Source organism: Budorcas taxicolor, chromosome 22 (assembly GCF_023091745.1).
Source record: "Budorcas taxicolor isolate Tak-1 chromosome 22, Takin1.1, whole genome shotgun sequence".
In the NCBI taxonomy this organism is placed as follows: domain Eukaryota; kingdom Metazoa; phylum Chordata; class Mammalia; order Artiodactyla; family Bovidae; genus Budorcas; species Budorcas taxicolor.
In genome coordinates, this window is record NC_068931.1 from 33,134,955 (window position 1) to 33,704,134 (window position 569,180).

General features: G+C 44.4%; 5 protein-coding genes and 2 non-coding genes across 8 annotated transcripts; 4 read left to right on the forward strand and 3 right to left on the reverse strand.

Annotated features, from left to right (window-relative positions):
* Positions 1-289: 289 nt before the first annotated feature.
* On the reverse strand, positions 290-100,950 carry TTC39C (tetratricopeptide repeat domain 39C). 2 transcript variants are annotated; one of them, XM_052660392.1, is made up of 15 exons: positions 100,792-100,950; positions 57,483-57,531; positions 54,365-54,493; positions 51,140-51,254; positions 48,489-48,843; positions 46,238-46,406; positions 17,486-17,579; positions 14,280-14,387; positions 5,756-5,865; positions 4,585-4,708; positions 3,002-3,099; positions 2,553-2,657; positions 1,243-1,281; positions 698-729; positions 290-601 (listed from the first exon to the last, which is right to left on the reverse strand). In XM_052660392.1, the coding sequence occupies exons 1-15, from the start codon at positions 100,941-100,943 to the stop codon at positions 496-498; spliced, it is 1,785 nt and encodes a 594-aa protein (XP_052516352.1). In that variant the 5' UTR covers positions 100,944-100,950; the 3' UTR covers positions 290-495. The 2 variants fall into 2 exon arrangements, with proteins under 2 accessions (XP_052516352.1, XP_052516353.1); XM_052660393.1 differs by having other exon boundaries at positions 290-729.
* Positions 27,313-27,419, forward strand: LOC128067588 (U6 spliceosomal RNA). The gene has a single exon (XR_008201401.1). It is a non-coding gene; the product is annotated as a U6 spliceosomal RNA (small nuclear RNA).
* Positions 100,951-141,975: 41,025 nt separating the features above from the next.
* Positions 141,976-394,984, reverse strand: LAMA3 (laminin subunit alpha 3). Its single transcript, XM_052660252.1, has 75 exons — positions 394,706-394,984; positions 371,949-372,101; positions 335,215-335,332; positions 334,052-334,170; positions 332,333-332,503; positions 327,785-327,876; positions 322,740-322,855; positions 318,936-319,054; positions 314,521-314,611; positions 312,351-312,482; positions 310,360-310,425; positions 301,498-301,632; positions 295,201-295,338; positions 293,969-294,015; positions 292,822-292,921; positions 292,072-292,124; positions 291,506-291,611; positions 290,639-290,738; positions 286,926-287,082; positions 283,549-283,681; positions 281,292-281,434; positions 276,781-276,878; positions 276,136-276,289; positions 265,913-266,073; positions 262,001-262,109; positions 260,210-260,307; positions 258,923-259,067; positions 255,601-255,727; positions 255,379-255,518; positions 253,404-253,519; positions 251,583-251,794; positions 250,418-250,622; positions 235,803-235,947; positions 234,805-234,945; positions 233,121-233,282; positions 228,548-228,646; positions 226,082-226,165; positions 222,132-222,362; positions 217,579-217,692; positions 212,781-212,890; positions 209,793-209,873; positions 203,218-203,324; positions 199,781-199,831; positions 198,214-198,365; positions 194,270-194,380; positions 194,052-194,163; positions 193,679-193,846; positions 192,016-192,212; positions 190,476-190,592; positions 189,068-189,222; positions 188,682-188,823; positions 187,761-187,863; positions 185,281-185,397; positions 185,016-185,195; positions 184,106-184,248; positions 181,006-181,176; positions 179,217-179,368; positions 178,895-179,057; positions 178,333-178,466; positions 177,469-177,613; positions 174,149-174,268; positions 173,367-173,500; positions 166,454-166,571; positions 165,963-166,103; positions 163,541-163,680; positions 162,286-162,417; positions 160,135-160,288; positions 156,526-156,695; positions 152,018-152,201; positions 150,207-150,347; positions 147,404-147,563; positions 147,161-147,291; positions 144,983-145,076; positions 143,121-143,240; positions 141,976-142,344 (listed from the first exon to the last, which is right to left on the reverse strand). The coding sequence occupies exons 1-75, from the start codon at positions 394,982-394,984 to the stop codon at positions 142,199-142,201; spliced, it is 10,005 nt and encodes a 3,334-aa protein (XP_052516212.1). The 3' UTR covers positions 141,976-142,198.
* On the forward strand, positions 190,994-191,066 carry TRNAG-UCC (transfer RNA glycine (anticodon UCC)). The gene has a single exon. It is a non-coding gene; the product is annotated as a tRNA-Gly (tRNA).
* Positions 394,985-417,826: 22,842 nt separating the features above from the next.
* On the forward strand, positions 417,827-466,335 carry ANKRD29 (ankyrin repeat domain 29). Its single transcript, XM_052660374.1, has 10 exons — positions 417,827-417,832; positions 430,118-430,228; positions 433,130-433,228; positions 435,636-435,734; positions 438,813-438,911; positions 442,188-442,286; positions 452,445-452,543; positions 453,691-453,786; positions 459,313-459,411; positions 466,245-466,335. The coding sequence occupies exons 1-10, from the start codon at positions 417,827-417,829 to the stop codon at positions 466,326-466,328; spliced, it is 891 nt and encodes a 296-aa protein (XP_052516334.1). The 3' UTR covers positions 466,329-466,335.
* A 19,084-nt stretch (positions 466,336-485,419) lies between these two features.
* Positions 485,420-529,367, forward strand: LOC128067388 (NPC intracellular cholesterol transporter 1). Its single transcript, XM_052660397.1, has 25 exons — positions 485,420-485,568; positions 495,401-495,523; positions 496,624-496,730; positions 498,796-498,971; positions 501,591-501,758; positions 502,814-503,063; positions 504,795-504,868; positions 505,410-505,780; positions 506,975-507,201; positions 508,802-508,902; positions 511,132-511,234; positions 514,995-515,184; positions 515,721-515,903; positions 516,661-516,775; positions 518,503-518,630; positions 518,726-518,866; positions 520,999-521,088; positions 521,468-521,658; positions 522,250-522,365; positions 522,999-523,128; positions 524,451-524,651; positions 525,898-526,129; positions 526,853-526,966; positions 527,767-527,929; positions 528,493-529,367. Exons 1-25 carry the CDS (start codon positions 485,512-485,514, stop codon positions 528,657-528,659), a joined length of 3,918 nt encoding a protein of 1,305 aa, XP_052516357.1. The 5' UTR covers positions 485,420-485,511; the 3' UTR covers positions 528,660-529,367.
* Positions 529,088-560,198, reverse strand: LOC128067366 (regulator of MON1-CCZ1 complex-like). Its single transcript, XM_052660375.1, has 14 exons — positions 560,150-560,198; positions 553,331-553,347; positions 547,640-547,780; positions 547,243-547,346; positions 545,708-545,797; positions 545,511-545,616; positions 544,705-544,816; positions 541,126-541,230; positions 532,328-532,414; positions 531,477-531,691; positions 530,909-530,986; positions 530,501-530,605; positions 529,899-530,124; positions 529,088-529,167 (listed from the first exon to the last, which is right to left on the reverse strand). Exons 1-14 carry the CDS (start codon positions 560,196-560,198, stop codon positions 529,088-529,090), a joined length of 1,515 nt encoding a protein of 504 aa, XP_052516335.1.
* Positions 560,199-569,180: the final 8,982 nt, after the last annotated feature.

The window sequence follows — 569,180 nt, forward strand, 5'->3', positions numbered from 1 at the left end:
GGAATTCTGGGTTATATTTGTTTTTACAATAAAAATTATTTGGTCTGTGGTCAGGAGACCTGCATTCTATTCAAGACTCTATAATAAGAGGAATAATTAATTGGAATAATTCAATTTGCTTTTTTGTGCCTGAGGCTCATTTTCTGGACAATGGAGATTAGAATATCTGTGCTATTATTCACAGGAATAGTTTGAGGATAAAGTAAAACTGGAAAGCACTGCTATTTTTTCAAAACACAATATAAATACTATGTTGTGATACTGTTAATAATTTTACAGGTACGTTGTGTTACCCAGTCAGATGTGTGCTTCAGGTAGGCATTCCTACAAGATCGCAGGTTGAATATTTAGTTTACTTTTATTTTAAAAATAATAAATCACAAAACTAAAATGTTTGAACAAGGTCACTTAACCCTCTCCCCAGGTGGTTAGTTATTATTACTACCATCATCATCATTTTTCTTTTTTAAGCTATGTGTTTAAAAGAGGAGATCTTTAATACATCAGCCTAACTGAGGAAACGTGTCCTGGGCCCAGACGGTTTTCGGAAGAAAAGCTGATCTTCGTAAGAGCGGTGTGCTCTGCTTTTAAAGTGCAGAACCTGTGTTGGGGAGGGACACAGCAGGAACTCGGGGTCTGTCACTGAGGGACCAGTTCCCTCACTGAGGCCAGAGCAGCATGAATGCGGACATGCAACCTGTTTTCAAAGTCGTAGCCAGAGAAATCCTCCTGCAAGACCAGAGAGAGAGACTATTAGCTAAGCTGTCAGTGCGACTACAGTATTAACCACACCGCACCTTGTGCTTCCCATAGTACAACTCCTTATGCTCCTAATAACGGCTTCACACTTTTTTTTTTTTTAATTCCCCAAACTTCAAATTCTTGTCTGTTTTTAAAATGTCAACTGAATGTTATTAAATGCTGTCTTTGGAAAATTTCCCTTATGTTATTCGAAGTTGCTGCTAAACTTCTCAACTCACGAACACAGTTGTGAAACCAAGTTATTTTCCCACTCAAACAAGAAGAGTTTCTATAAAGCAGGATGAGCAATTTCATAGGAATTTTTTGTGTAATTTTACTTAAAAATCAACTGCTCACTGATTCAGTTATGACTTCCCCCTCCAGAAATATTATCAACCAGGACAATCTTTTCACAAAACCTCTTGAATTCAGGCTCAAGAGTACACACAGAGGACAAGGTCACTGGAAAAAGAGAGATTGGGGATTCTTGGGCATTTTTACCTTTGCTTGAAGAAGGAGAGTTCTGCCTCTTCCTACAGTCTATGAATATAAGAAAAACACATTATCTCTTAACACCTATGTTTATATATACTCAAGCAGAAAATGTTATAATAGAAGATTTGTTAATTCCAACAATTCATGGTGACCTAGAGGGGAGTCAACTGCTCATTCAAGCATAATGACTCAATTTTTCTTTAATATAATGATGTTTACATCAAGGAATTACTTGATAATTTTTCATAATTTTAACTATTATTCTATAAACAACTAAAAGAGTTAAAATAGTTTAAGACCCTACTAAACAATCTAAATTTTATAATTTAAGTTTATTGGAAGTCACTAAGCTAGATCTCTTTTGGAAGGCAATACTAATTGAGAACAATCAGCTTCATTTTTCAAGAGATAAATCATACTTGTTGTATTTTATGTATATGTATTTTAGGTTGCATTAAGAGTAAAAATTATCTTAAAGAATATGGCGTTAGAAATTTCTACCAAAATTCATAAAAACTGCATTTTCTCTTTTGGTAAAATTAGAATTTCAAATGACAAGACTTATCAGATGACATATTTAAGGATTAGGCTAGAATATTTCTGTTGATTTAGCTCAACTTTTTAAAAAATCCATATATTTGAAAGCTGACTTGAATTTATTGAAACTTAGAATTTTATATAGTCAATAACTGAGCTTCTAAAAGAAGGTATTAAGCAAATCCAGCACTGTTAAAATTCTGTTTTTTAAAAACTGCACCATTGTGCTTAAATATACATCTTAATAATCCCTCAAATTTAAAAGGTATTCTAAAAAATTTTAAGTAATCCTACACATCATCCTCATTTATTCTCACTACAGTCTTTATTAAATTGGAAAGGCAGGTATTTTTTATCCTGTTTTATAGATTAGGAACAAAGTATATGGTTAAGTAACTTAATTGGTATCATACACTAAAAATAAATGATAGCACTGGGATCACAATGTAATTCTGTATTCATCTGAATAAACCACATTACATCATAATGATTATATTATAATCATATTATAATTATAACTCTAAAAAAAAAGAATGATTCTGCCTCAAATGAATTTTTGTTCCAAAAGCTATGTTTATCATTGTAACTCCAGGGAATAGATTACATCCTTCAACACAGTGATATAGGATTAGTAGCTTCTTGGATTCATCCCATGTGAAATCAAGGAAAACAAAACAAAACAAAAAAACCAACTTGTTTTAAATGAAGGATGTTTTGTGCCTGTTCACTTCCACAGTTTTGCTGATGAACACTATTTAAGAAAATAGGCAAGATCTTACCTCTGGTTTGTCTAATAGAAGACAGCCAAGTTCATAGCAAGCATATGGCTGAACGTATAAGTTATTCTGACGACACAACTCATCTTTGACAGCTCTCTGAAAGAACTGAAAGTAATACAGATGTTATTGGAATGAACTAACAAAACTGCCTCCTCACTTCCTCCTCCACCAATTAAGATTGTCATCTTTGATAAACAGATACTGCCAGAAAAGGAGCCCATAGGTGAAGAAATATTCAAAGGCTCTGAAGTCACATTAAAAACGAACATGAACCATCACCAACTTCTGGCATCTGAGAGGATGACCTTCATCTAATAAAGTGGATGAAATTCATACTGTGATGGGAGACTGGCTTTGTGCAACGCTTTTTCCTTTTTCTCATTCACAAGCCTATATGTAGCTTTTCATAGTTCAGTTTCCTTAGCTATGACACCACATGAACAGTTTACCTGAACAGCATCTTCTGAGTTCCCTAGACATTTGTGTATGGCACCAAGAAGCAAATACTTTAATCCAACGACAGATGAATCATCTACTCCATGGCAAGCTTAAAGAGAAGTAAAGACAGCAAGAAGGGAATACATTCACTTAAGTATCATCAGGAGTTAAGACTCTCATTGCTTAGCAACTTACTGAGTTCAAACTGAGAAGGTTCCCCTTCCTCATCCATTAGTGAGTCTCCTTAGTCCAAGAAAGTGATAATCTTTCTTGTGCCTGCCAATTATATTTTATATTTGCATGTGTGTTTGAATTATCTCTAAATACATAGCCTACACTTGTGCATTCAAAAGAACACAGTCCCTAAAATTCTTCACTGTTCCTTTGAGTTAGACATTGGTAGATATTCCAGACTTGCATCAACAATCAGGAATGGGTTTTAAATTATGAATCTTTTTAAATAACAGAGCAGAACTTGCACATCCAAAAACAATTTTATTTCCTTTCAAGTAATCTCCTTGGGTTCTCTGGTGGCTCAGATAGTAAAGCGTCTGCCTACAATGTGGGATCAACCCAGGTTTGATCCCCAGGTCAGGAAGATCTCCTGGAGAAGGAAACGGCAACCCACTCTAGTATTCTCGCGTGGAAAATCCCATAGATAGAGGAGCCTCTTAGGCTGCAATCCATGGGGTCGCAAAGAGTCGGACACGACGGAGCAACTTCACTTTCTTTCACTTTTCAATCTCCTTGGGAGGGTTACACGCCTACTCTAAATACAAGGCCTCAGTGTACAACTTCTTTTGGTGATGTATTACTCTGCTCTGGAATATCAATACTGACAAACTTTTTGACCTTTGAGAGGAAACCTGTTTTTTTTCTTAATAAGCAAAAGGCATCTAAGTCTGATGATAAAAGCATGGGACTCAGGGGCAAAGAACCCATTTACCAATGCAGGAGACATGGGTTCGATCCCTAGTCCGGGAAGATCCCACCTGCCGTGGAGCAACTAAGCCCGTTTGCCGCAACTACTGAGCCTGTGCTCTAGAGCCCAGGAGCTGCCACTACTGAGCCCACGTGCTGCAACTACTGAAGCCCCTGCACCCTAGAGCCTGTGCTCCAAAACAACAACAACAAAAATGCCGCTGCAATGAGAAGCCCGCACCCTACAATGAAGGGCAGCCCCCACTCTTGCCCCATCTAGAGAAATGCCTGCGTGCAGCAACAAAGACCTAGACTAGCCTAATTCCATTGGAATTCAATGGAAAATGCTATATTTGATCACAAACTAGTGTCACTGCAGAACAATCCGATAAACCTGAGTCCAAAATATTAATACAAAATCAATTCTGGAGAAGGGCAGCATATACCTAAGATGACATTTCCAAAATATTAATAACCCCGATGATCAGAGAGCATCACCACACACTCCTGAATCTGTCCCTTCCAGGGCTTTCTATCCCTAATACCTAAGTGATGGGATTTTCTTAACCACCAGGCCATTGGTCCCAGAGAGTGACAGATTTGTACTCTCTGAGTCAGAGCAGATGAGTGAGACAGTGAAGGAACAGGCTGCTGTGTGTACTTTCTTTTTTACCTTGACTCATCCTCTGTAGGTTTGGTGGGGAGCAGTTGGGGAGGGCTTTCCACAAGTACAACACTTCGATGGATGCCAGCACGCAGAGTGCTCTCGTTGGGGTTTGTTTCCGAAATCTCTCTGCCTGCAAGCAGTTAGAATGATTAGGCTACATTTAAAACAAACAAACTAACTAAAAAGACAAATACTTCAGAGACATTTTTAAAAATACATGGTTCATATTTGATATGAAAAATCCCCTCCCACAAAGACAGCTAAAAATGAAAATTTCTCTCTGAATTTTGCTTTTTTATTTTTGTTATATTGGTAGATATGCCTTTCTCTCATTATTCAATGCAATCTACTGTCGAGATCCAGGACATATTTTAAAAACTGCAGGATGAAACCAGATTCATTTCGGTTTGAGTCTAAGGAATTTATAAAAGCTGGGTGACAGATATTAACTCAATGGGTTTATATGAAGGCTGTAATACTAGAGGCCTTTTAGTTATGGTTTTATTGACTTTTTAGTTTTCTAATTAGTCCCAGTCCTCTTGGGGGCATTCCCCATTACAACCCAGTTTATACTCAACTAAACCATTAAATGTTCATTCAATAAAAACTTCCAACTGAAAACATGCAGAATTCAGGATATGACAAGCTGTCCTATAACCTACTATAATTCAGCTAAACTGTATTCTTAAAAAAGTACAGAAATATATGAGGGCCTTTCTCACTACAGCCCTGGGCCTTTCTGCTGGTCAATCTGATGCACGTTCTTGCTTTTTATTCATCACCCAATGTGACAGTTTCACTAGATGAGAACCCAGAGTCTGTATCTCTTGCCCAGGTTCTGCTGATCTGCACTCCTCTGAGGCTACCTCACCCTTCAGATATATGCACTCCCTCTCCAGGGGCCCATGAGCTCCATAGGGTCAGTAATGTCTCTCTTCATTCAAAGAAACAATAGCAAACAATAGCTTTAATTATTTGCAACCAACCAGTACTTTGCATTCGGAGCAGGATGACACGCGAGAATATTCTCTCACAGTCGTGAGCTACTTGCTCAGCAAGGAGATCAGCTTTGCACAGGATTCCCTAATTTTCTAGGATTTCCATTTGCTGTCCAAGGTGACCATGGTTAGAAATATCCATTATAAACGACACACCAGATCAGCAAGTTCCAACAAACCTTTTTCACAGAAAACTGTTCAATCTGATTGTTTTTCCTTTTGAAGAGCTTCTGAACTTCTTTAAAGACAATCTGTGCCCCGTCCACATCACCGGTGGCTCCCTGACAAACTGTAAGAAACCATCGTCATAATCTTTACAGTATTTAGGGGGAAAATACCACTAAGGGATACCCAGGTTGATGACGCTTGGAAAAGGTTATTACCAAAGGAGAAAATGGCAGAAGATATTTGTAAAGACTGTTACATGTGGGACTACACCAACCTGCTGATCCTCATTCCACTGATTCAATAATTATTTCCCTGCTGCTAGGTTCCCTGAACTTTACAGGAACATGTTGGGGAAACTATCGACGTAGATATTGTCACAGAGCACAGTCCCATTAGAGCTCACACCCTTGGAAAGTGGAAGAAAAATGAAAACTAGGCAAGAACTGGGAGGACTGTGAAAGCTTCACACTGGTAGAGGGACATCCCTGTGCCTGGAAAGAAAGTCATGAAGTAGTCCTGTATATGACAGTCCTTCACTGTCATGAAGTAGTCACGGGTATGTTCATTGGGCACCTACTACCTACAGCCACCATCAGGATGTGAAGAAGAAATACACATGCTTACAGCCAGAAGAAACTTGAATTTCAGCTGGAGAGAGATCACCCACAATTCCAGAGCTACAATGGATGCAGGGAAGAGCGCCTTGGGAGTCTTGGCATCAAAGTTACTTTCAAACAGCTCAACGAGGGAAGGGATGGTTTCTCTTTGGAGTGGTCGGACAGCTCTAAGGAACAATGCAGCCAAGCTGAGCCTTGGAGGGGGCTAAGACTTTGATCTTCATCTACCCTGAGCCCCAGGCAAAGACTCAAATCACACTGCCTCTGCTTCACCTGCTCTCTCCCTTCTCCAAACTTCATACCAGGCTGCAGTCCCACCTCCTCCATCTGGCTTTGTCATCCTCTTTGCAACTCCCATGACACTGAATTCCTTTCTATTAATTTCTTGTTGATTTTGTCTTTGGCACATACTGTTTTTCAATCCCCACTTGGAATGTCCATTGATTTGCTAGTTCTTCCTTCTTTATTTGAGCAATCCTAAAACTAGATGGTCCCATTCTCACATTCTGGGGCTTGGTCAAGCCAGGCACAGGGCTGTGGCATGTCAGAGGATGAGCAGCTACTAGAAGGTCAAAGAAATACAAGCAGCAAGGCCTGGAGAAAGCTGAGGATATCAAGGTGATGGGAAAGGCAGAAGATTTCTCCTGGGAATCACTGGGATTAGCCTGAATATGAAAAGGGAGAGATAATCCCATTCTCAGTTTTGGAAGCAGTACTGGTCCCGATGTGGGGTCTGAACCCATCCAAAATGACCTCATCTGTTGTGTTACAACATTTCAAAACCAGAAGGAAGGTCGGTGATTGTTTTGTAAAACAATTTGATCGTATTATAGACCCAGGAAAGTTAAAAGACTTGCCTGAGGTCACACAGTAAATCAGTGAAAAATAGTAATTTCTGCTGCCCCTAGCTTGAGGTTTCCTTACATAACTGATATTATTATTATATAGTCACATAATTTTCTAAAAAGGAATGAGCAAATGTGGGCACACATGAGAGTCATAAACATCAACAATATCAGGATCTGAATCACCTCTGCAGGTCTATAACACTAGTACCTCAGATCCTAAAGCATATATATACCACTTCCTTTTCATAAGTTACAGACAGTTGTCTCAAAGGATGCAGATATTAGAAAGCATGAGCATCTCTGATTTATCCTAAGTCTGAGACCTACACAGACTTAGGATGCTTGGCCCGTCCATTAGGACTAAGCTTTATTGTTGTCATTAGTTGCTCAGTTGTGTCCGATTCTTTTGCGACCCTATGGACTGTAGCCCATCAGGCTCCTCTGTCCATGGAGTTTCCAGGCAAGAACAGTGGGGTGGGCTGTCATTTCCTTTTCCAGGGGATCTTTCTGGACCAGGGATTAAACTTAACGTCTCCCCCACTGGCAGGTGGATTCTTTACCAATGAGCCACCAGGGAAGCCCTTAAAGAGATATTCTAATCTTTTGGGGTAACTTATTTTGATGTAATTTCAAACTCCTAGAAAATTTGCAAGAATAGTACAAGGATATGGTCCAGCCATCCCACTTCCTACATTACACTTCGGGTAATGTACTAAATGGCACGGAAACCAGGGTTTCAAAAAGAACCACATTCCTAGCAGCATCATTCACGACAGCCAAAGGGTGGGACCACCACCAGCGTCCACGGACAATGAACAAATAAAACGTGGTCTGTACACACGATGGAATATTATTCAGCCTTCAAAATGAATGCAATCCTGACACATAGTACACGATGGATGAACCTTGAGGACACTATGTTAAGTGAAATAAGCCAGATTCAATCAACAGATACTGTTGAGGCTACCTGCTTGAGAAACCTAGAATAGTCAAATTCATATAGACAGAAGGAGCAGAGTTTATTAGGGGTTGGCATGGGCACGGGGGGGGGGGGGGGGGGGCGGGGGGGGCCGTAGTTCTTGTTGAAAGATCATAGAGTTTCACTCCTAAAAGAAAAGAGGGGAATGAGAGAGTCAATTCCTAGGTAGGTTGATAAGAAGTCCCGAGTCCCCAAGGAGGAGAAAGGGGTCTGGGGCTTTTGCGAAGGGGACAGAGGTCTGGAGTCCTCAAGAAGGTGAAAAGGACAAGCGCTTTTTTCGACATTGTTTTGTCTTAGTCAATGTAACAACGTATCTTGCTTGAGGACATGTTTCTCCTTAACAAGAACCTTCCAACTAATCTTGTTATCTTAAGAAGTATGTTGTGGGAATGGGTCTGGTAAAAGTATATAAGGCTTTGATGAAAACTAGCAGTGGGGCACTCTCCATCCCCCTTCTGATGTCTGTGTCAGAAGATTTCTCTGTCCCTTTTTCACTTTAATAAAACTGCTACACAAACACACACACAAAATAAATAAAGATCATCGAGTTTCACTTTTCAAAAAGAAAGTTGGGCAGTGGTGATGGCTATCAAAGAACTTAACGCCACTGAACCACACACTTAAAAATGGTTAAAACAGGGAATTCCCTGGAGGTCCAGTAGTTAGGATTCTGGGCTTTCACCTTCAGAGGCCTGGGGAAATAAGATTCTGCAAGCTGTCCAGTGTAGCCAAAAAAAAATTTTTTTTTAATGGTTAAAGTAGATTTTACGTTATGTATGGCAAGGGTGAACGTCGACATTCTAGGAATCAGCGAACTAAAATGGACTGGAATGGGTGAATTTAACTCAGATGACCGTTACATCTACTACTGTGGGCAGGAATCCCTCAGAAGAAACGGAATAGCCATCATGGTCAAAAAAAGAGTCCGAAATGCAGTACTTGGATGCAATCTCAAAAATGACAGAATGATCTCTGTTCGTCTCCAAGGCAAACCATTTAATATCAGTTATCCAAGTCTATGCCCCAACCAGTAACGCTGAAGAAGCTGAAGTTGAACGGTTCTATGAAGACCTACAAGACCTTTGAGAACTAACACCCAAAAAAGATGTCCTTTTCATTATAGGGGACTGGAATGCAAAAGGAGGAAGTCAAGAAACACCTGGAGTAACAGGCAAATTTGGCCTTGGAGTACAGAATGAAGCAGGGCAAAGGCTAATAGAGTTTAGCCAAGAAAATGCACTGGTCATAGCAAACACCCTCTTCCAACAACACAAGAGAAGACTCTACACATGGACATCACCAGATGGTCAACACCGAAATCAGATTGATTATATTCTTTGCAGCCAAAGATGGAGAAGCTCTATGCAGTCAACAAAAACAAGACCAGGAGCTGACTGTGGCTCAGATCATGAACTCCTTATTACCAAATTCAGACTCAAATTGAAGAAAGTAGGGAAAACTGCTAGACCATTCAGGTATGACCTAAATCAAATCCCTTATGATTATACAGTGGAAGTGAGAAATAGATTTAAGGGACTAGATCTGATAGAGTGCCTGATGAACTATGGAATGAGGTTTGTGACATTGTACAGGAGACAGGGATCAAGACCATCCCCATGGAAAAGAAATGCGAAAAAGCAAAATGGCTGTCTGGGGAGGCCTTACAAATGGCTGTGAAAAGAAGAGAGGCGAAAAGCCAGGGAGAAAAGGAAAGATATAAGCACCTGAATGCAGAGTTCCAAAGAATAGCAAGGAGAGATAAGCCTTCTTCAGCGATCAATGCAAAGAAATAGAGGAAAACAACAGAATGGGAAAGACTAGAGATCTCTTCAAGAAAATTAGAGATACCAAGGGAACATTTCATGCAAAGATGGGCTCGATAAAGGACAGAAATGGTATGGACCTAACAGAAGTAGAAGATATTAAGAAGAGGTGGCAAGAATACACGGAAGAACTGTACAAAAAAGATCTTCACGACCCAGATAATCATGATGATGTGATCACTAATCTAGAGCCAGACATCATGGAAAGTGAAGTCAAGTGGGCCTTAGAAAGCATCACTATGAACAAAGCTAGTGGAGGTGATGGAATTCCAGTTGAGCTGTTTCAAACCCTGGAAGATGATGCTGTGAAAGTGCTGCACTCAATATGCCAGCACATTTGGAAAACTCAGCAGTGGCCACAGGACTGGAAAAGATCAGTTTTCATTCCAATCCCAAAGAAAGGCAATGCCAAAGAATGCTCAAACTACCACACAATTGCACTCATCTCACATGCTAGTAAACTAATGCTCAAAATTCTCCAAGCCAGGGCTTCAGCAATACGTGAACCATGAACTCCCTGATGTTCAAGCTGGTTTTAGAAAAGGCAGAGGAACCAAAGATCAAATTGCCAACATCCGCTGGATCATGGAAAAAGCAAGAGAGTTCCAGAAAAACATCTATTTCTGCTTTATTGACTATGCCAAAGCCTTTGACTGTGTGGATCACAAGAAACTGTGGAAAATTCTGAAAGAGATAGGAATACCAGACCACCTGACCTGCCTCTTGAGAAATCTCTATGCAGGTCAGGAAGCAACAGTTCGAACTGGACATGGAACAACAGACTGATTCCAAATAGGAAAAGGAGTACGTCAAGGCTGTATATTGTCAGCCTGCTTATTTAACTTCTATGCAGAGTACATCATGAGAAACGCTGGACAGGAAGAAACACAAGCTGGAATCAAGATTGCCAGGAGAAATATCAATAACCTCAGATATGCAGATGACACCACCCTTATGGCAGAAAGTGAAGAGGAACTAAAAAGCCTCTTGATGAAAGTGAAAGAGGAGAGTGAAAAAGTTGGCTTAAAGCTCAACATTCAGAAAACGAAGATCATGGCATCCGGTCCCATCACTTCATGGGAAATAGATGGGGAAACAGTAGAAACAGTGTCAGACTTTATTTTTGGGGGCTCCAAAATCACTGCAGATGGTGATTGCAGCCATGAAATTAAAAGACACTTACTCCTTGGAAGGAAAGTTATGACCAACCTAGATAGTATATTCAAGAGCAGAGACACTACTTTGCCGACTAAGGTCCGTCTAGTCAAGGCTATGGTTTTTCCTGTGGTCATGTATGGATGTGAGAGTTGGACTGTGAAGAAGGCTGATCGCCGAAAAATTGATGCTTTTGAACTGTCGTGTTGGAGAAGACTCTTGAGGGTCCCTTGGACTGCAAGGAGATCCAACCAGTCTATTCTGAAGGAGATCAACCCTGGGATTTCTTTGGAAGGAATGATGCTGAAGCTGAAGCTCCAGTACTTTGGCCACCTCATGCAAAGAGTTGACTCATTGGAAAAGACTCTGATGCTGGGAGGGCTTGGGGGCAGGAGGAGAAGGGGACCACCCAGGATAAGATGGCTGGGTGGCATCATGGACTCGATGGACGTGAGTCTGAGTGAACTCCGGGAGATGGTGATGGACAGGGAGGCCTGGCGTGCTGCGATTCATGGGGTCGCAGAGAGTTGGACATGACTGAGCGACTGAACTGAACTGAACCGAACCATAATTTAAAGAAACCTCTCAGCTATAAGATAAACAAAGTTTGAAGATCTAATGTATAACAACATGGTGACTACAGACGATAATACTGTATTATAAATTGAAATCTGCCAAGAGTAGAGAAAAAGAGAAAAAAAGAAAAATGATTTAAAAGAACAACAACAAGGAACTAAGTCCCCAGTGGCAGTGTTTCCAGTCCTGTAATGCCCATCTTCTCAGGCGCTGCCTGTAACACATACCAGTCCTCCAAGCCAACTCAGATAACAGCTCCTGCAAGCAGCCTGCACTGAGAGCTCTACGGCAAGCACCACCCCCCGACCTCCCTGAGCCCTCTTTACGTGAAGCTCTTCACACATCATCTTCACGAAACCCCCGTGGAGAGGTGGAGACTGGAGTCTTTCATGCTTTATCATCTCCTACAACTGATGTGATCCTGGGATTTCCAGTGAGAATAAATGCTCCTCTATAGAGCCACACTGTACATTTATTTGTTCATGCTCTATGTTCCACAAAGATTAAAAAAACATACATAACTCATCAGTATCACCTTTCTAGATTCCATATATATGCGTTAATATATGATACCTGTTTTTCTCTTTCTGACTCACTTCACTCTGTGTAACAGGCTCTAGGTTCATCCACCTCATTAGGACTGACTCAAATGTGTACATTTTTATGGCTAAGGAATAGCCTATTGTGTATATATATACCACAGCTTTATCCATTCATCAAGCAATGGAGACGCAGCATGGAGACAGACTTGTGGACAGAATGTGTGATAGGGTGAGACGAATGGAGAGAGTATCATGGAAACACAACGACCACATGTAAAACAGGCAGCCAGTGGGAAAGTGCTGTATTATGCAGGGAGCTCCAATCAGGTGCTGTGTGGCAACCTAGAGAGGTGGGAAGGGGTGGAAAGTTCAAGAGGGAGGGGACATATGTATACCTGTGGCTGATTCATGTTGATGTATGGCGGAAACCAACACAATATAGTAAAGCAATTATCCTCCAATTAACATAAAACAAATAAATAAATACCTGCCCACACTGACTACCTGATCCTATCACCCCACAGCAACAGCAGCCTCTCTGTTTTGGTTCATCACCGTGCAGGGCACACCAAGCCCACTCAATAAACAGCTGCAATTTTCATCTGAGATGCCTCTGAGTTCTGTAAACCAACCCTTAGAGTATCCTAGCAGCATACTGAAAATATTCCTACTCAAACATCAACAACAAGAGCCAGATGAAAACGGATTAACACCCTGTGGGGTCTACAGGAAGGCCTGTGGGTGTAAGGGCTTCCATCCTGATTGCTAATGGACTGCAGTTCCAGAACATTCTGGATATACACACGGGTCACTGTTAATTCTTTTCCCATTTTAAAGAGACCAGTTGCAGGGATGGAATGAGAGGAGATGTTCTATTAAATGCAAACCTTCAGAGAAATAAGAATATATTTAAAATAATGCTTGGATCAGTTTTAAATTTTAAGTAAAAGAATCGCTTCTGTGGGTGTGTAAGGAAAGCTCATTGCTAGAGGCAGGAGAAGTACACTCCCTGGGTCTCTTCCATCCCTACCTAAACCATTCTGCATCACACAGGCAATTCATGGGGCTCAGGGCACAGAGAGCTGTTCTGTCCACCAGGTGGCAGCATGTCTTTACCTATCTGTTCATGAAAGGGGAAAAGGCAACGTACACTGATACACCTGTCAGAAAGTGTAAGTTGTTTCTGCCATAATGACATGCAGTGTTTAAACACCTTGTGCTCTGCAAAATCACACTAATTATAACAGGGTTAAGAGGCAAAACAAGGCTGGAACAGACTACTCAAAACCTGTGCAGCTCAAAACGAGGGCACTAACAATGCAAACGAAGATATGAACACGATTTAAAAGACGTGTTCAATGCTTTAAAATTCTTTAAGCGCCTGATAAATGAAAAATAGATTTGAGGAAAAAAAGGAGACGGGTGAGGGTAAGTTGAGGCTGTTTAGGACAAGGTGTACGAAAACGAGAATGTCATAACAGGCATGTCCAGGACTCAGCATGTGACGGACCCAGCCCTGGGGGGGCACTGGAAGGGGCAGGCCGTGCAGCATCTAAGTTCCCAACGTTCCACTGGGTGGGTGGGAGCTGTATTCAGCTGCTATTTACTTGCAGTCCAAAACAGTACTTTAGCTACCTGATCTGAAGATCTGATTCACTGGAAAAAATCCCGATGCCGGGAAAGATTGAGGGCAGGAGGAGAAGGGGACAACAGAGGACAAGATGGTCCAATGGCATTACCGGCTCAATGGACGTGAGTTTGAGCAAGCCCCGGGAGATGGTGCAGGACAGAGGAGCCTGGCTACTGGAGCCCACGGGGTCTCAAAGAGTCAGACACAACTCAGCCACTGAACAGAAACAACAACACGTGCTGTGGGAAACTGTCAAGAACACTCTTCCGCATCCTCTGCCCGTCGTTCTCCATCCAACAGCAAGAGGGCGCCAGTCTGAGACAAAGGAGGGCGTGCTGTGACCACGTGTCCCGGGATCCACTCACCTGCGGTTAGGTAGGCGTAGTAGCACTGGGACCACCGGGACTCATTTTTTAGCCTCTCAAAGGAATCGAACGCGTCCTTGAAATTCAGCTCTATCATGCTGCACCAACCTGTGAAACAGACGTTTTTAGAAAAGGATCCTAAAGTAACACAGGCTTCCCTGGTGGCTCAGTGGTAAAGAATTCACCTGACAATGAAGGAGACACAGGTTCGATACCTGGATCGGGACGATCCCTTGGAGAAGCACGTGGCAACCCACTCCAGTGTTCTTGCCTCAAAAATCCCATGAACAGAGGAGCCTGGTGAGCTACAGTCCATGGGATTGCAAGAGTCGGACATGACTTAGCGACTGAACAGCAAAATAACAGGCTTTTCAGCCCATCTGTAGGTTACACATCTCTCATCCTGCTGACTTCCTCTGCAAGTGTTCCATGTAAACCACCTGAGAACTTCATAATTCTCTTTTTCTTCTTAAACATTTTCAGTGGGATGCTTTGAGGAAGACACAGCATCTCTGATTTCACAACCGGTGAGGCAGTATAGAAGGGAAAGGCGTAAAGATTTTGAGGAAAATGGTCTAATTTGTCTCCAGTCGTGCAATAAACCTAAGCACAGCAGTGCTTCTCTCCCAAGAACAGTCAGAGAAAAAGAGACGACTAGATTATATAACACGGTGACCACCTCGGAAGTCTCACATACTCACCAGCGCGTTCACGATCACTGGTAATTAGCAAACTGCGCAGAGGAGTAGAGAGCGAGCCAGTGAGACATTAAGTATTTGCCACTCTCCCTCTGGGGGGCAGAGAAAGGACCCAGCTCTCTCAGAGCAAAACATCCTTAGGCTGGCATCCTGGGGGTAGGTAGGGGTGGGGAGAAGCAACAGCAGCAAGGATATAAGGAGATTTATCCTCTGCTGTTAGTAACAGCAGCTCCCCATCACAGAGCCAGCCCTGTGTGTGCCAGGCACCTGATGTAATTCTCTCTAACCCCAGTGCAGTCTTGGAAAGGTGGCTGATGGTGCCGCTCCTGACCAAGGAGAAAGCCTAAGGCATGAAGAGGCTTCGTGACTTGCTCAGGGTCACACGGCTTAGAAGAGGGAAGGGCTGAGGATCAAAGGCCATCACGCTCTCCTTTCTGCAATCTGCCTAACAAATTCTGTTATCCACTCCACGAAGAAGTCACGTCACCTGACACCCTACAGGGATGAGGGGAAGCCACACTTTCAGGAAATTCAGCGTCAAACTCCACGGGATATGATATGAAGTTGACGTATTTTAGAGTAAAACCTGGGGCTAGTTATTTCCATCCTAAAATAGACTTCAGGGTAAGACTTGGATTCAGTGCAAAAGTAGAGGTGGGCGGTAGCACCAAACCAAAATAAGGAGGCTGAGTTCTGATTGTGCTGTTTCCGCCCTCCACCCACACCCCAGGTTAACCCTAAGTCCCCAGCACTGGGTTCCATGATTTCTAAGCTTTCTTCAGCTCTAACATTCTGCCCCTCCACAGACCCAGAAGTGGTGCACACACAAGAAAAGGCCACCATCATCAGTCTGCAATATATACAGTATCAAATCTTTATGTTGGACACTTTACTACAATGTTACATGTCAACTCTATCTCCATGAAACTAGAAGAAAAAAAGAGTATCCTAAACAAGAAACATGAAAGGTCACCAAAGCCAGTTCTTCAAGTTCTATACTACCGTGTCTCATATTCCCTTCCACATTATGGCCACAAACCAGAGCTCCAGCAAGTTGGTTGTTGTTGTTTAGTTGCTAAGTCATGTCTCTCTTGTGGCCCCATGGACTGTAGTCCGCCAGGCTCTTCCGTCCAGGGGATTTCCCAGAAAAGAATATTGGAAAGGGTTGTCATCTCCTTCTCTCTTCCTGACCCCGGGATCAAACTCAAATTTCCTGCATTGGCAGGTGGGTTCTTTACCACTGAGCCACCAGGGAAGCCCCCCAGCAGAGGTTAGACTGCAGAAAAATATATTTCCCACTGGATCACATTTGATCTTCACTTTCTAAGCTATAGCAGACGTATAAAACATAATACTGTTTATTGGGCAGTTCTCAATCAGTTAGCACTCTTCCTTAAAAAAAAAAAAAAAAAAAGATTCAAGAAGACAAATATATCTACAGCAGGCAAGCAAGCAGCAGGCACTGTAAGGTCCACGCTGCCAGGTGACAACTGCCTCCCCAGGCTTCCTCCATCTCTTTTGTGTCTCTGACGAAAGCCTTTGGAGTCTCAATTTAACTTTTGGTTCTCATCACCACCTCATCTTTTCTCCCGTCTCTGCTCCCTCCTTCATTCCTTGTACATGAACTATATATAGTGTGACCTTGAAGTCTTGGCTCAATCTCTAAAAAGCATGAATCCCTTACTAAAATGTGTTTCTGCTGTTTCAAGTCCAAAGTTGTGTTTATGCGTCTCAGCATAATTAAGCCACTGTCACAGTCAAGGATTATGGAATCACTAATGTATTTTAGTGCAGTCAGCCAAAAAAAAAAAAATATAGCAACAACTTTGGGGGAGGGATCTCCCCCTTTGGGAGAGGGGGGCTAAATCTTGGGCAAACAAATGCCTCCGAGTCTGTCTATAAATGCATCTCCCAAGAGGGGAGAAGCAGGAGGAAGTGGCTAACACGTGTGCCAGGTACCCTGCCTCACGCTCATTTGGGTACTTTCATCTAAACCACACAGCTGCTCCAAGGGCTACTGCAGGGTGAGGTCTCCTAGTTAGTTGGTAGAAGAGCTAACTGGGTTTGGAATCCATTCACCCAATCTCTCCTAAGCCGGACTTTTCTTCTCAGGTACACATTGGTGGGAGGGAAGAGATAACAGTTCTGAATTTTAATATCCAGTCCAATAAAAGAGTCAAAATTGTTTTTTTTTTTTTTCCAAAATTGGTTCTTACTCTATTCATTCAACTGTGCCTATTAGCCTAGAGTCAAATCGTCAAAGGAACAAATTATTGGAAAGAAGTAATGAGAATTCACTGAGATAAGTATTGCTACTTCCGCTATGGTAACAAAGTACTGTTATTACAAAAGGCAGCCAGCATTTCACAAAGACACAAACTGCACAGCGTTAACAGTGAAAGAGCGCACAGGAATGCATTAAAACTTGCAGGACAAGAAGCTGGACATAAACTGCTGTGTTAATAGACTATTTCATGACAGGCGACTGGACCGACATTCAACACTTACCAATTTCATAGAGACAAACATGCTGGATTTCCCTCTGGTCTACTGCAAGCTCCAGAGCAGTATGGAAGGAAGTCAAGGCACTGTTGATTTGACACTACGGAAAAAAAATGAAAAGAGAGTCATTGGCTTAAGATCTATCATTAACATTGCGACAGAGGATGAGATGGTTGGATAGCATCACCGACTCAAAGTTCATGAGTTTGAGCAAGCTCCAGGAGACGGTGAAGGATAGGGAAGCCTGGCGTGCTGCAGTCCATGGGGTCGAAGAGAGTCTAACGTGACTGAGCGACTGAACAACAAAAGCATTGTTTTCCCAAATTCAAAAGTGTCTTTTCCCTTGTAGTTACTTTAAACAGATTAAGCAGTATAGAAGAGAGCGATCTGAAGACTTCTGGGGAAATGGCCCCATCCATGGTTGTGAGCTGAACCGAGCTCAGCGTACCTCTCCTTCTGTTCAGCCAGAAAGACCCCCCGGGAGGGCTGGGCCCACAGCCCCTCCTGCCACTGGGGCTCTCTGTGCACCTGTACACTAGAACTTGGTGGAGTCCAGTGATGAGCTGAGCTGATCCTTGGGACAGGTGACTTCGACAGGAGAGGGACTGCACGTCCTCCTCCTGTGTATACCCACAGGGCCCAGAGAGACTCGCAGTCAGCGCTGTCGGGAGCCAGTCCCCAGGTCCAGCCTCAGCCGCTCTCCCTGCTGGGACCCCCTCACTCTCAACCCCACAACTCAGTGCTATTGTCAGATTGCTTCTGGTCATCACCTCTATTCTCCGGACGCTTTAGAAACTGAGGATCCAGATTTCTCTTCCTACTTTTGCGTTCGTCCAGTACTGTCTAGAGCCCAAGAGACTCTCAAATGTCTATCCTGCTCTTTCCTGGTTAAATACATTTAGTTTCTCCTTCCACGAAAGATCTCTTTCAAAGTCTGCTGATCTGTGGCCATAAGTAACTGGTGAGAGCACCTAAAAGGCATCATCAGGATGAAAGGGAGGTAGATTAAACCCTAAATATGGCAACGACAGGTGTTAAGTATCACCTATCACTAAGAATATAGTGATATAAAGCGTCAATGTCCCGAAGCCCTGATGCACGCTCAGAAGTGCTCCTTTCTCCCTCCCGCGTGTGTCTGCGACGCGATGCTCTTCCACCCTGCACTCAGCACTCCGTCCTGTGCATCCCTCTTTGCTGCTCCCAGGGAACTCCCTTTCCAATGCTCCAGCTGCCTCCTCTCCCTGCAAGCAGCAAGCATGAAGGGTCTGAGCAGAGGGGCTGTCGGTTCCCTGAGCCCAGCCCCCACCACATTCCTCAGTGACGTGATGCCTGATCACTGCAGGAGGCCCCCGGCCCCTACACAGGGCACAGATGAGTCAGCAAGGAGATGTGCAGGACAGGCTGTGACTCAGGAGCACTAGAAGCCGAATGACTCATGAACCAAGGCCACGGCTGGGCCAGTAACTGCTCATGCCCCGTAACCCTTCACTCTGCTGGCAGCAAGCTTCAGGCTGAGCGCTCAATCCCGTGCGCAAGTGCTCGGCAGGCAGGCAGAGAACACACACATCGCTGCCTCGCTAACCTGTGTTCTCAAGGAGCGCAACACTGAGCCAAGGGGACCCTCGCAGGAATGAATCGAGCTCCCTTCCCTAACCGCGAGACGTTTACACCGATTGTGAGCACAAGGCCAAGATGTGTGTGTGTCTATGTATGCATGTGTTTAGTTGCTCTGTGGTATCTGACTCTTTTGTGACCCAAAGGACCGTAGCCAGCCATGGTCCTCTGTCCACAGGATTCTCCAGGCAAGAATCCTGGAGTGGGTTGCCATTTCCTCCTCCAGGGGATCTTCCCAACCCAGGGATGGAACGTGCATCTCCTGCATTGCAGGCAGATTCTTTACTGCTGAGCCACTGGGGAAGCCCACAAAGCCAAGATACCAAAGGTAAAAAATCAATCTCTTACGAAAAGCGCGTGTGTGTGGGAAGATCTGGACACTCATTATGCCCATTTATAACTTTCTGGATCAATTGTTCCTTCCTGGACCTTCCTGGTGGTCTAGCGGTAAAGAATCCATCTGCCAATGCAGGAGACACAGGTTTGACCCCTGGTCTGGGAAGATCCCACACATCAACTGAACAGAGCAACTCAACCTATGCACCACAACTACTGAGCCTGTACTCTGCACCAAGAGAAGTCACAGCAGTGAGAAGCCGGTGCAACTAGAGAGTAGCCCCCCACGTGCCACAACAGAGAAAGCCCACCCAGCAACGAAGACCCAGCACAGCCAAAAATAAATTAATAAAAAAAGTTATTCCCCTGCATCACACATGCACTCAACTTAGCCCATTTACTCAGAAACCACAGTGTTAGGGTTTCTGCTTTGCATGGATCTCCCCAGTTTCCCAAGTTAATGGCTCTCAACTCTCACACAGGGATGGCCCATCACTACCAAGCTGACCCCAGCTGAGGTCCAGCAGATGGCAGAGCAATGCCACACTCCCCTTCAGAGGGCAGAAAACTACTCAGTCAACATTTATCAGACAACTACTGTGCCCGGGATGGAATGGGCTCCGGAGATACACACATGAGTCCAAACTAAGCTGTCAACTCAAGAAAATAAGAAACCAAGTAATAGCTGAATCAACATTATTTCTCTTAACCCTTTCGAAGAGTCTGAGATAGGTGTGTATTAGTTCCATTTTCAGATGAAGGAACTGAAGTGCAAAGAGGTTAGGTAGCTTGGCCAAGGTCGGGGGCTAGCAATTGACGAGTATGTAAGTTCTGTTCCAACTGCCTCCAGAGCACGCTTTCTTCAGGGAGAGAGATGCAGGTGTGATTAAATGAAGGATCTGGAGAAGAGGGCCAGTTCCTGGATTATCCAGAGGGCACTAAATACAATCAACAATCCCTACAAGAGGGAAACAGAGCGGACGCAAGTAGGTGGTAGTTTAGTCACTAAGCTGTGTCCAACTCCTACAGCCCCATGGACTGGAGACCACCACCCTCCTCTGTCCTTGGGATTTCCCAGGCAAGAATACTGGAGTGGGTTGCTGTTTCCTTCTCCAGGGGATCTTCCTGACCCAGGGATTGAACCTGGGTCTCTTGCATTGGCAGGCAGATTCTTTACCATTTGAGCCACCAGGGAAGCCTGATGGAAGTAGAGGTGGTGGCACTGTGACCACAGAGGCAGAGGTCGGAGTGATATGGCCTCAGTCCAGGAATCTACGTGACCACCAGAGGCAAAAGGCAAGGAATGGAGTTTCCCTACAGCCTCCAAAGGCTGCACTGCCCACCGCCTTGATTTGCACCCAGAGACTTTGAACTTCGAGCCTCCAGAATTGTGAGAGAGAAAATTGCAGTCATTTTAAGCCATGAAGTTTATGGTAATTTGTTACAAACATCTTGGGAAACCAGAGCAGCATACCTCTTTAAAGATTAAACTGTGGGGATTTCCCCAGTGGTCCAGTGGCTAAGACTCCGAGCTCCCAATGCAGGGGGCCCAGGTTCGATCCCTAGTCAGATGCCACGGGCGGCAACTAAGACCCGACATGGCTAGCTAGCTAAAGAAGTAACTCAATAAAATAAAAATTAACCTCTGAAGAAAGTCCCAGGCTCTTTGTGTTATAAGCACCCAAATAGAAATGGAAAGTACCGAGGCCATTTACGGAGCTTGACGGCATTATCCCAGGAGCAAGCATAGCTACAAAATTAATTCCACTTCTAGTCTGATCACTCATTAAGGAATTACGATGAACAGCCATTAAAATTGTAGAAATATGTTTCCCTCTTTTCACCAAAACAATTCAAAACAAAAGTGATCCGCGCGAGTCCTTACAGTTACAAATTAAAATATCCACAGCTCAGCAGAGAAAGGAGAATTATTCTCAATTTGACACTCAATTCCCAGCTTAATTTTTAAAGAAATACATGTACCCTGAAGAAAATACAGAAAATAGATTAGTATGAAAAGGCTAGGACATCAAGAGTTAGTATCACACCAGCTTTTCTCTCATGAATTGTGCCCTGATACACTGTGTCACAAAAACGACCAAAAAAAGCCTCAGTTTCCTTACTGGTAAAAGGAAGGAAAAAACATTGGCAAGCTTTAATCTGCCTCCAGAGGAAGCCATGAAGAATAAAAGCAGGAATCGCTGCCAGATTAAATGGAGCATATTTATTGCCAAATTAAAAGCAGCAGGACTGACAGCTACTGCACTGTCATTACAGAGATCCCAAGTGTTTTTCCAGTTACTCAGGACTTCCTGAGGTGTCTTCTTAGGCATTTTCTATCTTTTGTTGGAACTGAAAAAGGGATCTGTTGTTCCATTTTATTCTCCAAGTGAATATTGCTGGTATGTGGAAATCTTTGGATTTTTTTTTTTTTTTTCAAGTATAATGTCTGTTACACTCAGGAATTCTTAACATTCTTACATTTTTTTCTTTTGGATTTTCCAAGGAAACATTCAAACCATTTGCACATAATGACAGTGCTGTCTCTTCATTTACAATAGACAACTGTAACTGGGTAGGACACTGGTTAACAAGGGCTTTCCCAGAGGCTCACTGGTAAAGGATACACCTGCAGTGCAGGAGACACAGAGACAGGGGTTCAACCCCTGGGTTGGAAGAGCCCTTGGGGGAGAAAATGGCAACACACTCCAGTATCCTTGCCTGGAAAATCCCACGGACAGAGAAGCCTGGTGGGCTACAGTCCAGGGGGTCCGAAAGAGTCAGACACGACTGAGGAACTGAGCGAGTGTACGCACGCATGCACGTGTGCACACACACACACACACCAGTTAAAATGCTGAATATTAGCAAGCACCAAACACGTATTTGCTTTATTCTAATATAAAGGAAAACATTGGTTTTCATTCCAACTCCAAAGAAGGAAAATACCAAAGAATGTTCAAACTACCACACAATTGCACTCATTTCACATGCTAGCAAGGTAAAGCTCAAAATCCTTCAAACTAGGCTACAATAGTACATGAACTGAGAAATTTCAGATATTCAAATTGGATTAAGAAAAGAGGAACCAGAGATCAAACTGACAGCATCCGTTGGATCATAGAAAAAGCAAAGGAATTTCAGAAAAATATCTACTTCTGCTTCATTGACTATGCTAAAGCCTTTGACTGTGTGAATCACAAGAAACTATGGAAAGTTTTTCAAGAGAAGCGAATACCAGACCATCTTACCTGCCTTCCTGAGAAATCTGTATGCAGGTCAAGAAGCAACAGTTAGAACTGGACATGGAACAACAGTCTGGTTCCAAATAGAGAAAGGAGTACATCAAGGCTGTATTGTCACCCTGCTTATTTAACTTTATATGCAGGGTACACCATGCAAAATGCTGGGCTGGAGGAAGCACAAGCTGGAATCAAGATTGTCAGGAGAAATATCAATAACCTCAGATAGGCAGATGGCACCACCATTATGGCAGAAATCAAAGAACTAAAGAGCCTCTTGATGAAAGTGAAACAGGAGAGTGGAAAAAGTTGGCTTAAAACTCAACAGTCAGAAATTGAAGATCCTGGCATTTGGTCCCATCACTTCATGGTAAATAGATAGGGAAAAAGTGGAAACAGTGTCAGATTTCATTTTCTTGGGCTACAAAATCACCGCAGATTGACTGCAGCCACAAAATTAAAAGACGCTTACTCCTTGGAAGAAAAGCTATGACAAATCTAGACAGCAGATCAAAAAGCAGAGATATCACACTGCTGACAAAGGTCCATGTAGTCATTTTCCTAGTAGTCACACATGGATGTGAGAGCTGGACCATAAAGAAGGCTGAGCGCTGAAAAAATGCTTTCGAATTGTGGTGCTGGGAAGACTCTTGAGAGTCCCTTGGACTGCAAGGAGATCAAACTAGTCAATCCTACAGGAAATCAACCCTGAATATTCATTGGAAGGACTGGTGCTGAAGCTGAAGCTCCAATACTTTGGCCACCTGATGCGAAGAGTCAACTCATTGAAAAAGACCCTGATGCCGGGAAAGATTGAGGCAGGAGGAGAAGGGGACAAAAGAGGATGAGATGGTCGGACGGCATAACTGACTCAATGGACATGAGTCTGAGCAAACTCCAGGAGGTAAGTGAAGGACAGGGAAGTCTGGTGTGCTGCAGTCCATGTGGTCAAAAATAGTTGGACACAACTTAGTGACTGAAAAACAACAATGCAGTAATTAGTAATTCAGCTTCTCACAAATTATTTCAGAACACTCGAAAACATGCCAGGTTTGTTTTTAATTAGTGAAGTTAACTTTTTTAGAGCAGCATTAGAATGTGAAAGTTGCTCAGTCGTGTCTGACTCTTTGCGACCCCATGGACTATACAGTCCATGGAATTCTCCAGGCCAGAATATTAGAGTGGGTAGCCACTCCCTTCACCAGGGGATCCTCCCAACCCAGGGACTGAACCCAGGTCTCTTGAATTGCAGACGGATTCTTTACCAGCTGAGTCACAACGGAAGCCCAAGAATACTACAGTGGGTAGCCTATCCCTTCTCCAGCGGATCTTCCTGACCCAGAAATCAAACTGGGTCTCCTGCATTTAGAGCAGTATTAGGATTATAGCAAAACTGAGCAGAGAAGTCAGTATTTTATTATAAACTATACCAAAGAATGACAGAGTTGTTAGTTTCTCATAATTGTATTTCTGCCAGATTATTATGTTTAAGAAAAAATGCTATTTCTTAGGAAGAAATAACTTTAAGATTGTTACAGTTTAGTTGTCAAGCACCATAACATTTGAAACCAGCTTTGTTCCCTTTAATACATTTTGCCTTCAATTCTGAAATTATCATTACTGTCTTTTGTTTCCATTCACATACACCTGATTTATTTTGTCTACACTTTAGCTTTTACTTTTGTATCACCATTTAAATATTTTTAGTTAGCTATATATCTAGTTTGTTAATTTCTTTTTTATCCTAATCTTAGTTATAATCTTTTGTATAGAGATATGGTAAACATAAATGGATTTAGACAACTAATATTTTTGTATTAATTTCTGATTTTGTTCCTGACAGTTACTTTTTTCTTATTATACGAACTATTTTACTTGCTTCATCCTCTACATTCCTTTAGATGGTGTAAACTGTTTTTACAACTCTGCTTGTGGTCACCTAGAGGTGACCTATTTGTGGTAGCAACTGAAAAAGATCCCCATGCCACAACGAAGATCAAAGACCCCGTGGGCTGCCACTAAGATCCAGCGAAGCCAAAGAAATGAACGAAAGAATGAATGCCTAGCTCTCAGAGCACACTGTGAAGACACAGTAAGTATGAATAATTTTCAGAGTCAGCACTATAAGCTTAGTGTCATATCCTGTTTACTCAGATTTTCACTAGCAATAGCAAGCTGACAGGATTCTCTCAATTCAGTGACTGAGCAAAAAGTCCCATTTCTAGAGTTGCAAAAAAAAAAAAAGCAAAAATGGAAACAAGGCCAAGTTGTTTCAGGGGCCTGGCCCAAACTCTAGTGCCAGAGGGAAAGCAAGTTCCAGACAACCCTGAGGCTGAAGCGCCAAGACTCTGCTTCCCAAATGAGCAGTTTTTTCCTGTGCCACCTCAAAGGTGTGTTTAACATTAAATGACAGCACCAACTCACAGACAGAGCGGTCTCAGCTCAGAGCCAGTCCGCTGGCCTTCAAATGATGCTGGTGTCACCTAACTCTGTGAGTGAGACCCCAGGGAGAAGAGTGCACGGATGGTGGCGGACTGAAGGATACAGCCTCTCCCGTGGACTCGACTACTGGGGAAGGGCCACTGCGCCAGTGGTTGGCGCTGTGTCTGCTTTGGGAATCCTCAGTTCTGTTAAACAAGTAAGGGTCTGAAACACAGGCACGTTCTCTCAAGACGTTTTAAGTAATCGGTCAGCAGAGTTTGTTAGACACAGGTGGAATTCCTGAGATGTGTTCATACAAATCAACCTCCTCTGAAATGATGATGGGGACTGTGTTTAAAGTAAGAATGTTGAGCAAGTGCAAAGGCTATAAGAAGAGTCCTCTGAAATTCCTAATAAAATCCCATATATAAGGGAGGGACTGTCTGATGTGAACAACATGAGAAATGAAAGAGACTCAGCAAGAAAAGATGGTGACGTTGTAGCACATTTCTTAGCAAATGCAGTGAGTCCCTAAGCTCTGGACGAATGCCATGTGTTCCTGCCAGCTACACAGATTACAGATTAGTGGATGATGCCCAGACTTCTACACCACAGGGATGCTCTGTGAATCCCCACTTCCTCTTTCGTGGCCTGTGCACATTTCTGACATGAGAACTCCCCCAGAGCCTACTGTGATTGAGTACTTAGAAGACACACATCTACAACTGATAATTCAGTCAATACTCTGGAACCTAGAAAAAGGTAAACGGCAGCTATTTCTGGAATACAAGATTTGTATCTGTTCTTTGAAGCACTTTTGTATTTTACCACGTTTCCAAACGAGTATGCATTTTTTAGACATAACAGTGTATTCGTTGCTCAGTCGTGTCTGACTCTTTGAGACCCCATGGACTGCAGCCCCCCAGGCTCCTCTGTCCATGGGATTTCCCAGGCAAGAATGCTAGAGTGCGTAGCTATTTCCTTCTCCAAGGGATCTAACAAGGTAGTTGAAAATATACATTCTTATGCTACGTTAAAAAAAATTTTTTAAGTATCTTTTTAAGTGGACCATTTTAAAGTCTTTATTGAATTGAAACAAAAATACTGTTTCTGTTCTATGTTTTGTTTTTTTTGGCCATCAGGCATGTGGGATCTTAGCTCCCAGACCAGGGATCAAATCCACAGCCCCTGCACTGGAAGGTGAAATCATAATCACTGGACCACGAGGGAAGTTCCCCCCTGCCTTTAAAGATCATTGCTGAAACAAGCTTATTCTGGTCTAATCATCGCCAACATTAAAGCTAACATATGTGGCACCCTTTATCTTGTGCCTGTTAGAGGCAGAGCTGTTGAAATGGGAAGACAGACTCCAAAGCCAACGGTCCTCACCTCCGTGCCTCTCATTCCACAGACCAGCTCCCCTCCCAGTCACCCCCACCCCCTCTTCAGTCATCACCACCCACAACCACCACCCATTCATCTAGCCCTTGTTACTGTCTTATACAATCCCCTTCTCATGCATTCACATTCCAGTCTTCATAATCAAATTCTGTTTATTTTGGGACACAGGCTTTTTCTAGTTCTCTTGGCATCCCCTCCAGAAGGCCTCTTCCATTACAGGCTACAAATCTCTGATTACACACAAATGGAATACAGCAGTAGTGTTTTCAGCACCTCCAGGTAAATGGACAGCACCCTCCTTGGTAAGTGAGTTAGGGAACCAAATCCACCATTAAGGGTAGAGGAGCTGAAGAATGTACCACTTGCAGGATTTCCTTGGTCCCTCAACAGTAAGGACCATGACTTTGACAAAATCTGTGAGGGGAAATGCTTCATACTGGATTTACAACCAAGACACAGTTCTATCTAAACAGGAAAAGTCCTGACCAAGCAGTGTGTGCTTAGCCCTTTGCAGAATCCATGCTACATTATTTAAGGCTGACAGGGAAGGCACTGTCCTCTCTTCACAGACAAGGACACAGGCTCAGGAAGCTCAGCCAGCCAGGAAGTGGAAGAGTCTGTTTTGAGCTCTGCTACCCTATGCTGCCTTTGAAAACTGCAGAGGAGGAACCTATATGAAAGATGACAGTAAATTTAAAAGAAACATATTTATTTTAAAGGTGCTATCAAAGAATTTTCAACACAAGTGAAGGAGATGATGATGCAAAGAATTAACCCAGAAAAACAAAGACCATAGAAATACATAAAAACAAGTCTACAGCGCTCGCTTCGGCAGCACATATACTAAAACTGGAACGATACAGAAAAGATTAGCATGGCCCCTGCGCAAGGATGACATGCAAATTCGTGAAGCGTTCCATATTTTTGAAACGTATACTATCATGTAAGAAATGAATCACCAGTCTATGTTCGATACAGGATACAGGATGCTTGGGGCTGGTGCATGGGGATGATCCAGAGAGATGATATAGGGTGGGAGGGGGGTTCAGGATTGGGAACTCATGTACACCCATGGCGGATTCATGTCAATGTATGGCAAAACCAATACAGTATTGTAAAGTAAAATAAAGTTAAAGAAAAAAAAAAGTCTACAGAGAGTCACACCCTACACAGAATAAAACAGGAAATTCAAGATAAACAGGAAAACCTGGGAAACTGATGGAGGGGATTAATATCCACAGAGACTTAAATGAGAGGAACAAATAAAAGCCATAATTAGGAAAGTGACTTTGAAAACTTTTCCTAGAACTGAATGACCTTCTCTGTAAAGGCTGTCAAATGGACAAGCTGGTATATGGGTTTTTCCAAAGAGGAATTAAAAAATACATTGTAAAAGGCAGAAATGCCAGGTAGTCACAGTTCTGAAAATTCAAGAACCATGAAAAAAAGTTTTATGTAACAGCTTTGAGAAAATTCTTTCCTTTTAAAGGAAATTCAGTGTACAATTCAGTGGCTTTTAGTATATTCACAGAAGCATGCAACTCGTAAGCTGAAAGAAATCTTAAAAATGATGTAGCCTAGTGTTTCTCAAGGACTTCCTAGTGGCTCAGTGGTAAAAAAAAAATCCTGCTGCAACGCAGGAGACACAAATTCAATCCCTGGGTAGGGAAGATCCCCTGGAGGAGAAAATGGCAACCCCCTCCAGTATTCTTGCCTGGGAAATCTCATGGACAGAGGAGCCTGGTGGGCTACAGTCCATGGAATTGCAGAGTCAGACATGACTGAGCAGGGCACCATAGCAGTGTTTCTCAAGTGTGTTATACTGAATGTTTCTATGTCTCACAGGTTACAATATGAAAAAGAATCCTCCTGGTCAAGCAACTTGGGTGAACACAGCAGATATGCAGACTACCTCCCTCATGATGCAACACTAAACTCTCCGAGAAGCCCCAGGATATCCTAATTTAAATGATATGAAACCTCTTTTCATGGAAAATGTTATTAACTAGTCCATCAAATCAGTGCTCCAAGGAAGATGCTTCAGGAAAACACTGATTTACTTCAACCCTCCTGATTTTCCAGGTACAGGACTACAGCCCCAGAAGACTGGCTTCACCAAGGTCTCACTGTTCTTCAAGACTGATCGACATGTGAGCAACCATGTGGGAGTAGAGAGGGTTTTCATTCTTCATGAAAGAGCCAAAACCAGACCTTCAGACTTTGAGTCCAGGGCTCTTTCTACAGAGAGAGAGAGAGAGAAAGAGAGTGTGTGTGTGTATGTTTGTGTGTGTGTGTGTGTGTGTGTGTGTGTGTGTGTGCGTGTGTGTGTGCATGTGCGTGTGTGTGTGTGAGTTGCTCAGTCGTGTCCAACTCTTTGCGACCCCATGGACTGCAGCCCTCCTGGCTCCTCTGTCCACAGAATTCTCCAGGCAATACTGGAGTGGGTTGCCATGTCCTTCTCCAGGGGATCTTCCACATGGCAGGCAGACTCTTTACCGTTTGAGCCACCAGGGAAGACCTTTTTACAATGCTACAGGTCAAAACCTGAAGCTCTGAAACAATGACAACAAACTCCCAGAGCCACAGAAAAATGAGGACTAGCACAAGAAACAAAGAAATGCACAGACTGAGGAAACCAGTGTGCACACACGCTGAGAGTCCAGAAGCATAAAGAAAAACGGAAGAGTTCAATGCAATACTACGAGAAAACACAGAATTTCAAAGAAGAGCTCTGGGCAGGGGTAGGTAAAGTGGGGAACACTATTTCCTAAAACTAGCTCTGTGCAATCCAGCAATGGGAGTTTGCCAGACACTGGCCTTAGGAGAGGGAGAACAAAGACGTAGAACGCCACCTGTGTGGATATGCAAACCTGCTTTAAAAATGGCAGAAAAACAATTAAAATACAGTGGTCATCTTTTCAATCCAAATTGAAGGAAAAATCTACCCCAGAGTAAGCAGAAATGAAAACAAACATAATCATAAATGCAACTCTGAGAGCAAACGAAAATACATGCTTCATATACGTAACATGTATAAGAAACTCCTCTATAAGAGCAGAGAGTGGGATTGAGAAAGAATTCAGATCATCTGTTGCTTCTAGGGTCACTCCAACTCCACCAGCCTCTCTCCACCAAACGCTCCAGCCCCCTTGAGCCTGGATGTTCCCATCATGGGGCCTCTTCTTGGGTCTAGGCTTGAATGCAGGCTCATGCACCATGCTCTCATATCTATCTGGAAACTCCTACTGACTCTTCAAGAGCCAATCCAAATATTCCCTCTCCTGGGTCATCTTCCCCAGAAGATGATGGTTGCACCATGGGTGACCCACACCCTGTTTGCCCTTCCTACATGCCTGTTTCTGTATTTCTCAAAGCTTGGCCTTCTTCAGTGATCAATGCAAAGAAATAGAGGAAAACAATAGAATGGTAAAGACTAGAGATCTCAGGAAAATTAGAGATACCAACAGAACACTTCATGCAAAGATGGGCACAATAAAGGACAGAAATAGTAGGGACCTAAGAGAAGCAGAAGATATCAAGAAGAGATGGCAAGAATACACAGAACAATTATACAAAAAAAGATCTTCATGACCCAGATAACCATGATGGTGTGATCACTCACCTAGAGCCAGACATCCTGGAATGCAAAGTCAAGTGGGCCTTAGAAAGCATCACTGCAAACAAAGCTAGTGGAAGTGATGGAATTCCAGTTGAGCTATTTCAAATTCTAAAAGATGATGCTGTGAAAGCACTGCACTCAACGTGCCAGCACATTTGGAAAACTCAGCAGTGGCCACAGGACTGGAAAAGGTCCGTTTTCATTCTAATCCCAAAGAAAGGCAATGCCAAAGAATGTTCAAACTACTGCACAATTGCACTCATCTCACATGCTAGCAAAATAATGCTCAAAATTCTCCAAGCCAGGCTTCAACAGTATGTGAACCATGAACTTCCAGACGTTCAAGCTGGATTTAGAAAAGGCAGAGGAAGCAGAGATCAAATTGCCAACATCCGTTGTATCATCAAAAAAGCAAGAGAGTTCCAGAAAAACATCTATTTCTGCTTTCTTAACTATGCCAAAGCCTTTGACTGTGTGGATCACAACAAACTGGAAAATTCTTAAAGAGATAGGAACACCAGACCACTTGACCTGCCTCCTGAGACCTTGACCTCTGTATGCAGGTCAAGAAGCAACAGTTAGGACCAGACATGGAATGACAGACTGGTTCCAAATTGGGAAAGGAGTATGTCAAGGCTGTATATTGTTACCCTGCTTACTTAACTTATATGCAGAGTACATCATGAGAAACTCTGGGCTGGAAGAAGCACAAGCTGGAAGCAAGATTGCTGGAGAAGTATCAATAACCTCAGAAATGCAGATGGCACCATCCTTATGGCAGAAAGTGAAGGGCCTCCTGATGAAAGTGAAAGAGGAGAGTGAAAAAGTTGGCCTAAAACCCAACATTCAAAAATTGAAGATCATGGCATCTGGTCCCATCACTTCATGGCAAACAGATGGGGAAACAAAGGAAATAGTGAGAGACTTTATTTGGCGGGGGGGGGGGGGTGGGGTGGGGGGTGGGGGTGGGGTGGGGGGGCTCCAGAATTACTGCAGATGGTGACTACAGCCATGAAATTAAAAGACGCTTGCTCTCTGGAAGAAAAGCTATGACCAACCTAGACAGCATATTAAAAGCAGAGACATTATGTTGCTGACAAAGGTCCATCTAGTCAAAGCTATGGTTTTTCCAGTGGTCATGTATGGATGTGAGAGCTGGATGATAAAGAAAAGCTGAGTGCCGAAGAATTGATGCTTTTGAACTGTGGTGTTGGAGAAGACTCTTGAGAGTCCCTTGGACTGCAAGGAGATCCAACCAGTCCATCCTAAAGGAAATCAGCCCTGAATATTCATTGGAAGGACTGATGCTGAAGCTGAAACTCTAATACTTTGGCCACCTGATGTAAAGAACTGACTCACTGGAAAAGACCCTGATGCTGGGAAAGACTAAAGGCAGGAGGAGAAGGGAGTGGCAGAGAATGAGATGGTTAGACAGCATCACTGCCTCAATGGACATGAATCTGAGCAAACTCCCGGAGACAGTGAAGGACAGGGAGGCCTGGCGTTCTGCAGTTCATGGGGTTGCAAAGAGTTATAACCGACCGAGCGACTGAACACCACCAACAAATCTAGACTGCTGGGCCAGAGTGGAGGAGCCAGGACTCAGCATGGGCAGTCAGCCTCCAGATCTGAGCCCTCAGCTACAATGTGTATCTTATTACATCACAGGATCACAGCTTCCCAAACACTCAGCCAGCAAAATGCAGGCTGAATTTCAAGGGATACAGTCAAATCCCTAAACAAGAACACTAACATTTCAAAATTTTTATAAGACAAATATGTTATGATAAAATATTAAGAAAATGAACTATAAAACAAGCTAAATTAAGGAAAACCAGAAATAAAGTGAAAGTAAAATATGAATTGATTAAAAAAAATCAAATCTCTCTCTATAAAAACCAATATGAAACTCTTAAGTCCAATCATAAAATTAGGAGAATAAAAATTTATAAAAACATCACTAATAATAAAAAGTAATATCACATTTACATGCCTGGATATAGTCATATGTCTTAAAAATATGTGGAAATAAGAAAAAGTAAAATATAAAACTAAGATGAGTGTAACAGTAAGTGGACATCTTCAGATTACTTAAGAAATAAAAGAAGTTATTAAATAATTAATTTCAAAACAGTACTTAACAACAACTGAAAAATGGTTAATGTTTCAACTTTCAATTAAACAACTTTCAAATGTTTAATGATGGTTTAATTATTTTAACTGACTTGCTTCTCCAAAATGTAGAAAAAAATATTCTATTAAGCAACTCATTTTTTTAAAATAGTAAGTTTATTTCTAAAGCCCAATAAGAATAAGCCCTCCTGGATATTTATAATAATATTTCAGTTCAGTTCAGTTGCTCAATCGTGTCCGACTATTTGCGACCCCATGAATCGCAGCACACCAGGCCTCCCTGTCCATCACCAACTCCCGGAGTTTACTCAAACTCATGTCCATCGAGTCAGTGATGCCATCCAGCCATCTCATCCTCTGTTGTCCCCTTCTCCTCCTGCCCCCAATCCCTCCCAGCACCAGGGTCTTTTCCAATGAGTCAACTCTTCTCATGAGGTGGCCAAAGTACTGGAGTTTCAGCTTTAGCATCAGTCCCTCCAATGAACACCCAGGACTGATCTCCCTTAGAATGGACTGGCTGGATCTTCCTGTAGTCCATAATAATATTTAAATAGATGTTATTTGCTAGTAAGCTACATATACTATTATTACATATACATAACATTACATTTAGAATATATATAAAATATATAACACATATATATAACTTATTAGCAAATAAAAGCTAAAAAGAGAATTGGATTGAGACAGAAGGCCTGAATTCTAGTTCCTCCTTAATCCAAAATAACTATGTACATGTACACATACTTACTTCACTTGAACCTCTGTTTAGTATATACAGATGTATGTAAAAAATATAAAGTAATGAGACATAAAGGGTGACATGAGTAAATGAAGAGATACCATCAGAAATGAGGAAGAAATACAAATATTAAAATTTCCTTATAATACACAGAACCTGACAAACTGATAACTATACAGAAACAGAAGTATAAACATACTAATATATATTTTCAAAGGCAATGGTCATGTATTTGTTATAGCTAAGACACAGAACCACAATTGTCAGCGCCACTTAATTTTCATTTTAAAACATCTATAATAGGTAGAAAATAAAGATAAATCAAAAATAGATTCCACCTATCTTAAGGATTTAGTTCAATAACAAGAAGATAACCAACCTTAAATAAAACAATGTTTGGATGGACCTAGAGATTATCCAACTGAGTGAAGCAAGACAGACACAAAAAGATAAATGTACGATATTGTTTATACATGGAACCTAAAAAGGGTACAAAAGAACTTATTTACAAAACAAAAGTAGAGTCACAGACATTGAAAACAAACTTATAGTTTCCGGAGGGTAGGGGGCAGGGATGTATAAACTGGGACTGACATATTCACACTACTATATATAAGACAGGGAACTAATAAGAATCTACTATGTAGCACAGGGAACTCTACTCAGTACTCTGTAAAGGCCGATATGGGAAAAGAATCTAAAAAAAGAAGGCATCTGTATAACTAATTCACTTTGCTGTACACCTGAAACTAACACAACATTGTAAATCAACTACACTTTAATAATAATTTTTAAAATGTTAATATTCCTGAATCTAGTAGGCATCAGAATTAACAGCCATCTGCACATGCAAAGGGGTATGGGAATATGAGGTTTTAAAATATCATTTTACAATATGAAGAAAAAATAGTCCATGTGTCCCAGTTTGAGAAGGCAAACATTATTTCTGAAGAAATGAAATCTGCTGTAACAAAAGCATGTATGTTTCAATTTTCAAATTTTCACAATAAAATGTAAAGACTGTTCTCAAAATGACAGTAATAGAAAAGGGGAAATATATGACAAACGTAACTTATGATTATATTAGACATGAGAATTTGATTAAATAAAAACATTTCTTACTCAAAAGTCAAACTTGACTAGATCAACAGATTATATCCAAAGGTAAAAAGAATATACACTCCTACTGAAAATACCCTCACAGTAACACGCTTTGGAAGCATTTTTATTGAGATATAATTCAAGTATTACAAAATTCACAAAGTATACAATTCAGTGGTTTTTAGTATATTCATAGAGTCCAACAACACAAGAGAAGACTCTACACATGGACATCACCAGATGGTCAACAATGAAATCAGATTGATTATATTCTTTGCAGCCAAAGATGGATAGGCTCTATACAGTCAACAAAAACAAGACCAGGAGCTGACTGTGGCTCAGATCATGAACTTCTTATTGCCAAATTTAGACTTAAATTGAAGAAAGTAGGGAAAACCACTAGACCATTCAGGTATGACCTAAATCAAATCCCTTATGATTATACAGTGGAAATGAGAAATAGATTTAAGGGCCTAGATCTGATAGAGTGCCTGATGAACTATGGAATGAGATTCGTGACACTGTACAGGAGACAGGGATCAAGACCATCCCCATGGAAAAGAAATGCAAAAAAGTAAAATGGCTGTCTGAGAAGGCCTTACAAATAGCTGTGAAAAGAGAAGTGAAAAACAAAGGAGAAAAGGAAAGATATAAACATCTGAATGCAGAGTTCCAAAGAATAGCAAGAAGAGATAAGAAAGCCTTCTTCACCGATCAATGCAAAGAAATAGAGGAAAACAACAGAATGGGAAAGATTAGAGATCTCTTCAAGAAAATTAGAGACACCAAGGGAACATTTCATGCAAAGATGGGCTTGATAAAGGACAGAAATGGTATGGACCTAACAGAAGCAGAAGATATTAAGAAGAGGTGGCAAGAATACATGGAAGAACTGTACAAAAAAGATCTTCACGACCCAGATAATCACGATGGCATGATCACTCATCTAGAGCCAGACATCCTGGAATGTGAAGTCAAGTGGGCCTTAGAAAGCATCACTACAAACACTAAAAGCTAGTGGAGGTCATGGAATTCCAGTTGAGCTATTTCAAATCCTGGAAGATGATGCTGTGAAAGTGCTGCACTCAATATGCCAGCACATTTGGAAAACTCAGCAGTGGCCACAGGACTGGAAAAGGTCAGTTTTCATTCCAATCCCAAAGACAGGCAATGCCAAAGAATGCTCAAACTACCACACAATTGCACTCATCTCACACGCTAGTAAAGTAATGCTCAAAATTCTCCAAGCCAGGCTTCAGCAATACGTGAATGGTGAACTTCCAGATGTTCAAGCTGGTTTCAGAAAAGGCAGAGGTACCAGAGATCAAATTGCCAACAACCGTTGGATCAGGGAAAAAGGAACAGAGTTCCAGAAAAACATCTATTTCTGCTTTATTGACTATGCCAAAGCCTTTGACTGTATATCACAATAAACTGCAGAAAATTCTGAAAGGGATGGGAATACCAGACCACCTGGCCTGCCTCTTGAGAAACCTATATGCAGGTCAGGAAGCAACAAACCTATATGCAGGTCAGGAAGCAACAGCTAGAACAGGACATGGAACAACAGACTGGTTCCAAATAGGAAAAGGAGTACGTCACGGCTGTATATTGTTACCCTGTTTAGATGCAGAGTACATCATGAGAAACGCTGGGCTGGAAGAAGCACCAGCTGGAATCAAGATTGCCAGGAGAATATGCAGATGACACCAGATATGCAGATGACACCACCCTTATGGCAGAAAGTGAAGAGGAACTAAAAAGCCTCTTGATGAAAGTGAAAGAGGAGAGTGAAAAAGTTGGGCTAAAGCTCAACATTCAGAAAACGAAGATCATGGCATCTGGTCCCATCACTTCATGGCAAATAGATGGGGAAACAGTGGCTGACTTTATTTTTCTGGGCTCCAAAATCACTGCAGATGGTGACTGCAGCCATGAAATTAAAAGACACTACTCCTTGGAAGGAAAGTTATGACCAACCTAGACAGCATATTCAAAAGCAGAGACATTACTTTGCCAACAAAGGTCAGTCTAGTCAAGGCTATGGTTTTTCCAGTAGTCATGTGTGGATGTGAAGAAAGCTGAGCACTGAAGAATCGATGCTTTTGAACTGTGGTGTTGGAGAAGACTCTTGAGAGTCCCTTGGACTGCAAGGAGACCCAACCAGTCCATTCTAAAGGAGATCAGTCCTGGGTGTTTATTGGAGGGACTGATACTAAAGCTGAAACTCCAATACTTTGGCCACCTCACGTGAGGAGTTGACTCATTGGAAAAGACTCTCATGCTGGGAGGGATTGGGGGCAGGAGGAGAAGGAGACGACAGAGGATGAGATGGCTGGATGGCATCTCCGACTTGATGGACATGAGTCTGAGTGAACTCCGGGAGATGGTGATGATGGACAGGGAGGCTTGGTGTGCTGCGATTCAGGGGGTCGCAAAGAGCTGGACAGGACTGAGTGACTGAACTGAACTGAGCACAATCATTACTACAACATATGTTTAGGATACTTTCATCAACCCCAAAAGAAATACTGTACCTATTAACAGTTGCTCTGTATTCTCCCCACCCATCCCCAAGTAAGCTATCTGCATCCTCTGGGGACTTCATCTACATAAAACCGCATGATGTATGTTCTTGCGTGACTTGGCTTTTTCACTAAAGGTGTCTCCAAGGTTCATCCATGCTGTAGCACGTGTCAGTACTTCAGTCTTTTTTTCAATTGCTGAAAGTTATTCCACCGTATGGATACATATTTATTTATCCTTCATCAGTTGACAGACATTTGAGTTGTTTGCACTTTTTTGCTAAGTTATGAATAATATGGACATATGTTTTCATCTCTCTTGAGTGGAACTTCTGGGTCATATAATCAATCCGTGTTGATTGACTGACCACCAAACTGCTTTCCAAAGCGGCTATACTGTTTTTCATTCCCACCAGCAATGAATGAGGGTTCCAATTTCTCCACATGCCTCTCTTCTTACTGGGTGGTCTTTATTGTATCTACTCTGGTGGATGTGAGACAGCATCTCACTTGGCTTTGATTTGCATTTCTTCATAATAATGATGATGAGCATCTTTTCATGTTCTTGGTCATTTGCATATATTCTTTCATGTACATTTTTAATAGTAAATACTATCAATACAGCTGAGATTATGAAGTACACATCTTCCAATTTTGTTCTTTGTTTCCAAGACTGTGTTACACATTTAGTGCAATCCCTATCAAAATCACAGTGTGCTTTTTCGCAGAAATGTACAAACTGATACTAAATTCAAGGAACCTGAAACAGCTAAAACAATCAAGGGAGTATTGCCATCTTAGCAGTATGGAGTCTTCTGATATATAAACAGAAGGTCTTATCAGTAATATTTGAGACACTGCTGCTGATACCATGTACAAAATAATAAATGATTAAACTGACTCACTATTCCTTGAGCATCACCTTTCATCATTCAGTAAAAGTTACAAAGTGTGAACTGTGATTCAAACAATGATACCACTGAAGCTATAACCAAAGGAAATAATTCAAGAAAATAAAAAGTTAAAATATGCTAAGATAATACATGGTCTTTTCTATCACAGAGAAATGCTGGGAAATCACAGGTATATAACAACTGTCAAATATCCCAACAATGGAAAAATCAAATTAGTAACCATGGAAATCTACGTAGTTTCCATAGCACTTAACTATAAAAACTATCTTCAAATACGTAAACACTAGATTTGTAAGCAAAACTGCCTGAAGTTTCATATATATACATTACACATCACAAACCAACTTGAAGCAAAACATCTTAATTATTGCTGGGCTATTTTTATGAAGTTGCTTAACATCTTAAAATAAACTATTATGTACGTGTTTTAAAGAGAGGCGCCCCCTTGTCACGTGCAGCAAGCATTAGGACATGATGTGACAACCCACTTGCACGTGACTCAGCATTACTGCCGCTGAGCAGTGGAATCGGTTTAGCAGCATCGCTGTCAAGGACACCTAACAATAGACCCTGCCTTTAACCCCTGCCCTTAGGACCAGGGCCCGTGTAAGCAAGGCAAAGCTCATCCTCTTATGCACATTTAATGAGCTTGGGGATATAAATCGGTGTTAACCTTCTACTGGCTTTTCAACCCAACGGCCTGTAAGGGTTGAGATAAAAGAAGAGCAAATGCATTTAACCTATTAGCAATTTGGGTTATCATCATCTCATTTCAGTGAACAGTCATTAAACCACACACTGGATTTATCACACTGGAAAGTGAAGACAAATTGATCCTCCACCTCTCCTACATCAGATTAAACCCATCTCTCACTCTGTGTCCTAAGAATAAATGGCTGCCCTACCTCCTGGTGCCTGAAGTCATAACGAGAGCCACAGAGATCGGAAGAGAAGACTACAATTAATAGAACCCTGGGGAATTACTTCTCTTCCTGCATTGCCTTTTTCCTGATCCTATAAATAACAACATTACCTCATGCTGGCAAGGCGTGCTGTTCAGATACAAGAGGCAGGCTTGCTCGTCAACGCTGCCACCCAACAGCTCTGGTTAGTCATATGTCCCCAAGACGGGTGCCTGGGCACAGGCCCCCCTGGGTTTGCCATTTCTGCTCTGGCCCCTAAGTTCCAAGTTCCCTGCAGCCCTCCTGCCTCTTGTCTCTGTCTGATAAATTAATCACCAAGGGGATCAACCTTCACTTTTCTGTCCCCGCCACAATCATGAGCGGAGGGGCTAAAAAAAGCAACACAGACCTCTCATTTATTCTGAGGCGCAACAGTGAAACAATTAACTGTCATCAATAGAAGTACAGAGAGAAAGAACTGCAGCCTGAAATAATGAGTGGGAGGAAGGTCCAGAGACGGACTGATGGGGCAGAAGCGTAAAGGCCTTTCACACAGACAGAACCACACAGGTAACAGAAAGTAAGGCGACGGAGCGCCAGGGTGACAAAGTCAAGGGCAACCATCAAAGCCGTCCCTGTGGGCACTGCTCACGGGGAAAAGAAACCACATCCTGTCACACACTCTTGTCGGAAGCAAGGGCTGGTAGGGGGAGTACAAACCCAAGCAGGCTGTCGCCTTGAGGCCCTGCGCACACTCCCCCTTGGTTCTCATGGAGCAAGGCCGTCATCACTGTGACCATGAGGGGCTGTCACAGCACAGACCCCGGCCGCCTGAGCTCGGGGAGTGCAGAGGCTCAGCCCTCCAGCAACGAGCAGAGACCTCAACCACACCCACTTACTTTTTTCAGTTCAGTGGCTCAGTCATGTCCAACTCTTTGCAACCCCATGAATCACAGCACGCCAGGCCTCCCTCACCATCTCCCGGAGTTCACTCAGACTCACGTCCATCAAGTCCATGATGCCATCCAGCCATCTCATCCTCTGTCGTCCCCTTCTCCTCCTGCCCCCAAGCCCTCCCAGCATCAGAGTCTTTTCCAATGTGTCAACTCTTCCCATGAGGTGTCCAAAGTACTGGAGCTTCAGCTTTAGCATCATTCCTTCCAAAGAAATCCCAGGGTTGATCTCCTTCAGAATAGACTGGTTGGATCTCCTTGCAGTCCAAGGGACTCTCTAGAGTCTTCTCCAACACCACAGTTCAAAAGCATCAATTCTTCAGTGCTCAGCCTTCTTCACAGTCCAACTCTCACATCCATACATGACCACAGGAAAAACCATAGCCTTGACTAGACGGACCTTAGTCGGCAAAGTAATGTCTCTGCTTTTGAATATACTATCTAGGCTGGTCATAACTTTTCTTCCAAGGAGTAAGCGTCCTTTAATTTCATGGCTGCAGTCACCATCTGCAGTGATTTTGGAGCCCCCCAAAAATAAAGTCTGACACTGTTTCTACTGTTTCCCCATCTATTTCCCATGAAGTGATGGGACTGGATGCCATGATCTTTCTTATTTTTTTAGTTCCGGTAAATGTATTTCTTTAGAGTCATGCTTCTTTAGCCAGCCCATCAGGACTTCAGTATCTGAGTTGGTACCCTGACACCAAATGTTGAGACCTTCTTGCATCATCACCTTCTGTGTTGGCTGTAGAAACAGGCTGAGATGCCAATAAGAAAAGGTGACAGTCCTTGACGACCAGCTTCCTCCCTTAAAGAAACACCATCACTCACCCTGATCAACGGACTTCCTGCCAACAGACTCATCAGTCCATTCGATAAAAACATACTGAGCGCCAGTTTCGTGGGAGATCCATTTCTGCTCCTGAAGAACAAAACCTGTGGTTTTCCATGCCAGCATGCAGGACACTTAGAAAGTATGGGTGCAAGCTTGGAAGACAGTTTCACAAATAGTTCCAAAACTGCATAAAGTAACTTCTTTAGAATATGTCCATCAACTGTCATTCAAATATTTGAGCAATGAGAGAAAGACTAATATTAAAAAATAAGTTTCATAACTAAGTAGTTACACCATGTAAGGTGTGTATATATACATAAAACCAAATACATGTATTTGTATATTACATACTAAGTAGATTATTAAAAGGGAGGAGAGGGGAATTGTGCCAATCCATATTATTTTAAAAAAAAAAGAGGACTAGAGAGAAATAGGAAGTTTACTGAAATGTAACTTGTTCCTAATAATTTTAAATAACCAAGAAAAATATTCATTAATCACTTGGATGGTAATGGGCTTTTCACTACCATACGTTTAAGGAGATGAAAAATATATAAAATTCAAAATAATAACCATTAGCTTATATTTTAAAATGGAGATTGCTGTATAACCCCTGGGTCCACTTCCTAACAGCGGTGTGCATTATGGAAATTCAGGGGAAAGTAAATACAGGTACTTTGCAGTAGCTCTAAGTCCTCCATACTTATTTTGCCCATCACAGGCCTAGCTCAATTGATAGCTCTCAACACCAAAACAAGTTCTTTCTCCTAAAAAGAGAGCAAATTTGGTAACACAACTTTCCAGGCTTAAACACTCAATAACAACAACCATCACTCCACTACTTGGAAAATGTTTATCACATACCAAGTACTGTGTGAACCCATGTATTCTTCATGGCTACATGCTAAGTCACATGGGAGAAGCCTAGAGACAGGACAGGTAAGGAGGATAAGACAAGAAGGTGGAGGAGGCTGGAGGTGGGGGTACTGTAGACACACAGCGGGGAGAAGCCAAGGTGGCAAAGAAAGAAAGCTCTTCTTGCAACCTGGCCCAGACTCCCAAAGAGCAGAGGAGCTTGGCATCCTGAAGATGCATAAGGACCCCACGAACCACTGATGGTGTGGAACTTCACCGCTGTGTAGAGTTAGACCACAACAAAGCGGAATAATGAAGACATGGCCACAAGGGCTGTGCCAGTGGTGGGATGGGGTGGATGTGCTCAAGATCACCCTCCCCATGGATTTCAAACTGTCCCAAACAACGTAGAAGGCTGTTCATGAAACGTAGAGAGTAGGTACCTGCACCTGATTTGCAAATAACATAAAAGAAAATGAACACATCAGCTGGTGTTGAGTCGGTCATCCTGGACAAAAGCAAGCTGGCACAGAAGCAGCTGTTCAAACAACTGGAAGTTCTGAGTCACCAAAGAAGTGAAGTCCAGGTCACATGACGTACCTGCCAAAATTAGGAGCCCCCAGACCATGTTCCCTAGAAGCTCATGGATAAAAAGACCTCAAGGGTGGGGGGTGGGAGGGAGGTTCCAGAGGGAGGGGACATATGTGTACTTGTGGCTAATTCATGTGGTTGTATGGCAGAAACCAACACAACATTGTAAAGCAACTATCTTCCAATTTAAAAAAAAAAAAAGATCTCAAGAAGCCTTATCTCTAACCCAGATGCTCACTGAAAAGGAAAAAGATTTTCTGCAAGCAAATTTGTCAACTGAATCCTATGAGTTTTCATAAACTGACTTGGGAGCTTAAAGGCCTTGCAATAAGCGTCTGAGAAGAGCTATGTCACAGCCTCTCTGAGCAATTCATCAGTAAATGAAGGATGCCACCATCTGATACCTAGCTACATGATTGTTTGGAAAGATTAATGAAACACCAGTATCTGGATGCCATGAAGAAAATGCCAATAATATCTCAAGTTAGCCCTAAAATTCTCTTATTCTGTAAGCCTTCAGGAAGAGCCAAACTGAAACAATCACATTTCACTAGACCCTCAGGCTTCAGCTCACCAATCAAGAGTGGGAACGGATCTTTCAGCCTTTTTTTCCTTAAAACCAAGTATCAGCTGCATAAGCAAACTGCTCCATGACAGAGGAGCTCTGAAGTCTACCACTGGTACTCAGATCCCAATGAGCTACTGTGAAAGAGACTGAACATCTGCTGGGGGTACCACTTCACTTTCACTTTTCACTTTCATGCATTGGAGAAGGAAATGGCAACCCACTCCAGTGTTCTTGCCTGGAGAATCCCAGGGACGGGGGAGCCTGGTGGGCTGCCGTCTATGGGGTCGCAGAGAGTCGGACACGACTGAAGCGACTTAGCAGCAGCAGCAGCAGCAGTATGTGCCTTCCCAAATCATGCTTATAAGACCCTTTGATGATGCTGTGGCTTCCTCATTTCTAGAACCAACCCAATGACAACGAGTGAGCACTCAGAGTGAGTTTTCACTCAGTCCCTACCAGAGATGATTTGTGGACAAGGTAAAATCATGCTAAATTGAGTTTTTTCGGGGAAAAGAAGTTATTAGGGATTTCCTTGGTGGTCCAGTGGTTAGGAACCCACCTTGCAATACACAGGATGTGGGTTCAATCCCTGGTCGGGGAACTAAGATCCCACATGCTGGGGAGCAACTAAGCTCACGCATACAGCTACTGAGCCCACACGCTCTGGAGCCTGTGAGCTACAATGAAAGACGAAGCCACATGACTCAACGAAGATACCGCTTCATATGTGCCACAACTAAGACTTAAGGAAGCCAAATAAACATAAATAACTGTTTTTCAAAATAAAAGTTCTTTTATAAAAAAAGAAGTTACTAGTTTTCACTACAAGATAAGCATTGTTTTTTTTTAATTAACTTATTTTAATTGGAGGCTACTTTACAATATTGTGGTGGGTTTTGCCATGCACATGATGGTACATGTGCCCCACCATCCTAAACCCCCCACCCACCTCCCTCCCAACCCTATCCCTCTGGGTTGTCCCAGAGCACCAGCTGAAAAATTAATGAAAATGGAAAGCATCAGTTCAGTCGCTCAGTCGTGTCCAACTCTTTGCGACACCATGGACTGCAGCACGCCAGGCCTCCCTGTCCCATCACCAACTCCCGGAGCTTACTCAAAATGATGTCCACTGAGTCAGCGATACCATCCAACCATCTCATCCTCTGTCGTCCCCTTCTCTTCCCGCCTTCAATCTTTCCCAGCATCAGGGTCTTATGGAAAGCACAATGAAACATAAATCCTGACTTTTGCATTTCTATTTAGCAGTTTCAAAACCCAATTTAGAGCACTCATTGATCAAGGGAGAGAAGGAAGGGCATCCACTGATCAAGAGAGATCTAGACATGCCTAACACCTGGCCTCACTGCTGCACTGAACACAACTGCAAATGTCAGGCTCTCAACCCCACTAGGCAAGTCTCCTTTGAACACTAAACCTAGTCTCGTCATGTTCAGAGTTATTCAGAATGTCAGTTTCTTAAAGGAAAGGCATCATGCATCTAAGAAAGCATTTACCCTGTTCCCAGCTTTCTTCATTTTAGAAATGGCCACTGAAGTGAGAAGGCTGAGTCAATTAAAATTTTCCTTCTACAGGCTTATTTCCCCCTGCACAGACCCAAGGGAGACGGGAAACTGAATAGCCTGAACATCCTTCCCCACATATAGGGCCCTAACCCTGAGCTTGAAAGAACAATTCACTAACAGCAGACTGGATCACACAGGAGTCTTATCAAAACTACGTTTTTAAGAAAGCAAGAGAAAAGAAGAGAAATGTCACTGAAGGCTCATGAGCCTGACTTGAAAGAAAAACGGTGTCAAAATAATGAGAAGAAAAATGACTTGGACATGGGTTTATGTAAGTCTGATCCTGGGGAGCTTTTAGTGTTGTTTCAGTTGTAAATATTAGTATAATCTTTAAAATATGATTCCATATATAAACGTAAGGCGTCCTTGGATTTAAGAAGACACTTCATTGAGGAGAGACATTATTGGGGAAATAACATACCCTCTACTGCCAACAAGAAATTAGTGAAAAAATCACTTCCTGTGCTTATGAAAACACTCCTAGGCAAACATCTTCACAAGCACGTGTGGGCTTTTTTTCGGGGGGAAGGGGGCCGACTTCTAGCGTGGATTATGTTGTGGACACCTGGTTAACTGAGGGCAGAGGTTATTACACCTCACACTAATGCACGAGTAGCTGCTAGTGAGCATGTGGGTGGAACATCGTGTTAACAGTCACCTTTTTTCACATGCGTGATTCAGTTCTTATAAAGATTTTCATTTTACCATAATTAAAAAAGATACATGTACCCCAATGTTCATTGCAGCACTATTTACTACAGCCAGGACATGGAAGCAACCTAAATGTCCACTGACAGATGAATGGATAAAGAAGTTGTGATACATAAATACAATGGAATATTACTCAGTCATAAAAACGAATTCGTGTGAGTCAGTTCTAGTGAGGTCAATGTTATACCGAGTGAAATCAGACAAGCAAATATCATATCAATGCATATATATGGAATCCAGAAAAATGATACTGATGAACCTATTTGCAGGGCAGGAACAGAGACTCACACATAGAGAGTGGACTTATGGATGCAGTGCGGCAAAGAGAGACTTTGAGAGACTGGCACTGAAATATATACATTACTGTATGTAAAAGAGATAGCTAGTGGGACGCTGCTATATGACTCAAGGAGTTCAGCTTGGTGCTCTGTGATGACCTAGAGGGGTGGGATGTGGTGGGAGGTGGGAGTGAGATTCAGGAGGGAGGGGACATGTGTATACCTATGGCCGACTCACGCTGTTGTATGGAAAACACCAACACAGCACTGTACAGCAATTATCCTTCAGTTAAAAATAAATACACTTTTTAAAAAAGATTTTCATTTTTCTTCAGTTCCTTGTGCCCTCAAGCAAGCTGACATAAAAAAAAGAGGTGCAGGTATTGGTAGGCAGGCACTGAGATGGTATGTTCTTCCTGTAGATGATTGTGTACAATTAGGGGCACATACTAGTACTCAGACATACTCAGTTATGTCTGACTCTTTGCAACCTCATGAACTGTAGCCCGCCAGGCTCCTCTATCCATGGGAATCTCCAGTGGGTTGCCATTTCCTTCTCCAGGGGATCTTCCCAACCCAGAGACTGAACCGTGTCTCTTATATCTCCTGCATTAGCAGGCAGATTCTTTATCACTGAGCCACCTGGGAAGCCACAAAAAAAAAAAAAAAAAAAAAAAGAGGTGCAGAGAGAAGCAGAACCCCCTCAAAGGCCAGGGTATGTTGTGTTTCTGGAATGAGAAAGCCTAGCCTAGCTCGCTGGGTGAGCTCAGAGGTCACATGAAGCCTGTTCAGAACCCTGTTGACCTTCCCTGTTAAATGCAGGGGATCATTCTCTCTGTCCTGGGCTTGTTCTGAGGATTAAATGGGATGGTGTGTGTGAAAGCCCCTGGCATAGGACCTAGCCACATGAAGCGCATGAAAAAGTAATACGGACTACTACTGTTTCAGAGTCTTTGCTGTCCTTGACATTTCAGGCAATAACATGAGCATGAATCAACTGTCAGCCAGGATGAACATTTGGAAATAGACTATTGGTAACTCCAGAGAAGGAAAAAAATCGTATTGGGTTGGTCAAAAAGCTTGTTCGGGTTTTTCACATAACATCTTATGGGAAAACCCGAACAAATGTTTTAGCCAACCTAGTATTTTAACTGAGACATTCACAAGGGCTCCCGTGTCTTCAGCTCAGGGCACAGCATCTTGTCTTACCTCTGAGGGATCCCGGCCCTGCTTCACCCATAGCTACGGACAGTAAGTAACTGAATAAACGCTCCAGGTTCCTTGGAGAGGCTCCCACAGCGATGACGAACGCAAGGCGCAGAATGTCAGCCCTGTGACATTCTGGCTCCTTAGGAACTAGCCCCTTCTGAATGAGAGTTAGAGATTCAAGCGAAAGAGGCTTTATTTTTAAAAAAGCTGGAGAAGGCACAGTACCTCTAGTCGTTGTATGCGTCCCTTGAAAAACATAAAGAGGGAAGAGTTTGGATAAGCAGCTTCTTTTTTGAGAAGAATTTCCTTCGCTTCATCCAGGCCGGCTTTGTTATCACTGCCATCCAAGGCAAAAAATGGGCGGACCACAGTATGATACCAGAGCAGCGCTAATCTGAAGAAGAGGGACAGAACCCGTGAGAGACGCGCACTTTGCTGACAGTGTTTCCAATCTCGAAAATAAGCAGCCTGTGCTCCTCCCATACACGCTTCTTCCAGAAAACTCGCTAAGCAGTCCCTGAGTAAGTAAAACTCTGTATCTTTCCTCGTGTTATTTCGATCCATATTTGGAAAACCACAACTTTCAAGCACAATGTATAAATCAGCATACTCCCACCAGGGGAAGAGAATAAGGTGACAGGAGCACGCAGTTCTTCTAAGGCTTCTAGACGGATTGCTGAAGGCATCATTAATGTAAATCTCTGAATTCTACTCTGTACTCATCAATGCATAAATTAGAGACGGTGACTGGTGATCATGAACTTACTGTCCCCTTATAATTACTTTCCACATTACTTTTTACAAAAGGAAAGTGTTTTTCCCTTGTGTTCACAAAAGTTAGACTGTAAGTCAGCCTCACACCCTAAATTTAAATACAGGAAACATAAGCAAAATTACACAAAATTAAGTGAAAATAAGTTACAGCAATAGAAGAAGGGCCCTTTCTCTGCCTTTGAAAACCAAACAAATAAGTTACTTAAAATTCTCTCACTTCAAACTTGTCCCTTTCAAGAAAAAGGCCATGTTAAACTAGGTAAACAAAACAGAGTCACTGGGATCGGCTTTAAAAGACAAAAATCGTGTAACCGACACAACAAATGTTTTTATGTAAATATATGCTTCCTGTGTGCATAAACTTGATCCTTTTCTGGAGATCAGACTAATTCACATTATTTTTAATTCAGTTCATTCCTTTCTCAGAAAATGTTTTTTCAAAAGACATATTATCACAAGTTATAAACCTGCTAAGTCAAATTAATGAAGGACCACTGTTAGTATAATATAATGAGTTTGGGAAGGCATGAATATTTTTACAATGAAAAAGGAATGACCTTTTTACAGTCACTACCAAACAATTAGGAGTTAACATCCAAATTCCTCAATACTGACGTAGGTAGAAATCTAGCTCACTACGGTTCTCTGTGATACCAGCATCTTTTGGAAAAATTCTGACAAGTGGTGCAATATCGAAGCACAAACAGTATTTCATAAAATCATTCAAACTGCAAATAGTAGTAGATGTTTTAGTTCAGTTCAGTCACGCAGTCATGTCCGACTCTCTGTGACCCCATGGACTGCAGCACGCCAGGCTTCCCTGTCCTTCACCAACTCCGGAAGCTTACTCAAACTCACGTCCATAGAGTCGGTGACATTTACCAGATTGAAAAAAAAAAAATACAATTTTTAATTGATGACTAAATGGATAAATCCTTGCTCTGGATGGTTATATCAGCTTCTTCACATTTTTCTATTTAAGTAATTATAATTAAAGTCTGAACAATACAATATAACGCAATTTAGTTGAACAACACAGACTATCCAGGCCACAGTAAGAGACCAATGGACCAACTAGAGTCCTCAAGAAAAATTATCCAACATGAGGATATGAGAGATTTCAGAATCACAGAACAGCCTTATGAAATTTATATCCTCTGAAATCCAAAATCAGGATTACAAATGTCAGTGACTGGTCAGGGTCACTGCTTTTAAATGCTTATAAATCATGATCACTTTGCCTGCTTAAAATACAGGACTCATCAAAAAAATAAATTTTAATAAGAAAATGGTGAAGAAGAGGGACTTTTCACAAAAATTAAAAAATGAATAAATAAAAATCAAATACAGGACTCATGGGACTTAGGAACAGTGCTCTGTTCTCCAAAAGGAAGTTAGTCACTCACTCATGTCTGACTCTTTGCAACCCCATGTACTGTAGCCCACCAGAATCCTCTGTCCATGGAATTCTCCAGGCAAGAATACTGGAGTGGGTTGCCATTTCCTTCTCTGTTTTCCAAAGTTAACTCCTCAACATCACCAAAAACATGGTCCTTGGCATTCCATTGAAACATAAAAGGCATGGCAACATGTCAACCAACCAAGCATTGATTTTACCTGAAGTTTCCTATAAAGGTTTTGATTGTTGCTTACTTACTTTCAACTATATTATCTACCAAAGCATTGCAATATAGCTACTCACGTAGCTAAAGGGGCCTTCATGTCCTTACTTTCGCTTGCATACATCAGTGAAGAAAGCCCCTGCAGGCGGTCTCCAGGAAAACCCAGCAGATTGATGATTTTGAGCAGGTTTGGGGGCACCATGGATATGCAAAGGTGAAAAAGGCCGTATCCAAAGCTCACAGCACCTTTCAGTCTGTTCAGAGACTCCTCAGACACCCCTTCAGCCACAATGTGGTTATCATTTGCAGCGTCAGAAGTCAATGCCTCTTCTGTTAGCTTCTTCTGATACAGCTCCTGAAGGGCGTTGATGTCCAGATAGCATTTATTGTAAATCTTCCAGGCTTTCCTAAGGATCCACCCACCTTTTATATATGCTATAAAGAGAAGCATGAAAAAAAATAAGCATTTGAAATCATTTTCCTACACTAATAATAAATATATTGAAGAATGACTTGAAAAAAAAATACAAACTATTATCCACCATGACAACTTGTTTTTCTTCACATGGCTTAAATTCCTTGTTTGAGGTCTGTTTTGGGGCCTCCTGGGTAGCTTAGTCGGTAAAGAATTTGCCTGCAATGCAGGAGACCCTGGTTCCATCCCTGGGTCAGGAAGATCCCTGAAGAAGGGAATGGCTACCCACTCCAATATTCTTGCCTGGAGAATTCCATGGACAGAGGAGCCTAGTGACTACAGTCCATGGGGTCGCACAGAGTCAGATACGACTGAGTGACCAACACTTTCACTTTACTAGTCTGGATGGCAAGAAACGTGTATTATTTTGTTCATTAAATAGAGTCAATCACACAGTAATGAGGGCGCAGCATCTTTGCTGCTGTTTAGTTGCTCAGTCGGGTCTGTCTCTGCAACCCCATGGACTGCAGCACCCCAAGCTTCCCTGTCCTTCACTATCTCCTGGAGTTTGCCCAAACTCATGTCCATTGAGTCAGTGATGCTATGTAACCATCTCATCCTCTGCTGACCCCTTCTCCTTTTGCCTTCATTCTTTCCTAGTATCAGGGTCTTTTCCAATTAGCATCTATTATCAGCTGAACGAATAAATGCAAGCACCATCTGAATCCAACTTATCCCACAGGTAGTGTCAAATCCTCTACTGCATTCCTGAACTACCACTGGCAGTCTCTATGATACCACTGGAGTGCTCTTGGCTAAAAACCTCATTACACCTGTACTTTAGACACTTCGCTGTTCTGCAGCATCACCTCCAAGTAACAGTGCAGGTTCCTTCCTCGGGTGGTATGGAAGAACCTGTCTCCCTCCCTGCCTCCCCAACACAAATGGTAAGCTGGTGAGTCCTGAGGGAACTCAGGAAGGAAAGAATACCTGCCCTCTAGCAGTCATCAGACTGCAGCCACTCACTACAGTGAGCCCTGAGGAAGCTCAGGAGGTGAGAACAGGATACTGGCCCCAGATAGCTGAGCTGCATATCAACAGAATGATTTCAGTGAGCCCAGACTCTTGTATCTTCCCATATATAGAAAAGCATTTAATCCCTTAACTTGGGTTATCTGGTTTCCTTTAATCAACAATCATTTTTTGATGTTCAGACTACCTGCTCTGTGTTGCAAAACTTCTATATAACCTGGCTCCTCCTTCAACTCCTTGGAGCAGTTTTCTCAGAATTACTTGAGACACTGTCTCCTTGGCTTGAAAGCCTAGAAATTCCTACTGAATAAAAGAGCTGTCAACTTTTAGGTTCTGAATTTTTTTTTAAGCCCACAAAGATAATTTCTAGAAAGTCCACATTTAGGAGGTCACAATAAAAGTTAAATCCTTTTTACTTGAGCCAAAGAGAAACAAACCATCCTCAAGCATGAGATGGAGACAGAGAGGAAAGAAAAGGAAATTGGCTGCCAGTAGTCCAGATCAAGAAACATGCATGTCATGACTTAGCAGCAACAAACCCTTCTTCACTTCGGGTTTGGAAGAAAATGCTTTTCTCATTGTGATTTATAGTTGATTTCCTTATTGAACACTCATTTTTTTCAAGTAGACCCTACCTTCCAAAGAGGGAGATATCTGCCATCAGCAACAGAGATATAAAACCACATAAAAGGAAGAACTAGTATCAGAGTTAATCATACAGTGAACTCTTGAGAGTCTCCATTCCAATCTCCACCACTGAAGATATCAAAGCTACAAAATCCTTGTACAAAATTTGTCTTGGGCAAACTTAATAAGAATCAGTTTATACTCCTCATTAAGGGTTGTTAAAATTTTGGTCATTCAAGTATGTTAGGAAATCTTTAGTCCATGCTCAGGCTTTCAATAACAATTTTCTGAGAAACAAACTGGTTATATTTCACTTTCAAGGGTGATTATCGCAGCTTGATTCCCACCCACACACCAAAAAACCCTGCCAATTTATCACTCTATCTAAGGCACAGGTAATGTCTCTAAGTATGACAGACTAGCTGCAGACAAGAGGATGAAAACGATTTTGGAACTAAAACTATTCCACTAAATTCACCTTAAGCCCTCATGGTATCAATTTCTCAAGTAATAAGTCAAAATTATGCCCCAAACAGGTGCCACATGTTTTCAAAGACTGAAATACAAGGTGTTCTAAAAAAAAGAAAAGTGTGGGGTATTACCAAATGTGTCCACTGAATAGCAAAAACTGTTAAAAAAAACAATGCTTTAGCATACCTGACAATTCTTGCTTTACAAACGAGAGCACAGCCAGGTAAACTTGACAGTCAGCTATGATTATCTGCCTCTGAAGCCGATCAACCATAGAGGGGGTAGATTTTCGGACATCAACCTGTTTGGTGGGAAGAAAGTACACATGGATAAATCACACCCAAGAACAACAACACTCTTTCCAAAAAAACTATTATTTTACTGGGCAGAATAACTTCACATAGGAAGTATGGAACAGTAGTCACTAAAATCCAAGACCAAATTTACACAACACTCTGAGCCTGGGAGTTCTAGCTTCCTCCATTAAGCCTAGCTTTATTTTGTTATCAACACAATGCTGTAACTCAAAGAGCCTTGTAACTCAAAGACAAATATTCTCAATAATAGAAACACTTCATGGGGAACATGAAAGCCCACACAAAACTTTAGTGTCTTACCATTTTCAAAACAATGTAAGTTAAAAACTTATTACATTATGTAAGTTGTATATATATAAGTTAAAAACCTAGTTCAGTTCAGTTCAGTCACTCAGTCGTGTCCGACTCTTTGCGACCCCATGAAGCACAGCACGCCAGGCCTCCCTGTCTAGACAGTGTATTAAAAAGCAGAGACATCACTTTGTCAACGAAAGGTCCATCTAGCCAAAGCTACAGTTTTTCCAGGAGTCATGTACAGATGTGAAAGCAGGAGCATAAAGAAGGCTTAGTGCCTAAGAATTGATGCTTTTGAACTGTGGTGTTGGAGAAGACTCTTGAGAGTCCCTCAGACTACAAGGAGATCCAACCAGTCCATCACAAAGGAGATCAGTCCTGGGTGTTCATTGGAAGGACTGATGCTGAAGCCGAGGTTCCAATACTTTAGCTACTTGATGCAAAGAGCCAACTGACTGGAAAAGACTCTAATGCTGGGAAAGGTTGAAGGCAACAAGAAAAAGGCGCAGCAGAGGATGAGATAGTAGGATAACATCTCCAACTCAAATGACTTGAATTTGAGTAAGCTCCCAGAGAGTGGAGGACGGAGGAGCCTGGCGTGCTACAGTCCATGGGCTCACAAAGAGTTGTGCAGGACTTAGCAACTGAACAACAGGAACAAAAACAACAAAGTTATTTATAAAAAAAAAAATTACTAAAGGCATAAAACACCACTCCAGGTAAATAATGTGAAAAGCCACTTTACAGTCATCTGCCTTCAGGAAGGACCCATATTAGGGTTCATTCCTTTGGTGCATGCAACTGAGATGTGAGGGTTGGAACCTGATTATAACATTAGTTGAGGAGAAAACACCCTCAATTAAAAATTAGCTTTGAATGAATCACAAACTGAACTTGAAATTTTAGTCAATACCCTCTAAAGATGACTACCTAAAACTCTATTTTTTAGTAAGATTTTGGTTTTATGAATGCTAAATGAAGAAAATTCACTCTGAAATAGAACAGTGCCTTCTTAACATAAGGTAAACTTGAACGAAACAGGTTAAATAGTTTTCATATGCTTTCATGATGATATGAGAAATGATAGCCTTTTGCAAGCATGACAAAAGTATACCGAGTATATGTGACAAAATGGCTGGTTTCTCTTTTTTCTAGATTAGTAGAATTCACCCATGGTCCCTGTTATTCCTGGTCCTACTTCCAGCACCTATTACTTTGTTTGCTCAAGAAAATGTCAATCTATTGATGCCTCTGTTTTCTTTGCTTATAATAACATCTACTCTGCAGGGCTGTTGGAAGGGCTAGTGAGATACTCTACCCCATGTGATAATGCTTTTTAAATTGCAAGGACCCATTACTAATGTTGATTACTAACCTATGTGATGGGCATGGTACTAGATGCTCAGGACAGACACATAAATAGGCTTACAGTCTAATGAAGGCACACTGATGACCATGTAATGCAGCAAATGCTCTGAAGGATGAAGTACACAGAACTATGGGAACCTGTAGGAGACACATGAACAGGACTTGGGACTAAGTATATGAGTCTTTGGAGAAAATGACATTGAGGAAGAACTAAAGAAGACAGGAACCAGGTCAAGAGGGATACAAAAATTCTACGGAGAGGAAAAGTCAATGCCAAGTCAGTCACATAAAGAAGTCTGGGTTTTAGTGTGATGGCAGTGGTCGGGGGGAGGGGGCAGGGACACTGAAAATGAAATCAGCAACATGTAATTTGTATCTCAGTGACTGTACTTTGGAAAACAAATTAGAGAACAGTGAGACTGGAGGCAGAAACGCCAGTGAGGGTTGTCTTAGGCAAGTGGAGACTGTTGGCTGGCCTAGGAAACTGGCAAGGAAAGGAGATGAACTCAGGACGTATTTAAGAAAGAGGCAACGAGACTTGGTCACTGACTGATATAGGGTTTGGAGAGAGAGGAATCGAGAACTCTGGCCCTTCTGCAGCCTCAGGAAATGGTACTCTGGGCCCATCTATGGCTTCCTCATGGGAGACCCCAGAGGCCACAGCAGAGGTGAAGCCTCCTGGAGCGACATAAGGGAGCAGAAAAGACAAGTGGCTCTTGCTGTCTGAAACTAACAGGCTGGTTTGTCAGCTAAACATGTGACATGTGTGAGACCCCTGGGTGCTCCAGAAACATCAGGGGTAGGAGGACACCTCTCTAAAGTCTAGCCCTTTTGCACCGAAAATTGAAAGAAAAAAAAAAAAGAGGAAAAGTGGATTATGATGTCATTGTGACTATTTTATTACCCAAGACCGGGAAGGCCTGGGAAAAAGCAGGTAGTAGCTAAATTCCTGAATTATGCCAAAGTGCAAAATATGAAACATGTATGAAAGCCTCTTGACAATCGTCCTGGCCACAGAGCCAACTGTGGAAGAAGATAATGTTAAGATACCAAGAGAATATGCACTGAAAAGTTCTAATGACTAAGGGGGATTCTACTGCTTTAAGAAACATGCTTTAGGAACTTCCCTGGCGGTCCAGTGCTTGGGACTTCACTTTCCAATGCAGGGGCTGTGGGTTCGATCCCTGGTTGGAGAGCTAGGATCCCACATGCCTTGGGACCAAGAAACCAAAGCAGGGCAATGTTGTGGCAGATTCAATGAAGACTTTTTAAATGGTCCACATTAAAAAAAGAAAGAAATATGCTTTACATACTCAAAAGCTGTAAGACTCACTCTGTGCTTCAGTCATATTCTAAACACCAAAAACCAAGTAAATGAAGAATGTTCTAAGTAAGACGCACATAGTTCATAACCTAAAGACACAGTACTTACATTCTTCTTAATTTTATTCTTGATTGTTTCAATTACTCCAGCCTCTTCACTTTCACACAGCTTTTCTGTAGTTTTTAAGTCATCACACGCCAACTGCATTTTTTCTTCCTCAAATGTCATCATGGCATTCTTCCAAAGAAAGAAATAAGGAAAGAATGAATGAATCCTAAGTGTCTGAAAATTTAGGCCAATTTATCACAATACAACTCCGAACTAGGAGGGAGGGGGGAAAGCCATCTAAATGACTTATTCCTAGTAAAAGAATGAGAATGCTACCATATATACTATTCATTGAAAAAAATATAATCTCAATATGAAGAACATTATCTCCACTACACCATCATGAAAAAATACATGCTTAACACATGTCCTTGCAATTACTGTTCTACAAGTTTTTGTTATTAAACACAATAACAAAAAAATCACTGTATACAATTTCTGATTGGCCCACTTAATTCAGCTTCTAGAATAGAGACTTTCTACCCATGCATGGGATCCCTGGGTCCATCAAGCACAGCAAAAAATGCTAATGAAACATCAGCCAGCAGGTACTCTTTGAAAACTATCAGTCTTTTCAGGGACAGCAATTCCAATGGATTCATTTATAAAGAACTCATTTCTTATTGTTCCCAGTGAAAAATTCCCACTGACAGCTAGTTTCTGAGCACCCAATCCTGGTAGACTTTTTCAGGCCACATTGGGATAGAAATGATCACTTCTTTGCTGAAAACCTGCTACTTTCCCCCAGAAGAATTGAGATTTCTGAGATGAATGAGCTACAGGGGCAGAGACAGGACACCAGGTTCTTAGAAGGACTTGACAAACTCACTGTGACTAGTTCTCCACCTCCATCACATGCAACCTGCCCACTCTGGTATCCTAGGCCTTCTCTGTATGACTCTAGACTACTTTTCCATTCCAACCAGACACTAGCCATCTTTGTGCAAGCCTCCCTCCCTGCTACAGGCTCCTTCCCCCACCCACCTCCTCCCACCCAGCAAGCCTTTTGCCAAGTGTCTCTAGCATCCTTTCTTGCTACATGGGTGGGTACCATTTATGACCCCCACCCAGTACCACTTTCCTTAAGATCTGGAACTATGTTGCAAACTGTAGGCCTTAAGAATTGTTAAAAAGATTTGTTCTATTACCTGGTAATTAAGAATAAAGAAGCCTGAATGAAAACCCATGTCACCAGAAGCTGGTCTGGTGCCTGTCACTGGTGCTGCAAGGCTGCATACAACACGCCCATTTGGTGAGTTTTTTCTGTCTGGAATCTAAATGCTTTCCCCACTTTACTTCTCTCAGTCTCTACTTAGGACTATTTTTTTTTTTTTTTTTGCAGTTATATACAGGATACTTTCTTTAAAATTATGTTTGAAAGTAGTTTGTATGATAAGTATTTCTGAAAAATAAAAGCATTCAATTTCCTGCGTTGCCCAATTTACTTTAAAACCTAACTGCAACCTATTCCCTCAATTCCTAAATACTAACATTCAAAAACACAGTAGTAACTGAGAAGCTTTAAGTCTGCTAAACTGACATGTCTTTCAGTCCACATTTATTCAATAGTTTTAAACTTTTGATAAATAATAATAATAAATAATAAACTTTTGATAAACTTAATAAAAGTTTAGTTTCAAACTTTTATTATCCAAAGTCTGACTATTTTCAACTCTAATGCATTTTTAATTTTTGGAAAGTGAAAGTGTCCTGTCCGACTCTTTGTGACCCCTTGGACTGTAGCCTGCCAGGCTCCTCCATCCATGGGATTTTTCAGGCCAGAATACTGGAGCGGGTACCCGTTCCCTTCTCCAGGGGATCTTCCCAACTCGGGGTTGAACCCAGGTCTCCTGCATTGCAGGTGGCTTCTTTACCAGCTGAGCCACCAGGGAAGCCCTCTGATCTTTCAATTACATTTTTATTTTAAAAAGGACTTTGCTTGGAAAAAAATATAATACTCTAGAAAACATAAGCATCTAATTTTTTAAATTAAGGAAGGATATTTCATAGAACTGGACATGGAACAACAGACTGGTTCCAAATCAGGAAAGGAGTACGTCAAGGCTGTATATTATCACCCTGCTTGTTTAACTTCTATGCAGAGTACATCATGAGAAATGCTGGGCTGGAAGAAGCACAAGCTGGAATCAAGATTGCCAGGAGAAATATCAATAACCTCAGATATGCAGATGACACCACCCTTATGGCAGAAAGTGAAGAGGAACTAAAAGCCTCTTGATGAAAGTGAAAGAGAGAGTGAAAAAGTTGGCTGAAAGCTCAACATTCAGAAAACGAAGATCATGGCATCTGGTCCCATCACTCCATGGGAAATAGATGGGGAAACAGTGGAAACAGTGTCAGACTATATACTTTTGGGCTCCAAAATCACTGCAGGTGGGGACTGCAGCCATGAAATTAAAAGATGCTTACTTCTTGGAAGGAAAGTTATGACCAACCTAGATAGTATATTCAAAAGCAGAGACATTACTTTGCCAACAAAGGTCTGTCTAGTCAAGGCTATGGTTTTTCCTGTGGTCATGTATGGATGTGAGAGTTGGACTGTGAAAAAAGCTGAGGGCCGAAGAATTGATGCTTTTGAACTGTGGCGTGGGAGAAGACTCTTGAGAGTCCCCTGGCCTGCAAGGAGATCCAACCAGTCTATTCTAAAGGAGCTCAGTCCTGGGTGTTATTTGGAAGGACTGATGCTAAAGCTGAAACTCTAGTACTTTGGCCACCTCATGCAAAGAGTTGACTCATTGGAAAAGACTCTGATGCTGGGAGGGATTGGGGGCAGGAGGAGAAGGGGACGACAGAGGATGAGATGGCTGGATGGCATCACTGACTCGATGGATGTGAGTTACAGTGAACTCTGGGAGTTCGTGATGGACAGGGAAGCCTGGCGTGCTGCGATTCATGGGGTCACAAAGAGTCGGACACGACTGAGCGACTGAACTGAACTGATCTCATTCGTGTTGGTGTATAGGCAAAAGTTATATTCCAGTTTTAAACTGCAAAAGATTTTCCACAAGAGTGTATCTATACAGCCAGTAACCATTAAAAGACAGACATTATGGTGTTTGCTTCCTTCCCACCACAACCTCTTCCCACATCAACTTACCAAAAAACTGACAAAGCTGGCTCCAAAACTCATTAACGGGCTATGATTTCTGTTAAGAAAACAAAGTAAAATTAAAATTACTTTCTTGTAAAAATTTTAAAAACATTTGATATACCAGGATCACTGCAGACTCCTAATAATTATTTAATGTAAGTTGTTAAGGTCTTCAAGTCAATTTAGTTACCCCAAGAATAAAGTAAAAAAGGCAAGGAAGTTCACATATCTATCACTACAGAACTTCCCCCTCACCTGACTCTTCAAAGCAAGAACAAGGTCATATTATAATAGGTGTTGCTTTAGTAAATCAATCTGATATCTGGAAAAATGTGGCCAAAGGAAGATTATTAACATTTTTTTTTTTTAATTTCTATAAATTTTAAAAACTGAAGTACAGTTGATTTACAATGTTTCAGGTACAGAGCAAAGTGATCCAGTTCTACATATATTTTCAGATTCTTTTCTACTGCAAGTTATCACAAGGCATTGAATATATCACAAGTGCTCTACAGTAGATCCTTGTTATCTGTTTTATGTACAGCAGTATGTATGGTAATCCCAAATTTGTAATTTATCCACCGCGCCCCCCCCATTCATTTTCCTCTTTGGTAACCATAAATTTGTTTCCTATGTCTGTGAGTCTATTTCTGTTTTGTAAATAAGCTCATCTGTATTGCTTTTTTAGATTTCACATACAAGTGATATCATTTGCCATTAATATTTCCTTTTAAAATGCAAAACATGCTCAAAAGTTAGCACACATAAAATATTATTTTCAGAGTAGACCAAAAGGTTTTATAACTAAGCCAAACTCACTTATCCCATGCAAAGAACTTTGAGAATGCCTCATGGAGCCAGTCACCACCCTGCTGTAAGACACCGTCATTATCCGATTTTATACATATGAAGCCAGATCAAACTAGTACCAATCCAATTTAAAGAATATAAGGATAAACGTTCTGCTTCAAATTCACAATTAGTACAAAAATCCAAATCTCTGTAAACAGCGTGCTAAAAAGGAAAGCAAACTGTAACAGCCTTCTTAAAAATAATGGTCCTGCTTTTGTTATTATGTAAATAATATATGCTTATTATAAACAAAGTCACAAATAATGTATTTAGTCAATCCCCTGTAGGAAATTTAGTCTATGTCTTATGTAACCATGTGTGTGTTTGGGGGTATGTATGGGAGGAAACGTGTGCCCATTTAGATGGATACATGTATGTGTACATATACATATACTCAATGCTCAGAGGAACATCCCTGTACATGTATCTTTGCAGAGAGTCTAAACGTACTCTTGGAATAAACTGCTAGAGGTAGCATTGCTGGATCAAATGGCAAGCACATCCATTTTCCTCTTGGACTGGGGGTGTATATTGAGGGCAAGGGTGGGGATCAGCAACTCTTATTTGAAATGTTAATCCTCTATCAACTTGGTAGCTACTCCAACTCTACGGTGAAGAATAGCCTATCCACCCCCGCAACACAGGTACTTAGATCTACAAGAATTAGGAAGGTTTAGTGACGGGTGAAGAATCCCACACCAGTGCTCACAGCCATGAACCAGCTCTAACACACCTCCCGAGCACGCAGGGCAGGCTCCGTCCTCCCAACTCTGCACCAGCCAGGTCAGAGGTCAGTTTTCCACTCCACGGCTCTCCCTTAACCTGTCATGACAGACTCCTATCTCGCAGTATTATAATCTGGATTGTGTAATCAGGGTCCTCTCCAGAATGCTATTTTCTGCCTTGTGCCCCTCATCATCATGCCTTACACACAGCGGGCAACCAACAAAGACGAATCAGTGATGGAACGCAAGAGCTCCGCCTTTCAGAAACAGACACACTTCAGTCAAGAGCTGAGCAGCCCGGCTTCCTCCATCCTTGCCCGCTCCCTGCTCACACATCAGCCACCGTCCATGAGAGAAATGAAAGAAGCTAATCAAGAGCCTAGTGTTGCTACATTTGCTTCTTGTTCTGGACTAAAATTAGGTTTCTGGGAGCCGAGGCTATTAATGATTCATGGTGCCCTAGCCAAGCCCTTAGTACTTCACATACCCTCTTCTCATTTAAGTGACAAATCAGCCCAAGAGAAACATTTTTCCCTCCTTGAGGTACTGTCTCCATAAACCCCAGGGCACCGAGGTGCATTAGCCACTTGGTAATGAACTGATGGAGAAGCAGGAATCTTCCTGCTGCCCTTAGCCTGGTGCTGTAAGCACTTCATCTAACAAGAGTCCCTTGTTCCATTCACCTGATTTTCTTTAACTCAACATGATCCAGGTGATCATGTATTAATCGAGCTCCTCTAAATCAACCTTGGCCCCCACATGTGTTTCTACATAAACTGATTAAACTTGGAGATTTGGAAATGTTCTCCAAGAGTGCAAGAATCATCACTTCAACACCAATGCTGGTGGCAAAGAAGGAAAGATGCTAGTTTCTACAACAACAATAAAAAAGTGTAAGGAGGAAAAAACTGCAAGGGAGCTTGTAAAATACATATAAAACAACTGGGACATAAGAGACATATAAAACAACAAATACAAATACATGTGTGTGTGCTTAGTCGTGTCCAACTCCTTGCGACCCCATGGACCATAGCCCACCAGGCTCTTCTGTCCATGGAATTTTCCAGGCAAGAATACTGGAATGGGTTGCCATTTTCTGCCCCAAGGGATCTTCCTGACCCAGGGATAGAACTCACATCTTTTTCACCTCTATCCACACATACACTAGCAACAATTACAAAACGAAACCTAAAATATCATCAATCACAATAGCACCAGAATATTAATAGTTAAGGATAACTCTACCCAAGATGCGCAATGCTGCTATGCCAAAAACTCACAACAATAAAGAAAATGAGAAAGTCAACATTCTGCAACAGGGGCACTCTTAACATTTGGGGCCAGATAATTTTGTTGGGGAGGTGCTGTCCTATGCATTGTAGAATGCTGAGCAGCGTCTCGGTTCCCTACCTACAAGATGACAGGAGTACAAGCCACTGCCTCCCTCTACACACACTGCTCCCAAAGGCTGTGACAACCAAAATGTCTCTAGATTGCCAAATGTAATATCGGGACAAAATCAACCCTAGTTGTGAAACACTAATGTAAATAAAGAGACATCCAATTCTCAGGGACTGGAAGACTCATAATTGCTGACATAGTACCTTCTCCAGAGAAGGCAATGGCACCCCACTCCAATACTCTTGCCTGGAAAATCCCATGGATGGAGGAGCCTGGTGGGCTACAGTCCATGGGGTCGCTAAGAGTCAGACATGATTGTGCGACTTCACTTTCACTTTCACTTTCATGCACTGGAGAAGGAAATGGCAACCCACTCCAGTGTTCTTGCCTGGAGAATCCCAGGGACGGGGGAGCCTGGTGGGCTGCCGTCTATGGGGTCACACAGAGTCAGACATGACTGAAGCGACTTAGCAGCAACAGCAGCAGCAATACCTTCTCTTAAACTGAACTGTGGCTCCAATACAATCTCAAGCAAAATCCCAGGGGAGGGTGTGTTGAAAAGTTGATTCTAGAATCTACATGGAGATAAAAAGTGCTCCATAACTAAACTAAAAATATACATGGAAAAGCAAAATACTTAGAAGGGCCAAATCAAATCTGCAAGACCAACAAAGCTGTAGATTTACATTACCTAATAACATAACTGAATTAAAATTAAGAATTTCTAGTCACTCACAGGAGACTGAAAATGGCAAATACACATATTCAACAAACAGCTCATCTTGAGACCACATAAAGAACATCCATGAACTAGTTAAAAAAAAAAAAAAAATGACTGGCAACCCAGTTGAAAAAAAAGGGCGGGCAAAAGTCTTGGACAGGCACTTCATGAGAGGATATCCAAAAGTTAATACATATATTAAAAAGTGTTGAAAAGCACTCATTATCAGAGAAACACAAATTAAAATCAAAATGAGATACCACTATATGCTCATCAGACTGGCCACACTTATAAGGACTGGTAATAATACCATGTGTTAGTGAAATGTGGAGTCTCTGGACTCTAAGACACTGCCTAGCAGTATTTACTAAAGCAATATGCCCAGTCTACTAAAATCCCATCCACATTTCCTCCCCCCACCCCATCCACATTTCTGATCTACTAATTACACACCTGTCTATGACTCACTAACTTGACTCCTAAGTATACATGTACAACAGAATTGCATTATTATGCCCCCAAAAGACATGTATGGTTTTTTAATAGTATTATTCTTAGCAGCCTCAAACTGGAAACAATTCAAATGCCCATGAACAGTAGAATGGATCAAATAATCGCAGCAATGGACAAAATAGTCCACAGCTATGAAAACAAACTATTGCTAAAGGTAAAAACATGAATTTAATCTCACAGATGCAGAGTGAAGGAAGTCAGATATACAGTATATGCTGACTGAAGTTCAAAATCACTATTCTGACCACTAATGATGACAGAGTGCACAACAGTGGTACCTTTGAGGGGGTACTGACTGAGAAAGAGCCCAAGGAAGGATGCTGTGATGTTAGAAATATCTTTTATCTGGATGTAAGTAGTTAACACTGTGATATTTACATATTCTTTACTATATGGAAAGTTTTTCCTTATGAAAAAGAGAAAATTCAAAAAATAAATCAGATAAATACATACACTGATATGTATTTGATGCTATTAGTGAATCAGTATTAAGTTTTTAGGTATGAAAATGGTATTACTCCTACATTTTAAGGACTTTTAAAGAGATGTATATGAAAGCATTTACAGATGAAATGACGGCTGAGATTCGTTTCAAAAATAATTTGAGGTAGGAGAATTAAAAGTCAGCAGAAGTGTACATAAAACATGATTTCCCATGACTTGATTAATCCTGCCTGATTGGAACATGAGTATTGATTAAACTATTTTATATACTTTGGAAGCTATAGGCTATTATTCAAAATAAAAACTTAAAAAAGCATAAAAGCACTCCCCAAAGGTGATGTCTTTTGGAATTCTTTGATGAGAAGGATTCTAATAATCACTGTCATAGTTTGCTTTTTGAGTATGAACCATCAGTAATAAAATGACTTAAAATTTTCTGTCTGAAGCCTCTCCCAAAGGTGGGAAAACTGTTAAAAACACAAAAATGCAGTGGATATTCTGTTTCTAAATTTATGAACATTGCCATGGGAATTTAAAAACAACAAAGTTTCTCTAACAGATTAAAAATTGGATTGATGAAGACTGTTTCTTAAAATACAGTGGGAGGTAACATACATATTTGATTCTCAAAGGAATAGCCTTCCATTAAATAATTATAACTAACCGCATATGCTTTTTCGAATGTAATTTTATCCCCTAAACATGGTGGCAAATGGCAAGAGTTAAGACTGATTTTTCTGAAAATGTCCTGTATCCATATAATGTTACATTCTTAGAATCTCCAAAATGACTTTTCTCCCCTTCAAATGAGTGGGGAGGCTGGACTTGGTGTATTACCAAGGAATTCTGGGACCATCTGAACTTCATCAGCCCATGGCAGTCACCTTCAAACCTGAAGACTGAAGAAATAGTCACCTAAACTCAACCCCCTACCCGGACTGCTCCTAAAAGGCCTGTGCCTTTTCTGTGACCCATGCTGTTTTCAAGATCACAGTCCCAGAGGATCATAGGGGTCAAGAATCACCCATCAAGACATCATTAAGTGCTTTTCTAGAAGCCTCAAACCATCCTTCAGAGACACAATGTTTGCTAACAGGACCTGTGATAGCCTCTGTGTATTTTCAAATACGGGCTTTAAGGAGACGAAACTGATTCAGCATTTCACTTGTCTTTCTACAAGTAAAGTAAGATAATGCCAACAGAAGAAAAAAAGCTAAGTCCATGAAGTCATTCACTGCAACATTATCCAGAATAAGAAAAACCTGGGTGGGAAAAAAGAAATGTATGTATAGAGAAAAAGCTTCGTGACACTGGATTTGGCAAAGATTTCTGTGCCAAGAGACACAATCAACAAAGTGAAAAGGTAACCTATGGAATGGCAGAAAATATTTGCAAATCACACCTGACAAAGGGTTAACGTCCAGACTAAAGAACTTCTACAACTCAACAAAAATAGCGAACAACCTGATTAAAAAGTAAGGGACATGAATCGATATTTCTCCAAAAATGATATACAAGTGACTAATAAGTACATGAGAAGATGTTCAACACCACTAATCATTAGGGAAATCCCAATCAAAGACACGACAAGATACCACATCACACCCATTAAAATGGACACTATCAAAACAGCAGAAAATGATACAAGTGTTGACAAGGATATGGAGAAATGAAAACCACTGTGCACTGTGAGTGGCGATGTAAAATGATGCAGCCACCACAGAAATCAGTATCACGGCTCCACACACACAGAAAAATCAAAATAGAATTACCACGTGACCCAACAATTTCACACGGCAATGCACTCAAAAGAACGGAAACCAGGAACTCAAATAGATTTTTGTATGCCCATACTCTAGCAGCATTATTCACCGATAACCAAAGGTGGAAGCAACCTGAGTGTCCACTGATGGATGAACAGATGAACAAAACATGGTGTGTATCAACAATGAAATGCTATTTAACCTTAAAAAGAAGTTAATTTGGACACATGCTGCAATATGAATGAGCCTTCAGGACACTATGCTCATCGAAATAAACCAGTTATGAAAAGTACTGTATGATTTCACATGAAATACCTAGAACAGTCAAATTTAGAGACAGGAAGTAGAAGGGTGGTTGCTAAGGCCTGGTTGGAGAGAATGAGCTGTTGTTGTTTAAGGGATATGAAGTTTCAGTTTTGCAAGATGAAAAGAGTTCTAGAGATGGGCTGCACACCAACGTGAATGTACTTAAATACACTTAACTGTACTCCTAACAATGGTTAAAGATGGTAAACTTTGTTATTTACCACGTTATTTATTTTATTTTACCACAACTAAAAATTTTCTGAAAATGGAAAGAAGTCTACAATAGAAAAGATGAGTCATGAAATAACCAGATGGAATATTATCACCTAGAAAAATGCCTGACAGAATTTAACATGACAACAAAAGTTCTGTGTACATTATGTTCCAGTATGTATAAACAGTGAAAAAAGAAAAAAAGAATACTGGTTGTGGGGGAGGGGCAATAAGATTAAAGGTGATTCCATACATGATTAATGGGTGTACATGGGGGAATAAACAGTCACAACTAAAGATGCTCTGATCACCATGTGTGCCTCAGTAATGTCACTGCACACTTTCTACACTTAGATACCTTTTAGAGAGAAAAGTGCATCATTTAAGTCAATTTACTTGTTCTAAGTACTCCCTGTGTTTCAGTTGTTGCTTTGATACAATTTCTTAACAGAATATATATATATATATATATATATATATATATGTATCATCCAGTCAATCAAACAGAATAATGGGACAATTCAACAGCAAAACAGCCCAAACCTGCTTACGTGCTGCTGCTGCTGCTAAATCGCTTCAGTCATGCCCGACTCTGTGCGACCCCATAGACGGGGACCCACTGTCTCTGGGATTCTCCAGGCAAGAACAGTGGAGAGGGTTGCCATTTCCTTCTCCAATGCATGAAAGTGAAAAGCAAAAGTGAAGTCGCTCAGTCGTGCCCAACCCTTAGCAACCCCATGGACTGCAGCCTACCAGGCTCCTCCGTCCATGGGATTTTCCAGGCAAGAGTACTGGAGTGGCATGCCATTGCCTTCTCCGAACCTGCTTACACGGGAGTGAGTTATTCACCTAGTGACTAGCTGTGCCCAGCTGTAGCCCAGAGCACTGTTAACACAAGGCTGATAGAGAAATGCACCCCGCCCCCCAAAGGAAAGAGAGAAGTTAATATGAGGGGACTCCCAAAGAGTTGGATTATTTTCCAAAAATAAATGCAAATGACTTGGATATTGCTTTTCATATTAGCTACTTAAGCAGTGTAAGATCTTAAATGCATCCCTTTCAAAATAAAGAAAGGAGACTGAAGAATTGATGCTTTTGAACTGTGGTGCTAGAGAAAATTCTTGAGAGTCCCTTGGACTGCAAGGAGATCAAATCAGTCAGTCCTAAAGGAAATCAACCCTGAAAATTCATTGGAAGGACTGATGCTGAAGCTGAAGCTCTAAGACTCTGGCCACCTGATGCAAAGAGCCGACTCATTGGAAAAGACCCTGATTCTGGGAAAGACTGAGGGCAGGAGGAGAAGGGAGTGGCAGAGGATGAGATGGTTGGATGGCATCACTGACTCAATGCATAGGAGTTTGAGCAAACTCTGGGAGATAGTGGAGGACAGGGAAGCCTGGCATGCTGCAGTCCGTGGGGTCACATAGAGTTGGACACAACTTAGCAACTGAACAACAACAAAGATATCAAATAGAAACACATTTTTTTGCCATTTGAATGAATTATCTCATTTTTTTTCATTTTTAATACTGAAATCTTCCATCTAGCTAACTCCTCCCTACAACTTGTAAGAAAAATAATCAGTAAAAAGCTCAATAGGAAGGAGTTTAATGAAAGCTGAGTTAAAATCTAAAGCATACTGAAGTCCATATTAACTGGATTAAGTCTTGAAACGTTTCGATTTCTGGGGATGCCAACAACTTGAAAGCAGACTTCACTTAATTTGTACTTGTGGGCCCCTAAGTGATTGGCTCAATTTTCACTGCCCTGTGTTTCAAGTTCTCTAACTTTGAGTACACTGTGAGCACAACAGCTAAGATGAACTTGATTCTTCTGCAATCAATCATGTTTCCCAAATATACTGATCTTACAATTTTTTTAAACCCTACTCAGACATGGGAAATTCTCCCAGTGAGTTACTTGGAGGGTTCAACCCTAATTCGAGGATGTGGCAGCAATAATACAGACTGGGATATCTAACCTTCCTGAGTCAAAGATATGAAACTGTCCTCACTGACTAAAGACACTGAAAGTTTTCTCTGTTCTCATACCATGAAAGTGAGGAAGAACAGCGACGTTCTCAGCAACTCATTCACCACCATGCAGTCAACAAACATGGCTAAACAGAACATGTGCTGGGTGCAGAAGAGGGCCCTCAGAAGAAAGCAAGGAAAATCTCTAGAGCGCAGGTCTAGCAAGAAAAGTACCCTAATCCCTCAGATGGTGACCGAGGAAAACAGAATGTGAAAGGATTTTTCTTGACATGATTTGCAATAGATAAGGATATTTTTCAAAAGGAAAATCTGATTATTCTGAAAGCACCTCAGTTAAAAAGTACATGCTTCCTTTACATGTGATATACAGCATCCCTAGGTCTCATATAGGATCAGAGTGCATCAGTGGAATACTTCCCTTTGAAACTTTTTACAAGCTGGAATATAAAATTCATGATCTGGTTTTTCTAGAAAGTAATCACCTTCATAGGAATCCCAGTGGATCTATCCCATTCACTAAGCATCATCCCCCTGACAGATCTGAGAATTAGGAAGCCAGTCCACGGACCCCATTGCTCCATTTCTTCTAATTCTCCCTGATAAATTTCCAATTTCAAAGCAGCTTCCCATAGCATGCTACCACCTCTGAGCTTGTGCAGTGAAGGACTGAAGTGTCAAGTTTACCAAGCCAAATGATAAGGAGAGTGATTAAGAAATCAGGCCCAGGACTTCCCTAGTGGTTAAAAACCCACCTGCCAATGCAGGAGACATGGTTCAATCCCTGGCCCAGGAAGATCCCACATGCCGCGGGGCAACTGAGCCTGTGTGTGCGCCACGCCGACTGAAGCTCACATGCCCTAGAGCCCATGCTCTGCAACAAGGGAAGCCTCTGCAGTGAAAAGCCTGCACACCACAATGAAGAGAAGCCCTCTGCACACCGCAGCTAAAGAAAGCCCAAGCGCAGTCAAAACCAAAATAAAATTAAAAAAAAAAAATCAGGTCCAACAAAAGCCAACAATCTACTACCAGAGTCAAAGAAACAAGCAAGGGTTTTCCAGGCTGCTCTTCATTTTCATCAACAGTTATTTAGGTGAAAACTATACATTAACTTAAAAAAGCAAACATGTTTAATTTTAAAATCATATACACAGGTCATAACATTCTGTAATTTAAAACTAAATGAAAAATGACCTCTCTTATACACAGTGTTAGAGGAAAAACACTAATAAGCTTTGGGTCATTCTTCCATACAAACTGTATTTCTTAATACCAAGTATACAGTATATTGCACTGTGCACCAGAGACACAAAGATAAACACGAAGGCTCATGCCTCTTCATGGAGCCCACTGAGTCCAGTTTGGCTGCTAGAAATATTCCAAGAACAAATGGTGACAGAAAGCGAGTGGATAGTTCATTTTACTCAAAGTCATCCTTTGTCATCATCCTTTTCAAGGATGAATGAGGCGTCCTTGAATATCACATTTGATGAAATCTAACAGAGGCTACTTGCCAACTCTGTCGCTTTCTCTAGCATTTCTTAAGAGGATATATTAATAAGACTAATTGCATCTCTGCATTTTAAGTCTCTGCAGAGTGCTTACCATTTTATATTTATCTCATTAGTCACTCATTTGTTTGAATAAGTGAAAGCTCCCCAAGGTTGGAAGCCCATCTTCGCCAAGTGCCATTGTGTTGAGCTTACAGGACAGAACCTAGCAGATCACCAGCCCCAATCCACTGCTGTCTAATAAACCCACCACCCATCTCCCGCGAAGTCCACGCTTCATGCCACTTCATCTGATGGGCCTTCCTCCACAGGTTCTAACAAATTCCCAGAAATGAAACTTTTATCAACTCGAGCCCATAAAAACTCTACTCTAAAAAAAAATAAACACGCTTGTTTCCTTGATCAGAAGACAGCAGTGGAGGATTCCACAGAAAGGTCTCCTCTTTTTCAGATACAATTCATAGTGCGATCCTTGGGTGACGTTTTAGCTAAAGGATAGCCTGTTTCTAAAAACACGGATCCTCACAATCAGTCATTCAGCTGATGACTTGATTTATGAGCATTTGGATCAGGTCTGATCGTGTTCAGACTTGTGTTTATCGTCTGCCCACTCTTCTTAGGGATTTGGGGGTCATCGGTGCTCCCTCAGCCGGCCCCAGGGGCTCCCCGCTCAGATCCAGGAAGGCCGCCAGTTCCCAGGGAGCCATGTGCTCAGCAATGTTTGCACTCACAGCCACTAGGGTGGCTGACCGTTTACTTTTGTTACATCGACTGCTTGTGATGTGGCCTTGCATCTTATCAGAAAATGACCTTGCAATTCACTGCCTGGTGCCAAGAAACCATGAAAGACTCTCACTGGAGTGAGAGTGAAGTGAGGCCGTCAGCTTCCAGTAGGGCATGGGAGGATTTCTGGGGGCGAGACTCTGGGGCTCCTCCCCACACAGGGGCAGCAGCAGACAGAGAGTCTGTCTCTCCCTACAGCTTGAAGTAATTATCTACAGGTAGAGAGAACGAATGAGCCCCTCTACACAGCACTGAGAAAATAACTGGGCCCTTGAACCTGACTTCCTTCAGACAAGAGTCCCAGGAAAATCTCCTAGGCACAACTGTCCCAGTGGATGCATTTCTAGGATGAATAATGCATCCCCGTGCATATGGCAAGACACCCCTCACAGCCACTACAGTAATTTAAAATACAGACTGGTTCCACAATTATGTGGCACAACACAGGACTTCACTTTTTAGGCTTGTCTCTGGTATCCTACGAAGATGAGCTAGTAGATTCAGGGGTGTATGTCTTAGACTTGGGATGAAGGGAGATTTGGGGACCAATTACAGAAGAGACTTCCCTGGTGGCTCAGATGGTAAAGCATCTGTCTACAATGCAGGAGACCTGGGTTCGATCCCTGGGTCGGGAAGATCCCCTGGAGAAGGAAATGGCAATCCACTCCAGTACTCTTGCCTGGAAAATCCCATGGACAGAGGAGCCAGGTAGGCTACAGTCCATGGAGTCGCAAAGAGTCGGACACGACTGAGCAACTTCACACTTTACAGAAGAGAAATGGTCAGCAGGATGCAAGACACAGAGTGCCTGGCTGGTTGGGGAGCTGGCAGCCTGGAGAACTGAGGGCCACCCTCCCAGTATCCCCAGCACCCAGCCAGTGAGGCCTGTGAGGAGAGAGATGAGGAATGACCCCGAAAGCAAAGTGAGAGCCAGGGAGAACAGTGTGGCCCCAAGTTCCCATCTTTCAACTTCCAAATGATTTCTTCAGTTAGTATTCACTGGTGTAATGAACTCTTAGTCACGTCCGCCCCTTTGCGACCCCACGGACTGTAGCCCATCTGGCTCCTCTGCCCATGGAATTCTCCAGGCAAGAATACTGGAATGGGTTGCTATTTCCTTCTCCAGGGAATCTTCCCAACCCAGGGATCGAACCCATGTCTCTTACGCCTCTTTCATTGGTGGGCAGATTTACCACTGTGCCCCCTGGGAAGCCTTAATTCACTAAAAAGGTCTAATGAATATGACAGACTATTGAGCATGGTGATATTTAGAAGGGAAAACATCTACATAAAAAGTGTTTGAGAGAAAAGCAGGGAAACTTTTAAAATGTTTCCACTCCCCCCTCCCCCACCCAGTTTTCACTTTAACCCATAAAATTTTCAAATCAAGATAAACTGTAAGAAGGGACCATCACGCTCTGTCACCTTGGGCTTTCGCACACAGGGTTCCCTGACCTTCCCTTTCCTCACTGGCCCCTGTTCATCCTCCAGGCCGTGGTCCGGAAGGTGCTGCCTCCAGGCCACCCTTCCTGGTCCCTCTGGTCAGGCTAGTGCCCTTCTCTGGGCTGTCCCTGCTTCCTTAGCCTTTGCCCTTCAGAATGCTACTCACACACTAGTGTATCTTTTCCCACCAAATGGTGCCCAACCTGGGCTGCCATCTAGAATGCCATTCATCCACTGAATAAATGAGGGAAGCAGTGCAAACAAGCAAAAGAATAACTAAAAGAAAGCAGAGAAAGTGATATCTGCATGTTGAGTTACGTCAAGGGTATATTGTATATTTCCTTTCATGTTGCCAACCTATTCTGCTAAGTGGAGAAATTCATTAAACAGTGGCTGGCTTAGGGAAGGTAAAATATAAGTATTTATCGAATAAGGGCAACAAATAAGGGATTGGTCTACATAAAGAAAAGTGTCTTTCTCATACTTAAGCTACTCCTGACAACAGGATTCATTCTTGCATTTCTTGTTGTAGTTTAGTCGCTGAGACGTGTCAGACTCTTTGTGACCCCATGGACTGCAGCACGCCAGACTTCCCTGTCCTTCCCTATCTCCCAGAGTTTGCTCAAATTCACGTCCATTGAGTGGATGATGCTATCTATAGTCTCTAGAATAGGCAAGATACTTAAAAGTGATTTCTTGCCTTCCTTGTTCACTCACCCTACAAGCATATTTCTTATTCACCTCTAAGAGTCTAAAAAATATTTATGGTGATATTATAAAGGCAGATTCTGAAAGTAAAACTGCTTTATTATGTAATTATAAATTTTCTCTCGAGTTGGCAAACATCTTAGGAACTTCACAATCACGCACTGGTACGTTCATTTTATAACTGCACTTAACTTTTAACAATCTGAAATTTAAATAATCACTGTGGTTTTCACTAAGAGTATAGTCTACAATAGGAAATAACTAATCTGTTTTTTTAACCTACATTCTTACAGTCAGCCCAAGCCCCAAAAGAACTTCCTGCTTTGAGCAGCCCACTGAAGATAAAACCAAATTGAAAACAGCAGTCACTGATACATCCCATGAAAGCAGTATCTTACATTTCTGTGATGATTTTTTAATAAACAGAATTACAGTACACAGAAAGCAACAGTTACTCAAATGTGTGCATGCTTAGTTGTGTCCGACTCTTTGTGATCCCATGGACTGTAGCCCGCCAGGCTCCTCTGTCCATGGGATTCTCCAGGCAAGAATACTGGAGTGGGTTGCCACGCCCTCTTCCACGGGATCTTCCCAATCCAGGGATCAAACCCACATCTCCTGCATTACAGGTGGATTCGTTACCTCTGACCCACCAGGGAAGCCCATTTACTCAAATGAAGTTACACTAAAACTGCTGCTCCAGAATAGATATAGAAAAAGACTACCTCTTTTAACCAAAACTTCACATGGAATTCAGATGTTTAGCCCATCATTCTTTTTAAATCAACAAGTAATTCAAATCAAAATGACAGAGCCCTTAGATTTCCTACTCATCCCGGCCGGACCGCCTTCAGGCTGTGTGCAGCTTTGCATAAATGAAAAAGGGCAGCCTGTAAAAAGAGCTCATTTGTTTAAGGAAGTAAGAATAGGGCGCTTAATTAAATTTAACAAAATCAATTCACTCTCACAAGCCCTTAACTACTCGCGCAACTATGTCTTAACAATTTACGAAGTATATCAAAACTCCAAACCTTCATAACATTTTAGAAAGCACATGTATTTGTTTTCCAAATTCACTGGTTTGTTAGTCTCACACAAATTATTAAACTATAATGCTGTATTTTTATTTCTATTCTAGTAAAGGCTCTATCAGACCACAAAATCATATAAAAAGTAACAGATTAAATCTGTCTACAAGAAATTCTGTTCAATATCAGAATGAAAACATTTTTTTTGCCAAATTAAAAATGCTGTGCTAATATCTGGGAAACCTCAGATAAAAACAAACAGGCATAAGAGACTACTACAAACAACTATATGCTAAGAAAATGGACAACCTGGAAGAAATGGACAAATTCTTAGAAAGGTACAATCTCCCAAGACTGAACCAAGAACAAATATAAAATATGAACAGACAACCACAAGTACTGAAACTGAAACTGTGATTTAAAAACACTCAGCAAACAAAAGTCCAAGACCAGATGGCTTCACAGGTGAATTCTACCAAAGGTTTAGAGAAGAGTTAACGCCTATCTTTCTGAAGCTACTCCAAAAATTGCAAAGGAAGGAACGCTCCCAAATTCATTCTATGAGGCCATTCTCACCCTGATACCAAAACCAGACAAAGATACCAAAAATAAATACATAAATTTATAGACCAATATGACTAATGAACACAGATGCAAAAATCTTCAACAAATCAGTAACAATCTGAAACCAACAAAACATTGAAAGGATCACACACCGCAATCAAGTGGGATTTATTCCAGGGATGCAAGGATTTTTCGATATTCCCAAATCAGTATGATATATACCACACTTACAAATCGAAGAACAAAAATCATATGAACATCTCAAAAAAAGGCAATGCACCAAGTAAATATGGTTAAATGGATAAAATGGTGTTCTATTTTCATATCCTTTCTCTTCCCCTGTGGGTCTGGTCTCCAATAAAGCACTATCAACATTATATTCTATAATGATCTCCTATGACTTGAAATATTAACAGTAGGTGAGATTTCTTTCTTCAATAGTTTTATCAAAGATTCAAGTAAAGACTTACATAAGCACTTTATAAATGGTATTTTTGGCATTTATTACAACCTTTCAGTAAATAAACAATATGTCATAAAAATGTTTTAGGTTATAAAATTTGTTTTAAAAGTCACAAAAAAGTACGTTGAAACTGCTTCTCAAGCTTTACTTCACATTCAAATCCTGCCTTTTAATGCAGATTCTCATTCAGGTGGTCTCGGGTGAGGCCTGAGATCTCACATTTTAACAGTCCCTTCAGTGATGCTGATGGTCCCCAATCACACTCCGAATATCAAAGTCTTAGAGGCAATGTGCCTGCAATGCGGGAGACCTGGGCTGGATCCCCAGGGTGTGAAGATCCCCTGGAGGAGGGCATGGCAACCCACTCTAGTGTTCTTGCCTGGAGAATTCCCATGGACAGAGGAGCCTGGTGGGCTACAGTCCATGGGGTCACAAAGACTGAGCGACTGAGCACAGAGGCATTGTCAAAATTTCTGCTCCAACGAAGCCACTGAAGTTAACAACGCTGGAAGACTCCTGAGGACTAAAATACTCTGGATTCTAACGTCAACCTTTTAGAAAGGAAAAACTGAACACTGTTAGTATCTCCTCCCAGAAGTAAAGAATTCTTGTGTTTACTAAGACCTGCTTTGTTAAACCAAATTTAAGCTCCCCTTCCCCAAAGTATTTCTCAGTCCTTCCACTGCGACACCCAGCTCCTCATCTTCCAGTCTCTGGGAGCTGGGGGCCCTGTCTTTCTGTTCCTCTCCTGTTCCTTTCACACCAGCCTCCACCTCAGCCTCACTGTCTCACATTGGCCTTCCCCAGACTCCCGTCCACACCAAAAAAGCAGCCTTCCCTGGGAACACTGTAACGTGCCCCCTGCCCCTGCCCAGCAGCCTCTGTCCATTATGCAGCAAACTCCTGCCACGGTCCCCCAGCTGTCCGGCCCTCACCAGCTCTGTCTCATTTCTCAGCTCCGCACCCCTGCAAGCCCTCCACCCCTTCACTGCTGTCTCCTCCTCTCAGCCTCTGCATTTTCTCTCCTCTCCTCTTCACACCCGACGCCAACCCTGAAAACGATCCCACTTTTTCCAGGGTGCCTCTCTGTGACCTGCGCCCACAGCGCATCCACAGCAAGAAACCAGGATTCCCAGTGTTTTCCATGGCTCCAGCAAACTTGGTTATGAAGCGCGCACACACACACGTGCAAAACTATTCTTCCCATCAACGTCTGTGACAGAAGTTTCATTCCCAACAGGTGAAGAATCCAACAGCTGGAGGGTAAAGAGACTTTTGGCAAGAAAATAACATGCTGTCCTGACTTGTGAGATGTTGGACGGGAGAGGTAAATGAGCCTGGGAGGAATTCCTTGAAACACTATGCAGGTGCAAAACAACTTCGATCCTGGGCCTGCTGTAATCACCTTAATGCCATACGCCGCCACAGGTTTTCCTCCCGTCCCGAGAGCTCCCACACCTGCACCCCCTCGCATACCCTTGCTCAGGGATGTCTATGGGACCAGGGGTTACAGCTCAGGGCCAGAAACCATCTGTGAACTCTGATGAGACGGCATGAGTGTGCGTGGAAACACTGAGCGTGGGGACAGCATGGGAAAGTCTGGGGCCCTGTGTAAAGCAGCCGCAGTCCAGCAGAGCCTGGCAGGTGTCCGGGACACGTCTGGAGCGCCTGGCCTGCCACTCAGCACAGGGCCTGGCGTCTCTGGCCCAGTGCATTCTCAGAAAGCTCTGGTTTTTCTGCCTTCATTTTCCAGTGTGTTGGCTAAGTGCTCTATAACTTGTTTCTCTAAACCTTCAGGTCTAAGATGAGGCGGAAGGAAGAAAAAGGGTTATCACCAAGTAGTTTTTGATTCCCCTCCTTTTTTCAACCTATGCTGCTTCTGTTGAATTTAAGCTATTTCTATAAATTTTACTTTCTACCACTCTTAGTTTCCTTCAGAAGTGTCTATCTTTCACACGTGTATGTTGTGTAACCCCAGCTAGATTCAAAATTTCCTGAGGATAGAAACCATGCCTTATTATTACGACTAGTACTAAGTCACTTCAGTCATGCCTGACTCTGTGCGACCCCATAGACAGCAGCCCACCAGGCTCCCCCATCCCTGGGATTCTCCAGGTAAGAACACTGGAGTGGGCTGCCATTTCCTTCTCCAATGCATGAAAGTGAAAAGTAAAAGTGAAGTCACTCAGTCGTGTCTGACCCTCAGCGACCCCATGGACCGCAGCTTTCCAGGCTCCTCCATCCGTGGGATTTTCCAGGCTCCTCCATCCATGGGATTTTCCAGGCAAGAGTACTGGAGTGGGGTGCCATTGCCTTCTCCAATGCCTTATTTCCCCCATATAATTTCATGTATTTTATCACCAACATGCACTGCTCCACAGGCACTGTACCCAGGAATTTTTATGAGAAGCATGGTCCCTGCTCCCAACTGCTTATAGATGTTCCCACAATGCCTCAGTGCACAGGTATGCTCAACATACAACTGGCTCCCTGAAAAATTCCTGTAACCCTAAATGCCATTAGGGCACTGTATCTTAAAATTAAAATTACATGTACATATATATATGCATATATCTATATGGATAAAAGGACAAGCATTTCAAGAAAAATCTGTGTGCCCCAGGAGAGAGTTGGCAACATATATTAACATGGATCCTTCTAACAAATCATTCCACGTCCAGCCATATGCACAGATAACATTTTTCACAAGTCCGTCATGTACAAAGATGTTCATTAAGCCCTGCTAGGGGTCTGAAGGAAACAGAACTCACCTAAATAGTTACTGGTAATGAACGAGTACATCCTCTACTTACATAAACATTATGCTGAACAGTTAAAATGATTACTTACATGTACTAACATGGGTAGACTTCAAAAATGAAAAACCAGGTGGAAAATATAATCTGCAAAGGATCATTATATACATTTAAAAACACAGACATATATGTTGTCTATGGAGAGAAATAAAGGTGTAAATGTGGTTGGAAAAGACATGCCAATCTGAGGGCAGCAGGACGGGAACAAGGGAAACAGGCACTGCATCGGAACACAAAGGGGATCTTAACTGTAACTGCAACGTCTTATTTCTCTAAAAATATTTGGAGTGAGCATGGCAAATGGTAACATCTGTTAATCCTGGGTATGAAGGACACCTATTTTTTTTTATAATATGCTGTACTTTTTATATATTCAAAATATTTGATAATATAAAAAATGATACCATACCCCCATTCAAATCATTAAGAGCGTTGATGTCTCTCCATTGTTAAAATGACTAAAGAAAACCAGGAAAACAGATGAGAGGGAAGAGATCACTAAGACAGTTGCCAATTACTAGCTATTCTGATCTTAATGACAAAGACCCATACTGCCACTGGACCATGCATCAGAGAACGTTTGCATCTCATGTTTGCTAGGTCTCTTCTGAGCTGGCAAATAGCACTCCCGGGCCACTCCCTGCACTGTGCACCCACCACGGAGTCACTGGCTGGGTGCTCTGCCCACCGTGCTCCACAAACGCAGGCTCTCTGCAGGAGGAGGTGAGTGTTCTCCTGTGCTAGCTAATCAATGCTAATCCTGTCATCAAGGAAGAGAAAGTGAGTTTCTGTTATAATGGACTTAGTGTGCAAGTTGTTTCAGAAGCTACAATTAGCCATGCCTTTAGCACTTCTAGAAAGTGGGTGGGCTCATTCTGAAGCAATGATCATTTTCACTGACAGCATTAGGAATCTAAGAAGCCATAAATTATGGAAGGACATATCTAAATCTAAGTCTCAAAAGGAAACAATTGTACACATTTCCCACTAAGAATGTAACAATCCCTCAGGTCCCCCACTTCTTTTCTTGAATTTGATTCATTTCACTACTGTATCTAATGAGAAATTCAACTAATATGAGCTTCATTTTAAACTCTCATTGTAGAATGAGACAACTCACAATTGTAGAATGTACAACCCACAATTCCTTTTTGTAACTGCTATAAACATAGTCAGAAATTTAGACTGCAGCCCAGAAAACTATGGTACCACCCTCTCAAACTGATGCCTGCAATTGTTTACACATGTACAAGCAAACAAAACTCAACCACTTTCTACTCACCTAAATCTCTAGATTACCCAAGATTAGAGGGAGAAAAATAGATGACCTTCACCTACCAAACACTCCAGCCAGTGGGCTCTTTTCCTGTGTTTACTGAGAGAAGGGCAGTAATTGTGCCCAAACATGTTTGTGCCTGTTGCCTGTATTAACTGCAATTATCAAATTCATTGTTTACTGTGTAAACAGATGAAACAAGACTCTAAAAAGTGTTATATATGAAAAATAATCATATGCTTTGAAAAGACTGATAAAGGCATATGACTCTGAAAGCTCCTTTAGGATTAGATTAAAAGCTCCTCAGATTGCTCTGCCAATGACTTCGCTCCTCTCTAAAGACCCTGGTGTTCAAAATCACAGGAATGCTTTATAGGTGAGGCTCATGCAGGGAACCCAATTGAGAATCCGTCAGCGAACTCAGAAAAGGCGAGGCCTTGGCCTGACATCAAAAATCAGAACACAGTGTCTACTAGATATTCTTTCAGTATATAATCCCTTGCAATAACTGATTTTTTTTAAATTAATTTATTTATTTGGTTGCATCGGGTGGGTCTCAGTTGTGGCACGTGGGACCCAAGTTCCCTGACCAGGGATCAAACCCATGCTCCCTACATTGCAAGGTGGATTTTTAACCGGTGGACCATTAGGGAAGTCTCTAACTGACTTTTTAAATAATCACTAGTGATTCATCAAGGTCCATAAGAGGCCCCTCCAATACACTCATTTAGCTCCTTCAATTCCTTTTCTGATGTTCAGTACAACATACATTTCTTTCCCAAGACAGTTAAACATTTGCTATAACATTTCCCAATTGATGACAAATTGCTGAAGAAAATGTTACATTACTTAATCCTTCCAATGTGTTCTTCTTTCTGTATTCCTTGTCTCTCTCTGAATGGCAGCAACATCAAGTCAGTGACCTGGAATATCTAAAATTCCTCCCCCAACAAGAAAAATCAAATGAAAACCAAACAGTCCTGTTGATTATACTTCATTAAACCTTTCTCGTGGATTCCCAGTGCCCTCAGAGCCCCGGCGTGTGTTGTAACAACTGCCGTGGGACTTCTTCGGCTCCAAGTTAACTGTGTACACTGCACTCCGCATTAGCTTTGTGAAACAAAAGCCTTACGTCACTCCTCTGCTCAAAAACCCCCAATGGCTCCACCAAAGGGTGAGATTAACAACCCGTGGCACAGAACACACACCCATCTGCTTCACTACAACAGCCTCCATCATCGCTTCTCATGCATGCTCTCTGTGCAGCCAGGGAGGAGCACACCCAGAGTCAGAGGCTGCCTCACCTGCCCGAGTGCCCCCATGCCACCTCCCTACTCATCCCCAGGGCACTTCCTCTGACACTCTTCCAACTCCCAGAGCCCTGGGTTCAAGACCTGGCTCCGAAGTGAGTGGTCCTGAAAAACGATTTAATTCTGCCGAGTCTCGGTTTCCTCATCTGTAAAATGGAAGGAAATGGCAGTTCCCATCTCACAGGGTCATAGGGATGACTGAGTGAGAACACGCGGCAAGTTCCTGGAACATGGTGAGTCCTCATCAAGGTCTGGGATGCTTGTCATTGTGGACTCAACTGTGCTGCGCTCCACCTGCCTCTAATTCACATGCTGAAGCCCTAATGTCCTGTGTGACTAGACTTGGAGACTGGGCTTTTAGGAAGTTATTAAGGTTAACTGAGGTCAGAAGTGAAAGGGGCTTCTCTTGGGGTTCAGCTGGTAAAGAATGCAATGTGGGAGACCTGGGTTTGATCCCTGGGTTGGAAAGATTCCCCTGGAGAAAAGCAAGGCTACCCACTTCAGTATTCCAGCCTGGAGAATTCCCACGGACTCTCTAGTCCATGGGATTGCAACATCCTGTGTGACTGGACTTGGAGACTGGGCTTTTAGGAAGTTATTAAGGTTAACCGAGGTCAGAAGGATGGGTGTCAAATCTAGAAGGACTGATGACCTTATAAGAAGAGGAAGAGGTTCCTCTCTCCTCTTTCACTCTCCACTTGTATTCAGAGAAAAGGCCACACAAGGACACGGTGAGAAGGTGGCCACTTGCAAGCCAGGAATAAAGGCTCTCATCAGAATCTGACCATGCTGGCACTCCACTCTTGGACTTCCAGCCTCCAGAACTGTGAGAAAATAAGTTTCTGTTGTTTGAGCCCCCTAATCAGTGGTGTTTTGTTAGGCAGTCCTAACTGCCTTGTTTCCCTCCTCATTCTGAGACTCCATTTAAATTAGATGCTGTGTGACCTTCCTCGCCAGATCAGTACTTCTTTGAAAGCACAGAAAGGGTCTCTTCCTCCTAGGACCTAACACGGTAATCTGAACACAGTAAGTAATCAATAAATCTTTAATTTATAAATGAAAATAACAAGAGTTCGATTTTAAGCAAACATTACCCTTTCAGGTGGTGCTAGTGGTAAAGAACTCGGCTGCCAATGCAGGAGACATAAGAGACGCAGGTTTGACCCCTGGGTCGGGAAGACTCCCTGGGGGAGGGCATGAACACCCACTCCAGTACTCTTGCCTGGAGAATCCCATGGACAGAGGATCCTGGTGGGCTACAGTCCATGGGGTCACAAAGAATTGGACACAACTCAAGTGACTTAGCACGCACACACCCTTCCAGAAAGCTGCTGGATTTCGAGAGCTAAATGTCATTGCCAGACTTGCATTTGACTATTCAGAGACATGAATGTGTAGTACAGAAACTGCTGCTTTGTTAGGTCCATTTTTACTGACCCTACCTACAAAGAGGTCTCCATATGTAGCCTAAAGAACGAAAAAAGATAAAATGTCTTTTCTCTTGACCTGATCTCAGGCACCTGTCTGCCACAGGTGCACATCCATGCAAAATGCCACAGCCCTTTATGAGCTCCCTGAAGCACTGAGTTCCCAACAGTAACGCTGACACCAAGTTCACTTCACCACCACCATACCTTAATTCTGTATTTTACTTAATACAGAACTGCATTTTAATGAATAATACCTTAATTCTCTATTTTAAAAGGGATTGTATCTAGTGTCTCAGTGGTAAATGGAGAATACTAAGTGTTACAATAACCAATGAACACTACACAGGATGTCCAACATACGTAAGCTTTAAAACAAGTGAGAGATAACATCTCGTGGTCTTAGAATCTTCCCAGGGAGACGGTTAATCTGAGACCAGCCAATGCTACTTCCCAATACCCCAGACAAGCCTTCTATCACATGGGATCTGCACACCTGAAGTATGGGGGAATGCACGACATGGACATAGGACTCCCAGTAAAACTCATGTTTGGAAGCAAGGTCTGTTCCTGCAATACTTACTGATTGAGCACCTACCACATGCCAGACATTAGGCAAGGTGCTGCGGATACAACAGTGAACAAATTAGACAATGTTCTTCATCTTAAGGAGTACAGTCTAGTGGAGGGAAGTATTACATTAGGGAAAGCAAGCAATGCCCCTTGACACAGCAGTTCAGGATCCCCAGAAGGACCCTGGATGCTGAAATATGCAAAATGACCTTAATGATAAATGGGAAAAATTATGATTGACCTCTGACCTTTAAATTTTTTTTTATCAAAACATTAAACCCACCAGAAATATCATACTCGATGGCGAAAAACTAAAAGCTCTTCCTCTAAGATCAGGCACAAGACAAGGGAGCCCACTCTTACCACTTCTATTCAACACAGTACTGGAAGGCACTCTGCTGATATTTGGGAAAGCTACACCTCAGATAAAAAACAGGCGTAAGAGACTACAACAAGCAACTATATGCCAATAAAATGGACAACCTGGAAGGAATGGACAATTCTTACAAAGGTACAATCTTCCAGGGCTATGCCAAGAAGAAACAGAAAATATGAACAGACCAATCACAAGTACTGAAATTGAAACTGTGATTAAAAAACACCCAAAAAACAGAAGTCCAGGACCAGATAGCTTCACAAGCAAATTCTATCAAACATTTAGAGAAAGTTAATACCTATCCTTCTGAAACCATTCCAAAAATTGCAGAGGAAGGAATACTACCAAACTCATTCTATGAAACCACCAAATGCCAAAACAAAAAACATCACAAAAAAGAAAATTATAGACTAGTATCACGATGAACATAGATGAAAATACCCTCAAAAAAAAAAATACTAGCAATCTGAATCCAACAATACGTTAAAAAGATCAAATACTATGATCAAGTACTATTTATCCCAGGAAGCCAAGGATTTTTCAATACTGGCAAAACAATCATGGTTTGAAAATATACATGTACTCCAATGTTCACTGAAACACTGTTTGCAATAACCAAGACATAGAAACAACCTAAATGTCCATCGACAGATAAACGGATAAAGAATATTTGGTACATATATATAATGGACTATTACTCAGTCACAAAAAAGAATAATGCCATTTGCAGCAAATTGGAAAACCTGTAAATTATCATACTAAGTGAATATGCAGTTATGAATATGCAGATATTCATACATCATACTAAGATTACATGCAGAATCTTAAAAAATAGTACAGTGAACTTACTTACAAAACAGCAAAAGACTCACAGAGAATGAACTTATGGTTACCGGGGAGGAAGGGGAGGGGGAGGGATAGATCAGGAGTTTGTGATTAACATGAACACATTAGTACATTTACGCACTACTCTATTTAAAGTATCAATAGATAACCAACAAGGACCTACTGCAGAGCACAGAGAACTCTGCTCAGTGCTCTGTAATAATCTACATGGGGAAAGAATCCGAAAAAGAGCAGGTACACGAATATGTATAACTGAATCACTTTGCTGTACATCTGAAACTAACCCAACACTGTTAATCAACTACACTCCAATAAAGAATAAAAGTTTTAAGGACTTTTAAATGGCAAAAGACATGAGACTGCTCCAAAGAAGATATACAAATGGTCAATAATCACATGAAAAGATGCTCAACATCACTCATCATTAGGAAAATAAAAATCAAACTCACAATGAGGTAACACTAAAAAAAAAAAAAAGAAAATAATAAGTGTCGGTAAGGATGTGGAGAAATTAGAACGCTTGTGCACGGTTGATGAGAATAGAAAATGGTATCACAATTATGGAAAACAGTATGGCAATTCCTCAAAAAATTACAAATAGAATTATCATGCATGTGGGCTGTGCTTAGTCAACTCAGTTGCATCCAACTCTTTGCAACCCCATTGACTGTAACCCACCAGGCTCCTCTATCCATGGGGATTCTCCAGGCAAGAATACTGGAGTGGGTTGCCATGCCCTCCTCTAGGGGATCTTCCCAACCCAGGGATTGAACCCAGGCCTCCCACTGCCGGCGGATTCTTTACTGTCTGAGCCACCAGGGAAGCATGATCCAATAATTCCACTCTGGGTATATTCCTCCCAAAGTTGAAGACGGATCTCAAAGACACACCTGTATATTTGTGTTCATAGCAGCATTATTCGCAATAGCTAAAACATGGAAGCAACCCAAATGTCCTTTGATGGAGACATAAATGAATAAACGAAATGTGATACACATGCACTATGGATATCATTCTGCCTTAAAAGGGGACGAAATTCTAACACATGTTATATCATGGATGAAACTTAAAGACATGCTAAGTGAATAAGCCAGTCACAAATACTATATGTATTTATACATATTAGTACTATACATATAGTACATATATAGTACTATATGTATTTTAAAGTATAGCTATAAAATAGAAGATTCCATTTATATGACGTCCTCAGAGACATCAAATCCAAAACAGACAGGGTCGAAGGATGACTGCCAGGGACTGAGAGGAGGAAGAAATGAAGAGTTGTTGTTTACCAGAAACAGAATTTCAGTTTGGAAAGATAAAGTTCTGGAGATGGATGGTGGTGACAGCTGCATAATGACGTAATTGGACTTAATGCCACTGAAACATACTCTAAAAATGGTTACAATGGCAATTATATCCCTCTGTATGTCTCACAATTTACAGAAGTTTAAACTTTCTTACTATCAGTTATAAATGTATAGGAAAATTAAAAATAGTAAAATTTATTTACTTAGTAGCTTGTAATTGAAACCGTTAGAAACACTGAGCATTAAAGAGTTTTACTTCTCAGTAACTAACGTATCAGGAGTGTTTGAACAGCACATGCTTTCTCTTTGTCACAGAACTCAGATGCAGAGTGAGCATTTTTGCTGCTATGCCTTGGTGAATCGTCATACTTCTCACCAAGTTTAGGTCTGCTTCCAACATTGTGGCCTTTGTGCTTTCAAGGTTGTGAAAGTGCTTCGATTCCTTTCATGTGAAGGGATTCCTTTTTCTCTGCTGCACTTTTATCTTTGTTTGGTCAAATCTCTCTTGTAAATGGCCAGTTTTGTAAAATGGCACATGGGTTTATCAGTATGAGACAAGGAGGCAACAACAATATACTCTGGGGTCTGTGGGAACTAAGAGGTGTGCAGTGATCAATGACAAGCAGACTCTGCAAGAAGTGATGTGATTGGCCACTGATCATGATATGTATTTGTTACATCTATGGGGATTTGTGGGCTAAAGAAGTAGCAGCTTGTGTATGGTTAGTCACAGTTGATACACTGGTGGAACTGAAATGTGAACCATGTTATTGGGGGACTGGTTATTTAACTAATAACCTCCAGGAACTGAAATGCATGCAGATTAGAACCAAGCAAAGCAAGTGCTATCTGTGTATAATCATAAATTGAGGTAAGACGCCCAGAGGAAAGAAACATGATTCTCTGAGAATCTTCAAGAATTTGAAAGTGGTCAGAGTAAGGGAAGAGCACAGACATGCAACATAAGGCTACAGAATGACATGACTGACAAAGCACTGATGTTTTAAGTCAAGGTTAATCTAGATTCTTAAGCTTGTTGAAACCAAAATCACTGTCAACTTAAAGCTACTTTACTCTTCCATTTTTATATAAACCATCATATGAAGGGGCTTCCCTGGAGGTTCAGACGGTAAAGCATCTGCCTGCCATGCTGGAGACCCAGGTTTGATTCCTGGGTTGGGAAGATCCCCTGGAGGAGGGAATGGCAACCCACTCCAGTATTCTTGCCTGGAGAATCCCATGAACAGAGAAGCCTGGTGCGCTATAGTGCATGGGATCACCGAGAGTCTGACACGATTGAACAACTAACACTTCCACTTCATCATATGAAAAGAGGAGCTATGAACCTATTCTGCAGCATGAGCTTTCTTGGCTTTGTACAGCCCCAGCCTACAAGGAACACAATGAAATTATTTTGAAATATAAGGAAAGAAACCAGATAAAGCAGTAAATGGTCTAGGGGCAAACCAAACAGAACCAAGGCACACTGCAGAGAAGCTGTCAGAAACTTTGGTCCTGATCCTGAGAGCAGGAGGAGGTTACTTTTAGTTTCCTGGGACTGCTACAATAAGTTATCACAAACTTGGTGGCTTAAAACAGTAGAGATTTTTCCTCTCGCTCAGTTCTGGAGGCTAGAAGTCCAGAATTTCCCTGGGCTAAGATCAGGACGTGGACAGGGCTGGGCTGCTCCCTCTATGGGCTCTCCAGAGAACCCATGCCTGGGCCTCTCCAGCTTCCAGGGACTGCCCGCATTCTTGGGCTGTGGCTTCAATCACTGCCATCTTCAAGGCTGATGTCTTCAAACCTCTCTGCTCTGTTTTCATAACAGTCTTCCCTGCTGCGTGTATAAAATCTTACTTTGCCTCCTTCTTACAAGAATATGTGTGATTACATCCTCACTCCAGGAGGATTGGCTATCCACCCAGATAATCCAGGATCATCTTCCCATCTCAAAATCTTTAACTTAATCATGTCTGTAAAGATCCTTTTTTTTTTTTTTTTTGCCATCTAAGGTAACACCAGGAGCTTCCCAGGTGGCTTAGTGGTAAAGAATCCACCTGCTGACATAGGATATATGAGTTCAATCCCTGGGTTGCGAAGATCCCTGGAAAAGGAAATGGCAACCTACTCCAGTATTCCTGCCTGGGAAATCCCATGGACAGAGGAGTCTGGTGGGCTACAGTCCATGGGGTCACAGAGTTAGACATGACTTAGCAACTGAACAGCAAAGGCAGCAAGATAACACACAATGGTTCCAAGGACTAAGATACAGGTATCTTTTGGAGGACCACTTTTCAGCCTACCACTGAGGTCATGAAAGTGTTCTCAGCAGAGGCAATAAGATGTGAAAGATCATTGGGGGCTGGGGAGGAGGGACAGAGAGGGTAACAGGAAACCAGCTGGGCTCTGCAACTGCCCAAGGAGATGTGGTCTGGATAACGTGGCAGTGGAGAGAAGTGAATGGACTCAAGGGGTACTCAGGGAGGAAAACTGGCAAATGCAGAAGATGAGAGAGGTGCCAAGAGGACATTTGAGACTTCTGGAGTCTGTAACCTTGTTTCAAGTGGGGCCACCCACTAAGCTCGGGGACGCCAGAAGAGCAGAAGTGCAGGAGACCCTGAGACTGCAAGACTGCTGGGCGATGCCAAGCTGCACAGCAACAGAGTTCTTTTCAGAGGAAGTAGGGAAACCAGCATATGCTCTGGGATTGGGGCCAGATGTCCCACTCGGTCTTTTAAACTTGGGTTAAGACTTCACTCAGCAGAGGCAATAAGACATGAAAGATCACTGGGGGCTGGGGAGGAGGGACTGTGTCAGGAGCCAAGTGACAGTGATAATACTTATCTGCGTGGCTGTGGAGAGCACTGGGATTAAGGGTAAAATGTGCCCGTCAAAGCGTGCATTAACGGTAAGCATTGATCCCCCACTTGATTACCACTCACTGCTGCTCTTCACCTGCCCAGTAATGCAAGCAAAGACTGAGTCTGCTGTCTGATTACCAGACTGTGATACCTCTTACTTTATTCTGATTTCTCTCTAGCTTTGCTAATTTATATTCATTTATTGCTAAAGCCTGATGCTCATTTAGAGTTACTGATCTACTCTGAAAATAACTCTCTAGGCTAAATAAAGTCAATTTTTTCCTACAGTTTTTCTAATTGTGTCATTAATGTGTATCAAACATCTCCCTAACTCATCAGGATTTAGTTCCTTCTCTATCTTAAATCATAAAGATAGACAATCAAATCAATTATTTCCATTAGGACGGGATGGGGAGGAAAGTGGGAGGGGGGTTCAGGATGGGGAACACATGTACACTCATGGTGTATTCAAGTCAATGTATGGCAAAACCAATACAATATCATAAAGTAAAATAAATAATTAATTTTTTTAAAAAAAGAAACAAACAAAAAAAATCTCCATTAATAGCAGACGGCACCAGTGTTGATAAGTAACTTAAACAGAGGTCATCCAAACCACACATTATCAACTAGCTAAAGTCTTTCCAACAACCCTTCAAAGCTTATTTTTTAAGTAAACAAAATTGATAATGTTTTCATTAATTTTCTCATCGTTAAATTAACATAGGCTCTCCTTTATTATCTGTGGCAGTAATCGACAAACTGCATGAACACTCTGACTGAGAATTAAGTACACTCAGCTATCTATACAAGCAATTCAAACATTAAATTATCTTAATCACCTAGAAATTCTAGATATCTCTATTTTTCAGTTGAAAAGGCATTTCAAAGTGTAACTATAGAGATGTACTCTTTGTAATAAACTTTTAGTAAATTAGTGCTCAGTAAACAACTCTGAACTTCATAAGAAAGTTTTTTTCTCTCACCAAAACACTATTATTTTCCTTTAGTTTTCAGTAGACCATAAGGCAGAAAGAGCTTCCCTGGTGGCTCAGGTGGTAAAGAATCTGCCTGGAATGTAGGGAACCTGAGTTCAATCCCTAGGTCAGGAAGATCTCCAGGAGAAGGGAATGACTACCCACACCAGTATTCTTGCCTGGAGAATCCCATGGACAGAGGAGGCTGGTGGGCTACAGTCCATGGGGTCACAAAGAGTTGGACACAACTAAGCAACTAACACTTTCACTTTCTTTTCATAGGGCAGGAAAATTTCATTTGGATTTGGTTCATTATTTACAAGCTTCTTTAACTATAAACTTTGACTTGAACAGAATAGATCCTTGATGAGGTTTCGTTTCAAGGTAAAACTCAGTCTTCTATCAAGAGAAAAGCTCACAATTTCAACTTAGCCTCAACCATCCTCTCTCTTGCTGCAGTTAATGGGGTTGCAAAGAGTCAGACAGGACTGGGCGACTGAACAACAATTGTCTCTCATAAGCCCAGCTCTGATCCAAGAATACCACACAAGGGACACAAAAAATGCATTCTGTCATTTCTTGCCATTTTTACACTGATAATCTCTCCAGAACAAAAATCCGGAGGAATTTCACCACAGCAGGTTCCAACCCTTGGCTAAACTGTTTTAGACAGCTGTTTCCTCTCACCCATGGCCCTTCCCTCCTCCTTTCCCCGTGGTATTTCAAGAGGAGTAATTTCAGCTCAATCTGTAATTTTAATAATTCAAGGGAATGAGTGTCTCACCAATCATCAGTACAGAAGTAACAAAAAAACTTGTGAAAGCCCATGGTTGAGAGCTGAAGAAAACAGCATTCCAGCTATAAACTCATAACTGTTCTTTTCTAGGCAATTGAGTTGCTACAAACCTTGGTGTTGGCCAGGAGATGGCCAATTTCTCCAACAATTGCAGGCTTACAACAGCCAACCCCATTTCGCCTTGGATAGTTCAAGTGTCATATGTCAGACCAGGATGCAACTGATGGGTTCAACGTGTTTCTTTATTTTAGACCCCAATAAAGTTAAGGGGATTGTGGCATCCAGTCCCATCACTTCATGGGAAATAGATGGGGAAAAAATGAAGACAGTGACGGATTATTTTCTTGGACTCCAAAATCACTGCCAACAGTGACCACAGCCACGAAATTGAAAGACTCTTGCTCCTTGGAAGAAAAGCTATGACAAACCCAGACAGCATATTAAAAAGCAGAGACATCATTTTGCCAACAAATGCTCGTATAGGCAAAGCTATGGTTTTTCCATTAGTCATGTTTGGATGTGTGAGTTGGACCATAAAGAAAACTGAGCACCAAAGAATTGATGCTTTTGAATTGCAGTGCTGGCGAAGACTCTTGAGAGTACCCTGGACAGCAGGAGATCAAACAAGTCAATCCTAAAGGAAATCAACCCTGAATACTCATTGGACGGACTGATGCTGAAGCTCCAATACTTTGGCCACCTGATGCAGAGAGTTGACTCATTGGGAAAGACCCTGATGATGGGAAAGACTAAAGGTGGGAGGAGAAGGGGACATAACAGAGGATGAGATGGTTGAATGGCATCACCAACTCAATGGACATGTGCGTGCTAAGTCACTTCAGTCGTGTCCGACTCTGCGTGACCCTATGACTGCCAGACTCCTCTGTCCGTGGGATTCTCCGGGCAAGAATACTGGAGTGGGTTGCCATGCCCTACTCCAGGGCAGCTTCCTGACCCAGGAATTGAACCAGGGTCTTCTGCACTGCAGGCGGATTCTTTACTGTCTGAGCCACCAGGGAAGCCCTAGAATATTGGAGTGGGTTGCCGTGCCCTCCTTCCAGGGGATCTCCTCAACCCAGGGATCGAACCTGCATCTCTTATGTCTCCCGCACTGGCAGGTGAGCTCTTTACTGCTAGCGCCACCTGGGAAGCCCTCAATGGACATGACTTTGAGCAAATTCCAAGAGATGGTGAAGGACAGGGAAGCCTGGTGTGCAGCAGCTTATGGGGTCGCAGAGAGTCAGACATGACTGAGCAACTGAATAACGACAAAAGTTAAGGGTGAGCATGACTGACAAGACACAAAGATATTCCACTCTTCTCTGCTCCAGAGATGAGCTGACAATACATAACTAAAGATTTTGCAATTCACTATTCCAGACAAGGGTGGGAAGGGCATACAAGCAGCACTTAAGGCCTGAACAGTGACTGGTTATCCTGGAAGCAGTCCCCCCAGATGCCACGCAGTGTTGATTTCCACTTAAACCAACTGCTTCCCAAGACCCGAATTTATGTCATTTAGTAAATTCAACTTGGATTCGGATATAAAAAGTCATGTTTCCTCCTTTTCTGTCCAGTTAGAATAGTGCCAACATTTTTTACTTATGATAGAGATGAAGTAATACAAACATCTGAAAATCTATTTATCAAGTGAGCGATTTACATCATGGAAGGAAAACCTGAGGGAGGGTTGCTATAGTAATGAGGCAAGAGAGTGAATTCAGAAGCAAAAGGCGCCGGTCTAGACGATCAGAGGCCAAAGTGGGAAGAACAGCAAATAATGCTTACTAAGCATGGGAACCCAGAAAGAGACGCATCACCCTCAGATTCACTTTGCCCTAGAAAAGCCCCACCCAGGAGTACAATGATGCAATCAAGCAGGTGAAGAACAGGTTGAGCGCACATGTGCCATGGGATACAGGTAATGGCATGGCTGAGGGTGGGTCCACGGAAAGTTCTGGGAGTCGGTGTATGGAGGTGCCCTACCTGAAATTAAACTGTGTGTATGTGTATGCGTGGTGGTGGGGTTCCTGCTAGCTGTTTTCAGAAAATCAACATGACACTTTCTGCCATATTTCCTTCCATTCTAGAGGAATCACTTTTGTGGTCCCCTTGACTTTCTAACTTTGGGGCAATCGCATCCTGATTTCTGAGGGTTTGACCCCTTTTGTGTGAGAGTAACCTACTGAGCAAAATGCTTGCTCATCCTCTTCAATCTTGGCCTTTTGATTAGATTTTTAATACAATCATACTTCTTAGGAGATAGTTTGGACTATAGTTTGGACTATATAGTTATGGACTATTTTATACCCTGAGATTCACAATTAGGAAGACCCAAGTGGGACACTCGGGAGAGGAGGCCTTTGAAATGAAATCATCTGAGGCTGGAAAGACATGGGTCCTGCAGGCTGGCTCTGCAATGAGAAAGAAGATGGGAAGGGGCTCCAGGGGTCCACCCTCCACCTGGAAGGGGACAAAAGAACCTGTGCTGACATCCCTTCCTGGAGGTGTCTGAGCCCTGGAAGAAGCCGTGTGTGAGCTGGAAAAGCCGGGGTTTAGAAGCAGCAGCCAGTGGGGCCATCCCTGGAGGAGGCCTACCCTGCACTTTGGCCTCGCACCAGGTCACAGACTCACTGGGGGCACTGCCCCCTCCAGCACAAGCGCCGTCCGGTGGCCCTGCCAGCCAGGGCTTGCCTCCCCTTGCTTCTGATCCCAGCAGCCCTGGGATCCCAGCTGCAGAGACGAACCTTGTCTTGAGCTGCACACCCCCAAGTCCAGTACCTCTTAATGGAGGTCCTTGCGAAACCTGTGAGGGCCGTTTTGGGGCGACACAACTGTAGCAGAATGCGCCAGGACCCCAGCCATCCTCAATGTGCCAGAGTCCCGAGTATCACACCCCACGTCCTGCACAACCTCTGAACGTGTGGAAATTCACATGCATGACACCAATTTCCATTGTTCAGTTCTGGAATCCACTTCCCTGGACACAGAAGCACAAGACCATTCTCTCCGTGTTTAAATATACCCTTTGTCAAAATGTCTTCACAATTTTAGAAAACTATGCCACCAACAGCAACACCGCTTGTGGCATTTGAGCTGACAACACACCACAGCTACGCCAGCCCGCGTTTGCAAAAGTCACATGCCAGAATTTCACAGGGACGTTGAAAACTCCTTTAAATATAGTTAAAGCCAAATTATTAGAGAACCATGAAAATCCAGACTTTCGTTCATATATTACATTATTTAATTAAGGATTCTCATGAATAAGCTTCATTTTTGCCATCCACTATTAAGGATCTATAGCATGTTGAAATCTGTATCCTTAGAATTGCACACAGAAATTATTTATTTGGGGTTTCTTATTTTTCTGTCTTACTCTGACACTACCTTTGGGAGGAGTGTTATACATCTCCTGCCCCAGCTTCCCTATAAACTTTTTCCCAACTCATCCTCTAAGCTGAGAAATCTATCACAGGCTTTGGTCTCCAGAGGAATTGGTTTGGCAAGGGATTTAAAGATGGGAGTTCGTTTTGTGAGACCCTCTGTCAGCACACATCCCATGTCCTAATACAGGGAATTATGCTGACATAACCCAGACATAGGCTCATTACAAAAATGCCATGCTTCCTTATTTTCTCCATGTCAACAGCCTGTGGCTTGTCGTGGCATATTATCTTACTTCAATTAAGGCTTTCCCTGCTTTCTCTTAACGTACACAGAACAGTGTGGTCTGTTACCTCTTTTGCGTCAAGTGCACCTAAGCTCTCGTTTTTCTGCTATGGAATGGCTTCAGATTGTCTCTCAAATCCAAATTTATTCATTATACACAGGTGCAAGCACGTAATGACTTTATCTTCTGATGAAGGTGTGCTGAGCATTTATGTTTTGGAATACGTGTAATTTTCTATTATGAATTTCTTATTCTCCTTTATGATACTATGTGGGCATTGTGCTGACTTTTAGACAGTGTACGTGTCACGGGTCATTTTTTTCTTAGGTCATTTCATCTATCGATTTCATTTTAGGATCGTGGAAGGAGAATTACAAAACATCTGTTACAAAAACAGGGTGTTAGATTTGAGAGAGTTGCGAGCCACCTGTCTGGAAAGCTTCTCCTCCCAGCCTCCAAGTTTTTCCAGAGACCAGTTCATCCGGAAATTCAGGACAGGGACTGTGGAGTCAGGAAGTTAGATTGTCACCTTCTCACACCAAAGAGGCAAGTGACGCCAGCACGTCATGCAGCCCCCACCCGGGGCAGCCTAGAGTACCGGGGGTGGCTGATGGGAGACGTGAAAGGTGGGTCTGCCTGCCAGAGGCAACAAGGAGCAGAAGATAGCTCAGCCCAGGAGCTACCTGCCCAGGTTGGATGCAGTTGAGACTCGTGGCCACTTTAGAAGCAGAAGACTTCATCAGAGCCTCCACTTTTCCTTTGATGGCACCTGTCAAGACCAGGACAGGCTGGCTGGCAGCCCTGCTCCACACTGCCCCTCACCAAGCACTGGGCAGCCTGGATGCACCAAAGGGAAGAGGCTGAAGGGCCAGACAGGAGCCCTGCTACCTGCGTATGAAATGCAGAGCATCAGTTCAGGGCTGCTCAGAGCCCCTCTACAGGGTCTGGATGTGCCCACTACACATCAGGATGCAGGAGGGGTTGGAGGAAGCAAGGCTCCTAACAGGCAGTGCCCCTGGGCTGAACGTGCAGATAAAGGGCAATGACAAGTCTGCAGCAACCTCAGGAAGGGTGGCCTCAGGCACACCTGATGAGACGTCCACCCATCTCAGCCCTCGCACCCAGACAGGCAGCCATGTCAACAGTGACCTCACATCACAGAGCTGGATGAAGGGATGGAGGAGCAACCAAGGGGCCATACCACCTCCTCCTGGGAACCTGAGTTGTGTCATGAATGACAAGTCAGAACCAGTCAGATGACGCAAAATTCTCCAGCACAGCTAAGGAGGAAGGGGCAGGAGGGAGGCAGAGAAGCAGACGGGCCAGACCAGAGCACATCCATCCTAGGACAAGACCTGGGACCTCACCCCGAGGCCAGCTGGGAGCCACAGGGCATCTGAAACCGGGGTGACACGCTCCCTGTGGACAGACCTCTCTGGTGGTTTACTGGGTTGCCTGTGGGTGCCGGAGTGTGCATTGCAGACTTTGGAGTGGGGAGTTCACCCCAAAGTGACATGAGCCACATGGAACCCAACTTCTCATAGTGTAAGGGTTATTACAAAAGCAGGATAGTGTGGTGCAGTGGTTAAAAACACAGGCTCTGCAGCCGGACACCCTAGGGTCAAACCCAGCTCACCCACTTACTGTGAGGTATTGGCAGCTCAGCCAGTATCACTGGGCACCACACACCCCGCCTCCCAACCCGCCCGCCCCAAGAGCGAGGTGACAAGAGCACCCTGCACAGGACTATGGGGAAAATAAAGTGAGGATGAACACACGGGGAGTGTGTGACCTAGCACAGAGACAGGACCACCTAGTATTTACCAATAATTTATGATTCTTATGTATTTATTTTGATGTATCTTAGGAAAAGTCACCTAAACCAGCAATTTCCCAGGCATTCCAGCTTTGAGTAAGACTGCTAAAGTGACTGTGCAGCAGACTGACAGGTATTCAGTGAGCAACGCCTGCTTGAAGCAGGCACCTGTTTCTCACCTTTGAGCCCAGCACACAGTAGACCTTCTCAAAGGGCTTTCTCTGTCTTAACAGACTGACCGTTTTCCTGTAAGACAAGAGTAACTCCCTGTTGTGTATCGAGTTTTCATGTTCTGAAATTCTTGAGCAAGAAGGAAGAGATGGAGGAAGCAACCTTAGCTAGAGGGAAAAGGGTAGAGTTGGCCAACCAGCAAGCATCTCTGCATACGAAGAAGAGTCCAGTCCTGTGTTCAATTCAGACATCAGAAATCACTACACCATCGAGACAGCAATTAACAAACAGCCTTCTAGGATGTATGTTTGTAACTATGCACGGTGACAAATGTTAACTGGGCTCACTGTGGCGACTGCTGCACAACACATATAAACAGCACATCATTGTGTTAACACCTGAAACGAGGGTGCTGCGTGTCAACTATACCTCAAAGAACAGGCATGCAAAGTCTCCTGTCCAGAAACTGGGATGCACTTCCCCAAATCATAAGGCTTAAAGTAAGGACTAGATCCCCAGGTCCACCCCCAAAGGATCTATTCAATCCCAGATTAGACCTATGTTACCAGCCAGATAGCATACTTGTGAGACAGAGGAAGCAATGGAAAAAGGCTAAGACAGAGAGGAGTTCCTCCCTGGGCACCCCAACCGCTTTCACAGGGCAGAACTGGCACTAAGCAAGGTTTTGAAATAACAGCCATCTGCTCTCTGAGCTTCCCTTATCTTCTCTCTTCTCAGAGAGTCCTTCTCAGCCAATTCCCTCTTCATCTTCCCTCTGCTGTCACTGGGTAAGTAGGAGGGCAACCCTGGCAGAGGAGTTGTTACTGTTCAGTCGCTCAGTCGTGTCCAACTCTTTGTGACCCCATGGACTGCAGCACACCAGGCTTCCCTGTCCTTCACTCTCTCCTGGAGCTTCCTCAAACTCATGTCCACTGAGTTGGTAATGCCATCTCTGTCGTCCCCTTTTCCTCCTGCCCTCAATCTTTCACAGAATCATGGTCTTTTCCAATGAGCTGGCTCTCTGCATCAGGTGGCCAACGTATTGGAGCTTCAGCATCAGTCCTTCCAGTGAATATTCAGGGTTGATTTCCTTTAGGTCTGACTGGTTTGATCTCCAGAGGAGACTGGGGTGTAAAAAGTGGGATGCAGAAGAGTCTGTGCAGGGACTTCCCTGGTGGTCCAGTGGTAAAGACTCTGCTCCCACGCAGGAGGCCCAGGTTCAGTCCCGGGTCAGAGAACTTGATCCCACATGCCACAACTAAGACCCGGCACAGACTAATAAATAAACGTTTTTGCTCTTTTTTAAGAGTCTGTGCAAAAGGTCTAACCCCTGAAGCACAATGATGTGTTTGGGGGGTCCACAGGGGGTTTCGTATAACTAGAGGAAGAGAAAGCCTCATGCCACCCCCACCCCCACTGTAGAGGTGGTCACTTTTTCCTAATAATTTCCTGTAAACTTGCCCGTTATTCTACAGGCAACTGCATTTTTTAAAAACATTCCAATTAAGCCAAGTGAATATTTAATTAGAATCTTTTCAGAGAGTGCAATAGTTGGGAGGAGAAAAAAAATCCCCCAGCCTTTGCATATACACACCGCTGAGCTGAGAAGGGTGGAAAAGGGCAGCGACTGAGCCTCCTCCCTCCCACTAGTTGCCCACACCATTTCTGCTTCCTGTTGCTTCTCCTTTCTTGCATCTCTGCACCTACGGACTCTCCGGAGCCTCTGGCAGCCAGGCACAGGCACCTAGCTCTGGGAGCAGCCAGATCATGTGGAGCCCACAGGCAACCTGCAGGCTCCCCTTGGAGTCCAGAGCATCCAGCACACCGCTGGGCACATGAAAGGCTCGGACACATATGGGTTCAGGTCTCTTACAGCAGCCTTTCAACTTTTTCCAAGAAGAACAGTTGTTTGTACCAGACTTCAAACTTTCTGTAAGGATCCAGAAAGCAACTACCTTAAGCTTTGTGGGCTGTAGGCTCTGTACAGCTATTCATTTCTTCATGGAGAAGATACTTTGTTGTTGTTCACATAATACTTTGTTGTTGCTTAATCACTCAGTCCTGTCCCACTCTTTGCAACTCGCCAGGCTCCTCTGTCCATGGGACTTCCCAGGCAAGAATACTGGAGTGGGTTGCCATTTCCTCCCTGAGGGGTTCTTTCCCGACCAGGGATCAAACCCATGTCCCCTGCAGCTCCTGGACTGGTAGGCAGATTCTTTACCACTGAACCACCAAAGAAGATACTGGGTTGGCCAAAAAGTTCGTTTGGGAAGTGAGTCTAGCTGTATCCTAATAAGTTTATTTACTGGGCTCCCCTGGTGGCTTAGTGGTAAAGAATCCACCTGCCAACGCAGGAGACACCGGTTCAGTCCCTGATCCAGAAAGATCCCACATGCATATGGAGCAACTCAGCCCGTGCACCATAACCACTGAGCCTGTGCTCTAGCGCCCTGGAGCTGCAGCTGCTGAGCTCACGTGTCACAACTACTGAAACCTGCGTACCCTAGAGCCCGCACCCTGAAACAAGAGATGTCACCGCAATGAAAGTCCTGCAGACCTGCAGCTAGAGAGTAGCCCCCACTCACCACAGCCGGGAGAAAGCCCGTGTAGCAACATAGACCCAGCATAGCCAAAAATAAATTAAAACAAACAAACAAAAAACTTTATTTACAAAACCCCATTTGGCCCAGGGGGTCTAGTCTGAAATCTCGAATTATACTGAGCCATCTCTACAGTGAGACCGGCTCTATAATCAACCTGCTCACAAACAAGGCCACATGTAATACGGTTTGATTGTATATGCCATAAAATGTGTTAAAACAATTTAGGGCCTGTACATTCATTTTTAAACATGAGTTTTTGTTGCTTTTTGTTTTTAATACATTTTTGCCATTTTTATACTTTAAGACAGAAAAGAAAAATATCACAATTCGTAATACCGACTATGCACTAATTCTCTATCAAGCCCTTATTTATGCATATTTATCATCAGTGATCATTCATTCTATTGTATGCTTTTTGTTTGACCTGACAATGACCAAACAGGACTTTTTAATAACATCTACAGCCAGAAAGTGGCAGTCGTGTTGGCAGGGGTAAACAGTGCAGATGTCTTAGGGTCAGAAAGAATGCTGGGAATTAAAGCAAGAGACGGAAATAGTGGCCTCAAGGGGCAGAGGGACAGTAAATGCCAGGCCTGTGAAATAAGAACCGCAAAGCTCTTCGGCTCAGGAGCCCCAAATGTCCCCTGTCCTCCTTGGAGTTCAGAGTTTCACCTCTCCTTCTAGTCTGCCAATTACAAAAGTAACATCTCAAGCCCCAAAGAGAAAGATGGTGACATCAGGACCCTGAGGCTCAAGCAGCCGGGTGTTAATTACAGATGTGCGGGCCACACGGTGGTGGGTGAGGGGCATGGAGAGCATGAGTTAACTGAACACCCTGAAAGGCAACACTGACTCACAGGAAACGTGGACCAAGCAGCAGATCTGAGAAGAAAACAAGTGTGGAAAACCCATCCGACGCGACAACCTAATAACACTGATCAGCTGCCAGGTCTCACCCCCCTTCTCCAGATGCCAACTCACATCTCTCTCCTAGAGTTCCATGTCCACCCACCTCCACTCGTGTTCTCCTCCTCCCCCACCCCTCCCCCAACTCCTTCTCTTTCAACTTGCTCACTTCTATCCCATCATGGCTCTCAGCCTCAGTTCCCCTGTAAGATTTTCCTTCAAGCTGGGTTACACATTGCTTCTCTCTAGTCCTACAGGCCACAACAGCCATGGCTACATCTCCAGATTCTCCCCACTGGCCAAGCTTACCTGCAACTCAACACCTAAAAATCTAGAGCCTGCCTCATGCACATAGACACAGCCTCTTGTCATAAGTCTGGCGTCCTAAAGGTCTGAGTGTGTATCACACACATGAACATCAGTTAAAAGTGTGTGTGTGTGTGTGTGTGTAGGAAGGGGAGTGAACACTGCTGGATTACAGCACTGAGCCCTCAGATCAACACAAAGAATGTGATTTTGGAGGATCAGGATCACACACTTACAAAGGTATATATTCTTGGGCTTAAATCAGCACCAGTCTGTCTCAGCCTCTGCAAAAACATCTCCAAGCACATGATGGGGGCTCAGCATCAACAACTGGGCAGCTTGTTATTTTATTACTATAGTTACAACAGAAGTGACAGCTCCATTTTGAAATTCCAGCTATGGAGTCTTATATCTCAAGAGAAAGCCTCTACTGTGTGTGTGCATGGATGCCAAGTTGCTTCAGTCACGTCCAGCTCTCTGCTATGGACTGTAGCCCACCAGGCTCCTCTGTCCATGGGATTCTCCAGGCAAGAAGATTGGAGTGGGCTGCCATGCCCTCCTCCAGGGGATCTTCCCAACCCAGGGATCGAACCCGTGTTTCCTGTGTCTCCGGCACTGGCAGGCAGATTCTCTACCACTGAGCCACCTGGGAAGCCCACATTCCTATCTGTATAATATCTAAATTATACAACCCCAGCTTTCCCTAATTCAGAATGACCTTCATGATAGTGTTTCTATGAAGTAATCATTTCTCATTAGGTAGCTGCTGGTGAAACTATCATCCTACTAATGTGGCAAGAGAAAGTGACCTTCTTGCCTTAATTTTCTTACAGTGTTACTGTTACACTAGACACAAATGTTTCTATTGTTAAACCGTAATGATAACATTCTAGAATGTTTACTGGAAAGGGAAGGGCGGTGACAGAAGAATCCTAAGGAATGAGATAATCAAGTTGTTCTCTCTTCAGCAAATAAACTGAGTTTGAGGTGTTCCTCAAAGAGTATGAAACCACTGCTGGGTTTTCCAGCAGCCCGTTCAACCCTGGAAAGGGAAGAGAAGTGTCCCAATGGATAGTAGGACCTAAGTCTTTGGATTGCATTATGTGAGGCCTTCCCTGGTGGCTCAGCGGTAATAATCCTAGTACAATGCAGGTGACGCGGGTTCGGATCCCTGGGTTGGGAAGATCCTCTGGAAAAGGAAATGGCACACCCCTCCAGTTTTCTTGCTGAGGCAGTCCCACGGGCCAAGGAGCCCACCAGCTATAGCCCGGGGGTAGCAAAGAGGCAGACGCGACTGCGCACGTGCACAGTCCTGGCCAACTTTAAAGAGAAAGGCTACCTGCGTTCGGGACGTTTTGTCTTCTACTCAAACCACGCCATCAAGTAGAAAGTACAATAATAGTGGAGAAAGCATCAAGTTCAAAAGTTAGTCAGTGTTTGATGGCTTACATGGTGCCAGCTACCGTGGATTCTAATACTAACCACCCATTAAAATGCGTGACTCCCACTTTACAGGCAAATAAGCCAACTGAGAAATCAAAGTCAGCAGCTACGAAAGTAGCAAAACTAGGGCAGCCCTGGCTGCCGGGAAGCTGATAGGATGACGCTACTACTATCCACCCCTAAAAGAGTTTAAGCTGCTGGCAAACAAGGTCACAGGGCAAATTACAAAATATAATCAGTCAGATGGGACAGTAAAGAATGGTTTAATGAAAAGAGCCTTGGATTGAGAACCACAGCACGTATGTCCTGGCCCATGCTAAACACTGAGAAGCTGAGTGCCTCATAACTGAAAACACTGAGGACGAAATACACCTCACTCCTTTGTCATCACTAGAGTAACTCAAATATAAGGAACTGTGCTTGGCAGAGAAGAGATACGACAACATCGTGTTCCTTTATCCTTGGTTCCCATTTCAAAACACAAGCAGACAGCCACAGCTCCTAACTATGCAGTGGAAATCCTGCCTGGACACCTCCTCCCCTCACCCCCAACACTCGCAGAGAAACGCCTTCCTTAGCACTCATAACTCACCCTCTAGTAATAATGCATAGAGGCTTCCCAGGCGGCTCGGCAGTAAAGAATCCACCTGCTAATGCAGGAAACGTAGGAGACAGAGTTTCAGTCCCTGCCCTGGGAGGAAGAGATCCCCTGGAGGAGGAAATGGCAACCCACCCCACTATCCCTGCCTGGGAAACCCCAAGGACAGAGAAGCCTGGCAGGCTACAGTCCATAGGGCCATGAGGCAAAGCGAGTTATTTCATGCTTTCAGTATCTGGGAACCGTGAGACAGGAATTTAAGTACATTAAAGCAACTGGAAGAGGAGGAGAGATCATTAAAGTAAGTAACAGAACATTTCAAAGCAAGAAGCAATACCATATCTTGATCAACAACCAAAGAAAACTAACTTGACTGTATAAGACTTTCTCCATCCCCTCTCATACAACATAAATTAGTATGTCTTTTTGGAAAAGTCAAAGCACAGTAAATAAAATTTTTCATTAAATACATTCTCAGATGGCTCGGAGGGAAAAAAAAAAAACCTGTATGAGAGACTGAGAGACAAGTAAGTCTTTTAAATCTATCCTCTGGAAATCCCTGATGAAACTCTGGGTTGAAATCAGATTTGTATGCTTTAAAAATAAAATGTTCTGAATAGAGCTAAGAAGTTTCCATTTGCGGGTTTTTTTTTTTCTTCAAAACTGATTTAAAAGTAAAATGTCTTAGTGAAAAAGTTTTTATTTGTGAAATACTCGCTTTGCCATTACGCTTGTGGACGCTCCCAACGGTGAAAACCACCGTTCTTTTATGTCTGAAAACTTCAGGCGCCTGCATCCCACAGGCTGAGCTCTCCTCTCATTTGCTTACAGGCAGTGGCGCTCAATCACAGCTGCACAGGAGTTCCCTAAAACCTACCAAACACCGGCCCTAAAGACCGGCAGCAATTGGCCCTTAAAACACTGACAGGGGAGCTGCCAATCAACATCCTTGAGTCCTGACACTAAAAGGGCAAATCACAAACTTGCTTCCTAAACCAGAAAGCAGGTTCTTCTGCTCCGCAAAGAAATTGAAGGCTCCTCCCACACACGAGAAAGCTACGAGGTTTTAGTTCTTTCGCTTCAATTCTTTAAAAAGACGAATCAAACAATTAACTGAACACACGTGTGCTTCCTCTCACTCCCACGTATGTTTAAAATCCCTCCATTTTCTTCAAACCCCTGAGTTAAGAGAAATCCATCATAAATACATACGCTTGCTTGAAAAGCATTAGCAACTCATTTTGGGGATTGAGTTTGAGATAAAAGGCAGACAGAGGTGAATGAGAAGAGTTCGGCTGGATTTTTTTTTAATTCCTGCATGGCCAGGCAGTTATGCATATCTGTTTTCAAACAATGAAAGCGTCTGGAATGCACAACGATGCACAGTAACGCGAGGAGCACGAAGCAGGCACGCTGCAGCTGGTGTGGCCCGTGTCACAAAGGCAGCGCGGGCGGCGCGCCTCGCCGGAGTCACGGCCCTGCAAGTCCGGGGCTCGCTGCCGCTCAAATCGCGTCCGGTCCAGATCTCAAAGCCCACGGGCTCCGGACCCGGCGGCGGGGGACGCGACCCGCGAGAGAGAAGCGGACCGACACAGGGCGCTCCTCTGGCAGGACGAGGCCGGGAGAAAGCAGGGGAGACTGCGGGTCCCGCGGAGAGAAAGGACCGCGGAGCCTGGGTGGGGGCGGAAGGGAGACGGGGCCAAGGTGCAGAGGCCGAGGGATGCGAATCGGGGAAGCGAGGACCCGCCAGGGAGTAGTGATCGCCGGGAAGGTGCGGGGGAGTGGGGCGCGCCGGTCACCTGTATTGTTTGAAGAGCTGGTCCGACTCCCGAAAGCCGTTGTTGAGCAGCATGTTGATGCCGGCAAGGGCCAGCTCCGCGTCCTGCAGGGGCGCCGCCGCCGCGTCTCCGTCGTCCAGCCGCCGCGGCCGCTGCTGCTCCGAGCCGGCCATGGGCGCGCGAGGCTCTGCTCGGGGCCGAGGCGAGGTGGGGTGGCAGCCGCTGCGGCCCCCGCGCGCGCCCGGAGCCCGGCTCTACCTGCGCGGGGCGCGGGCGCGGTGGGCGGGCGCGGAGGGAGGAGCCGGGGCCGGGCTGCAGCGCGCGCGGCGGGGACGCGGGCGCCCAGGCCGCCGCCGCCGCGGGGATTACTCAGCAGCCGCCCGCCCGCCCGCCCGCCCGCTCCCCCTCCGAGGCGCCCAGCTCGCGCGGCCACCGAAGCGGCGAATCCGTTTCCGGGTGTCTCTATCCGGGCGGAGCGGGGGCCGAGCCCCGGCTGCCCTCGCTTCCTGCAGCCCCCGCGAGCCACCCGGGCCCCGGCCCTCACACCGCGCCCCTCGCCCGGCAGCCCGAAGCCAGCGCGTTGAGCCCGCTCGGACACCCTCGAGACTCCGAGGCCCGGCCCTTGACCCCCTCCTCCAAAACTACCGGACCCAGGAGTCGCGGGGAAGCTGGAGAGGGCGCGCGGGATCGGAGAGCGAACTGGGAACTCCGCCCGGGCCGCGGCGAGAGCGCGCAGTGCTTTTACCCCGGGTGCCCGAAACCCCACGCAGGCGGCGCGCGCGCCACCCAACTTTATCCTCACCCTGGGACCGCCCACTAGCCGCGGAAGCCAATCCGCGAGGAGGTGGGCGGCGGGGGCGGCGCCCCGGGCACCTGCTCGAAGGCTGCCCCGAGCTCAGAGTTGAAGAACTAGAGGGGCGAGGGCCTGGGTCTGGCCACCCACCCGCTCCGGACCGTGGGGCAAGGAAACAAATAGGGGTTCAGCTAGTACACACCTAAATATTTAAGTTATAAATTCAGCTGTTCAGTTGCGTTCTACTCTCACTCTGACAATTACACTTTCATATCAATGCAACAGAAAAATGACTATAAAGCTGCAGTTTCTGTAGGACCGAAAAGTCAGTAAAACGCCGAAGATGACTGAATTTAGCCATTACTTACTAAATTCTGATGATGGGCTGGTGGTGTGTGTTGGGGGTTATTATTAGGGAGACAATCCATAAATCAGTTTTTGTGAGTTTCCATAAATTAACTCTTCCCATTTTTATTTTAGCAAAATCAATTACGTATGGTGTTACAATCAAGATTATGATCTTAATGTATAATTAAACCACCTTTCTTAAATCGTCGTGATTCTTTAAGTGTAGTTTATCAAATTCAGTTTGGAGAAACTTTGACTAAGCTTTAACCACTGTAATTGTTTGTAAAACTTAAAACGATGTTCAGGTTTCGAGATAACCCATGAATTCTAAGTATCATATCCAGCATTATAATGGAATCAACAAGATAACTGATCACAAAAAGTTTTCCAAAATAATATAATTTCATACTGTAACTGGCTATCACTTATTTTATAGTCTGTGCCATCCCATACAGTACAGTATCCCCAACAATCTCAAATTTCAGGGTAATGTGAATTGTTGTCACTTCTCAGCTGCTGTGTGTAACTGTTACAACACCAGGCTAATTCTTGAGTACCTCTAGGGCCACAAATTAGAACAGTGAAAAGCAGCAAGAAACTGAATTATCCCCAGCCTTGGGAAACAATACTTTGTAATGGAGGACATCATTGCCTTTTGTGCTCCGAAAAGGATTCGACAAGTGGACCATTTTTTTTTTAACCCAAGCACACACAGATTTAAAATAGTGTTACTTTCAAGCATCAGCAGGTTATAGGTTCCACTGATCCAGCACTCAGTGCCAGAACTCCAGTGACAGAGGTGCCTGTGTGTTGATAAATGTGTGTATGTGCGTTTGTATGTGTGTGTGTTCTGATGAGCAGGGTCCTTTAACTCAGATCTCAGGTACAATAGTGGCCACATGGTTTACACAGGCCTCTGTCCCAGAAGGAACTCCCCTGGAACACACTGCCAGCGCTCATGAGAGCTGACAACATGCCAAGTGTTTACGAGCTGCCTGAACTTTGGATCTGTGGAAGCATCCACCCCCAAACCTCAGAAAAAATCTAGTCAACAAGGGAGGAAAGGACTTATCTACTGGTCCAGGGGTTAACAGTCTGCCTGCCAATGCAGAGGATACAAGTTTGATCCCTGGTCAGGGAACTAAGATCCCAGGTGCAGCGGGACAACTAAGCCTTTGTGCCGCAGCTAGGAACTGATGCAGCCAAATAAATAAATATTTAAAAACAATAACAACAAGGGAGCGAAACCAGGAGAGCAACGCCAATCTTAGCAGATTGCCTGTACTCCCTCAACTGGAGAAGGCAGCTACACACAGGTCTCTAGTCCCTAATACTTCCGGAACAGTGGGTGGAGGGTGGGGAGTGAAGGTGCTGATGGCACCCTGGGAGTTGTTAACAAGTTGTTCCAGGGACCCTGCAGCTGAGGGTGGGAGGTGGGGTGAACAAAATCAAAGCAATGTTTGTGGGGCTAGTTCCATCTCAAGCACCGAGCACAATTTGTTATGCAGACTTTGTGAAACTGAACTGCTGAAAGGGACCAAGATCCAGTGCAACTTCCCAGCACCCCATAATAGGCAAGGGAGGGGGCATTATGGATAGAGAAAAACTCTCCCATGTAATATACACCAGATGTGTGCTGAGTGGGATTTAACCAGATACCAAAAACAATTAGATTAGCAGCAGCAGCATGAACAGACATTTTCGAATATTTGCTCTGTGATGAGGGACACAAAGAGCATTCAAAGTGGGCTCCACGATCCTGAAGGCAGACAACGCATGGACCTGTAGTTACACTTGTTGCAGCTGTTTGGCACTGCCACCTGCTCAGGGTTCACCTAGCAGGTGGGGAATTAAGGCTGGTTGTGCTTCTTCACTGGCTAATGATGTCAGCTAATGACAGATATTTAAGCGGTTGTGGTGTATATTACCTGCAAAAGGAAAAAAAAAAATCTAGATTACTAACACATTAGGGCATGAGGCAATTGAAACTGAAATTCTCAGCACCTCCTGTAGAACCAATAAAATTTACCCAAGTGTTTCCTTTGGAAGGAGAGAGAGGAGTTGATGGAAGGAGAAAGAACTCATTTCCTTTCCATAGACCTCTTGTGGGTATTGTCAGTATTTTGTGGTTCCTCATGAGATTTCATTATGAAAATGAAACTCCAAGTTCAAACGATCAGTGAGAAGTTTTAGATATCTGTGTTATCCTTTACCCAGTAGATTTTGTTTTTAATAAGATGTCTTGTTTGCAAGTAACAGAAAAACCTAGCCCACATGCCTCTTGACATCCGATAAGAAGGCACTGCTTCAACTCTTAACAACAAAAATCCTCGAATTCTCGAATTCAGCCACATTAGCTTTGATTGGCCTGACTGTGTTCAGGTGCTTATTCTTAATCAATCAGTGTGAGGGGGGAAAGCGGTGGGGGGGCGGGCGTTGGGTGGCTTATTGTGATTGAATTAAGTCCATCAGAGTCTTCTCCCAGATCTGGAAGGTGGAACCAATTCAACCCAAACTCCTTGGTTGGGAAATTCCATATCTATTAGGAAAAGGGAGGTAGAAACTTGATGTGAGAAAGACAACCAGCAAACTCTCCCTAACCTTGTCTTCTTAAACATGTTCTGGATTTTGGAATCATATTTTAAATGCCTTTAGACACTACACTACTTTAAGAAAATCTTGCTTGTGCTTCAGCATATTAAAATACTTAGTGGGAAGCTGCTATATAACACAGGGAGCCCAGCCTGGCACTCTGCGATGACTTAAAGGGATGGGATGGGGGGAGGGGAGGGAGGCTCAAGAGGGAGAGGATATATATATAATTATGACTGAGCTGAGTGATACGGCAGCAACCAACACAACATTGTAAAGCAACTTGCCTCCAATTACTGTATAGTCAATATCTTATAATACCTATAATTGAAAATAATATATGTATAACCAAATCACCTTGCTGTGCACCGGAAACATTGTAAGTCAACAAAATATATATATTAAGAAAAAATTTTCCTCCAATTAAAAAAAATTCTTTAGTAATACTAATAACCATGCCTTAATATATCTCTGTAAATCTGCACCACCAGCTGAAATAAATGCAGGTCTCTAGAATGTCTGGGACTCTAAAAAGGAGGAGAGTAGAGAAATTAATATCACACTATATTTTCATATTATGCTAGCTTTGCTATCCAACTCAGTCCTTGAACTCTCCTGAAGATTTAGTAGGCTAGCTCTGTGAGGGTAGATTTAGTTAACTGCTTTTTAATTAGAAGGCAAGTCAGGTCAAGCAAAGGTTGGTATGTCAGACTCTGTGGACGGGGCCTTTCTTTTCTGGTCACAGGTGGGTCACTAGCTGGCCTCTAAGGAGGGGAGCACCCATGGGGGTCCACCTGGCTGTTTCTCCAGCAGGAGGAGAAATGGGTCCGACAGGACAGTCATCCTACCCTGGAAACCAGAGCAGTGACCACAGAGCACCATCCCCTTCTGATCGGAAACCTCATCTGTCTTTCCCCAAACCAAACGCCCAAAGGACCCCAGTGTGTTTAAACAGGTGTTTACTAGAGTTTAGATCATTGTCCTCCCCGGGGTGGTTCCAGCAGTGAGGCCTCCTGCCCAAGCCCCTGATTGGGATGCGTCTTTTGGTGGAAATTCGGGTCCTCTCCTGGCCTTCAAAGACCCTCCTTCTCCATCTCCCCATCTTCCCATTGCTCCCTCCTCCCTGCTCTGGTTCTTTTTGCCTCTCTGCTTTCATCCCTGCCCTTTAACCTCTCTCCTTCCCTTGCACTGGTTCTTGCTGTTCCCTGATCTACCTACCGTCCCTCCTCCTCCTCAGAGAAATCATCAAGCCTCCTCCCCTGGTCCCCTCTCTTGACCTGTGCATTTTGAAGCCTCTGGGGAATGCCCAAGCCTTCTCTTCTCTGTTCCCTGACTGTTGCTCTGGAGAGGGACAGTGTATCTCTGGGGTGCAGTCAGGGGCACGTGGTAGGGGAGGCAGAGGAGCTCTGGTCCCCATGGATGAGGGAGGGGAGAGGTGCCAAAAGTTACTCAGTGCCCTGGTGGGTTTTCTCCTGGAGTACCTAAAACCAAGCACAACTTCCACTGTGATTAATTTATATCTGGAATCCCCATTTTTACTAAGGAAATTATTTGCCTTCTCTTCATGTAATGTTATCCATGCCTTGCTAACAATCCTGGCCTTATTATACTAAGATATTAAGCTGCTCCTACACTAACTTCCAACACAGGGCTTCCCTGGTGGCAGGGAATATGACAATGCAGGAGATGCGTGTTCGATCCCTGGGTCAGGAAGATCCTCTGGAGAAGGAAATGGCTACGCACTTCAGTATTCTTGCTTGGGAGAATCCCATGGACAGAGGAGCCTGGAGAGCTGCAGCCCGTGGGGTCGGAAAGAGTTGGACTCGACTGAGGGACTAAAGAACAATGCTGACAACACATGGCACCATGGGTACCCTCGAACCTCTAGGCTTCTCCCCTAACTATAGATGGAGGGAGGGGACACCATTCTGTGAATCTGTGTCAATGGAAGCAGCAGCGATTCTTGGTAGACTTGTTCCTAATCATGAAATGTAGTCAGATTCCCTCAGACAGTCTAGAGTAGGGGGTAGGTGCCCAGCCCCTGTTTGTCAAGTGTATGGTGAGTTGGAAGTTGCAGGGAGATGGAGACTGGGCCAGGCATTTAAATCATAGACTAGGGTTTGGGCTCTGCTAGGCCTTACCTTTGTGACTTGGGGCAATTTTACTTCACCTCTTTAGCCTCAATTCCCTCATTAATGATATGAAGACAATCAGTACCTTCAAGGCAAGTAGCTGAAAGGGTAGGCACATGAGTAAGCTACAGCAGCAAGATACTGTCTGAATCTATACAATTAGTTTTCTAATATTAATGAAGACATGTGGCTCTTTCTTGTCTTATATTGTCAACAGTTATCTTTTTTCCCAACAGCATTATCTTGAAATATCCAGCTACAAGAAAATCTGTGCAATTAAGTAACCAAATGTATCATACGGAAATGATTAATTTAAACCATTTCTAATATAAACAGTATAAGTTTGCTATTTTAATGCAGCCTAAGGAAGAAGTGCCGATTTTATTCAAGGAGTATAAAAAATATTAAGTAAAAGTATCTAGGTTTTAGAGTTCTTCATTTGGATGTGAATTGTCTCTGCTTTAATAACTCATTAATATATGTTTTTGACACTGCCTGAAGGATTGGACAGAGAAATCAATAATATTTAGTATGAATGTTTTTTAAAAATGTATCTTCCATGTCCTATGTGTGTAACATATTTGGAGTCAGTTATGGTTGCTTTATCTTTGCAAGAGACACACTGCTAACATAAAATCATGCCTCATTCATTTAATCACTTGTGTTTTGTTCTGGGGTTAAGTTAGCAATCTGGGTGTCCCTATCCAAAACTCAGCACCACTGAACTCCCCATAGTACCTTAAGGAACTAGTTGAAAACGTTTTCTAGAAATGTGGGTAATCCCACACTGGTGTTGCTTGTGCAAATGAATGGACACCACTGAGCAGAGTGCCCTGATATTCTTGTGTTTCACAGGGCACTCACTGAGTGTTCTCACTGTCAGAACAGCGGTAAGTGCTGCCAGTATCTAGACAAATATTATGAGGCTTCTCAACACTGCGGATGAAACATGTAGTCAAATACGTATCTATAGACCTCAGTACAAAGCTCGTCAGAATCTTTTTAATTCCTGGATTTACTCCTGAAATGGTTATAACAGACATTTAACTTTTGAACTGATATTCACTGATTTTCTATTAATTTGCTGATTCTTTACCCTTTCACAGTAAGCATATGAACCACACCAGAACACTTCTATCATTAACTTATAACCAGTCCTTGATTTTTGAGCCCCCAAATAGTATCACCCAGTTTAAGTTCCCCCATTAGTTGTCAAAGGGGGTTAATCACTATTTTTTGTTACTTTCACATCTATCTTCAAAGGAAAATCCACCACAACTGAAGGTAGTTTTAACAACATGAATAAAATTTTGAAGACAGTTCCAGAAAAGGAACTAGAAAGATGAAAAATATCTTTTCAAAAAGCTTTGTATGTAAAGGAGAAAAAATCCACTACCATGTATAACATTGGATATTTGTTTTAAAACATTCTATTAAACACTCTGCTTCCTTATGAAGAGTACACACAAACACACTAAAAAACTATTTTGGAAATATTCTATAATTAGATAAGCTCCTCTGTCCATGGGATGATTCAGGCAAGAAGACTGGAGTGGGTAGTCATTCCCTTTTCCAAGATGGCTGCACAATTCTGCAAATATACTAAAAACCATTGAAATATATACTGTAAATGGTGAATCTTACAGTATATAACGCATCAATAAAGCTGTACCTCATATAAAATTTAAATCATTGTAAATGACTGAGTGAAAAATGATGGAAGAAGGGAATTTATGGGTTTTATTTTTTTATTTCACATATCTGATGCAGAAAAAAGTTTATTGCTAAAAAAATTTCATCCTGAAGAGTATCCATAAATCAGTATTAGTTATTGGCTGCCATTGCAACACACTCAGTGCTACATTAAGACTTTACACATTTTGTTCCACTTAATTCTCAAAGGAACCCTGTGTGGTGGGCTTTATCCCAGGTTTACAGATATACAAACAAGTTGGATAATTTTCACAAGGCCACATAGCCAGTAAGGGTTCAAGTGAGGTCTAAACACAGGTCTTATTGGACAGAGTGGGTAAGTCTTAGTTGTTACAGTAAAACCTAGTACCTCCTGGAGGCCTGAGGGGATGTACATATACATACACACACCTGACTGAGGGGGTGTACGTGCACACACACATCATTCTGAGTTTCACATGGCCATCTCATCACCTCTTCCTCAAAGTAATATGCTCTGCTTAGTCGCTCAGTCATGTGCAACTCTTTGTGACACTATGGACTGTAGCCCACCAGGCTCCTCTGTCCATGGGGATTCTCCAGACAAGAATACTGGAGTAGGTTGCCATGCCCTCCTCCAGGGGATCTTCCTGGCCCAGGGATCAAACCCAGGTCTCCCGCATTGCAGGTGGATTCTTTACCGTCTGAGGCTCCAGGGGAGCTCAAAGTAATACACATTTATGTAATTTGAATACAGGAAAATATATGATCTCATATGTAATCTGCGTCACTAATACTAGGGTGGAGCCCAAGTGTCTGCAGTTCTACTGAGAACCCCAGGTGAGTCTAACGTCAGGGACCAGCCCTCTGAGAAATAGTTGTCTGAGTGACAATCCTGAAAGTAGAGCAGCTACTGCTCATCTTTGTACATTTCTTACCCATAGGATATGTTTCAGAAATACTGCATGAATAAATCAGTGAAAGTACAGCTTAATGGGAGATGCTGATGGTAAAGCATCTGCGTATCCTTGGATGTATTATTGATCTGAGGATAGAGGGATATCCTTAGACCTTTAACACAAAAGTGTGTCATGTAATACCTTAAGAAATTCTGTGCATTTTGTCAATTAGTGGTAGATACATCCGGAGTTGAAAGACACACTCCACAGACAGTGGTGACCAGACAGAAGAAGACAGGCCCTCATTAAGGAGAAAAGGAGGATGTGGACACCGAGAAATCACTTAAATCCTAACTCTTGACATTTATTTTTAAATGTGGTTGTAAAAGAAGACAGAACATTCAGCTGTGTCAGTGCTAAAAATACACATTTCTTCACTTCTCCTCACCTCCTTCACCCTGCCATCTCCTCTGAGACAAAAACAGTGAAGACAGGGGGTGACTGTGAGATGGAAAAGGCAACATGAGAGCAAGTTTATATCCACCAACAAGGAACCAGATGCCCAGCTACCCAGGGACTAGTTTCTCCATTTCCCAAACCACACAAAGAACAACTGCCTTCTGGGCTTGGGCTCTGTCTTCTTTACTCTCCTTTTCAGAAAGAAAACTACCTCTAGTGGGCAGCCCTTCACCTTTGTCCCAAAAGCAAAGTCACTGTTTTCATATCTCTGCCCTACCAGACATGCCTAGTGAACGAAAACGATCTCATGTAAATCAAAAAAGAAAAAAACCAACAACTTTTCATTCCTCTAGACTAAGATAACCATTCCACTGTTTTTCTCTGTAGTCATTCAAGCAAATCTAAAAACCACTTGCCTATGAAGAGCTTTCTCACACATGTCATACCAAGGTCATAGGTCCACCAGTGATTCACTCCAAGAAGGATGCATTATATAAATTGCAGTGTATCCCAGATGTTGTCTAAGATGACTTAATTACTATATTTTACTTAAAACAAGGGTCAGTTCAGTTCAACAGCAGGTGCCAGCCACTGTATGCTAGGTGTACTGGAAGAGAGAGTTAAAGAAGATGTCCCCGAATCTGAGAATCTTCTGGTCTAGTGGTTGAGACAGGCACACCGACAGATAACCTTAACATAAAATGGTCTTAAGATAGAGGTATATGCGGGCTGCTGTGGGGGTTCATGCAGCCTTCCTCCTATGAAGGAAGGAGGAATTCTGGTAACTGAGAAGGGTAGAAAGTGTACCCCAGACAGAGGGACAGCATGAGCATGGCCATGGGAAACAGCAGACGTCTCTTCTAGAGATGTCTTCTTGTTCTAGAGTGTGGGCTGAGGCAGGAATGGGAGAGGGATGATGCTGGGGAAGGGGGCAGGAGTCAGGACACGAAGGTTTTCTATGCCACGAGAAGAAAGGTAAGGGCAATGAGGAGCTGGTAAGGAATTTGACTTCACTTGACTTTGTATGAAGGGCCACTTAAACGTGAAGAAGACTAGAGACTTACAAAAGGCAACTGCAGAAAACCGGAGCACTCCTTACTCCCTGGTACATGAGCTTCTCAGTTCTCCTCCTGCTGGTGAACAAAACCAACCCAAAGAGGCGTCACAGGAAAAGACGTGACCTGAGTGTGGGTCTCAGGCAACTGCAGAGCTGAAAACAGATGCTCTCAGAGATACTGGGACTCTGCTTTCTCTTTACAGGTTGAGTTTTTTCTCTCCTGCAGTGGGAGAGCAGCTAGCAAGGCAGCTCTCCATTCTGCAGGACTGCCCCATACGCGGCAAGAGTTTAGCACTCCTGTCTCCCAATGCCTAAAGCACCACCCAAGGACTTTCCACTTCTCGGAATTCCTAGTACATCCAAAAAAAAAAAAAAAAAGTCCTCAGAATGATCCATTCCCCACCTTGAATCATCGCTCTGGGGTATAAGAAATTCAAGGTCCCTGTTTGCCAGATTTGAGTCTTCCCTAACACCACCAGTCTTTTTTTTTTTTTTTTTCCAAATCATTTTATGTATTTATTTAGGCTGCACTAGGTCTCTGCCGCTGTGCAGGCTTTTTCTCTGGTTGCAGCATTCGGGGGCTGCTCTCTAGTTTCAGTGTGAGGGCTTCTCATTGTGGTGGCTTCTCAGGTTTCAGAGCACGGGCTTCAGATCATGTGGGCCTCAGGAGTTGTGGCCCGTGGGCTCAAAGCACAGACTCAGTAGTTGTGGGGCACGGGCTTAGTTGCTCTGTGGCATGTGGGATCTTTCTGGATCTGGAATCAAACCTGCATTTCCTGCATTGACAGGTGGATTTAATTTTTTTTAACCACTGAGCCACCAGGGAGGTCCCCATCACCAGCCTTAGTAACTTTAAATGGCTGCTGGTCAATTCCATCTCCACTGACTCTAAACTAGTAACCAAGCTAAGAGATGTTCTCAAGTCATCTTTAAATCTAGATCCCACTCCCCACTTTTAGTTTTCTTCTGTCAGCACCATCCATTCCCAGAGGAAGAGACATCTTACTTTCCAGTTTCTATGCAGCCATTGTCAAGGATGGTTCTGATCAGTGCTGCCTGAGTCACCTGGCAACCCGGATCCCGGCACTGGAGGATAGAGCATTCTGATTGGTTGGCCTTGGTCATGTGGGGAGGCAGCCAGGGGGTTGGCCGAGCATCCTGGCTAACAGCCCCACACAGAACAGAGAAAAGTTGTTTTCAAAGAGAGGAGTGCCGGCGAGCAACTTATATCTACCTCAGAGAATGAATAAACAACACAATTACTGCACACCTCACCCTCCAATGTTCCGTTCTGTAACAAAGGGGGAAAGAAAAAACATTTTAAAAGCCTAAAACCTCCTTCTACCTCTTCCAAAAACACTGATGGATTTGGAAAATGATCTATTTGAGTGGAACCCAAGAGTAAATTAAGCACAACTTTATTAAATGTCTCCTTAGGACACCGATGATGTAACTGACTTGGAAATCTCCAAGATGTGTTGGTGATGCTGGGGCCAGAGCTGTGAAGGACTAAGGGACTATGAGAAAAACTAGGGGCTGAAAGAAAGATAAAGAAATCAGAGGAGAGCCTAAGGAACTTCACTGACAACAGAGCATCAGTAAAGCAAGGAGAGAATAGAAGAGAGAGAGGAGAAAAAGCAGACAGACAAGGAGAGATGATGCAACTCCACAAAACGCAGATTAGAAGTGTTGGTTTATCCCAGGAAAGCCAAGAGGCTGAATATCTAGAACCAAGGAAGAGGTCAATTGATTCCTAAACCTATTTCTCAACATCCATGACCACAGACCACATTACCAACATCCATGGCACAGATCCAGTGGCCCAAGGTTACCAATTTCTATCTAAACCCAAACTTAGGTTGACCTGGGGCCCCAGGCAGGCAAGAACCTGCTTCTTCAGAGACACAGAATCTGATAGGAAGACAGATAAGAGGAGACTAAAGGGGACCAGCCGAAAAGACAGTGTCACCAGGCGAAGGAGGCGGAGGAACTTCTCAGCTAGGCAGGCAGGGACATCAAAGGTCACCCGGAGGACACAGCGCCTGGTTTCGTGCACTGAACTTTAGTCAAGATAACTGAAGGAAGGCAAGGAAACCATATAAAGGTTTTACCTCCATATTTTCTTTGTTTTTTAGATGAGTTCTTGAGTTACAGAATATCAAACTGGATGGAACACAGAGGTCATTGCATCAGAAACCTCAGCTCCTGATCCAACTCTGGTTACCTCTGTTGATCTTGATCAAGTTACTTAACCTCTTTCAGCTTCAGTTTCATCATCGATAAACACAAATCATGGCAAAGTCCCTGTTTGTCTCACAAGTAAACACAGATTGCAGTGACATCCAGGAGTCAGGACCAAGCTACATGACTTGTAACTTGTGGGGCCCACTGAAAAAATGAAAATGTGGGGTTTCTTGTTTTCAAAGCCTAGAGAATTTCAAGATGGCAACCACAGTGCATTAAACCAAGTGCCAGGTGCTTCTCAGAGCAGAGTCGTGCATGATTATAGAGATCCCAGCCCTGCCAGGTGGGATAAGGTACTGGCTTGGCTAAAAAGGTCGCTGGGGCTTTTCCATAATTTATGATGTATTGGCCAACTCAATATATCAAAGTGCCTTTGCTATCTACAAAGAGTTCAGCAAAGTGGTGAGGATTTTCTTTCTTTCCCCTCTCTTCTTGACCCTCCAGCATTACATTAGTTTTCCAGGGCTAACTAGGAAATTAATTGCCTCTCAGGTCTGGGAGCCAGAAGTCCATCAAGGTGCCAGCATGTTTGTTCCTTCTGATGGCTGGCATGAGAGCCTCTGCTCTGGGCCCCTCTCCTTGGCTTGGAGACAGCTATCTTTCCTCATGTCTCCTTACACTGTCTTCCCTCTGTGCATGTCTGTGTCCAAGCTTTCCGTCTTCACAAGGACACTGATCTTGTTGGACTAGGGCCCACACTAATGACCTCATTTCAATTCGATGAGCTCTGCAATATACCACTGTGGTGGCACAAGTGGTAAAGAACCATCTTGCCAGTATAGGAGACGTAAGAGACGCGGGTTTGATCCCTGGGTTGGGAAGATCCCCTGAAGGAGGAATTGGCTACCCACTCCAGTATTCTTGCCTGGAGAATCGCATGGACAGAGGAGCCCGGTGGGCTACAATCCATGGGGTTGCAAAGAGTTGGACATGACTGAGTGACTTAGCATGTGTGCACGCAAACCCCCCCATCTCCAAAGCTACCCACTCCAGTATTCTTGCCTGGAGAATCCCATGGACAGAGGAGCCCGGTGGACTACAGTCCATGGGGTCGCAAAGAGTTGGACATGACTGAGTGACTTAGCATGTGTGCACGCAATGCCCCCCCCAATCTCCAAATAAGGTCACATGCTGGGGTACTGGGTGGTTAGGACTTGAACATATGAATTTGGGAGGGGAATACAGCTCACCCCATAACCAGCATCACCTTCTCTCTACTATTTTGGAGATGTGTCTGGTGGTGTGCAGTCTCATGGGGAGGGAGGCACTGATGGTGGAACTGTGATAGAGGCGTGCTGTGGTGACTGGGGTGTCAGAGGGCCACCGTTTAGGCTAACCAGTGGGACAGCTCCCAGTGGCTGACCTTATGACCCACTCTCCAGTCTCCAAAAGCTCTTCAATTACACCCAATAGATTCCTCTCCGACTTAAGAAAGCTGGAGTGTGTTTCTGTGGCTTGTAACAAAGAAACTTGATACTCAAACGCTGCGCTGAAATTGGGAAGGGTATTGCACGGGGCCTGAGTTCCACGCCCTCCCCAACTCCCCTCGGCCCCCTTCTGCTGGCTGGGCCCTGCTGCTCGCTTCCTGCTATAGTCTCATTTCTGGCACCACTGACAGACAGTTTCCCCGAGAGTGGGGCGCTGGTACACTGTTTCTGGGCCACTATGGGGGCAGCTCTGCTGCCCAACCCAGGCCTCCGAGGAGCCTGCAAGGGCTGGCCCTTCCCATCACTCGAAGGCTTGCGTGACGCCCCTGCCACCTTTCTGCGGGGGGAGGGTGGTGATGCAGAAGATGGCTGTCCCATGGCATCTCGGAGGGAGTGGGTGACAACCGAATGGAGGGAGAGCCGAATCCCGTGCCACCAGCTTAGACCGGTGAAAGTCAAGATGGCGGAAGCCAGAGGATGAACTCCTGGCCCTTCCTCCCGGTGACCCACAACCCCAAATGCAGAGGTTCCCTCCGGCCTCCCCGTCGAGTCCTGCTGGCTGAGGGTCAGGCTTGATTTCTGTGGCACGCGTGGCCAGCGTGGCCATACCTCCACCCGCACCTGCTTCCACACTCTCCTTGACTCACTTCCTTTCTCCCTTACTCGCCCTCCTGGAACAAAGCTGTACACTTTAAGCTTTGCCTTGGGCTCTGCTTTCCATCCATTTTGATTCCCAAAAACCTTGCGAGAAGGCTTTGGTTCAAGAGCTGGGAAGGCACAGGAGAAACCATGTCTTCATACCCCTGTGACCAGAGCCCCAAACCACACCTGGGGCCCAAAGACAGGGCGCACCCCAGGGCAGGCCACCAGGAACCACGAGCAATGAGGCTGGGGGTATTATGAAAGCACCAGTTATGTCAGAGCCACTCGGAGAACCCAGGCGCTCACCCAAATGATGCAGGATGTCCGGTGGAAAACAAAAGAGCTTTCACCTGAGCCAGCCATGGGCGGGCGGCTGTGGAAATGGGGCCAGAGCCACATGTGTGTACTTAAAAGGGTGTGGCTTCTTTGCCCCTAATTGCAGGTTCCTGAGGAGCAGGAGGGAAGTCATTTTTGCCTCTGTACAGTAGCTCCCCACTTCAGTCCTCCTGAGAGCTCCACTCTCTCCACTTAAACCAGCTCAACGCTGACAGTCCACACAGCAACGCTGCACCAGAGAGATCCTCAGAAATGCAAACTCCATGAAGCACTTATTCCTGCTACACAAATGGTGACCCGTTAGGCTACTCAGAGCTCTGTAGACGTAATTATAAACTCTTAGTGCTTCTTTTTGTTTTCAGTGAGGTTCAAGAAATTCCCTGGTGGCTCAGAGGTTAAAGCGTCTGCCTCCAATGCGGGAGACCTGGGTTCGATCCCTGGGTCGGGAAGATCCCCTGGAGAAGGAAATGGCAACCCACTCCAGTATTCTTGTCTGGAGAATCCCATGGACGGAGGAGCCTGGTAGGCTACAGTCCACGGGGTCGCAAAGAGTCGGACACGACTGAGCGACTTCACCTTCACCTTCAAGTAGTCTGAAAAAAATTAATAAAAACTGGCATTTGGGACAACCAAGGACAAAAAAATAAATGAGAGGGAATTCCAGAAGGAAAGACAGTCCTGTCATCTATTAGCTCTAAGGCTTTGGGCAAACGACCAGACCTCTGAACCTCGGTTTCCTCTTCTACAAAATGGAGAATATAATAACCTCTCTGTAAGTTGTTATAAGAATTAAGTCAGCCAGTGTGTGGGAGAAGTCCAGCACATAATCAGTGCTCTGTAAGTGTTCTTTATTGTTATTACCATTATGATTACCACAAATGATTGCTTCTCAACACAGAGGTGAGATTGTATGTGAGGACTGCTTCTGGAATACAGTATGGAAGTATGCAAACACCAGACCAGCCCTCTCTAGACCCAGGTTTCTGATGGAGATATGAGTTTCTAAGCCCAGACTGGCTGAAGGGAATTCCTCTGGAAGCCAATTCCTTAACAGAAGGGTACCGCCTGTGACCAAGTAGAAAGTGGGGCCCTTATTTTTCCCTGAATAAGGTGGGTCTCAAATTGACAGCACAGAAACTGTTCTAGGTATGCAGGTTCCCAGGCCCCATTCTGAAAAGTTCTGATTCTGTAGGTCTGGGTTTGGGGCCTGGGAATGACCATTTTACATACGTGTCATGTACAGACATACACAGAACACACACACCATGATGCTGAGGCAGAAGGTACTCTGCCCACATTTTCAGAATTCTCCTCTACACTTTCAGACACCCATCCAGTCCTGTAGTGAGCACAAGCGGACCACCTGAGCTCCTGGAAAACTCTTCCTGCTCTCTTCCCTTGTACTGCAGGCACGTGTAACCAGGCGATCCTGACCACACAGGTCTTAGTGTAAGGTTATCACAGGTGTAACAGCTTGAGTTTAGAGTTTATACTACATAAAGACGATAGAAGGCAGTGCCTCACGAACTGAACCTCATCTCAGAAACATCTGGGGAATTTTCGAATCTGCCTCCCAACCCCATGTCCAAATGCAACAGAAAAATGGGCAAGAGACATAAAGAGACATTCTGTGAAGAGGATATACAGATAGCAAATAGCACATGCAAAGACAGTCAACCTCATTTGTCATGAAGGAAATGAAAAGTAAACCACAGTATGATTTGTTACTATATACCGACCAGTATGGCTAAAATAAAACACAGTGCCAATACCAAATACTGCAAGAATGTAGGGAAAATGGATCTCTATATACATTATTGGTGGGAAAGTAAAATGGTACAGCAACTCTGGAAAACATTTCGCAGCTTCTAAAAAACCGAACATGTACTTAACACACAACAAAGCTTACTGTGCTCCTGGCATTTATCCCAAAGAAATGAAAACTTACGCTCATGCAAAAATACAGATATTCGTGGCTGTTGCATTTGTAATAGCCCTGAACCGTAAACCACCAAAATGTTTCACAACAGGTGAATATTAAGCAGATTACATCCACATGATGAAGTTCTAACTAGCAATAAAAAGGCACGAACTATTGATGTACACAGCTCGGATGGGTCTCAGGAAGATTATGCTGAGCGAAAAAGCCAACCTCAAAAATTACACACTGTAGAATCCATTGATATAGCATTCCTGAAATGACAGAGGTAAAGAGAAGAACAGATGATGAGTGTTTGTCAGAATGGTAGGGAGAGAGGGTGGGTAGGTGATAGTGTAAAGGGTAACACGATGGTGATGTTGGGGATGATGGAATAGTTCTGTATCTTAACTGCACACGCATGCTCAGTCGCTTAGCTGTGTCCTGACTCTTTTTGACTCCATGGACGGTACCCTGCTAGGCTCCTCTGTCCATGGAATTTCCCAGGCAAGAAAACTGGAGTGGGTTGCCATTTCCTCCTCCAGGGGATCTTTCCAACCCAGGGATCAAACCCATTTCTCCCACATCTCCTGCATTGCAGGTGGATTCTTTACCACTGTGCCCCCTAGGAAGTTCAGGTATTTTAACTACAGTGGTGGTTACACAAGGCATGGGATTATGCACAGACGTTATACCAATGCAAGCTGCCTGCTTTTGATATCATAACTATAGCTGTGTAAGATGTAACCATTAGGAACAACTTTGCAACCTCCTGTGAAGCTATAATTATTTTGAAAAGAAAAGGAAAAAAATGCCGATACCCAGCATGCTCACCAGGCCAATGAGGTCAGAATCTCTGATGATGGATGAGGTGGGACAAGTCCAAGCATCAGCATATCCATCACAAATCTCCCAGGGGATGACCAGTGCAGCCAAGGGTGAGGTCGAGTGTAACAAGGCATCTCATAGCTTCTGCTGCCACGAATCTGGCATTTGCTGAGTATTGTACTTGATAGAAACAGTTGTCCAGTGTACAGCAGGGCTGTGAGGGCTAGCATTACTTACATAACGATGAGGTTTTTAAAAGTCTTGAAACTAGGTCAACTGGTGATAGTTCCAATGGCAATGGGAAGTAAGGTAGGGGCTGCAAGGCACAAGGTGTTGAACTTGTTAAGGAAGACTCTGGGCTTCCCAGGTGGCACTAGTGGTAAAGAACCCGCCTGCCAATTCAGGAGACATAAGAGACACAGGTTCAATCCCTGGTTTGGGAAAATCCCCTGGAGGAGGGCATGGCAACCCACTCCAGTATTCTTGCTGGGAGACTCCCATGGACAGAGGAGGCTGGTGGCTACAGTCCATGGAGTCGCAAAGAGTCAGACACAACTGAAGTGACTTAGCACACATGCATACAAGGAAGACCCTAGGTTTCATTTCCCTTTGCTCCCCGAGATTTCTAGACAGATACAAAATGCTCTCTTGGTTTTCCATTTGAGGTTCCTAAGAGATTCCCTGGACTTCCCTGATAGCTTGGTTGGTAAAGAATCCATCTGCTATGCAGGAGACCCTGGCTTGATTCCTGGGTCGGGAAGATCCCCTGGAGAGGGATAGGCTACCCACTCCAGTATTCTTAGGCTTCGCCGGTGGCTCAGCTGGTAAAGGATCTGCCTGCAATGCGGGAGACCTAGGTTCGATCGCTGGGTTGGGAAGATCCCCTGGAGAAGGGCATGGCAACCGACTCCGGTATTCTTGCCTGGAGAATCCCCCCACGGACAAAGGAGCCTGGAGAGCTGCAGTCCGTAGGGTGGCAAAGAGTCAGACACAGCTGAGCAACTAAGCACATAGCACAAGCGACTGCCTAAGTGTTTATAAAATATCTGCTGACCACACTGAAGGACCTTCACACAAGATCCTAGAGCTACTGACCGGTTTCCTTTTGCTATCACAATTGGTTCAATTTCCAGAACTTTTTCTCTATTATCTTACCATAAACAAATGAAAACCACTGCACGAAACAAGCTGACAGTTACTGAGGGAAATACGTTTTTCTTCTTGTATCTTCAGCCAGAATATCTAAGGACTTATCATGAAAATAACAGGACAGCTTTTGCACTGATTGTTTCCCCTTGATTTTAGCCTCCATTTACTTCTTGCTATTTCATTGCTAAGGCTTCATATGGGTCCAGGGATTCATGTACCTAATAGTTTTAAATGCTTTCCAAAATGAATTTTTCCAGCTGAACCTCAGATGTGAAAGCTTTGTTAACTGTAATGTCTCATTGAAGATTTTTTTTTTTCTTATTTGGCTGCTTCAGGTCTTAGTGGTGCACAATCATTTAATATTAAAATGAAGATTTCTGGTTGAGTCTCAGTGAAGTCATAGGAACCACCTAAACCTCTAAGATCAAACTGTTTCTTTCCCATTATGTTTCCCCATATAATTAAACTGGTGTACCATTTTAAAAAATGAATTTCTGGTTTATAATATGTAGTGCCTTTAAATAATTATCCAGATTGGTGTTGCTCGTTGTGATATTATTTACATATTTATGAAAAGTGAACTTTGATCTGCCATTTCACTCACAATAGTTCAAGAAGAGTGGAAGACTAGATTCCAAGCCTCACAGCTGGAGGATTGCATCTTACTGCTTATGTAAGGTTTAACTGATATTCACAGTGAACTTCTGGGTCTTTTTCTATAATTCTCCATCAAGTCAAGGGTCAAGAACTACTAAATTATTTAATGTCGATAAGCGGGCCACATACTTGACACTGGGCTTCCAAGATGGCACTAGTGGTAAAGAACTCACCTGTAGTTTTGCTCAGAACCTGCTTATGTCATTGTGGCTCACCTAGATGTCACCTAGATGGGTGGATTAGGAAGCCTACGTGTCTTTTCGGCACTGCATTCCCAGGAGCACAGTGGTTGAAGAGGTTGGCTGTGGGCTCCATCTCTGTGTGGCATGTCAGTCTAGGCTGCCTGCCTGCCAGATACTCAGAACTTAGCCTTGGGAGAAGCAGGCTATGCTTCTGAAGCAGGCTGCTGCACTCCAGGAACAAAGATGTCAACTGCACATAATTACAACTAATTCAAAAACCCAGAAAAAATGCTACAATTAGGGGGCCGTGGAGAATGCCTTTTGTGTTTTTGAAAAGAACTAAAAGGACAGGGAGGCAGTGTATTGAGCTTTCTTGGCCAAACATCTTTTCATTTATTACAGTGTGTAATTATACATTTGGTTTTGGATCTTCCCTCTGCCCGTAGGCTCCACCAGTGTAAAGACCATATGTCTGTATTGTTTACCATCGCACATACCCAGGACCATGGAGGAACTCAGAAAACTGTTTAATGAATGGAAGACGATAGGGTTTCATTTGTAGGAAGGGAGTTCCAAATACATTTTTCTCACTAATGGGACCTTATTCAACCAACTTAACCAGACACTCGGTATAACCTCTACATTGTTTGTGTTAAATTATTGGGCCAGACATGGAGGAAATGACGTTGTAGCTATTAATGTTTCAGGTAATAAGGCATGATAACCACAAAAGCTTGCATATAAAAAAAAGCAAGTATACTCCAATGAAAAAAATTTTAATGGAGTAAACTATACGAATATTGAATAAGTATGTTGCATACCTGAAACTAATATTGCAAGTCAAATATGCTTCAATAAAAAATTAAACTTTCAAAAAAAAAGTCAGACAAGGAAGCACCCCAGCTGGCAATTGTTTCCATTTCTTTGTTTCTTGAAAGTTCTACACTTACTCTGATTAGGCATGTCCTATATCCAAATAATAAAGAAGTCTTGACAATAAGATTTCATTGCCTCTTGTAATTTATTCTAATACGTAACAGTCTTAAAGATGACTACCATACTGCTGACACAGAACAGATGTTAAATTTATTGTTGTTTTTGTGAATTGAACTCAGCAATAAAAAATGAAAACTGCAGCTACTAAATACTTGGTGTGAGTTACAGACACTCTCTTTGAGCTCTGTTTTTAGTTCAGTTGTGTTTGCCTGAGTTAAAATGCTTTGCTCCTTGTGCCCAATGTCCAGGCAGCTCTTTCCCGGAGGCATCTTCTAACCATTTTGGTTTTGCCCTGATCAGCATCTTGATGGAGACGACTCCTTGCATTAAGTCAGATTCTGAGTCACCGGCTGGATCATCAGACGGTTCCAGGACCTTTTGCAGGGGAGGCCGTGGTAAGTGGTTCCTCCATTTTGTTCTGTGTATTTGGAAGAAATACACATTCTTGCCATGTGCAGCGTTTCACAGATGTCGCTTCATATAAAACTTACTGGAAAATCGTATTCTTATATTCCTTTGGTTAATGAATTTTTAAATCCATATAACTACTAAGCATGAAGGATTAGTGCTACACACAAGTTAAGTACTTCCTATGAGCCAGGGGCTAGAACGACAGCTATTATTATGATTACAGTGTTTGCTCAACAGTTGGCTTAGGACCAGAAGTGAAGGAGACTTTGCCTCCTCTGCAAAGGATTTTGCAGAAGTCATCTTGGCCAAGGTCAAGGGCTAAAGCCTAGAAGCATTATTCATGGATAATTTTTAAACTTAAAAATAAAGCTTAATTGAGGTATAATTGACATACAATATACCGCACACATTAAATGTATACTATTTGATAAGTTCTGACATATGTATAAACCAGAGAAACCTGTATATTTGGAGGAAATTCAATTTTGCCACAAATCCAGATCATGAAACAATCCATTCCTCCAACGAGTTTCCTCCCTGGCCCTTTGTCATTCCTGCTCCAGCCCACTCCACGCCCTAACCCATCCCTGGAAAATACTTATCTGTTTTCTGTCATTAAAAATTAGTTTGCACTTTCTAGAATGTAATAGAAATGAAAATCTTATAGTATAGACTCTATAGTATCTGGCCTCTCTCACTCAGTATAATCATGTTGAAGTTCATACAGGTTGAAGCATGTATTAACTGTTCATCCCTTTTTGTTGCTGAGTAGTATTCCATTGTGTAGATACAGCATAGTTAGTTAATTTATCTGGATGGAAACTTGGATTCTTTCTAGTTTTTCTCCTACAAATAAAGCCGCTGTGAGCATTCATGTACATGTCTTTGTACAGATATCTATTTCCTTTTCTCTTGGTTAAACACTTAGAAGCTGGATGGATGGGTTGTGTGGTAGGTATATGTTTAACTTTTAGGATCTGCCAGTTGTATTCCCAAGTGTCTGTGTCCTTCTCTACTCCTGACAGTGAAGTGAAAGTGAAAATGAAGTCACTCAGTCAACTCTTTGCGACCCGTGGACTGTAGCCCACCAAGCCCCTCCGTCCATGGGATTCTCCAGGCAAGAATGCTGGAGTGGGTATAAGGGAATTCCATCGTCACCTAATGCTTGGCGTAGTTCATCTTTTAAATTTTACTTGCTCTAACAGGTATGTGGGACTTCCCAGGTGGCTCAGTGCTAAAGAACACGCCTGCTAATGCAGAAGACCTGGGTTTGATCCCTGGGTCAGGAAGATCCCTGGGAAAAGGAAATGGCAACCCACTCCAGTACTCTTGCATGGAAAATCCCATGGACAGAGGAGCCTGGCAGGCTACTGTCCGTGGGGTCGCAGGGAGTCAGACACAACTGACAACAACAAAAGGCATGTAGTGCTATCTCACTGTGTGGACACAGGACAGGCTGGTCTGGGTGAGGAGGAAAGCTTGGAAATGGGACCTGATCTGACTAAGGCTGCCCCAGGTGTGGGCCCTGGGAGGCTCCAAAACCCAATACAGAGAGATGGGAAGGCCATGAAGATGAATCTCACATGCTTCAAAAATCTCACTGTAGATCCTGGAGCAGAGCCTCCCTCCTTTCCCTCTGCCTCCCTCTGTCCAATTCTCCTTCCCTGATTTACCCTTAGGCACACAAACTTAATGAATCCCAACCGATTCACACACTGTCACATCAGCTAGGCAGCACCGTGGAGGGGAGCATCTCACAGGCTTGGCGTGTCCCGTCTCCCTTCTCTGCTTGCTCTTGAATCCACTGTCAGCTTTGGCTCTTCAGGTTCCTGAAGCTGACAGGGAGACAGACACGGACGCCAGCTGCCTGGTGACTGTGGGTGGGCGATGTCTATGCTTACTTAGTTGTCATCTAGTTCCAGGGAGACCCCAGTCTCCTCTGAGCAATGCTTTCAGAGCCCTCACTGTCCAAAGATGCACTGTGTCAAGTTGGGAGCGGTCCTGGGTGGCTGCAGTGAGGCAGCTCTGCTGGGCCAGGAGCCCCCACATCTTCCCTCCCCAGCACCGAGCTGTCAGCTCAACTGAGCCCTGCAGACAGCTGCCCGCTCGCCAGCGCTCAGGGAGTCAACTACCCAAGTTCTGCATCACAGAGGCACTAGCGCAGAGCCCAGCCGGTCACTGCCCAGTCTGCTATTTATAGAAATCTCTCTCTTATGGCAGATGTATGTACTCAGAGGATTTGTGAGCCAGAAACAGGATTCCTGACATGTACATCTTCCAATTGTCCTTTGTTATGAATCCTTCTAAAGAAAGTGACCTGCACCTTTTCAGACTCAAGCAGCGTACCGAGTAGTTACTAGAAAAGAAATGTAAAGTGGGTAAGGACTCAGTTATGTGGTTAAGGCTCCTGTACCATCCCCACACCGCCATCTCAGGATTCCTGCTGCCTTGTAATTACCGCACGACTCCTTCATATGGGTTAGAATTCCTTTTAAAGATGCACGAACATACTCTTGAAGTTGTGAAAACAGAAAAAAGGTGTATCATTGAACAACTGTGTACTGAATAGACACGTATTTAGTGGAACCTGCAAAGATCCCTGTATGGGACATGGGTAAACCTATGACTGATTCATGTCGATGTTTTGTAGAAACCAACACGATACTGTAAAGCAATTAGCCTTCAATTAAAAATAAATACATTTAAAATAATGAATTTAAAAAACGCTCTCCATGTGGACCACTATTGATGATAGTGTTCTTTCCAATACAGATGATTATTTATTACAGGTGATATTTATTACAGGTGATGCTATAGGTAATATTATTTCCTTTGCAGTATCAATTCCATCATTAAGCAATATAAACTAGCACATTTTCAAAAGATCATTAAAACAGCTGGGCTCCACTTCATTTTAATAATGTTTCTTTAAGGCATGAATTCCTCCCACGTAGCACAAATCATGATGACAACACTTAGAAGTAATCAATTATATATGTAATTTGAAATGATTACACATTTCTTAAATTCTCAGATGTCAAGAGCATGTTAATTATTCATTTGAGAAAACTGTGGGTTTATTACAACTTAAAAGTTTGCCTAGAAGCCTGGAGTTTCAAGAATCTTAGCTGCGCTCTGAATCAATTCCAGAATCATTGGAGTGGAGTCAGGAATATGAAAACTACAAGGTCAGTAAAAAGTGCATCCTTTTTACTTGTGTCTTGGTTTGGCTGCTCTATTAAACAATACCTGAGACATGGACTTGGCTATAGGTAATAATTATCCTGGCAAGTAGGAGTTAAGGAGCAGGGAGAGACAGGGAAGAAGAAAAAACTGATATAAGTGCATGTTATTAAGCGGATGGAGTATATTTGTTATCACTGTAGTTTGTGGTTAACTATAAGAGGCCATTGGAGAAGGAAATGGCAACCCACTCCAGTATTCTTGCCTGGAAATCTCCATGGATGGAGGAGACTGGAGGGCTACAGTTCATGGGGTCATAAGGAGTTAGACCCAACTTAGCAACTCAACAACAGCAACGTAAGCAACCATAGATACAGTGGTTGAGCTCAACACAAGACAATTGTGTTATCTTATAGTTCTGAAGAGCAGCAGTCCAGTTCAGGGCTCCCTGGACTCAAATCAAGGTCTTAGTAAAGCCGTGTTCCTTTCTGGAGGCTCCAGCGGACCATCCACTTCCATTCCTTTCCTAGAGTTGCCTGCATGCCTTGGCTTGCAGCCCTTTCCTCCACCTTCAAAGCTGGCAACATCTCATCTCTCTGAACCTTTTTCTGTCATCACACTCTTTTTCTGACCACAGCTGGGAAAGATGCTCTAATTGTAAGGACCCATGTGAGGAGACTGGGTCCACCTAATTCAGGATAGTCTTCCCCAACTCAAGGTCTTCATTTAATCCTGTCTGCCAAGACCCTTCTGCCAGTAAAGGTAATATTCACAGGTTCTGGGGTTTGGACATGGACAGCCTTAGGGTTGCTATTTAGAGGTCTCAGAGGTGGTCTCAGGTTGCTATTCAGAAGTGGCAGTGGGTGCTACACAGTAAGGGGAGGCTCTTTTCCCTTGGAACCCCAAGGAGCACACGGAATGTCACAACTGTCCTCCTGAAGCAAGAGGCTGGAGAACCTGTCTACCAGCTCCCATGCCCTGTTGATGCCGGTTCCTCCTGGAGATAACTCACCTGTACTTCCAGGCTGTGGGCTTCCCACATGGCTCAGTGGGTAAAAAATCTACCTGCAATGCAGGAGCCACAAGAGATGCAGGTTCAATCCCTGGGTGGGGAAGATCCCCTGGAGGAGGGCATGGCAGCCCACTCCAGTGTTCTTGCCTGGAGAATCCCACGGACAGAGGAGTCCACAGGGTTGCAAAGAGTCAGATATGCCTGAAGTGACTGAGCACACACAAGCACCTCTAGGCTGCACCTGGCAAGGCAAGTGGACTCTGGTGTGCTGGGGTTTGGAGCATATTGGATCCTTTCAGCACAAACAAGAACAACTTACAAGGAAGCGTCTTGACCCTGAAAACAGACGTCCAAGGGGATGCGAACTAGGCAGCAGGCAGCTTCCGCATCACGGAATGATGGTTATCTAGGGACCTGAGAAACACTGACGCCTGGAGCGTGGCTACTGGAGCTCAGACCAGGCTCCACCACTCTCGTTACCAATGTGAGGCCTTTTTAGGCCTCTGGTTTCCACATCTGTTAGCCGGAGAGGCCACTCGGAACCCCTGGAGCAGTGACGAGTGTGCAGAGCAGCTGATGTATGCTGAGTGGTCACAGAAATGGCAGCGGGCATCTCTACTCATGGATCCAAGAAACACTTATTGAGTTCTGGACCCTGCCCTCCTGGAGCTTCTCTTCCAGAGGGGGACACCGGCAACAGACAAGTTAATAAATAAATACAAGGTCTTACAGGTTACAGCTGCTGCAATAAAGGGCATGACTAGGGTGCCATGACACAGAGTAAGGGGCAGAGATGTGACCACCCTCTTCCCTTCTAGAAGCGCCTAGTGCATTCAGCTGGCGTACAGGGTCTCCATGACTGTGGGAGGGCAGCCCCCACACCAACCCTGGGGTGAATCAAGGCTGATCTAAATCAGTTATGGTAATCTCGCTCCCCTGGGTGAGTAACTGGCACAAAAGCCGAGCCAGGAAGATTTGGAAAGCAGCCTGTGTCTGGGGGGGTCAGTGAGGACTCTGATGATGCTAGGTGAGGAGGAAGCCTTGTGTCTTTCCCCTCTTTTTCCTGCCTCGGACAAAATGAATGAGCCATCTGGACTGGCAACAGCCTTTCTGAGATCACAAACCAGCAAGGATGAAGACATTAATGAAAGTCTCACAGAGCAGAAGGCTCCAAGGACTGTCTTTGATGACGTCACAGAGCAGCTGAACCACAGCCAGAAATTACCTCCCGAGTCAGCTCATCGGGGAAAAATAAGCCTCTACTGTTTCTCTATTTTTTATAATGCTACAACTAGTTTGGTTGTACCTGAACACACTCTTAGCCGATGGCAGGAATCCAGAAGGGATGTTTGAGGCTGGAAGCACCAGTTACGAAACAAGCCAGGGAAGAGCGTTCAGGCAAGAGGTGCAGTATGTGACAGAGGGACAGGGCAGGGTGGGTGACTGGCCAGTGACCTGGGGTCAGGGGACAGAGGACTAGTGAGGTGGCTGGAAGGAACCCTTCCACGGCCTTGACTTTAGGATGAGGACTTCCAGAAACCAAGAGAAGCCACCTGATGGCTTTAAGCAGGGGAGGAAGGTGTGGTCACAGGAGGATGTACATCCCATACCCTTTGATGTTGAAATGGAAAACCATAAGATCTATAATCCTGAAAGGGGATTGAAAGTTATTAAAAATTATGCTGAAGCCAGAAACTGAAGGCCACTAATAAGTAGTTGTTAGCAAAGAACACTGAAAAAGTAGACTGATGACTCAGTCTTTGAGAGAGGAGACTCTGAGCTTTAAAGCCTTTTATAGCCCATTGTTAAGGAGAAAGGCTGGCAATACTTACAGGACATCTGCCTTGGAAAGCCTTAGACGATAAATCCTAATCCAGTGGGGTGAACCCAAAGCCCAGATGGGTCAGACCGACTTGTTTTGTATTTAGTTTTAGGAAAATGTGCTGGCTGCTTTGTAAGAACAATTATAGAGACATCAGGACTTTCAAAGAGTAACACTACTTACTTCCTTTAGAATGAAACTGCCAATCCTAAAGCAACATATGAATTGACCGGCACAGAAAATTGTACTCAGCCCTCTGTTATAATACCTAAGGGACTTGAATTCTTTTTAATCTTTTTCCTAAGAAGTATCATGCCTTTGGCTTTCTCCCTTCCATTTTGATTGAACTAAATGATTCTAATATATTCACTGGAATAAGTGTCTCTAACATTTATTTCTTAATAAAGAATTCTTTTGACGGATGTGATCTGTCTGATGCATTAAAGAAAAAATCATGCATGATAGGAGGAAGATCGGCAGCCTGATTTGGGATGTGCTGTGGAAACACACTTGTGGACAGACTCGAGACGCACGTAGGAGTTAGAACTGAAAGGATTGGCCGGAGGAACTAAAAGTGACTGAAGAGGACTCAGAGCATTTTGGCATGAGCCATGAGGTAGACAGTGAGACTGTTTACTGAAATTGGGACATTCAGTAATGCCCCAGGTGCACGACTTTGGGTGAATCAACACTTCAGATTCGGGAAAATTCAGCTTCAGTTGCCTTGTCGCCATTCAAGTGGAGCCACAAGGTAGGCAGATGGATGGACGAGAGTCTGGGTTTCTGCACAGAGGGAGGAACTCAGGTGGGGCCCCAGGGCCCCCCAGTATTTGCAGAAGTAACTCCACCCTCATTTACAGGTAACAGTTGTTTGATACCAAAAAGAGTAATAATGTTCACCAACATTTCTGGCCTGTCCCCAGCATATCCAGCTCACACTGACTGTAACCCCTGGGGTCAGTCCTGGACAGCGAGGTCCTATTAATGGTGTGACTCACACCACAAAAGCCGGCTCTGTCTCTGGTGACTAAGCCTGCTCTGAAAAGCATGCCTTTGAAAGAAGATGTGGGTCCAGGTGGTGACTGAGTGTTTGAGTTTGAAGAGCATTACGTGGTATTTCTCTATTCCTGTATAGGAGTCACTTCAAGGAAGAGAGGGTGAGAGGAATCAGAGTCGTGGAGAAACCTTAAGATCACTGGGTGTCAGTTGCTTCCACAGAAGAGGTGCTGGGTGTGGAGGCCTCCAGGAGGTGCACAACTCGTGTGTGGCAGCCCAGAACAGTGTGGGGGGAACCAGGCGGAATGGAGTTATTCTGATGATTAATTACTATTTTCATCTGAAGTCTTGGCTTAATAATCTGTTGTCAGTATGCTAAATAGGCGAATTGTCGCTAGGGAGCTAACTTTGTGTGCGTACTGTGTCCAGCTCTGCGACCCCATGGACCCCTCTGTGACCCCAACTCTCATGCGAGCCCACAAGGCTCCTCTGTCCGCCAGATTCTCCAGGCAAAAATACTGGAGTGTGTTGCCATGCCCTCCTCCAGGGGATCTTCCCAACTCAGGGATCAAACCTGTGTCTCCTTCATTGGCAGGCAGAATCTTTACTGCTGCACCACCTGAGAAGCCCCCTCATTTAAAAGCTTCTGGAAGAAGCCTTTCAGGAAGGATGGATACCCATCACCTGGGAAGTATGACTCTGTTTTAGGGCAGAGTTCACTGTCTTTTCTACACTCCCCCTCCGCCCTGGGATGCATGTGCAAATTGGGGTCCCCCAAATATTCTGACACTCCCTTTCCTCATCACCAACCCAGCAGGAAAAAGATGGCTGCTGTCTGGGGCTGGAGAGGGCTGCAGGGTGACATTAGCAGTGGTTCTTCATGCCTTTGAGATATACTCTGGAAGGCTATCATTTGTCTTTGAGAACAGCAGTACCTACTAGTCATACACAAGATACAATGTTTCCCTCCTGTTTCCTTGTTCTTGAGGCAAGTTAATGCAGGGATAACCCTGGATGTGTGTATTAAAACACAGGTTTTCTTCAGCTAGTGGTGTTGGGAAAGCTGGACAGTCCCATGTAAATCAGTGAAGCCAGAACACACCCTCTCACTATAATCAAAGATAAACTCAAAAATGGCTTTAAGATGTCAACATAAGACATGACACCATGAAACACCTGGAAGAGAATGCAGGCAAAACATTCTCTGACATAAATCATACCAATATTTGCTTTGGTCAGTCTCCCAAGGCAATAGAAATAAAAATAAATAAACGGGACCTAATCAAACTTACAAGCTGTTGCACAGCAAAGGAAACCATAAACAAACAAACATAAACAAAAACCATAAACAAAAAGACAACCCACAGGATGGGGAAAAGTATTTGCAAACAATGTGACCGACAAGGAATTAATTTCCAAAATACATAAATAGCTCCTACACAACAACAACAAAAAGCAAACAATCCAATCAAAAAATGGGCTGAGGACCTGGAGACATTTATCCACAGAAGAAATATGGTGGCACATGAAAAGATTCTCAGCATTGCTAATTATTAGAGAAATATAAATAAAAACTATAATGAGATACCACCTCACATTGGTAAGAATGGCCATCGGTAAAAAGTTTACAGAAAACAAATGGTGGAGAGGGTGTGGAGAAATGGGAGCCCTCCTACACTGTTGATGGGAAGGTAAACTGATAGAGCCACTATGCAGAACAGTGTGGAGGTTCCTGAGAAAGCTGAAAACAGAATTACCATATGATCCAGCAATCCCACTCCTGGGCATATATCCAGACAGAACTACAATTTTAAAAGATATATGCACCCTTGTATTCACAGCAGCACTATTTATAATAGCCAAGACACGGAAACAATCTAAATGTCCATCGACAGATGAATGCAGAGAGATATAGTAGATACATACAATGGAATACCAAGAAAAAGAACAAAATAATGCCATTTGCAGCAACGTGGATGCAACTAGAGGTCATCATACTAAGTGAATAAGTCAGAAAGAGATAGACAACTACTATATATCACTTACATGTGAAATCTAAAATACGACACAAGTGAACGTATCTATGAAGCAGAAACAGACATGGAGAACAGACTTGTGGTTGCCAAGGGGGAGTGGGTGGGAGAGGAATGGGCTGAGAGTTTGGGATTAGCAGATGCAAACAAGTGTATATAGGATGGGTAAACAGCAAGGTCCTAGTACGTAGCACAGGGAACGATATTCAATATCCTGTGATAGACCATAATGGAAAAGAGTAAGAAAAAGAACATATATATGTATGTATAACTGACTCAGAGAAGGCGATGGCACCCCACTCCAGTACTCTTGCCTGGAAAAATCCCATGGACAGAGGAGCCTGGTAGGCTGCAGTCCATGGGGTCGCAAAGAGTCAGACACGACTGAGGGACTTCACTTTCACTTTTCACTTTCATGCATTGGAGAAGGAAATGGCAGCCCACTCCAGTGTTCTTGCCTGGAGAATCCCAGGGGCAGGGGAGCCTGGTGGGCTGCCGTCTATGGGGTTGCACAGAGTCGGACACGACTGAAGCGACTTAGCAGCATAACTGAGTCACTTTGCTGTACAGCAGTAATTAACGCAACACTGTAATTCAACTATACTTTCAAATATTGCTTAGTGGAAAAAACAAAACCAAAAAAATGTAGGTATTATTATGCAGGTGAGACCAGCAGGAGATAATTGCCACTGAAAACAGAACTTGTTATTTATACTCACGGATAGCAGTAGGAGAGGACACCCCATGATACTGGGGAGCCACACGGGGAAGATTCCAGGTCGGTCAGGAAGCAGAAGAAGAAGAGAACAATGTGGGCAAGGACCCGCCCTGCCCTGTGGTCTCTGCAGAAGATTGGGAGAGGCAGGGTAGGCAGGGTGAGGATGGGCTAGCTTCAATAATTTCAGTGACTCTGGGGCATGGGTCTGTCTCCAGTTGTATGGTAACTGGCCCCAAGGTGATCATGGTAAGGGAAAAGGGCCCTGTGTGTGAGAGCCACAGAGGAGGTGGTGGGCTCTGGCTTGTTTTGTTAGCACATGACAGGCACGTGCCCACTGCTGAATGTTCCACTCTCTCTAGGAGTCAGCTGTCTCTGGGAGCGGGCAGCCCCTCCAGGGTCAGCAGGCCCCTACCTCCCTGAGGTCGTCAGAAACACTTGGTTCACATAATGTGGTCATCATCATTCTATGAGGACTGGACATAACCTTGGGACTTACTCTCTGAATTTCAGTTTGCTCCTCTGCTAAATGGAGTAATAATACCTGTTGTTGTTGCTGTGCTCCGTTATATTTGATTCTTTGTGACAGCACGGACTGTAGCCTGCCAGGCTCCTCTGTCCATGAAATTCTCCAGGCAAGAATACTGGTGATTTTCTGGTTTACTCGCAAAGTCATGTCCGACTCTTGTGACCCCATGGACTACAGCCTGCCAGGTTCCTCTGTCCATGGGATTCTCCAGGCAAGAACACTGGAGTGGGCTGTCATTTCCTTCTCCAGGGGCTCTTTCTGACCCAGGGACTGAACCCAGGTCTCCTGCATTACAGATGAATTCTTTACCATCTGAGCCACCAGGGAAGAGGTTCCTTCAGTTTTCACCAAATAGATGAGCTGCCAAGTCATCTCTGAAATTCTTCCATTGACTGATTTCCCTCTGCTGCTGCTAAGTCGCTTCAGTCGTGTCCGACTCTGTGCGACCCCATAGACGGCAGCCCACCAGGCTCCCCCGTCCCTGGGATTCTCCAGGCAAGAACACTGGAGTGGGTTGCCATTTCCTTCTCCAATGCATGAAAGTGAAAAGTGAAAGTGAAGTCGCTCAGTCGTGTCCGACTCTTTGCGATCCCATGGACTGCAGCCCACCAGGCTCCTCTGTCCATGGGATTTTCCCGGCAAGAGTACTGGAGTGGGGTGCCATTGCCTTCTCCCGGTTTCCCCCTAACCTTTAGTAATAAAATAGACGATGCTAGGGAGTGAGGTTGGGAAATCTCTTCACTGTAGTTCATCTCCCACTTGTGCTATTTCTTTCTTTCCTTCCTTCAGTGAGTATTTATTATGCCTGAGGCACAGGGAGGAAGCAATTTACATAAAAGAATTTACTGGAAGGAAACAGGACAAACAAACTTCAGGATGTCTCTCATTTTCTTACTATGTAACCAGGTTTTGCTTTTATTTTAGATTTATCTCCATTTTTGTGAGTGTGTAAATGAAAATACCAAAAGAAAAAAATAAAAGTCTGAGGCCAGAGAATGCCTGCCCTGGGTAGTAATTAGTTTTATTTTTCCTTTCCTTCGACCTCGGGGGTTCACCCAGCTTGTAATTATTCTGCAGTGTCTTCAGAGCAAAGGGATGTTAGCTCTTGGATTTGTGGAACAACTGACAGCGCAACAACAGTGGGTAATTAGGACTTGAAACATTCCCCTCTCAGCTGACTCTGGAAGCAGTCATCTCTCTCTGCAACCCCAGCTTCTCCCCGTCCAAGGTCAGCAGCAGGTCAGGTTCAGAGATGCAGAGAGATGTCACACTGTTACTACCCTTCAGGTATCCTCCAACTTGGTCTTTCCACTTTTTGTCACCATTATATAACCCAGGACTTGGCTTTGAACTTGTGGCAAATCTCTTAAGCTTTCTGAGCCTTTCAGGTCTGCAAGATGGGGTGAACGCACTCACAGTTAGTTGTTTCCGAAAGAGATGAGGTCAGAATGCCTTCCTTCTCCAGACTTCACCAAGCCTCCTCTGGGGCTGTGGTGGGACCCTCAGTGTACAGAGCACAGACAGCGGTCCAGGCTAACGCACCCTCTTCTGTACCAGGCAGGGCTTTGACTTTGACCTAGCTAAAGCATGCTGGTGCCTCAAGGAGTCTTTTGCCTTTGTTCCTTAAAGCTACAGGTGGGCTGGGTTTCCCTGGTGGCTCAGTGGTAAAGAACACGCTTGCCAATGCAGGAGACACATGTTTGATCCCTGGGTGGGGAAGATCCCCTGGAGAAGGAATTGGCAACCTGCTCCAGTATTCTTGCCTGGAAAATCCCATGGACAGAGGAGCCTGGTGGGCTACAGTCCGTGAGATGGCAAAAGAGTCAGACACGGACTTAGTGACTAGAGAACAACAGGTGGGCCAGACAACGTTGGACTTTTTTCCCTCCGGGGTGAGAAAACCTGCCAAAGATGACAGCTCCAATCAGAGCCAGGGCCAGGCCCCCAGCCCTTCCGCTGAGCTCACAACGCACACCTTCCCTCTACATCTCCTACGTCTGTAGGCAGCACGAAACCCACAGGGACCCACATTAGGGGCTGCGATCTTAGTGAGAACTCAGCAACAGAATATAAACAGTAGGGAAAGATTGAAGGCAGGAAGAGAAGGGGACGACAGAGGATGAGATGGTTACATGGCATCATCGACTCGATGGACATGAGTTTGAGCAGGCTCTGGGAGTTGGTGATGGACAGGGAAGCCTGGAGTGCTGCAGTCCATGGGGTCGCGAAGAGTTGGACACGCCTGAGCGACTGAACAACAAACAAAATGAGAACGCTCCAACAGATGCCGGAGAAGATGCTCGAAGGACTCTCCGCCTTATGGACCCTTCAGTTTCAATCATCACGGCAAAGGGACCGCCCGGGCCCATCGGCCCCTGGATTTGGATCCTCAGCTACTGCAGCCCCCACTGCAGCCTCCTCCCTGTGGTCCCTCCCTCACCAAAGACTAACCTCTTGTGGCCAAAATGATTGACAAGCAAGCTTGGACTGGGCACCAGCCCCATGCACCTTGCTTGCTCCGCGACTCCTGGTGAAATCTGGAAGCGTCAGGGAGGCGTGGTTAATAACGCCGCACAGGGCCCTCTATGGTCACCGGTGGGACATCAGGCTCAGCAGTGGGAAACCAGGGAGGTTGGCTGTGCAGCCGCCCCCTCCTCAATTGACTCCATCCCACAGCCAACATCTCAGGTGATGCCGAGGTGGTAGATCCTATGAGCTCGCTGGTTACACCCTTTCAAGTCTCTGATTTAAAAGCGGAGGCGCGGAGGCTTTAATGTGCAACAGCTGTAGCAACTGGGCAACTGCTTTGCAAAGAATACCCACAGCAAGCAGCAAGACATAGTCAAGGTCAGAGGGAGGCAAGGGGTCAGCCTCCCCTCCCCTGAACCACAGGGAGGGTCAGCCTGGGGTAAGCGTCACAGGTGAGAAGAGACTAGAGGTGAAAAGGTGCTGTCAATGGTAGTGGGTGAGACAGGCCCTAGGAGTGATATCTCCAAAGCTTTAACTCCAACCTATGCTAGGTAACCAACCACGGAGCCAACTGCTACAAGGTCAGAAGCAGCTGGTTTTATTCAGCTGGTTTCCTCTGCAGCTGTAACAGCTCAGGAGGTTTCTGCTACTTACTCAGCATCTATCCTAAGGCTACACCTACCCTTATTTAATGCAGATTCTCTGTCAGAGCGATAACTGGTTTGGATGCTAGCAACAGGATCATCTTCTAGGCAGACCTAAGATGGAATGAAATGTGATGTCCTGTTTAATAAAAGTATTTGCTCTATAACAATGTATTTCCCACATTTGCCTGATTATGAGAATCACCTGGTGTGTTTATTAAAAATCTAGATTTCTAGACCCTGACCCTACCTAGAGAATCAGAATCTCCAGAGCAGGGGGTTCACCTTTATTCATGATTCTTTTATGATCTTGTCATCTTCTGAGAAGCAGGTCTGTGATTTTGGCTTTGTTGTCATTCAGTTGCTCAGTCAAGTCCAACTCTTTGTGACTCTATGGACTGCAGTCCGCCAGGCTTCTCTGTCCTTGGGATTTCTCAGGCAAGAATACTGGAGTGGGTTGCTTTTTTCTTCTCCAGGGGATCTTCCTGATGCAGGTATCGAACCCATGTCTCCTGCATTGGCAGGCAGATTCTTTACTGTCTGAGCCACTAGGTAAGCGACACTGGCTAGCTAAGCATATTGCCTGCCGATTACCTATTGAAAAAGCAGCGCTGTACTGGCTGAGCAAAAGTGGGGACATCTGAGCAACATCTGAGATCAAGGCAAAACCAATCACTTGTTATACCTCATTCCCCTGAGTGAGCTCTTGACCTCTCATTTCTCCCAAGACTGGATTTCTCCAAACGCATTAAAAAATTATCATTTTGCTTTAGGCATGAAGCGGAGGGCAGAGCTGAGTTTCCGTGAGTCCAGGTAACATTCTCCCATGCCGGTGCTGCCATGGGATCATAACTGTGGTTCAAGTGTCAGGGCATCTGGTTGAGCGGGGTCGTTAGCTCTCAAAGAGAGATTGAGCACAGCAAGGGAGTCATCTCCAGGTCTCTGGGAGTTCGATGTGATCTTGGATATCCCCTCATTGCTCTTGAATTTTCTGGGGGTGGGGGCAGGTGGTGACATATCTTGAAGAAAAGAGGATTTTAAACGGCTTCTCTGGTCCCTGCACAGGGAAACCACGTGGGCCTCAGTCACCAGGGGTAAAATATCTATTGAAGGTTGTTATGCACTGAATGTTTGCGTGGCTGCCAAAATCCACGTTGGAGACTGAACCTCCAATAAAATTGTATTTGGAAACACTGCCTTTATGGAGGTAAAATTAGGGTTGTTGAGGTTATAATAGGGACTTGTCTGGTAGTCCAGTGGCTAAGACTTCACACTCCCAGTGAAGAGCGACCAGGTTCAGTCTATGGTCAGGGAACTAGATTTGAGGTGCCACAATTAAGAGTTCATATGCCACAACTAAAGATGCTCCATGCCACAACTAGCAACCCAATGCAGGCAAATAAATAAATAAAAGATTTCTAAAAAATGAGTGGGGCCCTGATCAGAGAGGATTAATCTTATAAGAAGAGACACCAAAGGGCTCTCTGCCTTCCCCACCACACCCCAAGGAAGGGCCACATGAAGACACAGTGAGAAAATGCCCATGTAAAGCCAGGAAGATCTCTCACCAGAAACTAAACAGGTAAGAACCCTGATCATGGAATTCTAGCCTCCAGAACTACTAGAAAATACACTTCTGTCTGCGGTGTTTTATTACAGAGACTCCAGCTGATTAAGGTAAAGGCTAAAGGCAGGAGACACTTGTCCAAGTTGGGGCATAAGAAATGGGGTTTTCAGGGAGGTATGGATGCAGTGAGGTACCATCACCCCACTCAGGGTCAACGCTTTCTCAGAGGCACCCCAGCTTTCATACTTTCGGACACAGGAATTCCTTTCGTAGAGTAACTAAAGCCATAACAAAGTACCCAACTTGGGATACCTCTGCTCTGTGTTTTATAGTGTTCTTAACAGTGGTAAAATCAACAATGACAGCCTCATAACAGTTTTACATCTGTCATCTCAGGTAACTCTCAGAGAAGACATCTGAAGTAAAAGACGTAACTTTTTGTCTCTTGAACTTCTAGAATATTCGAAACCACACTACAGAAAGCGTGCGTGCTTGAAATGCAACTGAGATGATAAGATCAAGGGAATAAGAAGTGGCTCCGAGCCAAGTGACTTCCAAGGGCAAAGGTTTCTCCTAAAGGTGGGGGTGCTTTCCCGAGGGGCTTTGTTCTCATGGAGGGGAAGGGGTACGAGATGGATGACGGGTAACAGTGGGGCAGGAGACACACCCTCTGGGGTCCCGGCCTGTCAGGAGCCATCACAGCGGCAGCTGGGCTTTCTGGGCCGATAAACAGCCCTGAAATCCCACAAGACACTTTATTCCCTCTCAGGGCTTCCCCTTCAGCAAAGACACTGTAAAAACAGGACATGAAGGATCCTGTTTTGTTGACAGCACTGCAGTTGAATGCTAGATAATGCAGTCATTTATTTCCCAGAATACACACTTTATTTCTGAGGAAGCGTATTTCCTGCAGGAATAGTAAATTCCTACAGAGATTTGCCTTGGGAATGGACCACACGCCAAGCCACATCACCAGACTCCCAGCTCCACTGTAACTGTCCAGGAATGTATGCTCCCTGAGTATGAAATGCATTACTGATTAATTAGCAAAGCCTTTTGAGCCAGAGATGGCTTACTCAGGGTTTGCTGTGCCATCACGGAGACTCATGAAGACTGCAAGTTCTGGCCTTTCCCCTCGGCCCCAAACTCTCCAATCTCATTTTATCATGGACTCGGTGTCGAGCAAAACAAACCCCACATTCAAAATTTATGGGGAATAAACCCTTCTGGCAGTGGAAAGCTACACTCTGCAGTCTGGGGTCGGAGAAGTCTTTATGAGCAAAGGAAGAGAAAGCATATTCAGTAAATAGTATTCATCTCAGGACCTTGCCCTTGACTCTGGGAGAATAATTATTTCTCACTCTGATAATGATTTACAGGGCTATTCCAATTTTATTTCTGCCTTCCTTACAAAGGGTTTCCCTGGTTGCTCAGATGGTAAAGCATCTGCCTGCAATGCAGGAGACCTGGGTTCGATCCCTGAGTCAGGAAGATCCCCTGGAGAAGGAAATGACAACCCACTCCAGTATTCTTGCCTGAAGAATTTCAATCTGAGAAGTCTAGCAGGCTACATACAGTCCATAGGATCACAAAGAATCAGACACAGCTTAGTGACTAACACTATCACTTCCACTTTCCATACAAAGGCATGCAGACATTATGCTAGAATTTTTATGCAGAGAAATTCTCTTGTTTAGCAAATTAAAAAGCTGGAAACATGACACGCCTGTTGCCTGCCACTGTTATTACCATGATCACTCCTGGTAATTTGATTTCTATGGCGGGTAGGGCAGGGCGATGAGGACTTGAACTTTTGCCCTGAAGTTTTGCCTGAGCAAATCCTTATGGAAAACTTCAATCACAAAGAAAGCAAACTTATAAGGCAGACATCATATGTAAGATAGAGAACTAATGGGAAGCTGCTATGTAACACTCACAGTCCAGCCTGGCGCTCTGTGAAAACCTAGAGGGGTGAGGTAGGGGGAGGGGGTCTCACGAGGGAGGGAGCATATGTATACTTAGAGCTGATTCATGTCACTGTACAGCAGAAACCAACACAACACTGTAAAGCAATTTTCCTCCAATTAAAAAATAAATTTAAATAAGGAGAGAACTAAATACATGAAATAAAGCAATGATGTGATTTAAAAGCAAACAAATGAAAAAACAACTTACAAGGTGGAGGAGGAAGAAGCTGCCAGAAAAAACCTATGACTGAGGTTTGGCCACTGCTCAGGGAGAAGAGTCCTCTCTTCAAGCCTCCAAGAAGTACCTGGCTCCTTTCTAGAAACACAGGAACTGCTCGATTCCTTACGGCATTTTGTGGCATCACACATCAGAGCCCATCAGCTGCTCTTCATTTCCAGGTGGTGTGCATTTGCCTCAAATGAGCCCGGAGCATGGAAGGTCTCTGTGAGCTAACTTGGTCCAACTGCTACTCCCTGTCTTGAAAACCACGAGCTGATCTTGGTGAGTTTATATTTAGTGATGTCAGGGGCTACTGTTGGGCTTCCCTGGTGGCTCAGTGATAAAGAATCTGCCTGCCAATGCAGGGGACGAGGGTTTGATCCCTGGGTTGGGAAGATCCCCTGGAGGAGGAAATGGCAACCCACTGCAGTATTCTTGCCAGGATAATCCCATGGACAGATGAGCCTGGTGGGCTTTGGGCCATGGAAATGCAGAAAGTCAGACTCAACTGAGCATGCATGCATGGGGCTAAAGTCAGTTAAAAAAAGATTTGGATGTATGGGGATGAAAACTTTTAGAAAGCAATTTGGTAATAGCTAATAACAAGAAGGCTCATATCCTTTGATTTTTACTTCTAAGAATTTATCCTGCGTGTGTGCTAAGTCATGTCTGACTTTTTGCAACCCCATGGACTGTAGCCCATCAGGCTCCTCTGTCCATGGCGATTCTCCAAACAAGAATGCTGGAGTGGGTTGCCATGCCCTCCTCTAGGGGATCTTCCCAACCCTGGGGAAGAGATCAAACCAGTGTCTCTTATGTCTCCTGCATTGGCAGGCAGGTTCTTTACCACTAGTGCCACCTGGGAGTTAATCCTAAGAAAACCAATAAATTTTATATTCCAGGACTTATTCATCCTGGTGTTGCCTATAATTGCAAACATTTGAAACAAGCCAGTTGCTTAATAACTGTTGGTCAAATATATTTTGGTAAATTCATCTGATGGAATGTTCCACAGTCAAAGACTTGGGAAACACTAGGTGGTTAAAAAAAAAAAAAATATATATATATATATATATAAAATATTTACAGTATCATCGTAATTTTACAAGGAAATAAATATGCATTTAAAATTGAGTAACAGATACATCACCAAATAGAAACAGAATTCTGAGTGATGAGATTATGGGTAATTCTATAATTTTTCTGTAATCAACATTTATACCATTTGTATTCAATATCATAATATTATTTTAAAATGGTTCCACTTATATGATGGCTTTGAGTTCTCATTCCTGAGAATCAGGTCTTTCGGGGGCTGGCACAGACCCACCCAAATTTGGAATGAGTGAAAAGAGAACTGGGGAGCAGGAAGAGAGGGGAGTGGATGAGGCGGTAAGGAAGGGCAGCAGGCAGGGTTTGGGGTTCTGGGCAGGGCAGCGCTGGGTGGGGGTAGGGAGGAGGAAAGAGGATCTAAGTCAAAGGTCTCTGGGGAAGTGAGGTTATTTCCCTTCTGGGAGGGCGGGAAGGTCAACATATCCTCTGACACGGCGTTATCAGAAGTGTGGCCAAAACCCAGCCACCCCATGTCTTGAGAAATGAGGTCAAGAGGTGCCCTGGGAGATAGTGAAGGAGACAGACCATGAAGGCACAGGATCACTCCAGTCACTGGATGCCCCTGGTGGGGAGATACAAGCTGGTTTTCTCCAATCCAGGCCCCATTCACCTGGATCAAAATGACACCAACCACGAACCCCTTGTGAACAGGTCAACCACCGGTGATCCTGCTGGTCCCTAAGCCTCTCACCCCAGCAATGGCATCTGAATGGCACTTCAAAGTTTACACATCATTCCCATCATGGTCCAGGTGAGGACCTGTAGCACTCCTTTCAGAGAACACCCATTTACAATCTGAGTAGAGGCACGCTGAGGTTTTTAGGTCTCTAATTCCATCTGTGATACCTTCTGTTGCCTTCTGGTGGCTGGGATTATACTCAGCAAATGCGGATGGACGGCTGTTCTTCGAGCTACTACACAATGGAGGGAAAAACAGTGGTATTAATGACGATTCAATTGCTCCTTTAAAATACATTTACTAATGAATAACTTTGCAGATTCAGTTAGATCAACACCAGGAACCCAGAAAAGAGAATCAGCCATTTAGTGTAGACCAGCTAACGGCAGGTAAAATGGATGTTCTTTACGCAGACTTAGTCATCACCTACTGGGAGTTTTCATCTGAAAATCAATGTTTTTTAGAAAGCATATGACTTAAGGTCATGACATTCAACCTCTGACCCAGCAGAGCAGCCCTAAAGCCCACCAGCCAGCCTGTGTTGAATACCCCTGTGATGGGCACCTTGCTACCTCTCCAGGAGAATATTTCATGTCTGCACAGATATGGTGGGTAGAAACTGCAGTGTGCAGTGATATATTTGCATAGATATGGTGGAACTGCAGTGTGAGGGTCATGAAAGAGTGCAGGGTTGAAGGGAATGTGCCTCAGTGTCCGAGGAGAGGGCAGGTAGCTGTAAGCATACCACATAGATTATATCTGAATTTTAGAATTGCTATTTTAATCCTGGTGGGCAAATATGACGCAGCAGATACAAAAATGCTTACACAGCCTTCTTTGCTAGTGGAGTGGTGCTGGGTAAAAGTATTGGTCTACCACATGGTTTCATTATTTTGTAGATGAAATTTGATTCCCGCTTCCCATTGACTTCCATTAGCTTCTCATGCAAAGCTCAATTATAGCACATCCATCTCAGCCCCTCTTCTAGAAAGGTTTCGCCCACAAGGAACTGGAAATCATAATCTAGGCTTGGTTGGTAGCCGACCGTATGTGGGAAGTCACATGGAGTTACAGGCTCATTGGCTCGGTTTGTTACCGTTTTGTGAGTATTGTGTGTCTCCTCTGTCAGACTGCACATTCCTTCAAGAAGTAATTACTCCTCATATGTGACTGTAGGCCCAACACTGAGCACACGCAGTACCTCACTAGCATGCGTTTGATCATTATTTGTAGAAGACTGTGTTGTATGTAGCACACTGAACAGCTGCTGAAGAATTAATACAATTAATAATGACCATCAAGCCCATGGTTTTATGTTAATAAAACATCATAATTTAAAGAGCACACTGCGTTTATTCAACCCCCGAAATCATAACATCTTGACGCATGTAAAAATTTTTGTAGTTTTAAAGTGCTTTGAAAGATATTTATTTTTTTTAACAAGTGGAAAATAGTGTTCTTTAAAAGACACTGAACTTTCAGTGGAAAATGGTATTACCAGGAGCATGTAACAATTTGTTGATCCTCTTTAAGAAATGGGATTTTGATTTAAAATATATACGCAGCACTGAATGCCAAAATGATGGGTACACGTGGTTGGAATTAAAAGTGAGATCTACTATTAAAGGCATTTGGATGGTGTCTGAAGTTAAGAACGACCTTGAGAGGGGAGAGGGAAGGGTGTTGGGTCATTAGTGCTTCTGGAGATGAACTTCCTTGCTGTGTGAGGGGGTCTGAGTCAGTGGTCAGGACAGCCGTTCAGGCTGACAGTCCCCTGAACTTCTGCGGCTCCAGTGACAGGGACAGGAATGTGGTTGACTTGAATATTCTTCAGGCAGCCAAAAAAGGATGTCCACACAGGAAGCTTCGGGGTTTTCAGATTCCCTGAAAGCAAAAGGAGGTGCATTTGATGGGTCATTCATATTTAGTGGCGTGAATGCTTTCTTAGTGGGGTGAGAGACAATCTTCTTAAAGCAAAAGGTACCCCAGGGCTCAGGCCACCCCGTCATCTCCTGCCTTAAGTGGGTACCCAGAACACAACATGTTGTGAGAAATCAACCACAAGGCTACTCTTCACATCCTTCAAAGGAGATTCCACAGCCAAATCAACAGTCAGCGACTCTGAGCTCCAGTGCTCTTTCATGGGTCGTGGAAGGCTATAAAATTAACAACCGGACCATCTGGAGGGACATAAAACAATGAAGACTGACGAGGCTCTTTCCAGGCAAACTTCCAGTCTTGAACTTGACTCCATCTCAACCTGCCTGATTCCCCCATTCTGGCTCCAGGAGACTTAATAACTCACCATAACTAAGTGCCTGGAGGGGGAGAGACCAGTTTCTGAGGTCCTTGTCTGCTTCTTTATGATACCAGGCTCCTAGGTTCATGTGGCCTCTTAAGAGAGGTTGATAAATAAATCGTCAGCTTGGGACATTAGGGAGCCACAGCCATGGGGCCTGGGCTGCTGGGAAATGGTCTGTTGCTGGCAATCGGTTTCCCCAAAAGCTGGAGAAAGGGCTTCACTGTCTACACAGTCCAGCCGACGGGTGCCCTGCTGATGAGCCATGGGCGGGGCGGGGGGGTCGCATTTGTTGGGTTAAGATGGACATGTTAAGAGTTGACGAGGTACGCGGTGTAGGAGAAGTCCGCACAGGAGTTACCTGGCACGCCTCCAATGTATAGACGCTCCAGCGGGCGGGCTGGCGGGAAGGGGTGTCGTCCGGCCGTGTAGCTGTCGTCTGCGTCCAGTTTCAGGTGCAGGATGTGCTGTTTTATGGTGACTGGAGGGAAAGGAGGTGGTTAGATCTATCACCCGAGGAGAGCCCTGCCCACTGTGCAGTGTCTACACCTGCACGCCAGCGCTGGCTTCTTTCTAACTCACTCCTGTCGGACCTGAGGGAGCGCTGCTCGAGGGAATTCCATTGACCTTAACATAAATTCAACTAATTTCTCACCACCAGGTGCTGTGTAGGTGTTTCCACATATATGACAGAACTTATTCCTTAAAATGAATCCGTGAGGAAGGTATTCTCACTCGTTTCCCAGATAAAAGACTATCCCCCTCAGCCACTGAGGAGCTTGACAAGTTATACACTGAATGAGCTGGGATTTAAGCCCCAGTTTCCTGTTCCCTTGTGGCTCAGCTGGGAAAGAATCCGCCTGCAATGCGGGAGACCTGGGTTCAATCCCTGGGTTGGGAAGATGCCCTGGAGAAGGGAAAGGCTACCCACTCCAGTATTCTGGCCTGGAGAATTCCATGATTCTGTATAGACCACGGGGTCACAGAGAGTCGGCCACGACTGAGCGACTTTCACTTCACTTCACTTCCTGTGCTCCAGAGGCTTGGTTCCCATGATGGGTCCTTCCCAGAAGGCATGGACTGACTTCTGAAAACTGACTTCAAAGACTGTGGCTCTTGACCCTCTAAATAAAACTCCTCCCACGTTAAAAACCTTAACCAATTGTGATGGAGTTAGCTTTTAGCCAAGAAAGTGTTAGTCGCCCAGTTGTGTCCCACTCTTTGCAACCCACCAGGCTCCTCTGTCCATGGGATTCTGCAGGCAAGAACACTGAAGTAGCTTGCCATTCCTTTCTCCAGGGGATCTTCCCAACGCAGAGATCAAACCCAGCTCTCCTGCACTGCAGGCAGATTCTTTACCATCTGAGCCACCGGGGAAGCCCCTGGTATTCTAGCCAATACAGTTTAGTATATCACCAAACTCATACGTGTAAGTTATTCATAAAACACCAGATTCAATTTGAGAGGCTGTGCCTGTTCTCTGTCAAGTGGTTTGTCTAAATCTTCGGCATTAATATTAAATGGTTGTTGAAAAAACAACCCAACAATGAACTTTAGCAATAGTAAGAGCAAACATTTACTGAGCACTTAGTATATATTGGACACTGCTAAGCACTTTATCGGAAAAGGCAATGGCAACCCACTCCAGTGTTCTTGCCTGGAGAATCCCAGGGATGGCAGAGCCTGGTGGGCTGCCATCTATGGGGTTGCACAGAGTCAGACACAACTGATGCGACTTAGCAGCAAGCACTTTCTATGTGTTATACCATTAATTTACACAACCCTGGTAGGTGTATCACTATTTTTATCTCCATTGTGTTGATGACAAAACTGAAGATAAAGAGAAATTAAGTAGCTTGCCCAAGGTCTCATAGGTAAGGGCTGAAACTGAGATCTGAACTTGGTTACTTCTGACTTTAGAGCCAAAATCTAAGTCACAATGTTATCCTACCTTGAAAACAAGCACAGCTTATCAGTTTGCTAGGCTTAAAAACAAACAAACAAACAAAACTCTCAAAGTGTTATGGAGAACTGGAACCAAGAATTATGTAAATATGACTGGGGCTGAGTGAGAAGGGACAGGTTCCCAGAATGTTAGCCTGGTGGCCTGATCCTGGTCAAATGCTAATGGACGGATGAACCAAGACCACGCTGGGACATTCAAGCCCGAATGGGAAAGGAGACTGTTTCAGCCTGTGAACAACAGGCTTCCGAACATCATACCTGCCACCGAGTGCCACTGTCCATCACACAGAGCCTGCTTGGGTGTCACCGATGTCAAGACCCCACCTGCCTCACTGCCCACAGAGGCCGTGACCTGGAACACACATGCATTTTCCTATTTCCTTCAGAAAGGCAGGTGGAGCCCATGTCCTGCCATGTCCCTTCCCAGCCCTTGCACCCTGACCTCCCAGGAGCCCTTGAAATATGGGTGCCCCCACCCATACCAGGTGGTCACGTGGGGGCCAAGGCTTCATAAGCATCTCTCTGCAGCATCCCTTTCAGGCATGTGAGCTGCAAACCCAGGGCCTGGGCTGAACCTGATGCCAAAGGCAAGGAGCCTTTCCTCTGACCTTCAACCTTGATCCCATCAGATCGACTCAAAAGTTACTGATTAGCCTCCAAGACCTGCCTGAGTTATTAGTATGCGATAGTTGGATTGTTCAGGAGGACATGCGAAATTTGGAAGGCAAAAATGCTGGCTGAGGCCTACATGTTGCTGAAAAGGCCAGCCAATTATATAATTCCATGAACATGGGCCTTCAGGAGGGTTCTCATCCAAGGAATTCAGCAGGCTAACCGACCGAGTCTGCTCTGGGCACATGCCAGGGTCAGGCATTCAACGTGCTATAGTGCAGAATTTCACATTCCCACTCTGGGCCAGGATCCTCCATGGGCTGAATCAAGGTCAAGGAAATGAGAGGACTGAAATAAGCATGTGGATAAATAATTTACATTTAATTTGCAGGTCCTCAGACAGTGCAGCCTCTTCTTGGGCAATTTTCGAGCTAAATAGTGTCATAGCTGTTAGTTAGGAAGGTTACTGGGTCTGGATTTTGTTTTGGGGGGTCGGATTTTTTCCTATCCAGAAGCTCTCACTGGAGGCGTTTCCCAACCCCTCCCATGAAAAGTGAGGCTTGTCTGCGCCACCGTTAAGCACGGCTGCTTGCTCCTCTGGCCCACGAGAGGCCTGCTCGCACTTCACGCTGCAGCTTAATAAAAAAAGCATCCAAGAGTTTGGGCTACTATATTTTATCCTGAGAGTTTTCCCTCATGTTTAATAAACTGGAAGGCTAGAGGTACAAGAAAATGGTGTTATTATCAATCTTTGCCTTAAGGTCTTAATTGAGAGAAGCTTCCTGGAAGAATTTGGTTTTACAGAGATTTTTCTGAAAAGGTAAGAGATGGACTTCCCTGGTGGTCCAGTGACTAAGATTTCATGCTCCCAATGCACGGGGCCCTGGGTCTGATCCCACATGCCACAACTGAGAGTTCTCATGCTACAACTAAGACTCAGTGCAGTCAAATAATAAATAAATATTTTTTAAAAGGTAAGAGGTAAACGTGGGGGGTAAAAATAAGATATGGAGTAGGCCTGTGAGTGACGGGAAGGATGGAGCAGCAGCATGCACTGAAGAAGGAATCCAGGAAAAGCTGAAGGAAGGCTGGATGCAAAGCCGGTGATCAGCCTGACTGCAGGGACCAGAAAGGCCAGTGCGCCTTGTAGACAGGGTCAGGGGAAACTGACCCAGAGGACACAGGGCCATGGGCCTGGGTGTAACGCAGTGTAGATAGTTGGTGAGAAAATCCATCCCATAAATTCTGGTCCTGCCCTTATGAATAAAAGGAGAGACGTGACAAGGTGAAGCAGAGGTGAGAAAAATGAAACTGCTTTGAGTATACAGCAGCTTCTCTTCTGTTGGGCGAAAGCCCTCAGATATAAGCATTATTCTCCATGTTTTAATTCAGTTTTTCCCTTTTTTGGCCACGCCACACCGTATGTGGGATCTCAGTTCCTTGACCGGGGACTGAAACTGTACCCCCTGCATCAGAAGCTCTGAGTCTTTACCACTGGACTGCCAGGGAAGTCCTATTCTCTTTTTAAAGATAAAGAAAGTGAGTCTGAAAGAGGTTAAGTAAGTTCCCTAGGGCCATTTAACTAAGTGGTGGAGCTGAAATTCAGCCCAGCCTGGTTGCATCTGCCCAGCTTTAAAGATGAAGAAGTGAAAACAAGACAACCAAATTGCTTGCTAAACCAAAAGAGTAGCCCTGAAGTGATGTCTCTTAAATACGAGATCGGATTCCACTCTACCATAACTTCACCTACCTTGGTCTCCAGGAACAGAATGTGGTTCTAATACAGATTCACATCCCCTCCCATGTCATCAGAGGACTACGCACCTTTCCTGCTTCCATATAAACGCATAAGTGCTCCCCCGGTTGACTTCCAATGTGAATGAGAATTCCAGTGAGGCTTCTCGGACGAATGCTGAAAACAAGCTTAAATTCTGGCCCCAGCGACACAGAGTTAGCTTTCAAAAGAAAATTAAAGAAACACGTAACACATCATAATTCAAGAAAAAGGATAAAAGTTCTTCAGAATCAAGGCTATGAAGATTGAAATGCTTCCAAACTGCTCCTTACCTAGGATGATATGACCTCCTTCTTGGGAGAAATAAATGCCTTTCTCCAAAGAGCCACCCAAGCAGGGAGACACCCCAAAACTTGCAGAAGGGGTTTCCAGGGGTTTCAGATCCAACTGAAAGTTCCTCAGGCAGCCCACAAAGCTGTTCTGGGGGAGGCTCTGCAACCAAGCAGAAGAGAAAGCAAACTGCATGACCCACAGCTCCCAGAAATGCACAGGCAGCCAAGGTCAAGGGTGAGGGCGGTTGTTCAAAAAAGCAGGAAGGAGGGGGATCCATCCATCCTGCTTCCAAGAGTCAGGTGGGGCTGACTGGTCCATTCTGGCTCCCTCCACGGTGCCAGAAAACATGGATACCAGGTGTCTTGTGGGTGGTCAAAGTTTGAAGGTGTTGCTAAACCAAGGGGTGTGGGTGCAGAGAGCAGGGACAGTGGAGATGGCTACCTGGTGTGGAATCAAGACTAGAGGGGGTGTATTTGCAGCACCGTGGATGGACCTAGAGATTGTGTGAAGTAAGTCAGACAGAAGAGGAGAAAAACCGTATGACATCCCTTATATGTGGAATCTAAAGAGAAATGATATAAATGAACTTACTCACAAAATAGAAAGAGACTCACAGATTTAAGAGAACAAACTTATGGTTGCTGGGAGGAAGGGATAGATAGGGACTTTGGGATGAACATGTACACACTGCTATATTTAAAATGGATAACCAACAAGGACCTACTGTATAGCACATGGAACTATGCCTAATGTCTTATGGCAGCCTGGATAGGAGGGCAATTTAGGGGGGTATGGCTACACGTATATTTATGGCTGAGTCCCTATCCTGTTCACCTGAAACTATCACAACATTATTAATTGGCTATATACCAATATAAAATAAAAAGCTTAAGAAAAAAGAATAGAAGGGGTGACTTGACCCCAAGCCACCATCAGAGCTGAAACAAAGGGGAATTTCCACCTTGCAAGTTCACAGATCTCCATATCTCTTTGCAGGTACAAAATACTTTAGAGTTTCATAAGCCTGTGTGATAGCTTAAGGCAGGGCAGCTGACTGAAAAAAGAGGCCAAAACATTCCCAAAATAATAAAGTGTAAAAATGCTCCTACATTGTTGGGCCCAGTGCACTGTCAATGAATCACAAATGCTGGAGGGGTTAAGATCAGACACAGAGGATGGGATCAAAAGGCCTGTGTGGAGCCTCACGGCTGCCCAAAGCGGGCCTGGAACAAGGGCTCCTCACTTGGGGCCTGGGGATGAGCTTCTGGGGTTCTCTGATCCCTTAAATTATATATCAGAAGTCCAGTGCATTTTCCCAGGGAGAAGAGCTATAACTTCCATGAAATTTTCCAAGAAGTTCTTAAATCGCTGAATAAAATCCCTCAGCACTCTTGTGGAGTAAATGCCTTTAGGACTCTGACATCCTACACGACAGATGCAAGACACGATCATTTTAAGGGAATCCCATGGCATTCTAGAGGCTTGTGGTGTCAGCATCAACAGCAGAGTACTGATTGGGCCTCCTGTGAAATTTCTAATTTCTTCAGATTTGCCGTCATGAACAATGATGAGCCTGTATCTGACATGATGCTCAGAGCCTCCAGGACAGGCCATAACCTAACTCAGAATCCTCAAAGACGCTGTGTGTCTTGAGGTAGCCACTGGGGGACTGGATGTTGCCAGCCCTTTGAAAGGATGTGGAGGAGGGCAATCCAGTGGTTTCCATCCTCGGGGTGAAGGAAGGCTGCAAACGGGACCTTGCATGTAAAGGATGTTGTAAGTGGGGTGCGATTGGTTGTCTCAGATTTTAGGATCTTGAGTGTGATTTATTCAAGTCAAAAGATCATCCAAATTGTGCCCCTGAATTGCTACCCTGTCCTGTGATTTCTCTGAGAAACAGGTACAGAGGCTGTAGAAAAACAAGCAGTGAATAACCTCCTTAGCAATTAACATGTTATCCATTATACATGTGTTACATTATATATGTATAGATTATACAGTATACATGTAGAGATTATATGTTACATTATAACATTGTAGATAATACATAAATTATGTTACATATTACTTGTGATACATAAATAGCAGTTACTATATACAAAGAGTAAAACAGTACTTTGACTGGCTGGGGCTTTGGCCCAAACCCCAGTGCAAAATTCAAGTGGGCCAGGATGAGCCCTGTGGAGTCATCACAGGCAAGGACAGGTCAGCCTGACCGTCTAGAACCCACTCTGGCAGAATTGCCCTGCTTTAATTACATCCATTTCCAGCCCAGAATGGAGTCTGATCCCTTCCCTCACACCAGAATGGGCGCCCATGGAGAGGGAGGGGGCAGGAGGGGCTGGGCGTCTGATAGCGCATTTGCCAGAAGACAGTCCCTGGGTCAGAACTGTTAACAGGCCCATGTTCACTTCGTGAGCAAAAAGGGCAAATCTGGGAGAAGAGTGATGGGTGGGTTTGGCCACCCCAAATAACCAGGGCAGTGAGCACTCTGGCCTCGTGGAGGAGACGAGGGAAGGGGCACCCACAGAGCTCAGCCCTGCGGCCACAGCCCCATCAGAGCCTTTGAACCTGACAAATCCAGGCACGTGCCCCTCCTTCTGGGGACAGACTGGTGACTTCCCCTTCAGCCCAAATTTTCCCCAAGATTGGTTCTTGGGATAATTTTATCTTATAACATGTTGAATAACATTAAAACACAGATTCGGTTTTTAAAATAAAGTACTTTGATACTCTTGAATATCTTATAAAACTTAGAAGGTGACTTGTTCTCATCTATGGCTCCGAAGCATCCCTATTTACCTTTGGCTTCCCTGATGGAGCCGATCCCAAGTAAACTGGTGCTCTGAGGCTGATGGTGGAATTTCCGGGCAGACGTCCCTCCCGAGTCCTCAGACCATCCACAACCATGCGCCCCTTGCCTCCATCTTGCCCAAATGTCACCTTAAGGATAAAGAAAATAAGTTAACTGTATTCTTACCTTCAACAGCTGGCATTGCAGTTTATTAGTGGTCACAGGAATTAAAAAAAAAAAAGTTTCTATCCCTTCAAGTAGCTTTGAAAAAAATCAGAGATTTTTTCCCTAGTGTTTTTCATCATCCTTATTTTGTGAGATTATGTTAGATATTAACCAGAGTGAGCTTAAAACATGAACTAAAAAAAGATTCTCATAAGTGAACAAAAATAAATAGCTGGCCTGGAAACTTAGACAAAAGACAAATAACTGGAGTCAAAGGATCATAAATAAACACACATCCATGCAACGCAGGGGAAGGAAGAGTTTGTGCAGAGCTAAGACGGGGAAAGCCACACACTCCTCTGAATGGGGGCCCTGGAGAAGAGACCAAGAGCTACTTCTTGTCTAACAAGAGGACCAAGTGTTTTCAACTCTTTGCTAAAAGTCAGGATCCCTGGACTCTGGTGTGGACTCTGCCACCTCATGGCTACCAGACTATTCACTAACGGCTCCCCAGTGTAGATGCCCAGCTGGGACTGCTGGCCTCCAGCATCTACTAACACCTGGGCGTGGACGTCTTACAGGCAATTCAATAGAAGGATATTCACAACAGAACCATTCTTACCCAGCCACACCCACCTTCCCCACATCTTCTCCATCTCATCTCCACTACTGACCCCAATGCTGGTCCAAAATCACAGGACTCCATCTTGACTCCTCTCTTTCCAGAGGAGTCAAGAGGCCCTCTGGGCTCTGCCTTCAGACGCATCCACTCTCTCCCCCTCCGCCTTGGTCTCTTGAACCAAAGGCAATGGCATCCATCTGGTCTTCTACTTTTGCTCCTTTTTAAATGCTTCAGCTAAAGAGGGTTTTGAAAAGATAAAGCTGATCGTGTAATGCTTTTTTTTCCTTAAAGTTTTAGACTCTCTAAAAGCTTCAGAGACTCAGAATAAAATCCCAAATCCTCACCTAATCCAGTGCTTAAATGACCTGGGCCTGCCTCACCCTGCATCCCTGGTGGCTCAGATGGTAAAGAATCTGCTTGTAATGCAAGAGACCTGGGTTCGATCCCTGACTTGGAAGATCCCCAGGAGAAGGAAATGGCAACCTACTTCAGTATTCTTGCCATGGAGAATTCCATGGCTAGAGGAGCCTGGCGGGCTACAGTCCATAGAGTCACAAAGAGCCGGACATGACAGAAGCGATTTAGCATGCATGCACACACTTGCCTTAAACTGCATTTCTTTAACCCCAGGATGCCTTTAGGCAAGAGATGAGATGCTGAGGATGTGGGCCCGTATACCTGTGCTCTAGAGAAAGCATTCCAGACTCAGAGAAGGGTCTGGAGGCCTGGAAATTGTCCTGAAGGAGAAAAATGGTCCAGGGTGCAAGGACAGGAACAAGAAAGGAGCAGTCCACGGAGCTGTGAGGGGGGGAGGATCTGAAGAAGCAGAGAGGAAAGCCCGTCTTGGCATCTAGGATGACGTCCATGCATGGCACGTGCAGGAGTCTCTGGGCTGAGATGCTGGGGTGCTTGGTGCCTCTGACCTCCCAGTGCTCGTGCCCCCCTGCCTGGAAGAACACTGAGACTTCCGTCTTCAGCTACTGGCAGTGAACTTGGCCCCGGGGGAGGTTCTAAGGCAGCCCCAGAGCTCACCGTGTGCCACTTCCCGTCACTGCACTTCTCTCTGCTTTTGAGTTTCAGTTTTTTCCCTTCTGCCCCCAGGGCAAAGACCAGCCGTCCTTTTGAAAGATAAAGAGCCATAAAGGAGCTCCTAGTCCCCGTATAAAACACCAGCCCTCTGGACGCTGTCGTCAGCACATCCACGGCAAACTGTGACCTGCAGGGGGAAGACAGCAAAAGGAGAAGAAGGAAAACAAGAGGTTTGTCGTGTTTCTTCAAATCTCTAAAGCCGGGAGAGAGGGTAAGGAGCAACCCCCCACTACTCCATAATTTAAGTGAATAAACTAAGACATGTAATTGATTAAACAACCTATTCCTTTGGGAGTTTTTAAAAGCTTGTTTTTCAGCGGTTAAAAGTTTTGTTGTATAATTTCCTTATTGTGTTGGGGAATAAGAGGAAGTTTTATGACAACCTCAGCTAGTGATGTAAGTCCCAGTGAATGGCAAGGAAGAAGATGACCTACTTAAAAAACTATGGTAAAATGCAACAACATAAAGCTTAGCATCTTAACCATTTTTAAGAATACAGCTCAGAAGTGTTAAGTACCTTCACTGCTGTGCAGCAAATCTCCAGAACTCTTTTGTTTAAAACTGAAACTCCCTACACATTAAACAACAGCTCTGTATTCCCTCCTTCCCGCAGTGCCTAGCAACCACCATTCTGCTTTCTGTCTCTAAGAATCTGACTGTTCTAGGTGTTTCATAGAAATACAATCATACAATATTTGTCTTTTTGCAACTGGCTTATTTCACTGAGCAGCCTCGATTTTTAAACCCAGTGAATATGCTTTCTATTTCATATACACACAGGGAAAAGAAAGTTGCGAGGAAAAGTCAGAGAAAAACTTGAATAACAAGGAGTTGAGTTAAGCATCGGGTAGGCATTTTTTTTCTGTAAGACATATTTAACACAGAAGCACAGAAGTCCAGATCCACCTTCTCTTGCCCACCCTTATGTTTCTCAGACCTTAATATCTCACCTTTGATGGAACAGGAATTAAGCAAGCCTCATGCAGTAAAAGCAGAGAGTTAAAGTTAATATTCCTTTGCAGGATGGTTGCACATAGGCACGTGTGGCTAAGCAAGCTTTACTTTCTATGCAAACTCATATCCATTCTTCCATTTACTTATTCATTCAACAAATATTTAATGAGTGGGTCGTATGTACAATGCACCATGATGAGCTCTGAGAATGAAGCAATGGATGTTTCATTCTTTGACAGGTCTGTGGTGTGTAGATGCCCTGGCTGTGGTTTATTCGCTAAGTCATGCCCAGTGGACTGTAGCCGGCCAGGTTCCTCTGTCCATGGGATTTTCCAGGCAAGAATACTGGAGCAGGTTGCTATGCCCTCCTCCAGGGGATTTTCCCGACTCAGGGATGGAACCCGCATCTGTCTCCTGCATTGGCAGGCGGCTTCTTTACCTCCACCGCCACCTGGGAAGCCCTAAGAAACAGTTACTGAATTGAATTAAATGGAAAATTTGAAGGCAGAATCAGGAAGCAGAAGAAATACTGACATTGTTACATCTCTCTGTTTCTTAATACTGTGAGGCTGAGCAAACCTGGAGATGCACTTTCATTCTTCAGATTTGCAAGTTTCCTTGAGGGTAGAGTTCCTCAGAATGAAAAAGAAATCTATATTTGTGAGATTAAACTGACCAGATGGTGACACTGCTCAGTATGTCTCTTGGTGAAGCTGTGTGTTTGTGCGGAGGTTTGGAGAACGAGGGTTAGCCAATTTGAGGAGGATATTAGAACTTGCTACAAAATTAAAGTACTTTACATATGTGGGCTTTGTTATTGGACTTGACATTTGCTTTCCAGCATTATTTCTTAAAGCAATTTTCTTTCAGAAAAGACTAACTGACTAACACCCCCAAAAGACATCAATACCTTCAAATCCTGGCATATTGTACTGCAGCTATGAGTCTTTATTGCTGAGGATTGGAAGGTAAGGCAGAGAGAAGAGAAGAATTTTTTTTTTTTACATTCACCCAGAGGTTAAAATGGTGATGAAAGGGGAAGTCGCTCAGTCGTGTCTGACTCTTTGCCACTCCTATCCCTATACAGTCCATGGAATTCTCCAGGCCAGAATACTGGAGTAGGTAGCCTTTCCCTCCTCTAGGGGATCCTCCCAACCCAGGTATCAAACCCATGTCTCCTGCAATGCAGGTGGATTCTTTACCAGCTGAGCCACCAGGGAAGCCCAAGAATACTGGAGTGGGTAGCCTACCCCTTTTCCAGGGATCTTCCAGACCCAGGAATTGAACAAGTGTCTCTTGCATTGCAGGCGGATTCTTTACCAACTGAGCTATCAGTGAAGTCCCTAAAATGGTGGTACAGGGTTTTAAAGCAGAGACCAAACTTGTTAGAATAGAAATCAGGATGAGAATGACAGAATAGTCCAAATCTTGCAAGATCCTGAAAATACACTCTGATTGCTACAGTATTGGGGACTGAAAACATTTTTAAATTATATGTACTAAGGATTACTTTTTCCCACTTTCCCTTTAAGAATATTACTTTTTCCATTTATTGTATATACTTCAGTGTTGGATGGGAAGATGCCTGGGTTGAAGCATCAGAGGAAGCCAGATAGGTCGCCACAGTGAATGTGCTGAGAAAAGAGGCAGGAGAGAAGGGGCCATGGAGGGAGGGGGGAAGGCAAAGCTCGAGGAACAGCCTCAGAGCTGGGGCGGAGGGAGGGAGGCTGCAGGGCGAGGAAAGGGCAGTGCACGAAGCATCCCAGGGAGACTGCTGCCATCCTGGTCAGCGTGACTTAAAGAGCAGCGCTGGGGAGCGGGTCGGCCCAGGAGGGGCGAACAGCTGATAAGGTCACCACCTCTGCCGTCTGCCTGTCTCCCACTGACAGCTTTGCCAGATCAGGGATCTCCATAATGTCCACGAGTCTACTGCAGTCTGCAGCCGGAGCCTAGGATCACCGCCAGAGCTTGGCCCCTCCCCTTCCAGCTTTCACACCTGCCTGCGAATCACACACTTGCTTACTGAGCCCGCCTCCTCCGAGGGCCAGCTCATTCCAACCTATGATCTCTCTTCCCTCCAGGCACGACACTACCAACCCTATTTAACTGATGAGAAAACTGAGGTTCGAAGAGATGGAGCAATTTGTGGAAACATGTGAGGCAGGGGTAATTGTGCCACGTTTAAACGTGGCATAGACAAGTTGAACAGCAGCATATAGCGGCCTTGGAGTTGCCCCTCAGAGCTCTGTTCTGGGGCACAGTGGTCTGGCAACACCCAGCTGCCCCCTCTCTCAGAACCGTAGTGGCACCCTGTGACTCCCAGCCACACATCAAGCTCAGAAGAAAAGAGCCAAGCCATTCTGCCAGCACTGGTGATGATCTTTGCTTGCGATGCCCACCCGCCAGGCTGACTTCCTCGGAGCTTCCCTGCTGTCTGGGGCTCTTCCCACCTCTGTCTGCCTTCCCCTCTCCTTTCACAGTACCCCCGCCACGTCTTAGCTGAAGGCTCTCCCCACCAGCTCCTGCTCCCCCTTTTATCTTCCAGGGGAACAGCCATTCTCTTGCGCATCTAATCTCATCTTGACATCTGCACCCCCAGGACCTGAACTGGCTTGTGGCCTGAGGTCACACAGTGAGCCAGTGGCCGAGCGAGTGGATGGAAGGCCAAGATCAGAAAGCCAGGTCTTTTTGACTTTCGGGCAATTCTGCCTCGTAGATAAGTCACCAAAGAATTCTGGGCACCGTTTTATTTTTGTCTCCTTCAAATCATATGAAAATGACAAGCCTCGCCTTTCTTTTTATCCTGACACAATTAATATCTCTGCTCATTCCCTCCTCCCGCAAAGAGATGCAACTTGTTAGCACAAAACGTCCCAATGTATTCTCTAAAGATGATGTTATCTGGCACCAAGTCTTCCTGAAAGAATGATTTTTCTGACTGTAGAATGCAGGAGAAGAAAGGTGATGTATCACAGAAATAAATAGCAGCTTTGGAAAGACATATCGGCCTTATTTTTAGCACACTGTCAGTTTTAAACCAGAGCTGAACTGATTGTTTCAGGGTCTGAGCAGCACCTGTCACGTGTGCCTCTGGCCACATGGAGGAAGGGTGCTCCAGTGGCTGGGCAGGCCAGGACCTCTTTTCATAAACATGGTTGTTTCCCACTTCACTGGACTTCCCACATGGCTCAGCAGTAAAGAATTCTCCTGCCAAGCAGGAGACACAGGTTCGATCCCTGTGTCGGGAAGATCCCTTGGAGGAGGGCATGGCAACCCACTTCAGTACTCTTGCCTGGGGAATCCCATGGACAGAGGAGCCTGGCGGGCTACAGTCCATGGTATCACAAAGAGCTGGACATGATTAAGTGACTAAACAACAAGCCCCTTCCTCAGTGGCAAGTGCCTGGCTGGCATCATGGCAGTTAGTCTGCCCTAGTGTAGAATCCTACACAGAGTCAGAGTCTGAGTTGGCGTGGGGAAAAAACATGAAATAATACCTGGGTTTCAGCAACTCCTGGGGAAGCATGAATAACAAGTGGCTGGTGGGACTGTCCCCAAACCGGAGGGCTCTGTGGCTGGTCTGGACGCCTGGAAGTGGTGGGCAAGACTGAGCCTCTCTCCATGCCTTCGAGCTCCTCGGGGAGATGGCTGGCGCATCCTGCAATGGCTGTGTGGGAGAGAAACCAAAAATCAGGACAGCTAATTATCTGGGGGCAGGGTGGAGAACGCCTGTCTAGCTAAGTGCCTTGCTCAGTTTTGACTTTTGATTCTAAGAGCTGAATTCAATAGGGATGAATTTATTCTGGGGAGGGTGCATGTTGCTCCCATCTTACACAGGTCTGTGGTACATGGTACCACCAGGTATCCAGAGCACCTCCCCTCCCTGGGGGCTTGCTTCCCTGGTGGCTCAGACAGTAAAAAATCTGCCTGCATTGCTGAAGACCTGAGTTTGATCCCTGGGTTAGGAAGATGCCCTGGAGAAGAAAATGGCTATCCACCCCAGTATTCTTGCCTGGAGAATCCCATGGACAGAGGAGCCTGGCTGGCTACAGTCCATGGGGTCACAAAGAGTCGGACACGACTAAGCAACTAACACTCCTCTTCCTGGAGCTTCAGAAGACCCACAGTGGTTCTCAAGAGAAGAACCACAGTAGTTCTTGAGAGAGGTAGCATTCAACCATTTTTATCAAGAAAAACAAAAAACCTCACTCCAGTGAGTGAAACCTTGGGCTCCAGTGAGTGGTTCTGAGTTCACCTCCCCTAGCCTCCTTTCTCCTCCAAACTACCCCTGTTCACCAAGCTTCCCAAGCCCGTAGAGAGCACACATGAAGAGCAAACATGACTATGAAGAACACATTCTCTGGGGCTCGACAGCCCTAAGTTTTAACTCCAACTCTACTTACTGGGTGCTCTCGGGCAGTCTTTTTAACCTAAGACTCAATTTCCTGACCTGTAAGGTTGGCATTTTATTCTGCTCTTTAGGGGTATGGTGAGAACTGAGGGATGAGAGACACACGTGCAAAGTGTCTGTACCTGTGAGTCCCCCACATCCTGCTGCCTCCCAGCTTTGGGCTTCTGTTTGTGGAGCAACAACATTCACTCATCTAAATTCAACCCAAACTCCAGACCCGGTCTGGCTATCTCCTCCTCCAAAAAGAACATCCCCAGCCCCTGATCTCAGTAGCAGGACAAGGGCCTGCAGACCATTCATGTCCCTCTCAAGTTATTAGTGTGTTTAATTATAATAAACCCATTCCAGTGTTCTTGCCTGGAGAATCCCAGGGACAGGGGAGCCTGGTGGGCTGCCGTCTATGGGGTCGCACAGAGTCAGACACGACTGAAGCGACTTAGCAGCAGCAGCATTGCATTGCATGCCTACCACGTGCCACATGTTTTATGCCTATTACCTCACTGGACCCTCACAACACCATGAGATATTACCTATCCTCATTTACAAGGCTTGCCCAGGCAGATTCTTTACCTGCTGTGCAGGAGACCTGGGTCCAATTCCTGGGTCAGGAAGATCCCCTGGAGAAGGGAATGGCAACCCACTCCAGTACTCTTGACTGGAGAATCCCATGGGCAGAGGAGCCTGGTGGGCTACAGTCCCTGGGTTGGAAGGAGTCAGACACGACTGAGCGACTAAGTACTCACTCACTATCCTCGTTGATGCTGCAGGAAGCAGACCCACAGAAAGGTTAATTATTCAAGAACACTCACGTAAGTAACTGAGAAAACCGGATGCAAACCCAGGAAGGCTGTCCCCAAAGTCCAGTATTTAACCACAAAGCCTGGTGGCCTTCTCTCTGTTATTGGGCTTTTGGAGGCAGAATTAATTTCATATTCTGTCTAATCTGAGGGCTTGCACGGAACAGGGAACATTACATCCAGTGTATTCACTGGGTCTCGCACATCAATCGCACCATGCCACTCTTCTGCTGATGCCCCCAGAGACACCTGCCAGTCTCCCACCAGCTTTCCACCTGCTTGAGGCACCTGTCACTCAACATGCCACCAACTCCATTCATTCTCCTTCCATCTAAAGGCTTGTCCTTATCCTCTCTACACAACTGACTTCTCCATCCACCCAGTAACCTGCACTAGTTGCCTCAGAATTATATTAACTCCTGCCTCCTCTGCCACCCACCTTCAATTATTATATGGTCTGATATATTCCATCCTCTGAATAGCTCCCAGTCCATATTCATCTCCACCAGGACTGTGCTAATTTAGCTTCTCAGTAACTCTCAGCCTTACAGAGAAAAAAACGACTCTTATGACTTCATTCCTGATGGGGGTGTTCTAAAGAGGATCTCTTCCTAAGAGTTAATGACAACACTTTGGGATTTATGAAATATATTTCCTCTTAAATACCATTGAATGTTTCTCTTCATGTACTATCTCTTCAACTCCCCCAAATCATCGTGCAGCGGGAGGATTACTGACAGACAAGCAGCATGTGGTTGACATGAAGTGAAAAGTGGGTTGAATGGAAGTGCATTATTCCCGAGAAGGCCCCGGCTTTGAGGTCAGGCTGTCTGAGTTTAAATCCCAATGCCGCTTTCCCTGTGTGGGAGCCGGTGCAAACTGCTCACCTCTCTAGGCTACTGCGTACTTTTTTCTGAGATGTGGCTGATAATAGTACTTCACCCACATGGTTACATGAGGGTTTAGTAAGAAAATCCACTTAAAAAGCTCAGTGTAACACCTGGCACATCAGAGGTGCTCAGCGTCATCCATTAATCATATTAACTGTAACCTCGGATATGAGGAGGTCACACTGTTGACCTCAGGCAGAGCTAGGAATTCAAGTTCTAACCCTGTGTTCAGTTTATGATGACGCTTCCACTCCTCCAAACCAGGAATTTCATTTCCTTTCAGTCTCTCTTAGTTCCAAACATTAGAATCACCCAGGAGCTTTATAAACTCCTGTCACTTGGACCTAACTCAAAAGCATCTGACTTAATTGGGTGGGATGCAACTCATGCACTGGGATTTTAAACACTCCCTGGTGTCCCTAATGTGCCATCAAGGTCAAGTCACACTGGTCATGGCAAGGCCTGGGAGCATGTGTGTATCCTGTTATAGGAGGCAAGACAGAGAAGTGTCTGTGGGTAGGAAAAGGCTCATCAGCTGCAGACACTGAGAAACTGAAGTCAAGGTCCTATTTGTTCTTAGTTCAGTCAGTAAGTCCTGTCCAATTCTTTGTGACCCTGTGGACTGTAGCCTGCCAGGCTCCTCTGTCCAGGCAAGAATACTGCAGTGGGTTGCCATTTCTTCTCCAGGGGATCTTCCTGAGACAGGGACTGAACCTGCATTGGCAGGTGGATTCTTTACCACTCAGCCACTAGGGAAGCCCCTCTATTTGTTTTCAGGGCTGTGAAAATTGTCAAGCATTCAAGATTCAAAAGAGGAGCTAAAAAGAAAACTGCTTTGACATTTTGGTGAAATCCAACTATGGATGACCCATTAGTCCCACTTCCTGCAGGCACTGGCTACCATGGGAGAAGGTGATCTACACTCCTCCCCAGCATCTCTAGTGAGGGAGATTCTCTTCTGAGAATCACCGAAAGAAGCAAACCCCAATGCAAGTTCCTGACACTCACCTGGTGGATACTGAAAGTCTTGGCTTTGTAAAACCTTGTGGACCCTTTAAGCAACATTAGAAAAGGTGGTTCATTTAAACTGCAGAATCCCAGGGACACATCTCTCTTGGAAGATTTACTGGCCAGATCCAGGACTTCGGGACTCTCTGATGATCTGGAAGGACAGCGGAAACAAACTCTGACACATCCAGGAAGACACACTGGCAGGGAGAATTCGTTTCAAATGTATACATTCTTACTGCCCTGACTTCAGGCTAAACACTCATCTATTTCCACCTAGTACAGGGTGTGTGTGTGCACACGTGCATGTTAAGTCGCTTGAGCCATGTCTGACTCTTTGCAACCCTATGGACTGTAGCTCGCCAGGTTTCTCTGTCCATGGGGATTCTCCAGGGAAGAATACTGGAGTGAGTTGCCATGCCCTCTTCCAGGGCATCTTTCAGACCCAGGGATCGAACCGGAGTCTCTCATGTCTCGTGCGTTGGCAGGTGGGTACTTTACCATTAGTGCCACCTGGAAATTATTAACGCATATATGCGGAAACTAGAAAAACGGTACTGATGAACCTATTTGTAGGGCAGGAATAGAGATGCAGAAGTAGAGAATAGATGTGTGGACCCAAGGTGGGGGACAGGGAAGGTGGGATGAATTGGAGGAGTAGCACGGACACATACACACTGCTGCTGGTGCTGCTAAGTCACTTCAGTTGTGTCCGACTCGGTGCAACCCCATGGACGGCAGCCCACCAGGCTCCCCCGTCCCTGGGATTCTCCAGGCAAGAACACTGGAGTGGGTTGCCATTTCCTTCTCCAATGCATGAAAGTGAAAAGTGAAAGTGAAGTCACTCAGTCATGTCCGACTCTTAGTGACCCCATGGACTGCAGCCCACCAGGCTCCTCCGTCCATAGGATTTTCCAGGCAAGAGCACTGGAGTGGGGTGCCATTGCCTTCTCCGCACATATACACTACCACGTGTAAAACAGATAGCTGATGGGGAGCCAGGGTGCAGCGCAGGGAGCACAGCCTGGTGCTCTGTGATGACCCGGGAGAGGCAGGATGGGGGGCGGCTGGGAGGGAGGCTTGAGAGGGAGGAGCTATATGTATATTTATAGCTGATTCACGTAACTATACAGCAGAAACTAACACAAAATTGTAAAACTATCCTCCAATTAAAAATAAATTTTAAAAAACATACAAAAAAAAGAAATATGAAAAACAAAATAGGCAGAAAGGACAAACACAGATACCAGATGACCTAGAATGACAATGAATAACAGGAAACCACAGAAGTGACTTCGAGAAAGGGTTTATCTCACTGCATTTCTGTAGACAAATCTCATGGGTAAATCTACTGTATCTTATGACTGTCACCAAGCCCTGACAGCAGCTCATAAGCCTACCAGGGTGCCTAAGGCTCATGAACAGGGCCGGGCCCTCCCTCTGCTCAGGGGAAGAGTTTTGCCTCCTTCTGCTCAGGGGAAGAGTTTTGCTCTCATCTAAACAGGGACATAATCTGAAAGTTAATTTTAATTAAACCTTTTTCAAGGTTATGTTCCAAAGCTGCTGCTACAAAGGGAGGCCGGGCCCCAGAGCTTTCGGTTAGTTTGCTTTTAACGTGTGCCTTGTGCCAAAGATGTGAGCGTTGGACCATAAAGAAGGCTGACACCTAAGAATCGATGTTTTCGAACCGTGGTGCTGGAGAAGACTCTTGAGAGTCACTTGGACAGCAGAGAGATCAAACCAGTCAATCCTACAGGAAATCAACCCTAAACATTCATTGGAAGGACTGCTGAAGCTGAAGCTCCAATACTTTGGCTATCTGATTAGAAGAGCCGATTCACTGGAAAAGACCCTGATGTTGGGAAAGATTGAGGGCAGGAGGAAAAGCGGGTAACAGAGGATGAGATGGTTGGATGGCATCACCAACTCAATGGACATGAGTTTAAGCAAACTCTGGGAGATAGTGAAGGACAGGGAAGCCTGGCGTGCTGCAGTCCGTGGGGCTGCAAAGAGTCAGACATGACTGAGCGACTGAACAACAACAAATCGTGCCAAAGAAGGTGTTTGGAAAGTCTGCAGATGAGAGCAGCGTGAAGCCATGGTGACAAGTTCCCTGTGTCGGCAGGCCCCTCTCATCAGCTGCATACACACCTCTGGATGAACACATTGCTGATGCAGCCCTCGAAATGACTCCCGCCCAGACGCAGGGACTGCTGGAAATCTGAAAGGCCTCGAAGCCTTTGGTTATTCTTCAGAGGCTGGTCATCAATGAGTAGCCGGAGTCTGAAAAAAAACAAACAGGAGTGAGAACAGCTGGTGAGAACGATCTTCTCCAGGTGGGCAACTGACTGTCTTTGATTCAGACCCAAAGTTTTTTACCTGAAAGAACTCACTAAACTATTTTGAAAGAGCATTTGCAGTTTTTTCCATATATTTCTTTTTGCACATGGCATTTTTATTAAAGTACTCTACAGGCATAGCTCGCTTTATTGGACTTCATTTTAAAAATATGCTTCACAGATATTGTGGTTTTTGAAAAATTGAAAGTTTGTACGTCTACTGGCACCATTTTTCCAATAGCATTTGCTCACTCCATGTCTCGGAGTCTCACTTTGGTAGTTTTCAGATTTCAAACGCTTCCCAGCAAAACAATTACAACTCCCTGAAGGCTCAGATGATGGTTAGCACTTTTAGTGATAAAGTATTTTTTACGTAAGGTACGTACATCGTTTTTTTTTTTCTTAGACACCTATTGCACACTTGATAGATATAGTATAGGGCAAGTGTAACTTTTATATTCACTGGGAATCAAAAATGCTGTGTGACTTTTTTTATTGTGTCATTAGCTTTACTGCAGAGGTCTGGAATTGAACCCACAATACTCCCAGGTGTACCTGTATATATACAGAAAGTACAGGTTGTAAGTGCCCAGGTCAATGCATCTTTGAAATGTAAAAACACCAACACTGCCAGCTCCCCAGGCACCCTGCCTGGGCTCCCTTTCCAGTTCTCCCTCTCCAAAAGTAACCAGCATCCTGAATTCTGATGAAAGAGTTTAGTTTTGCCTGCTTCTGAATTTTATATACATGAAATCATGTATATAATGATTCCACGTGTGACCTCTTTTGCTCAGCCTTACACACGAGGTTCATCCCTGTGGCTGTGCACAGCTTTAGATCTTTCATTCTCATTCTCCCATTTTGAATGTACCCCAATTTATTTATCCATCCAACTGTTGATTCTCAATCAATGAGAAAATTGATGCAGTACCAAGAAGGTCAAGATTTACTAGTAAAATAGTGTCAACATCGAGGACAAATATGTCTCAGAAAAGATACTAGAAAATTCCATTATACTAAATAAAATAAAATTCTTAGTGCTCTGGCAGAAGAGCCATTCCACTCACCCAGAGTTGTCGCTTATTACAGACACATAATGTAGTAAACCATCCATGTATGTCTGTGGAGATGTGAAAATCGGGCTGCTGCTGTCCCTGGTGCTCAGTTCAATGTGACCGTCTTCCAGGGTGACCTGCACACTGCTCGCCTGCAATCATCAGAGAACAATGTACCCATCAGTGCAATCCACCTGCATGTAATATGAATGTATCAATACTGAATGTGTGAGCAAAACTATGTACAAAACAGGATGTTTCAAACCCAATGTTTTGACTTTGCTATTTTAATCTAAAGGTTATTGTTGAATATTTGGATTCTGTGTTTATGAATATAACAATCTTATGCAAATTATTTCAACATTGGTGAATCTGTCAAAAGCATTTTATGGACCTACATTCATCAACCAACTTAATGTCTCCATCAATTATACAAAAGTTACACCATTTCTAAATTTTTCTATTTTCGCTTTCACTCACTGAAGTTATTTTCATCAGGATCAATGTTCTTCTGAATTCATTTTTACAACAAAGACTTGATTCATCAATTTTCTTCATAGATTATTACAATGACAGCTTCCCTTCAGTCATGAATTTTTTATTTTGGGGTCCTAATTTCCAGGAGGTTCAATTTTCCAATGTCAAACTCTGCCGATATAAATTTTGGCATGATAATTTGATTCTTTCTATTAATTGCTAATGTTCTTTAGACATCTGTGGTTGTAAATAAATATTTTAAAAATACAAAAAGATTGGTGTAGTTTTGGCAGTTGTCATTTTCATTTTGTTGATGTGTTTTTCCTACCAGGTACAATTTTTGTGGTTTTCAACCAGATGTGGTTCTTTGGGGAGCTTTGAGCCTAAAACAATGTTTACAGAGTGTGGCTGTAACCATTGTCAGTTTCACTTTATGCTGATGTTTTTCAATTGGCAATATTTATTATAAACTGGATAAAAGAATGCTAACTGACACGTATTTCTTAAGAAGTTGAATCCATTAAGAAGTTGCAGGCAGTGTTCCTAGGATATCTGAAGGGTTCCTGCCTTGTCCAGGACTGACCTCATCTTTGCTAAGCCAAGTCTTCTGCCTCTTTTGGGCCATTTTGTACACTGTGTATTAAGTGTCCCCACTCCTGTGGAGGAAACAGGAGAATGTGTCAAGAGTTGGGGCAAGGAACTTCCCTGGTGGTCCAGTGGTAAGAATCTGCCCTGCAATGCAGGGGATGAGGGTTTGATCCCCAGTTGGGGAATTAAGATCCCACATGCCACAGGACAGCTAAGCCTGCGTACTTCTACAAAGACCTTGCCCCCGTGCCACAACTAAGACCTGATGCAGCCAGCCATAAATAAATAAATACTTTTTGAAAAAAGAGCTGGGTCAAAATACCCTTCTCTGATAGAAAAGCCACGCTCACAATCTAAATGTATGCATGTGCTTTTTCAGGGGTATTTTTGTTTTGTTTTTTTTAAAAAAGGATTGCAAAGCTATACTGTATAGCACAGCGAGCTCAGTTTGGTGCTCTGTAGTGACCCAGAAGGGTGAGATGGGGGTGGGAGGGAGGCTAGAGAGGGAGGGGATATACGTATACACATGGCTGATTCACAATGTTTTGCAGCAGAAACTAACACAACGTTGTACCGCAATTATATTCCAATAAAAAATAATCAATAGAACATGAATTTAAAAAAAAGATCTCTAACAGCTGATAAAAGACAGCAAGAGAGGAGAAGAGCTCTATTACAACGTAACCACAGAGGCGGCTAGTCCTTCCTTTCAGCAAATACTAGTTGTCTGTTGTGCTGGCAGTTAACAAACCCAAGAAAAACAGTGTCCTACTTCTCTTTCTATTTTAAAATCCCAGTTGTTCCACCGGCCAATTTAGGAGTATTAGCTGACTTTTACGCCTACATGACCACACTGGCTAAATACTCTTAAGTTAGAGAATCTCTTGCTGTACAGGAACAAAGAGCAAAAGACATTACTTTCTTCCATTCTCTGATGCAAATATTGTCCAACAAGCTGCTGCTGCCAAAAAAGGAATCTCAAGAGCTATGTTTTGTGGAATCACAAACGAGTACTGGGTGTACATTCTGATTTTTTTTCTTAGTTCTAAAAACTTAAAGCTACATTATTATTTACAACAGTTCTACTTCACCTTCACTCAAAATACACCTGAAAAGAATGAAAATGGAGCCCACGAACACACATAAATTCCATTCTGTAAACTAGAATATACTTTCTAAGCCTGATTTCTTTTAGGCCCTACCCCAGGGTGGGCAACCACTTCCATGGTTGAAATCCACAAAAACATCTATTGTGTGATGCTAGACAAAAACACCTGACGGATTTACCTTCAAAACCCCTCTATTGTTTTTGACATCGAACCTTGAGTCAGGCTTAAATCTTGTTCAGCATTCATACAATATTTCATACCCCTGTCTGATGACTTAATAAGATGCCACTGGGTTGAAAGGTCTGAAATCCGAAGGAGGCTTGGAAGTGGCTGGATGATGGGAAGTCCAAATTGGTGAAACTCAACTGTCCTCCCCTGGAGAATGAGGCAGATCTCACGAGCTGAAATGCAAACATGGAATAAATTACTGGCCCTGTAATCATGCCATGGCTGAAATAATAGTATCTTAACCTAGGTCACTTCACTTGAACTGACCCATGGGAAAAAACAGTTTGCTTTTTCTGCATGATAATTTGCCAACCATCTCGATGTTTTTGTGTGTAGAGCTGGTATTTCTACCTTCTTACAAATTTAATATACAAGCCTGAAGAGGTTTTGCAAGTACAGGGAGAGTGTAATAAATGAGCCAGTTCATCATATCAGAATACGTTAAAAGTTGGTGTGTTAACGAAAGCCAAACATGGGTTAGCTGGGGACCACTGCTTTGCAAGGTTCTGAACTCTTCACTTACCTTCCAGTCTTCTGAGCACTTTTTTGTTACTCCCACTGTATCATTCAATCTGACAACGCCAGTGGTCTTCTTCAGGTTCTTCATGCAGCCTCGGAAAGCAGGTGTAGAAATGTTAAACCTGATTTGGGGATGCAAGAAAAAGAAGGGATGGACCAAAAGCAGGCTTCATGAGGAACTGCAGCTGAAACACGGCACTCATTCCCTACAGCTTCTCATCCATGAACAAGTACGTGCTTTATGGTTCTCTCTTCTCATTGGATTTCTAGACTGCTACTAATTTTGTGATACCGGGAAAATCTATTAGATATTTCCATCCTGTGTGATTTGCATTCTCAGTATTAAAAATGAACACAATAATGTTGACAGAAGAATGGCTGGTGTCCCCCAAAAGTATAGACATATAGAAAATGTACAACATCTGAAACTGCTCCCCCCATCCTCTCCTGGAGTCATGCTAATGCATCATGAATTAAAAGCATGTTAATAAATTGATATATTAGAAACATCATATAAATATATATTAAATTCCCTGGTGGCTTAGGTGGTAAAGAATCTGTCTGCAATGTGGGAGATTGGGAAGGTCCCCTGAAGAAGGGAATGGCAACCCACTCCAGTATTCTTAACTGGGAAATCCCATGGACAGAGGAGCCTGGTGGGCTACAGTCCATGGGGTCGCAAAGAGTCAGACACGACTGAGCGACTAACCCTTTGAATAACTAATAAGTAATTTATTAGTGCCAGAAATACTCAAGAAAACTTCTTAATCTTTTTTTCCTGTCCAGTTTTAAGTCAGCCACTGTAAACGCCAAGGAAATAAATTACTACTTTTGGGTCCTAGTCAATTAGGAAAAGTGTAGGTTGGTATATTTAATCAATGCCAAGCTGGAACAATGGAAAGCACTGTCCAGACTCATGCTGTATCCACCACCCCCTAAATGTGCAGGCTGGGCAAGAGGTCACCGTGAGGATTAAACAAGTTCATGTCCAGGAGGTGCTCAGAACCCTCCGTGGCACTTGGTCCTGGGCACTCAGGAGGTGCTTCTGAGAGAGGCTGCTCTGGAGCACTGGGCTCTGGAGGCAGGCTGTGTGAGTTCAAGTTCTGTTCTGGGTGTCTTCTCTGTGCTTCTGTCTCCTCATTTATACCACAGGGAAGTGGTAATCCGCTTCCCAGCCCAGAGTTTAAATGAGATAATCTGGGTAACGTACTCCAATGGTGCCCAGTGCAGAGCAAGGACTCAGGGTGAGATGGCAGAGTTGTAACTATCCCCATCATATCAGTGTATCACTATAACAAAGCAATTTCTGTTTTTTTTTTTTTGGTTGGGCTGCACAGCATGTGGGATGTTAGCTCCCTGACCAGGGATCAAACCCATTACCCCCTGCATTGGAAGCGTGGACTCTCAACCAGGGAAGCCCCTATAAAAAAGCAATTGATAAAGCAGCTCTTCCTACACGGCTGCCTTGGCATTTCCCCTTTGATTTGACTTTCGGATCTATCTGGAGCAGATGTCACACAAAAACACTAACATACATGAAATGACTGAAGTCCGGGCAAATATTTGTGTTTCTTAAGCAAATGATGTACTAAGATAAACACAAAGCTGACTTCATTACTAATCCCTAAAGCGGCACACTCTTTCTAAATGGAAAGATGTCTGCCTTCATTTTTATGCAATTCATTATAAACAGCTGAGCTACATGTAATATGCATAAAATTAAATTTCATTAAAGGGAAGAAACAAATCCTCATGGGCATTGCAGCACAAGCTTGATGATCTTATAAAACTGGCTTCTTGCCTCAGGAGAGGAGGAAAATTCATATCCATTCCTGGGGCTTGTCTATTTGTCCATATGTTAATATTTATTAACTCATTAATTTAATATTTTGATCCATTCTCTCTTGGGTTTCAACATGTTTTAAACTCGTCCACATCTCCTGATTCCTTTCTTCTGTAAAGCATAGGTTGAAGGAAGAATAAGGTGGCAGAAAAAGTAAAGGGGAAAGGAAGGTAGCTGACAGACAAGGAACACCTGTTTTGTGCAAGCTAAAGCTCCAATATTTTGGCCACCTGATGTGAAGAGCCGACTCATTGGAAAAGACCCTGATATTGGGAAAGATTGAAGGCAGGAGGAGAAGGGGTTGACGGAGGATGAGATGGCTGGATGGCATCATCGACTCAATGGACATGAGTTTGAGCAAACTCCAGGAGATGGTGAAGGATAGGGAAGCCTGGTGTGGGGCAGTCCATGGGGTCACAGAGTCAGACACAACTGAGCTGCTGAACAACAACTATCATCTGATCCTCACAATAACCTTTTGAAGGAAATATTTTCTTAAAAAAAAAAAAAGATTTACTATCATTTAATTGTTACATTTTTATTTATATTGGAGTATAGCCAATTAACAATGTTGCAATAGTTTCAGGTGGACAGAGAAAGAACTCAGCCATACATTTGCATGTATCCATTCTCCCCTAAACTCCCCTCTCATCCAGGCTGCCGCATAACATTGAGCAGAGTTCCCTGTGCTCTACAGTAGATCCTTGTTGGTTACCCATTTTAAATATAGCATGTGCCTGGCCATCCCAAACTCCCCAACTACCCCTTTCCCCTATGTTTCCCCACAAGGGAGATATTTTCTCACCTGACATTACTGGGCACTTAGCATGTGCCAGGCACCGTGCTAAACCCTTTACTCTGAATCCCACGGCCCCTCTAAGAGCTAGTGCATCACTGTGCCCACATTAGATGTACAAGGAGACTTGGGAAGGTTAAGTGACTCCCACAAGGTCATGCAGAAGGAAGGTGGCAGCCTTGGGGTTCCGGGGCTCAGTGTGACCTGAAGCCCTGCCCTGGCTCTTTATGCTTACACAGGTGTGCACCCACAGCACTGGAATGATCCTGACTCTTTCCTACAGAACAGTTACCTACAGCAGAGATGTTAAAATGAAAGATTCATTTCCACTATTCTTTGGGATGTTCTCGTTACTCTGGCTCATCTGAGGGCCTAGAGTTCCACATTCGCTCCAGAATTCAGGTCTGAGCACACCTGCTAGAGGAACGTGGCTGAGGAGGGGTGTAGGCTGCCATAAGAATGGGTGCGTATGCTGGGGTATGTGTACACACCATGGGCCAAGCTGTTCACACAGGCTCAGCCGGGTCCAGCCTACTATGGGCAGATCTCAGAGAGCAGGAGAAGCAAAATCAAATCCCAAACTCAGTGCTGGGTATTAAGAAATGCTCAACAGATCCTTGCCCCGTGTATAGTTTTGGAGTTCGTTTCATTGTGATGTGATATTATCATACTCTGTGATGCAATGATGTACGTAACTCCTCAGGAAGTGTTTTTCGTTGGTCTGAGGCACTGTCAGGGATGGCAGTGCATCTCTGGCATCATCAGGGGTGATCTGCTCTTCTCATGGGGAGCAGATGGGATTAACAGACTGTGGCTTGGCTTCTGACTCTAATCCTACACAAGCCACTCCAAGATCTGGGTCCCCAGTCCCAGGAGGTACGCTATAGGGAGAGAGAGAAAACACCATGCTCACAAAGTCTCTTGCCTACGCTCCTGTACATAGAGGTAACGCGAGGCTTGCTTCTCTCCACGTTAGGCTCAAGCACTGACTGTCTCCATTACTCCCCTGCCAGGGCTCAGGGCACCTCCCTCCTTTGAAAGAACTGCTGGTTGCCCCTACAGACTCAGCTGTGGGTCATTGAGGATTTCTCCCCAGTGACCCACGTCAGAAGGGGGTCTCGGGACTCTGAACCATCAAGGACAGCACCAGAGGGATGAAGCAGGGCCAGAAACAGCTGAATACTGTTAAGCATTTTAGTTGAGAGAGAGGAAAAGCTCAGCGAAATCTTTTGACCAGCCTCTGTCTCCTGCATGTTCCATGTCCTTGAAGTTTGAAAGTATAAACTTACCCAGAAAAAGGAAGCAGTCCCTGTTTGGAAGACCCTAAAACAGATGCCTAGGAAAATCCTATGTGTCTATCTATATGTGTGTGTGTGCGTGCATGCGCACACAAGTGCACACTCAGTCATGTCTGACTCTTTGCGACCACATGAGCTGTAGCCTGCCAGACTCCTCTGTCCATGGGATTCTCCAGGCAAGAATACTGGAGTGGGTTGTCATTGCCTTCTCCAGGGGATCTTCCCAACCCAGGGACTAAAGCCAAATCTCTTGTGTCTCCTACATTGGCAGGCAAATTCTTTACCACAATATCCATATATGTATTTCTTTAATGGACAGAAATAAAAAGGCAAAGAGTGTTGACTTATCCAAGGTGACCCTACTCATTGATGGCTAAGCCCAAACTAGAGCCATTTCTTTGGATCCTCACCCATTACTTTTTCCTAGTAAACCTTGCTTGGCCGACACCCTCTGTGGACTTTCTGCTGTCACCACACAGAGGCAAACACCTCTGAGAATCCCTCTTGGCTCTGGGAGAGCCCACTTGCCCCCATAACCTCAGTAGCCACCTGTTCTCAAGCTTCATTCACCCTTTCTCCAGGCTGGACATCTCTCTAGAGGTCAAGGCCTTCCGTCTAGTCCTTTCCAGGCATCTCCACCTGCTGTCTCCTGGGACTAAGCCTGTCTCAGACTGAGCTCACCACCCCATTTCTCTGCTGGTGCTGGCCATCTGTCCAAGTGCTAGATCAAAGTCCTTCTTGAGAGCTTTTCTTTGTTATTCTTCAAACCCAAGCAGCCTTTTAGCATTGCCCATCTGCTGCCCTAAACATAATAAGAATCCACTCTTTCTTCCTCGTTGGCACTGTCGTTTCCGTGGTCAGCTCAGACCACCTGCCTCTCACCTGTTAACCTCACCATCTGCCTCTGCCTTTTCCCTCTTAATCCAATCTGCACCCTGCACTACAGCAAGCTACTGAAAACCCAAGTCTGATCGTGTCCTTTCTCTGCAGAAGTCCCCATTGGTCCTTACTGTGACTCTCAAGATCCTCTGTGGTCTGGCCCCTGCTTCCCACACCAGCCACAAGGGCCTGCCTCATAGTGTCCTCTTGAGAGTTCACACTTTGGTTCTTATCTCTATATACGTTGCCCTTCATATGTCAGGTTCTTTCAGATCTAGTCAGAGACCACTTTCCTGATACCCTAAATGGGTAGATAGATTCCTTTACTGGGTCCCCATCACCCTGAGCTTCCCATCTGATAGCACTGGCCTTATTCTACTGTCTCCCTTCTGCTATACTTGAGACTCTTCCCTGTTCATCATCATCCCAGAACTGACCACACTAATGGCATTAGAAAGCCAAGGAGTGCTTGTGCAATGAGCAAACAAATGACAGCCTCCAATGTGTGAATGGTGCTGCCTTAGGTTACTCTATTTTATTACATTTAATTGAATAAAACCAAGTTTACTGGCCATTCATAACTAGCTATTCAAGGTTGAACTGCTATTTAGTACTGATTATACTAAATATTAATATTACCTCTTTGGCTCTTAATTTCTACATTAAAATTAAGAGGCTACATGCCATGATCCACAAGGTCCCTTCTAGTTCAAAGAACCTAGAGAGGAAAGACATTCACTCCCAAACTCTATTAAAGTGCTAAACTTTCTCACCTGCATCTCTGTCTTTGGGGGCAACCCTGACAGCTTTAATTTTTATGATCTTTTTGATGTAGACCAATTTTTAAAAGTCTTTATTGAATCTGCGACAATATTGCTTCTTTTTTATATTTTGGGTTTGTGGTCAGGAGGCACATAAGATCTTAGCTCCCTGACAAGGTATTAAACCTGCATCTTCTCTATTGGAAGGCTAAGTATCAATCACTGGACCTCCAGGGAAGTCCCCAGACAGCTTTAAGACAAAGATCAGTGTCTCCTTATTGAGGCTGGACAGCTGTTCAAATGTATAAGGATCTGAGAAGACCACCTCGGCACAACACTTCATAAATCACCTCTAGTGCTCCTTCCAAATGACGGACAAATTAGGAAAAGAGTTAACCAGCCTCAGATCTCATATGAAAGCAATCATCACCAAACATTTTGGGAGCTCTCTTAGCTTAGTCATGAGGCTGTAGTAACCCTTCCAAGGAATCTTCTTTCCACACATCACTGTCAGCCATTTGGAAGGATGTAAACAAACGAACAAAATGTGAAAGTTATTTTTAAGTGTATCCTCAGAGTGATGTTTATTTTTCTCATTCACATTAAACTTTACTTCCATTCAAGTTAATTTAATTCATTTGTGTATCCATTCATCCCAGACAGTCATGCCTCTAGTCCCTCCCCGATAACACACACATAAGGGGGCAGGTAATACAAATGTGCCATGTCCTAGGAGACACTTCAGTGCCCCAGCCTTCTGTGCCCAGGGCTGCCTGTGCTCTCCTCTGTACCAACCAGGACCCCCAAGTGAAAGTGAAAGTGTTAGTTGCTTAGTCATGTCTGACACTGTGAACCCATGGACTGTAACCCGTCAGGCTCCCCTGTCCATGGAATTCTCTAGGCAAGAATACTGGCATGGGTAGCGTTCTCTTCTCCTGGGGACCTGACCGACCTAGGGATAAAACTTGGGTCTCCTACATTGCAGGCAGATTCTGAGCCACTGAGGAAGTCCACAAGGACCCCAGGATATAGCCCCTATTTTTGATGGCAGTGTTGTCAACACCAAATCTACTCATGTGGTTTTCTCCTCCCAGGAACGACAATGGAAGTGGCACACTGTTCCCTCATCTCCCCGCTACCCTGACCCGTAACCCCCACAGCTTTCAGACAGCCAGGCCTGTTACCCAGTATTAACAGCCTGTTGTACTCTGTTGGCTAACACTATTAATACAGAAAAGTAATTCTTTGGTTTTTGCTGGAATTAAACAAGGCAGATTTATCAGTAGCAATCATAACTATTAAGAGAGGTGACCCGCTCCTTTAAAAAAAGATCATCTTACCTTTCCCTGATGGAAATGGGAATTCCCCCCAGATAGTATGTGCTGAAATCAAATATATCATCTTCAATTTTAACACTTTGAATATCCACATTTATCCACATACGTTGTTGGACTTTTCCAATTTTGATCTGAATCTAAAATAGAGATCAATCAGCCAGCAATGAGAAATAAAATAATTCTATTCATGATGGTTCAGAGCTATTATGTTTTTGCCTTCCTTCAGATTCATTTATATACATGGTATATATATTAATACAAGGGTTCTGAGCACAGTAGCACATCTGCATAAAATTATAATAATAAACATTTAAATAGAGATGTTTGCATTTGTTTGTCTGTTTTGGCTGGACCACACAGTTTGAAGGACCTTAGCTCTCTGACCAAAAACTGAACCTGCACACTTGGTAGTAAAAGCTTGGTGCCTAACTACTGGCCCACCAGGAATTCCCGAAATGTTTGCATTTGAAATTAATCATTTTTTTTAATGTTAAAATATTATTTTAACTTTTTATTTTGTATTGGGGTATATCCGATGAACAATATAGTGACAATTTCAGATGAATAGCAAAGGGACTCAGCCATACATATACACATATCCATGAAATAATCATGTTTTATCTATACCATATGGATGTTATTTATATAGTTCATGCAAAATGTTCCGATTTTAAAAGGATATGTCTCTCAGTTAATAAGTTCATCTAATAGAAAAGCGTTCTGTGCACTAACTTAAAGGACTAAAAACATGTAATGATTCAGATAAACAGATTCAAAGGATGTACCAAATGATCCTTCCCGTCGTTTATGATGTCTCTGATTCCTTTTTCTTTAGGTGGCTCCGAATTCAGTTTGTACCGCACCATGAGTCGGCCATCTTCTACATTCAGAGATATGAAATGATCCTACAGCAGGGGGACAATGTAGATTAGGAGAATTCGCAGGAAGAGCCACATGCATTCAAACTCCAGCCTGCTTTCAGCTTCAGCTGCCTTCTTAGTTCAGAGGAAAAACTGCTTAATACTCAATTCCTGGGATGGGGATGACAGCTAAATCCTGTCCATCATGTTAAACAATCTATACAGTAACTGGCACACAGGAAGGAAACAATAAATGCTCACCACTGTCCTGATTTTGTTTTATACCAATCTATAACCAGCATGTAAAACTGGCAACTGAAAGATACAGATCACGAGTATCATTGGAAACCATGATTGCTACCTTTTGGAGGGGTTTCCCAGGTGGTGCTAGTGGTAAAGAACCCACCTGCCAATGCAAGAGATGTAAGAGATGTGGGTTCAATCAATGCCTGGGTCAGGAAGATCCCCTAGAGGTAGAAATGGAAACCCACTCCAGCATTCTTGCCTGGTGAATTCCATGGTCAGAGGAGCCTGGTGGGCTACAGTCCATGGGGTTGCAAAGAATCAGACATGACTGGAACGACATCCCCATCCCCATCCCAGGAGCTGAGTATTAAGCACTGTTCTTCCTCTGAACTAAGAAGGCATACACGCACATTTTGGAGAGAGGTAGGGTCTTCTTCAAACCCCACTGCCCTCCCTCTGTTTTCTGATGTATTCCTATCATCTCCTCTATCTTCCATTTAACGGTTGCTTTGTTGTTGCTGTTTAGTCACTAAGTCATGTCTGACTCTTTCCAAGCCCATGAACTGTAGCCCGGCAGGCTCCTCTGTCCGGGAGATTCTCCAGGCAGGAATACTGGAGTGGGTTGCCGCGCCCTCCTCCAGTGCCTTCCCAACCCGGGGACAAAACCCATGTCTCTTCCACCTCCTGCATTGGCAGGTGGGCTGTTTTTGTTTTTGTTTCTTTACCAGTGGTGCCACCTGGGAAGCCCAACAAGAGTCCTTACCTAAACGGAAAGTCAGTCTTTCTCTGGATCCTAAGCCTTGCTCTTGGAAGTCAGTGAGGGTTCATCACACTCATAAAGAACAGAATAACATCAACTCATCCTACTTAACAGCAGCACTGGGGATCATTTTCTCTTATCTGATTGAAAGTGAAAAAGTGAAAATGAAAGTTGTTCGGTCACGTCCAGCTCTTTGTGACCCCCATGGACTAAACAGTCCATGGAATTCTTCAGGCCAGAATACCGGAGTGGGTAGCCTTTCCCTTCTCCAGGGGATCTTCCCAACCCAGGGATTGAACCCAGGTCTCCCATATTGCAGGCGGATTCTTTATCAACTGAGCCACCAGGAAAGCTCCTTTTATCTGGTTACTAATGGCATTTCATAAGATTTCTTCTAATATAAATAGTATTTCTGGTTCTTAGTCTCCAAGAACTTCAAAATGTATTGGGTTGACCAAAAAGTTCATTTAGGTTTTTCTGTAGCATTTTACAAAATATTTGGCCAAACCTAGTACAAAGAAGACCTTGTTGCGGAAAACAACTGCCTTGCCCTGAAGATGCCGTGTGACTTCTCAGCTCTCTGCATTCTTCAGTAAGGTCAGGATGCCCCCACACCATCAGAACTGGTTCAGCCTTGGACTCTCCCTAGGAGTCCAGAACAACCCCAAGAGAGGAGAGGGGGACCAGGCCTGTGTACCCACCCTGTAGACAAAGTGTCTGGTAAAATCTCAAGCTCCATATCAATCCTGCATTCTCAAACTGAAAATCCCATGGACTGGTCCACATTTCTCCAAGCCTCTTGATGAAGGTGAAAGAAGAGAGTGAAAAGGCTGGTTTACAACTCAACACTCAAAAAACTAAGATCATGACATCCAGTCCCATCACTTCATGGCAAGCAGATGGGGAAAAAATGAAGACAGTGGCAGATTTTATTTTCTTGGGCTCCAAAATCACAATGGATGGTGACTGCAACCATATTAAAAGACACTTGCTCCTTGGAAGAAAAGCTGTTATGACAAACCTAGACAGCTTATTAAAAAGCAGAGACATCACTTTGCTGACAAAGGTCTATATAGTCAAAGCTATGGTTTTTCCTGTAGTTACGTATGGATGTGAGACTTGGACCATAAAGAAGGCTGAGTACTGAAGAACTGATGCTTTCAAAATGTGGTGCTGGAGAAGACTCTTGAGAGTCCCTTGGACTGCAAGGAGATCCAACCAGTCCATCCTAATGGAAATCAACTCTGAACATTGATGAGAAGGACTGATGCTAAAGCTGAAACTCCAATACTTTGGTTACCTGATACAAAGAGCCGACTCAAAGATTTAGGGCAGAAGGAGAAGCGGGTAACAGAGGATGAGATGGCTGCATGGTATCTCTGACTCAATGGACATGAGTTTGAGCAAACTCTGGGAGACAGTAAAGGACAGGGAGGCCTGGTGTGTTACAGTCCATGGGGTCACAAAAAATCAGACATGACTGAGGGACTGAACAATGACATGTCCTATGCAGCAACTTCAAGAAGAGCTCATTGTCTAGAGAGGTTAAGTCTAGGCCTATCTACCAGCAGATGGTGCTGACGATCACTCACAGAGTATCACTTTTGGCCTTTTCTAAACTAGGAGATGTCAGAATGGTCTCCAGGAACCTCAGCTGCTCGAAAACAGAAGCCTCCATGTCTTGGAAAGTCAAGGGTCGGGCAGATAGAGATGAAATCTCTTATGGCCTGAAAAGAGTCAGACCAAGAAGCAAACAGCAGGAGGTCGAACAGCTTAGCTTTCAGAGACCTCAGGAAGACTTAACATTTTTTTTTAGGCAGAATAGGCAAAGATTATTAGGCAAACAGTAGTTTTCAAAGAACAAAACTGACAACACAAATAGATGGGTAAGCGGCAATTTCTCCCACATTTTGGTGGCATCTTCTTAAATTCTGGATGACTTGCCTTACCAAAACACACACTTGCACAGCCCAACAAAGTGTTGGGTTGGCCAAAAAGTTTGAGTTTTTTCCATAAAATGTTATGGAAATGAACTTCTTTGGCCAATCCAACAGAGTAGGGCCAAGGGAAAGGATGCAGCTAAAATTTGCACATTGTTTTCCAGATACATTGTTTGTTTATAATAACTGTTTGTTTATAATCACAAATTGTTTATAATTTGTTTATAATAACAATTACCCCAAAATTGTTCAAGTGAATGGACGTATTTGGTAACATCTGGATGCTTGTCAAAGGTTACCTGGTTTTCTGCAAAAAACAGCAGACCTCTGTCCACAGTGGTCTGAATCGTCTGTCCAAAGGTGGGGAAGGGGGCGTTTGGTTGAGTTGGAACTCGAGCATAGCCTGTACCTTCAAAATAATTTTTGTCTGATTCTTCTTTTCTCCTGCCAACACCAATCATCGTTAAGTGAGAACACAGCAGCAAAAGACTGCCAGGAAACTATGCTTATTGATGAAAACGTGAGCAAAGCCTGTGCAATCAAGTTGTCATGTTTTGTTAAAGAGGAAACATCTTTAAATTTAATGTTAAAACAGTCCACTGTATCTCCTGGATCTGCTCTTACACTCCACAATGATCAAACTCTACCTCAACAGAGGTGCTCTTCAGGAGACCCTGTTGCAAACATCTGCTTAGGAAGACGTGACCCAGCAGCTGAAGGTCTTACAATGTAAGAAACAATATATAATGAAATATAATTTTATTCTGAGTAATAAATACTCCGTCTGTCTCATATTAGAATCTTCCCAATCTTTTAAACTTTGGGGTAGGTCAGAAGCTCAAGGCAGCAACTTTCAAATAGGTTCATATCCCAAAGTCATGGTGTTCTTTATGGACTACTATTTCACTTTTTAAAAAATTTACAGTAAATAAATAGTTTGTGCCCTAAATCAGGCACCATCTAATGTTGAATATTTTGTGGTAGGAGGCACCAAAAACTGAAAACTTTTTACAAAATCAAGAAAATTCTGTCCATCTAATATTTTATATGAATAAGGAAAAGACTTTTCCTTATTTATATTTCTTAAGTATAAATTACATATGCTTTTTATGCTATATGACTGCAAAATCACAGAGAGACATCAGCTTCTAGGTTTTATTTACCTTCTACAAGGCTCCACTTCTGTTGTGTTGAGATTGAAAGTCTTTTTGAAGTTGTACAAGCTCAGAACATTTTCATTGAGGTCATCTAATTCAATACAACCTTTGTATGGAGGGAATCTCAGTCTACTAGGAGGCTGAAAAAAAAACAACAACAACAAAAAAGTTTTCACCAGTTGAACAAAGGACAATGATCAGGTTGGCCAAGAAACAGTTTAACTCTATCGCTTTTAACCATCAATATAGCATAGGGGTGAGCATGCAGACCCTGAAGACAGATGCCCTGGCTTTGCTGTTTTCTAGCTGTCTCATCTTGGGCAAGTTATTCAACCTCTCTGTTTCAATTTTGTCATCTGTGAAATAGGAATGATAATGATGCTTATTTAAATTATACACTTATGCCTAGATCACTGCATATAAAATAATTCAATATGTTTAGTAATTATCACTATAGATGCTTTAAGAATATATCATTAAATCCATTTTATATATAACGGATTAAAACATCATTATGCCAAATTAAATTTTAAATATTTCCATTCCGTGAAATAACACTCGAACTTACTCTGAAATCAGATGGGTAACCTCCAACATAGAACACGGCATTTTCAGGATCCAAATTGAGGAGTGTGTTGCTATTCCCACTATCCATGTCATGGAATTGATGTGTTTCTGGCTTACTGGAGGTGGCTTTTAGGGTGTAATTAAGCCTTGCAAACTGATAAATTCTGTTTAAAAAATAAGTCAGACAAAAAAGTTATAAAAGATTTATGAGGAGATGAAAGAAATCAAAGCTAAAGTACTAAAAGGGGGTTCAGCAATACAAAATTAAAGTTTGGTGACCGTAGGTCAGATTACCAAAGAGCTGTAATCAATCGGAGTCGTACCTCTGGAATTTCACCCGGTCCATCACTGCCTCCTGAGTTTTGCTCTGGGTCAAGGTCTGGTCCACCTGCAGTTCAGCCTCATCCTCTCCCAGGTTGTAGACGCATGTGAGCTGGCCGTCTACAACAGCCATGCCGATGTAGTCCCTGGAAGCCTGGAGACACCAAAGCATTCCACATACTGTATTCTCCGAACTCACCATCCCCAGAGGGCGCATTTCAAATCATTTAGTCAGCCCTGGGCAGACAGAACGAATGAGGTACACTCTGGTATAAAATAATACAGACAGCACAGTTGATTAACGTCTGGGCTGTCTTTGCTCACGTTATCAGGAGGGCATTAATTTATCCACTCCTCCATTCGCTCAGTCTGCAAGTATTTGCCAAGCACCTGACATAAAGATGAGCCAGATACGGACTCAGGTTGCCATTCAATTACATTCTGGGAAGGAAGATAAGCCATTTATGCTCTTCCTATGCCGTACAAGGTCCCCTCAATACTCTGGGCATGCTTGTTCGCTCTATGTTATCATGTCAGCTATGTATAGATCTTTCTTCCCTGTTAGAATGTGAGCACCTTAAGGTAAAAACAAATTTTTGAAAACTGTAGTAAAATATTCATAACGTGAAATTTACTATTTTAACCTGTTTTAAGTACACATTAAGTACATTCAAGAAACAAATTTTTGTTTACACAAATACAGGGTGTGGCATGTAGTAGATATATGGTATAAGTTTGTTGAAGGAACAAAGTCATGTACATTCTGCCATAAATACAAAGCAGAGTCAGAAGAAATTTACAAATAAATCCCCAATCCTTGAAGCATAAACGAGTAACCAACAACAGTGCTGATTTCAGGAATCCTTAAATGCAATGTCCACTAGTGATGGCCAACAATTTCCTAACTGCCCAGAATTTTCAAGAACCATACTTCAGGCATTTCTTTTCCATGCGCGTGTGTTCAGTCTCTCAATTGTGACCAACTCTGTTTGTGATCCCATGGGCTGTAGTCTGCAAGGCTCCTCTGTCTGAGGGATCTCCCAGGGAAGAATACTGGCGTGGGTTGCCATTTCCTTCTCCAGCGGATCTTCCTGACCCAGGGATCAAACCCGGATCTCTTGCATCTCCTCCTCTGGTAGGCAGATTCTTTACCACTGAGCCACTTGGGATGCCCATTTCTTTTCCATTCATGTATGAATAACCTAGTCACTAATTACCTGTTCCTCTGACACTTACGTGGAAGAGAGATATTTTAAGAGGAGGAATTAAAAGCTAAAATAAACTGCTTAAAATATTTATAACAGTGGTGGTTTAAAGAATTTGGAATTATAATAATGAAGCAACTGGATTTCTCACTAATGAGGCAGGAGAGGCTTAATTTCTCTCCAGGCCCCGTTCACAGAGGGTCCCCACCCCAGAGACATGGGAGGGTTTGCGGCTGGGTGCCCTGAGAAGAGGACAGAGTCTAGAGCAGTGAGGAAGAGCTGCTCTGATCTCCAGAAAGCCTTGATACTGCTGCCTGGTTGAGACGGGAGGGTGCTGATCTTCAGCCTCAGGTATGGATGTGCTCAGGTGTACACACACATGGGCTCACATGCTGGGCCCATCTAGCATGGCTTCTAGATCCCCGCCTCCAAAAGCAACTTCAAATTGATGAGAGATCTCTCATGGAGCCATCAGAGGCAGTGGAATCTCCTCCTGCCATGCCAATGGCAGTGACATGGCTGTGTCACGCACCTCAAAAGCCATATTCTGTTTTAAAAACCAGGGAAATGTCAGAGCAATACTTACATCTTTATTTCCGAGGTACATCACAAACATATTCTCGGTCCCACCAGTTTCTGTTGATTCAGGTCTTTGGAGAAACAAAGAAAGAGATGTGTATCCTTTCAAGTCTTCCAGGTCATTTGGCAGCCGGACTTCAACTCCAGATCTACCGTTGAATCTCATGGGGACGGCAACCTGAGAGGGACCAGATCCACAGTGTTAGCTGGTCCAGGGGAGAAAGGTGGGGTGCTCGGGGTGGAGGCTTGTGACTGTAGCTGCTCCCAAGTGGCTAGGATAGGGAGTGAAGGTATATAGCTGCCCCCTAGGCCTGGAGTCTACACTCAGGTGTCTGCTCCAGGAGTAGCAGAGTAAAGCCCTCCTGTTCTTCCTGCCCACGAGGCAAGGGTCTTTGGGAAGTATACTTTGCTGTCTGTGCCAGCAACAATAATCTGTATAGTAAATTATTACCATCATTATTATGGTTATAATTTTAATATAATATTAGCCATAACAATATGTCTATAATATTAGACATAACAATGTCATAACAATACCACCACCATCATCATAATATATTAATGTATTATAATAATGAGGTTTTACATATAAAATGTGATAAAGATGACATATAATATGTAATATATGATATTATATAATTGTAATATAGGGAATTATACATATAGGGTTAAAATACATATTAACAGGATTAATATAATATCATGATCCTATTAGTAATAATATTATATATTATAATATAAACTCTAATTATATATACAATTAGTAATAGGGTTATAATATTAGTATTAAATTAACCCTGTTACTATGTATTATAGCCCTATTAATATGTAACATTAATAATAATTACTATTATTCCAACCCCAGAAGGTTTTTGTGCAAATGAGCTAACCTGTATGGAAGCACTCAGTGTGATACAATCTATGCACAATACATCAAAATATTTTTTTAAAGAATTAACTCTTTAAGGAATCATTTCTTATTAACATGTTACATGTTTTTGCATTTATTATAGGTGCTCAGTCCTTAAAAATAAGTACGTTGAGGCTCTCTAGAATGTGCTCCTTAAGTTCACGGTAAAGGACCATTTTTTTCCCCCTGTTATCTGCCCCGGACCAATACTTTTGTAAAATATATAAAAACTTAAATACTAGAAAAATGAAATGAAGAAAGTGTGCAAAATACAAGCCTATTGATCCCATTCTGAGATACTGAAGCAATTCAAGTTACTGAAAGCTTCTAAGCCTTTACTCTCAATTTTGTACTTATATATAATGGAGCAGTAACAAACGTCTGACTAGCTCTGGTCTGTGGATCCCCTTGGGTAGCTCTGCATTAAAACACAGAAAATAAAAATTCCCTAACTATCTAAAGAATAACTCTAGGAATGATACTTACACCACCTCTACATTTTATCTCCCAAGCATGTATTTACAGAGGACCCTGTCTATGCAGGTATCAGGCAGGGGTGCCTAGTGGTGCCTGAGCTGTAGTCACTCCAAGGTGCCCATGGGGACAGAGCTCCCCCACAACACTCAAGGCTCATTTTACCCCTGTCTCTTCTACTCGCCCTCGCCCTTCATACACTCCACACATCCTGAGTCTGTGGCATGCCCTTCTGTTTTTTGTCACTTGGAAAGCTCTTTCTCATTTAAAGAAATTTTTAGTTAAGAAAACATCTCATGAACACACAAAAATAGAGAATATACCTGCATACGCATGACCATCTTAAGAAATTAAACATTCCCGTTACAACTGAAGCCCATTATATAGCCCTCCCTAGTCCTAGTTGCCTCTCCCTTCTCAGAGGTCACCACCACCCTGGATCTGGATTCCCACATAGCTTCTCACGTGTGCTTTAATATTTTTGTGAAATATTATCTATCTATGTACTGAAACTAGTCTTAGCTTTGAAAGTGACAGAGCAGGGATCAAAACAAGGCAGTCTGGGGACTTCCCTGGTGGTTCAGTAGTTAAGAATCCACCTTCCAGTGCAGGGGACGCAGCTTCAGTCCCTGGTTAGAGAACTTAGAGCCCACACACCTGAGCAACTAAGCTCACATGCTACAAATAGAGAGAAACCCATGCTGCAGTGAAGATCCTACGTGCAGCAACTAAGACCTGATGCAGTCAAATAAATAAATATTAAAAAACAAAGGAGCAAGGCAGTCTGCCTTGGTTATCAGCGCTAAACCTCTGTGCTATTTATACAGTTCATATTTTGTTCATTAAATTAGTGGAAGAACATAGAGAGGCCAAAGCTAGAAGCACACTCTTTTCCATTTGCTTTTTATAGGACGTGTATGGGTACAAAGAGGGTGGTTTCTGCCAAACTGTGCCTTAGGCTCTTTGCTTCTCTGCTAAAGGTTTTGTGTTGGAAGTTCTCTTTCTTAAAAGAAAAGGCAGATTTTGAAGCTCAAAGTAAGGAATATAAGCCTAGAAATCAACCATGGTGCCTCAAAGGCAATGATATTCTGATTTGGCTTCCATCCCTCTAATCTCCAAATATCTCATAGGGAGTTGGCTGAAAAATACAAAATATTTCATTTACATTATTTTAGGATAAAACAAGTTGGGAGAGAAGTATCAGAAATTCAAGTAAATAATGTCAGATTAAAATTAGAAGAAAGGTTGATGGAACTTCCCAATGAAGGAAAACTGCTATAATCTCATATTCAGAACACTGTCCATGTGGGTAGGAACCACTCCTCCATCCTCACTAAAAGTGGATTCTAGAATTCCCAAGTTACCGTGAGAAGATAGGGCTTGTGCAGTATCATATCTGCACATTCTGATCAAGGAACCCTTACTTGAACTTGCAATAACACTTTACTGCCTAGAGCCTGGAGGAGAACCCTGCTTCCTGCCTGCATAAGCCAGTGGAAAGGAAACCACTGTTCCCGGCATACCAGGTCATTTAAGGGATGAAGATGATGTGAACTTCTGAAAGGTGATGGGAGGAAATGAACTTTCACATGGGGAGCACCCAAAGAATTTGGGCAAGAAAGACAACTGATTCTTGAGTACCTGGATATCTTTCACTTCTTAATGAATAGAGTAAGTTATCAAAGAATGAGCCTTGGTGCCTGGCAATGAGGGACACACCCACCTTGTTTGCGGCATCTCTGGCCTGCTGAATTAGTTCCCGTATGCGGTCCACGTTGTCAGAGATGTTGCCCAGTGGCAACAGCTGTTGGTTGATACTTTCAATTTTACTCAAAAGATCAGGCAGTTTGTTAGTTAATTTCTTCACTGTTGGTGAGATTACGAAACAGAAATTTATCATTGTGAGTTGAGGAAAGGTTAAATAGAGATGTTCTTGTGGATTGTATTTGTCAAGGGTATGTTTGGGTCCCACACATTGGATAGGATGACTCAGAATCAGGTAAAACTTTTTTTCTATTATAGAAACATATGTTACACATATTTCTATATAGATTTTATTCTGGATATCAAATCATCTTTCTTGACACTATAAAAAATAGACCTTTCAAGGGGGAGGGGACATATGTATATCTATAGTTGATCCATGTTGATATATGGCAGAAACCAACATAACACTGTAATTACCCTTCAATTAAAAATTAATAAACTAAAAAATAAATCTTTCTTTTTTGATCTTTAATATCAATCATAATCCAAGTGGTCATGATTCAGGGACTACATCTCCATTCTATTAAAGGGAAAACCAACAGCAATATTTCATGAATTTTTTTCAAAGTGTACAGGTTTTTTTCTAATTCTGTGTGACATAGGCAAAATTATTTAAGTCAATAAAAATTTTTAAGGAATTTCACATGTTCTGATTCTTTCCACTGCCAGTCACCTTGGCTCCTCTAAAGTCCTACTTGGTCCTTTTAACTAACAGAATAGCCATATTCTTTGAATGGATCATGTGAAGTTGTTTCTTAATATTTTAATTTCTAAGATCAGATTTTACTGGGGAAAAATTACAACGGACCAAAGCACATAATGATGGAGAAAATGGATAATACATCTTGCCAGAGAACACCTGCTACCTGAATTATTCGCATCACTGAGAGCCTTGTTGAAATCTTCGCTCTGGGTGCTCCTATAGGTATCCTTAATTCTTTCCACATCTGTCTGAATGGGGTTGAGCCCATCTAGAACCTCATTTGTGATGTCATTGGCGTTTCTGACCAGGCTCTTTGCACTATTGATTATGCCATCGATGTCATCTAAGGCACATACAAACAGGGAGGTGTAAGTCTCTAAAATGTTTGACAAAAGAAGCCAAGTCCAGTGGGTTAGGGAGCGGCTGACCTCTCTGTATTCCATGAAGATCACCTCGGATGCTGGTGAGATTGGTGTCTATCAGGCCTTTCTGAACTGTCATAGTTTTCAGTGTTTGCTGCAGGTTGTTGAGAGCCGGGCTGATTTCTGAAATAAAGTAGGAAGAGGTAATTACCCTAAAGATCCTGATCCTCCATGGATACTGGTGGCCCCTGGAGTAGCCAGGGTCTGCACAGCATTGAGCAGACCTGCATCTTAGGAGTCATCCCCAAGATGCCCACTGCTTGCTCCTAGACCCCCAGGTCCTCCATTATAGAGGCCAGGAGCATACAGAGCCTGTGGTACCAGGCTCCTTGGAAATGCACATGAAGAAAGGGAAAGGCCTACCAACGCAAAGGAAGACTTAACTTCTGCTCTGCTCAGGGCAAAACTCTCTGCTTAGTAAAGGAAAGGGATGGCGGTGGTGGTCTAGTCGCTAAGTCATGTCAGACTCTTGCGACCTCATGGACCGTAGCACGCCAGGCTCCTCTGCCCATGGGATTCTCCAGGCAAGAATACTAGAGTGGGTTTCTGTTTCCTTCTCCAGGGGATCTTCCAGACTCAGGAATCAAAACCAGCCTCCTGCATTGTAGATTCTTTACCAACTGAGATACAAGGGACACCCAAGGAAAGGGATGTGTCTATCTTATTCATTGCTGTGTCCAGGCACTCTTTGGGATAAAATACTCTTTGGGGTAAAATATTAGTACATATTTATGGAACAAGCGAATGAATGTTTGAATAAATTAATGAATGAATAATGTATAAGGGATGCCCCTTTGGTCAAGAGTAAAGAAATATTGGGCTTTCCTGGTGGCTCAGTGGTAAAGAGTCCACCTCCCAATGCAAGAAACAGAGGTTTGATTCCTGATCCAGGAAGATCCCACATGCCAAGGAACAACTGCTGAGCCTGTGCTCCAGAGCTTGGGAGCCACAACTACTGAAAGCGTGTCCCACAACTCCTGAAGCCCGAGTGCCCGGGAGCCCATGCTCTCCAGGAAGAGAAGCTACTGCAATAAGCCTGCGCACTGCAACTACAGAGTAGTGCCCTGCTCTCCAGGACTAGAGAAAGCCTGAGCAACCACAAAGACCCAGCCCAGCCATAAACAGACAAAAGGCCTTTCTAAAAAACAAGTACAGGAATGCTGTTGAGAGGCCCCACTGAAGCAAACACACACGCACACAAAGCAGGCACCGTTCCCATTCATTTCCAAACTGACACATTCAAGGACATATTCAGTGAAAGGAACAAAGCTCATAGGCATTTCTAGCTGATAATATTGCCCCTTGGGGGTCATGGAAAACGACCAGTGAATGCTTTAATGTGATACACACAGTTGATTACACACAGCTTAAACTGTGATTCCAGGACTGGTTTAAATAACAATGTAGTTAACATCCTAATCCTTTAAAAAACACAGATCTTCACCTTTTAGCTCATATTTTGTAAAGAGAACAGGGGTCATACCAGGAAATTTTAATTTTTGAAATGTGCTAGGCAGACTACATATTTTTTTGTATTTTCTTTTTCATGTTTTGATATTTATTTTTCATTTTAATTTTTAAAAATGAAAATGATAAAATAAATGTATTTATTTACCGGTAGAGGCTATCTAATCACTTTGAAAGGATTGAGAAGGTGAATGAGAGCTATGAACTAAGATAGCTGCTCACCTATGAATGACCACAGGAGACCAGAGAAAAATCAAGGGACAGCATTTTCTGAACACAGGAATTTGGTGAGATTGAGATGGTCTGATTTTTTAAAAAATCAAATTAAAAGGGGGGAAAAATTCAAAGGCAAAAATTTTAAAATCCTTACCTATCACAGCGGTAGTGATTTTTGGTGCTTTTACTTACTAAGATTTTAGGGCTTAAGAAATTTTGAAGCAGTTGCTCTAATGACTTGAAGCTACTTATCTGGGCCTTAAATAAGACAGCAGCACTGTACACACCTCAAAGCTACATGGGTCCCCAACACTATGGGCATATGGGATTAAATGAAGAATCCTCTCTCCCAAATCCAAGGCCAGACCCAAACAAGCCTATCAGTCTCGAGATTTATTTAGATTCATGAGAGTCTAACTAATTTGGTTTATGTTAGAATATCGGCTGGTGGTAGTCAGTTGCAAAGTTGTGTCTGACTCTTTGTGACCCCATGGATTGTAGCCCACCAGGCTCCTCTGTCCATGGGATTTTCCAGGCAAGAACACTGGAGTGGGTTGCCATTTCCTTCTCTAGGGGATCTTCCCAATCCATGGATCGAACCCGTATCTCTTGCATCTCCTGCATGGGCAGGCGGATTCTTTACCACTAGTGCCAGCTGGGAAGGGTAGAAACATCAAATCAATGTATTTACAAAGCACCACCTACAAGGACACTGAGATTCAAGAAGTGCATTTGCTCCTGGTCTCATAGATTGTTTCCAAGCCCTTGACTATCCCAGCCCCCAACAGCCACCCCTTCCATACCTTGCTGTAGCTTCTGCTGTGTTATCTTCGCTTCGTTTAACAGTTTATCACTGTTGGAACTCAGAGTTTTTGCTTTCCTTGGAAGATCTTCCTTTATTACTGTCTGAAAGCAAAGCATTTATCAGTCTTAAATGTGATACATACATTAGGAAATACGGGGTAAGAGTTTTCATCCTAGCCCTTATCTTTAATCTTTAAAAAATGAGGCTAGAAGGTAAGGCAGAGGTTTAAAAAGACTGTTCCTTAAAAGCTACAGTTAGGGCTCTCAGTAGACACTTGTGGCTTGGGGAGGTGGACCCATCACTGTTGACATAATGATAAATTATATGACACCTTCTCATTTTCTCACTGTCACTTATACAATGCCCTCTGCAATACTAGAGGACAGAGCTGAATTACTTTTAGGCTTTTAAGCTTTGGGAGATTAAAAATCTTCAACCTTCCAAGAAGTCTGTTCACTAATTCTCTCATAGTTAATAATTTGTTTTTTATTTTTAGATATAGGCCTATTATATAATGCATTTCAGATCCCATAGGATCCACAGACATGCCCAGGTGAACAACAAATGACAGGAAATAAATGGTTCTCAAATTGTGTACAAAAATCTCTTCTTTGGTAAATGTTGATACCTGATCACACAGCTTAAAAGCATACCTGGTAAGAATCAGGGTATAATACTTTCAACAATCAGGGTGATTATTATCTAGTTTTACAAATGATTTTGAATACTGGGCTATGTTTATCCAAAAGCCAAGTAAATACAGAAATGACATATTAGAGCAAGTTCAAGTCTATTCTAGATAACAAATTCTGATCTAAAATAAGCTTTGTTTTTCTATTTCCTGTGCACACAGAAAGAAATCAGAAAAGTGAGTCATCTCCAGAGTGTGTTGAGAGAAGGTATCACAGCAGGTGCCCACCTGGAGAGCAGCCTCAGACGCAGTGGTGGCCTTGTCGGCCGCATCCTCGGCTGCTTTGATGGCGTTGAGGATGTTCTCGTAGGCAGTGGCAGCGTCCACAGCACAGCGCACCAGCTCATCCCCACTGGCGTTCCTCTTGATCCTGGAAGACAGTATAGGAGGAGGGCTCCAGCAGTGGCCTCTGCCTGCAGCCAAGCCCCCTTACCTCCCCATTCATTTGGCCGATGGAGATTCGGGGCTGTGGGCTCCGAGGCTCTGCTCCAAAGATGCAGCTGGGAATCAGTTGGGTTCGGACCTGGGCCCTGGGTGCTGCCCCCAACCCTGGTCCGTACTTCCTATCAGGCTCCAGCAGCCCCTGCGGTAGGACCCCCAGGCGGCCTACTCACTCCTCCAGCTGCTTGGCCAGCTCCTGTAGGGACTGCGAGTGCCTCTCTGCCTCCTCCACCAGAGATGCTCTGCTGGCCGATCTGGAAAGTTCTCTCACTTTGTCACTTAGTTCATGTCTTACTTCATTTAAAGTGACAGCTAATTTTTCATATTCCTGTATATTCCAAGTGAAAAAGAGATCGTGTCAATTTAAGCCAAGCATGGATATACCATTTTCTTGAACTTTGTCATAAATGAGGTTTTTATGAAGCAACAGTGAGAAATTGTTTCCTGAGCCCATTCACCACACCAATTACTCCCTGGCTACTTCACACAGTGGCACTGTGAATATTCTCCCAAGTTTCACCACCATTTTGAGCATTTTCCATACGATGGGTACCCACTTTGATAAATTTTATAAAAGCACATTATTATCCTTACTGTATCACTGTACTAAACCTAAACACATTTTCTGATTTAGAAACAGCAATCATAAAAGATATTTTCAAAATGCCCAGCGGGCTTCTGAGATATCGCCAATCTTTTACCAGTCCTAAATGTCTTCTGTTAATTAATGTATGCCTGACTTATTTTAATTGCTTTTCAGCTTCAAGAAGCTATAAGTGACATAAAACTGTAAGATATTTGAAGTGTACAAAGTGATGATTGGATATATGTATTCCCTGTGAAAGGATCCCCTGCACCGAGTTAACACATCAATCATCTCATATTTTATCCCCTTACCTTCTTTGGGGGGGTGAAGGTGAGAAGATTTAAATTATATTTTTGTAGCAAATTTCAGTTATACAATACAGTGTCATCAACTGGAGTCACTTTTTTGTTTTATATTAGCTCCTCAGACCTTATTCATCTCATTGGTGAAAATGATATTTAAAAAATACTAGCAGAATTTGTTTTTATTACAAAAGTAACATTTGCTTATTTCAGGCAAATTAGGTAGATAGATAGGCAAATAGATATAATACAAACATATGGTTGCTGGGGGGAAAGGATACTTAGGGACTTTGGGAAGGTCATGTACACAACTGCTATATTTAAAATGGATAACCAACAAAGACATGGAACTCTGCTCAATGTTACCTGCCAGCCTGCATGGGAGGTGGGTGGGGGGAGAATGGATACATGTGTATGTATAGCTGAGTCCCTTAGTTGTTCACCTGAAACTACTACAGCGTTCTTAATCAGCTATACCCCAATGCAAAATAAAAAGTTTAAAGTTTGGGAGAAAAAAAAAGAAGACACATCATTCAACCCTCCCCTAAGGGACAACTGCTGTTAACATTTTGGTATATTTTCTGCCATATAAAGACATATATTTGAGGGAAAAATGTTTAGCCTATCTCATGAGCTCCTCGAAATGCAATTCACATGCTTTGCGAGTTTCTAGAAAACAAGTTTTGCCTCTACCTCATGGCTTTTCTTCATCAACTGCAGGACATTATTAGTTTGCATTAAGGAAGAATCTGCTGTGGCTAGACGCTTGGTGAAGTCACTCTGGAGGGAATGCATTTCCTTAACTTGTCTCTGCAGAGAGAAAGATCTGTGAGCTGCATAATATATCATCAGAAGGCACAGGCATATTTATTGGACAAGAGCATAGAGGTAATTTCAGAGTCAAAATGTCTTCTTGAACTTAAAGATCATCTAGGAAACTCCTAAGCCATGAGACATCAGTTCAATTTGTCGTCTGGAGGTGTTGTCATAGTTTCCGCAAGCTAGATGCCAACGAAACAACTGCTGTCACATTGGAGGAGGTTTCTACACTAGGGCCAACCAGGCCAATGAGCTGGATGCATAATTAAGCTCTGGTTAGTGGATCAGGAAGAGGGAGTTGAAGTAAGCAAATCAGCACCATCAGTACACTCTACATGCTGGTCCTGATGAAGATGTAGGGGCGTTTCAATAAGAAAGCACACAGGAGGACTTCCCTGGCAGTCTAGTGGTTAAGACTCTGCACTTCCAATGCAGGGAACACAGGTTCAATCCCTGCTTGGGGAACTAAGATTCCACATGCCGCATGGTGCAGCCAAAAAAAGAAAAAATTAACTAAGAAAGCACATAAGACCTTGGGAAACTAGGGTGGAGGCTGCCAGAATTCAGAGATCCATAAAATTGGGTCCTGCTCCCTCCCCTTGGCATAATCCAACAGAGGTGTTACCTGCAGAGGCTTTGGGAGTTAACTATATTACCATCTGCAAAAATATTATTCATTTTCTTTTACCAAATTCCTCTTTCTTGGAGTGGGGGGGGGGAGTGGGTCAGTCCTATGTTGGGTTTCCCAGGTAGTTCAGCTGCTAAAAAATCCGCCTGCAATGCAGGAGACCCTGGTTTGATTCCTGGGTCAGGAAGTTCGCCTGGAGAAGGGATAGGCTACCCACTCCAGTATTCTTGGGCTTTCCTGGTGGCTCAACGGTAAAGAATCCACCTGCAATGTGGGAGACCTGGGTTTGATCCCTGGCTTGGGAAGATCCCCTGGAGGAGGGCATGGCAACCCACTCCAGTATTCTTGCATGGAGAATCCCCACGGACAGAGGAGCCTGGCAGGTTACAGTTCATGGGGTCACAAAGAGTCAGACACGACTAAGTGATTAACACACACAGGAGACATAAAATGTCAGTTATTTAAAACACATATTGTATACTTTGAATTAATTATAACAATAGTAATTTCTCAACTATTTGGCAGCATTATTCCTCCAGTCCTCTACCAATCAGGAGTTGGGATGAAGAGATTGGGTCTGCTTTCCCTGTGGTTTAAGTTCAGAAATACTTCTAGCCATTGAGGAATAAGAGATACTTTGATTTTGCATTTACTGCCTCATTCCTCTTTGATTAGGGTTTCCCACACAGACAGGTTCCTGACTCTGCCACTTGATTAACATTAAAGCTCCCTGCTCCCTTGTGCTTGTTCTTAAATGAACCGTACAGATTCTGACCATGACCTCACCTTGAGGGATTCCAAAGCCCTCTCATTTTCCCGGTTGAGGCTGGTGGCCTGCTTTGCTTGGGTCCTGGCCTCCTGTAGAGCAGCATGGAGGCCACTGAGTTTGGCTTCATAATCGTTCAAAGCATCTTGTATATTCTTCGCCAGTCCATTGTTCTCCACCTGGTGATTTTCCAGCCAGCTCCTTATCCGATTCAGCACTGAAATATATCACCTTTTTGTTTTCCACTTGAGAAATGAGTGCATTGACACTAAGTTATAAGGACTACAGAAGAATTGATTTTCTACTCACTTCATGGTTTTCCTTGAACTTGCAAGGGAATGAGAAAGGAGGCTGGTGTTTATGTTATGTTGTGCCCTGTACACACTGTCTCATTTAACTTTTATGACAACCACATGAAGACAGTGATTATCATTCTCATGTTTCAAATAAGAAAATGGATGGCCTGAGAAATTAGGTGCCTAGGTTTCAGCCTTGGAACTGGAACTGAACTTGCAGAGTATAAAGCACGTGCTCCTTCTATTACTAATACTGTCTCCGAGGCTAACATTAAACAACACAAATACTAAAAGAGAGATGCCACTGTTTGTAGATTGACCACTGATATGTCATTCCACTACAGAATAAAGCTCAGCATTTGGAAAAATATAGGCCTATTGCTTTTAAAGTTTTGAGTTAATGTGGCCTTTTCCTTAGTTCAAATATTTATATTCCCTTACTTTCTAGTACATCCATTTTTTTTGGTAGTAGTGATACGAATATCAATGTATGATTCAAAACCCCAATGGTGATGAGGGGACTATTAAAAATGATATAATGAGAAAGCAGTAGAGCTGAAAGAAGAATGAAAATGCAGTTAAAAACAAAATAGAGGTACCAGTGTCTAATATCTAAGGAGAAGAAACTATTTTTTTGCATGATGGTAAGATTCTATGGATAAAGATATGATGTGTGTGTGCACATATATACATACACACACATGTATCATATACAGTGGAATATTACTCAGTTGTTAAAAAGAATGAAATAATGCCACTTGCAGCAACTTGGATAGACACAGAGATTATCAAAGTAAGCAAAGAAAGCCAGAAAGAGAAAGACAAATACTATATGCTATCACTTATATGCAGACTCTAAATCTAAATTTGTGATATGTTCACAAATGAACTTATCTACACACAGAAACAGACTCATAGGCATGGAGAACAGACTTGCAGTTGCCAAGTAGTAGGGGGTGGGGGAGGGAAGAACTGGGAGTTTGGGATTAGTAGCTGCAAACTATCATACATAGGATGGATAAACAACAAGGCCCTACTGAACAGCACAGAGAGTGGTATTCAATACTCTGTGATAAATCAAAACAGAAAAGAATATGGAAAAAAATTTATATATATGTGTGTGTGTGTGTGTAACCGAATCACTGCTGAAATTAACACAACACTGTAAATCAACTATAATGTAATAAATATTTTTGAAGAAAAAGGAGTTCTATTCCACAACCTCTCAGCAACCTGGAAGGGCTACCCATTTGTACCACATGGTGTTCTACCAGTAATAAGAGACTGAAATGGTGACCAACTCCCCAACCTGGCACGGTGTACTCTGCACCCTGTATGTCAAACCAACCAGAACAGACCGGATGCAAGCATTTGGCAGGGTTCTTACATTGGTGAGCCTCCCTTCTCTCAGCTTCGGCATCCCTCAGGTGCTTCCCAAAGTTGCGGGTCCTCAGTTCCCTCATCATGCGCCCCGCTTCAGCCAGCTCTCTGGAAAAATCACCTGAAGGCACCCTGTTTCCATCTCCCTCCGTCCCAGATATCTGCTTCACGAGAACTGGAAAACATCAAGCTGTTTATTAACCTGGGAATTCTGGACTCCAGGAGACTACTAAGAAAAGAGGCAGGGACTTTAATAGAGGGCTCGTATTGGCTTTTCAGTATCACTATAGGCTCTTTTTCACAATGCTAACTCTTTCTTTGTACAACAAAGACTAAAGTAGTATAAGAGATACTTAATCGAGCTGAATAACTCTTCTTACTGTGCACGTTCCGGATGACATTTTTAATCTTCGAGTCCAGCTCTTTTGCACTTTGGGTTGTCTGATCAATGTTGTTATATAATGTTTGTGCTTTTCTGGAATTTATTTGAACCTATATGAAGAGCGAATTGATGAGTAACAAATTAAGTTGTTTGGGGAAAAAACTAGCAACAATTTGAAGCAAAAAATGAGTTAATGCTATTGACCTAACATATTACCTTTTCTTGCAAAGTTTCAAATTCACGATTCAAGTTACTCAGTTCTTTTTCCAGACCATCCATTTTTGATTTATGATTTGAAATGGTGGGACGGTAGCTGAGCAGCTGGTTCTGGAAAGTAAAATCCCAAGTTAATCACACTCTAGAGCAGAAATTTGGAGTAAGTCTTATCAACTTGGTAAACCTGGTGATGATATGAAAAGATTCATTGAGTAAGACCAGTGCTAGTCCTTAGAAAAAAATATGGTTCTTTGAAATAGGCCTCATGAAGAATTTTCGTTTTGATGTTGTGATATGGTTCTAAAACAAAGTAGGAAAATTTAAAGACAAGAAGAGACAAGATACTTTACTTGAATTAATGACCTAACCTTATAGAAATGAGGATGATGTCACTTACTTGGTGTATTAATTTTTAAATTATATAATAAAGTCAATTCTTTAAACTTATATTTTACTTGATTATGCTAAAAGCAAGTGTCTATGGCTACTCTGTTGAAAGAATCTATAGATTCAAAGAATTATAGAGCAAGAGAAAAACTCAGAACTCATTAAATTGAATACCCTCATTTAATAGGAAAAAAATGAGAAAACAGAAACCTAAAAAAGTTGGGTGATTTGTCCATGCCATGGAAGTACAGATAATCCATGATCGCTTCAAGACCAAAATCCAGGTCCCCTTCCTCTTTTGGGTACTGAATGGCAACATTGCTTTTAGAGGGACACTACTGCGTATGGCTTCCCTGGTGGCTCAGATGGTAAAGAATCTGCCTATAATACAGGAGACCCAGGTTCGATCCCTGGGTCGGGAAGATCCCCTGGAGAAGGGAATGGCTGGCTACCCACTCCAGAATTCTTGCCTGGAGAAACCCATGGACAGAGGAGCCTGGTGGGCTACAGTCCATGGGGTCGCAAACAGTCAGATATGACTTAGTGACTAACACTGCTACTATTGCTGCATATAATATCTACAGTAGTAATCACTTTCAATTTTGGGTTGTTGTTTTTTTAAGTTTTAACTTTTCGTATTATTTGGTTGCACTTAGCATACAGAATCTTAGTTCCCCGACCAGCAATCAAACCTGTACTGGAAGCACAGTGTCTTAACCATTGGACTGCCAGGGAAATCCCTCAATTTTCTGGAAAAAAAATGTGTGAATATCTTCAAAGTTTTTACAAGAAAAAGCAATATTACTATCTCTACTTGTACATAAGAGCCAGCATTGGGTAAAAGAACACAGGCTTTTCAGCTGAGGGCCAAACCCTAGGTGCACCACTTCATAGATAAGCCCATTGGGCCTTATATTAAGCTGCTGGGTTCTTTTTGGTGGTAAGTGGGCTAATGTATTATAAAATGTCATGTATACACAGAACCATTCAAAAAAGTTGGTTGCTTTGTCATACATATTCCTGCTCAGTTTTCACAGTGTTTGTGTGATATTTCAAGAAGATTGTTCTATTTTAATTGTGCTGCAGGAAAACGAAGCACACGATTGCAGGTCAGAACACCTGGATAAGAGGTATAGTGGGTGAACATACTCTTTAGAATTTCATCTTGGTGTGAATTCTTCTAGAACCACCACATACTAGCTGTGTGATTGTAGGCAAGTTACTTGGCTTTTACATACCTGTAAAAAATAGTACTATTTTCCTCACAGGGTGTTGTAAGATTTAAGGAAAGCACTTAGCACAGGGCCCTGGGCACAGGATGGATACCGCAATGCTCGTCCCGTCCCTTCCTTGAAAAAGTGCAAGACTGTATTGATGACATCGGTCACTAAAGTGCCTTTTTTTTCCCTCTGAACACATAAAGGCTTTTCCCCTCTCCTCTCCGTATTAAGCCTCCTGCTTCTGCTTCTGCTGCTAAGTCACTTCAGTCATGTCTGACTCTTCTCAACCCCATGGACTGCAGCCTACCAGGCTCCTCCACCCATGGGATTTTCCAGGCAAGAGCCTGTTAACCATGCACTAAAATTACCCTAATGGGACGGAAAAGAACCATATTTTCCAGCACTATTTACTTTTCCTGTAGGTACTCAACCATAGCCACTAATGGTTTCGAAGTAGCCTTCATTCCCAAAGCCCTTAATTTTCCCTACTAGCTTAGGATTCATCTCACCTACTGAATTTTTTTACTTTTGAGTAGATTTTTAAAAATTTCTGTGATTTTTAAGTTAGATCTTCTCACATTTACCTCTTCTTGTTTGGTTTCTTGTGTTTTAAAAGTTTTTCTAATTTCTTGTTTCTTTCACTGGATGTCACCCTGTAAAGCAGTTTTCAGACTGTCCTGTGATTTCCGTTTTTGCTACAGGGACTCATCACATGACTGCTGCTTCTGCTGCATGTCTTTCTCATTATCTTTCACAGTGTTTTCAGGCTCATTCTGAGAGGGTCTCTTGTGTCCTGCACTCTCTTGTGTCCTGTCCAGTGATTTCAGGGTCATCATCACTCCGGCTCCAGGGCCCCCCACCAGGTCTTATATCGGCAGCTTTGCACTTGCACACTATGGTGATGCTGACAATGTCACATTGCAACATAAATCCTGGTCTGTGAATCTTGTCCACGTCCTGGCTATAAGGTTGTAGCTTTCCTAGTTCTCATACAATTGTTGCCTAACAATGGGAACTGGGCAGTTTCAAGTTTGTTTCTTCAGCCTTCATTTGTAGGCAGAAAAGTCCCCATTCCCCCCAGCCAGGAAGCCTGACTCCAGCCCATGGGGCACTTTCAGCCCCAATACTTCTCAGGATACCCTCTTGGCTACCTTCTTTCCAAGTGTACATAGAACATTCTCCAAGATGACCATGTTCTGAGCTATGAAACAGGTATCAACATACCTAAAGAGAGCTGGAATCATAAACCATTTTCTCTGATCCCAACAGAGTTAAACTAGAAATCAATTAATAGAGAGTTAACTGGAAAATCTTCAGTTTGGAAATTAAACAATATAGTTCTAAATAACTTAGCGGTCAAAGATATGTCACAAGGGAAATCAGAAAATCTTTTGAACTGAATGAAAATGGAAACTGACACTTAAAAATGTGTGGGATACAGCTAAGGTACTGCTTAGGGGAAAACTTCTAGCACTAAATGCTTATATTGAGAAATGTTTTGGATCAGGAAACAAGCTTTTATCTTAAGAAACTAGAAAATGAATAGCAAACTAAACCCAAAGCAAGCATAAGGAAGAAAAGATATGGATAAGAACAGAAATCAATGAAATTGAAAGCTGAAAAACAACATAAATCAACGAAATAAAAAGATCAATAACACTGATAAACCTCTAGACAGAATAATAAAAAAAAGAGATAAGACACAAATGACCAATAACCGGAATGAATGAGAAAGCATCACTACAGACTTTGCAGATATTAGAAGGATAATAAGGAAAAATTATAAACAATTATATGTCAATATATTTGGTATTGATAATTTACGTGAAATGAAAAAATTACTTGAAAGGCACATATTACCAAATATCACTCAAAAAGAAATAAATAATCCTAATTGTCCAATACCTATTTTTAATTGATCTGGTAGTTAAATTAAAAGAAAAACATTTAACAAAGAAAACTCCAGGCCCACATGGCTTCACTGGAAAATTCCACCAAACATTTAAAAAAGAATTATTGACAATTTTATCAAAATTCGCGTTTGAATCTTCTGAACACTAGATACTGAGATAAAGACTATGAGAAAAATGAGACCAGAAACATTCAGTACGTAAGGAATGTTCACTTAGAAGTGTCAGCGTTCTGTGTTCACTGTACTTTTCACCAGGAGAAATCTAATCTTCATTTAGAGCAGAGGAAGGACAGGTGCCCTGAATCTTAAGAGGAGTCAAGCTCCCCACCCCTCCCTGCATGAGGAGTATTCCTTCACTCAGCATCTGTGAATCCACCAAGTAACTGCTCTGGGCCAGGCATCGTGTGGGACCCAGGGGCACTTACCCTCAAGTCCTTGGTCTGGGTCTCCAAGCGCCTTATCTGCTCCAGGGTCCCTGCGCTGACACTCAGGCCCTGCAGCTGAGACTTGACCAGGCGCAGCTCGTCGTCCATGGTGGCCAGGTCATTTAAGAGCGTCATCACACAGCTGTCACAATCTGTGGGGCCACAATCAGAGGCACACGTGCTGCGGGCTGGAGCCACAGGAATGCAGACCAAGCCCCAGGGCTGCACAGCAGCCCGGTTAATATACACATAGCCCATCACAGGCAGAAATCACCATCCGGGACTTCTCAGAGAAGGATGCAATTCTGAAAAAGGGAGATCTCTAGATGGGAGCATTTGACAAAGAAATGGTGCAGTGGGGAGAATGAGTGAGGATGGTCAAAAGGTACAAACGTCCAGTTACAGAGGAAAACAAATATTGTATATTCACGCATATATGTGGAATCTAGAAAAATGGTACAGATGAACCTATTTGTGGCAGGTACAGAGATGCAGATGTAGAGAATGGACAAAGAGGGGGAGGGGAGAGTGGGACGAATGGGGGAGTGGCACTGACATGTACACCACCATGGGCAAAGTAGCTAGCTACTGGGAACCTGCCGGACAGTGAAGCGAGCTCAGCTCAGTGTCTGTGATGACCTAGAGGGGTGGATGGGGTGAGGGCAGGAGGGAGACCCAAGGCAGAGAGCATACATGTATATGTATATAACTGATTCACATCATTGTACAGCAGAAACTAACACAAGATTGTAAAGCCACTATACTCCAAGAAAAACATTTTAAAAAATAAAAAACAAGAGAAGTAACTTAGCATGTAAAAGGTACAGCATGATGACTATGGTTAAGGACGCTCTATTATATATTTGAAAATCACTAAAAAAGCAGATCTTAAAAATTCTTAATGCACAGAAGAAAATCTGTAACTGTGTGAATTGATAGATGTTAACTAACTGTGGCGATCCTCTCACAACCTATACATATATCAAGTCATTATGTTGTAGACTTTAATACAATGTTGCATGTCAACTGTATATCAATACAACTGGGCAAATAAATGGTGAACCTATGCAACTTGTTGCTGATTTTGTATGTGGGGAAATGAATAATAAATAGCTTTTATTTATTGAGTGCTTGCTATTTATAAGGAATCATGATAAGGGATTCATAAGCATTTTTCCAACAACTATATGAGGTTAGTATAGTTACTATCAACCTCAGTTTTACCATTGTACAAATGATGAAACAGGCTTGAAGAGGCAAGGTCACTGGCATGAGATCATACAGATATTAGTTGGCAGAGACTGGATTTGACCCTAAGTAGCCCTGCTGGAGGAGGGCATGGCAACCCACTCCAGTATTCTTGCCTGGAGAATCCCATGGACAGAAGAGCCTAGTGGGCTACAGCCCATGGTATAGCACAGAGTCGAGATGGCTGAGGCAACTTAGCACACATGCAGCCCTCCTTCCACCTCCTCCCACCAGTGCTTTCCCATGTCACAGTCTAGGGTTCACAGACCTGAAGCTGAACCCCACAACCTGGAAAGGAGGGGGCACTTTCTTTACTCACCGTCACATTCTTCTCTGGGACCACCATCTTTGGGTTCCTGGCTTATGCAGTCTGAAATGAGGAGTAAACAAAGAAGGCAGTGCTCCTAAACTTACTCTTCATGTACCTTTTAACTTGGCTTTTAGGAAAGCTAGTTTCAGAAAATTTCAGTCACCCAACCACCCAGTATCGCCAGCTCTTCCCTTCTCCCTCCTTCCCTGGGGCCACTGTTCTGAGAGCTGTCCTGGATCCCAGCAGTCTGGCTGCAGGAAGGTCTCTTGTGGCCTCTCTGATGATATATTGTTTCTTCTCTCTAAAGGGTCATGTGATTCCTATGAAGTTAACACTTCAACTTGTTACTGTTGCCTTCATTTGATGGCCTCTTGTACAACTGGTGATGTCTCTTCCAATATCATTGGAGAACATTCAATAAACACTCACTGAGTGCCTTTGACTCCCTAAGTTCCATGGCCCAGTGCTAGGGGCAGGAATACAAAGATAGAAGACAGAGTCTCTGCTGTCCTATAGGCGCGGGTTCAATGCTCCTTAATGGTCAGGGAACGTAATGGTCCTGCGGGGGAGGTAGACACATTTCACAACAGTGTGACAGAGGCTGTAAGGGAGATATGCACACACACTGGACTAGCTTCACCAACTATCGCGTGCACATGCTGAATCTTGAGGTTCTCAGCTACAGGCAGGAAAGCCTAACGGTCATCCTTGGACATTCTTCACTCCGTTAACTTCTACTCCTTTCCCCATACCATGCATCCTTAATACTGAAATGTCCTCTCATTTCCCTCTGAAAAACCATCTAACTTCATCAAAGGAAAACTCTAAACTCGAAACTTTCTTAGACGTGCAACAAGGAGGCTTTCAGGTGTGTTCTCAATCGCAGGCAATACTCTACACTTTGTCTGTATATAGATACGTTTTAAACCATGTTTGCTTTTCATCATAAAAAAATATATAAGTTTACTATGGAAAATTTGGAAAGATCAGAAAAATGATACAACATTATCCTTGATCCTACCACTCAAAGACAATCAATGTGTCCCCAGTGTATATTTGCATACACTTTATTATATGTAATCATAGGTTTCTCTTACTCATCTTTTTTTAAAAAATACTTTTATTCACTCTTACATGTATATATAAGAAGGACTGATGCTAAAACTGAAGCTCCAGTATTTTGGTCATCTGATGTGAACAAAAGATTCATTGGAAAAGTCCCTGATGCTGGGAAAGATTGAGGGCAGAAGGAGAAGAGGTTGTCAGAGGGTGAGATGGCTGGGTGGCATCACTGGAAGCAATCAACATGAACTTGGGCAAACTCTGGGAGATGGTGAGGGACAGGGAGGCCTGGCGTGCTGCAGTCCATGGGGTCACAAAGAGTCAGACAGGCCTGGGTGACTGAACAACAACAATATATACGTATAGCTGTGTCACCTTATTTCCTCAATTAGACCGTGAACTCCTTATAGGCAGGAAACAAGGTTCTATTTCCTTCATAGACTTCTGCAAATACAGCACCTTGGATAGTCTATGGGGAACTTGACTTATGAGGAGGACTGATTTATCAGTGCAATTTTCTCAACAAGTTTGAGTTTTGACCACTAAGGAATCTGTCTGTTACTAGGTAGAAAAAAAAAGAATGAATGAAAAAGGGGTGGGGGGAGGGAATCCCACAGGGACAAATGCGTCTCATGTGTGAACATTTTATTCCATTCGAGGAACAAATAGTTACCATCCTCATTTCAAGTTGCTTATTTTTGTTATTAGAGTAGGGACAAGGAGGCTTGAAAAGGCATCCCTCTCAAAGTATGATGTGTTTGATGTTGAAACTTCTCCTGAACACCTCCAAGGACCTCCAGAGACAGTAGAACTCATCTCCTTTTAAGCCAGTCCTTTTCATCTTTAACCATCTGACACTTTCTATTTGGAATGATTTACGATAGGCCTCCCTGTCGCTTCCACTCCCGGAAGCGAGTTCCAGTGCTAAAGTCACATAGAACGAGACCCACCCTTCTCCCACACATGCCCATTTCAGATCTGTCCTTTCCAAGTCCACTCTCCACTGCCCTCTCCACAGGGCTACAGGTCCGTTCACAGCTTCACTGTCTTTCTGAAGCGTGTCTACTGCTTTGTAAAGACAAACCCTCACACCCCCCACCCCCCACGGAGGACCTGCATGGGCAGCGGACCAGGGAACAGTAAGCCACCTGGTTCTGGACACCAGAACTCGGCGAAGGCAGTACGAGGCGTCTAAGGGGCCATGTCACTCTCTTGATTCATATCAAACTCACCACCGACTGAAACCTTAGCCGTGACTCACTTACCACTACAGGACTGACCACGTGCAAGCCTCAACATAATTTTGTCTGGTTAGAACTGGCCCCTCACTCTAGGCTGCTGAGGACCTGTTTTATTCTAAATGTGTCATAGGAGGTATTTTCCGGCTCCTCCAACTTTGTGTCATCTGATAACTGAGTGGGCAGGCCTTCTATATTTCCATTCAGGTCAATGATACTGGACAAGATGGAGCTCACACGAAGCCCCCAAAAGTGACCGCAGGCACCTCATTCTAGACTGACAAGGAGCCATTTACTCTGCAGTCCTTTGGGAACAGTCATTTGAGCAGATCTAACCCACGCATCCAGGGTGTAGTTCTTTACCTTGTCTATAACATGAGAGATTTTATCTAAGGATTTGGTATTGTACTATATCAATGGCGTATTCCTGATAAATCCATTAATATTCTCCATTAGACAGAGGATGAGGTGGTTGGATGCCATCACTGACACAACAGACAAGAGTCTGAGCAAACTCCAGGAGACAGTGGACTGGGAAGCCTGGCGTGCTGCAGCTGGACATGACTTAGTGACTGAACGACAACAAATATTTTCCTTCAAAGAAGGAAACGGAGACTCTCTCTTTTTTCCCCAGCTTCCTTTTTCTCCTAATCCATCTATACTAACTTCCAGTTAATGTCTTTTTCCTGGTAGGTAAAATCTCAATTATACACTCACATTCTAGAACAGTTACTGCTTTAGGAGAAGAGCACTTTGAATTCTTCAGATACACACACAAAGGAAGCTGATGAGAGAATAACCTTATAATGGCAAAGAGAGATCTCACCAAAATCACTGAAAATAGGGTCTAAAGTTATTTGGGCTATAATTAAAGAAGTTTTAAAAAACAATTTACCTTAAAAAAAAAACCTACTTGAAGTTAAGTTATTCATCAAAGCTGTGAGTACTACCTAAGCATTCCCAACTTTGTCAAAACAAGGGCACAATTTGTTACGTGCAGTTGTGTGCGTGCTTCCTGAAAAGGTCTGTTTGGCTTCTTTGCCTGCTACGATATACCAGTTTGATAAAGGTCTGTTTGGCTTCTTTGCCTGCTATGATATACCAGTTTGATAAAGGTAGGTTAACAGAGGTGTGAGTTGATCTTACCTCCGTTCAGGGGGTCACAACTGCCCAACTGGCCGTTGCTGTTACAATTGCATGGCTGGCAGCTGCCTCCAAATTTCTGGGGATTTCCAAAATATCCGGGAGCACACCTACACAGAATACAGAAAAAGAGAGAAAACACCCAAAGAATGAGTCATTGACTCCACCCAGTTTTCTCAACTTCCAGCTCCCTGTTTGGGATATCGTAGCCCTACGGGAGAAAAGGCTGACATAGATTTGCATGAGTGAATGCATTTCAGTAGAGATATTTGTGACTTGAATGGGAATGGTGAGGGTGGGAGGCAGGCAGAGATTTCTCCCTTCCCCCTTGACACACAAATGACATACCTACAGCCAAATGGCAGATGAACAAAACACAAACAGGAGTCAGTGGTCTGACCAGTATGGAAATTAGGGATGGGTGAATTTTATGCAAGAGCTGAATTTCTGAAGATATCACACAATTACATACTGCTTAATTTACAGCTAATTTCCTCAAAGGTAAAAAAAGGAAAATTCATATAATTTCAATTTTTTGCATAAAGGGGGATTTTATTAATATTTCTTATTGTACTATTCCAATTCTGAATAATTCATATTTATTTGCACTAATTACTGCAGTGATGTATATAAGGGGCTTAAATAACTGAGCAGTTACAGCTGCTACCTTGGCCTGAGGCCTTATTATTCTAGATGATTTAGTGATGAGATGTCAGTTCCTTATTTATAAGTTAAAAGATCATATTTCCTTGATGGTGAGTTTCTACTTTTCTCAAACAACCAAACAAACCCATGTTAATGTTTCTGGAACTGGGAGGTAAATCAAAATATTTCTGTTCATTAGCAAAGTTCCACTTCCACTCTATTACCCACCCCCCCAATTGTCATTAAGTTGGTATGTGTGTGTTGTCTTATTATCAATGGAACTGATAGAATCAAGGAAATATGGCATTTGACTCTCTTCCCAAAATTTAGGGCTTCCCATGTGGCACTAGTGGTAAAGAATTCTGCCTGCCAATGCAGGAGACGTAGTAGACAAGGGTTCGATCCCAGGGGTAAAAAGATTCCCTGGCGGAAGAAATGGCAACTCACTCTAGCATTCTTGTCTGGAGAATCCCATAGAGAGAAGCCTGGCAGGCTACTGTCTGTGGGGTCAAAAACAGTTGGACATGACTGAAGCGACTGAGCAGGCATGCAACCCAAATTTAAGCTTTGTATCAAAGAATTTCCAGGCAATTTAAATATGCTTTTCCAGTGGATAAACTAGTGATATAGTGCAAAGGACACAGGTTTGGAGTCAGTAAGATCTGGCTGCATGGATTCCTGCTTCATCACTGTGCGTGTAATCTTGGGCTTATCTGAACCCCACAAGCTTCCACTTCTTCATCTACTCCTCTTATAAAAATGTAAGCTCCATGAGGATGTGATTTTGGGAGGCTGTTTTGCTCACTGATACATCCTTAGCAGCTGGACAGTGCCTGGGCACATATTAGGTATCAGATATAAATACATGCTGAATGAATGAATGAAAAATTGTACTAACCATATCTATTTTGGTGGATGGATATAAGATAAAAGATAAAGCAGTAAAGAATCTAGTACAATGCCTGCATATGACAGACACTCAGTAAAAGGCAGCTACTACCATTTTAAGACATGATGAAAATATTCATGTAATGGTATGTATGTACTGGTATCATTTGGAATGACTACATTTCAGAAAGTGGATAGGAAGTAGAGAACCCATGTATTCCCTAATTATCAGGAAGGTAACTAACTTGAGGTGGCTTATCCAAGTCTACTAAGCAGGCTGTCCTAATAATAGGGCTTTCCTTGAAGTGGCCAGCCCCATATTCTGCCTCCTAACCACGCTACCCAAAAGATCTCGGTTTAAAATACTTTTTCTTCAGGTGTCTCACTTGTATCTAAACTTTCTACGTAAAAGATACATATTTACAAAATACCTTACTTAAAAGTTACATAAATATTCCAGAAATTTTATTCTGCTTCTTCCTTAATCTTGCAAAGCAGAATAAAATTTCTGGAATATTTATGTAACTTTTAAGTAAGTAATTTGAAAAGACTCTGATGCTGGGAAAGATTGAGGGCAGGAGGAGAAGGGGATGACAGAGGATGACATGGTTGGATGGCATCACCAACTCAATGGACATGGGTTTGGGTGGACTCCGGGAGTTGGTGGTGGACAGGGAGGCCTGGCGTGCTGCGGTTCACGGGGTCCCAAAGAGTCGGACACGACTGAGCGACTGAACTGAACTGGTGCCTTTCTTCTTATTTAGCCATGGTAGTGGCTAAACACAATGGACTAAAGTAAAACTTCCTGATTTCATAGATGACATTGGTACAGCAAATGAAGAGCCGAGAGAGCTTCTGTCATCTGTGGCTCTGAACAGCTGAGGGAGAAACTTGTCCCAGAGCATGGGGTTGGCGGGGGGTGGGGGGGGGGTGGTCTGGAATGTGAGCTGGGAACCCTTCCCTGCCCTTCCCCCAACCTCTGTCCAGCTCTCCTGCATATGTCTTTATTCTTCACTCCACACTGTGCTTGTATTTATCATTGCAGAGCTAACCACGAATGGCTGATGATGCCTGGCAGCCTGGCACAGAGTGGGTGCTCAATAAATGTCTAACAAGCGAGAAAATTTGACATTAAAATGGCATTAAACTGTAGAAAAGTTTTTTACACTTGATGTTAGCCAAAAGGCTGAGAAGCGATAGAAAAATTTTTAGCGATGGAAAAGTTTTGTTTCTTTTTTAAACAATACTTGCTTCCTTGATGTATGATCAAATGTAACAAACCTAAGCTGAGACTACTGTTAATTAAGAATTTCCCTTTTCCAATCAGCTGCCTGCCAAATGGATGTCTCCTCGAGACTGGTGCTGTTTTCCACTTCACTGTTTGTGAAGAACTGTATGGAGCATTAAATTAGGAAGCCTCTCCCAGATGCCCCATAGCTTTCAAATCATGGAGGCTGGAAGATCCTTCCAGGCACACTCCCCACTCTACCTATCTTTCCTGTCTCACTCAGGGTGGCTGCCCCTTCCGTCCTTCCCCCTTCAGTTCTAGTGGGATGCCCCTCCTGTTGCAGCCTGATTTAGCCCAGTTCCCTCTGTTTTAGGGCTAACCCTGGTGACGTAGGCTGTAAAGAATTCACCTGCAATATAGGAGACCTATGTTGGAAGATCCCCTGGAGAAGGGAATGGCAACCTGCTCCAGGATTCTTACCTGGAGCATCCCATGGACAGAGGAGCCTGGTGGGCTACAGTTCATGGGGTCACAAAGAGTCAGACATGACTGAGCGATTAACACTTTCACTTTCTCTATTTCAACAGCCCTTTGTATGCCTATTCACCACTAGACTGGAAAACCCTTGAGGGCAGAGTCTGTGCTCTGGTTCCTCCTGTGTCTCTAATGCTCAGCACAGTGCCAGGCAGATACTGGGATGGAAAGAATGACTAATAGATGTGAGACAAACGTGAGCTACGTTCCCTTTGCAGAAATGAAAAATAGAAAAAATTTGAATTGCTCCTTTTTACCATGGGATAGTGTCCAGACCTTCAGCTGATGCCCATAAAAAGGGCGTCCCCTCTTCCACTCATGGCAGGTACCCTCGAGGCCCTTTGACTTGCTTACATTACTTCCCTGACCTGAGCTGTCTTCCAGCTCCACCTCCCAGCTCCACTGGGTTCTAGCCATCCCCTCAACCTACGTAAGTCCCACCTTGTCCATAAAATGTTTCGGATACCCCTAGTCCACAGTAGCCCCCCTTACGATAAAATTCAGTTGAATTGATTTTGTGTGTGTGTGTGTGTGTGTTTTTAATTTGGTTAAATTCTTCTAAAGTCATCCAGAAAAACAATATGCCAGAATAGTCCAGGAAAAAATTTAAGTAAGGGTTATGGAGGGAACCTGGCTCAACCAAACAGTCAGTCATTTTATAGTTTCAGAAATGATTCAGAAGTGATAATGGCACAAGAACCAAATAAAATGTACAAATCCCCAAGTCCATACAGAAACTTCGTACACATTTAGCTTCAGTGAATGCCTTCCCTGGTGGCTCAGTTGGTAAAGAATCCACCTGCAATGCGGGAGACCTGGGTTCAATCCCTGGGTTGGTGAGATCCCCTGGAGAAGCTTCAGTGAATTCATCTAACGGGACCCAGGCAAAGAGGGATGAGGGCATGAGCGCATGGGAATCTGTGTCCCCATCAGTCTGCGCGCACACATCCTGTGGTGAGCATAACACGAGGGATGTGAGCCTGCTCTCCCTCCAGCTGGGCTGGTCCCCCTGTGCCTCTCCTGACATGAACGCTTCCCCCTACAGAGTACAGTTCTAGATGGAGCCAGATGCTGTGCACATTTCATGCGGCATGGTCCCCCTGGATTATGGAGACACAGAATACTGGAATAGCCAAGGTTATTTGAGCTCTGGTCAATTTTTGTCCTATATGTTGACCCTAAGTCTATCTGCCATATGAGAAGCAACACCATAAAAAAGGCGAGGTTTCAATATTTCACTAACATCGAGATTTGAAGTTAAGAAGTAAAACCACTAAAGTTCAAAAACAGGGATTTCCCTGGGGGTCCAGTGGTTAAGATTTCATCCTCCCAATGCAGGGGGGATGGGTTTAATCCCTTATCGGGGAGCTAAGATCCCATATCCCTCACAGTGTGGTGATATAAAACCGAAAAACCAAAATAGGTATAAACATTTATATCCAACTTTCTTCAAGGCCAAGAGTCGGGGGGATGATGGAACTTAAGTGGAACTTCCTGGCCCTGACATGATGTTATCAATGAATACTTATTATTATGGAAACAGACTGAAAATGAAAGTGTTAGCCACTCAGTCATGTCTGACTCTTTGCGACCCCATGGACTGTAGCCCACCAGGCTCCCTCTCTCCATGGGATTCTCTGGGCAAGAAGACTGGAGCGGGTTGACATTTCTTTCTCCAGGGAATCTTCCTGACCCAGGGATCGAACCTGGGTCTCCTGCACTGCAGGCAGATTCTTAACTATCTGAGACACCAGGGCACCCTGCAAGGAACAGATTACTAATATATAATTAAATGAGAAAATAAGTCAAAACAAAAATCAAAACTGAAATCTACATTATTGTTAAATATTAAGTCTGTGCATATAGAACTGATGTGTAAGAACATGTAACAACTTTTTTGGGGGGGCTGCATGTGGGATATTAGTTCCCCAATTAGGGACTGAACCTGTGTCCCTTGCAGCACAACCAGGGGACCATCAGGGAATTCCCTTCAGCAAGTTTTAACCATGGTTTTCTGTAGGCAGAATAATTATGAACACCACTGTAGGTGGGCAGGCGTGAGCATAGGGCAACTGTAAGGGTGTGGTACTTACTAGTTTTTTGCCTTATTAGCTTTTGGCGCACCTATTTTATGGGGATTCCCAGGTGGCACTAGCAGTAAAGAACCTGCCTGCCAATGCAGGAGATAGTAAGAGACATGGGTTTGATCCCTGGGTCGGGAAGATCCCCTTGGAGGAGGGCATGGCAACCCATTCCAGTATTTTTGCCTGGAGAATCCCCATGGACAGAGGAGCCTGGCAGGCTATACCCATGGGGTTGCAAAGAGTCGGACACAACTGAAATGACTTAGCACACACGCACCTGTCTTACATCATTTTCATAATTTATAACACTTTTTATAATTATGTACTGATCTTATGATAGTTATTTTGAATTTTAAAATGTTATCCACATGATTCATTTTACTGTTACTTTCCCAGATATAAATGTATGTGTATGCTCTCTTCCTGTCTAGATGACAAGTATCTTCTGTACCCTTCACAATAAGTGGGCAGAATGGCTAATTATGAAATATTGTTCAGGAAAAACGCAAGCTTGGCTCTGCGGCGTTTATAATCAAGTACATACTTTCCATTCTGTAACATGTATTCTTTTGTTTCCCAAACATTACTAAACACCTATTATATGAATAGCAGCTCACTAGGCACTAAGGGATTCAGAAATGGGTGAGACACACTGTCCTGCCAGTGTTCATAATGTTGTGTGTGCATTAACAGGGGTGTGTGTGTAGGCAAACCTAGGGCTGTGGATATGTGTGCATGTGTGGGAGTATGTAGAGTTGCATGTTTGTGTACAGGCAAGCAGGGATGTGTATATTTGGGGACAGAAGTTTGAGTTTCGATGGTGGTAGGAGTATGTAGATATATGTCTGGGTAGGGGCATGCAGGAGTGTGCGTGGGAGTGGGGGTATGTAGGCATATATGTAAGCACATGGGCATACAGGGGCGTTTGCTAGAGTGTATAGGACTATGACATATTGGCCCTAATTCTCAAATTTCCACATGTACAAACCAAGGAAGAGAAGGAAGTTAATGATTTATGAAGTGACAGTCTTGTTTTTCCCAAGAGACCTTTTCCCAGCCTCAGAGGAACCAGAGGCCCCACCCCATCTCTGAGCCCCACCCACACCCAGGGTGCCTGCAGCAGCCTGCCTGCAGAGCCCACCCCACCTGTGAGATGGGGAGGAGGTGAGAAGGCGGGCACGGGGGAGGGCGGCACCCACCTTTCACAGTGTGTTCCCGTGTATCCAGGTTTGCAGAAGCACTTGACGTTTTCTCCAGTCACAACACAGCCGGTGGCAAAACTTAAAAAAAAAAAGACAGAAAAAAGCCCCAGTAGAAACATAAACCCACAGGTTTTTATGCTCATTATTTTTTGCCACATGAAGTGAAACTGGAAACCAAGGGTCCAGGTACCTTTCATGTGAAGAAAATTTTGCCCATCAAAACTTGTCGAGAGAATGATGAATGATTTCAGCTGACATCAGGCAAATCTGGGTGAATAGGGACTGAAGGCATTTTTATTTTCGGCTTGGAGAAATACATTCCTTCCCTTAAGACAGAGTAAAGTAACGCACTTGGGAAGAGATGGTGACGACAGCACTTTTTCCAGAAATAACAAGGAAGGAATCAAACAAGTCTGGGCAGAAGAGAAGAACAGAGAGTTCTGATTCTTCAAAAAAATTTTTTCCCCTCCTTGCTTATTCTAGTTCTTTTATTTTATACTGGGCACAATCCCTTCTGGGAAGAAAAAGTATGTGTGTGGAGGGCTCGGGGGTGGGGGCAGGCCCACCCAGAGTGCCCTCAGAGTCCCAGAGGGGGACTAAAGCCCAGAGCATGCTTGGGCCCAGCTAGCTCTGTGGACATGGTCCCTGGTGATTTCCACACTTTTCCAATCAGGCTGTTGGAACTTCTATTCTCTTTCTTTTAGTTCTGAACTGGTGTGTTTATAGAAGCTTCTTTAAAAAAAAAAATTAAACCAAGAGACCATGAAAAAGTCCTTGTTGCCTTACGAAGAAACATCTATGACCACTGAGCATTCCACTGACATAGATCTGAGGGGAAATAACTCCATTTATCACTAGCTGGTAAGAGGATTCCGATTTTTAAAACTATTTGTTTATTTGGGTGTGCTGGATCTTAGCTGTGGCTCATGGACTTAGTTGGGCTTCCCAGGTGGTACTAGCGGTAAAGAACCTGCCTGCCAATGGAGGAGACATGAGACTCCTGTTTGATCCTCGGGTCAGGAAGATCCCTTGGAGGAGCGCCTGCCTGGAGAATCCCATGGACAGAGGAGCCTGGTGGGCTCCCTAGGGTCGCAAAGAGTCAGACTCGACTTAGCACGCACGCATGTAAGCTTAGTCGCTCTGTGGCATATGGGATCTTAGTTCCCCAACCAGGTATTGAACCTACATCCCCTGAATTGGAAGGTGGATTCTTAATCACTTGACCACAAGGGAAGTTTCAAAGAGTTCTTATTTGGGAAGCTTCTCTTGGACAATTAGATAGATACAGAGTTACACCTTTAAAGGGATAGTTAGAAATTTGTCAGCAGTATTAATATTGCTGGAAGGAGAATTAGATAAAAATAGGATTTTACTGATACATCCTAGGAAATGTGTGTTACTTCAACTACACAGAAGCTGAAAGTTGACCTTGATGATAACATGCTTTGCAACCAAAGATTAAACGCTTTCCCCAAGCACCCTGTGAACATCTTGCAGCTTTTTACTCTCTCCAGCTTCTGTTCAAACAAGCCTGGGCAAGTGTCAAGTGATAGATCCCTTTACAAATAAAGCCACAGGACCGGGCAGGTTTAAGGAGTATCAAACACACAGATAGCAAACCAGAGTGGATATTTCAAATATGCATCTCCAGAAAAGCCACATTGGGCAGGTGGCTTCTAATAATTTTAAGACTTGGCCAATTTCTCTGCTAGCTCAGCTGATTTCAGCCAGCCTTGTGGTCCACACTTGCTCCTGAACCTGTGCACTACTGGTACTTGATCACCATCATTCTGATTTTTCAAATCAAATCTTGCTTCACTTGGTTACCTGTTTATATTTTGTCTGGACTCACAGTGAACATCTGATTATGAGCAAGAGTAGGACAAGTGCCAAAGCCAAACTGAACATGGATTATCACGAAAGGAAAATGATGGCTTTCTACCTACAGAGTCTACTGACCTTACTGGAGCCTGGATGATAATGCAGCTCACATCTCTCTGAGGCTCAGAACTGTCCTGTGGCTTCCATCACACTGAGGATAAAAATCCTTAACATCCAAGTGCCTTACTCTAGCCTGAAAGGTACAGGATCTGTATCCTGGCTGTCCCACCAACCTCATCTCCCAGCCAGCTCTCTCTCAGTGCAATCAAGCCATCCATGCCTTCTTACTATCCACAAACTCATCATCACAGGAATTTTCTCATCTGTTTTTTTCCCCCTTGCCATGGACCCTCATCATATTGTCTTGGTACTCCACCTCATCACTCATGAGTCCCTGCCCAACAACTCCAGAAAGCTCTGCTACCGCCCTCTGTAAAGAATCCACTCACTATCTATCACATAACCCTTTTCTCAGTGGTGTGGCCCATCTCTGAAGTTATACTTCAGACTGATTCGTGCACATTTTACTGAGTAATAACCCCACTCTCTCCTCACATTCTTCAGGTGAAGCTTAATGTCTTTGCCAGCCTTCTTTACTGCAGTTACCCCAGCATCTGGAGAAGGGATGGTGCTCAATAAATTGCTTAGCCATTGAACGAATAGCAAAAGAAAAGAGGAAAAGGCAAAACTCTGAAGAACACAACTTGGAGCGTCTGTTTTTGTTTGGTTTTGTTCCCATTTTGTTATTCCTTTTTTTAAAATAGAAAATTGTTTTATTGAGATAGACTTCACATATCATACAATCCACCCACCTAAAATGTTAGATTCAATGGCTTTTAGTGTGTTCACAGAATTGCATAGTCATGACCACAATCAATTTTAGAGCATTCTCATCACCTCTAAAAGAAATTTTATGCCATTTAACAGCCCCTTCCCATTTCTTCCCACCACCCATTCCCCAGCCCTAGACACCCATCAAACTATTGGGTTGGCCCAAAAAGTTAAATCGGGTTTTTCCATCACGGCTACAAAAAATCTGAATGAACTTTTTTGCCAACTCAGTACTTCCTGTCTTCATAGATTATTGTCAAACTTCTACAGTACCTGTCTGAATGAGGACATGGGCAGACTCTACAGGATCCATGAACGGTGTTCCAATAGTGACCCTCTTTACAGCGCTCACAGTGTTCCCCTGCAGTGTTATGCTGGCAGTTCTTGGGAGAGAGAAATGGTAAAATTAATAACAACCTATTACATTTATTACTATTGAGATTGCTGTCATCTTAATTACTCACACAATTATAACTCAAATCCTCTGACACAGCAATATAGGTTTTGTTAATCATATGCTTTTCCTATCCAGCCAATCATTGTTGGTGCCAGAAAAATGGTGTAATTGCCCTTCCATCAGCTATTCGGTGTTATCATGGGGAGGAAGGGTGAAATGGAGCCAGATCAGTGGGGTTAAAATCCCACTTGAACATTCCATAGCTGTGGGGATCTTGGGCAAGTCCCTTCACCTCTCTGGGCCTTGGTGTTTTTTAATAAATCTACTTTTTTTGGCCATGCCACATGGCATGTGGGATCTTAGTTCCCTGACGAGGGACCGAACCTGTGTCCCCTACACTGTCTGGAAGTGGCTGAGTGTGAAGTCTTAACCACTGGACTGCCAGGGAAGGTCCATATAAATCAATATTAATGGTGTATGATTTATATACTATTCTAATTTTCCTAAAATGTACAGTTAAAATAATGCCCACTTTCCAAGGTTATCAGGACTTGTAGGATCCAGAGAGGAATCTCTCAGGGGTGTCAGGTGAGGGTGCTGGCGGCTTCCTGTACTTTTACTTTGCTCGGCCTCCCTGACTCTCTCAGAAACATGTGTTCTTTTGACCCAAGTGTTCCCCTTTTCACATTAGCTCCCTTTCTTTATTATTTATTTACTTGGCCATGCAGGGTCTTAGTTGTGGCAGGTGGGATCCAGCTTCCTGACCAAGGATTGAACTCAAGCCCCTGCCTTGGGAGCTCAGAGTCTTAGCCACTGGATCACCAGGAAAGTCCCAGTTTCCTTTCTCTTATGGCTCCGAATGACAATTTTAAAGAAGAACTGCCTGGAGACAGATGTTTCAGTCCCATGTCAATTTAGTTCTGAGCTGAAAACACTGAGGAAGTAAGAACGTGGAGAAGCAAGAATTGTGGTGAGGTTACCTGAATCCTATGATAAATCCTCCCCAGACCCCTCTGAACTCTGGGCCTTTACAGGGGCACAGGGAAAGCAGCATAGAAGGGGGTTAGAAACTGAGTTGCTTGATAAAAAGCCCATAAGAATGTCTGAAATACCACTCACTCTCAGCTGAAAGCGTCTACCCTGAAATCTGTCTTCCTCAGTCCTGCAAATTTGAGGCATCTACCTATCAGATTTCCTTGTTTTACTGTCAATGAGTGAGTGAATGAATGAATCCATATCCACCCTCACAGCATGTGCTTTCCAAGGTCCATGTGACGGCAAATATCTACTGTGCGTGAACTAGCTGCTCAGCTATGCTAGGTATCAGGGGCAAAAAGATAGATTGGAACCCTGACTCAGGGGTGGGAAATACAATGACAGAGGTGTTGGCAGCATGCCCTAATAGCCAGAGGAGCCTCAGGGAGGCGATGAGGCCTGTGTGGAGGACAGAAGGAGAGGAAGGAGCTAGGTGGAGAAGGGAGGAAGGACACACTGGGCCGCAGGGGTTGGTGTGCACAGGACCTCAGTCTTGCAGGAGCATAGTGGTGTGGACGGACAACCTGCAGCAGCTGGTGCTCCCGAGGGTGAAGTGCAAGGGGGCAGGCTATGCCTGGAGAGGCGGCAGCACAGATCAAGGGGCCCTGAGGCTGCCTGAGGAGTGTGAATGTCTGGTAATGAGCCTCAGGGGACCCCCGAGTCAGCTGTGAGTTTCAGATAAATCATCCTGGAGGTAGGGGAAGACTGGCTCCAGCAGCAGGGAATAAAAAGGACGAAAACCAGTGTGGTGGTCCAGTAGATGGGACTTCGAACTCCCTATGCAGGGGGCCTGGGTTCGATTCCTGGTCAGGAAACTAGATTCCACGTGCTGAAACTAAGAGTTTGATGCCTCATCTAAGAGCTGGGGCAGTCAAATAGATAAATTAAAATAATTAAAATAAATATAAAATGGGCTTCCTTGGTGGTACCAGTGGTAAAGAATCTTCCTGCCATTGCAGGAGACACAAGAGACGTGGTTTAGATCCTTGAATCGGGAAGATTCCCTGAGGCAGGAAGTGGCAATGCACTCCAGTCATCTTGCCTGGGAAATCCCATGGACAGAGGAGCCTGGCTATGGGGTTGCAAAGAGTCAGACACAACTGAGCAATCACATGTGTTAAGCATAAAAAATAAAGTAAGATAATTGAAAAGTAAAATTCCCTTAAAAATATATAAAAAGGAGGAAAACTGAAGAACGACGATGAGAAGAGAGAGGAGGGAAGGAAACGAAGGGAAGCTGAGACGTGACTGGGTAGCAAAGGCAGAGGAAGGGAGAGGAAGCGGCCAGGAGAAGGCGGAACAGCAGCGTCTCAGCGGAGAGCAGGGAGCCGGTCATCAGAGCTCCAGCGGCCAGCGGTGCCCACAGGACACATCACTGGCTTCGGCTGCCTCCCTGCTGGCCACATGCTGCTTCACTGGCGGGGGGTGGGCTGGCTTCTTTTCACCCTTTGAAGCTTATACTTGAAAGGACAGGGAGAGGCGCACACGTGTGAAGGTCTCACATTTCAGAATTGACTCTGGACTCGGGAGTGGGGGCCAGTGTACAGGATCATCCCGTCTGCCAGCGAAAGGGGCTGGGTCTCCTCACTTTTGTTTTCTGAGGATGTGGCTGCGTGCGCAGCTCCCAGGCAAGGGCCATGTTGGAGAGCAGGGCCAGCACCCACGACCTGCCACTCAGCTGCACCTGTGTGTGTGTACTCATGTGTGCACATGTACATGTGTGTACACAGGCACACCCCCCACCACACAGCAAGCCTCCTGAGAGTAGGGATTATGTCCGATGGTTCTAACCCCAGCACTTAGCTTGGTCCTTCCCATAAAAGCAAATACTCAGCAAGGGTTCCCTGAATGAATCAGTTCTAGAGGGCATGTGGCCGTCAAGGACAAGGGAAGACGGAGCTGCAAAGAAAAGTGAGAAAGAGAATATTGTTGTTTGATTGAAACATGAATTATGACTCTCACTAGCGATCCCTTCACTGGGTGGATGGACTACAGAGAAAACTCCCTTTGTTCTCTGGCAGCTTTTATAAAGTGGCCTTGCAATGACTCAACAGCAAGATAAGTATTTTTCATGACAGTGTCTACCTGTGTTATACACATCACACAGTATGAAATACAAACGATTACATGAGATACCAAAGAGCTGGAAAATAATACTGCCTGACATCTCTTACACTTTTGGAACTTATAAGGCTAAAATCCTACAGAATATTCTGTCAGCCTCTTTACGACAATTTCCTGTCCTGGCCTGTTCCGTCTTGCAGAGGAAATAGCTCCTCAGGACACGCTGAATGGGCATAAAACAGTCTAGGAACTCAGAAGAGCTGAAACACACTCTAGGTGCCTCACACAATGCAGAGGAAGCCTGCACCAGGACAATGTATTTCTGAACCGCACAAAAGAAGTGGGGGCTCTGTATTCAGGCACCAACGTGGCCTCCTTTCCTCAGAACTGTCCATCTTCCTTCTAGCTGGGGAGGCCGTGGCTACTGGAGGGGGGACCTCTGAGGATAGGGAGGAAGATAGCAGAATAAAAACTGTTTTGCTTCAGGATGCATGAGAAAAATCTCCTGAGAACCTAGTTTTGTGTGGGAGAATTTTCTAAAACATACCCAAAGAAGGTAGTTTTCTGGTGGCTAAGTCATAAACCACTGGGACTCCCCTTGCCTGTCTTCCCCCATAAATGCACTGCCTTGGCAGCCATGGGGGTTAATGTTTGATGGATGGAGAGTGTGCCTTCAGCCTTTGCCAGCATCTCCTCCTCCTCTGATCAATTTCTTCAGCCACTGCTCATCTGACAGCAATGAGGTCTCCTCCCTGCAACCTCCTGCCCCACCGCACCCTCAACAAAACTGAGGTCCAAAGGAGTAGCTCTGGTTTACCATATCCTGGCAAGAGTTAGGGCTTCCCCGGTGGCTCAGGGGTAAAGAATCTGCTGGCAGTGCAGTAGCTGCAGGAGACACAGGTTTGACCCCTGGGTTGGAAAGATGGAGGAGGGCATGGCAAGGATGTCATGCCAGTATCCTTGCCTGGAGGATCCCATAGACAGAGCAGTGTAGTGGGTTATAGTCCACAGGGTGGCAAAGAGTTGGACACGACTGAAGCCACTTAGCACACATGCACGGCAAGAGTTTAACCCCAGCATCTACCCATTATTATCATCTAGTGAGATTCAAAAGCTAAGGTGTAATTTAATTGCTCAGACAGAACATTCTCTGACGGGGCACGTTAAAATGGAGGGAAAAGGGACTTCCTGGCAGTCAAGTGGTTAAGACTTCACCTTCTAATGCAGGGAGTGAGGGTTCTAGTTGGGAAGCTAGGATCCCACATGCCTTACAGCCAAAAAAAAATCCAAAACATAAAACAGAAGCAAAACTGTAACAAGTTCAATAAAAACTTTAAAAATGGTACACAGGAAAAGAAATCTCTAGGAAAAAAAAAATAGAGGGAAAAGTGAGTGTAAAGTAATTCAGCCTGGTTACCTGGTGCTTCACCCTGCCCCCCACCACACCATCCCCTGCTCACATAATCACCTCTATTTAGGGTTCGGTAAAGGTGACGTCTGATGTCTGAGGGCCTAGCGGAGGGGGGCGGGAGACACAGATCGTTTGTTAGTAACATTCCAGCTCAGTTTACTCACAATGCATACTCCCGAGCCATCCTGGCAGCGATTGGAATGCCCGTTACAGTTGCAGGGAACACACCGTCCGGTGTATAAGCCTTTGTTCTCACGATAGTATCCAGGGCTGCATCCCTGTTTTGCAAACAAACCGTTTAGTCAATACAAAGAAAGAAATTTATTATCTGAGGCAGGTGACCATCCTGACTGTCAAGCATTGACCTTTCTATCTTCCCTACTTTGGTCAGTGTGTGAACTTCCACTTTCCAATGCAAGCCAGGTTCGCTTGCTTTTTCCATCAGGTTTTCTGTTGTTTTCACATCCTGGTAGGTATGTGAGTTTGTGGTGGAATGGGAGATGTGTGGTGGGGAAATCAGAGCAAACGGGGTGTAGGGGGTTGACTATGGAAGTTGGGTGCCTCTCCTTCTCAAGCCAATTGTTTTGAGAGCCAGTGGAGGCATGGAAGGCTGAGAAAGCAAAGAGGATCAGGACCTCAGTCCACCAGCGGGGAGGACCTCTGAGCAAATCCCTTCAAGTTCAAGTTCTCTTTGGGTAGCCACTCCTTCTCCAAGTGTGGATTTGGGCTGGTGGGGGAGCTGGATGGGAGGAGGGGAAAGCTGGGATCACCACTGGGATTTAATCAATAATGGCAGGTCCAGTGGAACCCATTCACTGCCACTCACCAGACCACAGGTGACAGGGAGCCCTGGGGGAAAGGAAACAGCTTGCATTCTTGTACAGAACTTGATAGGGATGTTTGGTTCCCACTGAACACAAAGACCCAGCTTAAGGCAATTTCCTTGAGTGTGGTCTTGTTCTCTTGTTCAACATTGCTCTGATTAACCCTATCTCCTCTATATCGTCTTCTTCCAGTATAATGCTGCAAGTTATTATTTTTCATGTGGATGAGAAGAATTATGGTATTTTTTTGATGAACTGATATATTTTTTGAAAAGTCTAGTTAAGAATCTCCCTAGGACTTCCCTGGTGGGCCAGAGGTTAAGAATCTGCCCACCAATGCAGGGAACAGGTTTGATCTCTGGTGCAGGAAGATTCCAACTGCTCCAGGGCAGCTAAGTCCGTGTGCCTAGAGCCCATGCTCCGCAGCGAGAAGCCACCAAAATGAGAGGCTCGAGCACTGCCAACTAGAGAGTAGCCCTGCTTGCTGCAACTAGAGAAAGCCCATGCACAGTGATGAAGACCCAAGTGAAGTCGCTCAGTCGTGTCCGGCTCTTAGCGACCCCATGGACTGTAGCCCACCAGGCTCCTCCATCCACAGGATTCTCTAGGCAAGAATACTGGAGTGGGTTGCCATTTCCTTCTCCAGGGGATCTTCCCAACCAAGGAATCGAACCCAGGTCTCCCACATTGCAGGCAGACACTTTAACCTCTGTGCCACAGCACAGCCATAAATGATTAAATAAATAACTTTTTAAAAAGAGTGCCCCCAGTAGGAAAAAAAAAAGCAATTATTCTTATACCAGCCATTAAAAGTTACTTAGATTTCTGCCTCTAAAGAGAATTTCTGCCTTAAAAGTAATTTTCTTCATTTTGGCAGAGCCAATCACCGATTAAACTTAGGTGTAGTCTCCAGTTTCCTTCACTGATCTCCTACAGGGCCTATCTTTAAGGCATCCGGAAAAATTAATACTTCAAGATAAAGATGATCTTTAATCTAATCTCTTTAAACAGCACATACATCTATGAGACTCTGAAGCTATAGCCAAGGGAAATTTGCTCTCATTCATTCATGGCCTTAAAGGTCTCTACCTGGGCAGGCCAAAGGGAAAAAGAAGCTCACACACTCCCCAGAGTTGAATATTCCAGTTGCTGCTAGAAATTCCTTCTAAAACTACACACAATGATGCCAAATCATACACAATAACAATACTATAATTTCCAATATAATTTTCCCTTCAGCTATTAGGAACCATGTCGAGGCAAAAGAATGCACTACAAAACCTTAGATTACTGAATGGGCTTGTCTAAGGAGAATCCAAACATGAAAGGAATGTTCTTGAGCTGAAAGCACAACTGAGAGATACATTTGAACTTAATTCAGCCAGTGGTGGTATGAGCGTATCTACAAATAATCTCTACTAATAAGGCACAGGGCCTTATAATTATCACCATATACCCCATTACATGCTTATAAAATTACCCAATTTAATAAAGAACAAATTATCTAAATAATAAATATATATGGTTTATTTATGACAACATGCCCAGTAAAAGCTTTAATTAAACATTCTTTGGTGGGTGAGGATGGTCTATCCTGATTAAAGGTAAATCACCCATCTTAATTTGCTTTTGCTTAGAAATAGAAAAGCACTCCGCAAGAACTATGTATCATGTGACTCTCAGAACATTTGTTGGTTATGGAAATATAATTATTTTCTCACCTCTATAAAGCACACAAATTCTACATTTAACATACAATTCTGTTCAACTATTCAGACTGTATTGAAGACTTATTCTAAATGAAAACGAATGTGTCCTAACATGTTACTTCAGTAAAGAGACTTTGCAACTACTAATTTTTTAAGTGATAATTTTTCAGGATAACTTTTCCAATAAACTTTTGTAGTACAAATGATAAAATGATGTCTCTATCAAGTTTCCTGGATCACTTTAGCAGCCATAGAATTTATTTCTCTGTGAATATACAAGTACCATCCAGGAAGTTTAAATACAGTGAAAGCAGAATTTATGAATGTTTAATGCCTGGCAAATTGAAGCACGTTTGTTAGGTATTACACAAAATTGATCTCATCACTTTTCTTAATCTTAAATAGGGATTCCACTGATTCTCAAGGTTTACTTTATAGGTAATTTTTCTCCCAAGCAGAACCTGGAAACCTACAGGCATCCAGACTCTTATCCTAAGGCTTGGGTTCGTCTAGAAAGGGCACAAAGTTTCCTAGACATGAACATCCCACAGGCATTCAAACTCTAGCTGCCTCGGCATTTCCAGGTGGGCTGATGTTTATACGGTTTGTGGTTAACAGCCCAGGAGAGCGATCTATCAGGCACTGTAAGGCACCGTAATGAACACTGCCAGTCAGCGGATGGTGAAGCCATCGGCCCCTCCCCCAGCCCACCCCACTCCTCACTCATCACCCTGCCTTGAAATCTCAGGGAGCTGGGAACCCTCCCCCACCCAAAGCAAAACGTAAAAGGGCCGTTACCTGGTTGGGCTTAAGCTCCAAATAACTTGCTTGCAGTTGGTATTGACCCGGAGATGGAGGAAGCACTACCCTTTGCTGCTGTGAACTGTACCCCAGACACTGCCCCAGGGCTGCCCCAAAGATCCACAGCCATCCCACACTCCGGGCAGACCACCTCACTGCCGGGGGCATCGTGGTCCCTGGGCGTCCCGCTGGCTGCGCACAGACCTCTGCCTCTTCCTCTTATACCTGCCCTTCCTGCTCGCTGCCCAGGCCGGGCTGACTCAGGTAGAAAGCAGGCTGTCTGCGGCAGGAGGCCCCACCTGTAAACTTCACCTGTGAGTCAGCCTGGGAGAGAGCGCATATAACAGTCCCGCGGGCAAACGCGCTACTCTGTAATTCCTGCCAGGTTGGGCAGGCATCACCTTCTACCCACCTCACCCCCCAGACAGCACTCGCAGCTGTAAATCACAGGCTGAGTCATGCGCCTAGAACACGCCCTGGGCAGCAGGGTGGTGAGCCAGAGGTCTCTCTCTTTCCCTCGGGCTAGAAATTTCACTTATTCGGGCTAGAAAAGACAGAGAAGACAGGGGGACAAAGAGCGGAGGTACCTGCGGACTAAAAGTTACCTGGCAGGAATCCCGAGAAAACCACAGTGAGTATATTATATTTTAACCTGCAAAATAGGTCGCATTTTAATCTGCAAAGATATTATACCTGCAGGTTAAAAAAAGAACTGATGTGCAGATCACCTTTAGGGTTTCCTGCAATCCAGGGGTCGGGAGGGGAAGTTGCTAACTGCATATCCGACAGGCGTCTGGAATTCTCAAGATGCCAGTGTTTGCTATTTCCTATTCACTGGACTACCCACTGTGCTTTCTTTCCCTCTCTTCAGGAAGAGGAAATATCTGCAGCTTGAGATATGAAATAGCTTCATGTTACAGCACCCTGAGGACAGTCAAGTTGACTGGGCATCCGCTGAGGATCTGCTGTGAGCTGGAAACTTGGCCTGAAACTTCCCCTGAAGAATCTGGACTATAACTCTGTGGGGGGATGGGTGCTGGAAAGAGGCCCTGGATTAAGGAAAGGCAAGCGGACCCTGGATCAGCTCCTGGGAAGGCAGTGGCTCACATATTGGGACATGCAGGGTTACTTCCTTCCTGCCTCCCGGAAAGTCCAGATTTCTGCAACCCCCAGGATCCACTGAACTCCTAATGCTTTCTGATGGGTTTTGAGACAAGCGATTTTTTTTTTTTTTCATTTTTATAAGATAAGACGCTAGACACCCAGCAGAAACTTGTTTGATGGTCAGAGGGCTCCAGGCCGTCCAAGAGGGCTGGACAGCAGACAGGAGCGCCAGCCCCAGGAGCCCTCCAGGGCATTTGATGGTTGAGGGGCAGCTCCTACCTGGCAGGAGTCACCAGTGTAGTCAGGGGGGCAGGCACACATCTCCACGCTCTGTGCTTGACGTCCGCTTCCTGTTTCCGAGGCCTCCTCCAGCCCCACCCCGCTCAGGGTGAGCCGCTGTGTCTCGGTGAAGTAGAGGCCCCGGAGGTGCACCCCTTGCAGTCTAGACAGCACAGTCATCAGCTCCTCCCGGGACACGGGGGCATGGCTACTGGCACGCCTGAAGTTTCCCTACACGTGAAAGCAGAGAGGCGAACTCAGTCCCAGGGACCGCAAGACAGCCAGCCAGAAGGAACCCAACAAAAGACACTGAAAATGCATCAGGAGTAGAGAACAAACTTATGGTTACCAAGTGGGGAAGGTGAGATAGACCGGGAGACCGGGACTGACAGACATACACACTGCTGTTCAGGCACTCAGTCGTGCCCAACTCTTTGTGACCCCATGGAGTGTAGTACGCCAGGCTTCCCTAGTTTACTATGTATAAGCTACACAGATTATAGTATGTAGTTTATACACAGTAAACTGTTCCTAGTTTCCCAGTTTATTATGTATAAACTCAACATTACTATGTATAACTAGATAACTAGTAAGAACCTACTGCATAACACAGGGAGCTCTACTCAACGCTCTGCGTGTATGCATGCTGAGTCACTTGAGTCCGACTCTTTGTGACCCTATGACTGTAGCCCACCAGGCTCCTCTGTCCATGGGGATTGTCCAGGCAAGAGTACTGGAGTGGGTTGCCATGCCCTCCTCCAGGGGATCTTCCTGATCCAGAGATCGAACCTGGGTCTCCTGCATTGCAGGTGGATTCTTTACCACTGGCCCACTGAAGAGACTCTACGGTGACCTAAATGGGAAGGGAATCAGAAAAAGAGGGGATATATGCATACATATAGCTGATTCACTTTGCTGCACAACAGAAACTACCCCAACCTTGTAAAGCAACTATTTGTTGTGGTTGTTGCTTAGTCACTAAGTTATGTCTGACTCTTTTGTGACCCCATGGACTACAGCCTGCCAGGCTCCTCTGTCCATGGGACTTCCCAGGCAAGAATATGGGAGTGGGTTGCCATTTCCTTCCCCAGGGGATCTTCCTGAGCCAGGGATTGAACCAACATCTCCTGCATTGGCAGGTGGATTCTTTACCACTGAGCTACCTGGGATACCCAATAAAAGTTAATAAAATGTATGCATCAGGGAAAACACTAAAATGAGATAGGTAAATAGACACAGCGGATTTACATTCAGAAGTCACATATCCTGGATTGTTCCCAAGAAGGAAGAGAGCCACGAGAAAGGGGGGGAAAATGAAGGCAGAAAATTAAGAACAATAAAATGAAGTCAGATTTCTCAGTGCTCAGCTTATTGCACAATGCACTTTTGCTTGTACAAGCATAAAGGGAGTGAGCACGAGTAGAGAGGCATATGGAAACAGAGTAAGCTGCACAGCTCAGATCATTCATTAAATGTCCATAATTGTGACAGAAAGTCCAACCTCTTCTTGCACACACACATTCATGTTATTTTATTTTTATGATGTAAAAACATGTAACATAAGATTTACCATCTTAATCATTTTTAACAGTATGGTGAAGTGAAATGAAAGTGTTAGCCACTCAGTTGTGTCCGATTCTATGCGATCCCATGGACTGTAGCCCACCAGGCTCCTCTGTCCATGGGATTCTCCAGGCAAAAAAACCAGAGTGGGTAGCCAGTCCCTTCTGCAGGGGATCTTCCTAATCCACGGATTGAACCCCAGTCTCCCCCATTGCAGGCAGACTCTTTACCTCCTGAGCCACCATGGAAGCCTGGTATACGGTAGTATTAACTATATTCACGTGATTGTGCAACAGATCTCTAGAACTTTATCATCCTGCAAAACTGAAACTCAGCACCTATTAAGCAATAAGTGCCTTTTCCTCCTCCCCTACCCCCTGGCAACTACCACTCTCCTTTGTTCCTATGAATTTGAGGAGTTTAAATACCTCATATAAGTGGAATCACATAGTAGTTATCTCTTCATGACTTGCTTATTTCACTTGGTGGAATGTGCTCAGATTTCATTCACGTTCTAGCATACGACAGAACTTTCTTCTTTTTTAAGGCTGAATACCATTCCAGCGTGTATGTGACACATTTTCTTTATCCCATCAGCTTTCAAAAGACATTTCACTTGCTTCCACCTTTTGGCTACTGTGAACAGTGTTGCAGTGAATGTGACTGTGCAAATATCTTCAAAACCCTATTTCCAACTATTTGCAATATAGAGTTGACCCTTGAACTGTGCAGGTATTAGGGGGACAACCCTCTGGGACTCAAAAATCCGTGAAAACCTTCCCAGTCCACTCTTCACATCTGTGGCTTCAAATTCATCGATTCGACCACCCACAGATCATGGAGTACTGTAGTATTTAGTGGCAAAAGATTCAGGCTTTTTTTTTTTTTTTTTTTCTGGAATAAATGCTTTGCAGATTACTGCTAGCCTTTGGTTAATTGTCAAGACTTGTAAACTAGTTGACTTTGACCACATTTGCCAGTTTTCTCGTTGCTTCTGTGGAGGAAAAATTGGAAGAGGTACTTCACCATTTTTGCTGGCATAACCTCTCTCATATAAGCAGAATCACATACTATGTGGACTTTGGTGTCTTGCTTCTTTCCTTCAGCATAATATTTTGGGGCTTCATCCACACTGTGGAAGTTACCAATACTTTTTGTTCTATTTATTGCCAAATGGTATACCACCATATGGATGGACCAGTACAGAAATGTTACAGCATGTCTGCAAGTTTAAGGTGCTTGAAAAAGTAGCCCCTTGAGGATATATTTAACAATTCTCACTGGACATATTTAAATATTTTTATTTATTTCTCTAGTTGCCTGTGCCATGTTTTATTTGCGGCACTCAGATCTTCCATCTTCATTTCCTCATGTGGGACTGGGATCTAGCTCCCTGACCAGGAATTGAACCTGGGTGCCCCCACATTGGGGGCTTGAAGTCTTAGCCAGTACACCACCAGGGAAATCCCTGGACAAATTTAATAATATAATTGGAACATTGCTTAAAGGAATAGTTGTAACCAAGTAGGTGTAATACAATGTTCTACAATTTGATAGGGCTTCCCAGGTGGCACTAGGGGTAAAGAACCTGCCTGCCAATGTAGGAGATGCAAGAGATGTGGGTTCCATCTCTGGGTTAGGAAGATCCCCTGGAGGAGGGCATGGCAACCCACTCCAGTATGCTTGCCTGGAGAATCCCATGGACAGAGGAGCCTGGCGGGCTACATTCCATAGCGTCACAAAGAGTCGGACATGACTGAAGGGACTTAGCATGCACGCACACATAATTTGATAAGCTCTCCTTTATTTATCTATATTATTCTTATTTCTTTTGGTATTAGATGTGCTTGTGACTTTTCTATTTATTTACCCCAAGCACATTTGTTGGAAAGCCACCAGGTTCCAGGCACTGAAGGAATCCTGAGGACAAATGCGAGCTGTATCGGAGCATGACAGACTCATGCAGTTTATACAATAAGGATACTTAACTGTAAAACAAGAGACAGGATGGTTTCCTGTTTAAGTGCCATAAAGATAGTGCAAACAAAGCCCTGTGAGGTTGGAGCTCTGTATACTTTATATAATTTCTAATTTTAATTTATATATCTAAATTATAGTTACATAAGTATAATTAATATTTTATATTCATAAAATAAGTCATAAGAAAAACCAACTCTTTGAAAGAGCTAAGTCATAGGACAGAAAGGCTCGTCAAGAACCATTTCAGGGGCCTCCCTGGTGGTCCAGCGGTTAAGCTGCAGAGCTTCCAGTGCAAGGGGTGCAGGTTTGGTCCCTGGTCAGGGAACTAAGACCCCACATGCTTTGCAGCGTGGCCAAAAAAAAAACAAGACAAAAGAAAGAACCACCTCACATTCACTTTTCCTTACCTCCACCATCTGCACTCGCCCATGATGCAGCCGGTCTGGCCGGGGGTGATTTGGCTCATGGTAGATGACGGACATGTGCTGACCCTGTGGAAGGCAAATACGAATGTGCTGGTAGCTTGGCTGGCATGTTTCGAAGTTTATGGCTGATTTGCAAACACATGTCTATGGATCTGCTTTACATGAAATGACTGATTCTAAAAAGTAACTGCAAGATGAACGGACAAGCAAAAGGATTAGTAACACGGAAATGGAATAATAAGACCTAATAGAGTTCATTTTCACAAATAGGAAACCAGGAAAGTTCCTTTGACTAAAAGTGGCTTAAAAAGATGGAAACAATGTAAAAAAATCAGTAAATATGCTTTGCAGATAACATGAGGGACCACTTCCCCTACTGTCTAGGATCAGACAGGGAGCAAGAAAGTGCTCTGGTGGGTGGTTAGTGGGGAGGGGAGGGAGGGCAGGAGGCTGGCAGGCTGGCTGTGGGCTGTGCAGGGGGCATGGACAGGGTGCTGCGGGGCTGGCACGTGGAGCAGGGCTCGCCCCACAGCCCAAGACCCTGCGGGCACAAGCCCCATCATTCAACCTCTGCACCGGTCCCCATTACAGCGGCTCTTCAGGGCACAATGGGACAATCAGCACCCACCACCAGCAACCTCACCCCACACCCACAATAGAGAAGCTCAGCTGTTCTGTGGCACCAAACCCCCAAAAGTTTCACTCATCAGAGCCGGCCTTTCAGAAAGAAGAGCATTATCTGCAATCACTCATTGAAAATCTTAATCTAAGAAATATGCCCAATAAGCTTTTGATTTCAGTGGTTTGGAACAAAGCAGCAGAGTATATGCTTTATGAGCCTAAATTACTTTCCAAGTTTGAAGATAAATTAAGAAGAAATTTTGGTCATCACTTCTTCATGAGCTCCAACAGTTTGCATAATAACAGAGGCAGTAAAATATAGGCACACTAATGGCCTGAATTTGAGATGCTCTGTAAAAAAATAATGAGGCTGATCTACAGCATGTCATAATAGTGGTTTTATTGTGGAACTATGTTTCCTTGAACTTTAAACTCTAAAGTCCTGGGTGCTTCATTTTCAAGATGTTTTGCAAAGGAAGGTTCCTTCGAGTTTTTAAAACAACAGTTCAATACATTTGGGTGCCAGCAGAAACAGGACATAGCACAGCCGTGCCTAAACACAAAAAGCTACCAGAATGCGAGGCCCTCAGCTGGCACGAGACATGTGGGGTTTTCCAGTCATCACTTACACAAAACACACACAGAAGTCCTTCAGGAAGCTGGAATTGCAACGCATTAATTACAGCAAATGAACCAGAAACAGTCAAGATCAGGTGATGGCACCCCATCCCATGTTCAAGGTTCTGTACATTGGAGGGATTCAAAGCAGGATGGTATATCACCCCTGCCCTCAAGGAAATTGCTAGACTGTGGTTCTGGACTGTGTGCCCAGCACATAGCATGTGGGTGTCACTTCTCAAAAAACCAAAAGGGCTCCCCAGTATCTCGTGTTTGTGCTGAGTCACTTAGTCAAAACTCTTTGAGACCCCATGGGCTGTAGCCAGGCTCCTCTGTTCATGGGATTCTCCAGGCAAGAATCCTGGAGTGGGTCACCATTTCCTCCTCCAGGGGATCTTCCTGACACAGGAATGGAACCTGGGTCTCCTGCATTGCAGGCGGATTCTTTACCACTGAGCCACCAGAGAAGCCCATCTCCCCTTAGATTACACTTTTTCTTTTTGACAACAGACCACCTGGCCTTCATGAGCCCAGCAATGTGACTTTGCAAAAAGGGAAGTCTCAAAAACATGTGTGCAATGAAACTGAAAGACAGAAACACAAAACAAGTTTACAATGAGGCAATGATCGTGAGAAGCCAGGAGGGAGATGGTTAAGTTCTTGGAAGGGAAGAAAAGAGAAACGATTCAGGGCTGGGATAGTCAGGCACCCAGGATCTGGAGGAGGTGCTACATGCTCTCAACTTCCCTTCAAGTTTCTACAAAATACTGGAAATGACTTAATCCAGACTTCTTGTAGGCCACTTATCAAGATGTCCTATGAGTTGCCTGGTAGCTCGGTGGTGAGGAGTCCGCCTGCCAATGCAGGAGACACGGGTCCAATCCTGATCCGGGAAGATCCCACATGCTGCAGAACGACTAGGCCTGTGAGCCACAACTACTGGGCCTGAGCTCTAGAGCCGGGGAGCTGAGACTGCTGAGCCCACATGCCCCCGAGCCTGTGCTCAGCAAGAAGAGAAGCCTCTGGAGTCACAGGAAAGAGTAGCCCCCGCTCGACTCAACTAGAGAAAAGCCCGAGCAGCAGCAAAGATCCAGCACAGCCAAGAAATATGTAAATAAAATTATTTTTTAAGAAAAGATGTCCTAAAATCAGAATGGCATAAGCTGCAACTGCCACTTCCTGTCACTTGGCTTGCGCTCTGATACCTACAATGAGCTGCACATCCGGCTTCCTTTCCAGAGGAACCATGTCAGCAGGTAGTCCAAACGACTTGATCTGGTAGGTGAGGTAGCCGCCGTACGAGGAAACCTAAAATTGAAATAACAGCATGAATAGCACAAGCGCTGCAACACACAATGGCCACATCAGTTTGTCTATGAAGCACACTGGCCCAGAGCTCTGGGAAGATACACTATCAGCCCCTTAACAGCGGTCATTTCTAGAGAGAGGAACTGAAGATGGGATCTTAACTCTCTACTTTATACCATTTTATATTGATTCAAATGTTTAATGTGAAGATGATTGAGTTTTACAAGCAAGAGGATACTTCCCTTAAAAAGAAAAATACTAGTCACACAGAAACAAATAAGATCCTTTTATTCTAGATGGCTACTAAACCACAGCTATTCTAAGAAATCTAGGCCACTGCTTTTCTATTTAGCCGAGAGAACTGGTTAATATCTATCAGGTACAAGATGAACTTCCAAAAATAAACTTAAAAAAACTTCCCCTGAGCACAGATGGTGACTGTTTCCTAAGTGATTCTGCATTCTCTTGGGTGCATGAGCCCTGTCCAACTATGTGTGTGTGCTATGTCACTTCACACAAGTCCGACTCTTTGCGACTCTGTGGACTCTGGCCCACCAGGTTCCTCTGTCCATGGGATCCTCCAGGCAAGAACACTGGAGTGGGTTGCCATATCCTCCGCCAGGGGATCTTCCAACCCAGAGACTGAACCCATGTTTCGGGCAGCTCCTGTACCGCGGACAGATGCGTTATCACTGAGCCGCTGGGGAAGCCCGTGACCGACCATACCGCCAGGCATATGGACCGCCTCTCAGTGCTGCCTTAACAGCATGATGGTAACGGAGACAAGGAAGTGAACGATCCGGGTTTTCTGGACAGCATCTTTCTGGACAGACTTTACATCTGGTACTGACATCTCTCCCCCTTAAAGTAAAAGCTGATCAAGAAGGAAGGAGTGATTGAGGGATGAAAATCAGAGGCAACGTCACCTCAGGGCAGGTAGACAAAGTACCCTTCAGTTCAGTTCAGTTCAGTTCAGTCGCTCAGTCGTGTCCGACTCCTTGCGACCCCATGAATCGCAGCACACCAGGCCTCCCTGTCCATCACCAACTCCTGGAGTTCACTCAGACTCAAGTCCATCGAGTCAGTGATGCCATCCAGCCATCTCATCTTCTGTCGTCCCCTTCTCCTCCTGCCCCCAATCCCTCCCAGCATCAGAGTCTTTTCCAATGAGTCAACTCTTCACATGAGGTGGCCAAAGTACTGGAGTTTCAGCTTCAGCATCATTCCCTCCAAAGAAATCCCAGGGCTGATGTCCTTCAGAATGGACTGGTTGGATCTCCTTGCAGTCCAAGGGACTCTCAAGAGTCTTCTCCAACACCACAGTTCAAAAGCATCAATTCTTCAGCGCTCAGCTTTCTTCACAGTCCAACTTTCACATCCATACATGACCACTGGAAAAACCATAGCCTTGACTAGACGGACCTTTGTTGGCAAAGTAATGTCTCTGCTTTTCAATATGCTACCTAAGTTGGTCATAACTTTTCTTCCAAGGAGTAAGTGTCTTTTAATTTCATGGCTGCAGTCACCATCTGCAGTGATTTTGGAGCCCCCCAAAATAAAGTCTGACACTGTTTCCACTGTTTCCCCATCTATTTGCCATGAAGTGATGGGACCAGATGCCATGATCTTCATTTTCTGAATGTTGAGCTTTAAGCCAACTTTTTCACTCTTCACTTTCACTTTCATCAAGAGGCTGTTTACTGAGATGCAAATAAATTGGAGTAGGGGGGTGGGGCAGCCCTTTAGACTCCCAGTCCACTGAAGTTCTTCCCTAGGACCTACAGCCTACACAGCTTCACCTAGTTATGACCAAAGAGCCTGGAAGTACTCAAGGTAACATCTCAAATTCTCTTTCGAGAGTAAGTATTGCTTTTTTGATGGGCTGACATCATTTGTTTTTCACTTTTTATTCTATATTGGCATATAGGTGATCAACAACGTTGTGTTAGTTTCAGGTGTACAGCAAAGTGATTAAGTTATACACATACATGCGTCTATTCTTTTCAAATTCTCTTCCCATTTAGGTTGGTACATCATATTGAGGAGAGTTCCCTATGCTAGACAAGAGGTCCTTGTCGATTATCTACTGATATTTTAAATATAGAAGTTTGAACACATCAATTGAAAACTCCTGATCTATCCCTCTCCCCAGCCCCTTCCCTCTACTCGTAATCCTAAATTCATTCTCTAAGCCTGTGAGTCTGTTTCTGGTTTCTAAGTAAGGCCATTTGCATCACTTTTTTAGATTCTGCATATAAGCACTATAATATGATGTTTGTCTGTCTCTGTCTGACTTATTTCACTCCATACAACAATTTCGAGGTCCATCTGTGTTGCTGCAGGAGGCATTATTTCATTCCTGTGAATGGCTGAGTGATATTCCATCGTATATATGCACCACATCCTCTTTACCCATTCACCTGTCAGTGGACACTGAGCTTGCTTCCACTGTCTTGGCTATTGTAAACAGTAATTAATGAATACTGGGGTGTGTGTATCTTTTTGGACCATGTTTTTCTCTGGAAAAACATGCCCAGGAGTGAGAGTGCAAGGTGATATGGTCACTTTATTTTTACAGTTTTTAGAGGAACTTAAGGCTTTAAAAATAGGTCTACACATTCTTTCATACTCCTGTGTTCTAGAGGTGGAGCTTAATTCTCCTCCCAGAGTATAGGCTGGGCTTAGTGACTGTGTTCTAAAGAACAGAATAGAGCAGAAACTAGAGTGTGTCATTTCTGAAATTAGGTTACAAAAATATTGTTTTTTCTCTCATTTGCTTCAGTGGAAGCCAACTATAGTATCATGAGGACCCTTACACATCTGTGGAGGGTCTCACATGAACAGGAACTGAAGCCTCCAACCAATAGCCAGCCAAGGACAGAGGCCGGCTGACAACCACACCAGCAAGTGTGGGCATGGATCCTCCAGGCCCAAGTGACTGCAGCCCAGGCTGACATCTTGACCACAGCCTCATGAGAGACCCTGAGCCACCGTGATCCACGGAAACTGGCCGAGATAGTAATGGTCTGCTGCTTTAAGCTGCAAAGTCTGTGGGTCGTCTGTTACCCAGGACAAGATGACCAGTAAGTACAGGGCTCACCCTGTGGATGTGAAGAGGCATGTCACGAGAGGGAGAAGCAGGATTATGTGAGATGAGCAACGTTCCCCACACTCAGAGGTCAGCAGCCACAGCCCTTCAACCCAAAGACAGCGTCAGAGGGCTCAGGCTGAGAAGACCCAAGTATCTAGTCATTCTAGATGTGAGGGCATGGCATCCTGTGGGCAGGGCTCTGTGAAATCTCCCTCTTCCCCAAAGCTCTACCCTGGGCCCCCAGGAGCATGTGTCACCAGAGGATGTTTCTATGGGAGGCTCATACTTCTGTCCTTATAAATGAGTGTAGGTGGCCTGATCCTGGAATGATAATTTATGCAGCAAAGGAAAAGCAACTTGTTTATAAGCTCCCTGAGGAGCGTCTAACCACGTCACTCACAATTTCCCAATTTATTCCTCTCCCCCGCACCCTATCCCCTTTGGGAAGCACAAGCTTGTGTTCTACGTCTGTGACATACACACACTACAGTATATCAAATATGTAACAATAAGGACCTACTGTAGAGCCCAGGGAACTCTACTCAATACTCTGTAATGACCTATATGTGAAAGAATCTAAAAAGAGTGGACAGCAGATTTAATTTGCTGGACAGCAGAAACTAACACAACATTGTAAATCAACTGTACCCCAGTAAATTTTATTTTTTAAAAAAGAAAGAATTTATTCATAACCACACGTGACTCTATTATTGAAAGCTGTGCTGTCGCTGGTTCCTGGGCTTCTTTTAATAAGCTCATGAGTCACTTTGCAGCTTTTGTTTTCCTGACAAGGGGCCTTTCTTCTGCTTTAAAACAAAGAATTATCAGCACTGGCATTTAAAAGCATACATGTGCCATTCGCATCAGGTATTATTTAAAAGGGTTATTTCCATGGAGGAAAATTCTTCGGCATTAAGTGAAAACCAAGAACAACCAGGTGCGTTATTCCTTTGCTGGTGAGCGATGCGTGTGGGGCCCCTGAGATACGTACACCTTCAGTCCCTCCATCATCTGCATTTGTGATTAACCCACGTGAGCTCGGTCACTCGGTTGTGTCCGACCCTTTGAGATCCTATGGACTGTACCCCGCCAGGCTCCTCTGCCCATGAGGTTCTCTAGGCAAGAATAATGGAGGGGGTTGCCCTTTCCTCCTCCAGGATATCTTCCTGACCCAGGGATAGAACCCAAGTCTCCTGAGTCTCCTGTATTGGCAGGAGGATTCTTTACCACTGAGCCATGTGGGAAGCCCATGATTAACCTAAGGTCTCCAATTTTAGTAACCTGAACTTCTGGAACTTTCCTTCCAGACCTCTGGTTAATGATGCCCAGGTAGTGATGGAGGAAGTCCAGCAAGGGAACGGGAGAACAGCAGGATGTGGTTACCTTGTCCCCCAGGTAGGAAGGCGGGGCGACCCAGGACGCGCTGTGGACCGTGGCAGGCAGTTCCTGGAGGTCAGCCACCACACTACTGCTGCCGGGGTTGAAGGAGACAGGGATGTCCACTCTGTCCGCTGTCTGCAGGCGCCAGCCCATCATGTCCACAAGCTGAAACACAGAGGCAAGCGATGGAACCATGTGCCCGTGGCTCCTCTGGCAATGGCTGAATCTTGAAGAGCAGAAAGAGCCGCAGGGCAGCCACCTTGCTGCAAAGGCCTCCCTCAGGTGTCTCCTCATCTCTGATTCCCGCTCAGCCCCCAACAGACTCATCGAGACTAGGAGTTCTCAAAGGATAGTGGCCATATGCATGTGGGATTTATCCTTTAGCCCTGCACACATCCTGACATTTAGTAGTGTCCAATAACTGTTCGAATAATATGCAAATAAGGGTGTGGACCATAACTAGGATTGTGGGCGCATTTTAATGATGAGCTCCTTGCAGAAAAAATATGATGTGAAATACAGTGGCCTGCTGTCATTGTTTTTCTCTAAATGGAGCATCAGAATTAAATACTCCCCTGATCACAAAGGAAGCCAGGAGTTAAATTATGAGGGGAAGGAAAAGAGGGAGCTGACAAGGCATAGATGTGGAATAATGCTTCGGGGGTCCCCTGGGGATAAGAAGAGGAGCCTTCAGGGTGGATTTACAAAATAACTTTCTCCCCCAACTACAAGCCTGTGCTCCTTTCAAGAGGCAGGCAGTAAAACAGATACAAAAATCTTTCTTTGAACATTTGTTGGACATAATACATGACTCACTCCATAGGGTCACAAAACAGTCGGACACAACTTAGCGACTAAACAACAATAACAACAAATATGTGACTCACACAAGAAAGCAAGCATGGGGTCATGAAGGCAACACAAGTGTTAGCTTTCTGGAGTTGACTTTAAAAGTGGCCAAAGACAAGATGTGGTAAAACAGGTGAGAAGGAAAGTAAAACAGGAAGATAAGCAGATAAGTAAGGGAGGAGAACAACCAACTCTACTGAGTGTTTATTGAGCAACTACTACATCTCAGATCCTGCTCACGGCACTGGGATTCTATCAGGGAGGTTACATGCAAGTGGTGAAAGAAGAGAGATAATAAGCTTTAGAACTGTGATGCACGCTATGAAGTCCACAGAGAAAGGTGAGGGCACAGAGTCAGTGAGTGGTGAGGGGAGGCTTCTCCAAGCACTGGGACACGTGAGCAGAGATCTGATGGGGGATGTGAGCTGAGGGACGTGAGGACATCTGGGGACAGAACCCTGCAGGCTAAGGACAGTGAGCACAGTGCTTAACATTCTAACCCAGCAGGATGCAAAAACCTCCATGACTCTTCACGTCTCATGCCAGTGCGTTACTTTCTCATTCTTTATTTTTATGCATGCTCATGCTCAGTCATGTCCGACTCTTTGTGACCCCACAGACTGCAGCCCACCAGGCTCCTCTGTCCATGGAACTTTCCAGGCAAGAATACTGGAGTGGGTTGCCACTTCCTACTCCAGGGGATCTCCCCAACCCAGGAACTGAACTCACGTCTCCTGTTCTGTGGGCAGATTCTTTACCACTGTGCCACCTGGGAACCCCTCACTTTCTCATTTAGAAGTGCTAAAGAAAAACAGGAGGACTCTGATGCCCTGCCTACCTTAGCCCTTCTCTTATGAGTGCTGTGACAGTGATGACTGACTCCGAAACAAAAGCAGCTGGTACAACCCTTGGGATTCACTGGGTCCAGGTAGAATGACCCTTCCCGACACATGTTGCATTCTGTGCCTTGCACGTTTTCCTATCAAAGAAAACCACAAAAGAAGAGATCATTCCTTCTGAAGGGGCTCTGATTCAAGAGAGCTACAAATTAAGTACCAACATAAGACAATGGGACGTGGATGCTAATAAAACATCCAAAGTTATATGACTGTTCAACTGTTCTACCACATCAACTATTTAAATTTTTATACCACATACAAATGGAAGAGAGGATTTCCTAAATTTCATCAGATGCCCTTTAGCATCTTGAAGGTAGAAAAACAGCACCAAAAATTTCACAGTGTGGGGGAGACTGCTTCATCCCACTTACAACCACTTTAGAGCATCTGCTGGGATTGGGGAGCCCATCCGTCATTGGCAGAACACCCTGGAGCAGAGATGATGAACCTGGGGTCCACGGGACAGGAATAGGCTTCAGGGAAACCCAGGAACCTCTTAAAATTATAGACAAAATTTGTGCCAATTTTTCTGGAGACCATTTGTGTCATCAGATTCTTAAGGAGATCTGTAGACCCTCCAAAGGACAAGAGCAGTGAGGCTGGGGTGGCTTCTAACTGTTTCTACCCAATGAGTTCAGTTCAGTTCAGTCGCTTAGTCATGTCTGACTCCTTGTGACCCCATGGACTGTGGCATGCCAGGCTTCCCTGTCCATCACCAACTGCCGAAGCCTGCTCAAATTCATGTCCATCAAGTCAGTGATGCCATCTAACCATCTCATCCTCTGTCATCCCCTTCTTCTCCTGCCTTCAATCTTTCCCAGCATCATTGATCATGGGTCAATCTTGTTTCCCACGGGTTTTTATACAATGACTCAGCATGAAGACCCTCCACTCTGGCCAGTGGCCCACATCCCCAGCATTGCACATTCTGTCTTACCTTGCAGAGACACACCCCAGTGCCCGGGTCACAGACTCCCGGCTCAGTCCCATCTCTGCTGCAGTGGCAGGGGAGGCACTCAGGAAAGCGGTAGAAGCCGGGAGTACACTGGTCACACTGCCACCCTGTGATCCTGGGCTTGCATCTGTGCACAAGGAAAGGAAGCAAGTCTTCATCACCTTTGTACACACAGTTCTAAAGCCAACCTGCACTGCCGCAGAGAAGTTGCTTGTCAGAAGCCAGTTCAGGGACTTTCCTGGTGGTCTAGTGATTAAAACTTCACCTTCCAATGAAGGGGACACAGGTTTGATCCCCGGTCAGGGAACTAAGATCCCACATACCACGAAGCAACTAAGCCTGGTCACCACAACTACTGAGCCACAACTAGGGAGTCTGTGCACTGCAAGGAAAGATCCCGCATGATGCAATGAAGATCCTGTGTGCTGCTACTGTGACCCAATGAAAATAAATAAATATACATATATTTTTAAAGCCAGTTAGTAGACACAGAGCCTGCCCACAGGTGCCAGTGTCCAAGCAGAATGGGGAAAAGCAGATACAAGGCACTCACACAAAGCAGCTCAAAGTGACCATCATCCTAACGAAAAACAGGTCAAAAGATACACACTTTCAGTTATAAAATAACCAAGTCCTGGGATGTCATGTAATGTACAGCACAGCAACTATAGTTAATGATGCCATATTGCACTTCTGCAGGTTGCTAAGAGAGTAAATCTTAAAAATTCTAATCACAAGAAAAAAATTTGTAAGTATTCACGATCATGGGTGATAACTAGATTTACTATGATGACCATTTCACAATAGACACAAATATCAAATCACTATGTTTACATTTGAAACCAACCAGTCCATTCTGAAGATCAGCTCTGGGATTTCTTTGGAGGGAATGAAGCTGAAACTCCAGTACTTTGGCCACCTCATGCGAAGAGTTGACTCATTGGAAAAGACTCTGATGCTGGGAGGGGTAGGGGGCAGGAGGAGAAGGGGACAACAGAGGATGAGATGGCTGGATGGCATCAGCAACTCAATGGACTTGAGTTTGAGTAAACTCCGGGAGTTGGTGATGGACAGGGAGGCCTGGCGTGCTGCGATTCATGGGGTTGCAAAGAGTCAGACACGACTGAGTGACTGAACTAAACTGAACTGAATATAAGGTTACATGCCAGTTATACCTTAATTGAAAACAAAAAGCAATGAGCATTATGAATCTTGGGCCAGGCTTGGTACGAGGCTCTGGGGTGAAGGAAGGACAGACTCCCTGGGCCTGAGAGCTCCCAGGGTGACTGTTAGGTAGGAATGTGAATATACATATGGGGTCTACACAGGGGTCAGAAGGCCTGCACAGACCCAGCCTCCCTGGGGGAAGGTGATGCCTGAGCTGAGTGTAAAAGGACAAGAGTCCTGGGGTAGAAGGTGAGGCAGGCATTCCAGAGAGCAAGAATGGGGGACATGGCCCGGCGTGTGCAGGGAACACAGTGGGGAGCTTCTGGAGCAGGGGTGCAAGTGAGGATGCTGAGCCATGAGCCTGGAGAGGCAGGAGTCTCCTCCCTCCAGAAGACTGAGTCTGTTGGCCTTCTGACCCCCGTGTTGACTGCATGTGTATACTGTTCACATTCCCACCTAACACTTAACTTGGGAGCTCTCAGGCCCAGGGCCTCTGTCCTCCTCTCACCCCAGAGCCTACTCCCAAGCCTGACCCAAGTCACCATCCATGATGGAGAGCCTGGGGAGGCAGAAGGGGGTCAGCTCACCGGGACGGAGGGGCTGGCCACTGCAACACTGTCCTGGAGCCCTGGGGCGTGGGGCTGAGCCCTGCACACCGAGGGCAGACTGGCCAGAGTTCTGATCCAGCTCTCACATGACTCAGAGACAGTGTCTCAGCAAGTTATCCAGCTTCTCAAGGCTTCATTCTCCCTCTGTGAGAGAGAGGGGAGGCAGTGGTGGAGAGGCCAGGCAGTGCCGGCAGCTGGCCAGTTCTCAACGGGGGTTGTCATCTTGAAAAGCTTTCAGAGAGGAAGAAGGACAGGTGGCTGTGTGTCAAGGACTGAGCTGAGGGCAGCTCTGCACCGGGGAGATGGGGGCCGAGCGAGGGCAGAGGCATTCAGGACGGAGAGGGGGCGATGGGTTCCAAGCTATTTCAGGGTGAGGGTGCTGGGGCTCGTCGTGGTCTGGGTGGGGGGACAGAATGGGGAGACAGCAAGGAGGGCTCCCCGTTGTCCGGCTGAGTGACGGGTGACATTGGAGCAGGGGGAGAGGGCGGCAACGGCCTGTGTGGGGCTGGGCGCCCAGGCGTCTGCGGGCAGCTCTGAGCACAAGACAGGCGAGAAAGCCCTAGCAGCTTCTCAGGACTGAGCAACCCAGCTCTGCGGTGTGAGGACGGAAGAAGCAGCTTGGCCACTGAGCTCCACAGCCACCGCCTGCTAGATCTACACGCTGAGCCTTTCTTGTGGGTCTAAAGAAACTATTAGGAAATCTGCTTTCCATGAGATGATTAAGAGTACAACCTGATATGAAATATTTTGTCATTAACTTGCTACCAAATGTAAGCTTTCACCTATCTCTTAATATTTATTAAAATATCTCGTGCCAGGATAAAGAAGATGTGGCATCTATATACAATGGACTGCTACTCAGCCATGAAAAAGCATGAAATCCTGTCATCTACAGCAACATGGAGCGACTTGAAGGGTAATTATACTGAGTGAAATAAGTCAGACAGAGAAAGACACACTGTATGATCTTACTTATGTGTGAAATCTAAAAAATACAGTGACCAGTTCAGTTCAGTCAGTTCAGTCCCTCAGTCGTGTATGACTCTTTGCGACCCCATGAATCACAGCACGCCAGGCCTCCCTGTCCATCACCATCTCCCGGAGTTCACTCAGACTCACATCCATCGAGTCCGTGATACCATCCAGCCATCCCATCCTCTGTCGTCCCCTTCTCCTCCTGCCCCCAATCCCTCCCAGCATCAGAGTCTTTTCCAATGAGTCAACTCTGCACATGAGGTGGCCAAAGTACTGGAGTTTCAGCTTCAGCATCATTCCTTCCAAAGAAATCCCAGGGCTGATGTCCTTCAGAATGGACTGGTTGGATCTCCTTGCAGTCCAAGGGACTCTCAAGAGTCTTCTCCAACACCACAGTTCAAAAGCATCAATTCTTCGGTGCTCAGCCTTCTTCACAGTCCAACTCTCACATCCATACATGACCACAGGAAAAACCATAGCCTTGACTAGATGGACCTTAGTCAGCAAAGTAATGTCTCTGCTTTTGAATATGCTATCTAGGTTGGTCATAACTTTTCTTCCAAAGAGTAAGCGTCTTTTAATTTCATGGCTGCAGTCACCATCTGCGGTGATTTTGGAGCCCCAAAAAATAAAGTCTGACACTGTTTCCACTGTTTTCCCATCTATTTCCCATGAACAGTGAATATAACAAAAAATAAGCAGACTCACAGATATAGAGAACAAACTGGTGCTTATCAGTAGGAAGAGGGAAGTAGGGGGCAACACAGGGGAGAGGAGTAAGAGGTATAAACTATGAGGTATAAAATAAACCTCAAGAATATATTTATTGTACAACACAGGGAATATAACTAATGTTTTATAGTAACTGTAAATGGAGCATAACCTTTAAAATTGTGAATCACTATATTGTACACCTGTATATAATATATATTATATATTATAATATATAATATTATATAATATTGTCATCAATTATACTTCAATAAAAAAAAAAAATCTCACCCCAGAAGGTTAAAGTGTTACTCGCTCGGTCGTGTCCAACTCTTTGCGACCCCATGGACTGTAGCCCACCAAGCTCCTTTGTCCATGGAGTTCTCTAGGCAAGAATACTGGAGTGGGTAGCCATTCCCTTCTCCAGGGGATCTTCCCAATCCGGGAATCGAATATGGGTCTCCTACATTGCAGCTTAAAGCTCAACATTCAGAAAACGAAGATCATGGCATCCGGTCCCATCACTTCATGGGAAATAGATGGGGAAACAGTGAAACACTGGCAGACTTTATTTTTTGGGCTCCAAAATCACCGCAGATGGTGACTGCAGCCATGAAATTAAAAGACGCTTACTCTTTGGAAGAAAAGTTATGACCAACCTAGATAGCATATTCAAAAGCAGAGACATTACTTTGCTGACTAAGGTCCGTCTAGTCAAGGCTATGGTTTTTCCTGTGGTCATGTATGGATGTGAGAGTTGGACTGTGAAGAAGGCTGAGCACCGAAGAATTGATGCTTTTGAACTGTGGTGTTGGAGAAGACTCTTGAGAGTCCCTTGGACGGCAAGGAGATCCAACCAGTCCATTCTGAAGGACATCAGCCCTGGGATTTTTTTGGAAGGAATGATGCTGAAGCTGAAACTCCAGTACTTTGGCCACCTCATGTGCAGAGTTGACTCATTGGAAAAGACTCTGATGCTGGGAGGGATTGGGGGCAGGAGGAGAAGGGGACGACAGAGGATGGGATGGCTCGATGGCATCACGGACTCGATGGATGTGAGTCTGAGTGAACTCCGGGAGATGGTGATGGACAGGGAGGCCTGCGTGCTGTGATTCATGGGGTCACAAAGAGTTGGACACGACTGAGCGACTGAACTGAACATTGCAGGCAGATTCCTTACCATCTGAGCCACCAGGGAAGCCCAAAGGACCACCCCAGAGACCACCCCCAAAAAGATAAAAACAACTTTATATTCCAGTAAGTTTGCCTTAGACAAACAAGTACTCTTGTTGTGATATCAGCAAAGGGGAGCAGATGGGGGTCTCTTTATCCCACCCACCACACCTAAGAAGATAAAATCAGCTTTGCCTGCAAGACCTGCTGGCAGGGCAGATGTCATTTCAGCCCCGTCTCCTCATCTCCCTCCCTCCCTGATACCTACGGAGATTGTTTCTTCTACAGAGGAAGAAAATATTCCCCAAATCACTCCTCTAGTAAAATAGGTGGAAGGTGGAAGTGATCTGCTTGGAGTGACTGCTCTGGTACAGTGGGCTGCAAACTCTGAGAGGGATAAGGGGTGGTCTGGGGAGCTACAGAAACCATGAACCATCTTCTCAGAGAAGCATCGTTCAGATTTGTCTGTAACACGTTATTTTTTTTTTTTAAAAAAAAGAAACAACACCCAAATGAATGTTCTGGCCAACTCAACACTTATACCCACTTGCAGATTACATCATCTCTCTCTCTCACACAAACACACACACACACACACACACACATTCTAGCACACACAATTTTGTTCCTAGGCCCAGGTGAATAACACCTACTCTCTCCTTGTGAGTCCCAGACTAAATGCAATCTCAGTCCTGCAAAAAACTGCCTGTCCCCAGACGATGTTCCCTATTTCTGGAGCACAAGAACCCTGGGAGGGGGGCAGGGGTGAGAGATGGGAAGGAGCAGGGCAGATAACCCCCTCCACAGAAAAGCATCAGGAAGAGGACACCTGCTCAGAGGAGGGACTCTGGGGATGGGCTCATGAGCAGGATGCTCTCTGCTCCTCCCACCTGGCAGCGGGGAAAGGACTCTGTGCACAAACACTGCTCTTGTCACAGAGCCACTGGGCAGCTGGCCGTCCTGCAAACACACAGGTCCACTGGCCCATGAGTGCGATCCAGAATTCTGGTGCCCACGAGCCCCTTCCACCCTGAGCACCACAGCGGACAAGTGACTGCGTGCTGACTTGAACATAGGCTTTGAGGGTGAGGACAGGCAGATGGGAGCCTATTTCTTAATATTTCCACTTCACTGGAAAAGAAAGGTGGAAGGGTATTTTTCAGGGAGGACAGCTGTGCAAGCTGCTTGTCGAGACAAGGAGAAACGTGTGTCTGTTTATTTCAGGGCAACTGTGGGATGATGTGGTGGAAGAGCTGGGCAGAGAGGGTGTGACCTCGTTGGTAACACGGGATAAAGCGCTGAGCCTCACTTAGCATGTAGGTAGCAACCAAGCACATACGAGTGGACGGAAAAAAGCAAAAAAGTTGAGCATGGTGAGGAGAGCAGTGGCCTGGGAGCTGAACCCCAAGGATCCCAGGTGGGCCTGATGGGCAAGCATTCACCAAAATGTGGAGAACACGATGTCTGAGCAACGGAGTGCTGAGAGCTCCGAGCACATGAATCCTGTGCAAAGACAAGCAAAGGAGTTTGGAGCGGTGCCATGACAATGGGGAATAAAAAGGAAACTTCCTCCCCCAAAGTCTGGCTGAATATCTTTAGAAAACGACCTGAAGTCAGCCTGACCTTGCACACTCCTCCAGGGAGACGCTGTGCTTCCCAAGGAGTTGCCCTCACCGCAACGGCAGGAAGGCTCCAGTTGCCGCTGCCAGGAGGTGCACTGGGGATGCCGGTCAAGTGAAGTCGTCTCCATGGCAACGGGCTCAGGGCCAAACATTAGGCAAAGACGACTGCGCATGTGTGGGTGCTCGGGAGTCTCGGAGGTCGCCAGAAAGTCAGGCATGAGGGTGCACTCCATCCTTTGCTCATTAAATACACCTTGCATTGCACCCCCATCAAGAACAGCTTTCATCTGGAATCCAAAGCCTACCTTATATCCACTCATTTATTCACCCTATAATTACTGAGTGTCTTCTAGAGATACATGCTCGAGTTAGGGGACATGAGAGGGAGAGGACAAAATGCAGTACGTTAGTCTTGACCTTGGTGCCTTTTCACTGAGGACACAGGACACAGACGCAGAAAGTTAGGTGATCGTGTGAGAGATGGGACGGCAGCGAGATGATGGGGGTGTCCCTGTGGGCCTGCAGAGGCTTCACGCCTTCTTTGCATTTGTACCTTTAACACAGAACTCTTGAAGGACGTGGATAACTGGGAGGGGGTAACAGAAGAGGGGAAAGGAGAACCCATAACTGAAGAACTGAAGGCTTGCAAAAAGCATTTAAAGAAAGCGAGAAAGACCAGAAAAGCTGAAAAAAAAAAAAAAAAGCTTAAGTTAGGGTAAGTGGTGGCCAGACCACGGAAAGCTGGTCTTTATCCTCTCAGACAATGGGGCATCAAGGAAGCTTCTTGTGCAAAGAGTGATGTGACAGACGTGGTACCGGGCAGAGCGACTTCCACCCTCCAGCAGCCTGTACGCAATACGGCATTCATTATGATGCCCTGTCATAACTGCTTAGTGGCGGTTCCCCTACCAGACCATGACCTCTGGTTAGTAGGCATGGGTGCCTTCTGTACGAGAAACAGCATCCAAACTGGAATAGGTGCTAGATATATTAAATAGTTTCAGCCATAAAACACAGTGATAAAATAGAATTTAAGACTCAAAAAAAATAAAATCACAGGGACTGAAGGAAATGTTTTATCCTGTTTTCAAAAACCCCCACATACCAAGAGGATGAAATCACAAACATATGCATTTATCAACATTCTCTATGCATTAATAACAAAATTACGGAGCAAATAGATTTTTAAATCCAAGTATAATTATGTATGGGCTTCCTGGTGGCGCAGTGGTAAAGAATTTAGCTATCAAGGCAGGAGACACAAGGGGTGTGCATTTGATCCCTGGGTTGGGAAGATCCCTGGAGGAGGAAACAGCAACCCACTCCAGTATTCTTGTCTGGAGAATCCCATGGACAGAGGAGCCTGGTGGGCTATGATCGATAGGGTCTCAAAGAGTCGGACACGACTGACCAAGCAAGACCAAGAGAGGTGATTGCATACTAGCATTTCCCCTTCAATTAAGGAGAAAAAGAAAGAAAGAAGGGAGAGAGAGAGGGAGGGAAGGAGGGAGGAAGAAAGGAAAGGAGAGAGAGAGAGAGAGGGCGGGAGAAAGTACGCTAGGAAAAGGAAGGTCAATTCAGAGATTATCCATTGTAAAAGGACTTCTCCAGGTCCAGGACCTGCAGGGGCCATGAAAGGATGGGAGATAATACATACTGTTTCAGAAGTTGACACCTGATGGGCTGTAGGGAGATTCTAAGGTGATACAGAGACCTCAGGCTTTGGAGACAGGGAGAAGGTTGCCACGGATAAGTAAAAAAATAATTTTTTTTTAAGTTCGAAGAGAGGAATAGCCTGAAGAGCAAGACAATGGCATGGGTTTCAGATACAGAATCAGCGGTAGGCTCAAGGACTTGAAGGGCCCCTAAAGATCATCTAATCTAACACTTCATTATATGTGTGAGGGGACAGGAGCTTAAAGAGGTCAGGGGACTTGTCCTCTAAGACCCACAAGAAAAGCTAGTAAGGGAACTGACGTAGAAATGATTTTCTATGAAGGTGGGATAAGCTGTCCTTCAGGGACCAGGACTGGAGCTCTGGGTCTGGGAATCATCCAGTGTGGAGGTGGTTGAAGCCAGAAGAATGGGTGGGGCTTCAGGGGGACAAAGTGTAAAGGGCAGAAGGCAGGCAGCCAAGCGCTTGGCAAATAATAGCAAAAGCTAATACCCGTGCTAGTGTGTGTCAGGTACTGTTCGAAGGGCTTTGCACAGGATTATTTAATCGTCCCAAGAACTTCAAGAGGTGGGAGCTTCTAGGAAGAGGGAATGCAGGTGAGAATGCTGAGCTCTTCCATCCTGTGGCAGGAGCCTCATCTGCCCTGCTCACCACCGTGTCCCAGAGCTTGCCTGCACGCTGTCTGGAATTTACCATTCCTATTACTTGATGAGGTGCATCAAAGGATTTGCTTCTCCAAGTTGTTGGGGCTTGTGGATTTCTGCCAAGCTGGAAGCACTTCTGTTGCCAGGATGCCAAGTCTATGACCTTCTCTGGCATTTTGTTTCTCCATCTAACACAAATACTGAGTAAATCTGTGACGCTGGCTGAAGTCCCCCCACAAACGGCTTTCCTTTAGCGGCTGCTCTTCTCACAAGCTGTCTGCACTTGTGGTTTCACTGGGTGTCCAGGTGAACTGCCATCTCCTATAATCAATCTTAAGATGTCTTGAAGGTGGTCAACATCACGGTATTTTTTTTTAAAACAGTGCTTCCCAGTGTCCGTGTATCTGTCACTGATCAATAAAAATCTTCTGAGGATATTCTAGACCTTTGGTTCGTTCACAGAATCTGACGGCATAACCATCCCTTATTAAAAGCAGAAGCAAATTACTGTGTTGCTATAAAAATGAAATTTTGATCAGCCTTTAAGACCACAATCCAGAGAACTGTCCCAAACAATGGACTTTTTATCTTTTATACAATATACTTCTGCAATCAGAGGTTGAAGAAGAAATAGAATCTAGAGTTTTAAATTTAGGTGGGACAGTGATAGACAACAGATTCGGTATGATTTCAATATCTTTGAAAGTGAAAAATGAAAGTGTTAGTTGCTCAGTCAAGTCCGACTCTTTGCGACTTCAGGACTGTAGCCCACCAGGCTCCTCTGTCTGTGGAATTGTCCAGGCAAGAATACTGGAGTGGGTTGTCATTCCCCTCTCCAGGGCTTCTTCCCAACCCAGGGATCAAACCCGAGTATCCCACATTACAGGCAGATTCTTTACTGTCTGAGCCACAGGGGAGGTCGGTCAATACCTTTAGACCACGAAATTTTTGCACCTTGTTTTATGTCTCTGGATATATTCCAGTGTCTCCCAGTTTACAGTCTACGGGAATTTGAATAAAATTTGTTTCCTACTATCCTGTGATTTTGTAAAAATCTTAATTATGTTGAATAGGTTCCCAGTGCTTTTCAGGCCTACTATATCCGTTACTTCTCTGTATATTCATTTTACTAATTTTTGAGGGTTCAATATTGAAACTCCAACTAAAAAATCTTAATTTATCTACTAAAAAATAATCGTAATATATAGTGGAACTATATGTAATCTTGTTCTGTATTTTCCAAGTTTCCTATAAATGTGTTATCATACTTTCATAATTTACATAATTTCATAACCCACTCCAGTTTTTTTGCCTGGAGAATTCCATGGACAGAGGAGCCTGGTGGGCTACAGTCCATGGGGTCACAAAGAGTCAGACACAACTGAGCAAGTAACACTTTCACACTTTCTTTCACTTCCAGCTATCTTTGATTATTTCTTTTACTTGAATGTTAGGTTCCTCCAAACGCATTCTTCATTTTCATTAGGAAATTTTTCAGAGGTGGTGGGAGCATTCTTTCCTCTAATATTTTCTAAAGAAATAATCCTTTAGGCAGTCAAAAGCTTTTTCGGCATCAACACTGTGGAATTATCATGGGTAATTTGTGCAATTTATGGTCATGTAATAAACTGAAGTTTTCCTTACATTATCTGCCAAGGGCCCTTTCACGACAAATCCGCTTTGATCATGGGTAGATATGTCATCCCATTACGTGATTATAGTCTTTTTGGTAACGTCAAGATAAAAGATTTCACCTTTTGCTTTGGGTGCAGTGCAGGTCAGTAAGATTCCATTCCTGCTGATGTTCCCTCGGGCATGGGCAAAACTACCATACAGCCTGCCTCAGTTCCGAGTTAGGCATTTTCCAAAGGCTACTGCCATTGGTTAGTGAAGGTTTGTTAAACACTCCTTAGAATTTGTATCTAAAGTCCTACAGTACATCTCTCTCTCATAGGTGATGCCTTAAGCGTTTTTCTTTTTCTGACTGAGCCACAGCACACGTGGGACCTTAGTGCGTCTGAGCAGGGATTGAGACCACACAACCCGCAGTGGAAGTGTGGAATCTTAACCACTGGACCGCCAGGGAACCCCTGATATTTATGGTTTTCAATGCATTCTTGGTTTCCTTTTTCTGTGGCAGCAGCTTTGAGAAACTGTATGTGAGGTTCTGTTCATAGCAATTTCTTCTGTTGAACAGCTAATCCCTTTTAAAACTTTCCCACTGGTTCTAAGACAGTGAATTCTTTGCCTTCTCCTCCTGCCTGAAAACTGCCTCTCCATTTCTGTGGCTCCTTTGCCTCCTATGATTAATCACAGGGACCCCCACACCTGTTCTCCCTCCTGTGTGTCTACACCTTCTCCTTGGGGGTCCTCTCTCACTCTCACCCTCGTACATGATTCCCCAACCTCCAGTCCCAGCCCCAATCTCCTCCCTTGGGTGTCCTCTTTTCAGAAGAAAAAGTAAAGAAGTCATTATGGAAAAAATGGAACTTTGTTGGACTGGTTTGCACTTTCTATGGTCTAGTGAGTTTTTATTTTCAATTAAATATGGGGACACTGTATGCAGCTATGACGGTGGCCACTGCAATGTCCTGGGCTCTGTACTCTGCCAGGATTCCATCTCCCAGTGACTGTTCATTCCACTTCTCCTCGTTTATCTGCCCCTCTTGCTCTTCCATCTGGTTTTTTCTTTGTTTTTCCCAAGGTTATATATACGTTGCTCATTCTCCTGTTCAAATGGAACCTTGTTTTTCACCCTGTCTTTCTTTAACTTTATTTTGTATTGGGGTACAGCCAATTCACAAACAATGTGATAATTTCAGGTGAACAGCAAAGGGACTCAGCCATGCATACACATGTATCCGTTCTTTTCCAAATTCCCCTCCCATCCAGGCTGCCACATAACACTGAGCAGAGTTCCATGTGCTATACAGTAGATACTTCTAGCTTATCTATTTTAAATATTGCAATCTGTTTTTATCCAGATTCCTACTCCCTTGAGTGGGGGAAGGATTTTAATGCTAACACCTCCCTCTCTGCTTCTTCCACTTATTTGTCAGACTATTCATTCCTCTGAACAATTAGATGTTGGATTCTTTCCTTTGATTTGTTTTTCAAATATATTAAAAGGAATATCATTCCTAGTTCAATCTGTTTACCGTTTTATAATACCCTGGATTTCCTTCTCTGTTTTTTTTCTATTGGAAGATAATCTCTTTATAATGTGCTGAAGCCAGTTTTAATTTTTCACTTTCCTTTGGTCTGGTCTCTCTTCTTCTACATTGACTGGGTCGTGACTGGCACATTTAGGTCCTTAGAGCTTCCCATTTATGCACCTTCTCCGGCCACAAGACAGCAAGCAACTCCTGGCACAGTGCCCCTTTCTGCTCTGGGACATCTCTACAGGTCCTGGTAGAAGTCTGTGCTTCCGCTGAATACCACTGTTCTTAGATGTCAGGACTTACTGGAAATGGGTCAGACATCTTCACAGGCCCACTGGTGCAGTCAGGACCCCAAGTCTTAAGTAACAAGCTAAGTCCCTGGTATCCTTCCAGAGAATAGCTTATGCACCGGAGGGAACAGATCCTAATGTATGTTCATTAACTGTGATGAGAACTCTCCGGTATCACCTCAAAATTCTTTGTGCAAGTCACATTCCGTTTAAGCTCATAGTCTGAGAAGGACGGACAACCAAGCTGACTCAGGGAAGACTCACAACCTGTGGTTTTAAAGACTTGGACTCTTCCATGACTCAAGTTCTCATTCAACTTCCTTTCCCGAGAACAAAGGAACTACTAGGAATGGGGCAACAATCACGGGTGTGGTTAAGGGCCCGTCCTCAGGAAAAGTCAACATTGCTGCTATAGAGAGGGGAATGTTGTCCCCAGAAGATACATCCAAGTTCTAAGCCCCCAGTATCTAGAATGTGACCTAGGAAGGAGGATTTTTGCAGACATAATCAATATGAAGTCATACTGGAGTGAGGCAGGTCCTAATTCAATACCACTGGTATTCTTAAAAGGAAAGAAAGACACAGGTATACATATAGATATAATGGAATACCACTTGGCCATAAGAAAAAATGAAATTTTGCAATTGCAACAATATGCTTGGACCGGAAAGGCACTGTGTATGCGTGCTAAGTCGCTTCAGTTGTGTCCGATTCTTTGTGACCCCATGCACTGTAGCCCACCAGGCTCCTCTGTTCCATAGAATTTTCCAGGCAAGAATACTGGAGTGGGTTGCCATTTCCTTCTCCAGGGGATCTTCCCCACCCAAGGATCGAGCCCGGGTCTCCTGCATTGCATGCGGATTCTTTAGCATTAGAGCCACCTGGGAAGCCCAGACGACATGCTGAATGAAATAAGTCAGAGAAAGACAAACAGTGCATATCACTTGTATGTAGAATCTAAAAAAAATAAAACAAACCGGTGGATATAAAACAATAAAAACAGACTCACAGACACAGAGAACAAACTAGTGGTTACCAGTGGGGAGAGGGAAGGAGAGAGGGACCCGAGAGAGGCAGGGGATGAGAGGCACAAACTATTATATAAAAGCAAATGAGCTACAAGGGTATTTTTTACAGCAACATATAAAATATTGGAAATATAGTCAATATTTTATAATCATTATAAATGCTGTATAACTCTAAAAACCTGTGCACCACTATGTTGCACACCTGAAATGTATATATTATACATCAACCGTACCTCAACTGAGAAAAGGTAAAAAAAAAATTTAAAGGCTAAAAGAAGAAAGAAAAGACACAGACATATACAGAGGAGACCCCCGTGTGAAGACAGAGACGCACAAGCAGAATCCACGAGACGACAGAGGCAGAGACAAGGAATTTCAAGGACTGTCGACAACATAGGAAGGAAAGAGATAGGCATGGAACAGGGTCTCTGCTGGAGCCTTTAGAAAGGGCACGGTGCCGTCGACTTGATTTCAGACTTTAGCCTTTTGACTCTGAAGATGCCCAGTGTGTGGTCATTTGTCAGAGCGGCCTCAGGAAATGAACACAGCTGCAGTGGAGTAGGAGGTGCGGGCGCCTGCCAGCAGCAGCCACAGCCCCTCCCGGCTGTCACACCCGGATCACAGACACAGACCCAGACATCCGGTACCCGGGGTGGGATGGGGGGGATGAGGAAGGGACTCAGAAGGGACCTGAGTCTCATGTTGTCTCCTGCACATGTGTGTGCCACACCCGCCTGGATGGAAAAAGATCTGCTTCGGTCTCCCTGCCACATAATCCCTGTGGGATTCTTTCCAGCCTCTTCTTCTAGGAGACAGGGTCCTCTTTTTCACCCCCTGTGCTTACTCTCCAGTCCTGCAGAGATCAGGCTGATAACTCGGATCACGCGACATCAGCCTCTGGTTTCATATGCAGAGCTGATCTGCTGGAAGAGCCTCTTGGCCCTACAGCATCTGTTTGAACCACCCTCTCCTTCTCATCGCTCAGCAGTTGTGCCTGGTGGGCCCGGGGGCAGCCCCCCTTACAGGCCAGGCTCTCCAATAGGTACTGCTCACCCTGCCACCCTCCCTACAACTGACCCCCTGGTGGAGACCCCACATGGCTTCTAGCTCGCCTGTCTGAGTCAGGGCGGCGGGATCTGGATTTTAGACTTCATCATGTACTGTGCTTAACAAAACTAGCAGCTTACGAGAGAGAAGGTTTAGAGCTCAAACCTCAGTACAGGCCAAGAGGCGCTCACCACCCAATGACCCAGGAGATGGAACTGATCACTTTATCACACACGCAGCATGTAAACACACAGAACGAGGCTGGAGAGGACAGTGAGGCTGCTCGAACCCCAGGCAACAGCTATCTGCCCACCCAGGCTCTGCGAAGCTACCCTGAGCCCCATGGGGACCAGTTACTCCACACACCACGCCCGTCCTGGGTGGGGAGCACCACCGAGCAGTGTTGAAGTGGGAAGTAAACGAGGACCCAAGTGGGGGCCCATGGCATCTTCCCTTCCCAGGACAGGATGCGACAGGCTAGCCCCCCAGGCCTCACCTGCACTGCCCGTGGTCCCTGTCGCACTCCAGGGTGGCGGCCCTGTCGGTGCCCATCCGGGAACAATTGCAGCCTTCGCAGCCGGCCAGGGGGTGGAAGCTGAAGGAGTGCACCTCACACATGTCACACTGGGGCCTGACCGTCCGGGGAGGACACAGGCACCGCCCTGTCGTCTCCTCACAGAGGCGCCGGCCGCAGTTGCAAGCTGGCCAAGGATGAAGAGACATGGTGTAAGGGTTAGACGCCCCTGATCTCCAGCAAAACTGCACCGCCAGGGTTTCCAGAAGCTTCCAAAGGGTATCTAGGAGTAAGGTCTTGTTTTTCCTTCATTATGGCATCACTGAGTGTGGTTGATCTGAAAGGCTCCTTTCTGGGGCCAAGACCAACCACGTCCAATGCTGAGGGTGGACAAGTGTGTGGACACTGAGTGAGGCATCACTGGACCTACTGACCTCAAGGTAGACACTCGTAGGGGCCTCCCCCTCATCCCCAGGCTGAGGCTGTGTGCCATTCTAATGTGAAGTCTGGCCTTCATTAGAGGGTCTGCTCCTCCCAGTCTCCCCGAAGGGCCTTCATGTTGCCCCAGGGCGCTGGGCCCAAGATCAGGGGTGGGGCCTGCAGCAGGCAAAGGCTGGCCTCCACGCGGGGCCTCTGCACCCCTCACACAGCCTGGGCTGCGCCTTGTCTAGGGCGGCAGGACAATTCTTAGACGAAGATCCACGGCCTCCTCAGAGAGGAAGGTGCCCTCTGACCCTGGGTTTCCTCCCACCTCAACTAAGCTTTGGTGGTTAGGCTGCAAAAACTGAAGCCTACCCCATCCCACTAGGAAGAGGGCCAAGCTGTCCAGTGTTTTGAAGCTTAAGGTTATTTCCCTTCACCTTCTTTGCCAAGGGCATGGGTCCCCTAGCCCGGGAGACACAAATACGTCTTTTTTAGAAGCCTGCTACTCAGAGTGGTCCCTGGACCTGCGGCATGGGAATCCTCTGAGTGGCTCCGGGAAATGTAGACTCTCAGGCCCCAGCCCAGGCCTCCTGACTCAGAATCTGCACTCTCACAAGATCCCCAGGTGAGTCTCCAGCACAGTGAAACTGGACAAGCCCTGCCCTGGGTGGGCTTCATCCGCCTGGACCAGAGATGACCTTGGCTGCCCCGAACGTGCGCTTACGTTTGCAGTGCGGGAACCCGTAGAAGCCCGTCTGACAGCGGGTACACTGCCGCCCGATGATGTGGGGCCGGCACGGGCACTGCCCGCCCTCAGGGCTGCAGGGGTGGCCGATGGCCCCGGCGGGGTGGCACTCGCAAGGCAGTGCGCCCTCATGGTAAAGGGCCACCAGGGATCTGGCAGAATTCTTACAGAATTCAGAGGCTCTCTGGGGGCTGTGGGAACAAGAACACACAGTGAGATCCTGGGAGGCATGCCCAGAAATGGCCCCACCTTCCCCTTCCCACACACCCCACCAAGCAGTGTTTTGGGAGAGGGGCTCTGGAGTCTAGGAAAAAGTGAGCGGAAACCCCACCCCTGCACTTACAATGGTTGACAGCCACCCACCCAACCCCATCTACTTCAGGACTCATCACAGGACTGGTGGGCGGGAACCTTTGGTGGCTGGAATAAAAGGGTGAAGATTCATCTATACGATGAGTTGTATGGTATATAGGTTCTATCTCAATACAGCAGTCACCAAAAAATTTATACCTGCATGTGCTATGATATACCACTTAAGGATAATAATGAGGAGGAGGTGAATCGTCAACTTTTACTGAACATGTATGTTAAAAGTTTTCCGTTTAAACTCATAAGCTGAAGCTCCAATACTTTGGCCCCCTGATGGTAACAGCTAACTCACTGGAAAATCCCCTGATGCTAAGAAAGATTGAAGGAAAAAGGAGAAGGGGGCGGCAGAGCATGAGATGGTTAGATAGCATCACCAACTCAATGGACATTGGAGCAAACTCCGGGAGATGGTGAAGGAGATGAAATCCTGACGTGCTGCAGTCCATGGTGTCGCAAAGAGCTGGACACAACTTAGTGACTGAACAACATTAACTTGACACCCACCTAACCAATTAGGCCAAAGCCCCATTTCACAGGTGAGACAAGGAAGGCTCCTAGAAGTTAAGCAACATTCTTGAGGGCACAGAGCTATGGAGGCACTCAAATCCACAGTGGTCTGACCTCAGAGCCCTTGCTCTTAATATTTTCTGTACAAGAGGTTTCCACCCTCTGGAGGCCCAGGTTCCTCAGGAAACCTGCAAGGTGGCAGGGAGGAGGGGTCTGCAGGAGAGAATGACAGGAACTGATAGTAAGGGCTGTTCTAGGCTCTTAGCATCTGGGAACCCACCAAATGAGGATAGGGAGGCCCGGCCTTCTGTAATGCTCCTCACTGATGAAAGGGCAAAGGAGAGCGGGAATCAGGGCTGATGTGCCCTGCAGCGGAGGAAACCCTGTGTGGTATCTTTCAGGAATCCGAGTTGGCCGACAGGAAGCAACAAAGAGGAAGAGAAACCCCCAAGAAGCCTGTGAATCCCGGCTTGGGGGTGATCTGCTGAGATCAGAGTTGAAGAGGGAAATCCCGCCCAGACGGACATGATGAGATAGTACACAGGTCAGGGTGTGCCGAGGATCAGGGACTCACTGCTGCTCCCTTGGGCGCTCAGAGGAGGAAGACAGACCTGAAGGCCACCCCTCCCCGGGCCTCCTGCTCTGGTTGGGAATGTGGGACAGCCTCAGGCCTCCCATGGCTGTGCCACAAAGTGATGTGTGCATGCTAAGTCGCTTCGGTCACGTCCGACTTTTTGTAACCCTAAGGGCTCCTCCGTCCATGGGATTTCCTGGCAAGAATACGGGAGTGGGTTGCCATGCCCTCCTCCCGGGGATCTTCTCAATCCTGGGGTTGAACTCACTTCTCTTGTGTCTCCTGCATTGGCAGGCAGGTTCTTTACCACCAGTGCCACCTAGGAAGCCCTCACACAAAGTGATACTTACTCAATATAAAAACTGTCTCCTCCACAATTGGTGACAAACTCCAACGACTTGTCCAGTGATTTTCTGTGAAGGATCTGGTAGTCGTAATTCTCTGCAGGCACCACTAGGACACGGACCTAAAGGGAAAGTGTCAGCATGCCTTTGGATTTTCAGCAGCACGGCACATCCACAGCTCCATCATGCTTTCTCTTTGCTAAGATCATGTTACGTCACTTCAGTCGTGTCTGACTCTTTGCAACCCCATGGACTATGGCCCACCAGGCTCCTCCGTCCATGGGGAATCTCCAGGCAAGAATACTGAAGTGGGTTGCCAGATCAGTGTTCTTTATTGTTAAGTCCAAGACCACATGAAACAGAACTTACAAAAAAAAAAAATCACAGAGCAACCCTAACTCAGTGTTGAAGGCTCAGGCCACATTCCCCCTAGGGAAATGATAATGAGTTGGGGGGACAGACCCCTTGGAGCGCCTGCTCAGAGGCGCAGCAGCCTTGGGTGCTGGGTGGGGACAGGAGACAGAGGCCTGTTATGATGTCAGGGCCCTGTGTGATCCATCCCTGCGATGACCCTGAATCTCCAGTGGCTGGAATTTTGTATTTTTATATATTTATTTTTATTTTTTAGTCTTTCTTTTTCTTTCATATTTATTTGGCTGTGCCAGGTCTTAGTCACAGCTCAAGGGATCTTTGATCTTTGTCGGGGCATTTGGGATCTTTTTAGTTGTAGCATGCGAACTCTCAGTTGCGGCATGTAGGAGCTAGTTCCCCGGTCAGGAATCAAACCTGAGCCCTCTGCATTGGAAGTGAGCAGTCTTAACCACTGGACCATCAGGGAAGTCCTCATTCTGTATTTTCAGAGAGTAAGCAAACTGAAACGGCAGGACCAATGGGGAGACTCATATGGTGGCTTGCCCCTGAAATGCCTAACCTGTCAGATACTCTATTATGAATAATTGTGGCCCCAGTCTTTAAAAATACCGCCCTGTATTCTCTGTACCTGTATAAATCAGACCACAGCAGTAACAAATGCTGCAGGAAATTTCAACATCTTTGTCAACTACTCAGCCACTGACAGTGTACAGAGTCTATTGCTCTCATGTTATTCAATTCAACAAACATTGCCGAACACCTGTGCCAGATGGTGTTTCAGGCACAGGGATACAAAATGTATCCCCTGACGCTGGGATGACATCCTCAGAGAGAAAGGAGGCATGAGCAAGAATTGGAGGGTTCAGGGAAGGCCTGGACAGTGTTTGCTGGCTCTCAAAGGCTTTACAGGCATTGGGTGATCATGATTCCACCAGCCAAGGTGATAAACAGGGAACGGGGCACCTGGGGTCTATACAGGTAACAGGCTAAGCTGGAGGGACCTGTGAGCGCTCTGGCTATGGGGATGCACAGTAGATGGTCCCAGAGCTCAGGAAAGATGGGAAATGAGGTCACAGGTATGGGTACCATTCCCACAGAGGGGAGAACAGAATCAACAGGCACAGATGATGTTATATGAAGAGAAATCTTAGAACAAGGGGTCTCAGTGTCAAGCCCAAGGGCACACTGACATGAAAGAGATGAAAGGGAAGAGAACTCACTGAAGGAGCACTGGAGAAAGCAGGGAAAGCCAAGAGAAAGTAGCTATGGGAGCCAAAACAAGATAGTTTCAGGAACAAAGGAGTGTTCAACGCCTCAGAGAGAGACTTGTCAGATGAGAGCGAGGCGGGACTGATGGAGACAGAGAGACAGCTCCCATGCTTCATGCAGGGGAGTTTTCTTCCCAGTTGCTTCTCTAGTATTCTGATTTCCCTTGATTTTAATAGTCACAGACCTTTTTTTGCTAAAGGCAGCTGTAAAATTTAAATGTTTTTCTATAAACATGGCTTCAATTCCCTGGAGGAATTACTGCCATGAGCCAGAACAGACACACAGAGCAGCTGACCAAGGCAAGCACGTAAAGAGTATGAGAGGAAAGAGCAGAACGCACCAAAACTAAGGACTTTCCTTCTGGAATTGTCACAGTCAGGGCCACCTCCGGCTCTGAGATGTCAAACTCAACCTGATCTCCGGTGATCACTTGGTCCCGGCAGCCAAGCACATGGGGGCAAAAAGAGGCCTGGAAGACACCTAGGGGCAGAGGGAGGCAGTTCTGTCACACCCCTGCCAGGACAGGTGAGCCCCAAAACCGGCCCTGCTCCCTGTAGCTCACCTGCCTGCAGCCGTCCTCCGTCCACAGACACCTGTGCCGGGAACGTCGGATGTGCTGGTTGATAAAAATGGACGACGATGACATACCGACCTGGGCGTGGTACTAGTCCTTGAAGAGTCGCCTGGTTCTAGGTGGAAAAAAAAAATCTTCTCAAGCTGTAGTTCAGTTCAGTTCAGTCGCTCAGTTGTGTCTGACTCTTTGCGACCCCATGAATCGCAGCACGCCAGGACTCCCTGTCCATCACCAACTTCCGCAGTCCACCCAAACCCATGTCTATTGAGTTGGTGATGCCATCCAACCATCTCATCGTCTGTCGTCCCCTTCTCCTCCTGCCCTCAATCTTTCCCAGCATCAGGGTCCTTTCAAATGAGTCAGCTCTTTGCATCAGGTGGCCAAAGAACTGGAATTTCAGCTTCAGCATCAGTCCTTCCAGTGAACACCCAGGACTGATCCCCTTTAAGATGGACTAGTTGCATCTCCTTGCAGTCCAAGGGACTCTCAAGAGTCTTCTCTAACACCACAGTTCAAAAGCATCAATTCTTTGGCACTTAGCTTTCTTTATAGTTCAACTCTCACATCCATACATGACCACTGGAAAAACCATAGCCTTGACTAGATGGACCTTTGTTGGCAGAGTAACGTCTCTACTTTTTAATATGCTGTCTAGGTTAGTCATAACTTTCCTTCCAAGTAGTAAGCGTCTTTTAATTTCATGGCTGCAGTCACCATCTGCAGTGATTTTGGAGCCCAAAAAAATAAAGTCTGCCAGTGTTTCCACTGTTTCCCCATCTATTTCCCATGAAGTGATGGGACCGGATGCCATGATCTTCGTTTTCTAAACGTTGAGCTTTAAGCCAACTTTTTCGCTTTCCTCTTTCACTTTCATCAAGAGACTCTTTAGGTCTTCTTCACTTTCTGCCATAATGGTGGTGTCATCTGCATATCTGAGGTGATTGATACTTCTCCCAGCAATCTTGATTCCAGCATGTGCTTCTTCCAGCCCAGCGTTTCTCATGATGTACTCTGCATATAAGTTAAATAAGTAGGGTGACAATATAGAGCCTTGACGTACTCCTTTTCCCTATTTGGAACCAGTCTGTTGTTCCATGTCCACTTCTAACTGCTGCTTCCTGACCTGCATATAGATTTCTCAAGAGGCAGGCCAGGAGGTCTGGTATTCCCATCTCTTTCAGAATTTTCCACAGTTTATTGTGATCCACACAGTCAAAGGGTTTGGCATAGTCAATAAAGCAGAAATAGATGTTTTTCTGGAACTCTCTTGCTTTTCCAATGGTCCAGTGGATGTTGGCAATTTGATCTCTGGTTCCTCCGCCTTTTCTAAAACCAGCTTGAACATCTGGAAGTCCATGGTTCATGTATTGCTGAAGCCTGGCTTGGAGAATTTTAAGCATTACTTGACTAGCATGTGAGATGAGTGTAATTGTGCAGTAGTTTGAGCATTCTTTAGCATTGCCTTTCTTTGGGATTGGAATGAAAACTGACCTTTTCCAGTCAAGTTGCAGAGTTATTACTAATTAGAATCACAGGACATTTCAAGAATAAAAATCAAAACAATGCAGGTATTTATCCAGTAAAGGCTGGGACGTTGGGAAGGACTGATGGCAAAAGAAGGGGGCAAGCAGCAGAGGATGAGATAAATAGTATTACTGACTCAATCGACATGAGTCTGAGCAAACTCCAGGTGGTAGCGAAGGACAGGGAAGTCTGGTATGTTACAGTCTATGGGGCTGCAAAGAGTCAGACATGACTTAGTGACTGAACAACAACAATTTACCCAAGTGAAGTAAAAAACCCACATTCACACAAAGCCTTCCGTTGAATCTTTGTAGCAGCTTTATTTGTAGTCACAAACACTGGAAACCAACCACATGACTTTCAGCTGCAGAATGGACAAGCCAACAGTGGGACAACCATAAACAAGACTGGAGGGAGTCTCATTTGGTACAGTGACTTTGGGAAACTATATGTGGTTTCTACCAAACATATAATTGAGCAATTGCATCTCTAGGTACATCACAAGAGAAATGCATGCTCTGTGTGCAAAAAGCCATACAAGAATGTTCCCAGAATTCAAGCACCACTTGTAATAACCATGTAACAAAGAGTCAGACTCCATTTTTTCTGTTTGATGGTTTTCAAGCTCCATCTTTCATCCTTTGCCTTCTGTCCCACAGCTGGACAAGCTGTAAGAAAGCCCAGGTGTTCATCCCTTGGCAGAGGTTGGAAATTCAGACCCCATAAATTCTAGCCCATGAGAGAGGGAGCCCTCACCTGGAGCCCCCCACCCCACTATGCCCCTGCCTCACCATAATGAAAACCAGGTTCAGACTCCAGCACTCGCTCAGGCTTGAGTGTGAGCCAGGTTCTCCCCAGAAAGCCTCACTATGTGAGTAATAAGTCTTTCCAAACCTCAAAATAAAAATTTAAAAACTACAAGAATAGCAACAATAAAAGAATATCTTTCAAATGAGAGCTGGGCCTTGGAGGGTAAGTAACTTACGAAAGGTCATAGACTAATTTTATAGCAAAACCAGGACTAGAACTCTATTGTCATGACTAATTCATTTCCCCCTACTACTCTAGTCTGCCTATCCCATACGGGATCTTATTAAATTTTCTCTCCCAAATTCTTTTATTTCCTATCTTAATGCAACATGAATTGACATGAGCCATCTCTAGGATTAAAAAGACATGTCATCAGAACAAACATTAAGTCCTGCAATTCTGTGGTTTATGATGAAAAAAATGTGTGTTCCCTTCATATATTTCATCTTTGTGTTCTAGATGATTAATCAATACATGTTTATTGGGAATTTCCTGCCTACAAATTGGTGTTGCAAAAAAAATCTGTTAGATTTCTAAAAGTGCTTGTGTTCTCATTTAAGAAGATAATTAATAAACTCAACCATGTTAAGTAGCAGTAGCCCATGCAAATATGACTTATCCTAAGATGGGTTATGAAAAATTGCCAAATGACTGTGCAGACAGAGATGCAGGAGGGAAAGAGAGCATTGGGATAGGCTGGCCACAAACAGAATTAACTGCAAGCCTCATTCCTGAGATTCTCCACAGTTGAGAGCAGAGGTGCTCAAGCTTTAGGGGCAGCAAACACCCCTTGAGGAGTCTGTTAAAAAACAGATTCCTGGGCCACCCTCCAGAGTTTCTGACTCAGCAGTTCTTGGGTGAGGCTTGCAGATCTGCATTCCTAACAAGTTCCCAGGGGTTGCAGGGGGGATGCAGCTGGTTGGGACCAGCTTTGAGAACCACCAGTTCACAAGAAACACACTCGGGGTAACCCTACCTGCGGGGCCTTCAAGGTAACCCCAAGAACAGCATCTGCAGGAGGTGAAGGATCCTCCGGTAGGCGAGGGGAAGACCCACCAGTCGGGACATCCAAAATTAGTGCTGTCAGAGGAGTTTCAGGGACCAGGGAGACACAGGAGGCACTGGAAAACAGAATGTTGAAAAATAACCAAAACCCAAAGAACTGTCCCTTTGAAGAGACAGATTCTAAGCATTAAAAGGACCCAGAGAAGGGCCTCCTCTCGTGATCCACTGGTTAAGACTCTGCCCTTCCACTGCAGGGGATGCAGGTTTGACACCTGGCTGGGGAAGTTCCACATACCACCTAGTGCAGCCAAAAAATAATAATAATAATACATTTGGGATTTCTCTAGCAGTTTGGACATTAAGACTTTAATCTGGCCAAAAAAACAAAATATAAAACAGAAGCAGTACTGTAACAAATTCAATAAAGACTTTAAAAATGGTCCACATTTTTAAAAAAAAATCTTAAAAAGAAAGGATCCAGAGAACCACAGGTCTGCAGAGATCTCTATACAAAGATATTTGGTGTTCTGGATTGGCCAAGTATATCCCACTTGCCTACCTAATACAATGAGCTCAGACCAGAAAAAATCTTAATTTTGAAGGAACGGAAGCTAGATGGAAACTTATTGAAACTTCCCTCTCTAGCACTAAAACTCATTGCTAAATGATATCAATGCAATGAAACATTATTCACCTCTAAATATCAAGACATAAAGCTATATAAAAACAAAAAGAACAAACAGCCATCATTTCTTTCAGGCACAGCCAGATTTTACTGTCTTGGTGGTTTCCATAAAGATGCATAATATGTCATGACTGTGTCCCTAAAGCATTTTTGAATCTACATCCAAATTACCTTCCCCAAATCCCAATAATCATTGGTTGCCTAATTCTCATAACATAGTTGTGAGATTGGGTCATTATTTTCATGGTTTTTTACATGAAGAGTCTCAGACATAGAGATTAAAGGATTGGAACAGACTGGATCTTGGTGAGAGCTCAGAACAGAAATCAGAGTAACTCCCTTCAAGGACGAGGCTTAACCATTTCCCCCAGTTGCTACTGTGTCAGCTTCCTGATGTTATGGAATTCTGGAAAAATTGCTGGGATAAATGATTTAGCTCTTAAAAGAAAAATGCACCGCCAGCTTTGAGCATCTTGGCCTGGGATCACTTCTAAAGTGAAATATAAAGCATAGCCTTAAAAGCATTAAGTATCACTAAGAACAGACAAGGGATAAAGGAAGGAAACACATTACCTTTGATTAACAAATCGCCCATAACTGGCAATGCATTTGACGTGAGGTCTCAAATATTCTGTTGAGAATTCTTCAGTGGGTATGATACAAATTTGATGCTGTCCAACAAATATAAGAAGGTACATGCCAGTTATCACCCAAGTCGAGGTTATGGCCAAACATGCACTTCTAAGAAAACAGCTAAAAATTCATCCAGAGAAATTAAAACTATCACTTCACAGCAGTAAATATCATAGGATAGCATTCTCTATGGCATCATTACATGGACGCAAGTTTTTTTTGACTGTTATATAGGATCACTGATTAAATTGTTCCTGATTAAATTATTATTAATAATAATTATTATTAAATAATCATATAAACAAATAAAATCATGTGAAAGTTCAAAACAACTCTGCCAGCAACTTTGGACAGTGTCTCCTCTCCTGCACTGGGCTGATGCTGGCTCCTCAGACCCCTAGGCAGGGAGAGGGAGATGTGTGGGCAGTCGGGGAGCCTGCTGCTCAGAAAGACGGATGCTCCTGCTATAAATAACCCTTCTCAATAGAGGAGGACTCGTATCGCGGGCATATCTGAACTCTGTCTCCAGAGCTAGTTTCTGAGTCACAGAAGAAACTCAGTCAATAACTTAATACCACTTTTCATTTTAAATCAATAACTATAACCGGCTAGATCACAAAGCCATTCAGTAACAATAGATTTTAACTGAACACCTACTATATGCCAGGCACTGAGACTGGGGGATCGTATGAGACCAAGATGGACATCCTCCTGCCTTCATGGAGCTTTCATTCTAGCCAGCCTTGACTCTGAATGACATCTGACTATTTCAGAAAGGGCAAACTTCTGCTTAAAAGAAGAACTTTCAGCCCCATCACAATTTCCAAAGATGAAAAGGTTAAGATTCACTTGGCTCATTATGTTCAAAAAAGAAAGTCATCCTTAAAAAAAGAAAAGTCTTGAGTTATATAACATATAATAATTTTTAAAAACTGAATTCTAGGTAGTTCTTAAGAGAAAGCTCAACATTTCTAATAAATTTAAAACGTATTAAAACAGGCTGGCCTGGCATTTCCCAGGTGTGATACATGCTTAATATCAGCAGTAACAGGAAGTTGCTTCATACTTAATCTTATGTTCCCTGAGATATTTATTATAAATCTGAGCATCCCATTCCTAGCCCAGATCCCACTGTCTCTGTTTATCACAATTCTCAGTACTAAAGTTATGCTATCAAAAGGGTATTTAATCTGTAAAAGCTAGCGTTTTAACTGTTAACAATATATACCTAATTAATTGAAAATACTCTTCTTGAAACAGAGCAACAATGGTCTGGAAAAAAATACCAGGTGACTGCAACCTTGAAAACTCTGAAGAAATCTGCCAAGAAGCTAATAGACATAATAAAATAGTAGAGTGGAAAGAAAATAAACAGTTCCTAATGACATTTCTATATACCAGCAACAATAATAGACTAGGAGATATAATGACAAAAGATACTTCATTCATAGTAGTAACAACAAATAAAAATGAATTAAATGGAGTTTTGTGAAACATGTCCAAATTTGATGATTGAACTTTATTGGATGCTATAGGAAAAGGTTCCAGCAAATGAAGGGGCAAGACAGATGTCCAGATGGGAAAATAAACATCGTAACTCCAGCAATTCTCCGCAGGTTAACTTAAGAGATGTAATGCAAACCCAGCCAAAACGTCAATAAGCTTTAGAAATATATATGCTTATCAATAAAAAAAAATTTCTAAAAATCAGTGGCCGAAACAGAAGCGTACCAGAAGGAATTGGGCCATCCGGGCTCTGAGCCGAACGTCCGCATCTGCTAACAGCTCGTACATGGCGAGGCGACCCCTGCCGTCAGTCACAGCGCTGCGGCAGAGGACGCTGCAAGAAGAAACAGTTTATCTTAGCCTGGTTCCCCTGGTCTCCCTCCCACCCCTGTGGGGTGACTGATCATGCTTCAGTTTCTCCTGTTCATAACTGGGTCACTAACAGTGAACTTCCCTGCAGGTGGAGTTTAGCACAGATGCAACCCATCATCGGTGTGAGAAAAAGAACCTTCTTTCTGTGCTCTGAGCTGTACCTCTCAGGGCTGATGGGCATCACTATCTCTACTGGTTTTGTGGAATATCTGGTTTGGTCTGCTGAGAAAGAGCCCCAGGGCCAGTAAAATCTGATCTCTAATACAGTCTTCTTGGAAATTGACCAATATCATTGGTAGTAGCAGTTTAGTTGCTAAATTGTGTCTGACTCTTGCAACCCCATGGACTGTAGCCCTCCAGGCTCCTCTATCCATGGGATTCTCCAGGCAAGAATACTGGAGTGGGCTGCCATGTCCTTCCTCTAGGGAATCTTCCTGGCTCAGGGATCGAACACTGGTTTCCTGCCTTACAGGCGGAGATAACTCTTTATCGGAGTTATCACAGCACTATTTTGGAAAGTGGTATTCCTTTGCCCTCCTTCTGGGGTATTGCTTTTTAACAACATAGACCTCACTTGAGAAATGCTGAGAAAGGTTCAAACCTCAGTGGGAGAAGCTGCCATGTTGAAAGGGTCTGTCATTTGAAATAGATTTTTATGGGTCGAATATATTCTAATTGCACCACATTTTTGGACTCCAGTATTTGGTAGCCTGGTCACTTACACTGATCACATGACATGCAAAGTAGAGAAAAAGGGAATATTTTAAACAAGTGAAAAGATACCATGGGACTTGCCTGGGAGTGGTTAAATACAATAAAAGTGATTCCTGGTCTAATGCAACACTGTCTTCAAAATCTAACGATGGAGAACTTTGGTGATGTCACCACATCTGGAGTCAAAATCATCTGCAGAATATCATGCACTTCTCTCCTTAAAACACCATTCAGGAGGAGGAAAGGGCAACCCACTCCAGTATTTTTGCCTGGGAAAGCCCAAGGACAGAGGAGCCTGGAGGGCTACAGTCTATGGATTGCAAAAGAGCCAGACATGACTTAGTGACTAAACGATAACATGGCTATTAATACCAGTGTGTTATCTTTATTACAAGGAGTTACATAATTTATTGATGAATGTGAAAGTGTTAGTTGTTCAGTCGTGCTCTACTCTTTGTAACCCCATTGACTGTAGCCCTCCAGGCTCCTCTGTCCATGGAATTCTCCAAGCAAGAATACTGGAGTGGATAGCCAATCCCTGCTCCAGGGGATCTTCCTGACCCAGGGACTGAATCTCCTGCATTGCAGGCAGAATCTTTACCATCTGAGCTACCAGAGATGCCCCTGGTGGTGAGCCTTGTTATAATATTTAAAAGAAAAATCTCATGTCCTGTTGAGAGCAAACTAGCCTGGAGAAACAGTACAGTCTAGACTGCCACATTATCAAGCAGACTTTCTGAGATAATGAAAATATTCTCTATCTGCACCATCCAGAACCGTAGCTACTAACAACACATGACTATTGAGACTTGGCATGTGGCTAGTGAACCTCAGGAGCTAAACTTTTTCCTTCATTGAATTCAAACTGATTTAAACTGAGGTGGCTCAGTGGTAAAGAATCCATTAGCCAATGCAGGAAATGCAGGAGACACAGGTTCAATCCCTGGGTCAGAAAGATCCCCTGGTGGAGGAAATGCAACCCACATTAGCATTACTGCCTGGACAGAGGAGTCTGGCAGGCTAAGTTGCAAAGAGGAAGACACAACAAAGCACACAAATGAATGGAAACGTATTTAAACAGCCACACGTAACCGATACTGTCTGAAAGAGGATACGAATAGAGTAAAAGACATGGAACTTAAAAAAAAAAAAAAAACACCATTCAGAAAAGGTCCTGAAATAACGCTTGGGACTTATGTATCCCCAGGAGAGGGTTCTTCCTTTCTTTAGTTTTGAAATCACTCCTCTGCTTGGTGTAGATGTCTCAGCTTCTTCTGAGACAGTCAAGAGTCACCAAGGTCATAAGAATGTTTCTTCCTGTCCTGAGCCATCTCCACTTTGTACCCAGTGGAGCAGGGGTCAAACCCCAATCTGGAAGGCAGAAGGGGTCAGAGAACTGAACTGAAGGGTGGGCTTGGATGGACGGGTTATGGAGAAGTCCTGCCCCAGGTCACATGGATGACAGTCTCCTAGATTCCGATGGCAAGGTGACCCACCCATCTGGAAGTGTACATCCTGGTGGTTGCTAATGTCACCTAGAGATGAAACTAGTATTTTCATATAATGACAGAACATTCTGGAGGAAATTTGCTGGGCCATCTGGTACTCCTATTAAAAATGCAAATATAATTACATTGTTTTTTTTTTTAATCATCATCCCAGAGAAAAAGAAAGAGTCGATATTTTTTAAGACTTTGAAAAGAAGCTTTCACAGTTTATTTTTTAGGGTTGCTGAGCGTGTGATATTCATTTAATAACCATTTCATCAAGTCTCATAAAATTTTCCATTCCAAGCTACCAAAAGTGACACTTTTCATAAGTTCTTTTCTTTGCATTACAGAGAAAGTGTCCAACTCCTCAAGTCATCTTGGGTTTGACACAAGGCATGTGAGTGTAGAAGTCACAAAATGTTCAAAGTCTTAGTGGAGAATTGGGAGGGTTCACTATAAGGGCTTTCTAGATGGTTCATAGTGTTAAAGAATCCATGTGCCAATGCAGGAGATCTAAGAATCATGGGTTTGATCTCTGGGTCAGAAAGATCCCCTGGGGAAGGGAACGGCATTTTACTCCAATACTCTTGCCTGGAGAACCCCATGGACAGAGGAGCCTGGTGGGCTACAGTCTACAGGGTTGCAGAGAGATGGACACAACTGAAGTGGCTAAACAGCATGTACACTGTAGTTCCCCACATGCTGTCTCAGGAGACTCTGCCTTCTAGTGCTATTTATCCTACAACTAATTCCACTGGGAAACATTCTTTGCACTGATTCTCTAATCAAAGTATACTCTCAACATCTGCATACATCTTGATTCATTATGCAAAGGAAACGATTTTCAATAAATCTTTGTCAGAGCTCTTGGAAGAGATGAACTTCATCAGGGTGAATGTGAGATTCCTCTGTCAAATTATTTTTCACATGATGCTCGTCAAACATTAATGACCCCCAGTTCTTAACGGATTAATGGAGAATGTGCCAGGCACCCATGAACTCTACACGGTGTTTGAGAGAAAGGCACGGGGTTCAGTGCCCACCATGGGGATTACAGAATAAAAGAAAAAGGCTGTGCTGCTTCTTGTGGGTGTGAGTGTGTTAGTTACTCAGTCATGTCTGACCCTTTGTGACTCCATGGACTGTAGCCCGCCAGGCTCCTCCATGGGATTCTCCAGGCAGAATACTGGGGTGGGTAGCCTGTCCCTTTTCCAGGGGATCTTCCTGACTCAGGGATCAAACCTGGGTCTCCTGCATTGCAGGCGGATTCTTTACTGTCTGAGCCACCAGGGAAGCCCCTGCTTCTTGTGAATCTGAGCCAAAATGCTAAGTAGAACATGCAGCTTTTCCAGAAAATGCAATATTTTAAAGGCGCTGCCTATGGAGAAGCCTTCCAATAGCACACCAGGGGTAATGCTGGATCGCATAACTCGTCCCCTGCTGGTTCTCAAGCTCAACCTCAAAAAGGAAACAATTTTCAAGTCGGATAAAAACCAAAGTTCCCATGGCTGACCTCCTGTCTGTTCAGTTAGAGCTGACTCCCCTGGGGCAGGACACTTACCAGTACTTGCAGCTGTAGATGTCCACCCAGCCTGCCAGGTCAGCCCCGGGGCTCTGCACGTGCACTGCAGCCTCAGACAGCTGGTCTGCTTCCGTGGCGTACTCAACCATGATGACGTAGCGGCCAACCCGTGGGACCCGCAGTCGCAGGTGCAGCTCCACCTGTCGAAGAGCCCGAGATGTTGGAGAGACGTGAGATGCACCGAATGCGTCTCCATAGGCAACAGTGAAACTGAGGCTGAGCGGACCCCTGGGAGGAGTTTTACATGTCATCATAGTAAGAAACGTGGTGCTTCCCAGGTGGCGCTAGTGGTAAAGAATCCACCTGTCAATGCAGGAGACGCCAGAGACACGGGATCTTTTCGATCTCTGGGTCGGGAAGATCCCCAGAGTAGGAAATGGCAACCCACTCCAGTACTTTTGCCTGGAAATTCCCATGGGCAAAGCAGCCAGGCGGGCTACAGTCCACGGGACAGCCGAGAGCTGGACACAACTGAGTGATGGAGCACTCAGTAAGAAATGGGTCCTGCAGGCAGGGATCCCCAATAAAATACAGGATGCTCTGTTAAGTCTGAAATTCAGATAAACAATACACAATTATAGCTTAACTACAATTCAACCTAAATGGGGGCATCCGGTATTTTTATTGTCTAAATCTGATGACCCTACTAATAGGGGTCTCTGCTCCTACTACTGAAACGGAGCAGGACTATGGTCCTTCCTCTTGACCATGTCCTCTGCTTGTCTTTTGTCTGTGGAAAAACTTTAGCCAAAGAATAAGTTTAATCAGAGAAGTGAGAAAATGCAGAAACAATGTTAAACAGTCAAAGGAGACCAAATAACCATAATGGAGTCACTAAACATAGTCAAGGACTTTTAGTTCCTTCTCAAGGGCTATAGATAATATTCTGAGCCAAATCCTGGGAGCTGTCTTATAGATACTGAAATCCTCACCAAGTGGAGAACTTAACTACATGAAAAACCAGACCGCAGTCATGACATAAGATGCCACAACTGCAAGAACTGGCCTCAAGAAATGGAAACAAATTGACCCTGGAACTGAAGATCAAATCTATTAAAACAATCAAGAAGACACTGGTCGGATTGCCAATGACCAATTCAAGCTGACTGTCTGGGCTGAGTGTGCGATTTCTGCATGCAGCCCCCTCCCTCTCTCTATAAAAGCTCTTGCCCACTCACAGTCAGTGGGAGGAGCTGGCCTATGGACAGGAGTCTGTTCTCCCTGCCCTTTCTTTGCTGCTGCCAGCATCCAACATAAAGCAAACTTTCTCTTTCCACCATCCTGGCCTCTTTGATGGCTTTTGAGCAGCAAGCGGCCAGATCTGGGTTTGGTATTATTACCCATATATTTGCCTTGTTTCTCAAGGCCAGAGATACTTTAAAATCTGAAGTAAAGAGGAATTTCCAATGAGTGATAACAGGAACGGATGTATGCCTCGATGGGCTACAAAGATGAAAATATTCACTCTCTGGTTCTTTACAGAAGAAGCATGCCCAGCCGTGGCATCACCTTGTGGCTAGGAGCCTGGAGTCTGGAATCACACTGCCTCCAGCTGTGTGGCCTGGAGCAAGTTACTCAACATCTGTATGTCTCAGTATCTTCCTGTGTAAAAATGAGGATAACATAGTGCCCACCTCTTAAGACTATGAGGATTAAGTGAATTAATACGGGATGAGCTCTTCAAACTGTATCCGGCCTGTTGTAAGCCCTGTATAACGGGCTTCCTTGGTGGTTCAGATGGTAAAAAATCTGTCTGTAATGCAGGAGACCTGGGTTCCATCCCTGGATTGGGAAGATCTCCTGCAAAAGGAAATGGCTACCTGCTTCAGTATTCTTGCCTGGAGAAGCCCATGGACAGAAGAACCTAGCAGACTACAGTCCATGGGGTTGCAAAGAGTCAGACACGACTGAGTGACAAACACACACACACGCGCACACACACACACACACACTGTATAAACAATGATGATTATAACTGTGGCTATTGCTTAGTAGTATTTAGTGTGCCATACAAACATACTTCACTCTTCTAATATCTGCCCTTCCTCCCATTCCATAGTACAAATGTAAAATCATTTATTTAACTAATCCCCTATTGATAGACATTTAGGTTATCTCTAATTTTTCCTAAAACATATAAGGCTATATGATCATGTATCTATATCTATATATATAAGTATATATCCATATTTATATCTATGGAAGAAAGGGAAAGTGTTAGGTACTCAGTCATGTCTGACACTTTGTGACCCCATGGACTGTAGCCCACCCGGCTCCTCTGTCCATGGGATTCTCCAGGCAAGAATACTGGAGTGGGTAGCCATTCTCTTCTCCAGGGAATCTTCCTGACCAAGGTATCAAACTCAGGTGGATTCTTTACTGTCTGAGCCACCAGGGAAGCCCGTTTATATCTATGTCTGGATTTATATCCTTTTGCTAGTATTTCTGTAAGATTCCTAGAAGTGGAATTAGAATCACTAGATCAAAATGTGGTGCACATTTAATTCCCGAGTCAGTATCAGAACTACATTCCTTAAGCAGTTTAACCCACTTCAGCCCATAAGCTCAGGCCCTGTCAAGCTTCACCACACTTAATTAAAATCCTCCTGCCTCTGGTCTTCAGGAAATTCACATCTGCTGTTCCTTCCACACAGCTCTGAACCACACACCTGCTTATTTTTCACAGTGATTTTTCTATCACTTAAATAATAGAAAGACTTCCCTCCAGGAGAAAACGTAGATTATCCACACCACTTTCTCACTCGTTATACAGTGAAATATGATGCTGCCACTGGTTCACATGGAGAGGTAATTACCAACATCTCCCCCTTGGGATCTCCAAATGAGGGCTTGTCTGTCTTCACCCCACCACGAAACACACAAGGCCAATGAGCTTTCTCCCAGGAGTTATTATTGGCTGCCAGGTCTATCATAGCACTCTATTATAAACTTCTATTACTCTTCCTACTCCAAGCCATATGGGTTGGCTTTTGGAAGACTTGGTAGGGTTTTGAATATATCTGATGATAGAAATGGGTTTTGAGAAGTCAGACAAAAGATGCAAATTATAGAAAACAGAAACCCTGCTGTTTATCAGTTATTATCTTTGAAGGCTTCCCAGGTGGTGCAGTATAAAGTATCTTCCTGCCACTGCAGGAGATAAGTCTTAGACACTAGATAAGTCTTAATCACTGGATCACCAGGGAAGTCCCTGGGTTTGTGTATTTACATGGATGGTGAAGCCATTTACTTAGGGAACTCCTAAATGGAATTTGAGATCCCTCTGGGATGACAAACCTAAACAATGTGTCGAAAAGGAGAGACATTACTCTCCCGACAAAGGTCCGTATAGTCAAGGCTATGGTCTTTCCAGCTGTCACATATGGTCATGAGAGTTAGACCATAAAGAAGGCAGAATATCAAAGAATGTCTCTTCAAAATGTAGAGCTGGAAAAGACTCCTGCAAGTCCCTTGGACAGCAAGGAGATCATACCAGTCAATCTTAAAGGAGGTCAACCCTGACTACTCACTGGAAAGACTGATGCTGAAGCTGAAGCTCCAGTATTTTGGTCATGTGATGTGAAGAGATGACTCATTGGAAAAGTCCCTGATGCTGGGAAAGATCAAGGGCAGAAGCAGAAGAGGGCGTCAGAGGATGTGATGGCTGGATGGCATCACCGATGCAATGACCATGAACTTGGGCAAACTTCGGGAGATGGTGATGGACAGGGAGGCCTGGCGTGCTGCAGTCCATGGGGTCTCAAAGAGTCAGACATGGGTGTTGTTCAGTTGGGTGACTCCACAACAACAACAACTGAGATATCTAAGAGTTGACGTCATGAAGGAAGTGGGCTGTGCTACTCAGTATATAAAATGGGAGGTGTGACTGGACTTACCAATCTGAGAATCATCTGTGTAGAACTGGTACCTAACACAATAGACATGAAGACTGCTTAGGGAGGGACTACAGAGTAAAAAGACAAGGGTTAAGACGGCTGCTGCTACTGCTGCTGCTGGGTCACTTCAGTCATGTTCGACTCTGTGAGACCCCATAGACGGCAGCCCACCAGGCTCCCCCGTCCCTGGAATTCTCCAGGCAAGAACATTGGAGTAGGTTGCCATTTCCTTCTCCAATGCATGAAAGTGAAAAGTGAAAGTGAAGTCGCTCAGTCGTGTCCGACTCTTCGAGATTCCATGGACTGCAGCCCACCAGGCTCCTCCATCCATGGGATTTTCCAGACAAGAGTACTGGAGTGGGTTGCCATTGCCTTCTCCAGGGCTAAGACTGAACCTCAATATATTCTAACATTTGATGTGGAGACACAGGAGGGTAAGCCTACAAATGATAGTTGGAGGAAGCAGCCAGAGAGGTTCAAAGAGACCCAGTCTGCTCCTAAATTCTGGAATTTAAATTCTTCTCTTAAATTCAAGACAAAAAGACTGTTTTTTTTAATAGAAGGAGTATTCAACAAGTATTGAAAGCTGCTGAAAAGTTGAACAGATGAAGACTGGAAAATATCCATTGGACTTAGCAGAGCAACACTAACACAATCACTGGAAATCCTGCCCACTCCCCCCACCAAAAAAAATTCATGGGACTGGGAGGTGAAGTCAGACTGGTGTCGGTTGAGGTAGGAATGGAAAGTAGAGAATTCGAAATTGTGAGTCTAGACAACTCTTGGTTTTGAAGGGACAGAGAGTTATGGAGCAGTGGTTGAAGGATTGTGGGAAGAGGAAGTAGGGTTTTCATAAAAATAAGATGAAAGTGAAAGTCACTCAGTTGTGTCTGACTCTTTATAGTCCATGGAATTCTCCAGGCCAGAATACTGGAGTGGGTAGCTGTTCCCTTCTCTAAGGGATCTTCCCAACCCAGGAATCGAACCAGGGTCTCCTGCATTCCAGGCAGATTCTTCCCTGAGCTATCAGGGAAGCAAAAATAGGACAGAACTTAGCATGTTTTAAATCTGGGATGACTTCCAATTCAGACAGTACAGGAATTCATATTTGCTGTACCCCTTCTCCAAGAGACAGCAACTATGGGTGTGTATTGGTCGTAAAAGGGATTTTTTTTTTGTTTTGCAACCCTACAGTCATGACTGTAGCCCACCTGGCTCCTCTGTCCATGGAATTCTCCAGGCAAGAATACCAGAGGGGGTTCCCATGTCCCTCTCCAGGGGATCTTCCCGTCCCACGGATTGAACCCAGGTCTCCCACATCACAGGCATATTCTTTACCGCCTGAGCCACCAAATAATGTTTTAATAGTAAAACAACAACAACAAAATAAGTTTGGGATTAAAAGGAGACAGATGATGGAACATAAGTAAAGAAAAACTTGAAATGGCACCAGGGCTGAAGTCACAGGCTTGTTGTTCTCCAGGCTGGAAGCAGGCTGTGTGGGCCAGCAGTTCAGAATATGCAGAGTAAAGCAAACTAAAAACACTTCATATGAGACAGGGGCCAGATCCAGGCTCATTTTTTGAAGCTAAAGGATGAGAGTTCCTTCACATCATGAAAAACTGAAGAAAAAAAAAATCACTGAAAACCTGCCATCTGGATTTCAGCTTCATAAAAAATGGTGGGATACGGAAAACAAAGATCAAAGATGAGGCCTAGGACCAAGAACTGGGTTAAGCACCTGTGGGCTCAGTGTCTGAATCTGTACTAGCCTGAGGACCACAATAATAGACATTGGCATATTGTTATGCCTGGCTCTGGGCTAAGGGTACAGAGAACCAGACAGACAAGCCAGACTGAGATGGATGTAGGGAAAGAGGGAGAAGATAAAAACCTCTCATTCAAAGTAAGCCAGTAAGCAAACAAAATAAGCCTCCAGAACATACAGAAATCTAACATTAAGAAGAACAGTCAAGGGGACTTCCCTGGTGGTCCAGTGGCTAAGACCTCATGCTCCCAATGTGGGGGGCCTGGGTTTGATCCCTGGTCAGGGAACTAGATCCCACATGTGGCAACTAAGACCCAGCACAGCCAATAAATACATAATATTTAGGAAAAAAGAATTTTTCTCTTTTTTTTAAAAAAATAGGCAATAATATATCATCAAGTGAAGATGAGTTTACCTGAGATGAAATAAACTTTATGAAAGTCTGATGAAGTTTTAAAATAAGTACACTGGTCCCTAATCCAGAACCCCCAAAGTCTGAAAAGGAAAACTAGTTTTCAAATGGGTTTGGTTACAAAACCTAACCTAACTCTAACCAATCATCACTTGATGGTAAAATCTGACCTGAACTAACTCCATATATACAGTCTTCATGTACCTCCCTTGGTATGTCTATTCAGGCTTTTCACTGGAAAAATATTAACTTGTCTGACTTACAAGGTGCTGTTCCAGAACCCACTATAGATGTTATGTGTATACAATCATATCTTTTCAAAATTTTTAAAATTCTGAATTCTGAACTATACCTTGCTCCAAGGATGTTGAGAAACTCAAAAAGATTAATGGAGTAACTCCTCTTTAAAAAGTAAATGAAGTTATGAAACAAAAATTGGCAGAGGAGAAACAAGAAAACAGAAAATATAAGAAAGAGCTAGTAAGAAATCTTTTGAGATGAAAAGTACATGTTACATGGAATTGGGAGGCTGAATAAAATCTAGACTAGAGACAGTGAACTAGAACATTTATGGATTCTAAGAGAGAATTGAGGAAGCCACTCAGAAAGCTGTGCAAAAGAGCCAAAGAAACACACTAATATGAAAGAGCAGTTTAGAGACAGATCGAGAGGCTCCAACATTCTTCCAGCCTGACTTCCAGAAAAGAAGATGAAAGGATTTGCAGCCAAGTAATATCTGTAGAGATACTATCCAAAAAATTCCCAGGATAAAAGACATGACTCTTCACATGAAACTGTACTTTAAGTACTAAAATAATAAAAATAAATCTGCACCTAAACACATAAAAATGAAACTTCAGAACATCACAAAGTACATCCTGGAACTTCTGGTTAAACACATAGGGTGTAGCACACCTATTTACTGACCCTCCCTCTCAGAAATCCACAAAAATAAGGGTAAATATTTTTTGAATCATAAACCCACAAAGAAAAGAGAATAGAGAAGAAAATAACAGGCCAGAGACCTGAAAAATTTGGAAGCTAGAATGCAATTGGATGTTAACTAATTGAACAGACCAAAAGATACGTGTGTGTGTGTGTGTGTGTGTGTGTGTGTGTGTGTGTGTGTTAGGGTTGAGGTTGCTGTTGTGGTTGGAGTTGGAAGAAAAAAACTAAGCAATCTCTCAAAACATAAAACAAGATAAGGCTATTGAAAAGGTGGGCTAAAGATAAAGAAATAACTTATCAAAGGAATAACTCAGGAAAGTTTCCCAGAGAAGTTTCTAGAGTAAACAGGGTGCCACAGGTGTTGGATTAGGCTACCTCTAGAAGAAGTGAGTCCCCCATCAATTCAAGTATTCAACAGAGGCCAAATGAATCAATATCTGACAAGGATAATGTAGACAGAATTTTTTCCAGGAAGAGAGATCAGATGACTCCTAAGACCTTCGTGAACTCTGTTGGGTTCCCTGGTGACTCAGCGGTAGAGAATCGGACTGCCAATACAGGATCAGCCCCTGGGTCAGGAAGATCCCCTGGAGAAGGAAATGGCAACCCACTCCAGTATTCTTGCCTGGGAAATTCCATGGACAGAGGTGCCTGGTGGACTACAGTCCATGGGGTCGCAAAGAGTCCGACTCTAGCTACTAAACAACAGCAAACTCTGTCAATCTCTGACTTTTAGCACAGTGACCTTGACGCCTCATTAATGCTGTGCAACAGAGCTTTCTGTGATGGCAAAATATTCTGTGATGTGTGCTGTCCAATACAATGGGCACTAGACATACATGATTACTGAGAGCTTGAAATGTGGTTAGTGTAACCGAAGAACTGAATGTTTAGCTTTACTTAAGTTTAATTAAAATAGATATATACTGAATCAGACAGCATAAGTCTCCAGGCCTTCAGATAAAACAGTAAAAGAGGATTTTTAAATAAAACTGGACAGCCCAGGGCTGAGTCGTATGCGTCATGCAAATAGAACAGCTCAGAGCTATGGCTCCGGGCTAAGTCAGAGGCAGGAACAGCTCCTGATGAATCATCAGCATTACTTCCTGGACATCAGCCCTTCCCAACTGTAGCTCCCTGCTATGTGGGGTGCACACACACACACATATCTGTGGTATATGTGTGTGCATGTATGTGCATCTGTATGCACACACACAGCAGGGGCAGGGAAAGAGACAGTGGACTGAAGATTAGAATGGAGAGGAAGTAAGACCATTTTGTTTTTCCTTATGCGTATTTTTCTTTTAAATTGATTTTTATTGACGTATATTTGCTTTACAATGTTACAATAGTGTCTACCGTACAGCAGAGTAAATCAGCTATATCTATACACATATTCAATACTTTGGCCACCTGATGCGAAGAGCTGACCCTGATGCTGGGAAACACTGAAGGTAAGAGGAGAAGGGGACGACAGAGAAAGAGATGGTTGGATGGCATCACCAACTCAATAGATATGAGTTTGAGGAAGCTCCAGGAGATAGTGAAGGGCAGGGGAGCCTGGTGTGCTGCAGTCCCTGGGGTCGCAAAAATTCGGACACGACTAAGCGACTGAACAACAAACACATACGTCCTCTGTTTTTTGGATTTCTCTCCCATTTAGGTCAGCACAGAACACTGAGTAGGGTTCCCTGAGCTGTGCAGTAGGCTCTCATTAGTTATCTATTCTATGCTGTTGTTTAGTCGCTCAGTCGTATCCGACTCTTGCGACCCCATGGACTGCAGCCCACCAGGCTCCTCTGTTCATGGGGTGGGATTGCCCAGGCAAGAATACTGGAGTGGGTTGCCATTTCCTTTCCCATCGATCTCCCCACCCAGAGATCAAACCCGAGTCTCCTGCATTGCAGGCAGATTCTTTACTGCTGAGCGACTGGGGAAGTGATTATGTCAATCCTAATCACCCAATTCATCTCGTCCCCAACCCCCTTTCCCCTCTTGGTGTCCATAAGATTGTTCTCCATGTCTGTGTGTCTATTTCTGTTTTGCAAATATGATCATCGGTACCATTTTTATAGATTCCATATATATTCATGCATATTGTTTTTCTTATTATAACAAGTAGAAAGGAGAAAAGGGCAGCAGAGGATGAGATGGTTAGATAGCATCACCGACTCAATGGAAATGAACTTGGGCAAACTCCAGGAGAGAGTGGGGGACAGGGAAGCCTGGCATGCTTCAGTCCATGGGGTCACAAAGAGTTGGACACGACGGAGTGACTGAACTTTTTTTGGTAAAAATAATAGTTGTAAAATAAAAACTCAAATAAAATAAAGACTAAACTTAAGAAACACCATCAAACTCCTACAACTTCTACCTTGAAAATGTTAGGAATGTAGTTTACAAAAAGATACACATCAAAATGGTGAGTGAGAATACTGCATATATTTTCATTTCATGGATTTAATCCCCCAGATGAATGTTTTCCTCAAGGGTACAAAACAGAAAACACTGCAAAAAGTAAGGAATGGAAATACTGTAGAGAAAGGTTTTGCTTGTGTGTGTGCATCTTCATTCTGAATAATGAGTTCTTATTGTTGATACACAGTACTTCTAACTCAAATCTTAAAACTGTACAGTCTTAAATTATTTTGAGGCTCAGAGAACTCCTGGAAGAAAAGCAATGCCAAGACCTGTAGAAACCTGTCCTCTGAGCCAGGAAGGAGGTGCCTTTGGGTGTAGCAGTTCCAGAATCTAAGCTCAAGGAATTCAGCTGCTACAAATTGTCTAGCCCGAGGGGATGAGCAGTCAGTGAGCGTTGCATCCTTTTAGGGTAAGCTGTGTGATTTCTGAAGGCTTTGTAGAGAGATCGTGCCCCGAATCAGGGTGAACAGGATGCCTCCTTGTAAATCCAGAGAATCAAAAGGAAAAAATTCTGAGGTTGCTCATGTTGCCCGCCATGTACAGAAAGTGATGGAAGACGAGCCTTCCCACGGCTCAGCGTGGTGGACTGCCCAGCTCCAGCCTGAACCAGAAAACTCAGCACACCTTTAATTAACATCTCTGGGGAGGTCTTCCAGATTTACCTGAATATGAGATACAATTGTGGCCAAGGGTTTTCAGCAGAAGAACAGGGAGGTGGTAAAATATCTGATAGAAAAACAAAAAAAGGCTGCCTCACCTCTCTTCCACTGAGGTCCGCCATGACTGGGTGCACGGGGGTGGGCTGCCTCACTGCCAAGGGTCTCGGCTCCCCATCAAGCAGGAAGTGTCTGGCCTCGCAAGCCAGGGCACAAGGGAATCGGGTTACTGGCAAATGCTGGTAAAGCAAACAACTTCAACAACAACAAAACACAACAGTTACAACTGAGAACATAACACAGAGGATCAAAGTTCATCCCCAGGACTCCTATCCATCCCGTGCATTCATTCATTCACTCATCACTCTTCAGCAAACTCTTACTAAGTGCTTACTACAGGAACTGGGCGATAAATTTTCATCTGCCTGAGGAATGGGAGAAGCAGTGGTCCACAAACGCACATTCATTGTAAGCTCTTCCCTCACTAGATGCACGACCCTGAGCGTATTACTTAGGCACGCATCGCCACTTCCTCATGTAAGAGAGTGAGAGTCACTCTGAAGCCCTAGTCACAAAGTGGTTTGTGACTCTTGCATGAAACACAGTCACTGCTACAAAGAAAAGCCACAATTAAGTCATTAACCAGAGCATCCTGTGCAGTCATGATCCTGAGGGCTATTGAGAATCCTTGAACCCAAGGCTCCTGAGTTAGAGGACCCGATGATGCACCTGCTGCCCATACTAACTTCTCTTGGGGATGGCCCACATTGGCACATGGCTCTGTGACCGGCAGCTGCAGCGAGGGGGCCTCATAGTAATCCCTGGGGAGCAGCACCAGGTAGTCCTAGGAGATAAAGACCAAAACAATGCATACTCGTTAGGAGGGCAGCCCCAGGTTAGTGTTAATGATAAAATAGCTGCATATACTAGCTAAATGAATAATAACCAGGTGAAGCACTCTAGTTAAATTCTCCATATCATCAACTGCTTTTTCTTTCTGCCCCCTGACTCATCAGAACACACCAAGCAACCGATGGTGGCTCAGATGGTAAACAATCTGCCTGCAATGTGGGAGACCCAGGTTCAATCCCTGGGTCGAGAAGATCCCTTGGAGAAAGGAATGGCTAACCACTTCAGTATTCATGTCTGGAGAACTCCATGGACAGAGGAGCCTGGCGGGCTACAGTCCATGGGGTCACAAAGAGCCAGACACAACTGAGTGACTGACACTTTCACTTCTTAAGCATCAGACATAAGCGTTTCAAGCAAACATTTTTATTTTCAAAGTTCAGGGAAGCTTTACTGGTTCTTCTGGGTTGTTAATAAACTCAGAACCAAAGATAATAATAAACTGTCCATTGAAAAGATGTTCTTTTGACATGCTGGTTGCCTTCATCCCTATAGGATCCAGAGTTGTAGATAACGTATTCTGGCTTTTTACTCCTCCCGCAGAGCAACGCTCTCCTGGCTTCGTGTAAAAAGTGATGTTTTATGATCCTGGTGAATCATAGCCTGAACCTGGCCCACTGCCTGTGGGACGAGAGAGGAAGAACATGTTCCACTGAGGGTGCCAAATGGGCCCACAGCAGGGATTCAGAGAGGCAGCTCTTCAGAAAAGGGCAGGGGCTGGACTTCTGCCATCCTAGCATCCCTGCCTATCTGCCCAGGGAAGGAGGGGGAATGTTTGTCACAATGGTGAGAGACTTGAATACTGGCCACAAAGCTTTTCTCTCTTCACAGCCCTCAATTTGTCTATAAGAGAGAAGAGGAGAATGTGTGGGAGAGAAAAAGTAGGGGCTCAGTAGTCTTAATACCTGAGTGAGTTTTAATGTAATTTTTAAAAAGTTTTGATTGAAGTATAGTTGATTTACAATGTTGTGTTAATTTCTGGAATGTAGCAAAGTGATTCAGTTATATACATGTATTTTCTATTACGATTTATTATAGGATATAGTTCCCTATGCTATACAATAGGACCTTATTATCTATTTTATACACTGTAGCTTGTATCTGCTAATCTTAAACTCCTAATTTATCCCCCCGCCTCCTCCCTTTCCCTTCCGGTGACCATAAGTTTGTTTTCAAAGTCTGTGAGTCTGTCTTTGTTTTGTAAATAAGTTTATATGTATCATATTTTAAATTTCACATATAGGTGATACCATATGGTACTTGTCTTTCTCTTTCTGACTTACTTCACATAGTATGATAATCTCTAGGTCCATCCACGTTGCTGCAAATGGCATTATTTCATTCTTTTCATGGCTGAGTAGATTCCCATTGTGGTGAAGGAAATGGCAACCCCAGTATTCTTGCCTAGAGAATCCTGTGGACAGGGGAGACTGGTGGGCTGCTGTCCATAGGGTTACACAGAGTTGGAAACGACTGAAGCAACTTAGCATGCATGCATGCATTGGAGAAGGAAATGGCAACCTACTCCAGTATTCTTGCCTGGAGAATCCTAGGGACAGGGGAGCCTGGTGGGCTGCCCTCTATGGGGTTGCACAGAGTCGGACACAACTGAAGCGACTTAGCAGCAGCAACAATATCCCATTGTGTATATATACACCACATCTTCCTTATCTATGTATCGCTCGATGGACATTTAGGTTCCTTCCATGTGCTGGCTATTGTAAATAATGCTATTATAAAGATTTGGGTGCATGTATCTTTTCTTTTTTAATTTTTAAAAAATTTTTTAAATTTAAATTTATTTATTTTTAATTGGAGGCTAATTACTTTACAGTATTGTATTGGTTTTGCCATACATCAACATGAATCCGCCACAGGTATACACATGTTCCCCATCCTGAACCCCCCTCCCACCTCCCTCCCCATACCATCCCTCTGGGTCATCCCAGTGCACCAGCCCCAAGCATCCTGTATCCTGCATCGAACCTGGACTGGCGATTCATTTCTTATACGATGTTATACATGTTTCAATGCCATTCTCCCAAATCATCCCACCCTCTCCCTCTCCCACAGAGTCCAAAAGACTGTTCTATACATCTGTGTCTCTTTTGTTGTCTCGCATACAGGGTTATCATTACCATCTTTCTAAATTCCATATGTATGAGTTAGTATACTGTATTGGTGTTTTTCTTTCTGGCTTACTAGATGAATGGATAAGAAAGCTGTGGTACACATACACAATGGAGTATTACTCAGCCATTAAAAAGAATACATTTGAATCCGTTCTGATGAGGTGGATGAAACTGGAGCCTATTATACAGAGTGAAGTAAGCATGTATCTTTTCAAATTAGAGTTTTCTCTGGATACACGCCCAGGAGAGAAACTGTTGGATCCTATGGCTTCCCTGATGTCTCAGCTGGTAAAGAATCTACCCACAATGCAGGAGACCTGGGTTCAGTCCCTGGGTTGGGAAGATCCCCGGGAGAAGGGAAAGGCTACCCACTCCAGTGTTCTGACCTGGAGAATTCCATGGACTGTATATATAGTCCAAGGGGTTGCAAGGAGTCGAACATGACTGAGCGATTTTCACTTTCACAGCAACTCTATTTTTAGCTTTTTAAGGACTTTCCATACTGTTTTACATAGTGGTTGCACCAATTTACATTCCCACCAACAGTGTAGGAGGGTTCCCTTTTCTCCACACTCTCTCCATCAATTATTATTTGTAAAATTTTTAATGATGGCCATACTGACCTGTGTGAGGTGATACCTCATTATAGCTGTGATTTGCATTTCTCCAATACTAATTTTTAAATGGTTATCGCTCTATTAATAAGCTTCCTTTGGTAGGGACTGTATTTCCCCATTACTTTATGGTCCCATAGATTCTAAAACAGTGAAGTTTGATAATGCATGCTCAATAAAATATTTCTAGAGAAAATGAGATCATAATATGGAAGCATACACATGAATTTTTGAGTCAGACATGACTTAGCAACTGAACAACAATAACATATGAATTATGACACAACTACAGTGGCTAAACGTCATGAAGAATTTTCCATGCCTATGTAGTAATTTTTAGCATGAACTTCTTCTTTCCATTAGTCCAACTTTGTCTCCATTACTGGCCTCAATGGAATATTCCTCCTCATTTCTACATCTGTGAAACATCCTTAAACTTTAGTAAAGCAACAAAGCTTTCTACTAAGAAGCACAAGAAAGGCAGGGACAGCTTAAACCTTCACATTCTGTTGATAAGATCCTAGATTTGGAAAGGACCATATGGATAAGCATGGTCCCTACTGTATGGGGCAGGTGTGGGGTTAAAGAACTCGCCTGAGATCTGTTCATTTAGCCAATCAAGGGTTGAGCCAGATGGAAAAGCTTTATGTTTTCCACTCTGAGCACATGAAACCAAGAACTACCAAAGACTGTTTTGAAAAGACCTTGCTATAAGCAAAAGCAGACACCAAAGCAGAGATCTGAGAAGGCAGGTTTCATCCCTGGCCTCTCTGAGAAGGCAGGCTTCATCCCTGGCCTCTCTGACAGTTCTATTAAAGTGCAAGGATGCGGCCCTTCCCCTGGTAAAGAGTTTTTTGTCCAAGGCAATCTGGTGATGCTATTACCACAATCAAGGCAGAAGGACACAGGAAGCCTGTCACAGAGAGGCACTGGCTCTTTGTCTCTCCCTTCTCTTTTCACCACCAAGAACTGCACTGATTTTAGCATCTTCTCTTCCTCTAGCTCCTTCTGATTCATTCTGCATGATTCCCAGAGAGGTTATCTTTTTAATCACCCTTCTCATTCATGATGAAAAATCCCAAAGAAATTTTTGAAAGGCTGGGACATAGGCTCATCAAGGTTTTGCATTTATATTGATAATGTTAAAATTTCATGAGTTCAAAAAAAATTTTTTTTTTTGGCCTGTAAGAGACTGGCTGGAAGCCTAAAAAATCTATTTTGTTTCCCATATTATTATGCCTGGGCTTCCCTGGTGTCTCAGTGGTAAAGAACGACCTGCCAATGCAGGAGACGCAGGCTCAACCCCTGGGTTGGGAAAATCCACTGGAGAAGGGACTGGCCACCCACTCCAGTACTCTTGCCTGCCAAATCCCATGGACAGAGGAGCCTGGCGGGCTGCAGTCCATGGAATCACAAAAGAGTCAGATAGGACTTAGCGGCCAAACAATGTATGTTGTTATACCATGTAAGGACAAATGTCACCACAGGTTCCTATATCTGAAAGGGAATCAGCTATGATTCTTCTGTCTTCTGCTCACTATGGTCACTATGGATGGACCATCTCTAAGAGGGGAAGAATCACCACTCAGAACCCCCTCTTACCAGCAGGACTCCCTCCACTTGAATGCAAGCAATCCATGTCCCTGGTACAATTGAAAACGGGTCTGCAAAACCATTTCCAGGTACGGTGACAAAGGCTGGCTCCTTACTCGGCTGGAATATGATCTCTTTGCTTTGAGCAGCACCTATCAGAAATGAAAAGAATTGCTTAGGGCATCTTTTGAGCAGTCAGTGTTCTGATTTTAGATATTCAACTTAAAACATTCAGTTTACATCTGAGAAACTTTCAGATGCTTCACTGATCATATGAACTGATCAGATTTACTGATCTTATCTTCAACAACAGCATGAATGCATATGCCTATTTATAAAACAGACTAGCAACGTATTGATAAGATATTAGCAGTGGCTATCTATGCTGTGATTGTGAGTCATTTTAAAATTTATTAAATATATGAAGACATGCAAACTGCTTAGAAAAGTTTGTTGCACATAGTAAGTATTCAACATATTACATAGATATTAAACTATTTTTTCCTCTTCTTTATATGTAATTGAATTTTTTAAATTTCTATTGATGTGTGCTCAACTGCTCAGTCGTGTCTGACTTTCTGTGATCCAATGGACTGTAGCCCACCAGGCTCTTCTGTCCATGGGATTCTCCAGGCCAGAATAATGGAGTGGGTTGCCATGCCCTCCTCTAGGGGGATGTTCCTGAGCCAAGAATCAAACCTGTGTCTCTTAAGTCTCCTGCACTTGGCAGGTGGGTTCTTTACCACTAGCGCCACCTGGGAAGCAGGTCACTAAGGAATATACAACTGGGCTCCTGACTCAGACGCGGGGGCTTAGGAAAGGTGTTCCAAAGCACAAGAAAACAAGCCACAGCGGATTCTAACTGTTTGAGTCAACGGAGGACAAACTGCTGATGACGCTGTCACTGGGAAGGCAGTGGGTCCATAAGAGTTTGGGGTCTGAAGACTGGGACTTGTCCACAGAGATTAGCTGTGTGCTTAGAAAATTTACTACACCTCTCAGCTGTTTCCTCCTCAGCCCTCTTCAGTTCTCAAAATTCTCATCATGTGAGGAAATGGATGCTGGAGTATTCTTGAAATAATAAAGCAAGCTTGCCAATTCATCCTATTAGTTACTCTGAATCAACCTCTGGGCTTCCCTGGTGGCTCAGTGGTAAACAACTGCCTGCCAGTGGAGGAAACACGGGTTCCATCCCTGGGTGGAGAAGATCCCCTGGAGAAGGAAATGGCAACCCACCCCAGTATTCTTGCCTGGAGAATTTCATGGACAGAGGAGACTGATGCGCCAGAGTCTATGGGGTCGCAAAGAGTCGGACATGACTTAGCAACTAAACAACAACAAATCCACCTCCAGCCTTACAAGCTTGACTGACACAACATAGGAACATCACTTCTTACCCCAAGTCCCAATCTGTCGTGGATACTCAATGAAGACGCTTAAATTTCCATCCTAAATTAGATTTCCACTGGTGCCATTTTGTGTCCCTGTGGAATTCATACTAGTATATTCCTGGAATCTGTTTCCAGGACCAAGAGAAGCCCTCACCCCCTGCAGAACACATGTTCAGGCCTCATCTCTGACTGTGGTGAGACCTGCCCTCTGACTGGGTCCTTCCTCTGTCCTCAGGAATCTCTCACCCCTAAATGAGATTGGCATGCTCCTTTCCGCAGCCCTCTTGGGCTTCAGGCTTTGCCACATTCATCCTTTTTAAAGCATTTTATTTATTTATTTATATTTTGGCCATGCCATACCATGTGTGGGATCTTAGTTCCCTGACCAGGGATTGAACCCCTGTCCTCTACAGTGGAAGTGCAGTTTTAACCACTGGACCTCCAGGGAAGTCCCTACCACATTCGTCTTAAAAACTCCTATCCTCACCCCTTTCTCCTTGAATTACTTGGTTTGCCTGAAACAGTGGGAGAATTTAGGGCAGGAGGCCAAGGCCTCTCAAGTAATTCTGCAAAGTGACACCCAATTTACCTGAACGAGCTATAAATTAGCTTCACCCTGTGGTGATGTGATAACCCATGGGGTTCAGCCAGGGTACACAGACTGTTATACTGATTTTTTAAATGACAGTTAATAACAAATTTAACAGCACAACTTAAACATGCATTTAGAGACAGAAAAGGTACAAAGGACAGAGCATAAGTGTCCCAATCACTGCAGTCTTCACATTCTCTGAAGAGATCAACTTGGCAAAAATTGGAGAAAACGTTTCACTAATAAATCACTTCATCCAAAAGCGGCTTGAAAATTTACTCACCTGCCTTAGCCCAGGATGGATAAATAGTTATACGACCAGATACTGCTTCAGTTCCAGGGTTCATATATCTTAGAACAACATGAAACAAGGAGAGACTTGACTTCCCCACATTTAACATGATTCTTACTTCATTCTGAAAAATACCAAAAACCCATAAAGTATAGAAGAGACAACTGGTTAAAAGGAATGTTAGCCAAACAGTGACTTTATTCAAAAGTTTCACTACTGGGCTTCACTATTCATACCCACACATCCACACACACACACTCAAACACATACACACACACTCAAATAACACCACATGCACACCCACTCAACAAGCACCAAGTGACTAACTCTGTCAAAGATGAAAACAGGCAAGTCAGCCAATCAATTAAAATCACTTACAATTAAAGTCACAGTGAAAACACACTCCCCTCAGCAACCAAGCTCCTCTTTTGACCTTTTAGCAATCAGGCATACAGAGCAGAAGGTTAGATGAATTAGTTTAGGAAAAGCCACAGTGATGGGGCAACCACCACTGGCTGGGAGAAATAAAAAGACAGAGGAGAAGGAAAAGAAAGTATGTTAGAGAACACCACCAGCCCCATCAGGAGAGACAACTCCAGGGTCTACTTCACATACATCACACTTGAAACAGTCGCAGAAACCAGTAGAGGCTAAAGAGAGGCTGTGAAAAAGTGAGTGTTAGTTGTTCAGTCATGTCTGACTCTTTGTGAGCCTATGGACTATAGCCCACCAGGCTCCTCTGTCCATGGGATGTTCCAGGCATGAATACTGAACTGGGTAGCCACCCCCTTCTCCAGGGGATCTTCCAGACTCAGGGATCAAACCCAGATCCCCTGAACTGCAGACAGATTCTGTACCATCTGAGCCAGCAAGGAAGCCCAAGGAGAGGATGACATCTGGAGCTAACTAAAATACACCTGCTAAATAATATGGAATTTATCTCAATCCCTATCAGAGAAAAACACGGGCTCTCTGCTGGGGACAGGGAGTTCTGCTGGTCCCCAGGTCCCTGGTCCTCATACAATGCTGTGTAAGTGTTGCTATGCCCATGACCTTGAAGGAGAGTCTAGACTACTTCAATTCTGAACCAAAGACCACATGTCCAGATCTAGCTGCATCCCAAGGAAAGTTCATGAAACATGGAAATTTCTAAATCAGTAGTTCTTTAGGCCTTTCCTTCAGCTCCTTTGGTTGAAATGAAGGGGATTTTTGTTGAGTGAGACATCGATGACAGTAAAGACTGGTGCTAAGTAGAATCCCTTGCTCTGGGAGAAGGGGGTGGCAGCCAACCCACCCTGAGGGTCTTCATGGCCCTCACAATTTGATGGAATTCATCTTTAAGGGTTGATTCGAGGGCTTTTCTGGTGGCTCAGACGGTAAAGAATCTGCCTGCAATGCAGGAGACCCAGGTTTGACCCCTGGGTCAGGAAGATCCCCTGGAGAAGGAAATGGCTACCCACTCCAGTATTCTTGCCTGGAGAATCCCATGGACAGAAGAGCCTGGTGAGCTACAGTCTGTGAGGTCCCAAAGAGTCAGGCACGAGTGAGGGATTAACACTTTCATTTTCACATCTTTAAGGGTTAATTCCACACTGGAAAATAATAATGCAAGAATGTATTAAGGGCAGAGTAAAGTAAGTGGTGATTCCAGGCAACACCACCCAAGTTCTCTAACTAAAAATACTAACAGAAAAATCCATCATTAGAAATTCATTCTTTTGTGTTAACCAGCTATTCTTTCAAACTGCAAATACCTGGGAGGAGGTATATACCTTAACTGGGCTCTTAGTCACTCCACTCACATCCTATTATGACTCAGTGGAATTCACTGCCTTTTTCTGAACAACGGAGTAAGAGGAGGGAACCAAAGAATTGCTATATTGGGGGAAAACAGTAAACAGTGAAGTGTCTAAGATCGCTAGGTACTATTACAGAAAGGCAACCTAGATAGGGGACTTTGCCAGGCGAGTAGCAACGTTAGAATCAATGAGGGCTCCTAGGGAACTGTGAGCCCATCCCTGTTTCTCTAAGAGCTGTCTAATTTTTTAAGTTATTTTATCTATCTGTCTATCTACCTATCTAGTTATGCCCGGTCTTAGTCGCGGCACACGGGAACTTCAGCTGTGGCTTGCGAACTCCTGGTTGCAACACATACTGACTTACAATTATCATCAACTTGCCTCTTGATTCTCAATTTCTCCACTAAGCAACAGCTTGAAGAGAACAACCTCAAAGAGAAATTCTAAGAACAAAACTACTCAATGACTATACAGAAATATTGTTACAAATGTTGTATAAATTCCAAAGGCAAACAGGCAATGTGTAAATTCCTTAATTATTCCACTGCAAAGCCAAAAGAAATGCATACAGTAGACAGGACTGAAGGAAAGGAGAAATATGGAAAGAAAAACAGAATAGCACTGACTACAACTCCTCCTTTATCTTAGTTTATGTTCATATAGTAATTCAGAGTTAAAAAATTTTTTTTTAATATTAGTCAAAAATCAGCAAAACAGGTTTTATTAGCATTATTTGTCAACTCATTTTTATTCTCCACAAATGGCCTTAAAGAAAAAGGTCTCTCATGTTAAAATAGAGCCTAATCTCATGTGGGAAACTTCTTTTTAATTAAAAAAAACTTTTTTTTTGCCACACCTCAAAGCATGCAGGATCTTAGTTCCCCGACCAGGGCTTGAACCCGATCCCCCTGCAGCAGAAGTGCAGTGTCTTAGCCACCGGACGGTCAGGGAAGTCCCTGGGAAACTTCTTATCAGAAGAATGGAGCTGACAGTCAACATATTAGACACACAATAGGACACAATTTATGTTTAGCATCACCTAAATTTATACAGTCAGAATAAAGAAGAGCAGGTTTGTGAAAATTTCTTTGCTTTAAGGGATTATCTCCTCAAACATTGCTTATTTTGTACATTGTTTATTTTATTTGACGATTTCATTTTTTTTTTTTTAAGTGTTGAAGAAAACCTTTCTCACTTGTGGCTTTTCTCTTACCTTTGTATGTGCTGTAAACTTTTTAGAAAATAGTCTGTGTTACTTTTAAGAATTATTTTTATTATGCTGAAATGTAAAAGTTACACAATTTTTAAAAAAGTCTCCAGGGATAAACAGCATCTTTAATCGCTTCATTTTCTGATTTGGTGACCAAATTAAAGTAACAGTAAGCTGTGAAGTCGATATATACGCTTAATAAAAAATCCAACCTTAGCCGGAGCCCCATCCATACTCCGCAGAACAAGAATTCTGGAGTCAGTTCTGGGAAGAGTCCACCTCTTGGAGGACCCTCTGAGAGAGCTGTGGGCAAACGCCTGGGCAGCTCTGCCCTGAGGCGGGTCCCCTTGGCTGCTTACCTGCACCGGAGTCATCTGAGCGTATCCCCTCCAGCTGAACTCTGGAAATTCCAGGGGATCAAACCCAAACCGAAGTGCTCTTCCACTGGGTGTAGTGCCGTCTTCAATCTCGTACCTCATGTGATGCAAATCCGGAAAATAGTAGTTGTTTTCAGGCCTTTTATAAACAAAAAGTAAACGCACATATAGTGAAGTGAGGTTCATTGATAACCCAAATATCCTTTAATCCCAGTAGGTGGCACTAAAAGAACTCCCCATAATTAACAGAACACATTAAATATGGACAAGGGAGGGAGGCCCCCTGCTTTTTCTCTAAACTATTGCTTCATGTAAACATTCACAAAAAATATATCCGACTTCTATTCATTCCAGTTAGAGAAAATAATTAAGAACAATCCAATGACGGCATCCTCTGAAATGTTCTAAATGGTTACCATTTAGCAAAGTCAAACTGGATTATTTGCCATAAATTCATTCATTTATATACTCTCATTCACTGATTACATAAATATTAATGTCTCTGCAAGGAAATCCAACCAGTCTATCCTAAAGGAGATAAGTCCTGGGTGTTCATTGGAAGGACTGATGTTGAAGCTGAAACTCCAATACTTTGGCCACCTGATGCAAAGAGCTGACTCATTTGAAAAGACCCTGATGCTGGGAAAGATTGAGGGCTGGAGAAGGGGACAACAGAGGATGAGATGGTTGGATGGCATCACTGACTCAATGGACATGAGTTTGGGTAAACTCCGGGAGTTGGTGATGGACAGGGAGGCCTGGCGTGCTGTGGTTCATGGGGTCACAAAGAGTCGGACACGACTGAGAAATTGAACTGAACTGAACTGAACTGAATGTCTTGCCAAGCACTGTTGCTAAGCAGCATAGATATAATAGTGAACACAACAGTGAAATTTTACCGTGAATACATATTACATTATGACAAATACTTTCCTAAGCTGAGATTAGAAGTTAAATACATTTTCTCTACATACACATTTATGTTTTGATCATTAGAATGACTTTTCTATGCCTTGTCTTCTCTTATTTTACGCCTATAAATGGACTCAGGAGTCCAATATTGGTAACCACAGAGAAGGATCAAAATTACTCTAACTCAGAACTTCCCTGGTAGCCCAGTGGTTAAGACTCCACACTTCCATTGTAGGGGATATGGGTTCCACCCCTGACTGAGGAACTAAGATTCCACATGCCACATGAGAAAAGTTAAAAAAACAAAACCAAAATTTTCTAAACCTTCTGTGACATTCTATATTCAAACAACTTTAAGTCCTTCAGAATGGTAGGATTTTGACAATCCAGTCCCAAGCTAATAGGTGTTGATGGATTTAAAACCATAAAGACCAATTAGTCAAAGAAAATTAAAGGTCTGCTCCTATACTGCAAGTAGAATTAGGAGTGCTTACAATTTCATTGGAGCTAATTTATGAAGAGCCCTAAAAATGTTCATTCTCATTGACCTAGTAATTCTACCTTGGGGAATATTTTCTAAAGAATGACTTTATAGGGTCAAAAATTAACATAAAAGAATGTCTATAATAGTGAAAATCTTGGAAACAATACAAATGTACAATTATGAAATAATCAAAGAAATTTTAAAATATTATGTAACCATTAATATTTTAACACTACTTAATTACAATGGAAAATGTTCATGATATTATGTGAAGATATTGATATAAATTACATGAAACAAATTCAATACTAATTTTTATTCATAGAAAAAGCCCACAAAAATACAAAAAAAAATATTAAAAGGTGTTATCTCTGGGTGGTAGAATGAAGACTTCCCTTTGCCTTTCTACCTTCAGGTACTCCTTAAAATTTTACAATGAATACATATTACATTATCACAAAAACTTTAGAAAACAAAGTGAATGTGAATGCTTTCTAAACTTGTAGGGAAAACTAAAAATGCAGATTATAAACAAACATTTGGAGGAACTGAGGACAAAAAGATGCAATATTTATCAACCTGGAAGAAAGGTGGTGTGGCATTTACATTTCTGGTTTGCTAACCTTTTGTTTCAGTATTATTCACTACTAAATCAAAGGACAATTTAAATCCATAGGTATATATATGGAGCTTCCCAGGTGGCACTAGTGGTAAAGGACCCGCCTGCCAAGGCAGGAGACATAAGAGAGGTGGGTTCGATCCGTCCATCAAGAAGATTCCCTGGAGGAAGGCATGGCAACCCACTCCAGTATTCTTGCCTGGAGAATTCCATGGACAGAGGAGACCGGTGGGTTAGAGTCCACGGGGTTGGAAAAAGTCGGACACAAATGAAGCGACTTAACACAACACAACACATGTATATATGTTTTGACTGTAATGTCAGTATTTTGGCCTCAGGAAAATTTGGGTAATTTATTCTGATGCATTACTTCAATTTCCAAGTTAGCCAATCACCTACATAGCGGGAAGGAGAAAACACTCATGCTGGTTAAATAGGGGGAAACCTCACTTTATCAACAGGAGGGAGGAAAGAAGCAAAACATGGGTGGAAAATGTTTCTGAGCCAATTCACAAAGTTCCTCTCTTCCATCGTGAGCCTTGCTGGTCTACTGGAAGACGAAACTACAGATGTGCCCTTCTTCACACTCATTTTATTATGAACCCCTATGACCACCATTTATTTAGAAAGAGCAGGAGAAAGCACAGCTGAGCAGCTCTGAGCCTGAGAACACAAATGCTGGGAACATCAAGGAAAAGGAGAGATGTTCCATTCTATCAATAAATAAGACGGTTCACTTGACTACATTAGAGATCTCTTTATTAACCTGGTGAAAAGGCAGAAACAGTGAAGGTGAGATTTAGAAGACACTGCATGTCACAAGAGTTTCAGCAAATGATTCAAAGTCGGCATATTAAAAATTAGACTTTTCCTCCCTCCACAGAGGGACACTTATGGATGGATCATGGTTTCAGATAAATACAGAAACTGCTAAACAATCAGGACAGAGGCTGCACGCACCATACCCGCCATAGTCCCTCTGGGACCTCAGTTTCCACTTGGCTCCCTTGCTCCTTTCATTCATTGTGATTTGCTTCCACACGAGAGGGAGGACTTCCTCCCGTTCCTAAAGCTGTCTTACCCCCCAGCACCCAAGCCCCACAGTCATGGGTCCTGAAAAAGCAGCAGAAGGTGCAAGTGCCAGGCTCCTCCAGGTTGGGAGTTCACATGGATGTTCACCCATGAGAACCCACCTGCTGCCTCCAGCCCAAGACTCGCCCACCTGGCTTTCTGCCCCTCTGGGGACTTTCCAGTGAGGCTACTCTGTGATCTGCCAAGTGGCATCATTTTAGAGCTTTATACCTCCTGCTTTTTTTAAAAAAAAGAGATTATTTTTTGATGTAGACCTTTCTTAAAGTCTTTACGGAATTTACTACAATACTGCTTCTGTTTTATGCTTTGGTTTTTTTGGCTGTGAGGCATGTGGGATCTTAGCTCTCTGACCGGGGATCGAGCCCATACCCCCTGCTTTGGAAGGCGAAGTTGTAACCACTGGACCACCAGGGAAGTCTCTTAACTGGACTCACAGAGGAGCGTCTAGGCTGCAAATAACAACACAGCTTCATCTCCTGCTCTCTCACCGCGGGACCGCCTCTCTCTCCCCAGGACCGTCAGCACAGACAGGACGCTGAGAAAGGCTTCACAACATCAGAACACAAAGGCCTCTCCCTGAGGACTCACCGCTGGCAGGCCTTCCCCACGACATGCTCTCGGCACTGGCAGACTCCGGAGGGCCCGCTGCATACAGGCGTGATGGCTCCACCGATGTCACACCGACACCCTGAGAGTCGGGAAACGGCTGGGGTCACCCATCACAGCATCTCCAGGCTGGAGGCCTTCCCTCCCTCTATGAGGAGTGGAAACCAGGAAGCCCGGGTTGCCTTCTTTCCCCGGACGCATTTTACATCCAGGAGGTATTTGAAATTTGTAGGAAAATCCCAGAGTAAGATGGCATGCCCTCCCTCCCCTCAAGAGTCCACCCGAAAAGCAGAGATGCACTGGTAGGTCACTTCCAACTCTGCTGTACCACGTAAAGTGACAGCAGCCCAGGAGCTAAACACGATTTCACAACACAGTATGTTGTAAACAGTAGGTGCTAAGGAGAGGCTGCTTGAAAGATACCAGAGTGGCCTTGTGGGGTGACCACTCCTGCAATTGTATTATTTAACATGGTATTATTATTTTATGTGAACTTTTTTAATATTTCAAATTTATCTTTAAAATGACTAAGTCAAGATGTTATTTACATCTCTAAAATGACTAAGTCTTGATGTTATTTCCATCTCCCCCAGGGCTCCCCCGCACCCCAATTGTGATTTTTTTATAATTGACCCAACAGTGTGCTGCTAGAAGAAAAGGGGAAGCAGCTCTGGCTGAAATTTACTACTCGTCTTCAGGGAATTTTGGCCAATTTCCCTAGACAGAACTTTTCAGTCCCATTCTATCAGAAAGTCAGCAAGAAGACAGTGAACTCGGAAGCAAGGTTACTCTGACAGTCTTTGCCCATCAACATTTTTGCCTTACACAGGAACCCCTGGGAGAATTTACCTTGACACCCAAAGTAATTGCTCTTTTCCAAAGCAAAATATCCATCTTCGCATGTGTCACAGGAATCGCCACCAACATGGGATTTACAATGACAGTCACCATCTAACTGCAGAACAATGAGCAGATGACAAAATTTGGTGAGATTACAGAATTTGCTGGGCTTCCCTGGTGGCTCAGATGGTAAAGAATCCGCCTGCAATGCAGGAGACCCAGGTTCAATTCCTGGGTCAAGAAGATCCTGTGGAGAAGGGAATGGCAACCCACTCCAGTATTCTTGCCTGGGAAATCCCATGGACAAAGGAGCCTGGTGGGCTACAGTCCATGGGGTAGTAAAGAGTTGGACACAACTAAGCGACTTTCACTACTTGTTCATAGAATTTGCTAATCTTCAAGATTTCAAACTGGCTTGTTTTGTCCTATGAAGCAGGGTAGCCGAGATCTGAAAATTCCCATGAAGATGGCCACATGTATATAATTAAAGAGGTACTAACCCCCTGCTGCAGAAATCCTACAATTAACTATTACTATATTCTGCCAGCATCCCAGGAAAAATTGGCCCACGTTACCTGCCCACACTCTCCAATTCCACTCATGGTTCCCGCCATGTGGCATCGGCATTCTGGGAAGAGAAGAGAGCATTCTTGGACCAAGGTTACAGAAAGGCCAGTTCCGCCTCTAGGTACAGGACACACTAGTAATAATACGGGTGCAATGACTTTCCAGCATGCTCCAACAGAATTCCAGTTTGGATCCATCAGGCCTAAAACTGGATTGCTTTCTGAGCTCAGCAGAACCCAACAACTGGATCAATACCATCTACCTACAAGAAGTACTGGTTCATTTATGAACATTCATAAATGACAAAAGCTGCACCATCATGGGATTTTTACTCGATTCTAAGGTCAAGGTTATTACTGATATGCTTACATGAAAATATATACTATTGAAAAATATTCACTCCACTGAGCTATCTTTAGCTTGGTGTTTTTCAGTTCTACCCTGGCTTCCAACTAAACATAAAATGAAAATAAAATGAAACCGGAAAGTGTGGATTATAAAAACAAGGAAGAAAAACCATTTTATCAAGCAGCTGCCATCACAAACAACATGATACATATGGAAACAGGATATAAATCCCTTGCTGAGATTTCGAAAATGCCAAAAGTCAGGGGGTGAAACATCAAAACATTTATACAGAATTTCAAACAAACTGAATGGATTAAATCAATAGCTCTTTTGTGAGCTGAGTCACTGAGATAGAGAAAATTAAGAGGAAGTTACAATATATTAAAAACACTGAACATAGGAAACCTTACCTGAACATCCATCAGGGTTTTCTTTGGCCAGATTCCAATATAATGGTTTGCAGATGCTACACGAAGGACTTTCAACATGAAGCTTGCATTGGCAATGGCCCTTTAAAAGAAAATTAATCATCTGACATCTTAGAATGAAGAGGTTTCCAAACAAGCATTCTGAGAAAAAGCTGGTCACAGAAATATATTTTGGTCATGAAAAGTAAATTAAGTATATTCAGGGGGAGTGAAAGTACTGAGTTGATTTTAACAATATGCTAATTGCTTTTGTTTTACTATTTACTTATTTGTTATACACAGAATCCATATATGTGCTTAAAACAAAACTGAAAAATTCAGAATAAAATTTTTTTTTAATTTAAATTTATTTATTTAAATTGGAGGCTAATTTCTTTACAATATTGTATTGGTTTTGTCATACATCAACATGAACCTGCCACGTGTGTACACAGGAAAAAATTTTAATGATTCTTATTTACAACATTGTCATTATCTGTGGATTTTGTTACAACGTGGATATAAATCTAAACAGAAAATATATGAACATTTAACTTGGTGAGATTCAGTAGAAATTAGATTTATCTGCAAGCGTGTTTATAATATGCAAGAGTCACCTCCTCGCTTAAACATCATCAAGTCCCACAGTGAGGACAGAGAACTTTCTCCCACTTTCCCTCCAGAACCTGGGGTTCCAGCTTTGCAGGCTCTGAGACTAAGAAGACAATTTCTAAAGTGCTTAGAAAATGAATCAGAATGCCACAGCACTGTGCCTGGAGTAACATCAAATAGACTACAATTACTCTGTACACAGACAGCTTAATTAAACGTTTACTGGCCTTTTATTTTCTTAATTTTAATTATCTGTGTCAGGCTTATGTGCAGGTCTCTAGGGAGGTAATGCCTTCAGACGAACGCTAGGACTCTACAATTCTACAAAAAGTTTAAGTAAACTGTATTCTTTTGGTCAAAACCAAAATTACAATATCATATATGCACTTTGAAAAAGAGCAATAGTCTCTTCAAGCAATTCAGCCTCAGGTCTTATTTTAATTTACTTTTAATTTCAGGAAGCTCACAAATGTGTCAGTCTCAAATAAATATCAGAATAATAGTTAGAACTGCAACCCTTTAACAATCTTCTACTTACCAAACTGGAGTCCACAGTTCCAGCTGGGTCACAGACATTGCTGGAGCCTGGATATGATATATAAATAGTTATATGGTATAGAAATGTCTGGAGTTTTAATGTTCATTTGTCCCTTTGTTTTGATGTTTTGAAGTTTTTTTCTTTAAGTTTTCCTTGTTTTTAAAACTAGTGCATCTATATTGATATTTTTTGATAGGTGGGTGGCAAGGTCTTTGCACCCATCAGTTGGCCAAAAAGTTTATTTGCGTTTTTCTATAACATCTTATGGTAAAACCCAAAAGAACTTCTGGACCAACTCAATAATTCAGAAAAAGACACCTCTAATAGCCTTCGTGGTCCTTACTCCCCAAATCACCCTTTTGGTCACTGAAAAAGGTGACTCTCTTCCCTGCCTCCTGCTAAAAGTTCATTTCTAAATGACGAAAAGGCGACTGGGGAAATAAATGAGTCAAGAATTTTGAACATCCTTAGAATTATCCAGAAGAGGGCAGTATTATACAAAGAGATTTTTTTTTTTTTTTTTAATTGTCCAGTTCGATGCTAGGCTTCCCTGGTGGCTCAGAAGGTAAAGAATCTGCTTGTAATGTAGGAGACTGGAGTTTGAGGCAGGATCCCCTGGAGAAGTGCATGGCAACCCACTCCAGTGATCTTGCCTGGAGAATTCCATGGACAGAGGAGCCTGGTGGGCTACAGTCCATGGAGTCATGGACACGACTGAGCGACTAACACACTAGCTGTTATAGAATTTGTAAGTACATTTTTTAGTTAACCAAGACTTACTTCTTTCATTATCACAGCTCCCTTGCTCTCCACCTGTACTAAAATTATGTCTGACTGACTGACTGAAGTCGCTTAGTCGTGACCGACTCTTTGCGACTCCCTAGACTGTAGCCTACCAGGCTCCTCTGTCCATGGGATTCTCCAGGCAATAGTACTGGAGTGGATTGCCATTTCCTTCTCCAGGGGATCTTCCCAACCCAGGGCTCGAACCTGGGTCTCCCGCATTGTAGACAGACGCTTTACCGTCTGAGCTACCAGGGAAGTTTACAATTAATTAATTTCTTGCCTTAGTCAATCTCACGTTACAAGGGGAAGAACCAGGCAGATTAGGGTCAAAAGTGAAGCAGTGACCAGCAGTGGGTCTGGCAGGCTTTGCAGACTTCTCTGGGAGGCTGGCCACACACACAAGGTGGAGAGGAGCCCACCCTCCAGCCATCTGCGGTCTTCCCTACCTTGGCAGTGGGGGAAATCAGAGGCGCCCGAGAGACACCTGTCGCACCGCTGTCCCGTGATCCCCGGCCGGCACTCACACTGTCCAGTCACTGGGCTGCAGGGCGTCTGGTAGGACCCAAGGGCTGAACACTGGCAGGCTGGATGAAAAGACCTCAGTCAGACCCACGGCAGGAGCACCCGGGACCCGCATAAGAGTACGGAGGTGGGGCCCGAAAGACCCAAAGGCAGTTCCAGCTTCACCTCTAATCAGACTTGGAACCTGAAACACATCGCTCTGTTGCTCTAAATCACAGTTTCTCCTTTTTTAAGTGGGAATAATATTAGCATCTACTTGACAAGAGCCCAGTGGGGTAGAACTCCAGGAGAGGGACTAGAGAATTAGTGACGTGGTCCTAAGAAACTAAACATAAGAGAGAAGAAGAAACAGGCCTAGTGCCGCTCAGCCAGCCAGACACCAGGACACAACTCAGTTCTGTAGCTATCCAGGCCAGCATCCTGAGAGGCCCCACATTCCCTCCAGGCCTGTCTGCAGATATCAGGTCCCTACCCAGGGGCAGACGACTGAGGAAACGTTCCTGGGTTCTGGGATGGTTTATGCTTGCACGTTGCCTAGGCCGTAGGGCTCAGATGTTGGCTCAACACCAAGTACGGCTGAAAAGGTGCTTTGTTAGATGTGACGAACATTTAAGTCCGCTGACCTCGAGTAAAGCAGGTTACTCTGCACAGTCTGGGTGGGCCTCGTCCCATCAGTTGAAGGCCATACGAGAAAAGCATGAGGTTCAGGAGGAAGAAGGAATTCCGCTTCCAGACGGCCCGTGGACGCCAGCTGCAGCAACAACTCCCCTCTCGCTCCCTGGGTTTCCAGCCTACTGGTCTGCCCTGCAGATTTTAGATGCACCAGCCCCACAAACACATGCACTGATTCCTTAAAATAAATCTATCTATATCTATAGATATAGTAGGTCCCTTACATACAAACCCTCAAGTTGCAAGCTTTCAAAAATGCAAACGTGCGTTCCTCCAACGACAGGCACAAGTGAAACTGCAGCCTGCCCTCCGTCTCCTGTTGCTGACGATCCTTCAGCTCTACCATCTCCCACCTCCTCTCCCTCCTCCAGCCAGTAACTCTTCTTGCCAATTCAGGCGATGCCAGCCCCTGTATGCCAGCCCTTGTACTGTACTATTATACTTTTCAAGGTACAGTACTATAAGGTTAAAAGTGCTTTCTTTATTTTTCCTGTTTGCTTTTTATGTATTCTTGGTGTGAAAAGTATTATAAACCCATTACAGTACTGTACAGGGGCTTCCCTGGTGGCTCAGATGGTTAAGAATCCACCTGCAATGTGAGAGACCTAGGTTCAATCCCCGGGTTGGGAAGATCTCCTGAGGAGGGCATGGCAACCCACTCCAGTATTCTTGCCGGGAGAATCCCCATGGACAGAGGAGCCTGGCAGGCTACAGTCCATGGGGTCGCAAAGAGTCGGACATGACTGAGACACTAAGCACACAGAGTACAGTACTGTATAACCTACTGTGTCAGTGGGGTACCTAGGCTTACTTTGTTGGATGAATGAACATGCTCTGGGGCTGGAACTCGTTCACAGGTGTGGGATTTACTGTACAGACACATCCTATGGGTTCTGTCCCTTTGGAGATTCCTGACACAGGTCCTCTCTGCTCTTCTTCCTTTAAGGAAGGGAATGCAGAGAGCAAACACGCATGCTGGCATTTGGAGCAGCAACAGGAGCCCAGAGCAACAGAGGAGGCAGCTCCAGCCAGCATCACATGGGTGAAATTAACACCGACTCCTCCCAGGACCAGAGGGGTTGTCCAGGGAGCCTCGGAAGATGCAGATACACTCCAGAGGTGAAAACAAAGACACGGCCTTAAACACAGGTACATTATTTTAAATCGTGAATGACTCAATCTGGCATCACACTTTGGGTTTCTATCCAGCTTATCGATGAAAGCTGCCAGATCCCAAACTCAAACCCAACACTGGCAGCCTGTTTCTCACTCTTGGAAATACCACAAGGCTTTGCAAATATTTCAAATCTGCTCTTTGCTTTGATCCAGGTCCTTCTGAGTTTCTGGAATCTTTTCTTCTCATCTGCTCTTCACCATGCTTCTGCTTTGAGATACTTTGATTCTCAAAGAGTATTTAAAAATGATGATATTAAATAATACAAGGAATGAGGGAGCCTGTCTGCTGTGCTCCCCTGAAATCTTCCAGCCTCAAGCAAAATCCTGGTCTTTTTTTCTGGTTGTTGTTCATTCGCTCAGTCATGTCTGACTCTTTGCAACCCCGTAGACTGCAGCACGCCAGGCTTCCCTGTCCCTCACTGTCTCCTGGCGTTTGCTCAAACTCACATCCATTGAGTTAATGATGCTATCCAACCATTTCATCCTCTGTCACTCACTCTCCTCTTTCACCCTCATCAAGAGGCTCTTTAGTTCTTCTTTGCTTTCTCCCATTAGACTGGTATCATCTGCATATCTGAGGTTGTTGATATTTCGCCCAACAATCTTGATTCCAGCTTGGGATTCACTCAGCCTGGCATTTCGCCTGATGTACTCTGCATGTAAGTTAAATAAGCAGGGTGACAATATACAGCCTCGACATACTCCTTTCCCAATTTTGGACCAGTCCATTGTTACATGTCCAGTTCTAACTATTGTTTCTTGACCTGCATACAGGGTCCTGGTATCTATGACATGCCAAATAGATATTTATTAAATGAAGGAATAAGCAACTATTGATATCCTTTGCCAGATCCACCCCTGTAGTTCAACTGATATGTGGTTTCTCGTTGAATCTTGCAACACTGCTGTGTGAGGCACTGTTCTGGGAACACCACCCTCTTCCCTGTCAGTGAATAAACTCACAGAGTGAGGCGACACTGCCAGACGACACGTAAATTGCAAGGAAAAGAGAGCTCCTTATTATTTCAGGGGTGCTCTCGACGCCCAGGATTTTGGAGCTCTTCTTTCTGTTGGAAGAGCAGGCTGGCGCCTTCTCCATCAGAGCCACAAAGTCAGCATTTCAGTTCCATCGTAGTGAACACCCTCCACCTCTCTGGCTAACTGATCAGACGTACAGAAAATCCCAAGGCTTCTTCCAACCGCCTCAATGTTCTAGACAGACACTGAACTGCAAAGCGAAGGGCCAGTTCAAAGCAAAATTGCACAGAACTTGGCCCATCCTTCTGGATTTGGTTTTTCCCCTTGGAAAGGCTGGGAGAGGGCTCTCCCAGGGGCATCCCAGGTCAGAAACCTCCCCCCGCACTGCCACCTGCCATCCACTGGTGCATCTGGCCTCTTTCCAGGGCCAGTTTGTCTGATTTGTGAGAATATGCTGACATGTAGGAAGAGGTTAGACACGCACTGGTAACATGTATATAGCACTTTTCTAAGGAACTACCTGTAACCACAACCCAAAGACTATGGCAAACTCCAATGAGGACAGTTCAGGTCCCGGGATACTGAGGTTTGGGGGCAGCTCCACTGTGACAGGCTTCAGTGCCAGCCATGGGAGGCCCTCATTCTCTACACTCCCACCCTCCTGGTCTCTGCTCTAAGTGCTGACTAGCGGCTGCTTAGCAAATTGCACGAGGGAAAAAGCAAGAGGAGGAAGGAAGAGAAAAAGAAAATCAAAAAGGAGAAGGAAGGAAGGATGGACGGAGAGGATGAAAAAAGAACAACACCTCCCGCCCTCCCCCGCCAAAGGACCAAGTTCACAGAGAGCCTCGGTGTGTTTTCCGGTTGCAGGTAAAGTGCTGAGCCAGACGTCAACACAAACATAAAGCTGAAATACATAGAGACGATTCTTGTCATGGCCTCACATCTATGATTTGACTTTCAGCTCCAATCAAGAAAACTGCAAGCACTTCAGTGAATCCAAAATCAAATGAGGAGGAGACTGCTTTGCGCTTAAAGTCTGGAGCAAATTAAGTTAATACAAAACATAAATGCTGGACTGCAGTTGAAAAGAACAATTAGGAAGAGTTTTAGGATTCTTTTTAAGATTTTTAAAAAATTTTAAAGCAATGTTAGGGCAAAGCCACACAAGCATTCTTTGGCTAGACTACATTGGACCCTCTGATGTAGGATTTGTGGCTACACTGGTTCGCTTCTAAAATTCCATGGGTCAAGCAACCAACTTCATCTAAGAAAGATCGCAAATTGAAATACTGGGTCAGGCCTTGACACTAGACCAAGTTCAGATTTCAGCATGTCTGGCCTTCAGCCACTGGCTTCAACACTGCCCAAAGGAAAAAAAAGAAAAAACAACATTAAAAGATCACAAAAGCTATTAGAAAAAGTGAGTACCAGAGAAGGGAGACCATTGGCAACAGAATGTGAGAGCATCCCAAAGGCTTCCAGAGCCTAGTGGCTCAAATCTGGAAGAACGAACTTGGCGGCACACCTCTCCATGCCGCCAGGAACGAGGCTGCCCTGATCTTTCTCCTCCTGTTTTTTGTCAGACTTCATCTTCACTACTCATAACCTCGCCTGCTCCTAACATAAGCTCCTCTGGGATTGGTCCCTGAAAAGTCAAAGTGTAGTCGCTCAGTCAAGTCTGACTCTTTGTGACCCCATGGACTGTAACTCACCAGGCTCCTCTGTCCATGGGATTCTCCAGGCAAGAACACTGGAGAGGGTAGTCATACCCTTTCTCCAGGGGATCTTCCCAGCCCAGGGATTGAACCCAGGTCTCCTACATTGCAGGCAGATTCTTTACCATCTGATCCACCAGGGAAGCCCAGATTGGCTCCTAGTGGACCTTGAAATGGAAGGTCTCCACCTCGTCTCCCACCTGTTAGTTTTTCTTCACTTTGTCAATGAGACATTCGGGGCCTACAGCTTAAATTAGACATGTAAGCATCCCTACCTCATGCTCTAAAACTTCATTATTTGGGATGTCCTTCCATGGGGAAAATATACCTGCAAGGATGAGGTTACCACCCCAGACCAGAGTCGGCTCAGTACTGAATCTGCCTCTAGGATGATTCGTACAACTCCAACATAAGCATTAGCTGTACTGACGTTTCAACGGGAAACACACTGGGTCTTCCAACTCCTAATACGGAACTTCTCTGGCGGAAGTCAAGGTACAGAAAGTACAGATACCCCATTCCTTTCCTTACCCTCCCAGCTGCCGGGTGGTCCAAATCTCTGGGCGGGGACTGCGGAGGGTTTCTGTGGTCCAAGAGGGCAAGGCTGAGAAGGGGAACAGAGGATAGAGGCCCAGGACCAGGAGGAAAAGCGAGGGCTGGGAATGTGGCACACGGGGAGATCAGACAGGACTGGGGCTACAGGCTCTTAAAATGAGGTACAGCAGAGGTTCCCAACCTTTCTGGCATCAGGGACCAGTTTCATGGAACACAATTTTTCCATAGGCCAGAGCAGGGGAGGATGGTTTGGGAACGATTCAAGCGTATTACATTTACTGTGTGTGTTATTTCTATTATCACGCTGTGATACAAAATGAAATGTTGGAGTTAAAATACCTTGAATTAATTGGGGATTTACCTTATGGGTTTGGTTCAAGCCCTTAATTCAGAAAAGTGCATAGCCATTCCCTTCTCTAGGGGATCTTCCTGACCCAGGGATCGAACCTGAGTCTCCCGCACTGCAGGCAGATTCTTTACTGCCTGAGCCACCAGGGAAGCCTGCAATGGTGGAGGACCCAGGTTCGATCCCTGGGTCAGGAAGATACCCCTGGAGAAGGGAATGGCAACCTATTCCAGTATTCTTGCCTTGAGAATCGCCGGTCTATAGTCTATCGGTTTGTAAAGAGTCGGACACAACTGAAGCAACCTAGCACACACACATCACTGACTGCACACCTGTTGTTCTTCAAGGCCTGGGCCAAACTCCTCCCTCTCCCTCCCTCCAGCCCCTTCAGTGGCTCTTACTAGGATGGGAGACTAATAGACAAACCAAGTGGAGAAGCAGGAGGCTGCGGTTTTGCGTGTGCTGTCCTCCTTCCTGGAATCCCCAGCCTCCTCCCCCTTGTCTGCCTGGCAGGTTCCTCAACACTGTTCAGGTACCACCTCCTCTCCAGAGCCCACAGGCTGACCGCTGGGGAGGAAGAAGGTTAAGGGCGAAAGGCAAAATAAGGGCGGTGAGATGGCCGCGGTAGGACGGTCACATGTAACATACATATCTGAGCCAGCAGCTCGTTGATTTAAACGGGAGGCCACACAGTTCTGCCAAAAGGAGCCTCTGAATTTCCCTGGGAGGAAACTTATCTCAAGGGACTGACGGTCACTATGTTCATGTTGCTCACTTACCTTGGCAAATAGGGAAGGAGTAGAAACCCGAGCGGCAGGCATCACACCGAGCGCCCCCGACGCCGGGGCGGCACAGGCACCTCCCTTGGGCATCACAGATTTCAGGGAGAACTCCTTCCAAGTTACAGTCACAGCCTGTGAAGAGGAAGAGACATTCAGAGGGGCTCTCCATCCTTCATCCCTTTGTGTGTTTCTCCCTTCACCCAGGTGTCTGTCATGGAAATCCAGATTCTGAGTTATCTATAGTTTATACCCAATCCCATCACTTCAAGGCAAATAGATGGGGAAAAAGTGGGAACAATGGCAGATTTTATTTTCTTGGGCTCCAAATTCACTGCAGATGGTGACTGAAGCCACGAAATTAAAAGATGCTTGCTCCTTAGAAGGCAAATTATGACAAACCTAGACAGTGTATTAAAAAGCAGAGACATCACTTGGCCGACAAATGTACATATAGTCAAAGCTATGGTTTTGCCACTGGCCATGGACAGATATGAGAGTTGGACCATAAAGAAGGATGAGGGCCAAAGGACTGATGCTTTTGAGCTGTGGTGTTGGAGAAGACTCTTGAGAGTCCCCCGGACTGCAAGGAGATCAAACTAGTCAACACTGAATATTCATTGGAAGGACTGATGCTGAAGCTGAAACTCCAATACTTTGGCTATCTGATGCGGAGAGCCAATTCATCAGAAAAGACTGATGCTGGGAAAGATTGAAAGCTAAAGAAGGGGGCAGCAGAAGATGAGATTGTTAGACAGCATCACCAACTCAACAGATGTAAATTTGAGCAAACTCTGGGAGACAGTGAAGGACAGGGAAGCCTGGTTTGCTGCAATTCATGAGTGGCAAAGAGTTAGACACAACTTAGTGACGGAATAACAAATGGTTTACATACATTCCTAACTCATCTTAAAGACTCTTCTTAAAGGGAGTAAGACATCTCCCCAGGAAAGATCAGAGATGCCATTCAGGAACCTCTAGGGCAGACATTACTTTACAAAGTATCTATAATCTTTCAGCATCCATGCCCACGGGAACAATTTTTCCCCCCAAAGAGTCGGACACGACTGAGCGACAGAACTGAACTGAACTGAAGCCTTAGTTGGGCTTCTCTGGTGGTTTAGATGGTAAAGAATCCACCTGTAATGCGGGAGACCTGGGTTCAATCCTTGGGTTGGGAAGATCCCCTAGAGGAGGGCACAGCGACCCACTCCAGTATTCTTGCTGGGAAAATCCCCATGGACAGAGGAGCCTGGCATGCTGCAGTCCATAGAGTAGGACACAAATGAGCAACTGACCACGCACACACACACGAGCCTTATTTAGTAAAATTTCAACTTCATAGATTCCCACTGAATGACTATCTTGAATTAAACATATTTCTACCACCATTGTTTAGAAGAAAAGAGATGAACATCCATTCAGCCCTGATCAGAGCCAGGTGTGGCTCTGGAGGACCTCACTGGGCTCATTTCAAGCCTGCACGCACCTGCCCTTCTCAGCAGACAGCGTGGTCCTGTCCATCTCAGGACCTCTGCTTTGGCTGGTCAGTCCTTGCAGGCAGCGCCCTTCCCACGTTCCCTTTCATCCTTCAGTTCTCTGTGGGGGAGTCACCACCTCAGCAAGGGCCCCCCACCCAGTCTGTTCCAGCAGCTCCCCTGTCCCTTGCCCACTCTCTGCCTTAACTTGGGTTTGTCTTTCACACTTTAATTACTGAAATCACTTACTGGCCGCATGACTGACTTTGACCAGTAGAATAAGGGGAAAGCGCTGTCCTGGGATTTCAGAGCCCAGGTTTTGTAGCTTTGTGGCTTTATGACAGGCTTTGTGGCTTCCATTCTCACGCTCTGGGAACCCTGAGATCGCTGATGGTGAGGGGGGTACTCTGGCTGACCTCCTCGAGGACAAAGGGCCACAGGGAGAGAGACACTGAGCTGTCCCCAGCAGACCTTCCAGCCAAGTTCGGCAGAAAGACTGCCCAGCCAAGTCACAGGATTGCAAGAAATAAATCATGTTGGTTTTAGCCACTAAAATTAGGGGCTAAACAGATAGTGAAAGACAGCAATAAAAGAAGGAAAAACCTTTCAGACTAAACACTTAGGGAGAGCTCACCTAGGGACACCTGCTGCCATGTACAGGATGTCTTAATCAATAAGCGTTTCTCAGAAAGACAGGGCTCTTGCTCGACTTCCTTATGGATAGATAGATAATGAGGTCAAGCAAGAGTCCTGTTAAGATAAGCATTTCATAGGTGAGAAAAAACAGGCTCAGAAAGGTTAATTAACTTGCCCGAGGTCACACAGCTAGAAAAGCTGAGTAGGAATGTGAATCCAGGTCAGCCTGGTTTTAAAGCCCCATGCCCTTTATATGATGTGAAGGATACAAGCTGATAACTGATTTTAAAAGCTGTGTTCAAGGTATGTCCTAGATTAGTACACATATTCAAACCATTCTTGTATTTAAAGTATCTACATTTCTCTGAAGAATGTTAACATCTAAACCTGCAACATGGTCCCTTGAGGCAGTCCCTAAAGTAGATCAAAGATTTGACTGGGTTACCCCTACTTCTCAAGGAAGAGGAGCCTCATGCACTTTGGAAAGATTTTCTACAAGGGTTAAAAATAGTAGATAATCTGAAGAGCTAGCTAAATCCCACTCCTTCCCTTTGCCCCTTTTCATGTAAAAGGTTGGTAGCAGAGTTGTAGAATTATTATTATTATTATAATTATTTTTACAATAATGAAGAAAAAAAGATCAGGGTAAATCAGAACAATTCTACAGTCTTTGCCTAATCTCTAACTTGCTCATACTTCAATCCAACAGTCACCTAACTGCCTCCCTTCGTCAAAAAGAGGCACTGGATGTGTCCAACGGTATATTCATCACAAGAGAAGCCTTAGAGCTCAGGCTGGCATGAGCACCACCCTGTTTGTCCATCACAGCTGCCACACAAGGTCCCAGTGCCACAGCCCCGGAGGCTGAGATCACCACAGTGAAATGCAGAGGTTTACTGTCAACTACAGTCTTGGCGACAAACCAGGCAATGGAATTCAATAAGAAACTTGAACTTGACATTTGGCATTGAAGGCCAAGGAACCTAGATTTACTACCATTTGTAAACAGAAAGAAAGCATCGAGTGCCTATGCATTGCTAAATTTCTGTTTCTGAAATTTACTTTTTAACTCAGGTGTGCTTTCTGTAGTGCAGTGGTTATCATGTTCTCCTGACACTTTTTTTTAACTTATCTGGAAAATACTCCCTCACAGTGCAGGAACCAGAGATTTCTGAGGCCCCTCGCTTCTCCTCCACCCTCACCTCCCACCTCCTCACCAGGTCTTAGTGCCTGTATCTTAGGAAGGTAGCTAGAATCCTCGCCTCCTTCCAGAGTTCCAGAGCCTTCCTCCAGGACCTCACCCTTGTTTGCCTGGTTTATATCAAGATTCTCCTAACAAGGCTGTCTGCTTCCCATCTTCTCCTTCCAACCCACTCTCCACACTGGTGGCAGGAGTGATCTTTCTAAAAAGCCAATCTTTTCATGAAAAAAAGTGAAAGTGTTATTTGCTCCGTCACGTCCGACTCTGCGACCCCATGGACTGTAGCCCACCAGGCTCCTCTGTCCATGCGGTTCTCCGGGCAAGAACACTGGAGTGGGTTACCAGGCCCTGATTAATCCCCTCCATGGTGACCTGATGCCTTCAGGACACAATGCAAAGTCCTCAACACATGTGACTCAGAAGACCCTTCAAAATCTTCATGCTGCCAGAGCCCACGCATCACTAAAAACAGGTGTCTCAAGATGCTTTCCTATCACCTGGTGTAAAATCATCATCATAACACCTTATGGAAAACTCCAAATGATGTTTGGGCCACCTCAGTATATACAAATCCGTAATGTCCTCAACGCCTCCTTCTCCTGGTCCCAGGAAGCCCTTCTAGAACTCTACCTTTTTCTTTCCTTCTTTCCTTCCTCCATTCTTCCTCCCATCCTTCCCATCTACCCGCCTACCTTCCCTCCCTCCCTTTTGTAAGAAGCTATAAGGATGACCCTCGGGTCTGCTCCTATTGCTCCATGTTCTTGGCTGGTGGCTCAGATGGTAAACAATCTGCCTGCAATGCAGGAGATGCAGGCTCAATCCTTGGGTCGGGAAGATCCCCTAGAGAAGGAAATGGCAACCTACTCCAGTGTTCTTGCCTGGGAAACCCCATAGACAGAGAAGCCTGGCAGGCTGCTGTCCATGGGGTTGCAGGAGTCGACATGACTCAGCGACAAAACCACCACCACCTTGCCAGGTCATAGGATTAACTCCTGCTGTTGAAACTGTTTGCCGGTGTGTCTCCTGCAGGCCTGGGGGCTTCCAGGGAGCAGCGACTGTGAACTAGCAGCTGCCTCGGCTGTGCCTGGTACAGAGGAGGCACTTAATAAGAGTTCAATGAATGAAGAATATGCTAAATATTCAAGACTCCAGTTCTCTTTGGTAAACACCATTCCTTGAATTCTGTTTTACTGGCATCTACAGAGAGCCGCCAAACTAACATATCAGAATTCACCTGTCTCTCTCTAAGCCATAGCTGGCCTGTCTCCATGGCAACAGTGGCTGCCCCACCCTGCCATGCAGGTTAAAATGCTCAGCCTGGGGAGGGACAGAGCGCAAAGGCATGCCCCAGCAGGCTGTCGCCCCCAACTCTCAGAGTTCTCATCATTAGCACAGGCCACAGCCCCGCCCACACTGACTCACAGCTTGGCAAGGGCAAGTAGCTCCTCTGGAGAAGGAAATGGCAACCCACTCCAGTGTTCTTGCCTGGAGAATCCCATGGACAGAGGAGCCTGGCGAGCTACAGTCCACGGGGTCGCAGAGTCGGACATGACTTGGCAACTAAGCAACAATCACAACTAGCTCCTTACAAAGTGATCAGGGGAATCAAAACCTTTTCTTGGGGTCAAGGAACCTCCAGGCAGCCATGTCCTCCAACCAAACGAGCTGCTTTACAAACCCATCCCAAGATGGCATCACTCTCCTAAAGTAAGCACTTAGAGTCTTTCTGCAGCTGCTGATTTTACTCTTCATCACTCTTCGTTTGAACTTGGAGGAATAAAAGAGTGCCCAGAGGCCAGTGTCCCTCTAGAGTGAATGTTTCATGCATCCTTTCATTTTCAAAAAAAGCCCTTGAAGATGTGTCTACTAAACATGAACTTTCTAAAAATAAATGCCAAGTGGTTATAAATGATCACTTGGACCCAGAAAACCCCAATAATATCCAGGGTCATGTAAAGCTAAAAACATTCTGGCCTGGAAAAGGGTTCTGTCCTTTTGCTTCAAGTCTCCTTTGCTTCAAGTGTCTGGAACTGAGCCTATGGAATTTCTAGAACAGTACTTCTCGATCTGGGCTGCACACTGGAATCTCCTGGTAAAACATCTTTGCCTGGGTGTGGAATCCCAAACTCAAGAGATGCTGATAGAGTCCCAGGATCTGTAAACTAAGGCCTGAGGCCCAGATCCTTTTGTTTTAGTAAACAAAGTTTTATTGGAACACAGCCAAGCTCATTCATTCATGTATTGTCTATTCTTTTCATGTTACAACAGCAGAGTTGAGTACATGCAACTTTGCCTACAAAGCTGAAAATATTTACTATATCTTTACAGGAAAGTCTGCCAACCATGAAACACAAATTTCTTCTAACCAGAGCAGTGGTTCTTAACAAGAGACATACACCAGAATCATCTAGAAAATATGTTCAAAATACCAGCCTGAACTTCATCCCTGGAAATCTTCCCAGGTGGCACTAATGAAACCCGCCTGCCAATGCAGGAGACATAAAAGAAGCTGGTTCGATCCCTGGGTTAGGGAAGATCCCCTGGAGGAGGGCATGGCAACCCACTCCAGTATTCTTACCCGGAGAATCCCATGGACAGAGGGGCCTGGTAGGTTACAGTCCACGGGGTCACAAAGAGTTGGACAGGACTGAAACGACTTGGCACGCATGCAAGAGACAGGCCAGAATCATCTAGAAAATCTGTTCAAAATACCAGGCTGAACTTCACCCTGTAAATCTAGATTTAAAATCTGAGGGTGAAACACAGGCATTTACATTTTGTACAAGCAGGTTCTTAAACACAGCTTTGTTTAAGAACCACTGAGAAGACATGAAAGCATTAATGGGCCTCAATGAATTAAAATCCTCAGGGATGGGAGAGACCTGGTATCATCCAGTGTTGCATATCTCCTGGCAGCTGAGATGTTTGTGTTCCTAAGGTTCACTGCCAGAAGTCAGGCCCCAAACTGGGTGTTTTTGAAGTGCATTAGTAGAAAATAAAATTGAACGGGATCTCTCTGATTTCAAATTCCCAAATAAATCTAACTGCGTTAAGTGGAATTTCTTTTTCTCAGGGCTGTGTTCTGAGGCTTCCCTAATATTCTGTAACAGAAGTCTGAACTTTCCTTCAAATTCAATTAAATTTCCTTCCCTAAGTCACCACCAGCCTATCTGGGGAGAAAAGGGAACAGAACAACAAAGGGATTACTGGAAACAGACCAGAAACAGAGTATCTAAAACATGCTTGTGGAAGGAGACCAGCGATGTATCGTAATCCAGGCTCAAAAACTGAGCCCCATTCTAGTCAAACACAGCAAACACTTAAGGACACACTTGCTGTACCCACTATGGGTAGAATACCATGCCTTGGGGATCAGAAAGTAAGTCAGGCACAGCTACGGTCCCCGAGTGACCAAGTGTGTGTGCGCATGCATGCTCAGTTGCTTCAGTTGTGTCTGACTCTTTGCAACCCCATGGACTGTAACCCACCAGGATCCTCTGTCCATGGGATTTCCCAAGCAAGAATACTGGAGTAGGTTGCCATTTCTTCCCCCAGGGGATCTTCCTGACCCAGAGATCGAACCCGCATCTCCTGTGTCTTCTGTACTGCAGATGGACTCAGTTCAGTTAGTTCAGTCGCTCAGTCGTGTCCGACTCTTTGCAACCCCATGAATCGCAGCACGCCAGGCCTCCCTGTCCATCACCAACTCCTGGAGTTCACCCAAACTCATGTCCATCAAGTAGGTGATGCCATCCAGCCATCTCATCCTCTATCATCCCCTTCTCCTCCTGCCCCCAATCCCTCCCAGCATCAGAATCTTATCCAATGAGTCAACTCTTTGTAAGAGGTGGCCGAACTATTGGAGTTTCAGCTTTAGCATCATTCCTTCCAAAGAACACCCAAGACTGATCTCCTTTAGAATGGACTGGTTGGATCTCCTTGCAGTCCAAGGGACTCTCAAGAGTCTTCTCCAACACCACAGTTCAAAAGCATCAATTATACGGTGCTCAGCTTTCTTCACAGTCCAACTCTCACATCCATACATGTTGCTGCTGCTGCTACTAAGCCGCTTCAGTCGTGTCCGACTCTTAGCGACCCCATGGACTGCAGCCTACCAGGCTCTTCCACCCATGAGATTTTCCAGCCAAGAGTACTGGAGTGGGTTGCCACAGCCTTGACTAGACGGACCTTTGTTGGCAAAGTAAGCAGATGGATTCAATTCAGTTCAGTCGCTCAGTCTTGTCCGACTCTTTGCAACCCCATGAATCGCAGCACGCCAGGCCTCCCTGTCCATCACCAACTCCCGGAGTTCACTCAGACTCACGCCCATCGAGTCAGTGATGCCATCCAGCCATCTCATCCTCGGTCGTCCCCTTCTCCTCCTGCCCCCAATCCCTCCCAGCATCAGACTTCTCTTTAAATAAATTAGTACCTTTTTGTGACCCTTTTAATGAGATTAAATGAACAGAAATCTGGCCAACCTTTATTATAGGCAGTTAGTAACTTCAAATATTCCCCCAAGTAATCTTGAATCTGTGAGATCCATCACCTGCCTTTGGAAATTCTTAACTGGAATATTTTACACCAATAATACAAGACATGGCCTGAGGGATGCGTAAGTTCCCCATTGTGAATGATTCCCATTTAAAAGGGGCACCTTGTACAAGACACAACCCTGCATGTTAATCATCTAACACATTTGTTATTTTACTTGTTTATATGTTAAACATGTTACCTTATGAGTTGCCCTCACCCTACCCCCAACTAAAATATAAGTTGTATAAGCTGCAGGAGAGCTGGGAAATTTATTTCACTGCTAAGTCCCCTGCAGCCAGAACGGTGTCAGACACATAGTAGGTGCTCACAAAACACGTGCAGAATCAGGTATTACGTAGGCAGAGCGCCTCTCCACCCCAAAGCCTGCTTCCGCACACTCTTCCCTGGGCACTTTTCCGGCTGCCGCAGCTCCTTGGCCCCCCTGCAGGCCAGGTCCGGAGAGTTAATGCCCCAGAGGCAGCCCTCCCCACCCGGCAGGTGACTGAAGTTCTCCATTCAGCTGGAGGAACGCTGAGCAGGTTCTCTGCTGTCTCCCAGAGCTGCCAAGAGGGCTACAGCTCCAGGAGCTACCGTAGGACCAAGCTCGCTAAGGCAACTTCAAAAAGGCCCCCTTCAGTCTCAGACTCTCTCCCTTACTGATGTTTCCCGGGGTCACCTCCCAAATGAACTGCTTGCACCCAGTCCCTTTCTCAGAGTCCCTTCATGGAGAACCAAGACGGCAGGCAGCTGACTGTCACTGAAGCTTTCTGAGCAAACTGGAGACAGACAATCCAAATGGCTTAGCCCCCTTCATCAGGCAGTGCCTTTGCAAAGCACAGACAGGATTAGAGAATGAAGGGGCAGAGGGGTGAGGAGTCCAAATGCAACACACCCACAAGGCACCACCAAGCTCCTGTAAGAATGATTTGAACTTGGACATAGCCATGTGTGTAGAAGAAGGAATATGGAGAACATTTTTACTGAAGTTAAACCAAGTGAGAAATTACTTGCCTTTTATTATATCTCCAGCTACTGGATCCTCTGGACTTGGAGTAGAAATAGGAAGGATGGGAATTCCTAGAAAAATAGTTTATTGAAAAATACAGAGGAAAATTAAGGACACAGCATAGTAAAACAGTAAACTGCAGTAACTAGGTAGATGCCCACTCCAACGTAGTGAAAGCAGTGTGTGAAAACCAACTGGAAAAAAAAAAAAAGGAAATATTGCTACACTTAAAAGTGTAGTTATGTAGAATCAGGAAGGTCAGACATGAGTATGATGTGCATACTAATGAACAGAAATGGATATTCTGTGCTCACAATAACTAAGTCCCAGTCAACTAGGGCTGAACTGGACTTCTTTTTAAAAATTAATTAACCAATATTGGCTGCCCTGGGTTTTCATTGGTGTGCGTGGGTTTCTCATTGCGGTGGCTTCTCCTGTGGCAGAGCACAGGCTCTAGGCTTGTGGGCTTCCGTAGTTGTGTTGCACGGGCCAAGCTGCCCCAAGGCATGTGGAATCTTCCTGGAGCAGGAATCGAACCTGTGTCCTCTGCCCTAGCAGGTGGATTCTTAACCACTGGGTCACCAGAGAAGTCCCTTTAGTATCTTTATTGTTCTTTAATATAAAATTGAGACTAGTTTTTAAAAAACGTTTCCTTACAAGTTTTTACTCTAAAACTTTGCTTATGAAAATACAATTTCTGCTCAGCCTCTGTCCAATAATTAAGGATTCTAAATTGATTAAGCCCTGATTCAGGGCTTAATGTTACTATGTGTGGGCTTAAAAGTCGGCTCCTTTAACTCTAAGATGGTTATATAATTTGTCCTCCAAACTGGGACACTCGACAGTGGAAGTGGGTCCTTACTGAACAGTGACCCTGGGACTGCAGGTGGGTACGGGGCCAGATGGTGACTACACACCAGATGGGGCCACACACATCCTGTGTGCACAGCCTCAAAACTCAATGTGATTTTCCCAGGATAGTAGAACTGTGAGGTGGGAATGGACAACAACTAAGGTCTCAGTGTGGCAGCCTCTTCCCGAGACAGTGTTTCTCTGTCCTGACACCAAACTCCAGTTTCTACACTAATGCAGAGCAAACAGAACCAGGCTCCTGCCCCAACCTGCACAGCAGATTTCAGACTCTCCTGCTCCGTGCTCTTCCCTGGTGGCTCAGATAGTAAAGGATCTGCCTGCAATGTGGGAGACCTGGGTTCCATCCCTGGGTTGGGAAGATCCCCTGGAGAACAGAATGGCAACCCACTCCTGTATTCTTGCCTGGAGAATCCCGTGGACACAGGCTATAGTCCACAGGGTCCCAAAGAGACAGACATGACTGAGCGACTAACACACTTGCTCCCTGTTCTACAGTGTTTCTAACAGATACATATTTTTTCTCTCTGAGGTACTGAGCCATTCTCTTAGGTCATGACAATAGGGTGAGATGGGGGGCTCCCCTGTAAAGTGGGTAAGAGCAGAAACATCCCTTACCCACCAGAAATACAATATACACACATGTGTGTGCAAACAAGTATCTGGAAGCCCATGACATTTTTTCTAGGTTTATGAAAAAAAACTTCACACATGGATTACTATTAAGTTGAAATTGCCAATATTTGCCCCTTAGGTCATGTCTATGGTACAGCCTAATACTTCGGAGATAAATAACATACATACTTATATACAACATACTTATATACATATATACTTACATATACATACATACATACATACAACAACATACTTATATAAAGGTAATGTTCCACTTTGGGAAACACTTCCACACAAATACTGGGTTGGCCCAAAAGTTCATCTGGGTTTTCCTGTAACATCTTACGGAAAAACATGAACGTAGTTTTGGCCAACCCAATACAGCCTTCCTGGCCCTATTTCTGTCCCCCTCTTTCCCCGCCCCGCCTGCCACACCCTCAGGGGTCGATGCACAAAGCCCAGGTAAGAGCCAAGGAGCCAGGCCTCCCCTTCTACCACCAGGACTTACTGGAGCAAACTGGGAAATGATAGTAGCCGGCCGCACACTCCTCACAGTGGTCTCCGCGGAAGTTGGGCCTGCAGGTGCAGCGGCCAGAGCCCTGCTCACAGTCCTCTGCGTGCTCCGGGTGGCAGCTGCAGGCTAAGAGAAACCCCGGTTTCAGGGGGTCCGTCCTTCATTGCACCTCTTAAGGCCAATATTTCGTAATGTCCTTATTACTGGGTTGATTGAAAAGGTCATTCGGGTATTTTCATAAGGTGCTATGGAAAAACCCAAACTGACTTTTTGGCCAATCCAGTCCTTCATCATTGGTCCACATGTGTTCCTGAAAGGGCACTGCTTTCCACTTCATACCTGGTGGACGGTTTGCAGAGACCCAACCCCGCGGCCCTCAGAGACTGGCTTTAATGGGCAGTCACACTGGGAAGGCCTCCGGGATGTGGTTTATGATGTGAGCACCACCCAGCTCACCATGCAAGAGGCAAAAGGCACTGTCCCCCCATTGGAGGGGCTGGGTGGGCAGAGCCTCTCCTGGCTATGAGCCAGCTGCCAATGTCCAGAGAGCTCCTTGTTACACAGCTGTGTTGTGGACATGAGTGTGAGATGCCTAGACACTGATATATAATCTGTGGCCAGCACAGCAAGATCACATCCATAATCCAAATGTTAGAATCAAATGATAAGACTCACTGAAGGCAGTTTTTGTGACCGACATGATGGTCAGGTTTGCACTCCAGAGGGACAGACTTGGGCTGTAAAATGCTTGGTAATGCCCTCACTTCCCCTGACCTGGCCCAAGTCCTCACCTTGGGCAGCGAAAATACTGTCACAGCTCAGCTGAGTACCTGTGCAGTGAGGACCTGGGAGGCTGCGGAAGTCATGAGCACCAAGCATCCCCCAAGCCTGGCCTCTCCTGAGGTCTTTGGTTAATTTGTTATTATTCATGTGTCCAGTGGTTTCTTAATGCTATGCCTCTAATACCTCCAGGAGACCATTTCAGTGACAAAGAAAGAAACTAGAAAAGTGATGGAAAACTGAGGTTCCTAATAAGGCAAGACTATATTCACAATGTCCTGTTTTCCTTAGCCAAGGCCTATTTTTTGTGAACACAAGAAAAATGATGGGCGTACTTCATGGGATGATGTGGAAGATCGAGACAAAACAGAGACCCACTTTTAACAATGATGATGCCCTCAAACCTTAATGATACAATGAATGAATCTGGGGGGAAGGTGGGCACGGAAGTCAACTTCAGGAATGGAATTGTTTTCTAACTGAATCAAAGAACTTTCACATGCTAAACAAAGTCCATAATCTGATCTATGGCTGATAATTGCACAGGGGGAAAAAAGTGGTGTTTCTCTGTACAATGGAAGCGGTAGGTTACAGCAGCACTGGGCAGATATGAGTAATATCCTAACTTACGAGTTAGTGGTTCTGTCACCTGGGCGAAAATATTTAACTACTAAGACCCTTTGATTTTTCTACATCTGAAAAGGGAGACTAATAATACATTAAGTTTGTTGTGAGAAAAGAACTTTGTGAAATTATTCAGGCAATGCCTTGTATACAGCAAGGGCTCAATGAATCATAACTATTTTGAATATTATGACTATTCGTAAATCCTTATGAAACCATTGCTGTGTGTCTTATGCTAATTCTGATGAAATCTGAAATTACTGGAGATCACAGAAACATTTCAAAACAACAGAAAACATTTGTTGCAGGCCTAGTATGGGACAGGCCCAAGTCTCAGTATTCTCCCAGGTGGTTTTTTGGTGTGTTTCTTTTTAAAAAAATTATTTTCTTCTTCTTATTGTTGTTTATTTTTTCTCTTGTGGCCATGCTATATGGCATGTAGGATCTTAGTTCCCTAACCAGGGGTCAAATCCATGACCCCTGCACTGGAAGCGTAGTCCTGACCACTGGACTGTCAGGGAAATCCCTTCCTAGGTGGTTTTGATGGCAATTCACTTAATCTTAGAGACTAGATTATCATTTCCATTTATATAGAAGAAATCTGATTCTCAGAGACACACGTAACTGAGGTCACACAGTTAGTGGAATAGAACCAATAATATGAAGATAGAGAGAAAACAAAAGGAATTTTTAGCCAATCATAATTTAGACCAATGTTCTCTCTGAAGTCTAAGACACACCAAATTGGAATGAAACTTACGAATGCAGCCATCAGGGGCATGGACCGGAATGCCATAAGGGCGGTAATAGCCCTTAGCACACTTCTCACAGTTTACACCGGCTGTGTTATGCTAGAAAGAAACAAAAGAAACTTAGAGGGAAGAATACAGGAGAAGCCCTTATTTTGTGCTCTTCATCCTGAGAAATAATTCTGTCATACACAACTGTAATGTTAAAATCACTGAAGAAAAAAAGAGCACAGATCTTGACCTTGAGTCTCCAAGATCTATCACAGGACACTGGCTCGAACTTGGCTCTGGAATTTTTTCCCATTGGAAGAGGAAATGAGACCACGAACTGAACAGGCCAAGTTTTCCTCGCTACCTCTTACTGAAGCACCTGATATCTGAGTGAGCAAAAACTCCAGAGGGCCACTCTTCCAAGCTTCATTCGACAGTGATGAATGGATAATAGATCACCTTTAGGTTTAACCCTGGGAATAAAGGGCCACGTGTGTATTTTTATCTTCAGTTTTGAAAGAAACTGCATCTACAACTCCTCCTCTCGTCATTCCAAAACTTTATCTTTGCTTTACTCTGAAACCATTTCCCAAACATTTCTGCTATGAGAATGGAAAATGTAGGCATGTGTCTCACACACAGAGCTCATTTTAAAGTACAATACAAGGCAGCCTTTTATATTTCACAGCTAATCCTTGTAATTGCCAGAAAATCAAATTACCCAACATGCACCATCAATTTCCAAGAACTATAAATGATGGATCTAGCTCAATTCTGTCCCCCTTCCCAATTTGGAAACAATCGGAAGGACAATATTCTTTCGTTAATGAAAGGAAAGGCAATAAGAAATTTTAAAAAAACAAACATAACACACTGATTCAAAAGGAGTCTGCATAGAACACAGAGAGAACAAGGACCTTTTCTGGATCCTCTTCCCTTTAATATGATTTTATTAATTACAGACTTTTATTTATTACCACTTCTTGTCCTGTGGGCTAAAATCTGAATTCACTTTAACACTGAGGTCAAAACCACACTGGCCACGTCTTTGACTTCATTTACATGCATAAACGTCTTGGGCAAATAGGCAACAGCTGTGGTCCACCCTCTCTTCCATCAAATGCCAGTGACCCCTCAACTCTGTTTTTGGCCACTATGGCTTCTGATAGAGCACATCAGGTTGAACTTGGGCCCCAATTTTTTTCTGATGACTAATGACGTTAAGCCCTTCATATGCTTCTTGGCCACTCATATACCCATTTTTATGAAGTGTTTATTGTATGCTTATTGACCATTCATACATCCACTTTCTGTGAAGTGGATATTCAAACCATTTGCAATTGTATTAAGTTATTTGTCTTTTTATTACTGAGTTGTGGGAGTTCTTTATTACATCCTGGATACCAACCAATCTTCAGATTGATGTTTTGGAAATATTTTCTCCCCGTTCATGTCTTGCCTATTCATTTTCTGCAGTGCCTTTTGTGAGCAGAAGTTTTTCATTTTGATGAAGTCTAATTTGTTTATTTTTCATGGTTATTGTTTTCAGTGACCTAAGGAAACTTTGCTCATCCTCTGAATCATAAGGATTATCTCCTATATTTTTCTCTAAAGCTTAAAGTTTTAACTTTATTTTGGGTCTGATCCATATCAACTTAGTTTTTTGCGTATGTTTGAGATGAATGGTCAAAGTTAACCTTTTCCCCATATAAAATTCAGTTACTCCAGAACCATTTGTTGAAAGGACTTTCTCTTCTCTCCCCACCTCCTGCCATTAGATTGCCTCGGTACTTTTATCAAAAATAAAATGTCCATTGTGGACATAAAATGACCCAGGTCTGGGCCTGTTTCTGTGCTTCCTGTTGCGCAATGCTGATCTATGCTTCCAGCCTTATGTCACTAGCAGTGTTTCAGTTACTGTAGCTTTACAGTTAATCTTGAAGTACGATATGTTCTCCAGTTTTATTTAGTTTCTTCAAGACAACTTTGAATATTCTAGGTCATTTACATAATCATGTAAATTTTAATCCACATGTCCACGTCTTTATAAAAAATAAAAAAGAACTTCCATTAACTTCATACAGCAATTTGGGGAAAACTGATATCTTAATACTACTGAGTCTTCTAATCCATAAATATGTTACATTTTTCTATTTTATTTAGTTTTTTCTAGATTTCTCTCAGCAAAGCTTTTTAGCTTTAACAGAGAGGTCTTACATGTCTTTGGCTAAATTTGTTCCTGAGCATTTTATGGTTTTTAATACTATTTTTAATCAAATTTTAATTTCATCTTCTTATTGTTTGCTACTAGTATATATAAATACAATTAGTTTTTCTATATTGTCATTCTACCCTACAATATTACGAAATTCGCTTACTGGTTCTGGTAATTGTCTTGTATATCCTTAGGCTTTTTTACATAAACAATCGTGTCATCTCCAAATAGAAACAGTTCTACTAGTTCTGCTTCTTCCTTTCTGACCTTAATACTTTTTTTCCCCTCGTCTTATGCAGTGCTTGGGTCCTCCAGGACACTGTCACAAGAATCCTTTCTTGTTCCCAACCTCTAGAAGGAAAGAGTTCAGTACTTCATCACTAACATGACGTCCATTATAGGGTTTTCATAAATATCCTTCATCAAATTTCAGACCGTCCAGGGCACCTGCAGCTTTTATGTGCACGCAAATCAACAGAAGGTCCTGTAATACAACGCTTTAACAAGATCCTGGGATCTTCCACTTATTCACAAAGCCCAATGACTCATAGCAAACCTATGGTGCATATTTACTTGTATTTAATTAACTGTGATGATAGATGATATAAAATGTGTGGAGAGGGAGACATGCAGAGAATGGTGGGTCTCTCTGAGGGTGTGTATCCCTCAGTTCAGTTCAGTTCAGTTCAGTCGCTCAGTCGTGTCTGACTCTTTGCGACCCCATGAATTGCAGCACACCAGGCCTCCCTGTCCATCACCAACTCCCGGAGTTCACTCAGACTCACGTCCATCAAGTCAGTGATGCCATCCAGCCATCTCATCCTCTGTCGTCCCCTTCTCCTCCCGCCCCCAATCCCTCCCAGCATCAGAGTCTTTTCCAATGAGTCAACTCTCCGCATGAGGTGGCCAAACTACTGGAGTTTCAGCTTTAACATCATTCCTTCCAAAGAAATCCCAGGGCTGATCTCCTTCAGAATGGACTGGTTGGATCTCCTTGCCGTCCAAGGGACTCTCAAGAGTCTTCTCCAACACCACAGTTCAAAAGCATCAATTCTTCGGCGCTCAGCCTTCTTCACAGTCCAACTCTCACATCCATACATGACCACAGGAAAAACCATAGCCTTAACTAGATGAACCTTAGTCAGCAAAGTAGTGTCTCTGCTTTTGAATATGCTATCTAGGTTGGTCATATCCCTGGTTCCATACAAATAGGTACCTCATGTAAAGTGCCTCTTTAATGGCAACATTAACAAAATACCATTCTAAAAGCAAACAAGACAGAATATAGACTAAATTCATGAACATTTTACACAATTTTTAATGAATATCTCGAGGCACATATACATACATACACCCTCCTCTTAGCTAAATTCCAGTGAACCCAATCATTCTACAGAAGGGATGAAGAATCAGTTCTTATTTGGTTTCAATGTCAATGGCAGACATCATTAACTGATCATGACATACTTCCTCTAGACTCAGAATCCATTTGAAAATGGGATTTAAAGTCAGCATGGAAATTGATACGAATTTGTCCTATCTCAGAGCCTTTCTACTATAACATGGATAGCAGTCAAGATGAGAGGAATTCTCCCCTCCAATTAGGCAAAGGCCCAAAAATCTAATCAACAGTTTGGGCAAATATCCCTCAGTCCATTTTCCCTACAATCTCTAAATTACATCCAGCTAAGCAGGCTTTCTATGTACAAAAGTGGAGAAAGGGTGTCAGAAAATCCTTTCGATTGCATATCACTTTCTTGACATCATTTTATTTATTTTTATTTTTAAAATTTCTTATAAATGTCTTTTAAAAATATTTTTATATATTATACATATTATTTACTTATTTATTTTTGGCTGTGCTGGGTCTTTGTTGCTGTATGGGCTTTTTTCTAGTTGCAGTGAGCCAGAGCTACACTCCAGCTGTGGTGCCAGGCTTCTCATGGCAGTGGCTTCTCCTGTGGAGTATGGGCTCTGGGGCACACGAGCATCAGTAGTTGCAGCTCCCAGGCTCTACAGCACAGGCTCTATAGTTGTGGTACACAGGCTTAATTGCTCTGTGGCACATGCATTATCTTTCTGGACTAGGGATCAATCCCATCTCTCCTGCACTGGCAGGCGGATTCTTTACCACTGAGCCACCAGGGAAGCTGGTGATATTGTTTTAGAGTAGGGCTTCCTGAATGTTCATTTCCTAGGCTGACTTAAATAGTGCCTTACCTGACAGTTAATGCAGACCCCTCCACCTGCATAGAGGCCTTGGATATTCAAGCTTGCCTGCTGCCTCTCCACATCCGGATCATAGTAACAGTCGGTGGAGTGTCCATGGCAGTTGCATGCTAAGGAAAGAGTATTCTAAGTTAGTACTGCATCGCGACTATGAGAGCCTCAGTAAATCCCCGCACCCCCTGCTCTGAGAGGATTACTGCCCACTGAACTACAAGAAAGTCCATTCTGGAACACCATGGATACCCTGAGTGGAAAATTCTAGAGACTTTTACACAAAGATCAGCCTACAACCATATGCAATTTATACTTTCTTTTGTTTGATATTAATTGGGAGAAAGTTTCTCTTTTCAAAAAAATAAGATATGTCATTACAACAAATTAAGATAAATCAACATGCCAAGGAGATCAAACCAGTCAATCCTAAAGGAAGTCAACCCTGAACTGGTGCTGAAGCTGAAGCTCCAATACTCTGGCCACCTAATGCAAAAAGCTGACTCACTGGAAAAGACCCTGATGCTGGAAAAGATCGAAGGCAGGAGGAGAAGGGGATGACAGAGGAGATGGTTGGATGGCATTACTGACTCAATGACATGAGTTTGAGCAAGCTGCAAGAGACGGTGATGGACAGGGAAGCCTGGCATGTTGCAGCTCATGGAGTCATATGGGTCATAAAGACTGAACTACAACAGGCCAGTTAAGCTGCACAAAGTGAATATTACTACTACTCCTACTGCCAAGAATAACCGAGTTCCTGATACACTACGGAAAGCATTACATGCATTATCTTATTTTATATACATAATAACTTTCTAGGGGAGGTATGATGATGTCCATAGCCCAGATGGGGACGCTGAGGCTTAGAGAGGTTAAGGGAAGTATTCATTCACAGAGTTCACAAGTCAGACAGGCAGAATCCTGACTTTTCTTTCTGTGACTCCAAAATCTATTCTCTCAGTCAACATTCTAAGCCTTTCATCTCAGCTTTATCTATAATAGTGATTAAATGGAAGTAATCTTGACATCTAACCACAGGGAAATGGCTAAGCAAACAACAGTATATTTGCTTGACTGAGTTCTATGAAGTCAAGCACTGCTCATGTTTCGTTTGTAATAGAGCATGGTACCCTGCACACAGTAAGGACTCAACAAAACAAACACTTTTTAGATACACTTGACTCAAGAAAGACTATACCATGTGCCATCACAAAGTATGTCAAAGAGTTTTTAATGATATGGGAAAATATTTTTAAATACTAAGTGAAAAAGATCCAGATATAAAATTGTATAAAATAATATACACTTGAGCATTTAAAGTGTGTATGAAAAAATACTAGAATACCTAACAAAATATTAATAGTGGATCTCTTAGGGTAATGAAAGTATAAATGATTTTACTTTAAGAAATAATTTCCAAATTATTTACAATTAATATATGATACTTATAAAATTAGAAAATATAGTTTAAACCCATTTAGGATTTTCATCATTGCCAAGATGAAAAAGATTTAACACAAGTAAAATTCTTCTTGTCTCTTAGGTAGAATATATATTCACTACATTCCACCTAGATTGAATTTTCTATCTTTCCAGGAATTTGTATATTTTAATCAAGTTCTCAGATAAATCTATTAGGGAAGAAGATTGAGTTAGAATTCCAAATTAACCTGTTTTTCTAAGTCTCTATTGAATATGTTACAGCACTGCTTCTGTGTTATGTTTTGGTTTTTCGGCCCTGAGGAATGCAGATCTTAGCTCCCCAACCAGGAATCCAACTCACAGACCCCTGCATTGGAAGGTGAAGTTCTAACCACTGGACCATCAGGGAAGTCCCCAGTTAATCCTGTTTCCAAGAGCTTGAACATTTTCTTTTTTTCATTTCCTCAGTGGTGCCATGATTTTTTTTAGGCATTTCTATTTACTACATCAGTTATTTCTTCAGAGGTCTTTATTTTGAATTACAGTAACTCACATGGAATTTAGACAGCATCTAACAAATATCTTACTAGGTCTGATTTCCACATGCAGTCTGTAATTTTTAATCATTTTGGCAAGTGTAAGAAAGTTAAAAACTTATGAAAGGAAATTATTTAAAAGTCATCAAACATGTTGGAGTAAGCATGTCATTCACTGAGGGGTTCCATTAGTCTGGAAAACAAATCATATGACCAGTGTTGGAGTTTATGTGATAACATTTACTCAATCAAACTATTTTAAACCAGCATCTGAAAGTGTTGAAAGAAACGATCCTTGATTATTACTTTTCCCTCTTTTTGGCCTTATTATCTAGGGATAAGAAGTAGGGATTCAATGAAAAGGAACCTGTTAGCTTTGACTATCAAGTGAGAATGGCCATCCAGGTAACATCCTGGACCTAGAGATCACCTAAGCATTCCCCCAGACAGCATCCATACCTTCCAACAAGGCTAGCATCTCTCAAATCTCGCTTGGAACTTCTCACCAGAAATGCATCCTAAGTAATTCTGCTGGTTACAGAAATCACAGTCATATTTCTTAACAGTTACAAGAATTTTTTGGCCAAAATGCTTTCTTACCCATCTAGTTAAAACAACAACAACAAAGTGAAAGTATTAGTCACTCAGTTGTGTCCAACTCTTTGGAACCCCATGGCCTGTAGCCCACCAGGCTCCTCTGTCCATGGAATTCTCCAGGCAAGAATACTGGAGTATGTTGCCATGCCCTCCTCCAGGAGGGGATCTTCCTGAATCAAGGATCGAACCTGGGTCTCCTGCATTGCAGGCAGATTCTTTACTGTCTGAGCCACCATGGAAGCCCCCTAGTACAACAAACCTGGATCCAAACACCTTTTGGTCATTTCATAAAAGCAAATTCATCTTCAAATGCTAAGAATATTCAGGAAAAAATAAGCCACAATCTCCAAAGTCAATAACGACAAGTTAAAAAATGTTTCTAGCAAATGGAATAAATATGTGAATTTCTAAGAAGATGGGTTTAAAAGAAAATCTTTAGTTGGCTCTCATAGGGCTTGTTTGTTAAAATAACACTTTTTTTTTTTTTTGCTTTATATTGTGCCCGTAATTAAAAGCAGCCTCTAGCCTTTCTTCCTTCCTTCCCTGGTCCCCTCCACCCTACATCCCCCTCAGTCCTATTCCCTCAGTTCTCTGTTTAGACATCAATCTCACCACCTTCTCTGGATGTCGGTCCTCAAAAAAATCAGGATTCCAATCCAGTATCACATCCTAAGAAACTGTAAGGGTTTAAAATTTAATAGTGGCTGCATCGCATTTTAGATTGCTAAAAAGAGAGGCCAATTGCCAAAGCACTCTGCCCAATCTTTGCATACAGTGAATGTTTAATATATATTTATATTAATGGTCATTATTGTTGCTATTTTTGTTCACATATTTCTATCTGAATTTAGAGTGGGGCACTTCTACCTCCAGTCGGTGAGTTACTCATTGGGATGGATAGTTCCGACTCCCAAGATTGACATGATCCTGCCCTGTTCACGAGCACAGGAAAAACACTGCCCTCAGTCCTTAGGCAGGCTTCCCAGGTGGCACTAGAAGAACCCGCCTGCCAATGGAGACATAAGAGACGTGGGTTCGATCCCTGGGTTGGGAAGATTCCTTGGAGGAGGGCATGGCAACCCACTCCAATATACCTGCCTGGGAAATCCCATGAACAGAGAAGCCTGGCGGGCTACACTCCATAAGGTCGCACAGAGTTGGACACAACTGAAGCAACTGAGCATGCATGCATTCAGTCCTCAGGCAGAAATGAGGGAGGGGGGTCATGGGCGGGGCCAGGGCTCACCTTCACACTCATTGCTCTGCTTCCCCGTGGCGGGCTGCCAACGCCTCTGACTGTACCCCGCGCAACAGCGATCACACGTCTCCCCGCAAGTATTGTGCTGGCATTCACACCGAAACCTGGGCATATGACAAAGCAGATCTATTACTGAAAAGCTGTTGTTTTTTAAATTGAAGATCAGCTGCTCCCATGTAAAAAACTGAGTCATCATGGTCACCTATGGTACCACTGCGTGACTATGAGAACAAAGCACTTTGCATATGTTATTTCAAGTCCTTCCATCCTGCTTATTAACTCCACTTTACAGGTGGTGACACTAATATCCAGAGATATTTAAATATCTGCCAAAACTCAGGAGATGGTCAACAGAGAGCCAGATTTCAAACTGAAGTTTGTCTGACTTCAAACTCCCAGCTCTTCTCTACCACCTTATATAATGATAAATCGACACAGGAGCAAGTCCTGAGGGTACTGAGGTGTGCGGAGTATCAACATCTTCACGAAAATCTAGAGTCACCTGTGAGATGGGTCAGATTTCTTACTTTCAGCCTGGTGTCTTGGCCAGAGGTACAAAGAATGCAGGAGACAGTCACTCACAACATCTCAGAGGACCCTGCTTGAAGGGTCCAGCTCCAAAAAACAGCTCCATCACTGGGCCACAGCTCAGATTACTCAGCAAGCCAATGGGGGTAAACACAAAAAATCTATTTCAAAGAACTATTTTGTTGTTTTTCAATTGCTAAGTCGTGTCTGACTCTTTGTGACTCCATGAAAGTGAAAGTGAAGTCGCTCAATCGTGTCCGACTCTTTGTGACCCCATGGATGCAGCCTACCAGGCTCCTCAGTCCATGGAATTCTCCAGGCAAGAGTACTGCAGTGGGTTGCCATTTCCATCTCCAGGGGATCTTCCCAACCCAGGGATCAAACCCAGGTCTCCCACAGTTAGACGCTTTACCATCTGAGCCACCAGGGAAGCTTGTGACTCCATAGACTGCAGCATTCCAGGCTTTTCTGTCCTCCACTATCTCCCGGAGTTTGCTCAGATTCACATTCATTGAGTTGTTGATGTCATCCAACCATCTCACCCTCTGTCACCCTCTTCTACTCCTGCCCTCAATCTTTCCCAGCATCAGGGTCTTTTCCAATGACTTGGCTCTTCCCATCAGGTGGCCAAACTATTGGAGCTTCAGTTTCAGCATCAGTCCTTCTGAAGGAGGAAACAGACAGAACAGGTTCCATCTTGAAAGCAGGATTCCATCTTGGAACAGACTGTGGACTTTGAGCTATAAGCTCAGTATCTATGGAAATGACATACCAACTGGAAAAGCAGACCCCTCCGGATGGAAGAGCCCCAGGGCTCATACCTAGACACTCCGTTGCCTAAAAGAATATCCTAATTATCTGTGTAACCAAATAGAATCATAAATTCTATTAAGCTTATTGGGGTATGACCACAGGCATACTGATAGTTGTCCACTGTTAACAACCTAGGCTTAAGGCATACGAATCACAGGTTTAAGGCATACAAATCACAGGTTAACTTTGATTGTATCTTTCCTTTGTTCAGACTAGTTTCAGAGAATTTGGGGAGGTGGGTTTGAGCGCGTACACTTAGGGTATATAAGGTTTCACAGAAACTGGTCGGGGTCCTTGGCCAAGAAGAGACTCTGCCTTGGGCCCGCCGCTGTAATAAACTGCATTCCACTATCTGCACTGTCCTTCTGAGTGGCTACAACACTTCCAATGAACATTCAGGGTTGAATTGACTGGTTTGCTCTCCTTGCAGTCCAAGAGACTCTCAAGAGTCTTCTCCAGCACCACAATTTGAAAGCATCAGTTCTTTGGTGCTCAGCCTTCTTTATGATGCAACTTTCACATCCATCCATGATTACTGGAAAAACCATAGCTTTGACTATAAGAAACTTTGTTGGCAAAGGGGTGTGTTGTCTGCTTTTTTTTTTTTTTAATGTCTCTGCTTTTTAATACACTGTCTAGGTTTGTCATAGCTTTTCCACTATAGATGTGCCTTAAAATGCTTCTAGGCTTAAATGAAATAGCTATAGTCATGGCACTGAATTAGAACTCCAAGCTCTGAGCTTCCATTCATCTGTGCTTGAAAGAGTATTCAAAACAGAGTCTAAGAAAATTCTTGGCTGTGCCCGTGGGGATCCCATTAATCCTTCCCAGGGGAGATGGGAATGTTACTCTCCTAAGAAAAGGCATCATCCTTCTCCCAACTCAGCTGCCTGTTAAAGCAGATGGACACAGATTTAACTGGCAGCACAGAACACCTGGAGTCCAAATGGGTTTTGGTCAGAGATGCTCTTTCAGCTCATTGCCAATGAGGTATTTGCTTAAGCTGGACTGAACAAATATTTAGGGCAAACTGCTTAAAGAACATACAGTCTTATTATTCTTTTTTTTTTCTTTTTCTGGTATTGTGAAGTCCAACTACTCTCTCTTTTTAAAAAAAAAATACGTATTTACTTTTGGCAGCAGTGGGTCTTCACTGTCATGTGCAGGCTTTTCTCTAGTGCTGGCGGGCGGGGGCTCCTCTTCATTGCAGTGCTCAGGCTTCTCATTGCAGTGGCTTCTCTTGGTGAAGCTCCCAGGCTCTAGAGTGCAGGCTCAGCAGCCGAGATGCTCAGGCTTAGTTGCTCCTCGGCACGTGGAATCTTCTCTGACCAGGGACTGAACCTGTGTCCCCTGCATTGGCAGGCGGATTCTTTACCATTGGAACACCAGTGGAGTGCCCGACTGCTCTTATAGGGAGATCCATATTGAGTACAGAAAAAGAAGAGAGAGCTGGGAACCTGTCTGAATCATATTGCCACCCCCAAATAATTGCTTTTGCTGATTCTCTCTCAGCCCAGGCTGATGACTTATGTAGAAAATTTATCCCTGTGCCTGTTGGAAGGATGTTACTGAATATGTTGTTGACTGGAGAATCCTCTTCATGACCATTCCATCCACCTCCAGGCAGACATCTCATCTGGCCCCAGTGTCAACATTCACCTTCTCCTATACTACTGATACTTTTTAGATTATGATCATAGTGAAATATGAAACTGCGCAGGTTTCCCTTTTTGAGTTGACTGCTAGGAAGCTCAGAATTAAACCCATGATCCTTCTACGTTTCTGGACATCAAAGTCAGCCTTGTACCCATGCTTAATTAAAGTCCTCTTTAGCCTTGCCACGGGTTCTACTTGATTGCTGATTGCCCAGCCGTGGCTCCCTCCATTAGGTCATTGAATCACCTTGAACATAAGACTTTTTCTATTCATAGAGGCCTCTGTGAATCATCTGTGCAGGTCAGCCTGTTGGGCAGAAGCCAATCAGCAGACAGGGAGGCAAGGCAGTTGTGCTAATGTAGACCAGTGGCTCTCTGAGCCTTTCACTGAGGGACAGAGAGATATTTTGTCCAATGACACACACCGGGAGCAATTCACTGCGGAGTACAGAACCCCTGCAGGTCTGCCAAGGCCACAGAGCCAGCAGCTCATCCAAACGGGAAGCTCAGCCTCTCTCCAATGACTTCTCTCCCCTCCCACGGGCATCACTTTATCTCAGGCTCAGAGACCTACAGTGAACTCTCTTCTCCTCTTCCAACTCCGGACTTCCCTGATCCGGCTTCTAGTGCCTGAGGGCCCAACTGTTTAGGAGGTTACATGGCAGGGATATTTAATCATTAATAAGCAAACCCTTACTGATTAAGGACTGGTCGGTTGATAGATTCACAGTGCTATCTCAGAGAGCACCACCTGATCCCTTAAGGGGGGCTGATTGCATTAGAGATTGTTTCAAGTTGGGCAGAAGGGCATCACCAACTTATCATGTACACTGGTAGCTGGCACCTCTGCCCAAACCTGTAGCTAGGCCTTAGCATTGTGTAGCCATGCACAAACTTGAACTTGACTAACAGTAAAATGTACCCCTGGTAAATGCTGCTATGGGGAATTGAACAATTTAAAACACTGAGAGACAAACATTACTATATCTAGCATCTGGTCATTTCCAGCCCTTCAGAGCATCCTTCTAGAAGTGATAATGTGAGTGCATACAATTGCAGAGAGACACAGGTTTGATCTCTTGATTGGGAAGATCCCCTGGAGACCAAATGGCAACCCACTCCAGTCTTCTTGCCTGAAAAATCCCATGGACAGAGGAGCCGGGTGGGCTACAGTCCATGGGGTCACAAAGAGCTGGACATGATCGAGCACACCTGGCCACACTTACACACATGCTGCAGAGCAGCACACGCAACATCCACACACTGCAGAACACAACATTAGAGATACACGCATCTTGTTATACGTGAAATATGCCCAGAGTTACACTGACGTTCATAGCAGAATTATTCATGACAGATAAAAGGTGGCAGTGAGCTGTGTCCATCAACAGACGAAGGGGTCAGCAAAATGCAGTGTATACATAATGAAACACTATTCAGTCTTAAAAAGGAAGGAAATTCTGACACATGCTACGAGGACATCATACTAAGTGAAATAAACCAGTCACAAAGAGACAATATTGTGTCTTCTATGAGACACTCAGAGTAGACAAATTCATAGAGACAGAAAGTAGAATGGTGTTGCCAGGGGCTGTGAGAGGACAGAATGCAGCGGTGTGTAAAGAGCCTCAGTTCTGCAAGGTGAAGAGAGTTCTGGAGGTTGGCTGCACAACTGTGAATGTACTGAACACCAGTGAACTTAAACCGCCCCCACTTAAGAATGGCTAAAATGGTAAACTTTATATGTATTGTACCACCGTTTTAAAGATGAAAAAGGATTTGAAAACATACACCCGGGATGACAAACATTTCTCCTGTCAATTGCACTCAATTGTGTGTGGCTGCCTGGGGCACCGTCTGGAGCGGGGGTGGGAAAGGGGGTGTTGGGATGGAGAGGAGACACACACATCATCTTTGTGTTGATGTTGAAACATTCCTGTCGAGGGAAGGAACTTAGAAGTATTTAATAGGATGCCAACACCACTGAAACAATTAGACATTCATAGAAAGCTAAAAAAATCTACACAAGGTACTCACAGTTTTTCAGGATTGTTTGCATTGCATACTTCAGCATGGCCGTTGCAAACACACCGCCCACCGATGCTGATATCCTTTATGCTGTAATAATACTATAGAGCAGAAAACAGAACCTGTCAGTTTTACTAAGCCCCGACACAGACTTTACTAATGTTTAACGCACACCTGTACTGACCCTCTTCCCTTCCATCCTGTCTCCTAAGCCTCCCTCAGCACAAAAGGGAGCCACGTTTAGATGTAACTTTTCTTACAATAGCAATACATTCCCCAATCAAATGTAATAGCACCCTGCTGAATCTGTCCATTTTTAAAAATAAAATACCCTGGCGGTCCAGTGCTTAAGACTCCGTGCAGCCAATACAGGGGACGTGGGTTCAATCCCTGGTCGTGGAACTAAGATCTCATATGCCATGTGGTCAAAAGATAAAAAAAAATAAAAACAGATAAATAAAATGGTACAGCTGTCATGACTAACGAACTATATTTGTTACATTATAAAAAATAATTGGGACTTCCCTGGCAGTCCAGTGGTTAAGACTCCGCCTTCCAATGCAGGGGACATGGGTTCAATCCCAGGTCGGGGAACTAAGATCCCACATGCCATGTGGTCAAAAGACAAAAAAATTAAAATAAATGAAAAAAAATGGTATAGTTGTCATGACTAATGATCAAAACTTGTTACATTATAAAAAAAAATAACTGGAACTTCCCTGGTGGTCCAGTGGTTAAGCCTTCACCTTCCAATGCAGGGGGCACAGGTTTGATCCCTGATTGGGGAGCTAAGATACCACATGCTTCACGACTGAAAAGCCAAAACATAAAACAGAAACAATACTGTACTGAATTTAGTAAAGACTTTAAAAATAGTCCACATAAAAAAAAATCTTTAAAAATAAAACTGAACTTTGAAAAGTTTCTAAATAAATGCTTTAAATGCTTGAAGAGAAATTACCTTGGAAAAGAAGCACATCCTTTAGCCTTAGGGAAAGGGATTGCCTGCTTCCCAGCTTCTCTCTTTTTTTAAATATAAAGCTGACTTCCATATAGTGCACAATATACTGCACATTATCTATTTACCAAAAATATAATTTTGTATCAAACATCTGGCACCAACTGTGTGCAGGTTCCAAGAAAGGAGAGCAATATTCACCAAAATGGATTAGATACAGCGCTGAGACTGCCAAGGGCTCACTAGCAGCTATGGACGTCTGCTTGCCTATGGCAGGCTGAATAAAGCCACAGGCGGAGGTTCAAGCTCCAAAAGGCCAGATAGCTACAGACCCAGCTAAGGCTCAGCCCCTAAACCAGTCCAGCCATGTGGGTGGCCATCTCACGGACAGGGCATGTCTCCAGCATGGCGAGGGTCTCTCCATTCATGACAATAGGTGGCACAAACTGCCAGCTCCCTTCCTTCCATTGGCTGGAGATGCACAGGATTCAGTAAGGAATTCGGGGGTTGGGGGTGTAAATAATCTTTCTCACTGAGGTGATGTCACCAGCAAGAATATCTGTTAGGAAGTCTTTGAACGCACAAGGTCAAGAGGGGCTTTGTATCTGTTAGCTTGTCGCTGAGGTTAGTCATCCTAAACCTCCCTACTCACTCCAAGTTGGGGCTCTGTTCCCATCTCCTCACTAAAAGCTGTGCGGTGTCTTAGCTTCCTAGCCATGTCTTACTCAGTCTGAAGACATTCACAGCCCCTCTTCTCAATACAGATAAATGCAGCATTGGAGAGCTTTCTGAGACAAGTGCACACTCAGAAGCTTTCACCACAGAAGTTTCTCTCTGCACACGGGTTAGGGCAGCAGTGGCAAGAGGGAAGCCCGCCATCTGCCTTCACTCAGCTGCATACGCGATATGTGTAACAGAACAGCTGGTATTCTGGGCTCCTTGACTTAAAGAAGCAACCTAGACTGGGGGAGGGGGGATTATATATGCAGTGCACGCCATAAAAAACTACTTGGTTCACTTGTACCATTCTTCCAGGTTCCACATATATGTGTTAATATTCAATATTTGTTTTCCTCTTTCTGACTTACTTCACTCTGTATGACAAAGTCTAGACCCACCCACGTCTCTACAGATGACCCAGTTTTTTTCCTTTTAATGGCTGAGTGATACCCCATTGTATACGTGTACCACATCTTCTTTATCCATTCATCTGCCCAGGGACTTTTGGAATACAGACTCCAATGTGGACACAGTGTGGGAACGGGAGGGTGGGAAGAATTTGGAGAGGAAGACTGACATATATACACTGCTGCTGCTATGTCACTTCAGTCGTGTCTGACTCTGTGCGACCCCGTAGACCGCCCACCAGGCCCCCCCATCCCTGGGATTCTCCAGGCAAGAACACTGGAGTGGGTTGCTATTTCCTTCTCCAATGCGTGAAAGTGAAAAGTGAAAGTGAAGCCGCTCAGTCGTGTCCGACTCTGTGCGACCCCATACACAGCAGCCCACCAGGCTCCTCCATCCATGGGATTTTCCAGGCAAGAATACTGCAGTGGGTTGCCAATGCCTTCTCCAGATATATACACTACCGGGTGTAAAACAGACAGGTTGTGGGAAGCTGCTGTATACTAGGGAACTCAACTTAGAGCCCTGTGATGACCTAGAGGGGTGGGATGGGGGGTGTGAGGGAGGTCCCAGAGGGAGGGGATGTATGTATACATACAGCTGATTCACTTCATTGTACAGCAGAAACAACATGGTAAACCAATTACGCTCCAATTAAAAATTACTTAATAGAGAAGACTACATTCACCTAAGTGAAAAGAAATCTACATACATAGGAGTAGCCTTACAACCCTCAAAAAGACACACACACACAAAATGTGCTGAGGACATCTGTGGTGAGGCTCCAAATGCAGAGGAATGGAAACAGTCTGGCTACAGTTGATCAGAAAGCCCCGGATTCCCTTGTAAATTCCACCCTCGGATCCAGCTGTAGTTCCCACGTACAGCAGCTCACAGGCAGCTAAGGGGGCTGAAATTGTAGGAAACAGGCCACCCACACTCCAGAGGACTGGCCTTTTCAGAAAACTCAAAGCTGTAGCGAAGCTTGAGTTTTCTCTCTCCCTTCCTTTCCCGGCCCTCTGACTTACCTACATAAGAAGCCAGACTTGATAAAATAGAGCTGGCATCTTCCATTCACCCTCCCAAGTCCACCATGCACCCCTCTCCATCCTGCACTTTGCCTAGGGGCCGAACTTTATGGGATGACAAGGGTCTCTTTCCCTTCGGCCTCCTGCTAGATTTGACCACTGGGAGGCCCGGGGAGGGGATCAGAGGATGGGAGGAGAATGAACTAGGGATATTTATTCTGCTGGTACCGTCTGTGCCCAGGAGTCAGGGGACTGTCCTGACACTGAGAGCGGGGGATGGGCACCTAACATGAGCAGGGAGTACTGATGTTCACCAATGCCTGTACCCCTCGCTTTTCTCCATCGCATTACCCAGCCTCCTGCACGTCCAACGGGTCCCACAGCCAGTTCCTGCCAATGGCAGTGAGCTGTGTGGTTAGGAGACTCGTCCTCCCTATGCTCTCTCTCTTTTCCCTCATCAGCTGACCAGGTGCAGAGAATGCGAGGAAGACCTGGGGTCTGACATCCTAGGATGGCTGTGGCTCTACACAGAAACAGCCTGGGTCCCTGAATGACCATGTGGAACTGATCTCATCTGCTGACCCCATATCAGACGGTGACATGAGCAAAAACTAAACTTTTATTGTATTCATTTCTGACACTTGAGGACTATTTGTTATAACAGCAGACTAATACCAGGATGGCTGACATCTTTTGCCTTTCATCCTCTTTGAATATGATGATTCATCTTTAACAGCCAAACTTCTAAACTGCATCTCATATTTCAGACAAGAACATCTTCTCTGACATTACTGGCTGTAAAGTTTACTTGAAAGCACAGATGTAGAGAACAAACATACGAACATCCAAGGGGGAAGGGGAGGTGGGATGAATCGGGAGATTGGGATTGACATATATATGCTACTAGGTAACTATGAGCAGAGAAGGCGATGGCACGCCTGGAAAATCCCATGGACGGAGGAGCCCGGTGGACTGCAATCCATGGGGTCGCAAAGAGTCAGACACGACTGAGCGACTTCACTTTCACTTTTCACTTTCATGCACTGGAGAAGGACATGGCAACCCGCTCCAGTGTTCTTGCCTGGAGAATTCCAGGGACGGGGGAGCGTGGTGGGCTGCTGTCTATGGGGTCGCACAGAGTCGGACATGACTGAAGCAACTTAGCAGCAGCAGCAGGTAACTATGAGAACTACTATAGCACGCAGGGAACATTACTCAATGCTCTGTGATGACCTAAATAGGAAGGAAATCTAAAAAACAGGGGATTATGTACATATAAAACTGATCCACTTGGCTGCACAGCAGAAACTAACACATGGTTATAAAGCAACTAAACTCCAATTTGAAAAAAAAAAAAAAAAAGCTTACTTGAAACAGTTGGAATGAATTCAACAAGCAAACAAAGGACCAAAAGCTGCTGTCCTGGCACTGAAGAGTGCTACTCACCCGCCGGGTGACGGTTGGATCTCTCTGTGCTTTGGAGATGAGGTGTCCAAGAAGGGTGTTGGTTCGGAGAAAACGTAGGCGGATGTTTGTGGCCTTGGTGAATTCCCTCAGGGCGTGAGAGAAAGTAAAATTTTTTGCACCTGGTCGACCATTTATCAAGGACACCACAACCTAAAAGGACCACCACACACACACATAGAGGAGAAAAAAAGTCCTTTTATCAAAGATTTCCCAGGTGGCGCTAGTAGTAAAGAACCAGCTGCCAATGCAGGAGATGTAAGAAACGCAGGTTCAATCCCTGGGTCGGGAAGATCCCCTGGAGGAGGGCATGGCAACCCGCTCTAGTATTCTTGCCCGGAGAATCCCAGGGACAGAGGAGCCTGGTGGGCTACAGTCCACAAAGAGTCAGACATGACTAAAGTGATTTAGCACACACACAATAAAGCTCCAAAACTCTTGGTTTCTTTGAGTCATTTGATGTTTCAAAACCTGGGCTCTTGGGTTCCGTAAACCATTTCCATTCACAAACCCTTTGCTGTATCCATGTTGTGGAGCTATAAACACTATGAGATGTTGAAAGTATAATGTTAAAATCTATGAAAATAAGGAAACATTTTTTGCAAGCTGCATCAAAGAAAGGAAGCTAAAAACCTGAACGAGGTTGAAAAAAGGAAGTCTCTGGATATAAACAGTGAAGGGGACAAAGAAATCTATTCACAACCCAGGTTTTGCTTTTATTTTTTTTTAATATTTTTAAATTTATTTATTTATGACTGCACTGCTTCTTTGTTGCTGCACGTGGGCTTTCTCTAGTTGCGGTGAGCGGGGGTTATTCCCTAGCTGTGGTGTGAGGGCTTCTCACTGCAGTGGCTTCTTTTGTTGCAAAGCACAGGCTCTGCAGTGTGGGCTCAGTAGTTGCAGCATGCAGGCTTAGTTGGCCTGGGGCATGTGAAATCTTCCCAGACCAGAGATCACACCCATGTCCCCTGCATTGGCAAGTGAATTCTTTACCACTGGACCACCCAAGTTTTGTTTTAAAGCTTGAGGAGATGAAGTCCAAGCCCCAACCATTTATTAAGACATGAACCACTGACCCATCACTGGAAGATACTGGATACAGCTGCTCAAGAAAGATCTCCCTCCCTAAGGAGAATGAGACTGACACCCTTCAAAGACGCTCACTTGAAACTCACTCCATGGAATTCTTCTCTGATTCCCACCACACTATTTTCTCATCTTCCCTAACGATAGCCTGGCTGACTTCGCAAGGAAGACATGCAACCCTCCCCGACAAATGACACCGATTCTGCCAAAAAGGATCAGGCTTAGCTCTGCCACCACCCCTTCATCCCCCTACTCCTACGGGAGACAAGGTGTTTGTGAAGCAGTGGGAGGGGTCTTCACCGCAATCACCAGTGATCCACTTTTTAAATATTCCAATAGAAAAGAGAATCTAAGACCTATGGGCCTTGGAGTCAGAATCCTGACTTACCAAGAAAAAATCAAAGACCTCAAATAGAATTTCCACTGTCAATTATAGTTCAATTAAACAACAACAAAAAAAGAATTTCCAGCAACTCAGTCTGGGCAGTTTCAACGTGGTTTCTTTCCATCTATGTTAAATTTGCTCGAAAATGCAAGTTTCACAATTATAAAAAAATGTGCATCTTCATGTTCATATTTAAGTCTTATCTCTCAAGGCCTCCCAAAGCTACTTACCTCACCATTTTCCAATGGCACAATCCGGGAATATTCCGTAGTACAAAGTACATCATCATCTCGGGTGATAGCCCTGTTTGCTTCCTGCCCAAACTGTTCCAAACAGTCTACTTTAGAATCTGGGAAGGAAACGTTAATATTGTACAATAAAATATTGTCCTCTTTTAAATTTCTTAAGAAATCTTATGTTTCCTTAAGAAAATACACAAAAAGGGAAAGACCAGAGAAGCATTTAAGATTTTTAGATGTAATCTTAGAATGAAATTCTTAATTCATGAAAGAAAAATCAAGCCATTTCAGGCCACTTAAACACTGGCCACTAACCTCCAATTAAAATAAATAAATTTATTAAAATATATATATATATATTGGCCACTGAAAGCCCGGTTGCAACTTTCAACAGGAATAGTCTGAAGATTTCATTCTAAATCTTCACTCTTCCTTAGACAAGTTTACCCTCTAAGGAGCATTCCTGGAAAACCCAATGCCTTTATAGCAAGATTCCGGTCCACTTCAATTCATCATAGGGTTCAGAGACTCAGACATTCTTCATTAGTGAAGATGACAAGGTCAAGGTAAGTAACGTGAAAAGGCAGGATCCATAAGGATGGAACTTACTTCCTAGTTCTACATGAAAGGAAATGGAATGAAGCTCTGGCCCAGTTACAGATACACTGTGTACATGCGTGCTAAGTTGCTTCAGTAGTGCCCCAAGTCTTTGCGACCCCAAGGACTGCAGCCCATCAGGCTCCTCTGTCCATGGGATTCTTCAGGCAAGAATACTGGAGTGGGTTACCATGCCCTCCTCCAGGGGATCCTCCTGACCCAGGGATCAAACCCGCATGTCTTATGTCTCCTGCATTGGCAGCCAAGTTCTCTACCACAAGCGCCACCTGGGAAGCCCTATAGATACACTGCTTCGCCCTGAATAGTAGCAAGAACCATTATCATAAAAGGTGTTTCAACCCCAGTTATACATGTGTACTGCTGGTACTCATGCACACATGCTTGAGAAGCGGATGTTCTGAGGGTAAGCTAGAAAGTTAAAACAGACCAGCCCCTGATGCCCCACACTGAAAGGTTAACTTTCTAGTTAAACCTACAGTCTTGATCTGCTGTAAATAATTCAAACCCCTCATAACATGGTAGGTAAGACTACTTACGAGCAAAATATTGCCAAGGTGAGTAGGTGCTTCCAAAGTCAACAGATCTTTCCAAGACCCAAAGATCAGGGCGAGGAGAATTTGCAAATTTGATTAAAACATAGGCCACCTGGAAAAGCTGATAGAGCAAAAGATAAACAGTTATTCAGCTCACCATGTCTATCCAAACCCTTCACCGTCTCTATGGGATGGTGGTTCCCACGCTGACACATCTAGCCACGCCCCTCCTGAGATCCAGGCCCCGCTTCTAACTGCCGACTGGACCTCTCCAGCTTAACATTTTCACACCCTAAGTCATCATTTTTCTTCCTCCACTGAATCGAGACATTAATCTTTGCCACATCTTAATCATTATACCCTTGAATTTCAACCAGCCTACACGGCATCTTCAAGTCTGTACATTCAGAGATGTCTGATGTCCAACAACCAGTCATCTTGTGCTAAGCTCTTCCAAGACCTGGAGTAGACAGTACAGCCCTAAGCATCTCCCAGGAGTGACACAGGCCTGGTCCAGGTCTTGGAGAGCTCATGGCTGCAGGATGAGACCTGAGCAGCTGCAGGGTAGAGAGGAGCATCTCCAACTCCTGCGTCATCTCCACTCATCACTTCTTCTCCTGATTTATCTCCCTTTCGTTGATCTTCTTATTCATCATCATCCCTCTTTGCCCACAGCCATGACAATGCCAAGGTATGAAAGAGATGAAGTGCAGCGTTGGTCCAGATTCTTTAGCCTCCCACCCTGGAATCCCAGCATGCCTTGGTGATGGACGCCAGGAGTCCTTGCGGGCTACTCATGCCCCTTCCCTCAAAACTCATCTGGCTTGCCTGTGAACCCTGAGAATCTATGTGTTTATCAAACAGCCTAGGATGATGAGGAACACAGGTGTTAAATATGCTAACGTGTTAATGAGTAAGGATTATCCCCACCCCCCCATACTCCCCAACCCCAGGGGACAGATTCAACAATGACTTTGAGAAGAGAACTCTGCCAACCCTATTTGATAGAGTAAATTTATTTAGCAGGTGAATGGACCTGCCAGAATCAGGCAAATTGATGAGGGCATAAATGCAACAAGGCTTGAAGTGCAAGAGAACAGGAAGGATTTGGGCTTAGATCAAAAAACAGCCTAATAATCTCCATATATTAGTCCTTTGATGCATACAGATTTATTATTTTGGTATAGCTGCATCTTAATAGGAGTATAACCATGGACAAGATTACCACCATTTAGCCTTGCTTTTACCCACTCCAGTGTTCTTGCCTGGAGAATCCCAGGGACGGGGGAGCCTGGTGGGCTGCCGTCTATGGGGTCACACAGAGTCGGACATGACTAAAGTGACCTAGCAGCAGCAGCAGCAGCAGCCTTGCTTTGCTCGTCTCTTAAACAATTATAATTTTCTCACAGGTTCTCGCTGGGAGTGAATAGGATACCATAAAGCACTCAGCACTGTGGCTTTCTGGAGTGGGCTTCCACAACTATCAGTAGAATGGACCATGAAACTGGACCACTAGTTTTCAAGTCCTAACTTCACCACTGATTAACTGTGGGACCTTGAGCAGAAAAAAAAAAAAAGAGGACTCTGCCACCTTATTAACTAGGCCAGTAGAGCCATTTTGATAATGAGTTCAACTAGTTCGAGAGGGAGGCAGTATTCAGACCCTGTGGGACCCTTTTACTCCTTAGGGGGTGGGAAAAAACCAAGGGATTTCATTTTTATATTGTTCACATACAATAGTATGGTAGGTGTCATTTTTTTTTAAGTCTCAGGACTACTGCTGCTGCTGCTAAGTCGCTTCAGTCATGTCCGACTCTGTGCCACCCCATAGATGGCAGCCCACCAGGCTCCCCCGTCCCTGGGATTCTCCAGGCAAGAACACTGGAATGGGTTGCCATTTCCTTCTCCAATGCATGAAAGTGAAAAGTGAAAGTGAAGTCGCTCAGTCGAGTCCGACTCTTGGCAGCCCCATGGACTGCAGCCCACCAGGCTCCTCCGTCCATGGGATTTTCCAGGCAAGAGTACCGGAGTGGGGTGCCATTGCCTTCTCCACTCAGAACTACTAGCTAATTGTAAATGTTCTAAACTCAATGTCAAAGTCAAAATTTCTAGGATGATGATTCTCAAATTTTAGTCTCAGAACACCTTAACATTTTTAAAATTATTGAGGACCTCAGAAAGCTTTTCTTTAAGTGGGTTATGATGGTTAATTAATAAGGACCATATTAAAAATTAAAGCTGAGAAAACTTTAAAATATGTATTATTAATGCATTTAAAATAATAAACCATTACATGTTAACATAAATACCATATTTTATGCAAAATACTATATATTTTTCAAAGCATAAAAAATTATAGTGAAAACAGTGGCTTTAATTTACATTAAGATCTTTCTGAATGTGTCTGCCTTCATAGAAGACAGCTGGATTCTCATACTTGTTGTAATATGTTTTGGTTGAAGTACTGGAAGAAAATTTGGCCTCACATAAATCCATAATAGGAAAAAGGACCTCCTAGCTTGGGGACCTTCCTGAAAGGTCTCAGGAACCACACAGGTTCTCAACCACACTTTGTCTCCTGTGTCATCTCCACTCTTGGTCACAGACTATCCTTCACTCTAGGATGTCCGATTTCTTCCTTTTCTGTGGAAGGAAGAACTGTCATACCAATTACAGAAAACCTAAGTTCAGTTGGTTTAGTCCCAAACACTTGTTCTTTGATCTTGGAAAATCTGCTTCTGTGGGTTCAGATTAGCATTCTCAGATTGTCTACCCATCCTTGGGGAAAATGACCCAGTCTCATGGAGAAAAACTAATTCAGAATGGCAAGGTACTCTAAAAACCATAAAGCAATCCCTAAAGACAGGAGAAGTAAATCCCAGAAGACATGCACCATTATTACATATTGAAGGAATTCATGGGAAATCTGAGAACTCCCAGTTTGAAGAATCAGAACAGATATATTTCCCTTAAAAACTACACATCTTGGGACTTCCCTGGTGGTCCAATGGTTAGGACTCCGTGCTGTCAATGCAGGGGGTGGGGGTTTGACCCCTGGTCTGAGAACTAAGACCCCACATGCCATCAGCACAACCAAACAAAAAAAGGGGGCACATCTCTCAGATCACCTCAAGAGAAGACTGCTTTTAGATATGCAAGAAAGAGAGAAAACAAATGAAACATTTCAGGACAGAATAATAATTTAAACATTCTTAATCTCTTCCATGAAAATACTATAATCATAGCATGCCCCCCTAAGACCCTATTTATTTATAGTGTATGATTTAATGGTTACCATATTCTAGGTACCATATATGTTAAGCATCTCACAAATATTCTCACAATAAAAGTGAAATTTCATTAATTCCACTTTACATATGAGGAAACTGTGACTTTGAGAGGTGAAGCAACGTGCCCACATTTTGCAGGTGTAAAAATCCAGTACTTCTGTATATTCTACTCACTGATAATTAGCAATGCCACCAAACCTGATCAATCCTTATATTTGATCTGTTTCATCCTGAGGGAAATAACTGTCAAAGAAGCTGTAAACATCATTATTTCCAAACAGGCTAAGATTCCACTATAGGGAGCCAGGAGGAAGGGAGCTATGTGATAATACATCTTGATGGATATTTGAGTGCATTGGTTTTCCAAAGCTGCACCTTCTGCTACCACAAATTCTCATCAATGAAATAGTGTTGGTGGTTCATAGGGAACCTCTCTTTGTTTTACTTCATCCTACTCTGAGACAATGCGTGATTCCTTGAAAGCAGCATAGCATTTAAAAATCTGACATTGAGGGAATTCCCTAGCTGTCCAGTGGTTAGGACTCTGATCTGCCAATGCAGGGAGCATGGGTTTTACCCCTAGTCAAGAAAATAAGAATTATAAGGGCTTCCCTCATAGCTCAGTTGGTAAAGAATCTGCCTGTAATACAGGAAGACCAGGGTTCAATTCCTGGGTCAGGAAGATCCTCTGGAGAAAGAAATGGCAACCCATTCCAGTATTCTTGCCTGGAGAATCCATGGACAGAGGAGCTTAGCAGGCTATAGTCCACTGGATTGCAAGAGTCAGACATGACTTAGCAACTAAACCACCACCACACCAAGGTACTAAGATTCCACACACTGAGTGGTCCGGCCATAAGATTTTAAAAAGTAAAAATTAAAAAATCCCACATCTAGCAAGGGAAGACATACCACAGTATTCCCTGAGCCTTCCATGCAGATATAGTTTAATAAGTCCTGGGATTCCACCATGTACCAACAGGACTTTCCACTCCAAATGTTTCCCTCCCATTTTTATCTTAGGCACTTAATTCTGAGATGCCTTAGCACCTGTTTCTGTGCCCAGACACTGGGAGGCCACATTTCATTCTTTCTGAGTCTACACTGACAGACTCTGCTTCTCTCTCCCCACCACTGCGGTTCAACTTGCAGCGGCTTCCTGCCAAGCTCTCCTGCGTGGCCGCCAACTTCCCCTGAATGTACAGATTCTAGATGGCACTGAGAGGCAGCCTCCAAAGTGGGTTCACAGTGGGTTCACGTACGTTACGCCAACAGGTAGGGACTTATTCTCTTCTACTTGATAGTTTTAAATGCTGTGCCTTCTAAATGGCGCCTTCTGTTAATCCGAGTTATCAGTTACTTATGATTGCTCTTTGATCACTCAAAACACTTCAAAGCAGCATGAGCGACACTTGAGACTCACGGATGTAAAGGAGGGCCCTTGGTGAAACGAGAAAGCGCCAGGCTATGGAGTCACTCGAAGCAGAAAAGAGAAGGCCACTTTGTGCATTTTTGAAGAAATAACATTTGGGAGATAAAGTAAAGAGGGAAAAGTAACCGAGAAGGATTGAGTTGTCATTCTTTCTCCATATATTTATGAGACAAGCTAAGATGGCTTGAATGTTGCTGAAGAGCATTTAGGTGGAGGTACAAAGTAGTCCTTTAAATAAAGTTTTTAAAAATATATTTATTTGGCTGCACAGCGTCTTAATTATGGCATGCAAACTCTTAGTTGCAGCATGTGGCATCTAGGTCCCCAACCAAGGATCAAACCCGGGCCCCCTGCAGTGGGAGTGTAAAGTCTCAGCCATAGGACCACCAAGGAAATCCCTAAACAATGTTTTAATGAAGCAGATAATAATCATAAGAAAGCATGCATGCTCAGTCCAATTCTTTACAACTCCATGGATTGCAACTTACCAAACTCCTCTGTCCATGGGATTCTGCAGGCAAGAATACTGGAGTGGGTTGCCATTTTCTCTTCCAGGGGCTCTTCCCCCAACCCAGGGATTAAACCTGAGTCTCTGGCAGTGACAAGCAGATTCTTTACCACTGAGCCACCTGGAAAGCTTCGGCCCAAGGCACTTTGACTTAAAAGCCTTCAGGGAGAACAGGTGGGATGAGCCAGCCCTGTCTGATCCTCATGCTCATCACCCTGAAGCCTCTGAGACTCCAGCTACTACAGCCCAGCATCTATTCATTCCTCCCCAGACGCAGGCAGTAGGTGTTCAGTGAATGCCATGAATGAAGGGCTGAATATTAAAGTTGTGCAGTCACCACCTACTTTGGGGGGTAGGGGGTGGGCACCCGTTGGCAACACAGAGACAGAGGTGAGCCCCAAAGTGTTCTCGGCAGTGGGCTGTTAACGGCAGAGAAGAATCAATTTCCAGCAGCAAATCTCTGACCCACCAGTCCTGTGGCTCTTAAGTCCATCACTGAAGCACTTTGCAATTTTATTTCCTTGTCCATAAAATCATAATATAAAACAATCATAAAAGATATTTAATACATAGGTGAGGGACAAGAATATCTACTTCATGCAAATTTTACATTCTCCATTTTAAAAACCACCATTAAGCTCTGTGTCACATATCTGTTTTCATATAACATTCCCACTAGACTGACATCTCCGTGTCTTAATCACTCCTGTTGCCTCAGAGCAGGCGCTTAATATATATCATTGAATCGAAATGAAATTTATTAAATGAGACATGTGAAATTGTAAAATATTATGTAAATATATTAAAAGTCACATCCAAAAGTAACTTCTGACTCAACGAAACAGGAACTTTCCTTCAAAAAAGTCTAAGTTATAATGTGAAATAAATCTGGTATCACAGTTTTATAATTTGATAAACACTGCTCCACAATGCAGCATTTCCTGATTGGCTTCTTCCAACTTTCTATTTTGCATAATTCTTAAACCTACAGGAAAGCTCAAGGAACAGTACAATGAATATCCCTATACTTTTCACTTAGATTCACCAAATGTTAATATTTGCCACATTTGTATTTTCTCTTTCTGTGTCTGCACACACACATATACCTTTTTCTAACCTTTGAAAGCAAATTTCAGATATCATTATGAGTCAACCCTAAATATTTCAGCGTGTATCTTCCAAGAACAGAGACATTTCTTCTACATAAACAACATTTTGATGCCCATCAAATTTTTATCATTTAAACAAAAATCCTATATCATCTTGAATTGGATATTTGAGTTTCCCTGATTCTCCTAAAAATGCCCATTGTATTTTTCCAATCCAGGATGCAGTCAAGGATTATGTGTAGCATTCACTTGTCAAGTCTCTCGTCTCCTTTAATCTAGAGCAGTTCTCCCGTGATTTTTCTTTTATGGTACTGACATCTTTCTATCACAGAAATGTTCCCTTATCTGAATGTGTCTGATTATTTCCTCACGATCTGATTCAGGGTAAACATTGTGGCAGGATTACTACCCATGGGACATCCTCTTCTCGTGGCATCGTGCCAGGGGGCACAGGATGCCAGGCTGTCCTCTTAACACTGATGCTATGTGTGACCAGTTGTTTCAGATGTCCACCAGATTTCCCAATTATAAAGTTACCTTTTTCTGTGTCATTAGATCATAAGTAACCCATAGAGACATTTTAACACATTTATTTTAATTAACTGAATTACAAATGTTCCTACTATCTATGTAAAAATACAAGTAAGAGTTATGAAAAAATAAGCCCCCAAATCCAGAACCAAACAATTACATTTCTTTTGAGGCTCATGCCCAATTGAAAATTTATCTAATAAGCTAATGTTATAGATGGATAGGGAGGCCTGGTGTGCTGCATTCCATGGGGTCGCAAAGAGTCGGACACGAATGAGCAACTGAACTGAACTGAACTGAATGTTATAGAAAGTTTTTAAATGAGAAGGAAAAATGCAGGTCAAGTGGAATTAAACTCCGTTTTAGTAATCCTGTTTGAAAACTTCTTACAAAATGAAATACAATCCCCATTAAACAATCAAGTCCAGTGATGAAAATACGGCTCTGCTGGCCTGAAAACAGATCCTTTTAATCCTGGTCCAAACAGCATGTCTGCCAATGGCTTGGCGAGGACATTTCTTTCTTGTGGGTTTATCACCACGCTGCCCTATGAAATCCAGACCTTGGCACCATCAGAAAGAGGGTGCTTAGGAGGAAAGTCACTGTGTCCCTCAGCTCCTGCTCCCCTTTGAGAAAAAGTAGAGCATTCCTCTTTTCCAAAAGCACCTGCTCCCCTTTGAGGGAAGGTAGAGCATTCCAGAAACTTAAAGGAAGGGACTTAAGAGGTCCCCTGTCAATCTCTCGTCCCAGGAAAGAGCCTTCACCCTAGAATCTCCTTTTAAGAGAAAACACATTGCATTGCTAACAAGTTCTGGCCACTGCATGTTTCCTTGCTGTCTTGAAATTTTTTTCTCATAATTCCTCCTCCTGTTCTTTGAAGTAGCACAGATTTCTACCATTTATCCCACATGACCGCCTGCCCAGAATTTAAATACCACAACACATCTTCCTAGGTTCCTTTTAAGGAATTAAGATTCAAGTCACCAGGAGGCAAGGATTAGGGTAGGAAGTGGGAAGGAAAAGAGAATTAAAATATCTCACTTCCTCATTAATAATAACTACAATAACCATAAAACCCTGAGCCAAAATACAGTCTAAAAATTTGGATCACTCCAATAACTTGAAAAATGACAGGACTGCTATTTTTCAGTGGAAGATTTCAGGGAAAAAAAATCAAAAGGCAGGGAGAAGGTGAAATATTTGCATATTTCATGATTGATGAATTCTTAACTCTGAAGGAAAAAAGTGATTGAAGACATAACATGGTTTTCAGTCCTTGTAGATGTTAACTATTCAATATTATTTCCTAAGTAGACTCAAAGGGTAGACTTTGAAATTAACATATGTTACTCAAGAGCATTTTGTCACAACTAAAATTTACAGATAGATTTGATGGTGATTTTAAATAAGCTGAGGATTGTATAGTCCATGAGGTCACAAAGAGTCAGACAGGACTACGTGACTTTCAATTTCTCTTTTTTTTACTTTCCGTGGTAGCTCAACTGGTAAAGAATCCGCCTGCAATGTGGGAGACCTAGGTTCGATCCCTGGGCTGGGAAGATCCCCTGGAGAAGGGAACAGCTACCCACTCCAATAGTCTGGCATGGAGAATTCCATGGACTGTATAGCTCATGGGGTCGCAAAGAGTCAAACATGACTGAACAACTTTCACTTTCACACTTTCACTTTAAATAAGCTGAAGCCCTTTGGAATCCAAGAACTGAGCTCACCTTCACAATGAAATCCAATATTTTACCCAACTCTGTTGCTACACTGAACTCTCAGGGAATTTTTTTGTCCAGGACTTGATTCTCCCTGTAAAACTTACTTTCCCTCATTCACACTTTTTTTTTTTTTTTGCTAATTTATAATAAAATTGAGGATGACATTTAGTTCAATCCCTGAACCAATAAATAGCATTGGAATTTGTTTGACAAACTATACAGGACAAGGAAACGATAATCATGTTCTTCCAAGGCAAGTAGATTTAAATAATTCGACTTTAATAATCAGCAACCAAGGTATCTAATTTCTCCTTGAATCTACATTTTTAAACTCCACAACTCCTAAAAAAATACTGATTTCTACACATGACTTATACCATGATGAAGTTCAACAAAGTATTTCTCAATGATTACGATTTACTGTAAATCAGATTCTAAATGATGCTATTTATCATCATTTTTCATAAACAAGTCCACACCCTTCATCATGTTCCAGTCCTCCCCTTTGCCAATATTTTTCTCACTGGAGAGTATTCTTGGGACTTTCCAAGACTACTCAGCATACTGACTCAGCATATTCCTTTTTTATTAGTCTGCATTTTTGTGGGGGGAATGAGCTTTAGGCTGAAGTGTCATTTCAAGTCAGTGGCTAAGACTTCATACTCCAGTGCAAAGGGCCTGGGTTCAATCGCTGGTCAGGGAACGAGATCCCACATGACGCAATGAAGATCAAAAATCCTGCGTGCCAGGGACCCAGTGCAGCCAAATAAAGTAATAAATATTTTTAATATTATTTTTTTAATGAGTATTCTCATTTCTAGCCTGCATTCAGAATGCTCCTTTCCTAAATTTGGTTGTCACATTTCTTCCCTTCTCCTTCTGCTATATCTTTCTTAAGATGCTAAATCAGAGTGTTACCTAAAGGCTAAAACCATCCTTTTGGCTGGGTTTCCAATGTGCTTACTAAGGGTAGGGCACTTTGGAGACCTTTTTGACAGCAGCTGTGCTTTTCTGTAATGCTGGTCACTTAAATTGTCTCAGCATATTCATTTTTGTTAGTGAGCTTTTTTTTTTTTTTTTTTGGAATGAGCTTTAGGCTCAAGTGTCACTTCAAATCAGCGGGGCTATAGATTAAATATTCATCTTAGAACCTATTCTTTGGCCAAAAGCTGTCTTTACTTTCTGAACATGAAATCCCCTAGAATGGCAGTTCTCAACGTGGATGGTATTGCATCTGGGGTCTTTTACTGGCTGTCATTGTGTGCATGCTCAGTCACGTGGTCGTGTCTGACTCTTCGCCACCCCATGGACTAGCCCACCAGGCGCGTTTGTCCATGGGATTTTCCAGGCAAGAATACTGGAGTGGGTTGCCATTTCCTCCTCCAGGGGATCTTCCTGACCCAGGAATGGAACCCGCATCTCCGGCATCTCCAGCACTGGAAGGAGGATTCTTTACAACTGAGCCATCAGGTATTCACAATAACAAACCCCAGTAAGGAGAAAGACTGCACATATGAAGAGACATCAACCTCCACCCTGAGAAAGATCATGGCCAGGTCTGGGTGAGGAGTCTGGACAAAGGCACCTGACGGAGGTTTTGTCTTTTGCTTGTTGGACTTCTGAGGATCCAAATGCCCTTCCCACCGTATGAATCCTTCCCACCTTATGAATCCTTCCCACCTTATGAATCCTTCCCACCTTACAAATCCTGGTGGGAACAGAATGCACTGCTCCCTTTAGAAGCTGAAAAATGCCAGTTTTCCAGCTTCCTTGACAGCTAAGTCAGCATGGGTGCCTGATCCAATGTCTCCTTCCAAGATGTTGCATCTAGAGCAAATGATACCAAAAGGTAGGGACACTGAAGACTTGTTTCTAGAAGCTACAAGTATGGCAGCCCCATCTGGCTCCTGGGGAAGTGACTACACCAGCAGGAATGTACCAAGTCCAGAGTCCAGGCTCCAGGCTGACCGTGTGGCCATCACCAGCCGCAGCCACCAGCGCTCAGCCACAGCTGAGTCCTCGCAGAGGGACCTGCGGTTCTGACTGTGCAGCCTCCTTGGTTTCTGCCCATCTCCTGAACCTGATTCTCTGAGATCCTCAGACCCCCTTCCCACTACCTCACATCCTCTCCCTCCATCCTCAAAGGTGACTCCTTCACTGGTAAAATTAAGACTATCAAAAAGGGATCCCTTGCCTTCCCATCCCAAACCCATGAGCACACTTACATCTGCATAGCTCCCTCTTTCCTTCTGGACCTACAGAGCAGGAGCCTCCCCACTCCTCTGCAAAAAGCCAATCCCTCCCTCTGTGCTCTGATCTCATTCCCCTCCTGCCTTCTGTTGGGTCCTTCCCATCAGCTTTTATCTTATGTATTAACTTTTTAATTAAACTATAGTTGACTTGCAATATTATATTAGTTTCACAAGTACAACATACTGATTCAAAGTTTTTATAGATTATATTCCATAGAAACTTATAAAACATTGACTATATTCCCTATGTTGCACATCACGTTTGATTCTGATTTATTTTATACCCAGTAATTTATGCCTTTTAATCCTTTATCCCTATCTTGCCTCTCTCCCATCCCTCTTCCTACACGTAACCACTAGTTTACTCTCTGTATCTGTGAATCTGTTTCTATCATATTTGTTCATCTGTTTTATTTTTTTAGACTGCAATGATTAATGAAAACATATAGAGTCTTCCCTTGTGGCTCAGTGGTAAAGAATCCACCTGCCAACACAGGAGACGTGGGTTTGATCCCTGATCTGGGAAGATCCCACATGCCATGGAGCAACTAAGCTTGTGGTCTATATCCTGGGAGCTGCAACTGCTGAAGCCCACACACCCTAGAGCCTGTGCTCTGCAACAGGAGAAGTCACCACAATGAGAAGCCCAAGGGCCACAGCTAGAGAGCAGCCCCTGCAGCAATGAAGACCCAGCACAGCCAAAAATACAAATATAAATTTCTTAAAAAGGAAACATAGCATTTGTCTTCCTCTGATTTATTTCACTAAGCCTAACACCCTCCAAGCCATCAGTTTTCAAATGACTCTTCCATCTGAAAGTCAAATTCCTCTCCTTCCAACCAAACCCTCCACCTACCTCCTTCCCCTGGAGGCAGCTGATCCTGCAAAGAGTGGAGCGCTGCCTCGTCCCGCTTCCTCACCCCTCCTCCAGTTCATCCAGAGTTCAGCCTCCTCTAACCTCCCTCCGCACTATGTCCACGTTACATCATGGCCCAGACTCCTCACATAAACTCCAGACCCAACCATCTAGTTAATCTCCACTTGAGACATCTCACCCCCAGCTCAACTCAACTTGACCCAACGGCAACCTCGTCCCTGCCCCCTGGAGCCTGCTAACTCCCGTGGAACCCATAGGTTTCAGTGCAGCCTTCCCCTTCTCTGGTCTGCGTTTGATGCTTCCTGGAACTCTGTGCTCTTCCTTTAAAACACTCATCACAGGAGCAATTAAATAACTACTCCTGCAGGAGTACACACAGCCTGTGGATACAGGATGTGAGTTTGATTATCCTGCCATCTCACGAACTGCAACAGGTACACCCTGACTATATGGAGCTGCAGGCCAGGGCAGGGCCTGCACTTGGCCCAGGATAAGGGTGATGCTGGTAGTCCGCCAAATCCCCAAGGATTGAACTTGCACCGTGTGCTAAGTCACTTCAGTTGTGTCTGACTCTTTGCGATCCTATGGACTGCAGAACTCACCAGGCTCCTCTGTCCATGGGATTCTCTAGGCAAGAATACTGGAGGGGGTTACCATGCCCTCCTCCAAGGGATCTTCCCAACTCAGGGATGGAACCTGCATCTCTTATTAACGAAAAAAGGACACTCAAGTAACTTTCACTGTGATGAAAAGATGCATCCATGGGTGAACTCTCGGATCTGGACATAAGGTGGCTTCCTGCGTCCCAAATGCTCCTACTCCAAGGCTCTGGCTCCTGAGAGGACCCAGAACAGGCATTCTTCACAGCAGGGTGAACGTGCGATGAGGAGTGATGCCGCAGGGAGTGGGGAGGCCTGGGGAGAAGCGTCAGAGTGCAGAGGGTGAGGGACAGTGGTTGGGTGGCAGAAAGCAGTGTGGCCACAGTGATGGGCGTCAGGAGAGCTGGCTGGGCGTCAGGGTGTCCTGGGCTGGCTCAGCATCGGTGGGGAATCAGGTGGCCCTGCGTGACTGAGCTGAACTTCAAGCTTCAATTTCCTGAAATCCAGCTCTGGGAAAGACACTGTTAGGAACTTGGACAGGGATTCAAGCCTCAGCCAGAGGGACAAAAAGTGGAACACGGCCAGGGCAGTGAGCAGGGCAGCCAGACAGATCGTCTGCCGCAGGACGGTTAGACGAGTGCAGCGAATCAGCTCCAGGCATGCCTGGTGGGTAGGGCACAGCACACGCCCGCTTTGCCCACTGGCACAGAAGGGGACTGATGGGGAAAAACACCCTCCCCGCCAGCAGGCACCACCCTACAGAAAAGCAATCTGGCCACCTTGCCGGAAAAGAGGTCTGGATCTGACGATGGCAGATGGGGGTGAGCAGCCAGGCTTTGGGAAGGAGAGTCTGGAGCTGGAGGGAGGGTGGAGCTCCAAAGTTCCATCATCCAACCTCCACACAATGGCCTGGACCCCCCAGTTCCCAGGGACCCACTTCTGCCCCTTCTCCACTCTCTTACTCCCTTGGTCTTCCTTCCTCCTCAGCCTTTTCCCAATCTGGGGCCCCTTTCTCCCCATACCCCCAAAGCTACACAGAGAGGAGAGGATTATACCATAATGTTTATACTAGCCATCTTGCCAAAGAAGAATATGACACTATCATAACTACACTGGGGACTAAATGGGTTTTCAGGTACAGCTTCCAAGGTGGCACTAGTGGTAAAGAATCTGCCTGCCAATGCAGGAAACTTACAAGATGCAGGTTGGAACCCTGAATCAGGAAGATCCCCTGGAGAAAGGCATGGCAACCCACTCCAGTATTCTTGCCTGGACACTCTCATGAACAGAAAAGCCTGGTGGGTTACAGTCCATGTTGGTTGCAAAGAGTCGGACACAACTGAAGCTACGCAGCAAGGCATAGCTTAGAGATTATCTATAACGTTTTTCTGGGTAAAAATGCAAAATGAGTTCTAAATATCTGATGTAACTTTCAATGCACCTGATTTACACCCATATATGACTCTCCCCTCCCAGGCAATATCTTATTACACAAAGCCAACCTGAAAGACAATCTTACTGATGACCACACAAACACCAACCATGTAGTGGTGAGAAGCAAAGGAACAGATATTACACATGCAGTACCAATGAGCCTTCATAACACGAAGTGCGTGAAGAGGGAAGACACCAAACTAGATGCCACAACACATTTACATAAATTATACAGCTATACATTGTATGGGCTTCCCAGGTGGTGTCAGTGGTAAAGAACCTGCATGCCAACACAGGCGACTTAAGAGACGCGAGTTCTATCCCTGGGTCAGGAAGATCCCCTGGAGAAGGAAATGGCAACTCACTCCAGTATTTTTGCCTGGGAAATCCCACGAACAGAGAAGCCCGGCGGGATACAGTCCATGGGGTTACAAAGAGATGGACGCAACTAAAGCGACTGAGCGCACACACACACGCACGTTTCAGATTAAGTAGCAAAGATATTAGAGGAGGTGCTTTCAAAGGGCCAGGAAACAGGAGTGAGGATCAGGGATGAAGGGAGAAACAAAAAATACAGCTCGAGAGGGTACAATTCATTCATCACATGCTGTGAGCTCCTCTCCTCCAAGTGGGGACTGTAGCTTTAATATCCTCCAACAACTACCTCCCAAGGAGATAAAACAATACAAAACTATATGGAACATCAGTATTTTGTCATCACAAATTATATACTGCTTCCTGTCCTGGCCAAATGACTTGGCAAAAAATGTCAAGGAACCACTGGAAACATCCCTGAGCAGCTTGTGTCCTGGCTCTGGGTGGCAGCAGGAGGGACCGCTTGTGTGGGGAGGAAGGGAGATGCCATGATGGAGTGATCCTGATTAATGTCAACACCAGCGAGCGCAGGCACCCGGGAAGGAATCCTTTTCTCGTGGTTTTGGGCAGCCAGTAGTGGAGAGGGCGTTTTTTCTCCTCTTGCCTAACAGCTAAGACATATGGGTCCCTTCATGGCGAGACTTGCAAGAAAAAAGGGCAGCTTCCACTTGAACTGCAATCCAACTAATGGGTCCCAAGGAATAAACCCATCCCAAGTTTGGGAACACTTTCTGAGCCTGAAACTATCCACTTGGCCAGCTTGATCGGGCTCCTGCCTTACGTCCCCCTGTCCTCCTAACCTCTGGCATCTTCCTTTCTCTGTGCTCCTTTCAGAATGGCGAGGTCTGTCCAGGAGCCCAGCCCATGACTGGTCACTACTTGCAGCTTCTTCTGCAGGAAGCGGGGCACAGAGGCCCAAGGATGGACACATGGGGCTACCTCATCACCAGAATCCAAGTTTCTATTCAGGGACTTCTCAAAGGAAATCTTTGCTTTTCACTCCTCCGTTTCAGAAAATCAGTATTGGAAGTTCTGTGCACCTGCCTTTTGGTTTACAGTTAAGGACTCGGAGATGGTTAGAGGGGAAGACGAGGAGGGGTGGAGAGGGTCCTGCTGCTAAGGTGTGACACGGTGACCTGACCACATTGGGGCCCCAGGACAACTCAAGGCCGACCAAGTGCGGTCACTGAGCTAGAAGCCTGGGCTGCTCCTCAGTGCTCGCTGGGCTGCAGCTTAGTCTACAACGTGAAGCTCTGTCTGCTGGGGTTAGTGGTCCCAGCAGCATGACGAAACAGCACAACTGAGCAGGTGGCCGCAGTCACAAGACAAGGAGGGAGGGGGGCATCTGCAAGGATTCTTCAAGTCGAACTAGTAGAGTAATCATGAGGAGGAGGGAGAGAAACGCTAGCATGTGTTGAAGATTTAGGATATGCTGGGTATTAATACTTCTGTATTTCAGTAGTTTCACAATAATCCGAGTGTATGGATACTGATATTCTATTTCATAGATGCAGAAACTAAAGTTTGCAGATGGCTCAGACAGTAAAGAATCTGCCTGCATTGTGGGAGACCCGGGTTTGATCCCTGGTTTGGGAAGATTCCCTAGAGAAGGGAATGACAACCCACTCCAGTATTCTTGCCTGGAGAATCCCATGGACAGAGGAGCCTGGCAGGCTACAGTCCAGGGAGTTCACAAAGAGTTGGACATGACTAAGCAACTAACACTTTCACTTTCAAAGTTTGCAGAAGACATGGAATGTTCCATGAGTCGGTGACAAAACCAGGACTCAAGTTCACATCTGATTCCCAAGCCTGGGCTGTTATATGCAGTCAGCTGGATGGGCAGCCACAGGGCAGGTCAGGGAGAGCATGGTCCCTTCTTCAAGGAGTCGTTCCTCCCCGGGTGGCCCTGCCAACACCAGGAGTGGCTGCACAGCCTGACATTCCGGCCCTGTGTGCACCATGCTCAAGAAAGCCAGCAACAGGAGAAACACCAAGAGGTGCCTGGCAGTGTGGACATGTGCTCCAACCTCCAGGTCCATGCATCCCTAGCATAGTTACAACTGGCAATGGGAGGCTGCCAAATCCCAGACCTCACCTCCACTGCCTACCCCGCTTCTGGTTCAGCCTATCCCTGCTGTTCAAGCCCCAGGGAGGCCAGATAATGAGCAGAGTGTCCTTCTGGCCAACTGCTGCTCAGAGTGTGGACCCCAGGCCAGCGGCCGGGCAGCTCCGGGAGCATCTCAGACTCTACAGGCATACCTGCAACCTTTGGAGCCAGACCTGTCATTGGAAGAGACGACTCAGATGTACACTCAAGTTGAGAGTACATAGATCCTTTTTCCCATCAGCTGCACATGGCCAGCACTCCTCTTTCTCCTGTAGAAACCTGGTCTCAAGTGAGTTTTAAGTCACTGTATTACCTCTCCCAACAACATTAACCTTTTAACAGCTTGATCCTCAGCTAAAGGAATTCCAGGGGTGGGTGGGCAGCCTGCTCTACACCCTACAATCACACCATGCTTGCAACTGCCAAACCATCACCACAGAAAGTTGGCCAAGTTTTTCCAGCAATGAACTACGTCTTCTCCATGCTATAATCACAGATCAGTTTGGGGGACAAAATAAGTATTTCAGGTAGCCAGATTACAAGCCATTGTGATTTGTGCAAGTCTGTCTTCTCTAGGATAATACATTGAGCAAGAAACTTCAGCAAAGAACACACTTTACTAAGCTCTAATTGTTCTCCAAAATAAGCAATAACTTTTAGCAAGAGTAGCAAGGATGGTAGGAAAAGGTACAACGTGGGTGGGAAGGGGTCTTTTGAAAGAATGCCTCGAGGGGGTGTTATGAGTCATGATATCCATGCTTAGGATGAATCCTTATATATTTAGAAATGAACCCACTCTCAGATGTCAACAACACACACATCATTATCCTACTGTCGCTGGAAACATTTAGGCGCAAAAGAAAAAATATTGGGGGATGAAACAGTACAATAGCTAATGAGGCCTTATAATTAAAGGATATCTTTGCTCAAGGGAAAAGAACATATCACATCATTTCTCAAAGGTAATAGCTAAGTAAAAGGTTCTTGGTCTGTTTTGAATTATATATATATAAGGAAAATTATAAAATGGCAATCCACTCCAGTATTCTTGCCTGGAAAATTCCATGGACAGGGGAGCCCATTGGGCTTCAGTCCATAGGGTCGCAAAGAGTCAGACACAACTGCCTCTTCTATCAGCCTTTAATGCTTGTCATCCTACTTGATGTTGCGCTTCTCTGTGACAATCCAGTTGGAAAGAAGCAAAACTGAAAACTGAACCACAGCCAGCTTACAAAGCCTGAGTTTTGATTTTCTACAGAATCTCATTGAACTTCTTAAAATGACTCAGAACTATCATCAACACTATAAAATGAGAAATAGGACTTCCCTGGTAGTCCAGGGGTTGAGGATCTGCCTGCCAATGCAGGGGACATGGGTTTGATCCCTGATCCAGGAGGATCTCCCATGCCCCGAGGCAATTAAGACCAAGTGCCACAACTACTGAAGCCCGAGCTTCACAACTAGAGAAAGCCCACATAGTGACCAAGACCCAGCACAGCCAAAAATAGATAAATAAATTTTAAAAATAAAAATTTTCTGGGCTCCAAAATCACTGTAGATGGTGATTGCAGCCATGAAATTAAAAGACGCTTACTCCTTGGAAGAAAAGTTATGACCAACCTCAACAGCATATTGAAAAGCAGAGACATTACTTTGCTGACAAAGGTCCATCTAGTCAAGGCCATGGTTTTTCCAGTGGTCATGTATGGATGTGAGAGTTGGACTATAAAGAAAGCTGAGTACTGAAGAATTGATGCTTTTGAACTGTGGTGTTGGAGAAGACTCTTGAGAGTCCCTTGGACTGCAAGGAGATCCAACCAGTCCATCCTAAAGGAGATTAGTTCTGAATATTCATTGGAGGGACTGATGCTAAAGCTAAAACTCCAATACTTTGGCGACCTGATGCAAAGAGCTGACTCATTTGAAAAGACCCTGATGCTGGGAAAGATTGAGGGCAGGAGGAGAAGGGGACAACAGAGGATGAGATGGTTGGATGGCATCACCAACTCAATGGACATGGGTCTGAGTGGACTGCGGGAGTTGGTGATGGACAGGAAGGCCTGGCGTGCTGCGGTTCATGGGGTCACAAAGAGTCGGACACGACTGAGCAGATGAACTGAAAAATAAATAGTTTTATATGAACATACACATCTCTCAAGCTTTGAATGATCATTGTTGCTGTTCAGTCACTCAGTCATGCCTGGTTCTTTGCGACCCCATGGACTTACAGCACACCAGGCTTCCCCATCCCTCACCATCTCCCAGAGTTTGTTCAAACTCATGTCCACTGAGTCGGTGATGCCATCCAACCATCTCAACCTCTGCTGCCCCCTTCTCCTGCTGCCCTCAGTCTTTCCCAGCATGAGGGTCTTCTCTAATGAGCTGGCTCTTCCCATCAGGTTGCCAAAGTACTGGAGGTTCAGCTTCAGCATCAGTCCTTCCAATGAATATTCAGAGTTGATCTCCTTTAGGATTGACTGGCTTGATCTCCTTGCAGTCCAAGAGACTCTCAAGAGTCTTCTCCAGGACAACAATTCAAAAGCATCAATTCTTCGACACTCAGCCTTCTTTATGGTCCAACTCTCACATCTGTATACGACTACTAGAAAAACCATAACTGACTATACAGACCTTTGTCACCAAAGTGATGTCTCTGCTTTTTAATACACTGTCTAGGTTTGTCATAGCTTTTCCTTCCAAGGAGTAAGTGTCTTTTAATTTTGTGGCTGTAGTCACTGTCCACAGTGATTTTGGAGCCCAAGAAAATAAACTCTGCCACTGTTTCCACTGTTTCCCCATCTATTTGCCATGAAGTAATAGGACCAGAAGCCATGATCTTAGTTTTTTGAATGTTGAGTTTTAAGCCAGCTTTTTCACTCTCCTCTTTCACCCTCATCAAGAGGCTGTTTAGCGCCTCTTTCTATGATTCAACAGATGTTGGCAATTTGATTTGAATAATCATAAAGTCAAACAAAATACATCTTGACAGTTTATTCTAAGTAGCACCCAAATGTACAACTGGAATGGAAACAGTGATTATATTTGACTGTTTCAACAATATACTGCTTGTCTTCATCTACATCCCACTGTGTTTAAGAAAAAAGGGTGGGGAGAGATTTAGAACCACAGATCCTCGAGATGTAAAGAAAACAGCAATATGAAATTACCCAAGAGCAAAAACAAACAAACAGAAGAAAATTATCAGTAGTGATGAAATCTTGAGCTCACAGTGAAGTTTGCACACAAAACAGGTGATGAAGGTCTAAACACTTGCACAGTTTAGCCACAAATTGGCTTCCAATAACCAATAATCAGGAGGGAAATGGGATCCCATCCCAGTGTCCATATGTTTTGTTTAGTTTTACTTTTAATGCCCCAATGAAGCACAATTATTTCAGGGACTAAAGGGATTTCTCAAATGGATCTTCTTAGGGGAACACTCTGGAAGGTGATGGACAACATCCTGAGTGAGGGGCACAGCTCTAACCAAACGCCCACAGGGGCCATAAGCTTTCATAAACCAGAGCAGGGACAGATGGGAGCACCTCATGCGACATCATCACACAGCATCTCAGGCCAGCTCTGCAGCCAGACTCCGAGCGAACCAATCCTGCACCCACTGAGTGCTCACGTGTGACCACGAGTCCCAGGGTCAGGAGGCTACAAAACACCCCCGAGCTTCTGTTCCCTCGTCTAGAAAACAGGAGCCTCCCCTATGAGGTTGTAGTGAGGATGAAATGAGTTAATAGTTGAAAAGTGCTTAGACCAGTTTCTAGCCTAGGAAGTCTGTTAGCATTCAATTCGCATGATAGGTGCATAAAACTTGAGGTTCTTGCAACTTCCCTGATGATTCAGTGGGGAAAAAAATCTGCCTGGCAATGCAGGAGACACGGGGTTTGATCCTGATTGGGGAAAGGTCCATGTGCCAAGGAGCAACTGAAGCCCCTGCACCACAACTACTGAGCCTGTGCTCCAGAGCCCGGGACCTGCAACTGCTGAGCTGGAGCACCCGGAAGCCCACGATCCACTGCAAGAGAAGCCACCACAGCGAGAAGCCTGTGCACCGCAACAGAGCAGCCCCCGCTTACTGTAGCTAGAGAAAGCCTTCGCGCAGCAACAAAGACCCAGCTCAACCAAAAATAAAACAAATACATAAAATTGAGGCTCTCAGGTCTAACGTACTCATATGCGAAGCAAGGTGTTATTCCTCTTGCTTCATCTTGTGAAGCAGATGTTGAAGAATTTTCTAAGACTCATAGCAGAGCTACCACAAGGAAGAGGACGACAGAACTTCTCAGCACTCATTTTTCTGAATGTTTCATTTCATACTCTAAATGTAAGTGAGCAAAAGTTCAGCTTTTTCACTAAATCCTCAGTATGTTCCACATTGCAAGGGATAAATGTTTTACTCCTGCATATGTATGGCTTTTGGTGTGTGAGGGACGTGTGTAAACTGAGCAGATACACTAAGGAACTTTCTGCTCATTTATTTGTACATTAAATACATTAATTCTATGCACTAGGTGTTCTCTAAAGAAAGGAACAGAATGCTGTTCCTTATTTTATAGTCATAACTCAAGTGAACCCTCTCCCTCGCCTCTCCTTTACATTATATGTACTTTTTAAAAATGTATAGTCACCTCCTCAATAATTTCCTTTCATTCTTTCAGAGATGACAGTTGGGGGATTTTAGTCAATTTTCACCAGTCAAAAAGCATCCTTCGAAAGTCAGAGTGGGGCTTCCCTGGCGGTCTAGTGGTTAAAAATCCTCTTGCCAATGCAAGAGACACAGGTTAGATCCCTGGTCCGAGAAGATCCCACGTGCCTTGGAGCAACGAAGCCCATGCATCATAAATACTGAACCCATGTGCCTAGAGCCTGCGGTCTGCAACAAGAGAAACCACAGCAAGCCTGTGCACCACCATGAGAGTAGCCCCCCCTTGTCACAACTAGAGAAAAGCCCACATAGCAACCAAGACTCAGCCAACAATAAATAAATAAATCCTAAAAAAAAAAAAAAAAGTCAGCTGATGTCACTCAAAGCCCCATCCTGAGACAGATAATCTGCTAGAACAAAGGAACTTTGGAGTTTCCTAAAGGAGATTTTTACAAAGACGTGAGCAGGGGTGATAGATAAGAGCATCTCAGAGCCCTTCCCACTCCAGACCTGACAGGCAAGGACAGGAAGCAGATACTGGAGCTGAGACAGAGCTGTGGCTGCAGGAGCCAAAACCCCGCAAGAGAAGCACTGAGATCCTGCATCCGCGGGGAATAGACACCCCCGCCTCACTCCCCTGCTGTCCTCTGGGCACGTGCTTGTGTGCATGTCCCACTGGCCAGACTCTGCCAAGAACCCAAGCTCAAGGAGAATATGATGCTGCCCAGTAAGGCTGGCTGCTTCAGGCCCATAGTGGGATGGAGAGTGGCTGGAGGGAGAGAAGGAAACCGTTCAGGTCAGGGAGGCTCGGGGCTACAGTCTGAAACAATTAGCAAACACATTTTGAACCGGCTAACCAAATCTGAGCCAGAGAAGAGACTCGCGGCCACAGAAAGGAGAAGCAGACTTCAGGACTAGCATCAACAACGCTCAAGAAAAATGACAGTTAATGGTCTAGAGTGGCGCTACTCAAAGTGTGGTCCCCAGACTCACCCACGGAGCAACAAGGACAGAACCCGAAGGCGAGCGGGAGAAACCTTCGTAACAACTGAAAAGAAAAAAGTAGCATCTGTTGAATCTAATTTTTAAATGAGGCCTGTATTTTGAGAACATCCCTGGTACCGCAAATGCTAAAGAATCTGCCTGCATGCAGAAGACCCAGGGTTCAGTCCCTGGGTCGGGAAGATGCCCTAGAGAAAGAATTGGCAACCCACTGCAGTATTCTTGCCTGGAGAATTCCATGGACATAGGAGCCTGAGGGGCTACAGTTCATGGGATCGCAAAGAGTCGGACATGACTGAGTGACTAACTTTTTATTTTGGAAGTCTTTAGGCTTTATTTTTCAATTCATTTTTCTATGAATTCATTTTTACTGAATTTTACAAAGGCAGTGGTCTGTGACAGTTTAGAAATGTTTGTTTTTAAAAAATGGGTCCTTTGTCACAGACACTTTGAGAGGCATGGTCTAAGCAGTGCTCCTCGAATCTTCATGTGCCCTTGGGTTGGGTGGTGGTTTGTGCAGCCTCAGGGACAGTAGGGGGCACACACAGGCCAGAGGGAATGACAAGAGAAGGGAGGAGAGCAGAGGCTAAGGCTGAGCACCGGCTGCCTGGGAGAGTCATAAAACGAGTTCAAACCACAGCATCCTAGGGGTGGGGGCAAGCCCAGCAGCCAGGGCAAGGTGTCAGCCCCGCCTATCCTCAACACCAGGCCCTTTCAGGTCCAGCCCTGCCCAGGCCTGAGCAGAGCTGGGGAGATGCCCTCGCCCTGAAACACAGGAATTTATAAAACGGCTGCCCTTCACCCAGTCTCCCTGCCCTGACCTCCCTCCGCAGTTAAGAACACTATACTCTGTTCTCCTTGCACCCTGCCTGATGCCAGCCAGGCCCTGGGCTTTGCTCTCTCACCCTGATGCTACCTGGCCCCAGCTCTGCCCACCTGCACCCTCTAATAAGAGACGCTAGCCTGAATTCACTCAGCTGGGACCTCCAGGATGTGGTGACACAGATCCTGAATCAGAAAGAGTACACTGCATCCTTCCACACACCCCCAAGACTCCGAGGCCCCAGTGTGCCCCCTTCATCTCGCCAGAGCTCCTGGGACTCCATGTGCTTAGAACCAGCCACGCGAGGATGGCGAGAGGCTCCTGGGCCAGGGCAATCGTGAGAGGCAAGGAAAAGACCCCAGCATTCACTCTGGTTATTCCAAGATGTTGAGAAACTGTGAAGGTAAACCTGTGATCTCATTGTTCAGGAAGCTTAAAGCATATGGGTCAGAGCTCATCATGGGTGATGCACTGAGTCAGGAAATTCCACATGGGGGAACAGGGGTCTGAGAGTTAAAGAGGAGTGCAAATAGCACAGGAGCTTGCCGTTAAGTTAGAGAGACAAGGAGCATGAAGCAACTCATCTGCAGGCTAAACGCCAAGGAGACCTCACGTGGAAGAGTGGCAGGAACTGTGGATGGAGTGGAGGGGCGTGAAGTTGGGGCCCCCTGGTCTGGAGGGAGCTGCAGGGTCCCAGGAAGTAGGACATCCATGCTGCCTGCATCTCAAATCCCCACGGGGACCAGGCTGGTGGGCAGGGCTGGAGCCAGGCAGGGAGCCTGGTCCCGATGGAGCCCTAACCCTCCCACCCAGCTCCTCAGGCCACTACTCTGGGGCTGGAGGGGTGGCCGGGGACCCACACAGCACCCCTCCTGAAGGCGGGCAGTGACCGCAGGAAAAGGAGGTAGTTTGATTTGATTCCTGTTTTTCTCTAAAAGAAGGAAATGCAATGGAAAAGAAAAAGACAAAAGTGAAGAGAAACCACAGAAGCAGGAATAGAGAGAGGAGAGGTTTTGAGAAGCAAAGAGTAAAGGAAGATGCGTGGTGACACAGGGAGGCTCCAGGGCCACTGGTGGAAGGAGGGGCAGAGGCTCTGGGGTGGGAGTTCTGGGGGACAGCAGGCAGTGGAGAGGAGGGGCCGGGGCCAGGGCTCCCCCGAGACATTATATTTAACTCAAACTCTCACTGGAACCACTGTGAAGAATTCACGAAATTCAGTTTTTCCTTATATATGCTTGCCAATAATAGTAATAGGAAAACTGCCATGACTGAAAGCCAAAATATGCTTGAAATCATGAAAGTTTCACAAGGGAAGAAAAATTTTCAAGATTAGCTAAAGAATAAAAGAGGTTCTTTAAAAAAATTGTTTCCATTTACTGGGCATTTTTCTGATTCTGTTGGCATTTAAAGATCTCTAACAGGCTGACCTCATTCCAGGAGGAGCTGGTCAGAAGCTTATATTTATTTGGGGGGTGGAGGATGTCAGGAAGCTCCAAGTAAGCTTTTCCATCAACACGTCCAATTCCACCGGGAATAACTGTGCCTTTTGTCATCACTGTATTGAGCTCTTCTTTATTCCCCCAAAGAAAAGATTTTTCCCAATTGCTCTACTGTTTTTCTAACTCTAAAAGTAAAACATGTGCTCAGTGAAAAAATACAGATATAACAGCCAACATGAATTGAGTACTCACAGTGTGAGAGGCATAATTTTAAGAATTTTTCTCTTAACAAATTTTTATTTATTTAACTTTTGCCCATACCTTGTGGTATGTGGGATTTCAGTTCCCTGACCAGGGATCAAATCCACAATCCCTGCATTGGAAGAGGGAGTCTTAACCAATGGAAAACTGGGGAAGTCCCTTTAAGAGTTTTTCTGTATTACTTTATTAATTCCTCCCAACAACCTTACGAGGGTGGTTCTAGGTTCATCTCCGGGTCTCAGATGAAGAAACTGACTCCAAGACATTAACTAGAGGGCCCAGCATCACACAGCTAGAAAGTTCTGGAGCCAGATTTGCACCTGTGTAATAAGAGTGATGGATCTGAATCACATTGTAAATTGGATTCATAGAAGAAAGTAAAACCGACCAATAATCCCTCCATCCAGAGAAGGCACTGTTAGCATTTTAAATACCTTCTTGCCTGACTTTTTGCTTTGCTCATACACAGAGATAAAACGTCATCCTACCATACTCTATATACAGCATACCTAAAGTTTGATTATTTTTTCTTTACACTATAGCACAAACATCCATCAGATCAATAAAGACTCCCCACTCTGTGGCAGCCTTCCTGTGGTTGCCAATTAATCCATTCGATGCATCAATTCCCTTACTGGATGTGAGACTGCTATTTCCCGCGTTATCTAATTATGAACAATGCTCCCAAGAATATCTTTGCTCAAACATTTTAGCATTTATCTCCTGCATTGGCAGCCAGGTTCTTTACCACTAGTGCCACCTGGGAAGCCAAACATTTTGAGCATTTACCTCCTTATTTTCTTAGGATCAATTTCTAGAAGTATTGACGAAATACTTCCATCTGTTTTCCATGACGAAAACAGGTAACAATTTGTTAAGATGCAAATATTCTAGGAATCTTCAGTCCTGAGCTTCCAGAACTTTACTGAGAACAGATCGATAGATCCTTCACTCACTTGGAAGAGATAAGGCAGTGTAAGCTTATTGGAAGCCTAGACGAGAAGAGAGGGAGGGACGTCAATGACAACTTCTCTAAGTAATAGCAGTAATAGTCTACGCCTGCATAGAGCTTCATGAGAATCAAGGCATGTTCACATACATTGTTCATAAGCGTTTCCAGCCACAGCAGGGAGCCTCCGCCACACATAGAGGAGACCCTGCCAGGATGCCGGGACCCCAGCCTGTCTGGGTTCTGTGCCTCAGTCTCTCTCCCACCCTGACCATCACCATGGGACCAAAGGCTGGCACAGCAGCCTAGACTCTTCCCAAGAAGCCAAGTGGCTATCCTCTGGTCAATTCCCAGCCCCACTTAATTCCATCCCAGTACCTTGGCATGCCATCTTCCTTATGTCTTCTTAACTGCATGGCCAACCCTCAAAGACACAGGATTAACCTTTTCTGGACAGCACTGAGGGCTTTGGTTCTTTTTATTTTTCTCTTGGCAGCAGGAGTCGTGACCCCTGGAGTTCTCCAGCAATGAACCTCACTGTATATTCTCCATCCAGCTCTTTGAGAGACAAATTCCATGTGGGCTGATGGACAGCTGGAGGGTGTGGGGGGCTAGCCTTCTAGTGCCTCCTCCTGGACCGTAGGCCTCCTCTTCTCATGGGAGGCCAAACCCTGGTATCACCCTTCCTGCTACGAAAAACTGCTCTGACCACTCTGCAGCGGCTGTAATCCTGACACACAAGCATTTGTGTATCCTGACGCACAATAGTGCGTGACTCAGGGTGACCTGTAAGCATCACCAGTGAAGTCACAGTGACCTCTGTTCAGCACTTGATCATATTAACTTGTATTGGTAGTGAGTTTGGGAGAAAATTCCAGTAGGAAAGTGTTGCTCTTTTCTAGTACACTTTCCATTCCTGCTTCTGATTCTTGGTTTATGTTGTCTGACTATAGCCTACTGAATGTTTGGGGTGGAAACATATTTTACTCTTTTTCTGTTATGTCTGTTTTCCTTGTGGCGCTGGTTAAATGGGAACTAACAAATGTAAATGTTAGGGATATTTTAAAAATACAGAAGAGCTGTTCATGGTTAAAGCAAGACATATAACAAATGGGATAATATAAAAAGAACACTCTTGAAATTTTTCTTTCCATTTAATTCATCACATTTTGGGGATGAAGGGCCTTCCAGGACTTTTTAAATCCATGGATAAAAAGAATAATATTATATGCTCCTTGACCTTAAGGACTCTTGAGAGTCTCTTGGAGAGCAAGGAGATCAAACCAGTCAATCCTAAAGGAAATCAACCCTGAATATTCATTGGAAGGACTGATGCTGAAGCTGAAGCTCCAATACTCTGGCCACTTAATGTGAACCTGACTCTTTAGAAAAGACCCTGATGCTGGGAAAAATTGAGGGCAGGAGGAAAATGGAGCAGTTGAGGATGAGATGGTTGGATGGCATCACTGACTCAACGGACATGAGTTTGAGCAAACTCTGGGAGATAGTGAAGGACAAGGAAGCCTGGTGTGCTGCAATCCATGGGGTCAAAAAGAGTTGGACACAACTTAGCAACTGAACAACAACAACAACTTTAAGGAGCTCACGATGTAATGGGCCTACATGACAGCATATATAGCAAGTGCCAGGGAAGGTTCCCAGCAGGTGATACCTGAGTTACCTGGGAAAGGAGGTAGCCAGAGCAGGTGTGGAGCAAAGGTATTCCTAAGTGCTAAGAAGAGCACCCAAACAAGGTCACAAAGCAGGAAATGTCACAGAGGGTTTGAAAGTGAAAGTGTTGGTCACTCAGTCATGTCCAACCCTGTAGACTGTAGCCTACCAGGCTTCTCAATCCATGGGATTCTCCAAGCAAGAATACTGGAGTGTGTTGCCATGCTCTCCCCCATGGGATCTTCCCAACTCAGGGATCAAACCGAAGTCTCTAACATCTCCTGCGTTGGCAAGAAGCTTCTTTACCCGCTGAGCCATCAGGGAAGCCCCATGGAGTGTTCAGGGAATTACAAATAGGTCCCTGCTGATGTGGCATGGAGTCTGCGGGAAAAAGCACCATCTAGAAAAGAGACTAGTGAAAAGGCAGAAGCTAGATTGTGCCGGGGGTACGGGGTGGGGGTGGGGGGCTTATATACCATCCCTAGAAACGTGGAGTTTATTCTGAAAGTAGCCGGGAGTCATGAAAGGAATGTAAACGGGGAGAATGACATGTTTAAATCTTTGTTTTGCTCAGGAAACAATGAGAAAGATTGATGGGTTGATGGGTAAACGCCTGGAAAACCACCAACCTCAATCATTTCTACTGTTCCTACCGCTCCTCATCACATCTTTCTGCACCATGAATGCCTGCAGGACAAGGGGAGACAGCCAAAAGCAGAGGCAGGGAGATGGGTTAGATGACATCACAGGAAAGAGCTGTCAGAGGCTAACATGAGGGTTGCGGCAGTGCAGTATCAATGGAGAGAAGGAATGGGACTCCAGGATATGAAGGAGCAAGACGCACATTTTGTCCGACATCGTAGCAAGGTGGCAGTGGTCACAGTTCCTCTCCTGGCTTTGCTATGCCACCCAAGGATGACAAGAAGAAGAAAGACGTCGGAAAGCCAGCCAAGAAAGACAAACATCCAGTGAACAAATCAAGGGGCAAGGCCAAAAAGAAGTGGTCCAAAGGCAAAGTTAGGGACAAACTCAATAAACTAGTCTTATTTGACAAAGCAACAGCTGACAAACTCTGTAAAGAAGTTCCCAACCATAAGCTTATAACTCCAGTGGTCATCTCTGCGAGACCAAAGATCTGTGGTTTCCTGGCCAGGCCAGCCCTTCAGGACCTCCATAGTAAGGACTTATTAAACTGGTTTCAAAGCACAGAGATCAAGCAGTTTACACCAAAAACACCAAGGCCCCAGCTGCTGGTAAAGATGCATGAATGGGTCCCACCAACTGCACATTTTGAAAAATAAAACTTCAAGAAGCCAGAGATAATAATTAAACAGTAAGAAGGGGTGGGAGGCAAAGTGCAGGAACATAGAAGAGACTCAGTGAGCAGCGTGCTGGTAAACTGGCTCCTGGAAAGAAGCCCTGATGTGTAACATTGGCCAATTCCTCTGGTGTAAACGCTCCCACCCAGGGCTGGTGTCAGGGCTGGGAAGAGATACACGGTATCAGCTTTCACCATCTCAAGGAACCGCTGCAGGGCACAGAAGAGACAGCTTCGCCTTAGAAAGCTTGCTTCCTTCTAGAGCAACAGCTGGGCTACATTTCCCTGCCTCCTCAGTAGTTAGTCTGAGTCTTTGAACCACTGTTTGGAGTGAAGCGACCTGGCCAGGATAAGTTATGCTTCAACTCTTACATGAATGAGAAATAAATCAGCATTGTGTTTAGCCACTAGAGTCAGGGTCTGTTTCGATCTTAAGTAATCTTAGGAAATAATCTTAATCCATGGCGTCAATGTTGATTCAGTTTTATGGCTTGAGGAAATAGGTAGATGGTGGAAAAATACATCCATTTAGAGAAAGATATTGCAAACAGGCAACATGGCCAGAGAATAAGCAGTTTTTAGTTGAGAAACTATTTCCCAGACATTATTTTCTATAACAGTATTTAAAGTTCTTAGAATCTATCAACTAATGTACATTACCAATGTCTGGGACAGTGATTCTGAGAACTAAGCAAAACTGACATCTCAGAATTCTACTCTTGCTGTGGATCCACTCAGCTTCCTTGAGTTTTTCACACATTAAAAAAAAAAAATTCCAAATTGTCAGATTCTCCCTAGTGTGTAAGTTCCTTAAAAAGCACTTCAAAGACAAATTGTCATGTTAGGTTATTTCGGTAGCATAAAGGATAAAATTACATCGTCAGTAGCCCCAGCGGATTTTATCGGTCCTTGTTTTTTCCCACTAACAAATGATTGGCCTTCAAGGGTTGAGTCTCATGATTATATGTTCATTAATAGAATATTTATTAATTACAAATTCGCTCTAAGATCTGTATCTTCTAATTATGTTATTGCACTAAAATACTTAAATGATGTGGCAAAGAGAACCAATTATCCTAAGTGGAACCAATGATCTAATTAACATCAGGGCCAAGGCTGGTCCACTCTCCCCAGAGATTTGATCTCACAGCAATATGCTTTCACTGACACCAGCGAAATCCAGGCCAACCCTGAATCATTCTTGCCTCATTCTACATTCATTCAACAAATATTTATTGAGCAACTACTATGTGCTGAATACTATGCAATATTTTGGGAGCAGAACATTTGTAGTGAACACAGAAAGACATCATCCCCAGCTTCCTGAAGCTTATAGGCTAGAGGGTTCCTAAGGAATCTAGGACACTGGGTCAAATCCAAGAGCCGTGTACTTTCTGGATTGAACTGTATTCGCCCAGGGACCCAACTGAGTCAGACTCTTCATGACTCTTAGTGACCCAAGCATCCCAAGAACCAATTTAATCTCCAAAGCCCACGTGCTTATTAGGAAGCATCAGAAACTAGCCCAGGCCTTCCTCCCATCTGAGTCAGAACTGACAAAGGTTACAAAGAATGTTTTGGATTCATCCACCAAAGTTTAATAAAAGTTGAAGAGGACGGGAGCGAGGGGGGAGCTCCTAGAAGGTACCTGTAAACTAAATTCACTCTCAGATACATCTGCATCTATGCTAAATTCATCAAGAAAATAGGTAGACTAATGGGAAATTTCCCTATGACCTATATTTTCTTCTTTAAAAGTTATAATGCTGTTTCCTTGGTTACTCTTAAGCTGAGAGCTTTAGAAACATTTTTTCTGGATTTCCTACTCTGTTGTTATTCAGTTGTTGAGTCGTGTCTGACTCTTTGTGACCACATGGACTGCAGCTCACCAGGCTTCCTTGTCCTTCACTTTCAGAGTTTGCTCAAACTCATGTCCATTGAGTCAGCCATCCAACCATCGCATCCTCTTATTTCCCTCTTCTCCTCCTGCCTACAATATTTCCCAGCATCAGGGTCCTTTTCAGTGAGTCAGCTCTTCATATCAGATGGCCAAAGTATTGGAGCTTCAGCTTCAGCATCAGTTCTTCCAGTGAATATTCAGGGTTGACTTCCTTTGGGATGACTGGTATGATCTCCTTGCGGTCCAAGGGACTCTTAAGAGTCTTCTCCAACACCACAGTTGGGAAGCACCAATTCTTCAGTGCTTTGCCTTCTTTATGGTCCAACTCTCACATCTGTACATGACTACTGGAAAAGCCACAGCTTTGATTAATGGACCTTTGTCAGCAAATTGATGTCTCTGCTTTTTAATATGTTGTCTAGGTTTGTCATAGATTTTCTTCCAAGGAGGAGGCATCTTTTAATTTCATGGCTGCAGTCTATATTTTACACAATTTGTTCATAGTGTTTGCTTATGCAGACACCCAGGAGGGTTTCCAAGCCTCCATCTAGGCTTCTTTCGTCCCTGTCTTAGTTTGAAAGTGTTAGTCACTCAGTCATGTCCAGCTCTTTGTGACCCCATGGACTGTACCCTGCCAGGCTCCTCTGTCCATGGAATTCTCCAGGCAAGAACACTGGAGTGGGTTCAATCCTTTCTAAAACCAACTCAGAGACAAAGACTTGGGCACAGGTAGCTTAGTTGGGAGTTGATCTCAAGAAGCATAAATTGGGAGACAAAGGGACACAGAGGAAGGAGAAGAGCCAGTGTCTAAAGTGTTAATAGGCAGATTCCACCAAGGCCAACTGGGGCTCCATCCTGCTGCAGACACTCTGAAGAACTGTGTCCTCAGAAAGCTCCTCAGAACTGTCCCAAGGAGTGGCAGAGAAATGAGGGGATTTTCCACCAGCTCCTGCATCTTCTGGATTGAGGGTTGCCCCTCAGGGCATTAAATCCTACACTTCCTAGCTGCTCTGAACACAGGCTCAGAAAACTCCCAAGGCCTGGGAAGGGCCCTGAGGCAGGAAGCAGGGAGTCAGGGGGAGGCCCTGGAGATGGTACACGTGTGAACGGGCACAGGAGCTATCCTCTGTGCTGCCTGCTCAGAGGGAGGTGGGGGGCTGAGGGCAGGGCTGCCCTCACAGCCTTCGCCTCTAACATAGCCCAAGGACTGTCTCAGCCACTGTCCTGCTCAGCCAGCCCCCTTTCCCCAGCAACCCAGCAGAATGGGGCACAATGGCATCGCATCTCTTCATCATACCTCTAGCCTCTGAGGCGAATAGTCATTCCTTTTGAGGTTTTTGGCTTGGGGGGTGGGAGAAAAGCAAAATTCCAGTTTGCTTTGTCTTTATTTCTACTGTGTGTGTGCGTTAGTCGCTCAGTTGTGTCCGACTCTATGCGACCCTCTAGACTGTAGCCCACCAGGCTCCTCTGTCCATGGGATTCTCCAGGCAAGAATACTAGAGTGGGTAGCCATGCCCTCCTCCAGGGGATCTTCCTGACCCAGGGATCAAACCCAGGTCTCCTGCTTTTCTGGCAGACTCTTCACCATCTGAGCCACCACAGAAGCCCTTATTTCTACTACTAATAGGTTAAAGGGATTGAGGGCAGGAGGAGAAGGGGATGACAGAGGATGAGACGGCTGGATGGCATCACTGACTTGATGGACGTGAGTCTGAGTGAACTCCAGGAGTTGGTGATGGACAAGGAGGCCTGGCATGCTGCAATTCAAGGGGTCGCAAAGAGTCAGACACGACTGAGCAACTGAATTGAACTGAACTGAACAGGTTAAAAATAGTACTCCTAGGGGCATGACAAGTTGCATAAAACCCTGAGGGATGGGATGGGGGAGGAGGTGGGAGGGAGGGAGTCAGGATGGGGGGACACATGTACACCCATGGCTGATTCATGTGAATGTATGGCAAAAACCACTATAATATTGTAAAGTAATTCGCCTCCAATTAAAATAAATAGATTAATTTACCAAAAAAAAGCCTTACAGTTCTTCTCGAGGGGCTTTTCCGGTTGTTCCCTGGAACCTGTGGGCGGGGCCTGCTCTCCTGGGGAACCTGTCCTGTCCCCAGACTGCTTACCTGCCTCCTTCCCACCTGAGAGCCAGCCCCTCCCAAGCTCCTGGCCACCTTGACTTTGAGGGAAGCCCTGCCACACCCACGTTTTCCCCTAGACCTCACCCTGGAGGAGGAAAAGCAGAGGTGAATACAGGGAGTCTGTCTGGCAGAGTAAGATTCATTCTGATTCTGAAGGAAATCAAGGAGCGCAGCTCAAGCCCATGGCTACACCTGCCTGTCTCACAGGGGGAAATGGCCAGAGGTCATGTTCCACCAGGAGTCCAGGAAAAAACAAATATCCTTATATTCCAAATATATACTTTTAAAAAACTGGACATCATAATTTGCTTTCAATGTCAAAATGAACTCATTATACTTGGCCAGACAATGTGAAAGTTTCCAGTAAGTTATCCTGTTGTTACTCTATAGCCCAAAACTGATGAATTCTATAAAATTGAATGAACTTGAACAGCCCCAGAAAATGCCACTGCCTCCAGTGAATTGCAGAAACTTCTACATTTGACACTTTGTAAGGAAGGAAACTGTCCTTCAAGAGCCTTGAAGGCAATGTTTTTACTTGTCATACTGTGTTGGCCAAAAAAATAAAAATAAAAAAACAACAACAATGAAAATCACCAAGTAGTCCAAAAGGCAACATGACAACGTAAGCTGTCAAACTGACTACAGCACAGCAAAATCAAATTCGAGCTCTCAGTGGCTGGAAAAAGAGTAGTTTGGTAATAACAAGTTCATGGCCTGTATTTTATTTCCCAACTAGGCATCAAGATTTGCACTTCCTTAAGTTAGAAAGAGAATAGACCAACACCATATGATATCACTCATAACCAAGGGAGAGGGGGGTGGGGAGGAATGGATTCAGAGTTTCGGATCAGCAGATGCAAACAAGTATATGTAGGATGGGGCTTCCTTGGTGGCTCCGTAGTAAAGAATCCACCTGCCAATGCAGGAGACACAAGTTTGATCCTTGGTGCGGGAAGATCCCACATGCCATGAGACCACTAAGCCCGTGCGCCACAACTATTGAACCTGTGCTCCAGAGCCCAGAAGCTGCAATTACTGAAGCCCCCACGCTCTAGAGCCTGTGCTCTGCACCAAGAGAAGCCACAGCAAGGAGAAGCCCATGGACCACAACTAGAAAGTAGCCCCTGCTCACTGCAGCTACAGAAAAGCCCTCATAGCAATGGAGACCCAGCACAGACAAAAATAATTAAATAAATAATTTAAAAGATTTTTATAAATCTTTTTTTATAAAAAAGAATTTTCTTAATCTTTTTTAAAAAAAGTATGTATAGGATGGATAAACAACAAGGTCCTACCATATAGCACAGGGAACTATATTTAATATCCTGTGATAAAGCATAATGGAAAAGAATATTTTTAAAAGAATGTATATATGTATAACTGAGTCACTTTGCTATATAGCAGTAATTAATATTGTAAATCAACTATACTTCAATTTAAAAATAAATTTTTAAAAATTAAAAAAATCAAGATTTGCATTTCCTAAATCTAAAGTCCATAGGTCACGATTCAATTATGAAATCTATCCTCTCAGTGACACTTTCATGGTTAATTTCAGCAAAAAGGAAAAAATATAGATCCTATGGACGGGGTGTAAGATGTGAACCCTACGAAATAAAACATGCTTACTACGTGTTGCTCCAACACAAGAGGGAAGAAACATGCTCAGTCTGACATGATGTATATTGATTTTCCTGTCTCTAGACTTTCCTAGAGTATTTTCTACAGGATCATCACAGTCCTTTCCAGAGGAGCAGAAGTTAGGAGTCAGTCTATTTTAATAACGTGTTTATTGGCACTGACTTTATTTTATTAAAGGAAAACTTACTTTAAAACCACTGGCCTGAAGAGGTTTAAAAATGAAGCAGTCAACTCATTCAAACCTCACAGCAATTCTACGAAGTGAACACTAGTATCATTTCACTGTATAAATGTGAAAACTGAAGCAGAGAGCAGTTACATTTATTGCTCAGGGTCACCCAGTAAGTAAGCAGCATACCAGAGCATGAACCAGGGTGGGTTGACCCCAGGACCCACACTCTCAGCCACCTGTAGAGCAGCCTCCCAGCTAGGAAGGAAGTGGGTGGGCATCGTCTACTTGAAAATGTTGGCCATGGCTCATGTCTGTCAGCAACCTGAAAATTACTAAATTATCTCTATGTTGGTGTTTTATTAATTCATCTGTCTTAATTAGGGATTTTTCAATACATCAAAAGAGTACTTTTAAAAGGTAGGTTTAAGAAAAGCCTTCAGGGGAAAAGAGCAAATCCAGAAGGCACTCGTATGTTCAGTAAACATCATTTAATAGGTTAAAATTCCCAACTAACTACAGAAATCCTCAGTTTAAAAAGTGGTATGATAGGCAAATCCTAGTCATTACATGCAAAATCTCTACTGAATTAGTGCTAGAAGGATAAGACTAAATCGTGGTTGAAACTGGGGTTATGGAGTCTTTCAAACCATGCCAGATCTCCCTGAATTATCTCTGATGCAAATTGATGATGGAAAATATTTTCAGGAGAGGCCTGATTTAACAAAACTTTTGGGAAAAGAAACGGAGAACCCTTCTATCATGAAACTGAATATAATACACTCTTTGGAAGAAATCTCAGTAACAATCAATTTCTAGTCTGTGGGATGCAGTTCCTTTTTAGGTCTTTATTGAGTTTGTTACAACATTGCTTCTGTTTTATGATTTGGTTTTTTGGTTTTCTGGCATCAAGGTATGTGAGATCTTGGCTCCCTGACCAGGGATCAAACCTGTACTCACTCCCTGCACTGGAAGACAAATTCTACTTGTGCTTAACAAATTACTGCAAACTCAGTGGCTTAAAACAACACCATTTATTATCTCGCAGTTCTTTACATCAGGGATCTGGGCATGGTGGGACCAGGTTTTCTGTCAAGGCTCCCATCAAGGTGTCCACTAAATGCCTGAAAAGGTTTACTTAAAGTTTGCACATGTTGTTAGCAGAATCTAGATCCTTATGGTTGCAGGACAGGTTCCCGCTTTTCTTGCTGGTTGTTGGCTGGGACCTCTCTCCATTTCTAGAACCAACTCTTAGATCTCTGCCATATGGCCATCACCACAGGAAGCTTTCCCTTTGAGATTAGCAGGTAAACTTATCATGTTTCAAATCTCTTCCTTGGGATAGGGCCAGTCCGTTTTAAGAGCTCCCCTAATTAGAAGAGGTCCCCAGGATAGTGTTCCTTTTGAGCAACTGACTTGGGATCTTTAATGCACCTGCAAAATCCCTTCATCTCTTGTCATATGATATCATTTTATCATGGAAGTGACATCCATCATATTTATAGAGCTGTCCACACTCAAAAAAGAGGGGCATGAAACATCCTAGGACCATCTTAGCCTCTCACAGGAGGACAGGTCTTAATCAGATTCCCTCATGGACCAGATGGCCAAACAAGATCAAAAACTATGGTAGATACTGCTCACAGAGTCAAGATTTCCAGGAAAGAGAATGCTATAAAGATATCTTTGCCATACCCATGTTCATAGCATTATTCACAATAGAGGTGAGAGCATAAAGGTGAAAGCAACCCAAGCGGCCAGTGGTGGATGAATAAATAACCAAAATGTGGTATCCGTACAATGGAATATTATTCAGCCTCTAAAAGAAAAGAAATTTTGACACATGCTGCAACACGGATGAACCCTGAAGACATTCTGCTAAGCAAAATACGCCAATCACAAAAGGACAAATACGGTGTGATTCCACTTATATGAGGTACCGAGGGCAGTCAGACTCACAGAGACAGAAAGTAGAATGGACAGTCAGTGTTTAATGAGTACAGAGTACCAGTTTTCCAAAATTAAAAAGTGTTGAATATTGATTTCACAACACTGTGAACTGATTTAACACTACTGAACTGTACACTTAGAAATGGCTAAGATGCTAAATTTCACATTATGTGTACTTTATCACAGTCAAAAACAATAATAAAAAATACCCTTGTTGATACTACTTACAATTATTGTTTTAGCTCATTTAATAGGCAGGTATGGGTGTTTGCACTGTGACAGGCACTGTGCTGGGTGTTGAGGGATGCAAATATTAAAGTCAAGGGCTTCATAGTATTAGTAAACTGAAACTGAAGCTTGTTTTTAAAATAATCATTATTTCAGAAATAATCACAGGAATATTTGTATACAAGGATAGATATATGGCTGATTCACCTTGCTATACAGCAGAAACTAACACAACATTGTAAATCAACTATATGCCAATAAAAATTAATTGCAAAAAGCAATAACCACAGAAACAATGATTCGAGCTAATTTTCCCCATTCCAGAGGAAAGCACAACTCACTTGCCCCAGGTCCAGGGTGACGTTGACTTTGTTGTACTGCATGCCTGATGAAAGGGGAGGGCTTTGCCACCAACGCTCTGATCCATCAATTGCATTGGTGACAGGGTGTGCTTTCCTGGGGTCCTCAGAATTGCAGTAGTCACAGAACTGCCCCTGGGGGAAAAAAAAAAGTTCTTCTTTAATTTTTAAGTAATTTCTTATCAATTTAGTCAAAGAGGTAATCAAAACAAAGACGCTTTATACAGCTTAGACATGCCAACTGTTGAAGTTTATCATCATATTTTCAGAAGACAGTAGTAAGGCTTTCTCTTTTCCATTTCATCTTAAACCGTATCACCTGCTTAGACCTCTGTTCATCGTGTTTCTAGGATACACATTATATTATCTTCCATCCATTACAGCTACGTTTTTCTTGTCCTGTGTGACACTAAGAAGAGCCTGCTGTGCTTGGGCTGCGATGATGTTCTCCTTCAGCAAATCCATGTCAACTCTTCACATCCTCCTCTGCAAGGCGTGTGTCAGGCCCTGGGCTCCAAAGAGAAGCCCTGCTCACAGCCCCAGTGGAGGTGATAACCATATAAGTAACCACAAGGGGGTAGGTGTGGCAAGAGCATAGAGCCCAGGGCCTAAGGTGGTAGATATTCTATGAGCTCAGGAAAGGCTGCGCAAAGAGGTGGGATTTAAGCTGCCTGTGAAGATGGAAAGGACGCTGGTAAGTGGCAGTGAGCAGCCAATCGGGAAGGTGTTCCAGGCAGAGGAACCAGCACCAGCAAAGACACAGAGACCAGCTGGCCCATTTAAACAAGAGGACATGGAAGGCAACACTTGAAAGGTAAGTGGCAGAGATGTGGCTAGACTGTGGGAGTTGGCAGTTCATTTAGTAGGTAAATGGGAACTCATTTTTATCTGGAGTGGTTATTCATTTAATATTATCATCTCTACTGAATTCTGATTCTACTGATATCACCTCATCTTCTTACTGAATTACTCTTTTTTAGTAAGCGGATTCTCTTGATTCTATCTTGTTTTGTTTCTGAAATGAATAATTTTAGTGCCCTTATAGCTCAGATGGTAAAGAATCCACCAGCAATGCAGAAGACCTAGGTTTGATCTCTGGGTCAGGAAGATCCCCTGGAAATGGCAACCCACTCCAGTATTCTTGCCTAGAGAATCCCAGGGACAGAGGAGCCTGGAGGGCTACAGTCCATGGGGTCCCAAAGAGGAGGACACGACCAAGCAACTAAGCATGCACCACCTAATAAGCTGATCATAGGCCTTTATATATTGAGTTTATTTCAATTTGTTCAAAGCCTATGCTTACTCAGTAGTGGACTTCACATACTGAAATGCTTTGCTCCTCAATTAAATGATCTTAGAGCATAACCACTACATAAGAGGAGGTGGTGTTGTTGTTGCTGTTGCTGTTGTTTAGTTACTAAGTTGTGTCCAACTCTTGAGACCTCAAGGACTGTAGCCAGCCAGGCTCCTCTGTCCTTGGGATTTCCCAGGCAAGAATGCTGGAAATAGATTGCCATTTCCTTCTCCAGGAGATCTTCCCAACCCAGGGACCAAACCTGTGTCTCCTGCATCGGCAGACATATTCTTTACCGCTGAGCAACCAGGGAAGTCCACGTACAGAGAAGCAAACTGAGACTCACAGCCTCTCCAGAAATGTGCTGTGTTAAAAGGGTAGCTCTGCCCTGGATGAACATCTTGGAAATTAACTTTTCAGTGTTCAAGGATAAATTTGATCCTGGGGTGAAGCCAAATGCATGACCAAATGCATTCGTCAAATGTGTTACAGAGGGTTTTTTCATATATGATGATAAATTATGTACAACTTTATCTTTTGACCTTACATGAAGAGAATTCTGTAACCCAGAAGCAGCACTGTGGGGTTGGCAGTCCCATCAGTTCATGAGGTCAGAGGCCTTGTGACTTGCTTTTCCCCAAATCACTACAGCCCAGCACGTCACAGAAGCCCAATAAAGGAATAAGCATCTCAGGGTTTTCCAAAAATAAATTTGAGTTCTTTCTCCAAAATGTTGTTATTAATAAAAAGCATCTGTGCTGTGCTCAGCTGTATCCAACTCTCTGTGACCCCATGGACTGTAGTCTGCCAGGCTCCTCTGTCCATGAGATTCTCCAGGCAAGAATACTGGAGTGGGCTACCATGCCCTCCTCCAAGGCATCTTCCCAGCTCAGGGAATGAACCCAAGTCTCCTGCTCTCCTTCATTCTAAGCAGATTCTTTACCCACTGAGCTATTTGGGAAGCCCCCAAAAAGTGTAATTAACAACTGTTTAAGCTAGGACATCTTAACATTTATGAGTATTTTTCCTTTCACTGATTTTTATTTTTCCCATTTTCTCCCTAGAAATCATTTTACCAGTTTAATTACTGGTAAAGGAATTAAATTATTTCTCCTTGAAGTTTATAAGGAGACATGATACAAGTAAATCTCTTTCAAGGATGTGGATGCTTACAATCTACATTTATCTCTTTTGGCCACAAGGCATGTGGGATCTTAGTTCCTCAGCCAGGGATGGAACCCACACCCCCGACATTAGAAGGCAAAGTCTTAACCACTGGACTGCCAGGGAAGTCTCGATATGATGCTTTTTGTGTTGTTATAGAAGAACTGAGAACATAACATTAGAAATTAAAGTTTTAAATCTCTTAGTGGAAAATAAAAGGTAAATACTTTTTAGAATGTAGAGCAAGGAAAGAGTTCTTAAACAAGGTTCAGAGAGCACTGACACAAAAAAAGAGACAGATCTGACTACATTAAAATTAAGAACATTGGGTCCATCAACAGACTAATGAATAAAGAAGATGTGGTATGTATGTATGTGTATATATATATACACACACAGAATATATAGTGAAATATTACTCAGCCATAAAAATGAAATAATGCCACTTGCAGCAACATGGATGGACCGAGAGATTATCATACTAAGTGAAGAAGTCAGACAGACAAATGTCATATGGTATCACTTGTATGTGAAATCTAAAACAATGATACAAATGAACTAATTTACAAAACAGAAACAGACTTACAGACATAGAAAATAAACCTAACAAAAGGGAAGGGGGAGACGGATAAACTGGAAATTGGGGATTAACAGATACACTCTACTTGTATATGAAATAGATAAGCAACAAAGACCTACTGTAGAATACAGGGAACTATATTCAATACCTTGTAATAACCTATAATGGAAAAGAATCTGAAAAAGAATATATACATATATGTATGTATGCACATGCTTGCTCCTTGGAGAAAAGCTATGACAAACCTAGACACCATATTAAAAGCAGAGATATCACCTTGCTGACAAAGATACGTACAGCCAAAGCTATGGTGTTTCCAGTAGTCATGTATGGATGTGAGAGTTGGACCATAAAGAAGGCTGAGCACTGAAGAACTGATGCTTTCGAATTGCAGTGTTGGGGAAGATTCCTGAGTCCCTTGGACAGTAAGGAGATCAAACCAGTCAATCCTAAAGGAAATCAGTCCTGAATATTCATTGGAAGGACTGATGCTAAAGCTTTGATACTTCGGCCACCTGATGTGATGAGCCGACTCATTGGAAAAGACCCTGATACTGGGAAAGATTGGGGGCAGGAGAAGAAGAGGGTGACAGAGGATGAGATGGTTGGATGGTATCACTGACTCAATGGACATGAATTTGAGCAAACTCTGGGAGATGGTGAAGGACAAGGAAGCCTGGCGTGCTGTAGTCCATGGAGTGGCAGAGTTGGACACAACTTAGCGACTGAACAACAACGTCTGTACACAGTGCAATCACTCTGCTATACACCTGAAACATTTTAATACAATCAACTATACTTCTTTTTTTTTTTTTTGGCCACACAGCACATGGGAATCTTAGTTGCCCAACCAGGGATTGAACTCAAGTTCCCTCAGTACACGTACAGAGTCTTAACTGCTGGACCACCAGGGAAGTCCCATGTTTTACTATTTAAAACCCATCCATCCACATACACATTAAGGCTGATCATGCGAGGACCAATGATGAAAGGATGCCATAAACTGAGGGTTGTGAACAATCCATAATGCAATTCTGCACCTCAGGTCAAATATTCCTAAATAACCACAAATAAATAAAAGGACAAAAAGTCAGAGAAGAGGGGGACAGGGAGAGAACAAAGAGAACTCTTTACATCTTTGTGTTCAGGTATTCATCGACCCAGGCAACAAACCTGTACAGACCATCTGTGCAGAATCGGAAGCTGCTTCAGACAGAGGTGAGAATACTGAAAGATAAACAAGACAAGGGACTCTCCCTCTGAATTGTGTCAAGGCTGTTATTAGCCTAGTCCTGTGGGAAATAGCAAATAGAAGAGGCTGGAAAGGAAGGAGACAAAACTGTTCAAATAAACAACAAAGAGAGTTGAGATCCAAGACTGGAGGGTCCCAGAGGACATGCCACTGTTCACCCAGAGGCCCAAGGAGTAACCTACACATTTTTAGAGAGACGGGAAAAAATTAGTCTCTCCTAGTTGCTCACATTTTTAATCATTCTCCTTATTCAGAAACCTCGTACTAATATTGTAAAGCAATTATCCTTCAACTAAAAATGAATCAATTAAAAAAAAAAAAAACCTTCTTACATATAAGACTGTGCAATTGCATTCACGGCCCAAACACTGTTTTGTTCTCAGAAACTAGAGGCTGATTACAGCACCACTCCCTACCACGACTTCTCTTTTATTGTTTGAACAATCATTCATTCATTCAACTTTTCCAGATCGCTTCCAATGTGTGTTGGATGCTAGGGTAGAAACAAAGGAACAAACAAGAGTGGGACCCTGCTCTAGAAGAAATTCAGTGGGAGAGAAGAGAAGTAACTCAAACACAAGATGTCACCAGCAGGTGCTCTGATAAAGGGAGCACTGGGCAGGGAGAGGTGTGGGTGCCAGGAGAGACACGCCACGCTTTCTCCTGCTAAATCTTCACCACACTCTCAGGTTTGCATCAAAGCCTTCAGAACTTAAGGACCCAGGGTATATACCCACTGCTGGGTCATATGGTAGATTTATCCCTAGTTGTTTAAGGAATGGAGACGCAGATGTAGAGCACGAATTTGTGGACACAGTGGAGGAAGGAGAAGGTGGGATGAATGCAGAAAGTGGCACTGACGTATATACACTATCCTGTGTGAAGCAGATAACTAGTGGCAACCTGCTGTATAACACAGGGAGCCCAGCCCAGGGCTGTGACGACCTAGAGGGGTGGGGTGGGGAGAGGTGAGGGAGGCTCAAGAGTGAGGGGACGTGTACAGTTATGGCTGATTCACTGTTGTACAGCAGAAACTAACACAACATTGTAAAGCAATATTCCTCCAATTAAAAAATAAATTTTTAAAAAACCCTTAAAGACACAGAAATGATGGCTCACAGAGGTGAAGGGGCTCAAACCACACAGCTAGGACCTGCAAGAACCAGGACCCGTGTGTGAATCTGGCTCAGAACGCCATCCATCCTGGCCTGCCGGCCCTAGAAGCTGCATCAGAGAGCCCCGTCTTGGATTTGGATGAAGCGTGAGGCCAAGCTGGAATCACAATTATGTGATTTTCAACACACCTGCCCGCAAGCAGCTGTGTGGGAAGAGCCCCAGCTGAGAACACCCCGTCTGACAGTCTCAGCTGCCCGCACGCAGGTGGCACAAAAAAACAAAGCAAGATCTAATCACAGGCATCCGTCAACGGCCCCGGTACACGATCACCACGTTCCCACTGCCATGAACGCCCCTCCGAGACTCCTGAAGTTACATGCCTTCAAGGCACAGTCTCAAGTGACCAGACCCCAGTCAGCTGCTGCCCTGATGTGGAGAACATTCTGGAGTGCACCCCTTCCAAACCTGGGGTTGCTCCTTCACCAAACCTTGTTCAGAACATTCTCCTTTCTGAGAGGCAGAAAGCACAAGGGCAGGTCACCTACAAGTAAAGGCAAGTGTCTTGTCAATTTCCTGAGCACCTAAACATCTTCACAGAGCGAGGTGAAGGGCAATCAGAGCACAGGAGAGCACCCAGCTCTGCTGCCCACCCCGCCGCCACAGATTTCACCCACTGGGAGGGGGAGCTTTGCCTGCCAATGTGCTGGGTTCCTGGAGGAAGGGACTTGAGAGACGAAAAAAAAAAAGGGTTCTAGGTTGGTTCCAGGTATGTATTTTTTTAAGGCAAATATCTGCAGAATGTACACCAATTACTTAAAAACTATGTCCACTCAGGACAAATTCCAGAGATTATTCTTCTCTTTCAACTTGTTTGAAATAGGTGCATTTTGCCGTAGAACAACGGAGGTCCAAATTCTGCCTCCACCAGCCACAGCTTCAAAATGTTAATCAAACTGTTCAGTCTCCCTGGGGTTTCATTTTCTCTTTGTTTAAATGGGCTAACACTACCAACCTTAGGCAGTGATCACGAGGATTCAATGAGGTACTGTCCGTAGTGATCACCCCACCACTAGAATCACTGGGGTGTTTCTCCCCAGTGATTAGGTCGCTTCTATATCTTGGCAATTGTCAATAATGTTGTTATAGACATTGGGGTGCAGACAGCTTTCCAAGCTAGTGCTTTTGGGTCTTTTGGGTATATACCCAGGAGTGGAATTGCTGAGTCATATGGTAGTTCTAGGGCTTCCACTGTGGCTCATTGTAAAGAAGCTGCCTGCCAGTGCAGGAGGCAGAAGAGACAGACATTTGACCCTTGGATTGGGAAGAGCCCCTGGAGGAGGACATGGCAGCCCACTCCAGTATTCTTGCCTGGAGAACCCCACAGACCAGGGAGCCTCGCGGGCTACAGTCCATAGCGTCGCAAAGAGTCGGACATGACTGAAGGGACAGCACGCAAGCATGCGTGGTAGCTCTACGTTTAATTTTTTGGGAGACCTCCATACTATTTCCCACAACGGCTGCACCAACTTACATTCCCACCAACAGAGCACAAGTAAAACCCAGTTTCCATAAAATCCTCTTCCTTCTACTTCCCCCTCTATTCTCTTGTTCCCTATATATAGTGCTGGCATTTTACTGGCAATAAAGGGTCACTTGGTACCTGTGGTTACAGGTAAGTGGCCTGCTTACAAACAAACCCAGGTTTCTGAGGTAGGCCAGGCCACACTTAAGCTTGTCCACATAACACCCCAAAGCCAAAGCACTTCCTCTTTAGAGCTTCATCCCAAAGCCTAGATTTATGAAAGCAGGTCTGCTCTGATAATTTGTTCATCCAGCCAACAACTACTGAGCTGCTAAGGGCCAGTTAGTGTCTCAGGAGAGAGTCTGACGTTGACCTGATTCAGTCCGCCAACCAAGCATTTCCCTCTTGATTCCACTTCAGTTATTAATGTCCTTACGAAATAATCACACTCTTTACTGCTTTATTTTCTCATTGTCCCAATGCCCTCAACTCTTTAGTTCATTCTTTTAAAATTTTATCAGCCACCTAAATTCCTTGTGTAAAATCTTTGCCACCACCGTCTTTTGTGCACACAAACCTTCAGTCATATTTAGTCTCTGCAGAGCCAATCCCAGAACACAGTGAACTGGGCCTCTCATTAGCCCCACTTCATCCTTTTCCTGACGCTGCCTCCAGAACCCCGACCAGTGAAGGACTCCTCCAGAACACTGACTCCGTGTGATAAGGGATCCAGGGCCCCCAAACTTCCACCACCCCACCTGTGTTAAGCAATCCTTACTTTATGCCCCACTGAAATTGTTCTTCACATTTAAGGATTACTCTCCATGTGGGTGATCCCTAAGTATTTGTTCAACCGAGAGCTCTTCTTATTCTGTTTAGGGACTAACTTTGACTTATCAGATTGCAAAGTCTCAAAAGCAGAGACCCTAGAACCACCTGAGAGCCCTACCCAATGCCTGCATCCTCCACCCTTCCACACACAGATAACTCACACACTGGTCAACAAACACTGCTGACTGACCGAGAGGCTGGTTATCTGGTTGAGCGCTGAAGTTACTGCCTGGGATTGAGTATTTGTGCCCCGCCCCGCCAATTCATGTAAAGACATAACCCACTAGAAGATGTTATCAGGATGAAGGCTTCAAGTACACAAGTGGGATTAGTGCCCTTAAAAAAGAGGCCCGGAGGAAATCCTTCATCCCTCCCACCTTGTGAGGACAGCGATAAAACAGCCAGGAGCAAACGTGGGTCCTCACGAAACACTGAATCTGCCCACACTTGACCTTGGATCTCAGCCTCCAGAACTCTGAGGAACAAACTTCTGGTTTTTAGAAGCTATCCAATCTATTTTTTTTGTTACAGCAGCCCCAAATGACTACCACAAGCTGTCATAGAGAATACCACACACTGGCTTAGAGCAACAGAAAGTTGTCGTCTCATGGCTCTGGAGGCTGCAAGTCTGAAATCAAGACATCGGCAAAGCCCGTTCCCTCTCATGCCTGTAGAGGAAGGATCTTCCTTTGCCCTTTCCAGCTGCCGGTGGCCCACCCCTAGCCATCAGTCTCAGCCACTGCATTAGGCACCCCTACTTTGAAATTCAACACACCGGGGCCATATCTGTCCTCCAAAGCCAGGTTGTTGAAAGTCAGGTTTTTGGTTTTTTTTTGTCAAACAGCACTTCCATCAAGGTGTTGCTCCAGCAGGATAATTCTATGACAGGGCTGCCCTGTGAATGCTTCTCCAAACAGCATCTACAAAGCGTCCATGATAAGCTGCCGCAGGGAAAACAAATAGCAGGAAAATGTGGCCCCACCCTCAGGAAGCTCATGATTTCATAAGGACACAGACATGACAATCAATGGCTTCAAGGTGATGAATGGAGTTTTAGCGAGGTGGCACAGAGCTTGGCTGGAACTCTGAGGGAAGACCAGTTGGCTCAGCAGTGTGAGCACAGCATGGCAGGTAAGAACATGAACTCTGTGAGGTGGAGTAACCTAGAGCTTGTTACACAGAGTGAAGTAAGTCAGAAAGAGAAAAGCAAACAGAGTATATTAACATGTAGATGGAAACTAGAAAAATGGTATTGAAGAACCTATTTGCAGGGAAGGAATGGAGATGCAAATGTAGAGAACGGACTCATGGACACAGTGGGGGCAGGAAAGGATGGGACCAACGGAGAAAGCGGCAAGAACACAGATACACTGTCAGGTGCTAAGATGGATGGCTGGTGAGAAGCGGCTGAGTAGCCTGGGGAGCCCAGTCTGGTGCTCCGGGAAAACCTGGAGGAATGGGATGGGGGCTGTGGAAGGAGACGCAGAAGGGAGGCAATGGATCAAGGCTGATCCGCATTGTTGTACAGCAGAAACCAACGCAAGATTGTTAAATTTTTTTTTAATTTTTAAAAAAAGAAATGAAGAGCACGAACTCTGCAGCCAGAGTACCTGGCTTTACTACCTACTCGCTGCGTGACCTTGAACAAATCACTTAACTCCTGTGTGCTTCAGTGTCCTCATTGAGACAATGAGCGTGCCAAGAGTCCCTCCTTCATAAATTGTTGTGAGGATTAAGAAGTCAGTTTGTGAAAGGTGCTTTAGAACAGTGCCAGGTGTCGGTAAGTGTTAAATTAATACTCTGCACGAAAGAGAGAAGAAAGATGGATGGCTGGTGAGAAGCTGTCGGGTAGCATGGGGAGCCCAGTCTGGTGCTCCGCAATGACCTGGAGGACTGAGATGGGGCATAGGGAGGGAGGCACAGGAGGGAAGCTAGACTGTTCTCCTTATTCACCATTCTGCCCGCCCCACCTTATTTGGTATTACTCTGTACACAGTACACAGTGCAACATGAAAGTAATGGAGAATTACTTCCATACCCCACGGTTAAGATATGCATTGAAAATCTAATTAAAACCCATACTGCTCTCAAGCTAATATTCATTTCTTACTTCCATATGTATTTTCTAAGCATCTAGGAATGGGAGGGGGATTCTCTGGTAGCTCAGCTGGTGAAGAATCTGCCTGCAATGCAGGAGACCCTGGTTCGATTCCTGGGTTGGGAAGTTCCCCTGGAGAAGGGATAGGGTATCCACTCCAGTATTCTGGCCTGGAGAATCCTCATGGACAGAGGAGCCTGGCGGGCTATGGGGTCACAAAGGGTTGGACACAACTGGGCAACTAAGCACCGGATGGGAAAACCACTGAGAGAATACAATACACTTATGACATTTGAGAAACTGGCAGGACACATGGGACTCAATGAGTTAGCTTTCCCCAGGGCACGTTACACCCTGTTGGCAGGAGGGATCTAATCAAGGATCTGCTAGATCATGCAAACAACTCTTTTCTGAGAAGCAGAAAGAGACTCCCTGACTCTCAACAGATACAGCCTTGCCCAGGCTGGATTTTCAGCCCCCTTGGCCAGGAGCTTACACATACAGCAGAAACCAGGCAGTTCCACTGACTAAAACCATTTAGTCAATAGGTCAGAGGTACCATTTACTAAATTTTTTCCTCACTAGTCAAATTGTTCCAGAATGTTGAGCAAAAGTTAACATAGGTTTCATGAAAGCTCAAATCACAACAGGAAATAAATTTATGGTCTAGAAGACTGTATTAGTGCTACCAAGTGTTAAGTCACTCAGTTGTGTCCAACTCTTTGCGACCCCACGGATGGCAGCCCGCCAGGCTTCTCTGTCCATGGAATTCCCCAGGCAAGAATACTGGAGTGGGCTGCGATTTCCTTCTCCAGGGGATCTTCCCAGGCATTGAACCTGGGCCTCCTGCATTGCACGCAGATTCTTTACCACCTGAGCCACCAGGGAAGCCCTAGTGCCACCAAAATTCACCTTAAAAAATTAATACCTCCCCCAAAATGTTACTTCAGCGGATAAAAAAATATTTGTGTGTATATGATGTGTGTCTATACAGGAATTAACAGATATATATGTAACTCCTAGCTCTATCCACTGAAAGGGTCTAGAGGCAGTGACATGCCGGTAACAATGAGCACGCCTCATATCCAGATCTTGGTTTCTACATATCTTACTAATTTAAAAAAACAAAGCTCTCTGGTTAGCTCTCTAGTTAGTTTCAACTCTGGGGAAAAGAAAATTAACAGTGACCCTAGAACATCTCGTGGTACCAGAAAGCACATAAAAAAGTGAAGTCCTGGGCTTCCCTGGTGGTTCAGTGGTGAAGAATCCACTTGCTGATGCAGGAGACACAGGTCCGATCCCTGATCTGGGAAGATCCCACGTGCCACAGAGCAACTAAGCCTCTGTGCCACAACTACTGAATCTGTGCTCTAGAGCCCAGGAGCCACAACTGCTGAGCCACGTGCCACAGCTACTGAAGCCCGCGTGCCCTAGAGCCTGTGCTCCGCAGCAAGAGAAGCCACGGCAGTGAGGAACCTAAGCACTGCACCTGGAAAGTAGACCCTGCTCGCCGCAACCAGAGAAAAGTCCCTGCGGCAACGAAGAGCCAGTGCAGTCAAAAGTAAACACACAAAATTATTAAAAACCTAAAAACAAAAACCCTACATAAATAAATAATAGCTGAACAGTTATTAACACATTCAGTTCCGTTCATTTCAGTTCAGTCACTCAGTTGTGTCCGACTCTCGGTAACCCCATGGACTGCAGCACGCCAGGCCTCCCTGTCCATCACCAACTCCCAGAGCCTACTCAAACTCATGTCCGTTGAGTCGCTGATGCCATCCAACCATCTCATCCTCTGTTGTCCCCCTTTCCTCTTACCCTCAATCTTTCCCAGCATCAGGGTCTTTTCAAATAAGTCAGTTCTTCGCATCAGGTGGCCAAAGTATTGGAGTTTCAGCTTCAGTACTAGTCCTTCCAATGAATATTCAGGATTAATCTCCTTTAGGACTGACTAGTTGGATCTCCTTGCAGTCCAAGGGACTCTCAAGAGTCTTCTCCAAGACCACAGTTCAAAAGCATCAATTCATTACCAAAACAATTTAACATGGTTATTCTGTAGAAGGCTATAAAAGTCTTTATGCCTGTGGATTATTCAGCATGTCAAATGTGTTCAGTGTATAATACACCATACATTCCACTATTAAAAGAACTTTTCACTCAAAAATTTTAAATGACTATTGTGACAAATCATTTTTGTAGCTTACCACTTCAGAAGTCTTATCTAAGAATTTTTTCACTGTATGGAAAAACATTTACTGAGCATTGACTATGTGCCAGGAAACATAATAAGTGCTTTTATCCTCCAGCAAACCTGTGAGATACACTATTATTAGTCTTATAGATGAGAAAACTGAGATTTTGCAATTTTCCAAGGTCAGAGAGGGCTGCAAGAGTAAAAATTCAAACTCAGGTCTACAAGATTGCAGAGACAGAGTTCTTCATCTCTAAGTGAGAGGAGTTTGCTAATATGTACAGTGAAGTGACACTTTATTTTCCCTCACAAGAGCTTTCCTGGTCTTTTAAGAAAACTGGGCTGTGGGACTTCCCCAATGGCCCAGGGGTGGGGAAACCTTGCAGTGTAGGTGACGCAGGTTCAATTCCTGGTCCAGGAGGATTCCACACGCTTCAGGGCAATTAGGCCCTCGCACTGCAACTAAGACCTGATGCGGCCAAATAAATAAATAAATATCTGAAACACAGAAAGAAAAATGGGCCATAAAAAGGCCAATCATCTACAGAAAGATCCATACCAAGACACATTATAACCAAACTGTCAAAGACAGAAAATTTTGAAAACAGCAAAAGCAATCCATCCCACAAAACGGATGCTCAATAAGATGAACAACCTATTTTTCATTGGAAACCATGGAAGCCAGATCACAGTGAGATTATACAGTGCTGAAAGAAAATAAAATTGTCAGTCAAGAATTCTATAAAATTAGTCTTCAAAAATGAGGCAGAAATTAAGACATCCCCAAATAAAAGCTGAAGGAGTTTGCTGCTAGTAGATAGACCTGCCCTACAAGAAATGTTAAAAGGAGTCCTTCGAGTTGAAATAAAGGACATTAGACAGTATCACAAAGCCATCCAAAGAAATACAGAATACAAATACAGGTAGCCATTTACATAGGTAAATACAAAAGCCAGCATGATTGCAATTTTGGTTTATAGCTCCTTTTTTTCCTATGTGATTTAAAAGACAAATGAATAGAACAATGACTATATTTTTATCTTGAGGGGCAACAATGTGTAAAGATGTAATGTGTGGCAATAACATGATAAAAGTGGAGGACAGACCTGTGTAGGAGCAGAGTTTTAGATGCTGTTGAAAACAGGGTTGGTATCATTTCAAACTGGACTGTTAATAGATTTAGGATGTTAATTGTAATCCTCAGAGTAAGCACTAAGAAAATAACTTTTTAAAATTTGCAGGGGACTTCCTTGGCAGTCCAGCAGTTAAGACTCCAGCTTCCACTGCAGTGGTGTGGGTTTGATCCCTGGTTGGGGAACTAAGATCCCACATGTTATGTGGTGTGATTAAACACAAACTTAACAGAACAAGAGATGAAGAGGAAATCAAAATGATACGTTAGAAACATTAAACACAAAAGCAAGCAGTAATGGAGAAACTGAGGAACTAAAAAATACATGACATATAGAAAACAAATAGCAAAATGGCAGAAATGTCTTCATTCAGAAATGTCCTTTGGACGTGAACGGATTAGACTTACCAATTAAAAGCCGAAAGTGGCAGAATAGGCTTTTAAAAATATATATATGTTCTAAAACTAGACTCCAGTGACAGTTTCACCACTCTAAAAACTTACTGAAAATTACTGGATTCACATTTTAAATGGATGTATGTTATGGCTATGGTTTTTCCTGTGGTCATGTATGGATGTGAGAGTTGGACTGTGAAGAAGGCAGAGCGCCGAAGAATTGATGCGTTTGAACTGTGGTGTTGGAGAAGACTCTTGAGAGTCCCTTGGACTGCAAGGAGATCCAACCAGTCCATTCTGAAGGAGATCAGCCCTGGGATTTCTTTGGAAGGAATGATGCTAAAGCTGAAACTCCAGTACTTTGGCCACCTCATGCGAAGAGGTGACTCATTGGAAAAGACTCTGATGCTGGGAGGGATTGGGGGCAGGAGGAGAAGGGGACACAGAGGATGAGATGGCTGAATGGCATCACGGACTCGATGGACGTGAGTCAGTGAACTCTGGGAGTTGGTGATGGACAGGGAGGCCTGGCGTGCTGCGATTCATGGGGTCGCAGAGAGTCGGACACGACTGAGCGACTGAACTAAATATTAATACAATGTAAATACTATGCAAATAGTTGCCAGCATAGGGCAAATTAAAGTTTTGCTTTGGAGAACTTTCTAAATTTTTTTTTCTCCCGAGTATTTCCAACCCACAGTTGGTTTAATCTGTGGATTTGAAATCCAGAGAGACCGAGGGCTGCCAGTAATAATGTCTTTACATTCCTTGGGTAGGTAAACATTTAAAATTAAACCACAGGGACTTCCCTGATGGTCCGGCAGTTAGAACTATGCATTCCCAATGTAGGGAGCCCAGGTTCAATCCCTGGTCAAGGAACTAGATCCCATATGTTGCAACTAAGACCTGGTGTGGCCAAATAAATATTTTTTTGAAATTAAAGCACAAACTGCGACATATTTCGATTGTAGTTACTTTTCATCAGAATAAAATTAATTTGTATATATTTTCTTATCTGCTCTTTAGGGTCAGGCTGGGACGTGCCCGTGCAGACCATTTGCTGCAAATCTGCAATGCTTGCACCTGGACACACTTCCTCTTGAGTGACAAAATACAAAGAAACTATATGGGACTAAAAATAACTTCATGCATGCTCAGTTAGGGCAAATCCTGGAAAAAGATACAAAAAGACCAAAAAACCCAACTGTCACTGGTGAAGAGCTTAGAGCAAAAGCAAGGTACAGTGCATTGCCCCCACTCCTGCCCCAGAGGCACACACCACCACCTAAGTGGTGGGCAGACCACCTAAACCACCCCTCCGACCTGACTCGAACTCTGGACGCACCCTTGCATGTTCAGTCGCTCAGTTCTGTCTGACTCTTTGTGATGCCATGGGCTGTAGCCCGCCAGGCTCCTCTGTCCGTGGGAGTTTTTCCAGGCAAGAATTCTGGAGAGGGTTGCCATTTCCTCCTCCAGGGGATCTTCCTGACCTAGGGGTCCCAGCCCAGTGTGTCTCTTGCCCTCCACACATATAAGGAACAAGCTCACCCCCCTACCTCTCCCAAGGACTGAGCAAAGGAACCTGCTGGTTCTCACTCCCCAGCTGCTGCAGCAGGGGCCCCAATAAAGCCTTGCCTGAATTTCCTGTCTGGCCTCCGATCAATTTTTATTAATTAAGGAGGCCAGGAACCCTAGCAGTAACATTTATATTAACATCAACTGTATCTTCACTTTGCCATCCTTTCATTCAATAGTCTCAGAGCATCTATTCTGTTCTAGGCTTTGTCCTAAGCACTGGAGAGACAGTGGGGAACAGGACAAGACAGGATCCCTGAATCACAGAGCTCTCAAACACCAAAACTTAATGTCTGAGCAGCTACAAGTATATAAAATCTTGTTTAATGAACCTTAAGTACAGAAAAACCATTGCAAACATTTTTTATACAACAAACAAACTACAGACTTTTTAAATGCCCTGCCTGTTGCCACATGCTACTGTTCAAGTATCCACGTTACTATTATTATAGAATCAGCCCCATAAACCCGAGTTGTTGTTTTTTTTTTCGCTAAGATGTGACTTTTATCCATTTTTTACTTTTTTGCAAAATCCTTTAGACCTGAAATTCTAAACTCTAGCTGGCCCCAAAATTTTATTTTTGGAGACTTCAAAAAAATAGAACTATTTTTATTAGCATTTCTCTGTTTCCTGGCTTGAGTTGTATATCAGCAGATTTAAGATGACTAAAACTAGAACTTCTCTGGTGGTCTAATAACTAAGACTCCACACTCCCAACGCAGGAGGTCTGGGTTTGATCCCCGGTCAGAGAACTCGATTCCACATGCCACAACTAAAGATCCTGCATGCCATAGCTAATACCCAATGCAGTCAAATAAAGATATATATATTTTAAAAGATGACCATCACTCAGGTACAGCCAAATGATTAGCCTTAATCTCTCTCCCCTTCCCCGACCTGTCTCCCACCACACCTCACTTTTCTGAAAGGAAGGTCTACACCAGCTGCTACTAACACTGAGCTAGAACAAGTGTCTAAGAGTCCAGCTTCTGGAATTCGCCTTCTCCTTCTCGTCTCCAACATATTTCTCTCCTAATTATGTAAGATCCTCTCACAATAGTCGTCAGTGCACCTGCTCAAGCCCTCAACCGTAAAAGCAGAAAGCACTTTTGCTCACCCCTTGTTTTTAGAGAAGCATAAGCCTAATCCCAGACAGCATTCTCCTCCTGCAGGCTACACCTTGGCCTGGAAATGCAGTCAGCTGGGTGACCTCAGGAAGCCACTTCCTACTCTATCTACGCCTGTAGACTCAGGTTTAAGCATCTATTATGGAAACTCAATCAGAACAAAAAACATGACTTTTCTGTACTTCTCAAAACAGTAGTGGCAAAGTACAACACTCAATAAAAATACCAGCTGAGGAGGACGAGAGTTGGCCCGTTTCTAGGCAAAACTGGGGACAAAGAATCCGCTGAAAATTTCCTGGATACCTTCCCTCCTCCTTACGTTTACTCTTCCCACAATTAGAACAGTTCTCTCCAAAGCTGGGTGTCCCAGGCAATCCAGTGGGGTGCAAGAAGTGAATACTCAAACTGTTTGGTTTACTTAAAATGAAGAAATTCAATTTTCCTAATATACAGATTGCCTCTGTATATTATGGCACCACTGATGAACTCTGAACTTGGGCAAATTCTAGGAGATGGTGAGGGACAGGGAGGCCTGGCATGCTGCAGTCCATGAGGTCACAAAGAGGTGGACACAACTGGGTGACTGAACAACAACATACTGCCTACAGGCCTTCATTCAGTTCACAAGTCAACTAGCCACAAGAGTTACGAGTGTCTGTTCAAGGGAAGAGGAGAGCTCTGACGCACGAGGCTATTACCTGCTCAGGACACGTGAAGCTTATGTGTGCTCAATTAAGTGGACAAGTGGATTCTATTCTTCTAAGCAGCAGAAGAGTTACAACATTGTACTGAAAAGGAGAGTGATCATGAAATTCTTTTGGCTACACAGGTTCACTGGTTTTCTCATGGAAAAGTACTTAAAAGACCTCTTAAATTTAAAGCTGAGTTAGTTTTTTTTCCCCACAAAAGTTCCAAACTGACAGACTTTCACTGAGATGACCAATGACTGCCGGTAATACGTGCATGCTCAGTCACTTCAGTTGTGTCTGACTCTTTGCGACCCCGTGGCCTGTAGCCCACCAGACTCCTCTGTCCACGGGATTCTCCAGGCAAGGATACTGGAATGAGTGCCATGCCCCCCCTCCAAGGGATCTTTCCAACCCAGGAATCAAACTGGCGTCTCCTAAGTCTCCTGCAATATAGGCAGATTCTTCATCGCTGAATTATTTGATAAATATTTACAAAACAACAGAGGTACTTTGTTCCATCAAAGAAAGTGTTTTGTTTTTAAAATATGTGAAAAAGTAAATACTGTTTTAAAGAAATGCATGCCTTGGAAAGAATTTTGAAAAATAGGTGTTTGGAAATGTGTCATCTTTTGTTGCTGAAAACATGGAACTGTGTTACTCTAAAAGCTCTTACATTTGTATATTTTAAAAACACAGAAACAGAATTTTCTAACATATTTCAATATTTTGCAAGAGAAGAATGAACTTTGAATCCATTGTTTATAACATTAAAATACAACACCTTCCTACCAGGAAGTACTGAATTCCACTTTAAAAATGAACATATACTGGCCAAGTTTCTACATTAAAAAAAAAAAAATAGAATAATTGGAGGATGGAGCAGAAGAACAACTACCACAGTTCAGGAAACTCTCACAGGGTCCCATTTTTAGAAAGGCTGCTCACTTAGTTTAACACTCTATCACTGCATCTTGAAAAGAAAAAGAAATGCAAAAAAGCAAAATGGCTGTCTGAGGAGGCCTTACAAATAGCTGCGAAAAGCAAACGAGAAAAGGAAAGATATACTCATTTGAATGCAAAGTTCCAAAGAATAACGAGAGATAAGAAAGCCTTCCTCAGTGATCAGTGCAAAGAAATAGAGGAAAATAATAGAATGGAAAAGACTAGAGATCTCTTCAAAAAAATTAGAGATACCAAGGGAACATTTCAGGCAAAGATGGGCTCAATAAAGGACAGAAATGGTATGGACCTAGCGAAGCAGAAGATATTAAGAGGTGGCAAGAATACACAGAAGAACTGTACAAAAAAGATCTTCACGACCCAGATAATCATGATGAATGTGGTCCACTGGAGAAGGGAATGGCAAGCCACTTCAATATTCTTGCCTGGAGAATCCCATGAACAGTAGCAAAAGGCAAAATGATAGGATACCAAAAGAGGAACTCCCCAGGTCATTAGGTGCCCAATATGCTACTGGAGATCAGTGGAGAAATAACTCCAGAAAGAATGAAGGGATGGAGCCAAAGCAAAAACTATAGCCAGCTGTGGATGTGACTGGTGATAGAAGCAAGATCCGATGCTGTAAAGAGCAATATTGCACAGGAACCTGGAATGTCAGGTCCATGAATCAAGGCAAATTGGAAGTGGTCAAACAAGAGATGGCAAGGGTGAACGTCGACATTCTAGGAATCAGCGAACTAAAATGGACTGGAATGGGTGAATTTAACTCAGATGACCATTACATCTACTACTGTGGGCAAGAATCCCTCAGAAGAAATGGAGTAGCCATCATGGTCAACAAAAGAGTCTGAAATGCAGTAATTGGATGCAATCTCAAAAATGACAGAATGATCTCTGTTCGTCTCCAAGGCAAACCATTCAATATCACAGTTATCCAAGTCTATGCCCCAACCAGTAACACTGAAGAAACTGAAGCTGAACGGTTTTATGAAGACCTACACGATCTTTTAGAACTAACACCCAAAAAAGATGTCCTTTTCATTATAGGGGACTGGAATGCAAAAGGAGGAAGTCAAGAAACACCTGGAGTAACAGGCAAATTTGGCCTTGGAAGGCGGAATGAAGCAGGGCAAAGACTAATAGAGTTTTGCCAAGAAAATGCACTGGTCATAGCAAACACCCTCTTCCAACAACACAAGAGAAGACTCTACACATGGACATCACCAGATGGTCAACACAGAAATCAGATTGATTGTATTCTTTGCAGCCAAAGATGAAGAAGCTCTATACAGTCAACAAAAACAAGACCTGGAGCTGACTGTGGCTCAGATCATGAACTCCTTATTGCCAAATTCAGAATTAAATTGAAAAAAGTAGGGAAAACCGCTAGACCATTCAGGTATGACCTAAATCAAATCCCTTATGATTATACAGTGGAAGTGAGAAATAGATTTAAGGGTCTAGATCTGATAGATAGAATGCCTGATGAACTATGGACGGAGGTTTGTGACATTGTACAGGAGACAGGGATCAAGACCATCCCCATGGAAAAGAAATGCAAAAAAGTAAAATGGCTGTCTGGGGAGGCCTTACAAATAGCTGTGAAAAGAAGACAGGCGAAAAGCAAAGGAGAAAAGGAAAGATATAAGCATCTGAATGCAGAGTTCCAGAGAATAGCAAGAAGAGATAAGAAAGCCTTCTTCAGCGATCAATGCAAAGAAATAGAGGAAAACAACTGAATGGGAAAGACTAGTGATCTCTTCAAGAAAATTAGAGATACCAAGGGAACATTTCATGCAAAAATGGGCTGGATAAAGGACAGAAATGGTCTGGACCTAAGAGAAGCAGAAGATATTAAGAAGAGGTGGCAAGAATACACGGAAGAACTGTACAAAAAAGATCTTCACGACCCAGATAATTATGATGATGTGATCACTCATCTAGAGCCAGACATCCTGGAATGTGAAGTCAAGTGGGCCTTAGAAAGCATCACTACGAACAAAGCTAGTGGAGGTAATGGAATTCCAGTGGAGCTGTTTCAAATTCTGAAAGATGATGCTGTGAAAGTGCTGCATTCAATATGCCAGCAAGTTTGGAAAACTCAGCAGTGGCCACAGGACTGGAAAAGGTCAGTTTTCATTCCCATTCCAAAGAAAGGCAATGCTGAAGAATGCTCAAACTACCGCACAATTGTACTCATCTCACATGCTAGACAAGTAATGCTCAAAATTCTCCAAGCCAGACTTCAGCAATACGTGAACCGTAAACTCCCTGATGTTCAAGCTGGTTTTAGAAAAGGCAGAGGAACCAGAGATCAAATTGCCAACATCTACTGGATCATCGAAAAAGCAACAGAGTTCCAGAAAAACATCTCTTTCTGCTTTATTCACTATGCCAAAGCCTTTGACTGTGTGGATCACAATAAACTGTGGAAAATTCTGAAAGAGATGGGAATACCAGACCACCTGACCTGCCTCTTGAGAAACCTGTATGCAGGTCAGAAAGCAACAGTTAGAACTGAACATGAACAACAGACTGGTCTCAAATAGGAAAAGGAGTATGTCAAGGCGGTATATTGTTACCCTGCTTGTTTAACTTATATGCAGAGTACATCATGAAAAATGCTGGGCTGGATGAAGCACAAGCTGGAATCAAGTTTGCCGGGAGAAATATCAATAACCTCAGATATGCAGATGACACCATCCTCGGCAGAAAGTAAAGAAGAACTAAAGAGCCTCTTGATGAAAGTGAAAGAGGAGAGTAAAAAAGTTGGCTTAAAGCTCAACATTCAGAAAACGAAGATCATGGCATCCGGTCCCATCACTTCATGGCAAATAAATGGGCAAACAGTGAAAACAGTGGTTGACTTTATTTTGGGGGCTCCAAAATCACTGCAGATGGTGACTGAAGCCATAAAATTAAAAGACACTTACTCCTTGGAAGGAAAGTTATGACCAACTAGACAGCATATTAAAAAGCAGAGACATTACTTTGCCAACAAAGGTCCGTCTAGTCAAGGCTATGGTTTTTCCAGTAGTCATGTACGGATGTGAGTTGGACTATAAAGAAAGCTGAGTGCCGAAGAATTGATGCTTTTGAACTGTGGTCCCGGAAAAGACTCTTGAGAGTCCCTTGGACTGCAAGGAGATCCATCCAGTCCATCCTAAAGGAGATCAGTCCTGAGTGTTCATTGCAAGGACTGATGTTGAAGCTGAAACTCCAATACTCTGGCCACCTGATGGGAAGAGCTGACTCACTGGAAAAGACCCTGATGCTGGGAAAGATTGAAGGCTGGAGAAGGGGATGACAGAGGATGAGATGGTTGGGTGGTACCACCGACTCAATGGACATGGGTTTGGGTGAACTCCGGGAGTTAATAGACAGGGAGGCCTGGCTTGCTGCGGCCCATGGGGTCACAAAGAGTTGGACATAACTGAGGGACTGAACTGAACTGATATGCATAATTTTTGAATAAGCAGCTCCACAATTTCATTTTGCAAATTATGCAGCTGGCTCTGGAACTCAGGAGTCAAGGTAGTTTTCATTTTAATTTACGTATTTTTGAGGTATTTTCTCAGTGACGACAACCACAAAATATCAAGTATGAATGTAAAACCAACTTTGAATGGCTATATCATGCTGCTAAACTACACTTGTCAAAAATAATTATATATGATTAGTACTTGTTTATTTATAACTAGTTATACACAATCACAAATAAAACATTTAGAGAATGCAAAATTATTTGGAGTTGTTACTAAAGAAAATTAAAAGCATGTTTATTTCTATTTTATATTTATAGTACACACAAATTAATGTCATACATGCATATCATTTATAAATAAGTTAGCATCTATTTCATAATATACTGCATGTTCAACAATTTGTCAAAAGACTTTCTAAAACAGACCTAGCCTCCGAATGATAATCTTTTCCTTTTGGAGCCCAAACTCTGAAATTACTCCCTCTTCCGGCAATCATTTACTCAGCAATACTTCAGGAGACAGGGAGGGAGGCAGTGACCAGCTTGGTTGGTAAAGAGGATTTAGAGTCAGGACTGGGTTCAAACCCAAGTGTCCTCTATGAAGTATCCGCATGTGTTAACCTTTCACCTGATCAGTGCCCAGAGTAGCCTGACGCTCATGTGTAAGGACCTGGCACACCTCCAGATGCTGAGGAAGCACCAGTAACACCGGCATCCGCACAGGAGTTTCCAGTAGGAGCCTGATGGACTCAGTACCCTTGTCTCTACCTGGTCCACTCGGCCGAGAGACTCTGGATGGTGGCAGTACTTCAGGTTGTGAGGTGAGCTGCCTCTTTCTGGGGACACCGGAGTGGTAATACTGATATAACTCAAAGGTTTCTCTCTTTAAATATACCAGGGGATCTAACTGCTATTAATGTCTCTTCATAAAGTCAGGGAGATGAGGGCCTGGACGGAGGGGCGTCGGTGAGGCCCTCGGGGACTCAAGGCCCCGCCGGGCGCTCCCTGGGTGACGGATGCAGCAGGGCTGGACCACCGTTCAGGCCATCCCAGGAGCGCAGCTTCGGACTTTCTCCTGGGCTCGCCCAAACGGAACCTCAGCCCTTCACCTCGCGTGCTTCACCCATCCCGCCCTCGAGCGGCCTGTCCCCGAGGGCAGTGCTCCCCAAGATCACTCCGGGGCACCGCGCCCACCTCCGGAGGCCGCGGAGCCCCGCAGGAGTTCCCCAAGAGAGCGCGAGGGAAAGGGTCCGACCCCTTCGCCTCAGGGTGGCTGCCCCGCGCGGGGAGGGAGCCCGCCGCCCGCGGTTCCCCGGGACCTTACCTGGATGGTGTGGCCGCTGCCTGGGGCGGTGGGGCCCCCCACCAACTTGCAGTAGAGCTCGGGCCGGGGCCGCGCGCCCCCGGGCTCCCGCTCCCCGCAGGTGGCGGTGGCCCAAATCCTGGCCGCCTCGGCCAGGTTGAAGTAGGGCGGGTGCAGGCTGAGCCGGGCCGGGGCCGGCGGGTGTCGAGCCGCCGCGCACCCCGCCTGCACCAGCAGCAGCGACAGCAGCGGCAGCACCGACCCCGATGCCCAGTCCCGAGCCCGCCGGGCCGCTGCCATCCCGCCGCGAGCGGTCCTCCTGGCTGGGCGGCCCGCGGAGGGGCTGGGGACCCCGCGGTCCCGCGAACGATGCTCACGCGACGAGCGAGCGCCGCCCGGGCGTGGGTGGTGGCGGCCGATGCGCGCCCACGCCCCACGCGCCGGGTGCCGGCGGCGAGGGGGCGGCTCCTCGGGGCTGGAACGTGCGGCGGCCGCAGCGGGCACCCGCCCGACCAGGAACTGACAGCGCTGGGCCTCGGCCCGAAGACTGCGGCTCCGCCAGCGCGCTGCAAACTTCGCGGGCGGGGAGGGCCAGAGGCGTGTCCCGGTTCCCACCCCCGCGGCTGAAGGCAGTCCCGGACCGCCCCACCTTCCCACCGCCCGGGCAGAGATCGGGTAGTCCGCTTCTCCGGAGCCTCTAGGTGGACCTCGGACTAGGGGCAAGGAGGCTCCGGCGAACGGGGTGAGACAATAGCTGCCACCGCCTGCAGAACTTCCACCAGAGCCATTGTGGGTTCCCAGATGAGTTTCAGTTGTCGAAGGCCAAGTCCCGTCAATTCTCAGTCACTGGGCGCCGACAAGATCCATGGCACTCAGACACATCCTGAGGGTGGGATCAAAGGCGCTCCGGGGAACTGGGAGTGGCCGAAGGTATACAACTTAAAGACAGCCACTAGGGCAAGCTGCAGTTTGCCAGGCTGTAAAGCCACCTCACTGGAAAGACTGATGCTGAAGTTGAAGCTGAAATTGTTCCGCCACCTGATGTGAAGAGCCGACTGACTGGAAAAGACCCTGATGCTGGGAAAGATTGAAGGCAAAAGAAGAAGGGAGTGGCAGAGGATGAGATGGTTAGATAGCATCAGTGACTCAATGGACATGAATTTGAGCGAACTCGGAGAGATGGTGAAGGACAGGGGAGCCTGCCGTGCGGCAGTCCATGGGGTTGCAAAGAGTCAGACACGACTTAGTCACTGAACAACAGCAAACAAACCTACCTTGGGGGAAGTCCTTCAGAGGCCCCATCTGCTGTGTTTTACAGGTAAACAGCAATGTTGAGCATATTACTCTTAGCTGTCACGTGGCCTCTGAGTAGAGGACAATAACCTCCCATCTCCCAGGGCTGAGGCTTGGTCTTGAAGGCAAGACACTTCACCAAAAAGGAGATGGCACAAGCCCTCTAACAGTTGGAAGAGGGTGTCATTGCTGCAGGCCGGGACCGACAAAAGTGCCTTGAGAAAGAAGGACTAGAGCTACAGGTTCCAAAGATGGAGAAGGGAAAAGAGGTGCGGTTCGACAGCGCTCCTGGAACAAAAATTGAGATCAAGATTAAAACGGAACAGTTGAAAGAAGAGAGAACTAACTAGCACATTTATTAAACACTGGGATACGCTGTAGTAGGAAGGAAGCGTGTCTATTTAATCTTATGTTCTTCAAAAACAAACAGAAGGAGAAAGGGATTTGTGGGGATAACACAAAACTTCAGACTGATAAATTGACTCCATAAAAAAATGTGTGCACCAACAAGCAAATAGAACAAATCGAAAACAAATAGAGGAAAAAATGTATATCATAAAAGACTTGTGATTAATGACTTTAATATATAAAATGCATTGACAAAATAATTCAAGAAAGCTGAAAAATAGGGGCTAATAGATCTAACAACTGACAGGAAAATAAATTCGTTAAGCTAATAAACATATTAAAAAATTGACCTTTCTGAGACTTGAAATGCAAACACAGCACCAATAAGATTCATGTTTCACCTAGCAATTGGCGAAGACTTTTTTTTTAATGATAAAACTGAAAGTTGAAGAAAATTCAAGGAATTAATTCTAACACACTTGGTAGAAGTGAAAACCATATAACCTTTCAAGAGGGCAATTTTTGCAGTGCTTAGCAAATGACTTCATCTTGCATATATTCTGCCTTCCTTAACAATTTCACTTGTATAGATTTATATCCAGGAAACGGTTAAGGAAGTTTGCTAAGATTTAATGGCAAGGATTTAGCAGAGATACTTATAATTGCTTTAAGCTTGCATGCTAAGTCACTTCAGTTGTGTTCGACTCTGTGACCCTATGGACTATAGCCCACCAGGCTCCTCTGTCCATGGGATTCTCCAGGCAAGAATACTGGAATGGATTGCCATGCCCTTCTCCAAGGGATCTTCCCAACCCAGGGATCAAACCAGCATCTCTTATGTCTCCTGCATTGGCAGGCAGGTTCTTTACCACTAGTGCCACCTGGGCCACAGCAGTTTTAAGCTTGCTGCTGCTGCTGCTGCTGCTAAGTCACTTCAGTCATGTCCGACTCTGTGCAACCCCATAGACGGCAGCCCACCACGCTCCCCCATCCCTGGGATTCTCCAGGCAAGAACACTGGAGTGGGTTGCCATTTCCTTCTCTATGAAGTCATTAAAATGACGTTATAGAAGTATTCTTTCTGACATAGAAAGATGTTCACAATATTTTAATAGAAAAGAAAGGATGTAAAATAATACATATGTACAAAAATTAACCATATTTCTAAACACTAGAAACAAACCGTCCAAAAATGAAATTAAGAGCCATTCCATTTACAATATTCAAAAAGAGTAAAAGTCTTAGGATTTAATTTAAGAAAAGAAGTGCAAGACTTTAACATTTAAATAGTGTTAACATGTAACCCAGCAATTACAATACTAAGTCTGTATTCAAAAGAACTAAAAAATATATTCATACAGAAAAAGTGTACATGGATGTTCATAACAACATTCATAACAGCCAAAAAGTGAAAATAATTCAATGCTTACTAACTAGTGAATAGAAAAACAAAATGTGGTATAACCATCCAATGCAATATCATCAGCCATAAAAAAGAATGAAGATCTGATATGGATGTATCAGTAACAACATGGATGAACCCTGAAAAACATTACACTAGGTGAAGGAAGCCAGACACAAAAGGTCACATATGTAACGGGGAGTAACTGCTAATGGAAATGGGAATTTTTTTTGAGGGGGGGGGAATGATGCAAATGTTCTGGAATTAGATAGAGGTGATGCTAAATCTGAAACTCGAATACTTTGGCTACCTCATGCGAAGAGCTGACTCATTGGAAAAGACCCTGATGCTGGGAGGGATTGGGGGCAGGAGGAAAAGGGGATGACAGAGGATGAGATGGCTGGATGGCATCACCGACTCAATGGACATGAGTTTGAGTGAACTCTGGGAGTTGGTGATGGACAGGGAGGCCTGGCATGCTGCGATTCATGGGGTCACAAAGAGTCGGACACAACTGAGCGACTGAACTGAATGACTTGTATGACTCTGTGAATATACAATTGACCCTTGAACAACATGGATTTGAACTGCAAGAGTCCACTTATCCATGGATTTTTTTCAATAAATAGTTACTACAATACTTGTTGTTTAGTCGCTAAATTGTGTCTGACTCTTTGCTACCCCAGGGACAATACCCCACCAGGCTCCTCTGTCCATGGGATGTCCTAGGCAAGAATACTGGAGTGGGTTGCCATTTCCTTCTTCAACTATGTGCTCCTTGAAGCAGAACAGGGGATATAAGAACCCACCTTAAAGTTATTCTTGGATTTTCGACTGGGGGGAACAGTCAGCACCCCTAACCTTTATGTTGTTCAAAGGTCAACTCTAATACTAAAAAACACTGAACCATCCACTTCGAAAGTCAGTTTATGGTATATGAATTGCATCTTAACACAGCCATTATTAAAAAAGAATTTTTGCAGAACTGAAATATACATTATATATAAAAGAATGTATGAATGTGGGCATGTGCATACATGCGTATGTGAAAGCATATTCAAAGAGATTTTGAAAGTTATACAAGAAGATGTTCAAGAGTGAATAGATGTGATAGAAGGGACTTTGTGTATATTCTTTTTGCTATGTCTATATTTTAAAGTTTTTTCTGATCATGAACCTCTGCTGCTTTGCCCTAATAAGAACATTCACAGTTTAATAAATCAATGAAAGCCCAGCATTGCCTGGAATAGTCCCACTGAGATGGTGTGGTTCTATGTAAATGGATGAAAGAACACTGTAAGAAAGTGAGACAGATTTTACTTTCTTTTTATAAAGTCCTTCCAGATAAGATTTTCTGAAGGGAAATATTCAACAAACAGCTAAGATTCCAAAATTATTTTATCAGTATGCAAATATGAAAGCAAAGTCTACATTGAAGACACTGTTCTCTACCCAGCCAGTAACTCCCCATGACACCAGGCCCGCTCACTGAGAGATTCTGAGGTCGGAACCCCTAGCAGCAGAATCGACCATCTGTGGATGCAAATCAGCCCTTCTTCCTCATAGAACTTTGTATTTTGCTCTGGTGGTGGAGGTTTAGTCGCTAGGTTGTGTCCGACTCTTGTGACGCCATGGACTGTAGTCTGCCAGGCTCCTCTGTCCATGGGATTCTCCAGGCAAGAATACTAGAGCAGGTTGCCATTTCCTTCTCCAGGGAATCTTCCCCATCCAGGAACTGAACCCAGGTCTCCTGCATTGCAGGCAGATTCTTTACCGACTGAAATGTAAGGGAAGCCCATTCAGTTCAGTTCAGTTCAGTTCAGTCGCTCAGTCATGTCTGACTCTTTGCGACCCCATGAACTGCAGCACACCAGGCCTCCCTGTCCATCAGCAACTCCCAGAGTCCACCCAAACCCATGTCCATTGAGTCAGTGACGCCATCCAACCATCTCATCCTCTGTCCTCCCCTTCTCCTCCTGCCCTCAATCTTTCCCAGCATCAAAGACTTTTCAAATGAGTCAGCTATGAGGGAAGCCCGTATTTTGCTCTAAAAGGCGACAATTAAGAGCATGACACACAAATTGCTGTATTGTACATGGCAGTATTTCTCTTTGATATGTTTTATTACACTCCCTACCTAGTCAGATGGTATATGATATCATTGACTTCACACTGTCACTGCTGTTTAAAAATAACTTTGTGATGTCAGAGCATAATAGGTGTATTTGCGATTGAGAACAGCTTTAAAGGTGAACAAATAAAAGCTACACATATAAAGTTCATATTTGTTAGTAAAACTGTCTCTAAAGACTGTGCATCCAGGATCTTCCCTAGTGGTCCAGTGGCTACAGTCTGCATACCCGCTGCAGAGGACCTGGGTTCAGTCTCTGGTCAAAGCACCAGATGCTGCTCGCTCAAATAAAGATCCCACATGCCACAGTGAAGATCAAAGGTCCCGAGTGCCCTAAGACCCCGCATAGCCAAATAATTAATCAAAAAAAGACTATGTACCCAAAACAAATACCTCTGGAGCACCAACACTCCGTAGTTCTAGATATGGGAGATTTGATCGGAATAATGACACTTTGACTGGGGGAGAGGAAAAAGGCCACTCTGCAGTTTAAATGAAGAAATGTATGAATAAGTGCTTTTAAACACTAAGGCAGCAAATCGAAGGCACACTTGTGTTTTTAAGGCAAAATGGGGCTCTTGTGTTTTAATTGGAAAAGATGATGCTTGAAGAAATTAAATGATTTGCCCACATTTTAAGAAAAATAGGAATAATAAACAGGACCCAGACCTTCTGATTCTCCGTTCCTGCTCAGGACTCTGGGGGGAACCCCATGTGAGGTGTGAAAGCTGCAGAAGTATCCCGAGTGCAGGAGGAGATATTGGTTTACCTAGCTCTAGAGGGGTGGGTGTGAGAGACATGCATAGAAGTGGGTAAACAAACCCGAACTAACACAGTGAATTTGGGGTTTGGCTGACCTCCTAATACTTCAGAAGTGATTCATGCATAACTATGTCCTTCAGATCTTAACTTAGAAATGTGACTTGCCATGCCATTGTTGCAAAATATTTCCCTAGTATCAACAAAGAAGACTGCAAGTGAGGTAAAGGCACTGTTCACCAAGGGCATAATCAAACTGGACCATGTTCTGTTAGTTCCATGATGGGCCTAACATTATACTTATGACTGACGCTCCTTTAGGTGAAAGCATGGATTTTCTTCTTCTCCTTCATCCCCGCCCCCACCCCCAGTACGGCAGCCCTTTTCCTTCTGCCCTGCCAAGTCATCCTAGGAATTCATTGGGATTATAAATCCCAGGTCCTGCTTATTATTAATATTTATTCTTAAAATTGTATTGTTAAACTACACCTTACCATTGGCTTGGTTTCATTTTAAAAACAAGTTGGAACTTCCCTGGCAGTCCAGTGGTTAAGAATCCATCTTTCAAAGCAGGGGACTCGTGTTCTATCCCTGGCTGGGGAACTAAGATCCCACATATGTGGGGCAACTAAGTCCTGGAGCCGCAACAAAAGATCCTGCAGCAACTAAGACCCAACACAGCCAAATAAATAAATATACATTTTTTTTTTAAGTAACACTTTCCCACTTTTATCATCACTTCACAGAAAAAACAATGACATCTTTCTAAGCCAACAGCAGTATGTGGGTCACCACCAACAGCAGTGAAAAGAATATAAACAAAATAGAAAAACAGAAGGCATTACTGCTGCTTGCAAAACTACACACCTGCCGAGGCCTCCCCTTGAAAACCAGAGGGAACTAGATGATGAGGAAAATTTTGCTGTGCAACTGGTCAGCCTGACTGCAAACCCAAAAATGGAGAACATCCTTTGCAATCCAATCACTCTATCATAAAATATAGGAATATAAGGGTATATATGAATATCCTTTTATTATAGTTTTCTCATGACCTTCTGCTTTGAAAGAATATCACTACCTGTATTTCCTAAATGTTTTCCATGTTATCAAAGATCTATATAACTGCCAATATAGGCTTTGGCTTAGCATGAAGTCATTAACATGACCACACTGAGCTTTAATCATTCCAGCTCAAAGTGGAGAAAGGGTGAGGATCCATTATTCTATGTTGCTAAATAAAGGCAGGGTTTCTACTGGTCATTTTGAAAACTGAGAATTGCCCCTAGGCCCCTAGGCTTTGGAAAACACAAATAGAATACCACCCACTTGTATTTATAGATAAGAGGTCAAAGTTAAGGGCTTGACCAAGTTCTGGCACGAAATGGTGTCCAGAACACAGCCTGTGCCTGCCTGGGATTACAGCACATCTCACCCCCACTGCCTTTCGTGGTGAGCCTCCTGCTTTAGGCCTCTAATCTAATGTGTGCGTGTTACTCAGTCATGTCTGACTCCTTGTGACCCCATGGACTGTAGCCCGCCAGGTTCCTCCATCCATGGGATTCTCCAGGCAAGAATACTGGAGTAGGTTGCTATTTCCTTCTCCACCTAATCTCATGGCTTCTTATAAAGTAGTGATGCTCCCTTGGCACGTGGCCTGGGTCTGGCTCATAATCTCAGCTCAGAAACCCCAGTGTTCACCAAACCGAATGGAATTCTCAGTATGCAACATTTCTACTCACTGCAAGCAGATCCCAGCTTCAGCTGGAACCTTGACATTAATACTGTGCATTAGGGCACTCCCTGGTAGTCAGCTCTGCCAAAGACCCTATGAAGCACTCATATTCCAACTGCATGAATTTCCTCTCTAGCTCTTGTTTCACACACTCCAGTTTGGCCTTTATATGAAGTATGCAGTTGGGCAGAGCAGGTAATTTTATACATTTATACATTACTAAGGAGAATTCCTTTTTCCTCGCCAGCTGTATGTTACTAGAAGCAATGGGGTTAGGATAAAAGAAAGTCTGTACCTAGGTAATAAGTACCTTTTCTTAACAATGAAATTTTTTCCTGTCAGCCCAGAGCTCACCTTGAAAGGTAAGTGGGCAGAAGTCATTATTCTCATTTTGTGGATGAGTGAAAATAAGGTAATGAGTAATTCGACCATCTGGCTCAGGCATAGTGGAAATTTAAGAAATGGAGCCTTCATTCTCTTGACATGAAGACTAAGTAATTTGTCCGGCAGAGATTTTGAGTGAAAGGTAGAAAGCAGCCTCTAAATTACCCCCTTGAGTCATTTTCTCATTTTCCCCTTTTGTGCCACCCTAAATTTAAGGATTTGAACCCAGTTGAATGATTTCTGTGACCACAAAATATATCCAACTGGCAATGTTCAGCCACACTGCAGTTTGTTTCCATGTCAAAAATACCTCATGTCAGAGACATGCATTTTGGTAAGAATTTGTCCAACAGATCTAATAGAGGGTTGGTTCAGAATAAAATATGAAAACTTTTGTGAACAGAGACTGGCCCAAAGACTTTTTTTGTCTCTTTTGAGATCTCTATAGAAGTGAGATATACCAAGCAGCAGATTGGTAAATACTTGTCAAAATTCAGATTGAATTAATATTACTTAAATACTAGAACATAGAGTTAATAGGTAATTTTGTAAACCATATAATCACTGAAATCTCTCATCACTTAATGCTCTTTAATAACCATCTTAGTGCTGAGCAGTTCACAGGACAAATGAGGGTGTTAATTTCAATACTTCTTTATTTAATTGAAAGAAAGTAAAAGTGAAGTCACTCAGTCCTGTCTGACTCTTTGCGATCCAATAGACTGTAGCCTACCGGGCTCCTCCATCCATGGGATTTTCCAGGCAAGAGTACTGGAGTGGGTTGTCATTTCCTTCTTTAGGGGATCTTCCCAACCCAGGGATCAAACCTGAGTCTCCCACATTATAGGCAGACGCTTTACCGTCTGAGCCACCAGGAAAGTCCTCTTTTTTTTTTAATTAATTAATTTTAATTGGAGGCTAACTACTTTACAATATTGTAGTGGTTTTTGCCATACATTGACATGAATCAGCCATGGGTGTACATGTGTTCCCCATCCTGAAGCCCCTCCCACTTCCCTCCCCATCCCATCCCTCAGGGTCATCTCAGTACACCAGCCCTGAGCACCTTGTCTCATGCATCAAACCTGGAAAGTCCTCTTTATTTAATTGGATAAATTCTTTATTTAATTGAAGTATAGTTAATTTATAATGTTGTGTTAGTTTCAAGTGTACAGCAAAGTGATTAGGTTATACATGTATATATATTCTTGTTCATATTCTTTTCCATTATAAGTTATTATAAGACATTGAGTATAATTCCCTGTGCTACACAGTAGGTCCTTATTGCTAACCTATTAGGTATATAATAGTGTGTATATGTTAATCCCAAACCCCTAATTAACTCTCTCCTGTTCCCCACTATCCCCTTTGATAGCCATAAGTTTATTTTCTATGTCTGTGAGTCTATTTGTCTTGTAACTAATTTTTTGTATCATTTTTTAGGTTCCACATATTAAGTGATATTGTTAGGGGAAGGACACTCACTGAAACCACCCATCCTGGCCAGGCCCTTTAGTAACCATTTTCATGAGCTGTTTTACGACAGGAGGTCCTGGTAAGGAACACGGAACTAATAAGCCACCACCAACCTGAAGAGTTCAGGAAAGATCAAAAGGAGACACCACATCCGACCACCTCCCAGAATCCTTCTCTCTGGCATCCATCTTGGCTGAACAAGGCGTGCACCACCAGGAAGGACTCTGAGTCAGAATGATTGGCCAAAGACCACCCAGAAACTAATCTCATCACCATAAAACCTGAGACTGCGACCCACACAGCAGAGCTGTTCTCCTGGGTTCCCTTACCCTCCTGCTCTCCAGCCGACTGCCCTTTCCCAATAAAATCTCTTGCTTTGTCAGCACATGTGTCTCCTCAAACAATTCATTTCCGAGTGTTAGACAAGAGCCCAGTTTGGCCCTGGAAGAGGTCACCCTTCCTACAACAATATCATATAACACATTACTTTTTAAGAAGTCAGTGTAGATTCAACTTTCTCATTTCTCTAATTTTTTAATCTAGATTTATAATAGAGTTCCAAATGATGCTTATGGGACTCACAAACTATTTCCTTATCTCATACAGTGAGCTCTTCATGGAAGTGAATTCCAAAGATGATTCTGAGTGGCTGGTTAGACAGCCAGGCCTATAAATCAACCAGAAAATATGAGTATAACTTCATGAGTGACCCTGAGGAGGTGGGAGGAGATGAGAGAGGGACAGAGTCAATAGTATGTAAATAATATGAAGAGATGAGGAAAAGAAATACCCCAAAGTCATGGGAACTCTTAACATAATCTATGCAGGAGATAGAAATGACTAGCTGCCTACCAAAGCTTGGTTCTCCCCTTCCAGAGTATAAAATTGTTCTGGAAAGTGGCTGCTGGCCCCAGGAATACATTTCCCACCCTACTTGCATCTAGGTGGGGTCATTAACTGATTTTGAGCCAACTGAAAAGTGAGAGGTGATCCATAAAAACCTTTTGCATGATCCTTCACATTTTGCCTCTTTTCCTACCTGGACGCTCAGGGCTCCAATGCCCTGGGAGCTGATTATATTCTGTCCTACACTGTTTCCAACATTGAATATTATTTGTATTCAGCTCCATTGTAGGTTCCCTGACTGCAAGAAAAGGTGTCTCTTACACCACCTTGCAGAGTGGTGATGACTTAATAGGTGCTCAATAAATATGTATGACTTGATCAGTTGGTTTGGTTGGTGTAATCTGGTGTAATTTTATAGCTCTTCATGCCATTAATTGTGTGCCACATGTTCAGTTGTGCCTGACTCTTTGCAACCTCATGGACTGCAGTCTGCCAAGGTTCTATGTCCATGGGAATTTTCCAGGCAAGTATACTGGAGTGGGTTGCCATTTCCTCCTTCAAGGGATCTTCCTGACCCAGGGATCAAACCCACATCTCCTGCATTTAAATTCTTTACTATTCAGATCCTTTACCCACTGAGCCATCAGGGAAGCTCCAGAGCATTCCCAAATACTGATGCCATCTTCCAATCTTTAGAACATCAGCTCTATTTTCCAAATATCATAATTCTGCCTTATTCAGAAAAAAATAGAATATGTATAACTTTTAAGCACAATTAGTTAAAAATATTTTTTAAATTTTATTATTGTTACATTGGTGGCCCCCCAGTGAACCACATCTCTCAGTACTTCTGCCCTTGTGTTGTTCCTTCCCATCCTTAGTCTGCGTTTGGTCTGATGACTTGCTTCGGTAAATGAGATATTAGCAAGTTTGAAGCAAACAGAAACTTGACAAGTGTTTGCCATCTTAGAATTCTTCTTCTTAGAACACAGACCAACCAATCTGCTGGAGAAAGAATGTATAGAGAGGTCCAGGAATATGTGAGACCATGCTAAGTATTGTGAGTAAAGCCAGCTTGGTCTTAAAAGCCCCATTCAAGGCATCAACTCAAGCCACTGGCAAGAGAGATCCCAGGTGAGACCAGCAGACCCATCTAGCTGATTGCAGCCTAGGCTGCTAAATCATGAACAATTGAAAAGTTGTTGTTTTAAGCCACTGGCTTTAGTAGTGTTAGTCGCTCAGTGGTGTCCGACTCTTTACAACCCCTTGGACCATGGCCCGCCAGGCTCCTCTGTCCATGGGATTCTCCAGGCAAGAATACTGGAGTGGATTGCCATTCCCTTCTCCAGAGGATCTTTCCGATGCAGGGATCAAACCTGGGTCTCCTGCATTGCAGGCAGATTCTTTACCATCTAAGCTACAGGGAAGATGCCACTGGCTTTAGGGTGGTCTATTACACAATAGCAGATAACCACAATAGTCAGAATCTCATTTCTTATTTGTCAATATGCACATTCTAGTCTTAAATGCCTTGAGTTAGCATTAACAGTAAAATATATCAATAGAATACTCTTCCCAATTAGAGTGAGGAAATTTTATTTCTAGACACTTCTGAGAAACAGATTTTAGAAACTGACTTTCGCATTTAGATTTTTTTTCTATGTAGTTGATGTCTTTAAGACAAGGTTTATCTCTACTCATTTTTTTCCTGGCTTTTTACCCCTGGGTAAGCATCTAGGGAAATGAAAAATTTGATCTCATGAATTTTATGCCCTGTTTTTCGCTCTTGCCAAATTGCTCTGCTACTTCATTCCAAGTTAAAAAAAAAAAAAAAATTCTTGTAAATATGCTATCTGCCATGGCACCAAGAGGAATGCCAGAAAGGACAATTCTATAAAAATAGATTTCTTCATTCTGTATCTATGTGATTCCACACAGTCAGAGACTCCGTTAGTAGCTATCTTGCGAGTCATAGTTTTCCTCTGATAATAGGATTTTTACTGTTTGTGAGACTTTGGCTTCTTTTTTTTCCTCAACTTGGGTTGTTGTTTTACGTTTCCTTATTTCCTTCTTCATGTACCTTTCATAGGTTGGTCTCTAAAGGAAGTATTTCTCCCTTATCTTTCAGTTAGGAAAAGTGTAGTTTGCCTTGAAAAAGTTTCTTTCATAAGTTCATCAAGCATTGGAAAATTCAAGAACACGGTAAGCAAAAAGTATTTTAAAACTGAAACAAAAAGCAGCAAAAACTAGTTTTTCAGTTGTTGAGATGGTTTTAGAATCATCAGGCCTCATTTAAATCACTGCTAATCAAAGTGTGGTCTGTGGACCCTGCCAGTCCCTACACTGTCATTGCAAAGAGAAAAATACAAAAACTGAGTGTTTATAAATATTTTTAGCAATTTGATATTCCCATGACATCCAACCATGTGATCATTTTTCTCATAACCTAGTTTTATTTTATATTACAAAATTCTGGTTAACAGTCGATTGGAATTTTTAAAAACAGTCTTTCTTCATTGCTTAAAAAGCACTAGCGTAAATGACCTCTCCAAATTATCTTCCAGCCTCAGACCTAGAAAAGTGTGGAACCCAGAGTGGGTAGGTAAAAAACATTTGTTGATTGATTGCTAATGACTTGATAGGCAGTTTCTAGTCCCATGATGCTCTAATAGTAAGTTAAATCTTTACCATTCACTAAACAATACATACAGCAAACATAAAAAAAGTCAGAGTTTCACAAAGTTTTATTTTTTTTAAGGGCATGAAATAACGTGCCTAATTCTCTTGGCTTAGTATGAGTAATTAATTATACTCACATTTAGAGAACTCAAAAGAAATGACACATATGCTAAAGGTAAAATTAGCTTTCACTTACTCCATAATGGCACCGACTGATTCAGCTGTCTTTGAGCAAACAGAGATGGTGTAAGGTGTTGAGCTCAACGTAAGGACAAAACCCATGACTCATTCCTTAGGAAGAATAAATACATCATTGGGTTATATCAGGTGAAAGCCACTCCTTACACTTAGTACAGGAAATCAGACTCCTTCAAGTTATGTGTCTTCAAAATCGCTTTCTATCCTAGAACACCTTTATTAACTCAGATTCCAGATTAAGAAGGCTGAATATACACTAAATACTATGGTATTTATCAGTAGGTCTCTTCCTGCCCCACAGCACCTCAGCTTCAGGGCAATCTTGCTGTGGGTTTTGCTCTGACCTCTGCCCTAGTCCCATTAACTGGGTGATGGCCTCCTTCCTGTAGGGCTTCCCTGTTGGCTCAGTGGTAAAAGAATCCTCCTGCAATGCAGGAGACGTGGGTTCCATCCCTGGGTAACCCACTGCAGTATTCTGGCCTGGGAAATCCCATGGACAGAGGAGCCTGGTCCATGGAGTCACAAAAGGGTCTGACATGATTTAGCAACTAAACCACCACCACCACCACCTCCTTCCTATGTGATTGTACGCAAGCCAGTTAGTCTTTACATGCTTCAGATCACTCACTGGGGGAAAAAAAAATACAACTCTTTTAATGAGGACAAGGACACCGGGAAGAGTAATTGACATAAGGTGTGAACATGTCTGTGACAGCCCTGGATGGGCCCCAGTTGGGGTTCACCATCCTTCTCCCTTCACCTTGCCCTTGCTCCCCTGACCAAGCTTTCACCATGTAGGGCAGTGAAGTAGTTAAGCCCACAGACTTCAGAGTCCTAGACTTGGGTTTAACTCTCAGCTCCCCCATCTGCTAGCTTCTGTGACTCCCTGACTTTGGGCAATTTACTGAAGCTCTGTAAGTCTCAATTCCTTCATCTGAAAATGTTTCCCCCTGGCAAGAGATTTGTGACTGTGGAATGAAGACCTTCGTAAGGGTTGAAAGCAATGCTAGCACACAGCATGCCTCCGATTAGGCCAGCTATTGTTCTTTTCCACCCAGTTCCAGCAACAAGCTTCGACCCATTGTGTCTTCATTTCTGGCCCCGGGGCCTGCCTAGGATCCTGATTACTCAGAATCTGGAAGCTTTCTTTGCTCCTGCCTTTAAACACCAGCTCTTAATGACTGTCTTTCTGTTTCTACCTGCTGACCCCCTCTGCTGCTGCACTTTGTATCTCACCAGAGCTCCAGCAGCCTAGAAGGCTGCCAGGTATCCTGTGCAAGCTCTCATTGACTTAGGATTCCCCAGTCAGCTGTTCTGCCTTGCCCACCACCTACTTTGTGCTCCTAGACCCTCTAGGACACTGCTGTCATCCCCAGGCTTCTCCACTTCCTGTTGGGAGCTCCTGGATCCCTGCCTCTCCGTGAGCCCAACCTGCCTGGGGATTGAGCCAGAGGGGCCTAAGCCCCGGTTCTGCCAGCACTTGCTGTGGAACAAGTCAGGGCATGGATCCCATCCTGAGACTGGTACATCACCAGGGGATCAGGATGCCAGCACCAGACTGAAGGCAGATGTTACCAGAACTGTTTTGTCTAAAAACCATGTTCGATTATGATTCTTCTGGGAGCTTCTGCTGACATTTCTCTTTACAATGAAATCCTTTAAATTTTTCCATATACATTTTTCCTTGTACTTTTGTTTAAGTTTCCTTCTGCTGCCCCATCTCACTTTCTGGGGGAACTGAGACTCTCATACCTGCATAAAAGTCATCGAAGCCAGGAGTGGTCAGTGACCTAAGCATCCGTTGAGCTGCACCTCTGCGGAGATGAGGATGGTGGTTCCGTACAGCATGAGGTCTCTTATTCAACTCAAAATTCTAGAGTGTGTGTGTGTGCATGAGCACTTGTGCACAGAGGGCGTGCACACACATTCATAGAGTATTAGTTAATTTAAAACACACGTGCTGCTAAGTCGCTTCAGTCGTGTCCGACTCTGTGCGACCCTGTAGACGGCAGCCCACCAGGCTCCTCTGTTCTAGGGATTCTGCAGGCAAGAACGCTGGAGTGGGTTGCCATTTCCTTCTCCAATGCAGGAAAGTGAAAAGTGAAAGTGAAGTCACTCAGTCGTGTCTGACTCTTCTCGACCCCATGGACTGCAGCCTACCAGCTTCCTCTGTCCATGGGAGTTTCCAGGCAAGAGTACTGGAGTGGGTTGCCATTGCCTTCACATAGAAACACGCAAAGATGGAGTCACAACCCCTTAGCAATCACTTTCAGGCTCCTCAGGCACATTTCAGCTCCATTTTGGGGCTGAGTGATGACTTGAGGTATGGGGTGGGGTAGCTCTGCTTTCAGTAAAATCATGATGGTTGTTTTACCAGGCAGTAGCCCTAGTGCAAAAATAGGATTTTTTTTTTTAACTGCCCAATGGCCTCCCTTATAAGCTAGTATCTACATGCCTTAGATTCTGAGTAACAGAAGAAACTCATCAACACAGACTCCAAATCTCATTAGAGAAAAGCGCATCAGAAGCTTTGGTTTCAGGTCTGAGAAGCTCATGGCTCCTCAGATAACCTGAGAGAATTCATTCATTCATTCAAAAATACTCAGTGAGAATCTGCTGTGTGCTAGGATCTGGACTTCTCATTGGAGCTGCAAAGAGATTGAGGCAGATACCACTTCTGATTTAATGTGACCATATGGCTCATGGTCTCATATTCAGTCTCAGTGAAGTTCCTGTAACCCAACACTGCCTTGCAGTGTAATCCTAGACTTCCCTGTAGGCTGTAGGAGGTCAGTCAAAACATCTTCACTTGAGGCTCCTGCCACACTCGAAACCTGCTGCTTTTAAGACACAGTTCAATCCGTGGGTTGAGAAGATCCCCTGGAGGAGGAAATGGCACCACACTCCAGTATTCTTGCCTGGGAAATCCCTTGGACAGACAGCCTGGTGGGCTACAGTCCATGGGGTCACAAAAGAGTCAGACACAACTTAGTAACTAAACAACACAGTTACATTACCAAACAAGGGTTCCAAAAGTCAATCTGTTATCGCCACAAACAAAATTAAACTTGAAGTCCACTCTTGCTCCCATGCGAGACTGTGAGAGAATTTCCATAGCAAGGAAGTCTTATAGGCCATCTTCCCTAAGGATTGAACTCAACTTTTTTGGTTTCTCTTAAACAGTTTCGGTTCAATTAAACATTAAGTGAAACCAGTCCCGACTTTGCTAATGATTTAGACTGTGTGCACGTGTCTACTGCACTTATACCCCTGCGAGTTTAACAACTTGGTAATAAAATGTAAGGACTGAGAGTTCAGCTGGTTAGCATTCAGGATCCTCAATTCATTAAAAAAATAAAGTTCTTACATGGATACTCCAAAGCCTCAGTGGAATGCTGAAGGCAGATTCACTAAGGATGTACCTCTGCCGGGCCCATCCATAATAGCTGCTCTTAATCCCAAGGGCCAGATTACCAGCCCAGTGATAGAGTAGTTTCCAGTTATTAACGCAGACTCTTTAAACAAATGTTGGAGATTGAGGCAGCTGATAGAGTTGCACAAAAATGCTAGACATCCAAATAAAAATCAAACACTGCAGAAAACATCTGGACATCTGACCAATGGATGAAGACTCTGGAGCTGGTATTTTGAACCCAGTGCTTAGTCCACCGGGTCAGAGTAGCATTGAATAGGGGCAGGAAGCCTGGGTCTTTAAAGTCCATGTCAATGTCATGAGATGTGGGCCCCGAAAAGACAGCATGACCTTGGCAAGGTGACTCTCTGCAGTTGAGGCAACCCATCCAGTGTTCTTGCCTAGAGAATCCGAGGGATTGGGGAGCCTGATGGGCTGCCGTCTATGGGGTCACACAGAGTCGGACACGACTGAAGCGACTTAGCAGCAGCAGCAGCAGCACCAGCACCAACAGCACCAGCAACAGCAGCAGCAGCAGCAAGGGGCAAGCAGCTCAGAGTTATCTGCCAACAGCACTTGAATAACTGGGGTGACACATCACAGCCCCGGCTACTGCCTCTGGTCTCAGGGCTACAACAAATGCTTCTCCACTCCTCGAGTATCTGTTCCAGAGTTTCCTCATCCTCAGCTAGCATAGCTGCCCATCTTACCTGGTGGAATGACCCAGGTCCTTGTCCCTGAGGAGTGCAAGCCCTGGTCACCATGTGCCTCTCAGGCTGGAGTTTCATCCATGGTCCATTTAACATCAACAGGGGTCAAGAGGTACCAAGTAAAGCACCTGGGTTCCATAAGAACTCCCTCTGCTCCCTCTGCTCCACAGCAGCCCCCCTTCCTCCTTATGATCAGGGCCAACTATACTTGCCAAGACGGTGACTCCCCTTCTCCCCTGCTGCTCCTGGAAACAAAGAACCTGAAGTGCCCAGGCCCTGGCCATAGTTAATAGCTCAGTGGAACTATTATTACGCCCCCTGGTGGAAGTGTTTTCCCTTTTGGAAACCAGGGCTTGTAAACTGGCTGAGCCTAGAGTTGCTGGGACAGGAAACACAAGTGGGTCACTGAGAGTCATGGTAAGTGGTCTGCAGCCCCGCGTATTCTTCCTATGGGACACAGCGCCACAGATAGCTCTTTGACTTAAACTGTATATTGTGTCCTAGAAGACAGTACCCTATGCTCACAAAATACCATCTCCGTATTAGTGCTTCAGCTACGCAACCCCAACACTCAAGTGATTGTCAGCTTTGGAAAATAGGAATGCCATGGTCTTCAGCCCATAAGTGCACCTCTTCTGCTATAAAGTGGGTTTGACATAACATTACTCTGGATTCTGTGCCAGTCCACTAATCCAACAAACACTCCACAAGCTCCCAGATAGCGGTGCTGGCTGACGCCCCATAGACAGGAATGGCAAACCCACACCTGGAATGTGTCTATCCCTGGCAAAAGAAATCATTGGTTTTCTAGGATGAAATGTATCCAATATAGTCAGTATGCCACCAAATGACCAGGTGACCTCCTCCAGGGATGATGGCATATTGGTCACTTAATATTGAGGCCTGTTATTGGTCATGTAGTGGCCAGAGTAGCTAGATCAGGCTTGGTAAGTGGGAGCCCCTGCTCTAGGGCCAATTCACTGAACTTCATCCCTCCCAGCACGGCTACATCACTCACAAGCCCACCACGCCAGCACTGGAGGAGTCCAATGACGGAGGCTGGTAAATGTCAACTGGTAAGTCATTCTGTCTATTTTGTCATCTAGGGCCTTTCTTGTTGAGCATTAAGATATATTAATTTTTAAAATTAACACTCAACAAGAAATTCACTAGATGATAAAATAGCCACAATGCCTTGCCAGTTGACATTAACCAGCCTCACATACATTACAAAAAGAGGGAGAAGGCTCAGTAAACCAGTCTGACCCACTTCACAGTACTGTCTACAGCAAGTCCTGCTGCAGCATAAACTGGGACAGTGCAAAATCGGGAACAAACACATTACAGTCTGTGCTTGTGTAAACCGCAGTGATAACAAATATGGCCTCATTTGAGATGAACACAGATGTCTGTGCTTCTGTGTTGTGGGTGTCTGTGGAGGAGTGGTGGGTTTTCTAACAGTATAGATATAAAGAACACAATTCCTGAATCTATTCAATCAATCTATTCAATCAATGATTAATACATTTTGACCACCTACTGTATCTCCAGCTGAAACTAGCCCTTCAAGAAGAAAAAAGACATAAGACTAAGAGTTTGGCTTTGAAGATTTGTAACTCCGCTGGAGGAGTCAGAAGTAGAAGCAAGGTCTAGAGAAATACAGATCACAAGCTAAGGGATATGGTGCAGAGTGGGCTTACAGAAGGAACTCAGCAAAGCTGGGAGAGGGATGGCTGAGGGGCAGAGTTCAGGAAAGGGCTTGACCTGGGAGCAACTCTGCTGGGTCAGGACTGGGGTTAGGGCAGACCAAGAGGGGAGACATAAGAGAGCTATGGGGATGGGAGGGAGGGTGGTAACACGGCGAATCCTCTGACAAGTGTGGAGCCCTTCTGTTGGAGGAAGAGAAAGTTTTTGAATATAGGGATGGGGCCACAGGGGTTCAAGTTCCTGTGTGAGGGCTGGCGGGTCCCTGGAGCAAGCTGTTTTAGAAGGAGGTGCCTGGCCGTGAGTAGGAGAGTTTTGCTCTGTTTGGGGGCTTCTTCATGAGGATGAACTGAGCCAGGCGTGCCAGAGGGTGTATAGGCACATTCTTTCCTGTGACTTTGATAAGAATTCCATCAGCAGCCTGGCCAGAGATGATGCTCAAAACAACTCTGAATGGCAAGTGCAGATGTGGAAAGGAAACAGGTTTTGGAGTCTGAAAGACTTCAAGTTCTAGTCTGATCGCTCATAAGCACATGACTTCATCTTTCAGAACCTTAGTTTTTCCAACTATGGAATGGGCATAACACCCATCTCATAGCATTCTTACAAAGGAAGCACCTTAGCACTCAAAGTACTCTACAGCACTCAAAATATTACTTCTTTTCATTCTCTCTTTTTATCAAAACTTCTGATGCTTGATCTTATATAGTAATGTCATGTCAAAACTATCTCATCAACTTCAAAACCATCTCATCCATAGAGACCAAATGCAGGGTAAAAGTTTTAAGTCTTTCTTAATTTTTTTAAATTTCATTATTCTTGGCCACACCACATGGCATGCCAGATCTTAGTTCTCTGACTAGGGATTAAACCCTGGACCCCTGCAGTGGAAGTGCAGAGTCTTAACCACAGGACCACCAGGGAAGTCCCTCTTTCTTGATTTAAAAAATTAGAAGTTCCTATCAAATTAAGGAACACTGTTTCTTAAAATTGCTTTAAACACAAAGCAATACAATTTATCCACATATGTATACAAGATAAACATTTTATGTCTTTTATGATCTTGAACTTGAAGCTATATTTTTTAACTTTTAAATTAAAAATTCATTACAAATTTATTTGAGGAAAAGGAAGAGGCTCAGTGATAACAGGGAGAATGAGTGGATTCCTGTAGTAGGAGGGTGTGAGATGTCCATTTTTACTTTAGCATTCAGATTTTCTAGAAAGGCTATTACTGCTTTTTATACTTTAAAAATAATATATTTTTAATTTTTAAGAAATATGACTCTACCACTTTTATTTCCCTCAAATCAGTCCTGGGCAATCAGCCAGCAGTTTGTATGAGGGAGTGGACAATGCCTGCCATACATACTGTGGGTGTGCAGGAAAGGTCAAGAGGAGGAGCTGACTGTGTGATAAAAAAGTGGAGGAATATGTGTATATTTCAAATTGTGCCCTTCCCCATCAGAAAGGAAAATACCATTTATCACTCATTCAATCAAAAGGCTTTTTTCCCATCTCTTTTCTGCAAGAGGAACAAAACTCAGATTATTAGAAAAGAAAAAGAAGAAAAAGAAAACCTAGAAGGACAGAAAATAGCCATTTGAAAGAGTTGTGAGATGATGGGTGAAGTTTTTTTCTCACGTTTCATTTCCATCATCATCATATTTGTGCTGTAATGAAGGTTGAGAGTCATCTGCTGCAGACTGTGCCCTACTGGAGGTTTTGTGTGTGTGTGTGTGTATTTGTGTGTGGATGTGTGTGTAGTGTGTATACATGGATGTGTGTGGATCTATGTATTGATTGTGAACCTGTGTGTGTGCGATGAAGAGGTTGTGTAGAGACTGCAGTGTGTGCAGAGGGTGTGTGTGTGTGAGACAGAAATGTGGATGTGCATGGAGTATGTGCATGGGAGAGAGGGTATGTATGTGAGGGGTGTGGGTGTGTGTTTTTTCCTCCTGAACCAAAATTTTAAATTATTAGATTTTTAGTGCATACGAAACATTTTCATAACGTAGGACGTATAAGGATGTCAGCACATTGAACTACAACAGAAAATTTCTTATACAACTTTTGAAACATTGATATGCTTTTTTCTCTTTTGTATGAACGGCACCGTTAGCTTAAACCAGCTTTGTCGTGGATTAAGTAGGTTAAAAGCAGAGCTGGGTTTCCAGCTAGGGTTGAACACGTGGCTAGGGTTGTGTGTGTGTGGAGGCTGGAGAGTGTGCACAGAGTTGGGTGTTCAGTTTGGAGTGAGAGAGTGAGTCTGGATGTGTGCAGAGTGATGTGAGGTTGTGAGTGTGCAGCAGTGCGTGCATGAACCTCGTTTGTGTGCGTAGTGTGTGCACAGTGCGAGCGGAGTTGGGAGTGTTTGTGCGGCAGGTACGGGGGTGCGGGTGGGGTGGGGATGGGAGGGTACGGGGATGGGAGAGGGTCGTCTGAGGGGGTGCCCCTTCCCTCCCCTCCTCCGCCCCCTCCTCTCCCTCCTCCGTCCCTCCTCCCACCCCTCCTCCTTCCCCTCCCATCCCCCTCCTCCCGCACCCGGCCCGGCCCGGTCTGCGGCGGCGGGAGCGCGCGGCGCCGCGGAGGCCGCCCCTCTGCGGAAGGCGGCGGGAGAGGGAGGGAGGCAGGGCCGTGCAGGCGTCCAGGCCGGAAGCGCGCGGGGCCCGGCGGGGCGGCCGCGGACATGTGCAAGATGTCGTTCAAGGTGAGCGCAGCGCCTGCCGGAGGGCGCGCCGGGCGGGCGGCCGACCTGCAGCGGCGGGGCTGGCAGCCTCCGTCCGCCCGGAGCCGCGGCGGGCCCGCAGGATGGGGTGGGAGCCGCCCCGAGGTGGGCTGCGGGGACCGGGAGGGAGCGGCCGGGCAGGGCTGCCCCTGTGGTTTGTGATCTGGGGGCGCGGGCTCTGCGGGAAAGGCTTTGCGCACTACTGGCTGCAGGTGCGGTGAGCCGGGCGGCGGGGCGCCGGGCGGCGGGGACTGTCGCCGGGGTAACGGGCGGGCGGGGGCGGGGACGGAGCCCTGGGTCTGCGCTCCTCGCGGGGACCCGGGCTGCGGCACCGATTCCTGCGTTTGTGTTCCCGAACGCCAGCCGCCCCACTGCTGCTTCCTCCCGGAATACTTTTTCGACGCTGGAGCTGAGGGACCAGCGCAGAGCGAGCTGCAATTGATTACCAAAGAGTTTATTAAAGTCATTTATTTAACCCCCGCATATTCGGGTTCATTTCGGGAAAATGAGGTTCATTGACTTGCCTCTATTGAAGATGTTTTTTAAAATATATTAGTTAAAATGTACTGAGCACATAAAATGTGCCCGACTCTGATCCAGGGGCTCCACGGTTCAAGTTCTGAATCTTCCGGAGGAACCGCGAGATGGTACTTTGCCCCCACCCGCCATCACCATCACCACCACCACCTTTTCTAAGTAAGAAAAGTAAAACATGGAGAGGTTAAGTAACTCTTCCCACAACCGTGCAGCCAGTGAGCGAGTGGTGTTCAGACTGAAACCCTAGTGAGTCTGGCTCCATAGCAAGTGTGATCCCAGCTCTTACAATAGCTTATTTAAGCAGAGGAATGACACGGTGAGATTTGCGTGTCAGAAAGATCTCAGGCTACAATCTGGGCTTGGGCTTCCCAGGTGGCTCAGTAGTCGAGAATCCGCCTGCAATGCAAGAGACACTGGTTTGATCCCTGTGTCGGGAAGATAACCCTGGAGAAGGAAATGGCAACGCACTCCAGTATCCTTGCCTGGGAAATCCCATGGATACAGGAGCCTGACTGGCTATGGTCCATGGGATCACAAAAGAGTAGGAAATGACTTAGGGACTAAACAACAACAGTTGAGAGAATAGAACCGAGCTGGGAGACCAGCCAAGACTGTGTTGGGGACATCTTGTTAAACGGTACCAGACTAGGGGACAGATTTTGAGAATGGAAAAAAACAGACAAACGTTGAGTGACTTAAACATTTTTAATCAGCAGAATTCAGTGATTGATGTTATTCACTGGGTTAGGGAAGGGCAGAGAGATAAAGATAAAATGTTTGGTGTGGGACATGTAAAGTTTCAGGATGGAGGTGAGTCCAGGTAGAGATGTTGGTTAGACAGATGTGCAAACTGGGAGCCCAGGAGGGTAGTCTAGGCAGGAAACAGAGATGACATTTAAGAGTGAGCAGTGTTAAATGCTCATTGAACCCATGGGAATGAATGTGGCTGCCCAGTGAGATCATGTAAAGGTAATAAATTAGAGGACTGAGAACAAATTCTTAAAGAACCTAAGGACTTAAGAATGAGCAGAATAAGAGAAACCCATTGAGAAAACGGGGTGGGGGGATGGGGACGGCAGACAGAAATGTATGAGCAAAATCAAAAGCATGTGCAGCCATTAAGCCAAGAATCTCTAGCCTTTCAATAAAGGTGGAGAGGGATGCAGAATTAAATACCTCAGAGAAATCAAACAAGCTAAGAATCGAAAAGTGCCCATTGAACTTAGTAACAGAGCAGGCTCTGGTGACCTTGTTGAGAACAGTTTCAATGCAGTATCATGTTCAAAAGCCAGACTGTAATAGCTTAAAAAGAGAGTGGGTGGAAATCACAAATGGAGAGAACTCTTTCAAAAAATTGGAAACAGTGACTGCGGTGGGAATCCAGACTTGGCCAAGGGTTTGTTTGCTTTAAAATGGTAGAGACTTGAGCATCTTTATTTTTTTATTATTATTATTTTTGGTTGCACCACACAGCTTGGAGGATCTCAGTTCCGCTGAAAGTGAAAGTAGTTCGTTCAGTTATGTCCAACTCTTTGCAACCTGATGGGCCATACAGTCCATGGAATTCTCCAGGCCAGAATACTGGAGTGGGTAGCTGTTTGCTTCTCCAGGGGATCTTTCCAACCCAGGGATTGAACCCAGGTCTCCTGCATTGCAGGCAGATTCTTTACCCTCTGAGCCACCAGGAAAGCCCAAGAATACTGGAGTAGGTAGCCTATGCCTTCTCCAGTGGATCTTCCCGACCCAGGAACCGGTGTCTCCTGCATTGCAGGTGGATTCTTTACCAGCAAGGATTGAACCCGAGCCCGCAGTGAAAGCATGGACTGTCAGGGAAGTCCTGATCATCTTTAAATGATAATAGACATTTCAACAGTAAACAGACAACCCAGTTTTGAAATGGGCAAAGGATCTCAATAGAAGTTTCTCCCAAGGAGATATACAAATGGCCAATAAGCCACTGAAACGATATTTGACATCAGTGGCCTTTCACTGTTCACTTTCATGCATTGGAGAAGGACATGGCAACCCACTCCAGTGTTCTTGCCTGGAGAATCCCAGGGACGGAGGAGCCTGGTGGGCTGCCGTCTATGGGGTCACACAGAGTTGGACACGACTGAAGCGACTTAGCAGCAGCAGCAGCAGCAGCCATCAGGAAATGCAAAGCAAAACTGCAGTGAGACACCACAGTCACACCTTTTAGGATGATTACAGTCAAAAAGACAGACAATGACAAACATTGGCAAGAATCTGGAGCAACTGAAAACAACAACAAAAAGAAGAATGTGGAGAAATTGAAAACGACAACAACAAAAGAACATGGAGAAATTGGAACCCTCCTGCATTACTTGTAGGGATGTGAAATGATACAGCAATAATAGAGAACAGTCTGGTCATCCTTCAAAAAAATTAACCATAGAGTTGCCATATGACCCAACAATTCTGCTTCTGTATGTATATGCAGGAGAAATGAAAACATATGTCAGGAATTTATATCTCGTGGTGGTAGAGACTTGGAAGCCCAAGATTAAGCTGCTGACAGTTTTAGTTTCTGGTGAGAGCCTACTTCCTGCCTTGCAAGCAGCTACTTTCTGAATGTATCCTCAGATGAGTGAGAGAGTGAGCTCCAATGTCTTTCTTTGTAAAGGCACTAACCCCACCATGGGAGCTCCACCCTCACGGCCTAATCTAAACCTAATTACCTCCAGACATCACACTGTGGGGTTAGGACTTCAATATATGAACTCGGAGAGGAGAGGACACAAAGATTCAGACCATAGCATGGTGTATCCATATGATGGATCATTCAGTCAGCAAAAGGAATGAATCTCTCATACATGCAGCAATGGGGATGGACCTCGAAAACATTATGTTAAGTGAAAAAGGCCAGACACAAAAGGCTCCATGTTACAGGGTTCCATTTGTATGGTGTTAGTCACTCAGTCGTGTCCGACTCTTTTGCAACCCCGTGGACTGTAGCCCACCACGCTTCTCTGTTCATGGAATTCTCCAGGCAAGAATACTGGAGTGGGTTGCCATTCCTTTCTCCAGGGGATCTTCATGACCCAGGGTTCGAACCTGGTGACTCCTGCATTGCAGGCAGATTCTTTACCGTCTGAGCCACTAGGGAAGCCCACCCCCACCCCATTTATATGAAGTGTCCAGAATAGGCAAATCCATAGAGACAGGAAATAGATTAGTGGTTGCCAGGAGCTGGGGGAGAAGGGGGTAATGGAGAGTGATTGTTAATAGGTATGAGGTTTCTCCTAGTTGATGAAAATATTCTGGGATAAGGTGATGGTTGTAAAACCTTGAGATTAAAATAAAAACCACTGAATTATATGCTTTAAAAAGATGGGTTTTTTGTGGGGGGGTTTGGCAGTCTATTTGTGTTTTTTTTCTTTTGAATTTTTTATTTTGTATTGGGGTGCAGCCAGTTAACAATGTTGTGATAGTTTCAGGTGAATGATGAAGGGACTCAGCCATACATATACATGTATCAATTCTCCCCCAAACCCCCCTCTAAAAAGATGAATTTTATGGTATTGGGTTGGCCAAAAAGTTCACTTGGGTTTTTCATCACAATTATGGAAAAACTTGAATGAACTTTTTGGCCACCCCAGTATGTAAAGTATTAGTTCTAAAACTAAAGTAAGTCATGTCTGACTCTTGTGACCCCACGGACTGTAGCCCACCCGGCTCCTCTGTCCACGGGATTTTCCAGGCAATAATACTGGAGTGGGTTGCCATTTCCTTCTCTAGGGAATATTGCCCACCCAGGATCAAACCCGGGTCTCTTGCATTGCAGGCAGATTTTTTTACTGACTGACCCAAGTATCTCAGTACAGAAGTGTTTTAAGATGGCAGCAGGGAGTGCTGAGAACGCTTCTTTGTGGAGAGGATGGTCAAGCTGAGTGCTGGAGTTCTCAGAGGCAGGAGAGCAGAGACACTGATGGAAGGCCAGGATGAGCTCTGAATTTGGGGTGGGCAGAAGGGAAGGTGCCAACATTTTCAGTGAAGAAGGAAAAACGATCCAGAGGCCACAGCCACCTTGAGGTGAGGCAGAGGATGAGAAGGTGGGATGGCCTGAGTCCTGAAGCAGCAGAGATGTGTATACCTGCTGAGAAGTGCTGTCTGGAAGCCAGGTGAGGAGGGTCCAACCCCATTCCCCATCCTAGGGTTGCTCTGGAAGCAGGTTCAGCACCCCCTCTCCACACTCCCCTCCCTCACACCCCACCCAGGGAGACAGGGAGCTTGGTGCTAGGTGAAGGAGGAAGGCAGTTGATTATTTTAGAAAGTAGAGGAGTTCTAAAAGGCACAGAGAGAAGATCTGAGGGGCAGCGGGGGAGAGTCGCAGGCTGGCTGACTAACTGTGTACCAGCCCCAGCTAATAGCATGTCGTTTAGTCGCTCAGTCGTGTGACTCTTTTACAACCCCATAGACTGTAGCCCACCAGGCTCCTCTGTTCATGGGATTTTCCAGGCAAGAATTCTGGAGTGGATTGCCATTTCCTTCTCCAGGGGATTTTTCCCAACTCAGGGATCAAACCCGTGTCTCTTACGTCTCCTGCACTGGCAGCTTTACCACTAGTGCCAGAAGGTGCCCACAGCCCACAATAAAAATACAGGACGTCCCTGGTGCTCTGGTGGTTAAGACTTCCTCTTCCAACGCAGAGTGTGTGGACTTGATCCCTGGTTAAGGAGCTATAAGATTCCACGTGCTTCTTGGCCAAAAATACAAGATATAAGACAGAAGCAGTATTGTAACAAATTCAATAAAAACTTCCAAAACATGGTCCACATCAAAAAAAATAAATAAAGAATCTTTAAAAAAAAAAAAATAGCAACTTTTGGGAATTCTCTGGTAAGTCCTGTGGTTAGGACTCAGTACTTTCACTGCCTGGGGTCCATCCAGGTTCAGTCCCTGGTTGGGGAACTAAGATCCCACAACCACTTTTATTGTACATTTTTGGAAGAGTTTTTACAATATTGCTTTTAAAATTGTTTAGCAACGAATAATCTTTATATTAGACTTCTCTGGTGGCTCAGTGGTAAAGAATCCACTTGCCAGTGTAGGAGACACAGGTTCGATCCCTGGGTTGGGAAGATACCCTAAAGAAGGAAATGGCAACCCACTCCAGTATTCTTGCCTGGGAAATCCCATGGACAGAGGAGCCTGGCGGGCTACAGTCCCTGCGGTCGTAAGAGTCAGACATAAATGAGTAACTAAACAACAGAAACCTTTAATTTACATTTGCCCATGCTGCCGCTGCTGCTCGGTCGCATCAGTCGTGTCCGACTCTGTGCGACCCCATAGACGACAGCCGAGCAGGCTCCTCTGTCCCTGGGATTCTCCAGGCAGGAATACTGGAGTGGGTTGCCATTTCCTTTTCCAGTGCATGCGTGCATGCTAGGTCACTTCAGTCATGTCCGACTCTATGCGACCCTATGGACAGCAGCCAATCAGGCTCCTATGTCCACAGGATTTTCCAGGCAAGAATACTGGAGTAGGTTGCCATTTCCTTCTCCACATTTGCCCATGATTTTTCTGCAATTCAGTAGTTCTTGTATAGTGGGAAAATCAGACCTGCAGATTATATTGTGTCAGCAATATTGTGAATATCAGTTCTAGCAATTGACGTTAACATTTTGTAGATATTGAATGATGTTTTCATTGACTCTGTTTTGGAGCCATTGTTTCATTTTCGTAGGTGACTGAAAAGCTTGGAGGCCCTAGGCCTTGTTTCCAAGGCCTGCATTGAAAAGACTCAGCTGTTGGCTGAGTCTGTGGGTGGATAAACAGAGCTTTAGAAACCACAATTTAGCTTCTTCTCGATGACTCAGAGTCACCACTTGTAGGACTATTTGCTTCTGAACCACCAGGACACTCGTTTTATCCTTTCTCCATTATGTTGTCAACAGTCTCTTCTCACTGGTAGTCCTTTGCCTTCAGTAAATTTCCTCTATCAACGTTTTGTTGTTGTTCAGTTGCTCAGTCCTGTCCAGCTCTTTGCGACCCCATTGACTGCAGCATGCCAGGTTTCCCTGTCCTTCACCGTCTCCCAGAGTTTGCTCAGACTCATGTCCATTGAGTCGGTGATGCCATCCAACCATCTCATCTTCTGTTGCCTCCTTTTCCTGCCTTCAATCTTTCCCAGCATCAGAGTTTTTTCTAATGAGTTAGCTCTTCTCATCAGCTTTGGCCACCTCATCTGAAGATCTAACTCATTAGAAAAGGCAACTGCTAATTTTTTCTGGTTGGGAAAAGAGATACATGTTTTCTGGAATTGTTTTTAAAGTAAAAAGAACTCAGATTGCAGGTCTGAGTCTTTTTTTGTGGAAGAAAGCTCATGGAATTTAGTACATTGACTTTTGTCTCTCAGTTCAATTCAGTTCAGTTGCTCAATCATGACCGACACTTTGTGACCCCATGGACTGCAGCATGCCAGGCTTCCCTGTCCATCACCAACTCCTGGAGCTTGCTCAAACTCATGTCCATCGAGTCGATGATGCCATCCAACCATTTCATCCTCTGTCGTCCCCTTCTCCTCCTGCTTTCAGTCTTTCCCAGCATCAAAGTCTTTTCCAGTGAGTCAGTTCTTCCCATCAGGTGGCCAACGCACTGGAGTTTCAGCTTCAGCATCAGTCCTTCCAAAGAATATTCAGGACTGATTTCCTTTAGGATTCACTGGTTGGATCTCCTTGCAGTCGAAGGGCCTCTCAAGAGTCTTCAACACTACAGTTCAAAAGCATCAATTCTTTGGTGCTCAGCTTTCCTTATAGTCCAACTCTCACATCCATACATAACTACTAGAAAAACCATAGCTTTGATTAGATGGACCTTTGGTGGCAAAGTAATGTCTCTGCTTATTCATATGCTATCTAGGTTGGTCATAGCTTTTCTTTTGTCTTTATAACAGCTATTTCAACTACTCAGGATTTATTCTTCTGGGCTGAGGTTGCCAGAAGTCCAGCACAATTTGTAAGTTAGACCCTAACCCAGTGAGGGGGAGTCACTATTTCAGAGGATAGATCACTAAATAAAGAATAATACCTGGGTCTTTCTTGATCATGTCTTACCTGAGAGGATTTGTTGTTATTTAGTTGCTGAGTTGTGTTCAGCTCTGCGACCCCATGGACTGTAGCTTGCCAGGTTCCTCCATCCATGGAATTTCCCAGGCAGGAATACTGGAGTGGGTTGTCTTTTCCTCCTCCAGGGGATCTTGCTGACCCAGGGATCGAACCGGCGTCTCTTATGTCTCCTGCATTGGCAGGCGGGTTCTTGACCACTGAGTCACCAGGGAAGCCCCGAATGCCAGTTTCCATATTGGTGGTGGAAATTTCTCATGCCTTGGCCAGACATACAGGAACTTACACTTTCGACCCTTCCTTGTCTGAAAGTATGTAAGTTATCTCAGAATCAACTCCAGTTCATCAATCATCTGAAATTACTTGGATGAGCCACAGGAAAATAAATCAACAAAGCCATGTATTTTTCTTGACAGCTTTATTGAAATATAGATCACATACCATATAACTCACCCAGTTAAACTGTCCATTCCGGTGGCTTTTTTTTCTAGCATATTCAGAGTTGTGCAACCATGAGTACCATCTATTTTAGAATATTTTAATCAACCCCAAAAGAAACTATGTACCTGTTAGCAGTCACTGTATTCTTCTAAATAGCGTCGTTTCAGAAAACTGCTGAACTACTTTCTACCTCTATCAATTAGCCTCTGCTGAACATACGTGTGTTAAACAGACTTTAAACATGATCTTGAGTTCTGAGTTTGGAGACACCTGTATTATACAGGGCTACCTCTATGGCAGAATCCCTGAGTAGATAAATCACTTACTTTTTTGTGTGTGTCAGATGTTTAGCTTTTTGGAAAAACCACAGTGTTTTTAAATTATTTTTTAATATCTCATTTATTTGGCTGCCTCGGGTCTTGGTTGCGTCATACGGGATCTCTCTTGTGGCGCGTGGACTCTCTAATCGTGGCACGTGGGCTCAGTAGTTGCAGTGTACAGGCTTAGTTGCTCCTTGGCATGTGGGGTCTTAGTTCCCCGACCGGAGACTGGACCAACTTCCCCTGCATTGCAAGGTGGATTTTTAACCACTGGCCCACCTATGGAAGTCCCCTAAATTATCTACTTTTTCTCTGTGGTTTCCTATCATTTACAGAAGTGTAATGATACTTGCAACACAGGTTTAACGGTCAGTTAATGTTTTTAAAGTGACTCTGTAAATTTCAGCCATTTAGCACAAAGTGGAATGGTAAGATCTCAAAAACCTCCTTCTGCACAGTGGTCTCTCCACCCTTCTTTTCTCCTCATTTAATGTGGCTTCTAACACCAGAGAAATTCATCATTGAACAAAGCCAGTGTTCTCTTGATTAAATTAATTATACACACTTAAAATCCTCATGATTCTCAACTGTTTCTTAAGCCAATAATTGAGATCTCTACCCCCTCTTAGCTTTTAATCAAAATTCCATTTCTGTACAAGTAACAACTTCCCTTCTGTGTTTCTCTCCCCTTCCTTCCGGTATTTAATTTCTGGTAGTGTGCTAATGAGCAGTGTGTGAGCCAAAATTCTAGCAGTAAAGGGGGGCTGGGGGAAGAGAAGAGAAGATGGCATATGTGGAAGGTTGTGCCCTGGTTTTCTCACAAGGTATAAGATATAGGATCTCAGACTCTGGACCCAAACAAACTTAGCTTTGAATCCTAGCTCTGTTACTTTCTAGCTGGATGACCTTGAGTAAGTCATTTCTGTGCCTCAGTTTCCTCATCCTAAAATTGGGAACAGTAGCATCTACCTTGTGAGATTGTTCTGGGAATTAAAAGTGTTGAGAGCAATGAGAGTGCTCAGCACGCTGCCTGACACAGAGCACTACCCAGCATAGCTTGTCGCTGCTGTAACTCGTCATATCACGCCGATAACCTGACGTCAGAGACGCGGAAAACCAAGAAAGAGGTTAAATAATCATCACAGGGTTGGTGAAGTGCCTTAGGATTTGTGTGAGGCATTTTCACATGCATCGGCTCCTTTCAAGGCTTAAGGGCTGCCCTTTATAAACCTCATGTTAAGATTATGTGCATATTGTGCCCAGAGGAAGTTTGGAAGTTTACCAAGCAATGTGGTCTGTAAAGAGAAAGAAGGCCAGGGGACTTTCTCTGTTGGCATAAGAGGAGCTTGGCATGAGGTTAGGAAGGGGGTCACTGGGGAGGCCACTGCCTGTTTCTTGCTGTCTCAAGAGGAGACTTCTGCAGGAGGCAGGCAGTGGGATGGCTGAAAGCCTAGCCTCAAGCTCCAGACTGCCTGGGGCTGCAGCCTGCCTTGTTGTTCTCACTTATGTCATCTGAGCAGTGGGGTAGTAATGTTCCCACTTCACTGAGCTGTGTTGCAGAGGGTGTGCCAGTGGTATGGAATAAGCACTTGGTAAGAAATAGCTTGGGCTTCCCAGGTGGCGCTAGTGGTAAAGAACTCGCCTGCCAGTGCAGGAAACATGAGACACAGGTTCAATCCCTGGGTGTGAAAGATCCCCTGGAGGAGGGCATGGCAACCCACTCCAGTCTTGCCTGGAGACTCCCATGGACAGAGAAGCCTGGTGGGCTACAGTCCATAAGGTCACGAAGAGTCGGACACGACTGAGCAACTAAGCACAGGAGGACTCTGCTTTTAGAGCTTACATTTCTTGAGTGTTTACTATTGAAGTCCATTTGCACATATTACCTCATTTATCCTCTAACAACCCATGACAGAGGCACAGTTGACCCTGTGTCTGCAGATTCTGCATCTGTGGATTCAACCACGGACCAAAAATATTCAGAAAATTTCAGAAAGTTCCAAGCAAGAGAGCTTGAATTTGCCCTGCACTAGCAACTATTTACATAGCACTTACATCGTGTAGGGTATCGTAAGTAACCCACAGATGATTTAAAGTATATGAGAAGATATGTGTAGGTTATATGCAAATACTGTGCCGATTTATATAAGAGACTTGAACATCCACAGATTTTGGTATCTGCAGGCAGTCCTGGAACCAATCCCCCAAGGATATTGCCTATACTAGCAGATACTTTCCTGGGACACAGAGGACTTAAATAACCTCCCCAGTCACAGAACAGGGATGCAGCGGGGTCAGGACTTGAACTCGGCTCTCTCTTACCCCAAATCAACAACTTTCTCATGCCTCCACCTGCCAGTAAATCAAGCCCTGGGGGGGAAATGAAAGATTTACACCATTTCCCAAAGCTCAGTTTCTGGAACCTTCTACAAAACGCGGATGTCTAGCCTGTGCAGGAGAGGAATCCCTGAGGCTATTCTAAAGGCAGGAGAGGCTCCTGGCTGGAGAGCTTGTTATGACAATAGAAGCTTGTGGTTTACAGATGGTTTTTGAAAGGCATTTGGGGTTAAACTGAAACAGAATCACCGAAAATGATTTACAGTTTACTTCTCTCAAGTTCTCATGTTTCCGGAAAAGCCAGCAGAGCTGTTTCCATGGTGCGTATTAAATTCTCTTCCTGATTCACCCTCCCATACTTCATCCTGGCCTCGTGCAGTGTTTCTTATTAAAGGGGCATTGTTTCATGATTTATATACAAGTCAAACCAGCCTGCTATGGCTTCTCGCAGTCACAACTGTAACATCAGGCCCAGCCTGGGGTAAAAGCCACAGACACTGGGTGTGAAAACTGAGACAGTACAGTTTACACCTTCAGGGGAAGCAAATGGTTCACCTGCAATTTAAGGTGAATTTTTTCCCCTCCTAACAGAGCCAGGAAAGCATTGCAAGTATGTTTGTAATCTGCTTATCACTCCCTGCTTCGCCACACTCTCATCCAAGAATGCACAAGAACACTAAGTTGGGTACGTGCTGAAGGGCTTCTCAAGTGAAATCCTCCCACCCCAGATGCTGCCACCCCTCTGCCACCCCTGACTTTCACTGTGTGGGCTCCTCGGAGCAGCCAAAACTGTTGGTGTCTGCTTTTTAACTTATTGATGGTGAGTTAGGCACTGTTAGGGTTTCCCTCGTAGTTCAGTTGCTAAAGAATCCGCCGGCAATGTAGGACACCCCGGTTCAATTCCTGGGTCGGGAACATCAGCTGGAGAAGGGAATCTAGTATTCCTGGGCTTCCCTTGTGGCTCAGCTGGTAAAGAATCTGCCCGCAATGTGGGAGACCTGGGTTCAATCCCTGGGTTGGGAAGATCCTCTGGAGAAGAGAAAGGCTACCCACTGCAGTATTCTGGCCTGGAGAATTCTGTGGACTGTATAGCTCATGAGGTCGCAAAGAGTCAGACACGACTGAGCAACTTTCACTTTTCACTGGGTCTGTATGTAAAAACGTATCAATATTCTTAGAAGACTATTGCATATAAGACTCTCTGGGTCAGAGGAGTGCTTTGAAGAAAGAAGGTGTTAGTCGCTCAGTCATGTCCGACTCTTTGCGACCCCATGGGCTGTAGCCCCCCAGGCTCCTCTGTCCATGGAATTCTCCAGGCAAGAATACTGGAGTGGGTAGCCTTTCCCTTCTCCGGGTAATCTTCCTGACCCAGGGGTCAAACCCAGGTCTACCTGCGTTGCAGGAGGATTCTTTACCATCTGAGCCACCAGGGAAGCCCTGAGATGAGTGCTTTAAGCCCACCGAAAAAAAGTATTTTTGTTAATTTGAATACTAAAAAGTTTCCTGTGAATTCGTCATTAGTAGCAATACTCTGATTTTAATTTTGCCTGTTGGTTCTAACTTTGTAAAGAAAGTGGATAGAAGGAAGGAAACTAGCGTTTATAAGTGCATATAACATGCCAGATACAGTATTAGCCAATTAACCTACATCATTTTTTAAATTTACTTCTATTTTTTAGTTGCAGTATAATTGCTTTACAGTTATATGTTAGTTTCTGCTGTACAATAGCATGAATCAGCTATAAGTATACATATTAATATATCCCCTCCATCTTGAGCCTCCCTTAACCTACATCATTTAATTTTTACCATAAACTTCAGGGCATGTCATGTGATCTCCATCTAAGCAAGAGGAAACCAGGACTTATGGGGCCAGTCCATTGCCTAAAGCCAGACCTGAAACCCAGAGCTGTCTGGTTCTGCCTGTCCTTCCGCCCCCACCAGGGACTTTTCTCTGCAAATCCAAATCAATGCATTTTAGAGAAGGAGGTAGTGCTTCAGTCAGCTCCGCCACTCTGATTCTGGATAACTGTTTTCCACCTCTGTTCCTTCCATAGTCATGGTTTCAGGGTTAACTTAGCAACTTTAAAACGACCTCACATTGGAGTGAAAGACCCACCTGAGGTCGCATAGCAACATTTCCTGCCCAGAGTTCTTTGTTCTCAACAGAAACCCCTGGCAAGTTCCAGCTGAATCAAAGAACTTTTGGTAGAGGGAGAATGAGGCGTTTACCCAGGCAGCTGGAAGTGAGTAGAAAGCATTGACTACACAGAAAGTTAGTTTGTCTCTCACTCAGTCGTATCCATCTCTTTGCAACACCATGGACTGTAGCCCGCCAGGCTCCTCTGTCCTTGGGATTCTCCAGGCAAGAATACTGGAGTGGATAGCCATTCCCTTCTCCAGAGGATCTTCCTGACCCAGGGATTGAACCCAGGTCTCCCCCATTGCAGGAGGATTATTTACCATCTGAGCCAAAGAAAAGATGCTGGTAAACTCAGAATTGGGAGAGATTTCCCTCCGCTTAGAGATAAGAGACATTTGGGAACATGGCAGGGAAGAAATAGCAGTTAAGCAGAAACTTGGCCTTGAAGGATGGGGGAAAATTCTTTCAAGCAAAAAGGAAACTGTAAACAAAGACACAGAGGCAGGAAAGTGAGACATTGGTGGGAAATGGAGTATATTAATAGTGCTGCGTAATCAACAACCCTGCTCTCTGCCACAGCCCCAGGGCTCGGGTTACCCGCATCCCACAGCCAAGTACACAATGTTGACCCGCTGCGGGAGGAGCACTCTTTCCAATGAGCAGACACATCTGGAAACCCTCCATTTTGAATGGCAGCACGTGTTTACATAGCAGTGGTCACATTAATGAAGGTCAATTTTAAAGATTCTGTTTCATTTTGCTTCTGCAGAAGGAAACCCCCCTTGCCAATGCGGCATTCTGGGCAGCGAGGAGGGGCAACCTGACTCTGCTCCGCCTGCTACTGAACAGCGGCCGTGTGGACGTGGACTGTAGGGACAGTGTATGGACCGGTCCATTCGGTACCCGCATGCTAGGAGCTGGCTGTCCCCCGCTGGCATGAGAGCGCCTGCTGAATACCCTGCCCTTCACAGCGCTGGTCCCCTTTTTCATGTGCTTGTCCCCTTTACCATGTGTTTGCTTGCCTCATCCTTTTCAACAAGTCCAAAGCATCACTGTTATTGTTCAGTCGCTCAGTCACGTCCAACTCTTTGCGACCCCATGGACTGCAGCCCGCCAGGCTTCCCTGTCCTTCGCTATCTCTCCTGGAGTGTGCTCAGACTTATGCATAGTACCTTGGGGAAACATATCGAGGAAACCGTTATCTGCATCAGACAGGAGGGGTCACAGCAGGGGAAGAGATAGGTCACTGGGAAATCAGAATTGGCCCAGTCCAAGAAGAAAAGGGGTAGGAGGTGATTCAGAGTAGAAGGAGGCTGCCATGGATGGAGGAGTTGGATTTTTTCTGCTGAGAGATAAAAGCCCCCCACCCAACCTCATTTCCCTCTACCTTTGCAAACATCAATTCACTCATCAGCGATGGCAGGGAGCTAAAACAGGTCCTCCCACCCGCTGGCAACATCACTTGCGGAGTCCTTCCCTTCCCAGCCAGAGGCAGTGATCTCTGTTTTCAGCAGGACTTCACGTCATGTCTCTGGGGCCTGAGAGGAGGAGAGAGAGGAGAGGTTTTGATTTTAGGGATTAAATAGAAATGTTTTCACAGGAGGCTTCTTGTTTTCCTGAAAACAGGGTGCGCCATTTCCAGCTGTTATTACACAAATTTGGTAGGTGATATCAGCCACCAGCCCAAGTGAGGTATCAAAGTTTGCTCCCCTGTGCCCCCTGGAGCATTGGCACAGGACAGCTCAGGGTGCACCTGCGGACCCACGTGTAATTTCCTCCCCACTTGCTCTGTGTCCCAGAGTCAAGCTCTCTGGCTTGCCCTCAGGCACTTACTTTCCTCCCACCGCCAGTAGGGTTTGGCCAATGGGAGCGTTGGTGGGAATCAGAGGCTGGGAGCACAAGGATGTTGGGGAGTCCAGCCCCCGTGTCATGTCTGGCAGCAACACCCTCACCCTATCTGTCCAGGGAGCCACCACCTGCCTCTCGTGCTTTGGGGCCTGGGCTAGTATCAAAGCCCCACTGTCCTTCCCTCCCAGTCCTGTTCTTTGTGGTTTCCTTACATCCAGAGCATAGCTTTATAAATAGTCTCTTTATTATGCTTTCTTCCAGTTATCCCAGTTTGAATGTACCGTCTGTTCTTTGCCAGGACCCAGACTGATGCGGGGTCTTGGGCATCTGTGAACTGGTTGTCTGGTCTTACTGGGGGCTTGCTGGGCAGCAGTGCCATACTGGATAGATCTGGAGTGGGAGCACCCGAGTTCATTGTGGTCTCACCCACTGACCATGTTGATGACCAGTTACTCCTTTTTCTTAAAGTCACCCCTTTCCAGACACCCCTGACTTCCAGCTTTGTGTCCCTTCCTACATCCACAGATCCCACTTCTTCATTCTCTTTCTCCTTTGTCCCAACCTCTGACTTTTTCTCACTTGACCATGTTATAGAAGTGAAAGGCAATCCATAAGGAAGCATTTGGGGGTAATTTGTTTTATTCACCTTCCCTTACTTTAATATAGGTGAAGCCTGACATTTAAAATTCTCTTTGTGAAATGTCCAAGTTAAGTGCTCTGTACTTCCTCTAGCTCTTGATTGATTTGTATTTTCAGAACAATGTGCCCATGATAGAAAATTTTTCTTTTTTTTAATTAATTGTAATTGGAATATAGTTGGTTTACAATGTTGTTTTTCTGCTGTACAGCACAATGAATCAGCTATACGTATACATGTATCCCCTCTTTTTTTGGATTTCCTTCCCTTTTAGGTCACCGCAGAGCATTGAGTAGAGTTCCTTGTGCTATACAGTGGGTTCTCATTATTCAAGTCCTTGAATCATTTTTTAAATTATTTATTTATTTTATGTATTCATTTTGGCTGTGCTAGGTCTTCATTGCTGTGCGGGCTTTTGTCTAGTTGCGGAGAGCAGGGGTCACTCTCTAGATACTGTGTGCAGGCTACTCATTGTAGTGGCTTCTCTTGTCGGACCACAGGCTCTGGGACATGAGGGCTTCAGTATCTGTAGCACATGGGCCCAGTTTTGCAGCTCTGGGGCTCTAGAGCACAGTCTCAGTAGCTGTGGCAAACGGGCTTAGTTGCTCTGCGGCATGTGGGATCCTCCAAGATCAGGGATCCAATCTGTGTCTCCTGCTTTGGCAGGCAGATTCTTTACCACTGGACCACCAGGGAAGCCCCAGGTCCTTGAACCTAAAGGTAGCGAAGACCTTGGCAATCATCTCATCCAATCCCTCATTTTAAAGATGAAGCAAATGAGCCCTGAAAATTGTGAGCAGTGTGCCCCTCGGTGTGCTAGTGGCCCCCGGGGCTCCTGACTCTCACTTCTGTAGTCTCTCATTGCATCTTTACCTGAATCAGTTTGAAGACAAAGAATTCTAAACTCAGAAAACCGACTAGTGTCACTCAACCCACCTTTTTGCATTAGTAATGGTGTTTTGGCTCAGGAATCATGTCATAGGAGTCATAAAATAAGGCCATTCCATTGCTGATTCCTCAAAATACAGTAGCCATGGCTCACTTGGACTGTTTCTGACGGTAATGGAAGTAAGCGAATGTTTAAATTGAAAACTCCAGCCTCAGCAGTTTGTCCTTTTGCTTTCTCCTGCATCGTCTGCATTATAAGATTACTCATGAGGCAGTTTTCTTTACTGTGGAAGCTGTTGCGCTCAGCTCAGCCATGTCCTGGGAGGAGCTGACCTTGGCAGCCTCTTCTCCGGGTGCCTCTCTGACGTCACGGTGGCCTAACTGCTCACGTGTCTCTCCTCCCCCCAGCATGGCACCACGCTCCTCATGGTCGCCTCCTACGCTGGCCACATAGACTGTGTGAAGGAGCTTGTCCTGCAGGGAGCGGACATCAATCTCCAGAGAGAGGTAGGTCAGGTTGGCACGTGAATAATAGTAATGCTGGTGACACAGCTGTGAAGTTTACACAGTAGTGAATTGCTAAGAAGGACTCAATGGACATGAATTCAGACAAACTCTGGGACATAGTGGAGGACAGAGGAGCCTGGTGTGCTGCAGTCCATGGGGTTGAAAGGGGTTGGACATGACTTAGTTATTGAACAACAAGGACTAGAGTACAGCCATCCCAACAAATCTGGGGGGATTGGTTCCATGACACCCCCCCATCCTGTGGATACCAGAAGCCACTGATGCTCAAGTCCTTTATATAAAATAGCATAATATTGGCATATAACTACACACATCTTCCATATACTTCTAACATCTCTAGATTACTTATTATACCTATGCTTAGTTGCTTCAATCATTTGCAACCCTATGGACTGTAGCCCATGAGGCTCCTCTGTCCCTGGGATTCTCCAAGCAAGAATACCGGAGTGGGTTGCCATGCCCTCCTCCAAGGGATCTTCCCGACCCAGAGATTGAACCCACATCTTCTGTCCTCCTGCATTGCGGATGGATTCATTACCCACTGAGCCACCTGGGAAGCCCACTTATGTAAACAGTTGCTGGTGCATGGGAAAAAAAGTTAGAACTTTTTCAATTTTTTTTCTGTGGTTCACTGAATCCATGAATGCAGAACTTACTGATACTGAAGGATGGTTCTAATCGTTGCTTTTTTCCTATGTGACATCAAGCCCGGGTTGCAGACTGTGTTGTGTCTAAAGAAGGCCCAGGAAGGGACCATTGGTTGTACTTTAACTGAACAAAACTTCTCAGGCCCTTGTTGCATCTGACGTGACCAAACCTCCTTAAACAATTCATATGGTTCACCCGGAGCCTAAGTCATTTCTTTGTTTCCTTGGGATGAGATGTTATAGAATGTATAGGATTTTCATAGAGATCTTTATATTTTTAGAAGGATCAGGTCACCCACCTGTTGTTAGGGAGGCTTGCTGGCTAATCTACCTCAGCCATCCTCACCAAACCGTGTCTGCAGAGGGCTTCTCTGATCAGCCATGTATTAAATAGGTTTTCCCTCCAAAATACCACATGGTGAATCTCAGACTGAAATGGGAGCCTGTTTGCACACGTATTCAAGGGAGTCCCAACCAGCCAGAGGATCCAGTCTTGGTCCGATGCAGAGAAGCAGTGGAAGGCTGGGCATTCAGGCCCGGGGAGACTGCATGTATTTCCAGACCAGTTCAGGGCCTGATGAGTTCACCTTTGTGGAGTCACATATCCAGGGTCACACCTAGCGTGAACGTGACCTCAGTCCACAGTGACTCAGACCTCAGGTGGGCATCCATGGGCAAGCTCCGAATGAGACAGAATGCTTGGTTCTCCTTGAGGCACTCTTATTGGAGGTCCTGCCTTGTAGTTCTTTCAAAGAGAATGGTCCCCCGAATTCCCTGAGCCAGGCCAGTCTGGAAACATAGCCAAAGAGAGGCCCTGACCTTACCCTGCAGGTTTTGAAACCTGGAAGAGAGCGTGCCTGGCAGTGCTGTGGAACTGACACTTAGAGCAGACTTCTTTGGTTCATTTGTAATCCGTTCTGCAGTATCAGAATATTTGTCTCCTAAAGAAGTACTGCCATTGTTTTCTTTATTTGTCTATCTAGACACGTAGAGTTTGCACACTTTGGCAGTCTCCAAGATTCATGTTTATTAATAGGATGAGGCGGCTTCCCTGGTGGCTCAGTGGTAAAAAATCCGCTTGCTGATGCAGGAGATACAGGTTTAATCCCTGATCCGGGAAGATCTCACATACCTAGGAGCAACTAAGCCTGTGCCCCACAACTATTGAGCCTGTGCTTTAGAGCCCAGGAGCTGCAGCTACTGAATCCCACATGCCTAGAGCCCATGCTGTACTAGAGAGGCCACTGCAATGAGAAGCCCATGCATTGCGACTAGTGAGTGACCCCTGCTCACTGAAAATAGAGAAAAGCCTGCACAGCAAGGAAACCCCAGCACAGCCAAAAATAAATAAAATTATGTAAATAAAAAAGGAGGAGGAAATTCTCTGGTGATCCAGTGGTTAGGACTCCACGCTTCTACTGCAAGGGGCATGAGTTCAATCCCTGGTCAGGGAACTAAGATCCTGCATGCTATGCAGTACAGGTGAGAAAAAAAAAAGAGTTTTCCCATTCTAGCCCAGTTTTCTCATCCAGACCTTGTTACATCTTAAGGTTTCTGGAACCCAGCATTCTCCACACTGGTCACTTAACCTGAGCAAGGAATAGTCTGTTCAAAGGTAGTCCCTTCAGGCTAGAGTTTTATATGTAAGGGTTTTGTTTTGTTTTGTTGCGATCAGGTCAATCAAATGAAATGTAACCAAATATCTTTTAAAACCAGCCCCTCTCTCTCTCCTCTCTCAGTCAGGTACAACCGCCCTTTTCTTTGCTGCCCAACAAGGACATAATGACGTCGTGAGATTTCTCTTTGAATTTGGAGCATCCACTGAATTTAGGACCAAAGTAAGAGAATTTTCTTGATTTTATACCCTATTGAAGAATTTCAGCAGTTACAAGTATTCATTTCTCTTCATTTATAGTATGAATGTTTGCTATGCTATTTACAATATTCACAAGCCTAAGAAGTTGGGTTTCACAGGGTTAAGTTGTAATGATTCAGGGGTAGTCTTAGGAATTCAATTCCAAACATGAGACTTTTACCCTAGGCTAACAATTAGAGAATTTGGCAGCAGGGGGGCGGCTTACATTCTTTCTTGTATTGGTAACTTTCTACTCTGGGACACTAAATTTTGTTATCACAGTGGATACAGTAGTGGGTGCTTTATGACTTTTCCTGTTCTCTTTTGCTTTTTTCTGTTCCAGGGTTAATCCCAGGGCTGTGATAGGAATTATTAGAAATATTAAGCCAATCCTAGTGAATCTTGAGCGATTTCTAAGGAGGCTTTGACAGGCAGTTTATTTTCTGAGATGTTGCCACTGAGATATATAACATATGATTCCAGTTCATATGGTTGGGCGAGGAATTATGATTCTTCCTCAAAGAAGTCATTAATTCTTCACATTTGACATGTGAATAAGAAAACTGAGGCTGCAGAAAGATCAGTTTGTCTTCACAATATGATTTTTCATGATAATATTTTGTAGCAGAAGAATTTGAACTGTCACATTTTTATAATTGAAAACTTCTGTCTAGCCCAGTCATAAAGATTCTTGAAAATTTGCCCTAGTTGGAAACTTTTAGGTTTTCTTAATTCATTGTATGTGATATGTTGATATCAAGGGAGTTTCCAATGGGGTTTTTTTCCTGTTTAAACACTATGAAGTAGATCTGAATTTCAGAAAGGGTTTCTGTCTTTTCTAAAACTTGCAGTCAAATTGTGTACATGCCCCTAGTCATGCTGAGTATAATGCACAGTAATCCAAAACACATGTGTTCATAGGTTTTATGTTATTATCATTTAATTTTTAATTATAAAAGTGACACAACTAAAAATAAAATGTGGAAGTTCTACAAATCTCAGGCTCAACTCTGAACTAAGTCAAATGATTGTGTGTGACCAGATGCTTCATTCTTCCTGGGTAACAAGTTAGGGCTGGCCTTTGTACATGAGCCAGACTGTGCTGCCTTGGAAACCCATGGAACACAGGCCCAGCACGAGCAACTCCATGTTATTTCCATTAGGACAGCTGCAGGTGGCCAAGAGTTTTCTCTGGGAAGAAGACAGTGTTGGGAAGCTTTGGGTTTTAATACAGTCCTGTCATCCAAAATTGGCTTTGTGTCAACAACTGTTCTCATTGTAACTAAACTTGTGTGCGTGCTGTCGTTTCAGTTGAGTCTGACTCTTTGCAACCCCATGGGTTGAAATTAACCAATTTCTTGATGCCTAGCCACCCCACGGCCCGACCATCTCCACTGACCTCAGCCTTCTGATCTCTTTCCTTCATTCGCTACCCTTCAAAATGCCCCTCTTTCCCACCACTTACTGAAGCCTTACTCAGCCGCGTGCATCCTCCAGCATCTTGCAGCTATAGCAGTGTTTCTCCAAGGGAGCCCTGCCCCCTGGCACCTGCACCTCACAGTCACCTCTCATGACTGGTCAAAAGCCTATATCTGGGCCTCACTCCAGATCTACTGAATCTGAGGGTGTGGCTCCAAGGGTAGGCATTTTGAATAAACACTCTGTGCCCAAGTTTAGGACCTGCACTGTCTTACATTTATGATTTGTATTTCAAAACCAGATTCCACATTCTTGCATTATTTATAATTAGCTCAAATGTCCAAATACCCATTCATAGAGCCAAACAAACAACATAGCAATCCTAGATGGAGAAAGAAAAAACCTCAGCCCAGCACCTGAGAAAAACCATTAAGGCCTTCAGCTGACCACAGACTCTGAGTCAGTAGTGTGATGTGGTTGGCGTCAAAGCAAATTCTAATTTAGACGCAGAGATAAAAGCAAGAGTTGATGGAACCAAGGAATGTCCCGTCAGACCACGTCTACTTTGCAGTGCTCTGTTGAGTCCTAGCATCTGCGCTTTAAGAGGTTTGGGCAGATTGGCACATGTTCAAAGGAAAATGCAAAGTAGGAGCGTGCGAAGCATATGGAATATGCTGTAGTTATCCCTGCTGTAAGTGCATGTATATCTCGTCCAAGAAGGCAGGGGCCCAGAGAGCGACTTCCTAAATACACCTTATTCTCAGAGGCCTATAACTGGGCAGACCCACAGGAGGAAGCTAGTTACCATTCTGGTAATTCCAAGACACAACTTGTTGGTACAGTCTTTCTGTTCTTTTTTTCCTTTACTGAGAGACAAAGAGATAATTCTGCATTTGACATGAGAAATTTCTAAATTAATTATAATAACTTAGTCAAATATCTTTAATGTATCTCGAGCAAGTCACCCGAGTATACAACATAGTGATGTCCTTAAGACAAACTCTAGGGATTTCCCTGGTGGACCAGTGGCTAAGACTCCACACTCCCAATGCAGGGAATCCAGGTTCAATTCCTGGTCAGGGAACTAGATCCCACATGCTGGAACTAAAAGAGTTCTGCTGCTGCTGCTGCCAAGTTGCTTCAGTCATGTCTGACTCTGTGCGACCCCATAGATGGCAGCCCACCAGGCTTCCCTGTCCCTGGGATTCTCCAGGCAAGAACTCTGGAGTGGGTTGCCATTTCCTTCTCCAATGCACGAAAGTGAAAAGTAAAAGTGAAGTCGCTCAGTCGTGTCCGACTCTTCGCGACTCTATGGACTGCAGCCCACCAGGCTCCTCCATCCATGGGCGTTTCCAGGCAAGAGTACTGGAGTGGGGTGCCATTGCCTTCTCCGAAGAGTTCTAGTGCCACACTAAAAAGATATTGCATGCCATAACTAAGACCCAGAGCAGTCAAAACAAAACAAAAGATGAACTCTGTCACGATTATAAAGAAAAAAGTAAAAGAGATCGACGAGGAAAAGTCAGTTTATTATTATATATGAGAAATGCTTTTCCAAAATTCTCACCACGCGAAGAGCATATGCCTGGTAAGGTTTGTGCCTGCCCTGTTTCTAATGCGTTCATTCTTTGCGTGACCACAGGATGGAGGCACTGCCCTCCTGGCCGCCAGTCAGTATGGGCACATGCAGGTGGTGGAGACCTTGCTGAAGCACGGAGCCAACATCCACGACCAGCTCTATGTGAGTGTGTTTCAAGGGGGCTTCCGGGGGACACTTGCTCATTGCCTCAGCACATATAGCATCACAGTCTAAATTCTGATGCTGGAGGTGGCATCTGAGCCGTCAAGGAAATAAGAGAGTTAACTGGGTGAGCCTTTTCTGTGTAGAAATCACATCATCTTTATTTATCTTTGCTCTTTTAAGTCTCTCGTACATATGAAGTATTTCACATACCTACACAATTAAGATCTTCAAAAATCATGTGATACATATTTTATTTATAACAAGCCCAGCATATGGACTTGCTGAAAACCAAAAGAAACTCTCCTATTGTAGAGTTATTTGGGAGGAAGAACACACAAAAAAAGGGAAAATCAAGTTGTTTGGAAGAGAAGTGAGGCTGGATGGAGGAAGATCTCTGAAATACGTGCATGCCATTGACCTTGAAAGGCATCCACTGCCAGCGTGGGTCTGTTTGCATTTATTGCCAGTGTGGGTCTGTTTGTATCCACTGCCATGTGGGTCTGTTTGCAGCTAATTGGCAATTAGCGCATTACCCAAGTACTCTTAATGGTCACTGTAATTCTGTAGAATTTATGGCAAATATTATTCTGGTTTTGGAGTAAGAAGTAAAATATGGGGAGATGAAGTGACTGGGCAGTCTCATGGTGAGGACTGTAAGAATCCCTGCTTCCATTTATCTAGGAGCTGTTTTTGAGGCTATTATACCACCAGACATGAACCCTGTGCCTAGGAGCACTAGACTTTCGTAGACCTGTAATGAGATGTGTGGGTGTGAACTTTTCCATTTGAACACCCTTTCCAGAGTCTACACGGAACCTCTGACAGATCACAGGCCTCTTTGAAGTGTAGTGGAACTAGCCTTAGCCTTGGCACTTCAAAACCTGCTCCCACTCTTGGAGCCGATAGCATTCCTGGTACCATGACTGAGCTACTTGACCGTGGTCTGAAAGAGTGATTCTCAACTCTGGCTGTACAGGAGAACCACCCAGGAAGCATTGAAAAATTTCACTTTCTGGGTCCACCCAGGCTTTCCCAGTGGCTCGCTGATAAAGAATTCACCTGCAGTGCAGGAGATGAAGTAGATGCGGGTTTGATTCCTGGGTTGAGAAGATTCTCTGGAGGAAGGCATGGCAGCCCACTCCAGTATTCTTGCCTGGAGAATCCCACGGACAGAGGAGCTTGGCAGGCTACAGTTCATAGGGTCGCAAAGAGTCAGACATGACTGAAGCGACCTAGTACATGGCACAGCATAGAATTTAACTATTGGAAAACATTCTTCCATAACGCTCATTGAGGCGGCACTTAATTTAGAAATGTAGAGTTTCTAAACTCCTCTGTGATAGGGTAACCTAAAAATTCCATGCTCCAGAACTTCCATTTTATGTTTAGACTTTTACCCTTACCTGAACAGTCCGAAATAAATGTTTCCATTAACAACAGTTGAAATACGGGGCCAGGGAGGTGGCATCAATGATTCCTGAAAGCTTCTAGGAACAGAACTGTGTAATGCACGGTAAAAAAAAAAAAGAAAAAAAAAAAATCCAGTGAATGCAGGGAAGATCCATTTTGGAAAATTTGTAAGAGTTAGCACTTCTATGGCACGGAAGCCTTTCTGTAGCAACACAGTAAGGAACAGCTGAAAATTGTATCCCCGTATCAAACATCTGCTTTAAAATCTGTCCAGGCTGATTAATTTCCTAATGATTGGGGGGTGGGGGGTGGGTGGTCTGACTGCCGACAGCCAGTGGAAAGCCAGCACTCTCTACCTGGTCGGACTTGCAAGGAAGCTGCTTTGAGCGTGTGGTTAGTGTTCTGACGGGAGGGGTGGTGATTAGCTGGGAGAACTAGTTTTCCACTGTGCATCTGAAAGTAACGAGGCTCGCCCTGTCCTGTGGGCGCTGTCTGTGTGGAGAGGGCACCTGGCAGGAGGCATACTCTGGATGGACCAATGTACTTGCTGAAATTAACCAATGGTGCATCTTCAAGAAAAAAACACCCAAGAGATGTAGACACCCAGTTAAAAAGAGAACTGAAGAAGTTGGTAACAAGCAGTTACTTTGGGTTTTCGTGCAGGACTGCTTAGTTGTGTGTATAGGTATTGTTGGAGTCTGCCAGCCTGGCAGGGAGAAAGTTCATGGACATTCTTACGAGGGTGGGTGTTCTGAAAGCATCTTGTGTTTTAAAGCATAGAGAAACTGAAAGTCTGGAGAACAGATAAGGCAATACAAAAGAGAAAGCAGTAGGGAATATCTAATTAAAAGGATGGGGCTTCCCTGGTGGCGCAGTGGTAAAGAATCAGCTTGCCAATGCAGAAGACGTTTGATCCCTGGGTCGGGAAAATCCCCCGGAGAAGGAAATGGCAACCCACTTCAGTGTTCTTGCCATGATAATCCCATGGACAGAGGAGCCTGGGTCGGGTACAGTCCATGGTGTCCCAAAGAATCGGACACACCTGAGTGACTGAACAGCAACAAACAAAAATTAAAAGGATACTGTTCATACCCAATTCATAAAAGCATGCAAAATAGATTTGGGGGATTTGGTTGTTTTTTTTGTTTTTAGTTAACATGCGTTTATGTGTGTGTGTGTGGTGTTTTTAGAGTTTTAATGTTCTTAAAAGTGTTTTTAATGTTCCGATGTGCTTTCTAGAGCACAGGCTCAATAGTTGTGGTGCACAGGCTTAGCTGCCCCAAGGTATGTGGGATCTTCCCAAATCAGGAATCAAACCTGTGTCTCCTGGGTTGGCAGGCGAATTCTTTACCACTGAGCCACCAGGGAAACCCTTTGTTTTTGTTTTGTAAATGAACAACTTAGCTCTTAGTGACAAAAGGATTGCAATGGAAAATTCTATTAAGTGTGTATTTTTTTTTATCCTAAATAAAAGAGAGTGGACTCTGAGATCACGCAACAAAAGCAGAAGACAGCTAATGAGAAAGCTGTGTGGACAGAGAAAAATGATGACTCTTTGGAAAACCAGGGTTGTGCAACTAGATATATCATAAGCTCTATGACCAAGATTTTATAGCGTGAACAGTCATTGCATATGTTGTAACTCATCCTTATACAGCTGTCTGTTTTAAACTTTACCTTTCCACCTGACTTGGTGTGACGTTTTAGAACTAGTCTTCAAAGAATAAAATACCATGCATATTAAAAAGGGGAAAGGGAGGGGTGGAAGTGGAAACTTGTATTAAACATAGGGATCAGTATTATAAGATCGAATTTCTTTTAAAATAAATAATTTCTTAACACTTTACATTTGCTAACTTTCAGGATGGAGCCACTGCACTCTTCCTAGCAGCCCAAGGGGGTTACTTGGATGTGATTCGATTATTGTTGTCTTCAGGCGCAAAGGTCAACCAGCCGAGGCAGGTAATGTTTGCGCGTGCGCATGCGTGAGGGGCGGTGGGCAGGGTGGGCTTGCAGTCCTGCAGTAGCACCTGCCTAAGATAACCAGTCAGATCCGGGTCTCTGAAGCCTTTTTGCCTCTGGATGAAAGTTCATCCTTGATCAAGCTTTCTCCTGTTCTTTGCTTTGGGCTCACCTGAAAGCCTGTGAAATCAGGCTGACATCACCATTCAGTATGTTTGGTGTCTGAGGTCAAGTGCATACTCTGCCACCTCCTGATCAAGTAAATGATGTCAGTGCACTGAGGTCAGGAGAGCAGGCTAGACTGGGACGTAGGTAGGTTGAGGCGGGTCAGGTAGACTTGCCCTTGCTCAGCCCCTCTGCTGATATGCTGACTTATCTCTTCCCCACCACTTCTTGTGCTGAGCCAAAGGTGTTCTTAGTGGGTTCTGTAGTTTTGTCTCTCAGATTACAGCACTGTTGACACTTCATCTACCAAAAGCCAAGATGTCATCTGGAGAATCAATTAACCGATACTTAAAGAAAAGACCACAAGGTAACTAACCCAGGGCTTCCCTGGCGGCTCAGCGGTAAAGAATCTGCCTATAGTGCAGGAGCCACAGGAGACACAGGTTCGATCCCTAGGTGGGGAAGATCCCCTGGAGGAGGGCCTGGCAACCCACTCCAGTACTCTCACTTGGAGAATCCCCACAGACAGGAGCCTGGTGGGCTACAGTCCATAGGGTCACAGGGTCGGACGTGGCTGAAGTGACTTAGCACGCATGCATGCACGAGGTCACGTTTATAAATGGTTAAGAACCATCCAAATGTAAGGCTTTATGATTAGCCTCTCTTCTATCAGAACTATTTCTTCACTAATTCATTTGTTTTTAATGAAACATTTCAGATTAAGGTAACCTTACTTTTAAAGGTAGTTTTCTAGGGAAAAGGGCAAGCTGCTAACTTGCCAGGAAATTACACATAGGCAGATTTCCACTGTGATGTGGCCCTGATATGGGAAGGCCTGTTTGCTCATCAGTGAGTAGCCATGGGAACCTTGGGGCTTCCCTGGTGGTTCGATGGTAAAGAAACTGCCTGCCAATGCAGGAGACATGGGTTCGATCCCTAGATAGGGAAGATCCCCTGGAGAAGGAAATGGCAACCCACTCCAGTGTTCTTGCCCGGAGAATCCCATGGACAGAGGAGCCTGGTAAGTTACAGTCCATGGGGTCACAGAGAGTCGGACACAACTTAGTCACTAAACACCACCAACAACAAATGTAAAATGAGTTGTGTGATGATATGAAAACCAGGAAGTTACAGAGTAACCCAGCAGTGCCATGGTAACCACAACACACCGCTGCTGTTTTTCATTCCTCAGGAATGAGGAGAACCTGGGCGAAGTGCGTGACCCAGCCTGGGAATGGGAGGACCCCACCCTTGGGTCAAGGGTCAAGTGACATGCCTTCCCAACCACTACATCTAATGCATCTGTTTGGAATTGTGAGCATCCGGCTCTGAAAAGATTGTTATTTAGGGAGAGGTGTTTTATAAAATAAGAATCACCATGGCGGTGGGGGGCCTGTGGGAAGCGATGAAATTTTTCCTTTCTATAGAGTGCGGTAACCCCCTTGTACCCTCAAACCGAAATCTTTTTATTGACTTCCCACAAGCTTATAGTTAAAGGTTATCTACCCAGGTCAGACTAGTCCAAATTCTGTCTTCTCTGAAAGAGTAAACCCCGCATATTTAATTCCATTTCAAGAAACAAGAAGTGTCAGAAATACAGAAAAAGTACTATCAACCTCAGCTGACTTTGATGAAAGTTATAAAGAGGTTAGGGCTTCACAGGGGGCTCAGATGGTAAAGAATCCACCTGCAGTGCGGGAGACGCAGGTTCAGTCCCAGGGTCGGGAAGATCCCTGGGAAAAGGGAATGGCAACTCCGGTATTCCTGCCTGGGAAATACAATGGACAGAGGAGCCCGGCAGGCTACAGTCCATGGGGCTGCAAAGAGTCGGACTAACACTTTCACTTCACTTCCATGAAGAAGTTAAAAAATATCTGATTGAAAGTTTCCATTAAAATGGCCTGCACATGGTAGACATTTACGCAGATAGGACATTTGGAAGCCAATATTTTATTCTGAAATCTCAACTGACACATTGAATCATTGTCTGAATATTCTTGAGTTTACAAAGTAAGGACAAGGATATTTGCCTAGTTTAATTTCTTAAAATTTTTAGGTAAATCTGATTTCTAATTTTTGTCTCACCGTCCCGTGAAGTCCTGACATTGTATGATAAACTCTGCCAGGATGTGAACAGAGCTGCAGTGAAATTATTCAGCTAATATTTGATCTGAGCTGCAGGGAATCCAAATGGTAGTAGGCAAGACTTTTCCTTGTAATTCTATCACTGAAGAACTCACTGAAAATCCTTTTAGTACTCTTATAACTCTTGTGAGAGCTGCTGCTGCTAAGTCGCTTCAGTCGTGTCCAACTCTGTGTGACCCCAGAGATAGCAGCCCACCAGGCTCCCCTGTCCCTGGGATTCTCGAGGCAAGGAGTCATTAATCATAAAGCAAGTCATAGGCAGGTTCGGGAAAGACTAAATTCTTTTCTTCTGTCTTTTTTTTTTTTAGTTTTTTTTATCCCTAGAAAGAGCTTGAAAAACTCCCCTTTTAAGTTGTCCTAAATAAAGAGGTCAAGAGTCACCGACATATGTGAACTCCACTGTCATTTAAAACCTCATTTTCAGTTCTGTCTATGCGTCCTCACCAAGCAGAGTTGATTTGACGCAGACATTTTTAATCAGTAGCTGAGATGGCTAATTAGTGTGTTTTTCCACCAACAAAGAGTTTCTCAGGTGGTGCCAGCAGTAAAGAACTCGCCTGCCAATGCAAGAAACATGAGTTCCATCCCTGGGTCTGGAAGATCCCCTGGAGAAGAGAATAGCTACCCACTCCAGTATTCTTGCCTGGAAAATTCCATGCACAGAGGAGCCTGGCAGGCTGCACAACATGGGGTTTCAAAGAGTTAGACACGACTGAAATGATTTAGCACGCCTACCAATATACTTTTCCCATCTCAATTCACACAGCCTATTAAAATGATGCTTTTAGGGAGTGGCGAAGGTCGGGGTCTATACGTGGAGATGAGGTTGGCCTGTCATCAGCTCATCTCTATCTAGTTCTCTTAATGTGCTAGTCAGCATTTCTTTGAAGCCTGACCAAAAGATCATCTCATAAAGTGCCTTTTCTAATAGAAGCCTTGGTTTGGACTTGTATCCATGCAATCCAAGAGAGATGCTGGGACCCAGATTGGATTGGACCCAGATCCTTTCTCCTGGGTTGTAAGCTTGGAGGGCGACCCCGAGGTGGGCATTGGGCAACGTGGAGTCATCAGATCGGTATGGTGTCCTGAGGGCTCTGAGGTGGGAGCCGACAGCAATAGGGAGACCCACCTGCTTGCATGTCCTCTGTTCTCAGAAAAGCTGTGTTAACCACCAGAGGACAGCCTATGGCGTGGACAGAGTTCCCACGAGGCCTGGAAGGCAGTGCATGGTGATCAGTGACTGGGAACTGGAACCAGGCTCTGATGTAGGGCCTAGGCTCCTGGGCAGGACACCAGTCCCAGGAGCATTCTAGGAGCCAGACCCAGACCTCAAGGCTGGGACCAGGGGTGGGGAAAGTGAGCAGCTTGGTGGTTATGGGAATATGGACAAGGAAATGAAACATAGTTTCAGTTTTGCTTAGTAACTGTGTGACCTCCAGCAAATTTGCTTACTCTCCCTGAATCTCATTTTTTAAAACTGGAAAACCATGATCATAATGGTATCTTCCCTTTGGAAGTACTGTGAGCATTAAAAAAAATAATCCCTGCAAAACTTCCTGCAGTGGCCAGTATATACCAAGGGCTTAGTGAATGTTAGGTTTTGCTGTTTTCATTCCTAGTCCATCCAGGCCTTCCTGCCTCCCTGGAACAGAAAACCCATCAGAAATCAAGGCTGTTCTTTTTCTCTTGTAAGCCAAGAAGTGTCTGTCATCTCAAAGTCCTTTCTTGCCTCTCTCTCTCGCTCCCCACTCCTTTTTATTTTGATCGGCTTCCTCTGTCCACTTATTTTGTATGTGGTCCCCAAGTTTCCAGGTCAGATTCCCAAACTCTTGGGGTAGCCATGTCATTGAAGCTCATCCCTGCTCCCTAGGCCATGGCTGGCCTGCCCATCCTTGGTCTGATCACCTGTGGCTGGGAGAATGGGTCACAGTGTGGACAGTGCAAGTATCAGGTAACACGGTCTCTAGACTCGCTTGCTGGACCAGGGACACAGGATAGAAGGACAGGTAGCATCTTCTCTAGACTCGCTTGCTGGACCAGGGACACAGGATAGAAGGACAGGTAGCATCTTCTCTAGACTCGCTTGCTGGACCAGGGACACAGGATAGAAGGACAGGTAGCATCTTCTCTAGACTCGTTTGCTGGACCAGGGACACAGGATAGAAGGACACAGTACTGAGAAATGGCTCCAGGTCAGCGCTCCAGGGCTGGTAGCAAAGTTGTCTCCATATTGAACCCCCCCGTGTTACTGATAAGGTAATCTCTTGCATGTGTGCATGCTAAGTCGCTTGGTCGTGTCCGACTCTTTGCTATCCTATGGACTAGAGCCCGCCAGGCTCTTCTGTCCACGGGATTCTCCAAGCAAGAATACTGGAGTGGGTTGCCCTGACCTCCTCCAGGGGATCTTTGAGACCCAGGAATCGAACTAGCGTCTCTTACATCTCCTGCATTGGCAGGTGGGTACTTTACCACTAGGGCCACCTGGGAACCCCTGCTGCTGCTGCTGCTAAGTTGCTTCAGTCATGTCCGACTCTGTGCGACCCCATAGCCGGCAGCCCACCGGGCTCCCCCATCCCTGGGATTCTCCAGGCAAGAACACTGGAGTGGGTTGCCATTTCCTTCTCCAGTGCATGAAAATGAAAAGTGAAAGTGAAGTTGCTCAGTCATGTCCGACTCTTAGCGACCCCATGGACTGCAGCCCACCAGGCTCCTCCGTCCGTGGGATTTTCCAGAGTACTGGAGTGGGGTGCCATTGCCTTCTCCAAAGCAAAGAGCTAGTGCCGCTTCATATACTTATTGCCATGTCTTCCTAGGTGGCTCACTGGTAAAGGATCCACCTGGCAGTGCAAGAAGTGCAGGTTTGATTCCTGAGTTGGGAAGATCCCCGGAGGAGGGCATGGCAACCCACTCCGGTATTCTTGCCAGGAAAATCCCATGGACAGAGGAGTCTGGCAGGCTATAGTCCATGGGGTTACAAAGAACTGGGCACAGCTGAGCACACATGAATGCACATGGGAGAGAATGGCTTTCATTCTTTTTTCTAAATCATCTTTAGGAGCCTAAACAGACCGAATAAAATTTAGTCTCTAATACAAGTCATGTCATCTACCCCCATCTCATGCTGAGACCTCTGTATAAAAATAGAGGATACTTGAAAATATTATCTGAACTGGAATGAGGGAATGGCAGAGCTGGAAGGAACTGCAAAAGTCCCCTATTTAACCATACATCGGGTATAGAAGCTGTTTGGTGATCAGCCACTGTCAAACCCCTCCAGGCATGGGGATCTCATTACTACTTCATCAGCTTATTTAATCTTTAACCAGCCCACCTTATCATTCCTTTTTTGCACTGAGCCAGTGGTATCACTTGGTATGCAAAATAAGTCTAAACTGTTTTCTACTTGACATGCACAAATAGTAAATGACAGCTGTCATGATCCCCATGAATCCCATCTTCAAGCTAAATGTTCTTTTTCTTTTTCTACCTGCTGGTGAAGTTGTAACTTCTACTTCACGAAAGTTTCTTTGATTTAATATACTTTGTATGTTTTTGTCAAGAAGTAATTTAAAACTTATATAAATATTTTCAGATGTTTTTCCTACTCCTTTTCTCCCGAAAACTCTATTAAAAAGCACTAAACTGACCTGATTGCTATCAGTTTTATTACATTCATTGTCACAATGAAGATTCTAATAGAAGAGAAATATATGAAAAAGCAAAGATTGTGGTGTAGAGGAGAGGAAAACCTGTCCTCTTCACAGACTAGATAATCAGCTGATAAATAATTGAATCACATTCAGCTTCCTGGGTTCAAAAAATCAGCTTTGGTGATAACATAAGTGGGAAGGAAATCCAAAAAAGGGTATATATATATGATATAGCTGATTCACTTTGTTGTAGAGTAGAAACTAATACAACATTCTAAAGCAACTATACTTCAATAAAAATTAATTTAAAAAAAAAGCCAAAAATAAAAATCAGCTCTGGAGAGGTGAGCACCAGTAAGGAAATACATAGCTTTCTCCCAAATCTCATTTTCTCAATCAGTCCTACCTGGTCAGTCAGTTTTCACTTAGGGTAACTAGGAGAATCAACTTAAAGTACATGGAATGCTATGTAAACAAAAGTTCAAATTAACTTACTGTTTTTCATGATAAATAATATTCAGGTCTGGTTACCATTTTCTAAGCATCTGTTGGCCGCTCCTTGTGCTGAGCACATTTCTGTATGCTTTCTCCTTCCCAAATATCTCTGAAGCTAATGTTTTTGCAGAAGGCTGACGAGGCTCAGAGGAGTTTGTCTAAGTTCTCTCAACCAGGAAGTGGTGACTTCTTTTTCCACCTACCATGACTATTGCAATTAAGGTGACAACATTTTGAGTGTTAGCATCACTGTTACGATGTTAATAGTTGTTGCTAATAAAGCACCTCTCAGCACTTTTCCACATATTAGTATCAATTAATGTGTGTATGCTAAGTTGCTTCAGTTGAGTCCAACTCTTTGCGACCCTATGAACTATAGTCCACCGTGCTCCTCTCTGTCCATGGGATTCTCCAGGCAAGAATACTGGAGTAGGTTGCCATGCCCTCCTCCAGGAGGGGATCTTCCAGACCCAGGGATTGAACTTGGGTCTCCTGCATTGCAGGCTGATTCTTTACTTTCTGAGCCACGAGGGAAGCCCCATGTTATTAACAGAGTTTAACTAAAAACAACTAAGCCCTTGAAAAGCTTAGTTGGAAACTAACGGAACAGCGCGCTGGCTTTCTTTCCTAGCCTGCCCTCTGGTGGCCATAACGGCAAAGAGCAGATGAACCCAGAGCTGGCTGCATTAGCACCTGGGGAAATCTTTGGTGGAGCCCAGACTCTCTGTTCTGTCTCCTGGGGCCCCACCCATATCCCCTGAGCTGTAGCCAACTGACTTTCCCGCCCAGCCTGAGCCAGCCACGCCTATCCACGCCACTGTGACTGTAAATGTTCTTCCTTCTAGAAGAATGGTCTAGGTAGAAGACCATTTTCCCTCTTTCCCCCCGGGCAAAATTCTAGTCCTCTCTGGAGACCCAGCTCATACCACCCCATCTGAGAAGCTGACCCTGTCTCCCCCATACAGTAAGAGGGTCCCTCTCCAGGTACATCCTGGGCATTTTGTCTGTACTTTATTGTGGCCCTGCAATCACACTGATATTTCCAGGTCTCTTCTCCACTAGGCTGCATTCCTTTGAGAACTGAGACCAGACCTTGTTTTTAGTACTCCTCTTGAGACTTAGAAGATGCTTAATAATTGTTGGGTGTTTGAGTGAGCGAACAAAAGATTGGTTGAATCCTGAATTGGGAGAATCAAATTAAACAATGAGTGCAGAAGTGCTTTGTAAACTCAAAGTACAGATGAAGGTATTATTTATATTGCTAATGATAAAGAATATACAGTGATGTCTCTGATGGTCCAATGGTTAGAACTTTGCCTTCCGATACAGGGGGTGTGGGTTCAATCCCTGGTTGGCAAGCTAAGATTCCACAGCCTCATGGTCAAAAAACCAAAACATAAAACAGAAACAATATTGTAACAAATTCAATAAAGACTTTAAAAGTGGTGGTGGTTTAGTTGCTTTAGTCGCCAAGTCATGTCCTACTCTTACAACCCCATGGACTACAGCCCGCCATGGGATTTTCCTGGAGTGCCTTGCCATTTCCTTCTCCAGGGGATCTTCCCAACCCAGGGATCGAACCCAAGTCTCACATTGCAGGCAGATTCTTTACCCACTGAGCCACGAGGGAAAGCCCATGGTCCATATTAAAAAAAAAAAGAAAATCTTAAGAAAAAAGAATATTCAGATTCAGGCATATGTCTAAGAGGCCCTTGTAGAGCATAAAGTAGGTCAGGGTGTCTCCAGCCTTCTTCCATCCTTTGTTCTAGCACCTCTTCCCTGTATCTCCCCCAAGACAGTGGTGTCAGTGTCCTCTGACCCCCCTCAGCACTACCAGATCCTTCTATACTCCTGGTTTGCCATCACCCACCACCCTGCTTAAAGACCTTGGTCCTCTGTCCATTTCAGGACAGCAGTGGGCAGTGACCCTGTGGCTGCTGCAGGCAGTACCCTGGAGCTGAAATGATATCCTCCAACAGAAAGTGAAACTCTAGACTCTATACCTGATTCATCTTGCTCTTCAGCCCGCAGCCCCAGTGATGAGTAATTTAGTCTGATGTGACTAAAGCCATCTCTTTGGGTTCCATTACCTTAATTACATCTGAGGTTAAGGTTGGTCAGTTCCGGGTTCTCCCTCCTTCTGCCCATCTCTCCAAGTGACTCAGGCTCTCAGAGGTCAGAGTATCACTGTGGTGTTGGGGTGGGGGTGAAGATACTCTTGTCTGCTTCCTCTTGTCTAGCTCCCTAGCCTCCAAGCTTCTTGTGCTGGTCCCCTGAAAGGGCAACTGGTCTACCAGACACAGGTCCTGCCATCACCTATGCTCTTAACATTCTGTAGCCTTGTCTCCCCGACCCAGACTCACTCCAGGCTGCTGTTCAGCCAGCACTTCTGATGTCCCGCAGGCAGCCTGGGACTCCTGGGTGGGTGTGACCAGGGATATTGGGGGCCATGTCCAGCATTGGTCCAGACAGCTCCCATAACCATTTCTCTTCTACCCGTGAGGTACCAGCCAAGTGCAGAGCTCCTCTAAGGGGCCTGCAGTGTTCCTGGGTTTCATCTCAAGAACAGGAGAAAGTCCTTTCCCATCTGGAATTCGCCATAACTGATCTGAGTGTTTCTGGCACCCGAACTTACCAACAGAGATTCAACCCAGAGCTGGTGGAAAACACAGACACTCGTGACCCCGCCTCCCCACTCCCTCTCTAGTGAGTCCTTCCTGGCACTAGCAGAGTTTTCTAGTTTGCTTTCTGACCAGCAGGAACCACCCTCCTTCCTGTCAAATCCTTCGCTGTCTCTGATGTTTCACTTTTCCTTCTCTGGAGCAATACACCTCAGTTTCATGACCCCAGTGTTCACAGGGAAAAAAGAATCACAGGGAAAATAACACTCAGGAAGTGTTACCCAAACCATCACTCCGCTGTAGCTGGGCAGTGTTGCAGCAACCCCCAGAAAACACAGCATCACATCCTGCATAAAATTATAGTCCCTGGAAACCACGAGGTGATGGTGGGGCATTCCAAACACAGAAAAAGAGTGGGAGCAATGTCTTTAGCTTTCTGACACTCAGACGGGCCTCGGAGGAAACCACCCCCTCTTCTGTGAGAATGAGGGGCCCTCACGAAACACAATGTGTGTGTGAACCCGCCAGTAAAGCAAAGAGGTAGAGTTCGGGGGAAATAAGGACAGGCTGGCTTCTCCCTTGGCTTCCCAGGTGGCTCAGTGGTAGAGAACCCACCTGCCAGGATGCAGGGAGCCACAGGAGACGCGGGTTCGATCCCTGGGTCAGGAAGATCCCCTGGAGGAGGGCATGGCAACCCACACCAGTATTCTTGCCTGGAGAATCCTGTGGACAGAGGAGCCTGATGGCCTACAGTCCACAGAGTCGCAGAGAGTTGGACGGGACTGAAGCGACTTAGCACAGCATGCATAGTTTCTCTTCCCCGGGGCTATCAAATTTCGTTCTGCCTGGTGTAAATGCAACTCGGCCGCTTCCCACGCGTCTTCCCTGGAGCCCTGCACACCCTTGACTTTTGAGAAGCCAGAATCTGAATGTTGGCAATTTCCCAAGTGGTCCAGGCACTGCCAAATGCCAGTCTCGGTAGGTGGGTAGAATCGCCCTCGTTGTGTGTGGTCGGGAGCCCTGCCCGGCCCCTAATCACTTTCCGCATCCACCCCAGCCCGCCCCGTGTCCTCTCCCCGCAGGACGGGACAGCACCGCTGTGGATCGCCTCGCAGATGGGCCACAGCGAGGTGGTGCGGGTGATGTTGCTGCGCGGGGCCGAGCGCGATGCCGCCCGCCACGTGAGTGCGGGGACCACCACGCGGGAGGGTGGGGAGGCCTCCCATCGAAGCGTTGACCCCCGAGTCCAGACGTGCGGAGAATAAAGACGCAGCTTCATTTTGTCTCTACTTCACCAGGGTTTCCTCCCAACCTCCTCCTGCTCTTTAGCAGAAAACCCAGGGAAAGGTTTGAATTCATTGAAACCTAACAATTGCTGCTCGGTCTCTAAGGGGAAAATGTTAAATTCCTCGAGAATATTCCTCCAACCGGAGCTAGCCTCTGGATGACCCGCGGGGATGGAGGTAGGAGACTCGGACCTCGGCGGCCCTTGGGGATGTCTCGGTTGGCTGCTGATCCGCCTGGCGCTGCGCCTCCTGCTGGCCTCTGGGCCGCAGTGCAGCTGGCTCGCGGGGGTCTGTGGTTTGGGGTCCCCGCAGTTCCCAGGCTCCCCAGGCTGTAGAGAGCTGCGCCACAAGGGTGATTTCCTTCCTGTAGAAGTCTGTGAGCAAGATCGTCCAAATACAGCAATTGATGTGTTCCAGCAGGAGAAAGGGGGAATTGGAAAATCTCTTCTCAGGCCAGAAAAGGACGACAGGAACGGAATATTAATTTTTGAACTTGTCTCTGCATTCTTTCCTGCAGATTTCAGTCTACCACCTTCCTGTTCTCCCCACAACACCCACGCACCCAGGGCAGACTAGGGCAAGAGTCTGTACATGGGAAAGCACATTTAAAATTTCAAAGCTGTAGATACAGTTCAACAGTCATAAGAAATTTTAAATTTAAAAACTTTAAAAAAGCAGCTCAACAATTAATTTCTAAGTTATGAACTGCAGTGAATGCCTCTTTAGTCCATCTATGTTCTAAAAATATCCTCCTGAAATTCCCCAATATTCTAAGGGACTAGAAGACCTTGAATTCCTAAACGGCAGGGTTCTAAGATAACAGAATAAGTCACGTATTTTGTCTGGTATTCTTTCATGCAGAGTTAACTGTTTAATATGCTCTAAAATGATTTTAGTTTAAAAGACATGGCAGCCCTGTGCTTTAGTTTACATATTTTGCCTGTTTCTGACAAGCATGTTCCCAGTTCTCAACAAACACTCCATTCTTAGCCTACACACACATATGCTAATAATGAACTTTTCTTTTCCTTTCTCTGTAAAGGATGGTACAACAGCTCTGCTGAAAGCAGCCAACAAAGGGTATAATGACGTTATAAGGGAGCTGCTGAAATTCTCACCCACCCTTGGTATTTTGAAGGTAAGACCTGCAGAGAAATTTTACCAAATCGCAAAAGAGAGGGGTTAGAAATTTGAGAAGTCCGCACTGGGGATTGCAGTAGAATCCAGGTACCATTTCCTTGGTTAGTTGTATTCTTGAGAGAACAGTCTCTTAATTTTGGAGATTCCTGGCCACTGGTAGAAATGGAAAGGTAATAAAAAGGGTGAACCAGAGTCTATAGGTAACCTAGTGTTCTAGGGGGAAGAAAATCAGACAATAATAATGAAATGCTAAATCAGAGAGTCAACCATATGAATATTAATATATCATTGGAAGATTGGTGAAGTCCTTCACAAGTCATGACATGATTTGTGTCTCAGAAAACATGAAGGACGGGTACATTCTTTCTCTTCATTACCTGATCCAAGAACCACACTGTTAGCTTAGGTCAAATGGAATAAGCTTCAAACATCTGGACACCTCCGAGACTGTTGTCATCCTGGAGGGCTGGGTCTTCCAGGAAACAGAGCCCTCAAAATCGTTTATTAAGTTGTAATCATTTTGAGTTAAAATATTCCTAAACTGGAGGATCTACCAGAGACTGGCAGTCTTTTTCAATAAAGGACCAGGTGGCAAATATGTTAGGCTTTGTGGGCTGTATAGTCTGTGTTGGAACAGCTTCACTCAGCGGTCGTACAGAGCAAGCAACCATAGAAAATACAACAACAAAAAGTGTTGCTGCATCTTATCCGACTTCACTGGGGGATGTTCTATTTCCTTTTTTTAATTCCTTACTTAGGCTTTTTATTTTTGGCTGCGCCGGGTCTTTGTTGCTGTGTGTGGTGTTTCTCTAGTTGTGGTCCACAGGCTGCTGCTTGCAGCGGCTTCTCTTGTTGGGAGCATGGGCTCCAGACGCCTGGGCTCAGTCGTTTGGGCTCCTGGGCTCCAGAGCGCAGGCTCAGTAGTTGTGGTGCACAGGCTTAGTTGCTCTGCAGCAGGTGGAATCTTCCCAGACCAGGGATTGAACCCGTGTCCCCTGCATTGGCTGGAGGATTCTTAACCACTAGACCACCAGGGAAGTCCTATATTTCTGAACTTCCATATTTTCACATATCACAAGATAGTCATCTTTTTAACATTTTTAAAATTCTGAGCTAATCAGTATGTAGAAAAACAGGTGGGCGGGGTGGGGGGCTGCGCCAGAGGCGGTGAAAGAGGCTAGATTTGGCCTGAGTGCCGTCGTTTGGTGATTCCTGGTATACACACTCCTGTTTTGTTAGAGAGATGACACCAGAACCTGTTGTAAACTTGGGACAGTCGTTTAGCACTCTGGGGATTTATTGATGTATCTGAAGTACTTGCCCTTAGATGACCCCAGAGGCTTTTTGGATGCCTTGTATCTGACCTTTATATGTTCAGGCTCCAAGGCTGATGTCAGCTGATACAGAGCTCCTGTTTTCAGTCCTGGCCTCTCTCACCCCAATGAGTTAATTGACCTCCCTGAGCTTGGAAGTCAAAAAACTACACTTTGTAAAAACTGTTTGGAAAGTGAGAATAAACAGTCTATGAAAGTGAATTATCTGTGAATAAAAGAAACAAGCTTCAGAAATGTACTTTGCAATATCTAGTCTTGTTTCAGACAACTCTTTCTTAGCTTTTACATGTTTATGCTTAGCCATGGTGCACATACGCAACATTGATAGACTGGTTAAGATTTAAGTAAATGTCATGTTATCAGATTAGCATATCACCATGCATGGTAAACATGGTAAAGCAGACATGGAAAACTGCTGCCTTGCTGAAATTTTTCTCTGGGTATGATATTTATTTAACTTGTCTACAAAATCAGAAGGTTTTATATGTACATATACAGTAATAATAAAATGCACTGGTCATAGCAAACACCTTCTTCCAGCAACACAAGAGAAGACTCTACACATGGACATCACCAGATGGTCAACACCGAAATCAGATTGATTATATTCTTTGCAGCCAAAGATGGAGAAGCTCTATACAGTCAACAAAAAGAAGACCTGGAGCTGACTGTGGCTCAGATCATGAACTCCTTATTGCCAAATTCAGACTTAAATTGAAGAAAGTAGGGAAAACCACTAGACCATTCAGGTATGACCTAAATCAAATCCCGTATGATTATACAGTGGAAGTGAGAAATAGATTTAAGGGCCTAGATCTGATAGATAAAGTGCCTGATGAACTATGGAATGAGGTTCGTGGCATTGTACAGGAGACAGGGATCAAGACCATCCCCATGGAAAAGAAATGCAAAACAGCAAAATGGCTGTCTGGGGAGGCCTTACAAATAGCTGTGAAAAGAAGAGAGGCAAAAAGCAAAGGAGAAAAGGAAAGATATAAGCATCCGAATGCAGAGTTCCAAAGAATAGCAAGGAGAGATAAGAAAGCCTTCTTCAGCGATCAATGCAAAGAAATAGAGGAAAAGAACAGAATGGGAAAGACTAGAGATCTCTTCAAAAAAATGAGAGATACCAAGGGAACATTTCCTGCAAAGATGGGCTCGATAAAGGACAGAAATGGTCTGGACCTAACAGAAGCAGAAGATATTAAGAAGAGGTGGCAAGAATACATGGAAGAACTGTACAAAAAAGATCTTCATGACCCAGATAATCATGATGATGTGATCACTAATCTAGAGCCAGACATCTTGGAATGTGAAGTCAAGTGGGCCTTAGAAAGCATCACTATAAACAAAGCTAGTGGAGGTGATGGCATTCCAGTTGAGCTGTTTCAAATCCTGAAAGATGATGCTGTGAAAGTGCTGCATTCAATATGCCAGCAAATTTGGAAAACTCAGCAGTGGCCATGGGACTGGAAAAGGTCAGTTTTCATTCCAATTCCAAAGAAAGGCAATTCCAAAGAATGCTCAAACTACCACACAATTGCACTCATCTCATACGCTAGTAAAGTAATGCTCAAAATTCTCCAAGCCAGGCTTCAGCAATACGTGAACCGTGAACTCCCTGACGTTCAAGCTGGTTTTAGAAAAGGCAGAGGAACCAGAGATCAAATTGCCAACATCCACTGGATCATGGAAAAAGCAAGAGAGTTCCAGAAAAACATCTATTTCTGCTTTATTGACTATGCCAAGGCCTTTGACTGTGTGGATCACAATAAACTGCGGAAAATTCTGAAAGAGATGGGAATACCAGACCACCTGACCTGCTTCTTGAGAAATCTGTATGCAGGTCAGGAAGCAACAGTTAGAACTGGACATGGAACAACAGACTGGTTCCAAATAGGAAAAGGAGTATGTCAAGGCTGTATATTGTCACCCTGCTTATTTAACTTATATGCAGAGTACATCATGAGAAACGTCAGACTGGAAGAAACACAAGCTGGAATCAAGATTGCCGGGAGAAATATCAATAACCTCAGATATGCAGATGACACCACCCTTATGGCAGAAAGTGAAGAGGAGCTAAAAAGCCTCTTGATGAAAGTGAAAGAGGAGAGCGAAAAAGTTGGCTTAAAGCTCAACATTCAGAAAACAAAGATCATGGCATCCGGTCCCATCACTTCATGGGAAATAGATGGGGAAACAGTGGAAACAGTGTCAGAGTTTATTTTTTTGGGCTCCAAAATCACTGCAGATGGTGACTGCAGCCATGAAATTAAAAGATGCTTACTCCTTGGAAGAAAAGTTATGACCAACCTAGATAGCATATTCAAAAGCAGAGACATTACTTTGCCGACTAAGGTCCATCTAGTCAAGGTTATGGTATTTCCTGTGGTCATGTATGGATGTGAGAGTTGGACTGTGAAGAAGGCTGAGTGCCGAAGAATTGATGCTTTTGAACTGTGGTGTTGGAGAAGACTCTTGAGAGTCCCTTGGACTGCAAAGAGATCCATCCAGTCCATTCTGAAGGAGATCAACCCTGGGATTTCTTTGGAGGGAATGATGCTAAAGCTGAAGCTCCAGTACTTTGGCCACCTCATGCGAAGAGTTGACTCCTTGGAAAAGACTCTGATGCTGGGAGGGATTGGGGGCAGGAGGAGAAGGGGACGACAGAGGATGAGATGGCTGGATGGCATCACGGACTCGATGGACCTGAGTCTGAGTGAACTCCGGTAGATGGTGATGGACAGGGAGGCCTGGTGTGCTGCGATTCATGGGGTCGCAAAGAGTCGGACACGACTGAGCAACTAAACTGAACTGATACAGTAAAAAAGTTTAACACTAATGTTTTATTAGTATTATAAAATGTTTTTCCTTCCATCTTCAATATTAAAGTGGCTACACAAAAATTCACCAATTTTAGCAAGGTTTTTTTATTTTTATTTATTTATTTTTTTTGATTTTAAATTTTTATTTTTACTTTATTTTACTTTACAATACTGTATTGGTTTTGCCATACATTGACATGAATCCACCACGGGTATACATGCGTTCCCAAACATGAACCCCCCTCCCACCTCCCTCCCCATAACATCTCTCTGGGTCATCCCCGTGCACGAGCCCCAAGCATCCTGTATCCTGCATCGGACATAGACTGGCGATTCGTTTCTTACATGATAGTATACATGTTTCAATGCCATTCTCCCAAATCATCCCACCCTCTCCCTCTCCTTCAGAGTCCAAAAGTCTGCTCTACACATCTGTGTCTCTTTTAGCAAGGTTTTTTTAATGCACACTGATAGAACAGCTGTCAGAATGTAATCTAACAAAACTGCTTTGAATGAAGTTAAAGACAGCTAAGCGCTACTAGAACCATCTTACAGAAAAAGGAACGTTTTGGCCAACCCAATATCCAGATATAGTGATTAATTTGAAAGCTAAGCTTGCATTTAGGTGCTGTTCACAGACATACGTACCTTCCAGAACAGATATCTTATGATTATCCATTGTTCTTACATCAGGCTTGTTGTATTCTCCTCTTCCCTCCCAGAATCCAGCTACATGCTGTGCATGGCTGCTTCCTTATGTCAATAAAAGTTTGCAGTAAATTTCATAAAATGTCAGCAGCCCGTTCACTAGGTCCCCTCTGTACCCAGAGATGCTTCAACTCGGGGCTGAGGACAGGGAATGCTCCTCACCCCCACCTGCTCTTACTATTAAGCCCTGTGGCTCCAGAGTCATTGTCCTGCCCACCTGTGCATGCGGAATGAGTGCAGCTGGGCTGACAAGTTGGCCTATAGGTGAGCAAGCTATACCTCCAGCCTTGCAGAAGTGTGTTCACCTAAAGCACAAAGACTCTTAAGAAAAAAAAAAGTTTGACAGAGCGTTGTTGTTTTTCCCACAGCAAGTTCTAATGGATCTACAATGGACCAAGTGAGCAAGAAGTCATGGACGCACTGGGCAGATCCCTTATTGTTCTTGCAAAAGGGTGTTGGCAGTATTTATACTGACCGTCCACGGTGTCCCTGAGGACACTGTGTTAGATGCTGAAGTGAGTGACTTTGAAAAGGGAAGATAAGGACGAGAAAGGCTCTAGCATTACAGTATCCCCAGTCAGGCTGGTTCGTGAGGCAAGGCAAGCCGAGGGCTGATAGCTGGGAGCTCTCACCTGACACACTGTCCTTTTCTCCTAGAATGGGACCTCGGCGCTCCATGCGGCGGTGCTCAGCGGGAATATTAAGACAGTTGCCCTGCTCCTGGAAGCAGGGGCGGACCCAGCCCTGAGAAACAAGGTACCGTCTTAGTCATCTTTTCCCTCCACTGGGGGCCTATGAAAGAGAGAAGATCACATCTGCTGAAGCCAAGACAGCATCTCTCTGGCTCCAGTCACTAACTTTATCCTTGGGCATAGTGGTTGGTTTAGTCACCGAGTCATGTTTGACTCTTGCGACCCCATGAACTGTAGCCCGCCAGGCCCCTCTGTCTATGGGATTCTCCAGGCAAGAATATTGGAGTGGGTTGTCATTTCCTCCTCCAGAGGATCTTCTCGACCCAGGGATAGAACCCAGGTCTCCTGCACTGCAGGCAAATTCTTTACCGACTGAGCTACCAGGGAATTCTCTTGGGCATAGTAAGAACATAAAATGTTCTCGTTATAGGTTATGAGTGAGCAGTGTATTTGAACCCAGCATGCAAGTGTGTTAAGTCACTTCAGTTGTGTCCAATTCTGTGTGACCTCATGAAAGTAGCCTGCTATGCTCCTCTGTTCATGGAATTCTCCAGGCAAAAATACTAGAATGGGCTGCCATGCCCTCCTCCAGGGGATCTTTCCAACTCAGAGATCGAACCCAGGTTTCCCTCACTGCAGGCAGATTCTTTACCATCTGAGCCACAAAGGGAAGCCCTTTGAACCCAGAGGTTCAAAACCCCTGTATCATCAGTGATTTTTAGGTAACAGTGGGGCAGGAGGTAGGGGGCAGTGGAGGGGGGGAGTAAGGTTGTAAGTGTTCTATCATCAGAGAAGTGTCCTGAAAATGTCAAAATTCTGGTAGTTTAATAACCATCCTCTCTGAGTTGGATACTCATATCGTGAGAATTACCTGTGCTCTATTTGGTTACGGCAAGGGGAAAAATGTTGCTTTTATATTGTTAACAGGATTTTGACCACAGCTGTAAAACCAACCCCAATTTTTTTATTGAAGTATAGTTGAGCAAAATCAACCCATATTTTTATAGCCCCCAAGTAATTTTAGTTTTCTATTAAGTCAAACTTGGAGGTAGGAGGATGCACAGTAACCGCAGGGCGGGAAAAAAAAAGGTTATCATTGTATTCCCTCCTACTCAACAGCTGCCTAAGCAGTCAGATATAGAGACTGAGGGCAGAAGGGTAGCCTGGGAAAGGTCTGAAGAAAACAACTAAACTACTGACTTTTGAGGGAGAAAGTAGGATGGGTGCTTATTAACAGGGGAGGATATGAAAGCAGTTTCCACTCTATACTTACATACTGCTTGAATTTAATAAGCATCTGCTGCTGTGTTGTGTGTTAGCTGCTCAGTCGGGTCCGACTCTTTGGGACCCTCTGGTCTGTAGTCCACCAGGCTCCTCTGTCCATGGAATTCTCCAGGCAAGAATACTGGAGTGGATTGCCATTTCCTCCTCCAGGGGATCTTCCCAACCCAGGGATTGAACCCAGGTCTCCCACATTACAGGCAGATTCTTTACTGTTTGAGCCACCAGGGAAGCCCATTACTGTGTTGGATTTTATTAACAATAAAACCAAAACCATGTAACATTCCATGGTGTTTTTAAAAGAAACCATTTTTAAGTGCAGTTAAACAATGTGCCAAGAGCCTCTTTTTTCTCATTCCACTTAGTAGATGGAATTACTGTTTCCCCTGTTCCTATCATTGAAGTACTTGAAGACAATGTTGCTGCTTATCTCTTCCTGAAATGCATGGATTTGTTTTCCATTAGCGGACTTGATTGTATCATGAGCCCGCAAAACCACAACTGCTCTCTTATCTTTGCATCTTGGACACGGACATCCTAAGATGTCTTCATGGCTAAGCCATCCTGTATCGAGTTAAATCAAGGGGGAAGCTTTAGTATCTTTATATAGAAACTGAAAGATGCACTTCTTCCTGTGTTTCCTGGAATCTCATCAATAGTGGTTATGGGGAATTTCCAGTAACCAAAATGCTGGACTTTGGACCCTTCCTAAAGCTGTAAGCCAGACGGCCTGGAAAAGCCAGGCTCTTTAGAGGCAGCTTCAGGAGCAAGAGTGTTGGGATTCCAGCAGCCACTCAGGACTCTTGAGGATGTATCCTTGACCTTCATTCATTCATCCAACACTTAGTAGTGCCTGCTAGATATGCTAGTGGTAAAGAACCCGTCTGCCAATGCAGGAGACGTTAGAGAAGCGGATTTGATCCCTAGGTCAGGAAGATCCCCTGGAGGAGGGCATGGTAACCCAGTCCAGTATTCTTGCCTGGAGAATCCCAGAACAGAGCCTGCTGGGCTGCAGTCCATGGGGTCGCAGAGTACAACGCGACTGAAGCGACTTAGCATGCACAGATAGCATGCAGTGTCCTGTGAACCTTATCAATGGAGAGATATTGGTGGAAAAGATTCACATAGTGTCTGACTTGATAGGGCTCACAGTTTACTGGGGAATAAGGATAATCAAGCAATTGCAAAAAAAAAAAAAAAATTGCAGTACAGAGTGACAAGGGCAGTCAGCAGGAAGTAAAGAAGGCTACTGAAGCCTTCCCTGGGAGAGAGTCACTTCTCAGCTAGTACAGAAGCACCCGTTTGCTCTCTAGGCTCCAGGACTTCTGCCCTGGGACAGATGCCCAAGGAGAGGGTGACCGTGGCTCCAGTAGCCTCCTCCCCCCACACCGTGGCCTTGTCCGTGGGTGCTGGGATCCTGTGTTCCTGGTACCCCACCTGGGGACTCAGCACACATCTTCTCCCAAGAGCAGTGGGGACAGAGTGATGTGATGCTGTGGGTCGTGAATATGGACCTGTGGTCCTGTACTGTCATGAATAAGATGGACATTAGGGGCAACCTGGGTGCTAGCCATCATAGCAGTTGGCACAACCTCAGCAACCTGGGGATTCAGTGGGGACCCACTGGGGGAGAGGAGGAATGAGACCGGGTTTTTAAGCCTATATGGATGACACACAGAACAGTGATGCGATTGGCCAAAACTCTGAGAGTATAAAGCTTATTTTAATGGTAAAGGATACAGACATTGATGGAGACGGACACATACATTACTACTCAATAAGCTTATTAACAGAGGTACAACTTCTTAGATCTGTTCCTCTTCCTGACTGTGGAGGACCCCCCTGGCTACCTGCCTGCCTGTCAATCAAGGACCAACAATTGATGCCAAACAGTTAGTTCTTCTGAGGGTTACTCCAAGACTGGATGGCGCGCAGGTCCATTCTCTGTGAGCATTTTTCTCAGGCCCGGGCATTAAGCTCATACACTGTCTGCTCCTGCAGGAACTAAGCTAATAGTAGAATTGATCCCACAGTGGGGCCTCGGGCCTCACAGAGACTCCCATCTGTCAGTCTGGCACCAGCGTCAGCGGTCCTGTGGGTGGGCAGGAGTGCAGCTGCAGGACGAGGTGCACAGCAGGACCACGGTGGCAAATTCATCATTCCTAGCAGATGGGGTCAGGGAGCAGGATCCAGTCTAGAAAGTGGGGACTGCGGGAACTTCACCTGACATCCAGGTTTCAGATGAAGCAGCTGGGGCTCCAGGTTTAACTGCAGGGGAAAATAACTACCTCTGAGTTCTCTCCCCAGTTTGAGTGCGTTTCTGCACTTGAATTGCCTCCCCTGAATTCCCAAGAACATCCTTTTATTCATCTGTAGCAACTGTTCTCAAAGTGTGGTCCATGGACAGTTGGGGTATCCTCCAAACCCTAGGTTGAACCGCCAAACCCTTTGAACCTCAAAGGTTCTGATAGATCAAAACAATATTCTTGATAATACAGAGATGGACTTTCTTGGTGGTCCAGTGTTAAGACTCCACGTTTCCACTTCAGGAGGCATGGGTTCGATCCCTGGTCAGGGAAGTTTCTAAAAATTAAAATAAATAATAAAAATAGAGAGGCACTATTTGCCCTTTTCCCTGTGCTGCCATTTGCTGGGCTTCCCAGGTGGCGCTAGTGGTAAAAAAACAAACAAACAAAAAAACTGCCTGCCGATGCAGGTTAGATGTAAGAGACACCAATTCCATCTCTGGGTCAGGAAGATCCCCTGAAGAAGGGCATGGCAACCCACACCAGTATTCTTGCCTGGAGAATCCCATGGACAGGGGAGCCTGGAGGGCTACAGTCCATGGGGTCACACAGAGCTGGACATGACTGAAGCAGTTTAGCACACACAGCCATTTGCTGTAATGGTGCAAAGACAATGGTGGAAGAAACCATTGGTACCTTAGTACACATCAAAGCAGAGTTACAAACTGTGGCTGAAAATAATTTTGCAAACCTCTGTAAGTTATTTTACATGTTGTAAGTTATTTTATAAAAATTCCAGTTTTATTGGTGGCCGGGGTCCAGCCTCGGTGGATCCAGGCTAATTCGAAGGTGGGGACGGAGTCAGTGTCCTGGAAAAAACTTATTTAATTACAGATATAGAGGGAGATTAGAAACAGATAGTGTAGTAGGACCAGATGGGAATTCAGCCAGGAAAACGGAGAGTGAGAAAGAAACGACACCAGGGAATCAGTCTTTCCAGAAACTGATCCGATTTCTTTATTTTTCAGATTTGTTTATATACCTTTTTGTTATACATAGAGTATACGGGTCAGAGTCACGTGGGGGTCAGCAGACCTGACCCTTGTCACAATCAGGTGCTTCATATAAAATTATACAAAGGTCTTATGAGTTTCATCATCTTCTGGCCATGAGGTCTGCTGACATTTTATGGCCCTTTCTGATACCGGTCAGTTAACCAGAAAACTTATTTTTCCAGGGGTGATTTTTTCTTAAATCAGGCGCCACCCTCCAAATAAAGTTGCATTCCTATAGGGTGAGGGTGTAGTGAGTTACAGTCAAGAAAGGAATTTACTTAACCTAAGGTTTAACATGAAAGGTTAATACTTCTTTCTCTTATATGCTAGTTATATTCATTATAAGGGCAGGAATATGTAGATTTAGCAGCAAATATTGGCTCAACAAATGTAAACCCTTCACCAAGGGAGGCTGTAAACAATCACATGCGGCCGGAGGAGCCTGATCAGGCAGGCCAGAGAACCTTCAGAGTTCGTAAGTTGAAACACTCTTGTCACACCCAGGAATTTTTATTAACTGGAGCTGCAAGTTAACTCCTTCTCTGAGAGAAATGGTTATGGGGGAGAGCTCCCCGTAAAGTACTCTGGTTTTGGGGGTAGATGCTCGGGAACAGGGGGTTTCCTGAGGCTTGATCACGCCTTTGCGTATGCCAAGCTTCCTTCCTCATGACCTTTGCCATGGGCGGAGTTCCTCACGCTGGCTCCCAACAATTGGTATTTTCTAAATGACCAGTACAGGATGTTACAAATCAAACATAGGTTTAAAAAAAAAAATCCACTTGCGGATAGATAGACCTATGGATTTTAATGCATCAGAGTAGAAAAATTCATTGATGTGGTTCCAGATTGCACACAGCAGTTAATCTTTAAGAAACAGCCACTTGTCCTGTATTGTTGAAGCATCAAAGAAAAATATCTACTATGATCCAAAAAGGCTGTTAAAATGTTTCTCTCTTTTCCAACTACCTGTCTGTATGAAGCTAAATTTTTTCCGTATACTTCAGCCAAAACAAAATATCACAGTAGATTGGAGGCAGAAGCAGATATGAGAATCTAATTGTCTTCTTTTAAGCTACATAGTAACAAAATATGCAAAACTGTTAACCATGCTACTCTTCTAACTTTTTTGTTTTTGAAAATTTAGTTCTTCTTCAAAATGTATTATTTATGTTAACCTTAATAGGCTTATTATTTTCAATGAATTAATAAATATACTTAATTTTTTTCAGTTTTCACTTTTAATAAGTTAAAAACAAAAGCTCTTTAGAGTCCTCAGTAATTTTCAAAAGAGTGTACAAAAGTCCTGAGACTGGAAAGTTTGGGAACCATTGTCCTGTCATGTCTGTTTCTTGGACTAGAGACTCACTCACAGAATAAATGCGTAAAGAATGCGTTTCAGCAGCACTGTGACAAGAGAGGACGTGGAGTGAGGCTGGATCAGACAGGGCATGGGGGACACTGAAGCTGCTCTTTCCCGTGTCTTACATTCTGGCTATTTCCTGACTCTGCCTTCTCATCCAACAACGAATCTCCCCCCGCAACTACCGAAGCCCACATGCCCAGCGCCCATGCTCTGCGACAAGAGAAGCCACTGGAGTGAGAAGCCCCTCCGCCACAACTAGAGAGTAGCCTGCGCTTGCTGCAAGGAAAGCCCCCCGCGCAGCAACGAAGACCGAGTGCAGCCAAAAATAGTACATAAATCTTAAAAAAAATTAAAAAATAAAATATGATATGAATGAACTTATTAAAAAACAGAAACAGGTTCACAGATATAGAAAAGAAACTTCTGGGTACCAAAGAGGGAAGTGGGGGAGGAATCAATAAGTTAGGGATTAGCAGATACGAACTACTAAATATTAAATAGATAAACAGTAAGATCCTACTGTATAGCACAGGGACTATATTCAGTATCTTGTAATAAACCATAATGGAAAAGAATATGAAAAAGAACACACACACACACATACATACATACACACACACACACACACACACACACACATATCTGTATATATACCCGCACATGTCTGAATCACTCTACACCTGAAACTAACACAATGTAAATAAACTCTACTCCAAAAATTTTTTTTAAAAGAAAGAAAAAGTACTAACAATGAGGTAAGAAAGTAACTGGTGATATGTACATTAAAGTATATTTTTAAAAAACCTTTAAAACCTTGATACAAAAGACTAAGTCCAGTGGGATTTTTCGTCAGTGGAGGAGCAGGTCTGGGTGAGGGACCCCTCTTCAGAGTCCCTAAAACGACACCAACGGTGGTTGAGAATTCACTCATGCCTCTTTTATTTTCTTTCAGGCCAATGAACTTCCAGCAGAACTAACCAAAAATGAACATATACTGCGTCTCCTCCGAAGTAAAGAAGGACACAGGAAGAGCTAACTCAGTCCCATATTTGACTGAAAGATAGAAACCTTAATCATACTGTCCAAAAAGAAATTGCTTTTCAAATAGTGTTGGAAATTCCTGTAAGAAAGAAAATGCCCAGAACGCCCACCCAGGGTCCCTGACCAAGAAGAGCCGTGTGGTCTGTGTCCCGAGTGGAGAGCAGAGCCGCTCAGGGACCCTTCCCATGCAGTGGACTTCTCGCTCTGGCCTCTAGCCCCACTCCAGGGGGCCTGGCACATTCATTTGGGGATTCCACAGAAACTCGTTTGAAACTACATCAACTTGGGTCCCTCAGTTAAACTCTAAGATAGAGTTAAACCCTCTTAGAAACAGAAACAGGAAACAGGAAGCTTTGTTCCTTTAAAAGGACTGAAAGTCTGACATTCAGTGAATTGATGCTCCTTTGCTTTTGTGTTAAATATATGTGAGCTCAAAGATACGGTTCTGTCGTATTTTACATGTATGTGTATGTCATTCCAGTATAAAATGTTCTCATCCACCCAAGGGTCCTGGCCATGGTTACTGTGAATCAGTAATGGGTGAAGTTACATGATTAAAAAGCCACTTCTGACCTTCCAGCACGTGCTTTCCAAAGATGGACTATGGAACTATAAAAAAAGACAAGTTGTTCATTTAGTCCTCATCTTATTCCTCATGTGTAAAAGTCATTTTTACCTGGAGTCAATGTTGTTGGTATGGTAGGATACAAGCGACAGATTTGGAAATTCAGAAAATCACAAGCCACAAGAAATGTAGGCTTCTCTCTCTGAGCTGCCACTCTGGGTCTATTGCTGGGAACCTACTTCCTGCGCTGTAACTAAGTAGGCTTGACACGCTGTGGAGTCATGAGTTTCCAACACCACATTGCTTGATAGGATGACTTTGGAGTCCTTGGCTATAATGTGATCTATGTAAGTACACTGTGTTGCTGTTACTATTGAAGGAGTACAAGTAATAAAAGACTGTTACTAGTATTTAATAAGTGTTCATCTGTGCATGTTCTTGACCTGACTGATTCCAAGAAAGAAACCTAGGTTGTATTCCTTTGAGGGGGGTCAGAATTTATATTCACTGCAGTTTTTAATCAGTGGTGTCTAAACGCCTCAGTTGGTGCCTAATTGCACACACAAAAATTAAATCTTTCTGTAACCTACCATAATAAACACTGCTGGCATTTCGATTATTTAAACACATCTTTAGTTTTCTTGTTCATGTCTGCTCTGGTTTCCAGACAGTGTTCCATGTGAAAACACATTGAAATGGAGGGAAATGTTTTAAACCTGATATATATACATATATATATATAAATTTAATCAACTTGCAGTAATCTTTAAGTCAGTAAATGATGAGTTAATAATTTTGTCATTAGAAGAGATTCTCTTAAAGTTTATTATGATCAATAAAACTGTCATCAAAAAATCAGCTTATTTTAATCCATATAACAACAAAGCCAATAATGAGCAAGCCACAGAGCCCCCAAAGATGCCTACAACCTAACCAGCCAAGCAAGGAGCCTGCAATCTAATTTCGCGATAAAAAATTAGAAAGCTCTGTCTGTATTGCTAAAACATCCAGATATAAATATCTTAACAGTTAAAAAGCAGTGCCAGTTTCCTCATTGGCTTTCTTTTATTCAGCAAAGTTGTACAAATACATCTTTCATGGAAACTTCATAAAGCAAAATGGCTGTCTGGGGAGGCCTTACAAATAGCTGTGAAAAGGAGAAGGAGAAAAGGAAAGATATAAGCATCTGAATGCAGAGTTCCAGAGTATAGCAAGGAGAGATAAGAAAGCCTTCCTCAGCGATCAATGCAAAGAAATAGAGGAAAACAACAGAATGGGAAAGACTAGAGATCTCTTCACGAAAATTAGAGATACCAAGGGAACATTTCATGCAAAGATGGACTCGATAAAGGACAGAAATGGTATGGACCTAACAGAAGCAGAAGATATTAAGAAGAGGTGGCAAGAATACACAGAACTGTACAAAAAAGATCACAACCCAGATAATCATGATGGTGTGATTACTCACCTAGAGCCAGACATCCTGGAATGTGAAGTCAAGCAGGCCTTAGAAAGCCTCACTACGAACAAAGCTAGTGGAGGTGATGGAATTCCAGTTGAGCTCTTTCAAATCCTGAAAGATGATGCTGTGAAAGTGCTGCACTCAATATGCCTACAAATTTGGAAAACTCGGCAGTGGCCATGGGACTGGAAAAGGTCAGTTTTCATTCCAATCCCAAAGAAAGGCAATTCCAAAGAATGCTCAAACTACCACACAATTGCACTCATCTCACACGCTAGTAAAGTAATGCTCAAAATTCTCCAAGCCAAGCTTCAGCAATATGTGTACCATGAACTTCCCAATGTTCAAGCTGGTTTTAGAAAAGGCAGAGGAACCAGAGATCAAATTGCCAACATCCTCTGGATCATGGAAAAAGCAAGAGAGTTCCAGAAAAACATCTACTTCTGCTTTATTGACTATGCCAAGGCCTTTGACTGTGTGGATCACAAGAAACTGTGGAAAATTCTGAAAGAGATGGAAATACCAGACCACCTGACCTGCTTCTTGAGAAATCTGTATGCAGGTCAGGAAGCAACAGTTAGAACTGGACATGGAACAACAGACTGGTTCCAAATAGGAAAAGGAGTATGTCAAGGCTGTATATTGTCACCCTGCTTATTTAACTTCTATGCAGAGTACATCATGAGAAACGCTGGGCTGGAAGAAGCACAAGCTGGAATCAAGATTGCCGGGAGAAATATCAATAACCTCAGATAGACAGATGATACTACCCTTATGACAGAACGTGAAGAGGAACTAAAAAGCCTCTTGATGAAAGTGAAAGAGGAGAGTGAAAAAGTTGGCTTAAAGCTCAACATTCAGAAAACTAGAATCATGGCATCTGGTCCCATCACTTCATGGGAAATAGATGGGGAAACAGTGTCAGACTTTGTATTTTTGGGCTCCCAAATCACTGCAGATGGCGACTGCAGCCATGAAATCAAAAGACGCTTACTCCTTGGAAGAAAAGTTATGACCAACCTAGATAGCATATTCAAAAGCAAAGACATTACTTTGCCAACAAAGGTCCGTCTAGTCAAGGCTATGGTTTTTCCTGTGGTCATGTATGGATGAGAGAGATGGACTGTGAAGAAGGCTGAGTGCCAAAGAATTGATGCTTTTGAACTGTGGTGTTGGAGAAGACTCTTGAGAGTTCCTTGGACTGCAAGGAGATCCAACCAGTCCATTCTAAAGGAGATCAGTCCTGAGTGTTCATTGGAAGGACTGATGCTAAAGCTGAAACTCCAGTACCTTGGCCACCTCATGTGAAGAGTTGACTCATTGGAAAAGACTCTGATGCTGGAAGGGATTGGTGGCAGGAGGAGAAGGGGACAACAGAGAATGAGATGGCTGGATGGGATCACTGACTCGATGGACGTGAGTTTAAGTGAACTCCAGGAGTTGGTGATGGATAGGGAGGCCTGGCGTGCTGCAATTCATGGGATCTCAAAGAGTTGGACACTACTGAGCGACTGAACTGAACTGAACTGAACTGAACTAGCTTTTACAGATTGGGTAATTTCACAGGCTAATAAGTGGGAGGATTATTTCAACTTTGGGGGGGAAGGAATGGGGATTTCTAGGAAGTGGGACACCGGTCACTTTTTGGCCTTTTACGGTCAGCCTAGAGAACCATGGTGTCTGTGGGTGTGTCATTTAGCATGCTGATGAATTACAGTGAACATATACTGAGGTTCAACGTCTACTGAAAGTTGAATCTTCTGCTATCTTAAACCTAATTGGTTCTAACCAGTTTTTGTCATATCCTCAACAGCTGTCGCTCTTAAATGTTATGCCCTGCCCTCTTCCTTCCTGTTTCGCAACCACACTAAAGCTATGTCTCATCGTTACCCCACACTGGGGTGCCTACTCAGAAGAAAAGAGCACCCCCAGATGCCAGGCTACTTAGAATCTTATGGAAGTGCCTGTATCTTGGTGTGGGCCTCCACTACAGATTGTAGGGGAGAGAAGCTGAGGTCCTAATTTCATAATAAAGTGGTTTTGGTGCTGTAACTGGCTGAGCCTCATAAGTAGTGACCAGATGGAGTCTACAGACTATCAGTACTAACAAGAAAAACATCGCTAATGTTTGTTAAAGGATTGTAATGTCCTCAGCACTTTAAGTAGATAATCTCATGAAAAGTGAAAGTCACTCAGTCATGTCCGACTCTTTGCAACCCCATGGACTATACAGTCCATGGAATTCTCCAGGTCAGAATACTGGAGTGGGTAGCCTTTCCCTTCTCCAGGTGATCTTCCCAACCCAGGGATTGAATCCAGGTCTTCCACATTGCAGGCAGATTCTTTACCAGCTGAGCCACCAGGGAAGCCCAAGAACACTGGAGTGGATATCTTATCCCTTCTCCAGGGGATCTTCCCAACCCAGGAATCAAACCGGGGTCTCCTGCATTGCAGGTGGATTCTTTACCAACTGAGCTATGAGGGAAACCCAATCTCATGAAGCTTATATGTATTTCCTTGTTTACCCCTGGCACCAACCCTGTGGAATAGGCACTATTATCATCCTCATCTTGCAACTGAGGAAACAGGCTTTTTTTAAAAAGATTTACTTATTTATTTTATTTTTGATTGCATTGGGTGTTTGTTGCTGCATGGGCTTTCTCTAACTGCGGTGAGCAGGGACTGCTCTATTTGCAGTACGCAGGCTTCTCGTTGTGGTGGCTTCTCTTGTTTTGGAGCACAGGCTCCATGTGCACGGGCTCAGTATTTGTGGTACTTGGGCTTAGTTGTCCTGCAGCACGTGGGATCTTCCAGGACCTGGGACTGAATTTTGTTTTGCCGAAAGTTTTCACTTTCCCCAATTAATGTTTTGGCAAAAATTTTCACTTTTGTCTCAGGTTCAAAGGATTTGTTAAGAAAATAAGCCACTCATTGTATACAAATGAATACTATCAATAGAGACACTTGAGAGTCCCTCGAATAGCATGGAGATCAAACTAGTCAACCCTAAAGGAAATCAACCCTGAATATTCATCAGAAGGACTGATGCTGAAGCTGAAATTCCAGTACTTTGGCCACCTGATGCGAAGAGCTGACTCACTGAAAAAGACCCTGATGCTGGGAAAGATTGAAGGCAGGAGGAGAAGGGGATGACAGAGGATGAGATGGTTGGATGGCATCACCGACTTCATGGACCTGACTTTGAGTGAACTCTGGGAGTTGGTGAAGGACAGGGAGGCCTGGTGACCTGCAGTATATGGGGCCGTAAAGAGTCAGACATGACTGAGTGACTGAACTGAACTAAGTGAGTCAGTAGTAAGTGTTAGTCACTCGGTCATGCCTGAGTCTTTGTGACCCTATGGACTGCAGCCCACCAAGCTCCTCTGTCCACGAGATTTTCCAGGCAAGGATACTGGAATGGGTTGCCATTTCCTTCTCCAGAACTGAAGTGAAATGAATATTTATTAGAGAATTATCTAGCTTACTCTCAAATACACTAACATTAAAAGACAAGAGAAATCGAAACAGCAGAGGAAACATCACCGAATTGGATTTTGACTAACATTCAGACTCAAACAGTGTTGAGAAGTCCTGTGTCACAGCCCATCCGGAGACCTAATTGGGAAAATGTTAGGTAGTTAGAATAGGAAACAGGAGTCCAAAATGGCGGTGGCTAAAAGACAAGGAAAGGAAAGGCCCGCGAATATAGAACAAAGGAAGGTCTGAGGACCTGAGTGAGGACCTCAGGTAGAACAAACAGCATTCCTGGCTAGCCCAATTTACACAGGGCGGGCCCAGGGGAGGAAAAAACATACAAAGAGGAGCCGAAGGGCTCTCTCTCTCTCTCTCCCGTGCGCTGGCGTGCTCCTCCCCTGTCTTCTCTTCGCATCTTTGGGTTGGCATGCCCTCACACTTTGAGGATGGGTTCTCCTGCTATCTTCTAAATAAAATAGAGCTGTAACACTGATTTGTCTAAGAGCTGTAACACGGTTTGTCCAAGAGCCGAAAGCCGTGATGCACCAAGGGCTTTAATGTCCGTCGCTCCAAATTTTTGTTGTGACGAGACAAAACCGAGGCGCATACACTCGCCTGGCAGGAAAGATCCCAGGCATCACTTCCGCTCCGTGGGTGAGACCTCAAAGATTGCAGTTCAGGGTTCCCCGTTTATAACCCCAGGACGCACACTGATACCATCATCAGTCTGTGAGCAAACTCCAGCTCTGATCTCATGGTAATGCATAAAACTTAGAATGTTGCTAAGCCTGGGGCTTGGTTAGCCAGCCCCCCTCCAGGGACTCAACAATCTCAGGATTCCTCCCCTATCTTATCTATGGTACTGCTAGTTTTACAGTCACAGCAGGTAGCCGCTCATAGTCAGGACAGTCTCCAGGCAGGTTAGAAGCAAGGTCAGAGGCCTGCTGCACTTTGTCTCTGAAGCCTAAACAAGACTACTTAATTCCCCTAACAAACCCGGGTCCCTGGATTGGCTAGCAGATCCCTAACCACTAGACTACCGGGGAAACCCAGGAAACAGTCTTGGTGAGTGCTTTAACACAGCAACAACATGCCCAAAATGGAGTCACTTGCCCCCAGAAAACAAACCTGGTTTGCTTTAAGATTCAATTTCAATTTCAGCTACTCTCAGGAGTATGAACTTTAACCAGTCAATCTGGAATGACCACATCAGCTCCTGTGAGATCAATTGCATGACACATTGAAAGATTCCCCACCCTTCTTCCAAAGAAAGGTGACTTTGCCTGAATATGGTAAACTTTTTTCTTTTTTATGACTTCCTTGTCCCACCCCCTTTCTATCTATGAAAGCCTTCCATTCTATACAGCTCCTAAAGCTTCTTCCTACTTGTTAGGTGGAATGTGGCCCAATTCATGAATCCTTTATTATTATTATTTTGGCTGCACCAGGGTAACTGAAGTATCTTTGTTCCCCGACCAGGGATCACACCCATGCCCCTTGCAGCGGAAAGACAGAGTCCTAACCACTGGACTACCAGGGAATTCCCATGAATCCCTGAATACGGCTAATTAGGTCTTCAAATTTACTCGGTTCAAATTTTTTTTTAACGAGAAATAACCTCCCTCATAACGTCAGCTTACTGCTGTCCCCCAATCTTTGGGTTTTACTTTTATAGTAGGGGGAAGCAGGGAGATTGATGCTCAGATGGAGTCATGATTGTAACATCTAGGCAGTGAAGGTGGAGAATATGGGCCATTTTTTTATTTTTAAGATTTAGAGGTAGAGCTAATGATAATTAGGTGATTAACTGAACAGAGAGGGTGAGGAAAAGAAAGAAAAGTCAGGAATTATACTAAGGTGCATCAGGGAACCCTAAAATCACTCCCAGTGATCTTTGACAATTTGCTAGGAAGACTCATGGGGCTCATAGTGTGGTCATATTCATGGTAAGATTACAGTGAAATTGATATAAAGCAAAACTAGGAAGGAGAAAGGGAAATGAAATGGAGATACAGAAAAATCCAGACTAAAGCTTCCAAGAGCCCTCTCCTCTAGCAAGGACTTGTGGCAACATTATGAAGTGTTATCTGCTGATAAGCAAGCTCATGAGAGACTCACTCAGGCTTTTAACTGGGAGCTGGTCACATAGGCACCCTCTGCCTAGTATCTACCAGAATTCCAGGCTGCCAGGAAGAAACCAGGCATTTAGCATGAGCCCCATTGTTTGTGCAATCAATGTGGGCACAGTGAGCCATTATCACTTACGGAAAGTTTCATATCTATGTAAAGAACTATTTGCCTGCCAAGAGTCCAGTGGCCTGCCAGTGGCCAACCCCGTGAGCAAGACTTTCTATAGAGCAGTCTCAGGTCTGTGGGCTAACTCCACACTCAAGGTTTATGTGGTGGGCGGTGCTAGTAATTGTGCCAGGAAATAGAGAAGAACAGCAGAACTGGGATGGGGACAGAGAGAGAGGGAGTTTGGACATGTTCAGTTTGAAGAATGTATGAAATCGATTCCAGAACGCAACTGGAAATTGCTGCTTAATGTTTAGGACAAGACGTTTCCGGATCTGGGCATCATCTGTGTAGAGGTGATGGTCACAGTCACAGGACAGACAAAGTCCCCAGAAAGACTCTGGTGTGAGGAAGTAGATGAGAGAAGGGAATCAGCAAAGGAGAGGAGATGAAATAGACAGGAGCGGGAAGTGAAAGGTGGATAGTGGGAGGAACAAGTCCCAAGGAGAGGAGAGGAGGCAACAAACCTCATGAAGAAGTGTGACCGTGGGACTTCCCCGGGGATCCAGTGGTTAAGACTCCACACTCCCAAGGCAAGGGGCACGGGTTCAATCCCTGGTCAGGCAACTAAGATCCCTGGTGCTGTGTGGAGCAACCTTAAAAAAAAACAGAAAAGAAAAGAAAAGTAGTGTGGCCATGAAACAAGGGCCAACAATCCCAGACCTTTGTGCTGCACAGGCTTGCCCTTGGTGAGCTTGTTCAGTCATCAAAGAACTCTGGCCCTGCATTGGAGAGGAAAAGCGTGGTGTCTGGTTAGGACCTGGAGCCAACGGTAAGTGGCTGACCTGATTCTAGTTCTGCTGATGGAACTGCATTGCCTTCCTAACACTTCCTAGGGCTTCCCAGGTGCTGCGAGTGGTAAAGAATCCACCTGCCATTGCAGGAGATGCAAGCGATGTGAGTTCGATCTCTAAGTCAGGAAGATCCCCTGGAGGAGGAAGTGGCAACCCACTCCAGTATTCTTGCCTGGAGAATCCCATGGGCAGAGGAGACTGGCGGGCTACAGTCCACAAAGAGCTGGGTATGACTGAGCAACTGAGCACACAACGCTTTCTATGAATTGTTGGCTGCCATGAGATTGCATCTCCTCTGCTTGTCACCGAGGAAGAATTTTGTGCATGCTCTGTGCGGTGTCTGTGATTATCTGGTCAGTTGGTCTTAGTAAGTTTTTATATCACTATGAAAAGGTGCTAAAAAATGTGTGCATAGAACTATGTTGAGGCCCAGCTATGAACAGAGTCACACCGTGTGATGATTTTCCACGTCTTTTTCCGTCATCAGCTCACACCCATGTACTTACCTGTGCTTCGAAACACAGAGAAAACCAAAATTGAAACAAAATAGGCCAAAACCAAGTTCTATGCTCTCTGGGCAAGTTTGGAATAATTTGTTTCCCATTCCTCTGACTGAGGGCCTTGCCTGTCTCTTTTTGCTGTTTAACCTACTAAATGCAATGAGATAAACCAGTGGGACTCATTGAGGTGTTTTCTCCAAGCTCTCTGACCATACTTAGTCCTCAGTTAAATAATTTATGCACTAGTGGGCCTGAAAAGTCTTAGAATCTTTCCCTGGTGTTTTACCCTTATTTTTTGACAATATTTTAAGATAATTTAAAAATATGAGTGAAGTCATATTAAAACAATTGAAGGAAGTTAATTAAATATCTTTTTGGGTTTTTTTTTATTTTTTGGCTATGTCATGAGGTTTGTGGGATCTTTGTTCTCTGACCAAGAAGTGAAAGTGCTGAATCCTAATCACTGGACCACCAGGGAATTCCTGAGATCTTCAGTTTTAGGATGTCTTGTCAGCTTTAGCTCTGGGATTAAATGACTTCTCCCATCTTTGATCTCTTCGCTCCCTCACTAGAATTGAACCTTCTAATTTTTAAGGAAGGAAACGCTGCTATTGTTCCTATTTCTTGTAGTTAAACTTTTAAGAATAGCCTTAGAAAGTCTGCCATTTACAAGAGTTAGTCTTCCTATTTTAGCAAAGATAAGACCTAAAGCCATCCCAGGGGAAGGCAACTGTATTATGTGACTGAATCGTGTCAAACTAGGGAAAGCCAGGACAAAATACTAACGGCCAAGTTCAAGTTACCTCCACCCTAATGAGCCTAAGCTACACTGCAACCCATGACTGGATTAATCACCAGTTCAAGTATCCTTAGTGTGGTGAGTAATACTTTACCGTAAGTTTGACCAACAATACCCCACTCCTGAACTCTCATACACCACCGACACTAAAGTCATGAGTTGTAGCCTAAGCTGTTTTAAATGAAGGTGTCTGTAAAATTCAGCTGAAGTATGGAGTTTTAAAAGTTTATTGCAGAGCCCCAAAGAATTGAGGGCATATTTCAAAGAAATGACCTGCACAAGAATGTTCATAGCAGCTCTATAATAGCCCAACCTGGAAACAACTCAAATGTCTGCCGTGGGATTCTTATACCATGGAATATGACCCAACGATAAAAACAAAACAAAACAAAAAAAAGATGAACTATTGCTATAAGTGATGTGGATGAGTCTTACAGACATAATGTTTAGTGAAAGAAACCAGACACAAAAGATGACTCAATTTGTATGAAGTTCGAGAACAGCAAAAGCAATTGATGATGGTAGAAGTCAAACTAGTGAAAAAAAAAGAATGGCATGCTACCATAAAGGTTCTACCTTGCTCTTTTTGGATCGCTTATTCTGGAGGAAGCTGGCTCCCTGGTCTTGAAGACAGATGAGCAGCCTTGAGCCACGTGGAGTGGAACCCAGGCCTCCTGCCAGCAGCATCTTGGAAGCAAATATTCCAGCCCCAGTCACACCTTCAGATGATGGTAGCCTGGCTGACATCTTGACCACAGACTCATGAGCCAAAACCACCCAGAACCACAGAAAGCCCTGGCTGGCAGAAAAATCTAATCTAATAAATGTTTGTTCTTATCATCCACTATGTTTTAGGATAGTTTGTTATCAAGTAATAGATAACACAATATAAATATATAGTATGTAAGAACTTATTGAACTGTACATGTAAGTTTTATTGATTTTACAGGTGTATTATATATTAATAAAAAAGAAAGAAAGTCTTTTACCAAAAAGAGGCTCTCAAAAACACTCAACCTAAAACTCCCTAAGGGTTTTGCAGAAGCTTTAACTCAAGGTTTCCTATAGTTTCCCAAAATGTGTTGGCAATGCGTAGATTGGCAGAGGGAGTCAGGTGTGAGCTGGTCACCTCCTCATGTTCCCTGTGTTGAACTGGTCACTCTCCAATCATCTACAAGGTGGTTCTTTTAGGGACAGCTCTAGTTGCTCTTCCTGGATCGTTTTGGGGGCAGTCTGTTAGCAAAATTTACAGTGTCTACAAGTGTCTACAGTGTCTCCATTAAGCCAAGGAGGCCTAGTGCCTAGGGCCCCTGACACTTCTAAGGCCTCATGAAAATGTTTTAATACCAATTTATTTTAAAATCAGAAGAAAAAAAAATAATAAATATATAATAATGAAATCAGCTTGGATTATATCCATCTCTATACCAATTCGGCTATAAAGCAGAATTTTAAGTGTTTGGTTTTTTTTAAGGAAGCAGGGATCCCCAAAGGCAAAGGTGCTTCAATTCAGTTCAGTCGCTCAGTCGTGTCCGACTCTTTGCGACCCCAGGAATCACAGCACACCAGGCCTCCCTGTCCATCACCAACTCCCGGAGTTCACTCAGACTCACGTCCATCGAGTCGGTATTGCCATCCAGCCATCTCATCCTCGGTCGTCCCCTTCTCCTCCTGCTTAGAGCCCACAAAAGTCATCAAGCAGCCCTGAGCACAAAGAGGGATGCAGTGAACTGAATGGTGTCCTCTTTCTGCAAATTCCTATGTTGACACCCTAACCCCCAAGTAACTAGAGATGGGGCTTTGTGTTTGTTGCTGTCTAGTGGCTGTGTCTGACTCTTTTGAGACCCCATGGACTGCAGCCCACCAGGGTCCTCTGTCCATGGGATTTCTCAGGCAGAAATACTGGAGCAGATTGCCATTTCCTCCTTCAGGAAACCTTCCTAACCCAGGGATCAAGCCTGCATCTCCTGCATTGCAGGCAGACTCTTTATTGCTGAGCCACCAGGGAAGCCCCAGGGCTCTAAAGAGGTTTTAATAATTAAGGTGGAATATGGTCAAAAGGAGAAGAGGGCAGCAGAGTATGAGATGGTTGGATAGCATTACTGACTCAGTGGACTTGAACTTGGGCAAACTCTGGGAGCTGGTGAGGGGCAGGGAGGCCTGGTGTGCCTGGGGTCGAAAAGAATCAGAGATGACTTAGCGACTGAAAAACAACAACAATGGTCCTAAGGGGGTGGCCTTAACCCAGTAGGATTTGTGACTTTATATAAGAGGAAGAGAGATCTCTCTTTCCACATACACGCACCAAGGAAAGAGCACATGAGCACACAGTGAGAAGCCCGCGTCTGCAAGTCAGGAAGAGGGGACTCACCGGAAACCGAACTAACAGGCAGCTTGATCTCAGACTTCTCTGTCTCCATTACCGTGGGATAAAAATTACTGATGTTTAAGCCATTCAGTCCATGATATTTTGTTACGACAGCCTAAGCTAACGAACACAACGGGTGGCGGGAGGAGGTGAAGGGGTTGGGTAGGTAGTGGGGGTAGCAGCGAGAAATGAAAAAAAAAGCAAAGTGAAGAGGCACCCAGTCCATCCAGAATGGTCTCAGGCATCACCAGGTGAAGTCAGCTGCATCCTAGTACCCAAAACGCCCAGCTCCATCTACATTTCTCATGATTAAATTTCAGCCTTCAAGTTAGAAACTGGGCAAGCTTGCACTCTGTACAGAAGTTAGGCCTTCTTTCTTCGTTGCCCCTTGAATCATTGCCTACTTTGAAGCTTCAAAGTTAGCAGCAGCAAAACAAAGCTTCTATATTAGAAGAACTCAAAACTACTGTATTGAAACAAAATTTTATTAATAGGAACATGCTGCTCAAATCACATTCATTAGTCTTTAGAAGATAAGATGCAATGGCTGCATAGCCAGTGAGGTAACCCAGGAGAATGAGGGTTAAAGAAGAATGTTTAATGAAGAACATATGATCATTTGTGCTCAATGTTATTAAGAAGGCAAGTGAGATGAGAACAAATAGGTTGTCACTGATTCTGCAACACGAAAACTAGTGATAACTTTAAGAAGAGCAGGTGTCATGTGATTGCTGAGGTTCTAGGACGGGGTGGGGGTGGGGGGACGGGGGAAGGAGGGTTGGGGTTGGAGGGGTTGGGGGGGCCTGGGGGAAGCTGGATCCTTATATCACTGCTCACAGCAAAACAATTAAAGACAGATGATTATCTTCAAGAAATCATTAAAACTCAAAAGGAAAATATGGAATAATTTTTTATAACCTTGTAAACCATGAAATTAAAAGATGCCTACTCCTTGGAAGGAAAGTTATGACCAACCTAGACAGCATATTACTTTGCCAACAAAGGTCTGTCTCGTTATGGCTGTGGTTTTTCCAGTGTTCATGTATGGATGAGAGAGTTGGACTATAAAGAAAGCTGAGCGCTGAAGAATTGATGCTTTTGAACTGTGGTGTTGGAGAAGACTCTTGAGAGTTTCCTTGGACTGCAAGGCGATCCAACCAGTCCATCCTAAAGAATATTAAAGATTGAAAGCTGGAGGAGAAGGGGATGACAGAGGATGAGATGATTGGATGGCATGACCCACTCAATGGAGATGAGTTTGAGTAAACTCCCGGAGTTGGTGATGGACAGGGAGACCTGGCGTGCTGCAATCCATGGGGTCGCAAAGAGTTGGACATGACTGAGTGACTGAACTGAACTGAACTGAAACTAGTAAATTAGTAAAAGATCTGCACTGTATATACTGGACCAACAAGTTAATTTTCTTAATAGTTTTTACAAATCAGTATGAAAAAACGAATCGAAAATAAACAATACAGGGACTTCCCTGGTGGTCCAGTGGTTAAGATTCTTCACTGCCAATGCAGGGAGTGCAGATTCCATGCCCAGTCAGGGAACTAACCCCACATGCCTCACAGCACAATCAGAAAATATTTTTTTTTAAATGAAGACTATGGACAAAGAAATAAAATTTCCTATAAATGTATGGAAAGATTTTAATCTCACATATCATTAATAAAATATAAATTAAAGCATCAAAATCTTTTTTAAAATAAGAAATACAATCATTCAAATCACAGACGCTATTTTTCACCTACTAGAATAGCAAAGTTAAGTGTTGCCAAGGAGATAGAATCAGGTACTTCTAAATGTTGTAAACAAAGATGTAAATTGCAGTCTGTTTGGAGGGCAATTTGACAATATTCAAAACTAAAATACACATTTCCTTTGATCCAACAATATATAAACTTTTCCAACAGTTCTATTTATATATGATTGCAAGGATTTAGATATAATGATGTTCCCTGCATTATTGTTTCCAGGAATGAAAAATGACAAAGCAAACATCCAGTGGGGGACTGATTAAATAAATTATGTAATGGATCAAAAACTAGTAACAGACTATTTCTAGCTTTCTCCTTCCACCTGTTAGGTGAAAAGAAATTGATTTGGAATCAACGTTCTCATCTCTCTCCCTAAGGAAACTGTTCAATAGCTTTTAGACTTCTGTGATGCAATATCACATGGAAAGCCAAGGGCATAGAAACATGCAAAGCTTTGTGGAATCCAGACAAGCTCAGGAATGTGAGACGCATTAGAAAAGAACGGTGGATTTATGCAGTATTACTACAGACATGCAAACACCTGGCATGTACCAGAAATGCAATCTGAGGCTTGAGCTATTTTGAAATACTTTCTGATGGTGCACTCCGTTTCATTGACTTAGGCACTGCTCTGAGACTGGCCCACACTGCTAGTTTCAGAAATGTCACATGCTGCTGCTGCTGCTGCTAAGTTGCTTCAGTCGTGTCCTACTCTGTGTGACCCCATAGATGGCAGCCCACCAGGCTCCCCCGTCCCTGGGATTCTCCAGGCAAGAACACTGGAGTGGGTTGCCATTTCCTTCTCCAATGCATGAAAAGTGAAAAGTGAAAGTGAAGTCGCTCAGTCGTGTCCGACTCTTAGCGACCCCATGGACTGCAGCCTACCAGGCTCCTCTGTCCATGGGATTTTCCAGTCAAGAGTACTGGAGTGGGGTGCCATTGCCGTCTCCGAAATGTCACATACACACAATGAAATCCTGTAAAATTAGTAAAAGTAGTGAGGTAGAAAAGCATACTGCTTAATATTAAAAAAAAAAAAAAAAAAAGCAAGCTGCAGGGACTTCCCTGTTGGTGCAGTGGCTAAGACTCCACGCTCCTAATGCAAGGGGCCTGGGTTTGATCCCTGGTCAGGGAACTAGATTTCACATGCTGCAACTAAAGAGTTTGCATGCTGCATCTAAAGATTTCAATAAAGATCAAAGATCCCATCTGCCACAACTATGACCTGACACAACCAAATAAATAAATGAATATTTTTTAAAAAGCAAGCTGTAAACTGTATACCATATGGCCCCACTTGTTTAAAAAGCCCACATAGTTTATTCACAAACATGTTTTCAAATACATTGATGTTTTCTGGAGGATCTTTCTGCACATTGATAAAGATGCATACATGCAATAATTTCATTGACCCTCTTGTTTTGTCCTTTATTTTTAATCCAATCAGTGTTGGATGATGTTTATAATGATAGTGGTATTGACAAGTATTTAAACAAACAAACGAAAAGCCTCTCCTAGAACTTTGACTACATGTCAATTGAAATAAAAATGCACAATGTAAAAGTTATCAGTTAAGTTTTATTCAGGGACCTTACTGAGGACCGTAGCCAGAGAGACAGGCCTCTCAGAGAGCTCTGAGGACCTGCTCCAAAGAGGTAAGGGAAGAACCTGTGTGTACATGAACTTTTCTGCTGGGAAAAAACATGTAATGAAGCATGAAAAGATTACTGCTGTCGACTTAAGATGCACAATGTGAGAGATGCAAGTTCAGTTTAATTGGGGGTAAAATGAGGACTACAGCCCAGGAGATAACACCTCAGATAACTCTGAGAAACTGCTCCAAAGAGGCAGGGGAGAAAGGTCAGTTTAAATGTGACTTTTGGTGAAGGGGGAGTACATGCAATCAAGCATATATTTTTCCAGAAGGTTTCTCCTCATCTCGGGGAGCCTTCACTAGTCATGAGGAACAGTGTCACCACGAAGGATCTTAGTGCTTTTCTAGATATGAGAAGATATAAGAATTGGGCTCATAGATTCAGCTCCTGATTTAAGCACCCATGTGCTAATTTGTGGTTGGCATTGCTGATCACAAAGAACAAACATTTCAAGTTAATGATTTTAGGGCTTTCCTAAATACGGGAAGATGAAAGAATCTGGGGTCTTTGAAATTTTTTCTTAGACATGTATCTTACCTGCTGCTGCTAAGTCGCTTCAGTCGTGTCCGACTCTGTGCGACCCCATAGACGGCAGCCCACCAGGCTCCGCTGTCCCTGGGATTCTCCAGGCAAGAACACTGGAGTGGGTTGCCATTTCCTTCTCCAATGCATGAAAAGTGAAAAGTGAAAGTAAAGTCACTCAGTCGTGTCCTACTCTTCAAGACCCCATGGACTGCAGCCTACCAGGCTCCTCTGTCCATGGGATTTTCCAGGCAAGAGTACTGGAGTGGGTTGCCATTGCCTTCTCCGTATCTTACCTAGTGACTGGTACATCTAATGCACAGAATGCTTCCAGTTGTTTTGCATCCTAAATTGCCCTCAGAGCACACACATTATGGACTGCAGTGACTAAGAGCTTAATCCTTGGGGAACTGAAGTGGCAGGCAACATTTTTTTCTTTACATGGGTTGAAACAATCTTCAGAGAAGGAGAAAATACACCATGATGTGACATAGATGATCATAAATGGTGGAATTATAAATGATGTTTTTAACTCTTGCCTATAAATTTTCAAAATTGCTACCATAAGCATGGATTGCTTTATCAGCAAAAAACATTTTTCCTAAAAATAAGGTGCTTTATTTTTAAAATATATCATCACCTTTTGGATATCATCAAAGCTGTACAAAATACAGAACTAGAAATATATGTATATAGCTAAAAGATCTTTTTGTTCCTATTTTGGTGAATGTGTGTGTGTGTGTGTGTGTGTGTGTGTGTGTGTGCGCGCGCGCGCACGCGCACGTGCGCTCAGCTGCTCAGTTGTGTCCAGCCCTTTTCGAACTACCAGGCTCCTTTGTCCATGGGGATTCTCCAGGCAAGAATACTGGAGTGAGGTTGCCGTGCCCTCCCCCAGAGGATCTTCCCAACCCAGAGATCGAACTCAGGTCTCCCACATTGCAGGTGGACTCTTTACTGTGTGAGCCACCAGGGAAGTGCATTTTGGTGAATAGTGGACAGAATTTACTGGGTATCAAAATTTCTGCCCATCCAAGAAATGTTTCATATGGTGCTTAAAATTTCCTTTACTCAATTATTATTCAGTGAAGGTTTTTGTTGCCTGATTGCCTGGTTTACCCCATAAGTACTGGAAGGGCAACTAAGCCACTGAGATCCTGGGAATATGTTACAGAGGTAGTTCGTGAATTGGAATGTGAATTGGGACCACCTGGAGGGCTTTATCCCCCTAGGGTTTGCGTGCCCAGGTGTCCAGGCTGGGGCCCATAATTTGCATTTCTAAGAAATTCTCATGGATGGTCCTGCCATCTGGCTCAGTGACAACATTTTGATTACCTCGGAGAAGGCAATGGCACCCCACTCCAATACTCTTGCCTGGAAAATCCCATGGACAGAGGAGCCTGGTAGGCTGCAGTCCATGGGGTCTCAAAGAGTCGGAAACAACTGAATGACTTCACTTTCACTTTTCACTTTCATGCATTGGAGAAGAAGGTGGCTACCCACTCCAGGGTTCTTGCCTTGAGTATCCCAGGGACGGGGGAGCCTGGTGGGCTGCCGTTATGGGGTCGCACAGAGTTGAACACGACTGAAGTGACTTAGCAGCGTGATGCATACCAAGTTATTATCATCAGTGAGGACACCAGGCAATTGAAGGCAAGCAGATGCATGAAGCCAGGAGATTGCCAAGGCTGAAGGTCCAGAGGGGATCCCTACAGTTTAGTGCACAGCCAAGCAGGTGTACATTTCAAGGCTGAGGAGGTGGGGAGGCAAGTCAGTAACTGCAAAGTCAGTCAAGGACAGTCTCCTTGTAGAATAAGGATGAGAACATTACCTGATCATGGTCCTACCTCCATTGGCTTTGATCATTGCTACAGACGTGTATTTAGTCTTTTCATTGTACACTGGCTTCCACTGTGGGGAGGAGGGATCCATTTTCCTAACTTCAAAATGGAAATGACTGATGCTTTTGAGTGATCTTAATAATAACATCTGAGGGGAAATGATACCAGAAGTGCATATAACAAAAAGAAGTGTCAGATCAAAAAAAGTATAAGGCTCAAAAACGAAGATGCTTCTTTATCTCTGTGTTACTTCACCTAGAACTTACGGACTCTGGTCCCACCTTTGCGTCAAACTTCCCCAAGGGTGGTTGTGGAGGTGTCTCTTCTCCAGCGGGCTGGTTCCCTGCCACGCTCTGCTCCGCCAGCAGATGGTGTGGTTCTAGAACTTTTTTCAAAAGTGGGCTGAGCGAACAGAAAACAGAGATTGGGCGGCTCTGAGGCATCGCATCGGCCACTGCCACGCTCCGCCCGCTCAGCTCTCGGATCACAACACTGTCAGGCCACCGCGTGGTGCCGCCCCCAGCTTTGCTAGAAGTGCCTAGGCACCGATTCCTTTCGGGGAACTGGGTTTGGAAAGAGAACTTGCTTGGGGTGCCAATTGGGTCCGCTTAGAAGTGGGATCTTAATTGGGAAAACTGTCCCCACGCACCCCGATTTGCTAAAACCTCGCCCTTCCATTTCCAATCGAGGAATGACCAAAAGGGGAGAAAGGAGTTCAAGCATCAAACCACACACTGTTGCGACAACCCCAGAAATATCCTTCCCAGGTCGGATTCCAAATGTTCAGCTCTACCCGGGTCTCTTAGTTCCTGGCCCCACGCCCCGGCTGAGGCGGAATTAGTGCAGACGGGGACTGGGAAGCGGCTGTGACAAGAAGCGGTCCGGGCCCCACTAGCCCCGCCTCTTTCCCGCCCTCACCGGCTCCGGCCCCGCCCCAGGACAGGTTCTTGGCGTGGACGGTTCCACCCAGAAGTGGGAGGAGCCGACGACGCCTTCGTCCTTCCTGACCTGCGCGCGCATCCCTCCGCAGCCGCTGCCGGGTTTTCTCCCTCCGCCGGCGCGGGAGCCGGAGGCAGCCCGGGGCGCCGAGCCGAGCCTGCGAGCCAAGTCTGTCCGACCTCCGCAGCCCGTCGCCGCGGCAGCATGAGCCTGCGCGGCCCAGCCCTCGGCCTCCTCCTGCTGCTGTTCTGCCCGGCGCAGGTGAGTGGCCGCCGGCGACCCGGGCGAGCTGTGGGGGACGTGGTGGGGCCGCGAGTCGGGGAGGGCGGCGGTCTGTGCCGCGACTCCGGTGCCTTTCTCCGGCCGCGTCCTCTTCCCAGTGGTCTGGAGGACGGTGGCAGCTGGGGGCTGCCTGTCTGGCCTGTTTTGAACTCATTTCATCCGTGGTCATCTGATTTCTGGGTTTAGGATGTGGGATCAAGAAGGGAGGAAGAAAATGGGTAGAAAGGGATAGGATTCTTATCATTTTATCCTGCCTCCCCAACCCCTTCATTCTGCCATTTGTACAGGAATTCTTTATACATTTGTTTAGGAGATCCGACTTCTCCCCTAAAGATGAAGGAGAGTGGGGAGGTAAATAGAGGTTGGTCCGGCACCAAATCGGAACTCACCTGAGTGCTTCACGTAAGGCAACTTGGTCTTCCAGAAAAGGCAAGTTACTTCTTATCCGCTCCCTTTACATCCATGGGGACGGAGGCCCGCAGGTGGGGGGGTCAATTGAATTTCGCCTTGTCACAAACCTAGGCCTGGAGAGGATGGGCCTGGAACTCCCAGTCCTGGCCCCTTGGGTCTGCTTTCCCTTGCTTTGGTAGCCTTGGGCGTGAGCACCTCACTGCTATTTGTGTATCTACAGTTTTCTCCTTGAAAACTGTGGTTGGATGTTGTGGGGGATGTCTAAGGATCTAGTGCTGATTAAACGAGGTCCAGTGGGAATCCCTAGCCCCGGTGCCCACTCATAGGCGTGTGTCTATGATGAGAGTGTAGTGAGTCACAGGGGAAGGCTGATGAAGGGGTTCCCTGCACTAGAAAAACCTCTCTTTGAACCATATCGTTCTCAGCAGGGGTTGGGTGAGGCTGACCTGGGAAGGGCCTCCTGCGATGGGGTGGACGGGGTTGGCCAGCTGTGTGGGCTTCTGGAAGAGCACATGTCTGGTGCCTGGTGGGGAGGAGAGGCAGAGAAAAGTAGGTTTTCGGGAGGTGGTTTGAAATGGGATCAACCTGTAGACCACCTGCTAGCTCTGTGGCTTTGGGCTCATTACTCTTCCAAGCCGAACTTTTACTGAAGATAAACAACACGTCATAGGATTATTGGGATTCTTAAGTAACATGTGTGGAGGGGCCTCATCACAGTAGTAAAAACTCAGAAAATGGTAGCAGTTATTTGCTTTGAAAATACAGCTGTTCGGTTTCCTTTCGGTTTTAGGTCAGGATCTAACAGGCAGGCTTCTGGTTAAGTAGCTTTAACTTATCTCTGAAATCCATCAGTGCCTCTCCTCCTAGGACTTCTGGGGTAGGTCAGAGGTTGGTCACAAGTGGCTTGCAAAACGCCTGGAAGCCTTGAGAAGGTTTGTGAATATGAATTGGAAACACTTCTGTTGTATTTAAGATTGGCTCCCTCAGGCTGAAAGATGAACCCATTCCTGATCTCCTTAGGAAAAACAGTTTTAATGGCTTAATTCCTACCTAGGCCTCATTATGGTCCAAGTTCCTCAAGAGAAAAAAAAAAAAAAACTTTAAAAAATTACAGTCAGGAGAGAGACCATAATGAGGCCTAGGTAGGAATTAAGCCATTAAAACTGTTTTTCCAAAGGAGATCAGGAATGGATTCATCTTTCAGCCTGAGAGCATTGAAGAATAAGCCTCTGAAATGGGAGCGAATGTAGGTAATCTTTCCCAGTCTCCCCCATTCCTTGATTGATGTTGTGATCAATTATTTTACTAACATAAGTAATCAAGGGAAATGAGTTTTTAAAAATTATTGTTATGATTAGCAAGTGGTTAAAAAGAAGACAACTAGCTGAATAGGTCTTTGTATTCCTTCAGTGTTTGTCATATTACCCAGAACAAAGAACTCTTTTTCCTGGGTAACCCTTCCCTTCCTTCCATTCCTAAAAGGGACCCTTGTCAGGGTGTTAATGGATGACACGTTACCTGTCCGGAAGCCTAGAGTGGGCCATCTCTAACCTGATCTCGGGTGCTTCGTCTGCTCTTCTCACCCACAGCTCTGTGAAGGGTGCTAGCTCTCTAGCTAAATAAACAAAGTGCTGTCAAAACCCTGCCCATATTCCAAGGTCCACTTCAGAAGCTTCATCATCTATAACATTGTTATTCCCAGCTAGAATGCCTTCTCTCTGAAGTTCTAAACCTTTATTTAAATGGCTGCAGCAGCTTTTGGTGTTTTGTTGTTGTTTAGTCACTAAATTGTGTCTTTGAGACCCCATGAACTGTACCTACCAGGCTCCTCTGTCTGTGGGATTTCCCAGGCAAGAAGACTGGAGTGGGTTGCCATTTCCATCTCCAGGGGATATTCCTGACCCAGGAATCGAATCTCTGTTTCCTGCGTGGCAGGTGGTTTGTTTACCACCTGATCCACCGGGGAAGCATTTACAGCCTAGCACAAGACTTGGCATTAAAAGACCTGGTACAGATCTTGATGCTTCCTCTTACCAGGAGTGGTTTTGGGCAAGGCAGCTGCCTCCTCTATAAAATGGGTTAACAACTCTGCCTACTAGATGATTCATATTTAAAGTTCAGCAGATGTTCCACTTGGCCAATAACGTTCACAGCCTGTTCCTGGCTCCAGTGTGGGTTCTCCAAAAGCCAGTGATAGATCAGGAGTGGATTTAGCCTGCTGGCCCAACCCTTGGTTCATTTGTCACCTTGTGCAAACATTCCTTAGGGGGAAAAAAACCCCATCCACTTTCAGGGTTTTATTTGATCTTGTGGCTATTGAATTATTTTTCAAACTCGTAGGTGCTGGAGCTTATCTAAGACTAAACTAGTAGTATAACCTTGAGCAAGTCAGTTAAACTGCAAGCCCAGGGCTTATCTATAAAGTGAAGACTGGCTGAACCCATCTAACTCTAAAATGTATCTTAAATACCCATCTGAAGGCATGCCTGGTGCTCACACAAATTATCATTTGTTATGTGGATATGTTTATCCCAGATTGGCTATAAAACAGAATTCCAGAGAGTTGTGTCAGTGAAAGTCAGACCAGTCCAGCCTCCACCCCACGTGTCCTGTCATATTTATTTGATCTGCCTACCTGACTCCAAAGGATACAAAGCTTAATCTCTGGACAGCATTCTCCAGGCCACCCCCTCCACCCTTGTCCTGGGTTGTCCTGACTGGCCAGACCAGCCCTGGTATTCCAGCTCTCAGCAGAGCTGAAGCTGGGCATGTCTCCTGGAGCTTTCCTCATCCAGGACATCAGCAGAGGTGAAGGGACCAGGCCCTGCACTCCACCTGCGTGGGCTGGCCAGGTTACAGGCATGGGGCTGGGGACAGTCCTGGATCCTGAGGAAGTGAGTCAGGACTTGACAGCTCCCTGGAGTTGTACGTAAAGGGTGGTCATTAGTTATGCAAGTGAACAGTCCTGTGTAGCAGGAAGGGCATGGTAGTGGACGGGCCAGCGCATCCCTGGCATGTTGTCACAATCTAAGGATACATCAGTGTACAAGCCGAGCTGGAGTTCGAAGAGTGCAGCAGCTGTGGGATGGGCATGGTGGGGGGATGGGAGGGAGTATGCCTACCTTAGCATTCAAAACCTTGGTTCTCATTATTGCTTTTGTTACTCACCAGCCAGGTGACCTTGGAGAATCCTCTCTGAGCTCTAGTTTTCTTACCTGTAAAAGTCTGCGATGATACTCCATGGGGTGTCTGATAAAGAACCCAGGCGGGGAAGGAGAACTCACTCAGCTTTATGCCCAGAACCCGGTTGATGTTCAGTGAGCAACTGAACATGAGTTACTTAATAGCCTAAAGTATAGGATTCTGTTGCTGATGATCAGAGCTTCTCCATGTGATGAGATGTGCTTTCATGGAGCTCCCAATTAGAGTCTGCCAGAGTTGCTGACATATAGCAGCAGGGGCATTTTTTTTTTAAACTGTCCTGAGTTATTCCTATTATTATTGAAAGATACTTCCCTATGCAGTCACATATCCATTAATTAAATTTTAGAACATGTTGTGAAATAGTCATATAGCCTAACCTTTAAAAGTAGAGACATCCTAGCCTTGTACTAAATTCTGCGTTAAAGCCAAAGTCACTTCTTACATAATCCAGTCAAGCTCCTTTAACTCATGTACGTTTGGATGTTTTCTGAATCAGGGAGCACTGGATGAGATACTAAGATTTCAGAGGAAGTATAACCCCCAAGCTCTGCCCTTTAGGATTCTACAGTCTTACAGGGGAGTCAAGACACCAGCAAGAAAATACTCTTGCAACCTCTGCCCACATACACAACTTCTCCATTCTCATAAATATATGAATTCTGTTTCATCCTGGAGCAGGAGCCTGCAAATTAGTTGTGGACACACCCATGCCCATGTTTTACCTGTTGTTTGTGGTTACTTTTGAGTTACAGCAGAGAAGATTGAGTATGTACCACAGACACCTTTGGGCTCACAAGCCTACCATATTTAATACGGTATCTGGCTCTCTTAGGAAAAGTTTAGGAACTTCCCTGGGTGGTCCAATGGCTAAGATTCTGTGCTCCCAATGCAGGGGGCCTGGGTTCCATCCCTGGTCAGGGAAGGAAACCCCAAGTACTGCAACTAAAGAGTCCAAATGCTGCGACAAAGATCCTATGAGCCGAAACTAAGACCCAGTTCAGCCAGATAAACACGTGTGTGTGTGTGCTAGTCGCTCAGTCATGTCCGACTCTTTTTGACCCCATAGACTGTAGAGTCTTGGGTGAGGCTTGTAAAAAGGGAGGCTGTCCCAAGATGTGGGGGCTAGGGGGAGACTGAAATCTGTGGAGAAAACAAGGGACAGCAGACAAGGGCTAGAGTCTGTCCTTGGGGACCAGGATAAATACAGTTAGTTCAAGTAGAGCCAGTCATGGAGGGTAATCGAGATTTGCTTGAGAATATGTGTTTAAAAGTGAATTCACTTGTGTTTGCATAGGTGCTATATAGGTTTGCCTATTGGTGGAAATTGAAAGCCTGGAAGACCAGGATCTAATACATCAACATTTGTTAAACCTGAGGAATGGGATAGGGGTCGAGAGCTGAGGGGGGCGCCCCCTGTTATCTCACGTATACTTGTGATGTCTGAGTAATTGTGATCGGTGGGTATTCTGTAATTAAAATCTATGATCATTTATTTTTTACTTCTTAGGAATAGGTCAAATGTTTAAATGCTTAAATAAGATAGTTCTTGTGGTCACGAGTCACCCTGTAAGAGACTGGTCAGTGCCCATGAGATGAACTGGGAAGAATTATCCTTCTTTGGGCTTGTCCCCCCCAACCCTACCCCACTGCCCTGGTCAGTGGAGCTTTTGCAACACTTATTACTAGAGATGCTGGGTGTGTTAGTGACATTCAGACCCATGATGTTTCAACTGATGGTCACTCTACTCTGTTTTAATCTCACTATAACCAAGAACATGCTCTCTGCAGTCCTTGCCACTGGACTTTTCTCTTAAGTGGTGAAGGACATCTGAGCTCATGTTTTATGTCGAAATACACATAAAGTTCACAGTTTTAAAGTACAGTCAGGAACATTAGGTATATCATGTGTCATGCAGCCACCACCAACCATCCCCAGTGCTGAGCTCACATGTGGTCTGGTGCCCTAGGAGCTGTGTGTGTGTGTGTCCACGGGATTCCCCAGGCAAGAATACTGGAGTGGGTTGCCATGCCCTTCTCCAGGTGATCTTCCCGACCCAGGGATTGAACTTGAATCTCCTGCATTGCATGCGGATTCTTTACCTCTGAGCCAGCAGGGAAGCCCCCCTTGGAGTCCTGGCAGAACTCAAACCTTGGTGACTTTCAGTATCAGCAGGATCTGCCCTTCCAGGGGAGTATGGGTATGAAGCAGCAACAGGTGTTCTTGTATCAGTAAAGGCAGCTCTTACCCTGTCACCTTGCCTTTGGAAATCACGTGGTTCCCTGGAAGACAGGTGTGTGGCCTGTGCCCAAGCCCTTGGTCTGGGTGTCGGCTCCTGCCGCCCTCACATTCCAGGGAATCTTCCAGGGATCTCAAGGTGCAGCCCTCCTCTTTGTTAATAAAGTCCTGGCCGATGCAGTGCTCTGGCCATTTGGAGACCGGAAATTCCGGTCACTGGGACTGCAGCTAGGTTCTAGACTGGCTGCAGAGATGAGCACGGCCCAGTCAGTGGTCCACGGAGGAGTGACCCCAGTACAGCATAAGGAGTAAGCGCTCCAGCTTCCAAACCAGCCAGGCCTGGCTCTCCCATTTCTCAGATGTGGCCTCAGAGGAGTCACTTTACCTGCCTGTGTAACCCTCGATTTCCTCTTCTGTGAAATGGTGTTATTTTAGTACCAGATTCACAGACCTGTTGTGGGGTTGAGCTGATGGGGGCACCCTTAGCCAGTGGCTGGCTGCCGGGTGCCGAGGGGTGGGGGTGGTGGAGGTGGCGCCCATGGGAACAGACCAGGTGGAGGGAGGTGATGAGGTGGACAGAGGAGGCCTGTGGGCTCCCAGGGGAGGGTTCAGGGAAGGCAAGGGTGGGGGACACTGCACCAGGGAGGCTTCCCAGAGGCTGGTGGGAGAGGACCCTGGGCTTTGAACCCTGGTGAAGAGGGCCTGGTGATGGAGGAAGGATCGGCTTCCTTGTGAGCATCTTAGCTATTGTGGTTGAAAGTGCAGCTGGAAGGGAGTTTTGAGCAGGGAAGGAAATGGCACCGCCTTTATGGGAGGAGCAGGTGAAAGGACCAACATGGAGATGAGGTTGAACATGTGGACGAGAGTAGGGCCAGGTGGTGGAGGTCCCCGCAGAGGCTTGGGACCGTGGCAGCAGCCAGGCCTGGGGCAGAAGGAGGCGCTTGGGTTTCAGCTGTAGTTGAGCCCAGAGGAGGCGGAGAGAGAGGCTGGAGGTGGGCATGAGGCCTCCCCCACCGGTGCAGCCATGCAAGTGAGCTCAGGGGGTTGCGTGCCTGCACACAGGGTTGGGGGAGGCTGATGCCAGAGCAAGGACCTTCATTAAAGGGTTAATTGTATCTTGTTGAGAGACTGTTTCTGGAACTAGAATGTTCTGGTTTGAATCCTGCCTCTGCTGCTGTTGGATTCAAACTCTCTGCTTCTGTTTGTTCATCTGTAAATTGGGCGTAATAATAGCACCTTCTGGGGTCTTCAGTGGTGGTCCAGTGGTTAAGACTCCAGGCTTCCACTGCAGGGGGCAGGGGTTCTATTCCTGTTCGAGGAGCTAATCTCACCTGGCATGGTGCAACCAAAAAAAGAAGAAGAAAAAAAAAACCACTGCCCTCTCGCTCATGCTGTAAGGTTGTGTTGGGTTCGCAAGGTGAGAGCAGTTAAAGCAGTGCCTGACACCCAGCAGGTGGCCTGTGAGCACCTTTGGGCCTCTCTGGTTCATGCCTCTTCAAGCAGATGACCTGGGAAAGCACACCTAAGAGCAACGACTCAAGCCCAGTTTTCTCCTGGCCCGGAAGAAGCTTCAGCTTGTTTATTTTGTTCAGGTCTTTGAACCTCTTTGGTGAAGTCCCATATACTTCTTGGAAAACCTGAAGAATGATTCCTTATGTTTGATGGGTGGTGCTTTCTGGCTTTCTGAGTGCTTTCTCATTTATTCCTGAGTTCAGTCTTCCCACCTGAACTGTGACGTAACCGGGGTCGGGGGTGGTCAGGAGTGAGTAGGAGGTGGGAGACTCCTCCTCAGCACAGCTGGGTGACTCGCTCCAGGTGCAGCTGGGCTCAGCATTTATTAAGGATCAGGGCCCAGGACTCCTGACCTCCCGCCCCTCAAGCTCGTTCTCCAGCCCCATCTCTTCTGGCTTCTGGGTAGAAACACCTTTGCTTTGAAACAGATGGTGTAGATTATGAAGGGTGACCTTGTAAATAGGACCCAGAGAGCATTGGGTCATCTTTATTGTCCCATAGAGCGCTGAGTGCTGAGGAAGGGGAGCAGAGACTCCAGATGCCCATCTGTTAGTCATGCGAGAGGTGCGGGGGTTTTTTTTGACTGGATTCCTGTCACTCCTGCGGGTGATGAGCCAGAGTGCTCCTTGGCCAGCACATGCTTGCCCTGTTGGTCTGTTGAGAATTCTGTGCAAGAGGGGTGGGGTGGGGTGAGGTGAGAATTCCAAGGGGTGGGTCCCTAGTATGTAAGTTACAGGTCAATATCAGTAGTTGTTACCCTCCTTGGCTTACTTGCCTTTCCACACTTCAGTAGATGGATGATGATGGCCTTTTAGTGGGAAACCCAGAATCGGAAAGAGCAGTACTTTTCCTAGAACCACTGGGTTTACAGACGAAATTATGATTCTTTTTATATAGGAATGGTGGAATTTTGTAAGTTCTTGCCAAAGGTTTGGGACATGGCATTGCTGAATGCTTGTCGCTTCCTCATTTGTGTAAGTTCCCTCCCTCCCTCGTGGCCTAAACGTATGGCTTAATGAATCAAGCTGAGGTAAGCCATAATTGCTGGTTTAAAATACCGAAAGGATGAATTCAGAGACAAGTCTTGTGGGCCCTTAGATTTCCCCCCCAGCACCCCTCCATCTCCTGCCTGCTTTTCCTCCCATGTTTTCAGGGCCTGTTGTGAGGTTTGTGTCTTTTCATCAGGGACCAGCGCCGCTCAGCTCCTTGCAGGGTGTGTGGGTCACGTGCCCTTGTCCTTGGAGACAGTTCACTGTCTTGCATCTGTGCCCATTTTTCAAAAATGGCTTTTCCATCAGGCACCTCGGAAGCCATGGTTACTTCTCAAAAGCTGCTGTTTCCCTACAGGACAGCTGACTGCACAGTCATGCCAGCCGTGACCCTGGCCAGCTTGGCGGAGCTTGGTGGCCTTGCTAATGAGATGAGTCATACTCGTGCACCCCCTGACTTTTCTGATGCCATGTGACTCTCACATGGGGAATAGGAATGGCCCTTGAGAAATCTTTATGCAAGAGGTTTTACATGTTTTCAAGATTCTGAGATGATTTTCCTTAAAGTATGCACATTTCTTGCGTTTTACTTAAACTCAAGGACAAGGTACTCGTTCCTGTTCCTCCTCCTTGTGGGTCGGTTTTTTTTTCCCACATAACTCATGGTGTGCTGATATTAATTAACCTTAGCAGATATGGAACTGTTCTTTCATTATTTACACCTGACTCAGTTCCTTATCCTGATGTGTAAAAATAGAGCCTTAGTAATCATAGACTGACGTGCTATCTTGCTTTCGTCTACACTGATTGATAGTGATTCTTGTATGGAACTGTCGCTTCCTCTTAATAAATAATGTAGCAGGAAGTAGAAATCACGGAAGTAATTTCTATTACTTTGCTGATTGACTTCACAAGTCCGTTTTGGACTTTGTTGTATTCATTCGCTAAGTGGTGTCCACCTCTTTTGTGCTCCCATGGACTGCGACATGCTCAGCTTCCCTGTCCTTCACTGTCTCCTGGAGTTTGTTCAGACTCTTGTCCATTGAGTTGATGATGCCATCCAACCTTCTCATCCTCTGCCTCCCACTTCTCCTCCTGCCCTCACTGTTTCCCAGCCTCAGGGTCTTTTCCAGTATGAAGTCAGCTCTTCATATCAGGTGGCCAAAGTATTGGAGCTTCATCTTCAGTACCAGTCCTTCCAATGAATATTCAGGGTTGATTTCCTTTAGGATTGACTGGTTTGATCGCCTTTCTGTCCAAGGGACTCTCAAGAGTCTTCTCCAGCATTGAGCTTTGGGTTTAATTAATGCTTTCAAAATGTTCAACTAACTGGTGCCTCTGTCTTTTGCTTCGCTTGGCAGGTACTGTTGGACGCTTCTGTGAATGAGGGCATTTTTCGCTGTTGAAATTTGTGTTATCCCTGAGGCCCTAATGAACTGTTTTCTGTTGACTTTTGCAGGTATTTTCACAATCCTGCATTTGGTATGGGGAGTGTGGAATCGCATCTGGAGATAAGAGATACAACTGCAGATATTCTGGGCCACCAAATCCATTGCCACATAATGGCTATGACCTAGTGCAGGTGAGTGAGTAGTCTTGGGAACATGAAACACTAATCAGAGATCCTCTGCAGTTACACTGTAAATATTCCCCGTGGGGTGGGGGTAGAGGTGGAATGAACGGGCTTCTCTTGTCCCAGATTCTCACCTGTAGCACAGAGAAGATAACATACTAACTCTGCAGGCGTCATTTTTCTGGGGTTGACTAGGCCTTGCTCATAAAGTTTCCTAGTAGCAGGTTACTACTGAGGGACGTGGTCTTGGTACCTCTCATGTTGCTCTTTGCAGCTTCTTCAAAATACACTCAGAGTTACTCAGAGTTAGTCCCTTTTGTTCCTAGACAAGGCTGCTGCGTGGCTGTGACTCGCTTGTCCTCTGTTCACTTTAGAGGTTCCTCCAGTTTCCACCGAGAGCCTGTGACCTTTGACTGCCACCAGGAATCTGTTTCTTGTCTCTTTTACCATCCCTGATACACAGGGATATTAGAAAAGAACTGGAAAAATCCAGGTTAAAAGGCTGGCTTTAGAGGCTGCAGTTATCTAAAATGCAGCTGACACAGTAGCAGGTCTTCTGGACTTATTTGCTTCTTCCATCACAATATTTAAAGGCATTTGACTTTTCCTGGAGTGACTCACAGAAAATAGCAATCTGGTTAAACATAACCAGGTAACCGAAAAAGAGGTAAAATGATAGTCAAGGAAAGAGAGCGAGCTTCCCAATAAGAAAAAAAATGGAAATGTCTGTACTGCCTCTACTTTTGTGAATTGCTGGTTATCTAGAGGAAATTTGATTGCCTTTTATTTATTTATTTATCTTTAAAAAAGTGTTTATTTTATTTTTTTACTTTACAATACTGTACTGGTTTTGCCCTACATTGACATGAATCCATCACGGGTGTACATGAATTCCCAACCCTGAGCCCCCCTCTCACCTCCCTCCTCATATCTTCTCTCTGGGTCATCCCAGTTTGATCGCCTTTTAAAAGAATTCTGCAAGAACTTTGCAAATAGGTGTCACCCTTGTGTACCTAAAAAAGGATGATGTGCATAAAGTGATCTCTTTGAGGAGCGTTTGTGTTAATTTAACTTGGCTACCCTGATGTTCATGTTTTCTGTCCCGAAAGGAGCTCTGTCCAGGGTTCTTCTTTGGCGATGTCAGGCTTTGCTGTGATGTTCAGCAGCTTCACACACTGAAAGACAACCTGCAGCTGCCTCTGCAGTTTCTGTCCAGGTGGGTTGACCGCCAGGCATGCAGAGAAAATGGGTTTAAAAGTTAGTTTTGTTTCATTTTAAGAATGCTATCTTAGGACTTCTCAGAGATAAAGAAGAACTTCTGATAAAGTAGTAATGATCAGACTTCGTTCTCACTCTCGTTACATTCAGAGTTGCTACTTGGTTTGCTTCTGAGATGTCTTCACCCCAAAGGGGACCTGCATTGGGGTCAAGGTCCTTTCAGACTTGAGCCCCTTCGCACGGTGGAGAGGAGAGGTTCCGGGGATCCTGCCCGGGTCTCTGACCCCAGACCCTCCTCCACACAGTCCCCTGCGTCACCTACCTCCCCTGTTTTGTGCATGGTTCCCTCTTCCTCATTGGAGCCTGCCTCTGGGGACTGTTCACAAGCCTGATCTGGCAGAGTCGGCTGGTTTTGTCAAAGTTAGTTTGCTGTCCACTGTGTTCTCTGTGACTGGGGCAGTGAAAGGGCCACGTAATAGATGTTCTCCAAGCTAACCCAGCAGTTTTCAAATGTGAGAAGAGGGAGCTGGTGGTGGCCTTCCGAGCAGCACGTTGTGAGCCCCCGATGCAGGTGGATAGAAGGCCACGTGCTTCTCTATGCAGGTCTCACTGCAGGTGACAGGCCTCCAGTGGGCATCCTTGTTTCTTGCCAGATTTCCAGTTGGCATTGTGGAGCGGAAAACCATCCCTCTGTATGTTCTGTGAGGACAACATACAATGTAGTAATAGATCTGATTAGAGCATTAGAGTTGAGACTCTAATCAGGCCAGTGTATCTTATGGAAGGAAATCTCATGGTTCTTGCTGGAGCCAGATTGAAGCTGTCATTCGGCCAAATACATTTATTTAGCATCTACTCTACGTGAGGCATTATGGGCATCAACATCAAAAGATAGCCAAGTATTTCCCGTGTTGTCAGAGGCAGCAAAGCTTTATTTATAATAGCAATGAGATGCTAATATGGAATATCGTGCAGCTGTCCAAACTGATGACTGTAGAAGTTAAGTGGAGTGCCATGGAGAGAAGTTTGTAGTTTCTGGAAAGTGGTAGGAAGCAGTGGACCCCAGGAGGGATTTCTGTTCAAGTGGTGTAATTGTCATTCCTGTCTGTCACAGTAAAGCGTGGGACTCCTGAAAGCAAGTCAGTGTGTGTTCTGCTCCTTCACTAGACTGGAGGCTTTTGTTTTATTTTTGGCCTCGCCGTGCAGCGTGTGGCATCTTAGTTTAGTTCCCTGACCAGGGATAGAACCCATGCCTCTTAACGTTGAAGGCGAGGAGTCTTAACCACCAGACCGCCAGGAGCGTCCCACGAGACCGGCACTTTGAAGGCCGAGACCAGACCGTCCTTGTTCTGTGTCATGTGTGGTCATCTGCATGGGAGCAGAATGGGGGCCAGTCTGGATTGGTTGTGTTGCAAGAATGCAAGCCTGATGAAGGACCAGCTTTTGCAGATAACAGGGAACTAAAGGGGAAGACCGAGGTCTTCTGCCACATAACTGGTCAACATGAGAAGCTTAACAGAGGACAGCTTGTGGTTCTTATGAAAACCAGGTGCTTCTGAAATGCATGTAGCTGGAGAACACCGCTGCTGTTCTTTCATCTTCTCTAATCATGGGGAATCCTCTTGAGTTTAGAGACAGCCTAAGGTTATCTGGGGCTTGAAAGAGAGCCCTTCAGTAGGTTCCGAGATGAAAGCACTAATGTGTAAATTTCATTTTCCCCCTTTTTTATTTTCAATCAGAATGTCACCATGGTAGTCCTAAGTCCTTTTGGCTTCAAGATACAGGAAACATGACCGAATTATAAAGTGCAGGATTCAGAGAACATTTGTTTCTTGAAATTACATCTGGGCAGCACAAATGTTAGTAATTAGGGTGGTTTTTAAAGACGTGTCTTTATTTTAACACGAGGTTTTAGGTTTGGAATTGCTGGGTTTAATATGTCCTTATGGTAATCCATTTGCCGATTTACAATAAATCTTAAATAGTCTTTGTGTATTTTAAATCATATTTTTGCTGGCCCTGTTGTCCACGAGATCATTCAGAATGGTTTGCTTTTTCTTTAGATGTCCATCCTGTTTTTATAACCTAGTGAACCTGTTTTGTGAGCTGACATGTAGCCCTCGACAAAGTCAGTTTCTGAATGTTACAGCAACTGAAGATTATGTGGATCCTACTACAAATGAGACGAGAACAAATGTAAAAGAATTACAGTACTATGTTGGAGAGCGTTTTGCCAATGGTAAGTAAACTTTTAAATTACCCCTCTTTTAGATTTGATATCAAGACAGTGGATCAAGTTGTCCTGTCAGGTCTGTGAAAAAGGACAGTTCTCAGTTCCGTTAGCACTGAAATGTGAGTTGTTGCTTTGCTTGTCTTCTGGGACTTGAGCTACAACCTATGAAACGATCTCCTTAAAGTATTTGCTTTAACTCCTTCCCAACTATAAGTTCCCTCATGGAAATTTTTAGTTTGTGCAAGCTTATTTCTATCCATTTTAGGAACCATTTGGACTTCGGTTCTGTTGGACATGAAATGCATAACTTCATGAGTTATTGCAAGACTGCAGAGATGGGTGGAAGGGAGACCTAGTTGGCAGAGACATTTTGCCCGTGAAGAAAGCAGTCACCATAAGGGAACGTAAGCAGGTGTGACAAACAGGAGAAAGGTATCCCAGCAACTGAAGATCATAGAACCGTCTGAAAAAGACCATGTCATGTTTGTTGAAAACGACCGAAATGAAAGAGTTCTGAAAGAGTAGGACCCTAGGGAAAGAGAATGAACAGATTAGAAACAGAACCAACTGGAAGATCCAGTTAATGAGAAATAGTCATGCAAGTGGATTAAAAGATAGACTAGATGCAGCTGAATAAAGAATAGGCCCCAAAACAGTAAAATGAGAGAATGAGAATTCAGCAAAGTTGTTGACTATAAGAGCAACTGTAGTCAGTTACTATAATGATCAATTAAAAATGTAACCAAAAAATTTAATAAAAAACTTGCGCTTTGATGGACACCATCAAAAAGAGGCAGAAATATTTGCAAAGCATGTATTTAATGAAGGACTTGTGTCTAGAATATATAAAGACCTCTGACAACTCAAAAAGAAAATAACCCAATTAAAAATGGGCAAAGAATCTGAGCAAACATTTTTCTGAGGATGTTATTTATACAAATAGTCAATACATTTATGCAAAGATGCTTAAAATCCGTCATCAGGGGAATGCAAATCAAAACCGCAATGAGGTACCACTTGACAGGCAGTAGGGTGGCTGAAATAAAAAGACAAGTTCTGGCAGGTATGGGGAGCAATGGGAACCTTCATACACAGCTGGTGGGAATGTGAAACAGTATAGTCACTTTGGAAAACAGTCTTGCAGTTCTTGAAGCCATTAAACATGAAATTACCCATATGACCCAACAATTCCACTCACTAGAGAAATGAAAACATATGTTCATAATAGCCAAAAGGCGGCTATATGAAACAACTCAGATATCCATCAACTGATACATACATAGATAGATAAACAAAATGTTGTATATCCATATGATGGAATGTTATTTGGCCATAAAAAGAAATAAAATAAGGATCCATGCTGCAACATGGATAGACCTTGAAAACATCATGCTAAGTGGTAGAAGCCAGTCACAAAAGACTACACATGATATAATTTATATGAAATGTCTAGAATAGGCAAATCTGTAGACACAGAAGTAGATTAATATTTGCTTAGGGCTTAAGGGGATGGGGAGATAAGGGAGCCTTAGTTAAAGGTCCTGGGTTTCTTTCTTAAGGTGATGAAGATGTTTTAAAATTGACTGTGGTGATGATTTCTGAATATGCTAAAAGGCATCAAGTTGTAACTTTAAATTGGTGAATTGTATGTGAGTTATCTCAATAAAGGTATAAAATAGGAATTTGTAACTTAATATAGCTCATTTTAAAAACTACAAAATCTGAATGACAGATAATCTTAAATGCAAGTAGAGAAAAGGTGGAAATCACTTCAAAAGAATGACAATTGGAGATTCTCTGTCCAGCAAAGCTAGAGGCCCTAAAGCAGTGGGGTTATCACAGTTCTGAAAGAAGCTATCGCCCTAGCTAACCTGCCTTTCAAGAGTGAGGGTAAAGCACAATGAATTTCTAAGTGTCTCTCTAAAGGTTAGGGAAAGAAGGTTTTAGGAAGTTTCTAACTAGCAGGGACTGGCAGTTGAATGTTAATATAAGACCCGTTGAAGCCTAGTGTACTACAGTCCGTGGAGCACAGAGTCAGACAGGACTTGGCAACTGAACAGAAACAAAAACAAGTAAGACCCATTACTACTGCTTTCTTCTGTGCAGAAAGTCATTGACATTGCTATTTCCTGTGTATTTATGCATACTAAAATCAAGCTCCGGAAGAGAGTGTTGCTCAGTTCATTCGCAGGTGAATTCTATCCCGAGACCAGTTTTTACCCTGGAGGTTCCATCACTCACCAGCGGTAGTTTCTTGGAATGAGCTGCACTGGCTGAAGAGGCCCTGAGGGTCTTGCTTCTCCCTCCTTGGCCTTCAGTGTGCTCTTCCCTGCTCGGGGGTGACACTTCTCCAGGGCCCTGTGGACTGGGATGGCCACGGCTTGTCCTGCCTTTGATTTTAAGTTGCTTGGAATCCGGCCTAGCCTGTCACTTGCAGGGTGACGAGCCAGTGTCAGAGGTGACCTCCGTTCCTTCCCTCAGTGGTTGCTGTCCGGAGTCCCAGCCCCTGCTTGCTGGGAAACCCTGTCTGGATTTCCACGTTCACACGTGAGAGGCCCCCTGTAAGCTCTCACCTGGTGAATTCCAGCAGCGCGGTTTCAGCCTTCTCCCTTCCTGCCCCACCAGCCATGTACAACGCCTGCCGGGATGTGGAGGCCCCCTCGAGCAACGAGAAGGCCCTGGGGCTGCTGTGTGGGCGTGAGGCCAGCGCCTGCAATGCTACCAACTGGATCCAGTACATGTTCAACAAGGACAATGGCCAGGCGCCCTTCACCATCACCCCTGTCTTTTCAGGTGGGGACGAGACCCCCCACCCCCCCCAGGTTTGATGTATTGTACTTAACGGTTTTTTAAAGCCCGGGAACCCTAACATGCAATAAGAAGATGAATTCAGATCAGTAGGTCCTGGAGTTTCCTCCAGCGAGAGGTAGCTGGAGGGGTAACCTCTGGGTTATCAGGGGCTGGATGAGCAGGTAGAGAGGAAGAGTTGCCTTCAGGTGCTGATACATACTTGAAGGAATAAGTCATTTGTTAAAAAAAAAAAAAAAGCCTTTCAAAAAATAAAATGGATAAACAACCAGGACCTGCTGTACAGCACAGGCAGCTCTGCTCAGTGTCACGTGGCAGCCTGGATGGGAGGGGAGTCTGAAGGAGAATGGGGACATGTGTACGTATGGCTGAGTCCCTTTGCCTTTCACCTGTTACACTGTTAATTGGCCACATTCCAATACAAAATAAAAAATGTAAAATAAAAAGAGGAGCCTTTTCAGAAGCTTTGCCTTAGTATTAAACTAGCTCCTCAGTGGAGATCAACATTTGATTGAAAGTTTACACTGAAATATGGTGGACTTGAACGTTGGTGATGAGCCCTGTGCCCAGAGTTATTGAGGTTAACTTAAAATTTTGCAGGACTAAAGAGCAAAGCATAACTCGATCACCCAGAAACCTCCAGTCTTTCTTATTCTTCTGGTTGCATGACTTCTTTCAGTGTGCTATCATTCGGTTAAAGTATGATTTAGTACTACTGCTGCTACTGCTAAGTCACTTCAGTCGTGTCCGACTGTGCGACCCCATAGACAGCAGCCAACAAGGCTCCCCCGTCCCTGGGATTCTCCAGGCAAGAACACTGGAGTGGGTTGCCATTTCCTTCTCCAATGCATGAAAGTGAAAAGTGAAAGTGAAGTCGCTCAGTTGTGTCCAACCCTCAGCGACCCCATGGACTGCAGCCCACCAGGCTCCTCCGTCCATGGGATTTTCCAGGCAAGAGGACTGGAGTGGGGTGATGATTTAGTACAACCCTTGTAATTAAATTTTTTTAATGGAGATTCTTACCACACTCCTTCCTACAGATCTTCCGACCCATGGGATGCAGCCCATGAACAATGCCACCAAGGGCTGTGACGAGTCGGTAGACGAGGTCACGGGGCCATGCAGCTGCCAGGACTGCTCGGCTGTCTGTGGCCCCAAGCCCCAGCCCCCGCCCCCTCCCGTTCCCTGGAGAATCCTGGGTCTCGACGCCATGTACGTCATCATGTGGAGCACCTACATGGCTTTCCTGCTCGTGTTTTTTGGAGCGTTCTTTGCTGTGTGGTGCTACAGGTAATCTGTTTTGTTTCCCATCCCCCTAGACAAGAAGAGCAAACTTAGCCCAGTGGCATTTCTAAGCTTTCACTTGGTATACTTTGGTTCCTAAGAGTAAGAACAGAGATCTGCATTAATACAATTCCAGAACTTGCTTATGTCCTGCATCTAGTCAACCATCAAAAGCCTATTTAGACGTTGAGATGTTTAAAGTTAGTTTCATTCGTTTATTCAAAAATGGCATGTGATTTAAAAGACCCATTTTTTAACAGAAAGTCTACTGAGCCAAATCTGATGCAAATCCTTTTAAATGCGGTACCGTAGTCCTTTTAGATACCTGCGTCTTGACTTAAGACAACACATTCATTTAAAACTTTTGTCTTTTGAAATAATTTTAGACTTACTAAAAGGGTGCAGAAATAGTTAGAGTTGATATCTCTACTGGCTTCCTCTAATGTTACCACTCACATCACCCATAGTATATAATTTAATCAAAACCATGAAAATAACATTGGTATACCATTATTGGTTAAACCACTGTGTTTTTTTAGGTTTTACCAGTTTTTCCTCTAAGGTTCTTCCTTTTTCTGTTTCAGGACCCCATGTCACATTCACTTCTTGTTTTATTTGTCTCCTTCAATCCATGACAGTTGCTCATCTTTCCTTTTCTTTTATGACCTTGACACTTTTGATGAGTGTTGGTCTTTTGTAAAATTGTACCCCAATAATAATACCCCAATTTGGTTTTATCTGATGTTTTCTCATGATTAGGTGGAGGTGTTTCACAACATCTCAGACTCGATGTGTCTTTCTCAGTGTATCATGTCAATGGCTTCTGATGCCAGTATGTATCATCACTGGTGATATTAGCCTACATCGTTTGGTTTAGAAGGTGTCTGCTGGTTTTTTCCACTGTGAAGCTACTGTTCCTTTCTTTGGAGTTGATAAAGATCTTTTGGGAGCTGTGTTGAGACTGTGCTGATAACCTCATTTCTCCTCAAACTGTCGTCCACTGATTTTAGCATCCATCCGTGGGTCTTCAACACTTAAGTCTTGAGGTTTTTACCTAATGGTGACATTTTGTTTTCCTCGTTCCTTCTCCATTTACTAACTGGACTTACTCTCTTATTCCTTCTCCCCTACTTACTTAACTAATATTTATTTAGTTATGTTTACATAATGCACTTAAAAAGAAATAACTGTGATCTCTGTTTTGTATCATCATTTATATTTTTGCTGAGATCTTCCCAATTTTGACCACTGGCAGCACCTTCTGCTGGCTCCTGTGTGTTTTTTAAGCATGCCCTCACCTTTCTCAAGCTTGTTCTTTATGCTGGAATCACAGGATGTTTCAGTATTTTCCCTGCCCCAGCCCTAGAAGCACCCTCTTCTGCAAGGAACCCTGGTTCCTTTCCCTGGAAAAGGGTGTTTAGAAACCAAGATCTAGGCACCAGATGTGCTCATTGTTCCTGGAATATAGTGTTCACTGCGTTTTTAAAGGACCTAAAACTTTTAAATGTGAGTGAGGGCTACAAGGTGAAATTATCTTCTTAATACCTTCTTAAAATTTCCCCTGAGACTAGTGAGCAGAGAGACCTGGAGCAAGGGAACTTTGGGAAAGGAAGGCACCAGTTAGGAAGGAAGCAAACAGGATGAGGAAGTAAGCTTTTTATAGGGTTGTGTGACTGTCAAGAACAATCTCATGATGCTGAAGTCCACTAACATGACTTACGTGGTTTTATCTTTCAGAAAACGGTATTTTGTCTCTGAGTTTACCCCCATTGATGGCAATATACCTTTCTCTATAAACGCTAGTGACAAAGGTAGGCACATTTGTACTTAAGTAAAGGGGTTGGCACTGTTGGCAAGAGAGTGTTTGTTTCTTTACCGTTGACGCGCCTCTTCTGGGAGCAGCACTGAGTCCGTGCTGGGGACACGACGGATGGGGACAGGGTCCCTGTGTTTGCGGCACTGACAGCTGGAAATGGGTGGTAGATGGGAATCGCCTGGTTCATAATATCTGTAGAGTGATCTGGCCCTAGGGTGAGAGCAGGGGGTAGGAACAGTTGGAGGGAACTGCTTTGGCTGGAATGCTCAGAGCACTTGGCTTTTCCGAGGCTTCTGTGTGAGTACTGTCCCTCTCGGGAAGGGGCTGGTGGTCACTGTGCGCCGGTGAGCAGGGCCGCTTCTCCAGCAGACAGGTAGCTGGGTGGGGCAGGGGATGGTCTCATGCACGTCCCTGGGTGTCCCTGTGTGGCTGTGAGTCTCGCCACATGCAGTGGTAGCTAACACTCTCCCTGTTCCGACTTTCAGGAATGGCTTGGCTCTTAACCTTCCCCCTCCCTTCCTCTCCTGCTCTTCCAGGGGGGCCAACCTGCTGTGACCCTCTGGGCGCCGCCTTGGAGGCCCATCTGCGGCGGCTCTTCGAACGGTGGGGCTCCTTCTGTGTGAGGCACCCCGGCTGTGTCGTGTTCTTCTCCATGGCCTTCATCGCCGCCTGTTCCTCAGGCCTGGTGTACATCCAGGTCACAACCGACCCGGTGGACCTCTGGTCGGCCCCCGGCAGCCAGGCCCGCCAGGAGAAGGAGTACTTCGACACGCACTTCGGGCCCTTCTTCCGCACGGAGCAGCTCATCATCCGGGCCCCCCACACCCCGCCGCACACATACGAGCCCTACCCCTCTGGAGCCGACGTGCCCTTCGGGTCTCCCCTCGCCATAGACATTCTGCACCAGGTAATCAGCTCTTGGCAGAAGCCACTTCCAGGGAAGCCAGCAGCGGGCCAGCTTTCAACCAGATTACTTGATGTGCGTTTCGGGCTGACTGTGATGGTTTATTAATGACAAGACACTTTTCACTTACTTTCCAAAAAGTGACCAGTGTTGAACTTCATGAAAAATTTACCGTAGACCACTTTTGTATTTATTTCATACAGGAGGTCTTGCTTGAAATGAGAAGAGCATGTCTCTATTGAAACAGAATGTATTTATTAATATATTCACCTTCAGAACTTAATAATTTTTTCCGCTAGTAATTGAAAAGTAATACACCAGGACCCAAAGGGATAAAGCTTCTTGTGTTGTCCTAGAGACCTCGGAGGGGCTGCTGGATCACTGCGGACCCTCACCCCTCAGCAACTGCAGGAATGACCTTGTCACTGCCTGAATGTGGGCTCCTGGCCTGCGTTTGGAATAAGATCCACCCCATGCTCCTACAGAATCCTTTAAATCTGCCCATCCTCCCTTCCCACACTTGCCCTGGAGAGCTGTCTGTAAATTAACTGCCTCCCACTTAATTCTCAATGAACAGTTGTACATTTGCATACTTTTTCCTCTCAACATTGCTCTTGCCCTACAGAATGTCTGATAGCTGAGAAAACATCAGCATGTTCCCAAGAGTCTAACAGAATCTTTTGCACCTGGTGACCATTGCTTTCTCCCAGTTTGTTGCAAAAGGTGCACATGTTGTCATTTACCTCCTGCAGTGTATTTGTAGTCTCTACTAGAAAAAATGAGAATATATGTAAATAAGCATGGTATGGAGCGAGGTGGTGGTTGTTGGGGACGGGAGGGCCTGTCAGGATGACCCAGCAGATGTCCCCGGGCTCCCCTTCGTGGCCACTGTTGCTCCAGGTGGGAGGGCCCGTGTTGGTGTGTCCTGCGCTGGGATGTGGCCTGTCGTGGTGTCCCCTCCCCCTCTCTCTGAGTGCCCCAGTTTGCTGATCCTCAGCAAAATTATGGTAAACTTAAAAATATTTTCATCCTCATTTATCTCAGTCTTCTCCCCTGTCTCAGGAAGGATTTTCCTCAAAGACTCTTTTATCTTCTGACCACTGCCCCCCCGCCACCGCCCCAGAGCAGTAAGCGTTAATCAGCATCTGAAGGAAAACTGATGTATCTCTGGGTTTATTTAAAAATATCCTATTTCAGGTCCTTGACTTACAAACCGCCATCGAGAGCATCACTGCTTCTTACAACCACGAGACTGTGACCCTGCGGGACATCTGCGTGGCGCCCCTCTCGCCATACAACCAGAACTGCACCGTCCTGAGCGTGCTGAACTACTTCCAGAACAGCCACTCCGTGCTGGACCATCAGGTCGGGGACGACTTCTTCGTGTACGCGGATTACCACACGCACTTCCTCTACTGCGTCCGGTATGTGGCGAGGGTGGTCCTTCCTCCGTCCCTCCAGCAGGTGACAGCTGCTGTGGCCACACACCGCTGTAGTTGCTAGAGCCCTAGCAGGGAGCAGACAGCGGGACCCTCAGGGTAAAGCAATACTCGGCCTGATGCTGGGTCAAGGCAGCGCCAGGTCCAGGCGATGCCATGGGAGAAGGGAGAAGGAAGCCAGGCGAGGATGGGCTTGCCTGGAAGTGCCACTCCCAAATGCAGCAGAGCCTGCTCAGCGGAGGGGAACAGAGGGAGCCTGTGAGAGTTGGGGAAATGCTTTCCAAGTAGACGGGCAGCAGGTGCAAAGGCCCTGAGGTGGAGTGTTCACCATGTGTCATCGAGGTACCTCCCAGCCCCTGACTCCCTCCCAGCTGGATTATACCTAGTTGCATCTGCCATACCACCCCAAGCATTTCTGAGCTGGTTTCTTGGTGCAAAGTCAGAAGCCTCTAATGCCTTTCCTTATCTTTCAAATATAAATTGATTTCACAACACTGACTTTTCAAAACATGCAGCGTCCCCTCAAGGAGTGGGGGCCGGATTGCAGTTCAGTGTAGATGGGAGAAGGCTGAAGTTGCTTCGCGTCGGAGGCTTGTCTGGCCGCACAGGCCAGCGTGTGGTTTGAGTTAGTCACAGAGAAGCCGTGCAGGGTGACCTGTGAGGTGACCTTTAGGCCTGCCCTGTGGCAGGAGGAGCGCTCGCTTCTCTGCCCTCCCTGGACGCCCTGTCACTTGGCCTGACCTGGCCCACAGAAAGATGTTCAGCCACTCAGACAGCCGCTCTGGCTGTTCGTTCATTACAGAAGCAGAGAAATCGCTCCCCGTCACCTTTGAACATGCTGCTCAATTAACCACGTCTCCACAGCCAAGTACTCTGGCTTCTGGCCCCGTTCAGTGACCTGAGGTTCCGTCTGTTCTTGTTCCTGGAGTGTGGCTGACTCTAGGCGCTTGTGCTGTGTTTACGGCCTTCAGGTGGTCACCTCTATAAACACGAGCCTGTGAAGCAATAAGTGCTTTGATTGTTCCCAGGTGCCAACAGAATAAAAACCCCAACCGCTGGTCAAGACGCTTACCCCTTCCTTCCTTCCCCATTAAGGGGGCCTCCTTCCTTCCCAGCCCCACCCCCTCCTTGGGAGGCCCCCATCATGGGTACCCCACGCACAGACCCAGGACTTCCTGTGGTCCCTCAGGCCACTGTCTGTTCTCTTTTCTCCTCATGCTCTTTTCTTCTCTTCCTGCTGGTATGGTGCCTGGAAGCCTTCACCTCCTCCTGTGCAGGTGAATTCCCCCGCCTCCTTAGAGACCGGGTCTGTACCTAAAGTTCTCTTTATAGTGACAGCTTTCACCACATATTAGCAGCTTCCTCCTCTGGGCACCAGCTGATGTCAGCCACATCTCACTGTATTTGCCTGCCTCTCTCTCAGTGACTCTGAGCTCCGAAAAGCAAATACTGAACTGTATCATTCACCCAAGGGGACCTCAGGCCCACATTCTTAATCAGCCTCGTGACTGTTGTGTAAACGTCTGGGTCTCTGTGATGTGTTGAGGTTGTTCTAATTGGAATGTGTTCTCTGAATTCCTGGCAGGGCTCCTGCTTCCCTGAATGACACCAGTTTGCTCCACGATCCTTGCCTGGGGACGTTTGGTGGCCCAGTGTTCCCATGGCTTGTGCTTGGAGGCTATGATGGTAAGTGAGAGAAGCTTTTACTCTCCTTACTGGATAAAGCAGTCTTGGTTCTGTCATTAACAGTCAGGTGGTAATTATGAGGATTTCATCAGTCAGACACTCATTAATTACCCAATATACTGCATCCCAAATACCATATGTCCTTTGGCTTTCGGTTTTATTGTGCATTTGGAAGAAGTGGTTTAAGCCAATTTTAGGTAACTTTCCAGGAAGCTGTCAACAGCTAAGGACATTTTCCCAGAACAACGTCACTGTTAACATCCACATAATATGTTACTTGGTCTCAACATCCACATAATACGTTGCTCAGTCTCAAGTTCATGGGACCCTTGAAACTCATCCAGAGAGCCCCCAGTGAGTCCATGGACCTCAGGTTAAGAACATCAATAATGGAGGAGAGACGTGAGATATAGAGGGAAAGAACAGAGATTTTTTTTTTCCTTCTAAGTCAGTTGGTTAAGGAGTCAGACACTTCCAGTGGGAGGAGCAGTGGGGCTTTGCTCAGATTACTCCAGGTAGATGGGGTAATAACTCACGTGGCAGCTTTGGCGTCTGAAGCCTAATTATAAGCAGCTCAACAGGTTTTTCTCCAGCCGGTTGAAGAGGCCAGATATTCTCCTCATCTGGTGGGAAGGGAGAGATTATGAGCTATAAAGTAGTTTTTAGATGGAGAAGGTATTTCTAAGCAGGACACACAATGCAAAGCGGCAAAAGGAAACCCTGATGAGTTTGACTGTGTGAGAATTTAAAGTTCCTATGTAGAGAAGAAACATAAAATTTTAAGAAACTGAACAAATAGCCAACTGGAGCAGGAAAAAAGTTAGTATACATAACAGTGTTTCCTTAATACAGAGAGCTCTTGAGGAAAAAAGACAACGTCAGCTCCCCAAAGCTCCCAGAGCTGTGTGCATGTTAATAAGAGAAGTACAAAGGGCTTTTAATTATATGGAGAAAGTGCTGAACCTTACTCAAGCTAGTGAAACACCTCTCACTTCAGTCTTTTCCATAACAAACAGATTAGCAAAGATCTAAAGTCAAAGCCTTAGTCACTCAGTGGTGTCCAGCTCTTTGAAACCCCATGGTCTGTTGTAGCCTGCCAGGTTCCTCTGTCAATGGGTTTTCCCAGGCAAGAATGCTGGAGTGTGTTGCCATTTCCTCCTCCAGGGGATCTTCCCAACTCAGGGCTCGAACCTGGTTTCTTGCGTTGCAGGCAGTCTTTATAGTCTTATGGTCTTCCGTGGTGGCTCAGAACAGATGGTAAAGCCAAGATCTGAGAATTTGACAAAACTCTGTGTGCATGAAATCCTGCTTGGGCAAACTGCATTTTGGCGGGAGTGTAGATGGTTCCAGAATATAAGCGCTAGGAAAGTTGAGGTTTTTAACCTCTGCTGCTCATTAATGTATCCACAGTCCCTAAAACAACACGGGCACACAGTAGGTCTCAGCAAATACTTTGTTGAATAAAGTAATGAAAAACAGGATGGCATTTTTGGAGGGCAGTGTGGGAGATCCATCCAAATTTAAAATGTACTTTTTTTTTATTTTTGGATTCTGAGTACTTGTAAGATTTGATCCTACAAATATAGATTTTATGTGAAATATCAGGTTAATTTTTGTAGTAATTCTACTTATAACAAAAACAAACCAAACTTGCAAAGCTATTCATCAACTGGAGATGGAGTTAAACTGTACTAGAAAACATCATAAGCAGAAACAAGAATAAGGAAGTGCGGTGTCTATTAAAGCAGCATTCTCAGGATATGAATTTAAAGGCAGCATTTGCAGAAGGGTGTGTTACTATTTGTGTGAACAGGAAGGCAAGGGGAAGCCCGTGCGTGTGCACGTGGACTGCGGCTGGTAGGGGCCGCAGCCGTCATGGTGTGAGGAGGAGAGCTAAGGCACAGATGGGAACGGAGGGAGGAGAGACTTTCCCCCGAACACCTTTCCGCTTTGTTTGAAATTGTCACCCAGCACGTGCTGGGTAGTCATGATGATGGAATAACAAGTGCGTCTACGTTTGCTCGAGAGTCCCCTTTTCTCCCTAGCTGAACTACACAAGCGCCAGGTCAAGTGACCTCCCATTTTGTTCCACGAGCTCAGGCGTGTTTAAGCTTCAGCCCCGTGAGAAACCGGGCACCTAGCCAGCTTGTGATTTCCGCCCCCCTCGTATTGATCTGGTTTTCTGCACACTTGTAATCTGCTTTTTGATGTCACCTTTTTCCTTTCTAGATCAAAACTACAATAACGCCACAGCCCTTGTGATCACTTTTCCTGTCAATAATTACTATAACGATACAGAGAAGCTCCAGAGGGCCCAGGCCTGGGAAAGAGAGTGAGTTGTTCACAGGGTCGGTAAACCAGCTGCTCTTGTCACAGGGAGGTGGACGCCAGCAGAAGGCATGGATATGACATTGAACTAAATTAAGCAACATCAGATCTAAGTCATGCCATTTTTTTCACTTGGTTCTAGTGATGCTGTGAAAACAAAAATCTAGAAATAAATTTACTTGTAAACATTCTTTAAATACATAGTCCTGCACCAGGAATGCACAGGTATCTATGCAGAATGCTCCTTGTGTTATTTTCTAACAGCGAAACCTGGGAGTAAGCTAAATGTGTATTAGTAAGGAGAAGTGTAGTAGAACGTTATGCCATTATTAAAGATAATGAGGTAAGTATTAATGTATGGTTTAGTTCAGTTCAGTCGCTCAGTCGTGTCCGACTCTTTGCGACCCCATGAATCGCAGCACGCCAGGCCTCCCTGTCCATCACCATCTCCTGGAGTTCACTCAGACTCAGGTCCATCGAGTCTGTGATGCCATCCAGCCATCTCATCCTCGGTCATCTCCTTCTCCTCCTGCCCCCAATCCCTCCCAGCATCAGAGTTTTTTCCAATCAGTCAACTCTTCTCATGAGGTGGCCAAAGTATTGGAGCTTCAGCTTTAGCATCATTCCTTCCAAAGAAATCCCAGGGCTGATCTCCTTCAGAATGGACTGGTTGGATCTCCTTGCAGTCCAAGGGACTCTCAAGAGTCTTCTCCAACACCACAGTTCAAAAGCATCAATTCTTCAGCGCTCAGCCTTCTTCACAGTCCAACTCTCACATCCATACATGACCACAGGAAAACCGTAGCCTTGACTAGACGGACCTTAGTCAGCAAAGTAATATCTCTGCTTTTGAATATGCTATCTAGGTTGGTCATAACTTTTCTTCCAAGGAGTAAGTGTCTTTTAATTTCATGGCTGCAGTCACCATCTGCAGTGATTCTGCAGCCCAAAACAATAAAGTCTGACACTGTTTCCACTGTTTCCCCATCTGTTTGCCATGAAGTGATGGGACCAGATGCCATGATCTTCGTTTTCTGAATGTTGAGCTTTAGGCCAACTTTTTCACTCTCCTCTTTCACTTTCATCAAGAGGCTTTTTAGCTCCTCTTCACTTTCTGCCATAAGGGTGGTGTCATCTGCATATCTGAGGTTATTGATATTTCTCCCAGCAATCTTGATTCCAGCCTGTGTTTCTTCCAGTCCAGCGTTTCTCATGATGTACTCTGCATAGAAGTTAAATAAGCAGGGTGACAATATACAGCCTTGACATACTCCTTTTCCTATTTGGAATCAATTGTTACATAAAAACTGTGGTCAGCATATTTGAGCAAATATATGTCATGCATGCTGTCCACGCCTAGAAAGTATATCAAGTAAGTGACTCAGGAACCGGTTAGCTGTGATATAACCTCTGAAGAAGGGTCAGAGGGCCCAGGAGAATGGGACACTGAACAGCTTTGTTGGGATAGTCGTATACCATACAATTTACCCATTCGAAGTGTACAGTTGAGTAGCTTTTAGTATTTTCACTGATGTGTGAAGACATCACCATAGTCAATTTTAGAGCATTTTCTTTACCACAGACAGAAATCCCATCTCCTGTAGCAATTTCCCTACTAACACCTGGCCCTACATAACCCTCGGTCTGCTTTCTGTCTCCATCAATTCTCCTGTTCCAGACGTCTCTATGGATGGAATTACATACGAGGGCTTTCCCGTCTGGCCTCATTCACAGAATAATGTTTTCAAGGTTCATCCAAGTTGCAGCATGTGCCAATACTTACTCTTTTTTATGGCAGAAGATCATTCCGTCCTATAGATAGATCACATTTTGTTTATCCACTCATCAGCTGATGAACATGTGCATTATTTCTCGGAAAGTTACTCAGTTGTGTCTGATCTTTGTGACCCCATGGACTGCAGCCTGCCAGGCTCCTCTGTCCATGAGATCCTCCAGGTCAATTCTCCGATGGAGTGGGTAGCCTTTCCCTTCTCTAGGGGGTCTTCCTGACCCAGGGTTTGAACCTGGGTCTCCCTGCATTGCAGGCAGATTCTTTACCACCACCTTTGACCATTAGGAATAATGCTATAAGCTTTCACATGCAAGTTTTTGTGCGAACATGCCTCCATTTCTCTCTTTGTGTGAATGTGTTTTCCTTTCTTTTGGTTCGTATACTTCCAGGAGTAGACTTGCTTGGTCATATGGTAACCCTGAGGAGCTGCCAGACTCTTTTTCCAAACTGACTGCCCCAGTGGATCTTCCCCTGTGGTCCAGTGATTTAGACTGCCCTCCCACGGGTTAGGGAACTAAGATCCCCCATGCTGTGCAGTGCAGCCAAAAAACCAAGTGACTGCACCATTCTACATTCCCACCAGCCTGTAGGGAGCATTCACATTTTCCACCCCTTGCCAGCACTTGTCGTTATTTGACTTTTTTGATTCTAGCTATCCCAGTGGGTGTAAACTGATATCTCATTGCAGTTGGTTTTGTTTTTTTTTTTTTTTCTGTCCACACTGTGCAGCTTATGGGATCTTTGTTCCCCAACCAGGGCTTGAACCTGGGCCTGGCTGTGAAAGCACAAAGTCCTCAGCACAGGACCACCAGGCAATGCCCTCATTGCAGTTTTGATTTGCATCTCCCTGGTGACTAAGGAATTCGAATACCTCTTCATGCACCGATTGCCCATTTATATTAACTTTCTTGGAGAAATGTTTATTCGTATCCTTTGCCCATTTTTTGACTGGGTTGTTTATGTTTTTATTATCAAATTAGAAGAATTCTTATGTATTCTGTAAATCCTTTATCAGATCTATGACTTCCAAATATCTTCTCCTTTTCTCTGGTCTGTGTTTTTGCTTTCTGAATGGTGTCTTCCGAAACCTAAAAGTTTTTAATTTTGATAAAGTCCAATTCATCTGTCTTGTCTTTTGTTACTCATACTTTTGGGGTCATAGCTAAGAAACTGTTTTATAACCCAGGGACCTGGAAGTTTACACCTGTGTATTCACCTGACAGTCATATGGTTTTAGCTCTTACATGTAGGGCTTTGATCCATTGAGTTCTTTGTCTATGATATGAGGTAAGGGCTCAACTGCATTCATTTGCATATGGCTGTCCAGTTGTCCCACACCATTTGTTGAAAAGATTATTCTTTCCCCCATTGATAGTCTTGCCACCTTTATTGAAAATTAGGTGAAAATACTTGGCATATTTCTGGACTCTTAGTTCCGATCCTTTGTCCTGTATGCCTGTCCTTATGCTGGTAACCAGACTGTCTTTCTTGATTACTGTTGGTTTGTAGTAAGTTTGAAATTACGGAGCGTGAATTCTCCCACTTTGTTTTTCTTGAAGAACATTTGGCTGTTCTAGGCCCCTTGCAATTCCATAAGAATTTTAGAGTCTGCTTGTCTTTCTATAAAGAAGTCAGCTAGGATATGGATAGGGATTGCATTGACTCTGAGATCGATTTTTAAAATTTTTGTTCCATGAGCATATATCTATATTATAACACACTGCACTTAGAAATCATTTTTCGTAAAAAATGAAATGAGACTATGAAGCAGTTTTTAAACTTGGTCCCAACTTGTTTTAAATGGTAGAAAACTCAGCATATCTGGAACTTTGTCATCTGGCGAGTATAGAAAGTCCTCATGAGGGAGAAGGGTGAAGTGTGGCTTTTGTGTCGCAAAAGTTAGGAAGAAGTTCCTCACTTAGCTGTCACTCAGTTTTTAACTAACAGTATAAAATTTTGTTTACCCTTTTAGGTTCATTAATTTTGTGAAAAACTACGAGAATCCAAATCTGACCATTTCTTTTAAGGCTGAACGAAGCATTGAAGATGAACTAAACCGTGAAAGTAACAGTGACGTCTTCACTGTTCTGATCAGCTATGGCATCATGTTTTTATATATTTCCATAGCCTTGGGGCATATCAAGAGCTGTCGCAGGCTTCTGGTAAGAGGGGTGTGTGTGTATATATCTGTACGTGTATGTGTGTATGTATTAGAAATGGCAGTACACAGCATGATGTCATAGTTCATTATGTTCAAAACTGCCTTAAATTGTCCTGTGCTTTTTTTATTTTTTGGCCATACGACTCGGCATGTGGCATTTGGGGTCTTCGTTCCCTGAACATTCCCCCTGCAGTGGAATCATGGAGTCCTAACTGGAAGTTGTCAGTGTTTTAACTGTTTGTCACATTTTCTGTTTCCTGCCCTTATTTTCTTTATTTCCAAATGTTTATCTTCAAATTAAAATTTATTTCCCCTAATTCATTTTCCCCCCTAATTTTCCATCACCTAAGAATATAGGCTCATGAAATATGTGGCTCGGGAAGACCTAGACAACTTTTCATGTCTTCTCTCAAACCTTGAACTGTACGTTGAAATCTGGATGGGGAATAAGCATGTAAAAAGGTGAAAGTGAGGACCTGTTAGGAACAGGACAGAAAACACTATAAATGCTGATTCATGTCTTTGTGGTATCTCCAGGTGGATTCGAAAATCTCCCTGGGCATTGCCGGGGTCCTGATTGTGTTGAGCTCAGTGGCCTGCTCCTTGGGCATCTTCAGCTACATCGGGGTCCCCCTGACCCTCATTGTGATCGAAGTCATCCCATTCCTCGTGCTGGCTGTGGGGGTGGACAACATCTTCATCCTGGTCCAGACCTACCAGGTACGTCTCAGAGCCTCACAGCATCTGACCAGGTACCAGGCTCCACGTGCACGCATGCTGGCTCCACGCAGCGTACCTGTGAGCGTGACACGTGGAGGCTTCATTTCCATGCCTCTGAGTGCTTGCGTATTGGTGCTTGTTCTGGACCCTTTGAGACCAAGAAGTATAAGACCCTTCTCTTTGCTTGGTGGCATAGATACAAAGTGAGAATTGGTTTTAAATTCATGCAGCATGCGTGCAAAAAGTGCTGATGCACTTGTGGAAAATAATTTGGGCACAGCCGCTATTAAAATGATTCCACATAGTGTAGAAGAAGGAAGGACTTGAAAAAGTGCTATTAAAAGGCCAAAGGTCAACATAGGACCCTGATGTAGAAGATGCTGTCAGTCTGTTGGTTCTTCCAGGGTCCCTTGTCCTGCAGGCCTCACCTGGGCAGAGGTCCAGTGGCACCTAAGAGTGTTCTTTAAAGGTTCAGCCACTTGCAGCCTATGTTGCATGTATTTTCCTGAAACCTGATTCAATCCTTCCTTTAGCCTCACCTGTTCCCTTGGCTCCGGGCTTCAGAAATACCCTGAATGAATCAACATGAAAAGTTTGGGGTCTGCACCTCTTTATTGTATAAGGTTTATAAACAAGTAGATGCTGCCAATCATTGTTCTTTCCCATCAAGCTAACACAAGGCAGCCAAGAAGCAAAGAGGTGGCACTGTAATTGAGAAATGTGAATGTTGCATGTTTCACTTTTTTTTATTTTGTAGAGAGATGAACGTCTTCAAGGGGAAACCCTGGACCAACAGGTGGGCCGGGTCCTGGGAGAAGTGGCTCCCAGCATGTTCCTCTCATCCTTCGCAGAGACGGTAGCGTTTTTCTTAGGTAATTACTCTTGGAATTCGGCCAGCTCTGCGATGTGCTGAGTCTGGGTGTATCAGAATGCCCCTCTGCGTTCTTCCTTTGTTAAGCTTTATTCTGTATTTATAAAGTATCGGAGTGGACCACGAAGAGGATCGGTGGCAGTAACTTGGGGACCATTAGCAAGCGTCTTCTTTTGCGTTGCTTTGGGGTGGTGTTGATGTGGTTGGTTGAGATACGTAGAGCTCCTGCCCCTTCCCCTTTTGAGCAGCGCTGGTGAGTGCTGGGATTTGAAAATCGCAGCCTTGCACAGCCACGAGTCCTCCCAGCACAGTGCCCCCAGCAGCAACTCCACAGTCACAGGCATTAGCCCTAGAGGTGTGTACCCCTGTTCCTGAGGGCGGTCTTCCTCCTCTGCACACTCAGTTCACAGGGAAGCACCCTTGTGACTGAGCAGAGGGTCTCGAATCTTCCTTCTGTACAAGGAGCCACGAGCTGGAACACAACCCAGCGTTCCTGTCTTCTTTCACATGGAGAAATCCAGTAGGCCCCTCCTTGCCCCATGTCTGGTGTGTAGTAGGAGAACACTGGCCGCGTCCTCTGCACAGGACGCCGGCTAGGATTGCCCCGTAAGTCCAGGAAAGACACACGGTCTGTGGTCACAAGTGGAAAAGTCTCCAGGGGCCGCAGGATGCCTTACAAGGGGCCGCGGGAGGGACGGTACGCGCATGGTCTTCAGACTCCTGTGCCAGTAGCGCACGTCCTCCTCCACTTGCACGAAGCAGCGCACGTGGGGCCCATGGCTCTGTGGCTCCTTCTGATAGATACGGGTGCCAAAAAGCTACTTCCTTTCTTTCTATGATAAGAAAACCAGCCAAGTGTGTTGGTGACAGCAGCTGACCCTGGGCTTTAAGGTTGGAGTGACTTTGTGAGAACAGGAGGGGTTGGGGGTGCGGGGGACCCTGTGGCTCCCATTTATAAGAGCCAGGTTCAGTTTTCTTCTCAAGCAACATGGTGAATCTAGAGTTTTGTTTTGTTTTTTCCCACTCAAGTGACACTGTGACTTCAGTGGGAAGTATTGGCTCCTTGTGTTTTGTTTATGTTTTAAAATTCCGATATTGGAATTGGAAATGGCAGCCCACTCCGGTATTCTTAGCTGGAGAATCCCACGGACAGAGGAGCCTGGCGGGCTGCAGTCCGTGAGGTCGCAGAGAGCTGGACACGGCTGAGCAGCTGAGCGCACGCAGCACACACACAAAATGGGCTGATGTACGTGTGGCCCACGAGCGGCCGGTGTTCAGCGTCTGAGTCTCAGTAGCCTAGAGGATGCTTGCAGGCAGCAGCCTCATCTGATGGTAACTAAACCTAGAGACTGAAATACCGTCCCTCCTGTGGACTGAATCTCAACAGATCCCATAAGCAATGAATGGTTCTCAGGTGCTGATGTGCGTGCGTTTGCTCAGAGAGCGTGTTAAATTACAGAGATGGGGCCCTAGAATTGTGAACAGTAGAGTTAGGGTTGAATTTCCATTGTTTTGGTAAAGTGGGATGGATCAGGTCCCCGGAATCTATGGTTTTAACTCCCAGGGTGGTTCTGGCGTGACACCTGCAGACAAAGTGCCTCTGGGAGGGGAGGTGGGGGTCTCCTGGTGGGCTTGGCTGCTCTGGGGCCTCGTGTTCATCTGTGCACGTGCGTGTGAGGCCGCGTGCCCTCGGCCAGGGAGGACGTGACCTCTGTCCTCTCCCCGCAGGAGGCCTGTCCGTGATGCCGGCCGTGCACACGTTCTCTCTCTTCGCGGGCATGGCGGTCCTCATCGACTTCCTCCTGCAGATCACCTGCTTCGTGAGCCTCCTGGGCTTGGACATTAAGCGGCAAGAGGTGAGTGGCCTTCAGGATGGCAGCCCGTTTCCTTTGAGTCTGGAGTCTGGGTGAGGCAGCCAGAGGGTGACCTCTGTCTCCCTTGGTCCCCTCAGAAGAACCAGCTGGACGTTCTCTGCTGTGTCAAGGGGGCGGCAGACGACACAGGCGTCCAGGCCTCCGAGAGCTGCTTGTTCCGCTTCTTCAGAAACTCCTACGCCCCGCTTCTGCTCAAGGACTGGATGCGGCCCCTCGTGGTACGAGCCTGTCTGTTGTGGTGTCCCCAAACAGCCTCGTCACCCGCCTTCTGAGAAGTCACCTTGGGAAGGGTGCCGACAGCTGTTAAGTATACATCCGAGAATGGATGGGACTTCACTGGCGGTCCAGTGGTTAGAACTCTGCTTTCACTGCAGGGGGCGTGGGTTCAGTCCCTGGTTGGGGAGCTAAAATCCCTCATGGTGTGTGCTGTGGCCAAAAAAAAAAAAAAAAGCCATAGCAGATATGGACAAATATAACATATTTTTAGCAGTCAATATAACAGGAGTTTTGGGGCTTTGGGTTTTTTAAAAAAAAATAATTACTGATTCATAGAAAGTGACAGAGTAGCGCAGAGAGGAGCCTGCTGCCCTTTGCCCAGCTTCCTCCCACGATCTTAGGTAATTGTAGTTCAGTATCAAAACCGAGTTTCACATTCGCACAGTGTGTGTGTCTAGTTCTGCCAGTTTCTCACCTACTGCAGATTTGTGTAAGCACCACGGCCGCCAGGATGATAAATCTGTCTCATCACTCTTGTCCTCAGCTTCAGTGTCACTCACACACACACACACACATGCACACCCTGCCACACACACGCACACCCTGCCACACACACCCTGCCACACACCCTGTCACACACACACCCTGCTACACACACACCGTCACACACGCGCACACACCGTCACACCCACACACACCCTGCCACACACACCCACACCCTGCCACACAAACACATCCTGCCACACACACACATCCTGCCACACACACACACCCTGCCACACATACACACACCCTGCCGTGCACACACACCCTGACACACACATACCCTGCCACACACACACACACATATCCTGCCACACACACACACCCTGACACGCCCTGCCGCACACACACACACATACCCTGACACACACACACACCCTGCCACACACACACACCCTGACACACACACACATACCCTGACACACACACACACCCTGCCCCACTCACACCCTGCCACACACACACACCCTGACACACACACACCCTGCCAGACACACACACCCTGACACACACACACACACACCCTGCCACACACACAGACCCTGACACACACACACACCCTGCCACACACACACACACCCTGCCACACATATACATACCCTGCCACACACACACACACATACCCTGACACACACACACCCTGACACACACACACCCGGACACACACACACACACCCTGACACACACACACATACCCTGACACACACACACACACACCCTGACACACACACACACACACACACCCTGCCCCACACACACCCCCACGCCCCCTCCCTCCCTGTAGTGTCCCTTGTCCCCAGCAGCCTGTAGGAGCGTTTCATAGTTTACATGCTGAATATACCCAGTAGCGATAGTGTATCACGTCTCTGCTAAAGCATAGATTCATTCCAGTAATAGGAATATTTAACGTTTATTGAATACTTAGTATCTGGTACTGTGGTCAGTACAGGGTGCTACACTAAATTCTGGATTGATTATTCCTAGAGTTTTCTCATGTAACCCACAAAACTATCTGATGCTACAAGTCAAATTTTTACTGTTTTTTTTAAGAAGGAAATTGAAGCTCAGAGAGGTTAAATGACTGCCCCAGGGTTACTCAGCTTCTCAGAGGCAGAACCGGGATTTGGATCGGGTAGTTTGGCTCTAGAGACCGTGACTTCAGCCACTGCCCCAGACTCCTTGTTTTCTTAGTATGTCATTTAAACTTGCTTTTCAGTTTACGGAAGTCCTGTTTGTGTGTTTAAGATCTGGTTTATGTTCTTCTTTCTTTTTAAATGTATTTTTGGCTGCGCTGGGCCCTTATTTCTGCCTGAGGGCTTTCCCTGCTTGTGGTGGGCAGAGGGCTGCTGTCTAGAGTGGTGCGTGGGTTTCTCATTGCAGGGGCTTCTCTTATTGCAGAATGCGGGCTCAGCAGTTGTGGCACACGGGCTTAGTTGCTCTGAGGCATGTGGGGTCTTCCCGGGCCAGGGATCGAACCCAGGTCCCCTGCACTGGCAGGCAGATTCTTTGCCACTGCACCACCAGAGAAGTCCCTGATTTGTGTCACTCAGCTCAGGACAGCTCTCCCTCTGTAACTCGCTTCTCATTCCAGGTAGCAGTGTTTGTGGGTGTGCTGTCGTTCAGCATCGCAGTCCTGAACAAAGTAGAGATCGGATTGGATCAGTCTCTTTCAATGCCGGATGTAAGATGCTTTCTCTTTCATTCTAACTTCTTTGGCCCATGGTGGATACATTTTCCCAAACACACACGGTCGTTTCAGCCTCTGCCGGCTTCTGAGCACAGGTGCTGGCAGGCTCTCCCACGTCCCAGGGAGCCCCGGGGCCCTGCTCACTAACCTGGGCCTTCTGAGTGCTCAGGCCTTGGGCACCGCTACAGAATGTGAGCAGCTGGTCTTGACCTCATGAGGTGCCCTCTTAAGGGTGGGACTGACTGGAGAAGCCCCTGAGCCCAGGGTGGGGAGGGGTCCCGGCTGTGGGGGTACTCAGGAACTTGGGCTGGAGGCATCTCGGCTCATGGGACGTTCACGCCATGTCCCGCCGTCCGCTCGCTCTCCCTCTCAGGACTCCTACGTGACGGATTACTTCCAGTCCCTGAATCAGTACCTGCACGCAGGCCCACCTGTGTACTTCGTGCTGGAGGAGGGCCACGACTACATGTCCACGAAGGGTCAGAACATGGTGTGTGGGGGCCTCGGCTGCAACAACGACTCGCTGGTGCAGCAGGTCTTCATGGCCGCCCAGCTGGACAGCTAGTGAGTACCCCAGCTGTGGACGGGCACCTGGCCTGTCACCTCTCTCTAAAGATGGTTTTTCTGGAAAATCTGTCTTGCAGAATGCAGGCTGAATCTAGCTTGACATGAGCAAAACCTCTCAAAGGGCTTATTAGACTGCCTCATATTATTTTTTTTTTTTTGGTTTAAGCAACAACCATTTTATTTATTTTTTAACTCAGTTTTTAATTTTTTAACACCAAAAACATTTTGTATTGGGAGATAGTCAGTTAACAATGTTGTGATGGTTTCAGGAGAGCAGTGAAGGGACTCAGCCATACATGTACAGGTATCCATTCCCCTCCAAAACCCCCTCCCATCCAGGCTGCCGCATAACATTGAGCAGGGTTCCATGTGCCATACAATAGATCTTTGTTAGTTGTTCATTTTAAATATAGCAAGCCCACCTTATATAAGAAAGCCTTTCCCATTAAGTACTTATGTGGTTTGTCTTCTGACTGGGTAGAATGAGAAGGTCTAGAAAAGGAAGTTCTGAATTTCAAGAAAAGGGACTGAAACTGAAGACTTCCTCCTCGTGGGGGTATCCGTAACCCTTTCTCTCCTGTTCTCTAGCACCCGGATAGGCTTTGCCCCGTCGTCCTGGATTGATGATTACTTTGACTGGGTCAAGCCTCAATCATCTTGCTGTCGCATCTACAACAGCACGGAGCAGTTCTGCAATGCGTCGGGTACTTGACCCTTCTAGATCTTTCCCTCCTTTCTGAAAAATTTTGAATTTATTGTGTAAAAGTCATTTGCATGTCACCTCCACTTCCACCTGTTTTTATTGGCCATTGCCGGGTCTCAGCCCCCTGTCCGTGTCCCCTTCCTCCGTGGTCTACTCTGGAGATGCCCAGTTGTCCCGTCTCCTGCCCCCCATGGGGCTGCAGGCTGAACCAGGTCAGGGGACTCTGGTTTTCAGGCTTCTTATCTTTTCCCAGTGACACCAACGGCCTCTCTTGATTGTTCTCTGGCTGTAGCTTGTCATGGGCCTGCTTTCTTTTGTTTGTCACTGTTGCCCTATGGTTTTATAAGAGTGTTGAGGTTGTCCTAGAATTTTCTTCATAAAAACATGGAAGCCATGTGCTCTGGTGATAACATACTGAGGTTGTCCTTAAAGCAGGCAACCTGCTTTGGGGAGGGAAATTTGTACAGCCTATATTAGGGGAAAATGGGACTTCCACTTCATTAGACTGCAAAGATCACTTGTTTGAAGCTTTAGGATCTAAGGAGAGGAAACTCCCGCCATTTCTTTATTATTATTTTTAAATGTTTTAATCTGGACACCCGCCCTTTTTGGGCTTCTCCACCCGTTTGCACAGTGGTTGACCCTGCCTGTGTCCGCTGCCGGCCACTGACTCCGGAGGGCAAGCAGAGACCTCAGGGCGCAGACTTCATGAGGTTCCTGCCCATGTTCCTCTCCGACAACCCGAACCCCAAGTGTGGCAAAGGGTAAGGGAGGCTGAGCCGTTCAGCTGCATGCCCGAGTCCCATGTCATGTGCGCTGGGATGGTGTGGGGGTCAGGGAGGGGCTGGGTGGGCATGGTGGGTGGGAAGGGCCTCTTTTCTGCCATGTGCCACCCTGTGCCCACCCTTCTCTGAAAGCAGAGAAACCAAACCACCTTTGAAGAAAATTCCTCCTTTCTCATTCTCAGCTGATTCTGACTGGTCTGAGCATTTGGTCCCAGGCTCCCCTCTGTGTCCTGGCCCTCCTGGCGGCACAGAGGACTTGGAGTCCTGTGCAGGCTTCCAGCAGGTTGGAGTGTGAAGAGGGATGCGGGCATTTCAGGACGTGAAAGCGTCTGTCCAGTTGTGTGTGGGAATTATAAGACCGCAGATCTGTCCTGGTGATGTTGCCTGGGGTAAAGGTCTAGGTTTTCCTTTCCCCTCTGTGCTTCTTGCCAGCGTGTCTGTACATGAGCTCTTGGGCTGCCCCACTTCCCCATCCAGCCAGCCAGCCAGTTCCCATGGAAACAAGGTCTCTGGCCCCCAAAAAAGCAGAGACAACTGAGGTCTGGAGTTGGGGGGATTCAGATAGAAGGTGAGGGTTATATTTACATTATAATGGTAAATGCTGGACATCCCTGGTTTTCGTTAAGATTACATAATATGACCCAAGTTCCATCAGTCATGTGTCATGTCTGCGTTTTGGGACCTAGGCTAGGTACTGTGGGAGAACTATCCCCCAAAACAAAGTTGGAATGAACCTTGCATCTTGATCTCCCTGCAGACTGAACACTCAGCCTGCATAGACAAGTCAGAGTGAATGCAGCTCTTTGGAAGGCAGCAGCCACCACTCACAGGGAGCTGCCTTTGACCCCGAATCGTGCCTGGCACCTCACTGACACTACTTCATTTATTTACAGCCCTGTGAGGAGATGGTGGTGCACCCATTTGCAGATGACACTGCAGCCGAAATTTAGTCATTCAGGACTGAGGGTGATCTCAGGGCCACCTGACTCCAGGGCACCTGTCCCTTCCTGCCTCCTGTTACACAGCATGGTTGGGCACACACTCTGTAAAAAAACACATTGGATGGCAGAGTAGAGCCAGCTACAGAAACGAGCAGCTGCGTGCAAAGAAACCAAAGCAGCAAAGTGTGGGAAAGCATAAGCTAGACCTTCCTCTTTCCTTTTCAAGGGCTTCCCTGTCCCTGAAATTGACAGCTGATCTGACCCCTGAGCCCAGGGTCAGGTGACCCCACTAAGCTTGGATGCCCAGATCCTGCAGATGTGGCACGAGGTGTGGCCTCTGACACCGCTGTCTTGTCGCAGGGGACATGCTGCCTACAGCGCGGCCGTCAACATCCTGGACAACGGCACGAGCGTGGGAGCCACATATTTCATGACCTACCACACGGTGCTGCAGACCTCGGCTGACTTCATCGATGCCATGGAGAAGGCCCGCCTCATCGCCAACAACATCACCAGGACCATGAACCAGCAAGGGGGTGATCACCGGGTGTTCCCATACAGGTAAAGTGTACACGAGGGTGTCCTGGGGAGCGGCCCCACGCGCCGGGGCTTCCTTGCTGAGGTTGGCGGGGGTGGGGGAGTATGGTGCTGACACTTGGCTTTCCTTCTGACCCTGGCTCCATCCTGAGCTTGGGGGAAACCTATCGCTGGATATGGCGTCTGGGCAAGGAGAGCCAGGTTGTGGAGCTCACCCTGCAGAACAGCAGCGGGCGCTGGGGGTGGGGGCGCCTGGGAAGTGGCCCTACAGAGAGGGCCCAGCAAGGCAGGGCTCCTGATGCAGATTACTGGAGATGGCGCCTTTGTGGAGGTTTCTTGCTTTCGTTTGTTTTTTTTTCATTATAAAGAAAATATTGGGACTTCTTTGGCACTCCAGTGGTTAACTTCACAATTCCATTGCAGGGGGCATGTGTTTGATTCCAGGTCAGGGAACTAAGATTCCACATGCCAGAGGGGTGTGGCCAAAAGAAATTAAGAAAATATTTTACGAAATACTGAATTTTGACAATTAAAGTAGGAGAAACAAGTGATTTCCCCACCAACCCCCGGGGTCTCAGTTCAGGAAACCTTGACCTTTTCCTGACAGAGGGCCAGCTTGTTGTCCTGTGAAAGGAGCTCTCAGAGTGGGTGTCCTGACCTCTAGGAGGAGCTGGTTAACTTTGCCAAAATGGCATTATCTCCTCAGGTCCTGTACAGACCTTGTTTGACTGGGGGTAATCCTCCAGATAGACCAAGGCTTGTTTTCCCAAAGTACCATGAAACATTCTTTATAGATGATGCCTGCAAAGCAGAGCAGGGGCTTCCCTGACGGCTCTGCAGGCACAGAAGCCGCCTGCAGCACAGAAGATGCAGGAGACACAGGTTCGATCCCTGGGTCAGGAAGGTTCCGTGGAGGAGGGCATGGCAGCCCACTCCAGTATTCTTGCCAAGAAGATCCCATGGACAGAGGAGCCTGGTGGCCTCCAATCCAGGGGGTCACAGAGACGTGACTGAACACTCACAGCACAAAGCAGAATGGATTGGGCACGTGAGCAAAAACTTGATATAAGATACACGTCTGCGAGGCCCTGCTTTGGGCGTCCGTGGTCAGAGGTCCAGCTGAACTGCCAAAGGCGAGTCTTACAAAACCAGGGAGGTTTCCTGTGAGGCCTGCCTCTCAGGGTAGCTTCATTTCGCAGTGGCGGCAGGATGAGGGGTAAGGCTTCCCGGAGAGAGAACGAGCAGTAACAGACCCCTCTCCCCCTCCCAGCGTGTTCTACGTCTTCTACGAGCAGTACCTGACCATGATTGACGACACCGTCTTCAACCTCGGCGTGTCCCTGGGCGCCATCTTCCTGGTGGCCGTGGGCCTCCTGGGCTGTGAGCTGTGGGCCGCGGGCATCATGTGCGCCACCATCGCCATGATCCTCGTCAACATGTTCGGCGTCATGTGGCTGTGGGGCATCAGCCTGAATGCGGTTTCTCTGGTCAACCTGGTCATGGTGAGTCCTGGGGGAGCGCTCAGCCCTCACTCCCGTGCCACCGATGTGCTTTGTTTCTTGGGGTGAAAGGTCAAGGTCAGCTCTTGCTTTTGGTGCACATGGGCAGTTGGACATGGTCACGTAACGATGACAGTGTGACCTCACGGTCTGGCTGAAGTATTCTGCCTGTATTATTCTGGAGGGTGAGTTGTTGAAGTATGTAGCCTGATGACAGCAAGATATTCCATTTCCACTTGGAAAAATTGCCCCTTCTGGATGGAATTTTCTGACCAGGACTTTTTGCGTCTCATTAGTTGCCAGTTGCTTTTTAAGTGTTAAATATATGCGTATTTGAGTATGAACAGAAGTATGAACAGAAGCTAGACCCAGTGCATGTGCCCTTCAGATAGAAGAACATGCTTCAGGGGGAGTGGCAGTGAGGAGCCCCTGCTAAAGAGATGACAGCGTGCTGCCTGGGTGGGGGCTGCGAGGATCTTGAGAGGTTTCAGCCGCTTCACCCAGAGAAGGCCGATCTGCTGGAGGAATCTGGAGATTGCACGGGCTTCCCGGGACAGCTGATATGGGTGCCACGGGGGCTTTGTCTTACAAGTAGAAGGGGCTCTGCTCGGTGCTCCTTGACGCCCCCCAGGGTACCCTGGTAACCACAGATCCCGGGAAGGGGGTAGCTGCCTTTACCACCTTTAACCGGAGCAGAGCAGCCCTCACGGGAACACTTTATTTCAGAGCTGCGGCATCTCCGTGGAGTTCTGTAGCCACATCACGAGGGCTTTCACGGTGAGCACGAAGGGCAGCCGCGTGGAGCGGGCAGAGGAGGCGCTCTCCCACATGGGCAGCTCTGTAAGTACCGCCAAGTGGGCCACCCGGGCAGCGACTTCACCGTAAAGGGCCCAGTCGGGCAACTGAGAGTTTCTCAGGAGAAAGAACTTCACCATTCAAAATTCTGAAAACAGAATTTGTTATCTCTGACTTAGCGGCAGTACCTCAGGATTACGAGTTTTCAGGCAGTTCAGGAAACTTGAATAGAGCTGTATCTCGCATAGAGCTGTAGCCTGGAATTCTTTAGGACTGTTCCCTTTGGTGACTCCTTTGCACAGTCTGGCTGAAGCAGGAAAACAGGTTTGATGTGAGAGCCATTGAAAGCCCAGGCCCAGCCATGTGTGTTGAAAAGCAGGCGAGCTGCCACACTTGGAGCCCAGTGTGGTTTGTGGGTCAGGTTGGCAGAATCTTCTCAGGCTGAAGCAGGATACGGGGCTGGACTGTGAACCAGTTCCTTTCCCACCATAGAAAATTCTGTTACAGATGAACAATGAGAAGTGTGCAATGGCATTGCCTAAAAATATAATGTACATACCTTAATTTAAAACTAATGCTCTTGGAAAAATGGTGCTGATAGCCTTGCTATGGGGTATATGCAAAATATACAGCTTTTATCCTTATTACACCTTTTTTTTTCAGATTCATAAGCAGCAAATAAACAATTTAGGCAGAGCCAAATGCTGTTTATCAGTAACTTTGAAAGCTGGGGTTCAGTCCCCCATTACTTTGGACCTTGGTGTTTAAGAAATCTCTTTAAGAGGAAGTGTTCAATTATGGCCGGTTGATACAAGTGGTTTCTGAGCCCATCTCTCTTCTCTTAGGTATTCAGTGGAATCACACTAACGAAATTTGGAGGCATTATCGTGTTGGCCTTTGCCAAATCTCAAATTTTCCAGATATTTTACTTCAGGATGTATTTAGCTATGGTCTTACTGGGAGCCACTCATGGACTAATATTCCTCCCTGTCTTACTCAGTTACATAGGTAAGAGCTTTTTGTTTTTAACCTGGTGGGATGGAGGAAGCCTGATAGAAGGTTGGGTACCTTGAAGCTTTCTTTTGAAGTATTTGAACGTACTTATACCAGTGGTCATTTGATAAATATTTATTCTAAGAGAAAAACTCTGATCCTGAGGCTTCATGGCTAAACCACTGCATTAGAAAACCGGGGCCTGACGTGGTCAGCACTGGGAGTGAGCTTGCATGTGAGAGGCCCAGGGCTCCTCCCCACTGAGAAGAAGGACCTGAGCTTGGCCACAGCCCGCGGTGCCCTGGAGCAGCCTTCATTTCCATTCACTTTAAAGCACACGCTGCCCTGCGGTTTGTCTCTAATCTGGAGTTCTCCTTAGGAGCATGTTTTACCTCTGTGGCAACCTCAGCTTCTATAAGTGACCCGTGGTTGACAGAACAGTACTAATTTGCTTGATTTATAGCTTTGTGATTTAGAAAACGAGGGTTTTTTCCCCCTCTTAAATCTCTGGGGGACAGGAAGTTCTGAAACCATCTCCTTTTCTCGAGATGATTCATAAGTTATTTTATCCCTCACAGGCCCGTCAATAAATAAAGCCAAAAGTTTGACCACGCAGCAGCGATACAGAGGTACCGAGCGAGAACAGCTCCTCAACTTCCAGCTGCCCCCTCACGGACTTGAGACTGTGTCTGCGGGTCGGTTGGTTTACCCCTGGACAGCAACCGCGTCGTCAAGGCTCGGTTGAACCCTGGACGTGAGCAAGCATCAGGCTACTTAACAGCAGCCGCTTTGGCTGGAGTGCTTTTAAACTCAGGAATGCAGACTCTGACTGGAGGCAGTATTACTGAACCTGAAGGCAGCCCCAGGGCGCTGGAGCACCTTTCGGTTCCCCAGGAATGAGGCCTGGTTCTCGGGCAGCCAGAAGGGGGCGCTAGGGAGCCTGCGATCTGCTCACTGACACTTCCTAAAGGCCAATCAATGCAATGTTTCTCCTTTTTCAGGAGTAAGCCATCACACAAGTTCTACACCTTATTTTTAGTAACATTTGAGGATGTGGTAGATACATACTTTATTACAACATTTTATAGGTTAAAGAGCTTTATTAATGCAATAAATTAACTTTGTACACATTTTATATATATATATATATATATAACAAACTAGCAAGTGACCTCAGAACGTTGTAGGCCTCATTAGAGCTTGGTCTCCGAAAACTTGTTTGAAAAAAGCGACATGTTCTTCACAGTGTTTTCCTGTAAAGGAAAATGCAGATTTAATCCGTTAAGACGAGGCACAAAAGCAGGAAAACAAGGGAATGCTTTGCGGCTCCTAGGTGTAGATACTGGGTTTTAACTTATTTTTCTCTCATAAAATACTTTGTTTTCCTAAGCTTCTGAGTCATCCTTTCTGTTCACACAGCTCATGCCATCACAGGACTGGCTGGTGCCTTGACAACCCCCAGCAACCCCGCTGTCTGCCCTGAGAGATGGTAGAGAAGCGGGGAGATCTGTAAACAATGGAAGCCCTGAAGGAGTCACAGCTTCCCCCATCCTGAGGAAAAGGGTGCTTTAGATTTCATAACTTTGCAGATTAGAGTGATTGGCCAATGCATCCTGCCTAAAAATGAACCATTAACAAGCCTCAGGCCATTGACAACCCTCTACAGCCATTTCCGGTCTTGTTCCTGATTCTTCAGAAAGGGCCGTTCCAGGCCCAGATGTCAGACAGCTGTGCCCAGATGACACTGTCTCCACCCCATCACTCCGGGCAAGTTCTAGAGCAGAACCCCAACTCCATCAGCACCCTGAATCCACTCTCACTACAGTGAACAGTCTAAGGCTTATGCAGGCTGGTACAGAATTTTCTTCTGTAAGAATTAACCCAAGAGTTCCCCAAACCAAAAGCCTTCTTGCCCCACCCCAGCCACCAGTGATCTGGTACTGAATGTGGCTGCCCCACATCTTCCTTGCAGCTGTATTCTCACCTGGTGTGAAACTAGGGTTCCCTCGCAGACGCTGGTTGCGCTGTTGAAAAAACTGGAATATCGTGTAGAAAAGCATGTGGTCTTCACTCTGCTTTGCAGCATCTAGAAACTTCCACGCAGAGATGTTATCATGGCCACCAATGCCCCGGATGAACCTTAAGGCAGCTAACACTTGGTGTTTGGAAAGGAGAACTTCTACTATTTCATCATTTGCTGTGGAAAGTCGCTAGAAATAAGGTGGAAAGCTGGGTCAGTGCAAGCAGTAGGAACAGCCTTCTGTGTGGTTTGAAACTTGGCTGTATCAGTTACCTTCAGCATATCCAGAGACAGCTGATGGGCAGGAGGATAAAAACTTTCTAGGGAAAGCAGCAGACAAGCCTGAAAGACACACACGTTCAGATTGGATTCATCATATGTTGGAAGATCAAAGTATTTTTTATACTTGTTTTTATTTGGCTATGCCAGGTTACAACATGCCAGCTCTTCCTTGTGGCAAGCAGGGTCTGGTTACTCCACCAGGAATCGAACCTGGGCCCCCTGCATTAGGAACGTGGAGTCTTAGCCACTGGATCCCCAGGGAAGTCCCACCAGCCAGCACTCACCAAAGGCTTGGAGTCGCTGAGGACATGGTACTGCAGGAGCTGGTGCAGCGTGGAGAAGAGGCTGTGCTGGACGAGTGTCCTGATGACCAGCTCGTGTAGGTAATGCTGAGGCACAGACAGGCATGCCACTCAGCTACAGACCAGAGACGCCGTGTGCCGAGGCCCGTGGCTGCTCTACGTGAAGCTCCCATCACTAAGAGGAGGGGGTCTATGTGCAGGTGAAAGAAGCCAACCCTCATCTGACACTGATCATCCCACTGAAGAACACGGAGTCCTGGGAGGGGGTGACTCACTCTGAGCCAGGTGTGGAGACCCTTGTGGGATATTGACAGCCACCTCAGTTGACACAGTGATGCTGCTTTTACTCTAATGATTCCCTGTCCCTGGGACGTGGGCCCACAGAGGTACCTGTACTGTGATCTGAAACTGGTTTAGGGAGCGGATGTACTCCATGAGCACAGCGATCACGAATTTGTGCGGCGTCTCCTGCACAGAGGAGAATGGTTAGACACACACGTGACTCCTTGTTCATCTGCCTCCTGGCTTCTGGGGTTCCACTAGGCTGTGCTGTGCTGGACTTGGTCACTTCAGTCATGTCCAACTCTGTGTGACCCCATGGATGGTAGTCCACAGGCATCCCTGTCCATGGGATTCTCCAGCCAAGAATACTGGAGTGGGTTGCCATGCCCTCCTCCAGGGGATCTTCCTGACCCAGGGATCAAACTCACATCTCTGACATCTCCTGCACTGGCAGGCGGGTTCTTTACCGCTAAGCCACCCTCCAGACTCTCCCAGGTCTATGATCATATTTAAGCTTGAGTATTAGGGGCCAAACGATGAGCATTCATTCAGTCCTCACTGCAAGAGAGCTCGGTTACTCTGATCACATCCTGAGTTCTTTTTCCTCAATTCCCTTCAAGTATGATCACTGCCTTGGGAATCCTAAGCCCAAAGGGGGCTGGCGAGCCTCCCCTACCTTCTTCTCCGTGAACACCGACAGAACATGGGTGTACATGTCCGAGTGGTCGACCACGGCCTGGGTGCGCACCGGCCTCCTGAGCAGCGGGCCACTCCGGCTCTGCCCCGCCTCCATGGCCTGCACACAAACCACAGACAGGATCTCAGTCGTCTTCTGGATAACGGCATGTTTGCAGTCAATCCAAAAAGACCAAATTCCTAGATGCTGTGAGCCTGGGCATGAGCAGAGTGTAGCACATAGACAAACTGCAGTAGAGCTGGAGAAGATGTTTAGCAGGGCAGAGCTGATAATCCTGTAAACACATGGATGTGTTTTGGATGGAACTAAAAAGCCTAAGACGTAGTTTTATTGAGAATTATTTTTTTAAGCTCTTAAAATAACTCCCTAATGTTGTTAATTGCAAACAATCTGGCATTTGTTGTCTAATTAAAACGGCTACTTTTTCTTTGTTTTATGAAGCCCAGATCCTACACTGGGTGAAAAATATCTTACAATGAGTATCAAGAGAATTTTTTTTTTTTTGGCTGAGCAGTAAGGCTTGTGGGATCTTAGACCAGACACAACCCGGGTCCTCGGTGCTGAGAACACAGAGTTCTAACCACTGGGTTGCCAGAGAATTCCCTCAGTAGCTTTTTGAATAGTAAGCAACGCTCCCCAAATATCACTGAGCAAGAAAGCCCTGTGAGATCTTGGCGACTTCACCTCACTTTATAATACTGACTCTGCGAGGGGGCACCTGTGAACCTGCATTGGCAGAAGCCCGACATGCTCCAGTGGTGGTGTTGGTGGACCACACTCTTGACTCCCACAGGTTTACAAAGTCGGAGCACTGCAGCATCGGGGCTCACAGAGACTGCCCTCCGAGATCAGACCTGCTGCTGCCTCGGCCCGGAACACCAGCGCCAAGAACAGGACCACTCCAGAAGGGCTTGGGTCTGAGGACAGGGCCACACAAGGCTGCGCACTGCGCCTCAGCCCTGTTATCCCTGAGAAGCTAAAGGGAAGGGGTTCTGGGGGGTTGTTATTGTTTAAAACCACTGCCAGGGGTGGTCCTAAGATGGCGAAGGAATAGGACGGGGAGACCACTTTCTCCCCCACAAATTCATCAAAAGAACATTTCAACGCTGAGTAATTTCCACAATACAACTGCTGAATGCCGGCAGAGGACATTAGGCACCCAGAAAAGCAGCTTGTTGTCTGGAAAACAGGTAGGAAAAAATACAAAAGACAGAGACAAAAGAGGGAGGGAGCTCCGTCCTGGGAAGGGAGGCTTAAAAAGAAGTTTCCAAACACCAGGAAACACTGCCGAGTCTGTGGCGAGCCTTGGAAACACAGAGGGCAACATAACAGGGAGGATAAATAAATAATTAAAACCCACAGATTACGAGCCCAACGGTAACTCCCCCAGGGGAGAAGCAGCAAGATGCCTGCATCCGCCACTAGCAAGCAGGGGCTGGGCAGGGAGGCACAGGCTCTGTTGCATTTTAAGGATTGGGCCGAATGCCCCGAGTGTAACCAGAGTGAACTAACTTGGGCTAGCAAACCAGACTGTGGGATAGGTACCACGCAAAAAGCTCTAATGTAAGACTCCACCAGGACAGCGCACAGAACAAAGGACGGAACAGAATTAGCCAGCTGCAGACCATCCCCCTCCGGTGACAGGCAGCCAGAGCCAGAAGGGCCGGAAGGGAGCAATAGCAGCCCCAGAGAGACATTATCTACCAGACTGCAAACAGGCTTCTTTGCTAACTAAGACTTCTTGGGGTTCTGGACAGTCCTCATCTGCATGAGAAGGGGCGCCAGTTGTACACATCAGAAAACTGAGCAGCAGTGACGGGAGAGGCGATAAGTCACAGCGACCACGCTCACCAAACGCCTGAGCTACTCAGACCTGGGAAGGGCACAAAACGCAGGCCCAACTGAGTCTGCGCCTCTGAGGACTACCCAAGTGCCTAAGCCTGAGTGGCTTAGACCTGGGAGGTGCGTGCAGCCCAGGGCCGGTCTCAGATGGTTCCCGTCAGAGCAACCTAGAGCTGGAGCTGTGTGCACCACCAGCAGGAGCAGGCCCAGTGTGGCTGAGACACTGTGAGCACACGCCAGTGTTATTTGTTTGCAGCGTCCCTCCCTCCCCACAGCGCAACTGAACAAGTGAGCCTAAAAAAAGTGTCCACCACCACCCCCCTTGTGACAGGGCGGAAATTGGACACTGAAGAGACCAGCAAACAGAAGAAGCGAAAACAGAGGGAACTGCCTTGGAAGTGACAGGTGCAATACATTAAAACCCTGTCGTTAGTACTGACTACATAGGAAGAGGCCTATAGATCTTGAGAAATATAAGCCGGACCAAGGAACTACCCGAAAATGAACTGACCCCACTCTGCCTGCAACAACACCAGAAAAAGTCCTAGATGTATCTTTACTATTTTTACGATCGTTCTTTTTTTTTTTTTTTTGGTTGTTTTTTCTTCTTATTCTTTTTTTTAAACAGTTTTTAATTTTTAAGTCCTCTATTTCTCCTTTAATTTTCATTTTTATAACCTATGATTACTTAAAAAAAAGACCCTATTTTTAAAGCAAACTGCATTTTTTTTTTTCAATAATTCTTGTGACTTTTTTCCTTCTTTTCTTAAATATTGTATTTTTGAAAATCCAACCTCTACTCTAGATTTTTAATCTTTGCTTTTTGGTATTTGTTATCAACTTCGTACCTTCAAAATACCAATCTTCAGTACCCATTTTTACATGAGAGTGAGATTACTGGCTTGACTGCTCTGTCTCCTCCTTTGGACTCTCCTTTATCTCCACCATGTCGCCTCTGTCTCCTCCCTCCCCCTTCTCTTCTCTACCCAACTCTGTGAATCTCTGTGTGTTCCAGATGGTGGAGAACACTTAGGAAACTGATTACTGGCTGGATCTGTCTCTCTCCTTTTCATTCCCCTCTTTTATCCTCCTGGCCACCTCTGCTACTTCCTCCCTGTCCTCTTTGTATAACTCCGTGAACATCTCTGAGTGGTCCAGACTGTGGAGCGCACAAAAGGAAGTGATTACTGGCTAGCTTCCTCTCTCTTCTTTTGATTCCACCTCATCGCATTCGGGTCACCTCTAACTCCCCCCTCCCTCTTCTCATCTCCATGTAGCTCTGTGAACCTCTCTGGGTGTCCCTCAATGTGGAGAAACTTGTCATCTTTAACCTAGATGTTTTATCAACAGTGTGGTATAGAATGAGAAGTTTTGAGACTACTGTAAAAATAAAACTTAAAACCAAAAGCAGGAGGCTTAAGTCCAATTCCTGAGAACATCAGACAACTCCTGACTCCAGGGAACATTAATCGATAGAAACCCATCAGACACCTCCATACCTACACTGAAACCAAGCACCACCCAAGGGCCAACAAGTTCCAGAGCAAGACATACCACGCAAATTCTCCAGCAACACAGGAACACAGCCCTGAGCTTCAATACACAGGCAGCTCAAAGTTACTCCAAAACCACTGACACCTCATAACACATTACTGGACACTTCATTGCACTCCAGAGAGAAGAAATCCAGCTCCACCCACCAGAACACTGACACAAGCTTCCCTAACCAAGAAGCCTTAACAAGCCACTGATACAACCCCATCCACAGCAAGGAAACTCCATAATAAAGAGAACTCCACAAACTGCCAGAATTCAGAAAGGCCACCCCAAACGCAGCAATATAAACAAGATGAAGAGACAGAGGAATATCCAGCAGGTAAAGGAACAGGATAAATGCCCACCAAACCAAACAAAAGAGAAGGAGATAGGGAATCTACCTGATAGAGAATTCCAAATAATGATAGTGAAAATGATCCAAAATCTTAAAAACAAAATGAAATCACAGATAAATAGCCTGGAGACAAGGATTGAGAAGATGCAAGAAAGGTTTAACAAGGACCTAGAAGAAATAAAAAAGAGTCAATATATAATGAATAATGCAATAAATGAGATCAGAAACACTCTGGAGGCAACAAATAGTAGAATAACGGAGGCAGAAGATAGGATTAGTGACATAGAAGATAGAATGGTAGAAATAAATGAATCAGAGAGGAAAAAACAAAAATGAATTAAAAGAAATGAGGACAATCTCAGAGACCTCCAGGACAATATGAAATGCTCCAACATTTGAATCATAGGAGTCACAGAAGAAGACAAAAAGAAAGACCATGAGAAAATCCTTGAGATAATAGTTGAAAACTTTCCTAAAATGGGGAAGGAAATAATCACCCAAGTCCAAGAAACCCAGAGAGTCCCAAACAGGATAAACCCAAGGTGAAACACCCCAAGACACATATTAATCAAATTAACAAAGATCAAACACAACAAATATCAAAAGCAGCAAGGGAAAAACAACAAATAACACACAAGGGGATTCCCATAAGGATAACAGCTGATCTTCAATAGAAACTCTTTAGGCCAGGAGCGAATGGCAAGACATACTGAAAGTGATGAAAGAAAATAACCTACAGCCCAGATTACTGTACCCAGCAAGGATCTCATTCAAATATGAAGGAGAAATCAAAAGCTTTACAGACAAGCAAAAGCTGACAGAACTCAGCACCACCAAACCAGCTCTCCAACAAATGCTAAAGGGTATTCTCTAGACAGGAAACACAAAAAGGGTGTATAAACCCAAACCCAAAACAATAAAGTAAATGGCAATGGGATCATCCTCATCAATAATTACCTTAAATGTAAATGGGTTGAATGCCCCAACCAAAAGACAAAGACTGGCTGAATGGATACAAAAACAAGACCCCTATATATGTTGTCTACAAGAGACCCACCTCAAAACAAGGGACACATACAGACTGAAAGTGAAAGGCTGGAAAAAGATATTCCACGCAAATAGAGACCAAAAGAAAGCAGGAGTAGCAATACTCATATCAGATAAAATAGACTTTAAAACAAAGGCTGTGAAAAGAGACAAGGAAGGACACTACATAATGATCAAAGGATCAATGCAAGATGAAGATATAACAATTATAAATATATATGCACCCAACATAGGAGCACTGCAATATGTACGACAACTGCTAACAAGTATGAAAGGGGAAATGAACAATAACACAATAATAGTGGGAGACTTTAATACCCCACTCACACCTATGGATAGATCAACTAAACAGAAAATTAACAAGGAAACACAAACTTTAAATGATACAATAGCCCAGTTAGACCTAATTGATATCTATAGGACATTTCACCCCAAAACAATGAATTTCACCTTTTTCTCACGTGCTCACGGAACCTTCTTCAGGATAGATCACATCCTAGCATTAGTAAAATCAAAAAAAATGGAAATCATTCCAAGCATCTTTTCCGACCATAATGCAGTAAGAGTTGATCTCAATTACAGGAGAAAAAATTTAAAAATTCCAACATGCGGAGGCTGAACAACACGCTCCTGAGTAACCAACAAATCACAGAAGACATCAAAAAAGAAATCAAAATATGCATAGAAACGAATGAAAATGAAAGCACAACAACCCAATACCTGTGGGACACTATAAAAGCAGTGCTAAGGGGAAAGTTCATAGCAATACACGCATACCTCAAGAAACAAGAAAAAGGTCAAATAAATAACCTAACTCTACACCGAAAGAAACTAGAAAAGGAAGAAATGAGGAACCCCAGGGTTAGTAGAAAGAAAGAAATCTTAAAAATCAGGGCAGAAATAAATGCAAAAGAAACAAAAGAGACCATAGCAAAAATCAACAAAGCCAAAAGCTGGTTCTTTGAGAGGATAAATAAAATTGACAAACCATTAGCCAGACTCATCAAAAAACAAAGGGAGAAAAATCAAATCAATAAAATTAGAAATGAAAATGGAGAGATCACAACAGACAACACAGAAATACAAAGGATCATAAGAGACTACTCTCAGCAATTATATGCCAATAAAATGGACAACGTGGAAGAAATGGACAAATTCTTAGAAAAGCACAACTTTCCAAAACTGAACCGGGAAGAAATAGAAAATCTTAACAGACCCATCACAAGCACGGAAAGTGAAACTCTAATCAGAAATCTTCCAGCAAACAAAAGCCCAGGTCCAGACGGATTCACAGCTGAATTCTACCAAAAATTTAGAGAACTAACACCTATCCTACTCAAACTCTTCCAGAAAATTGCAGAGGAAGGGAAACTTCCAAACTCATTCTATAAGGCCACCATCACCCTAATACCAAAACCTAACAAAGATGCCACAAAAAGAGAAAACTACAGGCCAATATCACTGATGAACATAGATGCAAAAAGCCTTAACAAAATTCTAGCAATCAGAATCCAACAACACATTCAAAAGATCATACATCATGACCAAGTGGGCTTTATCCCAGGGATGCAAGGATTCTTCAATATCTGCAAATCAATCAACCTAATACACCACATTAACAAATTGAAAAATGAAAGCCATACGATTATCTCAATAGATGCAGAGAAAGCCTTTGACAAAATTCAACATCCATTTATGATAAAAACTCTCCAGAAAGCAGGAATAGAAGGGACATACCTCAACATAATAAAAGCTATATATGACAAACCCACAGCAAACATTATCCTCAATGGTGAAAAATTGAAAGCATTTCCCCTCAAGTCAGGAACAAGACAAGGGTGTCCACTTTCACCACTACTATTCAACATAGTTCTGGAAGTTTTGGCCACAGCAATCAGAGCAGAAAAATAAATAATAGGAATCCAAATTGGAAAATAAGAAGTAAAACTCTCGCTGTTTGCAGATGACATGATCCTCTACATAGAAAACCCTAAAGACTCCACCAGAAAACTACTAGAGCTAATCAATGAATATAGTAAAGTTGCAGGATATAAAATCAACACACAGAAATCCCTTGCATTCTTATATGCTAATAATGAGAAAGTAGAAAAAGAAATTAAAGAAACAATTCCATTCACCATTGCAATGAAAAGAATAAAATACTTAGGAATATATCTGCCTAAAGAAACAAAAGACCTATATATAGAAAACTATAAAACACTGGTGAAAGAAATCAAACAGGACACTAATAGATGGAGAAATATACCATGTTCATGGATCAGAAGAATCAATATAGTGAAGACGAGTATATTATCCAAAGCAATCTACAGATACAATGCAATCCCTATCAAGCTACCAACAGTATTTTTCACAGAGCTAGAACAAATAATTTCACAATTTGTATGGAAATACAAAAAACCTCGAATAGCCAAAGCAATCTTGAGAAAGAAGAATGGAACTGGAGGAATCAACCTGCCTGACTTCAGGCTCTACTACAAAGCCACAGTCATCAAGACAGTATGGTACTGGCACAAAGACAGAAATACAGATCAATGGAACAAAATAGAAAGACTAGAGATAAATCCACACACCTATGGGCACCTTATCTTCGACCAAGGAGGCAAGAATATACAATGGATTAAAGACAATCTCTTTAACAAGTGGTGCTGGGAAAACTGGTCAACCACTTGTAAAAGAATGAAACCAGAACACTTTCTAACACCATACACAAAAATAAACTCAAAATGGATTAAAGATCTAAACGTAAGACCAGAAACTATAAAACTCCTAGAGGAGAACATAGGCAAAACACTCTCCGACATAAATCACAGCAGGATCCTCTATGACCCACCTTCCAGAATACTGGAAATAAAAGCAAAAATAAACAAATGGGACCTAATTAAAATTAAAGGCTTCTGCACAACAAAGGAAACTAAAAGCAAGGTGAAAAGATAGCCTTTGGAATGGGAGAAAATAATAGCAAATGAAGCAACTGGCAAACAACTAATCTCAAAAATATACAACCAACTCCTACAGCTCAATTCCAGAAAAATAAACTACCCAGTCAAAAAATGGGCCAAAGAACTAAATAGACATTTCTCCAAAGAAGACATACAGATGGCTAACAAACACATGAAAAGATGCTCAACATCACTCATTATCAGAGAAATGCAAATCAAGACCACAATGAGGTACCACTTCACACCAGTCAGAATGGCTGTGATCCAGAAGTCTACAAGCAATAAATGCTGGAGAGGGTGAGGAGAAAAGGGAACCCTCTTATACTGTTGGTGGGAATGCAAACTAGTACAGCCACTATGGAGAACATTGTGGAGATTTCTTAAAAAACTGGAAATAGAACTGCCTTATTACCCAGCAATCCCACTGCTGGGCATATACACTGAGGAAACCAGAATTGAAAGAGACACGTGTACCCCAATGTTCATTGCAGCACTGTTTATAATAGCCAGGACATGGAAGCAACCTAGATGTCCATCAGCAGATGAATGGATAAGAAAGCTGTGGTACATATACACAATGGAGTATTGCTCAGCCATTAAAAAGAATACATTTGAATCAGTTCTAATGAGGTGGATGAAACTGGAGCTGATTATACAGAGGGAAGTAAGCCAGACAGAAAAACACCAATACAGTATACTAACACATATATATGGAATTTAGAAAGATGGTAACGATAACCCTGTATGCGAGACAGCAAAAGAGACACAGATGTATAGAACAGACTTTTGGACTCTGTGGGAGAGGGAGGGGGTGGGATGATTTGGGAGAATGGCATTGAAACATGTATAATGTCATGTAAGAAACAAATCTCCAGTCTGGTTTCAATGCAGGATACAGGATGCTTGGGGCTGGTGCACTGGGATGACCCAGAGAGATGATATGGGGAGGGAGGTGGGAGGAGGGTTCAGGATTGGGAACTCATGTATACCCATGGTGGATTCATGTTGATGTATGGCAAAACCAATATAGTAGTATAAAGTAAAATAAAGTAAAATTTTAAAAAATAAAAAATAAAACTACTGCCATTTTTAGCCTTCGGACTACTCAGCTTCATGAAGGCAAATAATCCATTCCACTTATCCTGAACTTTCTTCTAGCTTCAGAAGACACACTTATGAAACAGTATAGAGACCCTGAGAAGCCGACCCTTCACAACAGACACTCAACATTTTTGTTTGTTTGTTTTTTGGCCGCAGGGGCATGCGAGATCTTAAGTCCCCAGACCAGTTCCCCAACTGGTCCCACACCATGCCCCAAGCAGTGGAAGTGCTGGGAGCATGGAGTCTTCACCACTGGACCACCAGGGAAGTCCAACAAACACCTGAACCTACTCCAGGAAAAGTGCAGTGCTAATACTGAATCATCAGGATCCTAAAAGGAGCTTGACTGAATGACAAGATAAGTCTTATTTTTATAGCTTTTCCATCCTAAAATGAAAGAAAGATGTGGCAAAATGATTTACATACTAATTCACCAAAGTCTAGACTCTGGCTTGGCAGAAAGACATAAAATAATGCAAACTGAGACTGATTTTCTCATCTGTTACATAAAGGGAGACCAAGGATCTACACATGTGTAAGACCAACAGAGATTAAAAACAACAAATGAAGAGGAAGCCATTAAGTGACAGCCAGCCTCTGAGCTCAGGGGACACGGGGACTCTTTAAGTTTACGCTCCCTGTAAACATCCACCATGCTCTCTGGCACACGGCAAACCTCAGTGTTATCAATCTATGAGAATCTTGCTTATAATTACGTTGAAAATATACCCAGGGTGGGGTGGCGTGGAGTGTCCCACCTTGTATGTAAGGTGTACATACAACTTACGATTGTGTAACTGCTCAGTGTCCGGGTACTTCTTATACTCCTGGTTGAGTTTGTCAAAGATGGTGGCTATCACGGACAACGTCGCTCTGTCTGACTCTGTCAACACTGGAAAGAATCAAGGTTCACAGCGGTCAGCCGACATGCTAGGAGAGAAAGGACACATCTCCGAGGGTCACCAGGATACATGACACAGTTTAGGGGCTGGGGGCCCTGAGGGCGGTCACCAGCCCTTGCCGGATACTAACAGAGGGCATCAGGAGAGTCTCAGAGTATTAACAGACACCACGTTGTGAGTGACTTGGACTCAGAAAAACGTTTCTTTTCCAGCTGGGGAGGGCAGCCTCTACCCTCTGTGTGCCCAGGTTTAGGTCTGTTTTTTAGTCTCTCCTACCCAAGAAATGTCTTGCAGGAATAAATCACTTTTATACCAAGCAGCCTTTCCAGGGGGTTAAATGATGCCCCCGTCACTGAGCCCACAGGCTGCAGACAGGAGAAGAGTGTGGCCCACCTCACGGTGGGCGTGCAGGCCATGTCAGGAATCAAACAGAGAAGCTGAAGCCGCCCCACCCCTACTCACTCTGTGAGCACACAGACAGGATGACCATCTTGCACTCCTTCCTCTGCAGGAGGAAGTCCATGAGCCTGCCTTTATCCGGCAAGAGGTTCACTATGGGCTGCAGTTTCACCTGGAGGTTCCAGAGGTAACATGTGGAGAGGCGACACACTGAACCCTGGCTGCAAACCAGAGCAGTGGCCCCAGAGCTGCTTGCCTCCACCTTCCCGGCGGCCAGGGTCCGGGGGTGGCGGGGGAGGTGATGCTATAAAGCTGAGCCAGGGGCTGTGCTCACAACACAGCACAGGCTGCAACACTCAGGACACCCACACCATAGTGGGGCTGCAGCCAACGACCTCTGCATGTTGGCCGATTCCTCACAGAGGAACCTTCCCTGCACACTCCCGGAGCATCCACTGAATATAGGCACCTCCTCCCCTTCAGCACTGATGGGAGAGCAGGTGGCAGCCCAGGCACAGACTCTGGTCCTGGGCTCCTCTGCTGCTCTGACTCGTTAGACAAAGGCAATTCCTGAAGCTCCCAAAGGAGCCCTGGAACCCACCATCCTCCCAGCCCTGGGCAACCCCTGTCCTCGAACCTCCCAACAGCCTCACTGCTGGGCAGTGGGCACAGTCCTTCTCAATGGGGCTCTGGGAGAGAATTAAAGGCTTCACTGCAAATGTCCGAGTCAGCCCTTTCTCCCCAGGGCCGGCACCGAGCTGGTACCCTCGAGACAGACAGGAGACCCTCCACAAGCTCGTCTTTCTAACAGGACAACCCCACCCGCACCCCAGACCCACCTTGACTCACGCTGATGATGATGTCGGGCTGGAAGACGATCCACGATGAAGAATCCACACGTTATAGGAAACACTACCCCAGGAGAGGACGACAGGAGGCAACCCAGGTCCCATGAGCATCCTTCCCACCCCTCACTGAGGCCCCCATGGAGGCCCGGCCCTCGATGAGAGGGAAACCCCACGGGTGATTTCCATGATGCGATTCACCAGACCCGGGGTCTTGGACCACCCTTAGACCCCTGTGTAAGGAGAAGTGACAGCTTCCCTCCCCGGCACGGCCAAGGCCTTTGGAAAAGATACAGAGTTTACATGGGACGGGGGACTGGCTGGTCACAGGAGCTGGACCTACAAACACAGAAGACACGTGTGTAAGGGCTAAGTAACCCAACAGAAAGTGCTACCAGTACAACACTTAATACTTCCTAAAGGCTTCAGTGCGTCTTCATTCCACTGCAGTTAAGTAAGGAGGAAGTGAGTTGGCATGTCCCACTGATAACACCGATCAGGAGGAAGAGGGAAGTCGAGAACAACCCATGAAGAAGTCTTAAAGGAAGAAGTCTTGAAAGAAGCGGAAGAGGTTGAAGTTTCTTTCACAGCGCTGTCTTGCTGTTTTACACACGTGCGCAAGAAACAACTGAAAAAGTCACCTAGGTGATTTCAGATTGGAATATAGGTTTTAATCAGCTGGTTAGAAAAGATGCTAATTTTGCACAGACTCCAACCCGCCCCCACCCCCCGCCCCACCCCATTAGAGGACGGGCCTGGAATGTTTAGAGTTGTTCTTGCTCCAATTACCAGCATTTATTTTCATGCTGAGTAAGCAGTCGCAGATACCAGCCATTCATCTGACACCATCTACTCTAAGTGCTGACATGTTTCAACTACCCTGGGAAAAGGAAGAAGCTGGAAAGAACAGAGAAGGCTGAGACCTAATCAGATGTGAGAACTACAGCCGACCCTCAAGGCGGGTGTGAACTCCACGGGCCCACTTACACAGAGGTATTTCTCAACAAAAGAAACCACAGGACTGCACAGCCTGTGGGTGGCTGAGTCTGCCCATGCAGACCGATGGGTATGGAGGGCTGACCATCAGTTTTATGCAGATTAACCCTCACTGTTCAAGGGTCAACTGTAGCTTGTTCTCAAACTCTGCTCAGCTGGCTGATCCTGCAAGTCCCAGCGTGCAGGCGCGAGGCAGCGCTCTGGCTAAACTGTCAGCGAGAGCCTGACCTGATTCTTCTCGTGACAGGTACTCAGACGTCCTGTCAGTGGCTTAGGCCAACCCAAAGCTATGTGACAAGGGTTCCTTTAAGAAAACGCTCCTCCTGGAGTTCCACATGTGCACTTGTGACTCTGGTTTATACGTGGCAACTACAACCAACCTGCTCCAGACTCCCATCTCCTTGAAAAAGAATGTGGTTTGAGTTCTCCCCTGAAGTCAGTCACACTGAGGAAAAGCAAAAGGAATGAAATGGCTTTTCCCCTTTTCTGACATCCTGACCTTCTCTCTCCTCTGACTTCTCACTGCCACCTCTTCCAGTCGGAGGATGGGTTCAGAATAACCTCACAACTACAGCCTTAACACTTCCCATGACCACCAGTCAAGGGAAGACAACAGTCATTGTCATCACAGTCACACAGAACTTAAGAACAATAAGGAGAAGTGATCCCAGGATAAATAACAGCCATAAATAGCCAAACTTAACCGCACGGTTACCGAGCAGGGACAAACAGAAATGTCAACATCTTACTCAACATTAAAAACTCTTTGAGCTTCAGTGGGTAATCACAATGCTCCATTGTAAAGCTCAGAGAAAAGAATCATTCTGTTTTCTTCAAAGGGAGATTCATGTCACTTATAAAACGTTTTTCATGAGAATACAATGTAACTTATAGACTCAGTAGTGTTAGTCGCTCAGTCGTGACCGACTCTGAGACCCCAAAGACTGTCTGTCGCCCGCCAGGCTCCTCTGTCCATGGAACTCTCCAGGCAAGAATACTGGAGTGGGTGCCATTTTCTTCTCCAGGGGATGTTCCCAATCCAGAGACTGAATTCGCATCTCCTGCGTTGCAGGCAGATTCTTTATTATCTGAGCCACCAGGGAAGCCGAAGATTCAGTAGTGACGTTAGAAAAAACAGACAGAAGCAGCCCTGGGAAAGTGAACAGATGTGGGAAGCCCTGGACCTGCTCCCCCTTCCACCCACACACGGCCACTCCCTCGTACCTGCTGCGGGGATCTGATAGGGCTGGATGGATCGAGCTGGGAGCACCGGGTGATGCAGAATAACAGAGCCGTCGAATTCCCCCCTCAGCTTGATATCAAATATAACCGATGTCTGGCGGGCAGAAAGACAACCGCGTGGTATCAGCCCAACAGACCGCAGCTCCACCCGCCCTCTCAGGACCTCATGTCTTCTGTTCAGACCCGCTGAAGGAGCCTCGTGTCTGCGATCGACCCCTGCATGCTGGTGCCTATCTGAGGAGGACTCTGCTGCGACATCACAGCTCTCCGCCAGCTCTCACATGGATCCCCACGTCTATGACTCGCTGCCTCTGAAGGGCTCCAGTGATGGGAACACAGCCTTTTCACTTCAACTTGCAACATCTTCATTAGTTAACAACGCAGGTGTCACCAGCCTCCAGGAGGGAAGTGGCTTGTCTCCCACCGGACACCCAGCTGACAGGCATTCTAGTTCTTTCTCCAGAGCCACAAGGCCTCAAAACCACCATCATTTACACTCACAAAGGGGCTCAGGTGCTAGCGCAACACAGTGGCTCGGCAGGAGTTTCTGGCTCAGGTGGCTCAACCAAATGACTATTCCCAAGTTCGATCTCATGTGTGTTATTTTCTGAAACAGTATTTAATTCTCCTAATCAACTGGTAGGGTTTTCCTAAACCATCTAGAAGACCAAACCCATTTCTACCTGGAAGACCAGGATTTTGAGTATAAAGAGCACATTCTAGTCTTTTTCAGAATGTTTTGTCATTTTCACAGCTCTTTGGAGCAGGACATGCCCCTACGCTCATACTTCTGTGTCCTGATGATGAACCACGACCAGGTTGTCCACCACATTTAGGGCAAACTTCCCCGTCCGGTTTAACTTCAATATGTGCATCTTTTTACAGGCACCTTCTCTGTAAGACAAGAGAAAGTTCACAAAATAGATCAACAAGCTGTGGTTCGTATTTTAGAACTGGAGAAGAGGGAAGACAGCATTAAGCATACTGTGGGAGGTGATACAGGACCACCTCTGCTCCAGCACTGTTGGAGGCCTGCGAATGATGCCTCAGGAAGAGAACGTACAGCTGGCCGTATCTGATCAGAGAACAAGGAGACATAAGTCACACTGGTCATCTGACATCCTCCCATTCTAAATGCTGAGTTATAAGGCCATAGGTAAGTGAATTACAAGATACCCACTTCATCAGATATTCTGCATGAGATATTCTGCAGCCAACAGAAACATTTACAAAGAAAGTGCAGTTACCTTAAAGAAAAGAAAACTAAGTGAATAAAAGGGGGGATGCAAAACTAAATAGAACTTGATCACAGTATTTTAAAAAAAAAAAACCTACAAACTTATGCAGCATGTCCAAAACTACTGGAAAGAAGTACAGGTTGTTAATAGTCGTCCTTGAGTAATATGCTGTCTGTGCTCATGTGCTCATTCATGTCAGACTCTTTGTGACCCCATGGACTGTAGCTCACCAGCTTCCTTTGTCCATGGGATTTCCCAGACAAGAATAGTAGACTGGGTTGTCATTTCTTCCTCCAGGGGATCTTCCAACCCAGGGATTGAACCTGAGTCTCCCGCATTGGCAGAGGGATTCTTTACCACTAGCGCCACCTGGGAAGCCCAGGGTAATATGCCAAGTCCATTTTTCTTCTCACTTTCTGTGATTTCCCAGTTTTGTAAAATGAATACATTCCTTAATCACAGGAAAGGATAATCACTTAGCATTTTTAAGCCTCATCTGATAAGTGTTGCTGTGACCAGTTCCTGTAGGCAGGTTTTTGTTCCAGGAGTTCACACTGTGCTGGGGCCTGCCTCAGGGACAAGGAGGAGACAGAGGGAAGGGTCTCCTTTTGCAAAGACTTCTCATTTTATCTTTTTCTATACCATCATGCCTCAGATTTCTTTAAAAAGAAAAAAAAAGCACTCTAAGTGCTAAACATATTTTGCCATTTGGAAACCAGTTTTAGGCCATAGAAGAATCAGAAGTAATTTAGAAGCAAAGTGTTAATATTTGCTGAATTTGGATATATAGGAGATTCTCTGAATCAGTTTTATTTTTGTTTGATATTTTCATAATAAAGTTTTTAAATTGAGCTATCTACATTTCCAAATGAAAATAAACCTTCTACACAAATAATTTAGGTCTACATCTGTTAAATAAAAAATGTAAACTATGTTTTTCTTTAGAACAAGTATGATATAGTTTATGTAACATAAGCTTTGATAACTCAGAACTAAAAAAAATTTCTGAAACTGAGAAAGTAGCTCAATGGTCTCATTTTATCAGACTAATGTGGTGAAAAAAACTTCTCTAAGATCACAAAGTCAATCAAATCAGAAAAGAATGTCTGGAAGATGAGGAGCTTTCCACATTCAGAAGACCCGGAAGTGGAGAAGGGGGGTCCTTCTCTTGTGTTCCGAGGCTACAGGAGCCAGGGCAGCCCTGGTGTGCTTACAACCACCTCCTATCATGACAGCACTGAAAACAGTTATGAGGAGGAAGTCTCCCAAAGGACAGACATACATTGTCGCCATGGCAATGTCTCTCTCCGAGAGGCTCAGTTTAGTTGACTTTGGGGCAGCTGGTAATTCAGTCTCAAACTTGGGCAGCTTCGACATGGTGCCAGCCTGTTTGGGGGAGAAAAAAGTTTTTGCAGAAGCTTATTAAGCCCTTCTGATGTTCCAGCCCTCCCCACATCACAGCACTGAGGATACACATGCACCGAGTCTTCCCCTCCTTTTCAGGGTTCCAGGCTTAGGACCCATTCTTGATGGAGATGGGATGGTATGGGGTGCCCTCTAGTGGTCAGAAGGAGCGAGCCTCTTGTTGGAGGAACTTGCCCCTTTGAAAGTTACAGGATCAGTTAGGCTGTTAGAGGAACAAGATCAGAGGACTTTTTTAAAGGGAGGCTGACCCTTACCCGGAAGTAGAAGGGCTGCAGCACATTTCCAAGCACTGTGGTGGAGAGCAAAATCACGGAGCCCTCGGGACAGTACATGTACCAGTTCACATTGATGTTCTGGCTCTTCAGGAGCTTCAGATTCCGCTTCTCTGGTAACACCTGATGCAAAGTTCAAGAAACAGAAGCTTCATTTGAAAACAGCAAATGGGAAATTCCCTGGTGGTCCAGTGGTTAGGACTCTGTGCTTCTGCTGCAGGGAATGCGGGTTTGATCCCTGGTCAGGATCCTGCATGCCTCCAGGTACGGCCAAAATAATAAAAAAGAAAATACCTGAAAACTGACGTAGTACACAAAGAAAATCATAAAAAGCAGAAGTTAGTAGTTAAGTAGAAAAAATCATTTTTGTTTATTACAGCTACCATTCTTCCAGCCCTGTGCTTATTAACACTTCCAAATCTTAGCTCATTTATTCTTTCCCTGCCCCCAAGGGCTGGGCATCATTAGGCTGATTTGAGGGGAAAAAATAAGGCTCCACGGGGCAAAGGAACCTGTGACAACCCAGGCAGCCCACCTCACTCCAGGGCCACCCAAGCCCCCACACTCCCAGGCACCATCCTCCCAAGAGTGGGGAGCATCAGCATCCTTGGTTGTCATGGATCCAGCAACACAAATCGACGCCCTGGAGCCACATGCACCAAATCAGCCACCGCCCTGCCTGCGGAATCGGCCTTCCTCCTGGTCTCCCGCTCAATCTGAGGCTGGGGGTGAGGGGGTATCCTTCTTCTAACAGACGTGTTCATGAGACTCCATGTGCAAACCGAGTAACTATTTTATCATAATAGCACATTTAAAATATACTCAGAATCTCCTGCTGCATTAAGGAGTGCTGAATAGAGCCCAAGGATGATGTTAATGCTCCCAGAACACTGCCCTGAAGAACTGACTTGGAAGTCAGCGTTGGGGGCATAGGTTTCTCAATGATCCAGGGATAATAAAGTAAACATGTGTCAGAGTCCTCTTTGTTTCTTATTTCTTGAAGTTCTTAAAACCACCTGGATGTCCTGAATGTACACTCTTCTACTTCTGAGAACAGAAAGATACTTTCAAATGACTGCCCCAGAAACCCTTCTGTAAAGCCACAATCCTTTCCTTGCTAGTAACAGGCATAAAATTATATTTCTGTGCATATGGGATTCAGGTAGCTTTCCTTTCTGCCGGTCACTGAGGTACTGATAACCGACCTACAGCAAAGTACCACGGCATTCACAGCATCCTGTGTTACACAGGTGTGCCTCCTCCATTTATACATTCTAAATTAAATTACACTGGTTTCATTGGGACAACAAACTGAACACCTGAAAGAATTCTAACCCTCTCCACTTTGGCTCCACTTAAGAGATTTCAAGAGCTTTCTCAATAGATCAGGCAGCTGGAACATATTAATACATTACTGACCAGGGGATTTTTGCAGAAACTAAGGCCTGTGGCCAGCAATTTGTTATGTAAGTTAATGTTGAAACACTCTGGTCAATTATGTCCCAGTAACATAAGATGCATTACTACGTCAGTAAGTTAGTTATTAAAAGATAAAGTCCAATGTGAACAACAGAGTGAAAAGGCAACCTACAGAACAGGAGAAAGTATCTGCAAATCATCTGATAAAGGGTTAATATTCAAACTATACAAACACTTCCTACAACTCAACAAAAAGAAAATAATCCAATTTAAAAACAGAGGGGACTTCCCTGGTGACACAGTGGCTGAGAATCTGCCTGCCAATGCAGGGAACAGGGATTCAATCCCTGGTCCGGGAAGATTCCATGAGTTGTGGAGCAACTAAGCCCAAGGGCTACAGCTGTTGAAGCCTGCCCTAGAGCCTGTGTTCCAGGAGAAGCTACTGTAATGAGAAGCCCTAGCACCGCAACGAAGAGTAGCCCCTGCTCACTGCAATTAGAGAAAGCCCTTGAGCAGCAACAAAAACCCAGCACGGCCAAAGATAAATTAAATAAATATTATTTTTTTAAAAAGAGGAATAGACACCATCCAGAGCATGAACAAAAAGCCAACAAGCCATGAACAAGGTGCACACCATCACCAATCAGAGAAATGCAAATCAAAACCACAATGAGATACCATCTGACACCCAGCACGATGACTGCTATGGATAAAACAGAAAACAACAACTATTAGTGGTGAGATGGAGAAACTGGAACCTTTGTGCACCGTTGCTGGGAATGTCAAATGGCATAACTGCGATGCGGAAATGCCTCAAAAATTAAAAACAGAATTATTATGTGACCCAACAATCCCATTTGGGGGTTATATACCCAAAAGAACTGAAAGCAGGGTCTCAAAGAGGTACTCAAACACTTGTGTTAATAGCAGCATCATTCACAATAACCAAAAACTGGAAGCAATGCCAGTGTCTGTTGGTAGATAAATGGACAAACGGAATGTGGTGTATGTATTCAATGGAATATTTTTCAGGCTTGCAAAGGAAGGGAATTCTGATGCACGCTGTAACATGGGTGAACCTTGAGGACATTATGCTAAGTGAGACAGGACGGCCAGAAAAAGACCAACAGTGCACGATTCCATTTATAGGAGGTAGAGGACCTTAAAGCAGCAAATTCATAGAAGCAGAAAGGAAACCTGTGGTTACCACAGGCTGGGAAAGGGGAAATGGGGAGTTGTTGTTCAATAGGTACTGAGCTTCAGTTTTACAAGATGAAAGTTCTGGAGCTCGTTTTCACTACAACATGAAAATACTTCACGCTAATGAATTATACACTTAATGGTTAAGATGGTAGATTTCATGTTATGTGCTTTTTATCACAGTTAAAAAAAAATCTGGGACTTCCCTGGCAGCCCAATAGTTAAAGCTTCCAATGCAGGGGGCAAGGGTTCAATTCTTAGTAGGGGAACTAAAATCCCACATGGCATAGCCAAAAATTAAAAATAAGTAAAATAACAATATTTTTTAAAAAGTTTAAAAAAATATTCTTTTTAAGATGAAAAGGCAATTCATAAAACAGGAAACACAAATGTACAATACACAAAAGATGCTTAGCACCCTCCTAATGAAACATGCAAATTAAAATGCCTTTCCATCTCTCAAGATTGGCAAATGTCTACAGATTTATGATAACTAGCTCTGCTAATGGTGTGGAAAATAGAGATTCCTATATTGCTAGTGAGAATGCAACTTCTGGAAGAAATTTAGCAGTATCTGTTCAGGTTTTTACTTCTTATTCTTAATTTAGTTCTTACTTCAAATTTATTTTTTGGCCTTGTTGCATGGCATGTGGGATCTTAGTTACCTGATCAGGGACAGAACCTTCAACAGCCCCACCCCATACATACCACCCATTGGAACCAAGGAGTCTTAATTACTAGACCACCAGGAAAGTCCCTGTTCAGCTTTTTAGGTATTCATACCTAGATTATAATTTCCCTTCTAAGAACTGTGTCACCTAAGAATATAAAGCAACCTTTACAAGTTCATTCACTGCTTGAACTCACTACAGAATTGTTTGTAATCACTAGGAAACAAAGATGTTCATGAACAAGAGTTGGTAAAACTGTAGCACATCTGCACACCTGAATACCAGTCAGAATAAGCTATGGGAGGATGTCTAAGAAATATCCCTATGCAAAAAAAAAAGAGCCAGTCCCAAAAGTTTACACAAGACAACCATATTTCTAAGTGTAGGAACCAAGTGGAGGAACAGGCACCAAATTAGTTCATAATGGTTACTTCCAGGGATTATGGGGGACTTCTTACCTTCCATATAAAGCAAAAGTAACGTCTGAATGTTTTACAAAAAAATATGTATTACTTGTAATTAGAAAAAAAAAACCCAAGTGATTTCAAAAAGCTGCTAAAACATGATCACAAACCTTTCTTTAGAACAGGTAAGTAATAAACATTTGTTCTTGGTTGTTTGCTAGGTCCTATCTGACTTTTTTGTGACCCTGTAGACTGCAGCCCACCAGGCTCCTCTGTCCATGGGATTTTCCAGACAAGAATACTGGAGTGGGTTGCCATTTCCTTCTCCTGGGGATCTTCCCGACCCAGAGATTGAACCTGTGTCTCCTGTATTGGCAGGCGGATTCTCTACCACTGAGCCGCCAAGAAAGCCCAAGTAATAAATATAATACCTGGTAAAATTCGATTCCTTGATCTGTGATGAAGACAATTTCAGTAGAACTGGTCCAGCAGAATCCTAGTATGTTGGCATTTTTGGTCTGAAAAGAATTGTAGAAAGATTTTTTTTTAATAATAAAAATTAAAAAATCTGTAATTTTTTTCAAAAGTTTAAAGTACCTTGCTGTTTATATCACTCTTTGATAAAAGTTACCAAGATGTGATTACTTATGAACAAATCATACTTTCTGTTAAATACAGTGTTCCCAGATATCCACCTGAAACACCTCACTGAAGCACCTGAATGTGAATCCTTCTTGTCAACAGGATGGGGGAAAGGACTGAGTTTGGCAGGAAGGTAAGTGCCCAGCACTCTGATACCAACCTCTACCTTTAGAAATCAAAGGACAGCTGATATGCTCTGTCAAACACATCATAAAAGCTAGTGGTATAAAGGTCTTAAGGCCTAAAGATTTTCTGTGGCGGCTACCCAACGTGGGGTTGAAGATCCTGAGCCCTGCCCTGAGTCACCTGGTGAAGAGCCCCGCTGGGAGCCTCAGGGCAGCCAGGCCAGGACCAGGCTCTGCTGCACAGAGCAAGGGGGTCTGCCAGGGGCTAAGGTGTCCGCAGATCGGCCCCTCTTTGCTGAGAACCCATCAGAAGTACTAGTCACTCAGTCGTGTCCGACTCTTTGCGACCCCATGGACTGCCGGACTCCTCTGTTCATGGGATTCTCCAGGCAAGAATACTGGAGTGGGTTGCCCTTTCCCCCTCCAGGGGATCTTCCCGACCCAGGGGTCAACCCTGCATCTCCTACTTTGCAGGCAGGTTCTTTACCTCTGAGCCACCTGGGAAATCTGAGGAACCCAGGTGGATCCCCAAGTAGCAAAACCATTACAAACATGTGCAAAGACAAACCACTTTACCAGCAGTCTCGATGGACATGACTATGAGTGAACTCTGGGAGTTGGTGAAGGACAGGGAGGCCTGGTGACCTGCAGTCCATGGGGCCGCAAAGAGTCAGACATGACTGAGTGACTGAACTGAACTGAGTAAGTGAGTCAGTAGTAAGTGTTAGTCACTCGGTCATGCCTGAGTCTTTGTGACCCTATGAACTGCAGTCCACCAAGCTCCTCTGTCCACGAGATTTTCCAGGCAAGGATACTGGAATGGGTTGCCATTTCCTTCTCCAAAACTGAAGTGAAATGAATATTTATTAGAGAATTATCTAGCTTACTCTCAATATACTAACATTAAAAGAAAAGAGAAATCGAAACAGCAGAGGAAACATCACCAAATTGGATTTTGACTAACATTCAGACTCAAACATTGTTGAGAAGTCCTGTGTCACAGCCCATCTGGAGACTGTTATGCACCGAGCCCGTATCTCCAAACCAACCGAGAGAGTGAACAAGTCCACCGTGGTAATGCAAAGGCAAGAAGGGAATTTTTATTTCTAGCGCGCTAGGGCTCAAGCCTCATCCGACGCAGCGGAATCAGACGAGAGCCTCGAACAAAGCAGTATGGCGGTTTATATACAGTCAGTTCTTTGTCTCAGTTACAGGGTACTTGGCGATACCTGATTGGACAGGCAGAATGAGCTCATGCAACGCCTTCCTTATGTTATCGCATATAGAAAATTTTCCTTATTTGGTTAAGGAATGTTCTTCAAGAAAACAGGAAATATGACTCAGGTCCCCGGCACTGTTATGCACTTCATTGAGATGACCACCCTGCCTAACAGAGACCCAACTGGGAAAATGTTAGGTAGTTAGAATAGGAAACAGGAGTCCAAAATGGCGGTGGCTAAAAGACAAGGAAGGGAAAGGCCTGCGAATATAGAACAAAGGAAGGTCTGAGGACCTGAGTGAGGACCTCAGGTAGAACAAACAGCATTCCTGGCTAGCCCAATTTACATAGGGCGGGCCCAGGGGAGGAAAAAACATATACAAAGAGGAGCCAAAGGGCTCTCTCTCTCTCCCGTGCGCTGGCGTGCTCCTCCCCTGTCTTCTCTTCGCATCTTTGGGTTGGCATGCCCTCACACTTCGAGGATGGGTTCTCCTGCTATCTTCTAAATAAAATAGAGCTGTAACACTGATTTGTCTAAGAGCTGTAACACGGTTTGTCCCAGACCTGAGAGCCGTGAGGCACCAAGGGCTTTAATGTCCGTCGCTCCAAATCTTCGTTGTGATGAGACAAAACCGAGGCGCATACACTCGCCTGGCAGGAAAGATCCCAGGCATCACTTCCGCTCCGTGGGTGAGACCTCAAAGATTGCAGTTCAGGGTCCCTGTTTATAACCCCAGGACGCACACTGATACCATCATCAGTCTGTGAGCAAACTCCAGCTCTGATCTCATGGTAATGCATAAAACTTAGAATGTTGCTAAGCCTGGGGCTTGGTTAGCCAGCCCCCCTCCAGGGACTCAACAATCTTAGGATTGCTCCTCTATCTTATCTATGGTACTGCTAGTTTTACAGTCATAGCAGGCAGCCACTGGTAGTCAGGACAGTCTCCAGGCAGGTTAGAAGCAAGGTCAGAGGCCTGCTGTGCTTTGTCTCTGAAGCCTGAACAAGACTACTTAATATCCCTAACAAACCCATGTCCCTGGATTGGCTAGCAGATCCCTAACCACTAGACTACCAGGGAAACCCAGGAAACAGGCTTGGAGAGTGCTTTAACACAGCAACAACATGCCCAAAATGGTGTCACTTGCCCCCAGAAAACAAACCTGGTTTGCTTTAAGATTTAATTTCAATTTCAGCTACTCTCAGGAGTATGAACTTTAACCAGTCAATCTGGAATGACCACATCAGCTCCTGTGAGATCAATTGCATGATACATTGAAAGATTCCCCACCCTTCTTCCAAAGAAAGGTGACTTTGCCTGAATATGGTAAACTTTTTTCTTTTTTATGACTTCCTTGTCCCACCCCCTTTCTATCTATGAAAGCCTTCCATTCTATACAGCTCCTAAAGCTTCTTCCTACTTGTTAGGTGGAATGTTGCCCAATTCATGAATCCTTTATTATTATTATTTTGGCTGTACTGTGGTAACTGAAGTATCTTCGTTCCCTGACCAGGGATCGCACCCATGCCCCTTGCAGCGGAAAGACAGAGTCCTAACCACTGGACTACCAGGGAATTCCCATGAATCCCTGAATACGGCCAATTAGGTCTTCAAATTTACTCGGTTCAAATTTTTTTCTTTTAAACAAGAAATAACCTCCCTCATAACATCAGCTTACTGCTGTCCCCCAATCTTTGGGTTTTACTTTTATAGTAGGGGGAAGCAGGGAGATTGATGCCCAGATGGAGTCATGTTTGTAACATCTAGGCAGTGAAGGTGGAGAATATGGGACATTTTTTTATTTTTAAGATTTAGAGGTAGAGCTAATGATAATTAGGTGATTAACTGAACAGAGAGGGTGAGGAAAAGAAAGAAAAGTCAGGAATTATACTAAGGTGCATCAGGGAACCCTAAAATCACTCCCAGTGATCTTTGACAATTTGCTAGGAAGACTCACGGGGCTCATAGTGTGGTCATATTCATGGTAAGATTACAGTGAAATTGATAAAAAGCAAAACTAGGAAGGAGAAAGGGAAATGAAATGGAGATATAGAGAAATCCAGATTAAAGCTTCCAAGAGTCCTCTCCTCTAGCAAGGACTTGTGGCAACATTATGAAGTGTTATCTGCTGATAAGCAAGCTCATGAGAGACTCACTCAGGCTTTTAACTGGGAGCTGGTCACATAGGCACCCTCTGCCTAGTAGCTACCAGAATTCCAGGCTGCCAGGAAGAAACCAGGCATTTAGCATGAGCCCCATTGTTTGTGCAATCAGTGTGGGCACTGCGAGCCATTATCACTTAGGGAAAGTTTCATATCTATGTAAAGAACTATTTGCCTGCCAAGAGTCCAGTGGCCTGCCAGTGGCCAACCCCGTGAGCAAGACTTTCTATAGAGCAGTCTCAGGTCTGTGGGCTAACTCCACACTCAAGGTTTATGTGGTGGGCGGTGCTAGTAATTGTGCCAGGAAATAGAGAAGAACAGCAGAACTGGGATGGGGACAGAGAGAGGGAGTTTGGACATGTTCAGTTTGAAGAATGTATGAAATCGATTCCAGAAGGCAACTGGAAATCGCTGCTTAATGTTTAGGACAAGACATTTCCAGATCTGGGCATCATCTGTGTAGAGGTGATGGTCACAGTCATAAGACAGACAAAGTCCCCAGAAAGACTCTGGTGTGAGGAAGTAGATGAGAGAAGGGAATCAGCAAAGGAGAGGAGATGAAATAGACAGGAGCGGGAAGTGAAAGGTGGATAGTGGGAGGAACAAGTCCCAAGGAGAGGAGAGGAGGCAACAAACCTCATGAAGAAGTGTGACCGTGGGACTTCCCCGGGGATCCAGTGGTTAAGACTCCACGCTCCCAAGGCAGGGGGCACGGGTTCAATCCCTGGTCAGGTAACTAAGATCTCTGGTGCTGTGTGGAGCAACCTTAAAAAAAAAAAAACAGAAAAGAAAAGAAAAGAAAAGAAAAGTAGTGTGGCCATGAAACAAGGGCCAACAATCCCAGACCTTTGTGCTGCACAGGCTTGCCCTTGGTGAGCTTGTTCAGTCATCAAAGAACTCTGGCCCTGCATTGGAGAGGAAAAGCATGGTGGCTGGTTAGGACCTGGAGCCAATGATAAGTGGCTGACCTGATTCTAGTTCTGCTGATGGAACTCCGTTGCCTTCCTACCACTTCCTAGGGCTTCCCAGGTGCTGCGAGTGGTAAAGAATCCACCTGCCATTGCAGGAGATGCAAGCGATGTGAGTTCGATCTCTAAGTCAGGAAGATCCCCTGGAGGAGGAAGTGGCAACCCACTCCAGTATTCTTGCCTGGAGAATCCCATGGGCAGAGGAGACTGGCGGGCTGCAGTCCACAAAGAGCTGGGTATGACTGAGCAACTGAGCACACAACGCTTTCTATGAATTGTTGGCTGCCATGAGATTGCATCTCCTCTGCTTGTCACCGAGGAAGAATTTTGTGCATGCTCTGTGTGGTGTCTGTGATTATCTATGCTGGTCAGTTGGTCTTAGTAAGTTTTTATATCACTATGAAAAGGTGCTAAAAAATAGTTCATAGAACCATGTTGAGGCCCAGCTATGAACAGAGTCACACCGTGTGATGATTTTCCATGTCTTTTTCCCTCATCAGCTCACACCCATGTACTTACCTGTGCTTCGAAACACAGAGAAAACCAAAATTGAAACAAAATAGGCCAAAACCAAGTTCTATGCTCTCTGGGCAAATTTGGAATAATTTGTTTCCCATTCCTCTGACTGAGGGCCTTGCCTGTCTCTTTTTGCTGTTTAACCTACTAAATGCAATGAGATAAACCAGTGGGACTCATTGAGGTGTTTTCTCCAAGCTCTCTGACCATACTTAGTCCTCAGTTAAATAATTTATGCACTAGTGGGCCTAAAAAGTCTTAGAATCTTTTCCTGGTGTTTTACCCTTATTTTTTGACAATATTTTAAGATAAATTTAAAAATATGAGTGAAGTCATATTAAAACAATTGAAGGAAGTTAATTAAGTATCTTTTCAGGTTTTTTTCGGCTATGTCGTAGGGTTGGGGGATCTTAGTTCTCTGACCAAGTGAAAGTGCTGAATCCTAATCGCTGGACCACCAGGGAATTCCTGAGATCTTCAGTTTTAGGATGTCTTGTCAGCTTTAGCTCTGGGAACAGAAAGCATGACTTCTCCCATTTTTGATCTCTTCACTCCCTCACTAGAATTGAACCTTCTAATTTTTAAGGAAGGAAACGCTGCTATTGTTCCTATTTCTTGTAGTTAAACTTTTAAGAATAGCCTTAGAAAGTCTGCCATTTACAAGAGTTAGTCTTCCTATTTTAGCAAAGATAAGACCTAAAGCCATCCCAGGGGAAGGCAACTGTATTATGTGACTGAATCATGTGACAAATTAGGGAAAGCCAGGGCAAAATACTAACAGCCAAGTTCAAGTTACCTCCACCCTAATGAGCCTAAGCTACACTGCAATCCATGACTGGATTAATCACCAGTTCAAGTATCCTTAGTGTGGTGAGTAATACTTTACCGTAAGTTTGACCAACAATACCTCACTCCTGAACTCTCATACACCACCGACACTAAAGTCACGAGTTGTAGCCTAAGCTGTTTTAAATGAAGGTGTCTGTAAAATTCAGCTGAAGTATGGAGTTTTAAAAGTTTATTGCAGAGCCCCAAAGAATTGAGGGCATATTTCAAAGAAATGACCTGCACAAGAATGTTCATAGCAGCTCTATAATAGCCCAACCTGGAAACAACTCAAATGTCTGCCGTGGGATTCTTATACCATGGAATATGACCCAATGATAAAAACAAAACAAAACAAAAAAAAGATGAACTATTGCTATAAGTGATGTGGATGAGTCTTAACAGACATAATGTTTAGTGAAAGAAACCAGACACAAAAGATGACTCAATTTGTATGAAGTTCGAGAACAGCAAAAGCAATTGATGATGGTAGAAGTCAAACTAGTGAAAAAAAAAGAATGGCGTGCTACCATAAAGGTTCTACCTTCCTCTTTCTTGGATCACTTATTCTGGAGGAAGCCGGCTCCCTGGTCTTGAAGACAGATGAGCAGCCTTGAGCCACGTGGAGTGGAACCCAGGCCTCCTGCCAGCAGCATCTTGGAAGCAAATATTCCAGCCCCAGTCACGCCTTCAGATGATGGTAGCCTGGCTGACATCTTGACCACAGACTCATGAGCCAAAACCACCCAGAACCACAGAAAGCCCTGGCTGGCAGAAAAATCTAATCTAATAAATGTTTGTTCTTATCATCCACTATGTTTTAGGATAATTTGTTATCAAGTAATAGATAACACAATATAAATATATAGTATGTAAGAACTTATTGAACTGTACATGTAAGTTTTATAGATTTTACAGGTGTATTATATATTAATAAAAAAGAAAGAAAGTCTTTTACCAAAAAGAGGCTCTCAAAAACACTCAACCTAAAACTCCCTAAGGGTTTTGCAGAAGCTTTAACTCAAGGTTTCCTATAGTTTCCCAAAATGTGTTGGCAATGCGTAGATTGGCAGAGGGAGTCAGGTGTGAGCTGGTCACCTCCTCATGTTCCCTGTGTTGAACTGGTCACTCTCCAATCATCTACAAGGTGGTTCTTTTAGGGACAGCTCTAGTTGCTCTTCCTGGATCGTTTTGGGGGCAGTCTGTTAGCAAAATTTACAGTGTCTACAAGTGTCTACAGTGTCTCCATTAAGCCAAGGAGGCCTAGTGCCTAGGGCCCCTGACACTTCTAAGGCCTCATGAAAATGTTTTAATACCAATTTATTTTAAAATCAGAAGAAAAAAAAATAATAAATATATAATAATGAAATCAGCTTGGATTATATCCATCTCTATACCAATTCGGCTATAAAGCAGAATTTTAAGTGTTTGGTTTTTTTTAAGGAAGCAGGGATCCCCAAAGGCAAAGGTGCTTCAATTCAGTTCAGTCGCTCAGTCGTGTCCGACTCTTTGCGACCCCAGGAATCACAGCACACCAGGCCTCCCTGTCCATCACCAACTCCCGGAGTTCACTCAGACTCACGTCCATCGAGTCGGTATTGCCATCCAGCCATCTCATCCTCGGTCGTCCCCTTCTCCTCCTGCTTAGAGCCCACAAAAGTCATCAAGCAGCCCTGAGCACAAAGAGGGATGCAGTGAACTGAATGGTGTCCTCTTTCTGCAAATTCCTATGTTGACACCCTAACCCCCAAGTAACTAGAGATGGGGCTTTGTGTTTGTTGCTGTCTAGTGGCTGTGTCTGACTCTTTTGAGACCCCATGGACTGCAGCCCACCAGGGTCCTCTGTCCATGGGATTTCTCAGGCAGAAATACTGGAGCAGATTGCCATTTCCTCCTTCAGGAAACCTTCCTAACCCAGGGATCAAGCCTGCATCTCCTGCATTGCAGGCAGACTCTTTATTGCTGAGCCACCAGGGAAGCCCCAGGGCTCTAAAGAGGTTTTAATAATTAAGGTGGAATATGGTCAAAAGGAGAAGAGGGCAGCAGAGTATGAGATGGTTGGATAGCATTACTGACTCAGTGGACTTGAACTTGGGCAAACTCTGGGAGCTGGTGAGGGGCAGGGAGGCCTGGTGTGCCTGGGGTCGAAAAGAATCAGAGATGACTTAGCGACTGAAAAACAACAACAATGGTCCTAAGGGGGTGGCCTTAACCCAGTAGGATTTGTGACTTTATATAAGAGGAAGAGAGATCTCTCTTTCCACATACACGCACCAAGGAAAGAGCACATGAGCACACAGTGAGAAGCCCGCATTTGCAAGTCAGGAAGAGGGGACTCACCGGAAACCGAACTGACAGGCAGCTTGAGCTCAGACTTCTCTGTCTCCATTACCGTGGGATAAAAATTACTGACGTTTAAGCCATTCAGTCCATGATATTTTGTTACGACAGCCTAAGCTGACTAGAAAACTAGTCAATCTAATCACACTAGGACCACAGCCTTGTCTAACTCAATGAAACTAAGCCATGCCCGCGGGGCAACCCAAGATGAGGGGGTCATGGTGGAGAGGTCTGACAGAATGTGGTCCACTGGAGAAGGGAATGGCAAACCACTTCAGTAGTCTTGCCTTGAGAACCCCATGAACAGTATGAAAAGGCAAAATGATAGGATACTGAAAGAGAAACTCCCCAGGTCCGTAGGTACCCCATATGCTACTGAGGATCAGTGGAGAAATAACTCTAGAAAGATTGAAGGGAAGGAGGCAAAGCAGAAACAATACCCAGCTGTGGATGTGACTGGTGATAGAAGCAAGGTCTGATGCTGTAAAGAGCAATATTGCATAGGAACCTGGAATGTCAGGTCCATGAATCAAGGCAAACTGGAAGTGGTCAAACAAGTGGTGGCAAGAGTGAACATCGACATTCTAGGAATCAGCGAACTAAAATGGACTGGAATGGGTGAATTTAACTCAGATAACCATTATATCTACTACTGTGGGCAGGAATCCCTCAGAAGAAATGGAGTAACCGTCAGGGTCAACAAAAGAGTCCAAAATGCAGTACTTGGATGCAGTCTCAAAAATGACAGAATGATCTCTGTTCATCTCCAAGGCAAACCATTCAATATCACAGTTATCCAAGTCTATGCCTCAACCAGTAATGCTGAAGAAGCTGAAGTTGAACGGTTTTATGAAGACCTACAAGACCTTTTAGAACTAACACCTAAAAAAGATGTCCTTTTCATTATAGGGGACTGGAATGCAAAAGGAGAACGTCAAGAAACACCTGGAGTAACAGGCAAATTTGGCCTTGAAATGCAGAATGAAGCAGGGCAAAGACTAATAGAGTTTTGCCAAGAAAATGCACTGGTCATAGCAAACACCCTCTTCCAACAACACAAGAGAAGACTCTACACATGGACATCACCAGATGGTCAACACCGAAATCAGATTGATTATATTCTTTGCAGCCAAAGATGGAGAAGCTCTATACAGTCAACAAAAACAAGACCAGGAGCTGACTGAGGCTCAGATCATGAACTTCTTATTACCAAATTGAGGCTCAAATTGAAGAAAGTAGGAAAACTGCTAGACCATTCAGGTATGACCTAAATCAAATCCCTTATGATTATACAGTGGACGTGAGAAATAGATTTAAGGGCCTAGATCTGATAGATAGAGTGCTTGATGAGCTATGGACTGAGGTTTGTGACATTGTATAGGAGACAGGGATCAAGACCATCCCCATGGAAAAGAAATGCAAACAAGCAAAATGGCTTTCTGGGGAGGCCTTACGAATAGCTGTGAAAAGAAGAGAGGCGAAAAGCAAAGGAGAAAAGGAAAGATATAAGCATCTGAATGTAGAGTTCCAGAGAATAGCAAGAAGAGATAAGAAAGCCTTCTTCAGTGATGAGTGCAAAGAAATAGAGGAAAAGAACAGAATGGGAAGGACTAGAGATCTCTTCAAGAAAATTAGAGATACCAAGGGAACATTTCATGCAAAGATGGGCTTGATAAAGGACAGAAATGGTCTGGACTTAACAGAAGCAGGAGATATTAAGAAGAGGTGGCAAGAATACACAGAAGAACTGTACAAAAATCTTCATGACCCAGATAATCATGATGGTGTGATCACTAATCTAGAGCCAGACATCTTGGAATGTGAAGTCAAGTGGGCCTTAGAAAGCATCACTATGAACAAAGCTAGTGGAGGTGATGGAATTCCAGTTGAGCTGTTTCAAATTCTGAAAGATGATGCTGTGAAAGTGCTGCACTCAATATGCCAGCAAGTTTGGAAAACTCAGCAGTGGCCACAGGACTGGAAAAGGTCAGTTTTCATTCCAATTCCAAAGACAGGCAATGTCAAAGAATGCTCAAACTACTGCACAATCACACTCATCTCACACACTAGTAAAGTAATGCTCAAAATTCTTCAAGCCAGGCTTCAGCAGTACATGAACCGTGAACTTCCTGATGTTCAAGCTGGTTTTAGAAAAGGCAGAGGAACCGGAGTTCAAATTGCCAACATCTGTTGGATCATGGAAAAAGCAAGAGAGTTCCAGAAAAAACATCTATTTCTGCTTTATTGACTATGCCAAAGCCTTTGACTGTGTGGATCACAATAAACTGTGGAAAATTCTGAAAGAGATGAGAATACCAGACCACGTGACCTGCCTCTTGAGAAATCTGTATGCAGGTCAGGAAGCAACAGTTAGAACTGGACATGGAACAACAGACTGGTTCCAAATAGGAGAAGGAGTACGTCAAGGCTGTATATTGTCACCCTGCTTATTTAACTTATATGCAGAGTACATCATAAGAAATGCTGAACTGGAAGAAACACAGGCTGGAATCAAGACTGCCGGGAGAAATAACAATAACCTCAGATATGCAGATGACACCACCCTTATGGCAAAGTGAAGAGGAACTCAAAAACCTCTTAATGAAAGTGAAAGAGGAGAGTGAAAAGGTTGGCTTAAAGCTCAACATTCAGCAAACCAAGATCATGGCATCCGGTCCCATCACTTCTTGGGAAATAGATAGGGAAACAGTGGAAACAGTGTCAGACTTTATTTTGGGGGGCTCCAAAATCACTGCAGATGGTGATTGCAGCCATGAAATTAAAAGACACTTGCTCCTTGGAAGAAAAGTTATGACCAACCTAGAGAGTATATTCAAAAGCAGAGACATTACTTTGCCGATTAAGGTCTGTCTAGTCAAGGCTATGGTTTTTCCAATGGTCATGTATGGATGTGAGAGCTGGGCTGTGAAGAAGGCTGAGCGCCGAAGAATTGATGCTTTTGAACTGTGGTGTTGGAGAAGACTCTTGAGAGTCCCTTGGACTGCAAGGAGATCCAACCAGTCCATTCTGAAGGAGATCAGCCCTGGGATTTCTTTGGAATGAATGATGCTAAAGCTGAAACTCCAGTACTTTGGCCACCTCATGCAAAGGGTTGACTCATTGGAAAAGACTCTGATACTGGGAGGGATTGGGGGCAGGAGGAGAACGGGACGACCGAGGATGAGATGGCTGGATGGCATCACTGACTCGATGGGCGTGAGTCTGAATGAACTCCGGGAGATGGTGATGGACAGGGAGGCCTGGCGTGCTGCGATTCATGGGCTCGCAAAGAATCGGACACGACTGAGCGACTGAACTGAACTGAACTGAAGCTGACTAACACAACAGTCGGTGGGGGGAGGTGAAGGAATTGGGTAGGTAGCGGGGGTGGCAGCGAGAAATGAAAAAAAAAATCAAAGTGAAGAGGCACCCAGTCCATCCAGAATGGTCTCAGTCATCACCAGGTGAAGTCAGCTGCATCCTAGTACCCAAAAGGCCCAGCTCCATCTACATTTCTCATGATTAAATTTCAGCCTTCAAGTTAGAAACTGGGCAAGCTTGCAATCTGTACAGAAGTTAGGCCTTCTTTTTTCTTTGCCCCCTTGAATCATTGCCTACTTTGAAGCCTCAAAGTTAGCAGCAGCAACTCAAAGCTTCTATATTAGAACTCAAAGCTATTGTATTGAAACAAAATTTTATTAATAGGAACATGCTGCTCAAATCACATTCATTAGCCTCTAGAAGATAAGATGCAATGGCTGCTTAGCCAGTGAGGTAACCCAGGAGAATGAGGGTTAAAGAAGAATGTTTAATGAAGAACATGTGATCATCTGTGCTCAATGTTATTAAGAAGGCAAGTGAGATGAGAATAGGTTGTCATTGATTCTGCAACACGAAAACTAGTGATGACTATAAGAAGAGCAGGTGTCATGTGATTGCCAAGGTTCTTGGACAGGGGTGGGGGGTGGGGGATGGGGGGTTGGGAGGTGGGGGTTGGAGGCGTGGGGAAGCTGGATCCTTATATCACTGCTAACAGCAAAACAATTCCAGACAGATCATTATCTTCAAGAAATCATTAAAACTCAAAAGGAAAATATGGAGTAATTTTTTATAACCTTGTAAACCATGAAATTAAAAGATGCTTACTCCTTGGAAGGAAAGTTATGACCAACCTAGACAGCATTTTACTTTGCCAACAAAGGTCCGTCTGGTTAAGGCTATGGTTTTTCCAGTGTTCATGTATGGATGTGAGAGTTGGACTATAAAGAAAGCTGAGCGCTGAAGAATTGATGCTTTTGAACTGTGGTGTTGGAGAAGACTCTTGAGAGTTTCCTTGGACTGCAAGGAGATCCAACCAGTCCATCCTAAAGAAGATCAGTCCTGAGTGTTCATTGGAAGGACTCATGTTGAAGCAGAAACTCCAATACTTTGGCCACCTGATTCGAAGAGCTGACTCATTTGAAAAGACCCTGATGCTGGGAAAGATTGAAGGCAGGAGGAGAAGGGGACGACAGAGGATGAGATGATTCAATGGCATCACCCACTCAATGGAGATGAGTTTGAGTAAACTCCCGGAGTTGGTGATGGACAGGGAGGCCTGGCGTGCTGCAATCCATGGGGTCGCAAAGAGTTGGACAGGACTGAGTGACTGAACTGAACTGAACTGAAACTAGTAAATTAGTAAAAGATCTGCACTGTATATAATGGACCAACAGGTTAATTTTCTTAATAGTTTTTACAAATCAATATGAAAAAACGAATTGAAAATAAACAATACAGGGACTTCCCTGGTGGTCCAGTGGTTAAGATTCTTCACTGCCAATGCAGGGAGTGCAGATTCCATGCCCAGTCAGGGAACTAACCCCACATGCCTCACAGCACAACCAGAAAATATTTTTTTAAAAATGAAGACTATGGACAAAGAAATAAAATTTCCTATAAATGTATGAAAAGATTTTAATCTCACATATCATTAATAAAATATAAATTAAAGCATCAAAATCTTTTTTAAAATAAGAAATACAATCATTCAAATCACAGATGCTATTTTTCACCTATTAGAATAGCAAAGTCAAATGTTGCCAAGGAGATAGAATCAGGTACTTCTATATGTTGTAAACAAAGATGTAAATTGCAGTCTGTTCGGAGGGCAATTTGACAATATTCAAAACTAAAATACACATTTCCTTTGATCCAACAATATATAAACTTTTCCAACAGTTCTATTTATATATGATTGCAAGGATTTAGATATAATGATGTTCCCTGCATTATTGTTTCCAGGAATGAAAAATGACAAAGCAAACATCCAGTAGGGGACTGATTAAATCAATTATGTAATGGATCAAAAACTATTAACAGACTATTTCTAGCCTTCCCCTTCCATCTGTTAGGTGAAAAGAAATCTGTTTGGAATCAACATTCTCATCTCTCTCCCTAAGGAAAATGTGCAATAGCCTTTAGACTTCTGTGATGCGATATCACATGGAAAGCTGAGGGCACAGAAACATGCAAAGCTTTGTGGAATCCAGACAAGCTCACGAATGTGAGATGGCATAAGAAAAGAACGGTGGATTTAGGCAGTATTACTATAGACATGCAAACACCTGGCATGTACCAGAAATGCAATCTGAGGCTTGAGCTATTTTGAAATACTTTCTGATGGTGCACTCCGTTTCATTGACTTAGGCACTGCTCTGAGACTGGCCCACACTGCTGGCTTCAGAAATGTCACATGCTGCTGCTGCTGCTGCTAAGTTGCTTCAGTCGTGTCCAACTCTGTGTGACCCCATAGACGGCAACCCACCAGGCTCCCCCGTCCCTGGGATTCTCCAGGCAAGAACACTGGAGTGGGTTGCCATTTCCTTCTCCAATGCATGAAAAGTGAAAAGTGAAAGTGAAGTCGCTCAGTCGTGTCCAACTCTTAGCGACCCCATGGACTGCAGCCTACCAGGCTCCTCTGTCCATGGCATTTTCCAGGCAGGAGTACTGGAGTGGGGTGCCATTGCCGTCTCCGAAATGTCACATACACACAATGAAATCCTGTAAAACTAGAAAAAGTAGTGAGGTAGGAAAGCATACTGCTTAATGTAAAAAAAAAAAGCAAGCTGCAGGGACTTCCCTGTTGGTGCAGTGGCTAAGACTCCACGCTCCTAATGCAAGGGGCCTGGGTTCGATCCCTGGTCAGGGAACTAGATCCACATGCTGCAACTAAAGATTCCAGCAAAGGTCAAAGATCCCATCTGCCACAACTAAGACCTGACACAACCAAATAAATAAGTATTTTTTTAAAGAGCAAGCTGCAAACTGCATACCATATGGCCCCACTTGTTTAAAAAGCCCACATAGTTTATTCACAAACATGTTTTCAAATACATAGATGTTTTCTGGAGGATCTTTCTGCACATTGATAAAGATGCATACATGCAATAATTTCATTGACCCTTTTTGTCCTTTATTTTTAATGCAATCAGTGTTGGATGATGTTTATAATGATAGTGGTATTGACAAGTATTTAAACAAACAAACGAAAAGCCTCTCCTAGGACTTTGACTACATGTCAATTGAAATAAAAATGCACTATGTAAAAGCTGTCAGTTAAGTTTTATTCAGGGACCTTACTGAGGACCGTAGCCAGAGAGACAGGCCTCTCAGAGAGCTCTGAGGACCTGCTCCAAAGAGGTAAGGGAAGAACCTGTGTGTACATGAACTTTTCTGCTGGGAAAAAACATGTAATGAAGCATGAAAAGATTACTGCTGTCGACTTAAGATGCACAACGTGAGAGATGCAAGTTAAGTTTAATTGGGGGTAAAATGAAGACTACAGCCCAGGAGATAACACCTCAGATAACTCTGAGAAACTGCTCCAAAGAGGCAGGGGAGAAAGGTCAGTTTAAATGTGACTTTTGGTGAAGGGGGAGTACATGCAATCAAGCATATATTTTTCCAGAAGGTTTCTCCTCGTCTCGGGGAGCCTTCACTAGTCGTGAGGAACAGTGTCACCACGAAGGATCTTAGTGCTTTTTCTAGATATGAGAAGATATAAGAATTGGGCTCATAGATTCAGCTCCTGATTTAAGCACCCATGTGCTAATTTGTAGTTGGCATTGCTGATCACAAAGAACAAACATTTCAAGTTAATGATTTTAGGGCTTTTCTAAATATGGGAAGATGAAAGAATCTAGGGTCTTTGAAATTTCCCCTTAGACATGTATCTTACCTGCTGCTGCTGCTAAGTAGCTTCAGTCGTGTCCGACTCTGTGCGACCCCACAGACGGCAGCCTACCAGGCTCCCCCATCCCTGGGATTCTCCAGGCAAGAACACTGGAGTGGGTTGCCATTTCCTTCTCCAATGCATGAAAAGTGAAAAGTCAAAGTGAAGTCGCTCAGTCGTGTCTGACTCTTAGCAACCCCATGGACTGCAGCCTACCAGGCTCCTCTGTCCATGGGATTTTCCAGGCAAGAGTACTGGAGTGGGTTGCCATTGCCTTCTCTGTATCTTACCTAGTGACTGGTACATCTAATGCACAGAATGCTTCCAGTTGTTTTGCATCCTAAATTGCCCTCAGAGCACACACATTATGGACTGCAGTGACTAAGAGCTTAATCCTTGGGGAACTGAAGTGGCAGGCAACATTTTTTCTTTATATGTGTTAAAACAATTTTCAGAGAAGGAGAAAATAGTCCACGATGTGACCTAGATGATCATAAATGATGGAATTATAAATGATGTTTTTAACTCTTGCCTATAAATTTTCAAAATTGCTACCATAAGCATGGGTTGCTTTATCAGCAAAAAACATTTCTCTTAAAAATAAGGTGCTTTATTTTTAAAATATATCATCACCTTTTGGATATCATCAAAGCTGTACAAAATACAGAACTAGAAATATATGTATATAGCTAAAAAATCTTTTTGTTTCTATTTTGGTGAATGTGTGTGTGTGTGTGTGTGTGTGTGAGCTTAGCTGCTCTGTTATGTCCAGCCCTTTTCGAACTACCAGGCTCCTTTGTCCATGGGGATTCTCCAGGCAAGAATACTGGAGTGAGGTTGCCGTGCCCTCCCCCAGAGGATCTTCCCAACCCAGGGATCGAACCCAGGTCTCCCGCATTGCAGGTGGACTCTTCACTGTGTGAGCCACCAGGGAAGTCCATTTTGGTGAATAGTGGACAGAATTTACTGGTTATCAAAATTTCTGCCCATCCAAGAAATGTTTCATATGGTGCTTGAAATTTCCTTTACTCAATTCATTATTCAGTGAAGGTTTTTGTTGGCTGATTGCCTGGTTTCCCCCATAAGTACTGGAAGGGCAACTAAGCCACTGAGATCCTGGGTAATTCCTGAATTGGAATGTGAATTGGGACCACCTGGAGGGCTTCATCCTCCTAGGGCTTGCATGGGGAGGGGTGTCCATACTGGGGCCCATAATTTGCATTTCTAAGAAATTCTCAAGGATGGTCCTGCCATCTGGCTCAGTGACAACATTTTGATTACCTCGGGGAAGGCAATGGCACCCCACTCCAATACTCTTGCCTGGAAAATCCCATGGACAGAGGAGCCTGGTAGGCTGCAGTCCATGGGGTCGCTAAGAGTCAGACATGACTGAATGACTTCACTTTCACTTTTTACTTTCCACCTTCATGCATTGGAGAAGGAAGTGGCAACCCACTCCAGTCTTCTTGCCTGGAGAATCTCAGGGACAGTGGAGCCTGGTGGGCTGCCGTCTATGGGATCGCAGAGTTGGACATGACTGAAGTGACTTAGCAGCGTGATGCATACCAAGTTATCATCAGTGAGTACACCAGGCACTTGAGGGCAAGCAGATGCATGAGGCCAGGAGATTGCCAAGGATGAATGTCCAGAGGGGACCCCTACAGTTTAGTGCACAGCCAAGCAGGTGTACATTTCAAGGCTGAGGAGTTGGGGAGGCAAGTCAATAACTGCAAAGTCAGTCAAGGACAGTCTCCTTGTAGAATAAGGATGAGAACATTACCTGATCATGGTCCTACCTCCATTGCCTTTGATCATTGC

Coding starts and splice junctions, on each gene's coding strand:
- ANKRD29 (XM_052660374.1), top strand. Junction 435,735..438,812: donor CCACTGAATTTAGGACCAAA/GTAAGAGAATTT, acceptor GCGTGACCACAG/GATGGAGGCACTGCCCTCCT. Junction 452,544..453,690: donor AGCGCGATGCCGCCCGCCAC/GTGAGTGCGGGG, acceptor TTCTCTGTAAAG/GATGGTACAACAGCTCTGCT.
- LOC128067388 (XM_052660397.1), top strand. CDS start 485,512: ATGAGCCTGCGCGGCCCAGCCCTCGGCCTCCTCCTGCTGCTGTTCTGC. Junction 504,869..505,409: donor TATAAACGCTAGTGACAAAG/GTAGGCACATTT, acceptor CTGCTCTTCCAG/GGGGGCCAACCTGCTGTGAC. Junction 523,129..524,450: donor AACCCCAAGTGTGGCAAAGG/GTAAGGGAGGCT, acceptor GTCTTGTCGCAG/GGGACATGCTGCCTACAGCG.
- LAMA3 (XM_052660252.1), bottom strand. CDS start 394,984: ATGGCAGCGGCCCGGCGGGCTCGGGACTGGGCATCGGGGTCGGTGCTG. Junction 295,339..301,497: donor CTCCTTCCCTATTTGCCAAG/GTAAGTGAGCAA, acceptor CTTTTCATCCAG/CCTGCCAGTGTTCAGCCCTT. Junction 283,682..286,925: donor CTCAGATGACTCCGGTGCAG/GTAAGCAGCCAA, acceptor GGTATTTTTCAG/AATGAAGTAAGAATCATGTT.
- LOC128067366 (XM_052660375.1), bottom strand. CDS start 560,198: ATGGAGACAGAGAAGTCTGAGCTCAAGCTGCCTGTCAGTTCGGTTTCC. Junction 541,231..544,704: donor CTATCAGATCCCCGCAGCAG/GTACGAGGGAGT, acceptor GATTCTTTCCAG/TGTTGACAGAGTCAGACAGA. Junction 532,415..541,125: donor CACTGAGCAGTTACACAATC/GTAAGTTGTATG, acceptor CCCTGTCCTCAG/ACCCAAGCCCTTCTGGAGTG.
- TTC39C (XM_052660392.1), bottom strand. CDS start 100,943: ATGGCCGGCTCGGAGCAGCAGCGGCCGCGGCGGCTGGACGACGGAGAC. Junction 17,580..46,237: donor GACGCATACAACGACTAGAG/GTACTGTGCCTT, acceptor TTTTTTCCGTAG/TGTCAAATCAACAGTGCCTT. Junction 14,388..17,485: donor TGTTTGTCTCTATGAAATTG/GTAAGTGTTGAA, acceptor TCTGTTTCACAG/GTTGGTGCAGCATGATAGAG.